The sequence below is a fragment of the Taudactylus pleione genome, unplaced genomic scaffold (assembly GCF_031769625.1).
Source record: "Taudactylus pleione unplaced genomic scaffold, aTauple2 ptg000139l, whole genome shotgun sequence".
Lineage (NCBI taxonomy): Eukaryota > Metazoa > Chordata > Amphibia > Anura > Myobatrachidae > Taudactylus > Taudactylus pleione.
This window is the reverse complement of record NW_028284541.1, coordinates 8,405,286-8,924,720: the sequence shown is the minus strand read 5'-3', so window position 1 is coordinate 8,924,720 and position 519,435 is coordinate 8,405,286. Positions and strand designations below refer to the sequence as shown.

Here is a 519,435-nt window from a genome sequence, read left to right as displayed (position 1 = left end):
GAAGCTAATAACACTGCTAATTGGCTTATAATTGATTCAGTTGTGTTAGCATTAGCGAATAATAAAAATAAATACATTTCATGGGGATGACTTATTCTATGCGTTATTTTTTAAATTTTTGGTGTAATTTGCACACAACACATGCGGCCGCAACCATAAGAAGAAAATTAACATACAGCGACTGACAGCATTTAGCGATCGAGTCAATCGTTGTCACTCGCTAGCTAGAGGAGGTGCTTTGTTCATGTATGGGCGTCACTTTGGTTGCGATCGCCCGGCCGTGCGATTGTTTTTTTTTCTCCCAGATTCTCAGTCATTAGGCGTACGACCGAGCAGCCGCTTACGACTCTGAGTGAGGTCCAGAGTTTCGGGACCTCTGCTGTAGGTTGACTACACACATACAATATAGACAAAATGGAAGAGGTGTCTTAATACACTGTGCTAAAATGTTATTTTCTTGCTTTATAGGAAGCTGGAGCTGTCATTTGTGTCTGAATGAATTAAGAGATAGCAGCTCTTCTCCCTGAAATAAATAGAACATGCAATGCTCCAACAATGAGGATGAAGACACCTACAGTCAAATGCAACAATCCCATTTATTTTATAAATGTTACAGCATATTTGTATTATTCTAGTGACTTAATGCGGATAGCTGCTAGGTTATAATAAAGGCATCACATTATTAGTGGGGGGGCGTGCGCATCGGTCTCCAAGAACAAGTCACTGATTCACTAGAATAATGACTCTTATTCACCAGGGTGGCTTTTCTAAGCAACTGTTATATAAGCTACTAACATGTATTTAGGAAGGAAAACAATAAGGAAGGGATTGTATACTTTAGATAAGGTTTATGAATGCAAATAATACAGTAATACAAAAAAACTAAAAGAGTTGGCTCATTGTAAATGGGCAATCCTGGTTCACAGAGAGTGCTAATGTGTAATCCGTATATACTAATAAAAGGGCCGATTCAGAGATGGACGCTAATGCGATCGCAGCTGCAATTTTGCACGGAACGCAGCTGCAAAAATATGCTAAATAGTTTCAAAGCTTACCTGAGCACGGGGACGCCCACCGCTGCTTTCTCATCTGCATCCGATGTAGTGTACTAGCGGAAATATCGGTAACATCAACCAGCCATGCAGCCCTTATGGCAGGGCTGACCTGTCTCAAGCACAGCGGCTCTCCTGACATGCAGAGGGCTCTCATGCTGCATAGGGGATCGCGATGGATAATTTATACACGCACATGTAATGGCATTTAAATGAGAACACACAGCTGTGTTTTTGTAATCAACCGCCCCCCCCCCCATTATCTCCCCCAAACGTTGAATACCTGTCACTCACTTAGCGAATGGGTTCTCTGTGCATGCAAAATCACAAGACAATCGCAGCACGTGCGCAGTGCGGCTTATACGCATACGCAATGCAAACAATCGCTCGAGCTGTGTAAAAATCGCCATTGCATCCAATTTCTGAATCAGGCCCAAAGTCTGTTACTGGCGCTTGGCATACGCCCTGCCCACTTTGTAAATTTTAAGCGGTTTCCAACATTTACATAAGTGCCGCATACACGCCCTAATATCTCAGCTACGTTTAGCTATGTCATATAATGTAATCTTCCAGATTCAGATTTACAGTACTACACATTCCTTTATGTTTATACAAAAGATTTCTCTGCAAACAGATGTGAAAACCCAAAAGCCACTGTTCTATATTATTGTTCCATACATGAAGCTGGTGTTCTCCTTTGACTCCGATGTTCTGTAAGTTGTGCATTGTGATCTCACAAGCCCAGTTAATGAGGATGATGTGTCAAGTCTTATGCAGTGTTCAAGTGTGGCAAAAGACCATGGCAGCAGAAATGGTCAATCTTCTACACAGCACTTGTTACTGAATCACGCCAGAAACGGTATGAAATACCGACAGAGGGGATGCCGGCTGTCAGTACACTGACAGCGGCATCCCGTTGGTTCGAATCCCGGAAGGATGGCAAGCACTGTTCCCCTGTCCTATTTACCCCTTAACCCTCCTTTTTTGTACCCTTATACTAACCCTCCCTACACGTCACCCTAACCTTCCCGGTAAGTGCCTAAGCCTCCCCTCCAATCTTAGTGCCTAATCCTAACCTCCCCCCGGTGGTGCCTAAACCTAACCCCCCTGTTTGGAGCCTGAGCCTAACCCTAACCTCCCCCCTCCCGCAGCCTAACCCTAAGTCCCCCTGGGGTGCCTAAACCTAACCCCTTCCCCCCGCAGCTGATACTTACCTTGCCCCGGATTTCAGCATTGACATATTTAGTCATGTCGGGATGCCGGCGCCAGTGTTCTCTCAGTGATCGGGATTCTGGCAGCACGGACTCCTGGGTCCAGGGGGTCACACACCGCACCCATAGTTGTTAATACTTACCTCTCCGCAGATTCCGATGTGCTGCTCCACAGCGCCAGACAAGCACAGCAGCAAATAATCACTGGAAAAATGGCGGTGGCCATTTTCCACAGTGATCTACACATGCGCAGAAGAGATGTCCCCGGGAAAATAGGTGCTGGCGCCATTTTCCCGGAGACCTGCGCAGTAGATTCTGGCATGAAGCCCCCCTCCTCTCTTAAAACGCCCCTGGTACATTTGCTGTATTACGGAGCATCATGGAAGATTTCAATGTTACAAGTTGCTGCTATCAGTATTGTTACTAATCCCACGTAACAGGTAGGGAAGTATAGCTGCACCTGGCCATTCAGAAATGTCCATTTCTAAATCACATGAACAGTCTGCAGCTGCCCAAGGAGAACATTTATCCCATACACTCCTCACTATCTGAGTAAAGCTGGCCACACATCTAAAGATTATCTATCCAACCAGGCAACTAGTTGATTGGTTGGGATGAAAATCTGGTAACGTATGGGAGTAACTGATGATCAGCAATTTGCTCCTAAATGCCAGAAAACAGATGAAAATGGTCGTTCAGACAAGTTTGTTAAATGTTTGATCTAAACAATTTGTTCAAACAACAGTTTTTGTCCATTTTCCGATGTTTGGGAGCAAATTGCTGATCGTCAGTTACTCCCATATGTTACCAGGTTTTCATTCCAACCAATCAACTAGTTGGCTGGTTGGACAGATAATCTTTAGATGTGTGGCCAGCTTAATGGAGTATATTTTCCCTAACAAACATAACAGGCAGTAGGATATCTATGATACATGATGTCCTCAGTGGAGCTGGCAACATCCCATAGAGGTAACTAAATTTGTCATCCCTATTAGAGAGCTATAGCTAAACTTCATAAAAGAGAACATCTTTCTATCTACATAAACTCATTACAGCCTCTGTGGGTCCAATCGGGTGTTGGTCAGGATGAACCATGAATGTACCAGACTAGTGCCACCATGGTATGCAAGTATGTGTATGGTCAAATCTGGCAGACATTTAGCTCTCCAGCCGACCAGCCAGATTACCCTGTGTAAAGGCAACATTTGGGGTCACTTTATGTAAAGCAATAACTTATTTGGGTACATTAAATTAATGTCATACACTTTATACTGGAGTCCATCTAACATCTCCTATTTACGCAATCCAAAAGGGACCCATTACATCCCCAAGCTGGGCCCTGTATATTGACCACAGCCACATTTGTTAGATGTTGCTGGGATTTCATGTACTGTTCCAAACATAGGAATTACATGGCTGCGATGTTGTCTGTAACACACGTTTCTATGCAATTCAAAATGGGTTCTGTTTGACATTTACCAGCGCGAAGCGTATATATACGTTGTAATGGCACACAGATGTGACCTCATATACAACTGGCCTCAATACGCCATGCGATGCAACTGCAGCAATATAGTGTATGAGGTCACATCTGTATCTTCCAACATCCCACACAATGGACACAATAACGATGTCCCCAAACTACTTTGGCCGCTGCCCCTTTCCCGAAAAGTCCAGCGCTTCTGGATGTATGGTATATAGAGTGTAAATCTAACCTATCACAATGAACGCTATAGGTTTTTTTTCTGTACATGAATAACCATTAGAGTCCGTGCTTAGATATGTAGATATTAATTAAGATAGAGTTAACCTGTCACTAGTTACGTTCTCATAACACAGGAGCAGATCATGTGAGAGATAGCCACCATGTTTTTGTCTGATGAGGCCAATATAAAACTCAACATGGCGGCACCCACTGATGTATGTATATTTCCAAGTACAATGCAACTTCATAAAGAAGGAACTTTTTATGCCTACAAATAAAATACATACTGTGCTGTAAATTTAAGACTAAACGAGATCATAATCAGTTGGATTCACTACTAACATCATGTCGTGCTTACATGCTACAGCAACATCTCCTGAATTGCTCACTTGGTTCAAGTGGGACTGTTATTTCAGTATTAAGTAAAATAAATTGCACCTATCCCTGACAATACATTTCATGTATGTCCTATGTACTGTATATTACTTTTTTTTTTTTTTGCTGCAATAAAGATCAGTTTCTCATAAAATGGCTTTTTTATTCCTGTGCTTGTAAGTCCTCATTAATATTATGGACACATATGTAATAAAAATAAGTGTTTCAGAGTTATTAAATGAATACAGACACTGCATGTTAGTTCCAAGTAGCCATGTTGTCCAAACATACACATAACCAAAAGCCACACCCACATCACAAGTAGCTGCACTGCCATCCGGTATGCTGGCATTGGGCCCAATTCAGACCCGCTCACGAGCGTAGGGCGCTCGCAAGCGGGTCGATTGTGCCCTAATGCGCATGATGGAGGGAGCTCCGTCGTGCGCATGCGTGAGACCCGCATAGCGACAGCCAAGCTGTCTGGGTCCGGCCCCACTGACATCACTAGTAATGTCTGTGGGAGTGATTTTGGCTCTGATAGAGCCAAAATCACTCCAGGGCTTGCGGTCACCGAGACCCTACCGCAGGGTCTCATCGCAAGCCCGATGGTCGCGATGGTCTTGACCATCGCGTCCATCATCATGGACGCTCGCATAAGCTGTGGGTGGTAACCCACAGCTATGCGAGCGTCCAAGAGGCCGCTCCATTTTTAGGTAGGAGGGTCCTGATTCAGAGCGAGCGCTTTGGTCAGAGCGTCCGGCTCTGAATCAGGCCCATATTTCATATTCTCATTTTCTCCATATTCTTTTGATATAACTACCTGGGGCCTTTCAAATTCCTGACTCGCCATTGACTCCATAATCAGACCAAGAGTGGAATGCCCAACATTTTCATGTAGAAATGGACGCTCAGCTACTCTCAAATCCACACGTGTGTCTGTACAAAGTTCCATCCACATCCACAAGATAGGAGTGTGGTGCAATCTTTTGCACACAGGAACCAAGTCTCCAACAGCCTGTGCGATCTCCTGGAAGGGACTTCATATGAATTGGCTCACCAATAGGAAGTTCAGGCAACTTCTTAGTGATGCTGTAGCATCTCCGGTACACATTGTACTACACTTGGATAAAGTAAAGTACTGGCTACTGGCAATGTGGTGTCAGAAGTGGGATTCGAACCCACGTCTTACACGAACAATAAGTGCAGTTACCATCTGACTTCAATGAACTGGGCCTTATACCACCCTTCATTAAACCAAATGGCCTTGTTTGACATAGACTAGAAACCCTCAACAATCTGACCAAATCAGGCAAGTCCTCCTTGCTCTTATATACTTGTTTACCTCATCTCGTCCACATGCTTCCGTATCCCTTAACAGATTTCTACACCTATTATTTTGTCTTATGCACGGTTTATGGCATTTATGCTCCAGCTTTTAAATTGTTTTATGCTACAAGCATGTCTGTATTTGCCTCTTCTCTCTAACTGTACGTAATCACTGTCACAATAATTTCTACATAAGCAGGTGAAAATGAAAATTTTCACCTACTTTTGGAGATATTAAGTTTTGGGGCCATTCATCAAAAAGGTACCGCAGGAGATATCACAGATACAGTATCTCCTGCTTACCTTTCTCTCCCGATGTGGCCCGCTGTCCCCATACACTAGTATGTAAGTTCTTCTCTCCATTGTACGGCACTGCTGAATAATAAATTATCATAAACCTGTGTGACCAGCTCTACCTTTCAACTTTTGTCCAGTAGAATTTCCCTGCATAAAGAACACAGTGGGGGCGACACAGAGTTGGATGCAAAACAGATGCAAATGCCACCACACATACAGTATACAGAGCCACGTGCAGCATATGCGCCTAGTTTGCATCAGGTCATCCAGAGTGTATTTGCACCTGCAAAATATACAGCTCTAAAAAGAGAAATATGCGCATAGCAGTTGGTCTAAAATGAGTGAACATGCTCTGACTCAACTGGAGAACACTCCCTCACACTTCCCTACCGCCTCTGCACTTCTGCCCATTGCTGCATTATAACCAGTGGCAACATTTTACCTAGTGGCTGCAGAGCTATAGCTAACCCAAAAAAATCCCACATCCGCAGGGACTTCCCACTGGGAGTGCTCCCCGATAATCACATGATGGACAAGAAGTCCCAGTGATGGTGTTTTTCCACCTTGGACTGCCTGTCCGGACTTTGATAGCAGAGAGAGCACTATCCTTAGAAAGCCTCTCCCCTGCTATCATGGCAGCTGTTACCGGCTTCTAGGGGCTGCAGCCGATGCAGTTGACTGATGGCCATCAACCTCGATGGTTAACCACAGATGGTAGATGGTTTTGCCAATGTCAGAGATGAGATGGCTCTCCACCATCGATGGTACAGAGCCATCCAATGTTTTTTCTTTTTCTTTTTACTTGGTGCCGGAAGATGGAGCTTAGCTCTGCCCCCCGATGTGACCCCCAAATCCCCACCTCTGATTGGTAAACTGCTCATAAGTTATAGAGCAGGGATAGCCATTGGTGTGTGAAACCATTGATAGTTCCTCTGTCAATGGTTTCATACCATCTAAGTCAGAGGTTCCCAAACGCCACCATTACTGTCCAGGTTTTAAGGCTATCTATGCTGGAGTCCAGATAGTTAAATGTAAGTGTGGTACTGTACTAATTAAGGGGGTCATTCAGACCCACTCGCAAGCGGCAGTATGCTCGCAAGTGGGTCGATGTTCCCCACTGCGCATGCGCACGACGGAGGGAGCTCCGTCGTGCGCATGCGCGAGACCTGGACTGCAACAGCCAAGCTGTCGCTCCGGGTCTCGCACCAAAGGGGGCGTGCTGTCGATGGTGACTGACAGCACGCCCCCTTTGGTGGGCGTGCCGGGGGCGTGGCGGCCAGACGGAGGAGTTCCCATGGGAACTCCTACCGTCTGAAGCCGGCCCCACTGACATCACTAGTGATGTCAGTGGGAGTGATTTTGGCTCTGATAGAGCCAAAATCACTCCAGGGCTTGTGGCAGGAAAACCCTACCACAGGGTTTCCGTCGCAAGTCCGATGGTCGCGATGGTCGAGACCGTCGCGACCATCTCTTTGAACGCTCGTATATGCTGTGGGTGGTGACCCACAGCTATACGAGAGTCCAGGAGGACGCTCCATTTTAATGGAGGAGGGCCCTGATTCAGAGTGAGCGCTCTGGTCAGAGCGTCCGGCTCTGAATCAGGGCCTAAGTCACCTGTGCTCAAGTATGGATATCCTTAAAACACGGACAGTAATGGCAGAGTTTTTTATTTAAAAAAAAAAACGTACTTCTATTATGACAGTATGCGTTAAGTAGCTAATTATAATGCTTAATATTCTGGGTTTTATATTGCTCACTGGTGTTCAGGCAACCAGAATGGGCGCCCCCCGTGCGCACGGCTCACCAGAGAGGGCGCCCCCGTGCCCACGGCTCACCAGAGAGGGCGCCCCCGTGCCCACGGCTCACCAGAGAGGGCGCCCCCGTGCCCACGGCTCACCAGAGAGGGCGCCCCCGTGCCCACCAGAGAGGGCGCCCCCGTGCCCACCAGAGAGGGCGCCCCCGTGCCCACCAGAGAGGGCGCCCCCGTGCCCACCAGAGAGGGCGCCCCCGTGCCCACCAGAGAGGGCGCCCCCGTGCCCACCAGAGAGGGCGCCCCCGTGCCCACCAGAGAGGGCGCCCCCGTGCCCACCAGAGAGGGCGCCCCCGTGCCCACCAGAGAGGGCGCCCCCGTGCTCACCAGAGAGGGCGCCCCCCGTGCTCACCAGAGAGGGCGCCCCCGTGCCCACGGCTCACCAGAGAGGGCGCCCCCGTGCCCACGGCTCACCAGAGAGGGCGCCCCCGTGCCCACGGCTCACCAGAGAGGGCGCCCCCGTGCCCACGGCTCACCAGAGAGGGCGCCCCCGTGCCCACGGCTCACCAGAGAGGGCGCCCCCCGTGCCCACGGCTCACCAGAGAGGGAGCCCCCGTGCCCACGGCTCACCAGAGAGGGCGCCCCCGTGCCCACGGCTCACCAGAGAGGGCGCCCCCGTGCCCACGGCTCACCAGAGAGGGCGCCCCCGTGCCCACGGCTCACCAGAGAGGGCGCCCCCGTGCCCACGGCTCACCAGAGAGGGCGCCCCCGTGCCCACGGCTCACCAGAGAGGGCGCCCCCGTGCCCACGGCTCACCAGAGAGGGCGCCCCCGTGCCCACGGCTCACCAGAGAGGGCGCCCCCGTGCCCACGGCTCACCAGAGAGGGCGCCCCCGTGCCCACGGCTCACCAGAGAGGGCGCCCCCGTGCCCACGGCTCACCAGAGAGGGCGCCCCCGTGCCCACGGCTCACCAGAGAGGGCGCCCCCGTGCCCACGGCTCACCAGAGAGGGCGCCCCCGTGCCCACGGCTCACCAGAGAGGGCGCCCCCGTGCACACGGCTCACCAGAGAGGACGCTGCTTTATATGCAGAAAATTACTTTAAAACCATTTGCGCTGAACGTATGTAGGAAGTTTTTTAAGGTTTTCGAAGCGTCATATTCAGCAAATATCATATCTAGGCTGATTTCTGAAGGAGTGGACCTAATTAATGACTTAATTAAGAACTGTACCCCAAACTAGAGGTTTTGCTCAGGGTTTCTCTTCGTTTCTTTAAGTATGTAGGAATAGACGGATGAAAAAAAAAAAACGTCTGTACATCCAACTGTAAAACATTGTCAACTGAACACAACATATATTTATGCCCCACAGTAGTGTAGAGATGAGCATGACAGAGTTAGTAGTGACTTTTACAGTTATATTACCCTATTTGTAGACAATATAACAACATAATAAGGGGTCATAGACACAAGCGAGAATATTGTCTTCACAGTTACGGGGCCCATAAATCAGCAATCATTTGGGGAAATTCTGCATTTTGCAGACTGATAGTGTAAAAAAAACCCACACAAATTGCCGATTGTGAATAAAAAGTGCTATAAATCGGTTTGTCCAACATGTTGGATTCCGCCGACCAATGGGGCTGTAGACTGCTAATGTATGGCAATATTTAGACGTTTTGCCGATAGAACATTTCTCTTTACATGTGACTGGTAAAATGACGACCCTTTGAGATGATGTATGGGCACTCATGATTTGCAGGTCCGATCATTCATTATATAAAATACAAATATAAAATACAAATTCAATGAATCTATATCAGTGGTTCTCAAACTCGGTCCTCAGGACCCCACACAGGTCACACAGCAGGTGCACATGTGTATTCATTAGTCACTGACACGTTTTAAAAGATCCACAGGTGCAGCTGTTTCACTAGTAATTATGTGAGGAGACCTGCACAACATGCACTGTTTGGGGTCCTGAGGAGCGAGTTTGAGAACCAGTGAGCTATATAAGTGAGAAAGCATGTCCCTCTGTCTTTCGGTCTGTCCTTTATGCATGGCCAAAGTTTTGGACCTAGCTCCACCAAATTTGGCATGGTGGTGTAGTTTGACCAGGATTAGGTTTTTGCCCAGGTTTTAACTTTGTCAGGGCCACACACTGTCACACAATCCCTAAAAATGGGGAGACTTAAATTACACAGGTTTTGGGTCTGGCTTAAATGGAAATTGGCAGTCATCCAAAAACCTATGTGAAAGCTACAAAAGTATCTTTTTAACCTCATAGTCTGAAAAAGTGTCAAACTTTATGACTCATACAAGTTCATATTAAGGCCCTCATTCAGACCCACTCGCGAGCGGCTGTCCGCTCGCAAGTGGGTCGATGGTCCCCACTGCGCATGCGCACGACAGAGGGAGCTCCGTTGTGTGCATGCGCGAGACCCGACGATGGTGACTGACAGCACGCCCCCTTTGGTGGGCGTGCCGGGGGCGTGCCTGCCAGATGGAGGCATTCCCATGGGAACGCCTACCGTCTGAAGCCGGCCCCACTGACATCACTAGTGATGTCAGTGGGAGTGATTTTGGCTCTGATAGAGCCAAAATCACTCCTGGCCTTGCGGTTGAAAATCTCAACCGCAGGCTTTTGCTCGCAGTTTCGATGGTCAAGACCATCGCGACCATCATCCTGCACGCTCGTATATGCTGTGGGTGGTGACCCACAGCTATACGAGCGTCCAGGAGGACGCTCCATATTAATGGAGGTGGGCCCTGATTCAGAGCGAGCGCTCTGGTCAGAGCGTCCGGCTCTGAATTAGGGCCTAAATCCAGAGTTAGGCCTGTATTCAATTAGAGGCGGAAAGTCGGAAAAGTTTTGCCTGTCCGACTTTCCACCTCCTTCCCGTTTCAGAGGTGAAAACTTTCCGTGTGCTTCCCCTCTTTTCGCCCTATTCAATTCCTAAACAGGCGAAAACGGAAAGCAGCAATGCAGTACAGGCGGAAAGTATGGTCAGAATTGGGAATATCAGTCTGTACCCCCAAAAAAGATGCACTTACATATGGAATTTATGTAGATGTGTACTAATACCCCTAATAAAAATGTTTGTGGTATTTAAGTTGTTTAAATTGCTTATTATTAGCGTATTTGCAAAAGTGGTGAAGAATGGCATAAAGTAGTATTTTTTTGGTAAAAATAAGCAGTCCAGTCAAATTTGGAGTACCTGCAAATGGGTGCTAGAATATTTTTAGGTCTGTAAAGTGAACTTTTAAAAAACATCAAAAACGCACCTGCGGCATGCACTTGCAATTCTAGAAACACGTGACCCATCCTTGCAGACCCCCAAGAAGTCTATTTCGCTAGTTTTAATGCTTGTCCCCCCACTTTTTACTTTTTCGCCCCCAAAACGAAAGTACTTTTTTGGTGTGTTCTGAGGTCATTTTTTTTTTTTCAAGCTGTTGCTGATTTGTCCTTTGGGGGCTATCCCAAGGGTTCTGAGTCATTTCCCCACGTTTGCACCTCAAAATAAAGATTTTGCACTTTTTTTCACCTGCTATTCATAGGAGATACTTTTTCCGCCAATTACAATGCATTGACTTTCCGCTTAGGCGAAATAGTCCTGGAATTGAATATGGAGATACTTCGAAAACAGGCGGAAAGTCAGAATCTGCGGAGACTTATCTCCAAACGGCACTTTTCAACTCTAATTGAATCCAGCACTTAGTCCTTTCAAAGTGTTCATATATATTAGTCAGCCCTCTGTGTTTGCATGCAAGGGCATAACTAGAACTTTGAGGCCCACATAGTAAGATCTTAAAAGCCCCCCCCAGGTAAAAATACAAAACAAAAAAGACACATACATTTGTCCCAACACAGAGCCCGTTCAGGTTATGCCACACAGTAGTACCCCTTATACGCATTATGCCATGCAGTAGTAGTGCCCCTTATACATTATGCCACACAGTAATGCTCTTTGCAGATTATGCCCCATATAACATTATTCTACCCTATAGTGGTGTCCCTTATAACATTATTACACACAGTAATGCCCCTTATAACATTATGCCACACAATAATGCCCCTTATAACATTATGCCCCAACTCAGCAACTCAAGGCTGCAGGTGTACTTCAGGGTACAGTCTTCAACCCAGACAAAGCTGAGTATCCCAGCTAGTTTTAAATAAACACAAACCTCTGTTTTCTGCTTTACAAAAAAATGATGGAGAATATTTTTGCATGCAGTAGTTCACATACAAATGATAATTATTTTAAAACCGGAGGGGTCAATGCACAATTAGCTAGTCATAGGCAGCTAGATAGTACTGCCGATAGTCATTAGCACTGCATATTGTTGTAGCAAGACAAGCGCGCCCTTATGTACTTGTGGATGCATCCATATCACAATTACCTGAATACACCGCCAGGCAAAGGGGTAGATTTACTAAAGATTCTGAAACAGACAAGTCGTGATGTTACCTATAGCAACCAGATTCTGTCTATCACTTCTCAATTGCAATTATAAAATTATAAACAGGCGAAAACGGAAAGCGGCGAATGTGGAATAGGCAGAAAGTACAGTCAGAATTGGGGAAATCAGTCTGTACCCCCCAAAAAGATGCACTTACATAGGGAATCAATGTAGATGTGTACTAATACTCCTAATAAAAGTGTAAATCAGTCTGTACCCCCAAAAAAGGTTAGGGTCCCCCCCGTGAGGGTTAGGTTTAGGCACCCCTAAGGGAGGGTTATTAATAGTGAAAAAAGCTTACCTGTCGGGATCTTCTGTTGCCGGTCTTCCGGCGGTGTTTCAGACCGATCCCCCCAAAGATGCACTGACATTGGGGATCACTATGGATACCCCCGAATAGCCCTGCTGAAGGTATTTGGCATGCTTAAATGCTCTCAATAGCTGCGATTTAGCGTCTTTGCACAAGTGGTGAAGAATAGCATTTAGCAGGTTTTTTTGGCAAAAATAAGTAGTCCCAGCAGATTTGGGGTACATGAAAATGGGTGCAAGCCTGGTTAAAAATTGCTAAAAAAAACGCACCTTCAGCAAGCACCTGCAATCAAAAAAACAGTTTGGGCATACTTGGGGGACCCCCTGGAGTCTATTTTGCTAATTTTTAAAGTTTGTCCTCCAACTTTGGACTTTTTCGCCACCAAAATGTAAGTACTTTTTTGGGGTGATCTAAAGTATTTTTAAAACTTTTTTTGAGGCAGTTTACCTTTGGGGGGCTGTCCCAAGGCCGCAGGGGTGTTCCCGCAACTTTGCACCCTAAACCCCCAATTCTGCACTTTTTTTCGCCTGCATTCAGAGGCAAACTTTTCTGCTGGTTACAAGGTGCAGACATTTTGCACAGGGGAAAAGTCTTTGGAATTGAATACGGGGATAAGTTTCCGCCTGGCGAAATGATGTCATCGGCGGAAACTTTGCAACGAAAACCGCTTATTATGGCTAATTGAATACGGCCCATAATCTGATAGGTTGCTATTATGGGCAACATCACCACTTGTCTGTTTTAGAAACTTTAGTAAATCAACGCCATAGATGCAAGATAAAGATCGGAAAATATCTATACACCTATGTAAAGTAAATGTATCATATGATCTGCTTCTGCATTTATAATGATTGTGACATATACTGTACAACCTGCAAGTAAATATGTTGTGCAGCATAATACAGTATGCTGGACACTGTTTAGTATGTTGTGTTGGGCATTATCCAAAGTATTTTGCTTATTGCAATATCTTACTACATTTACATGATTACTAGCAGTGCTTCCCACCCTAAGTACTCGTCACAACAGTCCAGGTTTTAAGAATAGCCATACTTGAGCACAGCAGTCGTGATTAGTTCCTCAGGTATTGTGATATAACCATCTGTGCTCAAGCATGGATAGCCTTAAAACCTGGACTATTAGTGTGCCTTGACCCTTGAGAACAGAGGTTAGGAAATACTGACATATAGTAATGTTACATTAAAATACAAGGAGTTTCCCTCTGATACCACTTCCACCAACTTACAGTACAGTCATTTCCACCAAACAACGATCCATAGCAACCACTGTACTGCGAGACACCACATTATTTATATATATATATATATATATATATATATATATATATATATATATATATACACACACACAGAGTATTTATAGCACATTGCTGAAGTGTGTTGGTCCTACCTTCAGAAGCAGCGTCATAGCTGGCTCCCCTCATCAGGCCTTTCCCCTTTAAAAACTATTTTCAGCCCACCAAAGAGGTCAGGGCTAGGATTATCAGGAGGCGGCAGCATTTACAGCAGCGTTTCTCAAGCCTTTAGGAACCCTGACACTTCTTGTTTTGCAGACCAGCTGAAGCACAGGTGTATTCATTACTGACACATTTGTCATGTTATCAGGACCACAGGTGTATTCATTACTGACACAATTGGCATGACCCACAGGTGGTCCTGATAACATGACCTGTCAGGGGCCCTGAGGACAGAGTTGGAGAAACACTGATTTAGAGAATTAGTTTCAATATGTAACTTTGTTACTGCAAAGTAAATAAATATGACAATGTAATGTATGTGTTGGTAACTATTCGTCATAGTGACCCTGCATATTAATGTGGTGTATAGACACAAATCACTCAGATCATACATAGTTAACATTATGTGGAGTTGAAAATAATAAAAAAAATCTCAGGTTTTAGCCACTAAAAAATCCTCAAAATTCATCAGGGTGAATGTCTGTCATTCAGCAGGTAATACAAATATTTAGGAACATTAATAGACATTACATGCGAGAGCAGGGGAGTCCAAATTGTCTATCTACTCTCAATTATCTCTAGATACATTAGCAAGAAAGACTTCTCCGACTTTTACTAATAATGAGCTTTTACTACTACTGGCACCCACCAGTTACCAGTGCTGCTAGTGCACATAGTAGGAGGAGGAGTTCCACTTACCTCGCACTGTAAATATTGAAGTTGTAATCAATTATTTGAATGTCCCTGTGTCTATTCAAGCAAGTATCCAAACCCTCTGACTTGTCAGTATGCTGCATTTTCAACTTTCCTTACCATCACTGCTGTACATAGCGCCCTCTGCTGGTAGGATGCGGCAAGCTCACCTTGTATTCTGTAGCTGGTTCCCCTATGAGTCCTGGGACAAATCTACAGTTCTGTACACGGCAATATATTATGTAAAAAGGGAAAAATGACCTGCTTATAGAGGTTCCTCACTAATGAGGTCTTATAACCTTGTAGAAGTGAAAGCATTAAACCAAAATAATAACAAATATCCTCAACATTATTATTAATACTGGCCCAGGGAAAACCAACTTAATTGATGTTCTTCTTTGTCGTTCAGCACCATTACAAAAAAACTGCATGTTAGTAAAAATGTGAATAAAACTCAGTGTTTATAAAGATGTTTTATATGTGTTTGGATGCATATACTGTAAAAGTGTGTATAATGTGTGATTTTTTTACATGAATCTATCTTGTGCCAGCTAAAGCTGCGTATCCACTAGACCAGTGGTTCACAAACTCGGTCCTCAGGCCCCCACACAGTTCATGTTTTCCAGATCACCCAGCTGGCGCACAGGTATATTCATTGCTCACTGACACATTTTAGCCACTTAACGGACAATTTTTTTTTCCAAAAACAGCTCCGAAATTGTTTTTCTTTTTATGACTGAATTAGATCAAGAGCATCTTTTTAAAACTTATCCAACACGATTTTATATAAATTTTTTTTTTATAGTATACTGTAATGATGGCCGTTGACAACTGTGCAATCGATAGCCGATGGGTTAACTATCAATAGAAAACATTGTTTGAGACCACAGCCACTGATGATTCATTAACATCGGTTGGGGAAAACCATCGATGGTCCATGGCCATCCCTAGTATACTGTATAAAGTATACTATATATATATATATATATATATTTATATATACTGTATCCAATGACTGCCAACGTGGGAGTAGCTACTTCTCCTCCACAGTGCCGGAGCACCATACAGACGCCAGTGGACCCTCCTGCACCCCTGCTGAACCCCTGCACCCTGCCGCCGAACCCAACCCGCACCTTGCCACAGACGCTGCTAGACACCTGAAACGCAAGTCGGACCCCCGCTATTATACACACATATATGTAGTATATATATATATATATATACACACACACATATATATGTATATATATACACACATACAGTGTGTATATATATATATATATATATATACACAAATGTATATATATATATATATATATATAATTCATGCACAACGCCCGATCACTGTGTCCAGCAGTGATCGGGACACGGGAGGGACAGGTAGAGGCAGAGCTGTAGCCCGGAGGAGGGGCCGGGGACAACACTGGCCTGTGTAACCTGGCCGGGGGAGGAGAGGGCCTCGGGGGGACAGAGCAGCCGGAGGAGGAGGGGGTGCGAGTGCCGCCGGCTCGGGACAAAACAGTATCCGGCGCGGCGGTAGAGGAAGGGGTGTGTGCTGCCAGCTCATGACGGAGAAATAGCTGGCGTGGCTGGGGGCTCGGGACGGAGCAGGAGCCAAGCAGCTGCGCTGCGGGAGGAGGGGGTTTTGAGCGCTTCCGGCTTGGGACAGAGCAGCAACCACGGCTCTGGCAGCCCCGGTTGCTACTTCTGTAGTTATCTCAGGAGGGCAGGTAGCCACGCCGGGAATGGAGGGGGTAGAAGAACCTCCGCCTCCCCGGAGAAGCAGCCGCCGCTTTTACAGCAGTCACAGCTGCGCTGGTGGTGTAGGGGTGGTGGTGCAGCCAGCTGCCCGGGCCAGGGACACTGAGCAGGCAGCCGGTGGCCACAGTGATCGGGACACAGCTGCAGCCGCAGCTGATATTTCTATTGAAGGCACGGCTGCAGGGGAGGGGGTCCCGCTGGGTGCCCGATCACTATGGCCAGCAGTGATCAGGACACACTGGAGGGGAATCAGAGGGTTTAGAGGGACCAGCAGGTCCCTCTGACATAGGCGGCAGCTAGAAGATAAGCTTCCGGCAGCCGCCTAGTGGGCTTTTCTGACTGGTCGCATCAGATGCGACTATGTCAGGGAAAGCCCAGTCTGGTGTGGTCGCATCTGATGCGACTATGCCAGGCAAGTGGTTAAAGGAGCCACAGGTGGAGCTAATATATCACTTGTGATTCTGTGAGGAGACATGGAAAACATGCACTGTTTAGGGTCCTGAGGATCGAGTTTGAGAACCTGGGTACTAGATGATATAATGAACGATTGAACTAGAATTATATAATTATTGTTCAATTGTTCACTATATCGTTCAAGTGGCTATGCCGTCAACGACCAGCGATGCGCGATCCCCGCTGGTCGCTGACGACATCACCCACCGCCCGTACTTGCAGGGCAACCTGACGATATTGTCAGGTTCTGCAAGTACGGGGATGAGGGAGGGTGACGTCACTGAATGATGTCGTGATTGATATCGTTCAGTGTGGGTGCTCAATGTCGTTAAGGCCACTGAGCACAGCACTGCCGGGGACACACTACATGATATCGCTCATGGAGCAAATCGTGTAGTGGATATGCGCCTTTAGTATTTTGTTCATCCCAATTTCAGGACAGTCCTGACAGTCCCTGCAGCTATTTAACTTTGATTTAGAGGAGGCCTAGCACTTTAAAGCATGAGACACGCCACCAGAAGCATGATCACGCCCTCTGTGATGTTACCATGCCTCCTGATGTCACTGACACGTCCCTTAAGAAGTTGTGTTCCGATTTAAATAAGTCAGGACTTATGTAAACACATCTCATTATGAGGACTATTTATCATTAAATATTTGCAGCATATTCCCTGAAAACACCCATTTTTGGGGGATACCCAGTGGCGGAACTCCCAGAGACAATGGAGTCATTTGCCGCCGGGCACCAGCCCTGAAGGGGGCACCTGGCTCCATTGTCACCCAGCCACTGCTGAGGAGGAGCTGCATGGAGAAGGAGCACCGCTGATCGCTGCTCCACCTCCAGTGGCGTAACTATGGAGGATGCAAGGGCTGCGGTTGCACCCCCTGCACCCTCCATTTGCCGGGCGCCCACTGAGTGTGTTACCATTGCACGCCCGCTCCTTCTCTCCCCCCCCCCCCGGCGCCAGCGGCAGCCGGAGCTCACAACTGAGCTCCGGGTCCCGCAGTGCACTATGGGAGTGAAGTCATGATGTCACTCCCATAGTTCCGAGGAGCGGGTGCCGGGGACGGATGGCGGCAGGCACTGGAGCGGCATTGAGTGTGTGTACGTGCACAATACTGGGGGCACTACAGGGGCTTAATACTGGGGGCATTACAGGGGGCACAATACTGGGGGCACTACAGGGGCTTAATACTGGGGGCATTACAGGGGGCTCAATACTGGGGGCATAATACTGGGGGCATTACAGGGGGCACAATACTGGGGGCACTACAGGGGCTTAATACTGGGGGCACAATACTGGGGGCACTACAGGGGCTTAATACTGGGGGCACTACAGGGGGCACAATACTGGGGGCACTACAGGTGGCATAATACTGGGGGCACTACAGGTGGCACAATACTGGGGGCACTACAGGGGGCTTAATACTAGGGCCATTACAGGGGGCTTAATACTGGGGGCACTACAGGGGGCTTAATACTGGGGGCATTACAGGGGGCACAATACTGGGGGCACTACAGGGGGTTTAATACTGGGGGCACTACAGGGGGCTTAATACTGGGGGCATTACAGGGGGCTTACTACTGAGGGCATACTACTGAGGGCACTACAGGGGGCACAATACTGGGGCATTACAGGAGGCTTACTACTGGGGGCATTACAGGGGGCTTACTACTGGGGGCATTACAGGGGGCACAATACTGGGGGCCCTACAGGGGGCTTAATACTGGGGGCATTACATGGGGCTTCCTACTGGGGGCACTACAGGGGGCTTAATACTGGGGGCACTACAGGGGGCTTAATATTGGGGGCATTACAAGGGGCTTACTACTGGGGGCATTAGAAGGTGCTTACTACTGGGTGCACTACAGGGGCTTAATACTAGGGGCATTACTGGGGCACTGCAGGGGGCTTAATACTGGGGGCACTACAGGGGCTTAATACTTTGGGCATTACAGGGGGCACAATACTGGGGGCACTACAGGGGCTTAATACTGGGGGCATTACAGGGGGCACAATACTGGGGGCACTACAGGGGCTTAATACTGGGGGCACTACAGGGGGCACAATACTGGGGGCACTACAGGGGGCTTAATACTGGGGGCGCTACAGGTGGCACAATACTGGGGGCACTACAGGGGGCTTAATACTAGGGGCATTACAGGGGGCTTAATACTGGGGGCACTACAGGGGGCTTAATACTGGGGGCATTACAGGGGGCACCATACTGGGGGCACTACAGGGGGTTTAATTCTGGGGGCACTACAGGGGGCTTAATACTGGGGGCATTACAGGGGGCTTACTACTGAGGGCAGTACAGGGGGCTTAATACTGGGGCATTACAGGAGGCTTACTACTGGGGGCATTACAGGGGGCTTAATACTGGGGCATTACAGTTGGGCACAATACTGGGGGCACTACAGGGGTTGAATACTAGGGGCATTACAGGGGGCTTAATACTGGGGGCATTACAGGGGGCACAATACTGGGGGCACTACAGGGGGCTTAATACTGGGGGCATTACATGGGGCTTCCTTCTGGGGGCACTACAGGGGGCTTAATACTGGGGGCATTACAGGGGGCTTACTACTGAGGGCACTACAGAGGGCTTAATACTGGGGGCATTACTGGGGCACTTCAGGGGGCTTAATACTGGGGGCATTACAGGGGGCACAATACTGGGGGCACTACAGGGGGCTTAATACTGGGGGCATTATAGGGTGCTTACTACTGGGGGCACTACAGGGGCTTAATACTAGGGGCATTACTGTGGCACTACAGGGGGCTTAATACTGGGGGTATTACAGGGGGCTTAATACTGGGGGCATTACAGGGGGCTTAATACTGGGGGCATTACAGGGGGCACAATACAGGGGGCTTAATACTGGGGGCACAATACCGGGGGCTTAATACTGGGGGCATTACAGGGGGCTTCCTACTGGGGGCACTACAGGGGACTTAATACTGGGGGCATTACAGGGGGCTTACTACTGAGGGCATTACAGGGGGCTTAATACTGGGGGCATTACAGGGGGCTTACTACTGAGGGCACTACAGGGGGCTTACTACTGGGGGCATTACAGGGGGCTTAATACTGGGGGCATTACAGGGGGCTTAATACTGGGGGCATTACAGGGGGCACAATACAGGGGGCTTTATACTGGGGGCACAATACCGGGGGCTTAATACTGGGGGCATTACAGGGGGCTTCCTACTGGGGGCACTACAGGGGACTTAATACTGGGGGCATTACAGGGGGCTTACTACTGAGGGCATTACAGGGGGCTTAATACTGGGGGCATTACAGGGGGCTTACTACTGAGGGCACTACAGGGGGCTTACTACTGGGGGGCAATACAGGGGGCCTAATACTGGGGGCACTACTGGGGGCATTACTGCGGGCTTACTACTGGGGGCACTACAGGGGGCTTAATACTGGGGGCTTACTACTAGGGGCACTACAGGGGGCTTATTACAGGGGGCTTACTACTGGAGGCACTACAGGGGCCTTACTACTGGTGGCATCATATGGGGCACTACAGGGGGAATTACAGGGGCCCTACTGGGGGCATTACTGCGGGCTTACTACTGGGGGCACTACAGGGGGCTTAATACAGGGGCTTACTACTGGGGGCTTAATTCTGGGGACTTACTACTAGGGGCACTACAGGGGACTTATTACAGGGGGCTTACTACTGGAGGCACTACAAGGGCCTTACTACTGGGGGCATCATATGGGGGCACTACAGCAGCATTACTACTGCGGGCATCATATGGGGGCACTACAGGGGCCTTACTATTGGGGGCACTACCGTGGCCTTACTATTGGGGACACTACAGGGGCCTTACTATTGGCAGCACTACAGGGGCCTTACTACTGGAGGTACTGCATAGGGGAAACACTACTGGAGGCACTGCATAGGGGGACCACTACTGGAGATACTGCATAGGGGAAACACTACTGGAGGCACTGCATAGGGGGACCACTACTGGAGGTACTGCATAGGGGAAACACTACTGGAGGCACTGCATAGGGGAAACACTACTGGAGGCACTGCATAGGGGGACCACTACTGGAGGCACTGCATATGGGGACCACTACTGGAGGCACTGCATATGGGAAACACTACTGGAGGCACTGCATAGGGGACACACTACTGGAGGCACTGAATCGGGGGACCACTACTGGAGGTACTGCATAGGGGAAACACTACTGGAGGCACTGCATAGGGGGACCACTACTGGAGATACTGCATAGGGGAAACACTACTGGAGGCACTGCATAGGGGGACCACTACTGGAGGTACTGCATAGGGGAAACACTACTGGAGGCACTGCATAGGGGAAACACTACTGGAGGCACTGCATAGGGGGACCACTACTGGAGGTACTGCATAGGGGAAACACTACTGGAGGCACTGCATAGGGGAAACACTGCTGGAGGCACTGCATAGGGGGACCATTACTGTGGGGTACTACATAGGCAGGCACTGCATAGGGGGACTTCTACTGAAGGTACTGCATAGGGGGACCACTACTGGGGGCATTGTATAAAAGGGACTGCATAGTGGGGTGGCGGAAGCTGGAGGGGGGTAAATTTATCTTGCCTCCGGGCACCTGGGATGAAGTTACGCCACTGGGGATACCTGCAAATATTAAGTATCCCCCAGATGTAATATGGAGGGATATTTGCTGCAGTCCCTCCATTTCCCACAGCAGCTGCAGCCCCCATAGGTTTCTATGGGGGATGCAATGCTGTCAGCTTACGCCATCTGAAGATGGCATTGTGGTGCTGCAGCCTATGATCTGTGATCTGTCCACACAGTGATTCCATTGCCACATAAGTGATGTGGTAAGTGTAAATAAAGGTATTCATAGGCATCACTGACCTCAGTGGAGGAGGTGTTACAATTCACAGTGTGCATTATAAAAGAGGTCACATAGAAATCAGAGCACAGGGGTGTGTCGAAAAAGGATGGGAGACGGCTGCTGATTGGTGGCAGGTCCCAGGGGAGTGGCCAGCCTTCGTGAACTTGAAGCAGCCACAACAATGCTGAGTCCTGCCCAGCTTCCCCAGGCCAGGGCCCCAGATCAGGGAATGCTACCTGGCTGCTCCAATGTATTGAAAACATAAGGGGTAGATGTATCAAGTATTGGGGAGAGGTAGAGTGGAGAAGTGACCGATAGCAGCCAATCAGCTTCTAGCTGTCATTTATCTAGCATAGTCTTTGAAATGGCAGTTAGAAGCAGATTGGTTGCTTTGCGAAACTTCTCCGCTGTGAAGCTTCTCTCTAGCATTTGTCAAGTGCATTCTATAAAATGGTAGGTAAAGCTAATTTGTTGCCATGGGCAACCTCTCCACGCTTTACACTGCCTGAAATATCTCCTCCATAGTTTTAGGACCTGCAACAAAACTTTTGCACAGAGCGTTCACCAGGTAAGTGCAAGGCAAGTGTCCACACTATGCTTATAGGCATGATCTTTTCACAAGCAAGCAGAGGGCCAGCACTTCTTGTATTTAGTACAGTTCACCCTCTTCCAGTCCAGTGCCCCATAGAAGCTTCTACCATGCCCAGATCAAACAGGATGCCACTGCTTATGAGGTACTGATAACGACTCTAGTAAATCTCAAAGGTCCTGATTCTGAGTCACACACAAACCTACTCCTGCCCATCGTATGCTTGTCAACATAATGATTGTCAATCTAGTTTATGTATTCCCACCTGACATGCCAGGTTATACTGCCAGCCATTCACAGGCAGGCACTTGGGTGGGGATTCCCTTTGACCGGCAATTCCAGACAGCCCCAGACAGGATCAAATCTCATTCTACTAGATTTGCCAATGCTGATTGAATGGAGAGTAGTTAGAAGAGTCTGCAAACCCTTCTCCATTCATACAATGTGTTCAGGGCAAAATTATCATGGAGACTTTACACCAGAACCCACCTGGCATCCAAAGCTCCCTTGAGTGCCATAACACAAAGAAGGTCAGGCTCCTATTATTTGTGCTACTTCTGTCTTCAGTGCACTGTATGAGATCAATATGGATATATCCAGGGATGACAAAATGAGGGGTGGGGGGGGGGTATAAAGTACATAAGGCTGGTTAGGACCCAGTCTGCCAGGGAAACACAGCCATACATCATGCCCCTCCAGCAGCATGCTGCCACACAGCAGGTAAGCCCTGGTATTCACAACGCGGCATAGCCATATGTTGGAGACACATCTAGAAGTATCTGGCAGCTCTGAGCAGATTGAACTGGTGAAGAGTCATTGGGGAGTAGCTGGCACCATGTTGGAAGAAGGGAAAAGTACTGGAGATAACGGCTACATCAATTGTAATGATGCATAATTTGGCTCATTCTGATATGGGGAACTCAGAGGATTGGACCTACAGTAGCAGTAGGTGGTAGAGATCACATGTTGGCCTATGGATTCCATGGGATTCTTCTTGGTCAATTTAGCACTACAGCGGCCCTACTGCTGGGGGCATCATATGGGGGCACTACAGGGGCCTTACTACTGGCAGCAATATTGGGAGCACTACAACTGGGGGCACTACAGGGGCCCTTACTACTGGGGGCACTTCAAGGGGCATTACTACTGGGGCACTGCAGGGAACATTACTACTGGGGGCACTACACGGGCATTACAACTGGGGGCACTACTGGGGCCCTTACTACTGGGGGCACTGCAGGGGGCATTACTTTTAGGGGCAGTGTTACCAGGGGCATTACTACATGGGGCATTATTACTACTGGGGGCACTGTAAGGGGCACCATTACAGTGGGCATTGCATAAGGGGTACCATTACAGGGGGCATTTAGGGCCTGATTCAGACATGGTCGCTAAGCTGCACTCGCTTGCATCCGAGCAATTGTTGCAAATGCGTATTAGTCGCAGTGCATGTGCGTGAACCGCTATTTGCGATCGAAAGTCGGTCGCTCGTAGCGGAAAGACTGGATGCTACTTTGAGTAACAGAATGTGTCATTTGTGGGTGGTAACGGGAAGGTGCTTAAAAATGGGGGAGTGGTTGTGTGAATGCAGGCGTGTCTGGGCCGCAAAACGGCATTTAATGGGCGTCCATAATTACCAAAGGTGCGTCATGGTAGCGTCATTTGACGCGGCAGTGGTTTTTTACTAGAAGCACTCGTATTGCTTGCGTTATGAAAACCCTACCACAAGCAGTGCGAGTGCTTCCGATGGCTCTCGATGTTACCGATGTTCTTACTTCCTGGAGATGACGTGTGCTGCGAGAGTAGAGGGGGCGTCATTATACTAGTTTGCGATCGCTTAGTCGCCGCTCTTTAAAACATGGAGGGCGTCCTTTAGCCCTGCCGTGCGATCGTGGAGTTTGCATGCCCGACCCCTTTTTGGATGCGATCGCTCGCATCTAGCGACCGGGTCTGAATCAGGTCCTTAGTATTTTAGGGGAATTACTACTGTGGGCACTGTTTAAGACCTATGTTAGGGGGGGCACTTTAAAAATGTTACTATGGGGCCCAAAAAGTTCTATTTACGCCCGATACTTTGTGTGTATGTATACATATATATATATATATATATAATATTTATATTTAATTTTTTAACACAAAACTTATCCGCCTCTCCTACTGTGCAAAGTCATTTTCACCTGAGGGGCTAAATGAGTACAGGGGGTGGTGGAGTGGGGGCACATGCAGAAGTTTTGCCTAGGGTGCCTAGAAGCCTAGCACCAGCCCTGCCGACAGGGTTAGGATACTGACACTTGCAGGTAGGTATCCTAACCCTTCCCGTCTCCCTACCCTACCCCTCCATCCCCAGTGCCTGAACCTAACCTAACCCACTAGTGCCTAAACCATGAGCTGTGTAAAACTGAGAGGCTCAGTAAATTAGTGCGGCTGGAATGCACCTACAGGCTCTTTGCTCACTGTGGGACCAGCGGGGCGCTTATACACTTAAGCGGTGGTGCTATAGTGTAATTCAGCAGCCTTTGTGCTGGGTAGAACAGTGTGTGTCTAACTCTAAAGGATGCCTGAGGAGAAAGAAGCGCAGTCTTGCTGCACATGTGTAGTAGAACATTGGAGGATGGAGCTCCAGAAGGAACCAAGATAGGTCCTAGTGCCTGCCAGCTCCAGGCAATCTGACTGAAACAGTGTAGAGTGCTGCTGCCGATCTCCCAACACGATGGAGGTTGAGTTACAGTTGATCAGCAGATACCACTATTTCTTGACATTCATTGATGACATCACAAGAATGACACACATTTACTTAATTAAAACCAAAAGTGAAGTAGTAAACTAAATTGCAGAATACAAGAGTTTGGTGGAGACTCAAACGAGTCAAAAACTGAATTTGAGATCTGTTAATGGCAGGGAATATGAGACCAAAAGCCTAGTCATCTTCTTGAAGAAATATGGCATTGAGCACTAGCTAACCATCGCATACATGCCAGAACTGAATGGTGTTAGCGAAGCGGGCCAACCACACAATTGTGGAGACAGCATGGACTATGGTGAGTGATTCAAGTCTAAAAAAACATTTTAGGGCAGAAACAGAGTCCACCTCAGTATATTTAAAAAATCGCGAGCCCACAGTAGCTGTGAAAGGTAAAACACTGCTAGAGGCATGGTCTGGAAGAAAGCTAAGCATCAATCATCTCAGAGTCTTTAGGTGCAGACTGCAAAGCATATACACACATTCCTAAGGATAAAACGTGTAAGCTGGATCCCAAGTCGATTGAGTGTATCATGCTTGGATACTGCAAAGAAAGTAAAGGGTACAAACTATGGGACATAAAAGGCTTGTAAAATCAAGGGATATGGTGTTTCATGAAACAGTGCCACCTAATGTGAAGCCGGAACAAGAACCTCAGCACAAGTTTATTACACTGGATATGCCGAAGCATGTCGTAGTACAAGACTGCTAATGTGGATATCCAATCACAGAACAGTGGGTATATTTACTAAAGTGCAGGTTTTTAGATGTGGAGCTGATGCCCATAGCAAGCTATTTTCTTCTAGAAGGTGCTAGATAAGTGTCAAGTAGAATCTGATTGGTTGCTATGGGCAACAACTCCACTTCTAAAAACCTGCACTTTAGTAAATTTGCCCCCAGGAGTTCTGTGAGAAATAACAAAGGAAAACCCCATAGGAGATATTATGAGGAGTTTGCAAATATCACTTTCTGTAAACTATAAAATATCCAAGAGGTAAAGTCAAGCAATGACTGGGAGGTATGGAAATCAGTAAAGAACTGATGTCATTGGATGATAATGATATATGGACTGTTGTTGACAGGTCTAACCACCATAAGACAGTCAGAACCATGTTTTTTTTTTTTTTTTTAAAGTTAAATACAAATGGAACTATTGCCTGTTATAAAGGATATACACAAAAATCCGGGATTGACTACAGGGAAATCTTCTCGCCTGTTGCAACATACAGTACATTATGTTTAGTCATTGCCATATTTACTATGCATGATTTACTCTTGTACCAACTAGACTTTGACTCAGCCTTCTTAAATGGAGAACTAGTTGAGGAAATCTATATGAAACCTTCTGAGCATTACAATGAGGACATGTTCCAAGAAAGAAAAGTCTGTCTTTTGAAAAAGTCATTGTATGGTCTAAAACAGAGTGGTCATTGGTACATTAAGCTAGATGCTGTACTTTTAGAGATGGACTTTGTTCATTCAGAGACTAAACACTGTCTATACCATAAAACAATAGAGCGAAAAAAGCCATGTCACCAACAAGCAAGGCAGAGATAGAGGAAATGAAAAAGTTCCTTAGCAAAGCGCTATTGGAGGTTTAATGTATGCAAGCATTGGAACTCGTCCAGAGCCAATTTGCAATTAATCCTCGGTAGCAACACTGGACTGCAATTAAAATAATCTTGACATCCTGAGATATTTAAAAGGTTCACATTCCTTAAAATTAAAGTTTTCAAAGTCTGAATATTCTATGAGCCATATTCAATTTGAGCGGACCCGCGATACTTTTTCACCTCCCAGAACTTTTTGCCTACTTCGTGTGTTTTGCAGGCGGAAAAGTATCGCGCGCGTGCCTGCGTATCATCGTATTCAATTTGAAGGTAGGCAAAAACGGGACCCGGCGAAACTTAAACAAGATAACTTATCCAAGCAAATTTGGGGTACTTGAATATGGGGGCCAGCATATTTTAAAGTTGCTAAAGTTAAGTTTAAAAAATCATGAAAAATCCACCTGCCGCAAGCCCCTGCAATGAAAAAAACACCTGGGGCATACTTGGGGACCCCCCCAGAGTCAAGTTCGCTAATTTTTTAACTTTGTCCAACATTTTTTTTTTTTGCCTCCAAATTCAAAGTGATTTTTTGGGGTGTTCTTAAGTCTTTTTAAAAAAATTTTTGACACAGTTTACCTTTGGGGGACTGTCTGAAGCCTGCATGGGGGTTCCCGCAACGCTGCATCCCAAAACCCCAATTCTGCACTTTTTTCCGCCTGCTATTCATTGTCGAAACTTTTCCACCTGGTACATTGCATTGACTTTCCGCCTAGGCGAAAAGTCTTCCAAATTGAATACGGAGTAAAATCAAAACAGGTGAAAATGACGTCATCCGCGAAAAGTTTCCGCCAAAAACAGGCGAAAACGGCTTTTCGCTTCAAATTGAATACGGGCCTATGTTGGAAACTTTCTGTGATGCCAACCTGGGATCATATGAGGATGTCGTTCTTATACGGGATACCTATTTGTATTAGCAGATGCAGCCATCAGCTGGGCAAGCAGAAAACAACCCACTGCTGCCATATCCACCAGGATATGGCACTTACAGAAGCAGCCAAGGAACCCTTATGATTAAAAGAGACTTTGGGGCTTATGTAATAGGTGGTGCTGCTGCGGGAACGCCTGCAAGTCTTCCCGTATTTTTAAATCAGCAATCATTTTAAAGGCAAAACCAGCTTTGTTTTGCCTTTAAAATGATTGATGCTTTAAAAATACAGCAGCACCAGATTGCATCCTTTAACATAAGCCCCTTTGTGTGATTAAGTCTTCTTTGCATGTGACACCAAGTGTGCAAATGACTTGTCCTCTAGCACCAAGCACCATGAACGGTCCAAGCACATTGCTATTAGACACCACTTCATCCATGAATTAGTGGAGAAAAGGTCTATCAGCATAACTTACGTTGCAAGCGAAGATAATGCAGCTGATATGTTAGAAGGGACTGATGTCACAATGACTAGATGTGTTCCTGAGAACGTGTGGAGTGGAATATTTTTAGATGTTGATATGTTTCACTGTTTATAGTTTCATTGTTTAATCCCATGTTTTTGGTTACAGGAGGACTTTACTGAGAAATATCTAGTTAAAGTGTAATATTTATGAGTAATCGGAGACAGCCCTGAGCAAGGGAGGGTGTTGGAGAGGGTAGCGCTCCTGCGCTGACTCCTTCCAGGTGACAATACACTGCTGGGGTGACATCAACATGTTTTAATGAGCATATGCAAACTCCATTCGCGTCAGTGTGTTAGAGCTTCCATCAGAGACTTTTTATTACTGCCCACCACTATCACTGTTTTAACCCTGTGTTTACTGCTGTTACCAATAAACAATCATACTGGTGAAGGGATGTCTGTGTGGATTATCATCCATTTCACCTTCTGTTGATACCTACAGCAGCCATATAGGTTCTACCAATACCACCAAGGGGTAAATTTACTAAAGTGAGAGTTTTTAGAAGTTGAGATGTTGCCCATAGCAACCAATCAGATTCTAGCTATTATCTTCTAGAACAGTGGTGTCAAACTCGGGCCCTACAGCTTTTGTGGGACTACATATCCCAGCATGCCCTGCCACAGTTTTAGCATGCCCTAATAGCAAAACTGTGGCACTGCATGCTGGGATGTGTAGTTCCACTGCAGCTGGCGGGCCCAAGTTTGTCACCACTGTTCTAGAAGGTGCTAGTTAAATGTTAAGTAGAATCTGATTGGTTGCTATGGGCAACATCTCCACTTCTAAAAACTCTCATTTCAGAAAATATACCCCGTAGAGTGACTGGTATTGGGTCACCACAATGAAGACAGGGGGGGGGACCAATGTTCTTTCTCACCCAGGGTGCTAACATGTCGCCGATGGGAAAGACGCCTCCCAGCTCTGCTGATATACGACACTGTGTAATCCCTCTTGACGTTGGCGGCGGTGATTACACAATGTCGGGTATAAGCAGAGCTGGGAGGCGTCTTTCCATCGGCCGGTGTGAGCCTGGACTGCAGCAGGTCTTACCCTGACATCTCACACACGCTTTTAAAGAACTATTCGTTGTCCGTTCTTTAACCCAGCCGGTAATTACCCTTTCATCAGATCATTTTGGGATTTCCAAGGGCGAATGCCGCTATGTTACTGCTGTTTTTTATATATTGACTGTATTATTGTGACACAGTGTTTTCTGTGCTTTTATGCTTTGTGCATAAATGGGTATTATACTATATATCCCCCGTTTTTTCCATTTTCTCTGTGCAACCAAAAGGATTTTATTCCTGAATGACAGTTGAAGAATTCTGACATTTTTATACAAGAGTAATGAAGAACTACCTAGACACACCAAAGGAGCATTGGTGATATCATTTGTATTTTTTTTCTATAAATTCTAATGATCGGTGGAGGGGTCAGTAAGTACCTTCATTTGTGATTGAAACACGTGGCAGCTCTGTTTTTGCGCACTGTGTGATTGACAATTCCCTTTTTTAATAAAAGCAAATAACTAATTTTCTTTTTAACTAGCCAAACAGAGTCACAACTGGTGTCGGAGTGTTAAAAAAACATCTAAAATTAATTTTACACTAGCAAAATCCCTAGAGCTTCTGTGGCCCTTGGTGGCCAACCATTCTCTTGAAATCTCCATTCCATGTGCTCGTAATTCACCACTGTATTATTGATGCTTTGCCTTGCTCTCGTGCGTGCCTAGTTTGTCTTTCCAGTTTGTGTTTGAGTAGCAAAGATTTGAAATAAAGTTTTCAAGGGTCGCCATTTTTATTATTTGTCCTGGGTGCCATCAATCCTATTCCCACCTCTGCTTACATGTGTGTAAAAATAAAATGAATTAAAATATAAAAGTTTGACACATAAAATAAAAGCATCTTAAGCTGGGTACACACTGCACAGATATATCTGCAGATGATGGTTGTTCATACACACTGAACAACCATCATCTGTGTTCTGTGTGTTGGAGGGGGGTGGGTCCCCCTGGTTGGGGGCATGTCGCGTCCCCCTCCCCGCGGCTGCCGCTGCAAGTGTACGGGTGGTCAGCTGACCGCCCGTAACACGTTGCCCCAATATATCTGCTGATAATTTGGGCATCGGCTGTACAGCACAGCCGACGCGATATGTTGAAGTTCACAGACATATCGCTGGTACACACTGGCCGAAGGGCACCCGATATATTGGCTGATCAATTGATCGGCCAATATATCTGCCAGTGTGTACCCAGCATTAGTCTCCTTACGATTAGTGCTGTAATTATTTTGTGGGGTGAGATAACGGTGATTGCATGTAATGCTCTGTTATCTATCCCATGGAGATGTACATACACGCTCTCAACACTCCCCAGGGGCGTAAGTTCATACCAGGAGCTTGGGTGCGAGAAAGTTGTTGGTGCCCCCCACTGCTCGCATACACTACCAACACTCCAATCCCAGCAGCACTTACACGCACCCCCCAAAGCCACATTCACAGTGCCCAGGCACACATTCTCCTCCCCCTGCATTCACTTCCAACATCCCAGGAGCGTTCAAACACACGCTCCCCTCCCCCTGCATTCACTGTCAACACCTCAGCCATGCCCAATCACACACTCCTCCCCCTGCATTCACTTCCAACACCCCAGCAGCACCCCTTGCATTCACTACTAACATGGTAAAAGCACCCAGACATATTCTCTCCTCTACTTTCACTGCCAACACCCCTGCACAACGCACACACTCTCCCTCCCTGCATTCACTGCCATGCCAAAACTGCAGCAGCAGCAACCAGACACCTCAACCAATTACCTACCAACACCCCAGCATACAAATACTACCTGTTGACGATGAGGGTTTTCCGTTCTTGCTATTTGCTGCTCCCACAGCAACAGCAGAGGGATCAGGTCCCAGTTGGGTGAGGGGGGAAGAACCAACAAAGGAGAGGCCATGCACACCAGCCTTTGCCATGCCCCTTTTATGTACATTGGTGTGGTTCCTTGCTGGAAATCCATCCCTAAAGACCCAACTCCTGGGTGGAGGACCTTGGAGAGGGAGACCCATGGCACATGCCTCTAAGGCTCGATACTTATTCCTGTGCATAAAGCATAATCTGGAGCAATGGAGGAGGTCAGTGTGCCCAGAGGCGACCACCTTCCATTGCCTCCTTTATTTACACCCCTGACACTCCCATCAGAAATAGGGTATTGAAGCTCACCACCCAGATGTCACCAAGAAATGTCTACTTCATGCTGGTCTCTGTTTACACAAGATGAGGGTGGCATGCATGCACCTACTGTACTTGTGCTTCAGACACATCATGTGACGCATGCAATTGAGACGCATGCGTGGTTAACGCGAAAACAGGAGATGCGTCCATTTTCACATGCATCTGAATCAGAATCAGGCCCTAAATCTCTAGCACTCATTAAGCGATTAGCTTTATCTGTCAGCAGTAAGTTAGGCAATAAAAAGCAACATTACTGAATAACCCTCAGTTTTAGGTATTGATAGTGTACTCTACCTAGGCTGCAACATCTGAGTCAGAGTATTTCCTGTGGCTTCCCATGATTACAAATACATCTCTATGTCCTGGCAGAGCTCCTAAATGTGATCAATGAGTACCTAGCTCTCAGATAGCATGAAACCAGGTTCTAGGTGCTCAGTGATAGCAACAATGTAAAACTCAGCAGCACTAATTCACAGTGGAAAGAAGGAGGCCTGTGATGTAGATAAGGGACGTTTCTGGCAATTGGAGCCAAAATGCGACCTTTCCCTTAGACAGCACTGTTGCACGAATTTGGGGGGCACTCTTCTGGGAGACACTGGAGGATGAGGCCCTAGGGGCAACTGCAGTGGGCATGGCACTGTGAAAAGTGTCATCATGGCCCTGCCCTAACCATTTCATTGCAGAAGTGGATGAGGTGCTGGAGGGTTTTCTACTCTCCCAGAGAGCTCATCAAAATTTTGGAGTCTACAGAACATTCCAGGAGAATAAACAAACATGTAATAGAGGTAGAGAAAATTTGCAAAAGCAAAACTACTAAAATGTGGAGCTGTTGCCTTTGCGTATACTTATTATTCTGATTTTGGAGCAGATTAAATAAAACGTCTATGTTGGATGCTTTTGAGAATATACTCTGCAGAAATGGGAGTACTTGTGACTTTTTCTGGTTTTGGAGCAATTTTATCTGTACTCTTTGTTCAATGTTTTGTTGAAAGTTAAACAAAATCAAGTGAAACAATTAGTTTAAGGTAAATTACAGTTTTAAAATAAAGATACTTATAAATGAGCAATGCCGTCAACCTTTTTCTTACCGCAATATATAGATTTTGTCCCCATATAAAGTGTGGTATCTGTCTCCTATACCCAATGGAGGCAATCATTTTTGAGATTCAATTCACAAGGAACCACTGAAGCACAGATAACAGAAAACATTACCCTGAAGGCATTTGATTGACCACAAGTGTGTTCATCTGTTGTTTTTTTTTACGTGCAAGAAGAAAGATCAAGCAGATGAATGACTTTAAAACTGAACAAGTAATCATAATAACAGCAATAGTGACAAGAACACAATTTGTGCATTAAATCCCAAATCATTTGCTTTTAAATAGTCTTTTACTACCTACGTTTTTTTCTTGTGTGTGTTTGAATGAACCCAGAATGCTACAGTAACCCACAAAACCTTCAGCATTAAATAATGACATTGCAACAGTTCCAAAATGGCCTACAGGTAACTTTTTCTTTTGTTGTATTTTATTTCCTCTACGCTTATACTACGTCATTTCTTGTACACCCAACTACATTTGGAAGTATCTTACGCCCATACTATATAATAAACTAAAGTGATTCCCAGTTTGTCTATAATAAATATATCTCAGCTGATTATTTGTTGATCTGTGCAATACAAGTTGGAATGAATCTTCAGAACATCTGATACTTTGGGGGGGAATATCACAAGCGTTGTCGCTCTTATCCTGATCACGGGGAAGAAAGAGTGACGTATATGGTGAACGAATGTGCAGATTTTACTTGAAATGCATTGCAGTGGCAAAAAAAAAAAAAAAAGATTAATAAAAAGGAATAAATCAACATGACTTGCTATATACGTATTTTCCAACAACCTTGTGTTTAACCTTGACTTGTAACTCTATCTTTGGAGCAGCATCATGCGCTTGGAAGGATAGACTATGCAGAGTAAATGTCTCTTCGACACACACACACACACATAAAATAAAGTCACATGTCTGCAGTCCAGGACGCCAGAAGAAGCAGACTCATTAATGTTGTAAGAATTAGCAGTTTCACATGTTTAGTTTGAACTGATGCAAAGGTAGTTTTCTTGGTGGTGAAAAGTATAAGTTGCAGCGAGATGCTGAGGAGAGTAGAGGTGGAAAGTTTCACATCAATCTCGGTCTTGTCTCCTCTTATTGCTCATTTAGTCTAAAAACAGCCTCATTTTCTGACCCTCCTGTTACCGCTCTGTGTGATTCCACATCTCAATCTAAAACACAAAATAAAATAAAAGTACTTGGCAACCCAGGGTCATCGGAAAGCTGCTCAAGCAGAAATTGTTGATGTAACTGAGGGACAAAGAACATCTGAGTTTGGCTGGACGATACCATTTTCTTCTTCATTTTTATTTTATTTTTTTATTTTTTATTTTGCTTTCACAGTGACCCATTTTCTTGCCTAAAACCGTTCCTGTTCTGGAGGGCGTTAGGTGCTCAGTGACAGTTACTCTGTCCGGGGTTGTCAGGAAGATTGCATGAGGCCAGTGAGCCGTTTAGATGTCAAAGACTTCCCCTGTGGAACAGAACAAAACAGAAAAACAGTTACTGTACATCTAAGTTTTCAGAACCTTTATTTGTTTGTTTTTTGTTTTTTAATTCTTAGTTTAACCTTCAACACAAGAATAACAGAAGTTCATATTTTAATCCAGAAAGTTGGACAGTAAAGTTAGCAATAAATACCTAATTTATTGTACTGTACAACAAGTGTCACATTACTGTAGTTGAAGAACCAAAAGGTTGGCACTGCTGAGCAACTTCAAAATTATTGCAGCTGCAACAGGACAGTGGAATACTCGGTCCTCTGGCATCCTGGAAGCCCAGGTTTTAAGGATATCCATGCTTGACCACAGGTGACTTAATTAGTACCTCAGCCAATTTTATTTAACCACCTGTGCTCAAAACCATGAATATCTCTAATACCTGAACTGTTGGGGTGCCTTGAGGACCGCGTTTGGGAACCTCTGACTTGGGGTATGATTCAGAATTAGGAGCAAATGCAAAGAAGAAGGACTTAGTTTGAGAAACCACTGGTTTAATGCATAACTTTCCTACCTATATATCTGTCTGTTATTACCCAGTTTTGTTCTATTAATGTTCCAATTGTAAAGCGCAACGGAATATTCTGCGCTATATAAGAAACTGTTAATAAATAAATAACTCATGTTTTCAGGATTTCTTTAATCCTGCACAGGTGAGTTAATCATCCATCCTGTTTACATAGACAGAAATCCACAAAACATGACCTTATGGGGATACTTGAGGATTTTGGTTGAGACATACATGCCTACTCACACGGGACCAGTGGGAGGCCCCCGATGTTTCGGGTAGCCCCCCCGCACCCCCGGAAGAGTAGGCACTTCTCCCGCATTCTCCCCATTTCTTAGTGAAGTGGGCAGAATGGAGAGAATCTTACTGGCAATCCAAGGTCCGCACACATGGGGCCCGGCCTAATGAGGCAATTCTATAATAATCGCATCATTTGGCCCCTGCCCCTATTTAAATATGCGTGATTCACAGGATTTTGCCACAAGGGGGAGGGGGACTATTGACGCGAATACTCTGGCCCTGTCTCCATCACTGCCGATTTGAAAGTCCTCTCCGGGAGAGGTAAAAAGAAATGTCGGTATGTATGGGTTAAGATCCCCTGCCCTACAGTTTCGATGGATTAGTTAGATGCTTACAAATACAAGAACACTGCACAAGTAAAGGACCCATGTCACATTAATAAAACCTGCTATGGATCTTTCACACTTATCCACATTTTTTTGACTTTTCACATACCGTATATACTCGAGTATAAGTCGACCCGAATATAAGCCGAGGTACCTACTTTTACCCCAAAAAACTGGGAAAACTCGAGTATAAGCCTAGTGTGGGAAATGGCAGCAGCTGGTAGTGCCCCCAGTAGTAATTCCCCCTGGTTGTGCCCCCAGTAGTAATCCCTCCTGGTAGTGCCCCCAGTGGTAATCCCCCCTTTCAGTGCCTCCAGTAGTAATCCCCCCCTGGTAGTACCCCCAGTAGTAATCCCCCCTTTTAGTGCCCCCTGTAGTAATCCCTCACTGGTAGTGCCCCCTGTAGTAATCCTCCCCTGGTAGTTCCCCCAGTGGTAATCCCCCCTTTTAGTGCCCCCTGTAGTAACCCCCCCCTGTAGTAATCCCCCCCTGGTAGTGCCTCCTGTAGTAATCGCCCCCTGGTAGTGCCCCCTGATAATGCCCCCTGGTAGTGCCCCCTGTAGTCATCGCCCCCTGGTAGTGCCCCCTGTAGTCCCCCCCCCTAGTAGAGAGAGACGTGAAAAGATTAAAAAAAAAAATCACTTACCTGAACTCCCGCTCCTGGTCCCGCCGCTGTCCGCTCCTCCGGCCGCTTTGCATGGGAGAGACGTCGTCATGACGACGTGTCTCCCATCACCCACTGCGGGAGCCGGAAGATGGCTCCCGCAGTGGGAGCAGCAGCAGCCGCTGAGAGTCCGACAGACTCTCACCGCTGAGAGTCTGACAGACTCTCAGCGGCTGCTGTTTACACGAAACACGCAGCTGCCAGCTCCGGCGGCAGTGTTTTTGGCAGTGTGTAGCGCTGACCGAACTCCGTCCGGTCAGCGCTACACTTGACTCGAGTATAAGCCGAGGGGGTACTTTTTCAGCACATTTTTTGTGCTGAAAAACTCGGCTTATACTCGAGTATATACGGTACTAATAAACACATAAATGTGCACTAAAATCAGACAAGATAAGAGTAAACATCACTGTTAACTTCTAAAAGATGAATGCAACCTTTACATGTCTGCAATGCAGCTCACACCCTATTTCTGCTGTGCTTTCCTGTGTTACCAGTATGATAGACAATGATGGTAAAAGCGCAGCACATGACAAATGCATTAATACATATTCATTTTACTTTTCATGCATTTTTACTTATTTTTTCAACTCAAACAAGTGAACAAACTGTAAAGGATAATTCCAGCTTTATAATGATGAACATTGTTCTTAAAAGAACATCCCCACAATTCCTGTTCTCCCTTACCTTCATTACCGGATCACACTTTTTGATTACATTATGATTGCGTTAGTCCTTTCTAGGGGTGAGTGGATTCGGTTCTACTCGGTTCCGTTCGGATCCCTAGTCCTTTCACAACACATGGCTTCATTGGCAAGGAGAGTCCTATGTCAGACTCAGCTCTTGCTCTCGTCATTGTACTGCGTCAGGCTGCTGATGCAAAGCACCATTATGCCAATACTTTGTCCAGGGGAGTAGCCAGAATTTCGTGGGCCCCTTAGCAGCATTTTGAAGAATCCCACACCATAACACTTCTAGATAGACACCTCTCTCCACAGCAGTTGTTCATTTTTATAGATCATAGTAGTTTTCTAGTTAACAATATGCCACATTGTAATGCTACCAGTAAACATTATGTCACACAGTGCCCTTAATTCACATTATGCCATACTGACCCCAGAACATACAGTATAGCCACGCTGAAGTGTCCCCAATTTATAATATAACATGCCACATTGTAATACCCCCAGTTCATATTATGCCCGCATTGAATTGGCACCAGTTTATATTATTCCACATTGTATTAGCCCCAGTTCATATTATTCCACAGTGTAGTGCCCCAATTTATATGATGCCACATTGTAGTGCCCCCAGTTCACATTATGCCACAGGGTATTGCCGCCAGTTCATATTATATTACTGTAATGCTTACAGTTCATACTGTGCAACATTACAGTGCCTCCAGTTTATATTATGTAACATTACAGTGTCCAATTCAGATTATGCTACATTACAATGTCCTCTTACTATTATAACATCCACTACACATCCCATTCAAGCCAGGAAACAGACCAGACCCAATTGCTTAGCAGGCACTTTTGGGTACTTGTTAGACAACTATATGCCATGGTCTTTGGCCCTCTAAATCTTTGGGCCCCATAGCAATGGTACCCCATGAACCCAGCTATGCCCATGACGTTACTGAAAGCTTTTATACTTTGAAGGTGGAGGGTTGACCAACATGACTGGCGAGAGGAGAAACAAACTGTACAATCTTCCCATTATTGCAGACAATTCCAGTCCTGTTGGTAGGCTAATTGCAGTCGGACCTGCAAATATTAAGTATCCCCAGGATATATGTGCAGGGGTCCGCAGACGATATTGCAGATATCTGCTGCGGTCCTCCATTTTCAACCACAAGAGCAGCCCTGATTGCTTTCTAAGAGGGCTTCTTTACTGCCTAATTTACCAAGCTGCTGGTAGCTAACTACATCAGGGGCGCCGAGAGGGGGGGGAAAGCATGTACTAATTACCTGGAGGGGCCTGGGTCCAACGCAGCCCCCCTCTCTCTCTTACCTGACAGCAGTCCAGCATATGCTGCTGTGTGCTGGGCTGCAGTGGGAGAGGAGTAGCGTGTAACCAGGGTGCCCGAAGAACGTGCATGCTACGGCGCCCCCCCTCAAGTATTCCAGGGAGGAGGCAGGTCCATATGGGATTAATGTAAAGTAAAAATAAAGATTAGGGGTAGCCCCCTGTCGTAGTGCCCATATGCAGTGCCCCCCTGTGCCCCAGAAGAGGACCCCCTTATGCAGGCCTCCAGTAGTGCCCCCAGTAGTGATCCCCCCTATGCAGTGCCCCTTATACAGTGCTCCCAGTAGTGGTCGCCCTGTGCAGTGCCCCTTGTGCCCCAGTAGTAAGCCCCTTATATAGTGCCCCTAGTAGTGGTCCCCCCTGTGCAGTGCCCCTTGTGCCCCCAGTATTAAGCCCCTTATATAGTGCCCCTAGTAGTGGTCCCCCCTGTGCAGTGCCCCTTGTGCTCCCAGTATTAAGCCCCTTATATAGTGCCCCCAATAGTGGTACCCCCTATGCAGTGCCCCTTATATAGTGCCCCCAGTAGCAGTCCACCCCGCATGCAGTGCCCCCAATAGTGGTAACCTTCATGCAGTGCCCCTTAAATAATGGCCCCAGTTGTAGTCTCCCCCCTATGCAGTACCCCCAGTATTGCCCTTTATATAGAGCCCCCAGCAGTGGTCCCTCGATGCAGTGCCCCCAGTGGTAGTCCCCTCCCCCCTATGTAATGCCCCTAGTAGTAGTCCCCTCCCCCCTATGCAGTGCCCCTAGTAGTAGTCCCCTCCCCTTGTAGTGCCCTCAGTAGTAGTAGCCCCCCTTGTAGTGCCCCCAGTAGTAGTAGTCCCCCCCTTGTAGTGGCCCCAGTAGTAGTCCCCCCCTTGTAGTGCCCACAGTAGTAGTAGTCCCCCCCTTGTAGTGCCCCCAGTAGTAGTAGTCTCCCCCTTGTAGTGCCCCCAGTAGTAGTAGTCCCCCCTTGTACTGCCCCCAGTAGTAGTAGTCCCCCCTTGTAGTGCCCCCAGTAGTAGTAGTCCCCCCCTCGTAGAGCCCCCAGTAGTAGTAGTCCCCCTCTTGTAGTGCCCACAGTAGTAGTGGTCCCCCCCTTGTAGTGCCCCCAGTAGTGGTCTCCCCCTTGTAGTGCCCCCAGTAGTAGTAGTCCCCCTCTTGTAGTGCCCACAGTAGTAGTGGTCCCCCCCTTGTAGTGCCCCCAGTAGTGGTCTCCCCCTTGTAGTGGACCCAGTAGTAGTAGTCCCCCCTTGTAGTGCCCCCAGTAGTAGTAGTCCCCAGTAGTAGTAGTCCCCCCCTCGTAGAGCCCCAGTAGTAGTAGTCCCCCTCTTGTAGTGCCCACAGTAGTAGTGGTCCCCCCCCTTGTAGTGCCCCCAGTAGTGGTCTCCCCCTTGTAGTGCCAGCCCCCCAGTAGACACACGTAATTAAAAAAATTAAAAAACCCACTTACCTGAATCCCCGCCCCTGCCACCGCATCCGCTCCTCCGTCTGTCCTTCCGGGCCAGGCCGCTCTGCATTATGGGAGAGACGTCATGATGTCATGACACCTCTCCCATTACCCACTGCGGGAGCCGGAAGATGGAGCCGCTCCTGCAGTGGAAGCAGCAGCTAATGAGTCTGTCTGACTCTCATTGCTGCTGGTCAAAACAAACACACAGCTGCCGGAGCCAGCGGCTGTGTGTTAGTCAGTGTAGCGCTGACTGAACTCCGTCCAGTCAGCGCTACACAAGCAGTGCAGCCTGCCCCCCAGCCCAGCCCGCCACTGGATCCGTAGGATCCCTCCCCAGCAATTGGTGCACGCACGTGTGGTCAGCAGAACATGCATGTGCAGTAGTGTGCTAATGCAATTATTTCACTTATAAAACATCACAGGGATGTCCCTGCATGTGTTCTTTGATACATTATGACAGGTGATATAAATAAAATGGATGCTGCACCATTTTGTTGTTAAACTGATCGGTGTACTTTCAATTTATATATTAGTCATTGTTTTAATATCATTAGAAAGTGTTTCTACTAATTTAACTACGTAGTTTGATACTAATATTCAACTATTTAACTACGTAGTTTGATACTAATATTCAACTATGTTAACCAAATATTTTACTGTTTTATTAGAAGATGCCCTTTGATCTGATTCTCATAGGAATGTGTTTAGTTACATATTTTGACTAGTTGTATCTAAGATTGAACATATAAATGTCAATGTAACTTATTATAATTCTGTGTCAATAACCATATTTGAGGCAATGCTGAACCCTATTGTTAATACTTATTTTAATGATTATGTCCTTATAAGGCATATAGCATCCAGTCTTTGTTAAGAGCCCTATAATTAGGTGTGAAATGCGGGTGTCTGGAGCCTTAATTCCCGGAACCCAGACTGACTGCAGAAAGTTCCGGGACGGTGTATCCATCTGGCCTGCCATGTATCGTGAGGCTCCTGGATGCGATTGTGCTGTATTGGAATATTATTAGAATTAATTGAAAATCTAATTACTAATAAATCATTGTAATTGATTAATGTAAACTGTGTGTGCAGTGTGTACATATCACTATGTTGCTGCACTCCTGAACCTTCCATTTCCACTGGAAACATACATCCAGGTAATCCTTAATTAGAGATGTGCGCGGTCCCACGTGTTTTGGTTTTAATTTTGGCAAAACCACTCTCAAGTGTTTTGGTTCGGATTCAATTTTGGATTTTGTTTTTTAAATTGATAAAAAACAGCTAAAAATATGTAATTTGGACCCGTTTACATGCAATCCAAAAGCCCAGATTAGTTTTTAAAATCCGTTTCGAACGTACAGCAGACCCCCGAGCCAGGACTCGGTTCTACTCGGAACCCCAAAGTTCTCTATCCTTAATTTCTTATTGCTGCTACAAGCTGTAAAATAAATTATAACTATCAAGTCTGGAACCCGATAATTAATAATATGCCTCTTAGACTCAAATGGCAAAGAGTGTCATAGGCTAATATATATGGGTGCATAATGTGCCATATGCTGTTAACAGTAAGGTCCTGAATATCACTAAGGGCCTCATTCAGAGATTTATGCAAACCCGATAGTTTGCGTACATCTCTGATTGTTCAACTTCTGCGCATGCGCCGAACAGGTCCTGTATGATCGCTCAAAGTTCCCCCTTGAAGGCAGCTTGATTGACATGCTGTGGCATTTGGGGGGGCCGAGCAGGGTGGACACAAGGACCATTACCCAAAATGGGGAGGTGTTGCAGCTGTTTTGGAGGGGTACTGAGCCCAGGATCTGAGTAGTCAGACACAGGCTTTCTGGGCTGGGCTGGTAATTTCTGATGGTCAGGCCGAGTGAGTTTCAGCTTACGCTGCCTGGCCACAGCAGCAACGTCGTGATGGTGATCCAAGGCTGCGTCGGTGGATGCTGCTCTTAGGTCGCAGCTGCATGCAGGAGATGTCTATTTCCTACAGACACCTCCTGCTGCATTTACATTTTAGTTGGACGGTATTACACAGCTGCTTCCCTGCTGCTTTGCTATACCGTCTGTCTCTGAATCAGACCCTAAGGGGTATATTTACTGAAGTGAGAGTGTTTAGAATGGAGATGTTGCCCATAGAAGCCAATCAGATTCTATTTAACATTTCACTAGCACCTTCTAGAAGATAATAGCTAGAATCTGCTTGGTTGCTATCGGCAACATCTCCACTTCTAAAAACTCTCACTTTAGTAAATATACCCCTAAGGCTCAGGGTCCCATAGCAGTCATATGGGCTGCCATGGCTATTCTTACACCCCTGATAAAAAGTAATATCCTGTAGATAGAAACAGTTGGACACATTTTTATTTGTCTATTGTCACCTGTAGGAACTGTGTACCTCATACTTACAAGACCTCATTTATAGTTGAACTCATGTTGCACTCTGAAAGCAGGCGTAAAAATTCTGATGCAAATTACTTACATACTGTGAGCCTGATTCAGCAATGATCGCTATTCTGCTTATACGCACGCAACGCAGTTGCTAATATCAGAGGGGCTATATAAATGTTTGCATTTGCATTGCGATCGCAGTCTAATATTAGGACACCCACTTCCCCTTACTCACATCCGTACACTTTGGCAACATAGCAAAATAATCATTAACATAGAGTAACATCGGACCCATATGCACAGTTAAGGCAGATCAGACCTCACTCAGGAATTGCTTACTTCAATGCACGCTTTGAGACCTCAGGCTACATATGGTATCGCAGTGGCTAATTTATGCACGCCCCTGCAACGCCGTCCCAACGCACTGGCACACCTGCGTTCGCCCAACCAACCCCCCGTCGCCACCCACAAATGTCACTTCCTGTCAGTCACTCTGCGATGGGTCTGCATGGTCGCAGTGGTCGGTTCGCGCACGTGCACTGCGATACATACGCATGCGCAGTACGCAACAATCGGACGATTGCGTGCATATAAGCAACTGCGATCCCTGCTGAATCAGGCCCTGTATCTTCATATACATTCACCTCCAGTGCTGTAGTATCAGGTCAAGTGCACAAATGTGTACACTGTACTTACACTTAGCGATAGCATACAGATGACAGTCTTAGTAACATCTCATTACCTTATTTGTACACAATATAATAACGTAATAAAGTATCATACACAAGGGAATGGAGTCTTGACAATGCTTATTAGTAAGTAGTAAATTTTCCATACAAAATATAATGAAATACAAAACTCCACAACTTTTGTTTATAATTTTATATTAAATGGGAATCTTCTTTTCTGCAGCAAATGGAAATTGCAAATAAGTAATCTGAATAGATAGCATCACAACTATATTATATTAAGTTGCGCTAATGAATAAAGTATGTATCAACAGAGTCGTAACTAGACTTTTTGGTGCCCTGTGCCAGAAAGAGCATTGGCACTCCCCCCCTCCCATTTCTCAAATAGGGACATAAGACATGCACCCGAAAAAGGGCCATGGCCTCATGGGGAAGGGCCAGGGAAGAGATAGGGGAGGCCAGGAGATGCTGGGGATAAAAGAAGATGAAGCTACAAGTGAGAATGATAATAAACAGAAAATTGACAGGCCCAAACAGCGCCGGTGCCCTGTGCCATGGTACTGGTCACACCACCCTAGTTATGGCCCTGTGTATCAAGATAAGGGTAAGGGTGCCGTCTCCTGATGTAAGCAGTTTCACTTGTCATGCAGCAGCCAAGTTGTAGTATACCAGTCCAGGGCTATGATACAAGTGTCCACAGCTAGTTTTATTAGCAGCACAAAAATAAACAAAATATAAGTCCTGGCCTATCCCTTTCAGAGTAGAAGGATCTAATGTCCTTCTCACTTTAGCACCGCACTTACATTCAGTAATCATAGTGTCTCTCAACAGGCATCTGATCTGTTTCACAGGCAGTGAGAGACCGACTACAGAGCATTTATCAGCCTCTCACAGGTGGTCTGGCAATCAAGGCTGTTATTCAGCTCCTGTCCACCAGGCAGAAGCTAAAAACCTGGGGCATATATATATCCCCTTGACAAACTTTCCAGCATTTTTGTCACAAGTACTACAAGCTATATAGGTCAACTGAACAGCCAATCAGAAGTGACTTCACTCCATCTTATGGGCCAGATCATCAGGCTCCAGTCCACTCTCCACGCCTGACCTGCATATTATCAAGAAATAGGCCAAAGGACGACAAGGAGGAGCAGCAGAGGCTGGAGAGGAGTAGCTGTCCCTGTCCATAGTCCTGATTACCAGGCTCCCTGGCTGCGTGATGAGCACGTACAACCAAGTTGCTCGTCTCAACACCAGCCACATTCATTGTGTTCTCTGCTAGTAATTGAGCAGCATCACTCCTGGACCACCATAACCTGCACACTGACCCATCTTATTCACAATTTGTCCTGCCCATAGCTCCTACCATGGTTATAAAATACAGGATTTCATTCCACCGGGGTTCGCAGCTGTGTCTCCGGCTCCCCTACAGGCACCCCCCCTTTCTCTGTTACCCAGGCACATGACCCCCCCTAGCTGTTGCTCTTAGTGTGGGCACATCATATTGGAACTGTTCAGGGAGTGAGAGAGCCTGCCTACATATGACCTTACTAATCTGAATTTGAGATAAGCTCATTATTTGATTACTTGCTTTTTAAACTCCATTTACTTGTCTACTTTTTATTATTATTTATTCTATGTATCTTGTATATTTTTAGTCTGTGTGAACCATCTTTGCACTGACACTTTATCTGCCTTAATAAATTGTGTTTTATATGTATCCTCCAGTATTATGGTGTTTTTTTTTTAGAAAATTGGAAATTTTTTATGCACCAGGAAATAATTAATGCACTGCAGACACTTTGAAGTTTTTATGTGGAACACTATATACAAATAGGGCACTTCCACACATTGCTTATAAATTGCTTTGAAAACTATTGCACATATGCACTTTTTTTCTATTGAAAGTAAATTTTTATAGCTTTTGATGTTGCACTTCACTAAGCACTTTTTGGTGCTCAATACCAACTATATTGTTTCAAAATAAGTATTATTTGGCAGAACCCAACTGCCGATATCTTGTTGTTTGAGCTGACACCCATTTGATTGAGGGGAGTGCTATGAGGTGATTATTTAATCATCTCCGTACAATTAAGGTATTTATTTCATCGACTTCCTAGAGTGGACCTATAATTGGTGCCACATTTTCATCTTTTGTTACACACACACACATATATATATATATATATATATATATATATATAAAAATATATACACATACACATATATGTATATATATATATATATATATATATATACTGTATACATATATATATAAATAAACTGACATATATACACACACTTGCATATATATACACACACACACATATATATGTCACACATACATTATACACAAACACACTTACCTTGCAGGTTGTAGATGGGTCAGGGCCAGGCACCCGGTCAAAAGCCCCGTCCCTACGCGGGAAAATGCAGTGATTCACGGGTCGTTTAGGAGGGGGTGGAGCTAAGTGATGCACTTCTAATCCTACCCATTAATCCGCAAATTGCGGCATTGATATGGTGCTCGCTCTCCCTTCTGAGTACCCAGAAAAAACCCCTACTGATGGAGGGGGGATTATAGGGTGGTAGCTGTAGCCGTCAGCGCAGGCACACTCTCAGGGTATGTTTTTTTTGCGAAATGTACCCTGAGAGGTGCTTAGTGGGGATAGGCAGGGACACAGCTTTCCTTGTGATGTCTTCAAATATTGCATTGCGAATTTGGGCATGATCACATCCCATCCACATCTGAGATGCAAATTGTGATAAATATGCCCCTAAGAGAGGACCCTCAGGGCAACAACCACCATCATTAGTGGTATCGATGGCATAGTAAGTAGAGAGTTCAAAAGTAGGTCAGGAGCTGTGATGCTGAGTATAAACTTGAAATTGCAGAGCAGAAAAGTAATCTGAAGTACAATGAAAGTAAAGTCCATTTGAACCCGCAATAAGCTGGAGAGTTGTACTCAGGGGACTTGCTTGTAGTCAGGATCACTGTAGGCTGAAGACTTGAAGACAATTGAAGCACTAGGAAAGTATATAGGACACCCAGGAGACTTCAGAGTACTATGCAGGCTGGAATCAAAATGCAGACTGGAAGCAGGACACAGCACAATGCTGCAGAGTGGATGGAACAAACTCAGATGCAGCAGCTTGCAGAAATGCAGTAGTCAGCAGTGCAGGTTCAGGCAGTGGATCAGAGGTCATACTTACTCTCTGGTGAGGGAAGTAAAAACAAATGTGCTAGTGGCAGGAGCAGGCTTAAATAGGGCGCTCTTGTCAGGCATAGGAGAAGGCGGTCATGTGAGCGCAGCAGACAGGTAGAAGTGAAATCGGTCAGAGACTGGAATTTACCTTCCATTTCTGTCCACCTGCATCACTGTGGTTATGCTGGCAACAAATAATCCAGTCCTTACAAATAGAGATGTGCGCCAGACCATTTTTGCTAGTTTGGGTTCTAATTTGTTGTCTGGTTTTGGTGTTGCCAAAATGCTGTGACTGGTTTTGGTTTTGTATTCTTTACAAAAATTGACAAAAAAAGCTAAAATCACATAATTTTGGCCCCTTTTTTGTTCCTAAAGTATAATTAACCTCAATAACATTAATTTCCACTTATTTCCAATTAATTTTTACCACTTCGCAGCTCACAATATTGTTTTCATCCACTTTAGACCAAAGGCTGCAGCGAGCTAGCTAGTTACTAAGCGACAGAACAGCAGCACAAACACACAGCAGTTTATAGCACATCTATGAAACATTGCCACACAGCAGAAAAGAAAAGTGGTGCAAGATGGAATTGTCTTTGGCCCTCCCACCTATTCTTATGTTGGATATTTAAAAACACATGCACAGTTTAACAAACCAAGCACTTCAATGACAGGAACTGCCAATTTTATGGCTGAAGTGCTTGGTTTGTTTGGGCCCCCATAATACGGCTTAAGGCAGCTAAGCTAACAGCTCTACAGTGGCAAGATGTCATCATCATTATCATCCTCATCAGTATGAACATCATCCTCACACAATATTAATTCCACCCCGCAAGAATCCACCATTACAGAAGTCTCTGTACTGTGATGTAATTGCTGGTAAAGGTCTTCCTCGTGGAATTTCCAGTTCAATTTGATGAACATCATCTTTTCCATACTTTGAGGAAGCAGCCTCCTACTATGATTGCTGATAAGGTTCCCGGCCATGCTGAAAACTCTTTTTGAGTACACACTGAAGGGTGGGTAGCTTAAGTAATGCAAAGCCAGTTTATACAAGGGCCTCCAGATTGCCATTTTTTTGCTCCAATACTCAAGGGGACACTGGGCCTGATTCAGACCCGCTCACGAGCGCTGAGCGCTCGCAAGCGGGTCGATGGTGGCCCAGTGCGCATGCGCACGACGGAGCCGGCTCCGTCGTGCGCATGCGCGAGACCCGGATAGCGACGGGCAAACCATCGCTCCGGGTCTCATACCAAGGGGGCGTGCTGTCAATGTTGAGTGACAGCACGCCCCCTTTGGTGGGCATGCCGGGGGTGTGGCTGCCCAGACGGAGGCGGTCCCATGGGAATGCCTACCGTCTGGGGCCGGCCCCACTGGCTTGCGGCATGAGACCCTACCACAAGGGTCTCGTCGCAAGCCCGATGGTCGCGATGGTCTTGACCATCGCGACCATCTTCCTGGCTGCACGCTATAGCTGTGGGTGGTCACCCACAGCTATACGAGCGGCCAGGAGGCCGCTCTAAAAATCAAGAAGGACGGCCCTGATTCAGAGCAAGCGTTCTGTCAGAGCGTCCGGCTCTGAATCAGGGCCTCTGTGACATGCCTATTTGTACGGTGTCATGAAAATAATCCTCCACCATTCTTTGGTTGGTGACCCTATCAGATGGAATTATGGTAGAGGGGTCACTAATTTTGGGAAATTCGAAGGGCTTTTATATGAATAATAAACGCACAGGGGTACAGTGTGCCAGAAAAGTACAAACAATATATTTATTTTTCACTTTGCAGCTCAAATTGCGTCAATTCAAAGGGCTTTTATATGCACGTGAATAATAAACGCACAGGGATACAGTGCGTCAGAACAGTACAAACAATAGAACAATATATTTATTTTCCATTTCGCAGCTCAACTCAAACTGCGGCAATTCAAAGGGCTTTTATATGTACGTGAATAATAAACGCACAGGGGTATTGTGTGCTAGAACAGTACAAATAATAAAACAATTTAATTTTGAACTTTTTTTTTTTTACTCGCAGTTCCGCTCACACAGCGTGGAGTCAGACCACTTTTATAATGCACTGGGATACAGAGCACACAGGCTGTGTTTGTACTGTAGTGAACCGAGTCACCTCTTTGACAGCTGTTCCAAACGTCCAGGAAACGAGAGGCCCTAACTGATCGATTAGGTGCATTTAATCACACCTGTTGTTAGAAAAGACCCCAGAGACTCTAAAGGCCTTCTTGGTTCCGATGCCAATGGTTACAATGAAGAAGGTTCAGGAGTTTGGAATTCCTAGCATGCTGCTGCAGAGGTCACTCTGTACCATTGGAGTAGACGGGAATAAACTTCCTATGGCTACCATCCACTCCCAGGCCACAGAAGGTACTATGCAAGTGGGTGCTCTCCATCAGGAGTTAATATCCTACATACTCCCATCGGCCATTTTAGGTCTCCCATGGCTATGTAGGCACGCTCCCACATTAGTTTGAAGTAAACCCCAAAATCTGCCATGGGGAGCTCAGTGCTGTCAGACGTGCTTGCCAACTATCAGACCTCCACATCATGTCATCCAGAGTTTGTCCATCTCTCCAGAGGATCTTCTCCAGCTCCATACCAGTCCTTCAGGGATGTATTCAGCAAGAAGGCTGCTGAGACACTCCCAGCTGATTGGGAGTGGGACTGTTTACTACCTGGGAAAATCCCTCGTTGTTGAAAAGTGTTTTCCCTCACACTTCCTGAGACCCAAGCAGTGTCTGAATACATCAAGGAGAACGTTGAGCGCGGGTTCATCAGGGAGTCTAAATCACCCACAGGAGCTGGTCTATTTTTTGTTAAGAAGATGGAAGCCTGAGACCATGTATTGATCACCATCACCGTCAAGGACGGTTACACACTACCACTAATCTCGGAACTCTTTGATCGTATAAAAGGGGCAATGGTTTTTTCAAGTTAGATCTTCGTGGGGCCTACAAACTAACCAGGATCCATGAAAGATATGAGCGGAAGATGGCTTTCAACATGCGGGATGGTCATTATGAGTATTTGGTCATGCCTTTTGGAATAAGCAATGCATCTGCTGTTTTCCAAAAGTACATGAAGAGCATCTTTCGAGACCTGTTTTACAAGTAAGTAGTGAAGTATCTGGACAACATCCTGATCTTCTCTGAGGACTTAGTGAGTCATCGTAAGCACGTATGTAAAATGCTGTCACAACTTCGGGATAACCAGCTCTTCTGCAAGTTAGAGAAGTGCTCCTTCAAGCAAAAGGAGCTAGCGTTCCTAGGTTACATAATTTCAGGCTCTAGTCTCCAAATGGACCCTGAGAAGCTTTCCGCCATTGTCAACTGTCCCCGCCCGATGGGGTTAAAGGCAATACAATGATTCTTGGGCTTCTGTAAATTTTACTGGCAGTTCATCAGGAACTATTCATATGTTGGAGCTCCCATCACCACTCTCACCAAGAAGGGCCAAGACACCCAGTTGTGACCTCTTGAGGCAGTGGAAGCACTTGACTGCTTAAAGCAGTGTTACATTGTTGCCCTCATCCTGAGGCAACCCAATTGTAACCAACCTTTCTTTCTGGAGCTGGATGTCTCTACAGTCAGTGTTGGGGCAGTGCTTTTGAAGAAGGATGAGGGAAAGTGGTACTCTTGTGGTTTCTTTTCCCCAAAGTTCTATGCCAACGGGATAAAGAATTGTTAGCCAAGCTGACCCTGCAGGAATGGTGATAACTGTTGGAGGGGGCAAAATTCCCTGTGATGGTTTACACTGACCACAACAACCTTACCTCAAAACTGCTCACTGTCTGAACTATTGTCAATCAAGATGGTCGCTGTTCTTCGACCACTTCAATCTAGTGATCACTTACTGGCCAGGCAGCAAAATCAACAAAGCTGATGCATTGTCCTGGACATTCAGTTCTGCTGAGGAGGATGAAGTTCAAGACGATAAACTCATTCTGAGCTCGGCCTGTTTTGTAGCAGTAATGACCAAGATCAAAATTCCTCCAGGGTAGACATTCATAACACCTGAGCTCCATGCAAAACTGCTACAATGGGCACATGGTTCGTGCTTCACTGGTAATGCGGGTGTCAAAAGAACCATGGAGCCAATCCTTAGGGATTATTGGTGGCTAAAGTTCCATCAAGATTTTAAGGACTTCGTTACAGCCTGTTCTACTTGTGCTCAACACAAGGTTCCACCTCACTCTCCCTCAGGTCCCCTGTATCCATTGCCAGTGCCTGATCTTCCTTGGACCTATATTTCCATGGAATTTGTCACCTATCTGCTGTTCTATCAAGGCTTCAATACCATCTGGGTGGTAGTGGACAAGTTCTCTATGATGGCACACTTTGTTTAATTTAAAGGTTTACCCTCAGCTCCAAAACTAGCGGAGGCTTTCATAAGGGAGATCTTCAAGTTGCACTGGTTCCCCAAGGACATAGTTTCGGACCGTGGGGTGCAATTTACCTCCAAATTCTGTGAAATCTGTGAAACAGATTTTAAACTTTAGTTTCTCGAGGTACAGTCCAATTCCTTGTGGACTGGAAAGGATATGGTCCTGAGGAATGTTGTTGGGTCAAGGCCTCAGAGATCCCTGCACCTCAAAATTGCAGAAGTTCCCTGACAAGCCATTTGTGGGGTGTTCTGTACCAACCACTAGAGGGAGGGATAATGTAAGCCTGGCATTCACTTATCAGGTCCGGCAGCGCTGGCGTCCTGGTCAGTGTAGGGCAGTGGGAGGGGAGTCTCTGGCTCCCACTGCTAGTATTCTGGCTCCGGCTTCATCTCTCGGCGGCTGCAAGTGCATTCCGTCTCCTCCCTGGTACTGCTCTTGGTATTCTGGTTTTGACTCTGGCTATTCTCCATGACCTGTTTACAACTGATCCTTGGTACTGTTTTGGTTCTGACCCCACTTGTCAACTAAATTGCACATCTTTATTGTACTCCGCTCCTATCCAGAGTACACAGAACCTGTACAAGATAACCAAGTCTGAGAGCCACGACCTGCATGTCGGACGCAGCTAAGTCCAAATCTCCTTGCGGGGGTCCCTGTTGAATACTACCAGCACGTTAGACTCCGTGCATCAGTACTGGATTTCGCCAATCCCAAAGTACTGGCCTGCATCCACTATCCATCCATGAGTTTTGACAACAATTAGCACCACATAGTCCAGTGCTCATTTATTTCTCCTTTATGTTTTTTATAATTTCTGAAAGGTTTGGGATTGGTTCTTGGAGCAGATGGAGAAACCCCTGCTGGCAGTAGAGCATTAGGAGCTTAAAAGTGTGAGCTGCTTGATGTTCATCAACTTAGCTTGCACAGTAGTTAACTGTCCCTGGATGGACTAAATAGCTTGAATAAGCAAGGCTTCAGACTGCAGCAGGGCTCTGGAGGAATTGATTTTAGTGGCTAGGTTATTCTGTTATGGTAACTGTGGAAATTACCTGTAGTTGAACAATAGGATTCCAATAGCTAGGGTCACACAGAAGGAGAAAATTATAACTGAGGTTTTTTTAGAGCAGTATTGAGGAGCAAGAACTAATGTGTACAGGATTAGATTGTGAACATGAGTCTGTGAGGTAATGCATCTTTAACGGTAGTAACAAGTATGAGGGTGGATCCAAAAATCAGTGTCCTGACCATGAATAACAGAGAAATTTAAGTTCAAATGGCTTTTATTTTTTGACATAGTCTCCATTAACTTCAATACACTTCTCCCATCGATGCTCCAACCTCTTCATTCCTTTCAGGAAAAAGTCCGATGATTGGTCCTCAATCCAGTCCTGCACAGCAATCATGACATCGTCATCAGACGCATAAGTCTTCCCACGAATGCTCAGTGGAGGAAGGTAAAGAGCCTGGTAAAGACTAATGACCTAGAACTGACTGCTAGGTAGTAAAACTCTTTTATAGTCAGAAGAGGAGAAGCCATACATTACCACAGCAGCTTGCCAAGTGTATAAAGTGGAGACAGTAATGTTGGTGTGCAAGTGCACAGAAGACCCACAGGAATCAGAGACAGATGAACGATGAGTATTTTCTCCCTGCAATCTATTAACTAAAGCAGCAAAGTGCTATTAGTGAGCCATTGGTAATGCCTCAGCAGAACAGCATCTCTATACCTGCCCTGGTATCTCCAACAATACACCACTGACACAGCTCCTGAAACAAACCATATGACTGTGCCATGAACCTGGAGTAAAGAGCAGTCATTTATTGACACTCTGTCTTCCGGAACTCAAGGTTGTGGAAGAGTTGTTACTGAGAATATTCAGAGAAGCTTCATTAGGTCTTCTAAATCTCCCCTGGGAACAGGGCTTTACTGTGTCTAAGGAAGATGGTGGACTATGCTTATGTATAGATTCTAGGTGTTTGTAACTAATGAATGGGGTTACTTATTTTTTATAGTACTCTTGTTCAGAGTCATTTGATTAGCTAAAAGTAGCATCCAGCTTTACTAAAATCAATTCTGAGAGGGGCCTGTAACTTGGTGTGTATAAGAGAAGGTGATGAATAGAAGGCTGTGTTTAACACCCATATACAGTAGGCCCCTATGAGTAGCTAGTCATGCCATTTGGGTTGAGTAATGCATCTCCATTTCTCTCTGTAATTACATATACAGAGACTTCTTAGGAATTGTTGCTATTGTCTATTTAGACAATACATTGATTTTTTTTCATAGCTTTTGTTATTGCTCTGAGAGCGTGTATCTACAGTACTTCAGGTATTGAGAGACATTTTTTAATTTCCAGATTTTTATTTACAATTTAGTAAAATATAAGATATACAAGATAGGTAAAAACTTACTAATATAAAGGCCCTTCAAAGGTTTCTTGGTTTTACCAATTATTATTGGATGTTCATTCACTCCTTCTACGCCATAGCCTCAACTCTTTAAGAATGACTAGAAAAGGATCAGAGCAATCAAATCTAACCCCAGAAGCTTCAGAAACCATTCAGTACTGTACATGAGCTCTGTCACCCTAATTCATTCCAACTTTTTGTGATAGAGGTTGATGCCTCCAATGTCGTGGCAGAAACCATCTTATCTCAAGTAAATATGGGAGATAAGAAACGTCATCCTTGTGCATTTCTTTCACAGAAGTCTTCCTCCTTGGAAACCACTATGTGGGCAACAGAGACTTACTGACCATCAAATGGGCAATTAAAGAGTGGAAAATGGCAAAGATCACTCCTGGCACTCCTCTCATGAGACATTAGCCAAATCCTTCTCTAGGTGATGCTCGCAGACTAATTAGACATACTTTCAATTAGGATTTCAAACTCACACAAATGTAGAAATGATAGTCTGGGCACTTTGTTCACCTTACAATTCAAGTCATTGCCACATTGACGCTTTTATTCCGACAGCATCAAGTGACAGATAACACAATGATAACGTTTTGAGGTTGCAACCCCATCATCGGGTGTACACCATTCTAGGCATTAGCTGGAGGGGGACAAAAACCAGCACAGAGCTCACGGATCATAAAAAAAAACTTCAAGGTATTAAAAAAAAAAAAGCTAAAAAATTAAATCCCAGGCAAGTTTATCGGGCACAGTTTTTCTTCAGGTAAGACTTATCTGTAACCTACAGGCTGTGCTCCATGAATCTTAAAGTAGATGTTCTCTACAGTAGTTTTCTTCTTTTTTTTTTCCCAACATCGGCAAATTACATCACAGATATTATGTTCTAATTTTAAGTAGAAATGTAAGCTTCTTTTCAGCCATAAATAATTGAGCATATAAAGACATAGAATCAAGTTTTAAAATAATATATTAGATATGGAAACAAAATATGTCTCTCCTTTATCAAGATAAGATATAAGGCCAGAACCAGTGTTTCAGAACTCAGGGGACAGAGCAGTGAGTAATACAGGTAATTGGTAGCCTGCATGGAATCTGCTAGCAGATGCTGCAAACCAACCAGAGCTTACCAGAGCTGGGTCACTGGAGCTTACATCCTCAAGGAGGAATCTAGATCCAGGACCCAGTCCTTAGCACCTGGAATGAATGCTGAAGCAGAGACTCAGCATGAACCCTAACACTCAAAGGGGTATATTTACTAAAGTGCAGATTTTTAAAAGTGGAGATGTTGCCCATAGCAACCAATCATATTCTAGCTATTATCTTCTAGAAGGTGCTAGATAAATGTTAAGAAGAATCTGATTGATTGCTATGGGCAACATTCCCACTTCTAAAAACCCACACTTTAGTAAATATACCTCAAAGAAAGGACCCTCAGGGCAACAACCACCATTGATAGTAGTACCGATAGTATGGTGAGTAGAGAGTCCCAAAACTACGTCAGGAGCTGCAATGCTGAGAATAGGCAATACAATTGCAGAATAGCAAAGTAATCTGAAGTGTAGTGTAGGTTTAGTCCACTTAAACCTGCAATACGCAGGAGAGATGTCCAGCGGACTTGCTTGAAGTCAGGATCACTGTAGGCTGAAGACTTGGTAATAGTAGCACTAGAAAAGTTGATGGTATGCCCAGGAGACTTCAGACTACTGCGCAGGCTGGAACCAAAAGGTAACACAAAGGCTTGGGCCGAACTGGAACTAGTTTGGGACTGGAGGATACAGTAGTAGAACTGGAATGGAACCAGAGGCTTGGACCAGAGGTAACAACAACAGAGCTAGAGTGGAACCAGGGACTTTGAACCAGACTGAGACCTTGGGTAACAGCAATAGAGATGGAGTGGAACTATAGGCTTTTAGATGAGCTAGGACTGGTGATAACAATAACAGAACTGGAATGGGACTGGAGGCTTGAAACAGGCTGGGACTGGGAGGCTTGAACAGGGCTGGTGATAGCAAAACCTGAACTGGAATGGGACTATAGGCTTGAATTGAGCTGGTAAGGTGCAGACTGGAGTCTGGTCACAGAACAGGACTGCAGAGAAGATGAAGCAGCAGCAGCTTTGCAGGAATCCAGCAAACCGAAGCATAAGTTCAGGCAATGGATCGGACGTAACACATACAGTATATCACACCCTTAGGATCACAGGGAAATTAGGCTTAGTCTGCTACCAGCTTTTTCCACATTAAAAGATTCATAGGACTTTTAATTGTTCCTTGTTTAAGCCATAGCCTCATTTTATATTGTTTTGGTATATGACTCCAGCAAGACCACTACAGTCTTTTGCTATAAAAGATTTTGGATCAGGTTAATTATCTAATCAATTGGAAGGGGTAAGAGAGAAGTAATGGGTTCTGGTAAAGTAGCTACATGTGGGCAGACTTAAGAAAATCAGCAATAAAATTTATCCTTGAAAACCTTAATATCGAGACCTCTTGACCCTCCTTGGGGGGATATTAGTGTGTTTTCTGAGGTTGGTCATTGAAAAAGTCCATGTACAAATGAATCGCATTGAATATACAAGCTTACTTTGACTCAAGTTGACCTCTGTATTTCTGGGGTTGTTATATTCCAAGCTACAGTATTTAACCACATGAGTGAGAGGACTGGCAGTACATCCACTAAAAGGGGACTAGCCATAGAAAGCAATAAGGTAACATTATCTAATCCATCAAGTAATTACCTGCTTATTAAATGTACACAATGCTTTAGCAATTGACCACATGAAAATAACCACTGGTCCATTATATTACTTTTTTTATGTCTGTAATTTTATTTTCTCTATACCTGATGTACTGCCATTTATGTGTTTTCACTTTACAAACACCCTCCATACAATCTATCAAAGGAGCACAGTTATTTTACATATAGATTTGTTTTTAGATTATCAAAAGTACTTGTTCAGATTGCCATCATCCTTATTCACAGGAGCATTGAAGAATGGGCATTCATTGACTGGTGTAGGAATGTAGCAAAACCTTTTCTGTTGCTCCACTTAATGTTGCTGTCTAGCAGCCATTTTTATAGCTGTATGCCTGTCAGTCCCTTTCAGGTTTTTCAGTAGCTGGGAGCTGGGAGGGAGCCCTTGGGAGACTCAACTCTGTTATTCAGAGTTCCTTCAAAAAGTAACAGAAAAGAGCATTATTTGTTCCTCAAAGTTTAAGATAGTACCGTAGGAGGCTGAGCAATCACTGGGTGCCTGCCTCGTAAAAGCTGTTACATTCCTTATTGTCACTCCTGTTTATTTTCTTGTCTTAAAGCTGTATTTTTGATTAAGAGAAGATGTATAAATGTTTGGTTCTATTTAGAATTTTTTTTTTTTTATTTCTTTTAAGTTTGCTGAAGTTGAGTAAATAAACCCAGGTTTTTCAACACATCTTTAAATTCCTCTTAAAGCCTTCATGCTACAGTAAAAAAAGAGTAGAGTAATACCCTGTTCAATATCTAAAAATATTTAACTTCTATTGATTAAAATTAATTTTCAGCAATTTAATTGTATATTCCTGTTGTTCTCTCTTGGATCACGTCATCAATTTCCAAAAATATATCTTACCATAATAGTCCCAAACTACATCTATACCTCTAGTGTAGTTATCACCTAAATGCATTTAAATAATTAACATAAACCACTTGGCATTTTTTTATATATATATTTAAGTATGTAAGTGTGCAATATTAAAACAAAAATGGCTGTAACAAATGCAATTAAAACTACAGATAACTATAAATACACACTATAGGTCTGCTATAGGGATAGATTGCTGATATACTCAAACCATTTAGAATATTAAATGTAATTATTACAATTTTAATTTCTAATATTTTATTATTTTAAGTACTGTGTAATATACTCATGTAAACAAACAAACATAACACAACATTGCAACATAAAAACACTATATATGAAAATACATAACACATAAAACAACAAAACTGCAAGTGGTAAAATAATTAATTACTTTGTTTTTAATTAATTCACAGTTTAAGTGTCCAAAAAAAAAGAAAAATGACCACTGCACCAAGACTTACCACGCTGCGAGTGAACTTTTCTAGGGAGGTTCTACGACCTTGCTCAGTCTCAGTCTTAAAAAAACAAAAAGGGGTTTGGGAAAGAAAAAGTACAGAAAAAATCCTTCAACCTTTAGTAATGTGTGCTTACTGTACTAGCAAATATTAGAAAAAATCAATTAAAAAAAAATCTAATTTTGAACATCAGTAGTGTTAAATGATGTTTGTCAAAGCAATTAATTTTTTTTCAAACAGTCAAAGGGATGTGATCTGATTTATAAAATTATTTATCATGTTAATTATTTCACATTTGTTATAAAATAAATAATAAGTTACAACTTATCTTAGTTTCATGTGTGTAACTTTTTTTATATTATTGTACTCTGTTTTAAAATATTTTATTATTGTAAGGTTTTGAACTGTCAAAAGAGGTATGCAAATTTGCTTTCTCAAAGTGTAATTTTTTTGCAGCTTGAGATTTCAATTAAATATTTTAAAACTATTTTTTGTCTTTATCTCTTACATGAACTTCCACAAAATATCAGTAAAACCACTAAATTCTAAATTGTAGGCATTTTAGATACTTGCTAATACTCTTTAAATCTAAAGCTGAAAATGTTGAGTATTGCCCTGTTACTTTAACAAAACCCAAAATATTTACATAACAAGAATATATAGAAACAAGAAAATACTACTTATTTAATTTCATTAGTTTGCCCTTTGTTAGTGGTTGTTATAAAATATTATTTTATTAAATTTATTTTAAGTATATATATATATATATATATATATATTTATTTTAAGAAAGCTTACATTTTGTTCTAAGTGCAGGACACATTTTTAGCTTCTTGATTAAAATGTGTGAAAGAAATTCACCATTTTTGGGGGGTTCAAAATACAATCCAATTGGTATGTTCATATAAGATAAGAAAAGGTAAACCACTGCAGAGACATAATGCTATGTAAAGAATAGAGAAATCAGATAGAAAATTGACAGGAGATTAAATAACACTGGTGTGTATGTGTTCAATATTATCATATATTCTAATTGGAATTGCTATATGTAATTTAACTATTTTTAAAAATTTTAAAAAAGGGAACTTATCTGAACTCATTTAAATCATCATAGCTTCATCATTTATATATTTAAATGTATGTGATTTTTTATTCTGCAGTAAATTTATATTGTTTTGCTTTTTGCAATCAAATAATACAGAATAATAATGCTAAAATAAATATTGTAGGTGCATTTGCTAATAATAATTCCATTTGATTAATGTAACCATTTGTCACTCTGTAAGACAATATAAATATTGGATATAATAAGCTAAAAAATGTTTTTAATCTTAGAGGTGTGTTATATTTCCTTCCCCAAATAAAGTGTCTTCAGAATTCCTCACAAAGTACAATTTAATTAAAGACCACTGAAATTCCGTAGCTCAGAGCAGCTGTTTTTATGCTTTTAATCCACAACAGGGAAAAATATTTGTTCAATAATGTTTCAAAAACAGAGTAGAAGTTGGACCCTTTAATATAAATGAGACCATGTAAATTAGTATGAGTAGATTGCACACACCATCACTATGCATGAGTCAAATAAGATCACAGCAAGGCAGCCATGAGTTATGTATAGATTGTGAATGGAAGCTAATACAATTAATACATGACATCCAAGCAGCTGACAAACATGCACACAGTCTAGCAGATAGTAATATATGCTGGAAGCAGGTAAGATTAATGTAGTAATGCCTGGGTATAAGACAAATCTACAGTATGGTCAAACTCATAATATAACATATGTTACCATAAAGACAAATCCGTTTAAATAAAGACATAAAAATAACTGATACATCCTGATACTTCTGTATCATCCACTAGAGCCGACATATGCAAGCTATACCTGCCTAGGTTTTGTTGAACTACAAGTCGCATCATCTTTAATGAGCATTTGTTAGGTTGAACATGCTGGGACTTTTAGTTCCACAATAGCTTGAGTGCTATGCACATGTCTGCAGTCTGCTCTTGAGTGTGTAATAACTCCATACTTATGCAACCTACAAATATGCTGCAATGACACTAGAATGATTTTGAACTTGCTATAATACAAACTATAACCCAATCCATAGTAACCATTTAGATGTTTGCTTTCTTTATATTAAGGCTTCATATCACCTATATTATTTAGATGTGTCTTACAGTACATGTGATTGTAACATGTGTAACATGTCATGTCTGACATTAGAAATCATGTTTTTCTAGTGTAAATGTACCCATTGATACTGTATACTGATGTGATGCGTTCTGATGTGGTTGCATTTCTGCATTTCAATGCTTCGGAATGCCTATGAACACTAGTAAAACTGAAACTAAAACATATATCGTTGCTATGGACTATTTTTATACTGACAGCTACAATTCTGTTTTCGGGCAATTTATAACACCCTTCATCCGAATATCATGTTTATTTTTGTTGTCTACAAATGAATGAACATACTTATAATACAATGACTAAATTGCTAAAATTGTGTAAAACTAACAAACTACATAAAATTAAAACTTTTCAATGTCTATACCATTTATATCTTAAACAAGTTTCCACATACAGTAGAAAGGGAAATGCAAGTGATACCCTGCCAAACATGCAACGGTAATCATAAATATGTATAAATATGGTAAATGCAAACTTGTAAGTACATTGTACACAAATCAGTGCTCAACACCTGGCTAGTTAAATATATAAAATTAATTGTAATTGTAATATAATAATTAAATGTAACATGTAATCTTTTTTACTAGACATTATGCTTAATATACTGTATATGCAAATCAACTTAGTACAACATACACAAGGTAATTATTTTTGTTGTATACTCATATTTACATACCCCATCAATTTGAATAACACTTTCAAGGGGCAAAAGGACATTTTTAGGACAGAAATGTGGAATATTAACCCACATCTTTACACTTTGTTATTTCGTTCTGACCCTAAAGCAGTGACTTTGCATTGAAGAAACAACAAAATAAAGAATATAAATAGGGTATAAAGAATGGCCAAAAATGAGTAGACCCATATTAATACCTCTCAAGGCCTTAGGGAAGATACTGGTTTGAGGCCCCCTTTACCCTGATCGGTTTCTGCCAAAAACTGGAGCTGAAGGTGTAGCATATAAAAATGCTCCCCTCCCATTACATATAAAAACTAAAATTGACAAACACAAATAAAGCAAACGTTACAAATTCAAAAGAAACACAACACATGAGAAAATAATTCATCAACAAAACTTAAATGGGCAGCTGAGCAATGCTTAGTTCCCCAGCGATAACTTGCTGGCAGCGGTTAAGGAGACTCTTAGGGGTATAATAACTAAAGGTCGATTTTAATTGATTTAAAATTGCTGAAAATCGATCAACATCAATGTTGTGTTTCTGGGGCTAAATCACACATTTACTTAAAAAACAAATAAAAAAATTGTCCTTTAGTAAATGTTTGATTTAGCCCCAGAAACGCAATATCAATGTTGATCAATTTTGATTGATTTTAAATTGATTAAAAATCAAACTTTAGTAAATATACCCCTTAATCATTATCAGCCAGTCTTACTGTCTCAGTAATAGCGATAAAAGTATTGTGGCACCGCAATCCTTTATATGTAGGCAAAGAATGGGGGGAAAATTGCTAGCCATACTGTAGTTAACACTGTCTGAGGGGGGATTTTTAAATAAGACCTAACTCTAGTAAACAAAATCTGTGGGATCAAGGTATATGATATTAGGCCACCTACTGATAAAATAAAAAATTCAATGTCAATCCATTATATAATATATAAAAAACTGTAAAGTGTACCTCAATCCAATAATCATTAGTCATACAGTAGTGATAATATATAATATAAAAAAATAGATTTTTGTCATAAACTAGGTACACACTATGCAATAATTGGGTGAATCAGATGACTTTTGGCTGCTTGGTTTGATAATCAGAGTGTGTGCACAGCACCCAGGGCTGATTATCGTTTCAAATATCCCATAGACCTGCTCATCTGATTTATCCAAAACAATGATATGAGATTGTGCACATTTTGTAGTGTGTACATGATCTCCCTGACATTTCTGCTCAATAGTTAATTTAAAAACATCACTGTTCATGATCTTTAGGACATCTAATCCGCCAGATTGGAACAATAATTCAGTAGTGTGTACACTGGAAATTGGATGTTATCAATATAATTTGAAAACATCAGATTGTGGGTAAAATCTTCCACGGTTGCACCTAGCATTAGACATATTGCCAGCATACAAGAAAAAAGATGAACCATACAACACTGATGCCGATCAAGCTGTGGAAGCCACAGAGTGAAATAATAGGCATGCTCCTCGAGCACAGTCATCAACAGAACTGTCCTGTATTACTTCACGCCACAACTTGGGGTGGGTGTTGCTTAATTTCTCAGGTTTATGTATGTGGAGAAAAGAGTTTAAATTTATCAACCTATTGGTTAAAAATGAACCCTCCGGACCTGATAAGGAGAATCATTTAGGATGGAATTGGATTTTTTTTCCTTTGGAACTTACTTTTGTTTTGATAATGTTTTTGCTGAGTGTTATCTTGTGACAATACACACTTCTTATTGATACAGTATTTATCAAATCTAGTTATAGCTAAGAATCTAACAAAGTATTTGTTTTCTTCATCAGTAACCCTTATTATATTGTATATTAGGAGAGGTATCTAGTTTGGCCATGTAGGAATCCTGCTGCATACATTTTAAAAAAGTGTTTCAGCTTTGATTTAACATCCCAAAACGGAAAAAAACTCAAAATGTAAAGAGATACACCGCCAATGTATACTCTATTTAAACAAGAAGTTTGCTTATTTTACATAAAAGTATGTTTAAGTATAACAATAGATTTACACATTTCATAATCAACAGAATACATATACTGTATAATAAAACTAACACCTGTAAGCCCTGATCATTTCCATGCATCACACTATTTTCCTTTATGTTGTGAGGCTTGCTCAATGAGACAGATCAGGGTGGACAGTCCCAGCACACAGTTTTTGTGGAGAGTATAATGTGTATTACAATATATTCTAAAATATATTCTAAATATATCTGTTATACTTTCTCCCACTTAAACTTCTTAATGCACCGATACAGCATTATCTTTTACAATCCACCCTCAATTTATGACACACGTTTTATCAGCTACACAGTGGATGTTTGAGTCCAGCATCCTGAACCTAGTCATGAGGTCCTCAAAGACCCCTAACAGTTTATGATTCCAGACCACCTGTGGGTCTTTTAAAATGTGTCAGTTAGTAATAAATTCACCTGTGCACCAACTAAGAGATCTGGAAAACATGATCTTTTAGGGGTCTTTGAAGACTGCGTTTGGCCACCCCTGCTCTACGTAATCAACTTATAAGTGAGCTAGACATGTCATATATGTGGTTGTTTATTGGATGTCAATTACCAATATAAACATATAGCAAATTTCAATACAAACTGATAAGATCTTCAGGAGAAGAACAAATAGCAACTTATACAGCCCCATTTGACACATTGGAAAGAAAACTGATTGTACTGAAGACAAAGCTGATGAAACATAATCAACAGAGTACTCTCTATTCCTGCCCATTACAGCCCATTACTGTAGCCATGTAGCTGGTGATGTGTCACTTACTTGTCTTACCTACTCATCAGTTATCAGCCCTCTGCTGAGACACAAAGAGGGTAGGCTATTTACTTTCTGATTCCCTTCCCTTAGTGTTACTGCAGATCTATAACTTTTCAAGTATGGTATTTTTATAACTTGTTTTCATTTAATTCTTCTTGACAGAGTTAAATAAAATACAGTCAATTAATACAATGTACTATACACGTGATGTTAAATTCCTACGGGTATCTGTGTACATACTTGCTGACTCTCCTGGAATGATCGGCAGACTCATGTATTTCGGAGCATTCTCCCAGACTCCCAGCAGAGTACCCCACTCTGCTGAGAATGTTGTCATTAAGGCCTAGCCGCTGGCTGTCATTGAGCAGCAGGTGTTGAGGCTTTGATGACACAGATTGCATTGTCACTATCCTTGCTCTTGCCCCTTGGAAGTCCAGAAAGTGGGCAAGTATGATCTTTGTACGACAATGGGAATTTATTTATAACACTATACGGGTTACCAGACATTAATATAAGTGTCTCCTTAACTTTGGTCATTGAGTCCTAATCTTGCCCAGGGTTCCATGCTGGAACAGGGCCGTTTCTTCATATGGCCTTAATGGGCAGTTGCCCAGGGGCCTCATAATTCTTGGGGCCCCCTTCTGTCATCATTTCTGTAGCTTGCAGCCACTGTTAAGACAGCCCTGAGCTGGAAGTTGTCTGCATGTCCCTGCTTTTGATATCTGTATATCAAGGTTATATTAGAATTGATGTCTAAAGGTGCGTATCCACTTGCAGATCTTGGAACGACAGTACGATTATAACATTGTAATCGTTCAGTCGTTCTTCTTCCCCTGTAGTGCCTAAACTGAATGATATGTCGTTCAGTGCAGGCACCCTCCCTCATCCCTGAACATGCCCAATCTGTCGTTATGGGCAGATTGACCAGCATGTTCAGGCGATGATTGATGTCGAAAATGACCAGCGGGAGCGCGCATCGCTGGTCGTTTCCGACATTTTCATGCCCGATTTGTGCACGATTAATGAGTGATTTAACGATAACGATCTCGTTACCGTTCAACCGCTCTGTTTAATCGGTAAGTGGATACGCGGCTTAAGACAACAGAACTTAGTTATTATTGGGTGGCATACACATGCTTTATGCCCCCACTGTCTTTCGTAGTCCCTCTTTTCCAAGTCGACATATGCCTATACTGCCAAATTGTCCTATGAGCAGGGAGTGCCCCACTTTGCTGCCACAGCTATACACATACTCAAAGGTGGCATAGAGTGGGTGTTGGCCTATATTACTAATGAGACACCCTCTGCATCCTCAGTAAACCAGTGTTCGCAAATACGCGCTATAGCGCATATTTTACCCAATATCGGGCACTGGGGACTCACTTTTTTAAAGTATCTGAGTCTCCGGGGACGCGCTGCGCTGTGGCCAATCCCTGACAGCTGGCTGCAGCACAGCGCGTCCCCCTGCAGAGACAGACATAATGATGGGACCCAGAAATGGTCAGGTAGGACCCCATTTTTTAAAGTGGTGGGTCCCTGGGACCCACAAATTTTGTCACTCACCGCGCTCACTGTAGACTCTGTATGGGAAAGAGCCTCTTTGTACACTAATATTCCAATGTAAAACATTTATCATATACATTGTAGCAACAAAATTAAAGACTGTCCTGGCAGCACTTCAATTTGCAAAAAGTGGATGTGCTCTTTCTTATGTACTGGACAAATATTTGGACAGTAATTAAATGCTCTGCGGACTTGTATTATATGCAATTAGCAAATTAAACTTATAGAATACGAGCCTACTGTAGCCTATAAATGTCACAATAATTTGCAGTCTGGATTACATTTTCGTATCAGACTATGGGCCAAATTCAAATAGAGGCGAAAAGTCGCATGCTGGCAAAATGCACTCACCGCTGCATCTTTTTGCCTCATTCGCCTGTTTAGACGCAAAGTTTTCACGTACTTTCACAATTCGCGCTCGCACTTTTCACCCTCTTCAATTGCAAAACAGTTGAATACGCATATGTGCAAATGCAGCAAATGGCAGAACTAGCACAAAGTACAGCTTATTTTGGGGAAATTAGTCTGTACCCCATAAAAAGCCTAACTGACCCTATATAGAAGTATATTAATAGCCCTAATAAAGGTATTTAGAGTTCTTAAATGGAGTTATATGCATATTTGTATAAGTATAGAAAAATGATCTAAAGCAATCTTTTAAAAAAAATTATAATAATTGCGGTAGTTAAATTGGGGGTACATTTAAATGGGTGCTAGAATATTTTTGGGTCTCTATAGTGCCTTTTAAGAAACTTTAAAAAAAAAAACACCTCCTACAGCCTCCTGCAATCCTACAAACACCTGTCCCATCCACACAGCCCCCCAAATTACCAAACCCAATACTTTATACCCATTTCAAACACTTTTTAAATTTTCACCCCAAAAATTACATGACTTTTTTGTTAGGGAGAATTAAGATTCCCCACCCCCCCAATTAGTTATTAGGAGGGGTGTCCAAAGGGTTCTGCCAAGTCCCCACAATTTTAGCCCAAAATAGGGATTTTGCACAACTTTTCACCTGCCCCTGGGTGGAGAAGCTTTTATGCCTGTTTTTGCCTAAGGACTTTTCGCATATGTTACAACGTCCTGAAATTGAATAGGGCGATACCCGGGAATCTGTCGAAAACTTTGCATTGGCGAATGCTTTTTGACGATCGCTGCTTTTCGCCTCTAACTGAATTCGGCCCTAAGATGTGCAAACTTTAGGTTTCATATTCTCCAGTGTTAAAATACCAGTATTTGCTAATACAAAGCAGGTAACTGGGTTTGACAAAGGAAACCACTGTATCCAAAGTCAGCACTTCCACTTGCGTTTTAACTTATGTATGGTGCATTATGGGGCTGACTGTGAGTCGGACGGATCTCTGTATACAGATGCAAATAGCGAGTTCTGGCATACAGCACATCCGCAGGCGTGAATAGAATATATTTGTATACCTCCGTCCTATTCTGAGTTGGACGGATCTTTACTGTATCTGTCTTTCTGTAAATGGACGTTTTGGGGTGGGAACTGGGTGGCGACAATCAGGGGCGCCGAGAGCGGGGGGGGGCAGGTACAAATTACCCAGGCCCGGGCTTGCTGCAGGGGCCCGGCGGGGTCCCAGGTCTGGCGACGCTCCCCCTCACTCTTAAGTCACAGCAGCCCAGCACACACTGCTGGGCTGCACTGGGAGACTGCTCGCGGCTGCTAAAGCTTTGCGGCACAGGGGCGTTGTCCCGCGAATAGACAACGCCCCTGTCACCTGGGCCCAGCACGGCTCTCGTCAGCCCTGGTGGCAATGTGATGGCAGAAGCAGTTCTGTCTTCTGGGGGTACTGTGGTAGTGTTGTGGGCCTACAGCTAGTCCCATGCTACGGAGCAGTGAAGTCTTATCTCTGGCAGCCAGTATGGGGTGATGCAAGTGTCCATACCAATGATGACGGTTGCAGCTAAGGACAGTAAAACAATGGGCAGAGGGGCTTCCTGCTTGAAGCCACATAGATACTCTCATTAGCCCTATGAAAACTTGCATTAGTATAAGGTAGCAAATCTGGCTTCCGCAGAATCACGCGCAGACAGGCACCTTGTGTCCAACTCAGCTTCAGCCCCTATGCGAGTACTGTGTTGTGGTTTCCAACTTTCCTGAATGCTTCAGACTCCATTCAATGTGTTTAAGCTACAATGACCTCCTGGATGCAGGTAAAAATGGCAGTTATTTAAAATGAGGTTACACTTGTGTTAGAACTTGTGTTTTTATATGAAAAACAAATTCCAGTAGGTACCAGACTGTAGGTATTGCATAACACAGAGCCGTAAGTAGACTTTTTTGTGCCCTGTGCCAGAGAGAGCATTAGTGCCCCCCTCTTTTTTGAATAGGGAGATAACACCCAAAAAAGGCCATTGCCATTGGGAAGGGCCAGGGAATGATAGGGGAGGCCAGGAGATGCTGGGGATGAAATAAGAGGAAGCTACAAGTGAGAGAATGATAATAAACAGAACATTGACAGGCCCAAACAGCGCCCCCTGCCCTGCGGTGCCCTGTGCCATGGCAAAGGTCGCACTACCCTAGCTACGGCCCTGGCATAACAGGCCACTGTGCAGCATATCAGGCTTGGGCACAGACCGCCCCATTCCTGTCAAAAGATGCATTTTTGTAAACTACATTAATATGGCAGACAAGGAAAATTGCTACATGAAATAATCCTAAAGGGAACACACAGAACCAATGCTCCCTTCTAAGGATTCTTGCACCTGCCGCATCATTTCGTCACACCCATGCTGGTCATGTTACACTCTGATATTGATTTCCATAGTAAGGGCATGCAATTCAGTATGATAAAGTAGTTGTACTTTAAAGTAATTAAACAAATCTTAATGAATCATTTCTGAATTCTTTTTTTTTAAATATTATTTTTTATTTTATTTTCGTAGGTTTAATCTCTATAAAGTTCTCCTACTGGTCAGCACTGCTAGATAACTGGTATCAGTAAGCTAATGCTAGCTGAGAAGTCAGACATCATTACATAACAAATACTGTTCCAGCGACTTATCATAACTAAAGGGTAAGGGAGACCTGGATCAGATCTCCCCATCCCTGCTATGGCCAGCCTGCTGGAAGGTTTATATTTACTAGAGATGTGCTGTTTGGTTTTCCTGATATCCGAACACATAACCAAACTAAGGGGTTCCAAGTCGAATCGAGTCCCGGTTCAGAATCACTTTGGGGTTCCGAGTCAAACGGAGTCCCGGCTCGGTTCTACAGTCTGTTTGGAACTCGGAATTAAAAACCAAACTTTTGTTTTGGAGTGCATGTAAACAGGTCCAAATGACATGATTTTAGGTGTTTTATCAATTTTTTATCGATTTTTATCCACTTTTATTCCAAAACCAAACCAAATCCGAACCAAAACACTTGAGGGTGGTTTTGCCAAAGCCAAATCACGTTGCTAAATTACGGTAGAACCAAAACCGAAACACAGGGGTTCGCACACATCTCAAATATTTACTTTGCCTAAGTCCGAGGCACCATATGACTCTCCAGCTGTTGTGCAATGACTGCAAACCACCACACTAAGTACAACTTCACTGCACAACTGAATATCTCAGCCAGGTAACCTCATAAATAACCCATATACTTTGACTACCTATTACCAAACACCTTCCACTCTGCTCACTTCATCTTGCCATCCAAAAACTGTAATCAGACCAGTGGGATTTGTGGCTCTGCAAGAGCTGGAGAGTCACATGTTCTCTAAGAGAAGTTGAAATCGGAGTAAAGCTGATTAAAGCTTAAAGAGGTGCAAGACAAGGGGAGCAGGGTGGAAGTTGTTTTGCTGGTAGGTACTACCACGGTTGGACTGGCCCACAGGTGTAGAGGGGAAATCCCTGGTGGGCCCCACTACCTTAGGGCGTCAGGAACTTGGTGGAGCTGGATCATGGATGAACTTGGGTGCTTATTGTGTTTCTATGGAAACTACACCAAGATTAGCCTTACTGCCAATCAAAGTGGATGGTCCTGATACACCCCTGTCCCTTTCTTTATAAAGGGCCCTTGTTCTTTGCATGTCTTCTCTAATGGTTGTCCAAGTCCCTCTGTGGTGGCTGGCCACACCCCTTTATCTTGGGCCCCTAACACTGTATTCCCTGGTGGGCACTTCATGCCCCAGTCTGACACTGGGTACTACAGTACTAGTGTGCTTGGGAGTCATGAGTGTTGTGTTGGGAACGCTTAACAAGAGCAGGTCTTGAGAGTAACACAGCCATGAGCTGCACTGCAGGTCAATGTATCTATCCCTCCCCTCAGCTGCTCTATGATTGGGCTAAATGGCTTTATAAGTGTTTCTGGATATGAAAAACATAATATACCTTTGTATTATATTGATATAGCTTAATGGCAGTAGAAATAATATTACAAATAATACATATGTTTTAACATTGTGAATAAATACTATTGCTTACTGAATAACAATGTCTGATAGTCCTATTCATATCTATTACACTATAAATCACAATAGATGATGATACTACCTACATGTTACTCATGTTTCATATAAGGGATAGTGTGACCCTTATGCTGTAAAATAAAGATATTATAAAGTAGTATCAGGGAGATGTACTAAGCTCTGGAAAGTGATGAAGTGGAGAGTGATAAACTACAAGCCACTCAGCTCCTAACTGTCATGTTACAGGCTGTGTTTGAAAAATGACAGTTAGGAGCTGATTGGTTGGTAGTTTATCACTCCAATATATCACTTTGCAGAGCTTAGTACATCTGCCTCCCTATGAGAAGTTTAGTGACCATATTAATGCTTTTCTAAAGGATCATAGAATGAACTTCTGATATCCGTAATAAATTATTAGAACATTAACCCTTACAATGCACAGGCTTAAACTCAATTGATGACATCAGCACTCACCTATTATACAGATATCATTTAGAGGAGTTTATACATATATACATTAGTATTGCTTGTGTGTTACAGAATAATGGGTCTGATTCTGCGTTGTACGCTAATGCCGTAGCTGTTGCGTCTATGTACGCAGTGGATGTGCGAAAATATGCAAATGTCGCAGATGCAGAGGAATGTATTGAGACACCTGCGTGCAAGCTTTTGCGCACAAAGACATAGCATCGCCCATTAATTATCAGTCTTCTGAGTAATCCTATGGTTGCACCGAATGACCACGGGAAATGAGACAACGGAGTCATTTTTTTTGTGTACGGGATCGCAGATGCAGTATGTGACACCCCCAAAACGATCGTGACACGCCTGCGTTCTTTGCAGCCACCCCCCCTCATTACCTCCTCCAAACGCTCCCTGCCTGTCAATCACACTGTGAGTAAATAGTCACTACGAGCAACTACGGTAATGTAAATTGACGCACGCACATTGCAGTTTACCGATAATTGCTCGACTGCGAAAATATGGGCATTGCGTACATCTCTGCCTCAGGCCCATAGTATTTGCTGCTAATGTTATAGTCTGTTTCTGACAATGATGTCCCATGGCAAAAAAATTACTAAAAGTAAAGCTACTAACCTAAGCTAAGCGCAGTAACCAGGATGTAGGATATATAATAAATAATAACAGAGCCCATTATTGGCCATATATTCCATCTAACCAGCTGCAGTAATTAGCTCAATATTAGTGCTGATTCACATGGCCAAGTCTGCTTAATGAAAAGGCTGCATGCTCATTACTAATGTAACATTGCACTCTGTACAAGTTTAGAAAGTCTGTCGGGGACTAAAACAACCTTTTTTTCCAATGCCATATTTGAATGAGCATGGACCTAAGCCTTGATGTAACTTTACAGTGTAAACCAAACTACAGCCACTCTGCATTACACTGTTGCACTAGTCTATACAATAGTGTACAGTATATAATTGTTATAATTGTATTATGTTAAAATAGCTGGGAGGGAGATGACATTTAGTCCTCGTGCAAAGATGAATACAGACAAGAAACACGCTTCTCATTATCACACTAGTAGCAAGCAGCAGGCCAGAATCAGTAATGTGCAGAGAGGATGCAAGCATGTTCACCCCAAAATCTACCTTCTTCTTCATCATCAACAAGTCCTGGTAAGCGTTGGAGCGCAGGAACCGTGCATAACTATCACTCTTCATGAGTTTGTAGATGTGCTCCTGCAACAGAAAACAAATGTTCATGGTAAGGGACTTCAGGTCAAAAGCAGACTTACAATAATAAAGTTAATTTGGTCTCAGTGTAATAACTTATACCCTTTTTATAGATTATTGCCAGGCCTACCTGGGTCAGGGCTCAGTGGAAAAGGGTCCCTGAAAAAGAACCCGGGTCGAGTGAACCGGGAATCCGACCCTGATTTGCAACCAGGGTTGAACTTGGGAGGGACCCGGGTAGTTGTCCGGTGTAAATGGCATGACTCTCGTCACGATGACTCGGGTCATGCCTCAAAACAGCTGATTGGCTGGCTTCAGCAGAGCTTGGAGATTACATCATCTCCAGGCGTCCACTGTTACCCGGGTCACGGAATAATTTCCAAGTAAGTCACTCCTTTTCAATCCTTCCCCCCCTTCCCTTTTAACCATTCCCATTAATCTAAGTTTAAAAATATAAAAAAAAGTCACAATTACAATGTTTTTTTTCTATTTCCGCATTTTATATTGTTTTATTACAGTTAAATTATTAAACGTTTTGTATTACTCATTTGTTTATACAGTAAGTTGTCATTTCAAAACCAAGGAACAAAACAGAATCGACTTCAAATGTGGTCAATAAGGGGTAGATTTACCTGGTAAGTGGCGCCTTGCAAAACCCCTTGTCTCGCTGTGTTTTTAAGCAGGAAATTTAAAACAGCAAATACTATTCAAAGCAAAACACACCGCTTAGTGAATTTTACCCCAAGGGTCATTTATGTGATTTATGTGTGCACAGACGGAGAGCTGGATCACACTGATGTGATTCTAATCAACAAAATGATAAAACAATCCTTGCTTCACCTCCCCTTCTTCATCTTTTAAAAGACAAACTGAAGTTTAACCTTGGCCAATCCAATTACCGGTATGTTGTCTCAAGTTGGACCTAGAAGCTCTTTTACTGCTTTTAACTGTAAGTTACATGCAATAAGACAAATGCATACAATTTGCATTCTTATTCAGATTCAACAATTCCTATCTTCCAGATTTCCCCAAACTGCCTTTGAGGAAAATTTCCTTGAGCTCAAATATCATCGTATATTGATTATATATGGTTATTTGTGGAGGGAGGGGGCCCCTGTATTATTACTTATGGTGGAAAGTCGGCCTAATCTAGGGTAATGTAGATATCTGTCTTTATCCATAAGAGCTCACTAACTGATACATTTCAAGCGAGCTACTGTAATATGGAAAAAAAAGTGGACACCTCCTAAGGCTAAATGACTCTATAACTGAAAATCCTAAAGAAGCCCCCAACAGAAGTATACTGTCACCTTGTAAACTCCTGACAAAGTGGCACCATACTCCTGTTGCTTTGAAAGCAATGTATCCTTGGCTGCTGGGTAGTTGCTGGAGGTGAGGCAGAGGTTCCCTAGTTACTTTGGCTGTTGTCCTACCCACTCATACAACATTGCTTAACATCTATATATGAATTAATACTTAAGGTTTTACTGTCCCTGAAGAACCTGCATTTAATTGATTAATCCCAGTACTGTTCTGAATAACATCAACAAGAGGTCTACATAATATCCTCCTACATGCTGCATGGAACTTTATATCCGACTAACGGAAATCATCCGTAGCTCCCAAATTTACCAAGTAATAATAAAGTCAAAGACACCATGTCAATGGATAAAGTAGTTTTAACACATTCTGCAAGACTCTGAACTGACAACATTGCCTGGTTTCCATAGCTATAAATTATATCCGAAAGGATCCCAATATTATAAAGCATTACTTGGTATAGGGTAGTGTAACTACTTGCTATAGGGTAGTGTATCTAAGGTCAACATATCAAAGAACAACTCAACATCACCCTCCTCCCATTTCATTTTCTCCTTTCACTTTTCTCTCACCACTGGTTCTATACATTTGTTAATTACTCAAAAAATATATTATCACCAGTATGGACCATCTGTATATGATGTTAAGCATACTGAGTCACAGTGCATCTACTAGTGCTAACACTCACGTGAGACCTAGCAGTCTCCTCCAATAGCATCAAGTACATGATCCAGTGAAACAGCAAAGTTGTTTTGGGGACACATGTTTAAGGGAACAGTGCTTGAAGAGAAATGTAAAATAAATGTAAGTTTTGTGTGAACACTACAGAGGGGTGGTAATCGGGTAGATTAAGCCTGTGGAGATTACATAATGTGATTAGTTTCCAGCAAATTCTTGAAGGATTGTAGTATATTCCTGTAACCAGGAATGGGAACAAATATTGAGTATATAATGAGGGGCACATATCTTGGCCAGGTGTAGATATTTTTATACAAGTAAAGAGCTGTATGTTGGTGTAGTTTTTTTTTATGGATTTTATCAGAAGAATAAAACCCATCGGAATCTGTCAAGTGCAGTCTACCAGTGTAGTCATGTTAGAGCTCTAGTAGAAAATTAGTTCTAGCTGATGCATTAAAAATGTCTGATTAGGAAAAAGACCAGTTAAAATGAAGTAGCAATTGTCAATAAGGAAATTATGAGTGCATGAATTGGAGGGTTCTTTTTTCAGTGCATGATTGTGTGAGATTTTTGAATCTCCTGGAGATGTTCCTAAAGGTGCCCATCCACTAGCAGACCTCAAAACGACTGCACGATTACAACATTGTAATCGTGCAGTCGTTTATCAGTCTGTGATGTGCCTACACTGAACGAGCAGTCGTTCAGTGTAGGAACATCAATCATCTGCAAACATGCTGAACCTGACGTTATCGTCAGGTTGTCCAACATGTTTGCCCGATGATAGATGTCTAAACGACCAGTTGGAGCGTGCATCGCTGGTCGTTTTAGACATTTTTAGACATTTTATCGTTCAATCACTCAATTTAATCGTCTAGTGGATGGGCACCTTTAGATGCATATAAAAGATTTTGGTGAAAGACTGGTGTGGAAAAACAAAGAACTTTTCTGAGTTAAGGATGGGACCTGAACAGTTAACTTTTGGGGGTAGGGCATATCATTGTGTTGTCAACAGAAATAGAGATGTCATGTAAGTAGTTAGTCTGTTGACTGGTGGAAAGATTATTTGCTAAGTTTTGCAAAGACCAGTGGCAATTGGACATTACCAGAAATAATTTTTTTGTGGGCTAACACAGAAGGTGAAAGGTTTGGAGAGGATAGATAAAATTTGGTGTCATCCATACAAAAGTTATGCTAGTTTTCAAGGGAAGTGTTAGAAATAAAGTAGAACAGACCACTGAGACTTGATCCAGAGCACACGAATGGTCTGATAAATAGAACGAAAACCAGGATAAGGCAGTGGGGGTCATTCAGACCCGGTCGCAATTGCTGAGTGCTCGCAACCGGGTAAATATTCCTCCACTGGGCATGTGCATGTCGGAGCCGGCTCCGACGTGCGCATGCGCGAGACCCGGCTAGCGACGGGAGCTCTGTTGCTATGGGTCTCGCACCAAAGGGGGCGAGCTGTTGATGGCGAGTGACAGCTTGCCCTGTTTGGGAGGCGGGCAGGGGGCGTGGCTGGCCAAAAGGAGGCGTTCCCGAAGGAACACTTGCCATTTGGGGGCAGCCCCACTGACATCAGCAGTGATGTCAGTGAGGAGCTTCCTGCTCGATCAGAGCAGGAAGCTCATAAAGGCTTGCGAGTGCCGAGACCCAACCTTAGGGTCTCGTCGCAAGTCCCGATGGTCGCGATGGTCTTGACCGTCGCGACCATCACCCTGGTCGGTCGCTAGAGCTGTGGGTGGTAACCCACAGCTTAGCGATCGACCAAGAGGCGGCACTACAAGATGCAAGCAGCCGCCCTCATCCAGAGCGACCGCTTGCATCTAACAACTGCCTCTGAATGAGGTCCAGTGTCCTTAAGACCCAGGGAATGCAGCCTTTGTATGAGAGGTTAAAAGTGAAAACATTCAATGTCAAATAAATTAGAAGTGAGCAGGAACTTTAGATTAAGCATGATTAAATCACGGACTACCTTAGTAAGTAGAGTCTCTGTGGAGTGTTAGAAATGAAAATCTGACTGAGGAGGGTCCAACTAATTTTGTGAGAAGAGGAAGTGAGTGTAGGTAAGACTTTCAAGCCTTTGGATGGCAATCTGGGTCAGAATGATTTTTTTCCAGATTAAGACAAATAACAACATGCATAAATAATGATGACATAGATTACAGATTATAGTTGAGGCTGGGATGAGCACAGGAGACATCAAACTGATTTGTAAAGAAACATGTGGTAGAGTGGGAGAAGACTACAGTAGATACTTCATCTACATGTTAAATCAAATGATGAGAATTTGCATGAGGGTGAACAAAGGGAATTATGCAGGCTATTGGAAAAGGTGATTCTATTTCATTTCAGGTCTTGTCGATCTTGTCCTTGAAGTAGGAAGTAAGACTACAGGGTTGGATCGATTTGGATGAGTGAAGAATACATTTAATTGTACTAAAGAGGCATTTGGAGTTAGAAGACTGAACGAACATAAAATATTGGAAGAATGTATGGGAGTGTACACAGATTTTAGGCAGAGGTCAGCAGTATATCTGAGGAAGTCATGATATGTGCTAGACTTTCCTCAATGATGCTCAACTCTATGGGAACATTTTGAAAGGTACCGGGGATCGGCGTTGTTCTATCTGGGTACAATGGATGGGGGGCAGTGTCCGGATTGAAGCTGGCCGCTCTATTAGATCTAAGTCCCGTATAGAATGAGTGAGGCTCTATCTCCTGAGCGCTGCTACTCCGGGCAATGGCATATATAAGAGTCGGTCAGCAGCCGTGTCAGGTCCCGCTATGTTGCGAGCTCACTGAAAGGGTAGCGCTTGGATGATGCAATGTTGGGGCATCTGAGGTGCATGTAGCGCTAAAAATCTCCTGATTAAATCCACCAGTAAGGTTTAAAACTAACACGTTTCTCGGCCTTTGTAGGTCTGGCCGTTTCCTCAGAGGTAATGTGTGCCACAGCTAAGGTGCTGAGATTATGGCTGATACTGGGAAGAAAGAAAAGCTGGAGCCACATGATTAAAGGCTGTTGCACTAGTGTGCCTAAGATTCAGGACTGCCAGGACTTGATAATAAAGAGATCATAGAAAGAAGTTGTTGCTGAATGGTAGAAAATTGTTGTAAATTAGATTTCTGCAGGAATGAGGAAACTTGGTTTAGCTGGGGTGAAAAAAGGATAAAGTTGCGGAGAAAAGCTTGCAGGTATTTTGGTAATGGTGTGGCAAAGGGAAAGGAGTATTAAGGAGATTAGACTCTGAACAAAGTCAGGTGAAAATAAAGATCAAAGTACAGTAGTGGTCATTGCAATAAATAAAAAAGTCCACTGGGAGAGTCCAAGAGACGAAGTTAAAATAAGTAATTTGAAAGGAAAATGTGTGATTATTAATTAGAATGTTGAAATTGCCGTAGATGATGGAGGGTATATCAGAGTATAAGAAATGTGGAAGCCAGTCAGTGAAGTTGTTGGTAAATCTAATGGGACGATTGATCATAGCAACTTGCACAGAGAAATGGTTGGAAATGCAGATATTAAGTAAGTACCTCAAAAGATGTGAGTGGAGTAACAGATATGAGAACTGTTAATGTGCACAGTGGGAAAGGAGGTGTCTATACTTATCTCCAAGTGTAAGGACTACAGATGGCACAGTGTCTGATTTTCGGAGACATTTTTTTGTTATTACCAAAAGGTTGAAGTGGTTTAGGAGAAATGCTGTAAGTCATGGATGAAGCTAGCTGGCCAACAGGGACACATAATGACTGATTTGCATGTCTTCACCCCAATTACTTGCTATTTTATAGCAGATGTCTTCTCTGTTAAGGCTATTGCTGTCACCTGGTTTCCAAAGATACTTAAATCTAATAATGTTTATGTATTAGAATATATTAACATTAGTGTGTTAATTGATCACGTGTCATCTGTATGGCAGATGTGCCAGAACATCTAAAATGAACTAGTGCCCTGGATTTTACACTGGAAACCAGGTGCTTGGTGTGAGGAAGGGAAGAGAAAAGAAGAAAGGGAAGGGAGGGAGAGAGAGAAGGAAGGAAAGGGAGGATAAGGTAGAAGCCATGCAGCAGCCATAGATGATGATGAGAAGAAGAAGAAGAAGAAGAAGAAGAAGAAGAAGAATTATTATTAATAATTATTATTACAATTGGCTTGTCAGTTCACTATTTGATCTAGTTTACACTAAATATAGTGTTTGCAGTAGTAGAGTCCTATTTTGGCTCGTCAAAGTAGTCTGCGGTTAAAAAATAAAATAATAATAACAAAAATAAATAAAGCCAAAGAAAAAACAACAACAACATGGCACTTGGTAGTCTAATTATTCCATTAGTCTTCTTGGACTCCATTGGTATATGACTGGTTAAAAAAATACGTTTTGCAACTTTAAAACTGTTTAAAATTGAATCTTGCCCAATGGCTAGTCTATATTTATGCATATGGGTGGACCACTCAGATTTAGCTGCGGCTTCCTGAAGCCTTGTTCACTGCCCTCCTATTATACCCCTTTTACACCAACTCAAAAATCCTGGGTTGATGCACGTGAACGTGCATCAACCCAGGATTTTTGTCGGTGTAAACGGATCAAAGCGGGTCCAGTGACCCGGGGATCAAACCCGGCTGGCTTGCAGGGTTAAGCACGGGTCGTTCCCGTGTCACCCTGCAGTGTAAACGGCGCGACCCGGGTCATGATGACCTGGGTCGCGTCGCATGTTGCCCGATTGGCCGGCTTCAGTGGTGCTTGGAGATGACATCATCTCCAAGCGTCCACTGCCGGGCCGACCAGAATGGAGCAGCGCACTCCACTCGCCTCCCTGCCTCCGGACCGCTGCAGAGTAAGGTAAGGGAGGGGAGGGTAAGAAGCGCTGCCCACCTGCACCAGAGAGCCGGGTCAGTGGTGACCCGGCTCCGGCGTGAATGATGCCGACCCGCGCCGTGGTGTAAAAGGGGGTCTGTCCCGGGTCTGATCCGGATTGAAAACATGTTCCAAATCTCAGGTCAGACCCTGGACTTTGGTGTAAAAGGGGTATTTTTTCATTATTACTTTGTATTCTCCCTCCCCCTCCCCCTCATACCATGCTCTTTTTTTTTGGCAGCGTCACAATTTCTCTAGGGCTTTTAATATCTCTAGATGGTTATCTTATAAGCAGTATGTCATTTTTAATGGCCTGCGGCCGTATGAGCCCTGTGTACATATTTCTGTGTGTTAACTGCATTGTCCCTGGTCTTTTTCTATGCTTAATGTTGCATTATGACTAATCTCATATTCTGTTCCTGGAACGTGGGAGGACTTAACTCCCCCATCAAACGGAAACGTCTCTTTACATATATTCGTAAATTGCATATTGATGTGATCATGCTACAAGAAAGCCATTTATTGTCCCCTGAAATTTTAAAAGTTAACAACTTGGGATTTTCTGTATTAGCCTCGGCCTCGTACAACTCTAAGAAACGTGGTGTGGTTACCCTGATAAGGAAACAATTGGCCCCTCAAATTCACTTCTCCTACTCACACCCATCGGGGAGATATACAATTACTGATCTTAGTATAGCAGGTGAGAGGTTTGCCATATGTTATTTGTACCCTCCCAATCAGTACTCCAGACATTTTTTTCAGGTTCTATTGGGTAAATTATCCCCTTTATAGTGATCCGATGGCCTTATTATGTGCTAACTTCACAAACTGGATGCTGATAAATCTCACATAGTCCCATTACTGACTGTCATTGTCACCGTAGCTAAAAAAGTAATTTTGTGTGCTTGGACCTTCCCTTCTCCTCCCTTTTTGGGAACGGTTAAATCTATTATACTCCAGACCTTAAACTATAATAGACAAGCACATTTTCCTGCACTGGAGACAGGGGTCACATATTTTTATAAAAAATGGGGCGCATATATTGAATCACTCGACTCACCTGCACGAGCTCAGATCTTGAAGGTGTTTGAGACCACCTCATTGTATCTACTTAGACAGATATCCTGAATGATAGCGGAAATCCCAATGTACTATATTTTCTTTTGATTAACTGCAGACCTGGATATGCCTATATATGGAATCGGTATTTAATGCCGGCGGGATCAAATACAGACAGCGGAACCCCAACGGACCTAATTCCTGACTGGGGCTGGTAAGTTTTCTTTTTTCGTGTTACCTGTGTATAACCATTGAACACTGTAATTTGCTGTTATTGGTATCTGCCTGTAACCTTTTTTTTTTTTTTGCTTGATTATTTTATAATCCAAAATAAACAGATCTTTAAAAAAAAAATGTTTTTAATCTTACCCAAACACATCTGCAACAGGCTATATGGTAGGCTTAATACACTTTTTCACATTTACTAGATTAACTATGTTTTGATATCTCCAAGAGCTAAAAACAGCTCCAGCACTGACATCAATGGACACAGGTTAGCAAAAAATATGTAATAGACAATAGATTATCATATTGTTAAATGCTTGTATCTGTTTAAACACTTAGGGGTTACCCAAAGTTGGACACAATTTATGCCAAAAATATCAATATTTGCATAATATACAGAGCCACAGGCAACTTAAGAGGTCTATGCATATTACTATACCATAGGCGTGTGCAGATGCCGGTACAGACAAAGGTGTCTCAGAGCCCCCCCTCGCCAAGTCATGGACTACCCCCCCAGGGACATACAAAACTCACTGCCCAGGTCACCCAAGTAAGTAGTCTATGTTCCGGAAAGGGAAGGTGGGGGTAGTCGATGACACGGCAGGAGGGGGACACCTCCTGTGCCGGCTTCTGTGCATGCATATGTTCGTAACATGCACCTTTTTCATACTATACTTTATGCAAATTGCATAAGATACACTAGAAAATGCCTTAAACAACCAATGTATCTCTTCATTGTACTATGGTGGGGAAACCCCATGGTCTGGCTGTGGGAAAACTCAATTGTATAAATATAAATTTCTGACATTTCTAAGTCATTTGCGATGGGGAAAGTTGGCATTGTAAGTTTTTTTTTTATTTTGCCAATACATGGATGTCTACATGAACTGATGAAAACCTCTCCTCCACAACCCTTGGGCTTACGTGACCAATACATTGGATAAAGAGAATTGCATGTAGATGTTTTTATTGGTAATTGTTTTTTTATTAATTCTGTGTATTTGGGGGGTTTTTTTATATAATTTTTTCTTGACGTACTACAAGTCCCAGTGTGCCCTGGATACCAGGGTACACTGGCACTTTGGGTTTTTTAAGAGCCTGCATGCTCTTGCAACCATGGGTAAACTGGAGCTTGATGTACTAAAAGTATTTAATGGTGGCCTGAGCATACTGGCACTCATAATGCGATAGGCATAAATTATAGTTTTAACACTAATTTCTATATTATCCCATTGCCACCACCAAAGGGCATGGGAATTACCCTAGTGTGTCAGCATAAGGATGTTCTCCCTAGGGGGATGGGGCGATGCAATATTTTCAATGACCAGCTTGGGCTGGTTGGTACTCTGGAAAGGGAACCCACACTGCTTGTTTATCTGCTATAGTGCCACCTGCCATAGCAATGCTAATATTGACACTTTTGCAGAGACCGCCCTCATTTTGTATTACAGTACTAGCCTAGGCTATGAGCAGCAGTGCTGGCTTTTTTTTGGGGAGGGGGGGAAGGGGGGTGGGGGGGATGTCCGATTGTGTTTTTTTTATTTATTTTTTACAGGTACAACAAGGTATATTCTGAAGATCATCATCATGGACCTTGTCTCACCTGTTACGCCACTCTAAGTGTATGTCTCAGTCAGTATGCACATGTAAAATATAAACTTAATTCTTAAAAATAATGAAGAAAATCTTAAACCTGTGCATCTTCAAACGTGTACCTCCCTGGATCCTTCACATTTTGGCTTGTCCTCTCAAAACTATGAGAGTCTAAATTGATGGCACTTTGTGCCCCTGGGGCCAGAAACTCTTGCCATATTTCCTCTACCCTTTTAGGGACTTCTTGCAAAGGTTGTTTCTTGAGATCTTGGACGACCATCCAGAACCTTAAAAGAAAAGAAGTTAAAACAAATACATTTTCATGAAAACGTTTTTTCATACTACATTAACCCAAACTGTCACATATACAGTGTATGAAATAAGGTTAGTCTCTGAAATGTTTTTCCTGTATGTGGGAGTCACATATTTAAGTACCTGTATACCCTGGTTCTGTGAAACAAGGATGCCACCTAGTGAAAAGATTTGTTCATTGCTGGAAGTGATTATATTTATCTATAAAACATACTGTATAAGCAAGTACAATATCGTGATACTTTGTAAATCAAAATCAGTGAATAATGCAGTGTGCAAATACATTTTATCTTAAGGAGCAATTACGGTAACAGTCATACTTTAAATCTCAAAAATACAATTAGTGGTGGAGTTTAAGAAGCTTCAGTCTAGACCCTGTAAGTGAGGAAAAAGACTTTATAACCCATCCACTAAACTGGGAAGCCTTACCAAAATATGAAATCATCGCATCTTGAATCTCATTTTAATATCTAATCCCTTTATACAAAATATTGTTTTTGCAATTGGCGGAGAGTTAGAAAGTTCATTCAGATAGGAGTTGCTCGATCCATCCAGGCTCTTCAAACAGAAAGAGCAAATTGTTACACTCTTGTAGCCGATGTATTAAACCATGTGTTTACTTCTATAAGCCGATATAGATTCACAAAAATGGGTACTTGGCGTAACAAACAGGGAACCAATGGTGTTAGTGCAGTTTGCTTGCACCGTTGCAGATTTCTTAATGACCCTCTCAAAGAATTATTTCCCAATAATTTATACACCTGTTCTTAAAGCAATGTCGGTGTCAATACAGGTTACTTAAGCAAAACAATATATGAGGACCTGCAATGTACGAAAGTGCCTCTGCTCTAATTGTCCATTTTAAAGTGTACGCTCATTTCACCGTTTTGGGATATTTGGAGGCATCTTCATAAAAGATATCTCATGGAGGCACATGCATGCTAGTACTTGTAGTGCTACAATTGTGCAATAAAACATGTGCCTTTAAAATTCAATCAACATAAAAATATTATCAGACTCGTTATATTAAGGGGGTCTATATTATTTATAAATTAAATTTCTAACACATTATGGTGCTGATTCTTTCGAATGGATCTCTGTGCATGGACACAAATTTGCGCATTTTTGTGTATGTCCATCCTATTCTAAGTCGGAAGCAAGTTGGCCGGATCTGTCTTTCGGCATGGGCAGGGCCACCAAGAGCCAAGGCGGGCCCTGGTAATAGGGGCGTGGCCTAATCTCGGGAGGCGCGGCCACGCCCCCTTGCCGAAAAAAACAATAAGTAAAAGAGATTTGCAGCGGCGCGTAGCGCCGGGGAGGGGGGCGCTCTGAGCCCCCTCAGCCTGGCGCAAAGCCAGGGGGGCGCAATCAGTGTGATCGCTCCCCCGCACAGGCATAGGAGACTGCTGTGGCTGCTGCTCAGCAGCCAGGAGCAGTCTCCAACTGCAGCTCAGCACACGCTGTGTGCTGGGCTGCTGTGACGGAGGGGGGGGGTGGCGTCGGACCCGGGCCTCCGCCGGGCCCCTCAGGAAGCCCGGGCCCGGGTAATCTGTACCCGCTCCCCCCTCCTCTCGGCGCCCCTGCGGATGGGAAATGGGCGGTGACAATGAGGATGCATGAACCCACCCTGACTTGGAGGAGTGTCATGGACATGTATCTAAAGTTCCATTGATTCATTCATACGAAGAAGGGAGGACATTTTGCACCTAGCATGGGGCTGGTGCATTTGCTGATACTAAGGATGGCGGTTGCGACAGTTAGCGTAAAATCAGATTCTGGCAGTAGCTGTATGGTGACTGGCATTATCATAAAGTAGTAAGTCATGCTTCCGCGACTATTGGCAAATACAGCCCCTTTGCGTCCTATTCAGATTCAGCCCCTATCTTGTCTGCATACAGTAATTGCATTTTTATTTTTTCTTATCATTTTTTTATAAATTTTTCCCAATAATAAGTGTTAATGAAATAATTGTGGCACATAAATGTATTTATTAATTGTTTGAGCCCCTTAATTAAGTGTTAATTAGTGACCATTAATATGTATGGTTTAATATGTCTTATCTATTATTAAGTTTTGTCAGGACAGATAGCTACAACTGCATGCAGAGCCATTCTCTGGAGCAGTGGTTTCCGCCGCAAGAGAGTGCAAGTCTCCTGGTCTGGCCGCCACTCCCCACATACCTTCCCCACTTCACCCTGTGGGTGGTCCACAAGGGTCAGATTATGCGATAAGCACTTCCCACAAGCCCCCACAAACCTTAATCCGGCCCTGCTTATATTTATCTATATATTGATGGTCAATACAAATATACATAAAATTTCCCAACTCCAGTAAGAAAAGAGTAGAGGTTGGTATAAATCAGATCAGCTGAAACTGCATTACACTAATTGCTGCAATCTTTCCATATTCCAGACCTACTGTACTTTATTTGTTTAATGTGTAAGGACATAAGAGAGAAGGATGAGAGACTCAAACTCCCAGAGATCAGAGGAACACATTAGCATGAACACAAAAAGGATCATAGCCTGATCAGAAACAATAAACGCAAGGTTTTTTTATTAATCAAACATTATTTTCTTGCGCATCTAACCACATTATCCAAGTTTTATACAAGATAGAAATGTACTAAAATATGTTTATATTACATGATGTGGTTGTGTTCAAATAGGACAATAGGGTAATGCCTCTTAAGTACTAATACATGCACCTAACACCTGCACGTCTTACATGCTTCTATCAGGTATGCATACACATCAGTGCACCAACATGGCAAGATGTGTCCGACATATTGATGCTAGTACGCTCCTTCTTGCACACATTGTTCCTATGTACACAAAAGGTACAGATGCATCCACCTCTGAATGAGCGCCAGACAGTGTATCCTATCACACAATGAAGAGTCGTGACAATTATATCCCTTTTACACCGGAGCTGAAACCCGGGTTATTGCAGGGTTAACCCGGGTAGCTCCTTGGTGTAAAAGGGGAGAGGGTTGGATCGCCGGGTCGAGTGACCCGGCAATCCAACCCAGGTAACTAGCAGGGTTTAACACGGAAGTAACCCGTGAAACCCTGCAGTGTGAACGGCGCGCTCCGGGTCATAATGACCTGGAGCACGCCACATGCCGGCCGATTGGTTCGGCTTCAGTGGCACTTGGAGATGACTTCATCTCCAAGCGTCTTCTTCAATGCAAGAAAAGCCGGGTCTATGCAGACTCGACTCCGGTGTGAACGGTGCCGACTCGGGAATGTCCTGGGTCGGCGCCGGCTAAATTCCGACTCTGAACCCTGGAATTGGAACCCTGTAAAAGTGGTATTACTTAGATTTTTTATTTTTATAATTGTAAACCCCTTATTTAAAACCCCAGATATCCCTTTTGTCATAGATAACGGGTAGGCAACCTGTGGCACTACAGCTACTGTGGAACTACACATCCCAGCATACCCTGCCCTAGTTTTGCTTTTAAGGCGTATGAAAACAGTGGCAGGGCATGCTGGGATGTGTAGTTCAACAGCAACTGGCATGCCAGATGTTGCCTACCCCTGTTCTAGATGCTCATTCTAAGACACTATAATAATGTATCAATAAAATATGTTAATCTTGTCCCTGACACGCATAGACCTGCAACAACGCTAGGGACCTTGGTAGTGTACATTACTGAGAGCTATTGGAGAACAGTTTAGGGATGGCCATGGGTGTGGTTACCATCGATTGCGATATAGCAAGTGGACATCAATGGTTACCAACTATGCAATGGATGACCATCGATGGTTCCACCAACCGATGGTCATCCCTGTTCTTTGACTGACTGGCCTGTGGGGGCCAATCAAAATCTGGGGGTGGGGCTATGCGGGTGTTGGGGGCAGTGCTTTGCTCAGTCTCACGGCACCTTGTAATAGAAAAAAAAACTAATTTGGTTATACTATGCCATCGATGGAGGGAAACCATCTGCTTCTCCCCATCGAGGGTAAAAGCATTCAATATTGGCTGTAAACCATCGATGATTATGAATCACTAATGGTCGATGGCCATCTCTAGAACAGTTACTTACACTTCACAACTTGTGTCTATAGAAGCATGAAATGTAGAATCAGTGTAAGGTAATTTTCCTCACCTGAGGTTTTCAGAACTGAACTCTGACTCCAGAAAGCGAAGGAATTGCTCTCGTCCTACTGGGTCTTTAAGGACTTCGTCCAGGGAGAAGCCCCACCTCTTAACACGCTGCTGGGATGGCTCTTTGCTTTTTAGGGTAGAAAGGGATAAAGAAACATTTAATGGCTCAATAAAAACAGTAACATTTTAAACTTTACTTTTGTCAACTCTGGTTTCAGAGGAGAAACTTAATAAAGAGATTACAATAGAGATCATATATCACCATGCACAAGTGCTACCCTGTAGTAGAAATGCTTCTCTGTAATGTCTCATACTGACATTAGTAAAATTGCACCGGATGCACTGAACAACGCATGGGGAGGGTGCACTTAGAGGCATACCCCTGCTTTGTTGGAGGGCACACGCCCATTACCCCCCTCATGAATCCACTTTATTTCTTCTGAGGTGTTGGAGATTGTCCTATACTTTAATGGGGTACTTTTTGCACTTTATGGGGTTGATGCATAGTTGAAAGCTAGTCCCATTGCGGAGCGTGTCTCTCGTGATTTTGCTCTGCTCATGCTCCGGAACCAAGCATGCACAATTGTAAAGCGCAACGGAATATGCTGCACTATATAAAAAACTGTTAATAAATAAATAAATAAATTATGAGTGATGCAGAGTTCTGTGCAATTCAGTGGCATCTGCAATTGTGACTGAAGGGTCATAACACCCTAATGGGGTGTTTTCACGTAGGCGATATTCACTGATGGAATTTTGACCTATGCAAAGTTGTGCAGAAGCGTAATTAGGCCAATTTTCTTGCACCTAGTATAGAGCCGGTATAACTAGGCACCAGTGTTGATGACGGGTAGCATCCAAGCATATGTATAGGGGTCAGCCCAGTCACAGAGAGATCAACGCTGCATGCGGGCAAACATACAAATGTAGTTCCGTGCAAGCAATGGTGATCAAATGCTACCAACTTGTGTCTTTTATATGTGCCTTGGCACATTTCGACCACCGCAATAAAAAAGTTACACAAAGTGTCTCACATAATAAAGGCAGTACCTGTACGAATATGCCTTTGCTCTGATTCATTTACCACATGAATAAACATCAATATTGTGCTATGGGATGCCCTAAAGTGTCCAGAGATAGACTTTAACTCTTTCCAACATACACATTTACAGCAGGTCGATCCACTAACTAGCAACACTAGTTGTACAGGGTGCAGTTCCAGAGACCGGCAAATGGGCACGACATGCATCTTATAAAGTGCGTTGAAATAGGGTCACATTTTTTGTGGTTCATAAATATTTATGGCTAAAAGAAAGCGCTGATATAACCCCTGAGATAAACAAATACATTCTGATTTCAGTTTTATTGTATACTGTAATTCAAATTATCTCATTTATGGCTAACACATTGTGAACACTTTTTCCACCTGTTTAGCTTGAAGTGACTTCTGTACCATACTGTATGTAATGTTTAATATATAAATGTACTGATAATTAATTATTATTAGGCTAATTTTATATTTACAGATATACCCCATTACTGAAAGGTGGGGAGGATTTCTGTACAGCTGCAGGTAGTACAATAATATAAGCACTCATTTGCAAGGACTCTCCTGGACTCCCAACAGACTAGACCAGCCTTTTCTATCCACCTATTTCCCCGGGGAAGTAGGCGGTCTGGGGCTTGAAGACACGGTTCGCAGTGAATCGCACCATTGTGGCTCCGCCACCTGCTGCCAGATGCTGCAAATCCCAGTTTGAGAGGCAAGGGATGGGGCCTTCATTAAACAAATCAATGTGCCACCCCATCACACCTCCCACCTACACCTGTCCTACAGGATCCCCCAGAGGGCCTTTGATAAACATTGCAAAGTATAATTTACGGTCAGTACATAAAACTACAATATGGTTCCCAAAGCAGCAGCCGTACATTAGCTATACAAAGACATGAGAGTAAATAGTCATAACAAAAATTATTTTGCAGAACATGACGGACAATGACATGACTATTAATGCTTAGGCAAAAAAATAAAAAATAAAGCCAAGAGTTTCCAGCCCTTCTCCATCATCCATACTTAGAGGTAACTCACATAGGACATTTGCAGATCTCAGAGCAATGATAGACGTGTGTGAACAAGTATATTATAACACAACACCTTTACAATGAGGGAAAGGGTAGGAAATACTGCCGGCCGCATGGCCGGCGGTTCGATTCCCGTCAGCGGCAGTCCGACATCAGCAGAGTTCCGAGCAGCGGAAGCCCGACAGCGCTGGAAATCCTGATCGTGGATAGGTGAGTATCTACTAACCTAACCTAACCCCCCTAACCCTAACCCTCCTTACGGGTGCCTAACCCTAACTTCCCCCCAAGTGCCTAACCCTAATCCCCCCTCTAAGTGCCTAACCCTAACCACCCCCTTCCCCGCTGCCTAAATCTAAGTCCCCCGGGGGGGTGCCTAACCCTAAGTCCCTTCCAGGGGTGCCTAACCCTAACCCTCCCTCCCCTTAGCCTAGCCCTAACCCTCCCGGGGGGGTGCCTAACCCTAAGTCCCCCCCGGGAGCCCTAAACCTAACCCTCCACCACCGCGGCTGTCCGCTCGCGGCGCCCGGCATCACTACGATCGGGATGCCGGGCGCCGGTCTCCCGGTGTCGGGGAAATGCGGGCGTCTACATCTAGACGCCCAGCATTTCACCCTTGCCGGGATATGACAGTCGGGAAGCCGGCTGCCGGTATTTAGGCAGTCGGCTTCCCGATTGCTTCCCACAATGAGTGTCCGCTTTATTGGTGCATTTATCTAATAATGAATTTGACCACAGCTCAGCCTGAGCTTGTTAAGGAACTGACTGAACAAGGTGTCTATTGTGTGATGCAGGGATGATGACTCGTGTTCTCAAATGTATTTGTTAGCTGGTGGTACATCCATACTCTACCTAGCTTGGCCTCCGAATGATGATCTGTTGGCCTGAAGGGATAGGGCAAAGCATACTTGATAAACTGGTCACTCATTGTAAGGAATGATCCCATTAAACTTATCAGAACTTGCACAGATGGTGAAGAAGGCACGTTTATCCTGAACAACAGAGGCTGCCTCCCATACTATACCTTATTTCTAAATCCCAGAAGGTTGAGTCATCGCTTATCCAAGGATTGGAAGGGTCGGCTGGGGTCAGGAAAGGATCGTATTCTGTATATTGTTCGGAATAAGCAATAAAGCTGTGCACGAAACAGAAAAAAAAAGTTATTAAATGTTACATGATATCATTAGTACTGACAGATGTAGAACACAATGATAAAAAAACATAAAATTTTAATGCAATAAATATCAGCATTTAAAAGATTTGTAGCATTGTTAAGGGAAAAGCATTTTGAATCTGAATAGTGTTGTTGGGAGGGGGGCACTGTGAGCCCCTCAACCAGGGGCAAATTCAAGGGGGAGCAATCAGTGTGATCGCTCCCCCTGCACCCCCGCACAGGCAGAAGAGACTACTGCTGCTGCTCAGTGACAGCAGCCTCCCTGGCCCCATTGCAGCACAGCTCACAGCAACGTGTGCTGGGCTGGTGATACTGAAAGATAGGAGAGAGGAAGGAAGGGAGGGGGATGCGGCGGACCTGGGCCCCTTTAACAAGCCTGGGCCTAGGTAGTTAGTATCCGCTCCCCCACTCCTCTCGGCACCCCTGTGTGTGAAAACCATAGTAATGAAAAATGTAACATAATATGCTCCTACTGCAGTGGCGTAACTTCATCCCAGGTGCCCGGAGGCAAGATAAATGTTGGTGCCCCCCCCAAAACTAAAATGTACCACCCCCCAGCACCTATGCCAGCCCCAGCTGCCGCCGCCTCCCTTATGCAGTTCCTTTTATATAATGCCCCCAGTAGTGGTCCGCCTATGTAGTGCTCCCCAGTAATGGTCCCCCTATGCAGTACATCCAGTAGTGAGCCCCCGGGAGTGGCCCCCAGTAGTGAGGCCCCTTGTAGTTGCCCCCAGTAGTGAGCCCCCGGTAGTTGCCCCCAGTAGTGAGGCCCCTTGTATTTGCCCCCAGTAGTGAGCCCCCTGTAGTTGCCCCCAGTAATGAGGCCCCTGTAGTTGCCCCCAGTAGTGAGGCCCCTGTAGTTGCCCCAGTAGTGAGCACCCTGTAGTTGCCCCTGTAGTTGCCCCCAGTAGTGAGTCCCCTGTAGTTACCCCCAGTAGTGAGGCCCCTGTAGTTACCCCCAGTAGTGAGCCCCTGTAGTTGCCCCCAGTAATGAGGCCCCTGTAGTTGCCCCCAGTAGTGAGGCCCCTGTAGTTGCCCCAGTAGTGAGCACCCTGTAGTTGCCCCTGTAGTTGCCCCCAGTAGTGAGTCCCCTGTAGTTACCCCCAGTAGTGAGGCCCCTGTAGTTACCCCCAGTAGTGAGCCCCTGTAGTTGCCCCCAGTAGTAGGCCCCTGTAGTTGCCCCCAGTAGTGAGCCCCTGTAGTTGCCCCCAGTAGTGATGGCCCCCACCGCGAGCACACACAAAACAAACAAACAAACACTTACCTTTATCCCCGCTCCAGTGCTGCTGCCGTCCATCCCTGGTGTCTGCTCCTCGGCACTATAGGAGTGATGTCATTACGTCACTCCCATAGTGCACTGCGGGACCCGGATGACGGAGCTCACTCCTGAGCTCCGTCCCCGGCGTCCGCTCCTCGGCACTATGGGAGTGACGTTATGACGTCACTCCCATAGTACACTGGAGGACCCGGAAGACGGAGGGAGCTCCGTCCTCCGGCTACCGCCAGGAGGATAGGAGCCGGGCGCCCGTTGGTAACACACTCAGCGGGCGCCCAGCAAATGGAGGGTGCAGGGGTGCGACGGCACCCCTTGCACCCTCCGTAGTTACGCCAATGGAGGTGGAGCGCCGATCAGCGGCGCTCCTTCTCCATGCAGCTCCCGGGGACAATGGAGCCAGGTGCCCCCTTCAGGGCTGACGCCCGGCGGCAAATGACTCCATTGTCTCCGGGAGTTCCACCACTGTCCTACTGTCGTGTTGGAAACATCTATTGTGTCATGTAAGGCGATGCCTTCCCCCCACTGACCCACAATGCAGAGGTAGGTGGCATCATTTAAAAACTGTATCTTGTGTTTATTCAGGTCATCTTTGTCTTATATTACATTTTGTTTGAAGATTAAGGGCCATATCCAATTAGGCGCGGAAAGCCGCGCATTGGCACAATCCAGGAATCCTATTGCCGAAGTTTTCGCATGTGCGAAAAACTCCATAGACAAAAACTTGCGAACTGTTTTCACCATCTCAGAGAAGGTGAAAAAATTTGCTAAATCCCTATTTTTGATTAAGAATGTGGGGATTTGTTTTTCAGAACCCCTTGGACCCCCCCTATGACAAATTAGGTAAAAATTATTTTTTTAATAGCTTAATTTGGCCAATAATTATGTGATTTATCTTGGGGTGAAACAATGAAAAGTGTTGGAAAATGGGTGTAAAGTAGTGGGTCAGGTATTTTGGGGTGTTGTATGGGTGGGACATGTGTAAACACTGCAGGTGGCTACACCAGGTGTATTTTTACCATTTTTTAAATTTAAAAGAAATTTAAGACACAAAATTATACTTGCACCCATTTTCATGTACCCCTAATTTACCTGCAGCATTTTTTTTTGCCAAAATAAAAAACATTTTATCATTTTTCCAATGTTATACCTATATGCATATAACAGCCATTTAACACAAATTAAGAACCCCACTTATAAATTGATTTCCTATATCAGTTATCCTTTTTAAGGGGTACAGACTGATTTCCCCAAAATGTGCTGTACTTTTTGCTGCTTTCGCCATGCGCAGTTTTCTAACGAATGTGTTTTCGCGTCTTTTGTAATAGGATAGTGGGAAAAACTGGAGCGCGCATAGACAAAAGATGCAAAAATATCACACTCAAACATGTGAATTGTGTGAAAACGTTTAGTTTTCGCTTTTTCGCGGCTCATTGGATATGGCCCATAGTGTAAGAAATATGCAAAAATAGAGGAAATCCGGAAGACGGCAAAAACTTTTTCACACCAATGTATCAGTTGTTGCCCACATCTCTAAAATTGTAAACTCATTCAGTTTCATACCATTGCATGTTATTTATTTGTATCACCTCTGAACTTACAGCATTGCCTAATATTTAGTCACTTCATAAAGTATAATAATATAAATCTAGGCACTTTATGGCTCATGTAATAAACCCTGTAGTTAGGTGCAAAATTGGTACTGAATGTTTAGTGCAATGTTATGGTTTAGTGCAATATTAAAGAATGATTTTATATGTTTAGTAAGTTTTGTAATGACCCGAATATGTTCTACTTACTGTTGTAACAGTATTACTATATGTATTATTTGAGGGTAAACACTGGTAGCTAGTTAGCTAGTGTATGTGTCCCAGATTCCCCACATACTTCTGTGTTAGCAGTATGCCCCCCCCACTCCCCCACCTCAGTAAAATCCACCACTCCCAAAAAAGTCCCCAGTCCATGCACTGGCTTCACATTGGAAGCCCTTTCTTCTGCTAATCACAACCCGGACTGTCAGTTACAAGGGGGAGGTCTTTTCGTCCCCTGGGACTGCCAGTCCGGATGGCCTTTAATAGAAGCACACTCACTGTGAAGCTGCATCGGTTGCTAGAACGCTAGTGTTACCTGGCCTCTAGGAGCTGCAGCCGATGCAGTCCTTAGAGGTTGGGCTTTGTTTGTATGTACTTTTTTTTTTCCGTTCCCCCGACTAGAATTTTGTGCATGCAAAACAGATGGGAGTCAGGGTCGGCGGACTGAAAACGGTAGGAACCGCTGCTGGTCTTGTGTATTTTAAATGTTAGTGTGGTTTTAGTGTGTGGAATGTTCGTGTGTCGCTAGTGTATAGAATGTTACGTGTGTTGCTGGAAAACGTTTTTTCTGATGTGTTTGGCACAAGAGCAGGCTACAAGGTTCCTGGAGTATATAGAAGAGATAGGTGATAAGTTCCACGTCAGCCAAAAATGTTGGAGTCAGATGCAAGTCAGAAAGATTCCGATTCGCACACAATGTGGAAACCAGATTTCCTAGCTTATGCTAAAGTAAAAATCCTTAGGGCTAATGCAGAGGTCCGTGCGTCTGCTAGCGGAGAGCCGTGCCATCCATTGTTTTTACGACAGCCACCGCACCATCATTAGTATCTGCAAATGCACCAGCCCCAGACTGGGTGCAAGAGTTCTCTCAGAGACCTGCACGCAGGACTCAATATCACATGAAGTCTTGATACACACCCACGCAGACTCAGAATCACATGGAGCTTTTGATACACGCCCACGCGGACTCAGAATCACATGGAGCTCTTGATACATGCCCACGAGGACTCAGAATCACATGGGGCTCTTGATACACACCCACGACACTCTCACAAGTCAAGGTGGTTACATGTGATCGCATTGACACAGCCCAGTTCCCTCCAAATAATGCTCTATTTCATTGAAAAACAGACCTGGCCAAATTCTGTCCAACTCAGAATAGGGTGGACATACGCAATAATTTGTACATTCGCATCTGCGCATGCGCTGTATGCAATAACTTGCCATTTGCTCCCTGTGAACAGAGAATCCGCCCGATTCAGAATCAGGCCCTGTGCTCGGGTAGAAATTCTGGTCTCGGCCTGTATTCAGAGTTGTGTGCATCTATGCGGCCACACTGCCATCATTACCAGCCAGCATTTGCACCAGACCTATCCTTGGTGGAAGAGATCCGTCTGAAATTAGTTGGATTGCGTACACGCATCCCTGAATAGCCAGAAATTCTGCACACTTGGCCTACACTTAAACTCCTAGTTGCTGCCCTGGATCACCCATTCACCCTCATTTAGAGATGTGGCTGATACGAGTGCGACACTGATTAGCCCGTAATTGCTCAAGGTTGCGTATGTTTGGCTACATAGCATATGCAGAACACAAAATTGCAAGGTGCGTAATAAACTTGTGCGCTACTCTGAATCAGCCCCTTTGTGTGGCCAGGGTTAAGATGTGATTTGTTGTTACTTTATATTTGTAGGTCATTCATTTACTGAACAATAAAATATGCTGTGCGGTTGCTGTTCTGAAACCGCTGGACGGGCTACATTACGGCTTGCCACCATCTACCACAGGAGATTGCATTACTATATTTATCACAATACAAATTTTGATGTATTTAATAACGTACCTGTCAGCTACTTTGGACATTTTTAAACAATGTCGATCTATCTGAACATTCAGGAAATGAATCTACAGACAAAATAAAATAATCCCACATTAGTTCAATATTTAAATTATTTTTGCAGCAAATAGCACATAAAACAGTATCTTCAATAAAAATTAAATATTACAAACTTATTTGCATTAGGTTATTGGATCTTTATTAAATATATAGGTAACACTTCAGAAAATACAGATCACAACAAAAAATTAAGAAAACAATGCAAAAAAATACAAATAACTGACAAAATAGTTAATAACATTATTATTATTAATAATAATTAAAAAATAATAATAGTAAATTATGATTATGTAGTAGCCTATGGCCCTGATTCAGACCCGCTCGCTGCCGCAGGCAGCTCGCAGGGTCTGTGGGTGTTTTTTTTTTATGTCTACAGGCCGCTCGCAAAAGCTGTGGGTGTTGACCCACAGCTTGTGCGAGCGTGCTGGAGAACGTTGTGATTGTTGCGACCATCGGGCTTGCGATGAGACCTTGGAGTAGGGTCTCAGCTCTTGCAAGCTCGAGTGTACTTCCTGCTCTAATAGAGCAGGAAGTCCACTACTGACATCACGAGTAATGTCAGTAGGGCCTCCCACAAACGCCAGGTATTCCTAAGGGAACACCTGCGTTTGTGCAGCCACCCCCCCCCTCCCCGCCTACAAAACAGGGCGAGCTGTCACTCACCATCGACAGGGCATCTTGTAGCGAGCCCCGTACCGACTGAGCTTCAGTCGCTGGACGGGGTTTGTGCATGCGCAGTGGGGAAACATCAAGCCGCTTGCGAGCGCTGTGCGCTTGCGAGCGGCTCTGAATCAGGACCTATATGTATGTTATTATGCTATCTGCATTTATAATACACTTTATTTCTAAAGTGTATTGATATATATTTTACAGTGATTATTTGCAATGATATTATCAGTGTAAAATGTCAGTTTCATTTATACAGATCATCAGGAGATATCACTGTGTGGTTTTTTTTTTCAGGAGTGCATGAGAGAACTAGAACTGGTATATCCATTAAAAATAGTCTACAAATATTCTTCTCGCCCCTGAAAAAAATAGTGTCAGTGAGGCTTAAAGTAAAAAAATTTATATGTTCCATTAGGAAAATCCAATAATAAAGATGTGTGCTGGTTATAATGAGTACTACCGATTCATCTGATGCAAATGAGAACAGGTTTTTTCATGATTAATTTGCCATGTAGGTTTCAGGAATATCTGTAGAGGTGATAAATCTTCATATTGACTTTGGGGTCCATTCATCATGTTAATTAAGTGTCAAACTTGCTGCGAGCAGCCGAAAATCATCGGTCTCCGTGGTCCCCTTCACTGCTCCGAAAGGAGCAGTGAGATAACACTGGCGTGTTTGACTCGACAGTGCTAGTGCGCCTGCGTGCACTGAGCTTCACAGAGGCGGACAAAGCCCCGGCGTCCGGAGGAAGAAGTCGGACAGGGGCACAGGGATCCCTCTTCACAACCCGGGACTCCTTCCCATAGGGAAGAAGCGAGGATGCGGGAGCAAACGCCATCTGAAGATGGCGAATGCTCCCGCAGTCAAGCTCCAAAAATATTATATTTTCAGAGCATGATGAATTTGGGTCCCCATACCAGTGTATGGGGACTGCGGGACAGATCAGGGCTGAAAGGTGAGCAGGAGATGTCAGTGTTACAATGAATAGCCCCAATCCTTAATTTCAACAAAAAGTAGGTGAAAATGTTAATTTTCACCTGCTTTTGTAGAAATTAAGTGATGATGAATAACCCCATAAATTTGCATAAACTCTAGTTGACTAATACAGTGTGAATCTTTTATAACTTGATAACTAAACAAATGACCTGATTCAAAGTAGTCTATACACTAAGATGCTCTGTCTAATGTTACCTACAGAAAAGAAACCTCCACGCTTGAGTAAGCAGTATAACACTTTAATTGACCCATTAAAAGTAATCCCTTTTACAGAAGTACCAACCTGTTTTCTCAAGTCGTCTTTTGTCGTTTTCCTAATGACATGGGAAGCCATGTGCACTGGGCTCTGTGACTGAGAGTCCTCTGACACACCATATACTGACTGGAAGAGAACAAGGAAGATGACGATCAGGAAAGAAAATGATTATGGCAATCTGGCACATCTCTTCATCTGAGCAGATATCACATTTATTTAATAAATAAATCATATAATGTTGATAATGTATGTGCACTTGCTAGGGGTTAAAAAAATTTGGGTGTAAACTGAAAATGTCCTATCACACACACACTGGCAAAGATTTTCTCACCAATATTAAGTTACCAATACATTTTTGGAGTGTAGGAGAAAACAAGAGCAGCAGGAGGAGACCAATCATAGGGGAAAACATATAAACTCCACAAAGATAAAATACAAAATATGAACTCCACAAAGATAGGGTCCCAGAATAGACCCACAACCTACTACCTGATGGACCCACTACATACTATATTCAGTGTTTTGGACCACATGTTAAAGCTGCAGAGGCTAACTATTCTAATTCCCCAGCCTGAAGGTGGCAAAGGAGCTACCACCTCATCTAATGATTTGTGGATTTCAAATTGATTGTTCTTTTCCATTCTCTCCATATCTACCCGAGCTAATCCACATTCATCTGTGTCTCTCCCAGCACCGCATCATGCACCTACTCTATATACTGTACCTCCTACTCGCTTTCACCACAGCACAATACTTATCCAGCCCAGTGTTCATTTTGACAAAGATTTTACATTTAGTTTTAGTCTTAGGGGCCTATTCATCATCAATAAATGGCCGGTTACTGGGCCATTCATTATCAGGGGTCCCAAATGGACCACCTGATATTCAACAAACTCCGAATACTGAAAGTTTTTGCACTTTGCTTGCGAGAACAAGTGCCATCTTCAGATGGCGCTTGTTCTTGGATCCCCGCTCCTTCCTTTGGGAAGGAGTTCCGGGGATGCGAAGAGGGATATGAACCGCCTTCTCTCTATCTCCCTGGCGGCTTTGCACATGCGTGACCTCGGGTCACACATGCGTAGCCATGCCGACGGGGAGGAGGTAAGTAACAGAGCAGCTGTCACTGCACCGGAGCAATGATGAATTGCTCTGGTGCAAGGGTTCCCCCGCTGTGAGTTGGATACTTAAGTATCCCTTGCAGCGCGATCAATACTTAATCATCGGGGCCATACGGCCTCCGATGGTGGATAGGCCCTAGAGTCACTTATTTAAAATTGTAGTTTTATTTAAAGCCACATTTTAGTCTCTCTTTTTTGCTTTGTTTTAGTCAAGATTTAGTCAGTGGACCTCATTTTTCATTTTAGTCTAATTTTAGTCAATGTTTTCGTCAAAATGTTTGCAAACAGTTTAATGATACTGTAATGGATTTTACTGAAGCACTTCTTTAAAATTCCCTTGAGAACTTGAAGTCAGCTGAACTACAGTATTGGTTAAGTAACTAGGCTCAGTAGGCTGAGTGAGAATGTGTTATACAAATTAATGCCAACCAGTGTTAATTTTGACAAGGATTTTAAATTTAGTTTTAGCCTTAGTCACTAATTTAAAATTGGACATAGATTTAGTCGTAATTTTCATTGTTAAAATGTTTATAATTCTTTATTTACAATTTAGTCCTTCAAAAATATGTAGTCGATGATTACTTCTAGTCAAAATTTTCATCGACAAAATGAACACTGATGCAGCCTACATACAGTAAGCAGTAACAAACCTCACACCCACAAATCATTCTTGTATGTCCTCTTTCTCACTCTGCTCCTTCTCATGGCTGCTGGAGACATCTCCCTCAACCCTGAAATCTCTGTACTCTTGATTCCATCCCAAACTATTCCATCCACCTCATACTCCAAATATCACCAACCTTATCCACATGTCTCTAATGCCATCTCTCTTATTTTCTTGTACACTTTGGAATGCAGATCTGTTTGTATCAAATTCACATCCATACATGATCTATTGATTTATTTATCGATTTTTCTCTTAACCTCTGGCTCTTGGACATTAGAGAAACTGCAATCATAGTCACTGGAATCAGTAATATTCTAGTTTTCACGTAGTGAATTACAAAAACAGTGTAGAATCTGCTGATCTTCCAACTGGGACACTAGATCCCCATACAAAATGAAAACATACATTGCATTAATGCAATTAGTATTATGAGGACCAAAATGTTGGCTCTGTCTCTGTGAGGTGAATTAAGCAATTATTTCTTCAGCTATACTGCAGAGAGTGTCCTTTTCTGTTTTGACATAAATATTTATACAGATTACAAAAACCTGGCATACATCCATTGACATTACTTCCCCTGCAACTTTCTCCCATGGGGGACTCTCCCTCGCCACACTCTCAGATCTGGCAACACACAAGGTGATGAAGTAGGCATCCTACTCTCTCCATACTGCACATTCCCAATCATGCCTCCAGATTCCTCCCTCTTCTTTTCTTCCTTTGACGTCCAAACTATCTATGTATTCTCTCCACCTCCACATTTATGTAATTTATTACCCCAAGGTCTAGTTTCTCAATTCCTAAATAACTTTGCTGCAAGGGTCACTTTTTCCTAAACTTTGGCTTGCCTAATCTTATACTTGGTAATTTCAGCATTTACATTAACATTCCCATTGTTTCTGCTGTACAAAGCTTCTTTCCTTTGGCCTCTCCCTGTAGATACTCTCTTGACCTTGCCTTTTCCCAATTCTGTTTAATTTCTAATTTTTCCAACTTGTCCTTCCCACTCTCTAACAACCACCTTTCCTTCAGCTTCACCTTACTTCATGCTACTTCCGTGCACCTTAATTCACATACACAAAGTGACACCTAAATACCCTTGAACCATCCCACTTCTCATTTTACATAAAACAACTGCTTTGCTCTATAATTACCTGTCTTGTCCTGATCAGCTGAATTTTTCTACACCAAAATAGAGATTGCACCTACAGTCGCCACTAAGTCTTGGACAATACAAACCTCAACCATGGCAACCAAATAGACCCACTAACTGCAAAAGTGCTCCTACACTGCTGAATGCCACTATAGAAAATCTCACTACAATCTCCACTACTTTCATCGGACAACATATACCTTTCACTTGCCAAGCAAGCATACTTAACTTCTGTAATATTCACCCAGGCATGAAACCATCAACACCTATTTGCCACTCACTTCTTTGCAAGCTCATCTCATCAGTCCCAAAGAAACCATCTCTAGTCTCTCAAAATACCCCTCTATTTCTCTACTTCCATTTGGCTACTTGAATGGCTTGTGTGCAACTGACTATCCCACTTACTCTACTTCCCTTAGACAGCCATCAGAGAAACATTACAATGGGCCAAGAAGATGGCTTTGAGAGGATCCTGTAAGGATGGATCATGAGGGACAAAGCTGAATGATGGATTACAGAATAATAATAATGTTATTTATTAGCACTTGTCTCCTAATAGGACTCAAAGTGCTTTACATTTGCCTTTACAGCACAAAATCCAAAACAAGCTTAACAATGGACATTAGTGAAATGCTTGGGTGAAGAGGTAAGCTTCGAATCTTATTTTGAAGGATTCTAGAGTGGAGGCTTCTTGAACTGTGAAGGTAAAATCATGAGGGGATGAAGCCAAAGATGATGGGCTCGACAATGATGAATGGTGAGAGATGAAGCTGAAGATGCTGGGCTCGACAATGATGAGTGGTTCGAGATGATACTGAAGATAATGGGTTGGACAATGATGAATGGTGAGGGATAAAGCTGAGCACAGTTGAATTGTGAAGGATAAAAATGAAGATGATGGGCTGGACAATGATGAATGGTGAAGGATGAATCTGAAGATGATGGGTTTGACAATGATGAATGGTGAAGGATGAAGCCAAAGATGATGGGCTGCACAATGATGAATGGTGAGGGATGAATCTAAAGATGATGGGCTGGACAATGATGAATGGTGAGGGACAAATCCAAAGATAATGGGCTGGACAATGATGAATGGTGAGGGATGAAGCCAAAGGTGATGGGCTGGACAATGATGAATGGTGAAGGATGAAGTCAAAGATGATGGGCTGGACAATGGTAATTGGGGAGGGATGAAGCCAAAGATGATGGGCTGGACAATGATGCATAGTGAGGGATGAAGCTAAAAATGATAGGCTGAACAATGATGAATGGTGAAGTTACACAGTCTGTCCCTACTTATAAATCACACACAAGTCTCAGATCTAGGGAGATAAAATTATCATGAACTTTCATTTGACCAAGTGCCATGAAATATACTTTAAAAAAATATATATTTTGACTTACAATTTCTCAGTGGTCTTACAGTCAATCTGGCAGTCACCATAAAACAGTACAATGAAAGTGCATGAGCTAGAAGTGATATTATTTAGTAAGAATTGCAGATAACCATTTGAATTAATATAAAAACAGTGATGTCTCCTACAATTTTTAGTTAGCTCACATTAAGAAACTTTACATATACATGATTCATTTTCATAAACATTTACCCGCTCTTACTAGAACAGCTCTGATCACTAGTATGTGGCAGAACCTGTACACCACATGTAGAGGGTGGATATACAATGTAGAGTAATTCCTGCTTGCTCATTTCAGTGGAGTGAACTAGTAGAGCCCTACAAAATGTGCCATCTTCCTACTGTCGTAATTTGCATTTGTTATAGGGGGAATACAATTATCCACAGGACTTATCGTGGGCTTTTACTGTAGCTCCTGTGTTAAGAGCCTGGAGCTATTCAATTACTGAACGTGGATTTCTGTTCGCACCTCAGAGTAACTCTATGGTAACGCAGAATGGCGATTTGACCTGATATGCCGGAGCCATGCTTACTGCGTATGGGATTGCAGTTGCAGGCTGAGACACTGCCCGAAAATGGTTGCGACACGCCTGCATTTTCACCGCCACTTCCCCCTGTTGCTGCCCACAAACTGTCCTGACTCTAAATCACTTTTGCAAATAAATCCTCACTGCAAGCGACAACGAAAATTAAACTTGAAGAATGCGCAGATTACTGATAATTGCTCAACTGTGCAAACATTGGATTTGCGTCCGTCTCTGAATCAGGCCCGAAGCACTGTTTTGACTTAGTAAGTGCATATATATGTGTAATTTCTAATTTAATGCAATACAGGATGAGTGGATCCCAGCACAGTTCAAGCAACCAACCAAACAATTCTAATCCATGGCATCCATACATGTAATATTTTTGATCCGGTAAAGCCACAGTACTGCCCAGCACACACCACACTACATACATGGGTGCTATTTGATAAGGAGATCTATTTACTTTTATCTAATGAAAGTTACTGGTATGAAAGAGGAGATGCACAAAGTCTATTGCCTGCATCTTATACATTCATGATGCGGCATAGGTAAATTAGATAGCCTTACTGAAACAGACATGTATGGCCTGATTCAGAGTTCTACGCAAACCCGATGGTTTGAGTACAACTCTGATTGTTGGAGATCTGTGCATGTGCGGGTCTCCTTCTCCTTCCATGGTCGAAATGCCCTAGGCCTCAGCATGAAGTGGCGGTTTGAGGGGCAGGGAATGGGCGACGGCGGTCAGTGATCCAGAAAATGGCAGTGTGTTGCCCCCGTTATTGGGAGTGCCAAGGCCAGTCTCTGCATCTTCCCACTTAGATTTACTGGCCTCAGAGCTGCGACGACTATTCTGACTATAAGATGGCTGATGCCGTGTCTTCCGATGCAGCACTTGATCTGCATTGCCATTAGGGGGAGTCCACCTCTGAAACAGACCCATAGTTCATAGCGTTGTAATGTAGTGAGACATGTTATTTATTAGTTATAGTTATACTTTACCTTTTTGACCTTCTGGGGGTTCTTCATTCGGCGGCACTTTCTTATATCCATTTCCGTTGTGTTCACACACCCAGGCTGAAGAGATGGAGATAATAATTATCTATAACTATAATACCACATTTAGTTACAATATGTTACAATCAAGAAATGTAATAGAGTTTCTATGGTTACAGTGTAACATTATATAATTTTAGAATACAATAAATGCAACAATAAGTGCATGAAATGACACTGTAGCCTGTTTCTCTGTACATACTGCAAATGGCAGCTGTTCTTGCTTCCTGTGGGAAAATCTGATACATACGCAAGAACATATCATGCTTAATGATGCCAGGCCTGACCTATTGCATCCCTATAAGAAGATGTCTTGAGCACCATTATCCCTGAGCTCAGAGCCATAACTAGACTTTTTGGTGCCCTGTGCCAGAAAGAGCATTGGCGCCCCCCTCATTTTTCAAAAGGACATAATGCACCCAAAAAAGGGCCATGGCTTCATGGGGAAGGGCCAGGGAAGAGATAGGAAAGGCCAGGAGATGCTGGGGATGAAATAAGAGGAAGCTACAAGCAAGAATGATAATAAACAAAAATTTGCCAGGCCCAAACAGCGCCCCCTGACCTGTGGTGCCCTGTGCCATGGCACCGGCCGCACTACCCTAGCTATGGCCCTGCCTGAGCTCCACAATCCCTATTTGCCTCTAGTAGTTTTCCAAGATGTGCCATCATACCTCAAACATTCCCTTCCCAGAAGTAACTTAACCCATCAATACATACATTTCTATTAAATTGACATCTAGACCTACTCATCTCTGGGACACTTTCCTTACATTGTGTGATATTGATTGCATAAAAGCAGCTGCCTTCTAAGTAACCATAAAAATCCCAGCGAAAAAGGGTGGAAATTAAGAAAAGCGCAAAAGTTAAAAAATAAAAGTACACATATATGACATTATCAACAGAACACTTTACTTGTGTCTAATCACAAATGTCTGCTTGCTAAATCCCTCAAGCAATTATGCAGAGCAGCACAATATCAGGTAACCCATTGCTAATATTCAGGTTTTGTCAAAGGCAGAATCTATTTACTTGACTTTCCTTTCTATATCTATGTACTGTACTGAAAGTTCTACTGCCTTATTGCTGCATAAGAAGGAGGTTTTCCATTAGTGAACGTGAAGCGGTGGAATCCTTACCATGTGAAGTGCCAAACGCAAATTCAGTAATCGATTTTAGAAACACACTAGATGCATTTCTTACAATAAATAATATCTGTAGTTCTAATTAGTGGAGGAAATTATCGGGGTAATTGTCCCAAGGAACATACCCGGTTGCCATTGTTGAGATCAGCAAGAAATTATCCCTCCTGTAAGGTTAAACTGACTGTATCTGCATGCAAAATGCTATGTCACAGTGTGAGTGACTGTAACACTATAACGTAGCATTTTGCATGCAGATACCCCCGCAGTTGCACACAGAATATAGGCATGCCGCATATCATTGTAATCAGCAAGAAAATGCTTGTGCTATTTGCATCACATTGCGAATAAGACGCATTTGAAGGTTAAAAGTCGCACGACAAGACGCTCTGTGCTACCGAGTCATGCCACAGCATGGCGCTACTAGAATGGCTGTTTAACACGCAAGGGAGTAATATGTATGTGGACACATCTGTACTTGCTTGAGATGTACATTTTTGCAAGTGTAATGGATTGTTGAACAACCAGTCTCCCACATATTGCAAGTAGATAGAAATCCCCACATTTATATGAATCAAAGCTGGCCTCACTACGCTTTGAACTTGCCACTTTAGAGAAATGAGCACACTGCAGGCCATCACATCCATTTAAAAAGGGTGGTATATAATTCAAGCTGACATAGGAACTGCAGTAATTATGTTAACGTAATGAGGAAAATATGTAAATAGGACATAATGAGGATCCTTAGCTGAAGATACAGCTATTTCTTCCCCGCCTATGGTATCATTATCCAGGGTTCATCAAGGGTAAATATAATGGAAGCCTATGCCAAAAAATCTGTTATTTACGTAAATGTCCTATGTTTAATGATCTGGGCAGGTGCAGATCTGGTAATGCAATGTCAGTCCCAGTGCCCCAAAAGCCGTAGCGTGGTTGACATGCTGGTGGCATTCAGCGGTATCGATGGGGAACGTTCCAGAAAACGTGTCCTGGCAGCGTGACTTCACCGGACATCCTGAGTAACCTGAGGGTTACCCAGATGTCCGATGATCACGCAGTTGATCCAATGGCTGGCGCTTCGGACGCAGCAGAGGATCAGAGAAGCCAGCAGTGGGCGTCTATTTATGTGACGCCTCCTGCAGGTTTTTACATATTTTTTCACAGTCGCTGCAAACAAAGACGCAGTGGCAGCTAAATCTGCGCACATCTAAGTATCAGGCCCTGGGTTACTAGAGTGCAATCTTTTACCGGTTATGGTTTGGTTAGTTGCTAAAGCTGGCAACATGCAGTTCCCACTCAAATCAGTGATTGCAAATAAACACAAAATTAAGTTCCCTCTGTAAAATAAAATGAAAATAAGTCTGCAAACAAATTTTATTTTACTTTAAAAACATTTTTTTTTTTTTATAGAGAATAGACTTACCACTGGTCGATGCACATCCCAGAAACCCCTCTCTTGGCTATCCAGGATTTTCCTTTCGGTTTTATCCTTTTTTCTGTCAATTCTGAAAATAAACACATGCAGAATAATGAAAAAATATCCTTATAGGTTTTTAATAAAATAATGACTTTGATACGCTGACTAATTTCCATGCGATTGTATCCTATGTGATTCCAGGATGCATGTTTGCAGCAGAAAATATTAGATTTTTAAACATCAGTTCTATGGAGGTAATTATACCAGAATGAAGGAAAGTGACTACAACTGCGTATTTTACTAACACCTTTGTTCGGGTTGGGTATGGGATCCCGGCGGTCGGGATGCCGCCAGTCAGAATACCGACAGCGGCATCCCGACAGTCTGAATCCTGACACCCTTAGGTAAGTAAGCTAACACTAACACCCTACCCTTAACCCTAACCCTCCCTCCCTGGTGCCTAACCCTAATCTCCCCCCTTAGTACCTAACCCTAACCTCGCCTTCGCCGGTGCGTAATCCTAACCTCCCCTCTTAGTGCCTAACGCTTACCTCCCCTCTTATTGCCTAACCTTTACCTCCCCCTTAGTGCCGACCCCTAACCTCTCCCTCCCCGGTGCCTAAACCTAACCCTCCCCCTAACCCCCGATACTTACCTTCGGGATGCTGGCAGTCGGGATTCCGGTGCCGGTATTTTGACCGTCGGCATCCCGCACACCGGGAAGCTTGAATGATAGGTAGATGCTGATTGGTTGCTACGTGCAACTTCTCCACTGGTCCACTTCTCCATTCTTTTCACTGCTTGGTACATCAACCCCTAAAAATGCAATAACTAGATTTCCCATACTTTGCATGGGGATGCTATCATAATAGAGCCCCAGTGATACTAACCTGCTATATTAGAGTAGCACTAAATCCTGCAAAAGCATTATGTTTCAGCTGCATTTTGTGATAACTGACATAGGGGTCTATTTACTAAGCAGTGTTGGGAGACAGAGTGAAAAGTTATAAGAAAGTGATAAGATGCCAGCCAATCAGCTCCCAACTGTCATTTTTCAAACACAGCCTGTGAGATGACAGTTGGAAGCTGATTGGCTGGCACCTTATCACTTTCTTATCACTTTTCACTCTGTCTCCTAACACTGCTTAGTAAATAGACCCCATAAACAGATAGGCTCCATAGTCTTAATTGTTACAGATGTACTTGATAAGTAGATTTTGTAAACAATTAAATAGTTTTATTTGAAATGGATTCCAAATCAAAAAGAATATTGGGACCCTAGCTTACTGTTCAATTCCAAATCCAAGCTGTGATCTTTTATACCCATAATGAGGCCCATAAAGAAGCCTTAGATATGCCCTGTTGCCACTTACTTGACTTGTGCCTCTGCTTGCATAAATATAAATTCCCATTTCCTTGCAAAGGCCCGCTGCAGTCTTGCTAAGTTTTCCTGATGAGCAGTAAGACGGGAGAGGAGAAGAAATGTTTAGCATGTAAATACTGCATTATGATATGCCGCTGTAATAGCAATGCTTTGCTAATGGGCAACCACTAGAAAAGATCTTCAGACAACTATGGAGTAAAAATACCTCAAACACCTTTGGGCCTGATTCAGAGGTGGTGGGAAATGCTGCCGTGACTGTGACCTGTTTTACGCAGCTCAACTGAGTCTTTATGGTCATGCTGCACCAGATGCAATGTGTACAAAGCCGCCCATCGGTTGCGACATTGATCCACCAATTTGCGTAGAAAGTTGCACCATCGATCATTGCACCAGCCCTAAGGAGGTGCAGAATGTTGGTCTGAACAAGGCGGCTGGAATCAGTGCAACTGTGTTTGAAACCTCAGTCTGCGACATGCAACTGACTAGCCACCTCCGTTACCATCCAGGAACGCCTTCTCTCTGCATCTGAATTTGTTCTGCGACTCCCGGCGGTAACCACTGAGACGCACATGCTGTGTAGCTTAGACGCATGCGCAGACTAAAAACATCGGCCGCTTGCGTCCGACATCACCATTGCGTTCACCACTGAACCAGGCCCTTTATCTGCTGTGCTTCTGCTGGGCATACACTATACAATTATCTGTCAGATATCTGGATGGTTGGAATGAAAATCTGGTAATGTATGGGAACAAATGACGATTGACAATATGGTCTTAAACACTGGAAAACAGACAAAAATGATTGTTCAAATTGGTTACATTTGTTTGATTTTACCAATTTGTCTGATCGACCATTTTTTACTGTTTTCCAGTGTTTGTGAGCAAATAATCGGTTGTCATTTGCTCCCATACATTACCAAATTTTCATTCCAACCAGCCAGATTGGACAGATATCTCACAGATAATTGTATAGTATATGACAAGCATTACTCATTGGACTTGACTGCAAAAAAAAAAGAATGATATTCAAGATTCTTAAGTTTGTGTATATTTAGCACAAATAAACATAGGGGTCTATCCTATTAGCCGTGATGATCTCGTCGGTGCAAGTAAGTCGTCGCGGCAGTGGCCGCACTTTACGGGAGCCCAGATTCACCTGATATTGCTCGCGGCACCATAGGGCTCCGAGCAAAATTATGTGAATCCAGGCTTAGGTCGGGTAGCGAAGGGTGCGAGATGTGGTGCCATTGCCGGCGTTTAAACGCAGTTGCAACGGCACACCGCACTCTTCGCAGCTCATAGGATTGACCCCATAATGTTGATCTGATACACAGTGCTTTGGTATGATTTATTTATACATTAGGTATGGTGAAGTATTTTCTTGTCTTGTGATAACCCAATTTTACATAACTAGATTTCAAACAGTGCACTCCATAAGACAACTAAACCTAAAACGCAAGTTTCCTTAACATACTGCAGGTAATAGCAGAGATGGAAATTTATAGTGTGTACAAGGAAACACATATTACTATATTAGGGGTCTTTCAGATCTTAATAACAATAGTTTAGTTTAGTTTCAGTTATATTGCGTAGTTGCACACTATGGGCCTGGTTCAGACCCGTTCGCTAGATACGCTCGCTCCCAGCATATGCAAATTCGGCTAAGCGACGGCAAGGAAGGTGATCGCACGGCAAGGCATAAGCACGCCCACTATGTCTTGGTGTACGATGGCGGTGTGTAAGCAGACGCCCACTAGCGCACACCATCTCCAGGAAGTGTATGCAACCATCGGTACATGGTGTACCATAGGAAGAGAACGCAGCGCTTGAGGTTGACTATACCCTACCGCAAGCACTTCAATGTATAATTCAACCAGGTGACGTGTACTATGAGGCTGCCTGTTAATTATGCACGCCTCTGTAATGGCGTTAAGATGCTCAGGCATGCCTGTGTTCGCACCTCCACTCCCCCATTTCCAGTGGACTGCCCATGTTACCACCCACAAACGGCTTGACCTGTCACTCATTCAGCTGGGCTGTCTCTGCTGGGCGAGCGAATGCTTCCCGATCGCTCGGCCTAGTTCGCGCACGTGCATTGTGATGCATATGCATGCGCACATTGCAAAACATCGCTCCGAGCGATCGCTCGCTAGCGAACGGGTCTGAATCGGGTCAGGCCCCATATACGGTAATATCCAACGTCTTCGGCTATTGGAAGTGTGATGAGAGCAGATTGTATTTGTGACAACTAAAAGAAGTTTGCAAACATGGTTTAGATTTAGTGGTCTAAAAAAATTGGGTTTTGCTAACAATCCCTTTCAGAAACTGAGGTTTTTAAGGACTGTGTCGTTCCCCAATCTTCAAATGAATGCTGATTATCACTTCTGGTGTTTGACAACAGAATGCTAATCTGATGCATAATGGAGTTTAAGTTGAAGTGCAAATTGAACAGCTAAACTGGCAATAACAGGGAACTTCACTCAGGTTTATTCATGACAGGATGATTGAAAAAAATTGTTATTATGTTAATGCTGTTTGAAGAAGGAAAATAAGCATATATATATAAAGTTGTTTCTAAAATACTGTATCTACTCTCTGAGGAAGACATAATAAAATTGTATATTGTGTGATGATGTTTAATGTATTGCTGGATTACAATTTATTTGTGAATGCAATTTCCATCACAATTTCTAAACACTCAATTCAGGATTAGTAAATATTTTGCGTCAGTTTTGTAATAAAAGAAAAAAGTCTTAGGGAGAGAAATTCAATTAGCGGTGGTGATGGACACAATGCTCTGGATTTCCGACCGTCTCTCCCGACTCCCACACCTTGCGACCATGATGGTTCCATGACCACAAATACATCAATATTTTTTTTTTTCAATTATGAATCACAAAATATTCTTTGCATTTCCCTATGACCATTTTTCAGTATTGACAACTGCTAAGAGAGGTTATATGTCGAAGCAGAAAGACATGTTGGGGTTTATTTCCTTTCTTTCCTGCAGGCTGCGATCTTGGTATACCTACGGCTTCATAATCTGCTAGCTCCAATCTTGCTTTGTTCTGCATGGTCCTCTTGCATAGATAGATAGCTAATGAAAGAAGAAACACGCTTTGTTAAATGGTGACACCAGCTTAAAGTTTATCGTGACCACCTTTATAATAATATTTTTTATAATAGTTGCTGATTAGGTATTTTTAATAAATACCCTGTTTTTATCACAGATTTGTAAACGTACATCTGGAGAGTTATATATATTTTATACATATATATATATATACTTAAGCACATAAGCCTTTGTTCTTTACTCAAACTAATTATACTTTTTCCCCCCGAAAAGTAGATATTCTTTATTAAATGTATTATTTTTATTTACATTTTATCATTTTTTTACTTTAGTTTTATTATATTATAATTTTTTAATTGTAGCAATTTTATTTACATATTTATTCTTATCAATATTCTATTATCATTTTCCTTCCAATTTATATTAATTACTTAGTAATATTAATCTTGCTTGATTACATTGATTAAGCTTACTCACACATAATCCACCACTTGTTTCAACTAGCTCCCTACCAAATACCAACCCTATACCCATTCCCTATATTCCTTTCTCATCACCACATACAGAACCTGTGTCACAAGGGTACCCTAACACACTTACATTGGTCACATTGAAGAGACGGCTGTGTTTTTTGCTGCAGCCATTACAGCGCCTTTATTCCGTGGCCAATGTGCATACAAAGACGCACTATAGCCGCACCTTTGTCCACACTATTGGACACTGCACCTACCCTATGGGAGGCGCAGAATGTCCGACTGTACATGGCTGCCGGTGTCAGTTGCTGACACACTTGCATCTGGTAGCCACACCCCAGTTACCACCCCGAAACACCCATAAAAATTACATAGAACTACATGCAATTTCAAATTGTGCGGTAACCATGGCCAGCTCAGGGGCCATTCCATATGGAGTGGTCCCAAGAGGTGCACTGCGGCTGAGGCAGCCACTGGGGCCAATCTGGCGGGCCGCTATACCCACGCATCCTAAGCAGTCCGCGACTACATTGCAGCCATCATGGATGAGCCTGCCACAATGCAAATTTCTGACCTGGGCAGCTCTGGGCTCTCTGTGTGGCTCAGACGTGGCTCAGGCATGGCAAGGCAGTGTGGTGACATCATAGGTCATGCAGCTGCACGCCGTCCCACCCGTGCACAGTGCAGATGCAGCACTATAGCCAGTTACTGAGCCACTGAGGCTGCTGATGTGTGCAGTGGCCATGGCTGAGGGAGGTACCGGATGACTGCTCCAACTGTGTCACTATGGAACTCTTCCTGCAGCTGTCTGTGACAGACAGGTGAGGTCACTCAGTTTTCAGGGAGGGTGGGGAGAATTAACCAATGTGTATTTTATTTTCCTGTGTGCTTTATTTTTTTCTATTTTTTCCTACGGGTGGCAATAAATCAATGTGTATTTTATTTTTATTTCCTATGTGTTTCTTTGTGTTACTCGTTTGGTCTGAATTGCTGCCTCTATTTTTTTTTTTTTTACAATATGCATTTGCCCTTTGGTCAGTTAAGCAGTTAAAAGTCATATACATACAGAAATCTGCAGAATATAAAAAACGAGGGCTGATTGAAAAGTAATAAGACTGCCTGTTTTTCTGTCCCGTAGGTAGACGTGGCAACACTATGCTGGTTATTGTGAAGCTCATACATCGATGTGTCTGAACCTGCGGTTGGACTGCCGTAGTCTTCTTTGTTTGGTCCCAACGAGTGGAAGATCTTTGTACATTTTGTCATGGCAGATGAGGAAGATGTGTTTGTGAGATTACGTCAGAGATGTGTGATTGAATTTTGTGTTAAACTTGGAAAAAGTGGAAATGTCTGGATTCCGGATCATAATGATAAATCCACGGTGTCACACGTCGCAATCGATGTCAGGAAATCGGGTATCCTCTCCGACATTCCAACTGTGTTCTTGCATGATTCAACCCGTCGTTGCTTCTGCTCTTCTGTGAGATTTCTGGGTACCCACCTGGCATACACGATGCATTTTCAGTTTCTTTGCACAATATGCTGAACCCGTTTGAGTGAGACGCCAAGTGAAGTTGAAAGTTTGTGTAAAGTTACCTTCTGTCATTTTGCAACATCTCTGCAGCTTTGGCAATGTTGAAACAACAATGGAAGGCCTCCCAGAACACGCTTCTTAAGTCACTCGGGTATTACCCTCTTTGAAATGCTTCCACCACCGCAATACTGCAGCACGGCTAATTGTTTCTCCACCGTATGCTTGCCGTAACATTTCATGAGTTTCATTTTCACTTTTTCCAAGTTTAACACAAAAATCAATCACACATCTCTGATGTCATCTCACAGACACATCTTCCTCATCCACCATGGCAAAACGTACAAAGATATTCCACTCGCTGTGACCAAACAAAGAAGACTATGGCAGTCCAACCACATCGATGTATGAGCTTCATAATAACCAGCATAGCGTTGCCACGTCTACCTATGGGACAGAAAACCAGAGGCAGTCTCATTACTTTTCAATCAGTCCTTGTACAAAATACAGATTTTGTATACAAATTCTTCCAGTCCAAATTGATTAGTGAATGCTAATTCAAAGCCAATGTATATTTCCCTGTCCAATGAGGGCTCCATTATTCAAAGGTTATCTCATTATCTACCATTGCTACTAGTGACCCTGTACAATAGTGGTGGTAATGAGAGCATTTTATGAAAAGAATGCCTAGAAAGCTGAGCAGTACTTGGGAGCCAAGCCCAGAACGGAAATGTTCTCATGCATGATAACACTTCTGAGAAATGCCAGCATTGCCAGATGACCTCCCCATGCCTGCAACGGCTATGTAACATGGATGCAAATTCATTAAACAATGTAAAAAAATGTTCACTAGGTTACTAATACTGATGACCTTTAGATCAGATAAAGTGCCATTTCATGATTTCTCCATCATGGAAGAACCAATGAAAACATCACTGAAGACATGACTATAGATCTGTCCCTGAACTCAGGGCTTCATTCAGAGGCGGCCGTACGGTCTACGACCGCACGGCCGCCTCCATGTTTGTCCAGTGCGCATGCACACGAGGGAGCCGGCTCCTTCGTGCGCATACGTGAGACCCGCTACGACCAACAGCGCCGGTTGTAGCAGGTCTCTTTCCAAAGGGGGCGAGCTGTCGATGTTGATTGACAGCTCGCCCCGTTTGGAAGGCGGGTATGGGGGGGGGGGCAGCCCAAACGGAGGCGTTCCCATGGGAACGCCTGCCGTTTGGGGGAGGCCCCACTGACATCACTAGTGATGTCAGTGGAGAGCTTCTGGCTCTGACAGAGCCAGAAGCTCTCCGGGGCTTACGACAAGTGAGACCCTACCCTAGGGTCTCGTCGTAAGCTCCGATGGTCGTGATGGTCTATGACCATCGCGGCCATCACCCTAGCGGTCGTTAGAGCTGTGGGTGTAAACCCACAGCCTAACGACCGAAACAGAGGCGGCCGGTCAGGATGCAAGCGGCCGCCCAGTTTCTGAGCGACCGCTTGCATCCCCCGATCGCCTCTGAATGAGGGCCTCAGTACCTTGGAGAAGAATAGATAGTGGAAACAGATGCTTAGGGGTATATTTACTAAAGTGCACGTTTTGAGAAGTGGAGATGTTGTCCATAGCAACCAATCGGATTCTAGCTATTATCTTCTAGAAGGTGCTAGATAAATGATAAGTAGAACCTGATTGGATGCTAAGGGCAACATCTCAACTCTATAAAACCTCACTTTAGAAAATATACCCCTTAGTGTATAAAGTCTGAGGGGTAAATTTACTAAGAATCTTGTTTTACTGGCAGTTTCAAACAAGCATTGCCAGCAGTTTCCACCTTCAAATGCCACATTTACTATTCATTGTATTGGAGGATGATTCTCCAACCGCAAGTGAAAGCTATCTGGCCATTCAGAACATAAGTGGCTGCAAAATATACTTATTCATTTTAAGGCAAATCCTACTTTACTGATTACGGGGGCAAAAACAAATATGGTCCCAAAATCATTTCATAGGTAGCACAGCAAAGATTTCACTAAATACTGCCTCTTAGTCACATTGTAGCTGATTACAAAGCCGCTCGCAGTGTGGCAGAGACTCTAGGTTGCGACTTTTGTTGCAAAGGAATTAGCAAAACACATGTACAGCCATGGTCAAAAGTTTTGAGAATGACAAGTATTGGTTTTCACAAAGTTTGCTGCTTCAGTGTTTTTAGACCTTTTTGTCAGATGTTACTATGGTATACTGAAGTAACATTACAAGTATTTCATAAGTGTCAAAGGCTTTTATTGACAATTACTGTACATTAAGTTTATGCAAACAGTCAATATTTGCAGTGTTGAATCTTCTTTTTCAAGACCTCTGCAATTCGCCCTGGCATGCTGTCAATCAACTTCTGGGCCACATACTGACTGATGGCCGCCCATTCTTGCCTGATCAATGCTTGGAGTTTGTCAGAATTTGTGGGTTTTTGTTTGTCCACCTGCCTCTTGAGGATTGAGCACAAGTTCTCAATGGGATTAAGGTCTGGGGAGTTTCCTGGCCATGGTCCCCAAATTTCAATGTTTTGTTCCCCGAGCCTCTTAGTTAGGAAAAGGCATTGTTCGTCACCAAACTGTTCTTGGATGGTTGGGAGAAGTTGCTCTTGGAGGATGTTTTGGTACCATTCTTTATTCATGGCTGTATTCTTAGGCAAAATTATGAGTATGCCCACACCCTTGGCCGAGAAGCAACCCACACATGAATGGTCTCAGGATTCTTTACTGTTGGCATGACACAGGATGAAGACTTTTGGAGGATGGCCTGGTGTCAAGATGGGCAGCAAAGAAGCCACTTCTATCCAGGAAAAATATCAGGGACAGACTGATATTCTGCAAAAGGTACAAGGATTGGACTCTGGGCCTGATTCAGAGCTGAACGCTCTGACCAGAGCGCTCGCTCTGAATCAGGGCCCTCCTTCATGAAAATGGAGCGGCCTCCTGGCCGCTCGTATAGCTGTGGGTGACCACCCACAGCATATGCGAGCAGCCAAAAAGATGGTCGCGATGGTCTTGACCATCACGACCATTGGGCTTGCGACGGAGACCCTGCGATAGGGTCTCCCTGCCACAAGCCCTGGAGTGATTTTGGCTCTATCAGAGCCAAAATCACTCCCACTGACATCACTAGTGATGTCAGTGGGGCGGCTTCAGACGGTAGGCATTCCCATGGGAACGCCTCCGTCTGGCAGGCACGCCCCCGGCATGCCCACCAAAGGGGGCGTGCTGTCAATCAACATCGACAGCACGCCCCCTTTGATGCGAGACACGGAGCGATGGAAAGCCCATCGCTCCCCGGGTCTCGCGCATGCGCACGACGGAGCTCCCTCCGTCATGCGCAGTGGGGAACATCGACCCGCTTGCGAGCGTCCTGACGCTCACGAGCGGGTCTGAATGACCCCCTCTGCGGACTGGGGTAAAGTTATTTTCTCTGATGAATCCCCTTTCAGATTGTTTGGGGCATCTGGAAAAACGCTTGTCTGGAGAAGGAAAGGTGAGCACTACCATCAGTCCTATGTCATGCCAACAGTAAAGCATCCTGAGACCATTCATGTGTGGGTTTGCTTCTTAGCCAAGGGAGTGGGCTCACTACCACAGTAGTGGTAGTGCATAAGGGGCACCTCCACTACTGTGGACTCTGCATAAGTGGCACTATCACTGTGGGCACTGCATAAGTGGCACTACCACTACTGGGGACACTGCATAAGGGGCACCACTACAGTGGGCATTGCATAAGGGGCACCACTATAGTGGACATTATGTGTAAGGGGCACTACTGCTGTGGGCATTGTATAAGAGGCACTACTACTGTGGGTATTGTGTATAAGGGGCACAAATGTGGGCATTGTGTAAAAAGGGGCACTTCTGTGTGTCATACATGAATAAGGGACACTACTATGTGGTGTAATGTGAATCAAGATTGTGCTACTGTGTGGCATAATTTGAATTGGAAATACTATTGTGTGACAACGCCCTTTTAACTTGAGCCCACGCCCTTTTTTTTGGCTTCCACCTGAAAAAGCACCAAGGGGGCGGTGAGTTCCACCACTTCTCTAGGACCACTTTAAGCACTGGTTCAAAGTCGCAGATTAAGCATAATGGAGCGTAGCGGGAGGAAAAGCTAGTCTCAGAAGCCTTTTTATGTAGATTTGCAACTTAGTCGCACACAGATGTACTGTACAAGTACTACAAGCCCCAGTGGTCAGTGTACACTTGTCAGGGACGTGCAGTCATCTTCTCTGTTTATTGTAATAATTTTTGTAGTTTACACTCACCAGCTTTGGGACTGCAGGGAGATGGGAGATGAGGCAGCAACAGCTCAGCCTCGCTACTGTATAATCAGACACTGCTTGCAGAGCTGGTGGCGGGGCCACACCACGGGCAGTGAGCTGCACAGAAATAGAGCTAATAGAGGTATGCCTCTGAGTATTGGGGACATGTCTTGAGCAGATGGACACCTGGGATGTGGCCTGTGACCAGGCACTGCACTGCATTTTTTAGAGATCGGAGTTCAGTCAGCAGCAGCAAGAGAAGACACAGTGATGCAGGTAGGAGAATCAATGGACCCTGAAGCTTAGCGTAGTGAGGGGAGAATTACAGTGACTAGGGGGTGAGACAGGCTCCTAGCACTCAGACCCATTTCCATGTGTACCTCCCCAGTCATTGACCTCATTCCACGTCACTGACACTAGTAATGTACTTTTGTTGCTACGTTCAGATTTTAGAGGTTTGAGTAAGAGGTAACATTTTTTTTTTAGTAAGCTTGTCACAAGGATGCACAGTGTATGAGGACAATCTGTAGAATATGTAAATATACGCAAACATACAGTAAGTAAGATAAGCCTACAACATGCCCAACATTTATGTTTCAGGGTAATACTTACCATAGTCTGTGTTTTCTGGTTCCCAGCAGTTTGAAGGCCAAAAATATGGAGCCTAAAATGGGAAAATGTGACAAAGCAAGTTTACAATTTTCTAGATAAATTAAAACTTGAATGCACACTGACTGTTAATGTTGCATACAGTAATAGAACTCCTCTTGTGTTACAGTAATTTCAAAACACTGAGGCACATGTAGGAAAACTAAGCCAAAAAAATGGATGTTGCCCATAATAGCCAATCTAAACTTTGCTTTTATGTTGTAAATTGCACTACAAAAATGACAGAATCTTATTGGTAGCTATGGACAAAGTTACCTGCAGAACAGTTTCCATAAATGTCACCCATCATATATTGCTTTTCTGTGGATTTGTTATACTAGCAATGACAATATTTTAATAAAAGTTTCAGGGACATGTTGCTGCCGAGCAGGTTTATCTAAGTATTAAGACGCTGTCTATGTGGACCTTCGAGATCTCTAATTTGCATTGACATGACAATTTTATTTGATTACCTATTAACTAAGCCCCGATAGCTAATACGTTAGACACTGTAGTCTATAGGCTACAGTTTAAATGGAAAGGAATCTTCAAATCTCTCCCCGGTTGCCTGGACAGCGCACATGGGCAGCCCAAAGGCCGAGCATGTGCATAAAAAAACACCACCCTCGCTGCTACTACAAGCATACTACAAGCATACTACAAGCATACTACAAGCAAGCAGCAACAGAGTTTCTAATGGGACAAAGTCATCGCTGGGACAGCCTCCTATCGGGTGTGATGTCCCTGCCTGACTTGAATGGTAAATTGCCCCATTAATTAGCATACCCCCAAACATTTACACATGCCTAATCAGCACAAAATAGATCCTGTCTCCCATCGCCTCAAACTCTGCCCCGATCCTCCAAACCCCAACCTCATTCCAGGCAAAATCATGACTGTCCTGTAAAACCATGACAATTGGAAGGTATGGAATAGCCAAAATAACAGATGTTAAGTAATGGGGTGTTTAGAAGCTAGTTAAACAGACTGAATAGTTACAATTTAGTACAAATGACAGTGATTTATAATATTACATTACACTCATCATGATATTTATTATATGTAAACTAGTAGCTTGTTTTACTCCCTAGGACTACAGTATACCACGAGGTTTAATCTTTGGAGAAAGAGAGAACCTTTATGCTCAGGTACATTCCCTGGAGGCGTACAGTATGTTATTTTACACATCATTTGAAATGGATTATTTTGACCTATAGAAATAGCTGCAACTGCGCTGGCTGTCAGTAGATATTGTCTCTATTGTGTCTTGCTAAGGTGAAAAGTTCAGCTCTCTGTTTCTGTGGTGGGGAATACAGTGCATTATGAAAATAAAGACTGAGGCAGAAGCTCAGATAAAGATATTATGGATATCAGGAAACATCAGTGCTGTTCATTTGACCCTGGCTGCAGAGGAATAAGCAGTGACTTTTTGCCTGCTGCATCCCCCACATGAAAAAGGGCCACATTTATATTTACATATGGACCGAGCTGGTGCTAAGGGACAGCAAACCGAGCTACTACCGGGAGCCCCAAACCTCTAAAAGGGGCTCTCACATTCCTGGTTTATTCTTCTCTTTGTTAGTTTGTGTAGTACAGTACTGAATCAGTTTAGAGCAATTCACTGCTTGGTTGGCAGTTACTGTACTAATATAATATGCTCCAGGTGGTCATGGGAAATGGCTCGAAATGGGGGCAATCGAGTTTATATTTAAATTAAGTTGTACAGTAAAGATAGGTACACACTGTCCGATTTTTTTTTTAACGGGCTGACAAGTGGGGCGATTTTTCGACAAATCGAAAGCCACAATATCTGTGATACACATTATGTGATTTTTTTAATAGAAGTTACTGAATTTCGGCCACACCACACTGATTTTGCATAAGTCCGCCCACAAGGAGGATGACGTAGTCAAGGAAAATGTAAGGAATATGGGCAGATTATTGAGAATGCACACATACTGGTTGATATCGGGAAATTGAGGCTGAGCTTTTCTGTCTTGGCCTACTGATGCATTTGTGGACATTTTTTAACCATATTATCATCAAAATGCCCAAACCATTGTTCATACACACTATACAATAAATCAGGCCGATCACCCAATTGTTAGCAAATCGGCCCAATAATTGTATAGAGTGTGCCTAGGTTAATGGGTCTATTAAGGTGGAAATTATATGGAAACTACAGTTTTTGCACGACTAAAGTACAGTATATTTCTGCAATTCAAGAAAATCCTAACGAAGGACATATCAGAGATGTCTCTGCAGACTGCAGTCCCTGTTATTCTCAATGGGGACTGTGGTCTGGGCCAATTTACAAAGCTTCGATCACAGAGATCTTCCCATAAGACATCCCTCCTGGATATCGCAAATTTGTTTTGTGCATGCACAGTACACGCAACGTCCGAGCCAGCAGTAAAGTGATCTGGATAGCTCTCTCACTTTACTGCAAACCTCTTAGCTGCAACAGGCTTCTAACAGAGTTACTGTCTCAGCAAGAGTTTTTGTTAAGTACACCTGAAAAATCAGTTCTTTTTGCCCGTGATATGCGGCAATGTGACGGATACCCTAATAAGGAAGAAACTCTGCTTTGTTTGCAGCGGTGTGTTAAGAGAAGAGGGGACTCATGTGCAGCCTCCGTTTGGGCCCCCTCCTCTCTGTCAGCGCACTGAGCGCAGTAGATTCTGGATTCATGCCAAAATCTACTTTTTCCCGGGAACATCTTTTCTGCGCATACGCAGGTCACCGGGAAAATGTCTGCCACCATTTCCCCAGTGATTCTTTGCTACTCTGCAGCGCTGGTTCGGCACTGTACAGGGGGCACTACAGGCGGCACTATATATTGGGCACTACTGGGGGCACTGCATAAGGGGCACTACAGGGGGAAAATCCTAGTTTCGGCCCTGAAGAGGAGTCTGAAGCATCAATCTCTCTCCAGGGGCCAAATGTAATAGGGTGAGTTTAGGAAATGTGAGAGAAAACTGTCACATTTTTAAACTCAGCCAATGTAATAAAGTCTCAAGATTTAAACTCTCATCCAGGTGTTTCCTGTTTTGAAAATACAACTCGATCATTGTATTAGTGTCAGGGGTTTACTGCTAAACTCTCACATTTTCTAAACTCTCACCCTAATACATTTGGCCCCAGTTGTCTATATAAGAAAAAGTCAGTGGATTCATAAAGCTTCATGATATGTGTCTGTGGGAGTGATTCAGATGTGGACGATATTACACTGTTCAAGGAAGCAGCTGTGTAATACCCTCCAGCTAAAATTAAAATGCAGCAGGAGGTGTCTGCAGGCAATAGACAACTCCTGCATGCAACTGTGACCCGAGAGCAGCGTCCATAGACACAGCGTCAGATCACCATTGCGAGCATCGTTCATGATGGTTGCTGCTTTGGCCAGGCTGCGTAAGCTGTAGCTTATATAGCCTGGCTGGCTCCTGGCCGCTTGCGAGGCCAGGAAATCTGCGTCCTCTGACTCCCCCAGGAAACGTCCGCAGCATGTCAATCTTGCTGAGGCTTGGTGGCATTGTGTGCTAACACAAAGGACTCATTGTACACATGTTCAAAACGGGTTCCTGTGCATGTGCAGACCTACAAACATCGGATATGTATGTAAGCATCAGGATTATGTACATATCTGAATCAGGCCCTGTCTCCACATCTACTGTAAGTCTCTCGATCAGCATGCAAAGTGTTATGGTGCAGCGGCCGCAGCTTTTTTCCATGCCAAGTTCCGTTTTCAGTCTCAGTCGCACACAGATATACAAGTGTCACTTCACATTGCGATTTAGGCCCATATTCAATTAGCCACGAAAAGCCAAGCCGCAATGTTTTTGCCGCATTCGTGTGTTTTTAGGCGATACTCTTTCCATGCGCGCTCCTGCTTATCTCCGAATTCAGGGCCTGATTCAGAGCCGCTCGTAAGCGTCCGCTAGCTCGCTCCGAGCGATGTTCGCACATCTGCACATGCATATGGGTCGTAATGCGAATGCGCCAACCAGTCATTGCAGTCGGAAATCGTGCGCTCGCAAAACAGCGAGGGCCTGCTAATTTGTGTGACAGAATGAGGCGTTTGTGGGTGGTAACAGGGGAAGGTGCTTGAAAACGGGGTGTGGAGATCCGAATGCAGGCGTGCCAAACGGTCAAAACGGGCGTTTAATGGGTGTGCATAATTAACAAAGCAGCGTCATCGACCACGTCACTTGGTTGTCTTTTAGCCTGAACTGCTCGCAGTGATTGCGGGAAGTAAAACCTACCACAAGCACTGCGAGCAGTTCAGACGCCTTTCGATGTACTCAATTAATCTAATAAATAGCGGAGATGACGTATGATGCGAACGGCCAGGGGGCGTTTTTACAAAATAGCGAGCGCATGTTTCGTTCGCTCGCTCAGACATAGAGGCGTCAATAGACCGCAATGAGCAAACGCTCAATTTAAATAGCCAGCCCCTTTTGAACGACCATTCGCAAATAGCATCCGGCTCTGAATCAGGCCCTCAATTCCAAAAGATGCAAAAAAGCAAACAGGCGAAATCGGCAGAAAGCGAAACTGGCAAAAAGTCCCTAAGATTTTGAGGAAATCAGTCTGTACCCCAGAAAAAGCTGCACTAACAGTAGAAATCAGTATAGAAGTGTTCTAATAGCCATAATAAAAGTGTTTTGTGGGCCTGATTCAGAGCCGGACGCTCTGACCAGAGCGCTCGCTCTGAATCAGTGCCCTCCTACCTAAAAATAGAGCGGCCTCCTGGCCGCTCGCATAGCTGTGGGTGACCACCCACAGCATATGCGAGCGGCCAAAAGATGGTCGCGATGGTGAAGACCATCACGACCATCGGGCTTGCGACGAGACCCTGCGGTACGGTCTCGGTGACCGCAAGCCCTGGAGTGATTTTGGCTCTATCAGAGCCAAAATCACTCCCACTGACATCACTAGTGATGTCAGTGGGGCCGGCCCCAGACGGTAGGCGTTCCCATGGGAACGCCTCTGTCTGGCAGCCACGCCCCCAGCACGCCCACCAAAGGGGGCGTGCTGTCAGTCACCATCGACAGCACGCCCCCTTTGGTGCGAGACCCAGAGCGACAGCTTGGCTGTCGCTGTCCGGGTCTCGCGCATGCGCATGCGGAGCTCCCTCCGTCGTGCGCATGCGCATTGGGGTAACATCGACCCGCTTGCGAGCGTCCTGCGTCCTGTGTTCTTATAGTGTCAGAATTGCCTGTTATATGCTTATATGCGTAAATGCTGAAATATGATAGAAAGCAATTTCTTTTGGGAAAAATAAGTACCGAGGTCCAATTTGGGGTACATGAAAACCGGTACTAGCATATTTTGATGTCTCCAAAGTGAAGATTTAAAGAACCTCAAAAATACACCTGCTGCAGCCTCGTTTTTTAGACTGATTAGTCATTAGAGGGGGTGTCCAAAGGGTTCTGGACCAAATCCCAACATTTGCACCTCAAAATAGAGATTTTGCACTTCCAATTCGCCTGCCTATAGATAGAGAAAACTTCGCCTGTTTTTTTTCCACTTAGGCAAAAACCCCTGGAATTGAATACGGAGATAAGTTGAAAACAGGCGAAAAGTCCAATTTGGCGAAAACTATTCTCCAAACGGCACTTTTCACGGCTAATTGAATACAGCCCATAGACGTATTTTCAGCAAAAAAAAGACATCCGGCGCCAGCAGAGCTGCACGGGACCTGGCGGCCCACTCACACCCGGCATGACGTATTGAGGCTGGGTAAGAGAGGACACACATGTAAGTAAGTTTTGGATAAACTACCATTGTGATAACAGCATTCCTATCCAATTAAGAGGCTTTTTTTTTATTAAAGGTGAATATTTACCCATCATTAACCTCTGATGGTCCATTATTAAATCTCCATTATTCAACATTAAAGCCCTCATTATTCATCAATCATAACCCCCTCCCTCATCCTCCATCACTTTTATCGTCATCATTCTCCATTAACCCGCTTCCATCATCATGCTTCATTAATAGCTTTCCGAAATCATCATTCTCCTTTAACCCCTTTTCATCATTATCATGATCATTCTACATTAACCGTCTCATCCGATGAACATTTTCCACAACTCCCTCCTCCATCGATCACCTGGCCACTGTTAATATACAGCAGTAAGCAGTTTGGAAATGGTTAAAGACCAGACATGGGCAATAAGATGACCATTGGTCCCACAAGGGGGCTGCATGTTACCTTAGAATAGGGGTGGGCAACTAGCACGCCCCCCCAGCTGTTGTAGAACTACATATCCCAGCATGCCCTGCCACAGTTTTGCTATTTGGCAATGCTAAAACTGTTGCAAGGCATGCTGGGATGTGTAGTTCAACAACTGCTGGAGGGCCGCTTATTGCCCACCCCTGCCTTAGAAGCATTAGAGCACACTAGCAGATTACAGCATATGTGTGAACCCATGGTTGACCAATTAATTTGGTGAAAAGGCATCACACTATTCTTTAAAGGATTAATTTGCTACATAGATAGTGAGTGTATGCTCACTCTGTAACATCTAAATCACTAAGAGCAGGATCAAAGAAGGAAAATCTTCCCATGCATAAGGGCTGAAAGTTATCCATTTCAGGTTTGGGTGATATCGAAGTGGCTGCTTTGAGTCTTGTTATCTCAACAATCTTAAATTGCTGCTGAAAAATAAGGAGTGATACCTTTATGTGCATTATTGTATGCGTTGTCTGGTACGCAGATTTATGTACGTCTACTGTTAATATTGCTTGCATGAAAAATACTACACTATATTACTTTTCTATGGGCCTGATTTGAGCCCGGTTTTAAGGTCTTTTCAGCAGTTCCATCCCTGGGAACGTTCTGAATAAGTTGCTGTACATGCTTACAACCGTAGGAGTGGTACCTGGACATCAGATAAGCTTTCAATTGTTTCTTTTTTGGTACGCACAATACTTACCTTTTGAGCACAAGTTCATTTATTTTAATTCCTACGCTATCAGGCACATGTCTTTATTATTTTTCAGCACCTTATTCCCCATTTCGCCATACGGATCATTTGAAGACTGCAGCCACCTGTTATTACCAGGAGTGTTTTTTACACTCCTTCTACAATATTATGATTAGGAACTTGAAATCTGTGCGCTAGTATTCACCTTTATATTTATATTAAATTGCTGCCTGCGCTTTTAGAATCAAAGGATGCCATTATACAGTGCGATTATACCATGATATGGGTCGGAATCCCGGCGCCAGAATCCTGACCGCTGACATTTAAGGTTAGGGGTTAGGGTTAGGCACTAGGGAGAGGGTTTGGGTTAGGCACTATGGGGAGAAGGTTAGGGTTAGGCTGTGGGGGGGAGGGTTTAGGGTTAGGCTGTGGGAAAGGTGGAGACAAAAAGATGTCCAGCGCTAGACAGACAGAAGGGTCAAGTATTAATGCAGCAGTAAGGATAAGATGTGATTGTCAACCTCACTTGAAAAGACAAAACATGAATTACTGCGCTCTAATACTTCTGTGGTGACACTAGTAAACACAAATAATAAAATTATATTTTTAATAGCAATTAATCATACATATATTGAATGACAAAACTCTAAAAATGTAAATATGAAAAATAAAAAATACAAATTAAATGCATCTATTGTCATAAAAACCTAGCCAACAATGCAATACGAATACATATTCCTTGGAGTAAGGATATGAATATCCAACATTAAAAAACAATAAAAATAGAAACTACAGCCAACACAGAGTTGATCAGGCTCTCTATAGAATGTGAATTGTGGAAAGTAAAAATATAAGTCCTGTATAAAACAGCTGTATCTGAGCTAATGTAGCTAATGGTAATGGATATTCCAGATGGTGGTTAGATTGTATCCATATACTGTAGCTACTATTGTTGCAATTAATTAAGTGGTATTTCCTTTGAGATTCACTCTGCACACAAAAGCACACACCAGCTCTCCTTTGGATTATTACCCCAATTGGAGAATAGCCCGTCACCATAGATTGCCAATTGAACAGGCTGGATGGCTGGACATGCATTCAGGCGTCCCTTCAGCCTATCTGGTGTAAAGTCTCGTACATAAATAGACTAGAGCACAAGAACGTGAGCAATGCACAGTCGCTGGCAGCCTGTATGAAACGGTGTACCTGTATGTGTGGGAAAGGTGGGCTAGGGTTAGGAAAAGGGTTAGGGGTTAGGGTTAGGACACTTACCTATTTGGGTCGGGATTCTGACTGTCAGGATGCTGCTGTCAGTATTATGACCGCTGACATCCTGACCGTCAGGATCTCATGCCCAACCCCCATGATATATGGCATATTTTCACACTCTAAATGAAATCATGAGTACATTATTTTTAGTGTAGGTCTTTGCACTGTTTTAAGTAAAGTATACTTAGGCTCTGATTCAGCAGCGGACACTAATGCAATTGCAGCTGCGATTTTGCACGAAAGGCAGCTGCGAAAATATGCTAATACTTCTAAAGCTTACCTATGCATAGGGACGCCAACTGCTACCCCTTCTCATATCAGTCCAATGTCAATCTCCTCCGTAAACATCGGTAACATCGGCGCACATCCACCGGTCATTTAAGTCAACTCTAACCAGCCGCAAACACTGCAGATCTCCTGACACGCAGACAGCTCTCATGCTCCAAATGTAATCGCAATGGCTAATTTATGCACGCCCATGAAACAGCGATAAAACAGTCAGACACGCCTGCGTTTGCCTAGCCACACCCAATTACCTCCCCCAAACACTGACTACCTGTCACTCACTTTGCGAATAGATCCTCTGTGCAGGCGTAATCGCACAGCAATTGTGTGGCATGCATACGATCAAGATCAAGCGATTATTTGCCATTGCACATGTGTGCAAGTCGCACTGACTTGCACGCATGCGCAATGGCAAATAATCGCTTGATCTGTGTAAATATCTGCATTGCGTCCGCTGCTGAGTCAGGCCCTTAAATCACTATGAACTGGTTTAGTATGTTCTAATATTAGAGAGCACTTCTAAACATGCTTTAACATTTAATAAAAACATAATTGAACTATCTGCTGTATACCTACCATAATAAACTGTATTTCTTTGTATTGTTCTGTTTCAGTGAGAGGCATCTGTTTTTCAGTAACCTTAAAATGTGCATAAATAAATAAAAATGCACACAAAAAGTAGTCCTAGGGGGTACAGCACGCCTGGAAGGGCATGGTGGGACAGACACTACAGCTATTGAGGAAGAAAATGTCCTTGAGTGACCTCTGCTTACCTGCAGGCTAATTAGACAGGTTTGATGCAACCGTGGTGTAACATTTGAATATTAATGTATGTATAGAGTTCCTTTATTAAATAAACAGGCGAGTAGGTTAGAGAACAGCAAGTTATAAGAGTTATCATTTATATATACATTAGCTTTAATAATGAAGAAACATATTATAGTTGTTATTCTTATCAATAAAATACAATTTCAACAACACAATTTAAAATATACACTGTTTCAATGAATATACAGCAAACATTTCTGTGAAGGGTATGTATTCAAGAGATTTCTGTAATGTAACATATATATACTTTTGATTCAAAAATGAGGTATATTCATAGTGCCAGTGTTCTCAGGCATGGTTGCCCCCCACTGCCAAAAGAATCAGGGTCAAATTGCCCGTAGTAGTGCTCAATATACTAATAATGGCTTTTGGCAGAGTGAACAGAATAACGTGGCTTAGCCACTGGTAGCACGGACCTCATTTAGATGGGCATGGCTTGAGTGGCACAACGCATCTGTACAGTATCTTCTCAAATACTCATTTTGTTTCACGTTAGTGCATACAAAGGTTAATGCTTGGTCACCAAGAGGGGAGGCAGGTGTGTAGAAAGTACTCCTGGCCTGCCAGGCAGGTTTAGCCTGGTCCCCAAGATGACGTGGCCACTGAAGCATGTAAAGAGAGCCCAGTATTTACAATGAGGTGTGCTCACGCTCTCCCAGTGCTTGCCCATGCCCAGTAGTACTAGGGCCTGACAGCTCTCCCAGCTTCCCTGTCCATGGGAAGTATCAAGCAATATAATATAGCGCTAAAAAGTGTCCTCCTATACAGGAACCAATGTTCTAGGTAAATGCTGCAGCTGCTGCACAAGAAAACCAGGTAGTGTTCTGATCTGATATAGAAATGTATACAATAGAATAATAGGTAGTGCTTGCAGTATTTAATCAATATTAATTTTTTTAATATAGATATGAATATGCAATAATATAAATGACTACAAGAGTAGTTATCTCAGTAAAAATTAGAAAGATTTTTCAATATAATAAAACAGTAAAATACCTATACAAAAAATCATGACATGTAAATGAAAAGAGATAACTGCAGGATAATGCGCTTGCATTAAATACTGTAAGCACTGCCTATTATTCTATTGTATACATCCCTGTCCATGGGTGCAGCTCATTTGATTATTACAGATTTGAAGATGGAGCGCTAAAGTGTATTTCATGCTCAAATGAAAACACCATAACTAAGGGGTCTTCAGTGATAGCCCCTTTCTCTGGCTGTTTTGCCTCCTTCTATTTAGCAACAGGGATACCATAGACAAATCACTGGTCTCTGTATTTTTGCACTTTACTGTGTCCCTATAGCCTGCCCTAGGTACAGCGGAAACTGCCTCGCTTTCTGCTGCTAGGTAACACCATCTTGATATAGCGTTACCTACCCTGGCAATAAGGGAGCTGTAAAGCCAGAGACGCTTCGCTGGATCCAATACAGGTCAAAGGCTTATGAGCATGTACGGCCACATAGGAGAGGTTATGCTGCCTTTCATTCAAGTTACCAGTATTTTAATGTACTTACTTCATTTAAAGATGTTGCTTTACAATTAAATCTATTTGTGTGCATTGTGTTCTGTACACCTCGGTCAGGCACAGTACCGATCTCTGCCACCTCCAATGTGATGCAAATTTCTAGGCTATTTAATCTGCTATAAAACCCAGGACATATGCACAATCTGATGACTATTTAAATATCTTGTTGTTTTTTTCGGATCAGTTGCAGTCTGGTGCATCAATGTCCCTATCCTGCAGTAATGAGAACGCAGCCCATCTGCCTATCATCCCATGTCATATTTGCTCACTCAGAAATAACTTTGTATGCAAATGTATGGTTGTAGCTATAAGCGCACATCCACCCTTACTCCTTGGGGACATCATAATGACATTTATGCCTTTTGTGCTGCGTCATCAGTCCATAACTGCAAGTATCAGCATAAGCACAGTATACTATGAGGGTAACAAATCCTCACATAAACAGATACATATGTTATCAGAGGTTTTTCCTTTTCAACCAGTGATAAAGTGAACACACTGCATTGGCTTTAAAAACAATGCTCTTATTATATGAGGCCTAGTCATCATTAATGGACCCGTTACACATGCGGAAACGCAAGTTTCTTGTAATGAGCGGACCCCTTATTTAAATATCACAAAAACTCATAAGCTGGTCTAGTGACTAATAAACATATAACTTATCAAATTAGATTATGAACTGTTTATATAGTTGTTGACAGGTGACCCCCCCTCCCCCCCCCCAAAAAAAAAAATAAACTTTTTTTTTATTACATAATTTTTTTTTGTTTGCACTGTTTTTATTTTTGATTTAAACCAGGCTGTTGTTTTTTGTGCATTAAAGTTTTAATGAAAAAAAAAAAAGAATAATTGGATCCTCATTAATACTGTGAAACATTGCTGAAACCTTGATCGACCATGTTTTAATGCTTTTTAACCAGGATTGGAAAAGAAAAGTTTGGTTTTTTTTGCAACCCTGGATGTTGATAATTGTTTTCCCATGATGTTTTTATCTTATATTATTTTGTATTTGAAATGAGTATTCAGAATTAGTATGCAGACTTACTGTAGTTGTATGAAATGCTTATAATCTGTAATTATTTGTAAAATGCAACATGTGTTATTAATTAAGCAAGCAAGCTCTATAAATGTGTGAGGTCAGAGGTGGGAGGCTAGACCCCTGATGAAGGTGATTGGGTGAAACGCATTGGGTGGCCTCCTCTGCGGTAGCTGTACTTTACAAGGGAACTTTCTCTGGATCGGCAACTGCAGCAATATCTGTCCAGCTCCTTGGAACTGGTTTACAGAATTTGGCATTTCAGAGCTTGAAATAAGCGCTTTAACCTGTTTTTATTGAGTGCAGTTTAATTGCCTTGTTAATAAATTGTTTAAGCAGTAAGTGTATTCTTAATCCATCAGAGTCTCCTTGAATAATCGGGAGGCACCTTCAGATATTGGTCAAAAGAGACCTATATATTGCAGCAAGATCAGGTTTAGGGGTGCTGTCTCCTGAGGATAAATGCCAGCACTTCTCATGCAGCAGCCAGTAAATAGCACACCAGTCCAGTACAAATATCCGCAGCACCATGCTCAAGTATTAGAAATAGCTATTACTATTTACCGTTTGTTTTACCTTCACTTTATTTTTCATTGAATTTTGGGAGGTAAAAGGTCTGTGGTAGATGCCTACTAATTAAAAAAAATAAAAAATGAAACTATCATTGCAGTTTGATACTAAGGGCTCTAGTTATTAACATTGTTTTTACTAAAATAAAGTGAAAAAGGGCGGTGCGCCAGTGTCGCAGCACAGAGCGCAGGTGCCTGTGAGCAGAACCGGCTGCCGCGATCAGCGATCTGTATGCGCCACTGCATAGTGCCCGCTGCAATGTATAATAGTAGTGGTGCCCGGTTCCCTCTCTGCCAGGCGCACCGCTACTAATATGCATTAGCGCGGGCAGTGCTGCTGCCTGCCCTGTGCTCCGCTCCCTCCTCTGTCTCTTGCAGTGTTTGCAGAGCCTGGGAAAGACGTCAGTAAGTGTTTGTTTGCTTTTCAGGGGGGGGGGGGGGGACTATTAATGGCCAGGCAAGGTTATAAATGGCCAGGAATTCATTTTGTTACAAAAATCATGATCTTTCAAATTTCCAAATTGATGGATTATACTGCTGTTTTATAAGGATACTCAATACATATACATTTATAGGATAAATCATCTGCATTTGAAACATTACTAGATGTAAGAATTAAACAATGCAGTAAATGATATCATGAAGGGATAAATTGATAGCAATCTAGATTATCCCATTTGATTTCTCGGATGGTAATGTATTATAATTCAATGTAACAACTAATAATATTATACAAATTCCACGGCAAGAAAATGGTCAGAGATAATAAACAAAAATAGCAACCTATACTAACTAAAATATCATGTACACACTAATGAGCTGTAAGATAATTGACAATATATGTTTTATTTTTTCTTTCTATAAAAAATACGATCTTTTAGGTTACCAAATTTATGGACTATATAGCCATGTTATAGGGATATGTAGTAAATACATATGTATGGGACAAAACATTTGTATAAGAGAAATATTTTGTTAATGACCCTAATTGACTGATATTATTAACAAAGTAATGATAGAATGAAAATAATGTATAAGATGATGTCATAACATCCAGACATATGAGAAGGAACGTAGCCACCAACCAGATAACGAGCTGGACAATGAGATATTTGAACAGATAAATAGGATTTACGGAGATGGTATAAGAGGGAGACACGGAAGACATTCTGGCCTTGATAAAGGAGCCACTCGGCGAAATGCGCGTCGGCATAGCCTATGCTGCTGCCGGCTCAGCAATGTTATGCTAACCTTGTACCTAATGCATTGAATCACCAAATACCTAATCCCGATTATGATACAAACGGAGGCTATAACGATATATAAGAGTATATTAATGTTGAATAGAATGAGGGGAAGATAAACTGATAGTATCCAGAAATAGGTTTGACCATACTGCATTTCCTATAAATCATAGGATTACACCCTATGACATGTGAGCTAAACTTCACTGCTATTTTGCTAAATGAAAGAAGGAATACTATCAAATATTGCAACCAAGTAACAATACATGACATAAAAGAAGCTACCAGCTGTGAATGCAGAGATGATTAACGCCTTCTTGAACCTAAAAGGAATAATTCCAACTTTGTAAATGAAACTAACACAATGCAGGAATTGATCTGTATGCACCACATTTCTTATATATCCAGCTATAGGATTACATCTCAGGACTGTGAACGTAACTGCATTGTTACTTTATTACAAAGAGATACTATTATACATTGTGACATAGCAATAACATATAAAACCAAGCAATTAGCTATGAAGGAAGGAATGAGAGAAGTGTGTCTCTGAATTGAAACGGATTTATTCCAACCATTAATGCACAATATTGAGATACCTGAGACTCCCTATATATAGACCTAACTGGAGAAACGGAAAAGATAAGAGAAGTGCTCCATTTCTGTGACCCAATATAAGAGCTATTGTCATATATAGTGATCTATCGGCAAGACCATTCTAATAACAATACATTTATTAAACGAAGCAATGTAATATTTATAATATTGCTCTCCTATTATCTAATAGTACTCACTCATAATCTGATATCATCATATAATATTGAATTCGGGAAGGTGGACAATAGATTGTAATAGGTCCGAATTCATTTTAAATCTATATCACTTTTTCTATATATCTAACACACATCTTTCATATTACTATTAGTACCTTTTTTATTTTCTACTATATTTCGCCTAATTTTGGACTATATCTTTTAATGAGAACTAATAAAAAATCATGTTTTATTACCATATCTTCTCCAGAGGATTGTTTAAAAAAAACTATTGGATCTAATTAGTGCACCTGGCATTAAATATTGTCTTTTCTTCTTCTGTATTCTAAATTATGTATTAATCAAGATTGTCAAGTAGCACCTCCTCAAAACACTTATATATTATATATAAAAATATAAACAAATAAAAAATAAAAATTAAAAGAAATCTAAAAAATATTAGAGGAGTATTAGAATCCTTAAAACAATAAAATATCTGGATTAATAATTTATTAATACGTATGGCGCGAGACCACAAGCGGTTTTAGTAAAGGGGTAAGGGGTACTTACTTTGTGATGTAAAGTGAATAACAGACACTAGTAGGCGGTGTAATATAAACAGACACTACTATCAATTGGTACTTTTGTGTGGCTATGCCCCATCCCCATAAGGTCACACCCCTTTATGTTTGGCACTATCCCTTTTACAGTATAGGGGTGGGCACCAATGGTCTTTCTGGGACAGGCCACCAAAATGCCTAGTTACGGCTCTGATTATTATATTATACAGTATAATACTGGCAAATGAGGGCTTATAACTTAATAATAAAAATAATAAAACTGAGCGTGGGGGGCAGTCATTAATTTTGTGCCTAGGATCAGCCTGACCCCTAAATCTACCCCTGTTGGTGACAGACCTATATAAGTAATTCAAGCTTGCATTATAATGTCACTGTGGGAGTTTGGAAAGTTTCCACCTTCAATATATGGATATGGGTTCAGACGTAGATCCATGACACTCTCCTGTGGCTCAGATTTTTCTTCATTCAAATTAAACCAATAGCGCAGAAAATTGTTCATGGGCTGCCAAAAATATGAAACTGTAAGCAACAGTGATGGGCATCAGGGCACCCCCCCCTAGGGCAGTATGAGTCTCTCAACTCTTCACTTCAGCCTTTTTGCGCAATGTGGCCCCTGTAGAATGTCAAGTTTCCTATCACTGGTATGTAAGGTAACACCATTACAAAAACTGAACAACAAACTACATTAAAGTTAACTTAATAAATCAATAGAATGAATGCAGTATTTAGTCACAATTTGTTTGTGATGAACAGCATATTATTATGATTAGCCAGGAGACGTAAATAAGGTTGATCGTAGTGGGCATTTCTTTTTCTAGACTATAGATCTCAGTTGATGTAATTTGTCAGCTGTAAAGCGATAATTCATTTATTTGTACATCACCATTGAAAGAACTTCATTTTCCTCAGCAAGTAAATTGATTAGGAAAATTAATTTATGTGTTAATGTCTTTAAAACGTCACAGGTTAAACTGAAATAATTACCCAAAGCTGGAGCATTAACAATGCAAAAAATGATTAAAAAATATTGAATTAAAACAAGCTCATCTCCTTGCTAATAATTAATGATGAAAAAAAGACAACGTGCAAATACAGTAATTATGGCATTTTGGTATGAGACCATTTCCGCAGCACATTGTTTAGGCCTATTTCTCCACAGAGGTGAGGAGCAATACACATTAAATCCGACAGCCATGTTACATAGCCAGTAACAATCCTGGTGCACGCTGTGTTATCTATGCTCTGTCAGCTGTAGTGCAGTCTCCACCAATCATTCTAGCCTTAAGGTTACATCCAATACATTCCCATTTTCACCTACCTGAAAACGGTAAAAGGTCCCATCATCCTTCAATGTGAGAACGTGATCTGATATCGGGAAGATGTAACCTTGGGCTGCTATAAGGCTTCCTAAATGTATTGCTTCAACTGTAAGAGAGAACGAGGCAAGGTTAGCTATGTATTTCTCTTAGGGTTACCTTATTAGCCCAATGGGTTACTTTATACTTCACTCACTGTACCATTTTGGTGATTATACATTTATCAGTAAGTAGTGTTATTTGGACCATAAGCTCTTTGGAACAGAACAGGTATTGTTATATAAACTTGTATACATGTAGTCCTCCCAGCGCTGGGACCATGGGCTCAATTTCAGCCAGGGAATTATGTGGAATTTGAGTGTTGTTGTAGGTTTCATCCTACAGTCCAAAAACATACCAGTAGGTTAATGGAGCCTACAGTAGTGTGCATTTGTGGAATTGTGAATTTAAACTGTAAACTCCAATGGGTCAGGGACAGGTTTCATCCTACAATCCAAAAACATACCAGTAGGTTAATGGAGCCTACAGTAGTGTGCATTTGTGGAATAGTGAATTTAAACTGTAAACTCCAATGGGTCAGGGACAGGTTTCATCCTGGAATCCAAAAACATACCAGTAGGTTAATGGAGCCTACAGTAGTGTGCATTTGTGGAGTAGTGAATTTAAACTATAAACTCCAATGGGTCAGGGACAGATACTGTATGAATGATTAACATGATCTCTAAATGTATAATTTGGTGGCACTATATAAATAAATAAAATATTAAAACTATCTAAGCACTTTATTATAATTTGATTCCCCACATTTTAACAGTTATATATTAGTGTATGTTCTAATACTTCATATGTATAAATTGTAATGTGGAATGGCATTCTGCACTGTAGTCTACATTTCACAAAATGTTGCACGTGAATGTATTAGTCAATAGACAGAGCTGGGGTGACGACGGTATGAATTGTTTCTACTCTGTGCTGTGGTTGAGATAAAATAAGGTAGAGGTCCAGGTAGAACTAAGGGCTTGATTAGAGATGGACGGTAATGCACACGCAACTGCATTCTCTCACGGATCGCAGTTGCTAGCGGAGCATAGGGACGCCCACTGCTGCCTTCTCATATCCGTATGATGATGTGCAACAGTGTAAACATCTGCCCCATCGATGCACAGCAGGCAGCCATGCTTCATCTGCTGCAGGCCTGACCCAGGGGCGCCGAGAGGGGGGGGAGGAGCGGGTACTAATAACCCGGGCCTGGGCTTGCTGGAGGGGCCCGGCGGGGGCCCGGGTCCAGCACCGCTCCCCCCCTCTTACATCACAGCAGCCCAGCACATGCTGCTGTGTGCTGGGCTGCACTGGGAGACTGCTCGTGGCTGCTAAAAAAATGCCACAGCAGTCTCCTATGCCTGTGGGGGGAGCGATCGAACTGATCGCGCCCCCCACTGGTTATGTGCCGGGCTGAGGGGGCTCACTGCGACCCCCTCGAAAGCTCGCAGCGCCACAAAACTATTTTAATTTAAAGTAAGGGGGCGTGGCCACGCCTACCATGATTAGGCCATGCCCCCTTTTTGCCAGGGCCCAATGCAGTTCTTGGAGGGCCTGGCCTGACCAGCCACAGGCTCAGCAGCTCTCCTGACACGCAGAAAACTCTTGTGTTGCTAAAGAGATAGCAGTGGCTAATTTCTGCATGTCCATTATCAGCATTTAAATGGTCAGACACGCCTGCAGTTTTCTAACCACCCTCAAACGCTAACTAACTGTCACTGATTTTGCGGGTGGGTCCTCTGTGCAGGCGTGATCGCAATGCAATCTCTGCACATGCGCAGTACAGTGTTGGCAAACAATCACTCCATCTGCGTAAAAATTGCCATTGTGTCTATCTCTGAATCAGGCCCTAAGATAACTGGGAAATTCTATGCAGAATAAATATTATAGGAGGAATTTTGTGGTATACTTATGTACAGTATAACTTCCACTGAGAGTCTTCTGCAGGAAAATACTGAATGAGGTGAACATTCCATGAAACAGTTTTGAAACTGTTACTCAACTATAGTGTTAAAAATTTCTGTTGTGCTCAATGATGTATCAACCGCATGTTTGTCTGATGTTTATGTAGCATGTAGGGCACTGAGAGTGGGCACCAAACGTTTTACTATTTTTCATTTATAATAAGTGTAAAGGACACTGAGTCCTGCATGGAAGACATTGTATTAGGGGCCAAATTATCATATGTTATTTGGCCCCAGAAACTAGAATTTCTTATTGCCACATATCACAGCACTAAGAAATTATTTTTCTTCTTAACTGGCCAAAGAAATTGATGCTGGGACAGCAGCTCCGCCAGGAGTTTTTAGTAAAGTGTCTCAATATATTATAAAAATAATATTTAATTTGGGCGCAACAATATATCAACTCGCAATAAAAGTGTATTCCTGCAAGCTGCTTCTAAAATGGGGTCAATCCTGTTACCCCCAAATACATACAATACATAGTCTGGAATAAGTTTTACCTATCAATATAACCTGATAACTGCCCAAAAAAAAGGAGCGCTATGCAAGGAATAAATATAATACAGTATGTTTAAAAAATAAATAAATAAATAATGCAAACATCATCGCAAAGAAATGTATTCATAAACAAATATAATCCAAACACAATTCATTAAATGATCTCAAGCTTCTATAGATCCTACCCACATTAGATAGTTAAAACATTTTAGGAACCACCTCTGCAGTAGGTGTCCCGATTCTTAATCAGTGATCAAGTGTGGTTAAAAAATCTGTATCAGTATCAATCCCTGGGTAAAGACAGGTGCCTCCACTGGATCTTTGAACCAATACCAATACTGACCAATATCTTATAATTTTGCCGGAACTTTAGGTACAGTAGAAAGTTAGTAGTTAAGACACTTCTCCAAACAGGTGTTAGAGATGCTGGATCACTGGTATAAATCAGGATGTCCCTATTGATGCAGTTTTAGGTCGGCCCGGAGTCGCTGTTCACAGCTGTTTTAGTATTGGGAACTGCAGATGGCTACACAAGTATATACTGGAAGTCACGTTTATATCTGCACATAGAGCGGCTTGCTGCCAGCGGACTTGTGTAATACCCAACTCTTGTGACGAAGGTATCAGAATGGCTCCCTGTATATCCACAGTCTGAAGAGCATCCAAAGCTTTTATCCAGGGATTCAACTTCAGAAGGAGATAACCCGTACGCGTTTCTCCACTCTATACAACAGCAGTGTCGTAAAGTGATAGCTTTCGCGGGTCTTTGTGCATCATTCACATGGGGAAAAGATGGCACTAGGATGCACTATGGGAAGAAGGCAAGCCTGTTGGGAAACCTTGGGTCCTGCCACTCATGTGGATGTTACTTTGACGCGTCTAACCTACCTAACCACTGTTGCAGACCAAGTACAACCCTTCATGGCAACAGTATTCTCTGATGGCAGTGGCCTCTTTCAACAGGATAATGCACCATGCCACACTGCAACAATTGTTCAGAAATGGTTTCAGGAACATGACAAGGAGTTCAAGGTTTTTACTTGGCCTCCAAATTTCCCAGATCTCAATATGATTCTTCATCTGAGGGATGTGCTAGAAAAAAAAGTCCAAGGTATGGAGGCCTCACCTTGCAACTTACAGATACCACAGGACACCTTCAGAGGTCTTGTGGAGTTCATGACACAAAGGGTCAGTGCTGTTTTGGTAGCATGAGGGAGGCCTACACAATGGCAGCCTAATTGCAGATGTTTAAATATTATAGCTAATGGGTGTATTTTACTATATAATATTAATGTAGAATTAGATCAATTCAAAAGGGGATGAAACGAAGTTCCTCTAATCGAGCCTGTAATAATGACTTGCTAGAAGAATGGCAACTGGATAGGAGTAAGTATTGTTTGTGTGTTAACTTAAAACTTTCTTTTTCTAATAAAAATGTAATAAATCTACTTCCCAATAGGGGGAGCCCTGTGCAATGGTTGCTAAAAAGAATCCGGGCAGTAGGGAGTTTAGAGGCTCTGCAGCTGCAGATTTCTGCAATAATAAAGACATCATGCATGCACCAATCTACAGCAGCAGATGAGATATGGCAATGGGAATGAGAGAACAGCTAAAACATTTTTGTAATACAAAAAGTGATGCAAATAAATGTTAACAGAAGAAGCATACCCTTTCATTTGTAGAGATAGCGTACATTGTACATTTATCTTATAGACAGAATGATGACAATTGGAGAGGAATGGATTAAGGTACATTTAATGGTACTTTTAACTGGAGAAATCTATAAAAATAACACAGACTCAGGGGAGCAATCTATTTCAAACAGACATGATTCATTAGTATGGAAGACAGGCATCCTATAGACACACATGTATATCTACAATCACAGCAGACTAATGGCAAACTCTTTCATGGCTGGGAAGGAGGAAATATGTTTACTGCCATCAGAGGTTGTGGTTGTTGCAAAAACATATTTGAAAAAAACTGATCTTCATAAAACTGAATGCTCAGCAATATTTTGCTACTGTGAGAATGATGGGATTTATTCTGTGGCTAGTGTTATGCGCCGGGCTTTGTCCCTGTTCATCAGATTCAGCCTCTCCCCATTATCACTGCACGGCTTAAAATTCAAAATACATTTATTAAAATATGAATATATAACCCAAGGCCAACATTCCTGTGTGACTGGATCATACAGCTCACCAATAACCTCTGCAATCTGGCAGGACCAATTTGCAATATGTAGCACCTATCCTTGTGTAGCAACACCTATTTCCCTATAGATAGTAAGCTTGCGAGCAAGGCCCTCTTACCTCTATGTCTGTCTGTTACTACCCAGTTTTGTTCTATTAATGTTTTTTACCAGTTGTATATAAGAAACTGTTAATAAATAAATCAAATAGAACAAATTCAATTAGTCACATATGAAACTATATACTAAAATATGTAATTAGGATACAAAGGTCGGTATTCAATTAGCCCTGGGGACGAAAAACAGAGATTTTTTGCCGATAATCCCCGTTTTCGCAGATTTTTTTTATCACCTTATCCTTTATGTGAACAAATAGGATAATTTGTCCGAAAACACATAGGATCCATGATAAGTTCATAGACTTATGCGTATTTGCCACTGCGCCGGCGAATACACGGCAAGTTTTGGGAATTAATTTTTGGGACACATCGGGTCCCGAAAAAAAATCCCAGATAATTGCCGGCGTCGGGCCGGACTTCAGGGCTTATTGGATAGCCCACAGGAGATCCATTAGCAGCGGTAATTTACAGCTGATAATTGGATACCGCCCAAAGTCCAGGCTCATATTTAAGTCCCAGTTCGAAATAGCAAATTCAATATACTGACTCCAGAATTTCAAACTCCCAGGGCAGTAAAGCTGGTCTTATACTGAAAATGGCTGAAAAAGACTCTGGATCGTTTCATTATCAGACCTGTAAGATCCTACTGACCACCATTCAGCCGCCAGCTTGCTGGTAAATGAAGATTGTCTCCAGGGCCGTAACAAGGGTGAGAGAGCAGTGCCGTCGCGTAGGGCACAGAGCTCTAGGGGTGGCCTCTGCCCCCAGTATCGCTTCTGCTGTGCCGCTCAGAGGGTACTTTGGATGCTCCGGGCACACACCCTGCAGCTTGTACAGTCATCTGTCGCGTCCTCAGGATGTTCTGGGCAGTGCCGAACTTCACCCTGTTACAGCACTGGTCGCCTCCATACATCTTGCATTGTGTGGAGGCCTGTCGATAATTGTGCCGTCGAGTAGTTCCACTTTTAAATGTTATGATTTTCTTGTCTCTACCAGTTTTTCTCCTGGTTCTCCAAGGAAAAATTCCCTGGCACATTTTGTTTCTTAAAATGCTGTGGTTATTACATAACAGGAGAGCAGACAAAACTAACTATAGTAAAATAAAAAAAAATAAAAAAACTGAAAAGTTAATTCTATCGAACTGGGAAAAAAATCCAGAGGTGGAAATAATATACCTTAACATTAAAAACCGGGGGGAAAATCCAGAAGCGGAAACTGCAGCAAACCAGGTAAAGCGTGTAAAAACCCAAAACAACAGTGGAAATACTGCGATACTGCAGTCGCTCCACCAATTGTACAGTCAATGACCGGCTTAAGACACCCTCCAGGATCAAGTCCTCCAGGATCTTGCTAGATCCTCTTATGAAGCTTTACAGATGCAATTAATCGCATTCAGTATTTGATGTCCAAGGAGATTGTATTTATGTGGTCTACACTAGCGATGGCTAATCATTGCCTCTGTATAAATTATGTGGCCCCTGAGCAGTAGAGCATTAACGCCTGGTAGTGTCTGTGTCCAGTACTCCATGCAGCGAGCCCCCTGCCCTTTGCTGGCTGTGTCATCTTTTGTGTGATATTTACAGAAGATGGTGCATGCAGTGAAGATAGAAAAGGCTCTGGCACAGTGACAGTCTTTACCTTTACCCGTGCCATCTTCCCAAAAATATAACACAAAAGATGGCACCGGCGACAAAAGGCGGTGGAGAACGACTGCAGGAACACCAAGGGGGTCTGTTATGGGATCCAGAAAGGCCTCCCAATTTGGTGCCCCTGCCAATAGTTGACGCCCTATGGGGGACCTCTGATCTCTCCTCTGTAGGCTGGACACGTCCCCCGCTCTCTTCTTGGTGATGTTTCACTGTGCATGTACGGGCACTGCAGCGGCAAGGATGGTTTCCAGAAGTATGAGGAAAGCTATTTAGTACACAGTGAACTCTTATCAGGTGCGCTGACTCGGAGGGGTTTTCATGAGAAATCACTCTGAGAAGCCGTGGTGAGAGGTGATATTAATGGGGTAAAATATGATTTATGACAGATACTGTAAGCCCCTAAGATGTCAAGGAAGCTTGTTTGTACTCTGATTACCACTCATGTACTAGAGTTTGTGATAGATCGATGGCTGTGCAATTACTAGTATATTACCCCTGTAATGACAGAAATGCCTGGGGGGAAAAACTACAGATATCATAAGAAAGCCGCAAGTACAAAGTTTACAAATTACAGCACCATGGAAATGAGTGGTATATGTTTGTGGGAATTATGACATTATACAATGTTATACTGTAAAACAAGCTGTATTGTAATAAATGTATTTACCTGGGTCTTCAATGTTGAGGTTCTTAATCAGCCACTGGACAATGTCAGCTCCTAGAAGAATAAAATAGAGAGTAATAGATTTAGTGCAAAGAACAAGATACTGTAAAGTAACCAATGTATCAACAAACACAATATGGCTGTAATTACTATTAAAAAGAACACGAAATCAGCCATTACTAAAACCAGAAGAAATAGGTAATACAGTTAGGCAGGGCCAGATTAACAATGGGGCGGATGGAGCTCCAGCTCCAGGCCTCAACATAAAAATAGGCCCATTGTCATGACAACATGATGTTGAATGGTCATCTGCTCTCCACACGGTCAGCCATAAATCATAAGTAGTAAAATTGTATTTCTATTTACCTCACAAACTTAAGCATTTTTTCTCTATTACATATTTAGGGAGACATTGGGACTGAAAGTATAGGGGGGTACACGCCCACATGGCACTGACCACACCCACACAGCACAGGTCACACCTCCTCTGCTTCTCATAATAGGCCCCCTTGGTCATTTTCAGCTCCAGGCCCATGTGGCCCTGCAGTTAGGGTATGGCTACAATACATGTGCAAAGTAATCTCATGCAGGGCTGTAGAGAGCCTGGCCGGGCCCAGGTAATGGCAAGGGGGCAAGGCCTAATGTAAGGAGGCGTGGCCACACCCCCTGCCAAAAACTAACAAACTATTATCCAGAAGGGGGTGCCAATTCAGTGCGATCGCTCTCCCCCCTCCAATAAGGTGCAGGCAGAAGAGACTACTGCTGAGCTCAGTTGCAGCAGCAGTCACCCTGTCACCCAATGTGTGCTGGCTGCTGCTGCTGCTAACAGGAGGGAAGGGGATGGCTGAGTGGGGGCCCCTCTAGCAAGCCCAGGCCCTGGTAATAAGTATCCGCTCCCCTCCCCATCTCGGCTCCCCTGATCTCATGGTATTTGTGAATAAGTGTTCTATGTGAGACCAGCACCTTCTGATATTTATGCAGAAACAATGAAACAGCTACGATGCAAAAGTGTATTCTGGATCACTCAGAGAAGGCGTATCCTAGCTACAGAACAAACAGCACAAATGTAATGCAACCATTGGTATGGGTATGGTATTTCATTCTAACTCACCAAAGCTACCTATATGCATTTGCCAATCAAATTAATAGATGTAAATATGCAAGAAATTAAATAAATAAAACACTTATCTTTATATGAACACAGACCCAGCCTATATAAAATACCGTAATTTCTCTGACACTCCAAAGGAACATTTAAATAATGCCAGCAATAGCTCCTCCGTGCATGGGGAAGCTAGCTTTTGCTTATTTAAGACGGATACCGGCATTGGAAGTATCGCTGTTGTCCTCTGATCGCTGTTGCCAGCTCGTGCCGATTGTGGGGATCAGAAAAGCAAAACATGCTTTATTACTAAAAATGTTTCTTTAAAAAAAATTGTTTTAAAGTTTCAAATTTAACATTTTTTTTTCTTTTTCTTTTTAATTGAAACTGCTACTGGAAGACCAAATCCAGGCTTTCAGAACTGTACATGTGCGACCCGACTCAGTTGCCTTAGAAAGGCAGAAGAAAACAGTATTTTTGGAACATATTGATAAATACAATGGGCCCTATACCCTGAAATCTAAAAAATATCAACACAAAAGAAAACAGTAATTTATAAATGTATTTTTAAATTCAACAGCCATCTAATTTATAGAACTAGGAAACATGTTTAATCAGAAAATAAAATACTGTATACTGTAACATTCAAAACACGGAGTGTCAACATAAGGCCTGCTTGGGCCCGGAGCTGAAATTTAAAAAGGACCTATTGTGTGCCACCGCAGGGTATGCGACCAGCGCCGTGGGGGTGTGACTAGTGAACCTCGATCTCCTTCACCTTTTCATTTATAATAATAGTGTAATGTGAGACTCTACAAACGAATAAAGGGACACACTCCTAGTTAACATACCCGTAACATAAAAAAAGAAAAAGAAAAATGGCACTTAATGTTATAACGTTAATGTAATTGAGAATCCCGATTACTAAAGAGACTACGGGTCATTTATACCCATTTCACACAGAAAAGCAAATTGACAGATCAAGCATTTGAACCTGGCAAATGCTTTGTGAGACCTCCCCATGAAGCTCTTAAATGAGACTTACCTACTCTTTGGCTGCCCCCTACGGGACGGGAAAGCCAGGTCGGCGTCCTTCTCACAGCAGGGGGCGTGGTATGGCAGTGGGAGTGCAGTGTGGGGGCATGGTGGCTCAGTCACGTCATTGTGGCCCCGCCCCTGCTGTACAGAGCTGATATTACAGGCACTGTAAAGTAGGGATGGGCAGATCGATTCACTGCACTGAGTTGAGCCTCATGGCTCAACTCAGCGAAGTGTCTCGAGACACGGCTCTTTAGATAGAGCAAGCGCTGGAGCCAGCAGGGGAGCCAGCGACTGAGAGTGAGTCGCTGACAGCTCCGCAGCCCAGCACTTCATCTCAGGGTTCTCACTGACTCTCCTGAGTCAGTGAACTCCCCAGGCCCTGCAGTAGCTGTGCGACTCAGTGAGTCGCTGACAGCTCCGCCCCCCAGCAGCCCAGCTCAAGCCTCTGCACTGACTCAGGAGAGTCAGTGCACTCCCCCGAGCTCTGGCAGTAGCTGTGTGACTCAGAGTGAGTCACTGACAGCACCGCCCCCTACACTGCTGATCTGACACAGTGGAGAAGTATAATCAGGTCGGATCAGCAGTGTAGGGGGCAGAGCTGCCATTCACTCTAGCTCCACTGACAGAGAGGCTAGGGGAGGTGACAGAGAGGCTAGGGAGGTGGGTGTCTCGACTCACCAAACACTAGGGATGGGCAGAACGATTCACTACACTGAGTTGAGCCACATGGCTCAACTCTGAAGTGTCTCGAGACACAACTCTTTAGGTTATGCAGTGCTGTAGCCAGCAGGGGAGCCGGCGACTCAGAGTGAGTCGCTGACAGCTCCGCCCCCTACACTGCTGATCTGACACAGTGCACAGAAGTATATTCAGGTCAGATCAGCAGTGTAGGGGGCGGAGCTGTCACTCACTGTAGCTGCCACTGACAGAGAGGCTAGGGGAGGTGGGTGTCTCGATTCACCAAACACTGAGTGACTCGAATCATTCACTCATCTGAATGATTCGAGTCAGTGTGTTGAGACACTCACTCACTAGCCATCTCTACTGTAAAGCGGGGAGCAGGTCTACAATGACGCGATTCAGCCCACTTTTGCTCAGGAAGTGGGTGGCCCCGGGAGGGGGGGGCGGTCTGCAACGGAGGTGGGGGCGGTCGATTCCAGGAGACTTACTTACTCTTCCGATGGACGGGAGCACCACCCGATATTCAGGAGCCCTCTGACCATTCTGGGAGAGCAGGCAAGTATATTCACTTCAGAATGTCCAGCCTCCATGGTATCAGACCTCCCAACATGGAATATGCACAGAAAAGTGCTGGTAAGGAAAAAGCTATATGGCTACTAAGCAATGACAGCAATGTCACATTTAAAATACAAATAAAGTACTGATACAGAGACTGATTCTGAGTCAGAAGTGATGCAGATATTCACGCAAATGTCCGATGTTTTTCAACTGTGCATGCGTCCAAGTAGTTACAAAGTTGCATGTGCCCCACGTTGTGTGCATCCATAGTCAAAGTACCAAATGAGAGGCACCCTATGTTGTTCTGGCCTGTCCAGAAGACAGCAGCAGGAGTCCTATCACCATCTCCTGTGCTGTATTTACCGTAGTGGATATATCCCCTTCTGCTGAGCTCTGCTGCTGTTGGCCGTGGTGGTGTAGCGGCGGTGTGTGACGTCGCGCAGGGGAGTCGCGAAGTGTGTGTGGCGCAGGGAGGGCTTGTAAAGCATAATACTGCGCCGCCATATGTAACAGAATTATGCCCTGTATTTAGACCGAGGGCTGTTCGGCTGGCCTGGCAAGGAGGAGGGGGGGGGGGGGAGAGTTGCCGTGCTGTTGAGTGCAAGGGGCAGCAGATGGCCGCTGCTGGCAGGCTGGAAAAACATTTCTTCTTGTCTCCAGCAGCACACAGCAGGATCTGTGAGTAGTGGGCCTATTTTGATATGGGGCCTGGAGCTGCAGCTCCACCCGCCCCATTGTTAATCCAGCCCTGAGTGGCAACACTGAGTAGATTTGCTATAACACTAGAAATATCACAGATATCTGTAATGTTTACAAAACTTCCCGTTTCCATAATGAGGGCCACATTTATTAACAAACCTAAAAACCAGCGGCATCATTATTTTAGTATCGTAAACAAACAAATATGCCACACTGGTATTCATCATTACTTACCCCTCTGGCGAGATCCAGCAACGTCCTCCTTGTCGGCGGGGTTCTCCGCTCAGCTACTGGCAGCCTATTGCTGCCAGCGACTGACTTCTATGTCACGCGCATGCGCGAGGGTCAGTTGGAGAGAGTGATGCAGTCACAGACAGCAGTAATCCTACATTACCGTTATTTGTTAAATATTGGAAGGATGACATAACCCCTTCAGTGAGTGCTAAAGGGGTTATGTATTGTATGAAAACGGCAATATGGGGTTAATTTCAGCTAAGCTTTTCACAGCTTGTCTCTGATAGCTAATGTCAATTGCTGCCTTAGGGACTTTTTTAGAGTTACAGCCTAGGAGCAAACTCAACTGAAGATATTTGCACCTGGAAAATTCGTGGCACTGTGGACCTCATTCAGACCTGCTCCCAAGCTCCTATGCGCTCGCAAGCGGGTCGATGGTGAGGCCCTGCGCAAGTGCAGCGGCCACAGTGCGCGTGCACTAGCTCCAGAGCGAGTGACAAATTCACTTGCTCCGGGGCTCGCTGCAAAAGGGGAGGCTGTCGATGTTGATCGACAGTTCGCCCCATTTTGTAGGCGGGGAGGGGGGGTAGCCGGACAAACGGAGGCGTCCATGAAGGAACGCCTGCCATTTGTAGGCGACCCTACTGACGTCAGCAGTGATGTCAGTAGGTAGCTTTCTGCTCTGTTAGAGCAGGAAGCTACCTGGGGCTTGCAGAAGACAAGACCCGACCCCAAGGGTCTCATCGCAAGCCCCGATGGTCGCGATGGTCTCGACCATCACCTGGTCATTCGCTAAAGCTGTGGGTGGTCAGGAGGCCAGATTTTAAAGAGGAAGCGCCCGCCCTCATTCAGAGCGAACGCTCGCATTTTGCGGCTCTGAATGAGGTCCTGTGTGAGAAAATAACATTGTGTAACAAATGTTTTGTATCCTGTTTCACAGGAGACTTTGGTATTTCCGAGGGTCATGGGGCAATATTTATCAATATGAGGTGATAAGTTTGATTTTTGGTATCGTAGGATGTTTATAAATCACTTATCGCATCAGTTTATTAACAGAGCCAGCAATCGGGTTTATGTGCAAATGTGGCCCAGCTAGCCGATTTGTGATGTGCACTGGAACTGAAAACCAGCACGTCTAATCGCCGGCAGGGATTGATGCTGGTAATAGCAGTGCTATAAACAACCACAACCACGTGCAGGACGTCTCACCAATGATAAGTAAGTCCCCATATTTCACTCTCTTAATCTTTTTTATTATATATACCTGTATACAGTTTTTTTTTATTGAAAGGCAGTGGTTTAATACATGTTAAGAATGCAATGTGATAACAAACGGTTTATCTGATAGATTCAATAAATACAAACTATTGAAGAATATATATTTAATCAATTTACAGTCATTAGTGTAACATGAATAAAATATCAATAGTTGAATCAGCGCTCAGATAACCAGCAAAACCTCAGGGTCTGACTGCAGACAAAGGAGTCCCACCTTCGAATCCAATACAGAAAATCAAATAGTGCTGCACTCCCTTCCAGTATTGTGTTATAGTTATACAGTATGTCATTCTAATAAGCAAATATGCCAAATAGTCACTTGTATATTGTCCACTCCTTTAAAAAAGAAAACTTGTTGGATGACATTAAGCGATGAAATAATCCTCTTCCTTATTGTCCAAAATATCAGTGTCTATGGGTGTTTGCAGCCTGAATTATTGATAGTCACAATATTCATAGGCTAGTTCTCAGAGCTCCCTAATAATATGAGATATGGTAAGAACTTACCCTTGTTATCTCTATTTCTACGAAGTCCATAGGGTTCCACAGGATACCTTGGGGTATAGGTGATGACGTCAGTCTTCAGGCACCACAGAGTTAAAGTTTTCAGCCTCCCAGGATGCATCTGGGTCCCTCTCCTATACCCCGCCCCCGGGCCAAGGCATCTCAGTTACGTCACAAGCCATAGGCCGGAGGAGGAGAAGAAAGAGAGAGAAGAAAAAAATCTGGACACTCACAAGAATCACATTCTCACCATAGGGAGACGGAAAAAACGGTGACCAGAATAAAGCCCATCTGCAGTACAGGTGCGACAGGGCGGGAGTCCTGTGGAACCCTATGGACTTCGTAGAAATAGAGATAACAAGGGTAAGTTCTTACCATATCTCATATTTTCTACTTCAGGGTCCATAGGGTATCCACAGGATACCTTGGGGATGTCCCAAAGCAGTATCCTTTAAGGGTGGGGACGCTCCTGTGCTGAGAGGAGAATCCGCCGCCCGAAGGAAGCATCCTGAGAGGCAAAGATGTCAAAAGCGTAATACCTCACAAAGGTATTGACAGAAGACTACGTAGCAGCCTTGCAGATCTGAACTGCAGAGGCACCACGTCTAGCTGCAAACGAAGGACCCACAGACCTAGTGGAATGAGCCCTCACCAAGGAGGGAACTGGAAGACCTTCATGAAGATAAGCTTCTGAAATTGCCATACGAATCCAGCCTGCCAAAGTCTACTTTGAAGCAGGCCAACCCTTTTTACGGAAGCCATAGAGGACAAACAAGGCGTCCGACTTCCTAAAAGAAGAAGTGCGATCAACATAAATTCTCAATGCCCGCACAACATCCCAAGTGGCGTCACCCACTGAAAGTCCAGGTGAATTGAAAGCCGGCACAACAATTTCTTCATTGATGTGAAAACTGGATACCACTTCGGGAAGGAATCCCGGACGAGTGTGAAGCACCGCCCTATTCCTATGAAAATTCAGAAAAGGGGGTCTACAAGAGAGAACCCCTAAATCCGACATCCGTCTGGCCGAGGCAATGGCCAGAAGGAATATGGTTTCAGCTGTAAGCCATTTAAAGTCCACTGAGTCCAGTGGTTCAAACGGCGGTCCCTAGAGAACTCTCAGGACCACAGCCCAATTCCAAGGCGCCACCGGTGGAACAAAAGGTGGCTGAATGCGAAGAACACCTCGCATAAAGGTGTGCACATCAGAGAGCGCAGCAATCCTACGATGAAACCAGACTGACAGGGCAGACACCTGCACTTTCAGAGAAGCCAGGCGAAGCCCATGATCCAGTCCAGCCTGTAGGAAAGCCAACACCCTAGACAGGCGGAACTCCCTAAGGGAATAACCTCTAGGTCTACATCACCGGAAGAAAGTATGCCACACACGATGGTAGATTCTTGCCGAGGAAGGTTTACAAGCTCTTAGTATGGTTTGCACCACGGAGCTAGAAAAACCCTCTGGACCTTAGCATGACCGTTTCAACAGCCACACCGAGTCAGGTCCGGGTGAAGACAAGGACCCTATGACAGCAGATTCAGTCGTAATGGTAACCTCAGAGGAACGTCTACTGACAGACTCTGGAGGTCGGAGAACCAGTGCCGTCTGGGCCACTCGGAAGCTATCAACAGTAGCGTACCTCCTTCTTGATTTGAATTTCCGTAATACCCGCGGAAGAAGGGAAAACGGAGGGAAAAGGTAGGCAAACTGGAACATCTACTAGACGGACAGGGCATACACCAGAGACGCCTTTTCGTCTCATGTTCGAGACCCGTACACCGGCAACTTGTTGTTGTGCCGGGACGCCATGAGGTCTATCTCTGGAAGACCCCACTTGTCCACCAGACTCCGAAAGACGTCCTGGTATAAAGACCACTCTCCCGGTTCCTCCTTGCTGGTTTAAATAGGCCACCGTGGTGGCGTTGTCCGACGGGACCTGCACAGGGTGACCCTGGAGAACCGGCTGTGCCCGCTGGAGAGCTCTTGACACCGCATGGAGCTCCAGAATGTTTATTGGAAGCTCCGCTACCGCCCGAGTCCACCTGCCCTGAAACAAGTGTGGACCCGTGACAGCTCCCCAGCACCGGAGACTGGCGTCCGTTGTTAACAGGACCCAGTTCGCCACCCAGAACGGGCGTCTGCAAACACCAGGTTAGAGACAGGCGAACATCCGGAGTGAGCCCCATCGTCTGGGACTTGAGACACTGAGGCAATCCATTCCATCTGGACCGGATCAATAGCAGCAGAGGTTTGGAGTGAAATTGGGCGTACTCCACCATGTCGAATACCGACACCATTGAGCCCAATAATCTCTTTGCCAAGTGTGTCGACACTCGACGACACTGCAGACAACTGCGCACCCTCAACTATAAAGCAAGGATCTTTTCCTCCATCACAAAGATCCACTGCTGCCTGGAGTCCAATAAGGCCCCGAGGTGCAGGATCCTCTGAGATGGGGTGAGAGTGGACCTCTGCCAGTTTGTCAACCAGCCGTGACGTTGCAGTACCGCAATCGTCAGATCCAGATGGTGTAAAAGAAACTCTGGAGACCCCGCTATCAACAGGAGGTCGTCCAGATAAGGCAACAGTCGGACTCCCTGCGTCCGCAGGAGAGCCGCCATGACCTTGGTGAATACCCGTGGAGCAGTCACCAGGCCAAAAGGCAGTGCCCGGAACTGGAAATGTTCGTTGCAGATTGCCAATCTGAGGAACTGCTGATGGCGCAAAAAAATAGGGACATGCAGGTAAGCGTCCTGGATGTCCAATGACACCATGTAGTCCCCAGAATAATGGACCGCAGGGTCTCCATCCGAAACAGAGGCACCCTCAAGGACTTGCTGAGGGCCTTTAGGTTTAGTATTGAACGGTAAGACCCATTGGGTTTCTGCACCAAAAATAGAATGGAATAGAAACCCAGGCCCCTCTGGGAAATTGGAACATGCACTGCGACCAGCACCGGGCGAACTGAAGCAGGCGCCCCCCACTTTGGGGTCCCCCAAAAGGAGGCCTGGACCGTCAGGCCGCAGGTTTGTTATCTGACCTAGGAGCCGGACATCTGGTACTCCAGACCTGATTCTTGGGCTTGGACAATTTCTTGGCCCCAGCCTGCCGTGGACAGGACTGTACTTTAGGCCTACCTTGGGCCCTGTGAGGCCAAAAGGACGACCCACCAGCACTAGAAAGAATCGTAGCAGACAGAAGACATGCAGATTTTGCTGCTGCCAACGTAACTACAATTTTGTCCAGATCTGGACCAAATAGTACCTGTCCAGACCTTCTAATCCCTTTTTGGAATCCGCGTCCGCTTTCCAAGAACGCAACCATAAGGTGCGACGAGCAGCCACGGCTGCAGAGGAGATCCTAGAGGTGAGCATACAAATATCTAAGGCCGCTTCATTAATGTAAGTGGCCGAGTCTCGGAGATTGCCCACCAACTCGGTCTGTTCAGCCGAACAGTCAGAGTCCAAAGACGCCTCCAAATTATCCGCCCAGCGCTCCATAGCTCTGGCTACCCAACACACGGCCAGAGCCGGTCTGGATGCTTCCCTGCAAGGGAATAAACGGCTTTGAGGCAGATCTCCACCTTGCGGTCAGTGACATCCTTCAAGGATGACATCGAAGGCATAGGCAATGTGGCACTTTTGACTAGGCGTGTGACATGTGAATCCACTTGCGTAGGGGATTCCCGCTTAGAAAAATAATTGACCGCAAACGGATAAGCCACGGCTAAGCGTCTCTGGGGCTGAAACAGTTTACCTGGATTTTTCCACGCCTCCTCTAAATGATCCACTAATTGATCAGAAAGAGGGAACACCGTAGCCTCACCCTTAATATCCTTAAAAAGGCATATATGAATGTGGCCACCAAAGGATCAATATCCTCAATAACTAAAGCCGAGCGGACCGCTCGAATAAGACCAGGGATATACACCTTGGACTTAGCGTCCGGCTCTTTGGTACGGAGAGGTTCTTGGTCAGATAGATCCAGAATCTCCCCATGATCTGACGTCTCATCGTCATCCCCATAAGGAGCAGATAAAGACGCCACCGGCCGTTATGAGGCCGCAACACAGACTCCCCCTGTAAAACATCGGACAAATGCTGAACCGATATAGTTAAGAGTATTAACCCACGCAGGCTCCGGAGAAACCTGGGAAGGGACAGGGAGACTGTGGGGTACCATCAATTGTCTCGGGAACTCCCGCATGGGTGACGACACCACTGACTGCTGGGACAAACCCGTCTGGGTAAACGCAGGTGGCGGAGCTAGCTGGCCCACAAGGGTTGTAAGCGCCTTAGCGAAACAAGCCCAGGGAGGTTCCTGTACCGGGACCGTGACCATAATCGGCCGTGACAGTGCCAGGCACTGGGGGCATAACCCCTCCGCGTTACCCTCTCCCTTCGCTATTGGTACCTTACATTTAGTACACATGAGCTGGAGAGGAAAATCAGTCTCAGACATGATGGTAAGTATGTGACACTCACACCTATACGTATTGGTATAGTGTGAATAACACCCTGCACACCGCGCACCGCAAGGGCTTTGAGCAGAGCAAGATCAGGGACAGTAATAAAGCTGACAGTAGAAAGTGAAAGTACAGACAGCAGGCTAGCAGTTCAGTCACATACAATGCAGAAGAAACAAATCCCTGCACTATTAGCGCTGATTCTCAACTACTCAGACCCTCAGGCTGGTAGGACTCAGCGCTGCATACACTGACCTGTGACAAACAGAGGAGAGGTATGCTGGGGGACCCAGACCGCAATGCCACCGCTCACAGGCTTCCAGCAGTGTTCACCATGCTTTAAAGATGGCCACCGAGGAGCAGAAGATGAAGGAGGCCGGCCTGGGGAGGACAGCTGACACACTGTGGCCAATCAGGCAGAGCAGAGAGGCTGTGTGCAGCAGGGGAGGCGCCGGCTGTGAGACAGGGAAAGCGCGCTCCCCTGGCATGCATTTAACCCCTGGGACGCCGCAGCGCATGCCGCTCAGCAGCGGCCCGCTGTCCCAGGGGGTAGTGGAAGCGCAGGTTGGTCGCCTGGCTCCACGCTGCAGCCAGTCCCCAGGGAGCCCCCTGCCTGGGGACTCAGGACCATGTGACCAGCAGGGACCCACCGCGGGACCCCGCTGCTTACCTGCATCCCCTTGGATCCGGCCATGGTCCAAAACATCTGGGGACACCGCTAGCCGTGACCCCAGATGTCTACCAGCATCCCCGGATCAGTACCGGCGTTCTGGTACCGGCGGGGTGTAGGGGAGACGGCATGGACGTCAGTACTGACTGTCCATGCTGTACTCCCAGATGTGCAGCCAGCGCTGCCTTTAAAAGAAACTTCAGGGGCTCTTCATAGCCCCCCTCTGCACAGTGCCTCCGACTCCGGCCAGGCACCGACGAAACTGAGATGCCTTGGCCCGGGGGCGGGGTATAGGAGAGGGACCCAGATGCATCCTGGGAGGCTGAAAACTTTAACTCTGTGGTGCCTGAAGACTGACGTCATCACCTATACCCCAAGGTATCCTGTGGATACCCTATGGACCCTGAAGTAGAAAATAAAATTCTGATTTCATCATAAATAGGTTCACCGCAAAAGATACGGGATGTAGTCAGCTGACCGGCCGCCAGTAAATGCCGACGCAGATATCCCGACAAGGGAGTTAAGATAGGCGTCGACGCCTATCTTAATCCCGACGCTGGAAAGCAGACGGACGGATGCAAGAACGAGGTAAGTCCGAGGTGCCCGTCCTCTTAGCCGCGGGGAGGGGGGGGGGGGGGGGAGTTAGGACAGTTAGCGTTAAGTTTTTTTTTGGGGGGGGGGAGTTTAGGGTTAGGCACCCCTAGGGGGGAGGGTTAGGGTCAGGCACAACTAAGGTTTAGGCACTATGGGGGGAGGCTTAGGTTTAGGCAGGAAGGAGGGGGACTTAGGTTCAGGAACTAACGGGAAGGGTTGGCGTTAGGGTGTGGGGTGGGGAGGGTTAGAGTTAGGCTGTCTGAAGGAAGGGTTAGGAGGGAAGGGTAAGTATAAATACCCGACCCCTGTCAGGATACCAACTATCGGGATGCCACTGTCAGTATCCTGAAAGGAGGCATCCTGACAGCTGGTATATCATACCGATTCCAAAAGATACTCCTCCTTTATGCAAATAGCTTCAATTAGTGTAACAATTATTTCATAACACACTCAAAAGAGGAACAATTGGGAAATAAGAGGCAAAAATTAGGGAAATAAGAGGGGGCGGAAGAGAAATTGGAACCAAAGGAAGCACAGTATGGGGGATCTTAGTGCAGAACATGCTGCCATTCCATAATATATAAACAATGTCATTTTCCTATAGTATTTGTATGATATGCACAAGAAATATTCTTTCATCCTGTAGAAATGTCCCAAATTAATATGTGTGAAATCTCTTAGCTCGTATTTCTTCTCCTCTCCCGTAATATTTGTTACTAAGAATATCTCTTTTATTTGGCTGCCAAGGACAGTACAATAAGGGTTCAATCAAATCAAGACCCAGCATGTTTCTTCCTCTTCGGCTATAAAGTATTGCGGGAGCCAGGAGGTTTGAGCAGCGAGAATGCTTTTCACAAAGGTAAAGTGCAGGCTTTTGCAGGTCAATAGATCCAATTTTTATATCTTACATCTCAAAGAAAGACAGCAGACTACTTGGATTTTAAAGAATAAAATTACACACTAATATAGCTTTTTAGGGCAAGTAAAGTCTATTTCACCCTGCATTGGTATTCAATGCAAAAACAACATCCTGTGACTCAAATGTTTTTTTTGATAATCTCCAGTAAGTATATTTCAACCTCATATTTAACATGACATAAACAAAAATATTTGCTCACTAAGCTTAAAGGACCAGCGCTATTTCTATACCAAAAGGTGATCCCATTTGATAATTAGGATGGCCACTGACTTCACATGAATCGTCAAGTGCCGGTTGTGTTGTGACTGGGTGTGTGTAAAATTGGAAGGGGGGAAGGGGGTTGCTTTGTTGACAAGTGCATGGTTGGTGTCTACATGAATAGGGCCTGCTGTCTTCCTAGTGTTTGGCTATTATAGAAATCTTGCAGTTAGTCTGGTCCAAGCACTGGTCAGTGAAAATATAGTGTCCATATGTGCATCATAAGTAACATAAGTATTGTTAATACTTTTCTTCGACTTCTCCTCAGAGACAATTGTAACAATATCTGACTTTGCTGGTCGATGGTTTGTCAATGACTATATCAGTTCCTAATGGTGTATTAGTGGAAATCCATAGAAAGAAATGGATTTGGGACAGAAGCGCTAAGAAAGTTAACACATTCCCCTCCTTCACCTGTGTAGTAACACATTATCCTCCCTCACCTGTGTAGTAACACATTATCCTCCCTCACCTGTGTAGTAACACATTATCCTCCCTCACCCGTGTAGTAACACATTATCCTCCCTCACCCGTGTAGTAACACATTCCCCTCCCATATCTGTGTAGTAACACATTTCCCTACCTCATCTCAATAGTAATACATTCCCCACTCACTGCTGTTGTAATGCTGGGTACACACTGGCCAACATATCGGCCATTCAATGCCAGCGAGGTCATCTGTCACTTGCAGCTATGCGGCATCCAAGCACTGTTGAGAGAGGTTGGGTCAGTCTAGCAGCTCGGAAAGCATTGGACACGCCCCCAGTGTGATGTGTAATGGGGGGTACTGAGGCGTGGCTTTGCCCCCAACATTACACGCAATGGGTATATGGCATGCAGACATGACCCCATTTTATACTATTCTGCACTATATCATACCTCCCAACTGTCCCGATTTCAAGAAAAGATATATCAAGGATATCAATTTTTTTTACTGTAAAGTAGGTGACAAAGTCAAGGGCAGAGAGTAAGGAGGGGAGGAGAGGAAGGGAAGGGCAGAGGAGGGAGTGGAAAGTGGCAAAGAGACGCCGAGGGTTTGAGGACTGGGAAGAGATGAGGTTCTTAAAATATGATTGTTTGGCGAGTGACAGGGCAGCACTGTAGGATGAGAGAATACATTTGAAATGAAGGAAGTCTGCCCTAGAGCGTGATTTCCTCCACTGACGCTCGGCAATTCGTGAACACTCTTGCAGGTATGTGGTGTATTTGGAATGCCAGGGTTGTTGTGCGGATCTGCAAGGGTGAGTAGTTATTGCCGGTGCAGAAGTACGGGAGGCATTGTACAGGGCAGGAGAGAGAAAGGATAGGGGAGAGAAGCAAGTCCAGCAGGGAGGAAAAAGCAACAGTGTAAATAGCCTCAATGTTACGCTTAATAATGGTAGCCTTAGGAGGTAGAGGGGGGAAGGAGAGAGGGATAGGTTACAATAGAGAAGGTGATGGTCAGAGAGGAGGAAATGTTGGGAGGTATGCTATATGGTGTGCATGTTACTGTCCTGCTGTAGCATTAACTTTCTGAATTTGAATCCCAATAACTGCTAGCTATATAATGAAACATAGCCAAATTCAAATCCAAGTCAGAGGTTTGGTACACAGGTACATAAAGAGGGTTGCAAGTAAGGATTTAGCATGTAGCCAGGGGCATACGAGCTGCAAGGGTCATACAAAGCTAATGTCCAGGAAATCCAATAGGCACAGAAGCATGTAGACAGTGGCGTCACAAGGGGGGTGCGGGCCGCACCCGGGTGTCACCCTTAAAGGGACAGGAGCCGGGTGCTGCACTGTAGAATTACATGCAGCACTCGGGTCCTGTCACAGGGAGGGAGCCGGCACTACAAGTACACTGGTCCCAGGGGGCAGCCCGCAACTCCAGGACTCCCCGGAAACAGGGCTGGCAACAGAAATCCCAGGGCCCGATACACTGATGTACAGTATCTGGGGGCCCCACCATCACACCACCACCCCCGATCCCGCACATCCCTCCCCTGCATGTGTGATATGTGAAGTATGATAATGTTAACTGAAAGATATACCAACCTTTAAATAAAATAAAAATACACTATGAGTTACCACACTGTCTCTCTGTTGCTAACGATGCAGGCTGCAGTTCTTGTCTTCCGTCTCTTGGAAGGTCTTCTTGATGACTGTGCTGTGGATGCCTCAGGGGTAGAAGGGATGGTGTCTGCAGCCAGCCATCCTCAGTCCTCAGCCTCTCATCACCTTCCTGAAATTCAGCCTCTCATCACCATCCTAAGTCCCCAGCCCCTATCAACTTCTGCCCCCAGCCCACCATCACCTTCCTCTGTCCACAGGCACCAATACCTCCCTCTGCTTCCAGCCCGTCACCTTCACCCCAGTCTCCATCACCTTCCTCTGCCCCCAGCCTCCCTCATCTTTCTCTGCCCCTTCACCTTCCTCTGCTTCCAGCCCGTCACCTTCTGCCCCAGTCTCCATCACCTTCCTCTGCCCCCAGCCTCCCTCATCTTTCTCTGCCCCCTTCACCTTCCTCTGCTTCCAGACCATCACCTTCTGCCCCAGCCCCCATTACCTTCCTCTGCCCCAGCTTCCCTCATCTTCCTCTGCCCCAGCCTTCTTAATCTTCCTCTGTCCCCTTCACCTTCCTCTGCTTCCAGCCTATCACCTTCTGCCCCAGCCCACATCACTTTCCTCTCCCCCAGCCTCCTTCACCTTCTTCTGCCCCCAGCCTCCTTCACCTTCCTCAGCGTCCAGCCCTTGTTACCTTCTGCCCCAGCCTATCACCTACCTCCGTCCCCATCCCCATCCCTAATGGCAGCTGCAACTCCTTACCATCGCGGTGGCACAGCCTGCCTGGTGGTCGCCCGGGGATCAGTCCACTTCCGCCCGGGCAGGGAAGATGTGCAGCGATGTCACCTATGATGTCATGCCGCCGTGTTGCAGAGTTAAAGATCATTTCTGACCCAGGCTGCAGCAGAACCACATGGAAGAGCCCAGCGCTGCCCGAGCCAGGCTACAAGGGCCCTGGTGCTGGGGCTGGATGGTGGCTATGGGTCCTGGCGGCCGTAGATGGAACAGTGAGTCTGCTGTCCACGGCCCTGTGTTATGTCTGTCTGGACCTCAGGGCCTGAAACGGGTGTCCTCTTAAGCTGGCCACACATCTACAGATTATCTGTCCAACCAGCCAACTAGTTGATTGGTTGGAATGAAAATCTGGTAAGGTATGAAAGCAAATGACAAGCAGCAATTTCCTCCCAAATGCCGGAAAATGGACAAAAACTTTTGTTTGAACAAATTGTTTAGATCAAACATTTAACAAACTTGTCTGAAGACCATTTTCATCAGTTTTCTGGCATTTAGGAGCAAATTGCTGATCATCATTTACTCCCATACGTTACCAGATTTTCATTTCAAATAATCAACCAGTTGGCTGGTTGGATAGATAATCTTTAGATGTGTGGCCAGCTTTAGTCCCCACCTGTCGCCGGGCCTGCCCGGAGAGACTAAAACCGGGGTTCGTGTGCATGGCCCCGCCCCCAGATACAAGGCCACACCTCCTTGGTATGAAGCCACTTCCCCATTCCCCACGCGCACTGCTAAAAACATGCACACTCCTAACCGCACCGGGTGCATCAAAAGGTAGGGACGCCACTGCATGCAGAACAATGATAAGACCACAATAATCATGCAAAGGTACAGTAGTACGAACTTCCTGCTTTATATACCCACAGTGTGCAGGGGATTGGCTGTGATCAGGAAATGGCCCGAGAGCACGTACATTGCAGGATGCTTAGGAATACCAAACAGAAGTCAGAAGAACCTACAGAAAGTGCAATGGCTCAACTAGCAGGAACTCATGTTCACAACTCACAAAGTCCCACATCGCGCCTTCAGGTAGGGTTAGATAGGGATAGTAGTGACCGCTCTATATGCAGTCTGCGGACTTCTACCAAGCGGGACTTCGGATCTCCCAAGGCCCCACCCTTGTCCCCAATTAATCCTAAAAGGCTATAAATATTTTATTGCTATATTTTATCTTTTTTACAGCATATTGCTCTTTATATCTATTGAAGTCTTTGCTTTCTTTTAGTAGCGCTCATGTTTTAACTTTTTATAGTTATATATTCTATCAACCTGTTTATTGTCGATCTTTTGTATCTAACCCATCAAAATAGTTTTCTTTCATCTGCAAAGATAAATGACCTGAGAGGATGAGTAAAAGGAAATGATGTAGATTTAACTTGGATGGTGATAATTTGTGTAGGGTAGAGGCACTCTGCTGTTATAGCACTTGTGAGCTACAGCTGGTAGAATATGAATCATGAAGAGCGGTTTATAAAAAAAAAAATCACAGCAATTTCTGTGATTGTTGCTACGGGAAGTAAAGCACCAATTGTTTTTGCCTTTAGAAAAATTGCAGCTTTAAATTCCAGAGGAAAAAAATCACAGAGGATCAGCAATTTTGTCAAATGACACTTTAATACGTGTGTAGGAATCTGAAATGCCTGTTCCTATAGGCTCAGATGCCCTAATGCTTAGGTTATTTAGTATTTTTTACTCCTCTGTCTTAATATACATACACGAGACACCTGCAAGCTACACCTGTTAGGTACAATAACTTGATGATATGGGGACGGTTTAATGCCCATATCCCCCATCTGTGTCAAATAAAAATAATTGATCCCTCATTTAATAAGGTAGTTGTTTAGTTGAAAAAATTAGACCTTATTGGGCTCCCACATTCTTCCTACACATTGTAAGCGTTTAAATCGAGACAGCGAAAATAAAAAGAAATATAAAGCAAATTTTCTTGCCAAAGCCTACACATACAATCCTGCTTTGTATTATTTTGGTAAGGTGGAATATTGGCGAAACAAGAACCACAAAGTATTTATTAGTGGTGTTTATAAGATGAAAAATAAATCATATTTACTTTTGGTTCCCTTTCTTAAAATTTCAATAAAAAACACATATTACTAAATACAAAGTCTTCTAAAAAAACAAAAAAAAAACCCAAATGCTTTATAATTGGTGTGGGTACCGTATAAAAAATATCAGTGCTACTGATGATGGCATGTGACGAGCGATAGCGTCAGAAAATAGCCTCAGCACAGGGGTGAGAAAGCCCACAGTAGCAAAGGGGTTAATCCAATTATCTAATCAACTGATTAAGTGGCATTGACACAATGCATAAAAGCATGCAGACATGGGGCCTGATTCAGCAAGGATCGCAACTGCAATTGCAATAGTGATTATGCACACAATCTCATTGCGAAGATATGCTAATCCATTGCCATCGCTATGCCGTCGCAGCACTACATAAGGACGCCCACCTTACCTTACACACATCTGTAATGTTTAGCAAGACTGCAAAACCATCGAGCACCAACGCAGCCTCACGCACACTTGCACCTTATTCAGAAATTGCTAACCTCGTCGCACGCTGTGAGAACACAAGCTGCGTATGGCATCGCAGTGGATAATTTATGCACACCCATGCAACGGCGTTCAAACGCACTGTCACGCCTACGTTTCGTCTACCACCCCCCCGTCACCTAAGTAAAGCATCCTGAGGACATTTATGTGTGGGGTTGATTTTCAGCCAAGGGAGTGGGCTCACTCACAATTTTGCCTAAGAACACAGCCATGAATAAAGAATGGTACCAAAACCAAGAGCAACTTCTCTCAACCATCCAATAACAATTTGGTGATGGACAATGCCTTTTCCAGCATGATGGAGCACCTTGCTATAAGGCAAAAGTGAAAAGTGGATCAGGGAACAAAACATCAACATTTTGGGTCCATGGCCAGGAAACTCCCCAGACCTTAATCCCATTGAGAAATTGTGGTCAATCCTCAAGAGGCGGGTGGACAAACAAAAACCCACAAATTCGGACAAACTCCAAGCATTGATTAGGCAAGAATGGGCAGCCATCAGTCAGTATGTGGCCCAGAAGCTGAGTGACAGCATGCCAGGGCGAATTGCAGAGGTCTTGAAAAAGAAGGGTCAACAGTGCAAATATTGACTCTTTGCATAAACTCAATGTAATTGTCAATAAAAGCCTTTGACACTTATGAAATGCTTGTAATTTTACTTCAGTATACCATAGCAACATCTGACAAAAAGGTCTAAAAACACTGAAGCAGCAAACTTTGTGAAAACCAATACTTGTGTCATTCTCAAAACTTTTGGCCATGGCTGTACATTCAATGAACAGAATTTGCTGTAAAGTTGAAATATGTCCTAGAGGTGGCGCTGTTGAACACCGTCAACTTGATAAAAATAGCACAAGAGATTACAGGTGCTTTCAGGGATTCAGTACAAAACTAAATATTATGTTACAGGAAGCAGTATCAGCATTCACCACTGACTTATTGATTTTTAGATGTTTATTTTTTAATCATTATCCCTGTAAGCACTGTGAAACTGCAGAGTGACAAGAGTTGTAAATGGATGATGATACATTTTCAAATCAATTAATAGACATATAGTGTTAGTATGTACAGTACATGCATACATTAATCACGTCTGTCCCTTCCATGATGCTATGTATTGGCAGCTAGAGTGAAATGTGAATTATGTAGATATTGTATATACTCTGGGGCTCGTGAGTCTGAGGCATTTGTTCCCTGAACGTTAGCAGAAAAGCAGAACACATTTGTGTGCATATGCTCAGTCAGACGTATGTGTCTCAAGATGTGTCGGGGCCTTCAACAATAGCATATGCACAAGATTTATGCCAAGAGCAACAAGTTGTGTCACTATATTTCTGACCAAAGCAATAATGTAATCAAGTGTCATATACACAAGAGAAAATAGTATCATTAATAATAATAATATAATAATAAGCCTTTGCTGACGCAGTCCAAATGGAAATAGAAGTCTGCGACTTCATATAAACATAGCAGCCCCACTAATGAATTAGGTATTATTAGTTGGGGAAGTGAATCTGCAAACATCTAATCAAAAGCAGCTAGTTAGTCCTCAGCACCAGGCCGTCTGGGGATCGGTGTGAAATACCACCGGACGCAGTTCAAATCCCGACGCTGGAAGACCGGCAGTGAAGATCCCGACAGGTAAGTATTTTAAGTATTCACTAACCTTACCTCCCCCTAACTCTAACTCCCCCTTAGGGGTGCCTAACCCTAACCTCCCCCCAAGTGCCTAACTGTAACCCCCCCTGTAAGTGCCTAAACCTAACCCCCCCTTCCCCGCAGCCTAAACCTAAGTCTCCCAGGGGGGTGCCTAACCCTAACCTCCCCCCAAGTGCCTAATCCTAACTCCCCCGTAAGTGCCTAAACCTAACCCCCCCTTCCCCGCTGCCTAAACCTAACCCTCCCTTACGGGTGCCTAACCCTAACCTCCCCCCCAAGTGCCTAATCCTAACCCCCCCCGTAAGTGCCTAAACCGAACCCCCCCTTCCCCGCAGCCTAAACCTAAGTCTCCCGGGGGGGGTGCCAAAACCTAACCCGCCCTTCACCTAGCTTAACCCTAACTCTCCCGGGGGGGTGCCTAACCCTAACCTCCCCCCGGGGGTGCCTAATCCTAACCCCCCCTTCCACTGGCTTAACCCTAACCCTCCCGGGGGGGTGCCTAACCCTAAGTCCCCCCCCCGGGAGCCCCTAACCTAACCCTCCCCTGTCCACACCCGCCACCCGGCTTACCTCGATCGGTATGCCGGGCGTCGGGCTCCCGGCGTAGGTAAAATGACAGGCGTCAGGATTTCGACACCTATCATTAGACCCCTGCCGGGATTAGAAAGTCGGGAAGCCGGCGGTCGGCATTTCGACCGTCGGCTTCCTGACTGCATCCCCCTCCTGCACTTGCAACAGGTATTGCTCCTAACAGATGGATGTAAGGACTGACTGAGAGATGGATGCAGTCCCGATAGTTATGTAGATGAGCGATGTTTTGCTACTGTGTATGCAGCACCAATGGGATCATTGCCGTTTGCAATTGTGTACAGAATCGATAACACTTGAGAAGGGGTTTGCGTTCCCTGGGCATTTCAGGGTGGAGATTGGGAGGTGACCTAAAGTGATCACAAAAAGGGGCAGCTTCATGGGCGTGTTATAGGAGTGTCATGGGTGTGTCAGGGGCGTGTTATGGGAGTGTCATGGGTGTGTCAGGGGCGTGTTATGGCAGTGTCATGGGCGTGTTATGGGAGTATCAGGGGCGTGTCTGAGAACGCTGCTGCATTCCCAATCACAAATCCACTGATTCAGAGGCCATGTTTAGTTGGATTAGAGGAGAGTAACTAGAGTACATCCTAGGCTACTGCAAATGTTCATGGTGCAACCGATGTTGATGTATTTACAATCTCTATGGCAAATGCAAAGACCACACAGTCTGAAAGTGCACGTCTCACCGCTTGTACACAGTACATCGCACCGCCCTCATAAAGGAAAAACTGAGACTAGCATTTGCGTATTGCGAGAGTGGCTGCGACAGCGGGCTGCATTACCCACCATTTCTGAATCAGGCCCATACATCTGTGTCCATGTCTCCTCTCTTGCAACACACCCTGCCCAAGTTTTCCTTTCAGTTCCCAGACCCTGGCTCCACCTCTCTAGTCGCTAATTTACGATACCACTATATCTGCATATGGACGTAATTGTACACATTGGGCCTGATTCAGAGATTTACACTAATGCAATCGCAACTGCGATCTCTCACGGTTCACAATTGCGAAAATATGCTCATGCCTTCCAAAGCTTACCCGAGCATAGAGACGCCCACTGCTGCTGTCTTATATCCGTCTGACGACGTGCAACAGCATAAACATCGGGAACAGTGACACAGATCAGGCAGCCATGCAGCTTCTGAGCCAAGTCTGACCTGTCTCACACACTGCAGCTCTCCTGACACGCTGAGAGTCCCCATGCTGCAAAGGAGATCGCAATGGCTAATTTATGCACGCCCATGAAATGGTGTATAAGCAGTCAGACACGCCTGTGTTTCTTTGACCACCATCTGCTTACCTCGCCCAAATGCTGACTACCCGTCACGCACTTTGCGAGTGAATTATCTGTGCGAGTGTAATCGCAAACCAATCTCTGTGCGTGCGCAGTACAGGTTGCACACATGCGCAATGGCTAAAAATCGCTCAATCTGCGTGTATATTGACTATGCGTAAATCTCTGAATCAAGCCCATTACTTGTGAACAGCAGATATGCTCATGTATGTCTATGAGCCCTTAGCACTTGAAGTGCTTATCTCAGGGGTGTTCTGCAATCTTGCACTACCATGTGTTGTGGTGCGGTCTGTAACTTGCTGTATCATGCTGACCACCTGCATCAAGCACTACTGGAACGGTAATGACAGCTCAACCCTGCTGCTTAGCTCAGTGACAGACGGCCATTCAGGCTCTAGGAGACTGTCAGTCAGTGCTAAATTAACAGCTTGCCTCCTGACAGTGACAAATTAAGTAGTGGAGGAAATAAAATGGGGGAGAGAGGATGTCTTTGTCACTAGTGCCATTTTACATGAAACATTCATGGAAAGCTCCCATTCATAATAATAGATAAAAGATATTCAGGGAAACACAGTTTTCTATGCAAAATAATGTATAACTGCTTATTCCATGTTGTCTATCTGAATTCCTGCAACCACTGCTGGAGAAATTACAATCTTGAGGGCACAGTGTACCATGTATGGTGGAGTTGCCCAAAGATATCCAGGTTTTGGCATGAAGTACATAGAATTATCCTGTTGATAACGTGAATATAGCTTCCTGCTGTTATGAAACACCTGCCTAATTTGCATAAACTCTCTAGAACCGTAAACTGAGGTTTTCTGCCTACAACAACTGCCCTTATTCCCTTAGTGACAGATTCTCTCACTGATACTGAGATGCCGCCAGGTCTTAAATTCGATGTGATCACAAGATATAAAGTCTGGTAGTAGAAAACACTTGTAATACAATGAACTGACAGGCTAAAATTGAGTGTGGACAATAATAGCAGGAATCAGAATAGCCACAGACCGCAGCAGGAAACAGCAATGTTCCAAAAGTAATCAAAGTTCCAAAAGTAATCAAGATGGTACATAGCATTAGATGTTTTCAGGTGTAATGAGACCAAGATCAGACCAGCTAGACACACAGCGATATAGAAATCCACAGGTACTGCTTTGCTTGGAAGGTACCCTGCTGATCCAGAGCTGACAGTGGTGTAACTAAGGGGGGGGTCGAGCAGGGCCTGTGCCTTGGGCGCCATTGGACCGAAGGCGCGGGGGGGTGGCGTGGCCAGCAGTGGTCCAGGACACCATGGTCAGTGTAGTGCTGACTGGATGGAGTACACAGTAAGTAACACACACACAGCCGCGTGGCGGCTGTGTGTTTGTTTTAATTAGCAGCCAATGACAGTCAGACAGACTTTCATTGACTGCTTCGCCCACTGATTGAGCCGGACAGAAGCTCACTCATGAGCCCCATCTTCCCACTCCCGCAGTGGAGAGTGCAGAGTGGGCCGGCCCGGGAGGACGGAGATGCAGACGGCGGCGGGAGCAGGAGCCGGAGCGAGGATTCAGGTAAGTGGGTTTTTTTTTACATGTGTGTTTGTCTGCATTGCTGGAGGAACTACTGCTGGGGGCACTGCATCGGGGGGACCACTACTGGGGGCACTACTTGGGGGGGACTTCTACTGAGGGCACTGCATCAGGGGGGACTACTGGGGAGGGGACTACTACTGGGGGCACTGCATGGGGGGACCACTACTGGGGGCAATACTGGGGGGGACTACTACTGGGGGCACTGCATTGGGGGAAAACTACTTGGGGCACTATATAAAGGGCACTACATAGGGGGGGCTACTACTAAGGGCACTATATAAGGGGCACTGCATAGGGGGGACCACTACCGGGGGCACAGCATAGGGGGGACTACTACTGGAGGCACTATATAAGGGGGCTTCCTACTGGGGGCACAAGAGGCACTGCACAGGGGGGACCACTACTGGAGGCACTGTATAAGGCACTGCATAGGGGGGATCACTACTGGGGGCCTGCATAAGGGTAACCACTACTGGGGGCACTGTATAAGGGGCACTACTGGAAGCCTGCATAAGGGGGACCACTCCTGGGGCACTGCATAGGGGGGACCACTACTGGTGGCACTGAATAGGGAGGACCACTACAGGGGGTAAAGTATAAGGGGCACTGCATAGGGGGGTCACTATTGGGTGCCTGCACAAGGGGGACCACTACTGGGGGCACTGTATAAAGGGCACTACTGGGGGCCTTCATAAGGGGGACCACTACTAGAGGCACTGCATAGGGGGGACTGCATTAAGGTGCATATGGAATGGAAAGGACTGTTCCTGAGTGACAAGAAAGGGGTGTATGTCATGTTGACACGCCTAATTTTTCAGTGACCATGCCCCAAACCAGTGCTGCCCATTGATTTTCCACTGCTTTCCTCAATAGTCATCATTAAATTAGTCAGAAACAGACTTCCCTTCCCTATATGCACGAGTATGGAGCTTTGGATCCCCGCCCATGACACTCCCACAAGTCAGGGAGGTTATGTGCAATCGCCTGGGGATTGCCCAGTTCCCATCTCAAATTGCCCACTTCACGGAAAGACAGATCTGGCCAAGTTCTGTGCAACTGAGAATAGGTTGGACATATGCAAAAATGTGTAAAATCACTTTGCAGATGCACTGTATGCCAAAACTCACCATGCTAAGAGGTGCGTCCGACTCAGAATCAGGCTTTATATGTGCTCCTGTGGTGGGCAAACTCCATGATTGCCGACATTCTGGCAGCCAGATTGGCATAGCAGGGGGGGGTGCTGGCGCGGAATAGAGGGGCGCAGCCGGGGATACTACCCGGCATTAGTGGCAGAGCGGGGGGGTATGACCACGCATTTGTGTCATTTTGGCCCCGCCCCTGCTACACAATGCCGAGATCATGATGACGCTATTCAGTGCGAATCGCGTCATAGGTCCCCCCACTACATGGGTTTGTGTTGGAGTTGCGAGAGGATGGCGGCCGACCGGGAGACTTGCATGCGTTTGCGGAAGGCCAGGAGTGCCACCCAATTTTCGGGAGGCTCCCAGATGTTTCGGGAGAGTAGGCAAGTATGGCAAACTCAGACATGCCTAATCATACATCAAAGCTCATTGGATATAAATTGAAAGCAGATAAGTGGAGGACAGCTGGAATAGAGCTGACCTACCCCCACTCACGGCAGTTATCAACTACTGACAAGCATGCCATCTGCTGCCCATAAACAGCACCTGGTCCACCTGCACTGCTTACTATGAGGTCCCCTGGCTCATCATCCATCATCTAGCTGTACAAAATAAGATCTAAAGATAATTCTACATGCTGCAGGAAGAGCATTACTGGTCAGTAGCAGCCACAGGGGAAGTTATTTTTACCTAAATTTACTTGCGATTGACAACAATGCACCATACTGGAAGTCATTTTGCAAAGGATTTCTATAAAGCTTCAAAGTCAACTTTATACATTGTGCAATCATACAGAAAAACAAGTGGTCACTTCTCCAGCAACTGAAATTCATGGGCACATGTTACAGCCACGGGACGATACATTGCACCATTCGTACACGCAATGCAGAGGACAATGGTGCGATGTGTAGTTCCATGATGCATTTAGCAGCATGGTGTCACTCATTGTATCGTCCTATCTGCTGTGCTGCACAGCAGCTGGAACGATGTGATGAATGACCTGGCGGGCATGCATGATCGGGCGTACACACTATGTGATCGTTCCGATCTGTGTATGAGCAATATATCGTGCAATGGATGACCTAATGTGTACCCGGCCTTAGCCTGTAGGAAACTGAGAATGTCCTGCAAAAGTGACACCACTGGAAGATGTGCACATCCTCTATAGTGCCCAAATGTCCCTGGAAATTCTTGTCTCTAATAATGTCCCTGATTTTTAAATTGACCATCTGCCTAGAAATACTTATTTGTCCTAACCATGTAAACTGCAATTGTACGGCAATTGTGTATGATGACATGTGGGCAGATCATGATCAGGCACATATTATGAGAGGGCCCTATGGACACACATACAGTATATAGGGTAGGAGACTACCTCCACTTCTTCATTTTAACACAAAATACATTAATCTTGTCTGGTATTGATTCATAGACCATCATTCTGTAGTCCTATGTCTGCACATGGCACATACAGGAACACCTAACCAACAGCAAATCGTTCCTGGAAATCGTTTTAAAATGCTGTCAATTAAACATCCTTGTATATTATTGTAATTGCTCAGAGGCCCTTTCATGTTACCATAATATCTACCTGTTCGGATGATATTACCGTCTGACAAATGAGTATGTATTAACCGGTGATTATCACCTTTAGCTTAATGAAGTCATTTAGCCTTTTAGCACTCAGTTGATGTTATTATCTGACAGTTATTTCTATCTTGACATTTTTTATGCTAACATTGGATATATCTTTATGGGTACACTTCAATTATTTCCTGGCAATAATAATGGCAGCCGTTCCCCGTACTTTACATAAAGGGCCTGATTCTGAATCAGAGGCTGCAGCGTCTGCGCCTTTTGCTTCTGCGACTTTATGCAAATACCGCTATAAGTACAGTACTTCCCTGGTGTACATCCGTGCGTCTGCATGTGCAGAGATCAAGACGCCATTTTTGAGCGCCTGGTGCGTCTTTAGACGTGCTATCATTCCCACCATCAGAACTCGCACCAGCCCTATGGCAGGTGCAGATTATCTATCCGGATGTGGCAAAAAACCATATTTGCCAACTCTCCCTCATTGTCAGGGAGTCTCCCTGAAACCTGAAATAGTAGCAATCTCCCTGAAGAGTCTAGCAATCTCCCTCATTTCATCATTACCCCCATTATGAAGCTGTTATATTAAAAAACAGACATATATACATTCAAATTGGATCATTAGTGTCATTTCCTTGCATTGGTTATTATAAGGCACAATGATCCCTTAGAATTTCTGAAAAATATTAGTGTGTTTTCATCAACAAACAGATCTTACTAACTGCTTTTGGGCTGGTTTACATTTGGATGTAAGTCAGGTTTATAACACGCCTCTCAGATGTAACAGTACACGCCCACTGTAACACGTGATCATAAGTGCTGCTTTCACAATCTCCCTGAAATGCTTTTTCAAAAGTAGGCAAGTATGCAAGAAACCAATGCCACCGAGTAGAGCAGGTAGCATTCAAAAAGGCTATTTAGGAGCCTTCGCCAATCCTGACTGCAGGGGAAAGTGAAGGACGGTGTGGGGTCAATGAAAACCAATTGACTCCCTCCTCATGACAGTTTACATGCTTCTAATACCGTTAGAAACTCCTTGTGGTGCGGAATATCGCCTGGATCTCTCAATTCATTTGATTCTCTTTGCTATCACAGAGGGGATAGGTATGATCTGTGGGCCCGATGTGCTGCCTTGCGACCGGGTCTGAATCAGGCCCTTAGTTCCCACTGGATTGCACAGAAGTACAGTATAGTTCTGCCTCCCCATATTGCTGAAGAGATTGTGCTGGTCTTGTCACATTTCTCCACATTTGGTGGATATGCCCAAAGACCGTGACTTTTTGGGAGAAGATAACATATCTTTTACTTACTGTGACAAACCCCCCCCTATTAACCAAAACATGTGGTCCTTTCTATTGGGATTTCCTTTAGACTCCCTGGCTAAGCCTTCAGTTAAATTGGTCTCCCATATCCTTATCCCCTCCAGATGCCTGATTGCTTATGACTGGGAAATACCTGACACCCCTCCTCTTCTAGTGGTCGTTAATAAAATCTCTCCATAATAGAGCCCACATTTTCATTCAGACTTAGGGGGGACAACTTCAAAAACTAGCGAAATAAGCTTCTGGGAGTGCTCTAAGAAGGGGCCAAGTGTTTTTCTGATTGCAGGTGCTTGTATGACGGAGGAATTTCACTTTTATTAAAACTTCACTTTAGAGACATAAAAATATGCTAGCACCCATTTTGAAGTACTCTAAATGTGACAGGACTACTTATTTTCACAAAAAAATACTGCTTCATGCCATTCTTCATCACTTGTGCAAAGTCGCTAATAAGAAGCTACTGAAACAACTTTAATTACCCCAAATAGCTTTATTAGGGCTATTCGGGCACATCTATATTGATCCCCAATGTTAGTGCATCTTTTTGGGGGGTTCAGGCTGATTTCCCCATTTCTGACAGCACTTTCCGCCTGTCCAGACATCGCAGCTTTCCGTTTTCGCGTGGTTTTGAATTGAATAGGGCGATAAGTTTCCGCGTCCAAAACACGCAAGAGTCGGGCAGGCAAAACTTTATTGCTGATGCAAAACTAATTGAATACCGCCCTTAGGGGTATATTTACTAAAGTGAGGGTTTATAGAAGTAGAGATGTTGCCCATAGCAACCAATCAGATTCTACTTAACATTTATCTAGCACCTTCTAGAAGACAATAGCTAGAATCTGATTGGTTGCTATGGGCAACATCTCCACTTCTAAAATTAAACACTATAGTAAATATACCCCTTGGTGCCCATGGTACTCTTTTGCCATGTACTCGCCCGTGCCCAGGTCTTCTCTGAGAATTCGTACAAAGAGGAGAGAAAGCAGACTCTTTCTTTTACGGGGTACTCTTATTGATTTGTATGATTCAGCTAAAATATAACTTTTATTAATGTATTATGGTGCATACACACGGTCAGATTTTTATTCAGATCTGAACGATAACGATTTAAAAAATTGTTCAATCGTTCATATCTGAAGGAAAATCTGACATATCTGACATATATGTCAGGTCTGTCAGATGAACGATTTGAACGATGCGCGTTCCTGATGGTCAGATAACGATATCTGACATCTGATGTGTTTGCAGTCAGACTTGGACGATTGACAAAATTGCAATACCAGCGCTCAGTACTATGAAATGCAAATATAACTAAGTCACCAGACAGCTGCTTGGATATAAAAAGGTATCCCAAAACCTTATGATTGATTCAAATTAATATATACACACATGCGGCGCTCATCCGGACTTTGGCCCTCATTCAGAGCCGTACGCTCTGAGCAGAGCGCACGCTCTGAATGAGGGCCGCCCTCCATAAAAATGGAGCGTCCTCCTGGACACTCGTATAGCTGTGGGTCACCACCCACAGCCTATACGAGCGTGCAGTTTGATGGCCGCGATGGTCTTGACCATCGCGACCATCGAAACTGCGAGCCGGAGCCTGCGGTTGAGGTTTTCAACCGCAAGGCCCGGAGTGATTTTGGCTCTATCAGAGCCAAAATCACTCCCACTGACATCACTAGTGATGTCAGTGGACCGGCTTCTGACGGTAGGCGTTCCCTTGGGAACGCCCCCATCAGGGAGGCACGCCCCCGGCACGCCCACCAAAGGGGGCGTGCTGTCAATCAACATCGACAGCACGCCCCCTTTGATCAGACACAACGAGCGAAGGAAAGTCTTTCGCTCGTTGCGTCTGGCGCATGCGCACGACGGAGCTCCCTCCGTCGTGCGCATGCTCAGTGCAGACCATCGACCCACTTGCGAGCGGACAGCCGCTCGCGAGTGGGTCTGAATCAGGCCCTTTGTATGTTAATCTGCAATCATTAATGGATATATGGATAAATAAATATCTAAATAATTATAAAGAATTACCCAATATATATATATACGAATGTATGAAGATATAAATGAATAAATAATGAATAGGAATATATAGGTTAAATAAATGAATATAAAAATATATACATAAATAGATATAAAAAAATAGATATAAAAAAAATGGAATTGATAGATGAATAAAAAAAATGGAATTGATATAAAATTTATTTTTTTTTATATCTATTTATTTATATATTTATATATTCATCTGACAAATCTGACCATGTGTATGCTCAATTAGTTAAAATGAATGAGTCAAAAAATTATGTAGACAAACTATGGGCCTGATTCAGACCCACTCGCGAGCGGCTGTCCGCTCGCAAGTGGGTCGATGTTATGCACTGAGCATGCGCACGACGGAGGGAGCTCCGTCGTGCGCATGCGCCAGACGCGACGAGCGAAGGAAAGTCCTTCGCTCGTTGTGTCCGATCAAAGGGGGCGTGCTGTCAATGTTGATTGACAGCACGCCCCCTTTGGTGGGCGTGCCGGGGGCGTGCCTCCCTGACGGGGGCGTTCCCACGGGAACGCCTCCCGTCAGAAGCCGGCCCACTGACATCACTAGTGATGTCAGTGGGAGTGATTTTGGCTCTGATAGAGCCAAAATCACTCCGGAGCTTGCGGTTGAAAACCTCAACCGCAGGCTCCGGCTCGCAAATTCGATGGTCGCGATGGTCTCGACCATCGCGGCCATCACAAAGCACGCTCGTATAGCCTGTGGGTGGTGACCCACAGCTATACGAGCGTCCAGGAGGACGCTCCATGAAAATGGAGCCCGGCCCTCATTCAGAGCGTGCGCTCTGCTCAGAGCGTACGGCTCTGAATGAGGGCCAATGTTAATAATTATGCTTGGGGTATACACAGCTAAATTTTTTTGTTCAAAAAACATCAGATCCGCAATTATCACTTGACATGAGTTTAGTTTCTCTCATAAATAATGTGGCTACCCAACTCTGCCACTCCTACTAATCAACTAATATATAGGTAGGACATGCAAGCAACAGCGAATTTCGAGTTCCACATAAATGCACCCACATGTAATAAATTGCGTATTAATTACAAAATAAAAAAACTCAAAAGAAAAAACCTTTAGTGCAAAACCCTTCAGTTCAGCACTAAATCATATAGGCTGACAGAGCAGGTCTGATTTATATCATATCACAAAACCATGTAATGGACACATAGTTCCAACCCGGTTTATCACATTCATTAAATATACCCTGTGACTTTTTATACTTGTGACATGTACCACTTTTGCTGGTAACTGAATAACTAGTGTTCTCAGTATATTATCATAGGATTAAATCCTGTTTATAGTAACGCAATTACCACATCCATATATCCATTATAAACATGAGCTGCGGTGTTAGATCTCTGAGTACCGGTGTCATATGTATCAATTTATACAGAGAAAGCATGTGTTTTGTGCATCAGTGTTAAATCCTCCAACTACTGTCCGTATATCAATTGCCACAATATTATTAATAAGTGAATAAAGGAAAAAGGAAATAACCTCCACTCTCATGGCATCTGACCTAATCTCAGCATGCCCGTAGATATAAACATAATGTCAGAATATAACACATCAAACCACACATGCTAGTGAGTGCTCTAATTGAGACAGGACTCTCCAAGCTCTCGGTTCCTGTATCACATTAGATTAATGCTCGTTTAGTGGGTGTAGGTATTGGAACAAATGCATATCATCGTCTAATAAGTCGCAGTGTCTGCAGGACTGGTTCCTGTGTCGGCTGGTCCCGGCTAAGGTAAATGGAAGACGATCGTTTCGCCTGAGCAGCTTGCTGACTTCCTCACCAATGAGAATGTCAGTTCTTCTATTCTGAGCATTTATACTCCTGTGACATCCCATGCTCAGTGCAATATTACTAGTATAATTTAGCTAATTTTATTATAGTGCTACTTTACCGGGCAATCACCCTTCCCCATGTAACTAGTTGTGCTTTCTTGACTTAATTACGTTACACATTTATGGTTTGGTTTACTTCCAGTACCCTTTTTAGTCTATAGCTGGGTACCTACTTAGCGATATTTTTAACGATTTGCTCAATTCCAATGGATCGAAATGACAAATTGTAAATATCGTGTATACGCTCTTTGTCTGGCAATTTGCCCAATTCCGATGGATCGGAATGACAAATCATCAAAATCGTGTGTACGCTTTTTGTCGGGCAGTGTGCGCTCCCGTGGGGTCTTCAGCCACAACATCAGGTCGGCCCTACATGTAGCTCAACCTGCCGATGTGGCTGATGACCGCATGCAGCAGGATGGGACAGGGGCCGTCATAACGGGCGGTCAGGCACCATATTGTCTAATGTGTATTGGCTGCCTGATATGTAGGCCCGTCAGTGGGGGGGGGTTGTCACTCGCATTGCTGAGTGTACACGCATCATTTAGTGTGTACCTAGCTTAGAAATGTGAACATATTTCAATGCTATCTATATGCACCTGTTGTGTGCTGCCTTACCAATTGAACCATGTTGAGGTAGGGTCTAGTATAGAGAAGTATATACCATTAATAAGAGTAGATAACTGGGCTATAAAAACGCAGGCTTCCTTCAGTACTCAGTGGCGTATCTATAAAGGGGTTTGCAGTGCACATGGGTTCCTGGGTCTAGGGGAGGGGGACACACGCCATACTGTACACCCTGCACCCATAATAGACCCTACAGTGTGTCTGCAGCGGGTCCCCCTAATCTGCAGAGGAGCCATCTAACTGGTGATATCTACAGAAAGATAACGCAGATGCCAGTATTTGCAATGACCTTCCCCCCCAGGCGTTACTATGCCTCTGAGTCAGTGCTGTAATATTTTCTTAATTCATGGAATTTATATAGTTAAATGTGATTATACAGATATCAAGAACTGGAAATCAGATGAACTGTTGAATTACTGTGCATCAAATAGTTTTATACATATAATAGTGGACTAACTTGTTAATATGCTGCAGCAACAAAAAAAAACCCCGTAAACTACTTTAAAATGTATATTATTATTTTCTTATCTAAAGTAAATTGGTATTTTACCTACAGGAACAATAGGACTCATGAACAGCTGTTTGTACAGAGGTGCACGTCTTGGTCTATACATTTAAGCAGAAACACAAAGGGGTCATCATGGGCATCGCAGATCAGACAATGTAATACACAAGATAGGTTTAACGCTTTGAAACACACCTACAAAGAATTAGAAATAAAGATGTAATGTATCATCTTACCTAAAGCCCAACTGATAGACAGATGCTGTAAGTAAATACAAAAGGAGAGGAAGAAGGAGCTATACAATCTGAAGAATAACATAAAGAAGCAAGTGAGCCATGTGTTCCGGGCATCAGCACAAAGTCTGACCATGGCAGTCTAGCTAATAGACAGCTGTAAGATCTTCCAACCACTTCATGGCTAAAAGTTAACTTCTCAGGGGATATGGTAAGCACAATCACGGACTGCAGAAATCTCACAACGTCCAAACCCAGCTTTGCAGGACATGAAGTAGAGGCCAGCTGCCCCCTTACGGAATCGGAGATGATCCCATCACTTTATTTCTACAAAAGCAGGTGAAAATTAACATTGTCACCTACATTTCTGTAAAAAAAGTGTCAGGTCCATTCATTATAAAGTTAATGCAGGAGATATCTGTTACCTTTCAGCCCTGATGTGACTCTGGAAAAAATATCATCGGAGTTGACTGCGAAAACTTCCGCGTTTGTTCCCAGACTGCAGCTCCTTCCCTCCGCCCCCGACCGTCTCCTATCACCGGAGGTTGCGTAAGCGTGAACGCATGCGCAGTTTACATTGCTGCGGGAAACAGCAGTGAAGGACTTCGCGGAGACAGCTGATTTTATACCAATATAATGACCAATATAAGCCAAAATCATTATATTTCATCTGTGACATTATTTGTTGAGACTTTCTCAGAATATTAGACGGCTCGGTAGCACAGAACGTCTTTTCGTGTGACATTTTCCCTTAGAAATGCGTCTTATTCGCAAAGTGGTGAATATAGGATGCTTTTGCTGATTAAAATTATATATGGCATGCCTATACTCTGTGTGCTATTTGTAGCTCGTACATATTTACATCCTTGTAAATGAAATATCACATACGGGATGTGGTTAAATTATCGCCGACTGGAATCCCGACGGCGGAAGGCCGACCCAGGACTAAAGATAAGTGTCGAAATGCCGATGCCTCTCTGTAGCCCCACGCCGAAATCCCGACACCCGGCATCCCGAACAAGGTAAGCCAGGGAGAGTTAGCTTGCAGCCATGGGGAAGGGGGGGGGGGGCCGTACACCTGTCAAACCGTAACGCAGGTGTCCTAAGGCAAGCTCAGGGAGGACAGAAACCTCCCGTGGAGCAGAAGGGCAAGCTAAGCTCTCCAGGCTGCTCCGGAAAGGATATCTCTAAAGTAGGTACAGTAAGTATGATCTTCATAGAGATCAATGATCTCTAGGAGATTCTGTCTATCCTCTCTCTGTCAATAACAGGAAATATGGAAATTCTTAACACTAATGTGCCCATACATCTCCAGCAGTTCCAAGAAATCTGATAGAGGTAAGTTCAGGGAAAGACAAGAGATAAACACCCTAGAGACATGGGCTGGCCTGTAAGCAGACTAGAGAGACCGACTAGCATTCAAGAGATGAAAATTTGTAAGTCTCCAGGACATTCTGAAAGAGTAGGCAAGTATGAGAGCTAAGGACAAATAGATGTAAATTGCATCACGGCTCTATTTATTAACATTATTTTTACTAAAATAAAGTGAAAAAGGGTGTTTTCACACTCTTTTCACATTATTTTAGTTTCACCTGTAGTTATTACAGGGCAATTGGATTAGAATTAGTAAAATTCTACTCCAACCCCCAGTATCACTTATTTTTAGTAAAGCAGATCGCATTTCCCATAATTGTAATGGGAAATGTGATCCGACCATAGTTACTAAAAATAAATTGTAAAAAAATACCGGAGGAAGCCCTGTGATAATAACGCCACCTGAAGGTGGCGTTATCCAGGGTCTCCCCTGGTTACCGGGCTCCCACTCTGCTCTAACGGAGAGAGCAGAGGCGGGAGCCGGTACCAGTAATCAGCTATGTGGTCTAAGCAGACCGCAAGCTGATTGCTGTAAAAAAAAGAAAAAAAAAATTAAACATTTTTTTTTTACTTACCTGAATCCAGGGACCGGTGATCGGGCCTCCGGTGATGGCTCCTCTCCGGTCAGCTGGTCTCCCATAGTACAGTGGGGCCCGGTCATCAGGTGATCGGGCCCCAGTGCAGTATGGGAGATCACCTGATCGGGAAGCCCGGAGAAGATCACCGGAGGCCAGGAGGATGCAGGTAAGTGTAATGAAGGGAGGGGGGGGTCGCGGGGTGGGAGTCCGCGATCGCGGGGCTTAGCGCCGGGGGGCGGGGCTTAGCGTCGGTGGGGGGGTAGTAGCGGTGGTCGGTCGGCGCATGCGCGGGCTCTTAGTCGCGGTATTTTTCCCGAAAATACCGCGACTAGAGTGCGGATGGGATCCGCAGGGACAGAGCTTTATCGCAAGCTCTGTCCCTGCAAGGGATTTATAGTAAATCCCTGTGATATTGCCTGAATTCGCAATGCGAATTCACTCGGTAATATCACACTACAATCCGCATTCATTATGCGGATTGTAGTAAATAGAGCCCAATGTCTTACATCTAAGAGCAAACATGAAATGCAGCAGGGTAACAAACAAAAATTAAAAAATTGCATATTGCTACCTATGTGAGAAGCAACCTAATCCGCAAAGGCAGCAAATACGCCTCCCCATGAAATAACAGGAGAAGTGCAAGGAATATGAAAGAAGGTGTGGCTTCACTATGAGCACAAAAGATGTTCATAAGAGCAGAACACAAGTCATAAAGATTACAGTAAATGGCTGGAAAGTGTAGGTACCCAAGTCGCTTGGAACCTGTTAAATGCAAGGACGCAAATACTGTATAACATTTAACTTTTTTAAAGTCCACACTAAAACATCAGCCCTTCATTGTCCTTCCTAAACAGAGTAGAAAACAAGATATCTTAAAAATGAGTGTTTAGTATACTGTTATGCTGCTATTATACTGCAGCCACAGCATTTATACTACATTTGTATAATTGAGTGTTTCTCAGACGCAGCCAGCATCCATCACCATCATCAGCTCACACAACTTGCATTCTGCATATTAACATACAATACTTGTAAAGATTATATTACTATGGGGCCCATTTATCAACAAGTTTTATCATACGCAGCGAGTTTTAAAACTCGTTGCATATGATAATGGTGCTCCAGCCAATCATCTCCTAACTGTCATCTGCTTGAAAAATGACAGTTGGAAGCTGATTGGCTGGAGCACCATTTATCATACACCATGAGTTTTAAAACTTCTTCTGTATGATAAAACTCGTTGATAAATGGGCCCCTAAATCTGCAGATAATAATAACCAGACATCTTAAAGGTCACATTTGATCAAAGTGGTTCCCTACGTGATATCGATGCACTGTCTAAGATATAGTTCATCATTGCTGATAACCTCTGGAAATTGCTCAGCATGGCCAGAAGGTCCTATGAAGAAAGCTTTCACATGTCATGAATTGTTAAAAGTATCCAGAGACTCCCAGCAACTTTATTGCGTCAGAGCAGCTTGTATTCTTTGTGAAGGTCTCTGCAGCCCCATAAATTATTAGTTGTATACTGTACTGGATTAGATTGCAGACAGGCCAAGGGCCGCATTAAATTAAGACAGTTGGGCAAAAGTCTGTTGAGCTGGACGATTGGATGTGTGATCATCCCTTCTGATTGAAGAAGCCTGGCATGTAAATGCTACAAACAGATCCTAACATTTCATTTGTATTACTATAAAGTAGATATTTCGGTGTTGCAAAAGGAAACACCAAAGCGATACAAAAGTGAAAACCTTTAAGCTGATTAGATAAAAAAAATAAGGGAAGATTGTGATTTTAGATTTAAGATCCATTCATAAGGTGAGTACATAATTCTTCTACATGCTGAACAAAGATACCATATGATGGCTCCAGCAGTAGCAGCAGGGAAACCACTGGCTGGCATGTTGCCACTGATCGTCTGATGCTGGTTTTTCTTGGAGGGGGGAGCTACATCCCAAAAAAGGTTTCCTGAAAGTATTTTGATTGGACGATTTAAAGATTAATATTCCAAGAAAAAGACTCAGTGGTACCAGGGTAGAGGGGACTGACCCCCTCTCACTCTTGCAGTACATAATCGCGCACACACAACCCCCAACACTGATAATGTGAAAACATCCTGACTGATTCACATGCAAGATGCAACACATGTGAATCAATCTGGATGGTTAGAGGCAGGGCCGTAGCTAGGGCAATGCGGCCGGTGCCATCGCACAGGACACCACAGGGCAGGGGGCGCTGTTTGAGCCTGTCAAACTTCTGTTTATTATCATTCTCAATTGTAGCTTCCTCTTATTTCATCCCCAGCATCTCCTGGCCTCCCCTATCTCCTCCCTGGCCCTTCCCCATGAGACCATTCCCCTTTTTTGGGTGCATTATGTCCCTTTGAAAAATGAGGGCGGTGCCAATGCTCTTTCTGGCACAGGGCAGCAAAAAGTCTAGTTACGGCTCTGGTTAAAGGGGCTGGGGTCTGAAGAGTCTCATGTAAAGTGTGTACCATATTGTACTCCTGGGTGATCATCGCTACCATAATGATGTGTAACAGTCCTACAAGCATAGTAAAAGTTAAGGCCCCTACACACGGAACGTTATTGCTAACGATTTGGCTGATTCCGCCACATCGGAACGACCAATCGCCAAAATCGTGCCATGTGTATGCACAACATTGTGTTGTGCACGCTCCCGTGGGGGTCATTGGCAGCATCGCCTGATCTTTTGTACATGCAGGAAGATCAGGCGATGCGGCTGACAATTCCATGCAGCGCTATGCGGCGGGGGCCGGCATATCGGGAGGTCGGGCACCAGATATGTTGGGGCAGGAATTGTGGGTCTCATCACTGGGTACACAATCGTACCGTGTGTACCCAGTGGCGTCCCTCCCCATGGTGTCACCTGTGTGGGGAGGGACGATGTGCGCATGGCCAAAAAGGGGGCGTGACCAAGCGAGAAGTGACGTGCAGCCCGGACCCCCATGCCTATTACTTGGAGGGGAAGGGGGTTGCAGGAGGTCCCTGTGTGGAGTGCTGGCTGGCTCCCTCAGTGACAGGAGCAGAGTGCTGCACTTAATGCTACAGTGCAGCACCCGGCTCACGTCAGTGAGGGGGAGTCTGCACCTTGGTGTCACCCCTCGGCGGGTGACACCCAGGTGTGGACCGCACCCCCTTTGTGATGCCACTGTGTGTACCCACCTTTTCATATGACCAATAAACACTACAAGATTCTGCCCAATGCTTATTATCTGCTATGATTCTGTGACCTACAGAATAGAGCCAACTTTCTAATTCATGTACTGGATGTCGTGTGTTGAACTCATTGCCTGCTACCCTGCAGTCCTGATACCAAGTAAGTGGTCAGGAGGAACCAAAGAGGTGCTGCAGTAGCTATATACAACATCCACCTGAGGGCTGGGCCACCATCAGTAGGGCACAGGTGGTACACATGTAAGGGCCTGGCTAACAAGGTGGCTTGGGATCCTTGCATTGGCACCAATGATTATGGCCCCTCTATCATGGGTTCCCCTTTTCCCACCGGGACAGGTGTGCACCCTGTGTAGCAGAGCAGCACTTATGTTACAGCATGAGTCCCCACCTTTACATCCTGTACTGGAATTCGTGGGAACTGTTACTGTGTATGGCACAGTCAGGGCAGAAAAAGTCAATGTGGGAAATGTAAAGGCGCCCTCGATCTGCAGCGCCCTGTCTCCTACACTTTGTGTCTTCCCTTTTATATTTCTCTCTCTGTCTACAATTGTGTATGTGTACATCTCTCTCTGCCTGTCTCCTCACCAATATGTGCCTCGGCTCTACCTTGCCTCCAGGCAATGGGTATGAAGTTACGCCTCTGGTTTCAGGTGCTGGTGAAGAAACAACTTCTCTGCCTGTAGTGTACAGTTGGCACATCGCAGTTGTTGAGTGTCTGGTGGCTGAGTAACAAAAATAGAAGTGTTCAGTAATGGCTGGTTACCTGTGACAAGGCAAACCCCAAGATGAATCGGTACAATTACATATAAACAAAGAGAGGACAGAAGAGAAAGCCTATCCTGTCACAATAGTTTCCTAATCTTGTCTCCTCAAAGAGGCTGACTCTCAAACTGGTGCGAGAAGATAAACTTTTTGGAAATTTGAAAATAGTGAACCTTCTAATGCTCAACTTTTGACCACAATTAGCTATAGTTTATTAGCTTGCAAAAGTAATGTACTATCCTCCAAATTGGCAGACATGCCTTTTATTTCCATTTTGGAATACTTATGTGAGAAAAGGTAAAAACGTGACAGTCCTGCTTTGTATGAAGCTAGGTACACACTTTAAGATTATCTGTCCAATGATCTGGCTGGTTGGAACAAAAATCTGGTAATGTATGGGGGCTAATGACAATCGACCATTTGTTCCCAAACACCGGTAAATAGACAAAACTAGTTGTTTAGAGAAATTGTTAAAATCTGATGATTTAACCAACTTGTCCGAATGACCGTTTTGTTTGTTTACCAGCATTTGTTAGCAAATGGTCAATTGTCATTAGCTCCCATTTAGATTTTCGTTCCAACCAGCCAGATTGGACAGATAGTCTTATAGCGTGTACCTATCTTTTCTAAAGGACCATCCTCATAAAATAAATGTTTCCCTTGTTCTCCTAATGTAGTGGTAATTGAAGACCTGATTCACAGGTGAACGCAATCCCGATGTTGTCGTAGTTGGCCGATGTTTTTTCTACTGTGCATCTGAGTCACAATGCTCACATGTCACAATGGATTTAACATGGCGGTAGTAGTGTGGATTTGAACCCAGAATGATTGACAGGTAGTGAGCAGTAATGGTAGGTGGCGAGTAAAATGCAGAAGTGACGCGACCGTTTTGGGGTGTGGAGCAGCCAGCATCTGAGTCCTTGTATGCAGTGGTACTGGCTCCGGTGTCTTGGTTACGATGGACATTCTGAGCAACCATAGGGTTGTTTAGAACGGTATGCAGTCGGGAAGCCGGCGGACGTAATCTCGACGGCCGGCTTTCCGACTTTGGGATTTGAACTCATACCGATTCCGTTTAGAACTTCAAAGGTGCGACTGATGCTGCGTCATTGTACACAAGCAGCGGATTTGAGATGCCAGCGGTGGGCGTCTCTGTACATAACGATGCAGCAGCGATGGGATTTTTGTCTACCTCTGAATCAGACCCTCATTCATGTCTTTCATCGGTAATAGGAGTAAGTTCACTTTGAGACTGTTTTCTATCATACTAGAACCTACAGTACCATCAGAGCCTCAGATCATCCTTAGGTGTCTATTTACTAAGCAGTTTTAGGAGACAGAGTGAAAGTGATAAGAAAGTGATAAGGTGCCAGCCAATCAGCTCCCAACTGTCATTTTTCAAACACAGCCTGTAAGATGACAGTTGGGAGCTGATTGGCTGGAACCTTATCACTTTCTTATCACTTTTCACTCTGTCTACTAACACTGCTTAGTAAATAGACGCCTTAGGGCTCTATTTATTAACATTATTTTTACTAAAATGAAGTGAAAAAGGGTGTTTTTTTAACACCCTTTTCACATTATTTTAGTATCACCTAAAATTACTACAGAGCAATTGGAGTAGAATTCGTAAAATTCTACTCCAACCCCTAAGTATCACTTATTTTTAGTAAGCAGATCGCATTTCCCATAATTGTAATGGGAAATGTGATCCGACCAAAGTTACTAAAAATAACTTGTAAAAAAATATCGGGGAAAGCCCCGTGATAATAACGCCACCTGGAGGTGGCATTATCCAGGGTCTCCCCCGGTTACCGGACTCCTGCTCTGCTCTGCTCTAAAAGCCGGTGCCAGTGATCAGCTGTGGTCTAAACAGACCGCAAGCTGATAACTGCAAAAAAAAAAAATAGTAAAAAAAAAATTCACTTACCTAACTCCAGTAACCGGTGGTCGGGGCTCCGGTGATGACTCCAGGTAAGTGTATTTAAGGGAGAGGGGGGGTCGTGGGGGGTCGGTGACCATGGGGGGCGGGGGTTAGCGCCGGGGGCGGGAGCAGCGGCGGCCGGTTGGCGCATGCGTGGGTACTTTGTCACAGTAATTTTTGTGAAAATACCATGACTAGTGTGCGGAGGGGATTCGCAGGGACAGAGCTTTCTCGCAACCTCTGTCCCTGCAAGGGATTTGTAGTAAATCCCTGTGGTATTGCCTGAATTCGCAATGCGAATTCAGTTGGTAATATCACACTACAATCTGCATTACTAATGCGAATTGTAGTAAATAGAGCCCTTAGACACCAACGCAGATGCTCATATGGGTCCACCAAGGCAGGTTAATGGGAGGTGACTGACCCATGCAGTCACTTCCTCTTTTTGCTTATAGGGGACTATGGATGGTGCAAGGGAAATTAATGCCTATTGCTTAATACTTACACTCCCTCCCACCGCAATCTTGGTGCCACTGGAGGTTAGCTAATTTGTAAACCAGAACCCCTGCTGCTAACAATGCTCCTTTATTGTGTTCTGCAAAACCACATATTAGTTTTGGATCTCTGTATACAATGAAGTATAATCTTGTGGCTAGCCAAGATTTAGGAGCAACATTTTGAACACCCTATAAGCATCCTCATCTCCATGTGGTAATGAATTTGCTTTTGTATGAATAGGCACAATTTTGCAGACATAGGGGTATATTTACTAAAGTGCGGATTTATAGAAGTGGAGATGTTGCCCATAGCAACCAATCAGATTCTAGGTATTATCTTCTAGAAGGTGCTAGATAAATGATCAGTAGAATCTGATTGGTTGCTATGGGCAACATCTCCACTTCTATAAACCTGTACTTTAGTAAATATACCCCATAGAGTCTGATTCAGAGTAACACTGCAAAATTATGATAATGGCGCAGGAGGCTTCTTGTGTAAATAGACAACTACTACCAGCATCTGTGCGTCTGAGGAAGCAGCATCGGATCACTCTCGGGCAGCCATCAGCCATCTCAGTAAGCCTAAGCTTATTCAGAATGGCCGTCGGAACTCCTCTGCACAATACAATACCTCTTAATGTATATAATTATCATAACATATTCTTATTCTTAAGACTTTATGAGTTGACTAGTATTTTTAACTCTTCTTTGGCCGGGTCGCTAGTTACTGTGGCCACCTTATAGCCTCTTCTCACATACCTAACAATTTTCTGATTACCTTAAGCTTAAATTTCAGCTAAGAAAACCACCTGTGATTTCATTCAGTTAAGCTGCCAAGTTTCTCATTGAAACCGTTCAGTCTTCCTGATTTCAATCAATGAAAATGCTCATTGTTTTAACCGCTCATGGTGATGCTGCTTGTACTGTAAATGCTAGGCTTCATAACAGTGTACAGTAGCTGCCAACTGTTCTCAACTCCAGGGACAGGCCCAAGTTTTTAAACTTTGTCCCTGGTATTTTGGACGGGATGTAGAAGGGAGACTGGCGGACAGGACCTGTTAGGTTTTGGCTGTATAGCGGGGTTAGGGTTAGGTTTTCTGGGGGAGGGGTTAGGGTTAGGCACCCCTAGGAGGGGGTTAGGGTTAGGCACCACTTTGGGGTGGGGTTAGGCATGAAGGGGGGAGACTTAGGTTTAGGCACTAGGGGTGGGTTAAGGTGGGGAGGGTTAGGCTACAAGAAGGGAGGGTTAGGGGGAGAAGGGGGGAGGGTTAGTATACTTGGGATACCAACCATCGGGATGCCACTGTCGGTATTTTGACAGGAGGCATCCCGAATGCCAGTATTTCTTACCCATTCCTTTTGGACATAAATGTTTATTATTGACCACTTGCACAGTACAATACCTTTTATTGTATATAGTAGAGGTAATTATCACAGTGTATGCTTATTCATTAGACTATGAGTAAACTAGTATTTTTAATCCTTCATTCACCAGGTCGCTAGTGTGGCTGCCAAATAGTCTCTTCTCCCCATAGGCTCTATTTACTACAATCCGCATATTGAATGCAGATTGTAGTGTGATATTAATGACTGAATTCGCATTGCGAATTCATGCAATATCACAGGGATTTACTATAAATCCCTTGCAGGGACAGAGCTTGCGATAAAGCTCTGTCCCTGTGAATCCCCTTCAGAGCCTTATCACGGTATTTTCGCAAAATACCCTCCCAGCGCTAAGCCCCGCCCTCTGGCGCTAAGCCCTGCCCCCTGCAATTGCGGACCCCCCCTCTCCCTTAATTACACTTACCTGCATGCTCCGGACCTCCAGTGATGTTCTCCATTCCTCCGGTCAGCTGATCTCCCATACTGCACTGGGACCCGATCACCTTTATGACCGGGCAGTAGTATGTAGTATGGGAGACCAGCTGACCGGAGGGAAGTCATCACCGGAGGCCCGATCACTAGTCCCTGGAGTCAGGTAAGTAAATTTCTTTTTTTACAATTTTTTTTAATTCTTTTTTTTACAGTAATCAGTTTGCGGTCTGGGACCGACTCCCGGCTCTGCTCTCCCCGTTAGAGCAGGGCAGGAGTCCGGTAACTCCTGCCCTCCAGGTGGCGTTATTATCACAGGGCTTTCCCCGACATTTTTTCACATTTTATTTTTAGTAACTCTGGTCGGATCACATTTCCCATTACAGTTATGGGAAATGCGATCTGCTTTACTAAAAATAAGTGATACTTAGGGGTTGGAGTAGAATTTTACAAATTCTACTCCAATTGCCCTGTAATAACTATAGGTGATACTTTATTTTTGTCAAAATAATGTTAATAAATAGAGCCCCATGTCTCACTAGCCCAATCCCTCAGTGTTTTCTCCAGCCTCATGCTCCCTGTCTCTCTCCAGCCTCATGCCTCCCTTGTGTCTCTCCAGCCTCATGCCTGCCGTGTCTCTCCAGTCTCATACCCTTGTGTCGCTTCAATCTCATGCCCCCCCTTTGTCTCTACAGCCTAACGCTCCAACATGTTTCTGAAGCCTTATGTCCTTATTTGTCTCTCCAGCCTCATGCCCTCTCACTGTTTCTTTTTCATCTCTGTCTCCCTTCCGTCTCTCTGTCACGCTCCACCATCTCTCTCATCTTGACCCCCTTCCCACATCGTCCTGTCTGTGATCTCTGTCCCACCTCCCCTTGATGGATGACGGGGGATTGTGGGTGTGTCCATGGGGGTGTTGAGTTTGAGGGGGCAGTGGGGGAGTACCAACTCAAAGCAGGATGTATCAATTATCGCATTTTGGATGCGATACATCCCACCACTTACTGCATGCATAGTGGCGTTAACAATGCCGGCTTGCATTTACACTTGCGATTAAAATCACAAAGGACAGCTCCTCTGATTAGAGCTGTCCTTTGCCAATAGAGCACTTCTGGATTATGACCCAGGAGTCCTTCTATGCATACGGGGCCTTCGGCTCAACTGCGTGAACATCGGCATAATGCAGAGCCGGACTGGGACTAAAAATAGGCCCTGGCATTTAAAGAACACACAGGCCCACCTTGCGTCAGCATCTGGCTCCTGGCATAGACTCCTCCCCTAACTATTCCTGACCCCTCCCACTTTTTAGTCTATGCTCTTACAAATATAATTAATATTAGAACAACAGACAAGTACACATCATTCTCTATTAAAATACATACAATAGAGCACATCCTGCTGGGAGTCAAACATTTGGTATTGTGTCGGTTCTATTAAGTTGTGTAGACACCTATAGATATATCTGTCCAATTCGTGTGGTGGGACAGAAAATCTGGGAATGTATGGGAGCAAACAATAGAAATTTGCTCCCAGATGCTGGAAAATGGAACAGATTTTCTTTCCCACCAGACAGATTGGAAAGATATCTATAGGTAAAGCTGGCACTTCACTGGTGTAGCTCATACACAAGGAAAGTGGAAGGCATTTTCCCAAGCCCTAGTTTAGCAGTTGTAGAAGATTAGACAGTGGTCACTATAGGACTTTTTTAGGACAGGGGTGCTGAACGCAGAGGACACATCTGTGCACACCAAAGCAGAGCCATAACTACACATTTTTAGAAGAGCGTTTGTGCAGCCATCTATAGGTGAAGCAGGGAGAGCGCGTGCCACAGGGAGAGCGTGTGCCGCAGGCATGCGCAAAAAAAATTCAGGTGTGGTTTTCGCTGGGAAGGGGCGTAGCCACCTAATTTTTCACATTACGTCACACAGTAGTGTCTCTTCACATTACGTCACACAGTAGTGTCCCTTTTTCACATTACGTCACACGGTAGTGTCCCTTTTTCACATTACGACACACGTTAGTGCCCCATACTCACGTTACGTCACACAGTAGTGTCCCTTTTTCACATTACGTCACACTTTAGTGCCCCATACTCACGTTACGTCACACAGTAGTGTCCCTTTTTCACATTACGTCACACAGTAGTGCCCCATAGTCACACTACAAAACAGAGTAGTGTCCCTTAGTCACACTACACTACTGCACAGTAGTGTCCCTTATTCATGTTACATCACACAGTAGTGCCCTTTTTCACCTTTCGTCAGACAGTAGTGTCCCTTTTTCCTGTTATGACACACAGTAGTGTCTCTTTTTCACATTACGTCACACAGTAGTGTTTCTTTTTCACATTACGTCACACGGTTGTGCCCCATACTCACGTTACGTCACACAGTAGTGTCCCTTTTTCACATTATGTCAAACATTAGTGTCCCTTAGTCACATACACAAACATGAACATGAACATTTGCACATAAAAATTATAAAATAGAAATATAATAAAAAATATATTGTATACAATTAATATTAATACTACATGGATCTGAAGGTTTGAAATAGCAACATACTAAAAGAAATAGAGGGAGACAGGAAAAAGAGAGGAGGAAAGGGGGGAGCCAGGAGAAAAAGAGAGGAGGAATTTGGGCAGCTGGGGAGAGAGAATGAAAGAGGGGACCCAACATAAGAGAATTAGGGAGAGCCAGGAGAGAGAGAGGAGGAATAGGAGGAACTGGGGTAGAGAGAGAGGGAATATGGGGAGCCAGGAGAGACATAGGAGAAATATGGGAAGAGAGAGAGAAGAAATAGGGAGAGCCAGGAGAGAAAGAGAAGGTAGAAGGTATAGGTTGAACCGGGAGAGAGCAGAAAAAGGGAGAGCCACGAGAGAGTGAAGGAACAGGTTGAGCCGAGAGAAAGGGAGGAGGAACTGGGGAAGCTAGAGAGACATAGGAGATATAGGGTAAGCTGGGAGATAAACAAGGAATAGGGGGAGCCATGAGAGAAGAAATTGGGGAGGTTGGGAAAGACATAGGAGAAGGGAGCTGGGAGAGAGCGAGGAGGAATAGGGGGAGATGGGAGAGACATAGGAGAAAGAGAGGAAGCTGGGAGAGAGAAGAGGAATAGGGGGAGACGGGAGAGACATAGGAGAAGAGGGGAAGCTGGGAGAGAGAAGAGGAATAGGGGGAGACGGGAGAGACATAGGAGATAAAGGGGAATCTGGGAGAGAGAAGAGGAATAGGGGGAGACGGGAGAGACATAGGACAGAGAGGGAAAGGAGAGAGAGAGAAGGAATGAGGGAAGCCGGGAGAGACATAGGAGAAAGAGGGGAAGCTGGGAGAGAGAAGAGGAATAGAGAGAGACAGGGGAAAGAGGGGAAGCCAGGAGAGACATAGGAGAAATAGGGGAACCTGGGAAAGAGAGAAGAGGAATAGGGGGAGATGGGAGAGACATAGGACAGAGAGGAAAAGGAGAGAGAGAGAGAGAGAGAGAGAGAGAGAGAGAGAGAGAGAGAGAGAGAGAGAGAGAGAGAGAGAGAGAGAGAATGGGGAAAGCCGGGAGAGACATAGGAGAAATAGGGGAACCTGGGAAAGAGAGAAGAGGAATAGGGGGAGATGGGAGAGACATAGGACAGAGAGGAAAAGGAGAGAGAGAGAGACATAGGACAGAGAGGAAAAGGAGAGAGAGAGAGAGAGAGAGAGAGAGAGAGAGAGAGAGAGAGAGAGAGAGAGAGAGAGAGAGAGAGAGAGAGAGAGAGAGAGAGAATGGGGAAAGCCGGGAGAGACATAGGAGAAATAGGGGAACCTGGGAAAGAGAGAAGAGGAATAGGGGGAGACGGGAGAGACATAGGAGAAAGAGGGGAATCTGGGAGAGAGAAGAGGAATAGGGGGAGACGGGAGACATAGGAGAAATAGGGGAATCTGGGAAAGAGAGAAGAGGAATAGGGGGAGACGGGAGAGACATAGGACAGAGAGGGAAAGGAGAGAGAGAGAGAGAATGGGGGAAGCCGGGAGAGACATAGGAGAAATAGGGGAACCTGGGAAAAAGAGAAGGAATAGGGGGAGACGGGAGAGAGACAAGGAATAAGGGAAGCTGGGAGAGAGAGAGAAGGAATAGGGGAAGCCAGGAGAGACATAGGAGAGAGAGGGGAAGCTGAAAAAGACATTGGGCTCGATTCAATTCAACGTGAATTCAATAGCACCGGATATGAGCTCCCGGAGCTATTCAAATCAGCGCGCTAAGGTGACTAAGGATTTTGTCACAATCCTGGCTAGTTTTTACCTTTTGAGACTTACCTCTGCCAGCTGCTCCATGGATCTGTGTTTGTAATTCTCCTGGGAGATCTGCTCTGGCTGAATCATGCTGGCTGTGACAACTCTGTGTGTGCAGACTCCTCTCCTTCCCACACTGATTACCACCTGGACTCTGCTCTGTCTGTGAGCATTGCTAGTCTTAATTGGAATCACAGGTGTGGTCCTGATTCTCAAGGGCTGCAGAGATGATTACTCCCTCTGCATGTTGTGCATTGCTCCACTCAAAATGCCACTGCCAGACCATCTGTCTGTTTCCACCAATTGCTGCCAGACTCTAGGTATATAGACCCTCCTCTGATAGCACTCTGTGCTTGAACATCTTGTTACGTTCCGTGGTGTACAACTTGTGCTATAGCTGTACCTCTGAGTACCAGTGTGTCCCAGGCTCCTGCTGGTTCCTAGACCAGTGCTATCTGTAAGCCTGCAACGTTCAGCTATCCACACTACCAGCCTCTCACCTACGGCTCCCAGGCCGCTTTAAGTAGCTTCCACGCTACCAGCTTCTCCACACGGCTCCCAGGCCGCACCAAGTAGCTTCCACGCTACCATCTCTCACCCACGGCTATCCGGCCGCTCCACGTAGACACCCAGCTACCAGCGTCTACCCACGGCTATCCAGCCGCTCCACGTAGCCACCCAGCTACCAGCATCTACCCACGGCTATCCAGCCGCTCCACGTAGCCACCCAGCTACCAGCGTCTACCCACGGCTATCCAGCCGCTCCACGTAGCCACCCCGTTACCAGCGTCTACCCACGGCTATCCAGCGGCTCCACTTAGCCACCCAGCTACCAGCATTTACCCATGGCTATCCAGCCGCTCCACGTAGCCACCCAGCTACCAGCATCTACCCACGGCTATCCAGCCGCTCCACGTAGCCACCCAGCTACCAGCGTCTACCCACGGCTATCCAGCCGCTCCACGTAGCCACCCAGCTACCAGTTTCTACCCACGGCTATCCAGCCGCTCCACGTAGCCACCCAGCTACCAGTGTCTACCCACAGCTATCCAGCCACTCCGCGTAGCCACCCAGCTACCAGCGTCTACCCACGGCTATCCAGGTGCTCCACGTAACTACCCAAGCTACCAGCGTCTACCCACGGCTATCCAGCCGCTCCACATGGCTACCCAGCTACCAGCGTCTACCCACGGCTATCCAGCCGCTCCACATAACCACCCAGCTACCAACGTCTACCCACTGCTTCCCAAGCCACAACAAGTAGCTTCCACGCTACCATCCGTCTGCAAGCCCATCTACTAGTAACCCGACCAGCTCAGTCAGCCTTCCTGCCAGTCCCAGTCCGGTTCCTCCAAGTCCACACACCTCACGGGTCATTAGCTGCACCAAGTAGCTTCCGTGCTACCATCCATCTGTCAAGCTCATCTACTGGTACCCCGACCAGCTCAGTCAGCCTACCTGCCGGTCCCAGTCCGGTCCCTCCAAGTTCCTTCTGGTCTCACTCCAACATTTCAAGTTTCCATTTCCAGTCACTCATCACCAAAGGCAGTTCTCACTGCTATTCGTGTTATCCATGGTTCCAGTCCAGCCGGCCTCCAGTGATTCCAGTTCATCACCTGAGTCAGGTAACTCACTAGCACCAACTGTGACAGATTTCTTCTCGCATCCCTCATCCTGGGATGCAAGCAAAAATCTGACAAAAGTCCAGGCACAATGCTGTTTTCTGCCCTTAGCGCGGTGGAAACAGCATCGTGCCGGGAAGTTTATTCGGAGAATGCCTGTTCTCGCGAATAAACACCTTGTTTAAGGCGTGAGGGGGCGGGAGAAGGGCATTCTCCGACCTAACAACGCGCAGAATTGAATAGCTCCAGGAGCTAATTCCCAGTGCTATTCAATTTGCGTTGCATTGAATCAAGCCCATAGGAGAAAGAGTGGGAGCTGGGAGAGAGAGGAGGATTAGGGGGAAATGGGACATAGAGGGTAGGAATAAGGGGAGAATGGAGACAGGAGGAACAAGGGCAGGCAGCAGAGTTTAGGAATAGGGGTAGATGAGAGGGGAATAGGGGTAAACAGAAAAAAGAGAGAAGAAATCAGGGGAGATGGAGGAGAGAGTAAGGAAGAGGAATAAGGTGAGATGGGAGAGAGACAGAAGGAAATTAATGTCGGAGATGGCAGAGAGAGATACCGCATGTACAGTAGTTTTGGAGTGTGCAGAGGTTTTACCTAGTGTCACCATATGCAGGTTCCTCTGAATGGCGTGTACTCCTTATGTGGCTCTGCCTCCTGGGCAGCAGACAGCCTGCATAGCGCTCCCCCGCCCCAGATTCCATCCCATTGCCATCGGGCTTGGTTGCAGTACAGCCTCCCGGGCGGCGCCTTGCTCAACAGTCAGATTTCAGAAATGAGCGGCCGCGTAATGACGCGACTGCGTCATGACGTCATTACCCAATGATGCGGCCGTGCATTCGTGAAATCTGCTTGCTGAGCAAGGTGCCAACTGGGAGGCTGTACTGCCAGGTAAGCCTGTGCTCAGCCAAAGTGGCCCATTTGGCCATCGGCCCTTCTGGCATTTGCCAGAAGTGCCTTATGGCCAGTCCGGCCCTGGCATAATGTACAACTCTGAATCAGGCCCAGTGAACATATCTCGCTAAAGATCATAGTACACCAAGATTTACCTAGGGAGTACTGGGCAAGACGTATTGGGGGGAATTCAATTCAAAGCAATGATGAATAGCCCGGGAGGGAGCTCCTGAAGCTATTCAATTCACCGCGCTGTTTGGTCGGGCTTAAGGATTTCTTCTCGCACCCCCCTGGGGATGCGAGGAAAAATCAGACAAAAGTGCCGGCCGCGATGCTGTTTGTCGGCTTAGCGCAGCGTTAACAGTTGTGCAGCCGGTACATTATTCGGAGAAGGCCAGTTCTCGCGACTAAACACCCAGGTAAAATCACGAGAACCAGCATTCCCCGACTTCACTGAATTGAATAGCTCCGTGAGCTCCCTCCCGGGGCTATTCAGCATCACGCTGAACTGAATCAGCCCATTGAGATGCACCTGCCCAGCAGCATTTTGGGCTTTATTCAGAGGCGGCCGTACGGTCTACGACCGCACGGCCGCCTCGATGTTTGTCTAGTGCGCATGCGCACGAGGGAGCCGGCTCCCTTGTGCACATGCGTGAGACCCGCTACGACCGACAGCGCCGGTCGTAGCGGGTCTCTTTCCAAAGGGGGCAAGCTGTCGATGTTGATTGGGGGATGGCAGCCCAAACAGAGGCGTTCCCATGGGAACGCCTGCCGTTTGGGGGAGGCCCCACTGACATCACTAGTGATGTCAGTGGAGGGCTTCCGGCTCTTACAGAGCCAGAAGCTCTCCGGGGCTTACGACAAGTGAGACCCTACCCTAGGGTCTCGTCATAATCCCGATGGTCGCGATGGTCAATGACCATCGCGACCATCACCCTAGCGGTCGTTAGAGCTGTGGGTGTTAACCCACAGCCTAACGACCGAAACAGAGGCGGCCGGTCAGGATGCAAGCGGCCGCCCAGTTTCTGAGCGACCGCTTGCATCCTTCGACCGCCTCTGAATGAGGGCCTTTGTCTATGGAAAATTTTAAAAAGACAGCAACTAAGTTTGAAGCTATCTATGGTCATGTCTCGTTAGTCATGGACAAAAGGCCTGATTCAGAGACCGTTAGCACACTTCTCCGATGGTGAGTTACTGCGCATGTGCAGAACGGGTCCTGTGATCTCGTCCGCAGATCCGCCCAAGCTGCAGCATGATTAACATGCTGCAGCATGTGGGGTGTGGGAGTAGTTGGCCATCGTTCCTGGAAATGGGGACATGTCACTTCAGTTTTCCGGGAGGGACGAGGCCAGGGTCTGCAGTGGACACAGATTTCCTGGCCTTACAGCTGCCATGACCCGGTTGTGATGGTGACCCCAGGCTGCAACCTCGGTCGCAGCGCTGGGATCGCAGATGCAGCAAGGAGGTGTTTGTTTCCTACAGACACCTCCTTTTACATTAGCATTTTAGATGGATGGAATTTGCAATTCTGTCCAACTCTGAATCAGGCCCTAACTTTGGCCCTGATTCAGAGCCGGACGCTTTGACCAGAGCGCTCGCTCTGAATCAGGGCCCACCTCCATAAATATGGAGCGTCCTCCTGGACGCTCGTATAGCTGTGGGTCACCACCCACAGCATATACGAGTGTGCAGGATGATGGTCGCGATGGTCTTGACCATCGCGACCATCGCCACTGCGTGTAGAAGCCTGCGGTTGAGTTTCTCAACCGCAAGGCCAGGAGTGATTTTGGCTCTATCAGAGCCAAAATCACTCCCACTGACATCACTAGTGATGTCAGTGGGGCCGGCTTCTGACGGTAGGCGTTCCCTTGGGAACACCTCCATCTGGCAGGCACGCCCCCGGCACGCCCACCAAAGGGGGCGTGCTGTCAATCAACATCGACAGCACGCCCCCATTGATCAGACACTACGAGCGAAGGAAAGTCCTTCGCTCGTCGCGTCTTGCGCATGCGCACGACGGAGCTCCCTCCGTCGTGCGCATGCGCAGTGCAGACCATCGACCCACTTGCGAGCGGACAGACGCTCGCGAGTGGGTCTGAATCAGGGCCTTTGTTCATGCACCACACCACAGGGTTTAAAATGAATATCAGGAATCTGCGTTCAACAGTGCACTAGCGTGCAATGCTGAATCAGGCCCTGAGGTTTGGATCTGTTGCCAGTTGGGAACTCGGGTTTAAAAACCGAATGTGGGTTTTTGGATTCAGACATTTTAGCTGTTTTTATCGATTTTTATACGAATCCAAAACCAAAACACAAAGATAAATCCAGATCCAAAACAAAAACACAAGGGTCCGCACATATCTATTTAAAATGTTTTCTTTTCTCCTCCTCCTGCATTAATAATATAGGGGCTGACTCAGCACTGCTGATCGCAGATTCACGATTATCGAAAATCTGCAAGTGCAGGACCCATTCTGCGAGTGTGCAGAATGGTTCCAGCGTAATCACACGCAGCCCCTTCTGTGCCTCTGCCTGATTGATAGGCAAAGGCATTTAAGGGGTGGTGAGGGGGTGGCCGGCGTTCCCGGAAACTAGGGCGTGTCCGCCCCATTTTACGAGGCAAGGTCAGGGATGCAGTCAACGCAGCATCCTGGCCTCGCAAGCATGAGTAAGCTGAGGCTTACTCAGCTGGCTGGTGGCCCTGCGGCGTCCACCATCGCGGCCATCGATGGTTGTGATGGTGATTCCAGCCTGCAACCTTCGTCACAGTGCTGGGATCGCAAATGCAGCAGAGGGGTGTCATAATAGCAAGGACGGAATTGCAAAGCTGCCTACGTGCACTACACACTACAGTATATGCCTGCGTGCACAAACACTACAGTATATGCCTGCGTTCACTACATACTACTTTATATGCCGGCGTGCACTACACACTACAGTATATGCCGGCGTGCACTACACACTACAGTATATGCCGGCGTGCCATACACACAACAGTATATGCCAGAGTGCTCTACACACTACAGTATATGCCGGCATGCCCTACACACTACAGTATATGCCGGCGTGCACTACACAGTACAGTATATGCCTGCGTGCCCTACACACTACAGTATATGCCTGCGTGCCCTACACACTACAGTATATGCCGGCGTGCTCTACACACTACAGTATATGCCTGCGTGCTCTACACACTACAGTATATGCCTGCGTTCCCTACACACTACAGTATATGCCTGCGTTCCCTACACACTACAGTATATGCCTGCGTGCCCTACACACTACAGTATATGCCTGCGTGCCCTACACACTACAGTATATGCCTGCGTGCCCTACACACTACAGTATATGCCTGCGTGCACTACAGTATATGCCTGCGTGCACTACACACTACAGTATATGCCTGCGTGCACTACACACTACAGTATATGCCGGCGTGCACTACACACTACAGTATATGCCGGCGTACACTACAGTATATGCCAGCGTGCTCTGCACACTACAGTATATGCCGGCGTGCCCTGCACACTACAGTATATGCCGGAGTGCTCTACACACTACAGTATATCATACTTGCCTACTTTTGAAAATGACTTTGAGGGAGATTGTAGATGGCTGCAGAATGCGACGCGCCTTTGTGGGGGCGTGGTCTGCTCCACCCAAAGGGCGTGTCTAACTCCACCTATGGGCGTATATATTCCTATAAGCTGACGCCCTAGCTCCCCCACTGACATTAATACATCTCTACCCTGCCATATTGACATTAATAGATTCCCCCCCAGACGCACACATTCATTTATATGAATAGATTCACACACATCACATGAATAGATTCATACACACACAGTCTCATACACATCCCATGAATAGATTCATACACACAGTCACACACAGACAGTCTCAGCACATCCCATGAATAGATTCACACACACACACAGTCTCTCACACACAGACACCCAGTCAGTCACACACATCATATGAAGATTTCACCTACACACACACACAATTACATCACATTACTACACACACACATACATCACATTACTACACACACATACATCACATTACTACACATACATCACATTACTACACCCACACATACATCACATTACTGCACACACATACATCACATTACTACACGCACATACATCACATTACTACACCCACACATACTGTACTACACATACATCACATTACTACACACACACATCGCTACACATACATCACATTACTACACCCACACATACATCACATTACTACACACACATACATCACATTACTACACATACATACATCACATTACTACAAATACATACATCACATTACTACACACACACATCACATTACTACACCCACACATACTGTACTACACATACATCACATTACTACACCCACACATACATCACATTGCTACACATACATCACATTACTACACCCACACATACATCACATTACTACACACACATACATCACATTACTACACCCACACACACACATTACTACACCCACACATACTGTACATCACATTACTACACACATCACATACTGTACTACACATACATCACATTACTACACCCACACATACTGTACATCACATTACTACACACATCACATACTGTACTACACATACATCACATTACTACACCCACACATACTGTACTACACATACATCACATTACTACACCCACACATACTGTACTACACACACACATCACATTGCTACACATACATCACATTACTACACCCACACATACTGTACTACACATACATCACATTACTACACCCACACATACATCACATTACTACACACACATACATCACATTACTACACCCACACATACTGTACTACACATACATCACATTACTACACACACACACACACACACACACACACACACACACATACAACAAACACACAGTAATAGATCTCCCTCCCTCCCCCACGGCACTGACATGAGTTATACATGTGGCAGGAGCTGCAGTGAGCTCTACACTCACAGTCTCAGGCTCAGGCAGCTCCTCTGTTTTCAGTGTCCTCCGGCGTCGGCTCCTCCCCCCTCTGTCATCACAGGCTGGCCAGGGAATGCTGTGAGCATCAGTCTCTCCCAGCAGCAGTCTGTGAGCAGGGGAAGGCGTGCCCAGGAGACCTCACAGCAGCCACACTCCTGCCTCCCTGCACCCGGTGAGTGCGCCCCTGCGTCTTAAGCTCGGGCCCCGCCCCCTTTACCTCTGGACTCGCGCATGCGCAGTCCGGATTTTTAGACAGGGCAGAGGGAATGCGGGGGATTCAACCTACTTTACGGGGTAGCGGGAGCTCCCACCTGTATTCGGGAGACTCCCGCGAAAATCGTGAGGGTAGGCAACTCTGCAGTATATGCCGGCGTGCCCTACACACTACAGTATATGCCTGCGTGCACTACACAGTACAGTATATGCCGGCGTGCACTACACACTACAGTATATGCCTGCGTGCACTACACACTACAGTATATGCAGGCGTGCACTACACACTACAGTATGTGCCTGCGTGCACTACCCACTACAGTATATGCCGGATTGCACTACACACTACAGTATATGCCTGCGTGCCCTACACACTACAGTATATGCCTGCGTGCACTACACACTACAGTATATTCCTGCGTGCATTACACACTACAGTATGTGCCGGCATGCAGCTTTACAATTGCGATCCTTGCTGAATCACCCCCATAGACAGTTAGAAGAGGTTATTTGTCGGTCATTCTCTGCTTTCTGAACATATTCACTTTCTGAACATAAACACTTAATAAAGAGTAACACATGGGCCTCATTTAGAACAATGATTTCATTATACTGACATTGTATGTTCTCAAAGTTAATCTATTCATCAAGAAAGCTGGGAACTCCTGAAATGTTCATGCTGATGTACAGTGGAAATCCAGGCGATCCTGATGATTAGGCTGATACAAGGCACACAGATCCACCCTGCAGGCTGCAGCCACACACCTGGCTCAGGAAAACATTCATTATAGGAACACAGAAAAGGCACAATGGTTCTCCAGTCGTGTTTTGCTGCAGATACTTTCTGGGAAATGCTTAATACATGCAGAGGCGTGCACAGAAGCCGGCACATGTGGTGCCGCAGTGAGACCTACTCCTCCGCCGGATCATGGACTACCCCATCATCCACCTCCCTCCAGGATATTGGCTACTAACCTGGAGCCCAGGTGAGCAGTCTACAGTATATTGAGGGAGGTGGGGATGGGTTAGTCCATGATTTTCATTAACCAGCACCGGGATGAACCAGCCTGGGGCTTACGCTATAGCAGGGAGACACATCACGAGGTACCTCTCCCATACCGTAAACCAAGCTGGTGAGTCACACCCCCCACCCAACGGTGTTGGCTACTGTTTGAGGGGTACCCTTCACAATATTTAACAAATTCTTCAAATTTTTTACAAAAGAAGCCTGCAGAGATCACAGAAATCTTGCATCCTAGGCAGAGCTAGATTAAGGCTTTGGTGGACCTGGGGCACTTAAGACTAAGGGAGCCCTAAAGAATAACATTTTGGACGCAGGAATTGGGTTCTTGTGCGCAACCTTTGGCGTGTACATGAAAAGGGGGCATGATCACACATCACGCACCCAATTCATGTCACTGTTACGGTCTACAGCTATACCTTTAGGGTAGCCGTTAGAGTCCAGATAGGCAGAGAGTAGATGTCAAAACTGGAGTTCCTAAGAAGGCCGATGGTGGAGCAAATTATGCGGGGAGAGATGAGAATCTAGTTGTTGCGGTCTTTAAGAACGAATAATGCGGGTAATGCCGATGGTGCGGCTAATAAGCCGGTGTTTAGTGGCCAATGGGCTGATGGTGTGGCTAGTGAACCGATGATGCGGCCAGTGGGCCTATGGTGCGGCCAAGGGGCCGATGATAATGGCCAATGGGCCGATGGTGTAGCCAATGGGCCGATGTTGCGGCCAATGGGCTGATGATGCAGCTAATAAGCCAATGATAATGGCCAATGGTGTGGCCAATGGGCCTAAGTTGCGGCTGGTGAGCCGATGGTGTTGACAGTGGGCCGATGCTGCGGCCAATGGGCCGATGATGCGGTTAATAAGCCAATGATAAAGGCCAATGGGCTAATGGTGTGGCCAGTGGGCCAATGTTGCAGCCAATGGGCCAATGATAATGGCCAATGGGCCACTGGTGTGGCCAATATTCCTAAGTTGTGGCTGGTGAGACGATGCTGCGGCCAATGGGCCGATGCTGCGGCCAATGGACCGATGGTGCAGTTAGTAAGCCAATGATAAATGCCAATGGACCGATGGTGCGGCCGATGGTGCAGGGAGGTGATGGGTGCTGTGGCTAGAGGAGCCGAAGGCAGCATGACGATGCAGGAGCTGTGATGGTAGCCAATGTCCCGAAGGGATGATACGGAGGCTGGAATGGCAGCACTGCAGGAGTCGCCAGGGGAGCCAATCTGGAAGCTAAGAACTCCCTCAGTGTCAGCTGACAGCAGACAACAGCTGGTGCTGCGGCTAGGAGAGCCAGTGGCAGCAAGAGGACGGCCGAGAGGAAGCGTGTCCTGGAGCAGCCGAGCGGTCGGAGGAGACGCAAAGAACTTATAGCAGGTAAGTAATGCTGACTATGCAGCAGCCAAGGGGATAGTAATTCCAAAATAGTCGGCAGGGCAACAAGGATCCAGTGAAAACAAATACAAAGGAGCACCAATCCCACAACAGGGAAATAGTGACATCATTTCCTGGGGCGTGCCAATCACCTTGTCCCAGGAGCAGCTGGAGTAACCCCATCCTTTCCAGGCACTTTGTTAGGAGACACAATGCGGATGGTAACAGTCACTCAGGGTGCATGTACATCACTTCCTCAGCTGCGGGGCTGCCCCCTCCCTTGCGCACACAGCAGGTGAGAGCCTTTTCTCCCAACTGGACAATGCAACCCAAGGGGGGAGGGCAGTATTTGAAAAGCAGGACTGGGACTGTCCCACCAAAATTGAGATAAAGGGGAGGTATGCATACATATACCTAGTCATACACTTATGCACCAGTGGCGTAACTAGGGAAGGGCGGGCGGGGTTCGTGCCCTGGGCGCCGTTGGACCGGCGGCACGGGGGGGCGCCGCCGGCCACGGTACCGGCCCGCTCTAGTTAGCCAGTGTAGCGCTGACCGCAGTGAGTGCGGTCAGCGCTACACATTTACACAGGACCGGCGCTAGGCTTCCAGCGCTGGTCCTGTGCTGCACGCCTGAGCCCGTTCGCTTGCCCAATAGCGCCAGGAGGCTGGCGCAGGCTGTGCATAACACACGCATCGCCGCCAGCGCTGGCGTCGATGCGTGTGTTAAACAGCAGCCAATGAGAGTCAGATAGTTTTGGATCTGTATTTTTTTTAAAAAAAGCATAAAAACAGTTAAAATCACAGAATTTGTGTGTTTTTCTGCTCCTATGCTATTATTAACCTCAATAACCTTAATTTCCACTCATTTCCAGTCTATTCTGAACACCTCACACCTCACAATAGTGTTTTTATGTCCAAAAGGTTGCACCGAGGTAGCTGGATGACTATGCTAAGCGGCACGAGTGGGCGGCACAAACACGTAGCCCATCTAGGAGTGACACTGCAGTGGCAGACAGGATGGCAGTTTGAAAAACTAGGCCCCAAACAGTACATAATGCAAAGAAAAAAAAAGAGGTGCAAGATGGAATTGTCCTCCCACCCACCCTTATGTTGTATAAACAGGACATGCACAGTTTAACAAACCAAACATTTCAGCGCCAGGGTCTGCCACACGACTGTGGCTGAAATGATTGGTTCGTTTGGGCCCCCACAAAACAAGCTGGCAATTAATCTGTCCCTGCACAAACTGGCTCTACGTAGGCAAGATGTCGTCCTCATCCTCCGATTCCTCACCCTCTTCAGTGTTGTGTACATCCTCATCCTCACAAAGTATTAATTCGTCCCCGCTGGAATCCACAACCACAGGTCCCTCTGTACGTTCTGGAGGCTGGTCTCCCTGGAAGAGTTGATAATTCATTTTATGAACATCATCTTCTCCACATTTTGTGGAAGCAACCTCCTACGCCTTTTGCTGACAAGGTTCCCGGCTGCACTAAACACTCTTTCAGAGTACACACTGGAGGGGGGGCAACTCAGGTAAAATAGAGCCAGTTTGTACAGGGACCTCCAAATTGCTTCTTTTTCCTGCCAGTACAGGTACGGACTGTCTGACATGCCTACTTGGATGCTGTCACCGATGTAATCCCTTAACAGACAGACGCACGCTTGTCCCTGCTTTAAGGATGCAGGTGCGGCTACAGCCCACACATTTCACAAAGACAGAAAAAAATAGAAGAATATTTTTATTGTTTGTGGAGCGCACTTTGAGGGTTACACCACCCTTTAACAGACAGACGTACGCTTGTCGCTGCTGCTTTGAGGATGCAGGTGGAATCTAGACGGGATTTGGAACCGGGGACACACTACCTCCATCAATTGTCTAAATCCCACTGCACTAATGGCGGATACCAGACCCACGTCTAACACCAACATAGCATTCAAGGCCTCAGTTATACGTTTTGCTTCAGGATGACTGCTGTCGTACTTCATCCTCGCTAGGGACTGTTGGAGGGTCAATTGTTTAGTAAAAGTGGTGGTGTTCCTACTTCCTCTCTGGGATGATGAACAACTCCCAGCAGCAGCAACAGCACTAGGAGGAAGTGGTTCTTGATCTTTCCCTATTTTATTTTTATCGGAGAAAGTTTGGTCCTCCATTTATGTTATATTGATATATACGTGCGGCTAAAGCGCACACAAACACAGAAAATATTTTTTTATTTTTGTTGGAGAGTAGTGCACTTTGTGGGTTACACCACCCTTTAAGAAATGAGCCAGCCGGCTCTTTACTTATGGGACACAGGCGCACGCTTGGCGCTGCTCCTTTGTTGATGCACGTGCAGCCACAGTGCACACAATTTACAAACACAGAAAATATATATTTTTTTGGTTTGGAGTGTACTTTGGGGGTTACAGCACCCTTTAACGGTCAAGCCAGCCGGCCCTTTACTTATGACACAGGCGCACGCTTGGCACTACTTTGTTGATGCACGTGCGGCTACTGCGCACACAATTCACAAACACAGAAAATATTTTTTTATTTGGTTTGGACTGGAGTGTACTTTGGGGGTTACAGCACCCTTTAACGGTCAAGCCAGCCGGCCCTTTACTTATGACACAGGCGCACGCTTGGCACTACTTTGTTGATGCACGTGCGGCTACTGCGCACACAATTCACAAACACAGAAAAAATATTTTGTTATTTGGTTTGGAGTGTACTTTGGGGGTTACAGCACCCTTTAACGGTCAAGCCAGCCGGCCCTTTACTTATGACACAGGCGCACGCTTGGCACTACTTTGTTGATGCACGTGCGGCTACTGCGCACACAATTCACAAACACAGAAAATATTTTTATTGGGGGTTTGAACTGGTGTACTTTGGGGGTTACAGCACCCTTTAACGGTCAAGCCAGCCGGCCCTTTACTTATGACACAGGCGCACGCTTGGCACTACTTTGTTGATGCACGTGCGGCTACTGCGCACACAATTCACAAACACAGAAAAAATATTATTTTTTTAGCACTTGGGGGGGAGCACCCCTGACGGACAGAGCACCCCCTGGACAACACTACAGCACCCCTTTAGGACTGGGACACTGCACAGGACTTTGGAGTGGACACAGCCCCTATGGAGAACTGACTGCACAACACAGTCCAGCCAGCCCCTATGGACTTTGAAGTAGTGGACAACAGCAGCACAGCACAACACTACTCTGCACTACACTACACAGCCCAGCCAGCCCTAACTCCCACCCTCCCTCTTCACTGTCCACAGCCGAGTGAGAAAATGGCGCCGATGCGGGTACCTTATATAGGATCCAAAACCCGCGAGACCCGGAAGGCGGGATGATGACGTTTTGCCTCGATTTCAGATCCGAGTCAGGCGGGAAAAGTCGAGCCTGACTCGGATCGGCCTCGGATCGGGGGGGCTCGGATTTCAGAAATCCGAACCTGCTCACCCCTAATATATATATATATATATATATATTTTAATTATTTTTTTTACCTATCTGCACAACGGGGGAGGGGGGTGGCTACTACTGGGGGGACCTCTACTGGGGGAGGGGTGGCTACTACTGGGGGGACCTCTACTGGGGGAGGGGTGGCTACTACTGGGGGGACCTCTACTGGGGGAGGGGTGGCTACTACTGGGGGCACCATTGGGAGGACCTACTCTACTGGGGACTACTACTTGGGGGGGAACTACCACTGGGGGCATTATAAAAGGGGCCTACTAGAGGCACTGCACTCGGGGGACCACTACTGGGGGAAATAATAGGAAGGGCCACTACAGGGGGCACTGGATAGGGGGGATCACTACAGGGTGCCTGCATAAGGGGACCAATACTGGGAAAACTGCATGGGGGGGGACTACTGCTGGGTCACTATATAAAGGGCACTGCATAGGGGGGGGGACTACTACTGGGGGCACCATATAAAGGGCACTGCATAAGGGGATACTGCTACTGGGCGCACTGCATTGTGGGGACTGCTACTTGGGGCACTGCATAAGGGGGAACACTACGTGGGGCAATGCATTTGGGGGGCCACTACTGGGGGTACTGAGTAAGGGGAACTAATTGGAGGCTGTATAAGCGGGACCACTACTGGGGATACTGTATAAGGGGCACTACTATGGGCCTGCATAAGAGAGACCACAACTGCATACTGGGGGTACTGTATAAGGGGTACTACTGGGGTTAAGGTGCATATGGATAGGAATGTTCAGCGTGAAAATAAAGGGGTGTGTCATGTTGACACGCCCCATTTTTAAGTGACCACGCCCATTTTTTCCGCGCGCACATGTCGGTATGTTAGTGGGGGGGCTGCTCCGTTTTCAAATTTGCCCTGGGCTCCAAATACCCTAGTTACGCCACTGTTATGCACATACAGTCACACATATATATACAAACATACATACATTCACAAAGCATGCAGACATACAGACACACATGTACACATACATACATAAAATCACACACTAATACACATACATACTGTCATATACATGCCATACATGTACATACATAGTCACACACATACATTCATACATACATGCAGTCACACAATTATACACAGTCACATACAGTACATACTGTGACAAGAATCACATAGACCGGGTAAAATCCAACAGATGTTGATTTTCTCACCATAGGCTTGTATACAGGACAGTGCAGTGTTCATAGGCAAGATGTTACAGGCTGGTACACAGAACCTTCCAAACAGCAATACAGTTCTTTTAGTAGACTTACAGGTCCAGGATCCCTAACACTAGTCACCCCAGGGCCTATAACCTTGGCGACTAATTCACCGTCAGGATCACTGTAGACCTGCACTGATGCAGCTTTAAAGAGAGATGACAGGTGCTGCTAATTAGCCTTGCTTGTGGCTTACAACAGAGTCCAGGAAAACGTGGTCTGGAGCTCATTACTATGCTGTTTTATTGCTCCATTTCTGCACAAACCTGCTGCTCCACATTAACCTCATGTGAAAGCAGTCTGTCCCTGTCACAATACATATAAACATACATAGTCACATACAAACATACATAATCCTGAGTCAGGCTTACCATATAGGCTGCTGGATAGTCAGGTCTCCTCCCCCCTCTCTCCCATGCTGCAGGCACTGACTGTCCTACAATGCACTGCAGCTGATTAAAGAATTGGGGGCCCCTGAGAGAGCAGGGCCCGTGGTAACTTGTCCTTTGTGCCCCCCCCTTAATCTGGCACTGGTCCTAGGCACACACGTGCACATGAGCTTTGCTCATTGGCGGCGTTAATGGCGTTTGTCGCGTCATTATCCTGCGACAGCGACTATGGTGGCACGTCAAAAGCTGTATGTAGAGCATGAATTCTTGGTGCGCTACAGGGACAGACTCTTGGCTGACAACCAGTCAAAGCAGAGGGTATACTTGCGCGACCAGGACGAGATGTGCAGGGCTTTGGACGGACAGGAGGCTTCGGTTACTTCAGCGCAGGTAGAGAGACCTAGGGCCTGATTCAGATCTGGTCGCTAGCAAGCGTCCACACCGCTGCTGCCGATGTTCACTAATCTGCGTATGCATCGCAGTGCATGTGCGCAAACTACTCATAGCTATCGGGACCCGCTCGCTCGCCCTGCAAAGACAGCCCAGTGTAATGAGTGACAGTAGAGGCCGATTGTGGGTGGTAACAGGGGCAGTCCAGGGAAAACGGGGGAGTGGAGGTGCGAATGCAGGCGTGCCTGACTGTCTCAACGCCATTTCAGAGGCGTGCATAATTAATAGGCAGCGTCAGAGTACACGTCACCAGCCTTTTTTTTACACTGAAATCCTTGCAGTGTTTGCGGTAAGGTAGAGGCAACCACAAGCGCTGCTATCACTTCCGATTGTCCTCGATGTACCAATGTTTTAATACACTTCCAGGAGATGACATGCGCTAGTGGGCGTCTCATCATATGGTAATGGGAGGCTGCATACACAAAGTGATCGCTCGCAAAGACATAGTGGGCGTGCTTTTGCCTTGCCATGCGATCGCCTGTCTTGACATCACTTAGCTGAATTTGCATACGCAGGGAGCGAGCGGCCAGATCTAGCGAACGGGTCTGAATCAGGCCCCTAGTATGGTGTGATAATAATGTTATTGCTTGAATAAAGTCTCTTAAATAATATAGCCCTCATCAACTCCATGGTTAAACACATTTAAACTAAAAATAATAATCCTAAAATAACACGTATTCAAAATGGGATTAACACTCAGTCTCAGTAGTCAGATTATTTTTAGTAGCTCAATTTATATCATCCTTATAAAGTTAAAAGCGCCGGACCATTTTTGCCGGAATTGGATTTGGTTCTAATTTGTCGTCCGGATTTGGATTTGGTTCTAATTTGTTGTCCGGCTTTGGATTTGAATTTGCCAAACTGCGGTGACTGGATTTGGATTTGGATTTTTTTTATAAAAATTGACAAAAAAAGCTAAAATCACATAAATTGGTCCTTTTTTTCTTCTTAGAGTATCATTAATCTCAATAACATTAATTTCCAGTCATTTATAGTCAAGTTAGACCACCTCACAGCTTATAATATTGTTTTCAACATTATTGGCCAAAGGTTGCAGTGAGTTGACTGGTTACTAAGCGACAAAGCAGCTGCGCAGCGGCACAGACACCACAATTTAAAGCACATCTATGAAACATTGCCACACAGCAGTGGCAGAAATGAAAAGTAGTGCACCCACCCAGTGGGGTACGGCCAGCAGAATCACAGTACTTGTTACATAGTGGGCTACGCCCCAAACAGTCACAGTGTACAATCTTATTCACATTCCGTCACATAGTGCCCCTGATTCACATTACACCATAAAGTAGCATCTCTTATTTATGTTACGACACACAGTAGTGACCCTTTTACACAATGCCCACAGTAGTGACCCTTTTACACAATGCCCACAGTAGTGACCCTTTTACACAATGCCCACAGTAGTGACCCTTATACACAAAGCCCACAGTAGTAATGCCCCTTATACAATGCCCCCAGCAGTGGTGCCACTTATACAATGCCCCCAGCAGTGGTGTCCCTTACACAATGCCCCCAGTAGTGGTGCCCCCTATGCAGTCCTCTTAGTAGTAGGGCCCCCTATGCAGTGCCCCCCATAGTAGTATGTCCCCCAGTAGTATGTCCCCCAGTAGTATGCCCTCCAGTAGCAGTGTCCCCATTAGCAGGCCCCCAGTAGTAGTGCCCCCATTAGCATGCCCCCAGTAGTAGTGCCCCTATTAGCATGCCCCAAGTAGTATGCCCCCCAGTAGCAGTGCCCTCAGTAGTAATGCCCCATTAACATGTCCCCATTAACATGCCCCCAGTAGTAGTGCCCCCATTAACATGCCCCCAGTAGTGGTATGCCCCTCTTAGCAGGCCCCCAGTAGTAGTATGCCCCCCCTTATCAGGCCCCCAGTAGTGGTATGCCCCCCCTTAGCAGGCCCCCAGTAGTGGTATGCCCCCCTTATCAGGACCCCAATAGTAGTATGCCCCCCCTTAGCAGGCCCCCAGTAGTAATAGTGCCCCCCTTAGCAGGCCCCCAGTAGTAGAATGCCCCCATTAGCAGGCCCCCAGTAGTAGTAGTGCCCCCACTATCAGGCCCCCAGTAGTAGAATGCCCCCATTAGCAGGCCCCCAGTAGTAGTATGCCCCCCCTTAGCAGGCCTCCAGTAGTAGTAGTATGCCCCCCCTTAGCAGGCCCCCAGTAGTAGTATGCCCCCAGTAGTAGTAGTGCCTCCATTAGCAGGCCCCCAGTAGTAGTAGTGCCCCCATTAGCAGGCCCCCAGTAGTAATATGCCCCCCCTTAGCAGGCCCCCAGTAGTAGTATGCCCATTAGCAGGCCCCCAGTAGTAGTAGTGCCCCCCCTTAGCAGGCCCCCACTTAGCAGGCACCCAGTAGTAGTACACCCCCCATTAGCAGGCCCCCAATTAATGCCCCCTTACACACACACATAAAAAAAAAAGAAAAAAACTTACCTGAATCCCCGCTTCGGCGCCGTCCACTCTGCCCTGCTGTCACGCGCTGAAGAGGGAGCCTGAAGACGGAGCTCATGAGTAAGCTCCAACCGGCTCCCTCTGTGCAGCAGCCAATGAGAGTCTGTGTGACTCTCATTGGCTGCTATTACAAACACACAGCTGCCGCTGGCGGCTGTGTGTTTGATCTGTGTAGGGCAGACCGCTACCACAGCGGTCTGCCCTATACTAGAGGAGCCCTGACGTCGGATTCTCTCGCGAGAATCCAACATCAGGAGGCTGCGGCTCGGCCTCAAACGGGGATCCGAGTCAGGCAGGGAACACCCGAACATCGTCGTGTGGACTCTGATCCCCAATTTTCGGAGCGGTTCGGATTCCATAGAATCCGAACCGCTCATCTCTAGTATAAACACATTCTTTTTTTTATTACTGTCACTCTGTGGGGTCTATTCAGGGCTGGATTAAGGCTTGTGACGGCCCCAGGGCGACTAAGTTGTGGGGGCCCCCTCCAAGCCACACAGAGCCTACCGCCCCTGAAAGTCCTACACTGAGCCATATACATATATAACATACACTCACACATAAACAGTAGACACATATATACACATCAACACATACATACACATTAACACATACATACACATTAACACATACATACACACTAACACAGTATACACACTAACACATATAAACCATAATACATAAACACACATAGGCTGGGATGTACTAACCTTGCGGTGTACATCCTGCCAGTCACGGCAAAAATTACTAATTGCTTATGTACTAACATATTTGCTTAGAGTTGCAAAGGACAGCTCTTCCGACGCCGGGTGGGGGGTTTCCGCAGGTCTCCTGTCCCTTCTAGCCCCGGGAGCTTCCTGCTGGTGACCTCTGAGGGAAATCCTGGGCTCCTCCTTCTCCCTGCACCCGGAAGATGAATAGGAGGAGAAGAAGGTGGGGGACCCAGGGGGAGCACGGGCCGGTACGCAGGAGTCTAAAGTGAGGATGGGGGGCCCGGCATGGAGAGGTGCAGGGCGGCGGCGAAGCGGCGGGGAGCAGGATACGGTAAGAAGCCCATAGGCTTCTATCGGGTAACGCCAGGAAAACCATGCGGCCGGCAGTATTTCATACCGTTTCCACTGAAACAGTACACACACACATGCTGTCGCTTGATGCAGCAGCTGCTGCAGGACCAGTCACCGGTATAGGTTGCACTTGCAACAGGGGCCAGGCACCTTGATTCATTAAGCCCCACCCCGCAATTTAATGCTGTGATTTGCGGGGATATGGGGACTGGGCTTGCCGTATTTGCTCCATCCCTAATGTGGCCAGTCACTGTAGGGGGGAATCGGTGTGTCGGGGGGGTTTCTGACACCCCTGCATCCGCTAGCGTGGAGTCGGCTCCTCTCCCCCCTAGAAAAAAGCTGATGCGGCAGCACTGACTGTGCTTCTGTATTCGGTAGAGTTACATTGACCCTGCGTGGGGGCCCCTCTGTGTGTGGGGGCCCCGGGACGACTGCCCCTGTCACCCCCCCCCCTTTAATCCGGTCTGGGTCTATTAATTAATCAGGACAAACCTTTCTCTGGCTTTTTGGAGGTCTATCGCTAGTTAACACCTCCTTCAGGATAGATGTATGTGGACACATCTGTACAGGGGCGTCCGTGAGCAGTCTCTGTCCGAGCACAGTGCCACACTGGTAGACTCTGGGCACTAGAGTGTGCCCGGAGTCTACAGCGCATGCGCAGGTCACAGGGAAAATGGCGCCGTGGCCATTTTCCCGTTGTTTTCCCTACTGCACATGCGCAAAACGCTGGGAAAATGGCCATGGCGCCCATTTTCCAGGCGATTTTGACAGCACTGATACTGGCGCTGATGTGGGACACCAGCGGCGGAGTGATGAGTATTAAAAATATAGGTGCAGGGTATGTGGTGTGGGCCCCCACACACCCTTCACCCACAAAAACGCCCCTGCGTCTCTATGTTATATGATTGCCTATTTTCTTTCATGAGTATACGTTTATTTCTTCTACATTTCCTTCCAAATCTAATTTTCTTCTATTAATGTCAAAAATGATTGGTTAAAGAAGATCACATTACACCAGGGTTGCCTACCTTTAATATTCTCTTCCCGGGAGAAGCCCGGGTAAGAGAAGTAAGAGAAGCAGCAGGGGGCTGACGGGGGCGGGGCTTGACGATTTGCGTCATTAAGCCCCGCCCCCTCGCGGTAAAATTGCCGCGATTGGCCACAATTTACATAGGGGGCGGGGCCAAATGCTGTGATTCATGCAGAATCACAGCTTAAGCCCCGCCCCCTTCACGGAGACCCGCGATTGCCGCGGGTATTCTCCTAATTCTGCCCACTTCACTAGGAGGTGGGCAGAATGCGGGAGAAATGCCTACCCTTCCGGGGGTGCGGGGGGTTACCCGAAAAATCGGGAGCCTCCCGCGAAAACCGGGAGGGTAGGCATGTATGCATTACACTGATGCAAATGACGCAATGATCTGCAAACCATTCTTTTTTATTTTTCTGATGCCTTATTGGTCAAAATTTTGAACAAAGAAACAATTTTAATATATGCTTACATGATTTTAAAACAAAATTGATAAAATAAATAAATTGGAAATCTCCATGCACTAATGAACAAGATCTAGTGTGTTGGTATCCTTATGTAAACCTGATGAGATTATATAAATTTGCCACAAACAGTATTCTCTGGAAATGTTATTTCTTTCATGCCTGTTGGCGTTGGAATGTTATCAATTCCATGTTAATTGAGTTGTGACTAAAATACAGTAATCTTGGGAAATCAAAGCTTTATACCTAGGCTACAACATGCATAAAGCAGCCTCTTAGGCTACAATACAATACTAAAAATGTCTGCATTTTTTTCAATCAATGTTAATAATGGTTTAATTAAATTTTTATACAATCCATTTTTACAAAACACATACAATTCATAGCATTCAAACAACTGACCCTTACAGGTACAGAGGGCACATTTATTATCGGGACTTGGTCCAGATAAATATAATTTCTTACTATCACTGCTTACTATTATTCAAATCCAGGGACAAGGGTTCTGAAAGGAGCTTGTCCCTATGATGTGTTAAAGCAATATGATCACTTTACTACCGAGTTCCAGACCTATACGCACTAGTACCCATGTTCGGTCATTTGACTGCCCATGTATGAGCGCCCATTGCCTGGAAATCTTTGTGAAATGTAGTCCAAAGGTTTGGCATTCAGGAGCTTGGTTATTCTGGCATTTTAGCAACTCCTATAGAAACCATTGTGGGTTGCTTTTGCGGTTGAAAAGTGGGGCAGGGTCATTTCATGTCAAATCACAAAAAAAAAGTAACTTTTCAACCCGACAGTATCCGATTTTCATTAAATTCGGTAGGATGATAGAGAATTTTAATCCTCAGTGATACACAGTGCTCATGCAACAGGAATGCAAACGACAAAGTGTTACATTTATGCTTGTAATATCAACTAAAACGAATCATAACTTTACTTCTAATTGATGTAGAACTTTCATGTTGGTCTTGTTTTGAAGCTAAGGGGGCCATAGTTTTCATTAACAAAAACATTTATATTTAAATATTGACTTTTACATTTCAAGGTCACATGATGTGACATTTGACCTTGAATATCTAAAAAAGTGTATGTTTAATATTTTTGTACATCAAGTATGTTATACACTTAAATACAATCTCTCTTTGGTATAACTTTCATTTTGGGATGCCTTTGGGAACAGGAGTAAATAAAATATTAAGTACAGCAGTTCAATCCTTCATGCACTAACCATGCAACTGGCAAGTTCAGACTTGTCTTGTAGTGTCTTTCTCTTTGTTCTAGGGATGGCCATCAGTGGGTTTCCATCGGTGATAACCATCAATGGTAAAATAACAATCTATGGTGAACTATCAATGGTTTGCACCTGCAGCTTTTGCATTGAGAACTAGTGATACAAGACAAGTTTGGAAATACTTCACTATCATATGACAATATAATACATGCTCAAATAAGAAGCATAGAATAGAAATGCAAGTGATAATCAAAACAAGGAGCGCTAAATGTAGATATATAAAAATCAATTATTTCATAAAAATAAAACATAATAATACACAATAACACACATTTACACATAATAAACATCAAACTGATGAAGAATAAATATAGCTTATTCCAAAAAAAAAATTATTTTATCCCCTAGAGGAGATCACCTCTGCAGTACTGTAGGTGTCTTCCAATGAACATCAAAAATAAAAGGGAATGATGTCCATAAATAGTGGAGTAGAATTATAATTGTAGTCTGAGTCAGGGTTTAGTTAAGTGCTGGAGCTGATTTAGAGAGGTGTTCACTTTAAGTCATTCCTTGTCTGCTGTTTAGTTCCACAAAGTACAATGTCTGTAGACCTCACAGTCCAAACATATGGTCTAATAGAGCATAAATCAGGTGCTTAATACTCCAGGTCTTTCTGAGCTGATTCCATGCAAGTGTGCACAGTAGCAGACATCGATTAGCAAGTTCAAGCTAAGCAGAAAGTACCTTATCGCCGGCCGGCTAGAAGGGAACAAGCAGACATCTGTAAATCCTAAAGAACACACGGCTTGCCAGAGTTATAAGGTAAAGGCTGGATACTAAAAGCCGCTGATGTTCTAAATAGCTCCCAACTTCAGCGGGTATACACCGGCACTATCCACTGCACTCCCGACTCCTTAGTAGGTCATCAGTTTGGCAAGTATAGAGACCCTTACGCGTTTCTCCGCTCAATGAACTGACATGTTTGCCTCCGGGAGGGGGCAGCCAGGAATGACCCCACAGCAAATATCTCCATCCTGATACCTGCTGCAGTCCCCCGTAAATACATTCAGGGGATCTTTAGTATTTAAAGGTAGTGGAAACTTACAGTCAGGCACCGGGAGACTATCTAACAGTCAGGAGGCCGGGACAGGCCCCAAAATTCGTCACTCTCCCGGATCTTTTGGGTGAGTTGACAAGTATTAGTAGAATTCTTAAACTTTTAAAAGGTATTTCTAACAAATGTGAAATACACTGAATTTGTAAGTATGTCAGCTTATTTTACAGCAATATTCTGATGGCATAGAATTATTCTATAGAGATTTTTTGTGCACATTTTGCTTTTTAAATCCAATTTTTTTTAAATAAATCAGTAAAATCTTTCATAATTATTTGACCACTTGGGGGCCACATTTTACCCTTTAAAAACAAAAGTTTCTGTGTGTGGGAAGGGGGCAAGTTGAGTTTTTGGCAAACTGAACTTAACTATATTTTAGCAGACACACTAATAGCAAAAGGCTGCCAATCCCTGGCCTCAAAGCCGAATTAAGGGGGTGCAGAGTGACAAGTTGTTCCCCCGGGCCCACCTCTCTCAAGGGGCCACCAGGCTGGAACACACTTCTGCACTGTTCAGTGTTAGAGGCGCGCTCTGCACTGCCTGTGTTACCGCATAGCAGCCACTGGGCACTAGGACCCAGATGCTCTCCATGGAGGCAATATTTACCAAATATGCAAAGACAGACGCAAAACCAGTCAGTACAATCATTGAAAAGGCACAAATATTATAAAATCCATTTCCCCTACAAACGCAGAGAGAGAGGAAATGAGGAAGGATCCCTATAAGAGAACTGTTGGACGTTTATTGTATGCAAGCATTTGAACTCGTCCAGACATCACACATACTGTGAGACGGGAGAGACAATTTGATATTGCAGTAAAAACTTCTAAATTAGAGTTTTCAAAGTCTGGAAATTCTGCATTGAAATTTTTCTTTGATGCCGACTGGGAATCAGATGTGCATGACTGTTGTTCTTACACGGGATACCTGTTTGTACTGGCAGGCGCAGCCATAAGCTGGACAAGGAGAAAGCAACCCACTGTTGCCCTATGCACCACTGAGGCGGAATACATAGCACTTACAGAAACTGCCAAGGAAGCCCTATGCTTAAAAGAGACTTTGTACAAATTAAGGGCCTGATTCAGACCCGCTCGCAAGCGTTGAGTGGTCACAAGCGGGTCGATGTTGGCTCAGTGCGCATGCGCACGACGGAGCGGGCTCCGCCGTGCGCATGCGTGAGACCCGGATAGCGACGGGCAAGCCGTCGCTCTGGGTCTCGTACCAAAGGGGGCGTGCTGATGATGGTGAGTGACAGCACGCCCCCTTTGTTGGCGTGCCGGGGGCGTGGCTGCCCAGACGGAGGCGTTCCCATAGGAACGCCTACCGTCTGGGGCCGGTCCCACTGACATCACAAGTGATGTCAGTGGGAGTGCTCTCGGCTCTGATAGAGTCGAAAGCACTCCAGGGCTTGCGGCAACGAGACCCTACCACAAGGGTCTCGTCGCAAGCCCGATGGTCGCGATGGTCTTGACCATCGTGACCATCTTCCTGGCCGCTCACTATAGCTGTGGGTGGTCACCCACAGCTATACGAGCGGCCAGGAGGCCGCTCTAAAAATTAAGAAGGACGGCCCTGATTCAGAGCGAGCGCTCTGTCAGAGCGTCCGGCTCTGAATCAGGGCCTAAGTCTTATGTGTCAGGATGAAACTATCAGCATAGAGTGTGACAAAAAGGGTGCAATTGACTTCTCCTATAGCACCAAGCACCATGGACGGTCTAAGCACATTGCTATTAGACACCACTTCATCTGGGAGTAATGGTACCCACACATGTAGCAATCTGCACACGATCCCACGATGTGTACGAATTCCCCTGAACTCTCCCCTGGTAGCTCCCCGGCAATCCTACTCACGACTTGGAGTAAAAAATGTCTAATTTGACTTAAGTTCTATCGTGCAGCCGGTGCATTGTGTCCCAGATTGGCAAAACTGCCCTACAGCATGGCAGATCTGAAGATGCGATGAATGACGAGCGGGGACGTTCACTGGCATCGTGATCGTGAGTGGACACTCACGATTTGGCCATATTTTACATAATTTGTCGTCACGATTCGTCGAAATCGGCCAAATCGGGTAAAATATCGCTATGTGTATGGGCAACTTTAGAGGAGAGACAGTCTGTTAGTGTAACCTTTGTAGCAAATGAAGATAATACTGACATGTCACAATTGTTAAATGTGTTCCTGAAATAAATGTGGACTGGAATATATTTTACATGTAGATATGTTTTACGGTTCATTATTTGTTGCATAACCCCATGTCTTTGGTTACAGGTGGACTTTGCCAAAATATTTGAATAAGGCACAGGCGTCACAAGGGGGGTGCGAGCCGCATCGGGTGACCCCATCCGAGGGGGTAACGCCAAAATAGCAGAGCTTCTCTGCTATTTTGGTGTCACCCCCTCGATGGTGTCACCGAGCAGCCGCACTCGTGAGAGGCAGGGGAGAGGCTGTTTGCTGTCCAGCAGCTGCTGCTGCGCTGAGTGTGCTTGCTCAACGGAGCAGCACAGTAGCCCATAGCCTCTCCCCTGCCCAATGACTGCAGAGCACGGGGGCGTGACGCATCCCAAGATTGTTAACCATAAGTGGGTGTGGCTTCACGGGATGCAGCCACGCCCCCTTCCATCCGCGCGCGAGATTATGGCCCAGGACCGACCATCGCACCGGGTGCAATAAAGGTAAGTGACGCCACTGGAATAAGGTGTAATGTTTGTACAACTGGAGACAGCCCTGAGCAAAGGGGTTGTTAGGGGAGTGCGCTCCTGTGCTTTCTCCTCTACTCAATGCAGTGACCCCAGTGGTATGACTTCACTGTGCATGCGTGACCCGCCACATGCCACTGGGTTATAGTGCCACAGTACTGCACAGACATGCAGTGCTTATCAGTGGCGTAAGTTCATCCCAGATGCCCGGAGGCAAGTTATAATTTGGTGCCCCTCCGTCACAGCCACTGACACTGTAATGTAGCAATTTGCATGCAGACAGGCTATAGATAGAGGAAGGCAGCAGCTGATGGTCTGACATGGAGCTCTCCACTAGTGTATGGTGGCTTCTCAGGTGCCGGGAAGGGGTGCCATGTATTGGGCGGCTGTGACAGTACACTCCGGGTACATAGGGCCTGATTCAGAGCCGTTCGCTATTTGCGGTCGTTCGTTCAAAAACAAGGGGTGGCTATTCAAATGATCCGTTCGCAAATTGCAGTCTGTTCACACCTCTAAGTCTGAACGAGCGAGCAAAACATACGCTCGTTTATTTGTTAAAAACGCCCCCTGGCCGCTCGCACCATACGTCATGTCCGCTATTTATTAGATTAATCGAGTACATCGACCAGCGTATGAACTGCTCGCTATTCTTGTGGTTGGTTTTTGCTACCACAATCTTGCGAGCAGTTCTGGCTATAAAATAACCCAGTGACGTGGTCAATGACGCTGCTGTATTAATTATGCACACCCATAAAACGCCCGTTTTGACCTTTAAGCACGCCTGCGTTCGGATTTCCACTCCCCGTTTTCAAGCACCTTCCCCTGTTACCACCCACATACGCCTCATTCTGTCACTCAAAATAGCAGGCATTCGCTATATTGCGAGCACATGAATTTCGACCGCACTGACTGGTTCGCGCATGCGTATAACGATCCGTACGCATGCGCAGATGTGCGAACATCGCTCGGAACGAGCGTACTGCCGCTAGCGAGAGGCTCTGAATGAGGGCCATAGTTACAGCCCTAAGTGGGAGAATATGTTGTGGACAATGGAGGAGGTGCCCCTTCAGGACTGGAGCCCGGCGGCAGGCGCCCTCCATTGTCTCCCATAGTTCTGCCCCTGGTGCTTATGTTACCACTGTTATAGCCACTGTGGCCACCACTGTTAATCCTGTGCATACTGCTTACTGTGTATACTGCTGTACTACAGCTATTAACCCTGTCTATACTGCTGTTCCTAATAAATCCAGCAATCCTGATTAAGGACATCTTTGTGGACTGACCATCTCACATTCCACTGACACCTATTGCAAGCCACACAGGTTCCATCAATAGGTTATTTCCATCAATAGGTTATACTAAAATATATCGTACAAAAGTTCTTCCTGTCTCATATATATCAGGAGCATCCTCAGGACGCTCCAGCTGTTGGCCGGGAGATTTGCCCAATCTTCTGGGGTTCCGGGAGCACCACCCCGATTTTTGGGAGGCTCCCGGCCATCCCGGGAGAGTAGGCCAGTATGGCTATGAGGCAACAAAGCTAACCATTATACCATTGTGCTGCACCAATACAAAAGTTCTTCCGGTCTCATATAAAACTCAGGGGTCGATTCAGACCTCTACTCTAAGCTGCGCTCTCACACAGCTAAAAGGGGCTGGGTATGCAATTGCCGTGAACGCACTGTCTGGTGAATGGATGCCCTCTATATCTTAGAGAACAATGGCAGAGTGAACGCACGCCGGAGTATAAAGCCGCCCACCTTCCTTTCTTAGCACACGTCATCTCCAGGAAGTGTGTGATTAATCGGTTACATCGAGAGCCATCGGAGCGGCACGCAGCGCTTGAGGTAGACCCTACCCCACCGCAAGCACTGCGATCAGTGCTGTCTAAAATACAACCAAGTGACGTGTACAATGACGCTTCTTTGCTAATTATGCACACTCATAAAACGCCGTTTATACGCCCAGACACGCCTGCATTCGCACATCTAATCCCCCATTCACAAGCACCGTCCCCTGTTACCACCCATAAACGGCGCTGTCACTCAAATTAGTGTCCAGTCTGTGTGTGACTCGCGCATGCGCATATTGATGCAAACGCATGCGCAAACAGGCGATTATCGTCCATAGCGTGCGTCTGCAGCTTAGCAGGCCCTTAGCTTTTAAATTCTTATCTCCGATCTGTACATATTTACAAGCAAACCTTAACTATATCCTGAGATTCATGTAGGACAGCTGTGCAGTTTTATGTGACATAAATGAAATATCCCCAAAAATGAAACCGTTTTACTGCCAATAGCTGACATTTGTGGCACAGCCCTTGTATGAAGTCCTGTTTGTGTATGGCCAGTATTTATGGAGCCACCCTACTGTAAATGGGTCACAGCTAAAATTCCTCTAGCGCAGGATTAACAGAGATCCAGGGTGGTAAAAACCATGATTGCTGTAGTGGGGTGAGCATTGCACCATAAAATTAGGAACAATCAGAGAGAGACGCCCCCCTTTGTTTGCTCCTGGGCAGAAAGAGGAGTAGAGTATTTCTCTTTATAAGAAGGAACTATAATAAATAATGATGAAATGTTTTATCGTCTAGTTTACCACTCTTGATATTTTGACATTTCTCAAGAAACGCCACTGCTATTATCTGTTGGAGTAAGTCCCTGTGACAGCGTGTAGCTCAAGCAGAATTAATTGGGTAACAAAGAGAGCTGCAGTTTTGTGCTTTGAAACCAGCATGCAAAATAGGCTGTGACTCTTATTAACATTTCCTCAGTGCTATTTCCAGAAGGTCTTTCCTTGGCTGCTTGTTAGAGAGATCTGTTTGGAGTATTTCTTTTTTCACACAACCAAGGAATGGGAACAGATTTCAGCTCGAGACGTGGAGAGATTCGGCCAAATCTACATGCCCACCCCTTAGCAGAATTTCAGAGATTTGTGAATTGCTCCTGATGAGCCAAAAATCAGCTGAATAAATACTATACACTAAAGAAAACGGCCAAAGTGCATGGAACATAAGGGGGTCAGTCAGCAAGTATCACTAAATGTCACATTTTTAGCCTTATAAAAGAGGTATTGTACATCCTACCAGTAATCATCTGGCTGCATAGGTGTATTTGTAATGGGTGTGCGATGCACATGAGCCCCTGGGAGGGGGATCCAGCACAGCGCACCCTCCTACCTGGTGCTGGCACATTTGTCCCCCTCTAACTCGTTGCCATCTTCCTAGTGAAATCTTCAGAATTCAGGCTGGCATATAATGTTGGGGCTTGTCATTTCAATCTACCTGGTTAGTCATGGGTTGTCCACTTCTGATCTGTGTAGTGTGCATATAATGACGTGCGCAGGTGACACAATGACATGTGCGCAATCACATCAAGTGTGTGTCTAACACCCAGCAAAGCTCCTCTTCCGGCATGTCAGTGTGACACAGGTAAGCTGGGTGGGGAGCAGAGCCGCCAATGCGGAGGACAGATACCTAGTGAATATTACATATAATAGTGATTCTAATAACATTGTGTCGCCTATTAGGAACCTGCTAAATGATCAAAGACACTGAAGAGGTATCAGCAGGATAATATTTTTTTTTTTTAGATTTTCTTCCTTTATCGGGACAATGGAAAATTGAATAACTACTTGATGTAAGCCTTTTTTTTACTACATATATATGTGTCAATATGTTTTAATAAAAAATCCTTTAATTGGAAATCTATTTTTTAATTGGCCTTTGGGCCGTTCATTTGGGGGTCCCCTTTCTAGAACCACAGATTATTCCAGCACTACAGTTGGAGGAGCATCTAAATTATTAAGAAGATCCCTATACCGAGTCTGGACATTGAAATTTGGTCTATGTTGAGGTTTTCTGCAAATTAAGGCTCATTGGTAGCCCTGAACCTATATGGACACTTATATGGATACTGACCATCTGCTTTACACTGCACAACAATGAAAATGTTTCCGATGTGAAAATAGTTACTTCTAATTGATTTCAGCATGCAAAGAATGAATATGACATTTAAAACTCTCAGTTAGCTCTGAGTTCCGAGATATAGCCCATTTATGACGATGTAGGGGTATTCCTAGTGAAGTGGGCAGAATGGAGAGAATCTTACCAGCAATCTGCGTTCTGCGCAGAGGGGGCGGGACCTAATGACCCAATTAAATGAATCAGTTATTTGTCCCCTCCCCTATTCAAATATATCCGATTCACGGGATTACCCACACAAGATAACTGTGGTGCACTGAGTGACAAGCATAGTGAGCCATTCCATCAAGACATTTCAGCAATGGAGCAAAGATATCAGGGTAGGTGAATCACTACTGTTGGACAGTGACAAGAGATGCCCCAGAAGAGGAGTACAAGGTACAAGCAAAGGAAAGCACCCCATGAATAGGCCACAATATTAGATAGTACTTTCCTATGCTGTATGTTTGTTTCGTATGCTGAATGTTTGTTTCATATGCTGTATGTTTGTTTCGTATGCTGTATGTTTGTTTCGTTTTATGTTCTTATTTGTGATTGATTGAATTAAAACAACTGTTATTTATTTTATTTCAAGAAAATATCAGATTATTTTAAAATAGCTTTTCACTATGACTATATTACTAATGTACATACAGTATAGTGCAAGGCTAGTAAAAACATTCTGAAATAATTTTAGTTTTTCTTGACCTCAAATTAGTAATGTATGACTATTTTTAGAAAGGAAACAAATTAAAAGTATTAATTTGTTTTACAGTTTTATTAGACTGGATTATATCTATTAATGTGTACATTATCTTGCGCCCTCTAAGTTTTTTTCTATGTTTATTATTTATGGTTCTTACTAACAGGGAACTTACTGTGAGGTGCAGCATCAATATTTTAGCGCAAAATAAGGGTATTTTCTTTTAGAAGTGAATATACATTTAGACGATCCACCATAACTTACGCATGAAACGGTTTAGGGCATGCCGATATTGGACACAATGGAGCTTTGTTTTTCTACTGCTCATGTGTCTAAGCTGCACCTCTCAGGCCTCCCGATTTTTAGCACACATAGGGGCCTAGTCATCATCGGGGGCCCCCATTGATGAAGTATTCACCTCACCACGGGGGATACTTAACACCGGAGCAATTCATCATTGCTTAGGTGCGGGGACAGCTGCTCCAAAAAGCAGCTGTCCCCGTGATTAGTAGCGCTGCTACAGAAGTAGCAGTGTTACGTACCTGTCCCCGCGGCCAGCTAATGCGCATGTGTGACATGCGCAAAGCCGCTGGGGAGTCAGAGAGGAGGCGGCGGAGGTATTCACTTGGATCCCTCTTCGCATCCTCGGAACTCCTTCCCATAGGAAGAAGCGGGGCTCCGAGAACATGGTTAACGGACCATTTAAGTCATGATGAATAGGCCCCAGAGTCTCAGGACTGATTCAGAGACACGGTCTCTGAAAAATATTACAAATGTATTGGGCAGAAACAAAGAGGTGACAGAGCGTTGGCTAATCAGACACACGGAACGGCTGCGTCTTATGGGAGCATTGTGGGAGTGTTGCAGGCGCGTTGCTGAAAGTATTTGTGTACAATGGCGCTTCATCGCTCACCTTGGAGGCCATACTCAGATGGAGAATGTGCACCCAGCATGGGGCTGCTGCAAGGTTTGATCGTGCGACCGATGGTGCCGTCTAAAGTCGAACCAAGCAGTATATGAGCATCTAAGGATAGTTTATATCACAATGTATTGTTTAGGTAAGAGGTTCTCAAAGTTTCTCTGTTCACGTCGCCCTTAGTGTCTCAGCAATTCTTTACAGCACCCATAGGCCAAAAGTAATACCTAATTGCTCCGTATATTAAGTAGTTTTGTTTCCAAAAAAGTTTATCATTAATCACAAAATGCAGTTGAAATACCAGCATCCTGACCGCCAGCATCCCGACTGTAAGCAGTGGTGTTAGGGGAGGGCTATGGTTAGGCACTAGGGAGGGAGGGTTAGGATTAGGCACTAGGGGGGAAGTTAGGTTTAGGCACTAGGGGGGAGGTTAGGTTTAGGGAACAGGGAGGGAGGGGGAAGGTTAGGATACTTACCCGGCAGGTGTTGGAATCCTAACCCTGTCGGGATGCCGGCATCGGGATTCTGACCGCCGGGATCCCGATCGCCGCCATCCCGTACCCAACCCTTAATAACTACTATATCTAACATATTTTAATGTCATAAAAATATCAAAGTGTCTCCCCAAGACATTGACGGTCATGTAAAGAAACCTGCTATAGCACGGGAGGAGTTAATGCATACTACTGATGACAATGCAATCAATGCAATTACTTTTTACCTCTTTGACATCCCCAGAGTCCTATACAGGCTACCTATCCTGGGGTCCTGGACATAGGCAAAACTAAGGGGTTGTTCCAGGGGTGCATCGGCCCACCCATTAGCCCTGCATATGTTACATTTTTTTATGTAATTAATGGGCGCCCGGTCAGGAACGTGTTACCTTCGCGATTGCCCAGGAGGACCCCAGCTCTGCCTCCTCTGCATCGGCACCAATAGGATCAGTCATCTGATCCTGCTGATGCACAAGTGCGCGGTGACATCATGTGCGATCATATTCTTGTGAGGAGCGGAATTGCAGTGGCTGCCCGAAGGAGGACGTCTCAGCCACTCAGGGCTGCCATCAGTGGGGGGGGACATTTTCGGGACTGGAGTACTGGGACGGAAACTTGGGCGCTCTGCCCACCTCCATCGGCCAGACACTCGGGGGTCCTGTGGAAGCCTACTACTACCCAGGGCCGGTTCTAGACATTGTGGAGCTCAGGGCAAAAGTTCCCAGTTGCGCCCCCCCTCCCCCCCCCAAAAAATAAAAAGAAATAACTTTTTTTAGATGGCGCTCCTCTCCGCGGAACACCCCCAATTCATCACACTGTGGGGCATGCCCAGCACTTACGAAGGTTCTCGGCTTCCCCCAAGCTCTCCCCTCGTGGCGAATAATTGCCATGTGCAGTAATGCGCCTTATACAGTATGTCTTACACAGTAATGCCCTTTATAACACATTATGCCACATGCAGTAATGCCCTGTATAACACATTATACCACACGTAGTAATGCCCTGTATAACACATTATGCCACACGCAGTAATGGCCTGTATAACACATTATGCCATACACAGTAATGCCCTTTATAACACATTATGCCACATGCAGTAAAGCCCTGTATAACACATTATGCCACAAGCAGTAATGCCCTGTATAATACATTGTGCCACAAGCAGTAATGCCCTGTATAATACATTGTGCCACACACAGTAATTCCCTTTATAATACATTATTCCCAATTCAAATTACACCACACAGTAGTCCCTTATTCATGTTATGACACACAGTGGTGCCCCTTTTACACAATGCCAAAATTAGTGCCCCTAATACACAAGGCCCACAGTAGTAGTGCCCCATATACAATGCCCACAGTAGTAGTGCCCCTTACACAATGCCCACAGCAGTGGTGCCCCTTACACAATGGCCGCCCAAGTGGTGCCCCCCGTGCAGTTCCCTCATTAGTAGTGCCCGCAGTGGTAATGCCCCCATTGGTAATGCCCAGTGTTAATGCCCCCAGTAGTAGTGCCCCCATTGGTAATGTCCCCTAAAATAGTGCCCCCATTGGTAATGCCCCCAATAGTAGTGCCCACAGCAGTAATGCCCCTATAATAGTGCCCACAGTTGTGATGCCTACATTAGTAGTGTCCCCAGTAGTAATGCCCCCTATTGTTGTGCCCAAAGTAGTAATGCCCCCTACAGTAGTGCCCACAGTTGTAATGCCCCATTAGTAGTGCCCCCTATAGTAATGCCCCATTAGTAGTGCCCCCAGTAGTAATGCATCCATTAGTAACGCCTTCAGTATTAATACCCTCTACAGTAGTGCCTCCAGTAGTAATGCCCCCATTAGTAGTGCCCCCTATAGTAGTGCCTCCAGTAGTAATGCCCACTATAGTAATGCCCTCAGTAGTAATGCCCCATTAGTAGTGCCCCCAGTAGTAATGCCTCTATTAGTAGTGCCTCCAGTAGTAATGCCTCTATTAGTAATGCCCCCTATAGTAGTGCCTCCAGTAGTAATGCCCCCTATGTTAATGCCCCCATTAGTAGTGTCCACTGTAGTAATGCCCCCTATATTAATGCCTCCATTAGTAATGGCCCCAATACAATTAAAAAACAAACACAATACTTACCTTAAGCCCCGCTCCTGCGTCTGGTCCGACCGTGGCTCCACCACGGATCTATGGGAGAGACGTCATGATGTCCCTCCCATAGTGCTCACTGCGGGAGCCGGGCTCCTCTGATCTATGGGAGAGACGTCATGACGTCCCTCCCATAGTGCTCTCTGCGGGAGAGTGCTCTCTTTCGGCTGCCGCTGCAGGGAGGGAGCCGGGTGCCCGTTGATAACAAATATCAGCGGGCGCCCAGCAAATGGAGCCTTCATGAGGCGGCTAGCGGGGTGGGACCGCCTCTGTTTTTTTTTTTCTCTCCTGGGAACTCAGTGGCGCCCTCTAGGGGCCGGCGCTCCGGGCGACGACCCTGTTAGCCCGCCCCTAGAACCGCCACTGCTACTACCCCCAGAGACTGCCTCAACCCGGGCCTGAGAGTATAGGCCTGCATCAGCTGCATCTTCTGTGTGGCCTGGAAGTGCTGAGCAGAGCAGCACTGGAGTGGGGGCGGGGCCCGGCTTCCTAATGACTCCTCGGATATTTAAGCCATTGATCTGAAGAGTCTGAAGTGAGCTGAGCTGTCTGCTTCAGTCTCCTCTGATCACTGGCTTAGAGGAATTGGTATGATTTACCGCCGGACCCATGCCCAGCGGTTGGAATCCCGACAGCGGAATCCCAGCAGAGGAGGAAATCTAGATCGTCAAAGGTAAGTATATACTAACCGATTTCTACCCCCTAACCCTAACCCTCCCTTAGGGGTGCCTAACCCTAACCTTCCCCCCAGTGCCTAACCATAATCCCCCCTCTAAGTGCCTAAACCTAACCCCCCCTTCCCCACCGCCTGAACCTAAGTCCCCCGGGGGGTGCCTAACCCTAAATCCCCCCCGAGGGTGCCTAATGCTAACCCCCCTTCCCCTAGCCTAAACCTAACCTCTCGGGGGGGTGCCTAACCCTAAGTCCCCTCCCGGGAACCCTAAACCTAACCCCCACTGCGGCTATCCGCGCTCGGCGCCCGCCGTCCCTTCGATCAGGATGCTGGGTGTTGGGCTCTCGGCATATGTCTAATGACAGGCGTTGACATATGGACGCCTGTCTTTATAACCTTGCCGGGATATGACAGTCGGGAAGCCGGCTGTCGGGATTAGGTCCGCCGGCTTCCCGGCTGCATACCGGCTGAGAGAACCAATGTTTCATCAGAAAGCTCCACCCCCATCCCAGTCAGTGCAATGTTCAGCTTCTCCAGGGACTCCAGCAGCCAGCGTCAGACATGAAGCTGCAGCAGGCTCAGAGGAGCAGGACTAAGAAGTAATACAAGAATGAAGATGGCCCTGAACGACTTTCCCTGTGCGGCCAGTGTTGTCACAGGTAAGTGTTGGAGGGGGCACAGTGTAGGTGAGATGAGGGAAGAGAGGGGGCACAGTGTAGGTGGGATGAGGGAGCACAGTGTAGGTGTGATGTGGGAAGGGAGGAGAACAGCGTGGGTGAGCTAAGGAAAGGAGGGAGCACAGTGTGGGTGAGATGAAAGAAGGGGGCACAGTGTGGGTGAGATGAGGGAAGGGGGGGCACAGTGTGGGTGAGATGAGGAAGGGGGCACAGTGTGGGTGAGATGAGGGAAGGGGGGCACAGTGTGGGTGAGATGAGGAAGGGGGAGCACAGTGTGGGTGATCTGAGGGAAGGGGGAGAAGGGTGTGGGTGAGATGAGGGAAAGGGGGGCAGTGTGGGACATGGAGCACAGTGAGGGTGAGCTGAGGGAAGGGGGAGAAGGGCGTGAGTAAGATGAGGGAAGGGGAAGCACGGTGTGGGTGAGATGAGGGAAAGGGGGAGCATGGTGTGGGTGAGATGAGGGAAGGGGGAGCACAGTGTGGGTGAGATGAGGGAAGGGGAGCACGTGTGGGTGAGATGAGGGTAGGGGGATCATGGTGTAGGTGAGATGAGGGAAGGGGGGAGCACAGTGTGGGTGAGATGAGGGAAGGGGGAGCACGGTGTAGGTGAGATGAGGGAAGGGGGAGCACGGTGTGGGTGAGATGAGGGAAGGGGGAGCACGGTGTAGGTGAGATGAGGGAAGGGGGAGCACAGTGTGGGTGAGATGAGGGAAGGGGGGGCACAGTGTGGGTGAGATGAGGGAAGGGGGAGCACAGTGTGGGTGAGATGAGGGAAGGGGGAGCACGGTGTGGGAAGGATGAGGGAAGGGGGAGCACGGTGTGGGTGAGATGAGAGAAGGGGAGCACAGTGTGGGTGAGATGAGGGAAGGGGGAGCACAGTGTGGGTGAGATGAGGGAAGGGGCAGCACAGTGTGGGTGAGATGAGGGAAGGGGGAGCACTTTGTGGGTGAGATGAGGGAAGGGCGAGCATGGTGTGGGTGAGATGAGGGAAGGGGGAGCACAGTGTGGGTGAGATGAGGGAAGGGGGAGCACGGTGTGGGTGAGATGAGGGAAGGGGGAGCATGGTGTGGGTGAGATGAGGGAAGGGGGAGCATAGTGTGGGTGAGATGAGGGAAGGGGAGGACAGTGTGGGACGGGGAGCACAGTGTGGGATAGGGAAAGGGAAGTACAATGCGGGATGTGGGATACAGAGAAGGGAAGGCACAATGCAGAACATATAGGGGGAGGCACATACATACAGATATATGAAAGAACAAGACAAGGAAGAACAAATAAGCATAATGTAAAAATAATATATTTTGTGATGCAATAGTAATGTTAGTATAAAAGCTTTATATAAACCTCAAAATATCTTATGGAGAAGAAAAATGGGGACTGATATACATTATACTAACGTACTAATGCAATCATAATATTTATTATCTTTAAATGTGTATGAGTGGGTGTGTGTGTGTATAGCTATAGAGAGAGATCATATAACGGCTTCTTTGCTGTTCAAGTTAAGTCAGTCGGGAGTCAAGTAGCCGGCAAAGTCAAGCTGCTGCCGAGAGGCAAGTGAGGATCCAGTGCTTGGCAAGCTGGGGAAAGGCGATGAACCCTGCAGAGAAGAGCTGGCGCAGAGGGTACTCTTCTGTGCCCGCCAAGGTCGGCAGAGCAGGTAAGGTCCCAGTAGGACAACCCTTCCTCATTATATATACATAGATATATTTGTATAGATATATGGGTTGGGTACCTTCACCCTCCCTGTAACTCCACCACAGTGTCCCTATCCTCACCCTCCTTATGACTCCCCCCTCAGTGTCCCTGCCCTCACCCTCCCTGTAACTCCCCCACAGTGTCCTCTATCCTCACCCTCCTTATGACTCCCCCTCAGTGTCCCTGCCCTCACTCTCCCTGTAACTCCCCCTCAGTGTCCCTGCCCTCTCCCTCCCTGTAACTCCCCCACAGTGTCCCTATCCTCACCCTCCTTGTAACTACCCCTCAGTGTCTCTGCACTCACCCTCTCTGTAACTCCACCTAAGTTTCTCTGCCCTCAACAATGACGAAAAGAGTGTCATGAGGACAAGCCATATCCCAGTCAGCCATGCCCCATTCCAGGAGCGCGTGTGCCTTCAGCGTGCACTTCAAGACTCTGCACGAACCATAGCTCCCTGTCCTACCCCCTGGCTGGCATGAACACTAATAGGAGTAACATTAAAAATCTTTGCTGCTTAAATAATGATCACAAAACACAGTGCCAAACTTCCAAGGTAACATAAGTCCTGGTACTGGGATCACCCATTACCAAATGTCTACTTTCGCCTATGGTCCTGGACACAGGCCCTTGTACACCCAGTTCCCAATGTGCATGCAGGTTCAGTTACCCTGAAACACAGTAAAATTATGAATTACAATGGCGGTCTCGCTGTCACTCAATGCATTACCCCTTACACTGCAGAAAGCTAAAAAAGATCAGGGAAGAATGGAAGATCCTAGCATACATTAACTCATGACCGTCCACTTTTGTAACCTGTGGCTGTGACTTCTTCCTATTCAATTGGAAATCCATGTTAAGCTAATGCAGGTTTTCAATTTGAGTTAACGCAGATTTTAGTTTGCATCTCCTGAAAAGGTGCAAAGTAGAAAAAAATCCCTATTTTAAGATTTAAAAAAAATCAGGAATTTGGGCATGATTCATTACACATCGCAACTGCGATTACGCATGCAGACGGCAGATTGTTGCATTCTGCGCATGCATCGCAGTGACCACGCAGATCCAACGCAGAGTAATTGACAGGAAGTGAGCATTTGGGGGTGTTGATGAGGGGGTGGTCGGCAAAACGCAGGTGTGTCAGTGCGTTTGAACAGGGGCGAGCATAAATTAGCCACAGCTTGAGATGTCACTGCGTGCAACGAGGTTGTCAATTTCTGAGTAAGGTCTGACCTTGAGATGTGTAAAGATCAAGTGATCACTCACTCCGTACTTTTTGCGGACTGTAGCTCTAGCTGCCGGGGCTATGCTCTGCAATGCTTTGCATTCCTGAGCTTGGTAACTTCAGCAATAAAGCAGCACCCATACAAACTATGGGGGCTGCTTTTGCGATCAAAAATGTATATCCTGTACATACTGTACATTCAGGGGATACTTAATATTTGCGGATACCCAATGGTTGTTTTCGGAGGGATATCCCACAAATTTCCTATTATAAATAGGCCCCTAAATGATGTGGGACAGGAATGCGGAGGTGTTGATAGATGAAACATGACATTTTGAATTTGCAGCTGTGAGTTTTACCAATAATTTTTTAAAGTGGCTTAAAAGTATATACAAATCAGATATACAAGTGTCACATGTCAAATTAATCAGCACAGTCTCCTGGTGCGTCCTAGTCACATCGCATTGCGACACATTTGCATTATCGGCAAAAAAAAGATGCCCGACGCTAACAGAGCTGCATGGGACCTGACGGCTCACTCACGCCAGGTGTATCGTGCTGCCAGGGGCACCGAGAGGGGGGGGAGCGGGTACAGATTACCGGGGCCCGGGCTTCCTTAGGGGCCCTGCGGGGGCCCGGGTCCGGCGCCGCTCCCCCTCCCTCACAGCAGCCCAGCACACAGCGTGTGCTGAGCTGCAGTGGAGACTGCTCCTGGCTGCTGAGCAGCAGCCACAGCAGTCTCCTATGCCTGTGGGGGGGAGCGATCACACTGATCGCGCCCCCCTGGCTTTGAGCAGGGCTGAGGGGGCCCAGAGTGCCCCCCTCCCCAGCGCGAAGCGCTGCTTCGCGGCGCTGCAAACCTATTTTTTTTTTTTGGGAAGGGGCATGGCCACGCCTCCCGCGATTAGGCCACGCCCCCTATTACCCAAGCCCGCCGCGGCTCTCAGCAGGTCTGCGTGCTGTATGGCGTATTGAGGCTAGATGAGCGATGGTGGCAGTTAATCTACCTCTATCCCATACTTATCTAATCTCCCGGAAGATGCGGGTGACTCCCGAGTTGTCAGGCAGATCCTCTGCACCCTGGAAGAGTAGGCGGATCGATTCCTAGTGAAGGGGGCAGGATGGGGAGATAATACCAGGAATCGTGGTCCTGTAGGGAGGCGGCATGGCTAAAATAAAGTGAAAACTGCAGTTTTAGCCCCAACCCTCACTATGGAGCCTGGGGCGAAGGCACCACCCCCCTGTCCCCTAAGTGGTCATACTGTATGTATCTCTTCTCCAGGTTTCTCCCAGGGAGGAGATTTAAAAAGTAGTTAAGTATGCTCTGTCCTTTGTCACTATCCATCATCAGATTTACTGTAACTGTAATTATATGTGTAATTCACAGCACCATTTTTGAATCTGTCTGACAGTCTCAGTTACACCTCACCAAGAGGCACAGGTTACAGCAGATATATACGTAGTCATCCTAAAATCAATTTTTTGAATATCAATCATTTCATCCATCTTTTGCATGCAATCATATTCCAAAGTCTCAGTTTACCAGAACTAAGACATTCTGCACTGACCTATATGAATGAGATAAATACCTTATTACAGTGTACAATGTTTTAATGACTTAAGTTACCCCTGAATATTGCTTATGCTTACACGTACTCTTCATACAAGTAAATCATTCATTTCCAGCTACTTTTAAATGGTGTCCTTGTCCTAATTTTGTCACAAATGATTCATCTGATTCAATCTCAGGCTGTTAAGAAGACCATTAATAAACACACTACTTTGTAACCCTACATTGCAAATGTACGCATCCGCTTTTCCACACGTCATATAACATAAGAGATCTCTCAGAAAATATATGATACACAGTGACACTTCCACCCTCATCATTTATGATAATTGTTTTTCTAAGCCTCATAATGTGGGCAACGGGACTGATGCAGAATTGGAATTAAATTGGTAGTATATTGTTAAGAAGAAGTGCGCACAGGTGGAATGCGCACACTTGCAGAGCTGTATGCATTCTGACACGCATCCATAGGGGTGCGCAGAAGACGTTACAGGAAGTGCCACTTCAGCACTTCCCCTATAGACCACACCGCCCCACTTCCCACTGGGACATATGCTACTCATCTGGGCTCGTGAGCAGTTTATGTCCCGGTGGGAGGGGGGCAGTTTACTCCATGACCTGATATAAAAAGGGTAGCAGCGCTACGATGTATGTATAATATCAATGAGTATACATAGATGGACATGAAAAAAGACACTTTAAAAATATTAAAAAAGCATATCATGTATCACACAATAACATATAAGCAATATGCCTCTTCTGATTGACTATTCAAATTAAACAATGCCTGTCCCTATATGTGCTTACGGATAATAGATACTCGTTGAACATTTGCTACTACCACCAAGATCTTCAATCTCAATTTGAGAAAACAATATTTGTCCAATGGATATATAGTTACCAAGTCCTTAAACCAGTTGAGGGATGGTCCTATTGGCATACAGTTCCATATGCTGCACTTGGAGCCCTAAGATGTCCATGGTGTGGATAGGGTGGTTAAATCCAAATATGTATGCACAGATGTTTCCAAAAGAAAGAGTTCTGGTTCCTTGATTACCGGAAAGCTGGTCCAGGCTTGTTATGGTGTCCAGTTAAAAGTCACAAGGTCACTTGTTGGATGGAGGCAAAGACCCTGACGCGTTTCATCCTTTAAAAAAGCTGCTACATATATACAGTGAAACTCGTCGTTTTTTTATACATTAAACAGGCATTGCTTAATTTGAATACTCAATTGGAAGAGGCATATTGCTTATATGTTATTGTGTGATACATGTTATCCTTTTTATATATTTTATTAAAGTGTAATTTTTCATGTCCATCTATGTATACTCATTAATATTATACACGCATCATAGCGCTGCTATATATATGTATTTATGCTTGTTAGGGTTTGACTGCCCCTGTTTTAGCAGCTGCTTAGTAAAAACAGACCATCCCAGCGCCTGTATTCCCACCTACTTGGTTTCTATATTTTGCATAGTCTATGACCTGGCAGAGGGGGAAGTGCCAAAGTGGCACCCCCTGTGTTGGCTTTTGCACATACCTATGCATGCGACCACTTCAGAGTGTGTGCCTAGACTGTTACTAGTCATCATATGCCTATACTAGGTGCAAAAGATACACCTCCAAACAATCTCGCTTGCATGTAAGTCTGCATAGCCCCCATTTGCATGAACACGGTGTCACAGAACTTACAAGAATGGTCCGTCACACCCTGTCTACATCGCCCGTACCTGCGTGTGCTTATTTTTGTAGAATGAGAAGTGCGAATTCATGCAAAGTACACTTCGCAATGGGCATACATTCACCTCTGAATCAGCCGCAATATGTACATTACCATAAACACTAACTCATTGTTTATATCCACCACTGGAAATATATGAATATCAATCTTGGAGAAGAGGCGAGCATGCCTGATCTACACGGATAATATTCATATGTTGTTTTGTTGTTGTTTATGTGAGGTTTTGTTATAATGCCTTTTTTAAATTCAATTATTTATTGTCACTACGTACAAACACATCGGGCTAATAGTAATAGGGTGAGAGTTTAGAAAATGTGAGAGTTTAGTAGTAACCTCTCACATTGGTTGAGCTTTTATCTTTAAAATGGGAAAACATCTGGATGAGAGTTTAAATCGTGAGACTTTTTTGAGTTTGAAAAACATGCGAGTTTGCTCTGTTGCTTTGTTCTCGGACTATTACATTGGCCGAGTTTAAAAAGTGTGAGAAAACTCTAACCTCTCACCCTATTACATTTGGCCCATCATATGCACATGAAGTGAAAATATTAAACAGTCAAAAAAGAATTCCAATAGTAACACATATTAAAAACAAATCACTTTAACTTTAATTTTTCATTAAGGGATCTATTCATACGGGTGCGCAGGTGCCAGCACAGGAGGTGCCGTTTCCGAACTTCCCCCTTTGCCGGGTCATGGATTACTTCGTCCCCTCTCCCTCCAGGACATACACTTCTCTCCTGGACTCAACTGGCCGTCCAAGTGAGTAGTCTATGTCCCATTGAGAGGTGTGGATGGGGTTGTCCATGAACCGGCGGAAGGGGAAGTGCCGAAGCGGCAGCTCCTGTGCCGGAGTCTGCGCATGCCTATGGGTCTATTCATGATGTTAATTATCGGGGTCCGATAATTAAAATTCTAATTCGATGCTCCGGCGCGGAGACAGCTGATCCGAAAATCAGCTGTCTCCCCGAAGTGCGTATGCGTGACCTCCAGGCATGTGCACAAGAGCCACTACGTCCGGCGGAAGGAGCTGGAGGGATCCGAAAGGATCCCTCTTCGCAACCCAGGACTCCTTCCCATAGGGGAGGAGCGGGTTGCAAGCCCGGAGCGGGAGCAAATGCCATCTGATGATGGTGAATGCTCCTGCACTCAAGCTCCAAAAATATTGTATTTTCGGAGCTTGATGAATTCTGTCCCCATACCAGTGTATGGGAACAGCGGACCATTCTGTCTGAGGAGGGTAAGCAGGAGATATCCGTGATGAATGGCCCAACACTTAATTTTTACAATTGCAGGTAAAAATTAAAATTTTCACCTGCTTTTGTAAAAATTAAGTGATGATGAATAGGCCCCTAAATCTGTTTATTACAAACTAGGAGAAAGTTGTCACCATTTATTGAAGCGTCCACACATAACATCTTACACTTTCATTGTGTCATTAGCATCTAAAAATATGGTTGCATGACTAGTGACACTCCAATCTTCCCGCATCAGTCTGACAATACTCTCACATTCTGTTTGAAGAGCATGATTCTATTTATCTGTCTGCCACTTCATACAAGTCTCCATTACCTTCACGTATTAGACCTGACTTGTTACATGCAGCCCTGTCCTCACTTAAAGAACCATGCAAATTGACAGGTCACTGCCTCCTCCTATATCAGCACCCTCATCTCATCTGAGGGCTGACACCAGGAGGTAAATTTCAGGAGAGATAAAGTGACAGGAGAACTCCAGACCATAAGTAATACATAATAAGCAGAACTGTAACTAGGGGTTGGCCAGGATGGCACTCGCCAGGGACACTGGTCAATGGGGAGAGCACCACCTGGCTCAGCCTGCCAACACCTAGGGGGCCTGGCTGCTACTCGGATGACCCATTCTTAACCATTATTATTATTATTCATTACATTGAGCTTCATTTACTCTGTTTTTAGTGGTGTCTGGATTCTTGACAATCAGAAGGAGGGAACAAAGCATCCCATGTCTAGTCTCAAGCTGCAGTCTCTGTACCTTTGTGGATAGGCCCGGCGGCTGTAGTCAGACAGCACATCACAGGGAGGTCAGGCTCTGTCAATAATAAGTGAAGTGACACTGGCACTGAAGATTTTGAAGTGAGGAGCCTGCAGCTTGCTATCTTGGACATTGTCACGGCTGAAACTAGATAGTAGACACCAGGAGCTGCGCCCAGTCACCACAGTGGGGGTGAGCTTCTTTACTGACTTTTTTGCACTGGTATTGTTAGTATAGCGATAGCTCATTTTGTTCTGTCTATACCCTGCAGAACATCATTCAGGAGGAGTATAAAATGGTATAATTGTTAATCTGTTTTTCTAGGTGGAGGGGACATGACCAGGTCATGGAGGGATATGACTAATGTCTTAGATGATCCCATCACCTGCCAAAGCAATACTGTGCAAACAACTGCTTGGTGCGGCAGTGCTTTCATGTTGCTTGGAGCTCATCTAATGCCCACAAGGTAATGCCCCCTCCTTATTGATTCTGCTTCAGGTCATGCCCAATCTCTACACTCTAACTCAGGTCATGCTCCCCTTACATTCTCTATATTTTGCCCCATGACTGCATATATCTTACAAGGTCTCACATATTACCCCTCAGTCCTCCCCTCTATCCTACTACACCTCTCCTGTCCCCCATATATCACATCTTTCCTGCACAATACCCCCACCCTCCAGCCACTGTTAGTACGCAGTAACATCCTCCACATTTTCTCTTAAGATCCACTAAGTGCATGGTCCCACCTCCCCCTAATGTATATTACCCCTCCTTCTTCATTTTAAGTTTTCACGGGCAGGGTCTTCAACAGTATGCGCTATACAGCACAGATACATCAAGTCCTTCACTCTGCCAGGGGCATCCAGACCCTAGTTATGGTCCTGATAACAAGCAAGAGCCTTTACTTGCTTGTAGAGCACATATACAGTAGGAATGGCCATCGGAAACTGATGGTTGGAAAACACTGATGTTCCCGACTCCATAGAAATTTTTTTCTTTCCATCTGATTCTGCAATTGCTATGGTTGCCATCATCGCATGTTTTTTTTTCCAAAGTATCATACAATGGTTAAGTATGTCCATTCAGTTATGGGAACCCGGAAGTGTTGTCTGCAGCATTATGAATGCATGAATTTCCAGGTGCCACTGTGCATGAATTTCCAGGTGCCACTGTGCATGAATTTCCAGGTGCCACTGTGCATGAATTTCCGAGTGCCACTGTGCATGAATTTCCGGGTGCCACTGTTAATGAATTTTCAGGTGCCACTGTGCATGAATTTCCGGGTGCCACTGTGCATGAATTTCCAGGTGCCACTGTGTATGAATTTCCGGGTGCCACTGTGCATGAATTTCCAGATGCCACTGTGCATGAATTTCCAGGTGCCACTGTGCATGAATTTCCAGGTGCCACTGTGCATGAATTTCCAGGTGCCACTGTGCATGAATTTCCGGGTGCCACTGTGCATGAATTTCCAGGTGCCACTGTGCATGAATTTCCAGGTGCCACTGTGCATGAATTTCCGGGTGCCACTGTGCATTTGTTCAAAATAACCATTGAACAGGTACCTTGCGATGGTAACATTGTGAACATGTCGACATTCTAAGGAAGTCGACAAGGTGCCTTTTGACATGTTGAACCATGTCAACACCGTGGTTGCAGTGTCAACATTACGAATGCAGACGCGACCAATGTCGACCATGTGACCGGATCCCTTGGGAACAGTGGTTTTATTAATGTTTTTAGAATTTTTGACAGGTCCTTGTAGGGTTCTCCAAAGCTTTTATTCCTTTTATTCAACACACTGAATATAACAATTTTCATTTGAAAAAACACCACACGAGGTCAGTGTACGTGAATGCTGGCAAAAACATGATGAAATTTCCAGGCCATTCAATATGCTAGTAAAATCATGAAACCTAAGGCCAGTGGGAAGTCCTAAATGACGGTTTACCATTATATTCTACTAATGAATCTCTGTACAGTATCATGTACCATTTTCAGAGAAAGGGACAAAAAGTAAATTACATGCATAAAGTTTACTTATGAATGGGTAGGTAAATTAAAGGTCTTTACCTGTAACCACACTGGGGATTTTAGACAGAAAGCTTTTGACAGTTCGAATAGGGACCCCTCCGGCTTTATCATCTTGCATCCTGGTGATGATATCTTCAATCTGCAACAAAGAAAGCATTTGGGTTATCACTACATGAGAAAGGAAAAATAAGCTAGACATTGGGAGAAATGTAATAACCTGCCAATTGTAGGCAGCCGCATGATTCTGGCTATTTAGCCGGAATATTTAAAGCAGAAATAAGTAACTATAAACTGTATTTGCCTTTTAAAGTATTGCTGCTTTAAATCTAGCAATTAAATTGACGAAATCTCGTAGCTGCCGGCAACTCGCAGGATTTGTACTGTTGTGTTTTTTACTCTCACTAATAAGATTATAAAATGTACTAAAGAAATATACAGTATGTACTGTAATGAGATCCTGCAATAAGTATTAGTGTATTGAGAAGAGCCATGTAAAAGGCATCAATTAATAACTGTAGAAAAATAATACATGATTTACATATATTAATATATACTGTAGCAGTTCTACAGTTCCAGTAGTTTTTGAGGATTTTGCTGAGAAGTCATGAAATTTTACCGGTAAAGCAGGTAATAAATAAAAGTCTGCTGTAGGATATATTACTACTTTAGAATACTAGCCCTCATTCGGCTCTCTCTGAATGAGGGCGGCCGCTTCTTTTTCTTAGTGTGGCCTCCTGGTCGCTAGCTAAGCTGTGGGTTACCACCCACAGCTTAGCGACCGACCAGGGTGATGGTCGCGATGGTCAAGACCATTGCGACCATCGGGGCTTGCGACGAGACCCTAAGATTGGGTATCGGCAACCGCAAGCCCCAGGGAGCTTCCTGCTCTGGTTGAGCAGGAAGCTCCCCACTGACATCACTGGTGATGTCAGTGCGGCCGCCCACAAAACGGCAGGCATTCCTTAAGGAACGCCTCCGTTTGTGAAACCACCCCCCCGCCCGCCTACAAAACGGGCCGAGCTGTCGATCAACATCAACAGCCGGCCCTTTCGTAGTGAGCTCCGGAGCGAGAAAATTTTTCTCTCTCGCTCCGGGGCTTGCGCACGCGCAGTGCGTCCGCTCCGCGTGCGCAGGGCCTAACCATCGACCTGGTTGCGAGTGCTCAGCACTAAAACTGTGACATATTGGTCCTACCGCAAAGCAAGTTTGCCTAGCTGTCAATCATTGCATAACTGTTATTTCAAAAACTTTTTTCTTTAAGAATGAAAAAAATACAAGTCAAATGCACAATACAAACTTGTCTGCATGCCTGCTTTATTAAAGAAGCATCTTCCTCCCAACATAACCTGTTGCAGAGAAATGTAAGGGAGGATGGTGCTTGTATCTATAAAGAACTACCCAAAGTTACTGGGATGTGCACAGCTGCCTATAGTAACACAATCCTAAAGTTGACTTAAGGGCCCCATACATCTGCGATGGATTGCCACGACCCCGCGATGCTGCAACCCGTCATCGCGGGATCGCAGAAATCCAACATGTTGGATTTTCCCGAATTGACGATCGCGATCAAAAAATTATCATGATCCTGCGACGGATCGCTGTACATCGATGGTGGGCGGTCGGTGTTTCCACCCGGAAACGTTGGCATTTCCCATCGCATTGCCGGATCGCGACAATCACTCACAGATGTATTGGCAGCTTTACATCCAAATGGAAAAAACCCCTAAAGCAGCAGTTGTTGCTCAATAAGATCTACTTGTTGATGAAAACACACTGATACATCATTGTGCCCAATAACCAATGCAAGGGAATGGCACCGATGATCCCATTTGAATGTATATATATATTATATATATATATATAAATATGTTGCTTCTTTTTTTCCAAGTATATAACAGCTACATAATGAGGGTAAGGTACTATCAGGGAGATTACTAGACTTTTCAGGGAGTCAGGGAGATTGCTACTATTTCAGGGAGTCTCCCTGACAATGAGGGAGGGTTGGCAAGTATGTATAATGTTTAGCACATTCATACACAGCCTTTACATAAATGTCAAACTGTGGTTTACATGTAATGTAGAAGGAAGGAATTTCTTTATTTTAAAGGAGATTCTTATTGGTCAGATACAAAAATCAGAGAACAATCGCGCTTTGTCCGCCAATAAACCTGCTTTTTCCTAAGTAAACTATTAAATATAAAATGTAAGAAACTCATCAATGCACCATTCACTGCAAAATACAAAGCAATAAGAACATAAATCTAAATAAGGTGGGAAAGGGAGGGTTGGAGGGGAAGACCCCATGTACATGAGAGTGAAAACCATAGACAGAATACAGATTCATTTCAAAGTTTTGCTTTCCTACAATTGTGTAATCTATAACTGAGGAGTCTAGAAGAAGTCTGAATCTATTACCATATCGTATGTGTTACCAAGCCTCCACAGAATCATTTTAATAGTCCATTGGAGGTGAGTATTTTCTAGGGGCACCCTTTAATGTTTGTTTACATTTATTAATTCACATAAAATCTACCATATCATATCAATCAAATCGTTCTTATAAAGCAGCACTTCCCAAACTGGCTGCCGTGACACTCTGGGGTGACACAGGGCACTTGCAGGGCGGCCCGGTTTGGCGGCCCAGGACCAAATCAATCATAAAATATGTAGACACAGAGAAACCCTGTCTACCACCACATAACTGAACCTAAGGATGACAGGTAAGCACATTTTACTTCATTTAACATTATTTTCTGAATTGCTCCATAAGAAATCTTTGGCCAAGGGGTGCCTTGAAATCTAGGGTGCCGTGATTTAAGAAACTTTGGGAACTACTGTTTTTTAAAAAATCGTACCGTGTGTAGGGCCCTTAAATAAAAAAATTATACAAGACAAAAAATAAGACAAACTTCAAAATGACAATACCTACTGTATACAGTAACTGACAGTACAGGATTTCTCCTGCTAAATACTCCTCCCTCCTCTCTCCACAAAACACCCTTTCAATTGGCTTGGGTGTGTGCCAGCCTTTTTATAATGAGCTTCTGTGGCTTACAGTGCATGCGGTATGTTTTGGCCAGTAGAGTATATAAGGGTTTGCTGATTTTGTAGATGCACATTCCAAATCGACCATTTTTACACTCTTGAAAATTGACCCACATCGCATTCGATTTTGAAATCGATTTCAAAATCAAATGTTAGCAAATGAGAGATTTGGCCAGTGATTTATACAGTCGATTCAACATTAAAATCAACTAAAAAAAAATCGACCTTTAGTAAATATACCCCAAGAAGTCCATTTTCTGTCTTTTTCCCGTGTGGTTTGACAAATGCCATGCAATTAAAAATTGTGAATTCTTGAGAAGAAAATACAATAATTCAACTTTAGCACTGTGTTTAATAATAGGGGTATATTTACTAAAGGTCGATTTCAATCGATTTAAAATCGATCAAAATCAATCAACATTGATATTATATGTCTGGGGCTAAATCACACATTTACTAATACTTTAAAAAAAATGAATCAAAAATTGTCTGTTAGTAAATGTGTGATTTAGCCTCAGAAACACAACATTGAAATTGATAAAAATTGACCTTTATTAAATATAGTGTACCCCATAGACTCCAGATTGCATTCACAAATGCTCCATGCAAGCCAAAACACACTCCCCTGCAGGGGGGGCAACAATGCGATTCGTGCTGAATTGCGTCATCATGGCCCGCCCCCTGCTTCACAATGCTGGTAATATCGGTACTGTTTAGTGGGAGTGGGGCCGCAATGATGCGATCACACGGTCACAGCCTCTGCTCCGACCCCTAATGCCGGGTAATATCCTCAGCTATGCCCCGCATGCCACGCCACACCGCCCCCGCCATGCCGGACTGGCTGCCCCCTCCCAGAAGGGGAAGCCTCAATGCCGGTAACCCTGCGTATGGCGTATAGACGCTAGGAGTATGAGGACACAACTGTATGAAATTTCAATCTGATTTCAGGAAGACAAACACACTACATCATGTAACATGTTAGGGGAGGATTCATCCAAGATGTTACTGAGGACCTCATTCAGAGTCGGTCGTTGCGGCCGCTCGGTCGTACGCAACCGATGTTCGCTAAACTGCGCATGCGTAAAATGCGCAATGCGCGTACGCAAACTAGCTGCTACAATCAGAAATTGCTCTCTCCATGAACACAGCCAGGTCGTTAGTGTGAGTGACAGAATGAACCGTTTGTGGGTGGTAACAGGGGAAGGTGCTTGTGAACGGGGGTGTGGAGATCCGAACGCAGGCGTGCCTGACTATGCGAGGGGAGTTTAATGGGAGTGCATAATTAACAAAGTAGTGTCATGGCACATGTGACATGGAAGGTTTTTACACTGACTTGATCATTGTGCTTAAGAGAGGGTATGGTCAACCTTAAGCTCTACGACCAGCTCCGATGGTTCCCGATGGTCTCGATTAAGCCTTATATGCCCGGAGATGATGTGTATTGCGAAAGAAAAGGGGGCGTGTTTTTAGTCTTACGGCCGCATCCTCCCCTCGCTCGTCCAGCTAACGATCCCATCTTGCGAGCGCTTCATTTGCATATCCAGCCCCTTTTACCTTACGACCGAGCGGTCGCAATGACCAACTCTGAATGAGGTCCTAAGTACTGTAAGTCAGCTAATAGAGGGGTCAGCGAAGAACTAATGACATCATGCGGCAAACTTAACATTCAGAAACTATGGAAACAGGATTATAAATAAGTGAACCATCCTTATGTCTTATCATGTACAACCTATCTAAGGTCAATCGCTGATTGGGTTATCTGGCGAGAACTAAGATTGATTTATGTCCCTTGTCATAAAAACATCTGGAATGCAAATTTGAGTGTTTTCACGGCTGTCCCAGTATGATTAAAGTAAGGTAATTCCTTCCAGCTGCTAAATCTGATAATAAGATATGGGCTCTGTCCAACTGCTTCATTTTAGTGATGAGGTCCACAACTCCAGCCAACCTCTCTATTTTTCCTCCTTGGATGAGGCCTGTATTATTTATTAGGCTTCTAATTGCAGCCTTATAGGCTTCCCACACTGACCATATCATTGGTAATTTGTCGATCTTTTAATAGTCTATGTTATTACTGTCAATGTTTTATTTGTCTGACTTGTTAATGCTGATCTTTATGTTTGTCTGTGTTTTCTTGTGTCTAACTCATGTCTGGCAAACTTTTATTGTGTCTGTCTTGTGCCTGTCGATGATCTATGTTTCTAACTGTTTACATGTTGACCTTTTATGTTGACGATCTTTTGTTTGTCGTCTATTTTAGTATCTAGTCTATGTTGTGTCGATCTTTTGACATTGTCAATGGTTTTTTTTGTCGATACGGTGTCCTAGTCGATCTTGTTTCTGTCGATCTTTTGTAAATGTCGACCTATCTCGATGTTTCCATTGTCGATCTTTTGTTTTACAAAACCATCTATTGCGCCCATTAACTGCTGTTCAGGCTCAGCCAGTGCTGGTTTTCTAGAGACTGCATTTGCATAGATGTGTTACTATTGCCTGCCATGTATGTATTGAGGGGCGTATCTATATCGGGCCCCCTTCTCTCTAGAAACGCCTCTGTATGTATTGTTTTTGTCTTGATATGTTTGTACTGTACTTTTGGATGCGATGCAGACCCCTTGTGTTGCTCTATCAATAAAATATAATAATTATACATTTTTTTCAAATTATGTCGATTCATATTAATCACATTTTTATCTTTAATGGTTTCCTTGGATAATCATACCCGGTACAAACTTACTACTTAGGCTTACATTGCGAAAAAAGTTACGTGGCTTATTACTGATTTTCTCCAGCTTTCATATATAAAGTGCAAATATGTTCCTACGTTATTCGCGAAGGAGGTTACAAGCAAAATGTGATACAGCTGAACGAAGTTCATCTCTATGACATAACAATTCTTTGTATATCAAATGGACTACAACTTTTTGAATTTCATATATGGGGAGTCTCATTTTGATTCCTGCCCAGGGCACCATTTCATCTAAACGTTTGTGTGTTTCTATTATTCCATTTCTTTTTGCGGGGTGTCTGGCGATTTAAGACTCAAATAAGAAGCCACATTCCTCACATACTCTCCATGGGTGTTCATTAAATAACATTTGCACTATTAATATGAATTGTTCGGGTTTCTTCTCTTTTCATTTCAACTTCCTAAGTAAACGTAATCTTGTACAAAGGCCATTTGAAGCATCTTATGACTGGCAGGGTAAGACTGGCGTGTCTGATGAGGCTGCTGTGTGTGTTTTTCTAACAGACAGGAGGAGACCTGTTATTTAGGTTCACATTTAACATGCAGTTTTTCTAGTTCCTAACAGCAAAAAACTGACAACTTGTCAGTCACTGACTGCTTAAGATGTAGGAATGTAAGAAAATAAAAATTAAAAAGGGATCTTAAAATACAGAATTATTGTTACTTTTTTCAACTCTCTCTATAGCATAGCTCCAAACCTCCCAAATTCCAGTGTTTTGTCCTGATTTAAGAAGCAGGGTTGCCTACCCTCCCGATTCGGGCGGGAGCCTCCCGATAAACGGGTGCAGCTCCCGCCCCCCCGGAAAGGCAGGCAAGCCTCCCGCCTGCTGCCGATCCCCCGTCTCCCCCCCGTCAGTACCTGATAAACCCCCACAGCGGAAGGAGCAGCCAGATAGTCGGCAAGTATGTTTAAGAGGTGTTTGGGAGGCAGCCCCTTGTTCATGGGCAGGGCTGTAACTAGGGTAGTGCAACCTGTGCCATGGCACAGGGCACCGCAGGGCAGGGAGCACTGTTTGGGCCTGTCAATTTTCTGTTTATATCATTCTCACTTGTAGCATCCTCTTCTTCCATCCCCAGCATCTCCTGGCCTCCCCTATCTCTTCAATGGCCCTTACCCATGAGACCATGGCCCTTTTTGGGCAGTACATAGGGGCCCTTACAAACTTTTGCTATGGGGCCTTTAATACCTAGTTACGCCACTGCCCATGCTGTAGGTACTGAAGGCAACATGTGGTAATTAATTGGTGGGGGGTATTTTGCCTACAAATCCTTACCGGGTGGGGCCACTGTCACTGGGGACTTCACTAGGATTATCAAATTTTTTATTTTCAGATTTATGGACAGGGGGTAGCATTTCCACAACCGCAATAGGGTTACAACCATGCCTCTTTATGTGGCATAAGATCCCCTAATGCAATGTGAAACAAAGTGTACTACAAAATACACCACAATACATTGTAACAAAGTGTACTACAAAACACACCACAATACACTGTAACAAAGTGTACTACAAAACATACCATAATACACTGTAATAAAGTATACTACAAAACACACCACAATACACTGTAACAAAGGGAGATGCGAAACACCCACAATACACTGTAATAAAGCATACTACAAAACACATCACAATACACTGTAACAAAGTGTACTTCAAAGCACCCACAAAACACTGTAATAAAGCATACTAGAAAACACACCACAATACACTGTAACAAAGCATACTACAAAACACACAACACTACACTGTAACAAAGCGTACTACAAAACACCACAATACACTGTAACAAAGGGTGATGCAAAACACCCACAATACACTGTAATAAAGCATACTACAAAACACACCACAATACACTGTAACAAAGCGTACTATAAAACACACCACAATACACTGTAACAAAGCGTACTATAAAACACACCACAATACACTGTAACAAAGCGTACTACAAAACACCCCACAATACACTATAACAAAGCGTACTATAAAACACACCACAATACACTGGAACAAAGCGTACTATAAAACACACCACAATACACTGTAACAAAGCGTACTATAAAACACACCACAATACACTGTAACAAAGCGTACTACAAAACACCCCACAATGCACTGTAAAAAAAAGGTAATTAAAATCACTACACATGGTTAAAGGCTTGAATCGGAACTGGAGCAGGGGCACAATACAAGCAGAAGTGCCCCAATACCCAGTGGACCCCCAGGGTGAATTAAAATCAAATAGAAATACACACTTGCAATTACAGTATATGGGACAAGTCAAAAGGAAAAGATTGCTCAATGTGAAGGGAAGAAAATATGTTTTCTTGCATTATCCATGTAAAGTACAGCAGGTGGTGAGCACAAAAGAAGTTGTCTTTTAAAATGAATTTCACTATATACAGATGACACAGTTGGGATATGAAGGGCTCCAAGATACCAGCTTTGTACAGGAATTTATCATTCATTAGAACACATGCAGCACATTTGAAATTAGGGTCAGAATACAAATGACATCATGAATTTAGCTTTTTATCATCTTTTCCTGTGTGTGGGAACATGTGTTTTTCACGATATGCCTGTTTTATTGCATCTACCAAATAAAAATTATATTTTATTTAGTGTGAATAATCTATCATCTCCACTAGTTTTCTTATTCACTTTATTTTGATGGAAAAGAAAAAAAAAATAGATCACAATGAATGTGATAAGAAGATCAGAAAAATCCGGGTATAAAGCACAGTTCCGCCTTAAGGGCTCTATTTATTATGGGCCTGATTCAGCAAGCAACACAAAGGAGAGAACGAACGCACTTGGCCGACGTTTTTGTACTGCGCGTATACGAACTACCCAGTGCGATCGGGTAAGCGTACGCAGACTACACGCAGCGTGTACGCAGACCCCTTCCGATACTGATTGACAAGAAGTGCCATTTGTTGGTGGTGGTGGGGGGGGGGTTGGCTGAACACAGTCGTGCCTGTGCTTTGGGACGCCATTTTAGGGGCATCCATATTTAAGCCAGTGTGGCGACGGATGCAATGATGAGACTCCGTGCACACATGAAGTTGCCAAGATCCTGCGCAAGGTCTGGTCAACCACTATATGCAAATTTGGTCAATGGTTCTCGATGTTACCGATGTTTACGCGGGTGTGTGTGTGAACGCAGCCTTGCGATCCGTGCTGAATCAGTCTGATGAATACTGATCAGGCTTTGAGTAAAGGGAGATGGGTGGCTTAATATAGGGTTGGGCGTCTGCATCTTGTGCTGCTGTCCCCGTACGTATGCATTGATTAGAATATTCTCGCAGTGGACGGGTGCATGCGTTCTCTCCTTTGCGTTCCTTGCTGAATCAGGACCTAGTATTGTTTGGACCCTGATAAGTAACATTTGAACTTGCCTCAAAAATCAGCTGTCTCCCCGAATCTTTTCACTTTTGGAGCAGTGAAACGAGTGCGCCTGTAGACCTAGAGTTCACGCAGGCGCAAAAAAGCCGTAAGTAGACGGACAGGGGCGGAGGGATCAGAAAGGTTGCAGGAGCAAACACCATCTTAAGATGGCGAATGCTCCGGCAGTCGAGCCCTGTAGATATTGGATTTTCGGAGCTTGATGAATTCTGTCCCCATACTAGTGTATGGGGACAGAAGGCCATTCTTGGAGAGAAAGGTAAGCAGGGGATACCTTTTTGATGAATGGCCAAAAATTTAATTTCTACAAAAGCAGGAGAAAGTGTTAATTTTCACCTGCTTTTGTAGAAATTAAGTGATAATGAATAGAGCCCTCAGGGCTTATTTGAATAGAGCACAATTATGCAGGCATAAAGTACAGTTCCACCTAAATGAAGCACAATTATACAGGTATAGAGAACAGTTCCACCTTAATAGAGCACAATTATGCAGGGGATGCGTTGGGCAGAATCCCAGCGCCAGCATCCCGACCGCCGGGATGCCGAAGGTAAGAAGCGGGGTGGGGGGGAGGGTTAGGTTTAGGGGTTAGGGTTAGGCACTAGGGGGAGGGTTAAGGTTAGGCACTAAGGGTGGAGGGTTAGGTTTAGGGTGGGGGTTGGGGAGGTTAGATTTAGGCACTGGGGGGGAGGTTAGGATTAGGCACTGTGTACTGTGTACTTGACGCACTGTTGCGCCAAGAGGTGGCACTTGTAACTGTACACAGGCAAGGTGATTTGATGCACTGTTGCACAAGGAGGATGGTGCTTGTATGGCACACAGGCAAGGTGCTCTGACGCACTGTTGCACAAGGAGATGGCACTTATATAGCACACAGGCAAGGTGTTCGGACGCACGGTTGCACAAGGAGATGGCACTAGAGACTCGAGGGTATCACGATAAGGGAACCTGGAACGAGGTGACGGCAAGTATACACAAGGTAGCGACAACATTGCACTAGCAACCTCCTACTGTCCAGAGACAGGCTTTATACCCTGAGGTAGCAGATCCTTGGTGGACAACGTCAGCTGACCACCACCATGCTACCATTGGGTAAAGGGTAGTCAGGTGATGCAGACTGTCATGGCTACGTCCATGACCGCAACCGCAGTGACCAAGGCACGGCACAGCTCATGAATGTCCACATGGCTCTAGCCATAATGCTCAGAGCGTCACTCACCACCGCACCTAAGGTCTGACCACCCGAGGGATCAGGGGAAGCCAGCGCTGGGGTGAGTAACATCTGATTCTAGGCCGCAAACTGACAGCACAGTTCCATCTTATGTGAGATTATGACCTTAATGGAGAACTCTAATTCCTAAAACTAGCTGCAATCCAGGGGCAAAACAATGGGAGACAATGGAGGTGCCAGCACTGAATTAAGCCCCTGCGATTGCATACATTGGCAGGTCTAGATGGCGACAGGAAGTTTAGCAGTTTGTGCGGTAGGGATAGGTCAACCACAACTGTGTGAATAGTTCAGATGTTACTCAATGTTACCGATGGTTTTGCTGACTTGCGGATGCATGTCATGGGAAGTGGGAGGCTTTATACAGTGATGGGCATCTTGGTATAGTGCTGCGGTTGCCACGTGATTGCGTTCATTAGCATTTTTTCAAAGCAAGCGGGTGCGTGCAAACGCAGCCTTGCGATCCGTGCTGAATCAGGCCCACAGTCTGATGAATACTGAGAATGGAGTGCCAGAAGCATGATGGATATAATCTCTACAACTGTGGTACAGTACTAGTGACAGACTCTAGATGTGACAACAGTGAAGTGTTCGTAGTAACGGTGATAGCCTGTAGGAGATGTAGATATTTGTGGCTGCACACTGTAGAGAGTAGAATGTAGAATGCACCAGCGTACAGTGAGGCGCCTATTGTGAATTGCAGAACAGGCCAGGAGTTAAATAGTTAAGTTAATGTGGACTGAATTAGCTACAAAATGGACAGGTAGTTGGTAACTGCAGACAGATACTGATGCATTTTGGAAATACAGAATGTTAGTAACTGTAGACAGATACTGATGGACTATGGAAGTGCAGATAGTTGGTATACAATCGGGAAGCCGGCTGCCTTAATACCAGAAGCCGACTTCCCGACTGTCGCCTGACGCCTGACATTTCCCCAACGCCGGGAGACAGGCGCCCGGCATCCCAATCGAACGGATGGCGGGCGTCGCGAGCGGACAGCCGCGGGGGGGAGGGTTAGGTTTAGGGTACACGGGGGGACTTAGGGTTAGACACCCCCCACCGGGAGGGTTAGGGTTAGGCTAGGGGGAGGGAGGGTTAGGGTTAGGCACCCCCGGGGGGGACTTAGGGTTAGGCACCCCCCCCGGGGGGACTTAGGTTTAGGCAGCGGGGAAGGGGGGGTTAGGGTTAGGCACTTAGAGGGGCGATTAGGGTCAAGCACTTGGGGGGAGGTTAGGGTTAGGCACCCCTAAGGTGGGTTAGGGTTAGGGGGTTAGGTTAGTAGATACTTACCTTAGGACGATCGGGTTCCAGCGCTGTCGGGATTCCGCTGGCGGGAACTCTGTATCTGTCGGCCAGGCACGGCCGGCGGTATTTCATACCGATTCCCTGCAGACAGATACTGATGCACTTCGGAAATGCAGATTGTTAGTTATACCCCTTTTCCACTGCCGCAAAAACCCGGGTTATTGCCGTGTCAAGCCGGGTCGCGGCTCAGTGGAAAAGGGTCCCAGGTATTTCTTCCTGGGTCCAGAGCAGGGTTCTACATGGATAAAAACCGGGTCTCACTCAGTGCAAACGGGTAACCCGAGTCAAGGGGGGGAGAGATTACAGCCTCCCCGTATGGTCCGGCCTGTTGAGGTTTTTACCCCATGCCTGCTTCATACGAGGAGGCAGCAATCTCTCCCTGCCAGTGGATATTCCCGGGTCGGTGCCTCAGTGGGAAAGGGGTAAATCCTGGGTCTGACCCGGGTTGGAACCGTGTTTGGTGGAAAAGGGGTATAACTGTAGACAGATACTGTTGCACTATGGAAATGCAGATAGAGGATAATTGCAGACAGTACTGATGCACTTTGGAAATGTAGATAGTAAACTGGACCGCAGCCAGGAACCAGAATACTGTTCTCAGGAAGAAGAGTGTTGTTCTGGAAATGAGCATGCCAGCAGAGGATGCTTAAATAGGATGTTCCCATCGCTTATTGGTCAGACAGGACATGTGAGTGTAGGAATCTGATAGGCGATATACTGTAGTCTCAAGAACAAATCCAAGACGGCGGCGCCCATGCTCTGCCGCCATGGGTACTACCAGAGGGTATTTGTCAGTCCCACATGGAGATGGGGAAGCCAAGGTCTCAGGAACACTTGGCGCGACCAGGAGGGGTACGGATGGCGATACAGGTGTAAGTACGGCTGACTTGCGTGCATCTCTACATCAGCCCCACTCTGTTTAACAAGGAATTAATTAATAATAATAGTAATATTCCTAACCCATTTAAAGAAATATATATATAATATTTTAACTAATTATATCATATATTTTCATTGCACAATAAAACACTGTTTGAACAAACAATTCTATGACAAATACAGTCTAATAACAAATGTGCTATCCAAATATACTGTATTGATGATGTTTCTTCTATTATAATTATGTAAATCAGCCAACAAAGTCAAATAAAACTCGGCTCCGTATAATAATTATTCAATGTTTCTGTAATTACACCAATACATTCCTGCACTCAATGTATTAATCTATTACTGTGTATGCCAATAACAATTACGCATGCACATAATGCAGTTACATTTGCACTTTCTGAGAATCATCTAATAAAATCATTCAAAGTCTCTGACTAAAATATCCAGGGGTTCAGCAAGAACTATAGCCAAGGCTGCAGTTGCAAATGTTATATTTGACAGTTTCAGTATAATTATACACTACTAATAAATGTTAATAATAAAGTAATAAGTGGAGTATTTTATACTGGCTCCATATTATAAGCGCTGATCATTGCAAATAACACAGCACTGTTTCAATCCATCCCTCCCCCACTTGTTAACATTGGGATGAAAAGAATAGCAGTGCTATGGTCAATTATTTATCCCGAACTGCAGGGGAGTCTGGCATGTACCCCTTGAGGTTCTACTTGTTAGGGCAGAGCGAGGGAACTGGGGAAAAATTACATTTTAGCTGTAGATAACCACGGTCGCAAGTTTCGGAAGAGAAACTGAGGGGTCTATTTATGATTCTGCAGTGATAGTGCTGATTTTCTATTGCAGCAATACTTAGTTATTGGACCATTGTACTGTATTTAGAAATGTTGGCTGGAGCAGCTTAGTGGTAACTTAGTTTCCTGAAGATACTTGCTGGCAGTGGTACAGTAAAGCTGAACTTGGCCTCTCTGGACCCCTATGTGCATGTGCGCAACCCAGACTTGGGCTTCCAGGTGCAGATTAATTTTAAAAATATATATATATTTTAATATATTTTACAAAAGAAATAAAAGCTTTATTTTAATTATAATTAATTACATTTTTCCTTCTACTAATCTGAGATGATGATAGCGATAGTATAATGGGTGCACCCAATGAATTTACTACAGTGCCATTGTGCCAGTGCTTTCCACAGAAATATGGTGCCAGTGGAGATATACTGTATAATAATTGTATAAGTTCTGTACCATTACCAACATACCCCAACATCTCCCACTGCTAGGGAGATGTCACAGACCTTAGCCTAGCAGGAGACAGGAGAGAAAGAATGCACCAGCAGGAGATGGGACAGACCTTAGCCTAGCAGGAGACAGGAGAGGAAGAATGCTACAACAGGAGATGGGACAGACCTTAGCCTAGCAGTAGGCAGGAGAGGAAGAATGCACCAACAGGAGATGGGACAGACCTTAGCCTAGCAGGAGACAGGAGAGGAAGAATGCACCAACAGGAGATGGGACAGACCTTAGCCTAGCAGGAGACAGGAGAGGAAGAATGCACCAACAGGAGATGGGACAGACCTTAGCCTAGCAGGAGACAGGAGAGGAAGAATGCTACAACAGGAGATGGGACAGACATTAGCCTAGCAGGAGACAGGAGAGGAAGAATGCACCAACAGGAGATGGGACAGACCTTAGCCTAGCAGGAGACAGGAGAGGAAGAATGCACCAACAGGAGATGGGACAGACCTTAGCCTAGCAGGAGACAGGAGAGGAAGAATGCACCAACAGGAGATGGGACAGACCATAGCCTAGCAGGAGACAGGAGAGGAAGAATGCACCAACAGGAGATGGGACAGACCTTAGCCTAGCAGGAGACAGGAGAGGAAGAATGCTACAACAGGAGATGGGACAGACCTTAGCCTAGCAGGAGACAGGAGAGGAAGAATGCACCAACAGGAGATGGGACAGACCTTTGCCTAGCAGGAGACAGGAGAGGAAGAATGCTACAACAGGAGATGGGACAGACCTTAGCCTAGCAGGAGACAGGAGAGGAAGAATGCTACAACAGGAGATGGGACAGACCTTAGCCTAGCAGGAGACAGGAGAGGAAGAATGCACCAGCAGGAGATGGGACAGACCTTAGCCTAGCAGGAGGCAGGAGAGGAAGAATGCACCAGCAGGAGATGGGACAGACCTTAGCCTAGCAGGAGACAGGAGAGGAAGAATGCACCAACAGGAGATGGGACAGACCTTAGCCTAGCAGGAGACAGGAGAGGAAGAATGCACCAACAGGAGATGGGACAGACCTTAGCCTAGCAGGAGACAGGAGAGGAAGAATGCACCAACAGGAGATGGGACAGACCTTAGCCTAGCAGGAGGCAGGAGAGGAAGAATGCACCAACAGGAGATGGGACAGACCTTAGCCTAGCAGGAGGCAGGAGAGGAAGAATGCACCAACAGGAGATGGGACAGACTTTAGCCTAGCAGGAGACAGGAGAGGAAGAATGCTACAACAGGAGATGGGACAGACCTTAGCCTGGCAGGAGACAGGAGAGGAAGAATGCTACAACAGGAGATGGGACAGACCTTAGCCTAGCAGGAGACAGGAGAGGAAGAATGCACCAGCAGGAGATGGGACAGACCTTAGCCTAGCAGGAGGCAGGAGAGGAAGAATGCACCAGCAGGAGATGGGACAGACCTTAGCCTAGCAGGACACAGGAGAGGAAGAATGCACCAACAGGAGATGGGACAGACCTTAGCCTAGCAGGAGACAGGAGAGGAAGAATGCACCAACAGGAGATGGGACAGACCTTAGCCTAGCAGGAGACAGGAGAGGAAGAATGCACCAACAGGAGATGGGACAGACCTTAGCCTAGCAGGAGGCAGGAGAGGAAGAATGCACCAACAGGAGATGGGACAGACCTTAGCCTAGCAGGAGGCAGGAGAGGAAGAATGCACCAACAGGAGATGGGACAGACCTTAGCCTAGCAGGAGGCAGGAGAGGAAGAATGCACCAACAGGAGATGGGACAGACCTTAGCCTAGCAGGAGGCAGGAGAGGAAGAATGCTACAACAGGAGATGGGACAGACCTTAGCCTAGCAGGAGACAGGAGAGGAAGAATGCTACAACAGGAGATGGGACAGACCTTAGCCTAGCAGGAGGCAGGAGAGGAAGAATGCACCAACAGGAGATGGGACAGAGAGAGAGAGAGAGAGAGAAAGAGAGAGAGAGAGAGAGTAGCCAGCATTTGTTGGGTCCCTTTACTAGTGTAGAATTCTAAAGCACAACAGCAGTACCCGTACAACTAGTTGTCCTTCTATGCTATCTCCATCTCAGGACTTGAATAAAACAATTCTTGCCACTTAAGGCTATTTAAGGCCACATTTTATTGAATCTACAAATGTAAATGCAACAATGGAAGGTTTCCTTTTGTTATATAGCCCCGAAAAAGATTTCCTTGGTGGTGAAAGGCAATGTATTGTCGGACTGATGTGATAAATAGACCCGATTAAATGAAGAATTTAATGTATTCGACATAAGTGTGGATCACCTCTCTGTGAAAGTTCTGAAGAGTTCATTAAACAACATAAAAATAAGAGAAGGCTACTTAAAAAGTGCGTGCAACTTACAGATTACCAGAAAAATGTTATCAGACCTAAAATACTGTATGTACACTGGATTGTTTCAGAAGGACATTATTATTATTTTTATTATTATTATTATTATTATTATTATTATTGTTTATTTATATGGCGCCACAAGTGTTCCGCAGCGCCTTACAAAGTACATAAATAGATTTACAGTGACTTACAGTACAATACAATACAATACATTACAGGCCATGGATATTATACATTGCTGCATTCGTGACCATAACACCCAGATAAGCAACAATGCAAAGCAACCAAGTGTTAGGTGCCCTGGTAGAGAGTAAGAAGTAGATGGAGGTAGAGTAAGGAGAAGCACAAGAGGGTAGAGGGCCCTGCTCATAGGAGCTTACATTCTAAGGCATCATCTTCATGTGCTTGGACAAAAGATTAGACATACTGTAAATTCAGGCCTTATTCATATTCATGTAAAACTGAACTGAACTTCTCTGAATTCTGACAAGACAAAAACTGTAAAATGATCATTTGACCAGTGGCTATTAATCATTTTTAAATCTCTTCATGGATCATTGGAGTTAATTTTGCTAACTCCCTTTGCTGAGCCTATCTATCCACTCTTTGCAAGATCTACAGAGACATGGATGATAAGTAATTAGTTTCACATTTCATACTGCCTACTACTGATCTGATTACTGAAAGCACCTCAATCTTACAAAATTAAGTTCCAAATTAAGACTTTTTTTTTTCATTTTCATGGGCTTGGAAAGGTTTTAAAAGATAAAAAAGGTTTTCTGTAATTGAAAATACCATTTATTGCAATGTGCTTTTCAGCTAGCCGTCATAATGTAAGGGACCTTTACTACTGATAACCAGTTTCATGGATGAAAAAGAGTAATACGTACAGTTCCAACTGATTGACAAATAAATCCTAATGATAACAATAAATGATGGATGATTTTGCCTAAAGTAATGCTTAGTAAAAGATTATATAAATGAATGGCCACTTTATACTTGTTAGATTCTGTAATTTAATAGCTCTGATTGCATAACACACAAGGTTCGTTCTCAAACTCGGTCCTCAGGACCCCAAACAGTGCATGTTTTCCAGGTCTCCTCACAGAATCACAAGTGAGATATTAACTCCACCTGTGGATCTTTTTAAAATGTGTCAGTGAGTAATGTCTACACCTATTCATCAATGGTTTATGGACGATTTTCGAATGCTGTTGCCATCGATGGGGGAGAATCAGATGGTTTCCCTCTATCGATGTCTAAGCATTTTTTTTTACAAGGTGCCGAGACACTGAGCATAGCTCCGCCCCCTGGCACCCACAAAGCCCTCCCCACGTGTTCTGATTGGCCCATGGGCCAGTCAGTGATAACAAAAACAGGTTTAATCATCGGTTGGTGAAACCATCGATGGTCATCCATTGCATAGTTGATATTCATCGATGGCTACTTGCTATTTTGCCATCAATTGTAACCGCACCAATGGCCATCCCTACACTGAGTGCATTACGGGGAGTGGAGCAAGTCCCATGATGCACCACAAAAGGTCAGAGAGCTATGCGCTGAGCTCTGATTGGTGGAGCTCATCACATGCTTCTTTGACTCGTGGTCGTGGAGGAGATCAGCAAAAGCCTCACGGGAGGATTAATCAGAGCCAGGCATCATCTGCTGGGTCTATGTAACCTTTGCTGAATGCTGAATAAGAATGGAGCCCCTGTAATGAACAGAAGCAGTGAGGTAATTACTATATCGGATGCACAGCTGTCTTATTAGAGGAGAAAGTTTAGGGAAACTGAGTTTGTACTGTATATTTGTTTATTTTCGACTATTGACACATCCTATTGTATTAGGACAAAAACCAACTTAAATGTGCAGCTATTTATATTCTACTGAAATCTGAGGTTTTTTTATAAGAACATTTTTGTTGTTGGTTTTTGCTCATTATAAGGTGAAGTCTGAGCATGTCTGTAGTGGTGTCTGATAATAATTCCCATGTGTGGCATTGATGCAATGTGTACTGCACCTATTGTGATAAACTTAATGCATTATTAGTTGTAGCATGAATTGCTGGATTGAAGGGATTGGGAGTCCCTATGTCTGTACTTAGGTTGAGTCTGACGTTGTAGTGTGTGTTCATGTCTGTACATAGGGCGGCCAGATGGAGCAAAGTTTGTGGCATTTGATTTGTATATTTGTTTTATCCTTGACATTTTTTTTTGTTTTATACCTACAGAAAAGTGATGTGTGCATAGCACAGGGAATAGTAGGGTGCAAACACTGGGCTCGATCCTGTTAGGTACGAGGAGGGTCCTGCGAGCCGTTCTCACTGCGAACTCATGTTGCATGATGGTCTTTGTAGTCCTAAAGCGAGGTTCAGTGCATCGTAGCGATAAACTCCTAAGCTTACGCCAAATTGCAACTCCCAGCAGCACGCGGGTAACCGTCCTCCTCCTCTCCCAGTGCTGGTTGGATAAATTGTCTGTATAGGGACGCACTTTTGGCTGCATGTGTTCACAGGGCTGTATGGTACTGCTGCTAGTGTTGTGTCTGTGAGTGAGGAGGCAGGGAGACAGCATTGATGTCCGCATACAGTGGCCAAATCAGCAAAATCAAAGACCTCTCAGGCTTACTGATCTCTGTCATCAGGTAGGTGATGTAGCGGGTTACTCCAGCTTCCCCTGAGGGGGCGACATCCAACGATTTAGTGGCGCCAAAATTAAATTATATCTTGGCCCCCTCAATCTAAAAATGTTATGACACCTCTGAGTAGTGATATACTTACCTGTTCCCCAGTGTCTGGGGATAGCACACGCATAGAGCAACGGGTGTGCAGGAGAAGAACAGATGCCGTACGCATGCACACGGCATCTGTTCTCTTGTGTATGGACTGCCTGGGGGCTGCCCAGCATCTCAGAGAGTGCTGGGCATGCCCCAAAGTGACAAAAACGAGGGAAGCCGCGAGGCTACGCCCCGTTTTCCATAGACTCCACCCCTTTTTGCAAGCCGCACCCCCTTTTTGTTTGCTCGAGCCTCCGGAGCACGACCTGTCCCTCCTTCATATGTTAAAATGTTTGGTGGTATGGAAACGGGGAGTGTCTTCCCTGCTGATGCTAAGTCATCTGCAGCTCCAGCCTAACAACCCCTCTCCCCCAGCTGGGCCCATGGGTTAGGGACAAGCAATGACATTTTAAGGACTAGCAACTGGCATTATTGGACTGTAAGGGCCAGGAATGGGTGTAATCAAGGGCACTGTAAGGGCCAGGAACAGGTGTAAGGAAGGGCACTGTAATGGCTAGGGACTGGCGAGTTTAGGTATAAGGAAGAACACTGTAAGGGCCAGGAATGGGTGTGGTTAGTTATAAGGAAGAGCACTGTAAGAGCCAGGAATGGGTGTGGTTAGTTATAAGGAATAGCACTGTAAGAGCCAGGAATGGGTGTGGTTAGTTATAAGGAAGAGCACTGTAAGAGCCAGGAATGGGTGTGGTTAGTTATAAGGAAGAGCACTGTAAGAGCCAGGAATGGGTGTGGTTAGTTATAAGCACTCTATGAGGACCTGGAACGGGTGTGGTTAGGCACAAGCAAGGGCCCTGTAAGGGCCAGGAATAGGTGTAAGAAAGGGCACTGTAAGGGCCAGGAATGGATGTAAGGAAGGGCACTGTAAGAGCCAGGAACTGGTGTGATTAGGTATAAGGAAGAGCACTGTAAGGGCCAGGAATGGATGTAAGGAAGGGCACTGTAAGAGCCAGGAACTGGTGTGATTAGGTATAAGGAAGAGCACTGTAAGGGCCAGGAATGGATGTAAGGAAGGGCACTGTAAGAGCCAGGAACTGGTGTGATTAGTTATAAGGAAGAGCACTGTAAGGGCTAGGAATGGGTGTAGTTAGAGAGAGAAGTGAGAAATGTAAGGAAATGGAGTACTTGAGTAGTTAGTTAGAAATGAGACAGAATGGCTAGGTAAAGGAGTGGAAGGGTTCAGACAAACAACAGGTTAATTTGCTCAGTGAGAGATTGGTATGTATCTGTCATTATAACATTCAAACATTAGCTAACATCCATTTAATTGAAGGGACAATAAATACAAACCCAGGCTTACGATCTTACATGACATATTCACCACAATACCACTCCTTGGGTCCTATGGACGTAATGTGTGAACTCTGGTGCCCTACACTTCTTGGTGAAGGAGATTAATAGTAATTTTTCAGACTGCTGTCACAATGGAAAGGTTTAGTTGCCCAATGTGGTTGTTACACCATATTTAGCAGAACTCTTTGTGACAAATAGCCTCAAATTACAGACTCATTATCTCCATAATATCCTCAGACAATAATATCCATAATATCCTCCATAACTAAAGTGGTTACCGCCGGGATTCTCATGTTTTATAAAATAGGGTAAGTTGACTTTTTACTCTTTCTCTTTTTTGCCGCCTTTCTTTGTCACCCTAGCAGCAGGCAATGTGGCAGGGATTCTTAGTGTAGCCACTACCACTCAAAAGATTCAGCACACTCCTGAAACTCTGTATTCAAGCATTGGTGTGCCACAGCTGTCCAATCAGATTCCACAATGATCCTGCAGAGGACTCAGTGGTATGGAAGGGTTTTCTTAAAACCATTCTAAGACATGATGTGCACTGATCTGGGGAGAGGATGTTGTTTCCTGGGAGGAGAAGTTTCCCAATCTTTTGGTATGGGAAAGAGTGACAGTGACAAATGGTGAAAAATGTAGACACCATACATGGAAACTATACACAGTAGCATTGCTTATACTCATGTGAATTGTCACATTACAATATTCATATATGCATAGCATGCATGTAGAAACAATACATAACATCTATGCAGGGCCGTAACTAGGGTGGTGCGACCAGTGCCATGGCACAGGGCACCGCAGGGCAGGGGGCGCTGTTTGGGCCGGTCAATTCTCCTGTTTATTATCATTCTCACTTGTAGCTTCCTCTTCCTTTATCACCAGCATCTCCTGGCCTCCACTATCTCTTCCCTGGCCCTTCCCCATGAGGCCATGGCCCTTTTTCAGGTACTCTATCTTATGTCCCTATTTAGAAAATAGTTGTGGGGGGGGCAATGCTCTCTCTGGCACAGGGCACCAAAAAGTCTAGTTACGGCTCTGCATGTATGTAGAAACATTTTATAAGTGGCAGTGACGGATGGCAACTGTACAGTATACAGTATATACAAATCATGACCTAGATTTTGCAATGGAGGAATTAGGGTGCTCTGCATCACTGTCTCCTGGTTGCAGATAGAATTGTTGGGGGGGTGGTTATCACTCCAGGTAATACTTTTTTACTATCTGTAATTTAAGCTTAATACAGTGGTGTAAAAAGTTTTTCTAGCAATATCAATCATATAAGCAATGTATTCCAGCATAGGATATGCTGCGGGGAATAGGATTGGAGTACCGACGGTTCAAATCCCGACTGCAAAAGCCCGACAGGAGGAGATCCCGACGAAGGAAGGAAAGTATCCTAACCCTCCCCTCTCTCCCCTCAAACCCTCCCTTGGTGGTGCCTAACCCTAAAACTCCTGGGGTGGTGCCTAACCCTAAGTCCCCTTCGGGGTGCCTATACCTAACCCCTCCTTCCCGCACCCTAAACCTAATCCTCCCAGGCGGGTGCCTAACCCTAACCTCCCCCCACGGTGGTGTCTAACGCTAACCTCTTTCCCCATAACCCTAACCCTCCCTTGGGGGTGCCTAACCCTAAGTCCCCCCAGGACGTGCCTAAACCTAAACTCCCCCCCCCCCCTGCCACGGCTCATACTTAACTGCCTCTGGTCTCTTATGATCGTGATGCTGGCTGTCGGGATTCCAACGCCGGTATCCTGATTTGTGCAGAGATAGCGGCGTCAGGATGCTGGCGTTGGTACATCGACCGCCGGCATCTCGTCCGCTGGGTTATTAATTACATCCCTACGGCGGACTTATGGAAACACATATTTATATAGTACAATTTTTTTTGGTTATTATGGTTGAATTTCCCGATAAGAGATGACGTCTGTGTTGGTTAGTATTACATTCATTATTTTTTTTTGTGTGTGTGTGTGTGTCATCACTCACAAAAATTTTTGAATGCATGACATAAACCTCAACAGGTTATTAAATACAGTGATTCTAGATAAATAAGCTAGACCAATGTTTATTATGAGAAAATAATATTCAAATGATTATATTGAGCTACTGCATATTTCTTTTGCTACTGCATTTTCTATTTCTATTTCACAAATGCTGCATGGGTACGGTCACAGAAGCCCCTGCAGTGTCTCAGAGGGAAGCTGGGATTACTGTCTATTCCAACTGCTCATCTATACTGCAAATGACTTGACAGTGGAATGAAAATTACTGCAGAGTCGCAATGCAGAAAGGCCAATTTTTAAACAATGCTGTACGCTAACATTTTATCAAGTGAATGTCCCTGGTTATGGTTTACGTGAGTATTGCTGGTTTGCGAGTCTGGAGACATGAAACAAATAGGAGGGTCTGATTCACATAACCTGACACTGAGTCACTGATTGCGCAGACCAGCAGAAAGCCCTTCCACATTATAGGCATTGCCAGACGCAGATGTTTCTATGGCAACGGCAGAGACTTTTTTCTTTATTATAAATGCACCCTTAACAAAAACAGACAGGGATTTCTAATTGTATGTCAGCGGAATGCAGTGGGAAAAAAAAAACATCCAGAAACAAGTGTCCTTTTTCTGACAAGAGGAAATACTGGAGGAGAAAGAGTGGGAGACTAATGTATTTTATGAATTAACCCTCATGTCAATGGAAATGTTTAGTACAAGACTCCTGTCTAAAGTACCCCTATTCAATATAGCCTAACAACACAGAATGCCACTGTGCTGGCCATTATACAGTATACTGTATTTATATATAAATTGAGCTACCAGTCCACATATGCATTTAAGGAAAATACCTATGCAAGTTCTTGGCCTATTCAAAACATTGGGAGAGCAGATGGGGAGGGGGTGGGGGGGTGGGGGCAGATAGAGGTCCCATAACTGGTAGAAGAGAGATAGATTGAAATAAAACATTCTTAGAAGATTAACCTGATTCCAGTAACAGGCATTCGATTAAAGCACTGAGTATTCTAGTGTCTATAGAACACTAGAATACCAACTTAGATAGGATAATGGCATATACAAAATTGCAAGATCCAAATACAGTATAGGGGTGAGACACTATCCAGAAATCCAACGGAAGAAATAACTAAATGGGGACATGGTAAGGTACAGGTCATATAATAAGGTCGTAGACCATAAACCAACGGTATCCTCCACTCAAAAAGCCACTACCAACCATGAGAGTGCCGTGTCAGGCACAACTTTACAGAACCAGGTATTCCAAGGAGATCTCCCACCAAAGTACTATCCAGGCCCACACTGCTTAGCTTCTAAGATGAAATGGGATCAGTCGTGTCCAGTGTAGTATGACTGTAGTCAGGAAAGTCTTGACACCAATAGCCCACATGGACCACACATGTGATAGTATACTGTGACTGGTGCTGAAAAAAAAGGTCACTCACATGCCAAATAAAAAGCCGGACTGCTATTGGTATGAGTAAGGCCTGAAAAAGGAAAAAAGATGAACAACTGGGTATCAATCCAAAAAAAGAAAAAAAAGGGAATATAGACAAAGACACAATATTGTGCCCAAATTGCAACAATTGGGAAATAAAATGTACAAGCCAGTCTTTAAGGTTTTTCCACTCTTGTAACCAAGCATGATTCTCAAAATTTTTAGCGGCTTGATTGTGTTGTCCGTGATAGGCCAAAGTTTTTTGGACGTGAAGTTGATGAAGTTGCTAGCAATACTGTGCTGGTTTACAAATAAGATGGTGTTGCGCTTGTCTCTGGGTTGATTTGGGCCGATGGTGCAGCTCTGGTTGGATAAAACTCTCTTTTTAGCAGATAGAAGATCTTTCCGTCTGTAGCCACGGCCCAGCAATTTCAATATCATATTGTCAGTTTCCTCTTCCGCCAACTTGGAATCACTTGTAATGGCCCGAAGGAGCTGAGAGTAAGGCAGGCTTTTCTTTAAAGAAATGGGATGATGACTGTGTGCGTGTAACTAAGTGTTACAGTCTGTAGGTTTGTGATAAATTGTTGTAGCAAAATTTGTTCCGGACCAGCTGATACTAACATCCAAGTAATGTGCAGTATCAAAGCTATGTTCGTATGTGAGCTTAATGTGGTCATGCATAGAATTGATGTTAGTCATGGCATTAATGAACTCTTGTTCCGTACCAGACCACAAGACCAAAATGTCATCAATGTAAAAATTAAAAAACGTAAGATGTCTGTTAAATTCAAGATTGGACAAAAAAAGTTCCTTTTCTACAAAAAACATATATGCGTTGGCAAGAGAGGGCGCCAAATAACAGCCCATCGCATAACCTTTCTTTTGGAGAAAGAAAAGGTTGTCGACTGTAAAGTAGTTGTTTGTGAGAGTTTTCTTCAGTAACTGTAAGTAAAGGCCAATGTCAGGACCCTGATAGTTTGGATGTGTTCTCAAAAAATGTTCAATACACTTCTAACCCTTGCTGGCATAGAACACTGGTGTACAAAGAGTTGACGTGGTAATGGCTTTATGACTGAGTGGAAGATACCATTGGTTTATGGTCTATGACCTTTTTACATGACCTGTATCTTACCATGTCCTCGTGTAATTATTCCTTCCATTTTAAATTTTTATTGGGTCTCACCCCAATACTGTATTTGGACCTCACAATTTTGTATATCCCATTGTCCTATCTAAGTTGGTATTCTAGTGTTCTATAGGCACCACCATACACTTTTTTTTGTGTGAACTATATACCAAAAGTGTTTTTTGACACATTGTATTACAATTATACACAGATGTTTATTTGTTTAGTACAGATATTTTTTGGATCAGTATATTTTTGAGTTATCATTAGTCATCCTATTGTATTATTTTTTTCAACACTGGTCTTCTTTCTGATTTTTTCTTTTATTTTTTATATTTTATTTTTCCATTTTGTTAAATTCCTATATATATATATCTTCTTTTTGCCCTATATTATTTTTCCTGTGGACCTTGTAGCTATATTTTATACTCTGGTTCCATTTGTCTGACCTTTTTTTGATGTATGTCTTCATATTTGTATTTTTCTTTTTACATGTTTGAACTGCACCATATGGTGCTTTGTGCACGGTTCCATACCTACTGCTGTGTCTAGCACACTGACAGTGACTGACACAGAGGGTTTTGAATCACAGGACGCATCTGACCTGGTGACGTCATAATTTCAGCATCAGGGTACTAACGTCATGACGCTGGCATCACAACTGGTGACATCATGACGCATGCGCCGGTCCCGCCCTGGTAACGTCACTCACTCGGTGGACAGTGGAGGGGCAGTACATACGTTCACTTTCTTGGATATCTTTTGGTATATAGGTATGTACTTGAACACTGTTCTGTTGTTCTTGATAAGAGTTGGTGAGACTGAAACATCGAATTTAAGACCACAGTAGTCTGGAGACGTCTTTAAAAGGTCCTGTGAATGTCGCAGTCTACTATGTTCTAAATAGACAGATAGATCGGAATGTCACAGTCCAACTGCTGCAGAGACTGCAGCTTGCACTTGGACTGTGACACTTCCCCTGGTGGAGTTTTAACTTAGAGTGGCTATCAGCTAAAGCCTACACAAAGGATCTAACCTAAACTGAATTGTGAGACCTTTTTTTGCATTCAAGACAAGATCTTTGTATTGCACGATATATTTGCAATTCTATTGATTACCCCTGAAGAAGTCCCCAAGGGGACGAAAATGCATAGGGTGGCTGCAGTATTGGGGGCAAGGAGGAGGTTAGGGACAGGCAGTGCTAGGTGTATGGAGGAGGCAAGGGTAGATAGCTGGGGCAGTATTGGGGCAAGGAGGAGCTTAGGGACAGGCAGTGCTGGGGGTAAGGTTGTGGGTGCAAACAGTTAACAGTCAGGGTAAATGGGAAATACACACAGCTACACAGTTGGGATAGTGAAGAAATACAGAGTTACCCAGTCAGGATTGGGGGTGCACAGCTGGCCAGTAATACCAGGGGAAGGGGCCACATAGCCAGCCAGTGACAGGGGCCACAGAGCCAGCCAGTAACACCAGGGACAGTGGTCCTCACCTTTCAGGGTGCTTTTCTCCACAAGCACCATGTGCACCTGAGCAGCAGCGTCACCAGCTTCCGGTCCGAATGTGTTTCGCTAGCACCAATGGGTCCATAGTGTTCTGCACTGTGGCAGACACCTACCCCACCCAGGTCTGACATCCCCACAGAGCGGAGGCTTGGGCACAGTGAGTGGGGAGTGGCTGTGGCTTAGGCGGAAGAAGAGTGTGAGGGAGAGGGACCGTAGCCGGGATCTCAGGGAGAATGACTGAGTTTGTCTGAGACTCTGAGTAAATGAGGAGCGGGTGGCAGCTGCAGAAGCGGACACAGAGAAAGTAGGAGCTGCAAGTACCAGAGGGATACTGGGAGCTGTAGTGAGGAAAATCTGCAGGCGGCGATAGGTTGAGAAGACGCCGCCAGCGGTGATTGGCTGCTGCGGCGCTGAACATAGGAAACACAGCGTGTCCTGAGGGACCCACTCTGTTTTAAAAACCGGGTCCCAAACATCTTGTAGAACATAAAAACGCGCTATAGCACGTATTTTGCGATCACTGTTGTTGCTGGAGAATCAGATGGGGGCAGGCTGGAGAGACATTGGGGGCTGAGAGACAGAAAGGGTCTGGCTAGAGCTAGATAGCCACTAGGGGGCTGGAGAGACAGAAGGGGCACTGGCTGGAGCTGGAGAGGGCCAGAGTCACAGAGGGGAGGGAGGCACATACAATATTATATATACTGCATATATTTTGGCAATATCATGTTCGGTGGCGATGGTGAGCCATGTATTCTGTGTGGGGCTGGAAGGAACCACCGATACAGGGTAGAAAAACTAAGGTTGACCACACCTAGAGGCTGCCCAGTGGATTCAGTCCAGGGAGGACTGAGGCAGACCAATCAGGCTGCTGGAGGAGACAGTCCAAGTTGGACTGCGGCAGATACAGAACCCAGTGTGCCTGGGAGCCATGGTTGCGGGGTGCAGACCTGCAGTCAAACAGGGAGGACCGCATATCTCTGGGACTGCTTGTGTGACTGTGGAAGTCAGGCTAGGAGGCCAGTGTCCAGACATGCAGGCCAGGCTGGGAGGACCACAAGAGAGACTTTGGGGGAAATTTACTAGATTCGAGATAGGTCGAGATGACCATCTCGTGTGATATATTATTTTTTTTCTTGCTTGCAAATTTACTAAAGGCAAAAATCGGTAAGTTAGAGAGAGATTTCTCTCATCTCACTCGTAAAACTTGGGTGAGATAGCAATTTCGAATCAAATCACCATCGGGCCAAGTACTATTCACCTAAAACATACATCTCTCAAATTTACCAAGAATCGGGATGACAAGCTCGGATGAGATATTAGCAAACTCTTTGACAAAATCAATTTTCAATCTCTCAACCCCCTGAGCTGCGAGATGGTCAGAAACATACACAAATCATTGTGATTTGTGTATGTTTCTTTCTGTAAATGGTTAAAATAGGGTTAATGTTAAAAAAAAATTACGTGAGGTCCCCCCCCAAAAGACTAACCAACCAGGAACAAAATGTGTAGGGTTCCACAGTAATTTAAGTACCAGCAGCAGGCAGCAGGGCCAGATCTGGTTTTAAATATAGGGAGAAAAAAAATGGCATGAGGTCACCCCTATATTTAAAACCAGCTCTGGACCCTTTCTAGTGGGGTACTGATGCCACAGCCAGGGATGCCATTTCACCGGGCCCCCCAGCCGCAGCATCAGTCCTGACCGCTAGTCAGCCCAGGCCAGGGATCCCTGGGGAGTTGGGGACCCCTACAATAAAGGGGTCCCCCTATGCAGGGCACCCCTGACCTAGGCTGATAGCCCGGGGGTTGATAGTGTTTTAGTGTAGTGCTAAATAGTGGGTTAAATATTGTCTTTAGTTGTGGTGCTACACGTCCCAGCAAGCCTCCCCCGCATGCTGGTATTTGGAAAACCACAAATACCAGCATGCGGGCCATTACGGGCCCACTGGTACCTGTAGTTCCACAACTAAAGAAATATATAAATAAACACAACACACACCGTGATAGTAAAAGTTTATTTTAACATACCTGCACACTCACACATACTCACCTAGTATCCGTAGTAATCCATAGGGGTACCTATAAAAAAAATTCCATACTCACCTCTCCTATACGCTGTCCAGGTCCTCTTCATTGTCTGTAGGTATCCAAAGGGTTAAAATAACAAACCGAGTATTACCAAACCAAGACGGACTGAGTAAACGTATGTGTGTGTGTGTACACATACCTTTACTCCGCGAGCATACCATTATTGGAGGGGTCCACCAACTCCCCAGGGATCCCTGGCCTGACTAGCGGTCAGGACCGAGGCTGCGGCTGGGGGGTCCGGTGAAAGGGCACCCCTGGCTGTGGCATCAGTCCCCACTAGAAAGGGTCCAGAGCTGGTTTTAAAAATAGGGGTACCCTCACACCATTTTTTTTTGCTCCCTATATTTAAACCCAGGTCTGACCCTGCTGCCTGGTGCTGGTTCTTAAATTACAGTGGAACCCTACACATTTTGTTCCCTGCAATTTTAAAAACCAGGCTGGCCGGCAAGTCCAGGGCTGGTTAGTCTTTTGGGGGGGACCTCACATCAATTTTTTTTTAACAATTTGAGGCGAAAAGTCTGAGGTCGGACTTTTCTCCATCATCGCTGGTTTTTCCTGGGCTAAAGTATCGGGCGTGTGCCCGCTTATCCCAGTATTCAATTTGGATCTGGCGAAAACGGGACCAGGCGGAAAGGTAAGCATCGGAAAAGTCCTGTAAATTTTTGGGAAATCATCCTAGCACCCCCCTAAAGAAGTCCTGACATGAGGGATCACTATGGGTACCCCTGAATAGCCCTACTAAAGGTATTTGGGGTTTTTAAATGGTCTCAATAGGCGCTATTTTGCGTCATTGAGCAAGTGATTAAGAATAAAATTTTGCTATTTTTTGGGGGGGTAAATAAGTATTCCCATCAAATTTGGGGTGCATGAAAATGGGTGCAAGCATAGTTCAAAGTCACTAAAATAAAGCTTTAAAGTGCACAAAAAAAATGCACCTTCAGCAAGCACCTGTAATAAAAGAAAAACATCCCCCATACTTCCAGACCCCCCACCCCCAGAGGCTTTCACTAGCTTTTGAATTTGTACCACAACTTTTTTTTGTGGGGTGTCCTTTGTGTAATCTTTTGCGTTTTTTGAAGCAGTTATGGTCAAGGGGGTGTAAAAAGGGTTTAGGGTGGTCCCCGCAAGTTTGCACCCCAAAACCCCAATTCTGCACTTTTTTCCGCCGGGCATCCATTGCCGATACTTTTCCGCTGGTTACAATGCACAAACTTTTGGCACCTGCGAAAAGTCAGGGAAATTGAATACAGGGATAGATGAAATTGGCGAAAATGACGTCATCGGTGAAAAAGTTTCTCCGAAAACGCCTTTTCGCTCCAAATTGAATACAAGCAGCTTACACTTATCACTGATATGTGCAGGCTGCTTGCTAGGGAGAGTTGTGCAGAGAGAAATCACTGCAATCTCGGGTGAGATAAGTCACTCGAGCTTGCTTACAAATCACCCGAGAATCTCGACCTACATCACCATTGGCAAACTCGTTTAGCCTCAAATCGCCTGTTGGTAACTTTGGAAATAAAAAATGGAAAAAAATCACCCGAGTTATACCACGGTGAATCACTTTGCAAATCAGGTCAATCTCGATTCTTAGTAAATTGAACCCTTTGTGTGAAGGCCAGAGGCGGTGTTTATATATAGGACTGGGACTACAAGAGACTGTGGGCCTGATTCAGAGCCGCTCATAAGCGGCCGCTCGTTCGCTATGAGCGATGTTCGCACAACTGCGCATGCGTATGGGTCGTAATGCGCATGCGCCAACCAGTCATTGCGGACGGAAATCGTGCGCTCGCAAAACAGCGAGGGGCTGCTAATTTGATTGACAGATTGTACCGTTTGTGGGTGGTAACAGGTGAAGGTGCTTGAAAACGGGGGAGTGGAGATCCAAACGCAGGCATGCCTAACGGTCAAAAGGGCGTTTAATGGGAGTGCATAATTAGTAAAGGAGCGTCATCGACCACGTCACTTGGTTGTCTTTTAGCCTGAACTGCTCGCAGTGATAGCGGTAATAAAATGCTACCACAAGCACTGTGAGCAGTTCAGATGCCTTTCGATGTACCCGATTGATCTAATAAATACCGGAGATGACATGTGATGCGAACGGCAAACGGGCGTCTTTACAAAATAGCGAGCGCATTTTTCGTTCGCTCGCTCGCTCAGACATAGAGGCATCAACAAACCGCAAAGAGCGAGCGCTCAATTTAAATAGACGGCCCCTTTTTTGGAACGACCATCCGCAAATAGCGTCCGGGTCTGAATCAGGCCCTGTGTTACATTTGCAGACTAGCTGCCCATTATAGTCAGGGTTCAAGCAGTGAGATAGTTTATTATTTATTCCTGAAATGCTGACAGTAAAGCACCATTAATTTTCATTTAAACCTAAAAAACTGTGTGTGGAATGCCATCAGGGAGGAGTCTGACTGGCTCCAAATTTATTCTGCAGCAGGACAATGACCCCAAACATACTGCCAATGTTAGTAAGAATTATCTTCAGCGTAAAGAACTACAAGGAGTCCTGGAAGTGCTGATATGGCCCCCACAGAGCCCTGATCTTAACTTCATAGAGTCTGTCAGGGATTACTTGAAGAGACAGGAGGATATGAGCAAGCCTACATCCACAGAAGATCTGTGGTTGGCTCTTATAGATGTTTGGGACAACCTCCCTCTAAAACTGTGAGAAAGTGTACCTAGAATAATTGATGCTGTTTTGAAGGCAAAGGGTGGTCACACCAAATATTGATTGATTTAGATTTCTCTTCTGTTCATTCACATTGCAGTTTGTAAATTGTTGAAAATAAACTATTGACACTTCTATTTTTTAAAGCATTCTTACTTTGCAGCATTTTTGCCACACCTGCCTAAAACTATTGTACAGTTCAGTGTGTGTGTGTATATATATATATATATATATATATATATATATATACACATAAACATATTTAAACAAAACAAGCCAAGCATACTAAAGAGGTGCAGCTGTCAGCAAATATGTGAGCATACAGGCTTTGAAATCGGAGACTACTGAAGATGCATCAGTAAGATCTCAGCTTTTCAGAAAAAAATTGAAAAAACAAATTCCATTATAAAACCCACTGAGAGAAATGCACCTCCTGCGTCTACAACCTGCTGTTCTGTATTTGATGGCACACAAAAGTTTATACCTAAGAAGCACTTGAAGCTGGTCTGTCTTTTTGTCATCATCAAAGGGCATGTTGGGTATCACTGCAACATTGTGCCTTAAATTGCTACTTCAGTTTAATTTCAAAGCCTCTCTACAAGTTGTGGTCCAGCTGGGAGTAGTTCAGGATAATGGATATCAAATTAGAAAAGGCATTTACAGATGTGTCCACATACATTTATCCTCCGTGTGCTACAAGTCGCGTTACACGTAACGCGTGATAACCGCCTGAGTTGGTAATGCAGACAGGGGCAGAACTATGGGAGACAATGTAGGTGCCTGCCGCCAAGCGCCAGCACTGAAGGGGCACCTCCTCCAACGCCCACAATATATTCACCTCACTTAGGGCTGTAAATATGTACCCGGAGTGTACCGTCATAGACGCTCAATACATGGCACCTCTTCCCGGCACCTGAGAAGCCACCATATCCATATACAAGTGGAGGGCTCTGTGTCAGACCATCAGCTGTCGCTTCCATCTATCTTTATAGCCTGTCCCTGCTCATTCGTGTCGCTGCTCCTCAGCAGCTTCTTATGCCAGTGAGATACATCTGGCGCCCCCCTCCGTCCCACTCCTCCCTGGTGGAAGCTCTACCCGCAGACCTGTGCAGTAGGCCTGAGCATAAGCGTGGCTGCATATCTTCCAGGTGCTAGATGTCAACAAGGATGCACCAGACAGAGCTGCGGGTAAGAGTGCATGGGAGGCGGGGGCCCGGGGCACCAGTGACTGACTCTGGGGGCAGCTCTTTAGTGGAGCAACTTCCGGGCATGTGAAGCAATCGGCAGTAGACTGGGCATTTTGTGATTTGTAGTCCCACCACAGTGGCACTCTTACAGTATCTTAACTCAAACTCAGTCCTCAAAGTCCCCCCATCAGGTGGCTTTCACCTCCATCAGGGGTATCAGGTGGACTCTCAGGGGTATATTTACTAAAGTGTGGGGTTTTTAGAAGTGGAGATGGTGCCTATAGCAAATAATCAGATTCTAGCTAATATCTTCTATAAGGTGCTAGAATCTGATTGGTGGCTATGGGCAACATCTCCACTTCTAAACACTCACTTTAGTAAATATACCCCCTAGCATCATGCTAATTGCACTATACAGGTCACTATCTTATCTGTGACTAATGTATAGCTGTATATACTCCTAATTAACCCCAGGGCTGTAGCTGAGGTCAGTCTTCATACATACAAACATATATTACATTCCTCAGTGCAGTCCCAATCTTTATAATAGACAATGTTGCAATGTCATCCCTTATCTTGTGTCTCTGGTATACGATGGGAAAGCTGTATACCTCTGCAAGGGGACATCGATGCTAGGGGGAGGGTTAGGGTTAGGCACTAAGCTGAGAGGGTTAGGTTTAGGGTGCGGGGAGGGGGAGGTTAGGTTCAGGCACCAAAGAGGGAGGGTTAGGGTAGGGAGAGAGAGGGGGATTAACATACTGTCCAACAAGTGTTGGGATGCCGGAGACAGGATTCTAAATGATTCCTTTCTCTCTCTGTATATATATTTTTTCCCATGACTTGGAACATCTGAATGGTATTATTTATATTTTTCATTTGAGCATGTGTAGTATGAAATGTAATGTATTTGTCTTTGCTGCCCTGGTTTAAATACTGTACATAGCATGTGCAATGTAATAAAAAAAAAATCTTCAAAAATTAATATAATTACAGAACCTTCTTATTCAAGCAAAGCTGAAATTGATGTATTCTGCAAAGCTTTGAAAAATCTATTTTTAATACTTAGAACTGTATTAATAAACCAAAGTGGCAATTGACTTAAACGAGTGAAGAGGAAGCAAGGATTATACCATTTTATTATTATGCCAGTGTCACCTGAGGGTCACAAATTGTTGGTCAGACAATCCTCATAGATCATCTTCACTCTACAGCAGTGGTTCACAAACTCTGTCCTCAGGACCCCACACAGGACACATTTTCCTGGTCACCCAGCAGGAGCACAGGTGTATTCTTTACTCACTGACACATTTTAAAAGATCCACAGATGGAGCTAATTATTTCACTTGTGATTCTCCGAGGAGATCTGGAAAACATGCACTGTTTGGAGTCCTGAGGACTGAGGGCTTGATTCAGACTCGGACAATAAGTCGCGGACACACGGTGTGGCCAATAATCGTCCGTTTGCGTATTCGTTTGCGTCAATATGCGTGAGTCACTCACTGTGCTCGGGAATTGTGCGCTCGTAGTACACAGAAGGAACGCTAATTTGAGTGACAGTGCCGTTTGTGGGTGGTAACAGGGGAAGGTGCTTGTGAACGGGGGAGTAGATGTGCGAACGCAGGCGTGTCTGGGCGTCTAAATGGCGTTTTATGGGTGTGCATAATTAGCAAAGAAGCGTCACTGTACACGTCACTTGGTTGTAATTTAGACAGCACTGATTGCAGTACTTGCGGTGGGGTAGGGTCTACCTCAAGCGCTGCATGCAGCTCCAATGGCTCTCGATGTAACCGATTAATCACACACTTCCTGGAGATGACGTGTGCTAAGAAAGAAAGGTGGGCGTATTTATACTGGCTCTCTAAGAAACAGAGGGCGTCCTTCTACCAGACAGTGCGATCGCGGCATTTGCATACCCGGCCTTTTTTGGTGCGTGAGAGCGCAGGTTAGCATCGAGCCCAGAGTTTGAGAACATGTGGTCTACAGCTATTGAATGAACTGGTAGATCCGCAATCACCTCCTATGTATCAGGGGCAAATCTATAATGGGTGCAGGGAGTGCAAATGGAACAAGGGCCCCTGGGTCCAGGAGAACCCCGCACCGCACACCCTGCACCCATAATATTACTTACCTCTCTGGAGTCCCACGTCGGCGCGGGTATCCGGCGCTGTAAAACGACTGGAAAATGGCCACGGCTGCCATTTTCCCATCGTTTGCGCATGCGCAGTACAGGGAAAATGGCCGCCACGGCCAATTTCCCGGTGACCTGTACATTCATTATAGACTCTGGCCACACTCTAGTGCCCAGAGTCTATAACTCCGGCGCTGGCCATGCACAGCTCAGTGCGCTGGCGGCCGCCGGGCGGAGAGGAGGGGGCCCATGTCGGAGACTGCACACGGGCCCCCTCCTCTCTAGAAACGCCCCTGCTATGTATTATTACTGTGTTACAAGATATTCAGAGACTGCTGATTCAACTGGAGTCACTGAAGACTTTTTAAGCATATTTATTTGTTTATTACACTAGATATCTTAAGAAATTGACAATGTATAGATAAGTAAAAGATGGTTATGTCAATATACAGTATTTGAAATAACAGGATCTACAGCAGAATAAAAAAAATGTATTCAGCAGCTTTTGACTTTGTACATATATAAATAAAGTGTCTTAATTGTAACAAGTTGCTTTCAAATTTGAAATGCCAGCCAAAAATGCTCAATTTCTTTAATGAGTTCTGAGAAAGAGGTTAATGGTTAGAAGACAATTAGTATAACGTCATCACCATATCAGGCCAAGGTACCATTTATTTTGTGCTCCAATGTATTCATGGAAACTTGTGGTTCTCTTAACAAGATTAAGTGAAAAAAGATCCATGCCAAGTTTTTAATGGCCTATTAGAGTGTATAAGCTTTAGAAGAGGCTTTATCAAACTGTGGTGAATATATCTGGTACTGCACAAAGACAAAAGGGATGTTTCAGCTTGCGGACCAAGAAAATGCTTTGATGTATAGTGCGATATAATATAGCAGGAAGGGGAGGCGGTCAGAATCTCGACCACTGGGAGTCAAGGCATCCCGTACCCAACCCGGCAGGAAGAATTATAGTGAACAATGGCCCTCATTCAGAGCCGTACGCTCTGAATGAGGGCCGGGCTCCATTTTCATGGAGCGTCCTCCTGGACGCTCGTATAGCTGTGGGTCACCACCCACAGGCTATACGAGCGTGCTTTGTGATGGCCGCGATGGTCGAGACCATCGCAACCATCGAAATTGCGAGCCGGAGCCTGCGGTTGAGGTTTTCAACCGCAAGCTCCGGAGTGATTTTGGCTCTATCAGCCGGCCCACTGACATCACTAGTGATGTCAGTGGGCCGGCTTCTGACGGGAGGCGTTCCCGTGGGAACGCCCCCGTCAGGGAGGCATGCCCCCGGCACGCCCACCAAAGGGGGCGTGCTGTCAATCAACATTGACAGCACGCCCCCTTTGATCGGACACAACGAGCGAAGGACTTTCCTTCGCTCGTCGCGTCTGGCGCATGCGCACGACGGAGCTCCCTCCGTCGTGCGCATGCTCAGTCCATAACATCGACCCACTTGCGAGCGGACAGCCGCTCGCGAGTGGGTCTGAATCAGGCCCAATATACAATGAAGAACCCAGCTCTCAGATGGCTAGCACAAAAAATGGAAACAGATGTTTACAACAGAGCCCCCAAACTGTTGCACCCTCTCCCACAAATCTTTCCTGCCACCCATATGGTTTTGGTCACTCTATGGTCCCAGGTCGTGGAGTCCTGTTTCCTGCAGAAAGTTCTGGGGGTTGTCTTAACCACTCTGCTATGTCAATAGGGCAATTCACCAGGTGTCTGTAAGATGTTTGATGAGCAACCTAGGAGAGAGGTAAAGAGGAAATACAATGGAGTTGTAGTATACGCTGCCTGTACTTGTCGTCTACTAAGTGAAAGCTAAAAGGTGGTCTCATTACTAAGGAAAATGGTTGAAGGAGTCTGAGCTAAAGGGGTGTCAAAATTGTTACTTCGGGGGAGCCATTCCTGTTAATTAACCTGCCAAGAGGTGTCAGGAAGATCCCCAGCATCTTTCAGAATATTCCTGGTAGCCTTTGGGGAGGGTGTGTATGTGTGTGTGTGTGTGTGTGTGTGTATAGGGAGGGGATGGGCGTATTGCTTTTGTGGCTATCTTGTTGTAAAGGAAACCATTCTAGGGCTGGCTGATGAAGAGGGAGTAGGGACACATTGTTAATTTAAGGAGGAGTAATTTCTAGGTGTATTGTGAGCAATAGCCCTCATTCAGAGCCGGATGCTCTGAGCAGAGCGCTCGCTCTGAATGAGGGCCGTCCTCCATAAAAATGGAGCGTCCTCCTGGACGCTCATATAGCTGTGGGTCACCACCCACAGCCTATACGAGCGTGCAGGTTGATGGTCGCGATGGTCTTGACCATCGCGACCATCGCCACTGCGAACCGGAGCCTGCGGTTGAGTTTCTCAACCGCAAGGCCCGGAGTGATTTTGGCTCTATCAGAGCCAAAATCACTCCCACTGACATCACTAGTGATGTCAGTGGGCCGGCTTCTGACGGTAGGCGTTCCCTTGGGAACGCCCCCGTCTGGGAGGCACGCCCCCAGCACGCCCACCAAAGGGGGCGTGCTGTCAATCAACATCGACAGCACGCCCTCTTTGATCAGACACAACGAGCGAAGGAAAGTCCTTCGCTCGTCGCGTCTCGCGCATGCGCACGACGGAGCTCCCTCCGTCGTGCGCATGCTCAGTGCACACCATCGACCCACTTGCGAGCGGACAGCCGCTTGCGAGTGGGTCTGAATCAGGCCCAATGTCTTGTAAAGCTTTGCACACAAAGCAATGCATGTAATATAGTCCTAGTGTCCCCTCACTCTTCTGTATTTTTGGAGTTTTACCTCTTTTAATTGAAAGGGTTAGTTCTAAAAAAGTAGAGCTTTGATCTCTGATATGACCTTCAAATTTCGCGGTGCAGCTCCTAAAGCTTTGTCGGCCTAACCCACACTTTTAGGGGTATATTTGCTAAAGGTTGATTTGAATCTGTACTCATCTACTTAAAATCAATGAAAATCGATCAATATCGATGTTGTGTTTCCAGGGCTAAATCACACATTTACTAACAGACAATTTTTTTATTTTTTTTAAGTATTAGAATACGTGTACTTTAGCCCTAGAGACACAACATTGCTATTGATCGATTTTTATTATTTTTAAATTAATCAATATAAATTAAACTCGACCTTTAGTAAATATACCCCCCAAGTCTGCGGTGGCTGCTCCCGAGTGTGGATAGGAGGTATGTAACTGACGTGTGTATCTTGATGTGCGCAGGCAACAGACCACTGTGCAAAACTGTACAAAACCAAGATATTTTATAGTGTGTCTCAGGTGTGTTTCTATAAATTAGATCCACTGTACTGTATGTAGGTAAAATCCTGATCTAGGCACTACAATGCCTTAATCTGGCCAATTTCAAGCCAATCCTGCAATTTAGCAACAGTGCCAAGAGACAGGATCAGTGTCCAGTTTGACTCTGCATATAGATTGTATGACATCCTGCTTCACTGACATCTGTTAATAGGATCATTAAATGATTGGCAACACAGGCCGATAAAGGTAATGTTTAGACTACATTTACCAACATGCCTGACTGTTAAATTTCAGTCGGGGATCATGGTTCTCTTAAGGTGCCCCACACACTAAACGACTCGCAAACGATGCAATGTTCTTACCGATTTCCCTTGAACTCCCCGGCAGCTCTCTGGCAGTCCTGGACAAACCATATCGTGCATAAAGTGTTAATTTTGACAAATGATCAACTAACGACTTACCGTGCGTCCTTAACGTTAACCAATGCATCGTTAAAAAGATTTCCAGATCTTACCTGCAGTAGGTAAGATCTGAAGATCTGATTTTTTTTTCCTGGCTCATGGCACCAGAATCTGGTCTCCAAGGCACCGGTGATGCTCCATGTTGGGTGATTTATATTATTACTCAAAACCATCTGGATTTTGTTGTGACAGTTCCGATTGGACGGGACTGTCCTGCCGTGATGAGCATGTTTGTCTACATTTGCAGGAGGCTAGGAGGTGTTTGCCTGCCTCCACTCCATGTGCTAATAAATTGGTGTTTCTGTAGAAAGGTAGGAGGAGGGTAAAGTGCTAAGCATACCCCCAGGTGCATAGTCATGCCTGCTGGTGGTGTGGTTATACCCAGTCTGATACAGTCTCACCACAGCATGCCTCAGTCCTGCTCCCACAGATACCATATCCATGGTCATGCATGATGGGGTTGTGGTCACACCAACTCCCAGATTGCTGCAGCCATGGCCCCATGTCCAAATTCTGTGTATAGGAACATTGGTAGGTACAGTGTGCTAGACTAGATACATAATTAGCTTCCCACACTGGGGCTGATGCAGAGTGAGTACTAGGCCAGTTTGATTTGCACTTACGAACACACACATATACCCGACTGCAGACACCCAAGCATCAAATATAACCAGAGAGGCAGAACAGAAGTAGGAAAGGGCATTCACATGTTGGCAAAATTCAGCAATGGCATATGTGGAACATCAATTACTGTATGTGTATATAAACATGTTAAGAAAAAAATGACAGAAACTGATTGGTTGTCTCTCTTCACTTTATCTCTCTCCAAGGTTTGATACATCTCCCCGACTGTCTTAAACATGTACTGTAGTAACAACTACAATAGAATGTAAGAAAAATAATTGCTGGTGAAAAATAATTGCATCTTGCCTAATTTTGCTTATAATACTGTATCTTTAAAGTCTGGTTACAAAAAATAAAGCGTTGACCTTGTAATAAGACACTGCAGAAAATATGTACAGGAAACTCAGCACATCAATACTTTTATTGTATGATTATACAAACCACTTACTCTAGATAAACTAATACATTTAAAAGGGAAAAACTGTTTGTATTACTCAGCCTAATCTACTTTTCTACCTATTTATCTTGTGTCCACAAAATGAAAAGCATGTTTCAAGAATATTAAGAAAATCTGTCATCATATTACTGCTCTTTCTAGTAAAAAAAACAGCATGCTGTGAGTGATCAAAATAGTCAGAGGATTACTGAGCGTCTACATTTTCTGAATACCCAGAATATACTTTTTGAAATACTGGTTTGAATAAAGTGTTGGTATCACTTATTTATATTTGTACATAAACATTTACATTAGTGCCTAACCCTAAACAAACAAAAAAAGAATGTGTAAGCCATTTGTGTGTCAATCTTTTGACCATGTCGAGCATTTGTACCTTTTGACCTTTAGTGTGTCAACGTTTTGACTGTCTAGCACAGTGATTCCCAACCTCGGTCCTCAAGGCACACTAACAGTCCTGGTTTTAGTGATATCCATGCTTAAGCACGGATGGTTAAATCAAAATACCTAAGGTACTAATTAAGTCACCTGTGATCAGCTATGGCTATCCTTAAAACCTGGACTGTTAGTGTGCCTTGAGGACCGTGGTTGGGAACCCCTGGTCTAACATCTGGTGTCTATCTAGACATTGTCGCCAATTTTACTGTCTATCTTTCAATCCACGCCCACATTCAAGGCCTTCTTAAGTCAGTGTTGGGCACTACTTTATGAAGATGGCCTCTGGGATACCTGGGGAGGCGGAGGTGCGAGGGGCGTGGTGCCTCAAATTGCATCATCACAGTCCCACACCACCCCATTAAGGAAGATGGCAAAATCCATGAGGGTTGATTACTCTCTCAGGAGCCCATGGAAACTACCCCAAATTCTGGAGAGTAGGCAAGTATGTAATTAGTGGGTGCATGCAGGACGTCTTTTAAAATGTAACCCTCATGCTTTGCAGTGTCTCCCAAAAGTTTAATGTATCAAGAGAGCAGTACATATCATACAAAATTATTCTTCTCTACACTTCCCCTGCTATAAATGAAACTGTAATACCCGTTTTCCACCAAAATCCCAGGTCTGACCTGGGATTTGGAACGCTTTCCAAGTCAGGTTAGACCCAGTATTTACCCCATTTCCACTGCGGCGCCGCCCTGGGAATATCCCGGTTCGGCGCTGTTCACACTGCGCATTGGTGCAGTGCCGGCGCTTGGAGATAATGTCATCACCAAATGCCGGAAACTACAGCTCTCCCCTGAACGCCAGACCAGAACGGACCGGCGACCAGGAGAGGGCGTCCTTCCCGTGGGAGGGGTCCTTTCGGGAGGCTGTCACCGGGAAGACGGGTAGGAAGAGATTACAGCCTCCCCGTATGAAGCGAGGATGGGGTAAAAACCGGAATGGTCCAGACCATACGGGGAGGCTGTAATCTCTCCCTGTCCGGTGACAGCTGTGACACAGACAGCTTCCGAATGCCACCCAATCACCATGCTGGAATCAGGTCTAAGGTCGGAAGACCGGGTAACCCATTTCCACTGAGCTTGACAAGGATTTTACCTGCTAAAAACCCTGATCGATACCCTGGAAGAAATCCTGGGTCAATCGACCCAGGATTTTTTTCCTAGGAATCTTTTCCACTGACCCACTACCCGGGTTGACACGGCAATAACCCAGGTATTTTGGCCACTGGAAAAGGGGTATAATAAGAGGGGTTATTATAACATTTTACACCTGGTCGGCTATACACCTAGCAGCAGAGTATTCATCTCATTATGGGGCAACACAGTTTGACCAGCAGCACAAATGAGTCAATAGTAATCTCGATGGAAACTGATCAAACCCTCTAAAGAGGATAAGTAGAGGTGCTGACCACGGCAACCAATGAGATTGTAGCTATCATTTGTCTAGTACATTCTATAAAATTATAGCTAGCATCTTATTGGTTTTTATGGGAACCCCTCCACTTGTCATCATAAGAATGTCTGATAAATTGTATCCTTAGTTGCTCATACAAATATATAAACTATGTTTCCTCTAAAGAAATTGCTTTAATTCCTCTTTATCAACAGCATTAAAAAAAACAAATAAAACAGCAAAGTGTCTCAGTGTACTCTATTTATTACAGTACTTTTTTAGATCTAGAACACAAAATGCCATGAGAACTACTGCAACACAATAATGTGGATATATTAAGTGTTAATAACTATTGTGAATATTTAATATGTCATTTACAATAATACATTGTAGTGACTTTGAAATACAACATAATTATGTTAATAACAAAACATCAACAAGTGCCTAAATCTATGTAGTGCAGATTTGGGAAATTAAGCTTTGGTTTAACTTGCTTGCAGTACGTCTCCAGGGGTGTATGAATGGGTTAATAAAATGCATGACTAAAACAGTGACGACAGTTGGCTTTCTGCGTTAGCCGGCACACCACCAAAAATGGCAGCTAAGAGTCCTAAAACATTTTTTTTTGGGCTGTCAAAAAGCTGCTTAAGGAGCATTGGGAAACATTCCAGCTTTAGCCTGTAACAAAATTGAATGTCAGACGCACTTGGAAACGATGAATATTTCCCAATGGATGATCATAAACTGGGACATCTCACTGAGCAGAAGTATGACAAAGTGACAAAGATTCCAGTAAAGTTTATCAGGTAATTTAATATCATGATTATACAAATGTCATCATGCAGCATTATGGAAAATCATCACAACATGTTCTTTGTACGGACGGGACCATCAATAATCTCATAATTGTCCCCAAAACAAAGTATTTTATAATTGAGGACATCAATCATCAATGATTCTGGTAAAATATAGGCATAAGCATTAACATATAATTAAATACAGTCATATCTGTAATGAAGCGAATATGTGTCTGTGTTTTATTTTAATATTATAGCAACTCCAGAATAACATTTGTACGCAGATTATTTTATCATAACCAAGCAGCCTGATTGCATCATTTGTTAGAAAAAAAGTTCTGCGGAGAAGGTAACACAAAGTTGAATTTGAAGTGTGAGTTGGTGAGCCAGACAGTACCAATGCTGCACAGCCATATCAAGCTAATAAAAACAATTTTTACGGTACTCTATAGGTGTCCAGGCATTGCTGTGTCTTCTAAGCCAGTTGCAGCCTGCAAGATTTTGAGGGCTACATATAGCCCAAGATTTCTCCAACGAGCTCCACACTTTAAGTAAAATATTCCCAGTTGTCTTCTGCTACCGAAACTGTCATGTCTGTGTTTGTATTGTGATGGTATGCAGTTAGGAGCTCACTATGTCACTGGTGATTATGTAGACCTTACAATGCTAGCGCTGGGATCCTGAAACTGGTGTAAAGCTCCTTTTCCTATGCGGGTGCAGGACACTTACAGCTGTGTCGGGATCCCAGCACCAGCATTGTGAGGTTGACATACTGACTGGTGACACAGTGAGTGTCGACTTCCCGTTCCCAACTCCATCATGACATAATAGTGCCCCCTGCATACAGTGGAGCAAGAAACCAAAGGGATCTATAGACGTGACTAAATTTGTTAGTGTACTTCCACGAATAAAGAAAAATCCATATTTTTCTCTGAAATAACTTGAGTGACAAAAGTAATTGCCATTCACCATTGTTTATTCAATATTTAAAAGAAATCAGACTTTGCATTTGATTTTTGATTTAACAGAACAAATGAAATAATAAAAACAAATGAAAATGACATGGACAAAAATGATGGGACCCGTAACCTAGTATTTTGGTGCACGACATGTAGAGGCAATCACTGCAATCAAGCGATATCTGTAGCTCTCAATGAGACTTCTGCACCTGTCAACAGGTAGTTTGCCCCACTCTTCCTGAGCAAACATCTCCAGCTGTCTCATGTATGCTGGGTGACTTCTCCAGGCTGCATGTTTCAGCTCTTTCCATAGATATTTTATAGGATTAAGGGCCTGATTCAGACCCGCTCGCAAGCGGGTCGATGTTTGGTTCCTGCACATGCGCGAGCCCCAGTGAGCGACAGCAGCTCCGTCGCTCCGGGGCTCACTACAAGAAGGGGCGGCTGTTGATGTTGATCGACAGCTCGCCCCGTTTTGTAGGCGGGACGGCTGCACAAACGGAGGCGTCCCCGAAGGAACACCTGCCATTTGTGGGCGGCCCTACTGACATCACTTGTGATGTCAGTAGTGGACTTCCTGCTTTGTTAGAGCAGGAAGTCCACTCGGCATTGCGAGTGCTGAGACCTTACCACATGTTTCTCCTCCATGTTTCATAGTGTCAGATGGTGCAATCAGACACTGACATACCTTGACCTTGGAGTTCTGCTTGAATCTCTTTGAAAATGTATCTTGGCTCTTTTTCTACCATTCTCACCATCCTTCTCTGTAATCTAGGGTCAATCTTCCTCTTGCTGCTGCATCCAGGGAGGTTGGCTACAGTCCCATGGACTTTTAACTTCTTAATATTATTTGCAACTGAAGTCACAGTAAAATCAAGCTGCTTGGAGATGGCCTTATAGCCTTTACCTGTAGCAAAGTGACCATGGGCCTGATTCAGCATGGATGCTATTCTGCTTATACGCATGCAACTGCATTGCTATATCAGCAGTGATATTTAAATGTTTGCATTCGCATTGCGAACGCAGCCTGACATAAGAACGCCCACTTCCCCTTACATCCGATATAGCGACATATCCGACATAGGCCAACATGGTAAAACAATCGGTAACATCGAGTAACATCAAACCCAGACACTGTTAAGGAAGCCTAGACCTCACTCAGGAATTGCTAACTTCTGCACACGCTATGAGTACTCAGGAGGCATCTGGTGTCGCAGTGGATAATTTATGCACACCCATGCAACGGCGTTGAAATGCACTGGCACGCCTGCGTTCGCTCGGCCACCCCCCTGTCACCACCCACAAAGGGCACTTCCTGTCAATCACTCTGTTGTTCGTCTGCGTAGCCTCTGCGAACGCATTTCTGAACGCAGCATCTGGCTCGTGCATGCGCAGTGCGAATTAATTGACCCATTGCGTGCGTATATGTAACTGCGTTCCTTGCTGAATTAGGCTCTTAGGGCCTGATTCAGACCCACTCGCGAGCGGCTGTCCGCTCGCAAGTGGGTCGATGGTATGCACTGAGCATGCGCACGACGGAGGGAGCTCCGTCGTGCGCATGTGCCAGACGCGACGAGCGAAGGACTTTCCTTCGCTCGTTGTGTCTGATCAAAGGGGGCGTGCTGTCGATGTTGATTGACAGCACGCCCCCTTTGGTGGGCGTGCCTCCCAGACGGGGGCGTTCCCAAGGGAACGCCTACCGTCAGAAGCCGGCCCACTGACATCACTAGTGATGTCAGTGGGAGTGATTTTGGCTCTGATAGAGCCAAAATCACTCCGGGCCTTGCGGTTGAGAAACTCAACCGCAGGCTCCGGCTCGCAGTGGCGATGGTCGCGATGGTCAAGACCATCGCGGCCATCATCCTGCACGCTCGTATAGGCTGTGGGTGGTGACCCACAGCTATATGAGCGTCCAGGAGGACGCTCCATTTTTATGGAGGACGGCCCTCATTCAGAGCGTGCGCTCTGCTCACAGCGTCCGGCTCTGAATGAGGGCCTTAGTTTCTCCATTTAAATATAGTGAAAGACTGATTACAAGATTGAAGGTGCGTGATGCTAATTCAAGAAAACAATTAGTTTGAACTATAGTCCAATTATTTGTTATCTTTTCTGTCCAGGCCATTTTAGAATATCTTTGGAGAGTAAAGGGGGTATCCACTTAGCGATTTAACCAAGTGATTGCACGATAACGACGTCGTTATCGTGCAAACGCTTGCAAATCGCGCATGCATCGAGCATGTTTTGGTGGGAAGCGACCAGTGATGCGCGTGCCCACTGGTCGCTTCCGACATCGCCCCTACATGCTGGTCAGCCTGATGATCTCGTCAGGTTCAGCATGTGCGGGGATGAGGGATGTGCCGGGACTGAACGAGTGAACGTTCAGTCTAGGCATATCACTAGATATACAAACGAGAGCACGATTGCAATGTCGTAATCGTGCTCTCGTTTGTATATCTATAAGTGGATACCCGCCTTTAGCAATAATTTATCTTTTTTTCACAGTTTATTTGCATTATTCTATGACATAGCAAAGGCGTGCAGGTATAGGCCTACTTGAGACAATAGCCTTTAATTTAATAATTTTTCAGGAGGATTGAAGCATTGTTTCAATGAGCCATAAGGGAACCAACAAATGTGTCCATGTCTGTAAATATAAGGGTATCCTAAATCTGTGTATAATGCAAGTGATTGGGGGCTACAGCTGCAGTCTTACTCACTGATTCTAAACCATGATACTTGATACAAGCAATGCCCCCTGGGAGGGATGCAATCAAAAGGTCGACAATAATAATGTAGACAGTTATGATGTTGATATTGTTAAAATGTCGACAGCCAAAATGTCGACATGGTCAGAATGTCAACATTAATGTTAGGCTGCAGTCAGGAGGGCTAGGGCTATGCACTAGCAGAGCCGTAACTAGACTTTTTGGTGCCCTGTGCCAGTTATAGCATTGGCACCCCCCCCCATTTTTTTAAATAGGGACATAAGACAGTGCACAGCCTCATGGGGAAGGGTCATCAGGGAAGAGACAGGGGAGACCAGGAGATGCTGGGGCTAAAAGACGAGGAAGCTACAAGTGAGAATGCTAATAAACAGGAAAATTGACAGGCCCAAACAGCGCCCCCTGCCCTGCAGTGCCCTGTGCCATGGCACTGGTCGCACCACCCTAGTTACGGCCCTGTGCACTAGGGAAAGGTCAGAGGTAGTGATTAGGGATAGGGGAGAAATACAGATGTGTCCTGCTGCAGTCACGCCAAACAGCCCCTCTCAGCGCGCCGGGTCCCGTAAGACGCTGCTTGTGCCGAGCGTCCTTTTCAACTGAATATGCATGTTATTCGCAATGCCATGTGACGAAGAAGCACAAGGACACTGCACTGATTCATTTGATATGCGACACTTGTATATCTGTATATGAAGTGCTACAATATAGCAGTCGCAGCTCTTTCCACCCCAAGTTACACTGTGCTTCATTTACAGACATAGTTGCACACAGAGAGAAAAATGCACGCGCTAGCAGAGACTCATGGGACCTGGTGGCTCACTTACGGCAGGCATCTCAAGCGGCATGGCGCATTGAGGCTAGGTGTATGAGGACATATCTGTACTCACACTCACCAGAACGCCGGAGGATCGGAGGTCTGACCCAGGTGTCAGAGTCACATGACCGCCGGGACCCAGAAACTCTGCTGGACTCGCTGCAGCTGTCTGGAGCAAGGTAAGTCACCGCTGGGCTACCTGGGTTGTGTTGACATTCTAACAGGTCAACATTTCATCACTGTCTACATGATAAATGACAATGTCAGCATATTGTATCATACCACACCTCCTCTATGAGATTCACGGCTGGAACAACCCAGAGTTTATTAAAAAAAAAAAAAAAAATGGTGGAAAAAGGGAGAAAAGGTGATTGTGTGAGATCATATTATATTCTATCATACTCTTGTGTGCATCTGAAACGTTTTACTGTTAATTCTGTGTACCCAATTGTCCTAATTTACAACTCAACAAGAATACAATTTTCAATTAAGTAATACTAGTAATATGGACCCGATATATGTCGGGTCAGCTTAGCCCGCTATAACCCACCCCCCTCCCCTATCGGCCCCTCCACACTATACTTACCCCCTTTGCCAGTGCTACGGTCCCCCTCTACTCTCCTGGAGCATGAATATTATATTGATAGCATGTTCTGGTCAGGAAACATATCTTTAATGTTGTTGTTGTGTTTCTAGATAAAGTATTGTACAACATAACAAACAAAATAATGATAATAAAGATATAATGTAATGCAAGCGTATTTACCATTTAGGCTACATTAAAAGCAGCACATCATGTAGCAAACTAGTAGGAAATAGTAGTTAAATCTACAATTGATGTTTACTTTAAACCACAAATAAACTAAATAAACCTATCTAGCTTCAAGTCATACCCCTTTTCCACTGATCTCAAAATCCCAGGTTATTGTTCGTGAGCGCGCATCAACACAGGATTTTCTGTCAATGGAAATTGGTCAACCCACTTCAAGTGTCCCAAGTATCCAACCCTTGTAGTTAGCAAGGTTTTATGTGGAAAGAACCCGGGTTCAGTGGAAATGGTTAACCCGGGTCATCCGACCATGGCTTAAGAGTTCCACTGCTGTGTGAACGGCGCAGACCCAGGAATAACCTGGGTCGGTGCCACAGTGTGAAGGAGCTGTTCCAGGTCTGACCCAGTTTGGAACCATGTTCCAAATCCTGGATTAGACCCGGGACTTTAACGTAAAAGGGGTATAAGACAGTGCTTTAGAATTTCATGTGTAATGAGTAAGTGGGACTAGTTTGATTAAAGGTGTTTTCATGGTACCTAAGTAGAATATCAATTCCCTTCCTAATAGGATAACTGGGTTTTATCCCCTGAGTTTCAGATGGCCTCCTTGTAAAATCGGAAATATCTGCACATTTGCATAATAAAAAGGTTTTTTTTGTAAAGAATATGCAAAATGTACAAGTGTTTGAAGTGTTGGATCTTCTGTGTCATTACTTTTTAACATAATTTCTTAATTTACTTTTAGAACAAATGAACAGAGACACTTTGGTGACCTTGAATTAGATATCTTATGCATCTTGACATATTTTCTCTCATTTGTTTCATTTATACAAAGCTAAATTGAATGCTTAGCTTCAGAGTCATTTTTATGTCACAATTTCTATATCGGCTGTCATTAGACGTCAGACATTGTAAAATATGTAATGTTTCTCCAGCTTCTACAATACCCCAAATACCTCAATTATTTAAAGTAGAATGTACAGCATTATAACTTATTTCAGAGAGACAATGGGAAATTAACATCCAGATTATAATAGAGTTAAAATAAATGTTATTAAACAAGAACAATGTGTAAAATATTTGTTTGGTTTAATTGTAGTACCATACAAGGGGGGAGATGTATGAAGCCCAGAAGCTGTATAAACGCATGTTAGGTGCGCTGATACCGCTTCTCCCCGATGTATGTTCGGGGGTCTGGGCGTTAAATGACAGGGGCGCTATGCGCGCCTGTCATTATCGGTGCTGCTAACTTGTAGATAGCAGTGCCGATAATGACAGACGTGCATAGCCTGGGCCATGTACGAATGGTCAGATCGTCTGACCGTTTGGCCCACTGTAGCTGTCGTTATTGACAGCTACAGCCTGGTGCTGTCCTATCTCCACAGCAGAGACAGCACTGTCCCTACTGGGGCTGCTGCCGGCTCCAGGCTGCAGCGGGGATCTCCCGATACTTGCGAGATCCTGAGCATGCTCAGTGGAGCCGGCCGGGACAGAGACACAGTGCATCAGCACTAGGCTGATGCGATGTGGTCTCTAGCGGGTAGCGCCGGAGGGGGAGTTAACGCTCCCCCTCTCTGGCTGATGAGATGTTCTTACATCTCATCGGTAGTGCTTCCTGCTTCACCTCGGTAAAGAGGCAAAGCAGGAAGTGTTATAGCAGCACGTTAAGTGCCTCTATCATACATCTACCCCATGGAGAGGTATCTGTTTTTGCACAAATACAGTGTACTGGACAGCATAGCCACCATGCTTGCTAAACTACTGTAGCTCTGATATTCCAAGGGAATCGGTATTTAATGCCGGCGGCTGCAATACCGACAGCAGAACCCCGACGGACCTAATTCCCGACTGGGGCTGGTAAATAACCGAACCCTCCTCCCCCCCCCCTCTAACCCTAACCCTCCCTTAGTGGTGCCTAACCCTAACCTAACCCCCTAGTGCCTGTCCCTAGCCTCCCCCCCATTAGTGCCTAAACATAACCCCCCCTCCCCGTACAATAAACCTAACCCTCTCAGGGGGGGGTGCCTAACCCTAACCCCCCCTAGTGGTGTCTAACCCTAACCCCCCCTTTTCCTATCCTAACCTTCCTACGGGATGCCTAACCCAGGGGTCCCTAAACATAACCCCCCCCCGTGGCTAGACGCTAAGACACCCAGATTACCTTTGTTCAGTATACCGGGTGTCTGTATTTTGTAGTGTGGCTAATGATGGGCGTCGGGATTTCGACACCTATCTTTAGTCCCCTGTTGGGCAGTCAGTGTTGTGATATATTGGCGGGCGGGATAGCGCCCGCCGGTATCCTGACTGCATCCCATTCCAAGCTCTATAATTACTAACAAAGGAAATTTGTCTTTAAATCCAGTCAAGATTCCCAGTCACTGACGCTGGATGCATTTGTGAGATCTCACCAAACTTTGTCTAAAGAGCAGAAAAGACATACAATATTCACGTACATTTCAGTGTTTTAATTAAGTCATGCCACCAGCAGTCTCTTTCCAGTTTTTTTATTTTTTTTAAATCTGAATGCATAGATTTCCTTTTAACGTAGATTAAATTATCTCAACACAGATGGACATTAATTAGGATACTCTGTATATAGGGCCTGATTCATTAAGGACCACTATTGCGATCGCAGCTGCGATTATGCACGCAGACCCACTGCAAAAATATGCTGTTTGCAATTGCAATGCCGTCCCAGCCCAACATAAATACGCCCACTTCCCCTTACTAATACGTACTTTGCAAGTCTGTGAAACCATCGGTAACATCGAGTACCATCGGAGTCTCATGACCTTACTCAGAGTTTGCTAACCTTATCGCATACAGTGAGAGCTCAAGCTGCGTATGCCATCGCAGTGGCTAACATATGCACGCCCCTGTAACGGCGTTCAAACGGTCAGGCACGCCTGCGTTCCTCCGTCACCACCCCTAAACTCTCACTTCCTGTCAATTACTCTGCGATGGGTCTGCTTGGTCTCTGTGATCGCAGTGGAGCCTTAGCGCACGCGCACTGCGATGCCTACATATGCAATTGCGACCCTTGCTGAATCAGGCCCATAGTATATATTTTTAATGATGGATTTTCATGAGGACAGTTTGTTTTAGCAATTTTAGCAATTGTTTCATTACAATGAATTACAAGTGCTAATTACAAGTGATTTATATGCAGAGTACAGATTAGTGTTATTGGCTTTAATGGAAAAAGTAGAGTAATGCTGGGTACACACTGGCACCCATGAGGGGGGGAGTGGGAGCTCGGCCCGGACACTGGAGGATGGGGGGGGGGATGAAAGACAGCGGGTTATAGAGAGGGGAGAGACATGCAGCAGTGAGGAAATCCTTGTGGATACCTGCAGGGGAAATGTATCACTTTTCCGAATAGCTGAGTCTGCAAAAAGATGATGAATGCCTCCAAAACATTTTTTAAACCAGCAGCGAGTTTAAAACATAATTATCACTAGTGATAATGTCATAATGAATAGGCCCATAATATGCTATATTAGATGAGGGATGCAATTTATCTGCAAACTGACAGAGGGCTCATGGGTTATTCTAATTTAAAATTGTAATATTTATAAAGCGCTTTACTCCAAAAGGATTCAAGGCATTTTACATGTGCAGGAAAGAAAATGTATTACAAAGGGGGCAGCCATCTTGGGCGCCAATTGTGCATGTGTACACTGGTTCAAGCATGTGCATAGGGATCCATACTGGTCAGCATAGCGGTAAGTCAGTCTTACCGCTGCCAGCCAGTATTGCAGGGGAGGTTACTATTGCTAGTAAACAAAGCAATAGGCAGGGCCGCTGCTACCATTACGCAGAGTACACAGGTGAGGAGGGCACCATTCTCCCTGCACAGAGCCGACTGGCCAGCAACACACGCCATGCACTGTGCACGGAGCAGCACAGAATGCACCACCCACCCTGCCTCTGGGCCACCCTGGAGTGAGAGGGAGGGGGGAGGAAAGGGGGACTCGAGAGATGTAATCAGGTCGGTAAGCCCCTGGCCCTGGTTAAGCTAGGAGCGCTGCTGTTTCTCAGTGATCTACATGGGGATGGACGGGATGGAACATGCAGCAATCATACAGTTATATATGTATGTGGGAATTACGTCCCGAACTCAGCTTACAGCCGCCTGCATTACATACCGCCTCCATTTGAGCGGATGTAGTTAGGATACCGGCGGGCGCGATCCCGCCCGCCGATATCCCGGCAGCCACATCCCGACATGGGACTAAAGATAGGTGTTGAAATCCCGACGCCTATCATTAGCCCCACTACTACCACTACTACTCCCAACACCCAGCATACCGAATGAAGGAAAGCCGGGTGTCTTAGCATGTAGCCGCGCGGGGGGGGGGGTCAGCGTTAGGGACCCTCGGGGGGACTTAGGGTTAGGCACCCGCCCGGGAGATCTGGGGTAGGGAAAGGGGGGGTTATGGTTAGACACCACTAGGAGGGTTAGGGTTAGGCACTAAGGAGGGAGGTTAGGCACCCCTAAGGGAGGGTCAGGGTTAGGGGGGGAGAGGGGAGGGTTAGACTACTTACCTGATGCTGTTGGGATCGACCCGTTGACCTTCCGCTGTCGGAATTTAATCCAGCGGCATTACATACCAGTTCCAGATTTGAGGATGGCAGGAGTGCAATGGAGGAAACAAATATTTATGTACATAATAAAGTATAAATATGAGCATAGCAGCTTGTGTTTAACACCGCAAAGGGACTCCCTCTCTGGAATCTCATGTGTTCTCAGATGGAGATGACACCTAAAGTGATATTATTTACACTTTAGATTATGTGATAATTGCATGTGTTAGCTGGCTGTACTTGAACATTCAGATCAGTGTTTCTCAAATCCAGTCTTCAGGAAACCGTAACAGTGCATGTTTTCCCATACTTGCCTATTCACCTAGAACGGCCAGGAGGCTCCAGAAAATTGGGTAGTTCTCACGGCAGCCTGGAAGTGAGGGCAAGTCTGCCGGAGCTGACCGCCAGCCCCCCACTCACCCGTAGCCATGGAAGTGGGGGGAGGATTTGGATTGATTCGTGCTGAATCGCGTCATCATAGCACCATCCCCATCTGACAATGCCTTTAGTCTCCACACTGTATAGCAGGAGGTGGGGCCATGATGATGCGATCGCACCACCACTCCCCACCGCACTGCCCACCTATGCCACTGCCACGTCTCCTACTGTGCTGACCTGGCTGCCCTCTCTAAATTGGCAAGAATGTGTTTTCCGTATCTGCTAGTATTCATTACTGACTGATACATTTTAAAGACTGGATTTGAGAAGCATTGGTTTATATGCAACAGGAAAAGCTATACATATGATCCCTTTGGACCCTATTCATAAAGTAATCATTAAACAGCAATGTGCATGCTCTGTCTTGTAGCCACACATGTGCAGCATAGATGTAGGAGGAAACAAAAACTTGTGCATTCCTCTTGTGGGCTGTCTGGTGTTTTTGGGAGCCGCAGACGGTGGGGCATATCAGCTCCACTACTGTGGACACATCATCAACTATAACAGTACACTATTGTGTCTTCCAATATGATAACTACAGAATGGCAGGTTTGGCTTTCTCTCCAGCTGAGCCTTTTCCCACTCACACCTATTGCAGCAGTTGTCTGGGGCTACAAGACATTGGTGCAGCCCACTGTTACATTCAGTAGGGCTATTTGCATTTTCAAGCGGGACACTGTTTGCTCTTCTGACTGCCTACTGTACACTGAAGGGGGTGAAGTTATGGGGAGTAAGGCAGGAAAAGTTTAGTCATCTTCCCAATAATAGAGACCCATTATGCCATCCTTAACCAGATGAGTTTTCTGTTGTTCCCTGTATAGCTTTCCCCATACTAGTGTATGGGGAGGCAAAGTGTGCACTTATGAGGGGCTCCATTGGAGAAATATGAGATTTCTCTATGGCAGCTCCTTAATTAAATGAAGCTGTGAAAACCCCAGTTATCACAGTGGGTGAGTGATAAAGGACTTTTCAGTGCTGTATGAATAGACCCCTAAAACTAAAGCTCAAACTGCCACACTTTAAAAGGGCCAAAACGAGACATTTTAATGCCATGGGTGACCGTGGCAACCCCCCCTCCCTGCATCTTGGTGGGAGTAGTTGCGCATTCCAGGAGGCGGCATGGCCCACCTACTGTGTGTGTGTGTGGGGGGTGCTCTGCCCTTTACAAGCACTACACGCCCTCCAACACAGTGCTGCTCTCTCCTACCTGTTTTAGCAGCTGTGACAAGATGGTGTTGTAGCCTCTTTACACACAACCCACGTCAAAATTAAATGAATGGTTTTCTCGTTTAATAATTAGGCCTCCATCCCCCCAACCAGCCTGACATTAAATTAACAGCATTCCCTTTAAAAAGCAATATTATTATCTCTGCTTAGGACAGTTGTTACTGATTAATTGTATACTACCACCGCTGGATAATTGTTTCAGGTACCAGTATCAGACACAGTATATAGTATATTACAATAATAATATTTATGTGTTCCATGTGATTTTATTTGTGTTTACAATTTGTTCTTTTTAAAAGAAACTATTAAAATGCTGCTATTTATCTGCAAATTTTGCAGCCGCCAGCGTACACAGATGCGCCATCTGCAGCAGCAATGATGTTTTCAGCAAACCTATGGTCGCTCAGAATGTCTGTCAGACATAAGCCGCCAGCGCCTTAACCACTGTGTAGGAATTTGCAGCAGCAGGCACAGACACGCCCCTGAAATGATCGCGCTGCGCCTCTGTTTGAATTGCCACCCTCCGGTACCTCCCACAAACGCTCCCTGACCGTCAATTATGCTGCAAGTCCTCACTGCGACCACCGTCAGTAGTGTAACTTAGCGGATGCACAGTGCGACTCCATATTCCAAAATACAGTACTACACAAACATCAGCATTCAGCATTGCATCCACCTCTGAATCAGGCCATAAGTGTGGGTATATTCTGTTTATCATGTGTGTGTGTATATTTGCCATGCTATTATAGCACAAATCTAATACTGTTTTCTTATTTTAAATTTGTCAGGCCAGAAAACTACACCAGCCTGTGCCCTATTACACACCACTATCTGGGTGGTAGCCAATTAGCCCCGAACATTGTACGGGCACTAGTGGATCCCCCTAGGGCAGAGGCGCTTTAAGCGAGGAGGGTGCCCGGTTGCAGGCTCCGATCGGGCCGCAGTAGACTCCAGGAACATGGCATCTGCACCGTGTTCCTGGGACATCTCTACCGCGCAGGTGCAAATCATTGTGGCAATTTTCACGGTAATTTCTGCAGCGCTGCAGCCAGCGCCGGGCCGATGGAGAGGTAAGTATATGATATTGGGTGCAGGGTGTGCGGTGTGTGAGCCCCCCTGGACCCAGGCACCCATTATAAATACGCCCCTGCCCTAGGGACTATGCAATTAGCCCCGAAGTGCCGCCTCTGGCACTTATCGTGTTCTTTTTATCAAGATCTGATGCGTACAGAGAAAAAAGTCCACGAAAAGTGCTGTTTTTTTTGCCGCTGCAAAGCCGAAAACACTAAATTCTGTGAACTTATCACGGATCCTATGTGTGTTTGCGGCTGAAATATCCTATTGTTTAACATGAAATAATAGGATAGGGAGAAAAAAAACATTGTCGAAAAACGGGGATAATCGTAGAAAAATCCCCATTTTTCACCTTTCACGGCTAATTGGATACCCCCCCGTGACTCCATTACACACCAACCTGTTTATTTACGTAAAAAAAAAAATAGTTACAATAAACTCACAAAATAAAAATTACAAATGTGATTTTATGAACTCCAATGGGAGGCAGATCTGGGCCCACCTCTGGCGGAGAACTGATGTTCCACCATCACAGAAAGGGTGTCCAAGCTGTCCTTCTCTCCACAGATAAAAGAAAATGCATACAACGTGTACTACAGGTGGTGCCTAGTCCCCACGAGAGTACACAAAATATGTGGCTCTGCATTATCTTAGCATGCCTGAATGTTACAATAATTGCTGCTGGGATCTGACAGCAAATATACTCACTATCGGACACATAGACCAATTATCTCACAGTGTACGGCAACTCCAGATAATTGGTCTGTCTGATGGTGAGCTGTAAGGTGTACGGCCAGCTTTAGAGACACTGACACCAATACTGCTTAGCCAAATTAATACCACTTTTTAAATTATGCTTAAATATATAAATAGTAACAAAATGTAATGATTATGTCACTTTTTAATCTCTAAAACCACTGTAGTGCCACTGGCATTTAATTAATCAGTGATACTTCACTGAAGCTTATTAATTTATTCAGCCTTATATTACACAGTGGACAACCAGAAATGGTGCTTATGAAGGATATCTATGCAATCTGTCATTTGTTTAGTCCATAAACTCCACCATACTGCTACATGTGCCTGCCATGTTCTATAAAACAATAGTACAAAACTTGTCCCACTCATTCTAATAAACTGGGTACAGAAAATGGAATTCTATGAACATAAAATAAACGTTCAGTTACAGATTTGCAATAGGATAAAACATAACTGATCTGGGAAAGGCCAGATGCTTGCGGTTTTCTCCCTGTGGGCAAATCTGAATCTGGAACATCCATTCAGAGGAGTAGCAGTTACTTTCATGAGAGATCAAAAATATAATAATGTTTTCATCTATTTGGTATACACAGTACTAAAGCACACAGGTATTTATGGGGTTCTCCACTGAAAAAGGAAAAAAGAAAACTATACAGATGTGCCCACAAACACTTATCTTTGGCGTGCAATGGAAAAAATGACTAACCCAGCGTGATATTAACAGGAACAAAGCCGACATTGTTGCATACCTCGAACATTTGGGAAGGAGAGACTGGGTTGCTTTGTGCATGCCCAGAAAAGGGGTTGCGACTTAGTGGCATGGCCTCATGGTAAATGCAGTGCCTGCAGGCCACACCCCAAGTTTTTGTCATGCTGGGGGCATGCCCAGTGCTAAAGGAGCTGCTGGCTGCCCCCAGTCCCTTACTGAACTGCATAGATGCCGCACATCATGTTTAAAAGTTATAATGTCAATGTTACAATGCTTTAAATAACATTACAACAGTGTCAGTTTGTCCTGTCGATATCATGCTGTCAACATAATTGACTATTAACAGCATAAAGATCAACAAAGTAACTACTTTATTGCCCAAAGAACAAGCAATGCCACTGCGCACAAATCATGCAGCTTTCTAATCATATTAATGTAGCAATGAATGTTGTTTATCCCACTGTTCCATCTCTTTTCTCTAAGAGATTTACACAGTACGCAAAAGCACCTATGTGATTGAGCGCGTTAGAATATGGTTGTTGCACCAGCCAGCCGTCGGCTGTACTTATTCACCATTACTTCATGGAGATCCTAACGTGGACCTTAATGCATCATTGAGTATTATTCAGTTAACATATTTGTAGAAAACACATTTAAGGAAGGAGAGGCTAAAAGGCCTGTATGACTCTGAAAATAGCCACTTCCATATACAGTGATTTATCCTTTTACTTATATTTTTTCTATATAAGAAATACAATTATCAAGCAACAGTGTACAAAGAATTGTTATATCGAATAGTGCTTACAATCTAGTTTTCTTGGGTCAGAGACGCAAGGAGACAAATGATTTTCTTATATGTGCTGTTGGGAAGTGAACTCCAACATGAGCAGGGAAGTATAAAATAAAAGATGGCTGAAATTAAATGTAGCGCTCTGTGTTTATGTATTCTTTTTTATTTTTATATAAAGTGTCTGTGTCTTTTTTGCATTTTCCTTTTGGCAGACAAGGGTTAAATGTAAAAAAAAAAAAATTATGTAGCCCCCCCCCCAAAAGACATAACTAGCCCCAGACTGCTCAGCCAGCCCTGGTTTTCCATGTAGAATCCAATGGGAGTACCTGGAATAAAGATCGGTTTGTTTTTTTGCCAAGACCTGGGGATGCTACGGAGACTGGCGCCAGGATGTAGGTGAGTATTGTTTTTTTTTTTCAGTTACTCCCAGTGGATTCTACGGGACAAGGGGACAGACCAGCTGGCAGCAGGTATGTGTGAGTGGGATAGGTGTATGTATTAAAGTTATACTGTATATGGTGTGTGTGTACTGTGGTTATTTAAATATTTATTTTACTGTGGGGGAACAAAAGCTGGCCGCTTGTTGGCACTTGTAGTTCCACAAGTGCAAAAGGGCAGGCATGATGGCACCTGTAGTTCCACTGTAAAATACAATAGTTTAGAACTATTTCCTACATTATTACCCCTGTACCCACAGCCCAGGGGTGCGGGGAAGAGCCCCGGGCTTCTACCTAAGCCTGGGGTTTTGGGAGAGGGGGGACCCTTTCTTGGGGGGTCCCTACATCCCCTTTGATCCCCGGCTTGGGCTGACTGGCTTGGGGTGTTAATGCTTTGGCCGTGGAGACCTGGTGATAGGGTCTCCTGGCTGTGGCATTACACCCAGGTCGGTTTGGGTAGGGTGCTGGTTATAAATATAGGGGGACCCCTATGCATTTTTTCCCCTATATTGAAACTAGGACTGGACCTGCAGCCAGGTGCTGTCTCCTAAATTACGGGGGAACCCTTCATGTTTTTTCCCCCCTTCATTTTAAGAACCAGGACTGGCTGAGCAGTCCGGGGCTGGTTGTGCTTTTGGGGGGTGGGGGCCTACGTCATTTTTTTTTTTTTTTACAAATAAATACTTTAGGTTAGGTATACAGGCAGAAATATACACAAATCACACTGATCTGTTCATGTTTCTGCCATCTCAGGAGGTGGAGTGTTTGAAACTTCAATTTATCAGCGAGTTTGCTACAATCTCACCCGAGATTGTAATCTTGATTCTTGGTAAATTCCCGAGTTGTATCTTTTTCAGAGTTTGGCTGATGGTGAGTTGATTCGAGTTTGCGATGTCACCTGAGTTTTACCAGTGAAAAGAGAGAAATCTTTCCCAAGCTCACCTGAGTTCATCTTTATTAAATTTGAAAGTTGAAAAAAATGGCTAAACTCACCCGAGATTGCCATCTCGACCAAACTCGAAACTTAGTAAATTTACCCCTTAGAACCAGGAAGGACACCACACCAATAGCCAGACAATTTGGAACAGTGCCACCAGATGCAAAGTACTTTACTGGTGGGCCCAATTACACTGCCAGCAGATAATTGAGAGGCCAGGTATCATGTGATTGAGAAGAGATAACAGCCTCATTACATTTGGTAAGTATTTTATTTTTAGGTCTCTAGGACCATCATAGAGCTAGACCTGTCATGGACAAAAATTTAAATATTTGGCTTCACTTCTCTGAGACATAAACCCAAGTTACTGTACCATGCTATAGCGCAACTCTATGCACAATTTCTAGGCAGTACAGGGATTTACACAAAATAATTAAATGCAGCACTGAAACACTTCTCCAGATATCAATATTCTCAGACTTTGTACTGTTTACTGAAAGATACACTTAAATAAATCAATAAGCAGTTTAAGGAGTGATATATTAATTCATACATTGGCAAGAACAATTTTATATATGTACAAAACAATAGAAGACAAGAATAATAAGGTAAATAATCTGAAAAGTCTTTAGGGGAAGGAAGAAAAGGGAATTGAGGATCTTCGTCAATTAAGTCCAGCAGTGAAAACTTTATATTGTCTATCTATCTATCTATCTATCTATCTATCTATCTATCTATCTATCTATCTAATCCTAAAGTCTTGCACTCACACCCTTGAAAATGTCTTCGGGGGGGGTGCCTCTAAGACCAAAAAGACCCTAAATGTTAATGTACAGTTCAGATAAATAGGACGAGGGCACTCTCCAGAGTTTTATCAAGCAAAAATCTTTTTATTACGGCTTCAATGAACCATTGATCGTTTTTTGAGTGTATATGGCACACACGCTTCACAGATGCTGGCGTTCTGGTAATTCTCCGGTGGCCACGCTTGCGTTGCCATATCAACGGATTGAATAGTCCTGTTATCCATCAGATGGCATATATGGAAATAGCAACACTCTGCGGGTTTTGTGTCCGATATCTGACAGATCATGTTGCACATATTATTGGTACATCAATATTTTATGGTTGTTGATTAATGTCCTGAAGAAGGTCCTCTGTGGACCGAAACATCGACAAATCATTGGACGATACATTGTGAATTGAAGTTATAAAATATTATAGGGTATATGAGGCTATAATAAAAACATTTTGCTTGATAAAACTCTGGAGAGTGCCCTCGTTATGTTTAACTGGACCGTACATATATATAAATATATATATACATACACACAGTTCCTTGGATCAAGCACACTCCTTCCCAATACAAAAAAGCAGCGGAGCCCGCTGCAAGAAGATAACAGCAGTCAAAGTATGGCACTCAGCGGTCTAATAAAGACACTAAACGTAGATTCCTATTTCAGCAATGTTTCGGGCTTTAATCGCTGTGTCAGTGTGGGCAGGTCCCCCGGTGTCTTCCTCCGTCACTTTAGTCCATCCTCTGGCTCCGGTGGCTTTTTTTTTCTAAACTGTACAGTGTGCTGCTGGGAGACAACGTGTCAGCACAGCCACCGGAGCCAGAGGCGCTGCAGCGGGCAGGTAAGTGCGGGGATGGGAGGAGGTGAGCAGAGGGGGAAGGGGTGGTGAGAGGGACATAAAATTACAGCAGCTGTAGGTAGTGCTGTGCATGTGCTGGTTTTACAGATGTAACAGCGCATGCGCAGCACTGATTACAGCTGCGGTGAAGTTAAGGTGCGTATACACTGGGCGATTAAAGTAGACGACTGAACGATAACGATATTGTTATCGTTCAGTCGTCCACTTTATCGTCCATTTTTAACATCAAAACGATGAACGATAATGACGACGCGCGTTCCCGCGGGTCGTTCGGCATTATCGTTCATCGAGTAAACATGCAGGCCAACCTGCCGATGTCGTCAGGTTGCTGCATGTTGGGGAATGGGGGAGAAAGCCCGGCGCTGAACGATATTCTTAATGATATCGTTCAGCGGGTGTTCTCAATGTCTAGAACAACATTGAGCACACCCTGCCGGGATACACTAGACGATATCGCTCAGGGAGCATATCGTCTAGTGTGTACACTCCTTTAGTGTAGAGAGGGAAAACTATCTATTTACCGAAAAGCTGTCATTGCAAAAATGACAGCTTTTCAGAATAGATAGTTATGGAGAGGAGGAATGATGAATTCCTCCGTTAATTAGGTAGAACTCCATGTAAGTTCTAAACCTAATTACCTCCATTGTATTTTTAGGTATGATGAATAGGCCCCTGGGGCTGATAGTACACCACATGAAGTAAACCCCAGCATATGCATTGAAGGGTTACTACCAGGATAGACAAGGGGGAGCCCCAATTAGCAAGGCGATCCTTTGCATAGTTGTATAGGTCTCCTGGAATCCGTGTGAATTTCGGTGTTCCGTACTGAAGCTGGGGAGCGGTGGGAAGCATATTAAGCAGTTGATGAAACAATTAGGTGCAATCCTCATAGCATGCAGAAGGAAGTGAAGGCACCTAACATCAGAGACCTATACACATATTCAGTGTTTTTTTCCATCAAAATTGCATTTTCTATATTGTTGTGCATTTATGTCATAATTTCTTAACAAACTAAATTGCTTATATGCACATTTTATATACTAGCCCGCAAGTCCGTTATTAGCAATTCTTCATAATTTATTTATATGTAACAATTACACTTTAACCATTAGCGCTGTGTTCCCCTTATCTAGTCATAGTAGCTAAAAAATATCCCATGCATTAACAAGCAATAGATTTATAAGTGCTATACCTTAACTAGTTTCTGGTTATATCACTGGCCATGCTAGCAAATTGGGATGTGGACATTAAGTCGACTTTCATAGGGAGACTTGGCATTAGGGCTCTCTAGACCTGGCATCACGTGTCAGACAGAACAGGATAGTGGGGTCGGATCCATCTACTGCCATTGCACCTTTTTCCACAGCACCACACATACCAGAAGCCCATGTAGCTATAACATCACCGGCGTCCCTCTGCACGGCACCCCGTGGGATCGTGGAGGAACTACATCTAACGGCAGACATACGGGACAAGTTAGAGACCTGCTTCCCACCATGGACCACCTTAGACCTACCGGTAGGTAAGCATCACCAGTGCGGGACGCCACCAACTGGATGGACTCCTGACATTTAAACAATCCTGGTTCCTAAGCCTGTAGACCATAGGTCCAGTAGGGGAGCGCGCAGTTGTAAGGACCGCATGTTAAAGAGCCCCCTGAAAGGGTCTACCCACTTCCCAACCAAGGATTGTACTTATCCACTCTGTATAAGAGTACTGCAATATTATATGCATATCTAATCGGTATGCCGCCGGGAAGCCGGCGGACCTAATCCCAACAGTCGGCTTCCCGACTGCTTAATCCCGGTGAGGGTTAAATGACAGGCGTCTAAATGCAGACGCCTGTCATTTTACCGAGGCCGGGAGACCGGCGCTCGGCATCCCGATCGAAGGGATGCTGGGCGCGGACAGCCGCGGGGGGAGGGGGCTTAGGTTTTGGGCTCCCGGGAAGGACTTAGGGTTAGGCACCCCCTTGGGAGTTTAGGGTTAGGCTAGGGGGAGGGAAGGTTAGGGTTAGGCACCCCCGGGGGGGTACGTAGGGTTAGGCACCCCCCCGGGGGACTTAGGTTTGGGTGGCGGGAAGGGGGGGTTGGGTTTAGGCACTTGGAGGGGGATTAGGGTTAGGCACTGGGGGGAAGGTTAGGGTTAGGCACCCCTAAGGGAGGGTTAGGGGAAGAAATTAGGTTAGTCTATACTTACCTTAGGGACGATCTGGATTTTCATCCATGTCGGGCAGCCGCTGTTGGGATTCCAATGGCGGTAAATCATACCGATTCCATCTAGTCTACCCAGATTGACTTTTTCCACATCGCCACCATACTGAGAGGAGCATTGTGTCTCGCCCAATAAATAGGTTTGGTATATATAGTAATTCGTCAGCCTCTTCATTTGGTCACCCTGTCCCCGATCAGAAGTCATCCACCCAGCTCATAGATTCATATACATTCCACACTTACACCCACACTTGACATAACTTCATATGCATATAGTTAATCACGAACGGCGACACCACACCATAGACAACCTTACACCACCAAACTTACCACCATATAGAGACCTCCCATCCCCCCCTCCATCCCCTCCACCCTTCCCCCCTATCCATTCTACACACATGACCCAGGAGCGCACGTAACCTCTAATCTCTATACATTCATCTACTAGTAGGATCAGGTACCCCTACTATACGTTGCAGCACCTCCCGAGTCCCCATACCTATTCCCCTTCCCCCTTCGCCACTTATTTAAATCAACCCCAACAAATCTCACCACACCTTGACGCGCGGTCCACTCACCATTTAATCCTCATATCTCTATTATAAATGTCAGTCTGGTAAGCAGATAAAGATTAGTGAGCGATTAAAATACGTATGTTAATCTTAATTGTTGTTAATTTAAAATTCCTTTAAGTGGGTGGAAGGTGACCACCATCGGCTGTCCCTATCACGTATATTGCCTGTACCCGCACTTCTGCTGAAACATGCTGTAAAATAAGTGTGAATTACTGTATAATTTGAAATAAGAAAACAAATTCATGTGGCTTCTGCAAAACAATTTGACACTGTGATGATTACCATAAAATCTGTCACACTGGAGAATTTCTGTTGTGCACATTTAAGGATCTGATTTTAGCCATGTTCCATAGATAAATAGAAAAGCTTCCAGCTGCCAAATCGCATTTGGTTGATGGCCAGACCTTCCCAAAGCAAGTCATGCTTCTTCAAATGCACACATTCACCTCACATACAGTAGGTATCCAGGCAACAAAAACAGGGCGTTCAGAGGAATATGTTTACACACTGCTGCCAGCTAACCTTATCTATCTTCATTATGGACAATCACATCTTAGAGAGTTTGCAAAGATAATTTTGAACCTTGAAAAATGCTCATCAACAACAGGCAGAGAATTACAGCGTACCCACAAGAATAATTACTGCAAGCCTGAATAATATGTCATGACTAACAATAATCTATACATTTAAACACAATAATAAATCCTTAATTACTAAACTGCAGAATTTCCCATGTTAAAGTTTAAGACAGCAAGGAATGTAGTTTTTCCAAGTTAAATTACATGAATAGTATACATTTGTCATCATTGTGTCACCATTATGAAACGAGTGTAGTAGGTATTACCGCCGGCCGCATGGCCGGTGGTTCAAATCCCAACAGCGGCAGCCCGGTCAAGGGTGAAAAACCTGATCGTCAAAAGGTAAGTATCGCTAACCTAATTAGACCCCCTAACCCTCCCTTAGGGGTGCCTAACCCTAACCTCCTCCCAAGTGCCTAACCCCAACCCCCACCATAGTGCCTAAACCTAACCCCCCCTTCCCCGCAGCCTAAACCTAAGTCTCCCGGGGGGGGATGCCTAACCCTAACCTCCCCCCTGGGGGTGCTTAACCCTAACCCCCCCTTCCCCTAGCCTAAACCTAACCCTCCCGGGGGGGGTGCCTAACCCTAAGTCCCCCCCGGGAGCCCTAAAACCTATCCCTTCCCCCCGCAACTGTCCGCGCCCGGCGCCTGGCTTACCTTCGTTTGGTATGCTGGCCGTCGGTCTTCCTGCATATGAATAATAACTCGTCGCCTGTCATTAGTACCACACCGGGATTAGAGAGTCGGGAAGCCGGCGGTCGGCATTTAGACCGTCGGCTTCCTGCCTACATCACTTATGAAACAGATTACTAGCAAGGGTACTAGTAGCTGCGGTGGGGCTCACTTGCTTATAGTGACTGATAGAGAGATGGAGCAGTGAGTGGAGGAATAAACTTCCTCTTGGGAGATGAGACTGTTATCAGTCAATGTTATTATTGACTTACAGAGCTCAGGGGGATATTTATCAAACCTTCTAAAGAGGACAAGTGGAGGTGGTACCCATATCAACCAATCAGATCCTAGCTATCATTTATCTAGTACATTATACAAAATGATAGAAACATAGAATTTGACAGCAGATAAGAACCACTTGGTCCATCTAGTCTGCCCTTTTTTACCTTTTGGTAACCTTAACCCATGGTTGCCGATATTCTGGTTGCCCCAATCCAGGAGGGACCAGCCAGATCGACATGGCAGGGGGTCACAGGCGGACAGCTCACTGTCATTTGTAGTGGGGTCGGGGCCACTAGAGCGCATAATGTTGGCCCCGCCCCACTACACAATGCCGATATTACAGGCATTGTGAAGCAGGGGGCGGGGCCAAAATGACGTGATTAAGCATGAATCAGGTCACCTCCCCCCCGCTGTGGGGGATTCGGACCGGTCGGTGGCTGCCGGGAGGCTTGGCTGCCTTTCTGGGGGGATCGGGAGCGGCACTCGGGAGGCTCCCGGCCAAATCGGGAGGGTAGGCAAGTATGCTTCAACCCTATGTGATCCTCAGTTCTTTGTAAGGATATTATTATGCATATCCCAAGCATGTTTAAATTGTTATACTGTCTTAGCCTCTACCACCTCTGATGGGAGGCTATTCCACTTATCTACTACCCTTTCTGTGAAGTATTTTTTCCTCAAATTTCCTTTGAATCTACGTCCCTCCAGTTTCAGTGCATGTCCTCATGTTTTAGTACTTCTCTTCTTTTGAAGACTGTCTCACTCCTGCACCTTGTTAAAACCAATGATATATTTGAAAGTTTCTATCATGTCCCCACTTTCCCTTCTCTGCTCCAGACTATACATATTGAGATTGCTTAGTCTCTCCTGGTAAGTTTTGTAATGTAGGCCATGCACCATTTTAGTTGCCCTTCTTTGTACACTCTCTAATGTGTTTATATCCTTATGGAGATGTGGCCTCCAGAACTGAACACAGTATTCTACATGAGGCCTTACCAATGACCTATACAAGGGCATTATTAATTCTTTCTTCCTGCTACTGATTCCTCTCCCTATGCAACCAAGCACCTGACTTGCCTTTCTCATTGCTTTGTTAAAATGCTTACCTGGCTTTAAGTCACCTGAAATAGTGACTCCTAGATCCTTTCCTCCTCTGTAGTCTCCATTAGAGTATCCTCAATACTCCTCTATTCTACCTAGATCCTCCATCATTTGTCTTACCCCACCAGGTGTGTCTACCGTGTTGCATATTTTTGTGTCATCTGCAAAAAGGCATACTTTCCCTTTAATACCATTTGCAATGTCACCATCAAAGATATTAAAAATCACCGGTCCAAGTACAGAACCTTGGGGTACACCACTTGTCACAATTCCCTCCTGAGACTGTACTCCATTTACTACAGCTCTATGTTTCCTATTTTGCAACCAAGTTCTTATCCATTTAACCATCTTAAAATCCAGTCCCAAGTTTTCAAGTTTATTTATCAGTCTGCGATGTGGGTCTGTGTCAAAAGCCTTACTAAAGTCTAGATAAGCTATATCTACAGCCCCCCCTTGATCTATTACTTTAGTCACCCAGTCAAAAAAATCAATTAGATTGGTTTGGCATGATCTCCCCCTAGTAAACCCATGCTGTTTGGGATCTTGTAAATTGTTGGATTTGAGATGTTCCACAAGTCTTTCTTTTAATAGTGGTTCCATTACTTTCGATATTACTGATGTAAGGCTCACTGGTCGGTAGTTACTTGCCTTTTCCTTGATTCCACTTTTGTGCAGTGGGATTACATTTGCTCTTTTCCAGTCCTCTGGAATTACTCCTGTAGCTAGAGACTGGTTGAATAATTCTGTTAATGGTGTTACCAGCACCCCTTTAAGCTGTTTTAGTATCATTGGATGTATCCCATCTGGCCCCATTGATTTGTCCACTTTTAGTTTTCTCAGTTCTGTTAGGACCTTTCCTCTGTAAGTATACTTGTATCTACCTCACGTATATACTTGCAACTTAACTGTGGCTGCTTTACCTCTCATTCTGTAGAGAATACTGTGCAAAAATAACCATTTAGATGATCTGCTATGGCCTTGTCTCCCTCCACAAGACTCTCACTGTCTATCTTCATTCTTATTATTCCACCATTTGATTTTCTTCTTTCATTTATATACTTACTGACTGGGCCACTTTCTCTTCAGCCTGTGCCTTTGCACATCTGATCACCTTCTTGGCCTCCTTCCTTCTGACAAGATACACCTGTTTGACTTCATTATCCTGAGTCTGCTTATATTTCCTAAATGCCCTCTTTTTCCTTTCACACTAGTTGATACTACTTTTGTGAACCATACTGGCTTCCTTTTCCATCTGCCTTTCGTAAGCCTTTTTATACAAAGATCTGTTGCTTTCAGTATTGCACTTTTTAATTTTTCCCACCTCTGTTGCACTCCTTCCAAATTCCTCCATTTTGCCAAGGAATTGCTTACACATCTCCCCATCTCTGCAAAATCAGCCTTCCTAAAATCTAACACCTTTGTTTTTGTGTGGCATGAGTCGAACCCTGTCTTTATACTAAACCAGCTGTCTTCAACCTTGGCCCTCCAGCTGTTGTTGAACTACACATCCCAGCATGCACTGCCATAGTTTTAGCATGCTGTTTTATCAAAAAGGAGGCAGTGCATCCTGGGATGTGTAGTTCCACAGCAGTTGGAGGGCCAAAGTAGAACACCCCTGTACTAAACCATACTGCTTGATGGTCACTGGATCCTGGGTTCTCTCCAACACTTACATCTGATATCCTTTTATCATTTGTGAATATGATGTCTAGTATAGCATCTTTGCAAGTGGGCTCCCTCACCAGTTGCTCGAGGGATACTCCCGGCAAGGCAATTAGGAAGTCCCCACTTCTAGTGGAACTTACAAAAGAGCCCTCCCAATTTACATCTGGTAGATTAAAGTTTCCCATGATTATTACCTCTTCTTTTAAAGTCATTTTAGTGATGTCTTGCAAACGGTTCCTGTACAGTTCCTCATCCTGGCCTGGTGGTCTGTAAATCACCCCACTATGAATAATGTCCTTCTCTCCTGTTTCTATGGTCACCAAAAGGGCCTCAGTTTTTTCTGCAATATTTTGCATTGAAGTAGGTTTTATGTTGTTTTTCACATACATTGCTACCCCTTCTCCATTTTTTCCCATTCTGTCTTTTCTACATAAAGTATATCCCGGTATAGCTATGTCCCAGTCATGTTTTTCATTGTACCATGACTCCGTATTAGCTACAATATCCAGATCATCCCTAGTCATGATAGCTAGAATATCACTGGTTGCTAGTGGTAGCACCACCCCACACCTCAGTTTCTTATCCAACAGCCAAACGAAGTTCTGTGCAGAACAAAAACGCTGAGCTCTATTAGCCAATAATATAGTTGGTTGCTCAATTTCCCAAAAGGCAAGGCCCTTCCAGTCCTTACCACTCCATCTCTCCAATACAGTAAAATGTGTATTAGTGGAGGCCATCTCAAAATTTGCACTGAAGCCCCTAGGCCTTGGGCTCACCTGTATGTAGTAAACCAAATCATTTGTCCTTGCGGACTTGCTTATATAAGGAAAACTGAGACTGCATTTAAAACTCGCATGACAGCACATAGGTCGGTTATTAGAGCTGCCTTGGAATCTGGAAATAGTGAACAGCTGGTAGCAATACATTTCGCAATGATGGCGCATCCTTTAGCCATGCTTAAATACTGTATGATAGATCAAATACCTGAATCTCTAAGGTGGTATAAGTGATGGATACATCTAATGGGTACTATGTGGCCTTAATGAACAACTGAATAGTGTGTTTTAGATATGGCCTTGTTCTACATATACCGTATATACTCGAGTATAAGTCGACCCGAATATAAGCCGAGGTACCTAATTTTACCACAAAAAACTGGGAAAACTTACTGACTCGAGTATAAGCCTAGGGTGGGAAATGCAGTAGCTACTGGTAGTAATCCCCCCCCCCTGGTACTGCCCCCAGTAGTAATCCCCCCTGGTAGTGCCCCCAGTAGTGACATCCCCCCTGGTAGTGCCCCCAGTAGTAATCCCCCCTGGTAGTACCCCCAGTAGTAATCCCCCCCCTGGTACTGCCCCCAGTAGTAGCCCCCCCAGTAGAGAGAGACATAATTATAAAAAAAACACTTACCTGAAACCCCGCTCCTGGTCCCGACGCTGCTACCGGCTCCTCCGGCCGCTTTGCACTATGGGAGAGACATCATGACATCATTACGTCTCTCCCATTACCCACTGTGGGAGCCGGAAGATGGCTCCCACAGTGGGAGCAGCAGCAGCCGATGAGAGTCTGACAGACTCTCATCGGCTGCTAATTACAACAAACACACAGCAGCCGGCGCCGGCGGCTGTGTGTTTGGCACTGGTTAGTGCTGATCGAACTCCGTCCGGTCAGCGCTACACACGCGGTGCAGCTGTGTCACAGAGATACAGTCTGCACCGCGGGCCGCATGGTACGCAGCTGAGTGAGGCGCCCTCCAATATGTGGCGCCCTACTTAGCTGCGTAACGGGAGAACCGGCCCTGGTCCTGGAGCATCACTCGAGGGGTTTTTTTTTATCAGCACAAAAAATGTGCTGAAAAACTCGGCTTATACTCGAATATATACGGTACACACATATATATTTATATACAGTATGCGTTTTTTTTTATACATGTATGTGGTTTACTCCAATCATTATGGTTATATTAGCTTTAATATGTGCTTTTTATCTTTAATATATGCTTACAAATGTACAGTATATATATTGCTGTTTTACCGAATATGGGTCAGTTTATAGGCGTTATATATGGTTTATATATGTTTATTTATGTACTTTGTGCACACTATTGTTGCCAGTTCATTTCTATGGTGATGGTACAGACAAGACAGTCATTGCTGACATGTGAGCAGCGTGATGACATCATCTACACGGGCCACCGGCTGGGAGTGGCCGTAGGTGCACACTGGGTGTAATCTCCTTAAACGGTGAGCGTTTTTAATGTTACATGTAATTATGTATGCCCTGATGAAAATGCAGTGGGATTAAAGGCATTGAAACGTTGTTTCTCAATACTACTGCTGACTGAGACTTTTTTTTAAATGCTTGGAGTGCCGCTGCTGTTGAGGGAAAAAATAAATATATATATATATATATATATATGTGTATATATATATATATATATATATATATATATATATATGTGTATATATATATACATATATATATATATATTTATATATATCTCCAGCATAACAGGCGGCACTCAGAGGACTTATAAGAAATAAGATAACAACCAGTCATGTTAATGCTGATGTTGCAATATCCTTTATTGGAGATTTTCTCTAGGGAAAATTTCAATGGGGGCCTATAGAGATGCGGAGTGGGGGGTGGTTGCTAGGACACCCCTAGGTATTTGTTTTTTTCAATTAAATTTTTATATCTATTATTTTAAAAGCACATCCTGAATTAATTCTATACTAAAAAAAAAAAAAAAATTTTCAGGCTGGAATGAATTAGCCAGTTAAGTGCGAAGTATGACGGCTGCTGTAAATAAATACTTTCCTTAAAAGAGAGGTGGCATGGTAAACTCTGGTGAGCTTTATTGCAATAATGCCTAGTATCTATTTTCAATGCAGATCCAATTTAAGGCTATTTCACTGCCTAGTATATTTATTTTTCTTAAAACAGAATTTCTCATTCAGTGCACTGAAATGTATCTGGTAAAACGGAGCAGGATGGACTGGTGCCCGAGGCTGACTGACAGCCAGCTCAGAATAACACAGCGGCACAGGAGCCATGGAGGGGAGGAGGGTATGCCTGGGTGCACCACTGCTGGCCTCTCGCACATCTAGAAACTGGTTAATATTTTTAGTGGTATTTCCCATTACTGTCTCATAACATGGAATAAAAGGATTCAGTGGGAAGAAAACATATACGTATAAGTCAGCAATAGGAATAGTGACATTTGTAGTTTCCTTTCTCCTGCTGTCCCCTGGCCTGGTGCCTGGGTTAGGTCTCTAAAACCGCCTTAACACAAACTAGAAAACTGGTACAGGACACTTTTGCTATCTTAACCTTTTTTCTCACTGGCAAAATCATACCGGACTACTCTCCCGGAACGGCCGGGAGGCTCCAGTAAATCGTGTGGCACTCCTGGACGCTCAGAAAAGAGGGTAAGTCTCTTGGCTGGACACCACCCACCCGCACAATGATGCAATTGCGCAGTCACACAACCGCTCCGCCCCAATGCCACTTCATGTCCCCGCCACGCCCCCTTATGCCGTGCCATACACCCCCCTGTGCTGACCTGGCTGCTCCCTCCAGCATGTCAATGTCTTATCTGTACAATAGAAGTAAAAGATGAAACAGTTGTACAAACTTTGTTTCAGGGGTGTATCTATAATGGGTGCAGGGTGTGCGGGGAACACGGGCCCCTGGGTCCAGGGGGGCCCCACACCATACACCCTGCACCAATAATGTTACTTACCTCTCCGGAGTCCCACGTCAGCGCGGGGGTCCGGCGCTGTAAAACATCTGGAAAATGGCCGCAGTGATCTGTGAATACACTATAGACTCTGGGCACACTCTAGTGCCCAGAGTCTATAACTCCGGCGCTGGCCGCGCACAGCTCACTGCGCTGCCGGGCGGAGAGGAGGGGACCCGTGTCGGAGACTGCACACGGGCCTCCTCCTCTCTAGAAACGCCCCTGCTTTGTTGCATACCTTGCAACTGTCCAAATTCTGGTGGAGAATTCAAGATTCAACTGGATTGTACCAAACAGATGTGTCCTCAGACACCTAGCCTCAGTAGACCATACGGCACAAGATGCTCAGCGCAACTGAGCCACTTAGAGAGGTGTAGCATACCGTCTTGTTCTTTAAATGTTGCATCTTATTTGCATTGCAGATAAAGTGAAACACCACTCTCAGGGCCCATCGTATGCAACTGCAATTAAGTACACACATCGCTCGATTGTTCACAACTGCGCATGCGTATAGTCCGGCACTGCATGTGCGCTGCGATCGCACTGCGATTTAGCACGCACAGAGGAATGCATTGTAGAGTGATTGACAGGCTGTGAGCATTTGGGGGAGGTGACGAGGAAGTGATCGTAGAAACGCTGTGATCTGTCCGTTGGAACGCCATTGCAGGGGCGTGCATAAATTAGCCACTGCGATTACATACGCAGCTTGAGTACTCACTGTGAGCGACGAGACTTGCAGTTTCTATGGCTGGTCAGACTGGTGTAAATTGTGTGTGACGGGCCGATGTCGGTCAATGGTACTGATGTATACGCAGGAGTAGAGAGCCCACTGCACACAGGCCCCCTCGGGTGCTAATATGCCCCTGGTTGGAAGGTATATAAATGTGTGCTCCACCCAAAAATCTTCCTGTATCAGTGCTAAAAACTCCTGCCAGAGGCATGGCAACCCCTATCAGGCCCATAGGACAATGCAGTGGCCCTGTCCTTAGCGTGCTGCAGCAATGCCTCCATCCCCATTCCAAACTCCCATATGTTGGAAGGTATGGAGCTATATAATCTTAATATATTGCTTCCTTATTAGATGGATTTATAAATTCTATTTGCAAATTGTTAAGGTTCTTTTACATACTGCTAATATTGCAGATCATCTGTTCTTTATTAGGGCAGGTCATCCATGCCAACTTTCACAATTTTCCTCGGAGAGTTCCCAGAATGGGTTATGCAGGGCCGTAACTAGGAAGTGCACCTGAAAAAAGGAAATGGCCTCATGGGGAAGGTCCAGGAAGAGATAGGGGCGGCCAGGAGATGCTGGGGATAAAAGAAGAGGAAGCTACAAGTGAGAATGATAATAAACAGGAAAACTGACAGGCAAACAGCGCCCCCTGCCCTGCGGTGCCCTGTGCCATGGCACTGGTCGCTCTACCCTAGTTACGGCCCTGGGGCAATGCATGTGCTCACTATAAAGGGTTGGGCCCGGGTGACTCACGACCCTCCGGTGTCATAATGCCTCAAATCACAGGATCAATCAGACAGAGCTTGGCTAAGATGACAACATTCTCGTACCACAGGACCCCCACTTCCCCATCCTATATATTTCAAGGAATAGGGCATACTTGGTAGAGTAGGTAAGTATGATCTATGATGGCTACTTTTCCATCTAGGCATTACAAAATGTATAACCACTTCCCAGTCTTGAAAATCAACCCTGTAAAATAAATACGAACTTATATTAGCAGTAACAGTGTCACATGAATATTCAGCATGCTTCTTCCTTAGAACCACCAATTCATTAAGTAAACTTTTACAGTGTTCTTTTAGGATGATGCTCAGTTTAGCCTGATTCATGGCTCAAGTTAAATAATAAAGAGAGGAAACAAACTACTGTCTTGCAGGGGTGTACTGTATCTAGGGGTCCGAGCACCCATGGCAAAGTCTTGGAATGGCGCCCCTCCCCCCATATTTCCTGTATAAATACACTCTGTACTTATAACCTCTCCCTAGCTAGCCCCCCTTCTGTCTCCCCAGCCAGCCCCCATGTTTCATCATCCATCACCACCTTCTGTTTCATCAGGCAGCACCCATTCTGTCTCCTCAGCCATCCCCTTCTGTCTCCTCAGCCATTCCTCTTCTGTCTCCCCAGCCATCCCCCTTCTGTCTGCCCATCCATCTTCCTTCTGTGTCCCCAGGCATCCACCTTCTGTCTCCCCAGCCATCCCCTTCTGTCTCCTCAGCCATTCCTCTTCTGTCTCCCCAGCCATCCCCCTTCTGTCTCCTCAGCCATCCCCCTTCTGTCTCCCCAGCCACCCCCTTTTGTCTCCCCAGCCATCCCCCTTCTGTCTCCCTAGCCATCTTCCTTCTGTGTCCCCAGGCATCCACCTTCTGTCTCCCCAGCCTTCCATCTTCTGTATCCCCAGTCAGCCCCCATGTCTCATTTGCCAGCACATCCTTCATCAGTCAGCACCCCATCTGCCTCCCCAGCCATCCCCCTTCTGTCTCCCGAGCCATCCTCCTCCTGTCTCCCCAGCCAGTCCCCTCCTGTCTTCCCAGCCAGCCCCTGGCCACCCACATTCAGCCCCCGCAGCCCACATATACATACTTGCCATCCCAGAGGGGTGAGCTCCTGTAGCTCCTCTCCAAAGAGCTTTCCTTTTAATACATTGCAGCACTAAAGCTGGGTACACACTACACGATGTTGTTAACAATTTGGTCAATTCAAACGCAACGGATCAACAAATTGTTAATATAGTGCAGTGTGTATGCACTACATCGTGTAGTGCACGCTCCCGCGGGGTCGTCAGCCGCATCGTATGATCTTTTGTACATGCAGTAAAATCAGGCGATGCAGCTGACGATCCCATGCAGCGCAGGTCGGCATATCAGGCGGACGGGCATCGGATCGCCCAGTGTGTGTATGGACCGCCCGATATGTCAGCCTGTTGGCAGCTGGTTCTTGTATCGCATCACTGGGTACATACATCGTTTAGTGTAACCTCACACCATAATACGTTTTATAATCAACACTTGTATCTGGTGTAGGTCTCATGAGTTGAAAATCTCAATAAGAAAGGCAAGCAGTCACTATGTCGACATTCAGACTGTAGACATGGACAAAATGTTGACAGTGAAAATGACAATATTCACAATGTCGACATAGACCGACGGGCACAATGTTGACAGTCCATGTTAGTGTTAGGTTTAGAGTCAGGTTGCGGTTAAGGCGACATTCACAATGTCGACATTCAGCCAATGTTGACAGTATCCCCTTGTCGTCCTTGTGAATTTCGAACATGCTGACATAACTCCCATGTCGAAACTTTCTGAATGTCGATATTTTGCACCACACCCGACAACAAGCTTAAAGTCGGAACTCCAGCACCTTGTGGTCATCGCGCAGAATTGATTTGCCTTCTTACAGTTTAAGTTACAGTAATTTTCAGTACCCTCTATGGCTGTAGACTAATTTTATCGTAATTATGACAACAGTATTCATATAGAACATATTCCCATTGTTCAACACCTACTTCATAGTGATCCTTAAAATAAAACAGGAAGACATCCTTGTAGATGTATTTAGAATCTACCCATCCTGCCATATGTAACTTAGTGCTATATTTATTAACATTATTTTTACTAAAATACTAAAAAGGGGTGTTTTCACACCCTTTTCACATTATTTTAGTATCACCTACAGTTACCAAAGGGCAATTGGAGTAGAATTCGTAAAATTCTACTCCAACCCCTAAGTATCACTTATTTTTAGTAATCAGATCGCATATCCCATAATTGTAATGGGAAATGTGATCTGGCCAAAGTTACTAAAAATAAATTGTGAAAAAATACCGGGGAAAGCCCTGTGATAATAACGCCACCTGGAGGTGGCGTTATCCAGGGTCTCCCCTGGTTACCGGACTCCTGCTCCGCTCTGACGGGGAGAGCAGAGCCGGGAGCCAGCCCCAGTGATCAGCTGTGTGGTCTAAACAGACCACATGCTGATCACTGCTAAAAAAAAAAGTGAAAAACCCCCCAAACTTACCTGACTCCAGGGACCAGAGATCGGGGCTCTGGTGATGTCCTCTCTCTGGTCAGCTGGTCTCCCATGCTGCACTGCGGCCCGGTCGTCACCTGACATGGTCCCAGTGCAGTATGGGATGTCAGCTGACCGGAGGACATGGAGGACATCACCGGAGCCCAGATTATGTAGGTAAGTGTAATTAAGGGAGAGGGGGGGCTTGGTGCCAGGGGCGGGGCTTAGCGCATGCGCGGGGCGCTTGTCACTGTATTTTTTAGCGAAAATACCTTGACTACTGTGCGGGGGGGATTCGCAGGGACAGAGCTTTTTCGCAAGCTCTGTCCCTGCAAGGGATTTGTAGTAAATCCCTGTGATATTGCCTGATGCTCAGTAACAACTTTTAGACTAAAATCCCCCTCCCTCCACTGATGACTTGCCAGTGTGCAATTGTTATCTTCAGAAACATCCTAACATTTCCAAAGTCTGTAAGGGGCAGACTTACTAAAGCTCATAAAGTGAACTAAACTTTCTACTGAACCTAACTTCCTTCTACTCCCTTTTCCTGAAATTAAATTATTTATAATAAAACTCCATTCAGGATATTTCATACAAATTGATGGATAAATATTTACTTTACAATGAAAAAAATTAACAAAATCATGGTAGTGTGTAGGGAGCAACCTAAAAACTGGGTGCCCTAGTTTAGGACCAAATTAAATTTATGGCTAATGTGATAGGCAAAACCAGTGCTGGTGGCTGCCAATCATAAAATATGTTCGCAACACGGTCCACCGCCACAGAGCTGGATGACAGGTAAGCACAATTTACTTAATTTAATAATTATCTTTACTGAATTTCTTAATAGGGGTGCCCTGAGAAAAATGCTGATACTCTAGGGTGCTGTGATTCAAGAAAGCTTGGGAACCAATTTAGTTTAAACAAAACTGTCCTGACATTAATGCAGTGCACTGTAGAAATGTTTTATTGTAAGAAACAATGTCGTCACTATGCCAGAGGTTCCCAACCACGGTCCTCAAGGCACACTAACAGTCAAGGTTTTAAGGATAGCCAATCTTGACCACAGGTGTGTTAATTAGTACCTGTAATCAGTGGGTTAAATAGTTAATTTCTACATAGGCATATAAGTTGTAAGTTGTAACACACACCTATACCCCTTGCTAGGCCTCTTTGAGGTTTGCAAAAAGAGATTGTACTATAGTTGCAGTCTATGGAATGGTTAGATATAACCTTTTGAGGTCAAAGAAGCCATAAATATTGAGGCCTAGCTCGTACCTGCCACTGCTTTTAGTAGAAGTATAATGAGCCATTCATAGCTTCTATGTTCTTATCAGTTAGCTACATTCCATTGTAAGATGTATAGAGATGCTAAGCATTATGGGTAATTAGCAGTGATGTCCAGACTCTACACACAAAGGAGCTTTGAAAGAGTTCATCTCCGGAGATACTAGGATATGTCATTACTGTATGTCTTTGTCTGGTAGTATATCTTAGTCCTTACGGAGCATGTGCAAGAGAGATAAGTTTGGTCACTGCTATGCTGGACCAATGAATGCTTGATACCTAGCACTGTATGTAATTAATATGGGCTTAATATCCGGAAAGCCAACACCCTAGACTAAGGTATATAAACCAGAGGTACACAAAGGACCCTTTAGATCTCTAAGTCTGCAGAAGAGGTGCCTGCAATGTATATTGATTATCTGGGCGTTGGAAACAATGGGCTCCCCAGAGAGAAGATAAGAAGAAGTACATCTTATGTTGGAGATGATGAATTACCGGTGTCATCTGAATACATAGACAAAAGTTGAGTATACTGTATACTTTGTATGTTGTTTGTTTATTGTTTGTTTGTTACTTGTTTAAAGTGTGTTCATTTGTACTTCACTCATATTGGTCACATGTGTACTATTCATTTCGATCAGAACGAAACCCACCGTTATGCAGTACCATAGTTATTTTTGATTTTACCATCTGTACGCAAGCATGGATTGCTAGTGTGCCTTGAGGTCCGAGGTTGGGAAACATTGCACTATGCGATCCATTGAATGATCTATTGTTCTGACGCGTATCAGAACAAGACAGAGCATTCGGATCGCATAGTGTGTACGGACTATCTGCATGCTCCCACGGCGCCGTTGCAGGTAATCAAGGATGGAACGAGGGATCATTCAGTCATTCATCATTACATCGATCAATGTGTACCCATCTGGCCGACATATCGTCCAGGTACACATCGGCAAAATTAGCAGCTGGAACAAACAGTGTAGCACTCATAAAATATTTACTAACTAGATGAAGAGTCAGAGGAGTAGTGAAGTCAGAAAGGACGGTGCTTTAACTGGTAAGAAACTGGAGCTGCAAAAGACCCAGGATTTAGACACCACATTTGGAAAATATAATATGCTGTGGATGGATGTTGAGGTACACAGACTGCAGATGTTAGAAAAAGAAAATAAGGAAAAAATCATAGACAATCAGTAGTCAGGGTGATGTTACCAGTGACCATAGACAATCAGTAGTGATGGTGATGGTACCAGTGAGCATAGACAATCAGTAGTGATGGTACCAGTGATCATAGACAATCAGTAGTGATGGTACAAGTGACCATAGAGAATCAGTAGTGAGGGTGATGGTACCAGTGAGCATAGACAATCAGTAGTGATGGTACCAGTGACCATAGAGAATCAGTAGTGAGGGTGGTGGTATAAGTGAGCATAGACAAGCAGTAGTGATGGTACCAGTGACCATAGACAATCAGTAGTAATGGTACAAGTGATCATAGACAATCAGTAGTGATGGTACAAGTGACCATAGACAATCAGTAGTGATGGTACAAGTGACCATAGAGAATCAGTAGTGAGGGTGATGGTACCAGTGAGCATAGACAATCAGTAGTGATGGTACCAGTGACCATAGAGAATAAGTAGTGAGGGTGATGGTATCAGAGAGCATAGACAACCAGTAGTGATGGTAGCAGTGACCATAGACAATCAGTAGTAATGGTACAAGTGACCATAGAGAATCAGTAGTGAGGGTGATGTTACCAGTGACCACAAACAATCAGTAGTGATGGTACAATTGACCATAGACAATCAGTAGTGATGGTAAAAGTGATCATAGACAATCAGTAGTGATGGTACAAGTGACCATAGACAATCAGTAGTGATGGTACAAGTGATCATAGACAATCAGTAGTGATGGCACAAGTGATCATAGACAATCAGTAGTGATGGCACAAGTGATCATATACACTCAGTAGTGAGGGTGATGGTACCAGTGAGCATAGACAATCAGTAGTGAGGGTGATGGTACCAGTGAGCATAGACAATCAGTAGTGAGGGTGATGGTAGAAGTGATCATAGACAATCAGTAGTGATGGTGATGGTACAAGTGATCATAGACAATCAGTAGTGAGGGTGATGGTACCAGTGAGCATAGACAATCAGTAGTGAGGGTTAGGTACCAGTGATCATAGACAATCAGTTGTGAGGGTGATGGTACCAGTGATCATAGACAATGAACAGTGAGAGTGATGGTACCAGTGATCATAGACAATCAGTAGTGAGGGTGATGGTACCAGTGAGCATAAACAATCAGTAGAGATGGTACAAGTGACCATAGACAATCAGTAGGGATGGTGGTGATACTAGTGACCATTGACAATCAATAGTGACTATGATGGTACCAGTAACCATAGATCAATCAGTAGTCCTGCATTACATTTGTCTATGGCCTCGTAAAAAAAAAATATCTAAGCAAAGTTGGCCACAGATAATATTTGTTTTATATGCAAAAATATTAGCGGTAGCTTTATTGAGAAATGGTTTATCCCCCCCCTTACAGCCAATAGTTTGTACTTTGAGGTACAATGGGGTAGATGTATGATAGCGGCACTTACCATGCCGCTATAACGCTTCCCGCTTCGCCTCTTTACCGAGGCGCAGCAGGAAGCACTACCGATGAGATGTAAGAACATCTCATCGGCCGGAGAGGGGGAGCGTTAACTCCCCCCTCCGGCGCTACCCGCTAGAGACAGCAGCGCATCAGCCTAGTGCTGATGCGCTGTGTCTCTGTCCCGGCCAGCTCCACTGAGCATGCGCGGGATCTCGCAAGTATCGCGAGATCCCCACGTGCAGCCTGGAGCCGGCAGCAGCCCCAGCAGGGACAACGCTGTCCCTGCTGTGGAGACAGGCTAGCGCCAGGCTGTAGCTGTCGATAATCGATAACGACAGCTACAGCAGGCCGAACGGTCAGGCGATCTGACCGTTCGTACATGGCCCAGGATATCGGCGCTGCTATCTTGTAGATAGCAGCGCCGATAATGACAGGGGGGCATAGTGCCCCTGTCATTTACCGCCCACACCCCCGATCATACATCGGGGAGAAGCGGTATCAGCATACCTAACGTGTTCTGATACCGCTTCTGGGCTTCATACATCTACCCCAATATTCCCTCTAGTGCAGTTGGTCCCCAGTATTATAACCTGCAGTTACTATAGATACACCCTTGATTACAGCTTTATTTAAGAAAGTAGTTGTGGTACAGTTAAGAGGTAAAAACCAGTATACTAAGATGGTGGAGAGATGAGTGGTGTAAATCCCCCATTCCACCAAATGTTGAAAATACAGGCTAAAAGAAAAACAGGTACCACAGATGGTAGAAGCTGTGAAATACAGAACAATTGCGATCAGTGACATGTATCTAAATTTATTTCATGTTACAAATCAATTCTCTTTCAGATGTTTCCAATCTGAGAAGACCGGTGGTGCTAAAAATAAAATGAACAGCGGTGGAAATGATTTATAGAATTTAATTTCTGATTTGACATGATGGACAGGTCTGAACAGATGTGCATAGTATATTACTATGTGCGCAAGCTTGATATATCGTAATTACGAGACAACGTGCTCCCCAAATCAGACACAAGCTGAAGTCAGCAAGCTTCACATCCCTGCGGTAAGCCAGTATGTTTTCTCAGCAGTTATGGAACACATTTTCTGGTTTTCATCTGTAGCCGAAAGACTGTTGCAAACCAAGTACAACCCAGCGTGCTTTTTAGGTTCAGAGATCAAGCGCTTCATAAAGTGCCTAACCTCTCCATTTGGCTGTGAATATTTATATAAGTAGGTCACCCAGGGTAAGAGAACATTAACTACCTGATACAGTTGGGTTTATGCAGCCAACACCTGAAGCATTACAGGTATCAGACTCTCACTTAGCAACAGATCACATGATGCACTCAACACAAGGTCAACTCCGCATACAGGGCCTGATTCAGCAAGGATCGTAATTGCAAAGCTGCGATCATTGCAGATATGGTAATGCACAGGAGGCATCACGCCTCCTGCTGCATTACGTATCCGAGCTGCGTTGTCCAACGCAGCATCGGATACTCTGAAGGACATGGGCTGTCTAAGATGACCAATGAGGTCACGCAGCCGGTCGCTGCAGTTGAGATGAAGAAGCCAGAAAATCTCTGTCAGCCGACGGAGATCCTTGCTTCTTCCCTCCTCCCCCAACAGCGGTGACACGCCTCCGTTTTTGGGGAACGGAGGGCACCGCTGCCCCCTCCCCGCTCACTTGGTGCTGCAACATGCCAGCGAGGTTTGATGGTGGTCCCTCAAACTGTGGGAGATAATCAGTGGCGATGAATCCTGGATCTACAGTTTTGACCCCGAGACCAAACAACAGTCAGCCCAGTGGACCCCAGTTGGAGGTGCGCCAGCACAGGAATTCCGAGGTGAGCGCAGCATGGCCAAGCTGATGGTGGCTGTTTTTGTGGCCAAGACTGGCCATTGTAGAATGAGAACTAGAGCCTCTATACAATGGGTCTATCTTGAATGAAGATCATCATCAGCCAGGACACAGAGAAACAAAGGGCCTGATTCAGAGATGGACAGTATTGCACAGCCGCTGTGTCCTTGTACGCAGAGGCTGTGCTAAAATATGCAAAAGCAGCAGGAGGCATCTGTAGTAGAAAGATTCCCACTGCAGGCTTTTGTGATCCACTGCTGTGTCCGAAGACGCGGCATCAGATCATCTCAGGTTACTCAGGATGGTCGGAGTTTTCACACGGCTGGAGCCAGTGAAGACACAAAGCCTGGCCTTGGCACGTCTACCAAAAGTGGCTGACACGCCCCCATTTCTAAAATGCTCCCTGTCACCACAACCTCCCCGCTCCCAATGGCTACAGACTGTCAGTCACCAGACGTCTGCAGCCGCACTGCGTCCGTCGACACAGGACCCGATTTTCACATGCGCTTACGCAGTTCAACAAACATCGGAGATGTACGTAAATCATCTGGTTTGCATATATCTCTGAATTAAGCCCAGAGTTCACTGTGATAATGTATAAGGTAAAGCCATATATATATTATTCTTTTTTAATATGGAAAATATTTTTTGTTGCTGTTGAATAATTGCTCTTCTCATTTTTGTTGGTGAGCATTTGCTGGTTCATGTAGAGATGTTGCCATTAATTTTTTTTCCCTGAACATGTAAAATCACCATCTTTACTGGCTGGTGGCAAATATTCACATTTCGACTCAATATCATCTCCTGACGAGTGTTTTCATTTCAGGTTCTGCCTCCATTTCCCAGATATTTTTTTATTATCTCGGAAGAACAAAAAGCTATGACGCTGCTGGATGATGGCTGTCTATTCATGCCTGACTATTGGTATGCTGCTCATTGCAAGGATCTGCAATGGCTGATTAAACACTGGATTAACAAGGAGATACTGTAGAGTGCAAGGCAAAACAAAAGAATTACTGTATTTTACCATACAATGGCAATTAGTTAAATATACTAATAAACAGAAGCCACATAATAAAATAAACAAAAGTACATTTGTCCATACAAAGAAAAATGCTTGGATTTGTGAAAATTTCAAGTTCAAGGGGCCTATTCATCATCGGAGGCTGTATGATTAAGTATTGATCTCGCTGTGAGGGATACTTAAGTATCCAACTTGCCGCAGGGGATAGTTTACACTGAAGCAATTCATCATTGCTCCGGTGCTGGGACAGCTGCTCTAAAAAGCAGCTGTCCTCTTGGTTAGTATCGCAGCTACAGAAGTAGCTACGTTACTTACCTCCTCCCCGTCGCCGAGGTCACGTATGCGCACAGCTGCCAGGGAATCACTGAAAAGGCGGCGGAGGGATCTGCTCGGAACGATCTTCGCATCCCCGGAACTCCTTCCCATAGGAAGGAGCGGGGATCCGAGAACAAGTGTCATCTGAGGATCGCGCTTATTTTCGTGAGCAAACTCCAAAAACTTTCAGTTTTCGGAGTTTGCTGAATATCAGGGGGTCCCTATAGGACCCCTGATGACAAATAGCCCGGTAACTAAAATATGTGGAAACTAGTGTTTCCGCTTGGTTACCGGGCCATTTAACAATGATGAATAGGCCCCCAAAGTATTGTGCACTTAACAGCGATCCATATAGGACAGGCCCATAGTTTATTACGGTCCCGCTTAATGCTAAATAAATCGATATACTGCATTGCTAATCTTACAATTTGTACTCTTTCATATTAGTGAAACTAGACCATAGTTGCTGATATTTAAAACTAACGGTGCAGGAGATCTTGGAGGGCAGTTGGGTGGTGAAGTGAATTGTGTCATTGCAGTCCCAACCCTAACTGTTCAATTCCTTAAGACACACACACAATCACACACCACACACACACACGCAATGAAAAAGTATTTAATTTAAATAAAAACTCACCACAACAACCTTCATTTACCCATTTATTACTTATATATATTCCAAAGGTTCACATGGGCATCCTTGATCGATCCATGTTTGGAAAAATAAAACCACATTAACACATCTGTAGGCAGTGCTGCGTATGCGTTGGTTTTACAGATGCGCAGCACTGTTTCCAGATGCGATAAGGTAGTGTAGGCAGGGAAAAATGACAGCTTTTCGGGATAGATACTTATGGAGAGGTGGAATGATGAATTCCACCTATAATTAGGTAGAACTCCATGCGAATTCTAAACCTAATTATCTCCAGAGAATTTTTAGGTTTAATGAATAGGCCCCTATAGGTGATACTAAAATAATGTGAAAAGGGTGTGAAAACACCCTTTTTCACTTTAATTTAGTAAAAATAATGATAATAAATAGAGCCCTTAGCCTGCTACATGAGTATTGTGAGAAATTTTCACATCAACCTTTTAGCGCTTATGGTGTAATGTAATTCTGCAAAAGCCGGGATAAGAAGGCCGTCAGTCCTGCTGCTCAAAACACTATAGAAATTGACTGTCACGGTCTGGGTATTCTGTAGATCTGGCTCTGGACCCTTTAGGTATGATCTATGTGCACAGGAAACGTGGCACTTAATAATACTTTGGCTCATGGGTATAAATAGGAGCGTAGGTACACTAGTGACTGTGTAGGAACCACAGACTTGCGATATGCATGGATACTGAACTGTAACTGGAGTGAACAGACCAGATCCACTGGGCGACCCCTCGCCTAGTGTCCTGTGAAGGCCAGCAAGATCAGGGATACACTCAAGGGACAAAGGTGACCTCCTGGACTCAGAACAATATAGTACTGGTAGATTGGAACTCAGAACTCAGGTGAGGAATCAGGGTCTTATGAAGTCAGAGTACAACTTGAGGAAGCTGCAACTCTGGTACTGGTCTGACGCAAGACCTGGAACTGGAACCCAGTGAGGAACTCAGAAACTGAGAGTCAGGATAAGTAATACAGCTTACTGGACACCACAGTGTACAGACCCTATACTGCACACTGAACCCTAGCCCTGCGACCAGTTCCCTTCTCTGTACCAGCCTAACACATTAGCACACAGCACAGAGAAACCAATACAAGGTCAGCACAATAGTAGGACCCAGTAACCTGAATAACCACCAATCACAGAGTAATACAGTATAGGTATGATGGAATGAAGACCGTTGCTGCAATCGCCGGCTCTGCACGGAGGAGAAGCAAGTTAGTATGCAGCGTAGAAGCTGTCACGCTGACAGGTAACGATACACAGCAGATGGAAAGCAGGTAACGGTATTCTCGCTGGCTGAATGAGGTGGTTGGAGCAGATCTGTATGCAACGTGGAAGCTGCAGTGCTAACTGGTGCCAATACACAGCGGCAGATAGAATGCAACTGCTACAGAGAATGGCACTGGAAGCTGAGATGGTAATTTGCAAGGAATCCATGGAGTAGTAATGAGAGTCACAGAGACACGATATCAGGATACAAGGAGTAAACCTGGAGCATAGAACTATGCTTGGAAAGGAACACGTTGTTCAGGGAATGGGATACTCCCAGGAACTGCTATAAATAGAGAGTGGTGACTAGCCATTGGCCTGGCTGACCAGGTGAGTACACAGGTGCATTAGTTAATCACAGGGAGGCATCCCTGAGATGTTTTGCAAACCAAAATAAATGAATGTCTGAGTTTGTAAGGAATGCTAAGACCCCGATTTGTTACACTGTCATTCTCCTTTTACTCATATTTACCTACTTTTTGGATCTCTCCTTCAGGTGATTCTGGTGGGGACAGTTCTGTAACTAGGGGTGTGCTAGCAGTTATGCTACACAGAACCCTGCGGGCAGCACTGTAGTTGCCCAACAGCCCTTGCATGTGGCTTGTAGGGTGTCTTTTTTTGCTTTTGCTTTGTTACTAAATCAGCTATTTGGAATCCCCCTGAATGACACTGTGTTTGCTAACGTTGCTTCAATTTGCAAACGTACACTAAATTGTAGCAGCCATACAAATTGTTATCTGTCTAGTCCAGGATAGATAATTAGAACTAATGTCTCATGGATGCATTGAAATGTATCATGCCTGAATTTTTCCATACCATTGTTGCTAAATAATGAAAAAAAAACATATATATATATATTTATTTTTTTGGTCAATAGACTTTTCTTTTTTTCCATTACTTGGGAATATGAAAAATCAATGCTCATGTTTACATAGTAAAATAAGGAAATGTTTAGCTTCTGGGCTGGAAGTGGATTTATTACTATTTGAATCATCTCTTCTTTATTATATTTATTCTACATGTTTGGTAATAAAATCATCCGCAGTGCTATTACCAACTGTGAGCCCTCTGGATAAGCCTCCATGTGACAGCCCTCCCGTAGTAAGACTCCTGTGCTGGTCAGTGACACAGGGGAAGTGACAGCTGCTGTGAGAACCTGATAAGATCACTCATTCATATAAAAGTGCAAGCGCTGAGCAGATGGTCAGTAAAAATAATAGATCACCAGAATAAACCAAAACAGACGCACGAAAAGTCTTCATGTTATTAAAAGAAAAAAACAAACACTTCTTGACTGACAATCTGACAGTATTTATGCATTTGTTCTACGTATTAGGTAGTGATCATGTTCAAACTTCATCATTCCCATTTTCCCCTATGTAAAGTGTCCCTTTGAATAACCTGCAGATTTCTAAATAGAGTTCTCCACCTTCAGAGGGCCACGGCCATGCACAAAGCAGCAATATTAAACCAAAGGTGACACCAATGCAATCGCTGCGCAGTGTGGCTTTTGCGCATGCACACTGACTAACAGTCGCTCAGTCTCCGTAAATATCGGCATTGTGTAAATCTCGGAATCGGGCCCTTATTTCAGGCAATGTTGTGCATTGTATGTGGAGATGAGTAAAATGACACTGACAACATGAATCATGTTCTGGAAACGGGCAGTTCTGAAGAGGTGCGACGTTCTGGCGATATGATCTGTGAGTTTTGCTTTGCCGCTCTGCAGGACGCCACTACGCACTGTGTAAATAGTCTATGGATTGAGCTGGGAGGCAAGTCCATAGGCAAACGCATGGGGGGTTTCCGTCTGCCTGGAAACCCCCCTCCCCAGCCCACACCATTACCACAATAGCAATAGTAATATAATATAATTTTAATAGTGCTGCATGTTCTTGGAATGGTGGACACATCTAAAATAAAAACATCCAGCTCAGGCAGGACGGACCTACTGCCGCATATAATGGATTACTGTGATCACTGGTCCTGTATATGCTGTAATTATGACACGCAATACACTTTGCATGACACATTTTAAAGCTGTTTTAGTGCTAATTCTACCCTCTTCATGGACTGGCCACACTCACTCTAAAATCGAGCATTTGGAAACCTCCTTCTAGAAATCCTGCGTTTGCCACTGAAGTCTCTATTTTACCACTTGACATGTTGGGGGTTATGCAAATACCTGAAATGTGTAACAGTCTGAACAATATTCAGATTATTTTACATAATATACAGAGAGGTATCCTGCAAATGCACAAATAATTAGGTGGCCTCCCTGCCGTGCTAGTGAGAATGAGCTACAGCAGATTCTGTCATATCAGGAACTGACATGGAGCATGACTACATTCCAGAGCGGAACACTACATACTGCTGCTGATATACAGTAGGGCCTGATTAAGCAGAAAAGAACAAGTGACTGCACCTTGGTAAAACAATGCTGCACTGCAAGTGGGGCAGATGTAAGATGTGCAGAGAGAGTGAGGCTAGTTTCACACTTGCCGGTTTTGACCGGGTGGCAAAAAGCCACCCGTTTTTTGCCGGGCGTGAAAAATAGTGGTGGCTGAAAGCCTGAAAATACCCGGCCGGCTACCGTCAGATTCTTGCCCGGCCGGCCAAACCGGCAGGTGTGAAACTAGCCTTAGATTTGGGAGGGGTGCGTCCAAACTTAAATCTAAATTGCAGTGTAAAAACAAAGCTGTCAGTATTTACCCTGCATGCAAAAATAAATAAATGTACAGTATTTGCACATGCAGCGCTAAATGATTTGCGCAGGCGCACCGTTACTTGCTCTTTCTTAAACTTTACTCCCAACTGTGAATCAGGCCCATAATTTGCTCATTTCTTTGGAGGTCCTTTAGGAATATGCTTAAATTAGTCCTGCGGCGCAAAATGACGCTTCTGACACCTGTTACCTGATACCTAAAGACAATGCACCCAATTTTTTTTTTTGTGGAAGCACAAGAATTGTGTGACAAGATGGTAGAATCTGCTATAGTGCAGAAGTCTGCATCCCGTGCTGTCCGGATTGGGTTGTTTCTTGCTGAATGTGCACACACGTGGATTTTGCGTAACAAATGAAGACATTTTTTCTTCAGTATAAACTTGACCGGTCTATGTATCATTATCTTTTTGCAGCAAAATAAATTATTTTATTGTCACAAAATAAATTAAGGAAACTGAGCATCCAGTACTACTGTAACTGGCAGCAGCAGCAAGAGGACTCTTATTATTTTGCCAGCCAGTCAGCAGTTTTTGGAAAAAAAAAATCTAAAGTAAAAAGTGTTAAAATGAAAAATAAATTATTTTAATGTACTTTTAAAACAAAAAAGTTTTATTTTTTCAAAGTAAGCCTTTTTAGCTCTCCCGTTCACCCCACCCACTAAAGATTAACCTTAACGTGTATGTGTGTGTACATAAGTTATGGAATGGCCAAATATTATCTGTAAAGCGCTGCTAAATATGTATGTACTATTTAAATAACTATTAAATAAATAAGAGGACTACTGCGAGCATTCTTAAATATGCTTAGCTATCACTGGTGGCAGCTGGCAAAAGCTTGAAAAAGATCCGAACGGACGGATCGAAACGCGTTGGTTATCGGACTCTGGCTATAAGACTTTTTTATTATTGGACTATTGGACGTATTAACCTGTTTGGAGAAGATAGTGGATTCCGGACTTCACTATCATAACTTATCAGGTCGTGATTCTTTATTTTATGTTTTATGTCTTGTCTTTTGCAATAAAACTACTGTTTAGCTACATATATCATCCTTTTCCTTTACATGATGAGGATGTATGGCTGAATGATGAAAAATGGAAGGGACAATGAATGACATCTAAAAAGAAACCACTACGTGCACTGTTAGCGTACACTGAATGTGAGTAAGGTACGCGTTATTATACAAAGTGGGAAGATAAAGATACTCAGATATATACAGACTCACACCTTGTCATGTGAGTCTGGTACGCAAAATATCTACGATATTCTGATCTAAAATCAGATCTAAAAGTTGATATATTTATTCTTTTATTTTTATTAAGAATTGTTTTTTATATGTTCTCTCCACATATGCATCATATGGAGCCCTCTGTGATTGTTTGAAATTGCACAAAAGGACTGTGGGCGATAAAGACAATTAAGACACCTTTAAAAGAATTAAGTATTGTTTTAATATTCCATACCACCTTTAATTTTATATCCAGAGCCATCTAAGGGCACAATAAGATTTTTATTGTACTGCATTTTTGAGTTTAGTGAAACTCTTGTTTTGTGCCTATAGGGGCTGCAGGTGTTGCGCACCATATACGTGGCCTTTCTTTTCTTGCAGCCGGCAAAAACTGTTGCCGGCGATACCTGTATATAGCTTTTTCCAACTGCGGGGCTTGTTAAATAGGGAGAGGTCCAAGCTCCAGCAAAGAAAAAAGGGTATAGCCAGATATTGGGCTCTTGTCCTTATGATACATAGACCCAGGGGTGGATACAGGTCAAAGGACCCTGTTCGTTTTATGCCTTTAAAATAAAAAAAATTCTATTGGCAGCAAATATGTAACAGCAAGCATGGTGTACGAGCAGCTCTGCCTCCTGAGCTCTGCTAGGCAGGCGTCCTGGCATACTTGCCAACTATCCCTGATTGTCAGGGAGACTCCCTGAAATAGAAGCAATCTCCCTGACTCTCTTAAGGTCTAGCAATCTCCCTGATTGCACATTACCCCCATTATGAAGTTGTTATAGATATATATAAAAAAAACATAGATATATATACATTCAAATAGGATCATTAGTACAATTTCCCTGTATTGGTTATAAGGCACAAATATCCCTATGGCTACATGCATTTTCTGAAAGGTATCAGTGTGTTTTCATCAACAAATGGATGCTTCTAACTGCTTTGAGGCTCACTTAAAACTGGATGTAAATTAATTTAATGTCACGCTTCTCAGATGTAGCAGTACACGCCCACTTTAACGTGCACTCATAGGTGCTGCTTTCACAGTCTCCCTGAAAACCTTTTTCAAAAGTAGGTAAGTATGCTTCCTGGCTGATCGTAAGTTGCGAATGTGGCCTCATGTCACATTGCCCAGCAATGCATACTAAGGGGTATATTTACTAAAGTGCGGGTTTTTACAAGTGGATATGTTGCCCATAGCAACCAATCAGATTCTAGCTATTATCTTCTAGAATTTATTTTATTTATTTATTAACAGTTTCTTATATAGCGCAGCATATTCCGTTGCGCTTTACAATTGGAAACATTGATAGAACAAAACAGGGTAATAACAGACAGACATAGAGGTAAGAGGGCCCTGCTTGCAAGCTTACAATCTATAGGATGTACTAGATAAATGATAAGTTGAATCTGAGTGGTTGCTGTGGGCAACATCTCCACTTCTAAAAACTCTCACTTTAGTAAATATACTCCTTACTATGAAGAGGAGCCGCCGGACATGGAGCAGTCAGCGTAGCGAGCTCTGCAAACACCCGCCAAGAGACAAAGAGGAGAGAGTCATGGAAATGACATAACCCTCTAAGGGGTCTATTTACTAAGCAGCGTTATGAGACAGAGTGAAAAGTGATAAGTCTGTGATAAGGTGCCAGCCAATCAGCACCCAACTGTCATCTCACAGGCTGTGTTTGAAAAATGACAGTTGGGAGCTGATTGGTTGGCACGTTATCACAGACTTATCACTTTTCACTCTGTCTCATAACACTGCTTAGTACATAGACCCCTAAATCTTCTTTATCGGGATCTGACCGGAGACAGTCATAGAAATGCAATTGCATGTTACTGGTAAGGGAGATATAGAATGGATAAGGGAGATAGAGAGATGCCAGCTGCTGCCCATGTACTGGGCCCTTACTATAAAGTAAGAATAGGGGCACCATTAATTCTATAATAAAAAGCTGTAAAAAAAAAAAAAAAGAGAGCATTTTTTTCTTTAATTTGAGCTAACTTTTTAAATCATCCATAACGGTTGGACTGTGAGTGGAATGTATGAATCTGAGATATGTGTTCAGAAACAACTTTTACTTCTCATGTGTGACACTATAACGCATACACCTGTGCGTATAGGAAAGCCACATTTTAAATTACTGGCATTGTGCAATATGCGAGTCAGAGCATGCCAGGCGCCCAGGGATGCAGACACTCATTATTGCATTATTAGTTTCGCAGCGAGTAGTATGGATGTGCAGTGAGGCATATTGTCACAGATAGTAGCATACAGGAACCATTGTTTCTGCCGCTAGTAAAATCGCGGCAGCAGCTGTACAGTGACTTCGGTAATGGCCACCTGAAAACCGTTTCATACTTATCATATTTTATCTTGGCGTCAACAAGGTGTATAGTGGGTCCTGGGAAGTTTTGTGCCTGTTGTAGTTTTATTGTATAATGCTGCGGCATAATTGGCTCCTATGTACAGTAGCTGGGTGCTTATTTTTTTACCACTGCAAAGGCAAGGCTTACCATGCTGAGCCTTTAAACTCATGAATTACACAGGTTCAAATATATTTATATATACTATATATATATATATATATATATATATATACACACATATATATAATTCTAAGACGGTGGCACAATGATTAGCTTCCTGTCTCAGCACATAAATTCTGGGTTAGATTCCCCCTTAGGCCCTATCGGTTATCCCTATGTACTCTGGCTTCCTACCACAATCCAGAAAACTTACTTGTAGGTTAATTGGTTTCTGACAAAATAAATAAATAAATAACCCTAGTGCAGTGGTTCTCAACCCATACTTACCTACTTTGCCTCAATCCTCCCAGGGAGAGGCCCGGAGAGGAGAAGCAGTTGGGCATTGATGGTGGCGGAGGTAGATGGTTTGCATTATTAAGCCCCGTCCCTCGCAGTAAAAATGCTGCGATTACATCCTATTGAAATAGGGGCGGGGCCAAATAACACAATTTGTTTAGAATCGCGTCATTAGCTCCACCCCCTACACTCGGACGGCCATTCCCTGAGAAAGTTTTCCCCATCCTGCCAACTTACCTTTGAAGTGGACATGATGCGGGAGGAGAACCTACTCTTCTCGGGGTGCGGGAGGGTTACACACGAAATCGAAAGCCTCCCGCAGATCTCGGGAGAGTAGGCAAGTATGTCTCAACCTCAACTCACAACTTATCCCAGGACAGGTCATGTTTTGAGGATTTGTGGAAGCAGATAGTTACTGTCCTAGCAAAACAGAGAAACAGAGACCATGCAGCAGCAGAATAGAAGGGAGAGGGAGAGAGAGTAACTAGGGGGAGACGGGGCAGAAAGGGACGATGAGGGGGGAGAGAGAGACAGAGAGATAGGGGTAAGGGGAGAGAGAGGATAGAGGGGACTAGAGGACATGTGGAGAAAGAGGTGGGAGAGATAGAGAAAGAGACAAAGGGGAAGGAGGAGACCAGAGAAAGAGTGATGGAAGGTGGGGGAAGACAAGAAGAAAACCTCCTGGCAACACAAAAGCTATCGACCTAGCAAATGACGGGCAGAAAATATTAGGAAAATATATTGATGTAACAAAATACTCGTAAAATAACATGATATGATACAGTTATTAAATACAGTCTGCGTCTAGGTGAAAAAAAATGAAATACTCTAAAAGGTACTGCAAGTAATAGGAGAAGGAATCTAATGCGAGCTGTACATCTACGTGCCAATTCCCCATTTTGCTGATGCCCATCTGTTCTGTTGATGGCGGACTAGGATGATCATACATTTGTTGGGGGATCGGCAAAATACTACATGTTGGCAATCCACGACTTGCCAATTCTGATAATTTTTGGGTTAGAATGGCGAACTGAGATTGGCCAACGAGTTGGATTTTCCCGATCGCCTGAACCAGACATTGGCAGAATGGGGAATTGCCCGATAGCTGCCAGAAGTATGGGACCCATAACTGAATACCTAAAAAAAACTACATCCAAAAGTTGCAACTAGTACATTGGAATGTAATGTAAAGTTTGAACCACTGTGAAATGAAAAGCAAAGATGAAAATTTCCAAACAAACTTTCAGTAGAGCTCACATGTCTGTCTATGTAAGTTTGAAATGCATACTGCTGGTATCTGCGGTACACATTACAGAGTGGAAGATAATAGTGTTAGTGTCACTTCCTTCTTATAAGATAAGCAGGTGTCTCAGACACGGCAATCCCGGAATCTCTTCCAGACACCTTCTTATCATGTAAGAGGATAGTGATTCTAACCCAATTAACTTATCGTAGGTCAGTGCCACAGTCAAATGTCTCCAAATAACCCTTAGAGGGTTATTCTAGAAAACACACAAAAATTATCTATGTACTCCCAGTTAGCAGTACATAGTAATGCATTCCCCTTTGGTCGCCCCACTAAATGATCGGTGCCTCACAGGTAGAATAGCTGTAACCGTAATAGTCACATATATGTATAGTAAATGTGAATTCCATGCTCATTTAAGAGCAGGAGGAACTTAAAATAGTACATACTGCATTTCAGGCACACATACTGTACTCTTTCAAGATGACCTCCGAGAGATCCAGAGAAGCAGAGGTCCAGGTGGGAAGAGCAAGGGCGTGTGGTGCCATAAAACACATTACCGCATCCCTACCCTTATGAAATAATGTTGCGAATTGCAATATTACACAGGGGAAGGGGTGAAGGTGGGTCAAAAATGACGCAGTTCACAGGAAGAACCTTGGGAAAACTCCCTCAAATTCGACAGTCTCATGGAAATCCTGGCAGAGTAGACAAGTATGATTTAAGTGTGTTCTGCTCTAGTTTTAACCACTTTGTAAACAGCTTAGCAATGTTAGTTTTTGGACAGTTTTGTGCATTTGTGAAAATGAACATATATAGGGGGAGCGTTATCAAATCTTGGAGAGAGAAAAAAGTGGAGAAATTGCTCATAGCAAACCAATCAGCTTCTGTCATTTTTCCAGCATAGCCAGTAAAATGATAGTTAGAAGCTGATTGGTTGCTATGGGCAACTTCTCCACTTTATTTCTCTCAAAGGGCGGAATTCAATTTTCTCCAGCCCCTATCGCACCCGACGGAGCTATTCTATTCTTGCTCCTGTCGGGCGCGATCAGCTGCCAAGCGCTACACTGCAGCTCGCAGCCCCAGGGGGATGAGAGCTGAAATGTGCGAAAAGTGACATGTTTGGGCGCCCAAACATCACTTTTCGCGATCGCTCCCAGCACTTTGGTCGGGTTTAGTTGCTTTACGCGGCTAAACCTTACCTCTATGGGCGCGATCAGCGTGAAATTCTGGCACAATTGAATAGCGGCCCGCGATCTCCTGTCACTTTAGACGGGAGATGCGGGCCGCAAAATCAATTGAATTCCGCCCAAAATATGAGAAGTCTCCCCCATAATGTCCTGATGTGACACAATTCTCCCAGGGCAGCATTAGTTTTGATCACTTGGCCCCTTAGAATCTTGAAAATTTAAAGTATAAGGGGGAGATTTATCAAATCTTGGAGAGAGATAAAATACCAACCAATCAACTTCTGTCATTTTACAGGTTGTGCTATAAAAAGGACAGAAGCTATTTGGTTGCTATGAGCAACTTCCTCATTTTATCTCTTTCAAGATTTTATAATAATTTTACCACTGATTTCTGGAATAACACCATTATGCAAGTATTAGCTGCTTTCAACACTACATGAAGTGTGGGATGGATTTAGATCACATGGATGTTTTCGTTTTCAGGTTTATTTATTAAATGGAGAAAAGCTTTTTGCCAGAGACAGGTATTTGAATTTCGCTCTATGGGATAAGGGATAAGGGTGCAGATGTATGAAGCTCTGGGAAGTGATGAAGTGGAGAGTGATAAACGACCAACCAATCAGCTCCTAACTGTCATTTTTAAAACACAGCCTGTAACATGACAGGAGCTGTGTGGTTGGTTGTTTAGCACTCTGCACTTTATCACTTTCTAGAGCTTCATACATCTGCCCCAAGATGTGATAGTTTCCCAGTACAAAGCACAGGAAATACTATATAACAAAGATCACAGCAGTACTAGTACCACCACAATACTTGTTCTAGTTTTCCTTTCCAAGGAAATGTATATATTTAATTTATTTTCATTTGAATGAAGTATTTTTTTGAGTCGCACATTGTATTAAAATATTTATAATATAATTGTTTTAATTATTAGTGGAACTAAAATTCCATCTATTACATAGCGCTAGTCAGTGCCGCAACAGAGATTAAGTGCGTTCTGTGCCGGCCCTGCCCCTTAGCACCCGTTGAGCTGGAGGGTCCTGAGGACGCACCAGATCAGCTGCACTCTCTGCAGGGTGCCTGTCTGCAGCGTCTATTGTACTCGTCGGCGGGGCCGCAGCAGTGATCCTGGCTGCAGGTTGCAGTTCTAGGCACCCTGCTAGCCAGAAGCAAGGGCTGTGGGGCGGCGATGGTGCCTCCCACAGAGCTCTGTACAGCGGTAATGGTCGCGCACCCCTAGTTACGGGCCATGTCGTTAGTGCTGAACATGTGACAGGGTACAAGTAAGTGTGTTTAAACTAGAGTGGAGGTCCTGGTGGAAAGTGCGGTGATTTGCACCATTGTAGCCCGTTTTATTGTTTTTCTTCTAGAATACTGTTCAGTTTAGCCTAGTTTATGCCTAAAATTAATAATGAGGGCTAGGGGACATCAGAATACGAGCTGTATCTATTACTGTTATTATTGCTGTTATTTCTGTGTTTGAGAATTTGTAGTACATTAGTGGTCATCATGATCATTTCAATCATCTCATTCTGCAGAACAACATTTTGTTTTGCATGATGATGCATCCACTTATGGCTTCAACAAGGAACATGATTCCCCTCCCCTCCTCTCATTGGACAGTGGACACTCTAAGGGATATATGTTTATTTTTAGAAGTGGAGTTGATGCCCATAGCAACCAATCAGATACAACTTATCATTTATCTAGCACCTTCTAGAAGATAATAGCTAGAATCTCATTGGTTGCTATGGGCAACATATCCACTTTTAAAAAGCTGCACCTTAGTAAATATGTCTAGCTTTGTACTAATGATTTTATTTAGAAGTACTGGGAGGTTTATTTGTCTGGCTATTGAGAAACAAGTGAAATGTACAAATCAGGGGACAATTACTATATCTTGTTTCTATGTGTAACATTTATATAGCATTTTTATATCACCATTTCCTTGTAAAAGTTATTTTATATCACCCTAAAAACTCTCACTTTAGTAAATATACCCCCTACTCTCCAGTACCCATTTGGCCAGCAAATTCATTTGCTTACCAGTAAAACATGGTACATTTCCAGAAAAGTAGACACATTGGGCCAAATATAATAGGGTGAGAGTTTAGAAAATGTGAGATTTTAGCAGTAAATTCTCACATTGGTCGAGTTTTATCTTCAAAATGGGAAAATATCTGGATGAGAGTTTAAATTGTGAGAGTTTTGAGTCTGAAAAACATGCGAGCTTGCTCTGTTTCTTTGTTCTCGGACTCTATTGAGTTTAAAAAGTGTGAGACTCTCATTTACTAAACTCTCACCCTATTACATTTGGCCCATTATCTTACAATGTAGCGTTTGCTCTGTAGATTTGAACTATTACGTTTATAAATGACCGTCAAGAGTGTCTATTGTAACATTAATTTATCACAAACAACCAACTCAATTAGAAATTTGACTTCCATTTATTTCATTCTAGAAGCATACTAGTACTGTTTATGTGGAGAATATTGTGAATATCCTTTCCTACATGATTAATAGTTGTCTCAGACACATAAATCCGGGAATCTTATGATTGCATTAGTTACATTTTTAATGAGTTTTTGAAATAAAACCAGTCCAGCAATTTAAACAGGGTAATTGAAAGGGACTGACCAAAAAACGAGAAAACAAAAGGAGGGGTCGGTAAAGGATCAACACGGTGGAAAACAGAGCAATGAACTATTCACATAAGAAAATCTCAAGAGTCATTTACCAATCACAGAAGAATATGCAGATGAGCATAATTTTAATCACGCACAAGTGTGTATCTTTATCCACCTGGCACCTACATAAGTGCACACTAGTGGAATATTTTGAATGCAGTAGTTCTAATGCTTGGGCCCAATTATCCCTCAAAATAAGTAACTAAGAAATTGTCAGGAAAGTCATGACTCTGCTGATATCTCACTTTTACCTGCTCTCATCAATGATTTACAGTAGGGGGAGATTTACCAAAGCTTCTAACTATCACTTTACAGGTTGTGTTTGAAAGTTTAAGAGCTGATTGGTTGGTACCAGTGGTGGCTCCAGAGGTGGGGTTGCAGCGCAGTCCAAATTTCAAATAGGGGAACCACACCAACTACCATTTCAAACGCTGCCAAATGTAGATGGCTGTGACTCACTGGCAGTTGATGTGGCTCCCCTATTTGAATTTTGGACTGTACTGCAGCCCCACCCCTGGAGCCGCCATTGGTTGGTACTTTATTGCTCTGTAAGCTTTGATAAATGTCCCCCTTAGTGAGTGGGAGAGGAGGGGAGTAGTGCTCTGGCTGCACACACCCCTCCTATCTAGTGGGCACAGCAACCGTCGTAAGGCCAGAAATGCTGCTCCATCACAGCTAAAGTTATTTTAGGACCCATGACCTGGATTCGGAAGCCTTGTGCACTGCACGCCATACATCCATGGTAAATACAATTTGCACACTATGCGCAACTATTTTCAATATTACAGGACCTCCATACATTTGAATGTTTTTATCAGATTAGTGCTTTTTTCGTGCACAAAAAAAGTACATTTCTCTGCCACCTCCTAGAAGGTGTAAGAATCAAGCAATAGCATGGGACTAAAGGTTCTGCGGTTAAACTAACGTGCGCGAATGTGCACTCTGCACCCATTAAAGCTGATTTAAATATCTCAACAAACAACATAAAATCTAATTTTAGCAGATTATAGTCTTGTGCGTCAAGACGCAGATGCGACAAAAGACACCTCTGTGTATGACTCTGAACCAGGCCCCATGTGTGGTTAGGGCGGCATTTTCCATGGAAGAAATATAAGTTTATATTTTAAAACACGTGTGGAGTTGTTTTCTGCATTGTAAAGATATTTTTATTCATTGGGATCAGAGAAATCCAGCAAGCCACAGAATTGGTTGGATTTTGACTCAGAGGTTTCAAATCAATGTGTGAGTCACAATGCAGGCAGCACATTTACAGGGAACTCTTCGTGAAGTGTAACTGCTAAAAATAATAACGCTTGCCATATACTAACCAACTAGCTGGATGGTTGGAAGTAGAATCTGCTGATTTGTGGTAGCAAATGATAGTCGGCCGTTTGCTCCCACATGCTGGAAAACGTCTGAAAATGGTTGGCCCAGCTGGTAGGAGAAATCGATATATCTCCCATCTAGTTGGACTATAATTATTTTAGTTTAGGGAGAAAAGTTGGATATTTTCCCCACAACTAAATGATTTTAACAGAAACAAGTGGACACTTTGTCTGCCTACTCCTGATCCTGGCGCTGGCATACTCTGCTGGACTAGTGTCCGCCTACTTCAGTGAAGTCAGAAACATTCAGGTGGAGAGAAGTGGGCTGGTCTGATGAAAAAGTTGGTTCAGTGTATGGAGGGATCACGTACGGCATCCTGATGGTCAGCATATCGATGGTCGGAATGCCGGCAGCGGAATCCCCACGGTGAAAATGCTGGCGAATTTTGGTAAGTATTCTATGGCTAACCCTAACCCACCTCTACTGTAGCCTAACCCTAATTGTCCTCCCTCGCAGCCTAACCAAAACCCTCCCCTTCGGCAATCTAATCCTCCCCTCCCGCAGCCTAACCCTCCCCTCCCGCAACTTAACCTTAACTCTAATACTTACCGTTTAAAGTTGTTGGTATTTTGACCAGTCAGGATCCCGCAGCCGCTATAATGCGCGTTGGAATTCTGACTGTTGGGATGCCGACTACTTCCCGTATGGAGAACTGTTTTAGACTGACAGTTGGTTAGTTGGATGATAGGTTGGTCAGTGTATGGCCAGCTTTACTGAACTCAATGGAAACACGTAGGGGTGCTTCACAGAAGTTGACAGCTGGGGAATAAAATTAAAACCTAATTAATTCCATGTTGGCGGTGGCCATACAAATTAATTAAAGAAGCTTTCTGCAGTATATAGCCATCCTGAGGTTGTGTTGAGGGAAGTTCTTAATGTGACTACCAGATTTATCATCTAACTGCTAAAACCTTTACAGTATGTATACTGTGCTACAGCGCCATATGGGTAGCTTGAAGATCATCTTTAGAGACTTCCTCATGTTCACCAGAATCCAAAATTTACATTACACTCCACAAACATCATTATATCAGTACATGCCAGGATCAGTAGATACCAGATGTGCTGTATGGGATGTAGTCGGCATCCCGGTGTGCAGGATGCCGACGGTCTAAATACCGGCACCGAAATCCCGACAGGTCGGGATCCCGGCACCAGTATCGCGACTGTCGGTTTCCCGAAGGTAAGTATCAGGGTGTTAAGGGGAGGTTAGTGTTGGGTTCGGGGTTAGGGTTAGGCACTAGGGGGAGGGTTAGGGTTAGGCACCGGGTAGGGAGGGTTAGGATTAGGGTGCAGGGAGGGGGAGGTTAGGTTTAGGCACCGAGAAGGGGGTATTAGGTTTAGGGTGCGGGGTTAGGGTAGGGGTTAGGGTAGGGGTTAGGAAATCACTTACCGTTAGTTGCTATGGGTGTCGGGATTCTGGCTGTCAGGATGCCGCTGTTGGTATTCTGACCAGCGACATCCCGACAGCCAGGATTTCATACCCAACCCGTGCAGTATAAATGGCGATACACGCTGTGCTCTGTGTTTAACAGCATTACAGGGGGCACTACAAATGTATTAGCTTAGGGTGTCCGGAATCCTTAAACAAGCCCTGCCAGAGATTAAGAAAAAAGTTCAGTGGTAGGTGTTTATGAAAATTGTGCATGGAAACTGCTGAAGTCAGAAAGATTAATTTTGAATTATTCTGAAGATATCTTCATCACAAAGCAATTTTACTTTTTGTTTGTGCATAGGGGAAATATTATAATTAGATCACTAAAGAAAAAAGCTTAGATAAAATAATTCAAATCATCCAAAAAAATGGAATGAATTTAGGGTAATCAACAAATCATGTTCCTATCCTCACACGGCTACTACAGTACTTCAACTTTTACTGGTGATTTCAGCAGTTTGATAATGGTGTCTGAATGACCTTTAAACCAGTCTGATGAGCATTCAAATACTCTCCAATTATCTTTAAAGTAACCTAATCTCTCATGGGTATGAAATGAATAAGGTGCTTTATCTCAGATCAGATGATGCCAGTTTTCTAGTACAATTTAAATGAGCATCTGATTGGTAGTACCCGGTCTCCTCCCCTCTCGCCGCCTCTGCCAACAGGGTGTGGCACCTGGCTCGCCCTCCAGTATGAGAAACCTTTTGGTGATCCAACCGCCCACCATCCCATACTCCAGGCTCTGTTTCCTCTTTTCCAAATCCTGCTCCCTCCAGTAACCATATTATATGGAACTATCAGAAATTTCCAGGAACTTTCTATAGATGTATGACCAAGTACAGGCAAACAATTGTTAATATTCTAAACTGCTGTCATATCACTACAAGGAAATATTATACCAAGACAATACAGCAGTCCCACTTGCTACCTTTTTTTTAGTCTGGCAACTTGATATCCTCAGCCGAAGCCAAAAATGAATTTCAATTCACTCTATACAAGAAAAGAGTCTTAATTATCTTTTTCCCCATTCAGCCTTATTCTTAGTCCCAGGGGATTAATTTAATTTATATTTCTAATTAGCCTACCTGAATCTGAATTTGACTTTTCAGCAGCATTATGTTTCGACGACAAATGAAAAACTCCGTCCAATAAACAAAATGTTTTTATTAGGTTATAGCACTCTGCAGGAAATTACTTTGAATTAATTTTATGTTTTTAGTTTAATGAAGGCTGTTTACAGATGTAGCAACTTTAAATTGATATTCAAGGCATCACATTCCTTTCACTTCAGTGGCACGTGATATGTTAAATGGTAATTTAAAGTTTTCTACATCTATACTTGAGTCATATGTTTAAGTAGCAAATGTCAGACTGTTTTGTAGTTAAGCATAAACTAATCCCTGAACCGAAAACACAAGAGTACAATGCTCATTATTTGTAATATATTAAATATAAAATGTGCCTTTCATAAGATTTAAGAGATTCTTCCAATATATACAAACTGCCCTTATCTCACACTGGTATATTGGTGGGAATCCTTCTCTTAGGACCACTTAAAGATATACAAACGAGAGCACGATTACGACATTGCTGTCGTCCTCTCATTTGTATATCTAGTGATGTGCCTAGACTGAACGTTCACTCGTTCAGTCCGGGCACATCCCTCATCCCCGCACATGCTAAACCTGACGAGATCATCAGGTTGACCAGCATGTGCGGGCGATGTCGGATGTCGGAAGCGACCAGCGGGTACGCGCATCGCTGGTCGCTTCAGACCAAAACATGCCCGATGCATGCACGATGCATGTGCGATTTGCTAGCGACTGCACGATAACGACATCGTTATCGTGCAATCACTTGATTAAATTGCTAAGTGGATACCCCCTTAACAGTACTGATTCTACTAAGGAACCTCTGCTAACTCACTGATGTAACAATTTCTGAGAGTAATAGGAGGGAGGATTCCAACACATGGACTAAAATGAGAGCTGTTTCCTAACTGAGTGAGTGTGGGTCACCCAATATGAAACCATCTAGTGTCCTATAAAGAGGATCCCTCCAAGACAATCTTTATCTTTGACATCCATTCCAGCATATGGAGAGGGTGACCAGAAGATCAATAACGATTAAGTCTTAAGTTATTGTTGTATTGTAGGCTTTTTGTATGAGCAATGTAACTGTGGGCCTGATTCAGATTTGTACGCGGTGGTTTACGTACAAATCCGATGGTTCTTGGTCCTGTGTGATCCCCGCAGTCCTCACTTAGCTGCAGCATAATTGACATGTTGTGGCGTTTAGAGGGTGGCGACAGATATTACCTGTTTCCATTTCCATCTCACTACTCCAATAACACATTAATCCTTCACCTCTATAGTAATGCATTCCCTTCCTCACTGCTATAGTAAGCCATTACCCTCCATCACCTGTGTACTAAATCATTCCACTCCCTCACCTCTGTAGTAACACATTTGTCTCCCTTGCTTTGTCGTGACACATTCAACATTCCCCTCCCTCTTCTATGTAGAAATACAATCTCTTCGTCACACCTGTAGTAACACATTACCCTCATTCACACCTGTAGTAACTAATTTACCTCCCTCACCTCTAGAGTAACACATTACTCCCACTCATCCCTGTAGTAAGACATTACCACCCTCCTCCCTGTTGTAACACATTCCCTTCCCTCACCCTGTAGTAACACATTTGACCGTCCCCTCCCTCACCTGTGTAGTAACACATTCCCCTCCCTCACTTGTAAAGTAACATATTCCCCTCCCTCACCTGTGTAGTAACATTCTCTTACCATACCTGTGTAGTAACACATTCCCTTCCCACACCTCTACAGTAACACATTCCCCTCCCTCATCTGTGTACTGTAGTAACAAAGGGCCTGATTCATTATGGATCACTATTGCGATTGCAGCTCCTTAATCGAACGCAGGTTGACTGCGCAAATATGCTAATGAATGCTATCGCAATGCCGTCACACTGCTAGCATAGAGACGCCCACTGCCTCCCACTACTGCTACAGTATCTCACATCCGGAATACATTGCAGTCCTGCGTATAAATCGGGATCATTGAGTAACATTGGCCCCTCAGACACAATTACAGCAGCCCTGACCTTACTTAGAAATTGCTAACCTCATTGCACGCAGTAAACACTCCAACTGCCGGTTATCGCCCACAGTGCCATAACCTGAAGGACGCAGCCCTGCCTGAACATTATTTTAGAGGCACTTACCACCGCTGGCATTATTGGTATACACTCAGGGGGAGGGAAGGGGCGACAGAGAATCAGAGGACTGCGTTGGGCGCTGAGAAACATAGCGCCGGCCTTGATTGAGGTGACAGTTGGTGTTTGAATATTGAACTCTGCTGCAGCCATGATCAGTCAGTCAGGACATTGCACAGGGGGAGGAAACATTTTAGTCCTTTTTAGGAGTCAAATTTTGAAAAAATCCCTTCTTAGTGGACACCTAAGTCGTGGATGGAATATACTCCCCAATTTTCATTAATCTAGGTCCAGGGGTTTGGATGGGCTGGGTCAGTGAGTCAGTCAGTCAGTCAGACATTTGATTTGTACATACGCACTCAAAGGCAGAACTACTGTATTTGCATGGGTTGCATCTGCTACAGTGACCACAGCTGGAATTGTGGCTGTAGCATCTGCACGGCTTTCATCTATTGTAGTTTTACCTTTGAGGAATGTCATAGAAAGTGTGAGAGGGAGCTGGGATGCTGTTGTGCTGGGCCTGTAGGTCTCATATTCGGCATTTCCGGGGCTAGCACAATCACATCCCCCAAACAGAGACTGAACTACAGATGTGTTGGCTGCGATGGCCTACTGGACCAGACTTTCTGCACTCAGCCCCTAAATGGGGTCCGACAGATGTTACGCCCATGCACACACTTGTTCATACACAAATATCACAGAAGTATCTGCTCTAACCATTCCGAAATACATGTACGTTTCATTTCTGTTTTACGTTCAGAATGAGGAGGGTCATCAGGGAATAAAACTTTCTTTTAAAAGCCATATGATAATTAACGTGACTAGTCATACAATGGTGGATATGACAGAAATTCTACATGGCCTTGAGCAAATTACATATAAATGCTCATATATTTGTTCCTCCATCACTGAGAGTCAAAAGGCGATAGACCATCCCGTATCATTTTATTCTCACTGTTCAATTCACAGCCCAAACTGTAATCCACTCCTAAGCCACAAATCCATGTTTTTAAAGCGGTCACACACAGGGGCAAAATCATGGAACAATGATATTCTTCCTAATCATTGCACCGAGTGTAGCAGAGGAAGCTGAATGAGGAGACATCTACAAACAGAACCACAACCAGCAATTTGATTTCATTGCTCCAGTTAGCTAAATTCCCATTAAATGATAAACATCTTTCTATATAGTGCAAAATGTGTTCTTTTCATACAAGCGAATCTTTATTAGACTAACACAAGAGTATCTCCCCAGCTGACCTACTTTTAGCTTATCTTCCTACTCACACTTTATCCAAGTGAAGTCTACTGCTGATCTTAAAGTAGCAGTAATAAATCCGCAATGAATCTGCAACAAAGGAAACATATACTGAAAACGGGAAAGAAACTAAAACCTTGTATAAATGACTATGTTTGTTTGCTAGGAATATGAAGCTTGGGTATAAGGAAGGCTTGTACAGAGGGCCAAGAGACAAATAATTAGCATGAAAAAAAAAATCTGATTTTTTTTTTGATCCTTACAATTTTTAACCCTAATCTGCGGCACTCCAGCTGTTGTGGAATTACAAGTCCCAGCATAATCCATCAGCCGCTGGCACACTGAGTTCTGCAACATTTTGCTCTTATTGTGACCATAATGCATGCTAACATTTCAAGTTAAGGGGCCCGCACATAAGCAATTAGAAAAAAAAACCTGATTCAACGATTCTTTGTTTTTGTTCGGTGATTTCACGATTTCCCCAATCCACCTACTGTATATGCACCCTTACATTGCAGATAGTTTTCAGTGAAATCAGATCATATTCAGCAAGTAACAGATCTGCTAATGGTGAAAGGCTCATAATGGTCGGCAAATCGGCTAATTGTTACCATACACTAGTAATGTATAGCCACGATTGCTTGGTGAAATCCAACATGTTGGACAACCTGAGTTACCGATTTTGATTACTTTTTGGTCAGAATCGGCAATGGGTGAACCCCATACATTGTAGATATATTTACACAATCATCTGCAAAACAGGGCATGCCCCCAACTGATTGCTGACGCATGGGCCCCTTTATTTGGTGGGTTTTATATACAAATTGCAAACCCACTCCACAGCCTTGTTTTGATCACAAAGCAAGCAATAGGAAATAGTTGGCAAAACATTTGCATACACTGAGGACCAGAAGATGAGCTTTTACTTTACATCATAGCTAAACCTTCCACGTACAGTATCCTGGCACAGGGGATGCTGGCACCAGAATCCCGACACATGTCAGAATCCCGGCGCCAGCATCCCGAAGGAAAGTAGCAGGGTTGCAGGGAGGGTTAGGGGTGAGGCACTAAGGGGGGAGGTTTAGGTTTAGGGTGCAGGGAGGGGTAGGTTAGGTTTAGGCACTAGGGGGGGAGGTTAGTTGCAGGCACCGGGGAAGATATTTCTGCACATCGCATCGTCAGCAACATAGCGGCTACACACTGGCCGATGTGGACGATATGTTGGCCCGATCCTATCGTCTAGTGTGTACCCAGCTTTAGGGTAGGAAGTGAGGGAGGGTTAGGATACCTACCGACAGCTATCGGTATCCTAACCTAACCCTGTCGGAATGCCGGTGTAGGGATTTTGACTGCTGGCATCAAGTACCCATCCCCTTTAAAACCACTCTTTTCATTTAATAGAACACTTAAAATATTTGTCCTAAAATACTACTAATATTTAGTCTACTTTATGACAGAAACAATGTAATTTAAGAACACTACATAAAAGAGCAGAAAACCCACATTGTCGATGTACTAAAGAATGAACTGGAAGGGGAGGATGGTAGTGCAACACAATGTGTCAAATGACATTTTTTTTTACTGTAAATAGGTTGCCTATTAGCTTGCAATGGACGTGCATAGCAAATCGTTTTGTACTTGTGGCGATGTGGCGGCTATCTGGAAAGCTCAGTACATTTAAGGGTGCATGCTTCTCTGCAGTCTTAGGAGACACCCGACAAGCTAAAAGCATGCCTAAGAAAAATCACAAGACGTGCCCTGCTTAAATGTGCAAACGGCACTTCTACTCCTTTAAATCTTTCTTTTATTAAAAAATACTTTTTTAATATTTATCCTAAAATACTACAATTTATGTCATGAATTAATGATTTATTAATAGAATGTTTCATGTTTTTTTTTTTCACATGGGCCACTCTGCACTCAGAAATGTATAAAGTATAAAATGAAAACCATTCTCCCCCTGCCCTGACCTGTTGGAGCGTTCAAGTCTTTTTGCAGCTGTGCGCCTCCTATAAATGTGCATTCTCACTTTATTTAAATAATGTCACTCTGCAAACACAAGGTCTCCCTAGTTTATTGTACTGTATGAGTAATGCTGGGTACACACTGGCCATTATATTGGCCGATCGATTGATCAGCCAATATATCTGCTGGCCGTCAGCCAGTGTGTACAGGCGATATGTCTGTGAACGACATATAGCATTGGCTGCGCTGCACAACCAATGGGCAGATATGTCTGCAGACATATCTGTCCATCGGCAAGTGTGTAGAGGTGGTCTGCAGACCACCCGTACATATATAGCGCAGGCGCGGAGAGGGGGGCGGCCGGGCGGGACATGCCCCGACATGCCCCCTGGCCGCCGGGACCCGCGGGCAGAAGCAGATGATGGCCGTTCAGTGTGTATAAACGACCATCATCTGCAGATAATTATATCTGCGGATCATTTGATCTGCAGATATATTGCTATAGTGTGTACCCAGCATAAGCCACATGAAATATTTTTGAAGAGACCTATCTACAGTATGAAATGGTTACCTCCAGCTTTAGAACTATCGCCAGTGGTTATTGCATGAAACGCAATTGCAACTGCATAGGCAGATCGGCCAATTGTTGCGTACTGCGTATGCACCGCACTGCGCATGCGCGGCGATCGCACTGCGATTGCGGACGCACTGTGGAATCCATCTCAGAATGAATGACAAGCCGTGAGCGTTTGGGGGTGGTGAGGGGGAGTGGTTGCAGAAACGCAGGAGTGCCTGTCCGTTTGAACACCATTGCATGGGCGTGCACAAATTAGCCACTGCGATTGCCTACGCAGCTTGAGTACTTACTGTGTGTGACAAGACTTGCAATTACTGAGACAAGTTAGACCTGCTGTAATTGTGCATGAAGGGCTGATGTTCTCCGATGTTACTGATATGTACGCAGGACTGCAATGTATTACGGATGTGAGAAGGCAGTAGTTGGCGTCTCTATGCTGGCTGAGCGGTGACAGACATTAGCATATTTTCGGAGATTCATTGCGTGCGATGCCGATTACGCAGCTTCGATCCATGCTGAACCAGGCCCAGAGATAACAATAAGTGTCTATGTATCCCTATGTGATATAAGTCCACAGGCACAAACAGACTTATCCTCTGTAGATCTGTCTCAGGCAATTTCGCCATACTGAAGGTTAAAGAAAAATGAGAACGTGCTTGGTTGACACAGTTAAATCTTGCTCTACATATTTCAAGAGTGTTCTTCTTTTAAGGGGGCATGATGACAATACTAGAACCAGCTGATTTATACTTGGCTACCATCACAAAATTGGGTTCATTTTCCTCAGTAAACCAGATGCATTTTGCTGTCCTACTTTCTCTTGAAACATAGACTTCAGCAATAAGACACATGCTTTTTATGCTATAAATATAATATCAGAAATTGCTAGCCCTAGGAGATAAAAGCTATATCATTCTTATAAATATTTTAATTCAATGTAAGCCTTCCAGCTATATAGAGATTTAAATCTAACTGACTGAACAAAGTAATCAGTGGGAGAGAAGAACATTAACTTATAATAAGTGAAGCTACTCTGCAGATTATTAGGGGAGTCCGGCATTTTAATGCATACTTGCCTGCTCTCCCGAAATGTCCTGGAGGCTCCTGAATTGTGTGAAGTTCTCCCACACTCCCGGGAGCGCAGACCGGCCTCCTGGATCCCACTCACTTACCAAGTGAAATGGGCAATCTAGAGGCTTGATGACACGATTCGTGGCACATCACGTCAGTGTGTGCCCAGCCCCTCACCCTTAAAAAATGCAAGTGGAAATGTTTGTATATCTAAGAGTTAATGAATAATGTTTTTGAACAAATGTGGGAGTATGAAGGGAGGGGGAGGGCTTTGTGGGATATAACTGTATATGTAGGAGTCAATAAACAACGGTTTGGAGCAAGTGTGTAATATAAATAAATTAGAATGTACTGTATGTAAATTGAGGTAAAAAATATATAAAATAAGAGATAACACTTGTAAAACAGAAAGGGCTATAAGGGAAAAGGCACTTTGGTTACGAGACTGAGGGGTCCATTCAATATGCTAATTAATGGGGGCTGGATGATAATTAGCTATCCAACGCGCTGCAAGCACTATTTATGGAGATGCATTATCTGGATCGCACTAAGGGAGCCTATCTTAGGGTCACTTTTCACTTTCTTTCACTTAGGGAAAGTTTGCAAAGATAACACACTATTGTATATTTTTCTTTCAAATTATATATGTGTGACTACTGGACTGAGGACAAGATTACATAGATTACGTAGAGGATTTAACATCACACAGACACTATCAACTTTCTACCACTATTTAAAAACATTTGCAAGTTGGACTCACATTGGCGCAGATATCACTTATCTGCTTTGTATCTATTCATGTCATTTGCGGAATTAGGCGCTTCCTTTTTGGTATGTGATGGCCAGCCTCTGTTGTGAAGTGCCTTACATATTTTACTCATTATTTTGTAATATAGTCATTGTGGCTGCACCAATTTATGTTTAAAGTGCAAATCTGCGCTCAGATTAATATAAAGAAAAATATTCCTAATGTTGTTATTGACTGTCTGCATGTCCTCTGAAGGGATGCAGTCGGGAAGCCGGCTTCCCGACTGCTTAATCCAGGCGAGGGTTAAATGACAGGCGCCTGGGACCCCGAATAGCCGCTTGGGGTTAGGTGTAGGGGTGGGGTTTCCGGGGGGGAACATAGGGTTAGGCACCCCCCGGGAGGTTAGGTTAGGCACCCCCAGGGGGGGGAATTAGGGTTAGGCGGCAGGGAACGGGGGGTTAGGTTTAGGCACTTAGAGGGGGGATTAGAGTTAGGCACTGGGGGGGAAGGTTAGGGTTTAGGCACCCCTAAGGGAGGGTTAGGGGGTAGAATTAGGTTAGACAATACTTACCTTGGACGATTGGGATTTCCTCCTCTGCCGGGATGCCGCTGTCGGGATTCCAACCGCCGGGCATGGATTCGGCGGCAAATCATACCGATTCCCCTCTGAATGTCCCCTGATCACTGATGTTACGCTCTGCAATGAATCATCTTCCCCAGGCTGCTGACCACTCCTCTGACTGGCAATGTATTGGCATTCTGCTTTTACCACTTCTGCCAGAATGATCAACAGAACCATATGCTGTTTAGAAGAATCATACTTTCTATCAATGTTCACTTGAGACTACAGATACACAGGCAGACAACAACAACACATAATTATTATTATTCTACTGCAAACTAGATTAAAGAGCATCTATCATGATCATAAAATTGTGTACTGACTATATAGTGTTGCCACATACTGGGGGAATGCGGTCATAATCCCGACCGCGGGGATTCCGGCGCTCAGAATGCTGGAGCCGGAATCCCAACATCTGTCAGAATCCAGGCGCCGGCATCCCGACCGCCGGAATCCCGAAAGTAAGTAGCGGGGTTGGGGGGGGGGGTAGCGTTAGGGTTTAGGCAATAGCGGGAGGGTTAGGCCCAGGGGGGGAGGGTTAGGTTTAGGGTGCGAGGAAGGGGAGGTTAGGTTTAGGCACTAGGAGGGAAGATTAGGTTCAGGCACCGGGTGTCCTGTCGAAACTGGTTTAGTGGCTGAGACAGAATCAGTGTAAAATTAGCTTGGAACGACGCCATCTTGCGAATGGTGACAAGACTCCATCTTAAAAATTAGGTTTGCACGACGCCATTTTGCGAATGGCCGCCCAGCGCCATTTTAAGTTACAACTCACGAGCTCAGTACATATGGCAATGTTTTAATAATCCTTTCAGAAACCATACCCTGATGTATCTTAGGACAACCTTGCATAAACAAAATACCATAACAAACACAGTGTTCACGCAGAGTTTAGTAAAACAGCTTCCTGAGAAAAGTAATTAGAAAAACAATACACCAGGATACTGTTTGTGTTTTTGCATGTAAATGGAGAGACCCCACATGTGGACAGGTGTAGCTATGGCAATCGAAATCTGAATGAACAATGGTAAGAAATCTGCTTGAAAAGAACTGACACAGGTATCCTAAAATAGGCAGAAGAGAACTTTTGAATTCACTGTCAGACGGGATGGCACCAGCATTCAGTTGGGGGTCTCCACCCTGTTTGAGTGTGAAGCTCACTGCTCATAACCCTTGCATAGTAGTTTTAAGATAAACATGTGTTGTTGAAAGGGTATGGTATGTGTATATATATGTGTGTATATATATATATATATATATGTTATCCATCATAGATAGACTTACACACTGCACACTCACATAAAAGGTTCCATAGCTTCAAAGTGTAATATTCAAAGCTTATTCATTTATTACTAATGTTGTGAAATAAAGACTATTTAATATCTAAGGTTTAGTACATAATAAGTGTTTGGTGTTGTACTGATCTACTCTGTCTCAACAGCTTTCTGGTATCATCGGTGAGAAGATCGCAACATGCATTCTCAACTTATGGACTGTAGAGAGTTAAAACACTAAAACACTGTACTTTGTAATATTAGCAGCTTAGATTTGCATACAGGGGGAAAAATTAGACAAAAGCCTGTCGAAGGCTGAGCTGTGTCCATTTGAATCGACCTGTTAAATGTCCTGTAACAGATACACCGTGGTGAAGAACCAATGGGATCACAACAAACCTCCCTATTGTATTGCCTATTTCTGTAAGGGTATAAATGTGTGTTCTGACCCCAATCTGGAGTCTTCTTGCTGATGCTGTTGATGGAGGTTTCTTGTTGACGGCGGTAACTGGTCCTACTGCGCGTGCGTATGTATAACTGTACCTTGGGTCTGTATGATTTCTTTGCGCTAAATTGTCTTTAGATCACAGCGTGTAACCTACTGTTTTTATGTTGAATAATATCCTTTGTGCGTTAGAAACACATTTCAAGGTCTGAAGGCTTTTATTTACTGTATGACTAAGTATGCAAATAGCGTCAATTCTAGAAGGTATAGGCAGGATTTAGAAGGTATAGGCAGGAGCGTATAAAGGTTTAGAAGGTACAGGAAAGATTGTACCAAGGTTTAAATACGTTATAACAGTCCGTATCCTAACCCTGTTTGGATGCTGTCATCTGGTTTCTGCACGCCGGGATCACAAGCGCCAGCATACCGTACCCAACCCATACATATTTTATCTTTATTGTCAAAGAAACACAGAGCACATCATTGTCATGAAGCTTACTAGGTGAAAAAAAAAACCCTAAACAGAGGTGTCCTCACTTACACCATATGGCGCGAGACACACGGCACAACTGAGACGTTTCGAGAGGAATAACGTATAATATTTTTCTTTAAATTCTGCCGCTTAGTCACATAGCAGACGCAGTGAAAAGCCACTTACGGTGCACCAGAGACGCTGGACTGTGACTTTAATGGCCCAGCAATTGGTTTTACACATATACAAACTCGTAGATGAAGCACAGCGAAACTCAGTGGGAGGAAAAGTCATGGCCACTTGCATCGGAGCCCTTTTTACATAGATTCTGTCTCAGTCACACAGATGTACAAATGTCGCACATCAAACTGATCAGTCTAAGGGTGCCCACGATTTGGGCATTTTTTACCCGATCTGTCGTTCCAATGTGTCGGAATTGGCCACATCGGGAAAAATATCGCTATGTGTGTGGGCACCCTAAGCTTGCAATGCAGTTCTGTCACTCCCAGTTGTTTCTAAAGATGGGTCGGACTGGCCCACAGGGGTACAGGGGAAACCCCCGGTGGGCCCCACTGTCTGAGGGCCCACCCCTCCTCTAGGAAACAGGTTACAGCCTGTGCTTTTGAATCATACATTATGCATATATTACATTATACTGCACAGGACTATGGTGTATTTCCTACAATGCATTGCTGTTATTAATCTGGTACATTATCATGCATGATCTAGCAGTATGTTATATATTTATTTTTTTAAAGGGGCCCAGACCATGCTCTCTATAATGGTTAGCAATGCCTCTGTGGAGTCTGGCCACACCCCCTCTGAAGGCTGGCCACACCCCTAAGTATGGGCCCCTATCACTGCATTCCCCCGGTGGGCCCTTCATGCCCCAGTCCGACACTGTGTCCGCCTTACACATCTTTGCTGCAGTTGCGCCAAAAAGCCCTCTCGGCGCACCAGGTCCCATGAGACTGCTAGCCCTGGGCAATTTTTTAGCCGAATACGATGCAATGCGACTAGGATGCACCAGGAGACTGTGCTGATTCATTTGATATGTGACACTTCGCCACAGCTTTTTTCATTCCAAGTTCCGTTGTGCTTTACATTTTACAAAAATATCCTGAAAAACATTCAAGATAGATAAAGAATTTTCTCAACCTCTCTTTTTACCCAGGTTCATAAATTATATGAAATCTGTCAAAACAACAATTTAAGGGATAACAAAAAAAAACAGAACGTTGTTGTGGTGAAATTTAGTGAAAATTTTAATTTTGCAGAGGAAATGGCTTTATTTTTATTGTTTGCAGATTTGTAAAGTTCCGTCAATTTAGTCATGCAGTTCTATTTTTGATTTGCCTTTCTGCACTGCATTTGTAAATTCCATTTTCACAGAAATTATACTGTATAGAGCTGGGACAACAACAGTGTCAGTTAATTCTGTTCTGTAGTACAGGTTGAATACCGGGCGGGAACACTTAAGGCCACATTCCGCTGGAGCGATGTGCAAACTTCCACAGCAGTGTTCTCCCCAGAAAATTTTTCCAGCCGGGTGGCATCAAGAAGTAGCCGTGTGGAGGCCTTCACAATAATAAAATGTTTTAAACCCTGACCTTATAATGATTTAAACTTCAAATAACATTTTATATATTAATTCTCCTCTTCTTTTATTAGAGGCTGAGTCGTCGGATTATGAAAAAGCTGCAAAGTCTGTAGGATCTGGTCCTTTTTATACAGCTCCCAGATACTGTGCCCACTTGCAGGCTCACAAAGTGCCGGGTGGTGTACCCACAAAAAACAGCCTGGGGAGAACACTGCACAGCCAGGTGTGGAATGAGAAGACTGTTAAGTGGTACAATTAGAAATCTTTCTCTCACAGAATGATGTTATGCCCATCATAGAGGTAACTTTATTTTGACCTGTTATGTTTAAAAACAAATTTCATCCTTTTTCTGGCAAACCACCAGTTCTACAACACATAGATGTATTTTCTGTGCATGGTGAAAACATCAATCAGCCATTAGGAACGGAATGAGACAAGCTGAGGACAACACATTGTTTCTATATGTACAGTATATTACTTAGGAGTCTTTTCATCATCACTTCAATTCTACAAAAGCAGGTGACAATAGAATATATAGGCAAATTGTGCATATTCTCTTATGCAATATTGTTTACTATTCATATTTGCATTGAATTATATCCAGTTTAATACTGTTATTACATTTGTATCCAACTATTTGTCTTTTTGTAGATCAGGAGCCTGATCAACTCCTAAATCTACTTATAATCTATTTATTTTAATTGTATTTTCGCTATACCATATGAGTAATTTTATATGTATGTTTATGGTGGAATCATATATTATTGCCTGTGTCCCAGCATAAATATTAGAGCGCAGTGAAATTTGTATTTTCTTGTTACAGAAGTAGCAGTGAAGGGGATCGTGGAGACTAATTATTTTCTGATCAGCTGTCTCCGCACCTGAACAATGTTGCATTGTTCCTGTGATTTTGTATCCACTGCTCCTACTCACAGCGAGTTGGAAACTTTATTATCAGGGGCTTCCCTGGCCCCCGATAATTAACGTAATGAATAGGTCCCATAATGTAGCTGAATTATTAAAAGGGAATTCCACATTTTCTTCATTAATATCCCCCAATTTACAACTTATTGTTTATACAATAGCGCTCTTTTAGTAAAATAAGTACTCAATAAAGTTATTTCTAGGTGGAGATTTCTGCTGATATATAGCATGTTTCCAATAATTAGCAAATTGGTGGAAGTACAATGTCTCTTACACCAGCAGTTTGTGACAGACTCAGTAACTGAGTTGACATTTTCGTTTGATTTAATAAAACTAAACAGGCACTTTTGGAAGCTAATAAAAGATTTATTCTGAATTAATATCTAACTACAGTATTAGAACTAAAACAGGAGTGGGTTGGAAAGAGGTGAGACACTAGATGTAGCACTGGTCCCATTAGATTTAAATTGAGAAACCTCAATGAAATAAATAATTGAGTCACTGTTTCTAACCAATTCTTTTCTGAAGTATGGCCTTTTGAAATACATCTCTCTATATATAAAATAGTCACCGGTTTAGGGGTATGCCTGTTCGTTCAGGCTAATCTCTTGAACCACTGGATGGATTTCGATGGGGTTTTCACTATTCTATACAGCATTGGTCGAGGAAGGATTAGATGTATGAACCATTCATTTGTGACAAAAGGGAGCTGAGCAGTGACGATGTTAGTGAAGCAAGTCACGAAAATATTTTTGCACCCAGCTGCTGTATAGGAGCTGGCCAGGGTGCTGAAACAGCAAGAGAGTATCTGAAACTGAGGTTTGGAGTGAAGCAAGTCACAGAAAAAATTTTTGATTTGATGGTGGAAATCATCGAACCTCCACCATCAAATGGTAAAAACACTACCATCTCAACAAATACATCGATGGTTAGTAACCATCAAATTCCAATGTACATCCCTACGATGAACCTAGAGGCGGAATCTGGCCACCAGTCCTCCACCGTGAAGTGCTCTCTCTCCAGCGTGATGGCTCAGCCACATGCCCTCAGTGAAAAGGACGCACGTCCCATGGAAGTCAGCACTGTTCTCAGTCAGGGGCACCACGACAAGGAAGCTCAACAGGAAGCCTAGGAAATACTGGGTACATTGTGCAAAGAGGACATTGCTTATCACCATGTTCGGCAGCTGGGGAGGGGTGCCCCGGGGACATGCTGCTGATAATGCTTACGGTAGCTGCAATATAAATCTCTCAAACATGATCCTCCTGCCCTTCCCAGTACATCCCAGTGGCTGGTCCCCAGCCAGCTGCAGGGCAGCAGCAGTGGGGGCTGTAGTGACACTGGTGAGATGCAGGGTGCTGTGGTGAGATGCTGAGGCCTTTGGTGACATGGTGTAAGTTGTTATGAGATGCAGCGGGCTGTGGAGAGATGAATTTGCTGAGTACCATCAGAAATATATCACCGCTCATGTGTGATGATATGCCACTCATGTTATTTGCACATTTGCGCTGAAGGCAGCCCCCGATGTTATACCTCTGCACATGCCTCTGAGATGCACTGCGCATGTGTCTTGATGTTTACTGCTGGGAGGGCACAGAGTGACGGAGATCCATGCAATTTCTATAAGTGTTTTTGGGTGGTAATGCATAGTGTGCAAGATCCTTTGCTACTCCACGGCACCTGCATGTGGCTTGCAGGTTGCCTGGAATGGTACCCCACAGCCAGTAGTGCTACTGCAGAGCTGCCAGGAGCATCCAAGGGACCACAGGTAGAATGATGCTATTTCCGACTACCAGTGCACCACTCTCACCATGACCCTGTGATAAACATAGGACTGGAAGAGACAGACAATGAAATCACCAGTGAGTGGCACCTTACCTCTCTAATCAATTTTTAAAGAAAGAGGCGTTAACATGATAAAAAGAGACTCTGGGTAGAAGGACTGACGGAAGTACAGTATCCTATGCATGGTGTTCATTATTGGAATAGTTGTTCACCCCAAGCCAAAAGAATTTATAAGCTTCCCATATTGAAGGATTTAAATTGGATATTCTAGGGCTGAATATGTAACTGATAAACTGTGATATGGTTTGTGATTAAATCATCCTTCCATTCAAACCCTATAATATCTTTTAGGGGAGTCAGAGGATAATATTTCAGGACAACAGAATCATATTACATTACTTTGAGATTACTCAGAGATCAAAATGTGTCAAATTTTTTGATGACACTGCGCAGTGAAGCGTGTGGCTTGGAAATGCATAATGGCAGGTAATCAGCATATATAAATATATTCCTTGTTCTCTACAGTCAGGCCCTGTATAATGGATTGCATGCCATCACTTTCTGGGGTGCGTCTGAGAAGGAGCCAGTGCACACGGTTTACTGACTCCTCGATGTCTGAAAAGAAGGCTGTTTGCTATATTCTGAAAGAAATCAGGAGAAATGTTATTGTATTATTGGACTTCAGGAATTATCCGCATAAAGAGAGTCATTAAACGTGTTCACAAAAATCTTAACCATGTAATTTAAGGTTGACATTTACAGTACAAATGTAAAGAGCTGGAAGTTAGCACCGAGGGCAGCACCCTTTCCTTGAGTGTGTATAAAATGTGATTAAAGCCTCAAAAGACGACCTTGGGCAAGAAGAGATCAAAACACTATCACAGACTTTGATAGAAAAGTCTATAATTTAAGATGGCGGTGAGCAAACCTAGGGCCTGATTCATCACAGATCGCAATTGCAACAGCGTACGCAGATCGGCCGATGGTGCGTACTGTGCATGCATATACACCGCAGTGCACGTGCGCAGGTTAGCATTGCGATGGCATTTCGATCATGCACGCAGATACACAGTCATCGCAGAGTGAGAGACAGGACATCAGCGTTTGTGGATGGTGAGGGGGGGAGTGGTTGGAGTGGTTGCAGACGTGCCTGTTCGTTTGAACGCTGTTTCCTGGGCGTGCATAAATTAGCCACTGCGACAGCATTCACAGCTTGTGTACTCACTGCATGCGACGAGAGTTGCAATTCCTGAGACAGGTCAGACCTGCTGTCATTCTGCGCGAGGGTGCCGATATTAACGATGTATACGCAGGATTGCAAGGTCTTACGGATGTGAGAAAGCGGTAGTGGGCGCCTCTATGCTAGCAGAGGAGTTAGAGACATTAGTATAGAACTGTGTGCATAATCGCAGCTGTGATCGTAATAGCGATCCGTAATGAATCAGGCCCTTAGATCAATAGGGGCTCCAGAGGGACTGTAGTTGGCATCCCGACAGTCAGGGTGCCAACGGTCACAATACCAACAGCGGAAACCCGACGGTCAAAATCCCAACAGATTGCGGAGGTCAGTATAAGGGTCAGGGGAAGGCCTAGGATTAGGGGGAGGGTTAGGCACTAGGGCAATGGTTAGGCAGCGGGAGGGTTGATCAGGGAAAGGCTGCGGGACGGTAGGGTTAGAGATAGGCTGCAGGAAGTGTGGGTTAGGATTAGGGGGAGGGTTAGGGTAAAGGTTATAATACTTACAAAAATCTGTCAGGATTCTGACCATCGGGATCACATAACTAAGCCCTCCAAAGGGGTATTCCCAATTTAGAAGAGGTATAACTGGTCACTAAAAGGCTAGATGCTACATAATTGGGTCTTCCTGTAAGTTTAGCCCTAGTCTTATCAGGTTCACAGAACAATTCATCTTTAATAGTAATAACAAAGTACAGGTAAAGCATATCCCAGAGTCCAAGAGTTTTGTCAGTGTATCAACTCCTATAGAAGGGGCGTTTCTAGAGAGGAGGGGGCCCATGTGCAGTCTCCGACACGGGCCCCCTCCTCCCTGTACGGCGGCCAGCAGCGCACTGAGCTGTGCACGGTCAGCGCCGGATTTATAAACTCTGGGCTCTAGAGTGCGCCAGAGTCTATAGAGAATGCGCTCATCACCGGGAAAATGGCCACGGCGGCCATTTTCCCTGTACTGCACATGCTGAAACGACAATAAAATGGCCGCGGTGGCCATTTTCCAGTAATTTTTACAGTGCCGGAACCCCGCGCCGACGTGGGACTCCGGAGAGGTAAGTACTTTTATGGGTGCAGGGTGTGCGGTGCGGGGCCCCCCTAGACCCAGGGGCCCGTGTTCCCCGCACACCCTTCACCCATTATAGTTACGCCCCTGTCCTATAGCAAACAGTCCCTTTACAATTCATTAACTGAAAGCATAAATGTGATGAGTTTCTAGCAGCATAAGGTCATATAGAGGGGTTGCAACAGCCACAAGCATGTATATATTTTCACTGAGGTAGAAGAATGGGCAAAGAAGAAAAAAGGTTAGGTGCATTATATATAAAGCAATGACAATCTTCCTTAGTGTACAAAAGTTGTTCACAGAAGATGGTAAAGTTGGATAAATTCAGAAATGAGGAAAACAAATAAATAATAATAAAAACAGGGTTCAATATTGTTATCTAACACAGTGGCTCTTAAACTTGGTCCTCAGGACCCCACACAGTTCACATTTTACATGTCACCTAGCAGGAGCACAGGTGTAGTCATTACTCACTGACACATTTTAAAAGATCCACAGGTGGAGCTAATTATTTAACTTGTGATTATGTGAGGAGACCTGGAAAACACAGAGGCCCTGATTCAGAGCCGGACGCTCTGACAGAGCGCTCGCTCTGAATCAGAGCCTGGCTTTTTTTTTTTTAGAACAGCCTCCTGGCCGCTCGCATAGCTGTGGGTGACCACCCACAGCTATAGCGAGCAGCCAGGAAGATGGTCGCGATGGTCAAGACCATCGCGACCATCGTGCTTGCGATGAGACCCTTGTGGTAGGGTCTCGTTGCCGCAAGCCCTAGAGAGATTTCGGCTCTAACAGAGCCGAAATCTCTGTCACTGACATCACTCGTGATGTCAGTGGGCCCGCCCCCAAACGTAGGCATTCACATGGGAACGCCTCCGTTTGGGCAGCCACTCCCCCGGCCCACCCACCAAAGGGGGCGAGCTGTCACTCAACATCGACAGCTCGCCCCCTTTGTTGCGAGACCCGGAGCGACGGAGTGCCCGAGCACTGGCCCACCATCGACCCGGTTGCGAGCGCACAGCGCTTGCAACCGGGTCTGAATCAGGCCCAGAGTTTGAGAACATGTGGTCTAACAGATCTGGCACACCATTGTGTCTGTGAACCTATAAGCACAAAGTTAGCTGTATATTGTACTGTAGAATGCTTGATGTACAGGGGAACTTGACAACTAAACTTTTTACACTTAAATGAAGGTGCAGGGGTGTATAATCCCCATGATGCTAGAGAACTCGCTGACCATCTCTTCCTACTTGGTGCTGAGAAGGTGCTGAATGTTATACTGAATGTGCAGGCATTCAGCACATCTGGTGCTTTCCTCTAACCCTCTGGCATAAGGCGAAGAAGATACTCTTATCCAAGGGGATAGTGAGTTTGTCATGGACACTGTAGGTAGGATAAAGGTGGAATAAAACCAATGTGATCCTCAGAAAAAATAAGTTTTGCAGTTTTAGCCCCATTTATTTACTTTGGCTCTTTCAGGCATAGAGGCCACTACAGTGGAAAGTTGTTTTTAAGTCATTGGGCTCTATTTACTACAATCCGCATTTGTAATGCAGATTGTAGTGTGATATTACCGACTGAATCCCCATGCGAATTCCGGCAATATCATAGGGATTTACTACAAATCCCTCACAGGCACAGAGCTTGCGAGAAAGCTTTGTCCCTGCGAATCCCATCCGCACACTAGTCAAGGTATTTTTGCCAAAAAATACCATGTCTAGTGCCCACCGCATGTGCTGACCGGCCGCCTCTGCTAGACTCCCCGGCGCTAAGCCCCGCCCCTGTCATTAAAGACCCACCCCACGCGATCGCAGACCCCCCAGCGACCCCCTCTCCCCCCCTCTCCCTTAATTACACTTACCTGCATGATCCGGGCTCTGGTGATGTCTTCCATGTCCTCCGGTCAGGTGACATCCCATACTGCACTGGGACCCGATCACCTGATGACCGGGCCACAGTGCAGCGTGGGAGACCAGCTGACCAAAGAGGAGACATCACCGAAGCCCCGACCACCGGTCCCTGGAGTAAGTTAATTTTTTTTTTTTTTACTTTTTTTTACACTGTATCAGCGTGTGTATAGACCACACAGCTGCTTACTGGGGCCGGCTCCAGGCTCTGCTCTCCCCGTTACAGCAGGGCAGAAGTCCGGTAACAGGGGGAGACCCTGGATAACGCCACCTCCAGGTGGCATTATTATCACAGGGCTTCTCCCGGTATTTTTTCACAATTTATTTTTAGTAACTTTGGCCAGATCACATTTCCCATTACAATTATGGGAAATGCGATCTGCTTACTAAAAATAAGTGATAATTAGGGCTTGGAGTAGAATTTTATGAATTGTATTCCAATTGCCCTGTAGTAACTATAGGTGATACTAAAATAATGTGAAAAGGGTGTGAAAACACCCCTTTTCACTTCATTTTAGTAAAAATTATGTTAATGAATTGAGCCCATAGAAACTCATTTGACATCACTAGTGCATGGTGTCCTCTTTTGTGGACCTCTCCCAAAAGTAGAAAGTATGCCACCTAGCGCCAGCTTTTAATTCCTACAAAACCAATAAGGTCAAATTAGAATGGCAGAGAAAAGTTCACCAGCACTAAGCACTTCAGGGAGTTTTGTAATATCTTTTTACTCAAAGATAGCAGAGCAGGTTAGAAATAAATTCAACAAAATTGACATTTAGGGTATAATATGGTAGATGTTTTGATCAAATACTCAATTTATTTTTCTACAGTTGATGTAAAATCAACACGTCTACCTTCCTTAGTTTTACATTTTGTGCTTTTTATTTTTAAGCCCTGAAGACTATTATTTTATTTTTAAAAAACCTTCCATTAAGTTATCATATTTCATGCATGAAAGGGCTGAGATGACAAGTAACCCTATAAAAAAGGCTTGAAGATTCATTCAAATATTAGCACAGTGGTTCTCAAACTTGGTGCCGTGGCACACTGGGGTTGCAGCGGGGCACTAGCAGTGGTGCCACGGGTTGGTGGTCCAGGACCAAATCAAATGTATGGTCAGTGTGATTGGCAGTCGCCACTGGTTTTTGGTTATCATAAAATATGGGGAGAAACAGAAGAACCTTTTGCTTTATTGGTGCACTGAAAAAAATGCTGATACTCTAGGGTGCAGAGATTCAAGAAAGTTTGGGAACCAATGCATTAGTGTATTTCTAGCAATCTCTATCAGGGAATATCTGCAGACTGGCTCTGTCAAAGTCACTGTGTCCCAGGCCAACACTTGTAGCAGAGGTCTGGAAATCTTCTTACAGCGAGGTTTACGGAGTGCTACACGAAGATTCGATTGCCTCCCACAACTTCCAGGAGAGTAGGTAAGTATGGGTTGACCCATAAGGTAATTCTCTAGTCTCTTCTGCTGCTCCACTGGTAAGGATAGACTCACAATATGCACACGGCTATTCGCAAGCCCCCTAATATATTTTCCTTTCTTAAATACAAGCTTTAAACTAGATATTTGTGTTGCCCAAGCGCGAAATGAAATCTTTTTTGTACCTGTTACCAATTAAAACAAAATTAACTTAACTGTTTTCTTGTTGCATGTGGTAACCTTCTCTGTATAAAATGTAAATTTGTTTATTTTCTAGCCACAAATAATGTTATACCTTTTCATTTTCATCATACAAATATATTAAGAAATAAATTAGGCAAACTAAACATGACATTTAAATGAATACAATTAGGGGTCGATCTCATTATCTGCAAGTCCCCTTGGAGCACGAGCAATACCGCACCTTACGGTAACTCCGGACTCACTGATTTCACAAAGATCAGGTCACGAAGGGGGTGAGATGTGGTGCTATTGCAACAACAACTCGCTACCCTCGCACCTATTACGATCTTCAGGGCGAGTTTGTTTCATGAAACTCACATACAACGTACGAATGCGCGCACCCAAGATATGAGAGATACAATTAGAAATGGCAATTTGTGGTAGTCACAGCGATGGTGTGCGACTTCAACAAAATACAATCTAATACCACTTTTACACTAAGTTTCCCCGTGTGACCCGGTATTTGGACAGATCCCCTTCAGACCATGGCGCCGACCCGGGATATTCCCAGGTCGGCACCATTCATACTGCGCACGGGTGCAGTGGAACTGGTCTGTTAGTGGTTGGAGACAACATCATCTCCAAGCGAGGGACATTCCTGAACGGGAACGACCCGTGTAACACAGCAGTGTAAACGGGTAACCCAGGTCGTCCGATCCTGTAAACAGGATCCAGGTCGGATGACCTGGGTTACCCGTTTACACTGCTGGGTTACACGGGTCGTTCCCGTGTTAAACCCTGCAAACTACCTAGGTTGGATCGCATGGGTCACTCGACTTCGGAATCCAACCCTGGCACCTAGCAGCAACCCGGGTTAACCCGGCAATAACCCGAGTTTTAGCTGTGGTGTAAAAGGGGTATGGGAGATGTGCATGAAAATAAGAGAAACACCTTGGACCCCCAAAAAGTGACAATTGAGATAGTAGTTTCATATAGATGGCTATTAATGGTCATAAATACAGTACAGGAGGTTTTTAAAACGTGTCAAATGGCTGATTTTTGCACTTTTTATAAATAGTGGAAAAATGATAGCAAGCGATTTTCATCAAATTAAAGTCTTTCCAGCATTTTGGGGTACAGAAAAATTAAAGTAAAGTAGTTTTTCAGTGTTTTTATATATGTTTGAAAAAAAATTGGAATAACACTTTTACCTCTCACCTTCACATACTTGTCCCACATCACTTAACCCATTATTGACTTTTTAGAGAAATTATCCTGACAACTAATAAGTCTTTATTGCCCAAATAATGCTATTTAAACCCTTCCAAATGCATTATTATACATTGGGAGGGATGTACCAGAGGTTCGGCTCTGTATTCTGACATTTTTATCTTAAAATAAAGCGTTTCCTTACGTTTTCACCTGCTCAGGTGGATGCACACAAAAAACTTGAATTTCCTATGGAAAATCAAAGCTAGTTTGGAACTGGATTGCAAATGTAATTCGCAATGCCAGTTCACCACGAGAACGGTTGTCGGGACTCTACTCGCACAGAATAGGATCTTTATTTTAAGGTTAAAATGTCGGGACACCGTGCAGAACATATTGGACACCCCTAATGAAGTTTTCATATAGCTTAATTAGTCCAAGAATTACGTCATTTTTGAAGTGTAAAAAAAAATTGCCTCAAATTTCCACAACATTTTTTTTTTTTGCTTTTTCCGTTGTTTTCGTATGATTATAAATGAAAAAAGTTACCTATTTATTATTTTTTCACTTCTTTAAAAAAATGCACAAATCAGCCATTTTACACCATTTAAGTACTTCCAGTACTTTCCTTAGGCCCACGAAACAGCCTGCTGTATGATTCTGCAAAGTTGTCAGTTTTTTGGGGTCCAGGAAGGTCATCCCACTTTTCATGCACTTCTCTTAAATCGCATGTGGCTGACAATTTGCAAACCCTCGCTGCGAGTACCGCGAATAAGCATTTTTAATTGAATTGGAGAATTCTCAGGTGCGTGCATCTGTGCGAAGTCTGCGAGTTTCATGAAACAAACTCACAAATCGCACCTAATTGGTTTGACCCCTATGTGCTAAATTTAGCGTGCTATTACCTCTGCAGCATTTTAGTTTTTGTATTTAAAAAGTAATTTGAAAAAAAAACAAAAAACCAACAACAGTGTTATAAGATGCTTGTCTCTGTAAATTCTGCTCCTGCAGTATTTTCAAAATGTAATTTCTCTAGCATATCCAAGGTACAATGCAGTTCAGGCAGAGAGCTGAACAAACACAAACCCCAGTCAGTGGAAGCTTAGCAACCATCAATAGTCTTTGTCACTGGATGATCTATACCCTCCCCCCAAATACACAAACCCATAGCAAAAAACACCTTCAGCCAAAAAGACCATTTCTAACTGAACTTCACCAAATGTAATTGAAAACAGACACAAGCCAAATGTCATACAGATATATATGTTATACTCTGGGTACAGTAAAGAACAAACAAACAGAAAACCAATATATTTACAAAAAAAACTAACAAAACATATCTGTTAAAACTTTCTAATTCACTGAACCAATGGCTAAGGAACCATACATATCAGGGGGTAAATTTACTAAGATTCGAGATGGTCCTGATTTTCAAGGAGATTAATCTCGCTGGAACTCGCCAAAATTCGGGTGATTTAATCCCTTGTTATTTACCAACAGGCAATTTGAGGCTAAACAAGTTGGCCGATGGTGAAGCAGAACGAGATATCTCTCCCGAGTATCTCGTTTTGCAGGAGATTACTCACCCGAAATTGCAGTGTTTTCTCTCTGCAAATCTCTCCCGAGCTAGCAGCCTGCACTTATCAGTGGCGTGAGGTTCCCCGTATATTTAAAACCAGCCGTGGACCCTTTCTAGCGGGGGACTGATGCCACAGCCAGGGGAGCCCTTTCACTGGGCCCCCCAGCCGCAGCATCAGCCCTGACCGATAGTCAGCCCAGGCCAGGGATCCCTGGGGAGTTGAGTGCCCCTCCAATAAAGGGGTACCCCTCTCCAGGGCACCCCTGGACTAGGCTGATAGCCCAGGGCTATCCCCGCCACCCCTGGGCGGTGGGTGGCGGGTTGATTGTGTTAGTGTATTGTGTAAAAATAAGAATAATTCATACTGTCTTTACAGTGGAACTACAGGACCCAGCAAGCCTCTTCCGCATGCTGGTACTTGGAGAACCACAAGTACCAGCATGCTCGGCATTAAGGGCCCACTGGTATGTGTAGTTCACATGTAAAGAAATGTTTAAAAAACACAACACACTGTAAGTGTCAAGTTTTATTACATACATCCATACACACTAGGGGTGTGCACCGGCCACTTTTCGTGTTTTGTGTTTTGGTTTTGGATCTGGATCTTTCTTCGTGTTTTGGATCTGGATTGGTTTTGCCAACACCACCCTTCCGTGTTTTGGGTTCTGGGTTTTGTGTTTTGGATCTGTATTTTTTTTTTAAAAAGCATAAAAACAGCTAAAATCACAGAATTTGTTGGTTTCTCTGCTCCTATGCTATTATTAACCTCAATAACCTTAATTTCCACTCATTTCCAGTCTATTCTGAACACCTCACACCTCACAATAGTGTTTTCATGTCCAAAAGGTTGCACCGAGGTAGCTGGATGACTATGCTAAGCGACACGAGTGGGCGGCACAAACACGTGACCCATCTAGGAGTGACACTGCAGTGGCAGACAGGATGGCAGTTAGAAAAACTAGGCCCCAAACTGTACATAATGCAAAGAAAAAAAAGAAGTGCAAGATGGAATTGTCCTTGGGCCCTCCCACCCACCCTTATGTTGTATAAACAGGACATGCACACTTTAACAAATCAATCATTTCAGCGCCAGGGTCTGCCACACAACTGTGGCTGAAATGATTGGTTCGTTTGGGCCCCCACAAAACAAGCTGGCAATTAATGTGTCCCTGCACAAACTGGCTCTACGGAGGCAAGATGTCATCCTCATCCTCCTCATCCACCGATTCCTCACCCTCTTCAGTGTGTACATCCTCATCCTCACAAAGTATTAACTCGTCCCCACTTGAATCCACCACCACAGGTCCCTCTGTACCTTCTGGAGGCTGGTCTCCCTGGAAGAGCTGATAATTCATTTTGATGAACATCATCTTCTCCACATTCTGTGGAAGCAACCTCCTACGCCTTTCGCTGACAAGGTTCCCGGCTGCACTAAACACTCTTTCGGAGTACACACTGGAGGGGGGGCAACTCAGGTAAAATAGAGCCAGCTTGTATAGGGGCCTCCAAATTGCCTCTTTTTCCTGCCAGTACAGGTATGGACTGTCTGACATGCCTACTTGGATGCTGTCACCGATGTAATCCTCCACCATTCTGTCAATGGTGACAGTATCATATGCAGTGACAGTAGACATGTCAGAAATTGTTGCCAGGTCCTTCAGTCCGGACCAGATGTCCAAACTTGGTCCTGCCTGCCCTGCATCACCGCCAGCGGGTTGCTTAGGATACCTAAGTTTTTTCCTGGCAGCCCCAGTTGCGGGAGAAAATGAAGAAGGAGCCGTTGACGTGTCACGTTCCGCTTCAGCTGACAGTGTGTTCACCAGCAGGTCTTTGCACCTCTGCAGGCTTGTGTCGGCCGGAAAGAGAGACACCACATAGGCTTTAAACCTAGGATCAAGCACGGTGGCCAAAATGTAGTGGTCTGATTTCAACAGATTGACCACCCTGGAATCCTGGCAAAGCGAATGAAGGGCTTCATCCACAAGTCCCACATGCCGAGCGGAATCGCTCCATCTTAGCTCCTCCTTCACTTTCTCCAGCTGCTTCTGCAAAAGCCTGATGAGGGGAATGACCTGACTCAAGCTGGCTGTGTCTGAACTGACTTCACGTGTGGCAAGTTCGAAGGGCTGGAGAACCTTGCACAACACGGAAATCATTCTCCACTGCGCTTGAGTCAGGTGCATACCCCCTCCTTTGCCTATGTCATAGGTGGATGTATAGGCTTGTATGGCCTTTTGCTGCTCCTCCATCCTCTGAAGCATATAGAGGGTTGAGTTCCACCGCGTCACAACCTCTTGCTTCAGGTGATGGCGGGGCAGGTTCAAGAGTGTTTGCTGGCGCTCCAGTCTTCGGCACGCAGTCGCTGAATGGCGAAAGTGGCCAGAAATTTTTCGGGCCACCCAAAGCGTCTCCTGCACGCCCCTGTCGCTTTTCAGAAAATTCTGCACCACCAAGTTTATTGTGTGAGCAAAACATGGGACGTGCTGGAATTTGCCCAGATGTAATGCCCGCACAATATTGGTGGCGTTGTCAGATATCACAAATCCCCAGGAGAGTCTAAGTGGGGTAAGCTACTGGGCGATGATTTCCCTCAGTTTCTCTAAGAGGTTGTCGGCGGTGTGCCTCTTACTGAAACCGGTGATACACAGCGTAGCCTGCCTTGTAACGAGCTGGTGTTTCTGAGATGCTGCTACTGGTGACGCTGCTGCTGTTGCTGCGTAAGGTGATACATCTACCCAGTGGGCTGTCACAGTCATATAGTCCTTAGTCTGCCCTGTTCCACTTGTCCACATGTCCGTGGTTAAGTGGACATTGTGTACAACGGCATTTTTCAGGACACTGAGGACACTTTTTCTGACGTTTCTGTACAGTCTCGGTATCGCCTGCCTAGTGAAGTGGAATCTAGACGGGATTTGGAACCGGGGACACACTACCTCCATCAATTGTCTAAATCCCACTGCACTAATGGCGGATACCGGACGCACGTCTAACACCAACATAGCAGTCAAGGCCTCAGTTATACGTTTTGCTTCAGGATGACTGCTGTCGTACTTCATCCTCCTCGCTAAGGACTGTTGGAGGGTCAATTGTTTAGTAAAAGTAGTGGTGTTCCTACTTCCTCTCTGGGATGATGAACGACTCCCAGCAGCAGCAACAGCAGCAGCGGCAGCAGTAGGCGTAGCAATGCAGGATCCTCCAGAGGAATCCCGGATAGGAGAGTCAGTCATGCCAGTGACATGGCCTGCAGGACTACTTCCGATCCTGACTAAGGAGGAAATTGACGAGGAGGGAGTTGACGGTGTGGTTTGCAGGCGCTTGGATACAACAGGACAACGGGATTTAGGTGTCCCTGGACTGCTTACGGTCTTAGCCAAAGTTTCTGAACTTGACAGTAACTTTTTATGAACGCGCTGCAGGTGCCGTATAAGGGAGGATGTTCCTAGGTGGTTGACGTCCCTACCCCTACTTATTTCACCTTTACATATGGTACATATGGCAAGACAGTTGTTGTCCGGATTTGGATAGAAATATTGCCAGACCAAAGAGGTGGAATGTTTGGTCTTCTGCCCAGGCATGACCGTGATGGGCTTTTTCATCCCACGGACAACAACTGTCTCCCCCGGAGCCTGATTTAAACAAACCACATCACCATCAGAATCCTCCTCGCCAACTTCCTCCTCAGCGCCAGCTACACCAGTATCCTCATCCTGTTGTACTTCAACAGTGACATCTTCAATTTGCATATCAGCAAGTGGACTGTGGGTGCTCCTTTCAGCACTTGCAGGGGGCGTGCAAATGGTGGAAAGAGCCACCTCTTCCCGTCCAGTGCTGGGAAGGTCAGGCATCGCAACCACCACCACACTTGGACTCTCCTTGGGGATTTGTGATATCTTCTTAGAAAGCACAGTTCTTCGCTGTGCTTTTGCCAGCTTAACTCTTTTGATTTTTTTAGTGGGAGGAGGGCTTCCATCGTCATGTAAAGCTGAACCACTAGTCATGAACATACTAGGGATCGACCTTAGCCGTTCCTTGCCACTCCGTGTCGTAAATGGCATATTGGCAAGTTTACGTTTCTCTTCAGCTGATTTAAATGTCTTTTTCAAGGTCATTTTCCTGAACTTTGCCATTTGGGATTGTATGTGCCCTCTACTATGACATTGGGCATCGGCCTTGGCAGACGACGTTGATGGCATGTTATCGTCTATGTCATGACTAGTGGCAGCAGCTTCAGCACTAGGAGGAAGTGGTTCTTGATCTTTCTCTATTTTATTTTTATCGGAGAAAGTTTGGTCCTCCATTTATGTTATATCGATTTGATATATACGTGCGGCTAAACACAGAAAATAATTTTTTTTTTGGTTTGGACTGGAGTGTACTTTGTGGGTTACAGCACCCTTTAACGGTCAAGCCAGCCGGCCCTTTACTTATGACACAGGCGCACTCTTGGCACTACTTTGTTGATGCATGTGCGGCTACTGCGCACACAATTCACAAACACAGAAAATAATTTTTTTTTGGTTTGGACTGGAGTGTACTTTCGGGGGTTACAGCACCCTTAACGGTCAAGCCAGCCGGCCCTTTACTTATGACACAGGCGCACGCTTGGCACTACTTTGTTGATGCACGTGCGGCTACTGCGCACACAATTCACAAACACAGAAAATAATTTTTTTTTGGTTTGGACTGGAGTGTACTTTCGGGGGTTACAGCACCCTTTAACGGTCAAGCCAGCCGGCCCTTTACTTATGACACAGGCGCACGCTTGGCACTACTTTGTTGATGCACGTGCGGCTACTGCGCACACAATTCACAAACACAGAAAATAATTTTTTTTTTGGTTTGGACTGGAGTGTACTTTGGGGGTTACAGCACCCTTTAACGGTCAAGCCAGCCGGCCCTTTACTTATGACACAGGCGCACGCTTGGCACTACTTTGTTGATGCACGTGCGGCTACTGCGCACACAATTCACAAACACAGAAAATATTTTTTTTTTGGTTTGGACTGGAGTGTACTTTCGGGGGTTACAGCACCCTTTAACGGTCAAGCCAGCCGGCCCTTTACTTATGACACAGGCGCACGCTTGGCACTACTTTGTTGATGCACGTGCGGCTACTGCGCACACAATTCACAAACACAGAAAATAAATTTTTTTTTGGTTTGGACTGGAGTGTACTTTGGGGGTTACAGCACCCTTTAACGGTCAAGCCAGCCGGCCCTTTACTTATGACACAGGCGCACGCTTGGCACTACTTTGTTGATGCACGTGCGGCTACTGCGCACACAATTCACAAACACAGAAAATAAATTTTTTTTTGGTTTGGACTGGAGTGTACTTTGGGGGTTACAGCACCCTTTAACGGTCAAGCCAGCCGGCCCTTTACTTATGACACAGGCGCACGCTTGGCACTACTTTGTTGATGCACGTGCGGCTACTGCGCACACAATTCACAAACACAGAAAATAATTATTTTTTTGGTTTGGACTGGAGTGTACTTTCGGGGGTTACAGCACCCTTTAACGGTCAAGCCAGCCGGCCCTTTACTTATGACACAGGCGCACGCTTGGCACTACTTTGTTGATGCACGTGCGGCTACTGCGCACACAATTCACAAACACAGAAAATAAATTTTTTTTTGGTTTGGACTGGAGTGTACTTTGGGGGTTACAGCACCCTTTAACGGTCAAGCCAGCCGGCCCTTTACTTATGACACAGGCGCACGCTTGGCACTACTTTGTTGATGCACGTGCGGCTACTGCGCACACAATTCACAAACACAGAAAATAAATTTTTTTTTGGTTTGGACTGGAGTGTACTTTGGGGGTTACAGCACCCTTTAACGGTCAAGCCAGCCGGCCCTTTACTTATGACACAGGCGCACGCTTGGCACTACTTTGTTGATGCACGTGCGGCTACTGCGCACACAATTCACAAACTCAGAAAATAATTTTTTTTTTGGTTTGGACTGGAGTGTACTTTCGGGGGTTACAGCACCCTTAACGGTCAAGCCAGCCGGCCCTTTACTTATGACACAGGCGCACGCTTGGCACTACTTTGTTGATGCACGTGCGGCTACTGCGCACACAATTCACAAACACAGAAAATAATTTTTTTTTTGGTTTGGACTGGAGTGTACTTTCGGGGGTTACAGCACCCTTAACGGTCAAGCCAGCCGGCCCTTTACTTATGACACAGGCGCACGCTTGGCACTACTTTGTTGATGCACGTGCGGCTACTGCGCACACAATTCACAAACACAGAAAATAATTTTTTTTTTGGTTTGGACTGGAGTGTACTTTCGGGGGTTACAGCACCCTTTAACGGTCAAGCCAGCCGGCCCTTTACTTATGACACAGGCGCACGCTTGGCACTACTTTGTTGATGCACGTGCGGCTACTGCACACACAATTCACAAACACAGAAAATATATTATTTTTTTAGCACTTGGGGGGAGCACCCCTGATGGACAGAGCACCCCCTGGACAACACTACAGCACCTCTTTAGGACTGGGACACTGCACAGGACTTTGGAGTGGACACAGCCCCTATGGAGAACTGACTGCACAACACAGTCCAGCCAGCCCCTATGGACTTTGAAGTAGTGGACACAGCCCCTATTAACAACAGCAGCACAGCACAACACAGCCAGCCCCTATGGACTTTGAAGTAGTGGACAACAGCAGCACTACACTACACTACACTACACAGCCCTAACTCCCACCCTCCCTCTTCACTGTCCACAGCCGAGTGAGAAAATGGCGCCGACGTGGGTACCTTATATAGGATCCAAAACCCGCGAGACTCGGAAGGCGGGATGATGACGTTTTGCCTCGATTTCAGATCCGAGTCAGGCGGGAAAAGTCGAGCCTGATTCGGATCGGACTCGGATCGGGGGGCTCGGGGGGGTTCGGATTTCAGAAATCCGAACCCGCTCACCCCTAATACACACACATACTTACCTGCTGCCAGATGTTCACGTCCCCTTCTCAACGTAAAGTATCCGTTCGAAATACCTGAAAATAAAAGTCAATACTCACCCTTTTTGATTTGTGTATGTTTCTGACCATCTCACAGCTCAGGGGGTTGAGAGTTTGAAAAGTGATTTTGACACAGAGTTTGCTCCTATCTCACCCGAGCTTGTCATCCCGATTCTTGGTAAATTTGAGAGATGTAGGTTTTAGGTGAAAAGTACTTCCGATTTGGCCCGATGTTGATTTGATTTTAGATTGCTATCCCACCCGAGTTTTACAAGTGAGATGAGAGAAATCTCTCTCTAACTCACCTGACTTTGCCTTTAGTAAATTTGCAAGCAGGAAAAAAATGAATAAATCACCCGAGATGGTCATCTCGACCTATCTCGAATCTTAGTATATTTACCCCCTAGAATCACTCTGACAGCCCACATATAGGGCCTGATTCAGAGATGTATGCAAACCAGAATGGGTATGTAATACTGGCAGTCAGCATGCCTGTGAAAATACCGACAGCGGCATCCCGATGGTCGTGTAAGTATACTTACCCTCCCCCCTTCTCCCCCTAACCCACCCTTCTTGCAGCCTAATCCTTACCCTACCCACCTGCATCCTAACCCTCCCCGTTAGTGCCTAAACCTAACCCTCCCCCCTTGGGGCCTAACCCTAACCCCCCCTAGAGGTGCCTAACATCCCCCACAAAACCCTAACGCTAACTCCGCTATGCTGCCTAAACACTCACCCCCACGCCTAACAGCTAAGGCGCCCCCGACTTACCATGTTTGGGCTGGCGCCTGTCTGTATTCCGGCATCAGGCAGCACAGACGGTGTAATGGTTAGCATTACTGCCTCACAGCACTGAGGTCATTGGTTCAATACCCACTACGGCCCTAACAGTGTGGAGTTTGTATATTCTCTCTGTGGTTGCGTGGGTTTCCTCCGGATACTCCGGTTTCCTCCCACACTCCAAAAATATACTGGTAGGTTAATTGGCTCCTAACAAAATTACCCCGAATGTTTATGTGTGTGTGCATGTGGTAGGGAATATAGATTGTAAGCTCCACTGGGGCAGGGAGGGATGTGAATGGCCGAATATTCTCTATAAAGCACTGTGGAATATGTGTGCACTATATAAATAACTGGTAATAAATAATAATAACAAATTAAGATAGGCGTCGGTATTTAGACGCCTATCTTAAATCGCGTGTCGGGCTTCCACCGTCGTGAATCAGATCGGCGGCATGCGTCCGCTGGTCTGCTAACTACATCCCGTACACAAGCTGATGGTTTATGTACATCTCTGATGTTTTCTGTTCTACACATGTCCAGGACCCGCATCCATCTCTGAATCAGGCCCATATGCCATTAGCATGGTTACCTAGTTTCATACATCAATGGGCAGGGAAAGGCGTATGTCAATGTTAATATCATCATTACAAGCTTGCTCTAACAGCATTTGCTGAGGTATGGGCTTGGTAGGATGTGATTTGTATTCACAACACATCTGAGACCATTCTATTAGAATTACCTGGTCTCCTGGGAATCTGGAATGCATTCCATAGGTGACGGCAAATAATCCCTAAAGATGCGGAGTAGGGATGGCCAGTTAAGGGTCCACCATCGATGGTACCATCTGTGTTTTACATAAATGGTATGAAACCATCGACGGTGAACAATCAATGGTTTGCACCATTGATGACCATCTCCCACACGGTGCTGGCATCGCAGATCCGAGTGCTGCGTCTGAAGACGCGGTATCGGATCACTATCACAATCATCTGAGTAAATCTAAGGCTACTCAGGATGGCCGTCTCATCTCCATAGTCGAGGCCTGTAAATCTGCACCAGGAACATGTAGACCCTGGGCTCGGCTATCCCACAAAACAGGCGACATAGCTCAGTTTTGGGAAACGGCCCGTTGCCACCCCATCCCCGCCCCCATACAGCCAGAGCATGTAAATCAAGCTGCGGCTTGGGGGGCACTGTGAGGGATCTCGCAGTACAAGATCTGCACAGGTGCTGTAAAAGATCCTGTCCATGCACAGAATAAAAACCATTGGGGATGTATGTAAACCATCGTGTTTGCATACATTTCTAAATCAGACCCAATATTTCAAGATGAGGTTTAATATGTATATAGAAGTGATCTTGTAGAGGATTGCATACATTAATTTGAGTAATTTAAATTGGATTCTGGAGGATATGTTGAGCCACTATACCTTGGCAGAAGATCAGTCTTGTCACAGCACTTAGGATGGATTAAAATGGAGACAGATGGGTAAGAGAAAAGCCTGACAGGGAGATAACAGAAAAGATAAGAATTTTGGTTACATCTAGGGTAAGAAAAGCATATATTCTACAAATATCTTCAAGGTGGGGAGAGCAGATGGACGAAGAAATTATTTGAAGACGACAAAAAAGGTGTCTGATATCAGAAGACTGGGTGGGTGTGACAGGATGGCTTACTATGCCACCCTGTCTTTAATCTCGACAGTTTATTTATGGTATTACCATATGTTTTGGGTTCTTTTTACAGTTCATTAACTGGCATTATTGACCACTCGTTCTTTTGCCAGCAAGCAGACACTCACTGACTGAGAGCCTACTACACACTAGTTGCAAGAGAGTAGTCATTGCCACCACCACCAGGCTCATTTAACAGCACCCAGAACCACTTACATTTGAGTGATTGGTATAGCTACTGCAGCACCACTTTGCTGGTGACTTGTAGTCTCCTCCTCCAAACCAATCACTTAGGATCAGAACTGCAGGGTGTGGTTGACTCAGGACCTTGGGTCCAACATAGGACAGCTGGGGAACGGATTTGAGGTTTAGCTGTTATCTGTAGGTCAAATGATTACATGCAGGATCTTCTAAGCAGAATGGTGTTTATTGCTCAGAAGTAGCCATGACAAGGGCCACTGCACATCAATTTGTGATGCTGATGATTCATCCAGTATACAATAGTACATCATGGAATCGCTCACGAGAACCCCAGATTGGGGTGCATATACAGCCGACTGGGGTTATCGTAAACAACCAGCGAGAGTGCGCATCGCTGGTCGTTTTTCACATACACACTAGCCGATATTTTGAACGATTGAACGATAACGATATCGTTATCATTCAATCCTTCATAATCTTGTCTAGTGTGAACGCGGCTTTAGAATCTGGTTGGTTGGTAGTTTAGCATGCTCCAATTTATCACTTTCTAGAGCTTAGTACATCTGCCCCTAAGTGAGATACAGATGTGCCCTCATACACCTGTACTGTTTTATTCAAATTTTGCATAAATTTCTAAATCAGCCCCAATCTTTCAAGATTAGGTTTAAGATGGGCTTGACTCAGAGTTGTATGCTATTGCTAGCGCAGCTACGATCCTGTACGCAGTTGCAGTGCGAAAAAATCCGAGCGATGCTGCATCTTTGTATGCAGTCACTTGGATTTGCGAAGCTGCTAGTGGGCATCTCAATACAGATGTCAGCGGCTGTGACATTTGCATAGGAATCGCTCACGAGAACCCCAGATTGGGGTGCATATACAGCCGACTGGGGTTATCGTAAACAACCAGCGAGAGTGCGCATCGCTGGTCGTTTTTCACATACACACTAGCCGATATTTTGAACGATTGAACGATAACGATATCGTTATCATTCAATCCTTCATAATCTTGTCTAGTGTGAACGCGGCTTTAGAATCTGGTTGGTTGGTAGTTTAGCATGCTCCAATTTATCACTTTCTAGAGCTTAGTACATCTGCCCCTAAGTGAGATACAGATGTGCCCTCATACACCTGTACTGTTTTATTCAAATTTTGCATAAATTTCTAAATCAGCCCAAATCTTTCAAGATTAGGTTTAAGATGGGCCTGACTCAGAGTTGTATGCTATTGCTAGCGCAGCTACGATCCTGTACGCAGTTGCAGTGCGAAAAAATCCGAGCGATGCTGCATCTTTGTATGCAGTCACTTGGATTTGCGAAGCTGCTAGTGGGCATCTCAATACAGATGTCAGCGGCTGTGACATTTGCATATTTTCGTACACAGCCGCTATGTACAAATTTGCAGCTGCGACGGGGTGGACGCAGTTGCATTCACAACTGCGGTTTGGGACGCAGCAGACTTGCATCATAAATCTTCTGAGTAACCTTATGGTGTCTCAGAATGCGCATCTCAACTAAGATACCGGGGCTAATCCAACCGGGGCTAATCCAACCGCGAATTAATATGCAGAGTCTGACTAGGGCACGCCCAGAAAATGGCGGCGACATGCCTACGTTTTTGTAGCCACCCCCCAATACCTCCCCCAAACAAAAATAGTCTACCTGTCGCTCACTTTGAGAATAAATCCACATTGCGTCCGGCGTCTCTAATCAATTACTGCTCGTGCGCAGTGCGGATATGACAAAAGCGCAGTGGCAAAAAAAATCGCTCTATAGCGTCTGACATTGCATCCACTCTTGAATCAGGCCCTTAGAGCTGCGCTCTCTTTTTGTTGCATAGTATATGTTTGGGGGGAGTAGTGGGATTTTTTGCTGTGCTGCTTCTGATAGTAGGTGGAACTTTCTAAATGAAAGCACCACCATCTTGCACCATAAACATATGCAGCTTGGAGCAGCAAAAAATCTATGGACTCTGGGGTCTATGTACTAGTATGTAGACCCCTAAGTAACTGAGGGCCTGATTCAGAGCCGGACGCTCTGAATCAGGGCCGGCCCTCTGATTTTTTAGAACGGCCTCCTGGCCGCTCGCATAGCTGTGGGTGACCACCCACAGCTATAGCGAGCGGCCATGATGATGGTCACGATGGTCAAGACCATCGCGACCATCGGGCTTGCGACGAGACCCTTGTGGTAGGGTCTCGTTGCCGCATGCCCAAGAGTGCTTTCGGCTCTAACACGCCCCCGGCCCACCCACCAAAGGGGGTGTGCTGTCACTCAACATCGACAGCACGCCCCCTTTGGTACGAGACCCGGAGCAACGGTTTGTCCGTCGCTATCCGGGTCTCGCGCACTGGGCCACCATCGACCCGCTTGCGAGAGCATAGCGCTCACGAGCGGGTCTGAATCAGACCCTGAGGTCCAGAGTCTTCATTATTTAGAAAGTTTATAAATGCAGGCTGTAAAGTTTGCAGCAGTGGATGTTTCATTTCATGGAACTGTTTCAAAATGCAGGCCCATTATCATTGAGATATCGATCTTCCCTCAGTCAGGAAGACATTTCAGGCTGATGGATTGACAAAATATGACAATTTGAGATCTAAACTTAAACAGTGCTCAGTTCCTGGCAGTATTCACAGGATGTAATCTTCTGTTCTTGAGTGCAGTTAAACTTTGTTATATAAATGTTATTTTAAACATTTATTATGCCAGTAATAATTTTTAAGAAACCTACATTTGTATGAGGGTAAGATAAAGTTATTTTACCCCTTTACGGTACTTTAATTGACTGGCTTGTAGAAATATTTACTAAATATATAATTCTGGCTTTATTCCTGTTTTTCGTTAATGCATTATACCACCATGGCACAGTTATTTATGATTACTGCCCTTTGCTATAACACAGGTCAACTATGTGCTGTGCGTTAGATATGATTGTATCCAGAGACACATTCTGTTTAATATACAAGGTCAACAAAAATAGATAACTTTGCTTAGTTGTTATACAGGCCTTGGCAACAAACACAGGAAGACACAAAGAAAGCAATGAATTGAGAAAAAGAACAAGGTGGCCATGCATTGATCATAAAACACTGCCTAATTATCCAAAATTGCAATCTACTATATGGTATTACATTTGGAGCCAAACAGACACATCTAAAGTCAAGTTAAGGACTTTGGGGCTGATTCAGACCCGCTCGCAAGCGCACAGTGGGCCTGATTCAGAGCCGGACGCTATTTGCGCTCGCTCGTCCAGAAAAAGGGGCTGGCTATTTAAATTAACCGTTCGCTCTTTGCGGTCTGTTCATGCCTCTATGTCTGAACGAGCGAACGTAATTGTGAAAAAAACGCCCCCTGGCCGCTCGCATTATACGTCATGTCCGCTATTTATTAGATTAATCGAGTACATCGGACGGCGTATGAACTCCTCGCTATTCTTGTGGTTGTTTTTTCCTACCACAATCATGCGAGCAGTTCTAACTATAAAACAACCAAGTGACATGGTCGATGACGCTTCTGTAGTAATTATGCACACCCTTAAAATGACCGTTTGGCACGCCTGCGTTCTGATCTCCACTCCCCGTTTTCAAGCACCTTCCCCTGTTACCACCCACATACGCCTCCTCCTGTCACTCAAAATAGCAGGCATTCGCTATTTAGCGAGCACACGATTTTCGGCCGCACTGACTGGTTCGAAAATGCGTATTAAAATCCATACACATGCGTAGTTGTGCGAACATCGGTCGGAACGAACGAGCGGCCGCTTACGAGCGGCTCTGAATCAGGCCCAGTGCTCACAAGTGCATCGATGTTTTCCCCCTGCGAATGCGCTGCCTCCGGCGTGCGCATGCGCGAGCCCCAGCGAGCGACTGAAGCTCAGTCGCTCCAGGGCTCGCTACAAGACGGGGCGGTTGTTGATGTTGATTGACAGCTCGCCCCGTTTTGTAGGCGGGGAGGGGGGGTGGCTGCACCAACGCAGGCGTTCCCTTAGGAACGCCTGGCATTTGTGGGCGGCCCTACTGACATCATTCGTGATGTCAGTAGTGGACTTCCTGCTCTATTAGAGCAGGGAGTCCACTCGGGCTTGCAAGAGCTGAGACACTACCACAGGGTCTCCTCGCAAGCCCGATGGTCGCGATAATCGTGACCCTATCAAGCCTGCACGCACAACCTGTGGGTGGGCACCCACAGCTTAGTGAACAGGCAGGAGAAAAAAAAAATCCCCACCCTGAATCAGGCCATTTAACTCTACAAAACTACAGGGCAGATTTATCAAACCTTCTAATTTTGACATTTGGGTATGTTGACCATGTGACATCACACAGGGATGGGGCCACAATCGCAGGTGATTACAGCAATGCCCGAAGCATCCTGAAGATGCTTCAGGGAGCTGTAAGGGCAGTGGTGTGACTGTCTGAAGCCTCCCAAAGACGCTCCAGGCAGCACTGCTGCATAGATTCTGGCTGCAGGGTGTCATTCTAGGCACCCTGCTAGCAAGATGAGGCTAGCAGAGAAAAGCTCAGAGGGCCAGACCAAATGATTCTGGGGGCCTTATATGGCCCCCAGGCCTGAGGTTCCCCATCCCTGTACTAGACAAATTACAAATGGTAGTTAGAATCTTATTGGTTGCTATGGTCAACATCTCCAATTGCCCACATTAGAAGGTTTGATAAATCTCCCTCTAAATACAGTATGATGAATAAAAGAGAAGAAGGGACTATGGGCCTGATTCAGATCCACTCGCGAGCGGCTGTCCGCTCGCAAGTGGGTCGATGTTATGCACTGAGCATGCGCACGACGGAGGGAGCTCCGTCGTGCGCATGCGCCAGACGCGACGAGCGAAGGAAAGTCCTTCGCTCGTTGTGTCCGATCAAAGGGGGCGTGCTGTCAATGTTGATTGACAGCACGCCCCCTTTGGTGGGCGTGCCGGGGGCGTGCTTCCCTGACGGGGGCGTTCCCACGGGAACGCCTCCCGTCAGAAGCAGGCCCACTGACATCACTAGTGATGTCAGTGGGAGTGATTTTGGCTCTGATAGAGCCAAAATCACTCCGGAGCTTGCGGTTGAAAACCTCAACCGCAGGCTCCGGCTCGCAAATTCGATGGTTGCGATGGTCTCGACCATCGCGGCCATCACAAAGCACGCTCGTATAGCCTGTGGGTGGTGACCCACAGCTATACGAGCGTCCAGGAGGACGCTCCATGAAAATGGAGCCCGGCCCTCATTCAGAGCGTGCGCTCTGCTCAGAGCGTACGGCTCTGAATGAGGGCCTATGAGCATGATTCCAAAAAATGTGAGAGGTGTGATTAAAGGGGAACTAAACCTCAGAGCTTGGAACCTAATAAGGTGATTCTGCACTGAATCCACAAACCCTTCTGTACAGTAGTTATGTATAGAGACAGGTCCGATGTCTCTGTGGTTAATAGATATGGTAGCGAGAAGTCGGAAACAGCACTGCGCCCTCTTGTCACTGCAGGCCTGATTCAGAGTTGTACGTTATTACACAGCAGCTGCGACTTTGATATGCTAATGCTGCAAGAGTTGTCTTGTGTAAATAAATGCCTCTTGCTGGCTTCTGTGATCCGCTGCTGCATCCGAGTATGCAGCCATAGGATCAATTGCGTGACCATTAGACATCTGAGTAACCCGCAGGGTATTCAGGATGAGCGTGGAATTCACACAGCCGGGGCCAGATAAGCTTCGTTGGATGGGCAAACATGCTCGCATTTCCTGGTACGCTGGCCCTCGCCACCCTTTCCCTGCCCCCAAATAGCTGCAGCATGTCAATCATGCTGCGGCTTATGGGGCACTACGACCGTCATGGCAGACAGAGATCGGCACATGCGCAGTACAGATCCTGCACATGCGCTGCTCGGCCACCATCGGAATTGTAAGTAAGACATTGGATTTGCGAACAGCTCTGAATCAGGCCCCGTGTGATGATTAATGTACATGTTAGGCTTGCGTCTGGTATAACTGTGCATGTGAGAGTGAACATGTGTTAGTAGGGTGTATAGGCAAGCGTGTTATGTAAAACTGTGGTGATCACTAAGGGGTGGGGACAGGGGGAAGAAAAGAAAAGCTACACAAAAGTATGTACAATAGGTGGTAAATCTTATATTTATTCACTGTAGCATTATCAGGGCTAGGCTTTGCCGTTATATATAAACTGTAATTATGTCCAGAGAGCGTGAGCCAGAAATGCAAAATTAGCACCCTTTGTGTATCTCTTCTTTTAGGCCCTATTTATTCATTTTAAGTGGATTTTTTGGAGTGAAGCTCAGTGTAACTAATGCATAATGAGAGGATGATATTTAACTAATGCTTGTGGGTTCTCAAGAGACGGCATATCCCTGTTCCAACTAAGAAACACCTGAGTCCAAAGATACTCAGTATCTGTACTAATAAGGTCTCTATACAAATATCTCAATTTATATCTCTGAGTTTTAAGGAAAGACAACATTGTCTCCAGAGTGCTGGGAGGGAGGCCATTTGCAGTTTGTTATTATTTAGGGACATTACAAAGTGTCTTAACTGCAAGTACATAAGGAAATGTAAATTTGGTGGATTCTGCTTTGGTTGTTGAAAGGACAAAAATACTTCTCCTGGGTAAAACGGGAAGGGTCTGGGATGCCGGCCCGGCATCGGGATCCCGGTGGTCAGAATCCCGATGCCGGCATCCCAACAGGGTTAGGGATACCGACACCTGTCGGTAGGTGTCCTTAACATTATCCAGACCTGGCACAAAGGCAGGATTAATCCAAATTGTAACATATTTAGTTCTTCGATTAGAATGATTATCCTGTTTAGTGATGGAAAGCCAAGCATTATGGGGCCTATTTATCATCACTGAATTTCTACAAAAGCAGGTGAAAATGAAGATTTTCACCTGCAATTGTAGAAGTTAAGCTATTGGGCCATTCATCAAGAAGGTAAAACAGGAGATATCACACATATCTCCTACTTACCTTTCTCTTGTGGAATGGCCTGCTGTCTCCATAGTCCATACACTAGTATGGGGACAGAATTAATCAAGCTCCGAATATATAATATTTTCGGAGCTTGACTGCGGGAGCATTCGCCATCTTCAGATGGCGTTTGCTCCCGCTCGCTGCGAGCAACCCCTTTCGGATCCTTATGCCCCTGACCGGCTCCTTCCGCCGGACATCGGGGCTCTTGTGCATGACCTGTAGGTCACAGAAGTGGCATGGATCAGGAGAATGGCATATCAACGTAACAGGGATAAGAAAGACGCTTATTTGATGTTGAACAAAGGGATGCAATATGCAAGTATTGTCCTTTTCTCAGCATCAAGAGACGTACTGCCTTTCCGCTTAGCACAGCAATGCAGGATGTCTTAGGGGTAAATTTACTAAAGTGAGAGTTTTTAGAAGTGGATATGTTGCCCATAGCAACAAATCAGATTCTACTTAACATTTAACTAGCACCTTCTAGAAGATAATAGCTAGAATGTGATTGGTTGCTATGGGCAGCATCTCCACTTCTAAAAACTCACTTTAGTATATTTACCCCTTGGTGGTATTGGTAGAACCCCTTGGTGGTATTGGTATATGGCTGCTGTAGGTGTCAACGGAATGTGAAATGGAAGATAGTCCACAGACATCCTTCACCAGTATGATGGTTTATTAGTAACAGCAGTAAACACACACATCTCCACTTCTAAAATGCCTCACTTTAGTAAATTTACTCCTTAGTGTTGAACTAATAAGTTCTTGTTCACTTATTATCAGAGCCGTAACTAGACTTTCTGGTGCCCTGTGCCAGAAAGAGCATTGGCGCCCCCCTCATTTTTCAAAGGGACATAACGCACCCAAAAAAGGGGAATGGCCATATGGGGAAGGGCCAGGGAAGAGATAGGGGAGGCCAGGAGATGCTGGGGATGAAATCAGAGGAAGCTACAAGTGAGAATGATAATAAACAGAAATTTGACAGGCCCAAACAGCGCCCCCTGACTTGTGGTGCCCTGTGCGATGGCACCGGCCACACTACCCTAGCTACGGCCCTGCTTATTAAATCTAAGTACTATGTAAGGCACTGCGGAACACTTGTGGCGCCATATAAATAAAGGATAATAATAATAATAATAATAAATGTATAACAAAGAGAGTTGCCCGAGAGGTGTTACAGTAACTCCCCCCACCCGATCTCTGCATTGCCTGTATCACATCAGCCCAGTGCTTATGTGAAAGAGAATGGGTCAGCATATGCGTGAGATCTTGGGAAACTTCAAGATCTCAATCAGGACCAATCGCGCATGTGCAAACACATCAGTAGGTGGTGGCGGGGCTGGTAAGGAACGCGTAGCGCTATCAGATGTATTAGTGAGCAAGCAATATAAAGTAGGGGTTTTTGTTGCTTAGTAAATGTCTATAACGCTTCACTGCAATACTAATAATTTCTCCCTGCCTGACGTGACACTGTGCTGCTATATAGCAGCTAACGGTACTGGGCACAAGAAAAGTGTTACTGTGTGGTGATCACCCTGATCGTTACTGCCTCATGATTGACACTTAAGTAGTGTGTGGGAAGCCGAGTTGTAGGGACCTACCCTTTTGCTCTCTGAGTATGTGTGCTGTAGCTGCCGTGCCTGAAATAACCAAAGCTGCAACTCCTGGCAACACTCCCCATCCCCTGCCCATGGCGACCAGTGGAGTTATGATTGTAAATAAAAAACTGGATTTCCCAGGGCCTCTCCCAAGCCCAGGGAACGTGCCTCATTGCCCCACCCATTATGTCACTGACTGTTAGTATAGTGTCACACTACACATTGTTTCTTCAGAAGATTAATCTTGTTAACTGTTAACAGTGTGATAAAAGCGGAATAGAAGATGCTACTGCCTTGCTCATTAGGAGGAAGATATATATGTAGGTCTCCCATCAATGTAAAAGATATATACTTTCCATTCTGTAAGGGGAATACTGTTTAACCTCCTAGTGCAAGTGGTATAATATTCAATTGAGACAGAGTGGGTAGCATGTCTCCTTTTTACATACAAATAAACATAATAATAAGAGTAATCACAAATCACTTAGATAAGCGATTCATGATTTATTCTTGTGGATATTCACATCTTTATATTGCTGCAAAAGAGTTTACATTCACTGATACTTGACTACTCTCCTGGATACTCTCAAATTTCAAGGAGTTCTCCAGGACTCCGTGGAGAGCAGTGCACCCACCTTCCCTATCAAAGTGAGTGGGACAGGGACTTTTATCACCCGATAACAGTACTGTTATCTGGGATTTCTCTTCGGGACTCATGAGACCCTAAAAGAAATCCCTGTTAAGTGGGGCTAACAGAATAGCCCATGGCGATCAATTAGCCTGCGGTAAATTACAGCAGCTAATTGAATCTCCCCTTAGTGTAAACAACAATGGTAAAGCAACATGTCAACAAATGTATAACAACAACTCTCTATATTAATATTATAGTTTCTGTTAAAAAAAACAGTTTACTCCAATGTTATCACTAATTTCTACATTTGAATAAATAACGATCACAAAAACACAGGTTATGCGCAAAGAATAGCAAATGTCTCAGAATTAGGACATGAAAACTTAACATCCATATTTATTATTATTATTATTATATGGAGCCACAAGGGGTCTGCAGCGCCTTACAAAGTATATAAACAAAAACAGTATGAATAAAACATGAAAAAATTGACTTACAGTACAGAACATTGCAGGAGATGGACATGGTTTATAAACATTGCTGCATCAGCAGTCATAATACCCAAATAAGCAGCAGGGCGGCAGAACCCAAGGGATAGTAAGGTTGGCCATTGGTGGGTTAACCATCGATGGCTGCAATTGATGGTACCATTGCTGGCTGACTTGATGGCATGAAACCATTGGCTGGGAACCATCAATGGTTTCATCCACTGATGGTCATCTCTGCTTTCATTTTTGCCAGACAGCAGGCCAATCGGAAAGTGGGGGCAGTGCTTTGCTTGTTGTGCCGGGGGGTGAAGCTAGGCTCTGCGTCTCGGCACATGGGGGAAAATAAAAACATTGCTTGGCTCTGTGCCATCAATGGCTGAGAACTATTGGATCCGACATGACTGGGGATGCCGAAGTCAGAATCCCGGCAGCCGGCATCCCGACCGTAAGGTGACCGGGGCTAGATAAGTATTAGCCGTGGGGGGGGGGTTAGTTTTTGGCGCCCGGGGGAACTTAGGGTTAGGCTGCGGGAATGGGTAAGTTAGGGTAAGGCTCCAGACAAAGGGGGTTAGGTTTAGTCACCACCGGGGGGGAGGTTAGGGTTAGGCATTAAGGGGGGAGGGTTAGGTTTGGGTACTTACCTGGAGGGTGCAGGGTAGGGGTGGTTAGTATGAGGGTACAAAAAAGGAGGGTTAGGGGGTAAATAGGACAGGGGAATAATACTCACCATTCCCCTGACGGGGATTCCAACCTTCGGGATGCCGCTGTTAGTGTATTGGCAGCCGGCATCTCATCCATCGGTATTTCATACCGATTCCATTTATATGTTAATATTAAATAATAATAATAATAATAATGTTAAGATTGTAAAATACATTTATATTAAACATATTTATAATACCATGTTAAAGCATCTGCACTTTGTACCTTCAAATTTTCAACAGGGGTTTTAGGAAACACCTACAGTAGATTATCTTTTAGGTTTAAATGCATGTCATATGTAGTAATAATATTTATATTTTCATAGTTTAGCAAAAAAAAAAAAAAATAATAATATATATATATATATATATATATAGGCTGCTAGGTAAACGTCATGACCGGCGCAACGGAGGCGCCGCTGCCGGAGGAGGTGATTCAGACGTAGCCAGCTGATGGGACTTGGACCCACGGGGTGGGGGTAAGTGTGATGATATTGGTTTACACATCTATTTAAGTTGGTTTTGTAACACAGTGTGATATGTATGTTTGCTGAGGAAGGGGACTAGATCCCCAAAACGTTGAATAAAGACACCCCAGCAAGGGGGTTTGTATACCATTGATTCATCAGTGATGCCTGTTTGCCCGAATATACAGTATATATATATATATATATATATATATATATATATATATATTGTATATAACATTTTCATCAATTGCAAAGAATGAAAATGTATTGGTCCATAGGTTCTCTTAAATAGCCCAATCAAGTAGCCATCTTGAAATTTTCCACTTGAATTTTAACCAACTGATGGAAACCCCTGGGTTACCCTTTAGGTTAAAATTCATGTCATATGTAATCATAAAAACAACATTTAGACGAGGCAAGGGAAGACTGATAGTGTGATGGCAATTTAATGACTGGTGGCAGTTTCTGAAATAGTATTTTCCAGTATATATTGCATGTCAAAAGCCTTAAATCTGATTTCTGATTTACACAGACAGCAGGAATATTTTGACAGGTATGAAAAGTGTTGAGCAAATATATAGTATATAATATACAAACATGGATAAAGGTCATATTTCTTAGGATACCATTTATCACTTGCAAATACATTTGAAAAATAAATATGCTGTTGATTATTAAAGTGTTTGCTAATACTCTCTGGTGTTGTCTGGCTTTCATTTAAAAATAGCCATAAAAAAGAAAAAAAAAAAGAAAAAGAAAAAAAGACAATAAGACACATGGCAAAAAGGAGAGAGAAGCATAGTATGAGTATTGTGGTAGATCCATTGTTGGAAGCTTCAGTCACTGTGTGGTCATCACAGCTGGAATTCCTGCTACCATAGGAATCATTTGGCTCTTTGGTAAATACATGCTCGGTAGACACTAAAGCACTGGCTGCACATTAAAGTTTTTGTCCATGACAGTTCCTCAGTTTGGTAAAAATGAACCAACTTCATTGTACTTTATCTCCTTTGGGTGCCAACTTACACAAGACCAATCCCAACCCAGGGACGTCATCCTTAGAATGCATTATTCCACCACCAAAGAAGCCATCATGAAAGAAGTCCATAAACTCCATACAATAACCTACGATAATTCCTCCCTACAAGTCTTCCAGGACCTTACCCTGATTACCCTGGCTAAACGCAGGGACTTCAAGCCTATCACTATTATGCTTCATCAGAAGGATATTAAGGATTGTTGGGGCTTTTGGTTAATGGTCTGGCATCAAGGAAAAATGCTCATAGCCAAATCACTTCCTGAAGCTCAATCCCTACTTTCTACATTGGGTCTCACCACAGATGGAGCCGTGACTGCTGCTTTACCTCCACTATCACAGATGTCCTCAAGAGCAAATCCCCGTCAATCCCCACAGTTTGAATGGTCGACCATCCCTGTTTCATCCTCATCACCAACTCCACCCTCCAGGACTTGACATTCTGCACCAGGTTTAATTTATGTTCCTCCACCGTTTTGCAAATGACCCACTGAGGTCTTCCTCCCTCTATTGAGGGATCACTTTTAAGACCTGATTCAGACTCGCTCGCTAAGATGCGTTTGCATGCAGCCAGTCGATTGTTTGCATTCTGTGCATGCGTATGCATCGCAATGCGCGTGTGCGAACCAGTGTGAGCGATCGGGAAGCGTATGCTCGCTGTGCATAGACAGCCCAGCAGAGTGACAGGAGAAGCCATTTGTGGGTGGTGACAGGGGCTGGCCGCTAGAAACAGGGGAGTGGAGGTGCGAACGCGGGCATGCCTGAGCATCTCAACGCTGTTTCAGAGGCGTGGATAATTAAGAGGCAGCGTCATAGTACACATCACTTGGCTGAAATTTACACTGAATCACTCACAGTGCTTGCGGCAGGGTATGGTCAACCACAAGTGCTGCGATTGCATCCAATGGTACTTGATTTTCCCGATGGTTGCATACACTTCCTGGATATGACGTGCGCAAGTGGGCGTCTTAATACAGGCTGGTGGGTTGTCTTTATGGCTCCCCTCCGGCCTCCCTACATTCACATACCTCTCTTAGTATTACTTTGGGTGTGCCATATGTGAACAACCCACTATATTATCTGGTTGCCTGTACTACTACTGTGTTCATTATGTTTCTGTATAAGTTTATTGTCATTCCACCTATTTCAGTCTCTTAGCCTCCCCCCTACATTTCTCCGTAAATTTTTATGCACCCTCTCTTCCTACCTCTTCTCTCCCTCCGCCTGTTGCGCTTTCTGTTTTTAACTTTGTTTTCCAGGGTCCCTCAAGAGGGGCCCCTCTTCCCCTCCCTTCCACACATACAATCCAAATGTTGTACCCTCCTGCTGCACGGCCACGCCTCCTTAGGGCTTTTAGCCCTTTAGCTGACCTATGTGCTTTGTTGCCACATTGTACCCCTTCCCACTGTCAGCACTGTTGGTCCTGGCCTATCTTGCCGAGTAACCATTTTCCCTGTCCCCCCCTCCCGGTCCTCCCCCTGCCCCCATTCCTCTCTTTAACTGACCACACCACATTCTCTCCTACATCCTTCTCCCGCATTCTCTCTTGTTCTTCTGATGACCTTTCATTACGCCCTTTAACCTTTTCTACATTCTTGATTTTAACTGTATATTTATTTTTCTTGATCTTCTGATTTTACATAGACAATTAGATCAGACATTTTCAGGTATTATACAGTATATGTATATTTCTTATCATTATTGTCCTTTTAATTCTCTATGTTATTAGCTTTTACTTGTAATACCACCCAACATGATTTTTATACATCCATGTTTGATACTAAATATGCAATTAGTGTTTACATATGGGAATATTTATTAGAAATGCGATTTTTGATGCTCGTAAGTTTATTCAATATAGACACATCATGCATATCGATGAAAGCTTGTTTATCATCAATGTTTCTGGAGCTTAAATAAGCAGCCCTATGGAACGGAGTCATACCTTTTGAAAAAGTCACGTGAACCATGACTAAACACGTTAAGAACTCCACCCTTTAATTCCACACACACACCGAAGCTGGATGTTTGGCCACCTGGGACATTAAGCGGCACTACCGGATTGCTGTAGCCGGTGAACGTGGAGGCTTACACACCACTGCCAGCGTATACGCCTGGGGCTCAGCAGAGGTAGCAGCAGAGGTAATATATTCCGATTACGCCCAGACGCGTAGTGCGCTGATATCCAACCACAGCACCGTCTAATACACAGAGACTGTGAGTAATTACTATTTTCATTTTTGCCTGCCGACCGCGCTTCTTTTACAACTCACCAAAAGAGTATTCATCAAAACAAACAGGACTCTCCAGTACACAACTGCTGATTTCCTGCTGCAGCATTAATGTACGGTGATTGTGTGTGAGAAAAATATCACTAGGCATTGATTATCTGCCCTCTCTACTACAGCTTTAACCCTTTAAAGGGTGCCAATCATTATTGGGACAGACAGAACAATTAAACCTGCATAATAATTTGCAAGGTGGTGAACAGTTCTTTGGTTAAATTACCCTGGAAGTTGGTGAAAATGTATCTAGCACTCAAGTTTACACACAACGTACCATATTATACCACCACCTGGAGTTTGGGGCTGATTACTGTATTTTAGTGAGCTCAGGGCCTGATTCAGAGATGGACGCTCTGAAAGAGCGCTCGCTCTGAATCAGGGTGTTTTTTTTTTTTTGTGTGGCCTCCTGGCCGCTCGCTTAGCTGTGGGTGACCACCCACAGCTATTGTGAGCGGCCAGGATGATGGTCGCGATGGTCAAGACCATTACACCATCAGGCTTGCGTCGAGACCCTTGTGGTAGGGTTTCGTTGCTGCAAGCCCAAGAGTGCTTTCGGCTCTAACAGAGCCGAAAGCACTCCCACTGACATCACTTGTGATGTCAGTGGGGCCGGCCCCAGACGGTAGGCGTTCCCATGGGAACACCTCCGTCTGGGCAGCCACGCCCCCGCCCCGCCCACCAAAGGGGGCGTGCTGTCACTCAACATCGACAGCACGCCCCCTTTGGTACGAGACTCTAAGAGCCGGAAGCTCTCCCACTGACATCACTGGTGATGTCAGAGGGGCCGCCCACAAATGGCAGGCGTTCGCTTGGAAACGCCTGTTTGTGAAGCCACCCCCCCGCCACACCTACAAAACGGGCGAGCTGTCGATCAACATCGACAGCCGCCCCTTTTGTAGTGAGCCACGGAGAGGGAGAATTTCTCTCTCGCTCCAGGGCTTGCACACGCGCAGTGCGGCCACTGCGCATGCGCAGAACCCACTATCGACCCGCTTGCGAGTGGGTCTGAATCAGGCCCTCATTCTGTTAGGAATAGCACCAAGGGACTATTGAGGCTCTATATGTGGGTTTTCCACATGCAAATGTGACTTGTTTGGCTACATAATGATATATTATGTTGCAATGTTGGGTTGATACAATTTTATTTAATAAATATGTGTTTTTTTATTGTGAATTTTTAGCTATTGCTTCTTTTGCGCAGTTTTATGTATTATGTTTTGTCCATATTCATCTATTTAACCCCCACAGCTGGTTAATTACACTGCTGCATTAGATCTACAATAGTTTACATTTCAGTAGCGCCTTGTTTCTCTTGGTTTCTTTACTTTTTCTACATTCGCCCCTGCACTCTTACTAGCCCACACCCTCCAGTCCGCTGCCCATGGGTGTCCACATCTTATCTTTTAATGTGAAGGGGTTTAATTGCCCCCAGAAATATGAAAGCTTTTGCCTATCTTAAGCTCTGCCAGGGTGTCTTGATCTTCCTACAGGAAACTAATTTTTTGCATTGCTCCCACCCAGAACTAGGTTCCAGAGCCTACCCTGACACCTATCATGCTTGTGATCGTACTGCAAAAAAAGTGGGGTCGCGATCTTATTTGCTCGCCATCTAATCTTTGAACTCACTGATTAATTTGCCGATAAGGAAGGATGCTTTATCTTAGAGGGTAACCTTAACAACAGACTGTGTACTCTAATAAATGTGAAAACATGTTTTTTCCAAGCTAGACCCCATTATCTCATGTTTCTGTTAGGGAGAACTCATTGTTGCTGGGGATTTCAACACGGTTCTAAATAATACCCTAGATAGTTCTGCTCCTGTGCCCACATCTCCTCCTTCTCCGGACTCTTGGCATTTGCGATCCCTTCTCAGCCTCATGAAATCCCAGCACCTTTATGACTCTTGGAGAATCAAGGAACCATCCACTCGTGAGTATACATTCTACTCTCCCCCGCACAATTCATATTCTCGCATCAATATGATCCTGCTCAGCCACGACCTTACTCTCCATCTCCATTCAGCCCAGGTTCACTCTGTCATTTGGTCTGATCATGCTCCCATCTCTATTGACATTTTTGGTCTAATACCCTGCCCTCGCCACATGACTTGGCACCTTAATGATTCTCTACTCCACAACCCAGAGATACTCTCATACATCAGCAAGTTAAACCTAATGGGACCACACAATTAATATTACCCAGTGCCCTATTTTTTAATTTACAAAAGCAGGCTCTGCTAATAATAGTCAAGCTTCCTATTTGATCAGTAAATGTTAACTCCATCTGCATTGTTATGCTGGCTCTGTAAAACACATAGATCTACATAAGCTGAGTCTAAATAACAGCTTTGAAACTTGGTTGGCATTTTACCAGGGTTTTATACTATTTTAAAATGAGGAGTAGAAAGGCTTGGTCGCATCCTGGTAATTTACAGTACTTGTTGACTTATGCAAAACCAAGCTGGATTGTGTAATGTCTATTTTAATAGCAATGGTCTGAAAAGTGTATTTGATTTGATGAGTGTATAAATTAACAGAAGTTCCACACAAGCAAGTGGCAAAGCAAGGTGTATCTTAGCTTTTTTGTTTGTGGTAAGTATGTAAGTACCTTATGCTATGTATTCAGTCCTGGAACATGCGCTCAGGGGTGAATAACACTGTGCAAAGTGGGAATGAGTTGTTCATTTAGAAGCAACACTGAGGTCCATTGACAACATGGAGGGGAAATTGGTGACGCTGAGCAGGCCAGTGTAGAAGGGTTAATACAAGGGCATAGCTACAGTAGGTGCAGGGGTTGTGACTGCTATGGGGCCGGGGCCGCCTCCAGGGTTCAGCCCTCTCCCTGTACCCAGTTACGCGGCACCAGACATCATTGTACTACTAAGTGCATCAGTGAGAACTGGAGAGATGGAGCCGGCCAAGACAGCAGATGTGTCTGCAGCAGCACACTGCAAAGAAAGAGAAAGAAGCCGCTACCCAAGGGGCCCAGGAGGCAAGCGCCTGCCCTGCACTTAGTACAGTGAAAATTTTGCTATGGGCCCCCCTAGGTCTAGTTATGACCCTAGGTTAAAGGGAAGAGTGTCAGGCAGGTTAGTACTAATCGGATTAATCCTAAAATGGTGGTTTCCAAACTTGGTCATCACGCACCCTAGTAGTCCAGATTTTAAGGATATCCATGCTCCTCCACTTTTTTCTCTCATCAGTCTGCTTTCCAACCCTCTGCTTCCTTCCCCCCGCCTTTCCTGTTCCTCCACTCTCAACCACCTCCCTCCCTCCATGGCCTTGCTACCCCACCACTAAGCCACATTCCCTCCTGGTTCTGCCTGTCACCTCCAGGGCTGCCAAGAGAAATTCTGGGCTTGGATACAGCAACATCCTGTGGGACCACAGCATGTTGGGCATGGCTGCACCCATTTGTGGGTGGGTCTAGCATGGCAGATGCACCCACTCACAGGAGCATGGCATAGCACCCAGCAGCTGGAACTAAAGTATTCACTACTGTATTAGGATGGCAGGACAGTCCCATAACAGCTGCATTTTTAGCAGGATGTATGTAGATGCTAAAATGTAACACACAATAATTAAAGTGCTACAACTATATTATGTACATCTCTCATGTAAATAATACATAATCAAAATATATTTTCTGTCATAGATATACAGTAGATGAATGTAGGACTTAATTTTGACATAACATCAGGTCATCTTAAACACACACATTCCACAGCACATATCCTAACCCACTGCTCCATGCTCCTTCCTCACTATTTACCCCATCTGTGTCACCCCTGTCTGTTTGCCCCTCCCCTTTAGAATCTAAGCTTTCACGAGCAGGGCACTCGTCCCTCACGTGCTTCTCCTCCCCCTACTTATAGTATCATTTACTCCTAACTCCCCAATTGGCACCTATCATTTGGTTGCTGAGGCCCTGCTGCTTGTGTTATGCAGTAATGTTTATAAACCACGTCATTGTCCTGTATTGTTTTATATTACTATTAACTGTTTTTCTTGTGTGCTCATGTATGTACTGTGTAAGGTGCTGCGGAACCTTTGTGGTGCCATATAAATAAAGGATAATAATAATTACACCTTTTGTGCACAAGCATGAATGTCCTTAAAGCCTAGACAGTTGGGGTGCCTTGGGGACCAAATTTTGGGAAATCTTTAAGAAATAAATATGTCATATTGGCCATGTCAGCTCAGGAGCAGCATTGGTGTAGTAGGATGCTTCCACTAGTAACCAGGGTAATTAGTGAAAAATAAAGATGGAGAGTAAAGGAGACCAGGCAGATGTTGGTGGTAAGGGATTACAGGGGTGATTTATCAAGGAGTGTAAAAAAGTGAAGAAGTGGATCAGTGGAGAAGTTGCCCAATTATCACGTACTTGCTATAAAATGATAGGTAGAAGCTGATTGGTTGCTGTGGGGAACTTCTCACTTCTCCATTTCTCCACTCTTTTCACTGCTCTGATACATCGCCCCATGCATTCTTAAAAGAATAGACAGTATAATCTGTTACCAGGACCTTATACTGTCTCCTGGGTGCTTGGGTTCAGCCTACTGAAGATCGAGGTAGATTGTTGTGAGGCACCAGAGGTCACTGTACCTGTTAATACCAATAATTAAGTTGGAGGTAGATGGATAGTCCTCAAAAAAACTATTACAGGAAATGAGATCTTATTTCCAACTCAAAGCAAGGACCTAGAAGGGGTATTTTCCCGAAATGCGCCTAAACGAACCCCAAACTCCCCTTTTTACATCAACTTCCCAGACACTTATTTATTGCACTAAGGGCCTGCTTCAGAGATGCACGCCATGCCGATGTCGGATGCAGTGGAGCATTTTTTTTTGCTACTATATATGCACCAAAGCACGGTGTTTGGTGGGGTTACGGGAGGTGGGTGTGGCTAGAACCTTACCCTGCAATATTATTACTTAGTATTGCTTATATTCATGCTACCTGATTATTAGTGTGCATTCTATCTTCCTTGTGTCCACGGGTGCAGGCTGCTCTGTGGTTAATATTACCTTTGTTCTACTACTCCAGTTTTACCTTGAGAACTCCCGCTTTTTGTATGAGCCTAAGTACTGGTGAGTACGTCATACTCTATGTATGGGAACAACGGGTAGTTGATATAGGCAGAAGCTCTCTCCAGAAGTCTAGGGGACTTATAAAAATACAGGGGAGATTCATTACAGCAAGACGGCAGCTGAGTCATTAGTATATTTTCGCACGTCTGTTGTGTACGGGATCGCAGCAGCAATGGGCATTGTGTGCATCTCTAAATCAGGCCCATAAGTTCCTACTGAGTATCTGATATAGGATGGAAGGTGCTGGGTTTTTGGAGTCTGGGAAGACTTTCTCAACTACAGTCTCAATAATAAACAAAAGCTACACCTAAATTGGGAGTGCAGCTGTGCTGGTAAGATATTCAGAAGGCTGGAGGAGATTGTAAACTAGAACTTAGAGGGAGGAATTGAAGCAATCTGCAAGATACTGTAGAAAGGAAACCAGGATTAGTCAAGATAAATGGGCAATGCATCAAATTAAAAGTGGCAGCAAATATATCAAATGTATGGTGACAAGTGTTAATAATCTTCCAAAGTACAATAGTAAATAGAAACACAGAAAACTGACAATAGTATACCACTAAATTAGAATTGTAAGTTGATCCACTGAATACGATTTTTAGGGCATTTTTACTTCAATCCGCATTTAAATGCTATTGTATTGGGATTTTTCGCCTAAATTTGCATTGCAAATTTAGGAAATATTATTTGAATTTCAAAAAAATTACTTGCAGAGACAGAGTTTGTGAGAAAGCTCTTTCCCTGCAAATCCCCTCTGCACGACTCTCACTGTATTTTTTGGAAAATGTGTCCCCCTCCCACTCCTACCTGTCTTCCCAGCCCCCTGCTGCAACCCGGATCCCTGCCTCTTCTCTTGTCCCCACTGACCCCCCGCTCCCTCTGTCCTAGCCCCCTGTCATTGGTGTAGAAAATAAATAAAATAAAACATTCCTGCACCGGATGGCTGATTGGTGATCTCCTCTCTGTGACCCAATGTGTGCCGTCAGCTGAGATGCAGTGAAAGTGCCAGCAGTGAAAGTGACTGCACTCATCAGCTGATCGAGTTACAGTTACAGATCACTGATTAGCCGTCTGGTGCAGGTAAGTTTTATTTTATTTATTTTCTATCGTACACCTCTGTGATCAGCCTGTTGTCTATTTAGACACACTAGGCTGATGACTGGCACCAGCTCCAGGCATTGCTCTGCTTGTCAGATGTCAGGCAGAGCAGATAATGAGTTGGGGAACTGTAGGGAAGCCTGCATAATGCCATCTGAAGTTAGCATTATTATCACAGAGCTTTCTCTTGTATTTTTTTTTACAAACATTAGTAAATTTGATGCAGTTAACATTTCGCATTATAAGTTTGGGAAATGCTAAAAAATATCCAAATTTAAGGGCTTGGAGTAGTTTTATTATGAAAAAGGCTCCAAAAATCCTTTTATACATCAAAGTGATACTAAAAAAAAGTTTAACCAATGAGATGTGTAGCCTCAGCTCATGTACACCATTACATGCTATGTTTCTAACACCGGAGGAGGTACGGTTACGGAATTGGTATGCTCAATAGCCGCCAATTCAAATACCAACAGCAGCATCCCTATAACTGAAGATCCCAACAGGTGTCGTAAGTATACCATCCCTACTTCTCTCCCCCCCTAACCCTCCCTTAGTGGTGCCTAACCCTAACCGCCCCCCTAGTGCCTAACCCTAACCTCCCCTTCCCACACCCTACACTTAACCCTCCCAGGGTTGTGCCTAATCCTAACCCTTCCGGTGGTGCCTAAACCTAACCCCCCTCCGTGTAGCCTAAACGTAACCCTCCCCAGGGGGTGCCTGACCCTAACGCCCCCTAGTGGTGCCTAAACCTAACCTCCCCGCGCGGCTATCACCTAACCTGTCCCAACTTAACTTCATTCGGAATGCCGGCTGTCGGGATTTTGGCGTGGGGCTAAAGATAGGTGTCAGGATTTTGACACCTATCTTTAGTCCTGGGTCGGGCTTCCACTGTCGGGATTCTGACGGCCGGCACTCCGACCGCAGGTAATCTAAGTACATCCCTCGGTTACACCTAATCAAGGTTATTAGCACAGAATAGAAAGATTTACACAAAATAACAAACTGGAGTAGGAAATGGCAAATTAAATCCAATGCAAATAAATACGTCATAGGACATTCTGCAGCAGTGTACGGTGTAACAGTGTTTTGAATGCTCGATTGCAGATGTTCAGAGATATATATCCACTGCCCGGATATTGCTGGCATAAAACAAGGACAGTAAAACACTGAGAGATTTTGGAATAATAAAATGCAAAATTAGGCTACAGTAGCAACACCAAAATGAATTTATAAAATATACTTCTCCCTTCACCATTTTCTTTAAATCCTTATACTAGAGAACTCTATATAACATACTGCAAGACCAGAAATTGCTGCTAGTTATACTAATCTCTTAGGTAGTGTGTGGCGAGAATCATCACCGGATGCTAAAAATATCCCCATGTGAGTAATTAGTTTATGAAAACCATACTCCAGGGCTATCAGACTGCTGGTATGAAAAATATTATCTCTGCTTCCTATTCTCAAAATAACTCATTACATACTGGTCACCTGACTGAACTTTGACGTGATTGCGACTTGCCACAATTAAAGGGTTTAATGTGCAAACCTGATGTCAGCCCCATTCTTGCAGTGTTATACCTACCTACATTATAAATAATATAATAAAAACAACTTCAAATTTAGTATATTAAACTTAAAATGTTAAATCTCCATATAAGTATGGAGTCAAAACAGCACATTCAACATTAACCCTGACTCTACACTACAGTCCACTCAAATGTAAAATATTACACATTATTCCCCACACATCACAAAACAGAGGGCCTGATTCATTATGGATCGCAACTGCGATTGCAATAGCGATTACGCATGCAGTCTCAATGCGAAGTACGCTAATCCTCTGCAATCGCTATGCCGTCGCAGCACTACATAAGGATGCCCACTTTACCTTACACACATCCGTAATCCTTAGCAAGATTGCAAAACCATCGGTACTATCAAGTACCATTGCAACCTTACACACACTTGCACATGCTCTGACCTTACTCAGGAATTGCTAACTTCGTCGCACGCTATGAGCCCTCAAGCTGTGTACGGCATCGCAGTGGATAACATATGCATGCCCATGCAACGGCGTTCAAACGCCCTGGCTTGCCTGCATTTCCCTGTAAACGGCACTTTCTGTCAATAACTCTGCGATGGGTCTGTGTGGTCACTGCAGTCCCAATTGCAGTGGCTGGTTTGCGCACACGCACTGCATGTGCAGTACGCAACAATCGGCCGATTGTGTGCGTAATCGCAGTTGCGATCGGTAATGAAGACCCAGAGTCTAGAGTGCTAAAAGCTCATTCTGCAGCGTGTACAGTAGTAATAAGGTTAATGCATAGCAGGTATTATGCCCAGCAATGCCCCCTATGCAGCACCACGCCCCCCTGCTTGACTGACCTGGCTGCCCCCTCCTGGAGGGGGCTGCCAGAATGTTGGCAAGTCTGGGTTAATGTTATGGGTGAAGCCCTCCAGTGCAAGTGACCTTAAAGAGGGTCTCTCACCTATATTTGGGCAAATGTTTTTTTTTATATTGGGAAAACTACCCTTTAATTACCAAATGTGAGTTTAATAAAATAGCTCTTTTAACAGCAGACAATTAGGCTAATTAGAAGACAGGACATAAAGGGCATATGCCAGACAATATCATCTTCACTGGTGCTCATTACACTTGGCCTTGCCTTAATCCCAGTTTAACGTCAAAATAATTCTAACAGAATTTGAACATTTTGAGAATCAATTTAGTCAATTCTAAATTATTTTAATTAGTGTTGAAATTAAAAGAAATTTGGGCCCCCAGCTTTCTCGTGTCTCATCAATGGCTTGTAACATTGACCTTCACATGGAGTCCACAGGATACACTCAGGAAGCAAAATGCAATTTCTCCAATTCTATCTGCTTTTATATTATCACACTATGATTTGCATGGCAATATGGCATCTTGTGCGCAGGGCCAAATTTATTGTGTTTGGTGATGTGATTAGATAAGAGCAAATCTCTCCTCTATAATTCTGCATGTTACTGCCGGCTTACATTTCTAAGGCAAGATTTATTCATACACACAAAATTCTGAAATGAGATACAATGGGGCCTATGCAGAGTTGAAGGGGCCCCATCCGACCCAACCATGCCTTTTGGTTTTATAGCCATGATCATTGTTGGGGCGTACAGTACTTGTACAAGCTCCATACCTGGTGCAAAATTCATCTGAAAACAGGCGTAATTATGCCTAAGCACAATTCTGCATGGCCTGCAATTCCATCGACATGCCCTCCCTGATAAGCCTACATGCAAACACCCCATTGCCACACAGTTACGCCCCTGAGAAGCAAATGAAGATGCAACTTAAGTGTATACGACATCGGCCGTACTTGTGTACCCTCGGCTCCAGACTGCATGTTCTCCCCGTGCTTGCTTTGGTTTGCTCCCATATTTCAAAAACATACTTGTAGGTTAATTGGATTCTGACAAAAAAAAAGAACCCTAGTGTGTATGTGTGTACATATGGTAGGGATTATAGATTGTAAGCTCCACTGGGGCAGTGCTCCGAAATACGGACCCGATTCAGAAGATTTACGCTAATGCAATTGCAACTGCGATCTCTCACAGATCGCAATTGCGAAAATATGTTAATGTTTTCCAAAGCTTACCCGAGCATAAGGACGCCCACTGCTGCCTTCTCATATCTGTCCGACGACGTGCAACAGCGTAAACATCGGGAACAGTGACACAGATCAGGCAGCCACGCAGCTGCTGAGTCAAAGTCTGACCTTTCTTACACACTGTGTCTTTCCTGACACGCTGAGAGCCCTCATGCTGCAAAGCAGATCACAATGGCTAATTTATGCACAACCGTAACACTGTGTTTAAATGTTCAGACACGCCTGAGTTAAATTAGCCACATCCAAACGCTAGCTACCTGTCGCTCACTTTGCGAGTGAATCCTCTGTGCGAGCATAATCGCAAACCAAATGCTGCGTGTGCATTGCGCAGCTTTTATGCATATGCGATGCCTTAAAATCATTCAATCTGAATAAATATTGGCATTGCGTAAGTCTCTGAATCAGGCCCTATGTGTGCACTATATAAATAACTGAGAATAAATAAATTATAATAAACAAGGCTCTGTTCTTAGCTCTCTGTTTTTCTCACTGCAGGAGAAAGACTTTTCTCATTCAGCCTTCAGTACCATTTGTATGTCAACGACACCCATATTCTACTTCTCCTCCCCTAACATCATTCCTCCTTTGTGCTACTGCATTTAACTTTGCTATCTCTATATGGACGTCCCAATACTACCTAAAGACTAACATTTACAAAACAGAGCTTTTTATCTTTCAAGCTCCCGAAGTCACCAGCTCCCCACAAATCTCTCTCACTGTCTATAAAAACCACAGTTTCCTCTGTCTCCCAAGCCCACTGTGTTAGTGTCACATTTGACTATGCCCTCTGCTTTATTCCCTTGACATCAAGTCTCTCTCCCAGTCCGGTCACAATCACTTTAGTAATATTGCCAGAATTTGCATTTTTCTTTTCACACATTTATTTTTCATTTTTTCTAACACTTTCAACACTAAACAGCCACTCTCACTTACCTAACACTTCACTACTATTTTTTATTTTATTTTGTGTGGTGCACTGGGGTGGTTTGGCTGGGGTGGTGTGGGGGTGCCCCATGCCCCAGACATGAACCCCCATAGTATTAGGGACTTACCCGATGAGGTTACCTTGATGATGGTGGGTAAGCTCATAACTTTAGCCAAATTTATGCCAAAAACCTTGCATATTATGCATAATTATTAATGGTTGTATGGTGCATCTGGTTTCTCTTTTTTCTATGTACAAATTGACTGAGGCACTAATTAAGTCACCTGTGGTCAAGCATGGATATCCTTAAAACCTGGACTGTTAGGGTGCCTTGAGGACCGAGCTTGGGAACCTCTGTAGAAAGTATCACACTCCGGCCCATAAAACCACTTTCTCACCTCTCTGGTGCCTGTCCAATCTAGCACATCGCATATGAGGTCTGTTTATGCTGCTCCTGCCTCGTCTGCTCAGTGTCCTGTCACTGAAAATGGAGATTGCTCTCTGCAGCCCCTTGCTCACAGCGTGTCTTTCCAGCACACAAGCTGCGCGCCAGAGTTCCCTCCTAAACCACAGTATGGGCGCAGCCATGTTGGACTCTGTCACCTGACACTCTTCCTCCACTCAGAGCGCTTCTCCCAGACCAGCTGATCACAGCATCCAATCCCTGGGGATAATAACCTATAAATTCCATTTCCTCCAACCATCGGTCCATCCGATACTTCCATTATTGGTTCCAAACCGACCCAGTACTTTCATTCGTCATCATCGGTTTCAGACCGATCCAGTACTGCAATTCATCACCATCGGTCCCAAACCAATCCAGTACTGCAATCCATCATCATCATCATCATCGGATCCAAACCTACCCAGTACTGCAATTCATCATCATCGGTCCCAAACCAATCCAGTACTGCAATCCATCATCGGTCCCAACCCGATCAAGTTCTTCAATTCATCAACATTGGCCTCAAACCGATCAAGTTCTTCAATTCATCAATATCGGTCTCAAACTGATCCATCTATCAAGCTAGCATCATCAGTACCAATCCGATTCTGCCCATCACTTCAGTATTATATATCCAGTTCCCATTCCGACCTGCTGCTCAATAAAGACGTTTACTTTACTGTCCTTGTCTTCTGGCCCATCGTCCTCTACAGTTCATGTTACTCCACTTCAGCCTCCCACGCCTGTTCCAACCAACTCCTAACCTCAGGCGTGACAGGAAGTTTCCAATTAGCTTAATTAGTCTAATAATTGCATGTCATTATTGCCCCAAAATATTTTTTTTGTTATCTGATGCACCCAAATTTCATGAAACTATTTAAATGCAAAATAATTGTTTATATATTTGTACTTTATTTAATTGGGCTCAAATTACCCTATAGTCACCTTTTTATCTACTTTTTTTGCAATTTTTATTTAATTTACGTTAAATAAAAATTGTACACATCAACCACTTCATGCATTTTAAAGACCATTATATTTTTTGGGGGGTTAGTAATAAACATCATTACTGTTACCTAATACTTGAAAAAAATTTTTTAGGGTGCAGGCGGTTTCCCAATTTTTTTTTTTTTAATTTCCTGCAGGATTTTGCCTGAAAAAAATTCTCAACTGTTTTATTTATCTCGGATAGAGCGGCAATTGTTAGAACGGTAATAGAAAATTGTTTGCAATACCTGCATCAAGGTTTGTGGGAAAAATCTTGCAGCCAATTGAATATGCCCCCTTGTGGTATCCTATAAAAAAATAATAAAATAATAATCTTACTTTCCTGTTAGAGGAAACAATATTTTGGAATTTATGATAAGTGCGTCTTTGTAAAATGTTCAGTAAGTCTACACTGTAAAATATTCAGCAAGACTAATTCTGCATAGTAAACTTCATTTATCTGGACCTGGGTGGTAGCAAGGTCAGCTAGGTGGTGCAGGAAGGGGGGGTGATCTCTTCATAAGGCTACTGCACCATGCTATACAGTGCCGTGATTACAGGAATTGGAAAGTGGGGTCACGATGACGCAATTCGGGAAGTGAAAGAATTGCCCACTCTTCCGGACATCAGGGAAAGGTACCCAAGTTTCATAGAGTAGGCACGTTAACTGTCATTTTGACTTGTAATATGATTCAATAACTCTTCCAAAACAGTAGCCACTTCTGGACAAATTATTATAAGCAATGGTGTTTCCAAAAAAATAACAAAGTATCACTTAGACATGACAGTACCTCTATTTGGGATATAGTTGACAGCAGTCGCCAGAATCCCAACTGCCACATCCCGATGGTAAGTATTAGGGTTACGTGGAGGGTTAGGCTTAGGGTAATGCACTAGGGGGAGGGTTAGGCTGTGGGGGGTTTGGCGTAGGTGGCTGGAGGGGTTTAGGGTTAGGCTGCGGAGGAAAGGTGGGTTAGGGTTAGGCAACTTACATTTGGGCATCGGGATTCTGACTGTCGGGTTGCTGCTGTCAGTATTCTGATCCCTGGCATCCCGACCGCCGGGATCCCGCTCCCAACCGCTCTGTTTGACTAAGCAAGTAGAACCAAAAAACAAATACTACAGCATTAAACACATTTATTGTATTAACGTTATTTATTATACACAAATTAAAACAAAAGCAATAATTCCATCAGTACTTCTTACAAGTGTCCCATCTGGTCATTCTATGTTTATCAGAGTCTATGTAATGCATTTAGATTTAACATTAATAGTTTAATGTCATACTTCCCAGAATTAAGTAATCATCAAGAAAGTAACCAAGCTGAGTCCTAAGAGATTATGTATTATTTAGATTTGGAATAAACAGATTTTCTCTTACCATAGAAAACACAATTGTGTAAGACTAAAGAGATGGGATTGTCTTTCTTCCATAATAATCTTCAGAAGGACAGCATCATAAATCCTCATTTCCTTGTTGCCGGGGAAACACAGCCCCAATTTGTCACAGGGACAAACAGTAACGTATTTCAATGAAACATCAGGTTTAAGGCTAATACCTGACTTCAAAGGGAGCCATGCATACAAAATAAAAATAAGGTTATTGGTAAATCCCAATATAAAGCAGAAACTGAGACATACCACTTTATATTTCTTTTTCTAATCAATTATATGGTTTAGTATTTAGTATACCATGTTAGTATATAGTATACCACGTTAAAGTCTCTTTACACATATAAAATCTCATGTACCATGTAAAACGTTTTAAACCCAAACATGCTATCAGAATACTATTAAGAGTATCAGATGCAGTGTTGCTTTCAGTGTGTTAGTATATATACTGCCCCATGCTTTGTCCCACATAACCTTTTTCCCCCACAAAAGGGCATACTGTAAAAACATTGCATTTAAGTACAGTATGCTGAACCGGGATCCGGTCAATATCCTGACAGTTAGAATCCGACGTTAAGTACTGCGGTTAGGGGGAGGGTTAGGGTTAAGCACTAGGGGGAGGGTTAGGCACTAAGGGGGGAGGGTTAGGTTTAGGGTGCAGGGAGGGGGAGGTTAGGTTTAGCCAATAGGGAGAGAGGATAGATTCAGGCACCGGGGATGGAGGGTTAGTGTAGGGAGAGGGTGAGCGCCAGGATCCCTAGCGCTGGCATCCCGTACCCAACCTTGCTGAACCACTAGAAGAAATCAGCAGTTAGCTATTCAGTGCAATGTGCAGCGGTGAACGCAGTCTGCCCATGAACAGAGGGCACACACATAGTACCTCACTTGGCCTTGATTGCTTGAGCCAAAGTACTGTAAGTACATACAGTAAAGATACACAATGGATATAGTTGGTCACTTGATATCATCACATCTGGCAAACTAACAGTGCCTCCATCTGTGCAGTGATATCATCGCACAGACGTGGGAATTAAGGATGCTGGGAGGGCAGGTCGGCTGTATGAACCCTTAATCTGGCCTCTACAGGTCTCCACTCTCTTATACCCTTTTCAGACAGAGCAAAGGACCTGGTAATTTGCCGGGTCAACCCATGACCTTTTCTGTGTGAACAGGTCAACCTGGGTGAAACTTCCTGGGACTTTGACCCTGGTCACGACCAGGGTCACAGTTCCAGGAGTTGCAACCCGATTTTACTCTTTCACACAGAAGGACCCAGGGTGACATGGCAAATTACCGGATCTAAATGCTTGACCTGGCAACTTTGTCTTATGTCTGAAAGGGGGTACTGGCTTTGGACCGAGAACCGACCCATGCTCCAAAAGCCGGTTCGAAAACCCTGCTTCTGTGTGAAATCGGTATTACACCAAGATGTCTCAAGTATGTTTTCCTTCTTCACTAACTTCATTACCATATTATCAGGGCACTGTATATGTGACACGTAGATTGCATATTACTAATTTATGATTTATATGGGGACACTACAACTGATATGGAGAGATATGGGCTGTTTGTGATATAGATGTAGCAGCATATGGACTGTTTATGAAACACATGCCTGGAAACCACCCCTTACCTGACCTGGCCAGAAGCTCAGATCATGACATAGTAGCATTATTGTATAATATGATTTTACTAGAGCTGTGCTACAACATGCTGCTTAATGGGCGGAACAGAGCTGCTGCGCTTAGGTCGCAAAAAGTCAGTAACTTATTGCCTGTTGTACTTTCCGCCGCATTCGCCTGTTTGGAATGCAAAATTGCGGCATGACCGTCCCCGTGATTCGCCCTATTCAATTACAGAACAGGCAAAAACGCAAATAGGCAAATACATAACAGGCGGAAAGTACTGAATAGAATGGGGGATCAGTGTGTACCCCAAAATAAGACGCACTGACACTGGAAAGCCCTAATAAACTTACTGTGTGTCCTTAAGTTTTGTTAAAAGCTTTCTAGATGCTTTTATGTAAAAGTGGTGAAGAATGATAGAAAATGGTTAAAATAAATAGTCCAGTCAAATTTGGGGTACTTGAAAATGGGTGCTAACATATTTTTGTGTCTCTAAAGTGCACTTTTAAAAAAAGTGAAAAAGCCACCTGCTGCATGCACCTGCAATCCTAAAAACACCTGTCACCATCCAAACAGCTCCCCATGAAACCTATTTTGTTAGTTTTTATCATTGTCCCCCCACTTTTTTTCATTTTCGCACCAAAAATGACACATCTTTTTTGGGGTTTTCTGACGTAATTTATTTGTTTTTGGCTGATTTGTCCTTTGGAGGGGGTGGGAGGGGGGGGGGGGGGGTCCAAAGGGCTCTGAATCATTTCCCCACATATGCACTCCAAAATAAAGATTTTGCACTTTTTTCCGCCTGCCATACAATAGAGAAACTTTTTCACCTGTTTCAGTGCATTGAGTTTCCACTTAGGCGAAAACATCCTGGAATTGAATTTATAGATAAGACACATACAGGCGAAAAATAGCAATAGGCTAAACTTTTTAGCCGATTGTGGCCTTACGCGTCTAATTGAATCCGGCCCCAAGTCTGCTGTGTGTGTAAAGCTGAGCACTCAATCAGCACACTGGACTAGAGAGCAGCTATCAGCATGAATAGACAGACATCTTACCATAAAGTGTGAGAATGTGTGCTTAGAAAGCTCAGTTCTGTCTCCTACTGGTTATATTAACTATGAAGTATTACTTGCACTAGCCACACTTAATCTAAATTCAAGCATTTTCAAACTCCCCTCTAGAAATTCTGTCTGTCTCCAGCTCTACTCGCAGATGCTGGGTGAGGCTGTGCTGAGCCTGCTGGGACATCCCCGAACCATGGCCATGCCTCCTCTCAGCATCAGTGAGGAGAGACGGAGCTGGCTGGGACTAGGGATGGCCATTGGCAAGTTACCAATGATGGTTGCCATCGATGGTACGAAACAATCGACTGTGGGAGAATGCAGAGCCGGCCCTAACCAGTTTGATGCCCTAGGCAAGATTTTGGGTGGGGTGCCTAGCACCATCGCTAGTTCTACCTCTGACCCAGTACCCCTCTCCCAGCACAGAACCCATCAACCAGCAGTACAGATGATAGCAGAAGCCGGCAACATCCATCACCCCTCACCCATTGCAATCCTCATCCACAGAGAGGGACTGGGGAGCAGAGACAGTGGCCTGTAACAAAAATTGCCACTGGAGGAGGGCTGCTGGGCATACCCAGCCACAGCAGCTACTCTTCCCATGGACCTTTGTCTCCCTGCAGACAGGCCCAGGCTACTGGACTGCACAACCAGGGGGGTGGGGGCACCAATGCTCTTGCTGGCACAGGGCACTAAAATGTCTAGTTACAGCTCTGAGCTGCTACCCGATCAGAGCTGAGCTAAGAGCTCCAATCGCGTTAGGACAGCAAGAGCAAAGGTGCGTCCTCTTGTCCCAGTCCCATCATTGCCAGCTGTCAAGCTGAGTTGGCCCTAGGCTTGGGATGCAAGCCCCTAGGCATTTCAAATGCCCTAGGCATTTGCCTAATTTGTCTATGCCTAGGGACAGCTCTCGGAGAATGAGTGCTTAGAAAGCTCAGTTCTATCTCCTACTGGTTAAATTAAGTATGATTACTTGCACTGGCCACACTTAAACTAAATTCAAGCGTTTGGAAATCCCCCTCTAGAAATCCTGGCCGTCTCCGACTCTCCTTGCAAATGCTGGGAGGAGGTGTGGCTGTGTAGAGCTTGCTGGGAACATCCCTGGACCATGACCATCGATGGTACCATTGGAGGATGACATCAATGGTGTGAAACAATCAATTGTGAACCAATGACTGTTTCATCCACTGATGGTCATCCATGTTTTAATACTGACCGGGCAGCGAGCCAATCAGGGAGTGGGGGCAGGGCTTTGTGGGTCATGTCAGGGGAGGCAGGGGGGGCAGAACTAGGCTCTGTGGCCTGACACATAAGGAATAAAAACATTGTGTGGCTCTGTGCCATCTATGGCAGAAAACCATTGGATTTTCACCTTGGCAAAACCATCAGCCATCAGTGGCTAACCATCAATGGTTGTTAACCATCGAAAGTCAATGACCATGCCTAAGGGATAGGTGTCATTGTAGGCAGTGGGGAGGAGATGAAGGCAATGTTAATGTTACTATAAGTCATTTAAAAAGCAAAGTCCAGCTAGAGATCTTTGTTATTCATACACAGAATAGGCACAGTTGGAGCATGAAAAAAAGGGTGAAATCAAAGTTTGCATATATTACAGATTCAAAAGCAATTTGTCTTTATATTTTTTATAATAATGTCACCAACATACACATGGGTATTGCACTTTGTATGAGGCAGACTATATAGCTTGTTAAGTGCTAATCATGCCCTCTTCAAAGGCTGGCCACACTTTTGGAAAACCCCTCTAGTTACCCTAGCTACCTCCTTGCTGATGCTGGGAGGAGTTGTGGCTGTGCTGAGCCTGGTGGGACATCCACGGACCATAGCCATGCCTCTTCTCAGCATCAGTGAGGAGAGATAGAGCTGGCTGGAGCTAGGGATGGCCATCAATAAGTTAACCATCAATGGTACAATTGGGGGATGACATCAATGGTATAAAACTAGGGGTGTACACCGGCCACTTTTCGTGTTTTGTGTTTTGGTTTTGGATCTGAATCTTTCTTCGTGTTTTGGATTTGGATTGGTTTTGCCAAAACCACCCTTCCGTGTTTTGGGTTCTGGGTTTTGTGTTTTGGATCTGTATTTTTTTTAAAAAAAGCATAAAAACAGCTCAAATCACCGAATTTGTGGGGTTTTCTGCTCCTATGCTATTATTAACCTCAATAACCTTAATTTCCACTCATTTCCAGTCTATTCTGAAAACCTCACACCTCACAATAGTGTTTTTATGTCCAAAAGGTTGCACAGAGGTAGCTGGATGACTATGCTAAGCGATACGAGTGGGCGGCACAAACACGTGGCCCATCTAGGAGTGACACTGCAGTGGCAGACAGGATGGCAGTTTGAAAAACTAGGCCCCAAACAGTACATAATGCAAAGAAAAAAAAGAGGTGCAAGATGGAATTGTCCTTGGGTCCTCCCACCTACCCTTATGTTGTATAAACAGGACATGCACACTTTAACAAACCAATCATTTCAGCGCCAGGGTCTGCCACACGACTGTGACTGAAATGATTGGTTTGTTTGGGCCCCCACAAAACAAGCTGGCAATTAATCTGTCCCTGCACAAACTGGCTCTACGGAGGCAAGATGTCGTCCTCATCCTCCTCATCCACCGATTCCTCACCCTCTTCAGTGTTGTGTACATCCTTATCCTCACAGAGTATTAATTTGTCCCCGCTGGAATCCACCACCACAGGTCCCTCTGTATGTACTGGAGGCTGGTCTCCCTGGAAGAGTTGATAATTCATTTTTATGAACATCATCTTCTCCACATTTTGTGGAAGCAACCTCCAACGCCTTTCGCTGACAAGGTTCCCGGCTGCACTAAACACTCTTTCGGAGTACACACTGGAGGGGGGGCAACTCAGGTAAAATAGAGCCAGTTTGTACAGGGGCCTCCAAATTGCCTCTATTTCCTTCCAGTACAGGTACGGACTGTCTGACATGCCTACTTGGATGCTGTCACCGAAGTAATCCTCCACCATTCTGTCAATGGTGACAGTATCATATGCAGTGACAGTAGACATGTCAGAAATTGGTGCCAGGTCCTTCAGTCCGGACCAGATGTCCAAACTTGGTCCTGCCTGCCCTGCATCACCACCAGTGGGTTGCTTAGGATACCTAAGTTTTTTCCTGGCAGCCCCAGTTGCGGGAGAAAATGAAGAAGGAGCTGTTGACGTGTCACGTTCTGCTTCAGCTGACAGTGTTTTCACCAGCAGGTCTTTGCACCTCTGCAGGCTTGTGTCGGCCGGAAAGAGAGACACCACATAGGCTTTAAACCTAGGATCGAGCACGGTGGCCAAAATGTAGTGGTCTGATTTCAACAGATTGACCACCCAGGAATCCTGGCAAAGTGAATGAAGGGCTTCATCCACAAGTCCCACATGCCGAGCGGAATCTCTCCGTCTTAGCTCCTCCATCACTTTCTCTAGCTGCTTCTGCAAAAGCCTGATGAGGGGAATGACCTGACTCAAGCTGGCAGCGTCTGAACTGACTTCACGTGTGGCAAGTTTGAAGGGCTGGAGAACCTTGCACAACACGGAAATCATTCTCCACTGCGCTTGAGTCAGGTGCATACCCCCTCCTTTGTCTATGTCATAGGTGGATGTATAGACTTGAATGGCCTTTTTCTGCTCCTCCATCCTCTGAAGCATATAGAGGGTTGAGTTCCACCCTGTCACAACCTCTTGCTTCAGGTGATGGCGGGGCAGGTTCAAGAGTGTTTGCTGGCGCTCCAGTCTTCGGCACACAGTCGCTGAATGGCGAAAGTGAGCAGAAATTTTTCGGGCCACACAAAGCGTCTCCTGCACGCCCCTGTCGCTTTTCAGAAAATTCTGCACCACCAAATTTATTGTGTGAGCAAAACATGGGACGTGCTGGAATTTGCCCAGATGTAATGCCCACACAATATTGGTGGCGTTGTCAGATATCACAAATCCCCAGGAGAGTGGGGTAAGTCACTGGGCGATGATTTCCCTCAGTTTCTCTAAGAGGTTGTCGGCGGTGTGCCTCTTACTGAAACCGGTGATACACAGCGTAGCCTGCCTTGGAACGAGCTGGTGTTTCTGAGATGCTGCTAATGGTGACGCTGCTGTTGTTGCTGCGTAAGGTGATACATCTACCCAGTGGGCTGTCACAGTCATATAGTCCTTAGTCTGCCCTGTTCCACTTGTCCACATGTCCGTGGTTAAGTGGACATTGGGTACAACCGCATTTTTCAGGACACTGAGGACACTTTTTCTGAAGTTTCTGTACAGTCTCGGTATCGCCTGCCTAGTGAAGTGGAATCTAGAAAGGATTTGGAACCGAAGACATACTACCTCCATCAATTGTCTAAATCCCACTGCACTAATGGCGGATACCGGACGCACGTCTAACACCAACATAGCAGTCAAGGCCTCAGTTATACGTTTTGCTTCAGGATGACTGCTGTCGTACTTCATCCTCCTCACTAAGGACTGTTGAAAGGTCAATTGTTTAGTAAAAGTAGTGGTGTTCCTACTTCCTCTCTGGGATGATGAACGACTTCCAGCAGCAACAGCAGCAGCAGTAGGCGTAGCAATGCAGGATCCACCGGAGGAATCCCGGATAGGGGAGTCAGTCATGCCAGTGACATGGCCTGCAGGACTACTTCCGATCCTGACTAAGGAGAAAATTGACGAGGAGGGAGTTGACGGTGTGGTTTGCAGGAGCTTTGATACAACAGGACAAAGGGATTTAGGTGTCCCTGGACTGCTTACGATCTTAGCCAAAGTTTCTGAACTTGACAGTAACTTTTTATGAATGCGCTGCAGGTGACGTATAAGGGAGGATGTTCCTAGGTGGTTAAAGTCCCTACCCCTACTTATTTCACCTTTACATATGGTACATATGGCAAGACAGTTGTTGTCCGGATTTGGATAGAAATATTGCCAGACCAAAGAGGTGGAATGTTTGGTCTTCTGTCCAGGCATGAACGTGATGGGCTTTTTCATCCCACGGACAACTGTCTCCCCCGGAGCCTGATTTAAACAAACCACATCACCATCAGAATCCTCCTCACCAACTTCCTCCTCAGCGCCAGCTACACCAGTATCCTCATCCTGTTGTACTTCAACAGTGACATCTTCAATTTGCATATCAGCAAGTGGACTGTGGGTGCTCCTTTCAGCACTTGCAGGGGGTGTGCAAATGGTGGAAAGAGCCACCTCTTCCCGTCAAGTGCTGGGAAGGTCAGGCATCGCAACCGCCACCACACTTGGACTATCCTTGGGGATTTGTGATATCTTCTTAGAACGCACAGTTCTTCGCTGTGCTTTTGCCAGCTTAACTGGTTTGATTTTTTTAGCGGGAGGAGGGCTTCCATCGTCATGTGAAGCTGAACCACTAGTCATGAACATAAGGAAAGACCTTAGCCGTTCCTTACCACTCCGTGTCGTAAATGGCATATTGGCAAGTTTACGTTTCTCCTCAGATGATTGAAATGTATTTTTTAAGGTAATTTTCCTGAATTTTGTCATTTGGGATTGTATGTGCCCTCTACTATGACATTGGGCATCGGCCTTGGCAGACGACGTTGATGGCATGTTATCGTCTATGTCATGACTAGTGGCAGCAGCTTCAGCACTAGGAGGAAGTGGTTCTTGACCTTTCCCTATTTTATTTTTATCGGAGAAAGTTTGGTCCTCCATTTATGTTAAATTGATATATACGTGCGGCTAAGGCGCACACAAACACAGAAAATTATTTTTTATTTTTGTTGGAGACTAGTGCACTTTGTGGGTTACACCACCCTTTAAGAAATGTGCCAGTCGGCTCTTTACTTATGGGACACAGTCACACGCTTGGCGCTGCTCCTTTGTTGATGCACGTGCAGCTACAGTGCACACAATTCACAAAGACAGAAAAAAAAGAAGATTTTTTTATTTTTTGTGGAGCGCACTTTGAGGGTTACACCACCCTTTAACAGACAGACGCACGCTTGGCGCTGCTGCTTTGAAGATGCAGTGCAGACAATTCACGTACAGTGCAGACAATTCACAAACACGAAAAAATATATTTTTTAATTTTTTTTGGAGTGCACTTTGGGGGTTACAGCATCCTTTAATGGTCAAGCCAGCCGGCCCTTCACTTATGACACAGGCGCACGCTTGACACTAGTTTGTTGATGCACGTGCGGCTACTGCGCACACAATTCACAAACAGAAAATAATTTATTTTGTTTGGAGTGCACTTTGGGGGTTACAGCACCCTTTAACAGACGAGCCAGCCGGCCCTTCACTTATGACACAGGCGCACGTTTGACACTACTTTGCTGATGCATGTGCGGCTACTGCGCACACAATTCACAAACACAAAAAAATATATATTTTTATTTTTTTTGGAGTGCACTTTGGGGGTTACAGCACCCTTTAACGGACAAGCCAGCCGGCCCTTTACTTATGGGACACAGGCGGACGCTTGGCGCTGCTCCTTTGTTGATGCACGTGCAGCCACAGTGCACACAATTCACAAAGACAGAAAATAATTTTTTATTTTGTTTGGAGTGCACTTTGGGGGTTACAGCACCCTGTAACGGATGAGCCAGTCGGTCCTTTACTTATGACACAGGCGCACGCTTGGCGCTACTTTGTTGATGCACGTGCGGCTACTGCGCACACAATTCACAAACACAGAAAAAATATATTTTTTTGGCACTTGGGGGGAGCACCCCTGATGGACAGGGCACTCCCTGGACAACACTACAGCAACCCTTTAGGAATGGGACACTGCACAGGACTTTGGAGTGGACACAGCCCCTATGGACAACTGACTGCACAACACAGCCCAGCCAGCCCCTATGGACTTTGGAGGAGTGGACACAGCCCCTATGGACAACAGCAGCACAGCACAACACAGACAGCCCCTATGGACTTTGGAGGAGGGAACACAGCCCCTATGGACAACAGCAGCACAGCACAACACAGCCAGCCCCTATGGAGTTTGGAGAAGTGGACACAGCCCCTATGGACAACAGCAGCACAGCACAACACAGCCAGCCCCTATGGACTTTGGAGGAGTGGACACAGCCCCTATGGACAACAGCAGCACAGCACAGCACAACACTACACTGCACTACACTACACAGCCCAGCCAGCCCTAACTCCCACCCTCCCTCTTCACTGTACACAGCCGAGTGAGAAAATGGCGATGACGCGGGTACCTTATATAGAATCCAAAACCCGCGAAACCAGGAAGGCGGGATGATGACGTTTTGCCTCAATTTCAGATCCAAGTCAGGCGGGAAAAGTCGAGCCTGACTCGGATCGGCCTCGGATCAGGGGGGCTCGGGGGGGTTCGGATTTTGGAGAAATCTCTGTTTTAATACTGGCTGGGCAGCAGACCAATCAGGGAGTGAGGTTGGGGTTTTGCCGGAGGTGGAGCTAAGCTCCATGTCCTGGCATTTGGAGGAAAAAAAACATTGCTTGGCTCTATGCCATTAATGGTGGTGAACCACTGGATCTCTGACATTGATGGCAAAACTATCAGCCATCGGTTGTTTCCCATCGATGTTTGTTAGCCATCGATGGTAGATGACCATCCCTAGCTGGCACAGCAGAAGCACACTGCTAAGAAATGAAAAGTTACCCATGGAGCCCAAGGGGTGAGTGCCGGCCTTGCTCTGGTGCACGGCGAGTGAGGGGCCAGTGGAAATGTTGCTTTGGGGCCCCCATGTGTCTTGCTACGCCCCTGGGAATTGTATCGTGAATTATAAACTTGGATACACATACAGTACACACATGAGGAAGTTATTTTTACTATCTATAAAATAGGCAAGGATGTATATTGTACCATCTTATTAAGTTATTTTATATTATGTGTGAGATTGCTATTTACGGTTATGACAGTGAGAAGATATATGATCATAAATGAAGTTCTATATTTGTGTGAAATCCTCCTAATATAAGTATCATGGTCCCTGAAAAGTGTTATGTGTATCGAAGTGTGTATGGTTGTCGATCTCCATCTAGGATATGTACTATGACACATGTATGAATAATACATGGTGATAGATACAAATGCCTAACACAGAGAAGTTGAATCAAGCAGATAAGCAACTATGGATCCATACTTGCCTACCCTCCCGATTTGGTCGGGAGCCTCCCGAAAATCGGGTGCCGCTCCCGGCCTCCCGGGATGGCAGGCAAGTCTCCTGGCTGCCGCTGACCTCTCCTGTCCCACCGCCGACCCCTCCTGTCCCACCGCAAGTCTCCCGGCAGTGAAGGGGGGCGGTGACGCGATTCGCTTCATTTTGGCACCGCCCCCCGCTTCACACTGCCTGTAATATCGGCAGTGTGTAGCGGGGGCGGGGCCAAAATGATGTGCTCGCGTGGCTCCGCCCCCGCCCCGCCCGCAAAAACTTCTCATCTTGCCAGCCCCGCCCCCGTCTGCTGGCCACGCCCCCCAGTAATGCCGATCTGGTTGCTCCCTCCCGGAAGGGGCAGCCAGATAATCGGCATGTATGTATGGATCTAAGGGGATGTAGTTACATTACCGCCGCCCGGAATGCCGAATCGACAGTGTAAGGCCGACGCCTATCTTTAGCCTGATCAAGAAATCCTGAAGGCCGGCATCCTGAACGAAGCTAAGCAAGGTTAGTTAGCACTTAGCCACAGGGGTAAGGGTTAGGTTTAGGCATCCCTGTGGGGACTTGGGTTAGGCACCCCCCCACGAGGTAGGGTTAGGCAAGGGGGAGAGGGGCTAGGGTTAGGCACCCCCAGGGGGAGGTTAGGGTTAGGCACCACTAAGGGAGGGTTAGGGTGAGGGGGGAGAGGGGAGGGTTACTTATGTGCCCCTGTCGGGATATGTCTTCATCGGTGTTGGTATGAGAACTGACGGCTATTCAGCCATCGGTATTTCATACTGATTCCAATATAAGCAAACTGTAAACTACCTTTGTTAGTAGTTAATTAATTAAATTAGGTATTAAATGCAGTTTTTCAAGTATCTTTCTGGTACGCATTATATAATGAATACATGTTCTGCTTCTAAACAAAATACTACACTATATTTGTGTTCTATCTGGCTCTGTTTGAGTCCCTCCTATTAAGGTTTTCCTGATACTTTTGGAGTGCCATATCCATCCTACCATATGGAATCCCAGTAAAAGAACCACAGATAAGCCTTAAAGATTTATTATTCGGTACGCACATATTGTGTGGGGCACGTGCATTTCTCACTTGTAATACTACACTATCAGGCGCATGTCTTTTCCCAATTACACTTCTAGATCTTCTTTGCCCTGATTGCCGTCATGAACCCGGGAAGACTGCTGCCACCTCCACCAGAGGGATTAAAGTGTCACACCTCTTAGCACAATATGGACTTTATTTAAAAAAAACATTCATTGCACAATAGTGCAATACTCTTTTAAGACTCTAACCACTGCGCCTTTGTATACATTTTCTACATATATATATATATATACATACACACACAAATATATATATACATATATACATACTTTTTTTTTAGGTGCATCGAGTACCAAAATATATTTTTGAACAAATATTGATGTCCTCAACAAAAACAAAATAAAGACAGATGATCTGTTGATTACAGCACTTGGGCCGAAATGGAAATCCTTTGAATTCATCCAAGACATGCAAGAGAAGTGATAAAAAATTGTCACTATAGTGTTGCTATGACTACTTTTACCCTTGATAAATGACCCTCTATTTAATTTCCCTGCAGCCAAATCCTTTTCAGGAATGCACGTTCTTAAAGCTGTGACTTGCTGGTGGGGTGAACATGCAAGGAATGTGAAAATGGTTTTTACACTATGGTATCCCAGGTGAATAGATCAGAAACTTTCTTCAGAATGGAAATTATCACCAAGTTTTCAAAGAGATAATGAGACAAAGCAAAAAAAAAACATCAGCTGCAGGAAGGCTATTCTCACAGGAGTACTACTGATGTGCCATTTCAATGTGTATTATTGGCATGAACTGCAAGTTAGAAATATCTCGTTCATTAAGCAGGCCTTAAAGAAGACAGATACCTTGTTACAGCAGGCACACAACAAAAGCCTAGCCTAACACTGTGTGCCGCTGATTTGCCTGGCTTCAAGAGAGAACAAGGAGGCGAAATATGGGTCATTGATTCAAACGGGATGAACGCAACTATCAAGGGAGGTTAAGCAGAAAATGGCGGTAAGTGGTGAAAGAACTCTGTAGCTGACACTTATGTTGGATACACAATTATATATATATAGTTTGTTCAATCGAATAATGATATATTACAAGTGTATCGGCGGGAGGGTGGACCCGTCGTACACAGACCCATGAGGTGAGCACCGCAGCACAGCCAACATATATATCTGTGCGTCTTCATGTGTGTATGGGTGACCTGCCGACTGCCTGAACACTGCCTGCAAGAACCGGCTACACTGACATTACAACTGGGCAGTGTGTACCCACCATTAAACTTAGAGGAGGCAGATATTTTGAATTCAGAAACAATGCTCATGAATCTGCATCTTATATATTGAGCTGTAAACTAGTGAAATGATATTACCATTCCTAAAAACAAATGTCCTGATTAAGAGTTGTATGCAAAACCGACGACACCGGAACTATGGGACTTATATATAAAAATGCATCAATACATTTTTTTCTTATATACATCACTTAAAGGTAACGCTTTGTTATATTGTTCAAGTCAAGATGAAAAAAATAAAAGTCCTATTGCTGTTTTAAACATGCATTTTATTTTTCACCAGTAAGATGGTGTTTTGTGCCTGTATATCTACAGTACATAACTTTTATAGTAACAATTAGGTTAGTGTCCTTTAAGGACAGTTCGCAGATGCAAAGAAGTCAGCAAGCCCAGGAGGCTTTGATTGCTTTCAGTATGGGTCTGGCTAATGCACTGGGGAACCTTTACAGAGAAAGGGTTTACTGTGTATTTATCAATTCCTCAAAGAGGGAAAAAATTGGATTGGATGGATGTGATTCCTGAAGTGAAAGCTAAGCTCAGCATCTGCTCTCAGCCCAGGAGGTACCAAAAGCTTCTTCCTGTAAAATAAGCATATTACGCTGACAGATAAAAGCACAATAGAGTAAATGGAGCTGACATTAACAGCTTAGCAGTTTTAACTCTGTCATAAACTCCTTATGGATCTGGACATACAAACACATACAGTATTAAGCAATATTTCTGCATATAGCAAAATAAAATATTTAAAAGACACAATTATTCTCACAAAGTTTGACCACACGAACCTTATGTACTGTATATAATAATAAAAAGATTCTTATAAAAGGGACACTTTGCGTATCCATACAGTAAGCTACATTGAAAAGCACTTTAAAAGTGAAACTGTTATATAAAAAGATGTTTGCATGTTAGTTGTCAGATAATTGTTCAGTGCTCAGTTACTCGAGAAGAAACTGAAAATAAAAGACTCTATAATTCACCTACTGACGATGTTCTAATGACATTTGCATACCCTCCAACATTTTTCAGTAAGAACTCGGTACAGGGGCGTGGTCACAGATAAAGGGGGGCATGGTCACAGATAAAGCGGGTGTCCACGGGGGTCTTGAGGCAGCTGGCGCTGGCGGGTTTCAAACTTGCAGTATAAGTGTTATACTGCAAGTTCTGTTTACCGGTGCAAGCGTCAAGCCAGACTGTGGAGAACCACAGAGGACAGAGAAGAGCCGGCTGTCACTCAGCAGCGATGCGGGAGTCCTGTGTTCAGTAGCGCTGCTTAAGAAATCAGAAGATTGTACCCACCTGGTACAATCGGTACAGCCCCCTGTTTTCCGGTACAGACCATTAAAAAACGGTACTGTACCGGCTAAAATGGTAGAGTTGGAGGGTATGCATTTGGGCTCCCATGTGTCTTAAGGGCCCTATCCATTTGCCGACTTTCTGCACGATGCGACCATAACCAGGAGGTTTTGGTCAGAACGTGCAGAAAGTTTGCTAGTGGTTAGCCGGCAAGGACCAGTGATGCGCGTGCACGCTGGCTCCTTGCCGACCATGACTATCTCTCCAACATGCCGGTCAACCTGCCGAACAAGAAGCAGAAGCAACACTGAAAAGACGTTCAGTGAACGTCTTTCAGTGCCGCTCAGCACCCGTCGAATTGAAGGTCTGAACGCTAGTCGTTCAGACCTTCAAGTCTATAAATGGATAGGCCCCTTTGGTTACCCCAGGACCTCATCCAATAAGTTTACTTTACATTACTTATTTTCCTATGACTGTTGTCCCTAATTAAAAGTAACAATGTTTATAGGGTCTGATTCAGACCCGCTCGCGATCGCTGAGCGCTCGCAAGCGGGTCGATGGTGCCCTAGTGCGCATGCGCATGAATGAGGGAGCTCCGTCGTGTGCATGCGCGAGACCCGGGGAGCGACGGGTGGGCGTGCCGGGGGCGTGGCTGCCAGATGGAGGCGTTCTCATTCACTGGGAGTGATTTTGGCTCTGATAGAGCCAAAATCACTCCAGGGCTTGCGGTCACTGAGACCCTACCGCAGGGTCTCGTCGCAAGCCCGATGGTCGCGATGGTCTTGACCATCGCGACCATCATCATGGACACTCGCATAAGCTGTGGGTGGTAACCCACAGCTATGCGAGCGTCCAAGAGGCCGCTCCAAGTTTAGGTAGGAGGGCCCTGATTCAGAGCGAGCGCTCTGGTCAGAGCATCCGGCTCTGAATCAGGCCCATAGGCTGCTGCAACAATGTCACATTATTTGAGATGGATGAGGCACTAGGAGAAGAAGCAATATAGTAAGGTCCATCAATTCTTACAGTTATCAGGAGGTAGCTTTTATTTATCTTCTGTAATCATATAATTGCTGCTGTATTATAAATATAATTCCTAACTCCTTTTAATAATGTGAGCATGTCCTTGAATGCAAAAAACATATACAAGTGCGCAGGGCCGTAGAGAGTGGGCCCAGGTACTGTAGGGTACATGGCCTAATCAAGATTGCGTGACCATGCCCCCTGCAAAAAAACAAAACAAAACAGTATGTGCGGAGCAGGGTAGTAAAAATAAAGAAATTAAAACAAGTGGCAGGAAGGGTAACAGGAGATACAAGCCGGATTGGTACACAGGATTCAATAAGACTAGCATGGAAATAAAGCTGGAGCACAAGCAGGAGACCTGATACTCTGGCAACAGCATGGTGCACGAGAGGGTTTAATTAGGTAGGGCTCTTTGAGTTGGGCGCCAAACAGACGTTACAGGTCAGCTGGTACAAAGGTATAAGGAGGCTGCGGTTTCACACACTGGGTCTGATTCAGACCCGCTCGCGAGCGCTGAGCCCTCGCAAGCGGGTCGATGTTGCCCAAGTGCGCATGTGCACGAGGGAGCCGGCTCCATCGAGCGCATGCGCGAGACCCGAATAAAGACGGCCAAGCCGTCATTATGGGTCTCGCACCAAAGGGGGCGTGCTGTCGATGGTGATTGACAGCACGCCCCCTTTGGTGAGCGTGCCGGGGGCGTGGCTGCCCAGACGGAGGCGTTCCCATGGGAACGCCTACAGTCTGGGGCCGGCCCCACTGACATCACTAGTGATGTCAATGGGAGTGCTTTTGGCTCTGATAGAGCCAAAAGCACTCTTTAGCTTGCGGCAGCGAGACCCTACCGCAGGGTCTCGTCGCAAGCCCGATGGTCGCAATGGTCTTGACCACCGCGACCATCATTTTGGCCGCTCGCTATAGCTGTGGGTGGTCACCCACAGCTATGTGAGCGGCCAGGAGGCCGCTCCAAAAAGGAGAAGGGACGGTCCTGATTCAGAGCGAGCGCTCTGTCAGAGCGTCCGGCTCTGAATCAGGGCCACTGACCATCAGAGGGCTCACCAAACACCAACAAACATCAAAGCACGCAAGACACCCCGAGGATAACAGCCAGGACCCACGGTGGCTGCTAGGAAAAGGAGACAGTACACAGACACCCACAGACCCACTGCAACAGAGCAGGGCCGAGGGACCCAACAGATGGCCACCACATCACTGCCACTGGATACAGACAAAATAGACAAAATAGGCAGCCCCCCTCCCAGGGGTAAGCAGCAGCCGCTCCTGATTGGCTGCCGCCCCACGAGTTGTGATTGGCTCACGTCCAGCTCCATATTTCAAATGCCACCTACAGTATGCTCTTTTTTCCTGGCTGAGTGAATGGAACTTACAAATCTCCTTACACATCTTTGCTGCATTCATGCCAAGAAGGCCCTCTCGGCGCGCCAGGTCCAGTGAGACTCTGCTAGTGCCGGGCATCATTTTTGCATCTTTTTTTGCTGAAAATACATCTAAGTCGCACCAGCAGACTGTGCTGAATAATTTGATATGTAACACTTGTTTTATCTGTATGCGACAGAATGTCTGAATCTGTATACGACGCGCCGCAGCTTTTTTCATTCCTAGTTCCATTGTGCTTCATAAACAGACTCAGGTGCACACAGATATATATAAGTGTCACATATCAAATCAATCAGCACAGTCTCTCTGGTGCATCCTAGTCACATCGCACTGCAACTTAGATGCATTTTTGGCGAAAAAAGACCCCAAACGCTAGCAGAGTTGCATGGGACCAGGCATATCGTGCTGCGTTGCATATTGAGGCTAGATGTATGAGGACACATTTGTACCTTCACAACTCCCTAGCCGATTGGGACAATACAGTTATGATTGGGTAGGTAGAACAGAGCCCTCAAATTGGGACTGTCCTAACTGAAAATGGTGGGAGGTAAGGTATGGAGATAGAAGAGAAATAGCTGGTCACAGGAGAATAGCACAGAAGAGGAGAAGGGTTGGAGAAGAGGGGTAGATTTGTGAATCGACAATGTAGAGGTGGTTTTTATGGTCATTATGGGCCTGATTCTGAGGCTGTAGTAAAGCAAAAAAAGAGCATGCAACTGTGCACCTGGACAAACCATGGTACACTGCAAGGGGGGCACATACATTTATATTTTTACAGTGTACATACTGGCTGCTTTTGCATGGACAACTTTGTTTCTACACAGCAATTTAGATTTAGACTTTAGCCATGCCCCCTCTCATATCTAAAGCTGTGTACACGATTACCCATCCCAGCTGCAGACCGGCCATCACGGTGACAGAGCGCCCATTTTGGTAAGTTATACACACTTATCAATCAGCCGCTACATATGTCTGGGCCAACATCACAACTGGGCGGATATTTAAATATGCTTGCCCAATTGAGATGTCAGTGTCAGCAGATCCCTGTACCAGTGTATGGGCGGTCGGTGGGTCGCCAGTACACATAGCCAGATGGCATAAGCACTGGCTGTCCTGCAGTGCTGGATTAAGGGGTGCACAGGGTTAAGGAGGGGCACAGGGTTTGAGTACCCCCGGGCCCCACTCTCTCAGGGGGCTCCCCACCTGTCGCCGACTGCCTTTTATTAATAAAACAACAATAAAGGGAGAGAAGGGCAGTGTAGAGGAATCGGTATGAATTACCGGCGGACGGTTCAAATCCCGACAGCGGCTGCCCGACATGGGGGAAAATCCCGATCGTCCCCAGGTAACCTAACCTCCCCCCCTAACCCTCCTTAGGAGTGCCTAACCCTAACCTTCCCCCCAGTGCCTAACCCTAATCCCCCCTCTAAGTGCCTAAACCTAACCCCCCATTCCCCGCCGTCTAAACCTAAGTCCCCCGGGGGGTGCCTAACCCTATGTCCCCCCGGGGGTGCCTAACCCTAACCCTCCCTTTCCCTAGCCTAACCCTAACCTTAGGGTTAGGCACCACCCCTAAACCTAACCCTCCCCCCCTGTCCGCGCTCGGCGCCCGGCATCACTTCGCTCGGGATGCCGGGCGACGGTCTCCTGGCTTCGGTAAAATGACAGGGGTCTAGATTTAGACGCCTGTCAATTAACCCTCGCCGGGATAAAGCAGTCTGGAAGCCGGCTGTCGGGATTACGTCCGCAGGGTTCCCGACTGCATACCGGTGTAGATGCTGTGCTGCCATTATCAATTTTGGGGGGTCCAAGATGGTCTCCCCACTTTTTCATGCACTGCTCTCACATCGCATTTGGCAGTCAAATCGCAAACCTCAGCTGCGAGGACCTTGAATAGACATTTTTAATTGGATTGGGAATTCTCGGGTGTGCGCATTCGTGCGAAGTCTGCGAGTTTCATGAAACAAACTCGCTACTCGCAATTTGCACCTAACTGGATTTACCCCTTAGACTGAGCTGGCTCCATTAATATTTTTAATAAATGTTGATCATATGTAAGTTTTTATCACTGCGATAATCACAGTTTTGTTAATAGGCTTGAAAGTGAAATATTCTGAAATTAAATTCATATGTCTACACTGAGACACTCATGTGTTTTCTATGTATACAGTTGTGTTTTATATTTTTATTGCATGTAGTATATATTTATTAATATTTGCCATTTTAATTCTCAATATTTTACTTTACTTTACCCTGAACACTTCTTCATTGATTCAGTTATATCTCTTTCACCAATTATTCAATGGTAACAGCTTCTTTGTAGAAAGTATTCAATAGCAACTTAAAATCTGAGCAGGTGTAATCTTTTAAGGGAAAAAAGATGTAATTAAAGAAACATCAATGCTTTATATGTATGTCAAACCAGGCAAAGTAATCTAAAGTATTGATTTTCTTGTGCAGCATAAAGTATGAGAAAACAACATTTTTACCTTCATAAATAGGGCCAGAATCAATTTGAGGCGAAAAGTCAGTTGCTTTTCTGGGGGAAATAGGCGCGTGCCCGCGTATCCCCATATTCAATTTCAAAGAGGCGAAAACGGGACCCGGCAAAAAGGTAAGTAGCGAAAAGTCCTGTCACTTTTGGGGAAATCAGCCTGTCACCCCCCAAAAGGTGCACTAACTTGGGGGATCACTATGGGTACCCCCGAAAAGCCCTGCTAAAGGTATTTGGGATCTTTAAACGGTCTCTACGTGCTTTTATGCGTCTTTGACAAAGTGGTGAAGAATAGCATTTAGCTAAATTTTGGGGGGAAAATAACTAGTCCCATCAAATTTGGGCTACATGAAAATGGGTGCAAGCATATTTTTAAGTCCCTAAAATGAACTTTTAAAATTCATTAAAAATCTGCCTGCCGCAACCAACCGCATTAAACACCTGGGGCATACTTGGGAACCCCTTCACAGTCTATTTCGCTAGTTTAAAAGTTTGTCCCCCAACTTTTTTTTTGTTGCCCCCAAAATGAAAGCACTTTTTTGGGGTGTCCCGTGGAACATTTTAAACATTTTTTTTGACACAGAATACCTTTGTGGGACAGTCCAAGGGGTGCAGGGTATTTTTTTTTAGTTTGTACCCCAAAACCCCAATTCTGCACTTTTTTTGCCACCTATTATATGGTGAAAACTTATCCCTGGATTTTGGCAAAGACTTTTTGCACCTACGAAAAGTCTTTGAAACTGAATACGGGGAAAAGTGAAAACGGTGAAAATGACGGGTTTTTGCAGCCTAATTGAATATGGCCCATAGCCTCCTTAAATTATTTATTCTCATACAAAGAATATATGCAGTGTTTCCAGTCAGGTACATACAGATGTGTCTACATACATATAGCCTCCTTGCATGTTAAACAGCCCTTCTAGTAGAGCCATGACTCGGTAGCGCTGAGCGTCTTTTTGTGCGACTTCTTCCCTTCAAATTCATCGTATTTGCACAGTGATGCGAATAGAACGGACAAGCAGCTTCTGCTGATTAAAATGATATGCGGCTGTGGGTGTATCTGCCTCTGGCAGTGTAATGTAGCGCTTCGTATGCAGATATACCTGCAGTTGCACACAGAATATAAGCATGCTGCATATCATTTTAATCAGCAGAAGCTGCTTGTGCATTCTATGGCTTACCATACTGTCCCTTTAAACCGGGACACTCATGAATTACACAGGTTCTGTGGCTGATTAAAACCAGGTGAAATGCAGGCTTGAAGTCAGCCAGCCACAGAATCTGTGTAATTCATGAGTATCCCAGTTTAAAGGAATAGTATAGTAAGCCTATATATATATATATATATATATATATATATATATAATGATCCTGGACCAAACATGCTCAAATTGGGAGTGTTTGAAAGCATTTGGAACACCTGGGTGCTCCTTGATTCTCATTAGGAATGATTTAAAAAAAGTGTTTCACAGGTGGCTGTTCACAAACGGTGGCAAAGTCGATAGCAACCAATCTGATTCTGTCATACCCCTTTTACACCAAACAAATAACCCGGGTTATTGCCAGGTCGATCCGGGTTGAGGCTCTGTATGAACGGCTCCCAACAAAAAAACCCGGGTCGATTTACCGGACAATCTTACTCGGGTTGAGAGCAGGGTTGAAAACGGGTTGTTCCCGGGTCATGAGGCAGTGTAAATGGGTGCTATCCTGCGTATTTGACCCGGCTAGCTCTGAAAGATGCTGATTGGAGCTTCTGGGGCACTGGCAGATGATGTAACTTGTCAGTGCCCTGCAGAGAGAGACTCACATGAAACCATCGCTTGCCTGCCTAACCTCCTGCACCACAGCAGCCTGACCAGCAGCCACAAAAGCAGGCAGGCACACAGCCTGCCACAGCCAGAACTGCAGCCTGCACCACAGCCTGACCAGCAGCCACAAACGCAGGCTGATACACAGCCTGCCACAGCCAGAACAGCAACCAGTAGCAATGCTGGAAACAGTCCCCACCCCTCTCTTTTGCTGCCTTTTGTGACCATCTTTGTCAGACCTTAAAACAGACCATTTTTAATGACTTCTACAGAGAAAAGCAGGGATTACCCGGGTTCAGTGTAAACGGGGCAAACCCGGGAATAACCCGGGTCGAGTTGCAGTGTTAATGGGGTCTGAAGCAGAGTTCGACCCGGGATTGACCAGTATTAAAATTCCAGGGTCGGACCCGGGATTTTGGTGTAAAAGGGGTATAATTGTTCAAGTATAGTTTAGAATATGAAAGTAATACATGTTTTCCACCAAAAACCCGGGTCCGACCTAGGTTTTTGGACATGGTTCCAACCCAGGTTAGACCCCATTTACACTGCACCTTTGATCTGGGCTACTCCCAGGTCAGCTCTGTTCACACTGAACTCAGGTCTGCCCTGCTAAACCTGTGAGCTCATAAAAAGTGGGAGGTGACTGCTCCACAACCACCAATCAGCTAATTTTAGGCATGACCCAGGTTGAATAACCCGGGTCGCACCATTTACACTGCACCATTACCCGGGTCCATTCTGGGTCCAACCCTGGTAGTTACCTGGGTTGGATTGCTGGGTCACTTGTCCCGGGTTATTTTTCAGGGACCCTTTTACACTGAGCTGCGACCCAGGTAGACCTAGCAATAACCCAGTTTTTTGATCTGGTGTAAAAGGGGTATTAATGTCTCATTGGTTTCTATGGGCAACACCATCTTTTCTACACAGTTAACCCTGAAATTGTTTTAATAAATGTCCACCACATACCATAGTTCTATAGAAGGGTAATCTGTGGCAGCTCTTACCCTTCATGAGGAGGGGGGCTGCTCGCTGTGCTGCTTTCCGGTCCTAGACTGAAGTGGCTGTGAATGCACAATGGATCTGGCAGGCGCTGGAGCATGGCACAAACACCAGCATGACCAGCACTTGCGCACAAGCCCGGCTTCTAGGAACTGCATCAGCTGCAGCCCCTAAGAGCCGAGGAAGCCAGATGTCTAAGCAAGGGAGTGGCTTCCCACTGGAAGCACGCTCTCTGTAAATCACGTTCCGGACTGGCAGCGCCTAGGTAAAAAACAGGAACTGGTAAAGATCCATTTCTGCTTTTTTTATCATCAGTCAAAGTCGAGAAAAGTAAAAAAAAAAAAAATTGTAAATAAAATCTACATGTTCAGTGTCTTAGGTCTTCTGTAAGTAAAAATAACATCAATCCTGAGATTGCATTGACATACAGGTTAAACACATGGGAACTGAATACAGAAGAAATGAAAGTGGTACTCTGTACTTAGTTAATATTATAAACAGTAACATAACCACATATTAAAATATCACTGGACAAATGATTAGAGCATAGAACATAGACATTGAACATTACTGCTTGATAAAACAAAGAAATGTCCAGCACGCTATCCAGGAGGCACCAAGTGTTAGATTCACACATCAGTGTCATTTGGTATAAAAACCTATCCTCTCATCATTTACATTCTCCTCTGCTGTCATCTCTGACTTCCTGTTAAAACACTGCCATCTGTGCAAGGACAGATCTAGAGCCCATTACAAGCAACCAGTGGGAAAGAGACCTAAATCCCTGCTTTGCAAACTATTCCTGGCTCTGTCTGCTCTGATTTTTTGCAGCCGAGACTAGAATATGCCCTCGGTAAGACACAGATAACTATTTCTGAGTTTAGATTGATGCCCTTTTTCTTTACCTTCAGACCTTCATTTCAATTTCTTAGGTCTGCAACAATGGAATTAGAACTACAATATATTGCAGAAAATGAATTATTTGTCCTTTTAATACAGTACCACAATCCGCAATCCACCTCCCATTATGTACTTCACCTTGTATACACCTGCAATAGGACTGTGATTTTAAACCACAGTCCCAGGTCAAATAATCCCCATTGTTACAGCTACATCTATCCTTGTTGCGTCATATGGTGCAAGGCGAGTTGTGCGATTCCTGTGCGGTGCACTTTTTCCTAAATTTTACATTTTAGTTCGCATATAGGGCCTTATTCAGAGATGGACGCAATCGGACTGGGGCATGGAGGGCCCACCAGGAAAATGCAGTGGCAGGGGCTCATGCTTAAGAGGAGTGGTCATCCACCCAAGAGGGTGTGGCCAGCCACCACAGACACTTGACTAACCATTAATCAAATCTTGGTGTACAGTAGTTTCTATAGAAGGGAACCAAGTCCTCATGTTCATCAGTGGTTCTGCTCCTCCAGGCAACTGACCCTCTAATAGAGTAACAATCTATAATTTGAGTTCTGGAACCAGACACCTAGAAGAGGGGGATGGGCCCACAGGCAGTGGGGCCCACCGGCGATTTTCCCCTGTATCCCTGTGGGCCAGTCCAACACTAGACGCAATACCGATATTTACGCAGATTGAGCGATTGTTAGCCACTGTACATGTGCAGAGATTGAATTGCGACTACACCATACTTGCCAACTCTCCCTGATTGTTAGGGAGACTCCCTGAAATAGTAGCAATCTCCCTAACTCCCTGAGTCTAGCAATCTCTCTGATTTCACCCCCATTATGAAGAAGTTATATAAAAGAAAAAAACAAAGATATGTACATTCAAATGGGAACATTAGTATAATGTCTCTGCATTGGTTATAAGGCACAATGATCCCTATGGCTACATGCATTTCTGAAAGTATCAGTGTGTTTTCATTAACACGTAGATTTTGCTAACTGCTTTGGGGTCCATTTACATTTGGATGTAAATCAATGTTATGACACGCCCCTCAGATGTAGTATTACACACCCACCTTACCGCCGCGCTCATAGGTGCTGCTTTCACAATCTCCCTGAATTGCTTTTTAAAAAGTAGGCAAGTATGGACTACACTCGTACACAGGCTTCAATCATAAAGTGAGTCAGCATTTGGGAGAGGTAACAGAAGGTGGTTAGAAAAATGCAGGTGTGTCGGAACCTTTTATATACTGCATTCTGGGCGTCCATAAATTAGCCACTGCACCCAGGGCCTTCTAGACAATCTGGCTCCCAGTGTGAATAGTCAAAAATGTACCCCCCTCCCCCGCCCCGGTTATTTACCAAAAAAATAGTAGCCATCGGCGTGTGCACTTCTGAAAAGGGGGCATGGCTGCACATAAGGGGTGTGGCCTCAAAGGAAAAGACTACCTTACACGTTTACACTCCAGTTTTGCCACAGATTGGCCCACACACAGCTTGCCCGCCTCTAGAAACGGCCATGTCAATAGGACACATGGTCTGCATCAGGCTCCATATACTAATCCCAGATTATAATGGGGGGGATGTACTAAGCATCGCATCCGCGATGCAGTACATACCCTCACTTATCGCATACATATGAGAAATGCAGTAAAACCGCTGAAAACTGCATTTTTGAGCTTAGTACATCCTGCCCATTAAATGGAATGGGGGAGGACAATGGTAAAATGGTGCAGCAACCACTACAGGTGCGCTGTCCTGTGCTGGAAGCCCCTATACAAAATATTATATATTATATATTGCAGCTGCTGTTACTGACATCAGACCAGACCATGCTATGTGCTCTCCTTGCACAGGGCAGCTGTAGCTATAGTGACTGCATATGGATAACACAGGAAGAACAGAGACTGACAGAACACTGTATATTCTGTATAACCGGTACTTACATTCGCCCACCCTCGGAGACAGGTAGCAGCAGTCCTCATCTGTACAATATAAACCGGCAGCAGCATGTGAGCAACTCCGGAGCCATGCTGCAGGGTCCACCTGCTGATGTGGGCATTTAATCATGCACAGTGGTGGGGCCTGGCAGGTGTGCAGGTGTCTGAGGCTGTTACGATGCAGCCGCCCACATATAACTCACACAACCTGCCGAGCAGAGCGCCGACAGGAAGATTTGCTTAGCCGGGCTTCCTTCTGTAGGGCCAGAGCAGCCCATCTGGTGGCCAGTGATTGCACGGCTCGTCTGCCCCTAGAAACGGTCCTGACTGCACTCTTGCTGGCCGCAGGAAAGCCCTCTGCATGTCTGGAGAGCCGCTATGTCAGATTAGACTTACTCAGAAGGCTGATTGCCGCCTGATCTGCATTTGATGTTTGCGGTTTTGTGCATAAGCAGCGGATGCAAGATAATTAGATAATTAGCATATTGCAATCCGTGGGAGATCACAGCTGCGATGGCATTTGCGTCCATCTCTGAATCGGTTCCATAGTGTACATAATACATAATGACCATCAGACATCTGAGTAACCCTCATGATTATGTAACTGTTATATTGATAAGATGACACTGTATTGCACGGAGAACATACAGTATTTCATTGATCCATAAGCGTCGCTACATCAGTTGAGTAAGAATGTGACTTATTTCATAGAGTGATGGGCACAGATGTGGTAACATTGTTAATTCAGCCAAGGGATGCAGGAAGGGTTTAATGATAAAAGAGAATGGATAACAAGGTTAGTCCACGTGTAGGCTGTGTGATTCAGATGTAGTGGGGTGACTGAACTTGTCATATAGAAGGATAACTAGCAATAGATAGATAGATATACAGACAGACAGACAGATAGAATTTTCCAAGATTTTTCACTATTTTAACCTAAACCTAACCCTAAATTTAGCACTAAAATGCTATATCGACATTTTGACTGTCAACATGCATAATGAACATGTCAACATACAGTAACACCCAAGTCTACATTCTGACTGCCGACATTCAGAACATATCGACGTTATGGTGTCAACATTTTGATACCAGTTTGAGGTTCTATTGTCAATATTATTTTTGCGAAGTTCTATTTTTTATACATTTTGCAGAGGAAAAGATGATTTTTCTTACCCTTAGCTGCCCATAATCTACTCTGTCCAGAGCTGGTGCTGCCACTAGGCAAGCCAAGTAATCAGCCTAGAACTAGCACCGGTTCTGGACACAGGACCTGACTTTGTCTATTACTCAATCCAGACATGGAGACACTGCTTATTGTAAGTAATTTGTAGATAAGTTAGGAAAGTCCCCAATACATAGCCATACAGAAGAACACTAATAACTAGTCCAGTTTAAGTACTAAAATATGTAGAACTACTATATGGGGTCTATTTATCACTGAAAAGTATTAATCTTTATTGTCGAATGTCAAGGTGAAAAGAGTTTGGTAAAGATCACAGTCCCCATTGAGAAATATGGCGGTGTCCCCTTTGTAACTGTTTAGTCAGCCAGTCTTACTGTACGTACTCAAATATGTGAAAGCCATTTATCACAACCAAATAAACAAAAATAGTTTCATATTTGAAGAATAAAATTGCAATGTAATTAATAAAAATGACTTATGTGGTTCTTTCGTTTATTATACTGTATATATCTTATGCAAGGTAAAGTTGTTTACCCCATTAAAATGGCTTCATAATGGACTGTGAGTACCAATCAGAAGTCACAATCTAAGTGTCAGATAACATACCCAGGTTTCAGCCAGGGCTGAGACTTGCCACAGATCCCAAGAAAAATGGCTGCACGGTGTAGACCTTGGAGAGGGGACAGAGCTATAATGATACAGATACCATTGCATTTTATTTTTATTACAATACAGAAGAAAGTTAGGTACATGTAAATATACTATAAATACATGTTACATTATACATTTATCATATACTAGCACACAACATTTTGCATATAGTGTAATAAACATAAACACGTAAAAAACAGCTTGGAGGCTGATTTCCGTGTCTCATCCGGGTTGGGAACGTGATGCCAGCGATCAGAATGCCGACGCCGGTATCCTGACTAGGTGAGAATGCCGACACTTGCAGGTAAGTATCCTAACACTAGCCCTAACTCTACCCCTAAAACTAACTCTATGACCCGCAGCCTAAACCTAACCCTCCACCCCCACAGAATAACCCTCCCCCCTGCAGCCTAACCCTGACCCTCCTCCTACTGCCTAAGCCTAAATCTAACTCTTCCCCTAACCTTAATACTTACCGTCAGGATGACGGCGGTCGGGATGCTGACGCCGGGATCCTGACTGGTGACGAGATTCCGGCGCAGGCATTCTAAGCGTCGGCACCCTAACTGCCAGGATTACAATTGCATCTCGTCTCATCACCTGCCGACATAGGACAAAGAGTTCAAACTAAAATGCATGGTCTTCTGCTCAAGTGTGATGGAAGAACCACAACCAAATGTTTTTTAAACTGCAAGCCACAGCAAAGTATCGAGACAGGAGGAAATATATTATTAGACATATAAAGTTCAGTAACGTTTTGGGGTGTACTATTTAAACCATTGGATTTATTCCTTCCTATATGGAAAAAAACAGCTAGTACCTCTGCCTTTTAATATGTTAGTTTTCTTAATAAAATATTAGAAATCGAAAATGAAAACAATATAACAATATTAATTATAGTTATGAGTCAAAAATACGTAAATGAACACACACAGTGGGCACTTCATTGGAGAGATATACAGGCCATGCATTACATGTGGACATTTAAATTGCCTGGCGTTTTCTGATGAGTTTGTATAAACTGTAAAAACTACAGGAAATAGAGAGAATTATTATGCACGCCAACTCTTCGTTTTGACAGCAAAAAGCTTTTGAATACTCAAGTACATCCTAGTACCAAGAGAAACATTTTATAGCTTCTTGTCACTTGATTAAAGTATTAATAATAGCGTAACTACATCCAATTATATGCAATAATGTACACAGTATTGTTCAGGCAAAATTCCATGACCAGTAAAGCTTACATTGCAGTATCTAGGATACGGGAAACAAAATTTGCTTGATTCACAAGTCACAAGGAACTCATAATGAACTGAAAACATGTTCTCAATCAGGACTCTCAGAGGTATTTCATTAAAGTGCATGCACATTTTAACACTGATCTACGGCTTCCGCAGCTTAACCTTCATATCAATAAACACAGGCACCATTGCAAAGAAGTTTGGAGGGCTGTACTATAGCACAAAAAAACACACAAGAAAATAAAACAAAAAAACAAAAAGCAAACAAAATTGTAAAAAAGAAAATGAAAACCAAACAAGAAAAAAAACCAAATATAATAGTTTACATAAACAAAATGTTTACAAAAAATAAATTATCACTAATAACACAGCATGCACTATTTGCCAATTTTAGAAACATTGGGTGAAATTGCTACATGTACAGTATGGGCCAAAAAACAACCACCAATCCCGATAATGACCTATCCGTTATCAATCAAAACTAATGGAAAATGTCGACCGATGACAATGATTTAAGTGTGTATGTGGTCATCAATAATTAAGCCATATGGGACCAAGTTGGGTAAACTTCTAATAATTATTTATTACATTAGTTAATAGGGGAATCTTATAAATTCTACCTTACTATGTTACGGTGATAGAGTGAATAAACACAATTAAAAACATGCAGAATACAACCTTACAGCTAAGGCATGCTTTAACTATTCATACAGCGGTCACTGTAATTTTGTGGCTTGAACCAAAATTCATGAGAAAGCAGCCTATAACTGTTATTAGGTCTATTTATTATGATGCTTAGCAGCAATAGAAAATCTTCTTTACTGTAATTTATCAAAAAACAGTCTCCGGGGCAGCTGAGTGCATAGGCAAACGCAGGGGGGGTTTCCATCTGCCGGGAAACCCCCCTCCCCAGCCCACACCATTGCCACAATAGAAATATAAATATAATAGAATTTTACTAGTGCTGCATGTTCTTGGAATGGTGCCCACATCTAAAATAAAAACATTCAGCTCAGACAGGATGGCCATACTGCTGCATCTAATGGATTACTGTGATCGCTGGTCCTGTATCTGCTGGAATTATGACACACAATATACTTTGTATGGTGCATATTAAAGCTGGTTAAGTGCTAATTATGCCCTCTTCATGGACTGGCCATACTCGCTATAAAATCAAGCATTTGGAAACCCCCCTCTAGTAATCCTGCGTTTGCCACTGGAGTGAGGCTTGTCTCTGTGGCATCACTGGCCAGCAATGGTAGAGTAGTCTCACCGCTTACCAGGCCAGTTAGATTATCGGCTCCTGCACCTGTAGGAAAGGAAGCCCAGAATCAGGCTTCCATTTGCAGAATTATAAAAAAAATAACTTTAAAAAAAAAAGTTACAAATTCTTTATTTTAATAATAGAGCTTTTTTTTTCCAGTGGACACCCCTGACTAAAGGGGCCCATACACTAGTGATGGATGATTGCGTTCCTTCGTTCCTAAGATGCCGGGTTGTGGGATCGGTGAAATCCAACATGTTGGATTTCACTGATTTGCCGATCACAATCAAAATATGATTGTGATTTGCAAATCAGTGAAATTTAACATGGAGAATTTCACCAATCCTCCAACAGATCTCGGAATATAGATGGCCTGCCGCTCGACATTTCTGACCGGTGGATTGCCATTTCCGATCCCATCTCAGGATCCGGTAATCTGTCTGTGTATGGGGGCCTTTGTTCCTTCCTAATGTTAGCAATTGCAGCTGTACATGATATCACAGGTGTCATTGATAAATTGGCTTTCCCATGCTTTGTATGGGAAAACATCATAGAATGGTACATACACACGGGATGACCGTCAGCGATAACAATATCGCTGAACGATCTCCCAGATGTGCTGGATGATCGATATCAATCATCATGCACACCACCAACCTACCAATGATGGCCAGCGAACTGAGATCAACGTTCGCGGGTCCCTATAGTAATCTGGTCGATATCGACCAGTTTGGCCTGCATGCACGGTTCGATGGACGATATCTTTATCGTCCATACATGCCCGCGCATCGCAGGTCGTTGGTGGGTTGGAGGCACCGAAAAGTGCACGGTATGAACGATAACGTTATGATCGATAGCACTATCGTTCATATCGTGCATTTTAATCGCATCATGTGTACGCACCTTTGGTGAAGGTTAAGCCATGTGATAACTGGCAATAGCCTTCACCTGCAGGGAGCCCTTGATTAAGCACAATTGCTGTGCCACAAACACTAATGTCACTTAGTGAAAAGATATGTTGCATGCTAATAATTACAAGTTCATCTCACATGTTGACAAGTTTACTTTAGTAGTAACTTGGGTGATTTACTGGGCTGAATTCAATTCAATGTGAAGATGAATAGCCGAGGGAGGGAGCTCCAGCAGCTATTCAATACAACGCGCTGTGTAATGAGAAATTATAGCCACCAGCACTGCAAAAGAATACCCAATTTTACCAATTATAAAACTAGAAAAGATGTTCCACGCCGCTGTTAATGGTTGCTACCAAAAGAAAAACAAAGAAGACAAAAATAACAGAGCTTGGGAACACCCTGAACATGAATTTGTTTAATAAAAAAAGATTTCAGCTATGTGAAAATATAATTAGATCTGTTTATTCATACTGTATATTGTATATAACAAATAATAAGTTGAATATATAACACACATTCTTTACTAATAAAAACACACATGAATGTGCATATAAAAAACAATCATATAATAGTCAAAATGTTATGATATGTCTCAAAAATGTAACATCAGATATTCAGATATAACCAATCAGATATTCAGATATAACCAATCAGTATCGGTTGATGTTACATACTGACGCAAGGTAGCTGGTTTATCCAAATCACCACAATATTCTGAATCAGCTGAATCGTGGTTTAAAGCTGACATATTAGTTAAAAGGAGATTTTTGTCATCCTCATTATTCAGGATCCTTTATATATACTGTATGTGTGCCGTTTTTCGGGAATTGTTTAAGTCAGAGAATGCCAGTTCTCGCAACATAACCTGGGAGTTTAGGCGCGAGAACCGGCATTCTCTGACTAAAGTGCCGCGCTCGCGGCTGGAAGCGACGCGCTAAGCCGGCAAACAGCTCGGTGTATGGAATAGCTGCGGAAGCTCCCTCCCGTGGCTATTCATCATTCTTCGCATTAAACTGAATTCGGCCCAATGTGTCTTTTTTTGACCAGCTTATGTTTTAAGTTAACCATCTTAAGCAGAAGAAATTTGAGTAGGATAGTCTTACTTTTCTGTAGACAATCATGTTTGGAGTGTTGTCCTCTGGATCTGGAACTCCAACAACACTTGCATCAGAGGACTGAGCCATGATTGGTTTCTCACTGATACTGTAATAATAAACAGAGAACATCAACTGAGACAATTCAAAACAGCAGGTGTACACACCGCAATAAGAAGATGTTCAGAAGGCAAAGGAAAAAACATATGTGTGTCAGGAAACAGTAGTATAATAGCAATAAGAGCCTCCTGTGCACAATTCATCACCATATTCACGAAAAAGATATTATTCAAAGGGTTTCAAGAATATTTAACTAAAAATATGCAGATTCTGGGATAAAAACCCATACTGTCCATACATGTAATAGCTATTGTTAATAATTGTGCTTCATTCCCTGCTGTGAAGGGGAGATACAGCAACAGGTTGCTGATGGGGGAGGGGCCGGGCAGTTTGGGGCCAAAGTGAAGCGGTTGTCATAGAATCATGCCATATCGATCCCTTCCTGTAGACACAGGAATCATGATGCAACATTACGCCGTATGGGGAAGGGTTTCCAAACAAGGGTCGCACTTCCATGACCAGTGAGGAGATGAAGACACAATTTGTCTCAGAAAAAGACATCAGCCTGTCATGTTTTTTTTTACGGTTACACAAATACTCTCTTTTAATGTAGTATAGAGGTGGAATCAGCCCTAGAAAGACTAGGTCCCTCTCCTAGTTATAAGATATGAGTATGTCATGGTTTATTTGGGGGTACTGAGAAACCCCTTGTGTGTGCGCCACTGTCAGGTTCCTGCAATTCATCACACATCCCCCTTTAATGCAGCACACATACTGGAGTACAGACCCCTTGTAATGAAGCACACACTCCTTGCAATGCAACACATATGAGCACACATCTCACTGACTTGGGCACAAATTGTCTGTAATTTATTATACAATTTTGGGTACGTAGTCATTCATGTAGTGATCGTCATGCTGGAGAGCGACGACCATTTTCTTGTCGCACACATCCTCCTTATTCTTCTCCCCAGTAGAGTCAGGGAAATCACCAATAGTTCAGGGCGCCTCCCTGACATTCAGTGTTGGCAAGTGTGATGTAAATAAGCACATAAATGTATACTACCACGAAGTTAAATGATGAGTGATTTGTCATGTTGGCAGGTATTTATAATAAAAAACAAACAAACAGAAAAACAAGGAGGACACTGCCACTTTCCCCAAATTTGGGCCTGACAGTTGCAAACCTCCCAACTGTCCTTATTTCAGTGGGACAGTCACGATTATTGGGCACCGTCGCATCCGCGGGCCGCAGTGTCCAAAGGGCGGGGGCGGGAGTTTTGTGGGTGGGGCACCAGGGGGCATGGCCTATCAGACACAAGACCAGATCCCCTTTTGTGCATGCTCCTTCGACACTCAGAATTAAGCTGAGGTATGAGTGGTAATATTTTCACATGGTGAGCCCTACGAGTACTGAATTAATCCTTTTAATTGCCTCTGTGCTGAAGCGGTAAGGCTAACCTTCCGCTTCACTGAACCAGTCTTGTGGGCTGTGTGCATGCTTGACCAGGCCGGCTAGTTCCACATGCACAGTAGACCTGAAAACTGAAAAATAAAAAATACTTAAAAAATAGAATGCAAATATTCCCCCAAAAAATTAATTCACATGTGAAAATTTTTTTTTTTTTTCATTAATACACTATTTTTCCATTGATTCTTTCTATTATTGTGGCAGTTCTTATACCTCCACAATCTCTGTTAAGTAAGCTTCTCCATGCATCCTACACTGGCGGTGGTCCTTTTATATATAGGTTGAAGCCCTATCTACATCCAAAACACCCATAATTGCAAGATAAAGGTATTTTTGCCCATTAATAGAGCCTTTCATCAAATTTATTTACTTCTTCATGTCTGCGACATATGCTACAATACTGTAAAGAATGCAGACACTGTGAATGTGTATTTTGGAAATGAAGGTGTGGTATGAAAACAAGGTATCTGAATGACATTGCAGCACTCATTATTATTACACAATTTCTATAATTAATTATTTATTCTACACCTATTGAACAGGGAAAAAAGGCAACAATGAATTTGTCAACTAACTAGTTAAGAATTATACACAACACAAAGAAAGCTATGAATAATCACGCCTGCCTGTGCATGCCTGCTAAACTGACAAGTGGTCAGGACCGTGCTGATGTGACTGACTGCAGCATGTTAAGGGATATCCATCTGATTTTTACTTATCCCCTTCATAATTCAAAATGGGATGCAGTTATTACCTACAGCCGGTTGACAAAATCCTGGCGCCCGAATGCCACTACCCGGCCAGAAGACCGGTGCCATAATACCGACAGTAGTGGATATTACGACGCCGGAATCCCAATAGCCGAGATGCCGATCGTAAATATAGCGGGGCTGGTTAGGCCTTAGCCGCGGGAGGGGGGAGGGTTAGGTTTAGGCATCAAGGGAGAGGGGGCTGGGGTAGGGTTAGGCTAGGGGAGGGGGAGATTAGGTACCCCTGGGGGTGGGTTAGGGTTAGGCACCACTGGGGAGAGGGGGGGTTAGGCAATAAGGGGGGAGGATTAGGTTTAGCCAGCAAGGGTGGAGGGTTAGGGTGGGGGGGGGGTTAGTGTTAGGATGCAGGAACAGAGAGCTAGGGGTAGAAGGGAGGAGGGATACCATACTTACCGGGTCCATGGCGGAATCCTGAGCATCGGGATGCCGCTGTCGATATATTGACAGCAGGCATCCCGACTGCCGGGATTTCATACCGATTCCACTTAAAATAGATCACCCTTTCATTAACAAAGTTTAAAATTTGTTTTTTTTATTCATTTTAAGTTTCAAGTTATAACTTTATGACATGGGAGCATATTTAATGTTTATGAATCTGAGGTGATAGCAAAGATTTTATCGCATGGAATTAAATTTAAGAAGAAAAATTAGCAGAGGCAGCTGAGCTGGGGTCCTTCTGTGCAGGCTGCATGGGCAGTGCAGATGGAAGCCAGGACTTGGGATTCCAGTTCTACTTATGTGAAAATTATATTAATAAGAATAAGAATGTAAATATTAAAAAAATTTAAAAAGCCTTCCGCATCCAATTTATGTTGGCGTAATTGTGGGCACGTGGGCTCCCTACTCCATATCTTTTGGTCTTGTCCAGCGTTGTCCGGCCTTTGGACCTCAGTTTTCTCGTTAATTTCTACAGTATTTAATACTCATATACCTCCACATACTTTAACAGCTATATTTCATGTATATCGAGGACATCTTTCCAATCATGACCGTTATGTTATGGGACATGTTCTCATAACAACTAAACTCCTTATAGCCCAACACTGGCGAACATCCTATGTTGCTAATATAGGGGTAGTAGAAACCAAAGTTCAGAGCCATTACGAATTTCAAGTAGCGGGATCCTCGTATTCATCTTCGACCTCTAACCCCTCTACACGTTGGTTTGGGTGGAGTGAGTACTGGGAGACAAAATGGTCAAGTACAAGGAGCGGGGCCCCCTTAACCAACACTTGATGCTGGTGTTGGATTTTTATGTTTAACGAATCCACCATTCTCATTGTAATCTCCTCTTGTACTTGTATTTGTATGTATGTATTTATATGTATTTGTACTCTACTATGTTTAAAATAGTCTACCATGTATACAATTTATGTACCCCCGGTACCCTCTTTTTCTTTTCACTGTTCACTTTTTATTTTGACCCCCAAATTGTTTTTATTTTTTTTCTTTATTTTATATTATACTTTGTATCTAACAATTTGTTATTTTATTATTTGAAAAACTTTTTTTTAAAAAAGTTTTGCATTAAGTTTTACATCTGGACACAAAATGCTTTACTTTAATACTTAAGCATTTTTTTCTTTATTGTCTACATGGTATCTCCATTCTGAGATAGCGATAGTTATTGTAAGCAGGCTTCCCCATGCATTGCAAGAGGAAGCTACAGTATTGCCAGAGACTCCAGTAATGGCTACCAATGGCTTTACAAAATAGGAGAAAATCCCTTTAACATTTAATCTGAACATTTTCCAGTGCATGGTAATACCAAATGTGTGTAATTATATAAGACTTGACTTTATAATCCAGAATCCAAAAGAATACCGTATGCACTTAGTAGGCTCTCAGGTAGCATTGTAATATGCATGCTACGTGCCTGGTTCTGAGTCAGGCGCAATGCCGATGTTCACGTATATTGATGATTTTTCGCAACTGTATGGGCGTTTAAATACCTAAAAATTTGCACAGCGCATTTGTGTTCCACAGTATATGCGCATAGAGTCGCAGGACCAATTGAGCCGCACTGACTAAGGAATGTATTGCGTGCTCCAGGGCGGTGGCTGAATAGACGCATGAATTTATTCCATCTGATGTGTGTTTCGCAGGAGTGGTTGCGCGCTCTAACTCTTAATCGCTTACCATACTCTGACAGAGATTCTGCACTTTGCATGGGGCTGGTGCAAGTCTTGATGGTGTTTTTAATGGTAGTGACTGCGGCTGCACAAAGTAGGCGTCCCAGCACTTGCACAGTCAGGCGCACGCTTTTACACCAGGGGAAGGGCTGATACTAGCATTAGCATAAAGTTGTACACGTGACTATGGTAAAGCATTTGCAGCACCCTGCGACTCAGACCCTTAGAGGGCTCTATGGTAATCTGGGTGTCCCAGCATTCACCTGGCACTATAGGCAGAAGTGCTTATTATTATTATTATTATTATTGCTGCTTTGTAAAACACCACAGTACTCCGCATCACTGGCAACTGAGAAAACAGGACATAAATTAACCAGAGATATGCCTTCTCTTCCGGGGGTTACCCGAAAAATCGGGAGCCTCCGGCGATTCCCAGGAGAGTAGGCATGTATGACTTATGTACATGTTATTTCTTATTTTTTATTTTTTTATTAAATTTGCAAAAATCTCTAAAAAACTTTTTACACATTGTCATTATGGGGTATTGTGTGTAGAATTTTGAGGACAAAAATAAATTTATTCCATTTTGGAATAAGGCTGTAACATAACAAAATGTGGAAAAAGTGAAGCGTTGTGAATACTTTCCGGATGCACAGTACAGTATATGCAGAATATGTGAAGAAATCCTGGTTTTCAAACTTTTAACATGGTAAAATATGAATGTGCCAGTATACATTATTTTTTTATACATGTATTGAAATTGTGTAAAATTTGTTGGTTACTAAATGTTCATAATTAATTTCATTTCATTTAAACATATCTTGATTAATTCTTCTGCCATATCAATACCATTTGTTTTTGTTTTTTAGCGAAGTGCCCCATACTGATTTTTATTGTTCACTTTCTTAATTGAAAGCTTTTTCCAGGGAGTGTCCATGGACTCACATTGGGCTGTTTCAGCTGATTGAGATACAAAAAATTAATTAGCATCTTATTTTTTTAAAAGGTATCAATTACTAGCGCCTGGAAATTTTGGTGTTTCATACAGTAGTTTGTCCTACAGTAGCTTTGCACGTCACAATCTATTATTTTGACATCAGTTGGAATCTTAGAGGAGCCCAGGGCCAGAAGGGACGATGGCCATATGGACCGGTCCAGTGTCAAGCCCAGGCCGAGCAGCTCCGCCACCCAACGCTCTGCTCAACCGGGGATACTGAAAGATGAGGGTGTGCTGTGAGGCCACACCCCCGTGACTCGTGGCATGCCCTTTTGATATATAATATTTTTATATAATACTGAATGAATGAGCAGAATTGGATTGGGACCGATGATGCTGGATTGAGAGCTGGATCGGTTTGAGACTGATATTGATGATTTGAAGAACTTGATGGATTTGATCCGATGTTGAAGAATTGATGAACTTGTTCGGTTTGAGGGCGTGGATTCAGCAAGGATTGCAATTGCAAAGCTGCAAGCAGGCAGCTTTGCGATTGCGATCCTTGCAATAATGCAAATGCAGCAGGAGGTGTTTGACACCTCCTGCTGCATTTGCGATTCCAGCAGGCTGGGATCACCATCGCGACCATTGGTGGTTGATGGTCGCGATGGTGGACGGCGCTGTACAGACGGCCAGCTGAGTAAGCCTCAGCTTATTCAGGCTGGCCGGCTTGCGAGCCCAGCAGACTGTGTGCATCCACGCAGTCCCTGGGCTGGTCACTCCCGGAAAATGTGGCGGACACACCCCGTTTCCGGGAACGCCAGACGACCCTGCCCTTGCCCCTTAAATGCCTCTGCCTGTCAATCAGGCAGAGGCATTCAAGGGCTTGCGTGCGTCTTAGCAGGACCCATTCTGCACACTTGCAGAACGGGTCCTGCGCACGCGCAGATTCCTGATAATTGTGCACTACTGAATCAGGCCCTGAGACCGATGTTGAAGAATTGAACAACTTAATTGATATGAGTCCGATATTAATGAATTGTTGAACTTGATCAGTTGGGGCTGATGCTGATGAATTGAGGAACTTAACTGATAAAAGTCCGATGTTGTTGAATTGATGAACTTGATTGGTTGGGACCAATGTTGATGAATTGATTAACTTGATCGGTTGGGACCGATGTTAATGAATTAAAGAACTTAACTGATGTGAGTCCGATGCTGATGAATTTATGAACTTGGGGCCTGATTCAGACCCACTCGCGAGCGGCTGTCCACTCGCAAGTGGGTCGATGTTATGGACTGAGCATGCGCACGACGGAGGGAGCTCCGTCGTGCGCATGCGCCAGACGCGACGAGCGAAGGAAAGTCCTTCGCTCGTTGTGTCCGATCAAAGGGGGCGTGCTGTCAATGTTGATTGACAGCACGCCCCCTTTGGTGGGCGTGCCGGGGGCGTGCCTCCCTGACGGGGGCGTTCCCACGGGAACGCCTCCCGTCAGAAGCCGGCCCACTGACATCACTAATGATGTCAGTGGGAGTGATTTTGGCTCTGATAGAGCCAAAATCACTCCGGAGCTTGCGGTTGAAAACCTCAACCGCAGGCTCCGGCTCGCAAATTCGATGGTCGAGATGGTCTCGACCATCGCGACCATCACAATGCACGCTCGTATAGCCTGTGGGTGGTGACCCACAGCTATACGAGCGTCCAGGAGGACGCTCCATGAAAATGGAGCCCGGCCCTCATTCAGAGCGTGCGCTCTGCTCAGAGCGTACGGCTCTGAATGAGGGCCTTGATCGGTTGTGACAAATGTTGATGAATTGAGGAACTTAATTAATAAGAGTCCGATGTTGGAAGCATCAGATGAGACCAATGGTTGGAGGTATCACCTGGAACCGATTGTGGTTGTAAGAACAAGTCTCAAGCCACATACACACTAGATGATCTTATGAACGATATGGATGATAACGATATCGTTCAACGATATATCATTCATATCGTTCAGTGAACGACCAATGATGGGGGGCTGATATAGAGAGAGAAAGCCTAAATCTCTTTAGGATTTTCTGCCTTTGATGTAGTACATAGACCACTAAAACTGAAAAAATATCTTTATCACTGTGGGGCCTATTCATCATCACTTAATATTTACAAAAGCAGGTGAAAATGCACATTTTCACCTGCAATGTAAATATGAAGTGTTCGGGCCATTCATCACATAGGTAAAGCAGGAAATATCATAGATATCTCCTACTTACCTTCCTCTTGCGCAATAGCCCGCTGTCCCCATACACTAGTATGGGGACAGAATTCATCAAGCTCCGAAAAGATTATTTTTTCAGAGCTTGATTGCGGTAGCATTCACCATCTTCACATGTCGTTGCTACCGCTACACGCTCCTTCCTTATGTGAAGGACGCCTGGGTCGCGAAGAGGGATCCTTTCGGATCCCTCCGCCCTTTTCGGCTCCTTCCGTTGGACGCCGGGGCTCTTATGCGTATGGTGCGCTGCTCTCGCGAGCAGTGAAAAGAATCACTGCTCCGAAAGGAGCAACGAAGCCACTCGCTGGGACAGCTGATTTTCCAATCAGCTGTCTCAGCGCCGGAGCAATGATGAATTGCTCCGGCGTCCGCCGCGAGTCAGTGTGTTAATTATCGGGGTCCGTTCGGACCTCAATAATTAACATCTTGAATAGGCCCCTGTATCACTTATAAAGTATTGTTGCTCAAACTGTGTTTCTCATTTTGTAGGTCAATGTTCCAGCTACAGGACTGCATCAAGCCTGGAGGAGTGATATCACTAACTTGTCGAACATAGGGCCTGATTCAGACCCGTTCGCAAGCAGCCGCTCGCTCGTACGCGGCCGATGTTATGCATTTGCGCATGCGTATACATCGCAAAGCACGTGCGCAACTAGTTTGAGCGATCGGGAGGAGCTCGTGAGTGACAGGAGAGGCTGTTTGTGGGTGGTAACAGGGGCAGGCCAGTAGTAACGGGGGAGTGGAGGTGCGGACGCAGGCGTGCCTGAGTGTTTCAATGCCGTTTCAGAGGCATGCATAATTAAAAGGCAGCGTCACAGTACACGTCACCTGATTGATTCTTACACAGAACTGCTCGCAGTGCTTGTAGTAGGGTACAGTCAACCACAATCGCTGCGGTCTGTTCCGATGGTTCCCAATATACCGATGGTTGTATATACTTCCTGGAGATGACGTACGCTAGTGGGCGGCTAACAGGCTGGTGGGCGTCTATAAAAACAATGTGATCGCTCGCTAAGACATAGTGGGTGTGCTTATGCTTTGCCGTGCGATCACCTGCCTTGACGTCACTTAGCTGAATTTGCATACGCTGGGAGTGAGCGGCCGCATCTAGCGAACGGGTCTGAATCAGGCCCATAGTTAGAATTAGGATTATGTATGTAGAAATATAAAATCAAAATATTGATTTTCAACTTAGACAATTTTAGCTTTATTATCTTGGGCTATGCACTAAGTGATACTTTTAGCAACATTACTCATTTATCCGTAGTGCATTTTGTGTATAGTTTTCAGAACCATTTAGGCAAAGTTAATACACTTAATATTGCTGCATTTAAACAGAAATAGAAATTCAATGGTTCCTATGTCAGCAAAAATTAGTTAATGGATATTTTGTACATGAAGCCAAATTACTTGTAAAATTGCAATGAATTCCCTTATTGATCAATACAGTAAATGTATGTTCTTATATCAGCAAATATATATATTCTGTCAGAGGACATTCGCTACACTTAGATCTAAAGCAAGAAGATGCATAAAAGCCCAAAATGTCAAATTTGTATATGCTTGTTACTAGCGGCGGATTGGGAACGACACTGGCCTATGAACACGGACAGATATATCAAATGGAGATAAAGCTTTTGATAGAGAAATTGTTTTCCCAGCGACAAGGCTTCTTTCTCGCTGGCGGTAGGCAATTTCTGAAGCTCTCCATAAATAGCTTACCCATGCAGCGGCTATGTTCTGCATGGGATATCTACAAAATGCAAAGTAGTCCCATTGGCCAAACATAGCTAGGTTAAGTGAAAAAATGTAACTGTTCATTCCACCTTGTACACCTTTAAGTGCAAAAAGCTGCAACACCATAATGTCTTTTTAGTTTTAGCTTCATCAACAAATTTCTATGGTCTGCTGAGGAGACCATAGACCAGGAGTGGGGAACCTTTATTCTGCCGAGGGCCATTTTGATATATATAACAGTATTCACGGGCCGATGCAGACCATGCCCCCTCCGTGTGATGTCACACGAGGGTGGGGCCACAATCGCCGGTGATTATAGCAATGCCCGAAGATGTAAGGGCAGCGGTGTCACAGTCTGAAGCATCCTAAGGACGCCCCAGGCGGCACTGCTGCATAGATTCTGGCTGCCATGTGCCATTCTAGGTACCTTGCTAGCCAGATAAGGCTAGCAGAAAAAAGCTAGACCAGATGATTCATGGGGACTTGTGCGACCCCCGGGCCTGAGGTTTCCCCATCCCTGCCATAGGCTAATAAAATGAGTCTAGTAAATATGAAGCAAGGCTCAAACTAAATATATATACTAAAAAAAGCAAATTAAATACAAATACATAAATATGCTGAATGCCTGAAAAACAACCTTTACGGCATATATTGTTACGCATTCAGTCCATCCAAAGACGGTGTTGCACATAGGCCCTCATTCAGAGCCACTCGCTAGCGGCAGTACGCTCGTTCCGAGCGATGTTCGCACATCTGCGCATGCGTACGGATCGTTATACGCATGCGCGAACCAGTCAGTGCGGCCGAAATTCATGTGCTCGCAAAATAGCGAATGCCTGCTATTTTGAGTGACAGAATGAGGCGTTTGTGGGTGGTAACAGGGGAAGGTGCTTGAAAATGGGGAGTGGAGATCCGAACGCAGGCGTGCTTAAAGGTCAAAACGGGCGTTTTAAGGGTGTGCATAATTAATACAGCAGCGTCATTGACCACGTCACTGGGTTATTTTATAGCCAGAACTGCTCGCAAAATTGTGGTAGCAAAAACCAACCACAAGAATAGCGAGCAGTTCATACGCTGGTCGATGTACTCGATTAATCTAATAAATAGCGGACATGACGTATGGTGCGAGCGGCCAGGGGGCGTTTTTAACAAATAAACGAGCGTATGTTTTGCTCGCTCGTTCAGACTTAGAGGTGTGAACAGACTGCAATTTGCGAACGGATCATTTGAATAGCCACCCCTTGTTTTTGAACGAGCGAGCGCAAATAGCGACCGGCTCTGAATCAGGGCCATAGCCAGGGGTCAGGGTAGGAAAAAATATGCCAACAAATAAAACAGTTTTCCTTAATGAATATATTTAAATAGTAGTATTTTTTACCTACATTGAATTTGCTATTGGAAGCCCAAGTCTGGGCATTCAGTACAGTGCGCATATAAGAACCGGCAAAGCCAGGTCATTTATGTGCAGAGAGTACCAGGAATGGCTGGGGAAGCAGTAACACTCTTTTCATTACTGCCAGCCAGTATCGCCAGGCAGCCCAGTAGCACTCAGCTGCCCTAACAACTTGCTAATACAGGTTGAGTCTCCGATATCCAAAACACTTGGGAATACGGGTATTTTGGATATCAGAATATTCCGTATTTTGGAATATTTGTATATCATAATGAAATATCTTGGGAATGGGACCCAAATCTAAACAAACACAGAATGCATTTATGTGTTATATACACCTTATATACATAGCCTGAAGGTAATTTTATACAGTATTTTCAATAATTTTGTGGCTCAAACAAAGTTTGTGTACATATATGAAATTTACTTATGTTTCATATACACCTTATACTCAAAGCCTGAAGGTAAATTTATACAATATTTTTAATAATTTTGTGCTTTAAACAGTTTGTGTACATTGAATTATCAAAAACAAAGGTTTTACTATCTCAGTCATGCTAAAAAAATTCTGTATTTCGGAATATTTGGATATGGCAGACTCAACCTGCAGTAAATTGGTCTGAAAAATATTTTCTATATCTGTTAGACTGTAAGTGGTAATAGAAAATCTTTTTATTGCATACTATTGAGAAATATGGGCCTATTGATCAAAAAATATTTGCAGCTACAAGCATACTAAGGAACCACTGAATGTATGTATGGGGGACCACAGAAGATATTGGAGATATCTGCTGCAGTTCCCCATTACTGCAAATGCAGTCACTATAGGTTTCTATGGGGCTGCTAAAATGCCAAATTTACCACAGTAGCTAACACCATCTTCAGACATCCCAGTGACCATAATATAGTACACACCGAATTCCTGTGACCACCTACAGCACAGACAGAATCAGTTGCCTCCATTCAGCACAGACCGAATTGCAGTTGCTACCCACCATAGCGGTTACCGAGTACACAGATTGTATAACATGGGGCCACGACCTAACCACCATTATTATATTACATTTAATATAGCATGGTCCCCAGGCTGAGTGTGATACCTGAGGCACCACCACAACCACTCAGTGCCATGCAGACCTTGCTGACCATATACAGTACACCAGGGTGCATAAAAGAGAGGGTGCTTGCACTGTGCACAGGAGCCAGCGCTTACCCAAGTGCAGGGTCAGGTTGCTGGAATGTGGGTATTGGATCTTGGCCAGCATGGTCTGCCCCTGCCACCAGATAGAGTATGCCTGTTTGTTGTAGTTGTGAGGTACTCAGCACACATTAGGGAGGACTCCTCGGACAGTGGGGAGGAAGCTGCAGGTGTTGGTGCCACCACGGTCACATTAATAGCAGCGTTGACAAACTCGGTTGCTGATCAGAGGAGGCTTGAGCCGGACCCTGGTACCTGCATCTGAACATTCCCTCCTCCTCTGTAGAATTTCCAGGCACTGCAGTCCCCTTTCAGTCTACCGTGCCCGGCTCGGCGTGAAGGTGTTGTTATTATTAGGAGACCTCAGATTGACTGCCGGTAAGAGACCCTATCCAGGGATACTGCGTTTGTGCCCTATTGTCGCTACCTGCTGACTCCTGACATTTGGGCTTATTCAGGTAGATTCCACCTATCCATTTTATTGGGCCCTCTACATTTACATATACAGCTTGTTCATAGGAACAGGGGGACGCGGCTGATGCTGGCACGGACTTATCCTCAGAGTCCTCTCGCCATCTCTTCCAAGGCACCTGTTTCTACACACTCACTGCATTCAGATAGCTCTCTGACAAGCCCAAAGCATTCTCCTAGGGGCCTCCTAATTGGGAACTGTTAATTGCTCACTCATGAGCCACTGAGCTGCATAATATCACTCTCTACACAGCAGAGATGTGACCTCCTTTATGATGGGATAATATCCTTTATGTCTCCTATCACCCAAACATATTAATGGCCTAACTTCTACTCAACATAGTGGAGTTGTCATTTTTGTGATACTATACATTATTTACTGATTTTATTTTCTTTAAATACCTTAACTTTAATATGGGCCCTAAGAAGTTTAAAGTGTCTGAATCTGTCTCCAAGGTTACCTTCTTCAAACCCTCTCCTCGGCCCACTAAAACTAAAGTCCCTGGGGTGCCTATTTCCCCAAAGGTTACACCTGCCTCTCCATCTATTGTGAACTACTCTCCTACTCAGGTTGAAGCTGCTCAGAGTTCTCCTAATGATTGTGACACCCTCACGGTAGGCACTATGAAAAAGCTACTATCACAATTTAAGGAGGAAGTAGCAGCAGCTTTCCGCGCCACTCTTCAAGCATGTCAGCAATCCATAGATGAACTAGGTGGGAGGATAGACCATCTTGAAACTAAAATGGAGGAGGTGGTTGGGTCGACCTTATAGTATACGAGTTCCTGCAAGCTAAAGTTGCAGCTCCGGGAGGCAAGGTTGAAGATTTGGAAGACAGATCATGACGTAATAATATTACATTGCGAGGAGTCCCAGAAACCATTTCGAACAGTAGCCTTCATGACTTTGTGATTGATATTTCTAAGAATCTTCTACCTAATATCCAGTTAGCTAACCTTCTCATTGACCATATATATATCAGCTTCCAAAGGCCGGGAATGCCCCGGCTGGGGTTTCTAGAGATGTGTTGATGAGGATGCACTACTTTCATATTAAAAAAGCATTGCTGAAAACTGCTAGACCTTCAGAGGAGCCAGTCGATACCCTCAATGAACTTCAGGTTTTCGGTGACTTATCTCAAGCGACACTGGCCAAACATGGATCTTTTTATTCGATTACAAGTGCCCTTAAGAAAGCTAATATTCTTTATCGTTGGGGTTTTCCTACCAAGTTATTACTGTCTCATAATGGCTCCACTATTTCAATTACTAACCTGGAAGAGGGGTGGAATGCTCTCTCTGGGTGGAACATTGCAGGAACTTCCTCAAGTTCATCGCCTGACCATGGTCTTCAGCGAGATTGGTCCACAGCAGTCTCTCAGCCATAAGTACCATTATTGCTCAAAATGTTTTTGATTGCTGCACTACATTTATTATAAATGTTTTCTTTTCTCCTTTAAGTGTTTAAGGTGTTCAAGTTTATTTTGAACAGCCTTCATATTTCTGCTTGAATAGTTTCACCTATGGCATTTGCAGGCTAAGTTGTTTTTCATTTCTTCATTTGTTCTGAATGACATTTCTTATTTCAATTTTCTGTGATGTATTATGTTCTATGCTGCCCAGTTGCTAGGCTTATTAATATCACATTGTGCATCACACCTATGTAACTTAATGTACAGGCAGCCTAGCACTCCAGTTTATTGCGCTATATTATATTATGCTATAGTTTGCAAATATACGGGTGATGCAGGACTGGCCACTACCCACTGCTACTTTTTCTTAAGGGTCGTCACCTTATGGCGATGCTTTCTGATCCCAAGAGGAGACATTTTAGTTTCTCCTTTTTATAGTTTGCTCATATGTTACCCTTGTACCCCTTTGATTGCCCTTACCTTACCAGGTTTGCATCACAACTATATATCCTTAATGTATTGGTCCATGTAAACTGCCCTTTTATTTTCTGCAATGGTGAATATTATATCAATCAATGTGAAAGGAGTGAATTCCCCACAGAAGAGATGGCTAGTTTTAGCTTAAGGGCCTTATTGTTGTGGTTTAAGAAACCCATTTTTAACAGTTGGCCCCACCACTCTTTGGTAACACTAGATTTCCTTATTGTTACACAGCCAATGGTCCTAATAAGAAAGCTGGGGTGGCCATTCTTATATCTAAGCAATGTTCATTTTCAGTGATATTACAACATGCTGATTCTGATGAGAGGCACTTAATTTTATTGGGTCATCTGGGGCATGTTAAAGTCACTCTAGTCTCATGTTTTGCACCCAATACTAAGCAGCTGTCCTTTTGTAGGAAGTTGACACTTCAGAAACACTCCAGAGGAGCAGTGTTGATCCTTGGAGACTTTAATATGGTTTTAGACCCTGTGATGGATAGATCCCGTTTGACTGTTTCTCGCTCAAGTCAGCCCCAAGAATTTGCTAAATGTTTTCATCAGTTATTAGCAGAATATGATTTATTTGATGTGTGGAGAACTAAGCACCCCACAGTGATGGACTTTTCCTTTTACTCGCATGTACATAGATCCTACTCTAGGATTGATTTACCACTGTGAGATACAGTAAGTAAACTCTATCCTCCATTAGTAAAATTGATATACTCCCTATGACATGGCCAAATCACTCTCCTCTTTTTTTTATATGGAATTTAGATGCTAGGAGAGTTGTCCCGGGCCCGTAGAGGTTGGGTAACTATATCCTGTCTCAGCCAGAGGCTCACCAAGCCATACAGGCTAATACTAATACTAATAACCCTGAGGAGACCTCCACATTTCATTTTTGGTCTCCTTAAAAGCAGTTGTGAGAGGTTCGGTGATTCAGGCTGCAGCTAAATTTAAGATGGATTATAAACAGTGTTATGAACAAGGGGAAATTGAAGCTGCTAGGCTGGAGGCGGCTCATAAAGCTGATCCTTCTAACAAAACACTGTTTTAACAGCTTCTCAAGACTCAGGAGAAGGTGAATTTACTCTCGCTTCAAGCGATTCAGTTGAAATTAGCGCGTCTTAACCAGAAAGTTTGTTTTTGGCAACCGGATTAGCTGCTTGCTGGCTCGTAAATTGAGAGGACGGCAAGCAAGAGAGCGAGCACAGACAGTCTAAACCTCTAGTGGAGCAAAGGTATCTGACCCAGTTGAGATTGCAAATACGTTTGCTAATTATTACTCACAATTGTACAACCTTAAAGATGACCCCAACACTCCTTAGCCAACTGAAGTTAATATTGAGACATTTTAAACGACCTCTCTCTTCCTTCTTTAGACTCAGAGACTTGTTTTTCCCTTAATTCTCCTTGGTCATTGGAAAAGGTGGAAATAGCTATACATTATTTGCCACTGGACAAGGTGCCTAAACCAGATGGTTATCCTTCTAACTTTTATAAGACTTTTAAAACTGATCTGGCTCCAGTGTTTCTGTTTGTGTTTAATGAAGACTAAACAGTTCCTGAAGTAGATGTTAGAGGTGCAAATTGTAGCTATCCCTAAATTGGGTAAAGATCCTACATCTGTGCACATTTTTTGCCCTATTGCTTTGTTGAATACTGATGTCAAATTATTTGCTAAATTAGTAGCTAATTGTCTGTGCAGTCTTCTACCTGCTATTATTAAACCTGACCAGGTGGGGTTTGTGTTGGAAGTCTAGATTACTTAGATATTTAGGTGTTAACTTGGCTAGAGACTGTGACATCATTGACTGTAATTATGGCCTTCTCATGAAGGCTTTTGAGGGGCTTACTAAGAAGTGGATGATGGATGAGGTGTCTTGGCTGGGCCGGATTCCTGCAGCCAAAATGGTACTTCTTCCCAAACTCATTTATCTCTTCCGTACCATACCTACACCCCTACCTAAGCCTATTTGTAACAAATTTTGTCAGGTCCTTATACAATATATTTGGAAGGGAAATAAACCTAAAATAACAAGGGGCACTCTTTCCCTTCCTAAGATTCCTGGAGTAGCCTTTCCTGATCTTGAAATATACCACTCTACCTGTCACCTTAGTCAAGTTAGGGATTGGTTTTGAACTTGAATTGCGAAAACCTTGGGTAGTCGTAGAAAGAGAATTTATGTGCCCTTTTCCTCTCCCTGATATTTTTTGACTGCCTCCATCTGCCGTCCCCTCTCGTTCTGGTCTTTGCAAGGCAGATAAAATTACATTATTAGCTTGGCATAAATTTGTATCTTCCAGTAAGGAGATATATTTACTCTCTCTAGCTCTGTCCCTAAGAACTGTAGCTAATTCGATTCCAGATTTGCAATTAGAATCATGGACCAGTGAGCGATATCCTCTTAGAGAACAGCTTGGCATCCTTCTCTTACATCTAAACACATTACGGTCTTATGAAGCAATATTTTTATAAATATCTACAAAATGCAACATTGGATGCAGAGTTGCCTCCTCTCGCCACTTAGGAAACCGTCCTTTCCTGTGTTACTACTAGCTCATTTGCGATCCTTTAATCATAAAGCTGGTATTTCTTGATGGTACCAATATCAAATATTGGAAAGTAAAAAGGGGAAATTGCCATCCCAGTTTAAGTGTGAGAGGGACCTATCTAGGGTCCTTTCTGAGGAGTAGTGGGATATTATATTTCACTCTTGTTTTACAATTTGCAGTGCAGGCCAATCTGAAGATTCTGGGAACGACACCATGCTTGTGGATGAGGCGAGGTTTTGACATATCGGGTGGTCGTACACCAGACTGTATAGTGTGTACGGACCGCGCAATATATCATTCGGTCACATCGTGCGTCGCTGGGTACACACATCGTTTAATGTGTACACAGCTTAACTCTCTCCTTGGGCATCTTTTCTTACCAGCTCCAATATTCTATGAAGAGGGCTAGTGAAGAGAGATAACTTGGCACCATGTAAGCGAATTGAGGAGGTTCAAATAGCGGTTCTCAGTTTCATGTGCTCCCTATACACAAAAACATAAACATATAGGCTACATTTTGTAATGGATGGTTTAAACCTGTATACACTTTGGCATATTGCAGGTTTTATTTTGGGAAATAAAGGGCTTCAAAAAAACTAGTTAAAATCGAGCTGTTCGTGCATTTTTGGTAATTTTGTAGTTATTACCGCAATGAATTGGAGAACATTCTTTTCTCAAAGTAGACCAGCAGCAAAATGATTAGCTATCAATTCAGTGTGGACATCTATTGCATGAGAAGGTGATGACTTTGGTTGTATTAAGCTGTTATACTCTCTAGTTTTAAGGCCCAAATACCTCAGCTTATCCTACAATTTAGCAGGTCCGCTAAGCACCCAATTCACTGGCAGAGTTGGCACTACAAACATGTGGTTAAATTTGCCATGTCCAGCTGTTCAGCATTCGGACAGGATTTTTACTGAGTCCATTTACATAATTGAATGATGGCTGAATTACCATTAAGTCATATCGACATCACATTGATAAACACTTCATTGGGATCAGTATTCTTTTTGGGCTAGAGCATGATGTGCTTTTGCAGTTAATTAGACTTAATAAGTCTTATGTGGCCTAATTAGTGGTCAAAGTTGAAGCAAGTATGAATGTCAAGTACTGTATCAATGGATTTTCTTACTTGAATAACAGCAAAAATTCTTATACTATCTGTTTACCATAAAGGTTAAAATACACGGTATCAATCATATTACACAGTGCTGTATGCAATATATATATATATATATATATATATATATATATTGTGGCAAGATCAGGGTAACGGTGCAGTTTCCTGGGGTAAACGATTGCACTTGTTATGCAGCAGCCAAGTAGTAGTACACTGGTCCAGGGACTTGGTACAAGTGTCCACAGCTAGTTTTATCAACAGCACATAAACAAACTGTAAAAGTAAATCCTGATCTGTCCGGCACTAACTAAACAAAATGATTCCCTCTCTTAAAGTGGAAGGACCTAACCCTCTCACAAAACAGATGTCTATAGCACAGCACTTACATTCAGTAATCACAGTGTCTCTCAACAGCTCTCTGACCTGTTCTCCAGGTGGGATGTAGTCAGAATACAGGCTCCAGAACACCCAACAACTGACATCCCAATGGTATTAGGTATAGGGTGGTACAGTTAGGTTTAGGGGTTAAGCACTAGGGGGCGTGTTAGGGTTAGGCTGTGGAAGCGGGGGGTTAGTAGGATGCGGGAGCGGAGGGTTAGGCTGCTAGAAAGATGGGTTAGATTTAGGGGGAGGGATAGGATACTTACCTAATCCTGGGCCTTATTCAGATTTGGAAATAGAGGAAGAAAGAGCAAGTAACTGTGCATCTTGGTGAAACCATGCTGCACTGCAGGTGGGGCAAATTTTAAATGTGCAGAGACATTATGATTTGGGAGGGATGTGTCCAAACTAAAATCTAAATTGCAGTGTAAAAAGAAAGCTGTCCAACATTTGTCGGCTACATGCACAAGCAGCCAGTCGGTATTTTGATGTCGGCATCCCGTACACAAGCCCCCCAGGCAGTGAGAGCCTGACTACAGAGACTGACACAACCATTATCAGCAAGACAGAAGCTAAAAACCTTGGGCATATATCTCCCCTTGATAAGGGGCTCTATTTTAGGGTGGAAATGGTAAAAAAGGTGCACGAACAGACACTCGGCACTACCGAGTCACACGGCTGTCACACACGTTATGTGTAACGCGACTTGAAGCGCATGGATAGATGAATGCTGACACATCTGTATATATATATATATATATATATATATATATATATAAATCCAGAGAGCTCCACACTCACGTCGTTATTAAAACATTGCTGGGGTCACTACCTAAAAAAAGGACCAAATTAGCCCTTGTAAAGATAAAAATAAGTCTCAAGGGTGCACTCACCAGTCTTCTTGAAAATTCTAATTTATTTCATGCCAGCAGCAGAAGAAATTTACAGTATTACAGCTTTATTGATGTTGTAATGCTGCAAATTTCTTCTGCTGGTATAAAATAAATTAGAAAATTAGAATTTTTAAGGAGACTGGTGAGTGCACCCTTGAGACACATATATATATATATATATATATATATATAGAGGGAGAGAGAGAGAGAGAGAGAGAGAGAGAGAGAGAGAGAGAGAGAGAGAGAGAGAGAGAGAGAGAGAGAGAGAGAGAGTCAGGAATTAACCTACCATTAAATTTTTGGTCTCGGGCAGGAAACTTGAGCACCCAGAAGACCACACATAAACAACACTGCAGACAGACTGAGCCCTAGTTGCTTTGAGTCAGCAAGGGACCATTGTGCTGCCCCAAAAGGCAAAGAACGTTTATTACTCTACTTTTAAGTTAGACGGAAGTAGTGAAGTGCAAGGAAATATGCAGTTTCCTCTACATTCAAAACAATGACTGTAAGTAGATTTCATGGATGAAATTACAGTAAAGTTCTATAAAGTTCTTCTATATCACTGGGATGTGAGCAAAGGCTAAAATGTTATGCCCGCTTTCACTACAACCATGATAAAGGGGTTTTGATACAAAAAGTCACATACCCACAAATCCAGTTATTATACTACGAGAGCTAAGAAAAACACTCACTGCAGACCAACTATAGTCCATGCACTGAACACAAATGTCTAGTATGCCAAATACAATATTATACACAGAGAAAGAAAGAGACAATATTGAATGTCTCTAGCCAACAAGAAATAATAAAATATAACTTCCAAAAATACCCCAAAACACAGAAAAATAATTAAAAATGAATTAAAAATTTAGGTGCAAGAAACAATTTTTTTTATGATATTGCACACTGGTTTCTGGGATTTTTAGAAATACATTTCATAATCACAGAACAAGTGCATTACTTCTAGAAACTTTTCTGACTTCCATTTGAGAGATTCTCACTAATTTTCCACTGTTGGGCTTTCTTCCTACAGATTCTTTGAAGCAGACTTTCAATTTCAGGTCAGACATGATCAAAGCCATTGTAAAATCAAAGATGCGTGGAAACCCTGTTAAAACAGTTAGCTGCCTCCGAGAGAACAGGATTAGCTGGTTGGCAGTTCCTCAAGCAGTCCCTAATCTGTTCTGGAGTAAACTTTTGGCACAAGACTGACTGTGAGCACTTATAAATGCATAAGTATGTGGCCGTACAGATTGTCAGTGCTATAGGACACTCTCTGTGACAATCTTAGTATTATTTTCCTGATCTGTTGAAGAAATGACAGGAAAAGTACAAGTGGCAAACCATCATTTTTGTATCTTTTTGTGTATTCCCTTAAGTAAGGTTTGCAGAACTGGGAGTGATATTTTAAAATAGGAGTGTGTTAAATGGATTTCCTTATGTATTTAGCATTGCCCCAGCATTTACATAGATGTTGGCCATCTGTCATTTACCTTGAGCGCTGCTTGGTTAGACAATAGACAATGTTGCTACTGTATGGGCAACTTCTCTACTGGTCCACTTCTCGCTTTAAACTGCTTGATGCATATCCCCAATTGTATTGTGGATTGAAAACCCACTGCTGCGCATGTCACAGGTGGTGGGCTATGCTGTTCTTGGTGACATGCAGGACTCGACTCAAGGAACTAGGGATGTGCGCCGGACCATTTTTGATGGATTTGGATTTGGTTCTAATTCGTCGTCCGACTTTGGATTTGGATTTGGATTTGCCAAACTGCAGTGACTGGCTTTGGATTTGGATTTTTTTTACAAAAATTGACAAAAAAAGCTAAAATCACATAAATTGGTCCTTTTTTTCTTCTTAGAGTATCATTAACCTCAATAACATTAATTTCCAGTAATTTATAGTCAATTTAGACCACCTCACAGCTTATAATATTGTTTTCAATATTATTGGCCAAAAGTTGCAGTGAGCTGGTTGGTTACTAAGCGACAAAGCAGAGGCGCAGCCGCACAGACACCACAATTTTAAACACATCTATGACACATTGCCACACAGCAGTGGCAGAAATGAAAAGTAGTGCACCCACCCAGTGGGGTACGGCCAGCAGAGTTACAGTACTTGTTACATAGTGGGCTACGGCCCAATGAGTCACAGTGCACAATCTTATTCACATTCCATCACATAGAGCCCCTGATTCACATTACACCATAAAGTAGCATCTGTTATTTATGTTACGACACACAGTAGTGCCCCTTTTACCCAATGCCCACAGTAGTGACCCTTTTACACAATGCCCATAGTAGTGACCCTTTTACACAATGCCCACAGTAGTGACCCTTTTACACAATGCCCACAGTAGTGACCCTTATACACAAAGCCCACAGTAGTAATGCCCCTTATACAATGCCCACAGTAGTAGTGCCACTTATACAATGCCCCCAGCAGTGGTGTCCCTTACACAATTGCCCCAGTAGTGGTGCCCCCTATGCAGTCCCCTTAGTAGTAGCATGCCCCCAGTAGTATGCCCCCCAGTAGCAGTGTCCCCATTAGTAGGCCCCCAGTAGTAGTGCCCCCATTAGCAGGTCCCCAGTAGTAGTTCCCCCATTAGCATGCCTCAAGTAGTATGCCCCCCAGTAGTAGTGCCCCAGTAGTAGTGCCCCCATTAACATGCCTCCATTAGTAGTGCCCCCATTAACATGCCCCCAGTAGTGGTATGCCCCCCATTAGCAGGCCCCCAGTAGTAGTATGCCCCCCCTCAGCAGGCCCCCAGTAGTAGCATGCCCCCCATTAGCAGGCCCCCAGTAGTAGTATGTCCCCCCTTAGCAGGCCTCCAGTAGTAGTATGCCCCCCCTTAGCAGGCCCCCAGTAGTAGTATGCCCCCCCAGCAGGCCCCCAGTAGTAGTATGCACCCATTAGCAGGCCCCCAGTAGTAGTATGCCCCCCCTTAGCAGGCCCCCAGTAGTAGAATGCCCCCTTAGCAGGCCTCCAGTAGTAGCAGTGCCCCCCCCTTAACAGGCCTCCAGTAGTAGTATGTCCCCCCTTAGCAGGCCCCCAGTAGTAGTATACCCCCCATTAATGCCCCCTTACACACACACATAAAAAAAAAAAAAAACTTACCTGAATCCCCGCTCCCGCCGCCGTCCGCTCTGCTCTGCTGTCACGCGCTGAGGAGGGAGCCATAAGACGGAGCTCATGAGTGAGCTCCAACCGGCTCCCTCCGTGCAGCAGCCAATGAGAGTCTGTGTGACTCTCATTGGCTGCTATTACAAACACACAGCTGCCGCTGGCGGCTGTGTGTGTTTGATCTGTGTAGGGCAGACCACTATCACAGCGGTCTGCCCTACACTAGAGGAGCCCTGACGTCGGATTCTCTCACAAGAATCCGACATCAGGAGGCTGCGGCTCGGCCTCGAACAGGGATCCGAATCAGGCAGGGAACGCTGTTCGGGTGGACTCGGATCCCCAATGTTCGGAGCGGTTCGGATTCCACAGAATCCGAACCGCTCATCTCTACAAGGAACAATACCTTCCGCTGGCTCCGGTGGGATCCGTGCACTGACTGTGAATACAGAGACTCTAGCACCTATCTCTCTTGTCTGGGCACATGCTGTGACGGAGGGAGAGCAGGCTGGCAAATAATATGGGTGAATGGTTCTCTTGCTCACATGCTCCAAAATGTCACATTGTCTAGTTTGCAGTTGAGGCAGAGAGTCTGATAAACCACAGAGCAGTACTGACAGAGTAGCCCTCAGAGCCCAGGTCAATGGCACTGTGGGTAAAGGGACTTTTTATCCTGGAAGTGCAACTTTAATAAAACTAGAACAAGAAAGTAAGAGACTGACACATTACAACTACAACTTGCATATCAATAAGTTATTTCTCAGGTGCTAACTAGGTATTTTAATACCACAAAATAATTGACTAATGTTTTTTGTTGGGCAATCCTCCTTACTCAATAATGAGCTATTTGCAAATAAGGGAATGTCCATTCCATAGAAAAGAGAAATAGTGGAGCACTGTATTCAAGCAGAGATCATCAGTGAATTACTGGCAGCTGACACAAGGGGATTCCTGCCTAGATACCCCCCAAAAAAACAAGAAAAAGAGTAAAAAATGTGTCTGTGCCTGAGATCACTGAGACATTTAGACAAACCAAGGATAATAATTAAAAGGAAGTTATTAATACAGTAACAACAATTAATCTTACTAATAGCTATTATATTAAAAAATAATACTTGTCTGCTCAGATTTGAAAAAGCAAATATTTCTCTCCCTCTGAATGAATGACCGTGTCTCCGCAATGAATGTGCGGCCACTCACCACTTGAATTAAATCAATCCTGGATGTGAGCCAGAGTCACGGAAGGTGAGTGCAGCTCAGCCGTTATGGTCCTGAGCAAGATAGGCAGACAACCGGGAATCGGCTGCCAGGTAGATATCAGCCAGAATAAAAACCGTGGTTGCTGGTCTTGTATGTGACTGCAACAGTGTGATGCGGATGGCCGCGGGGGGCATACAGCCCAGGCAACTTGACTCGGCTGATTGAAATAGACTGTGGTGGATGGACAAGAGCGGCAGCGAAGTCCATAATGCTGTGTTCTGTATTCACACACTCCAGTGTGTTCTCTGTCCAGATAATGGCCCTCAGCAGAACAGCACAAAGACATGTATGCCCTATGGATGGTTTTAATATGTACTTCCTGCCAAAGGGAGGAGTGGAGAATTTTCAAAGTCTTTCCGTATGTTTCAATAATATGTTAGGAGAAACTACTTGTGGTATTTCTAAAGACCATCTCTGAGCACAGCTTTTCCATAGGACCTCTGCGGAATCAGAAAGCAAGTAAGGATACAAATATCTTGTTTTGTAATGCATGACATTTGAAACATTAAAAAAGGGTCTTAAAATATCAGCATCACCCTCCTTCAGACAGTATAAAATTATGAGATTTGCAAATACATATAGAACTCATTAATAGAAAGCAAATATTTGGATTTCAGATCCTGGAAAGAGTACAATAAACCCCCAGGATCAAACACGTCTCAATAGCAGCTACACCCCTCACCCCCATGCAAGATATTTAGCTTTTTATAAACCAGGAATGAAGATAGGATTACCCCAAACTGTGTTGTCCGGAGATATAGGGGCATATTTAATTAGGTGCGAGACGTCCCATACTTTTCGCATGCCAGACTTTTTGCCGACATCGCTGGTTTTCAGTGCGAAAAAGTAACGCACTCGTCCCCGCTTATCCCTGTATTCAATTAGCAATCGACGAAAACGGGACCCGGCAAAACTGTAACATTGCTTTCTATATGTGAAAAGTACTGTCAGATTTGGGGAAATCAGCCTGACACCCCCCAAAAGATGCACTGACATTGGGGATCTCTATAGATACCCCAGAATAGCCCTCCTGAAGGTATTTGGGGTACTTACATGATCTCAATAGCTGCTATTTAACATCTTTGCATAAGTGGTGAAAAATAGCATTTAGAAGTTTTTTTGCAGAAAATAAGTAGCCCCAGCAAATTTGGGGTACATGAAAATGGGTGCAAGCATATTTTAAAGTTGCTAAATCGAACTTTTAAAAAAACTTTAAAAATCCACCTGCCGCAACCACCTGCAAACTTAAAAACACCTGGGGCATACTTGGGGGCCCCTCTCTAGTCTATTTCTCTAGTTTTTAAGTTTGTCCCCCAACTTTGGACTCTTTCGTCCCCAAAATGACAAAAGTACTTTTTTTGGGTGATCTAAAGTATTTTTTAAACTTTTTTTGATGCAGTTTACCTTTAGGGGACTTTTTTCGACACCTATTCATAGGCAAAACTTTTTACTGGCTCCATTGCATTGTGTTTGTGCAACGGCGAAAAGTCAATGTCCCAATATTTATGCACCTGACTGTATGTACTATATATATATATATATATATATATATATATATATATATATTACCACAGTGTCCTGGTGATATGTTAATTCCTAGAATGGACACACAGTGAATCCAATTTGACTTTACAAATTACAGAATAAAAGAATAAAGTAGCATAACATACAATCCTAAAAAGTAGTATTAGATGTATATATAAAAACATTAGCCATAAAAATAAAGCAAGAAATAAAATAAAAATGTGTACTAATTTTGAAGTTGCAACGCGTTTTGCAGACAGGTTTGCTTCCTCAGGCAGTCAATCAGGTAGGTACTTGTCTGCGAAATATATTGCAACTACAAAATTACTAAGATTTTTTTTTATGAAGTCCTGACTATGGTATAGCGATGAAACGTGTTGAGGCAATTCTCCTTTCTTGGTTCTTGGGACCTTCTATTCCATTGGCTGTGTTGTTCCTGATACTCAGATAAGCTCAATTTGCACTAATCTATTGGGCATCACTTTAATGTATATTTAAAATATATGTTTTGCTATATTGTGTAATAAATATTTTAAAACATATTACACTATATCATAATTTTTTTCATATACAGTCAGGTCCATAAATATTGGGACATTGACAGAATTTTCATATTTTGGCCTCTATTCACCACCACAATGGCTTTGAGATTAAACAAACAAGATGTGATTTAACTGCAGACTTTCAGATTTAATTTGAGGGTAATTACATCCAAATCAGGTGAACGGTGTAGGAATTACAAGGGTTTCTATATGTGCCTCCCACTTTTTAAGGGGCCAAAAGTAATGGGACAAACTAAACAATCCTAAATCTAACTTTCACTTTTTAATACTTTGTTGCAAATCCTTTGCAGGCAATTACAGCCTGAAGTCTGGAACGCATAGACATAACCAGACGCTGGGTTTCATCCCTGGTGATGCTTTGCCAGGCCTCTACTGCAAATGTCTTCAGTTCCTGCTTGTTCTTGGGGCATTTTCCCTTCAGTTTTGTCTTCATCAAGTGAAATGCATGCTCAATCGGATTCAGGTCAGGGGATTGACTTGGCCATTGCATAACATTCCACTTTTTAGCCTTAAAAAACGCTTTGGTTGCTTTTGCAATATGCTTCGGGTCTTTGTCCATCTGCACTGTGAAGCACCGTCCAATGAGTTCTGAAGCATTTGACTGAATATGAGCATATAATATTGCCCGAAACACTTCAGAATTTATTCTGCTGCTTTTGTCAGCAGTCACATCATCAATAAATACAAGGGAACCAGTTCCATTGGCAGCCATACATGCCCACGCCATGACACTACCACCACCATGCTTCACTGATGAGGTGGTATGTTTTGGATCATGAGCAGTTCATTTCCTTCTCTTCTCTTCCCATCACTCTGGTACAAGTTGATCTTTGCCTCATCTGTCCATAGGATGTTGTTCCAGAACTGTAATGGATGTTTTAGATGTTGTTTGGCAAACTCTATTATGGTCTTCCTGTTTTTGTGGCTCACCAATGGTTTGCATCTTGTGGTGAAACCTCTATATTCACTCTTGTGAAGTCTTCTCTTGATTGTTGACTTTGCACATATACATCTACCTCCTGGAGAGTGTTCTTGATTTGGCCAACTGTTGTGAAGGGGTTTTTCTTCACCAGGGAAATAATTCTTCTATCATCCACCACAGTTGTTTTCCGTGGTCTTCCAGGTCTTTTGGTGTTGCTGAGCTCTCCGGTGCGTTCTTTCTTTTTAAGAGTGTTCCAAACAGTTGATTTGGCCACATCTATCTCTCTGATGGGTTTGTTTTGATTTTTCAGCCTAATGATGGCTTGCTTCACTGATAGTGACAGCTCTTTGGATCTCATATTGAGAGTTGACAGCAACTGATTCCAAATGCAAATGTCACACCTAGAATCAACTCCAGACCTTTTACCTGCTTAATTGATAATGAAATAACGAGGGAATAGCCCACACCTGTCCATGAAATAGCTTTTGAGTTGATAGTCCCATTACTTTTGGCCCCTTAAAAAGAGGGAGGCACATATTGAAACTGTTGTAATTCCTGCACCGTTCACCCGATTTGGATGTGATTACCCTCAAATTAAATCTGAAAGTCTGCAGTTAAAGCACATCTTGTTTGTGTCATTTCAAAACCATTGTGGTGGTAAATAGAGGCCAAAATCTGAAAATGCTGTCAATGTCCCAATATATATGGACCTGACTGTATATGAATTGGAGCTCCTAAAAAGAAAAGGTTTTGCAGTGGGAATTCGCAATCACAAGTGAGATAGAACCTATATGACACTTGTGTGTTTGATATCGCTTATTTATTTGCTGCGTACGTGTATGTGTGTATATCATACCTGCTGACTTTCTGGCTGCTTCTTCCGGGAGGGAGCAGCCAGATCGGCAGGACGGGGTGGGGGTGGCCGGGACAAGGGGGGAGTGGCCGGGCGCGTGACAGCACTTGTGGGCGTGGCGGGGGCGGGGTCACTCGTTCGTGTCAGTTTGGACCCGCCCCTGCTACACAATGCCGATAAATCGCAGCGAATCGCGTTACCGGCCCCCCCGCTGCGGGGGTTGCAGGGGTTATTGTGTGGAGGATAGGAGGAGTGGGCGGCAGCCGGGAGAATTGCCTGCCTTCCCGGGAGGTCGGGAGCGGCACCCGATATGGTGTATATATATATATTTATTTTTTTTTCTCTCTGAGGAAGTTTGTCTTCAAATGAAATGTGTTGGTTGATCCTGTAGAACCTCACCAAGGAAGAATCTGTACCGATGTTACAGTCAACAGCAGACTCAAAAGAACTTGGATTCTGTTAATATTAAATATGGTGGACCAGAACTCCTGAAAGAGGTTTGCATCACGAGCATCAATGGTTCAAGTAAGCTTATCATTTATATCGAAGTATGCATAATACTTACCTTGAATTTACCAAGATTTGGGATTTTAATTACTTTTACTACACTATAAGCGACTTCCTGTTTTATTGCTATATATATGATAGATAGATAGATAGATAGATAGATAGATAGATAGATAGATAGATAGATAGATAGATAGATAGATAGATAGATAGATAGATAGATAGATAGATAGAGGGGTCTACTCTATTCATTAATACTTAAATATCCTTGGAGGTAATTAGGTTTAGAATTTGCATGGAGTTCTACCTAATTACCAGAGGAATTCATCATTCCTCTTCTCCATAAGAATCTATTCCGAAAAGCTGTAATTTTTGCGATGAAATAGAGCAGGCAGGAAAAGTATCTAACTTACCGCAGCTGTAATCAGTGCTGCGCATGCGCCGTTATGTTCACAAAAGCGGCACATGCGCAACACTAATTACAGCTGTGGTATTTGAATATAAAAAATAATTTCAAAGTTCCCGCACCCCCCACCTACCTGGCCGGCTGGGCTGCAGCCGTGGACTCTGACCTCCTGGTCTGCAGCGGCTACCAGCGGACAGGACAGCAGGAAGTGGGGGCTGTAGACTTTTTTTTTTTTTAAAACTTCACTATGTTCTCCCTGCTGCAATGTTGCTGCTGCTCTCCCCTCTGTTCCCCGGGGGCACTTATAAGTGCAATTAATTGAAGAAGCACTTACAGGTTTCACCGGGGAACAGAAGGGGAGGCGCTGCCCGGCATCAGCAGCATTGTGGCGGGGAGAATACACATCCGGAGCCTGAGTAGGGACCAGGGAGCGATGGAGGGAGCCGAAGGTGGACCTGCCCAGCTGAAAGCAGGTAAGTATAAGCCTTACGGGGGCTGTACGCCACTTGAGAATGGCATACAGTAACACCATCAAATTCCGACATTTTCGGAATTTGATGAATAGCCTAATTTCTACATCCCTATACTAATGTATGGGGAGTGTGCAAATGAACGCAGACGGACTTAACCAGGATATATCTCCATTGTTAAGTGTGTTAATGAATACTAAAAAACGGTAATTAAGGAGAAATGTCCTTAAAACCGTTATTTTAGTGTTGATGAATAGGCCCCATAGTCCCTTCAGATTAAAGGTTCCGTGTATACGGGAAGTACAGTAGTATGTTAAGCACACATGTCTGCGGCTTCTCAGAATGTTCATTCATTTTGTTTTTTTATTCAAAAAGCTCTTATGCTGGATAGTCAGCTTTAGTGATAGACAACTGGTTTCCAGGCGTTTCGCCAGTGAGTAGTGAAGAGCAGCCCATTCCGGCTTTGAAAGGCTCCTTTATAAAAGCTCCCATTTTTGGCAGCGGATTCCACATCTCTCAGATATTTTTTTTGCATCACTATCTGACACTGGTTGGCTGCCAGGCAAACAGATCATTTGCTGTAACTGTATGAGTTTTGTTTTCTATGTGTGTATGAGTCGAACGTGTTTATTCTTTTTATATCCTTAGTGCAGGCAGAAATATTATATTCATAAGTGTTACACACCTGACTAGCAGCAAGAGTGACTGCAACCTCTCATTTTATGAGAAAGCAGCAGAGCTCTCTCACAATAACGAGCGAAGCACAAGTGGGAATAAGCTACACTACAATCATCTGAGCTCTATAATTTAGTGTACTATATCAGAGACCAACAAAACAAGGTACCAAACTTTATACACTTTTACCATTTTTCGGGTGAAAAAAAGCTACACGTTGCATTTAAACTAAAGAGAATATTACATAAACAAATAGAGTTGTATGCAAATTGTTTGGGCACTCCTGGTAAAATAGCATGGTTTCACTGAAACGGCCGTTAACTTAACCTCTGCAGAGTACAACCTTAATCAATGCATATGTTTCACTTTGTAGTCAATTAATATTAGATGACTTTAACACATTGAGAAATAAATGTACCGTATATACTCGAGTATAAGTCGACCCGAATATAAGCCGAGGTACCTAATTTTACCACGAAAAACTGGGAAAACTTATTGACTCGAGTATAAGCCTAGGGTGGGAAATGCAGCAGCTACTGGTAGTAATCCCCCCCTGGTACTGTCCCCAGTAGTAATCCCCCCCTGGTAGTGCCCCCAGTAGTAATATCCCCCCCTGGTAGTGCCCCCAGTAGTAATATCCCCCCCTGGTAGTGCCCCCAGTAGTAATACCCCCCCTGGTAGTGCCCCAGTAGCAATATCCCCCCCTGGTAGTTCCCCCAGTATTAATCCCCCCCCTGGTAGTGCCCCCAGTAGCAATATCCCCCCCCTGGTAGTGCCCCCAGTATTAACCCCCCCTGGTAGTGCCCCCAGTAGCAACATCCCCCCCTGGTAGTGCTCCCAGTATTAATCCCCCCCCCCTGGTAGTGCCCCCAGTAGCAATATCCCCCCCTGGTAGTGCCCCCAGTATTAACCCCCCTGGTAGTGCCCCTAGTAGCAACATCCCCCCTGGTAGTGCCCCCAGTATTCCCCCCCTCCCTGGTAGTGCCCCCAGTAGCAACATCCCCCCCTGGTAGTTCCCCCATTATTAATCCCCCCCATCTGGTAGTGCCCCCAGTAGCGATATCCCCCCCCCTGGTAGTACCCCCCCCAGTAGAAAGAAATGTAAAAAAAAAAAAAACACTTACCTGTAACCCCGCTCCTGGTCCCGACGCTGCTACAGGCTCCTCCGCCGCTTCGCATAATGGGAGAGACATCGTCATGACGACGTCTCTCCCATTACCCACTGCGGGAGCCGGAAGATGGCTCCCGCAGTGGGAGCAGCAGTAGCCGCTGAGAGTCTGACAGACTCTCAGCGGCTGCTGATTATACCAAACACATAGCTGCCGGCTCCGGCGGCTGTGTGTTTGGCAATGTGTAGTGCTGACCGAACTCCGTCCGGTCAGCGCTACACACGCGGTGCAGGCTGTGTCACAGTGACACAGCCTGCACCGCGGCCCGCATGGTACGCTACTCAGCAGCGTACCATGCGGGCATGACTCGAGTATAAGCCGAGGGGGTGCTTTTTCAGCACAAAAAATGTGCTGAAAAACTCGGCTTATACTCGAGTATATACGGTATATAAAACAGTAAATGTGGCACATGTTTCAACTGTTGCGTGAGGTTTTTTTTTCCCACTCTTCCTTTCAGATCTCTTATAGATCAGAAATATTGTTAGGCCTTCTTAGGCACGGCATGTTGGACATCTCTCTGCAAACTGTCAATAATATTTAAGTTTGAGGACTGTGAAGGCCGTTATAAAAAGTGTAGTGTAAAATTTAATCTTTCATTCTAAAGTATCATTTGGATCACTTCCTTGCTGAAATATCCAACCTCTGTTCAGATGGGATGTAATTATGACCGCCGCTCTCAATACCGACATCCGAATCCCGACAAGAGGCTTAAGATAAGCGTCGAAATACCAGCGCCTATCTTAATCCCGACGCCGGAATGCTGAAGCACACCAGTCCGAGTGAGGTAAGTCAGGGTCGACCTTAGAGTTAGCCCCGTGGGGGAGGGTTTAGGGAGAATCCCTGAAATAGCAGCAATCTTCTTGATCTAGCAAAATCCCTGATTGCACTTTACCCTTATTATATAGCTGCATCTCACACCTGAGCACCGGCTTCCGCCTCCCACAGTGTGCAGTGCACTATGGGAGAGACATCATGACAGGGGGCATTACTACTGGTGGCATGACTAATGGGGGCATTGCATAGGGGGCACTGCATAAGGGGCACCACTCCTGGGGGACTACTACTTGGGGCACTGCATAAAGGGCACGACTACTGTGGGCTCGGCATAAGGGGCACTACCACTGTGGGCACTGCATAAGGGGCACCACTACTGGGGGTATTGCATAAGGGGCACTACTGCTGTGGGCATTGCATAAGAGGCACTACTACTGTGAGCACTAAAGCCCTCATTCAGAGGCGGTCGCAAGAAGCAAGCGCTCGCTCTGAATGAGGGTGCCCGCTTGAATTTTCAAGTGCGGCCTCCTGGTCGCTAGCTAAGCTGTGGGTTACCACCCAGAGCTTTAGCGACTGACCAGGTTGATGGTCGTGATGGTCAAGACTATCGCGACCATCGGGGTTTGCGACGAGACCCTAAGGTTGGGTCTCGGCAACCGCAAGCCCCAGGGAGCTTCCTGCTCTGATTGAGCAGGAAGCTCCCCACTGACATCACTGCTGATGTCAGTGCGGCCGCCCACAAAACGCCTCAGTTTGTGAAACCACCCCCCCGCCATGCCTAGAAAACGGGGCGAGCTGTCGATCAACATCGACAGCCATCCCTTTTGTAGTGAGCTCCGGAGCGAGAGAGTTTCTCTCTTGCTCCGGGGCTTGACCACGTGCAGTGCGGCCGCTGCGCGTGCGCAGGGCCTAAACATCGACCCGGTTGCGAATGCTCAACACTTGCGACCAGGTCTGAATGAGGTCCTATGTGTATTAGGGGCACTACTACTGTGGGCATAATGTATAAGGGGCTCTACTGTGAGCATTGTGTAAAAGGAGCATTGCTGTGTGTCATAACATGAATAAGGGATAGTACTATGTAGTGTAATGTGAATCAGGGGCATTATGGCCCTGATTCAGAGCCAGATGCTCTGACAGACCACCCACAGCTATAGCGAGCGGCCAAAATGATGGTCGCAATGGTCAAGACCATCGCAACCATCGGGCTTGCGACGAGACCCTTGTGGTAGGGTCTCGTCTGCCGCAAGCCCTGGAGTGCTTTTGGCTCTGTCAGAGCCAAAAGCACTCCCACTGACATCACTAGTGATGTCAGTGGGGCCGACCCCAGACGGTAGGCGTTCCCATGGGAACGCTTCCGTCTGGGCAGCCACGCCCCCAGCACGCCCACCAAAGGGGGCGTGCTGTCAATCACCATCGACAGCACGCCCCCTTTGGTGCGAGACCCATAGCGACGGCTTGGCCGTCGTTATTCGGGTCTCGCGCATGCGCATGACGGAGCCGGCTCTGTCATGCGCATGCGCACTTGGCCAACATCGACCCGCTTGCGAGCGCTCAGCGCTCGCGAGCGGGTCTGAATCAGGCTCTATGTGCAGTAAAATGTGGATAAGATTGCGCAATTGATGAGTAATATTTCATGTGGGTGCCTATATGTGTTTTTATTTTCCTGTGGGTGTATATTGTGTGTTTTTTTTTCGTGTTTGTGTCTGTGTTTTTCTTTTCATGTGGAGCCCTTGGGCCCCATTTCATAATGAGACATAACCCCTTTTGCACTCAGTAAGGGGGTTTATGCCCTCCTTTCAGTATTTAACAAACAGCGCTAAGCTTAACTTATCGCTGTTTGTCAATCATGACAAGATCCATACGGTCCCCATTGCGCATACCCCCATTTCATCCATATTTAATAGGGGTCCCCACATGCTTGTTGCCCAAGGGTCTCCACAGACCTTAATCCGGCCCTGATACTTGCCAACTCTCCCTGATTGTCAGGGAGACTCCCTGAAATAGCAGCAATCTCCTTGATCTAGCAATTTCCCTGATTGCACTTTACCCTTATTATATAGCTTTTATATACTTGGGAAAAAAAATAAATAAGAGATAAATACATTCAAAAGGTAATCAGTGCCATTTCCCTGCATTGGCTATAAGGCACAATGATCCCTGTGGCTACATGTATTTTCATATAAGCTTTCATGTGGCCACTTATATGGAACCACTTGTAAAACACAATACATGAAAATACCTGAAAACGGGATGTAGCGAATATGACGTCGATATACCACCGCCAGAAACCCTCCACCCAGCAAAATGCAGACGCCTCTATCCCGAATGGGATCAGGATACGGGGTCGGCATCCCTGCTGCCTGGATCCCAAACGTAGGATTCGGGTATATATTTGCTTTAGCCCGGGGAAGGGGGCGTTAGGTTTAGGGACCCCTGGGGGGAAATTAGGGTTAGGCACCCCCCCAGGGAGGGTTAGGCTGTGGGGAGGGGGGAGTTATTGTTAGGCACCACTGGGGGGAGGTTAGGGTTAGGCACCCCCAAGGGATGATAGGGTTAGGCACCACTAAGGGAGGGTTAGGGGAGGGAGAGAGGAGGGTACGGTTACTTTCCTTCAGCTGTCTGGATTCTGCACAGTTGGACTGGCAGTGTCCGGATTTGAACCGGCAACTAGTCAGCCGCCAGTATTTCATACCCAACCCCTGAAATGTATCAGTGTGCTTTCATCAAAAAGTAGATCTTACTGACTGCTTTGGGGCTCATTTACATTTGAATGCAAGTCAATTTTATGGCACACCTCTCAGATGTAGCAGCACACACCCACTTTACTGCCACGCTCAAAGGTGTTGCTTCCACAATCTCCCTGAAATACTTTTTCAAAAGTAGGCAAGTATGCTTCAATCTTCTGCAGTGATATGTTGGTTCTGCTTTGCATATTTGACTAGTTAATGAGCATCTCCACCACAGATTTCCTGGATATTCCCTACAATTCCTCTTAAATTTCATCTCTCAGTTTCTTACAGTAGGAATTCCAATATATATATTTTCCCCTGATTTGTAGCTGTCAGTTATCCTTATTTTCTAGCTCTCCATCAACTGCTTAGAGGTGACCATGGAGACTAAAGGTACCTTCACACTAGACGATGTGCTCACGATGCGATAACGTGAGCTATTTCCCTTGAACTCTCCCGGCAGCTCCCTGGCACTCCAGGACACGATATGGTGCTAAAAAGTGTCCAATCTGACTTAAGATCTATCTCGCACAAAATCTATCTATTGCACAAAATCGTGTATGAGATTGGCAAAACTTACCTGCAGTAGGCAAAATCTGAAGATGCAATGTACAGTACGACCAGCGGGTACGCTTATTATCATCGCGATCATGAGTGGTCACTCACGATTTGGACATATTTTACACGATTTGACGTTCCGATGCATCGAAATCGGGCGAATCATGTAAAATATTGTATAGTGTGTAGGCACCTTAAGGGGTAAATTTACTAAGCTGAGAGTTTGGGAGAGTTTGCAAACTCTGGAGAGTTTGGGCATTTTTTCCCACTCTCAAATTTACTAATGTCAAACTCGGGAGAGAGAGATCTGCTTTGCTATGGGAAAATACTGGAGAGTTAGCAAACGCTCTTCAATTCACCATTGGCAAAACTCGAGAACCTTTTTTCACTGGTGAAGATAGGATTCTGGAATTTACCAAGCAGAGAATTTCTAAACTCTCATGAGAGGAAAAAACTCTCCTGTAAAAACTCGTGAAAAAATATGCCTGCCTGTGATCTGAGAGTTTGGTAGAAACATACACAGATCGCTGTGATCCATGTATGTTTCTGCCTGTAAATATAGAAAAAATAAATAAATATCAGAAAAAAAATGACATAGGGTCCCCCCCCCAAAGCCTAACCAGCCCCAGGCTTGCCAGCCAGTCCTGGTTTCTAAAATTATGAGGAACAAAATGTGTAGGGTTCCACCGTAATTTAGAAACCAACACCAGGCTGCAAGGCCAGTCCTGGTTTTAAATATATGGGTGAAAAAATTGCTTAGGGTCCCCCCTATATTTAAAACCAGCACCAGACCCAAAACGGCCGGGCTGTATAGCGATATCGATGATAGCGATATCGTCCATCGGCCGTGCATGCAGGCCAACTTGCTCGATATCGAGCAGGTTACCTTAGGGAGCCGTGATCGTTGATCGCGGGTCGCTATAATCGTTGGTAAGTTGGTGGTGTGCTGGATGATCGATATCGATCATCCAGCACACCAGGAGGGTGTAGGATGATCAGACAATGATATTATCGCTGTCTGAATGCTATGTGTGTATGCACCATTTGATTAGCCATTAAAGTTACCACAGGATCCATTAGTGAGCCCAAGAAGTACAGTACAGTATGGTATGGTTGATATAAAGCAAGCACAGATGTAACTTTGTGATTCTGTCTGATGTTCTGGAACTTTAATCAAGTATGTCTATTGTACTGTAGATTATTGTGTAATCTACAATAATAACAGTACAATGCCTTATTCAGAGTTGGACGCAAATCCTGCCGTGACTGCGATTCCTTATGCAGACTTGCGAACAAACAGGCTTATGACTTAGCTGAGGTCTTGTGCACAGAGACGGGCCTCCGGCGTCTCACATCCGTCACTTACGTACAAAAGCGAAAATATCAGATACATTGGTTGCACATCGATCTCACATGGAACCTCTGAGTAAGTCTATGCTGTCTCAGAATTAGCATCTCACCTAAGAATGGGAATTTGAAGTGCCTGTGTTTTTCTAGCCACCCACTGTTGCCTTCCCCAAAAGCTGACCATCTGTCACTCGCTTTGCAAATAGTGCCTCTCTGCGACCACCATCACAAACCAAACACCGCGTATGCGCAGTACGGCTTTAACGCATGCATCACCCGGCCGGTAACCTTGGCATTGTGTAGTGGAGGCGGGGCCACAATGATACGATCACGCAGTCACGCCCCCACTCCGCTGTGTTTACTTTACTAATATTCACCAAGTACCATAGGGAATATGGGAGGCAGGTGTAGGTGGTTATATGGTGGCGCTATCAATGCCCTCTATGGCACTGGTCACACCCCCACAGCACTAAACACGCCCACACACCACTGGCACTACATTCACTGCTTCTAACAGCAGACCTTTCATAATTGTCAGCCCCAGTCCAATGTGGTCCTTAATCTGACCCTGAGTCTATTCTTCCAGTCAAGTGTATATCCTTCCACAGCAAGGACTGTTTAATTTGGGTCTGAGGAGGCTGAAATTGCAACACAAATTAATAACAGAGGGCCTGATTCAGCAAGGATCGCTATTCTGCTAATACGCACGCAACGCAGTTGCTAATATCAGCGGTAATATGCAGATTATTGCATTCGCATTGTGTTTGCAGCCTTACATAAGAACTTTAGCAATATAGCAAAATAATCGGTAACATTGAGTAACATCGAACCCATACACACACTTGCACAAGCCCAGACCTTACTCAGATTTTGCTAACTTCCATGCACGCTATGAGACCTCAGACTGTGTATGGCATCGCAGTGGCTAACTTGACCCCCCCCCCTCACACACACGTTACCATCCACAAACGGCACTTCCTGTCAATCAGTCTACGATGGGTCTGCGTAGCCGCTGCAATCAGTCCCTATTGCAGCGTCCAGTTCCCGCATGCGCAGTGCGAAACAATCGTCGGATTGCGTGCATATTCGCAGTTGCGTACTGTAGTAAATCCTGCTCAGAGTCTACAATTTCTTCCCAACTGTCTCCTGTAATGTCCTAACACAGTGTTTCATATTGGTCTTGAACGTACATCCCCAGGCTTGTTCCCATCAGCGGTCAGCTGCATCTCACTCTGGTCACTCTCTCGGAGCGAGTGAGAATATGAATGTCGGCAAGTATGTGTTAAGGTCGCCTTCAGAATCACAAATTAGTAGCACATGTAGATCTTTTAAAATGTTAGACAATAATTACCACACCTATGGTGCAGTTAGATCATATGGAAAACATGTGCTGTTAGGGTGCCATGAGAACTGAATTGGAGAAACACTCCCCTAACGTGTCACAGTGGAATATTTAATGGTCCAGACCACAGGACGAATTCAAATGTGTTTCATCAGGGGGTCAGAATATTCCTGACAAAAACATCTAATAAAAAAATATGTGTCTTGCAATCTACGAGCAATTAATCTTGTATGTTATGATACAAATCAAATTAACATTCTGTTTTTCACAATAATCAAAGAGATCTCGGTCTCAAACAAATAACTACACTATGTTTAGAGATTGAGTCGATAAACTTCACAACAAACTGAACAGTACTATCTGACAGGAAATAAAGGTACTTACACTGAATGGGAAAAAGAGACTGAGGACCTTATTCAGAGGCGGCCGTTCGGTCTACGACCGCACGGCCGCCTCGATGTTTGGCCAGTGCGCATGCGCACGAGGGAGCCGGCTCCTTCGTGCGCATGCGTGAGACCCGCTACGACAGACAGCGCCGGTCGTAGCGGGTCTCTTTCCAAAGGGGGCGAGCTGTCGATGTTGATTGACAGCTCGCCCCGTTTGGAAGGCGGGCCGGGGGGGTGGCAGCCCAAACGGAGGCGTTCCCATGGGAACGCCTACCGTTTGGGGGGGCCCCACTGACATCACTAGTGATGTCAGTGGAGAGCTTCCGGCTCTGACAGAGCCAGAAGCTCTCCGGGGCTTACGACAAGTGAGACCCTACCCTAGGGTCTCGTCGTAAGCCCCGATGGTCGCGATGGTCTCTGACCATCGTGACCATCACCCGAGCGGTCGTTAGAGCTGTGGGTGTAGACCCACAGCCTAACGACCGAAACAGAGGCGGACGATCAGGATGCAAGCGGCCGCCCAGTTTCTGAGCGACCGCTTGCATCCTCCGACCGCCTCTGAATGAGGGCCTGATTTACTAAAAATGTCTTAAAAACAGTCAAAATGCAAATTTATACAAAACAGAGTAAGCTTAATACAGTATTAGGCACAGTGTAGTATTTGGTAATTTAGTATATATTTCAGTAGCAGCAGATAGGGTCGGATTTAGGGTGGAGGCGACAGGGGAGATCGCCCATGGGCCCCCACACAGGGTCAGTCTGACTTTATAATTGCAGGGAACAGTTCCCGGACGGGGCTGCCGCAGCGCTGTGTTGTGCATGCAGAGTACATACAGCGCAGAGTGGCTCCCAAATCCCTTCATCAGCGTCACCTGACATATTACATCCATGGCGCTGATGAGGGGACTCGGGAGCCGCTCTCAGTCTGCGCTGTATACACTGTGCATGCAGAACACAGAGCCAGAAGCATTCAAGTGTAGCCGACCAAGGGAGGTGAGTATTTGGAGGCACGTGGTGGGGGTGGGGATGGCACTGTTTAGCAAACAGAGGGTCAATGTGCGGCATACAGAGAAAGCACTGTGGGGCATACAGAGAGAGCTCCAAATTGGTGGCGTAGTGGTCAGCATTGTTGCTTTACAATTCTTGGGTCTTCTAAGGTCTCTACCAAGGTAGAGTTTGTATGTCCCTCTATGTTTCTCTGGATTTCCTCCAAAACAAATACAGATGTGCCCACATACATCTATCCTCTGTGCGCTACAAGTAATGTTATACTGTAGCGCCAGGCTGTTTAACGCGCATAGATGTATGTGGACATATTTGTATTGGTAGGTTGTCTGACTTCAAACAAAATGGACCCTAGTAGGCGTGTTTGTCTGGGTGTGCATGAATAGTAGAGGATTTAGATCGTAAAGTCCAATGGTACAGATGTGAATGATTAAATAAAGAAAAATAAATAGAAACCTGGGCAAATGGCTATGCTGACCATTACTTACACATAGAGGGCATGATTCTGAGTAGAACACAAGTTGCAATGTGCAGCTGATTTCAATGATTTCAGTACGTTCACTTTTGCTGGTGCATACGCAAAGTAGCTGTCCAGTTACCGTACAGAAGACACCATTACATGGGCGGAGCGAATCAAACACGGAGCGTCAGTGAGTTCATATTATAAGAGGAATAAAGAGAAGGTTGAGAGCATGCTTCCAACATAACCTGCATCAACATCTCACTGACTTACAGCTATAGCTTAAGGAGATTGTCCGGTTCCTTTACGTACAGTATGGGACTCCTAAGTGAAACTTAAGAAAATTTATGATGCCTCATATATTTTCTTCAAAGGAAGCCCCCTGTAGTTGGACCTGCATGGAATAAGAATTTTTACACTATATACCAATATCTAATACTTGGTCACAAGGCCAAACCTTAAGATATGTGTCAATGAGATCCCCTAATCACTTAGTGTTCCCCCTAGACTGCAGGCAGGGCAGGGTGCGTGCCCCAGAAAATGGGACGTGGCCGGTTGGGGAGGGGGCATGTTCTTGGGACATGCCTCCTATTTGTCACACTTGGGGGCTTCCCCCAAGCTCTCCTCTCACAGTGAATAGATGTCATGAGCATGCGCACGGTGTCTAATCATCCGGCGGTGATTGGTCACCACAACTTTTACGACCCGCGGCACACTGAAGCCCATGGGTGGGAAAGGCTCAGGGCATGCTGTTTTAGCTGGGCGCCGCTAAAACATTTAAAATCGGGCCGGGTTCGGTGCCCTGCTAAGATACTAGACACATCGGCAGTTCAAATAAGTCAGTGAGGGAAGTGTCAATTAAATCAAATTGAATTTTAGGTTTAATAATATTACATTACACACTGCCACACTGCAAAAAAACTTTAATAAAACTAATTATTATTTAATCAATTGTATATTGTGCACTGAATCTGTACTGCCAAAAGCATTCATGAAGGTAATTATCATGTACATATCATTACATCACTACTGCCAAGAGCATTAATAAAGGCAATTATCTTTACCTAATATTATATTAGGCACTGCATTATCATTGCCAACATTAAAGTTTGTAAAAATACACAATTGTATACAATTTAAATAAGGCCCCTGCTTATTTATTCGTTCCAAATGGTCTTCCCATACAATTGACTGCTCAATCAGTGAGAGCATCAGATCTGCAGAAAAGGTGTACAATGCAGAATGTGCAAGACAAATCGGAATGTGGTATATTAGTGTGTGCCACACCTACAATATTTGAAGCTTTCAAGCATGACACTGTCACACTTGTATCTGAAATGAGCCACAGGCAATATATCCTGCCAGTGTTAATCTTGTGTTTGAAAACACACCACTGGTTAAAGGCATACTTGCCTACTTTTGGAAAAGCATTCCAGGGAGATTGTGAAAGCAGCACCTATGAGGTGGCAGTAATGTGGGCGTTTACTGCTACATCTGAGAGGCGTGTCAGAAAATTTACTTACATCCGAATCCAAAAGCTGTCAGTAATATTTACTTGTTGATGAAAAAAAACACAATGATACTTTTCAGATAATGTATGTAGCCATAGGGATCATTGGCCCTCATTCAGAGCCGTACGCTCTGAGCAGAGCGCACGCTCTGCATGAGGGCCGGGCTCCATTTTCATGGAGCGTCCTCCTGGACGCTCGTATAGCTGTGGGTCACCACCCACAGGCTATACGAGCGTGCATTTTGATGGCCGCGATGGTCGTGACCATCGCGACCATCGAAATTGCGAACCGGAGCCTGCGGTTGAGGTTTTCAACCGCAAGCTCCGGAGTGATTTTGGCTCTCTCAGAGCCAAAATCACTCCCACTGACATCACTAGTGATGTCAGTGGGCCGGCTTCTGACGGGAGGCGTTCCCGTGGGAACGCCCCCGTCAGGGAGGCACGCCCCCGGCACGCCCACCAAAGGGGGCGTGCTGTCAATCAACATTGACAGCACGCCCCCTTTGATCGGACACAACGAGCGAAGGAAAGTCCTTCGCTCGTCGTGTCTGGCGCATGCGCACGACGGAGCTCCCTCCGTCGTGCGCATGCTCAGTGCAGACCATCGACCCACTTGCGAGCGGACAGCCGCTCGCGAGTGGGTCTGAATCAGGCCCATTGTCTCTTATAACCAATGCAGGGTAATGATACTAAAGATCCAATTTGTATGTGTATATATATATATATCTGTATATATATATATATATATATATATATATATATATAAACAGCTTCACAATGGGAGTAAGATGCAATCAGGGAGATTGCTATTATTTCAGGGAGTCTCCCTAACCATCAGGGAGAGTTGGCAAGTATAGTTAATAGGGACAAATGTCTTGTTGGAATAGTAGACTTTCAGGTTGCCTAATGGATAGGCACCTTAACACTGCACTACTGTGCACAACGCTGGTGCTGAAATACTCGTCAGAAAGCATAACCTATCATACCATGGGGCCTATTCATCATCACTTATTTTTCACAAAAGCAGGTGAAAATTAACATTTAAGTGTAAGGGTCATTCATTAAGTTCCGAAAAATATTTTTTTTTCGGAACTTGATGGTGTTACTGAATGCCCCCTGATAATCTTCACAGGCTGCTGTTTACACGGCAGCCCATGAAGATATACAAGGCAGCAGCTGCAGCAGAGGGATCTTTTTGGATCCCTCTTGCTGTAACTCTCTCCTTACCTCTGGCGGATCTGTCTGGTTCCCCAAGCAATTCCGTCCTCTGCTGCTCCTGCAGGGGCACCGGAGGACTGTGGCAGTGGGGGCGAGGTGTACATACAGTGGCACAGCAGTAGGATGGAGTGACCACCGGCGAAGAAGGTGGAGAGTGGGGAGCGTCAGAAATGTCCGGCGGTGGAAAGGCGGCCACGGAGTCACAGACACTGGGGGAGGACTTACACAGAGAAGCAGTGGGACGGACACCAGCGAGGAAGGGGGAGAGCAGTAGTAACGTCTGGCGAGGGAAGGGCAGCTGCGGGTGGAGAGACACCAGGCCCGGGGAGGATTTACATACAGCGGCAGTGACGGCTGCGGGGGGAAGGGGTTTTGAGCTGGGAGGAACACTGGCTGTGGAAGGGGGAAAGTGGTAAGAGCACGCAGGGGTGGAGGTCTATGAGAAAGGAGACACAGGGCAGTGACTGCTGGCTGGGAGAGGTGAGACACGGGCAGGGAATGCGGGCTGGAAGCGGAGGCAGCATAGCTAAAAGAGGAAAGTATCACAATTCCGAAAAACTGAGGGCCTGATTCAGCAAGGATCGCTATTCTGCAAATACTAACGCTACGCAGTTGCTAATATAAGCGGTGAAATACAAATGTTTGCAATCGCATTGCGATCACAGCCTAACATAAGGATGCCTACTTCCCCTTACACACATCCGTATACTTTGGCAACATAGCGAATTAATCGGTAACATCGAGTAACATTGGACCCATATGCACAGTTAAGGCAGGTCAGACCTCACTCAGGAATTGCTTACTTCAGTGCACGCTGTGAGAACTCAGGCTGTGTTTGGTAGCGCAGTGGATAATTTATGCACGCCCCTGCAACGGCATTGAAACGCAATGGCATGCCTGCGTTTGCCCGACCCCCCTCCGTCACCACTTACAAACGGCCCTTCCTATCAAACACTATGCTCTGGTCTGTGTAGCCTCTGCAGATGCAGTTCCCATCGCAATTGCTAGTTTGCAAAAGCGCACTGTGATACATATGCATGCGCAGTGCAAATTAATCGACCAATTGCGTGCATATTAACAAATGCGTTCCTTGCTGAATCAGGCCCTGACTCTGCACAAAAAGCAGTTTTTTGGAAGTGATACTTTAGACAAGGAGGCATGATGAATGCCTCCGAACGGTTGTTTGAACTCGCAGCGAGTTCAAAACATAATTATTACTAATGATAATTATGTAAAGATGAATAGGCCCCCATGTGACGAAGGGGTATGGCAGACAAAGATTCAAACAATCGCCTTTTACAAGGTGCAGTTGTAGTCGGCTAACATAAAACCATGCAATGTTTTTCTAATCATCCAATGTTTGTGTGCGTTTTACTAGTGACTTCGCAAGGGAGCAATTTTGAATTTAGGGTGATAGCCTTTTTTTCTTTGAGGTCTTATAAGATTGCCTTGTAGACCTCAACACGAAAAGATGTCATTTTGACGTGACACGCAAAAGGGCCACGTAAAGTTGTCCATGAGAGAAACCAGTCTCCACTTAGGTCAACTTCAACCATGTTAAGTGACTGTCCCTGTGCTGTATTTACTGTCATGCCAAAGCAGACTCTTACCAGGAATTGAACTTGTTTGGAATGAAAGTATAGTTTTTCACATAAATGAAATAGGAACGGTAAAAAAGTAGAAAACTGAAATTTTGTATCAGTAAACAGGGCTTACATCAATTTTTCTGGAGTAACCGGATAATATGTATTAATCTCTACATGGTACGAAATGAAGTCCATTGCTGTGATATATCTTAACGGTTTAGACAGTGTAAGCCAAGAAAGCACTTGGACGTCCGTTTTTTTATTGACTTGCTTCACTAAAATTGTCACTGCTCGGCTTCCTTATGTCATACATTAATGTTTCATACACCTAAACCATCCTCCACAAATGCTCCATAGAATAGTGAGAACTGCATCCAAATCTGTCCAGTGGTTCCCGAGATTAGCCCGAACAAACAGACAGATGCCTACCAGGAACTTTATTTTATACTATGTATAGATGAGCCTGATTCTGTTGGACGCAGTGGAATGATGTTTTGTGCATACGTCCAGAGATGTAGCGTGGAGCCATGGTGCCCAGCGCAATTGCATACCACGCTGTGCCAGTGTGGTACAGGGAGGGACTCTTAACAGCTTTAGCATAAAGACGCAGAGACGCAGCCGCAACTGCATCTGTGTCCGTCTCAGATTGAGCCCCAATATGACATAAACCACAATGTATCCACCTTGACAGTTGTCACCAAAACAGGCTCGTGGTAGCAGTGTAATAGTGTAAAATGTATTTTAGTGGCATTCACTGGATTCCCAGTAGACCAATATGCTAATGTTGAAAGATATTTGAAAATTGTTGACAATTTGTCTGATTCAGATTTGGGAAAAGAATAAGATAAAGCAAGTAACCGTAACTGTGTAGCTGGCCAAACCGCGTTGCAATGCAAGGAGTGCAAATACATACTGTACATTTCTTTGCATGCGTAGTAATTACTAACTGCTTTTGCACGTACAGTAGTTCAAAAATGTTGACAGCTTTATTGTTACACTGCAATTTAGATCTCAGTCCCTGATTCAACAGCGATCGCAAATACAACTAGGTACGCAGATCAAGCGATTGTTTGCCATTGCGCATGCGTATAAGCTGCACTGAGGATTCAATCGCAGAGTGAGTGACAGGCTGTCAGTGTTTGGGGGTAGTGATGGGGGAGTGCAAAAATTAGCCATGCAATTGCAAACGCAGCTTGAGAGCCCACTGTGGGCCTGATTCAGAGTTGGGAATAGAGAGAGATATCTCTCTCAACTGATCATCTAGGTGACACCATGCTGTACTGCAGGTGGGGCAGATTTAAAATGTGCAGAGAGATTTAGATTTGGGAGGGAGATGTCCAAACTGACATCTAAATTGTAGAGTAATAATAAAGCTGTGCAGTATTTGTGGGCTACATGTAAAAGCAGCCAGTATTTACCCTACATGCAATTTTTTTTTATGTATTTACATCCCTTGCATTGCAACATGGTTTGTCCAAGTACACAGTTAAGTGCTATCTCTCTCTCTATTCCAAACTCTGAATCAGGCCCTGTGTGCAAACAGACTTGCAGTGTCTGTGGCTAGTCAGACCTGGTGTAAATGCTGCGTTAGGGGTCGATCCTGGGGCAGGAGGAAGGTGCCGGTGGGTGCCGAAACAGCTGTCGGGCTTCCTCTCACGATGCTGCTATATCGGTTCACGCTGTATGGTCACTGATAAGTACCCTTTGGATATGCACTACCTAGCACTATTTGGCACTTTTAGTGAACTGATATGATGTTGTTTCTGACGATTTTTTGATATGGAATTAAACTTTTTTTTTTTTCTTGCATTGAACATTGGTGTGCTGGTGTACCAATTCTGGTTCCTTCTCTATATGCTCTATATGACCAAGCACCCAGCACTTTAAATATATGTTTGAGTGTGCAGGACTTGCAAAATATTCTATATATATATATATATATATAAAAAAAAAAATATATATATATATATATATATATATAAAACACAAAACTTATCCGCCACTCCACCTGTGCAAAGTCATTTTCACCTGAGGGGCTAAATGAGTACGAAGAGGGGGGCGCAGGCATAAGTATGTATATTGTGACACAGTTAGGTTAGGGGGTCCCTCTCCTGGGCTGTATACACTGTGCATGCAGAACACAGAGCCAGAAGCATTCAAGTGTAGCCGACCAAGGGAGGTGAGTATTTGGAGGCACGTGGTGGGGGTGGGGATGGCACTGTTTAGCAAACAGAGGGTCAATGTGCGGCATACAGAGAAAGCACTGTGGGGCATACAGAGAGAGCTCCAAATTGGTGGCGTAGTGGTCAGCATTGTTGCTTTACAATTCTTGGGTCTTCTAAGGTCTCTACCAAGGTAGAGTTTGTATGTCCCTCTATGTTTCTCTGGATTTCCTCCAAAACAAATACAGATGTGCCCACATACATCTATCCTCTGTGCGCTACAAGTAATGTTATACTGTAGCGCCAGGCTGTTTAACGCGCATAGATGTATGTGGACATATTTGTATTGGTAGGTTGTCTGACTTCAAACAAAATGGACCCTAGTAGGCGTGTTTGTCTGGGTGTGCATGAATAGTAGAGGATTTAGATCGTAAAGTCCAATGGTACAGATGTGAATGATTAAATAAAGAAAAATAAATAGAAACCTGGGCAAATGGCTATGCTGACCATTACTTACACATAGAGGGCATGATTCTGAGTAGAACACAAGTTGCAATGTGCAGCTGATTTCAATGATTTCAGTACGTTCACTTTTGCTGGTGCATACGCAAAGTAGCTGTCCAGTTACCGTACAGAAGACACCATTACATGGGCGGAGCGAATCAAACACGGAGCGTCAGTGAGTTCATATTATAAGAGGAATAAAGAGAAGGTTGAGAGCATGCTTCCAACATAACCTGCATCAACATCTCACTGACTTACAGCTATAGCTTAAGGAGATTGTCCGGTTCCTTTACGTACAGTATGGGACTCCTAAGTGAAACTTAAGAAAATTTATGATGCCTCATATATTTTCTTCAAAGGAAGCCCCCTGTAGTTGGACCTGCATGGAATAAGAATTTTTACACTATATACCAATATCTAATACTTGGTCACAAGGCCAAACCTTAAGATATGTGTCAATGAGATCCCCTAATCACTTAGTGTTCCCCCTAGACTGCAGGCAGGGCAGGGTGCGTGCCCCAGAAAATGGGACGTGGCCGGTTGGGGAGGGGGCATGTTCTTGGGACATGCCTCCTATTTGTCACACTTGGGGGCTTCCCCCAAGCTCTCCTCTCACAGTGAATAGATGTCATGAGCATGCGCACGGTGTCTAATCATCCGGCGGTGATTGGTCACCACAACTTTTACGACCCGCGGCACACTGAAGCCCATGGGTGGGAAAGGCTCAGGGCATGCTGTTTTAGCTGGGCGCCGCTAAAACATTTAAAATCGGGCCGGGTTCGGTGCCCTGCTAAGATACTAGACACATCGGCAGTTCAAATAAGTCAGTGAGGGAAGTGTCAATTAAATCAAATTGAATTTTAGGTTTAATAATATTACATTACACACTGCCACACTGCAAAAAAACTTTAATAAAACTAATTATTATTTAATCAATTGTATATTGTGCACTGAATCTGTACTGCCAAAAGCATTCATGAAGGTAATTATCATGTACATATCATTACATCACTACTGCCAAGAGCATTAATAAAGGCAATTATCTTTACCTAATATTATATTAGGCACTGCATTATCATTGCCAACATTAAAGTTTGTAAAAATACACAATTGTATACAATTTAAATAAGGCCCCTGCTTATTTATTCGTTCCAAATGGTCTTCCCATACAATTGACTGCTCAATCAGTGAGAGCATCAGATCTGCAGAAAAGGTGTACAATGCAGAATGTGCAAGACAAATCGGAATGTGGTATATTAGTGTGTGCCACACCTACAATATTTGAAGCTTTCAAGCATGACACTGTCACACTTGTATCTGAAATGAGCCACAGGCAATATATCCTGCCAGTGTTAATCTTGTGTTTGAAAACACACCACTGGTTAAAGGCATACTTGCCTACTTTTGGAAAAGCATTCCAGGGAGATTGTGAAAGCAGCACCTATGAGGTGGCAGTAATGTGGGCGTTTACTGCTACATCTGAGAGGCGTGTCAGAAAATTTACTTACATCCGAATCCAAAAGCTGTCAGTAATATTTACTTGTTGATGAAAAAAAACACAATGATACTTTTCAGATAATGCATGTAGCCATAGGGATCATTGGCCCTCATTCAGAGCCGTACGCTCTGAGCAGAGCGCACGCTCTGCATGAGGGCCGGGCTCCATTTTCATGGAGCGTCCTCCTGGACGCTCGTATAGCTGTGGGTCACCACCCACAGGCTATACGAGCGTGCATTTTGATGGCCGCGATGGTCGTGACCATCGCGACCATCGAAATTGCGAACCGGAGCCTGCGGTTGAGGTTTTCAACCGCAAGCTCCGGAGTGATTTTGGCTCTCTCAGAGCCAAAATCACTCCCACTGACATCACTAGTGATGTCAGTGGGCCGGCTTCTGACGGGAGGCGTTCCCGTGGGAACGCCCCCGTCAGGGAGGCACGCCCCCGGCACGCCCACCAAAGGGGGCGTGCTGTCAATCAACATTGACAGCACGCCCCCTTTGATCGGACACAACGAGCGAAGGAAAGTCCTTCGCTCGTCGTGTCTGGCGCATGCGCACGACGGAGCTCCCTCCGTCGTGCGCATGCTCAGTGCAGACCATCGACCCACTTGCGAGCGGACAGCCGCTCGCGAGTGGGTCTGAATCAGGCCCATTGTCTCTTATAACCAATGCAGGGTAATGATACTAAAGATCCAATTTGTATGTGTATATATATATATATCTGTATATATATATATATATATATATATATATATATAAACAGCTTCACAATGGGAGTAAGATGCAATCAGGGAGATTGCTATTATTTCAGGGAGTCTCCCTAACCATCAGGGAGAGTTGGCAAGTATAGTTAATAGGGACAAATGTCTTGTTGGAATAATAGACTTTCAGGTTGCCTAATGGATAGGCACCTTAACACTGCACTACTGTGCACAACGCTGGTGCTGAAATACTCGTCAGAAAGCATAACCTATCATACCATGGGGGCCTATTCATCATCACTTATTTTTCACAAAAGCAGGTGAAAATTAACATTTAAGTGTAAGGGTCATTCATTAAGTTCCGAAAAATATTTTTTTTCGGAACTTGATGGTGTTACTGAATGCCCCCTGATAATCTTCACAGGCTGCTGTTTACACGGCAGCCCATGAAGATATACAAGGCAGCAGCTGCAGCAGAGGGATCTTTTTGGATCCCTCTTGCTGTAACTCTCTCCTTACCTCTGGCGATCTGTCTGGTTCCCCAAGCAATTCCGTCCTCTGCTGCTCCTGCAGGGGCACCGGAGGACTGTGGCAGTGGGGGCGAGGTGTACATACAGTGGCACAGCATTAGGATGGAGTGACCACCGGCGAAGAAGGTGGAGAGTGGGGAGCGTCAGAAATGTCCGGCGGTGGAAAGGCGGCCACGGAGTCACAGACACTGGGGAGGACTTACACAGAGAAGCAGTGGGACGGACACCAGCGAGGAAGGGGGAGAGCAGTAGTAACGTCTGGCGAGGGAAGGGCAGCTGCGGGTGGAGAGACACCAGGCCCGGGGAGGATTTACATACAGCGGCAGTGACGGCTGCGGGGGGAAGGGGTTTTGAGCTGGGAGGAACACTGGCTGTGGAAGGGGGAAAGTGGTAAGAGCACGCAGGGGTGGAGGTCTATGAGAAAGGAGACACAGGGCAGTGACTGCTGGCTGGGAGAGGTGAGACACGGGCAGGGAATGCGGGCTGGAAGCGGAGGCAGCATAGCTAAAAGAGGAAAGTATCACAATTCCGAAAAACTGAGGGCCTGATTCAGCAAGGATCGCTATTCTGCAAATACTAACGCTACGCAGTTGCTAATATCAGCGGTGAAATACAAATGTTTGCAATCGCATTGCGATCACAGCCTAACATAAGGATGCCTACTTCCCCCTTACACACATCCGTATACTTTGGCAACATAGCGAATTAATCGGTAACATCGAGTAACATTGGACCCATATGCACAGTTAAGGCAGGTCAGACCTCACTCAGGAATTGCTTACTTCAGTGCACGCTGTGAGAACTCAGGCTGTGTTTGGTAGCGCAGTGGATAATTTATGCACGCCCCTGCAACGGCATTGAAACGCAATGGCATGCCTGCGTTTGCCCGACCCCCCTCCGTCACCACTTACAAACGGCCCTTCCTATCAAACACTATGCTCTGGTCTGTGTAGCCTCTGCAGATGCAGTTCCCATCGCAATTGCTAGTTTGCAAAAGCGCACTGTGATACATATGCATGCGCAGTGCAAATTAATCGACCAATTGCGTGCATATTAACAAATGCGTTCCTTGCTGAATCAGGCCCTGACTCTGCACAAAAAGCAGTTTTTTGGAAGTGATACTTTAGACAAGGAGGCATGATGAATGCCTCCGAACGGTTGTTTGAACTCGCAGCGAGTTCAAAACATAATTATTACTAATGATAATTATGTAAAGATGAATAGGCCCCCATGTGACAGAAGGGGTATGGCAGACAAAGATTCAAACAATCGCCTTTTACAAGGTGCAGTTGTAGTCGGCTAACATAAAACCATGCAATGTTTTTCTAATCATCCAATGTTTGTGTGCGTTTTACTAGTGACTTCGCAAGGGAGCAATTTTGAATTTAGGGTGATAGCCTTTTTTTCTTTGAGGTCTTATAAGATTGCCTTGTAGACCTCAACACGAAAAGATGTCATTTTGACGTGACACGCAAAAGGGCCACGTAAAGTTGTCCATGAGAGAAACCAGTCTCCACTTAGGTCAACTTCAACCATGTTAAGTGACTGTCCCTGTGCTGTATTTACTGTCATGCCAAAGCAGACTCTTACCAGGAATTGAACTTGTTTGGAATGAAAGTATAGTTTTTCACATAAATGAAATAGGAACGGTAAAAAAGTAGAAAACTGAAATTTTGTATCAGTAAACAGGGCTTACATCAATTTTTCTGGAGTAACCGGATAATATGTATTAATCTCTACATGGTACGAAATGAAGTCCATTGCTGTGATATATCTTAACGGTTTAGACAGTGTAAGCCAAGAAAGCACTTGGACGTCCGTTTTTTTATTGACTTGCTTCACTAAAATTGTCACTGCTCGGCTTCCTTATGTCATACATTAATGTTTCATACACCTAAACCATCCTCCACAAATGCTCCATAGAATAGTGAGAACTGCATCCAAATCTGTCCAGTGGTTCCCGAGATTAGCCCGAACAAACAGACAGATGCCTACCAGGAACTTTATTTTATACTATGTATAGATGAGCCTGATTCTGTTGGACGCAGTGGAATGATGTTTTGTGCATACGTCCAGAGATGTAGCGTGGAGCCATGGTGCCCAGCGCAATTGCATACCACGCTGTGCCAGTGTGGTACAGGGAGGGACTCTTAACAGCTTTAGCATAAAGACGCAGAGACGCAGCCGCAACTGCATCTGTGTCCGTCTCAGATTGAGCCCCAATATGACATAAACCACAATGTATCCACCTTGACAGTTGTCACCAAAACAGGCTCGTGGTAGCAGTGTAATAGTGTAAAATGTATTTTAGTGGCATTCACTGGATTCCCAGTAGACCAATATGCTAATGTTGAAAGATATTTGAAAATTGTTGACAATTTGTCTGATTCAGATTTGGGAAAAGAATAAGATAAAGCAAGTAACCGTAACTGTGTAGCTGGCCAAACCGCGTTGCAATGCAAGGAGTGCAAATACATACTGTACATTTCTTAGCATGCGTAGTAATTACTAACTGCTTTTGCACGTACAGTAGTTCAAAAATGTTGACAGCTTTATTGTTACACTGCAATTTAGATCTCAGTCCCTGATTCAACAGCGATCGCAAATACAACTAGGTACGCAGATCAAGCGATTGTTTGCCATTGCGCATGCGTATAAGCTGCACTGAGGATTCAATCGCAGAGTGAGTGACAGGCTGTCAGTGTTTGGGGGAAGTGATGGGGGAGTGCAAAAATTAGCCATGCAATTGCAAACGCAGCTTGAGAGCCCACTGTGGGCCTGATTCAGAGTTGGGAATAGAGAGAGATATCTCTCTCAACTGATCATCTAGGTGACACCATGCTGTACTGCAGGTGGGGCAGATTTAAAATGTGCAGAGAGATTTAGATTTGGGAGGGAGATGTCCAAACTGACATCTAAATTGTAGAGTAATAATAAAGCTGTGCAGTATTTGTGGGCTACATGTAAAAGCAGCCAGTATTTACCCTACATGCAATTTTTTTTTATGTATTTACATCCCTTGCATTGCAACATGGTTTGTCCAAGTACACAGTTAAGTGCTATCTCTCTCTCTATTCCAAACTCTGAATCAGGCCCTGTGTGCAAACAGACTTGCAGTGTCTGTGGCTAGTCAGACCTGGTGTAAATGCTGCGTTAGGGGTCGATCCTGGGGCAGGAGGAAGGTGCCGGTGGGTGCCGAAACAGCTGTCGGGCTTCCTCTCACGATGCTGCTATATCGGTTCACGCTGTATGGTCACTGATAAGTACCCTTTGGATATGCACTACCTAGCACTATTTGGCACTTTTAGTGAACTGATATGATGTTGTTTCTGACGATTTTTTGATATGGAATTAAACTTTTTTTTTTTCTTGCATTGAACATTGGTGTGCTGGTGTACCAATTCTGGTTCCTTCTCTATATGCTCTATATGACCAAGCACCCAGCACTTTAAATATATGTTTGAGTGTGCAGGACTTGCAAAATATTCTATATATATATATATATATATATTAGGGGTGTGCACCGGACACTTTTCGTGTTTTGTGTTTTGGTTTTGGATCTGGATCTTTCTTCGTGTTTTGGATCTGGATTGGTTTTGCCAAAACCACCCTTCCGTGTTTTGGGTTCTGGGTTTTGTGTTTTGGATCTGGATTTTTTCTTAAAAAATAAAAAAAACCCGCTAAAATCACATAAATGGGCCTTTTTTTGTTCCTACGCTATTAATAACCCCAATAACATTAATTTCCACTCATTTCCACTCTATTCTGAACACCTCACACCTCACAATATTGTTTTTAGGCCAAAAGGTTGTACCGAGGAAGCTGGATGACTATGCTAAGCGACACAAGGGGGCGGCACAAACACGTGGCCCATCTAGGAGTGGCACTGCAGTGGCAGACAGGAAGCCAATCAGCGTTATGGTGCCCATTTGCATGTAGCACGAACCCGGGAGATCCGTGCTACATGCATCTGTGTGATTGGCACAGAGCAATGACAGGTCCGTGAGACCCGTCTGTGCTGCTGTGGTAAAAAAAAAAAAAAAAAACCTGTGTAAAAAAAGAAAAAAATGGCGTGCACCCCCCCAAAAAAGAGCAACCAGCCCCGGGCATTAGTAACCCAGTGCTGGGTGTGCTTAAATACAGGGGACAAACGACGTAGGGGTCCCCTGTACTTAAGCACAACCAGCACCGGGCTAGTCAGAACCAGCGCTGGTTGCCAAAATACGGGGGACAAACGACGTAGGGGTCCCCTGTATTCTGCGCAACCAGCTCTGGGCTCTGATCCGGTCCTGGTTCTGGAAATATAGGGGACAAAAAATGAGTAGGGTTCCCCTGTATGTTCCAGAACCAGCACTGGACTTTTTCTAGCGGGGGGCTGATGCCACAGCCAGGGGAGCCCTTTCACCGGGCCCCCCAGCCGCAGCATCAACCCTGACCGCTAGTCAGCCCAGGCCGGGGATCCCTGGAGAGCTGGGGACCCCCCCAATAAAGGGGTCACCCTCTCCAGGGCACCCCAGGCCCAGGCTGATAGCCCGGGGCTATCCCCGCCACCCCTGGTGGCGGTGGGTGGCGGGTTGATTGTGTGGTGTGGTGTAAATAAAGAATATCAAACATTGTCTTTACAAGTAGAACTGCAAGTCCCAGCTAGCCTGCCCCGCATGCTGGTACTTGGAGAACCACAAGTACCAGCATGCAGGGCATTAAGGGCCCACTAGTACCTGTAGTTCACCTGTAAAAAAAATGTTTAAAAAAACACAGGACACACACACCGTGACAGTATAAGTTTATTAAACATACATACACACACACACATGTACACATACTCACCTATGTAACCTGTAGCATCGGTCCACTTGTCCGGTAAAGTATCCCTAGGGGACCTGTGAAAAAAAACATACTCACCATCTCCTATGCGAGGTTCTGTCCTCTTCGTTCCAAAGTAGGCATCCCCGGACTTGGCAAAAAAAAAAAAACGAAAACGCGATCCACGAACTTAGTACCGTTCTATAGAACGGTACTTCCCGAATGAGAGCTTAGCGGCGGGGTATCACCATGGAAACCCCGCTGCTAAGCGTTCATTGGCTGAGAGAGGTCATCTCCCGTCTCTCAGCCAATGAACGGCTCCCTCCATTGTAGTCAATGGTGGGAACCGCAGGGTAAACTTTAATAACCTTGCGGCTCCCACCATTGACTACAATGGAGGGAGCCGTTCATTGGCTGAGAGACGGGAGATGACCTCTCTCAGCCAATGAACGCTTAGCAGCGGGGTTTCCATGGTGATACCCCGCCGCTAAGCTCTCATTCGGGAAGTACCGTTCTATAGAACGGTACTAAGTTCGTGGATCGCGTTTTCGTTTTTTTTTTTTGCCAAGTCCGGGGATGCCTACTTTGGAACGAAGAGGACAGAACCTCGCATAGGAGATGGTGAGTATGTTTTTTTTCACAGGTCCCCTATGGATACTTTACCGGACAAGTGGACCGATGCTACAGGGTTACATAGGTGAGTATGTGTACATGTGTGTGTGTGTGTGTGTGTGTGTATGTATGTTTAATAAACTTATACTGTCACGGTGTGTGTGTCCTGTGTTTTTTTTAAACATTTTTTTACAGGTGAACTACAGGTACTAGTGGGCCCTTAATGCCCTGCATGCTGGTACTTGTGGTTCTCCAAGTACCAGCATGCAGGGCAGGCTTGCTGGGACTTGCAGTTCTACTTGTAAAGACAATGTTTGATATTCTTTATTTACACCACACCACACAATCAACCCGCCACCCACCGCCACCAGGGGTGGCGGGGATAGCCCCGGGCTATCAGCCTGGGCCTGGGGTGCCCTGGAGAGGGTGACCCCTTTATTGGGGGGGTCCCCAGCTCTCCAGGGATCCCCGGCCTGGGCTGACTAGCGGTCAGGGCTGATGCTGTGGCTGGGGCGCCCGGTGAAAGGGCTCCCCTGGCTGTGGCATCAGCCCCCCGCTAGAAAAAGTCCAGTGCTGGTTCTGGAACATACAGGGGAACCCTACTCATTTTTTTCCCCTGTATTTCCAGAACCAGGACCGGATCAGAGCCCAGAGCTGGTTGCGCAGAATACGGGGGACCCCTACGTCGTTTGTCCCCCGTATTTTGGCAACCAGCTCTGGTTCTGACTAGCCCGGTGCTGGTTGTGTTTAAGTACAGGGGACCCCTATGTCGTTTGTCCCCTGTATTTAAGCACACCCAGCACTGGGTCACTAATGCCCGGGGCTGGTTGCTCTTTTTTTGGGGGGGGGGCACGCCATTTTTTTCTCTTTTTACACAGGTTTTTTTTTTTTTATTTACCACAGCAGCACAGACGGGTCTCACGGACCCGTTAGTGCTCTGTGTCAATGACACAGATGCAAGTAGCACGGATCTCCTGGTCCGTGCGTGCATCTGTGTCATTGAAATACACAGCAGCACAGACGGGTCTCACTGACCCATCTGTGCTCTGTGTCACTGTCAATCACACAGATGCATGTAGCACGGATCTCACGAGTCCGTGCTACATGCAAATGAGCACCATAATGCTGATTGGCTGAGAGCCGTGACAGACGGCTCTGTCAGCCAATCAGCACTTTGCCCATTAAAGGCAAAGGCATTTTTTTTTAAATGGCCGCTCGAGGCAAAACCTCGAGATCCGACAGCAGATCTCGAGGTTTTGCCTCGGGAGAGGGATCCGGGGCAGACAGGGAGATCCGAGCTTGGGCTCGGATCGCCCCGGATCCCCGAAGTTCGGGTGGGTTCGGTTCTCAGGGAACCGAACCCGCTCATCCCTAATATATATATATATATATATATATATATAAAACACAAAACTTATCCGCCACTCCACCTGTGCAAAGTCATTTTCACCTGAGGGGCTAAATGAGTACGAAGAGGGGGGCGCAGGCATAAGTATGTATATTGTGACACAGTTAGGTTAGGGGGTCCCTCTCCTGGGTAGAGGACTCCTTCCTTACACACACACACAGCAGCAGGGAAGCAGCACACCAGTCTGGATGCAAGTACAAGCTGGTCGGCGCCAGTCTTTATTGTACAATGTCAGCAATAACACAAAGAAAACATAAACGTAAATCCTAGCCCTGTCGGGGCACTAACTTCACAGGTAGTTCCCTCACTACCAGAACCTGGCAGGGCCTAATGCCCTCGCCAGCAACAAAGCACAGCACAGTACTCACAGATAGGTTTTCCAAGTGTCTCTGAGCAAACTCCCTGTCTGCTCTCCCAGGTGAGACAAGCAGCCCTAAACAAACTAGGCTTATATTGGCCACTCTCAGGTGGAAAACTAACAATCCTGTTACCAGGCTGCGAGAACCAAAACCTGGAGTGGTCGTGGGTGGAGCCCTCCCTCTCCTCTCACCCACAACCCCCAGGTCCCAAACCGGCTTTTCAAAAAGCCGAAACTCAAGCCTGCTACACTGCACACTTTCTCCTGGGGGTTTAAAACACAAAAGACAGGAATCTGGGACAAATGTACCTGCCACAGACCACTTTACCAGTGATCCTATCACATATCCCCCCCCTTTGTTTCGACCTGTGGGGCGGAACAACTGAAGCCCCCAAACAATGAACGCGTGACAACACGTCAGCATTGGCCAGCTGGCTTCCTGGCCTGTGTTCCACTGAAAATTTAAAAGTTTGTAACGCCAAGAACCATCTTGTAATTCTCGCATTACTGTCCTTATTTTCAGACATCCACTTCAGAGGGGCATGGTCAGTGATCAATTTGAACTTTCTTCCGACCAAGTAGTACCTGAGAGCCTCTAACGCCCACTTTATGGCCAACGCCTCCTTCTCCACTGTGGCATAGTTTCTCTCATGTACATTCAACTTTCTGCTAAGATAGAAAATAGGGTGTTCCTCATCCTCCTTGTTCTGGGACAGGACCGCTCCTATACCTACTTCTGATGCATCGGTTTGTACTATGAATTACCTTTCAAAATTAGGAGTCATCAGGACTGGTTGGGAACACAACGCTACTTTCAACTCCTGCCTCAGGACTCCATTCTACCATGACTTTTCGTTTGCCTTTGGTCAGGTCAGTCAGTGGGACTGCCATGGTGGCAAAGTTGGGTATAAACCTCCTGTAGTACCCCGTAATTCCCAAGAAGGCTCTCACCTGCTTCTTATTCAGAGGCCGTGGCCAGTTTTGTATGGCATCAACTTTATTGGGCTGAGGCTTTATCAGGCCTCTGCCAATGGTGTATCCCAGATATTTTACTTCCTCCATGCCTAGACAACACTTTTTTGGGTTGGCTGTCAAACCTGCCTTATAGATGGAGTCCAACACTGCTTGCACCCTGGGTAAGTGAGACTGCCAATCAGGACTATGAACGACCACGTCATCCAGATAAGCAGCCGCATACCGTCTATGGGGCCTTAGAATCCTGTCCATCATTCTTTGGAAGGTAGCAGGTGCCCCATGTAGCCCGAAGGGCAACATCTTGTACTGAAACAAGCCCTCTGGCGCTGAAAAAGCTGTCTTTTGTTTGGCGCTCTCGGTTAACGGTACTTGCCAATACCCTTTGGTTAGGTCAAGAGTGGTTAAATACCTTGCTGTCCCTAGTCTCTCAATCAGTTCATCCACACTTGGCATCGGGTAGGCATCGAATTTTGAAACACTGTTCAACTTTCGGAAGTCATTGCAGAAACGCACACTCCCGTCGGGCTTTGGAATCAACACAATGGGACTTGACCATTCACTATGTGATTCTTCAATAACCCCTAACTCTAGCATATTTTTAATTTCTTTCGACACCGATTCTCTTTGTGCTTCTGGTAACCTATAGGGCTTTAGATTAACTTTAACCCCTGGGTCAGTGATGATGTCATGTTTAATGACCAAGGTTTTCCCAGGTACGTCAGAGAACAGCACCCTATTTCTTTTCAGAAACTCCTTGACCTCTTGTTGTTGAATTGCCGACAGGGTTTTTGCCACTGTCACTTCGGGAACTAAGGGCCCTGGACTTACTGGAGGGTCTCGGACGGCCGACAGTACCGTTCTATCTTTCCAGGGCTTTAACAGATTTATATGGTATATCTGTTCCGGCTTTCTTTTCCCCGGCTGGTAAACTTTGTAATTGACCTGCCCCACTCTTTCTAAGATTTCAAAGGGCCCTTGCCATTTAGCCAAAAGTTTATTTTCCACAGTGGGAACCAATACTAACACTCTGTCCCCAGGAGCAAAGCTGCGTAACCGAGCATTGCGGTTGTATACCCTCTGCTGTGCCTGTTGAGCCTGTTCCAGGTGCTCTCTCACTATCGGCACTACCGCAGCAATTCTCTCCTGCATTTGAGAAACATACTCAATCACCGTTTTGTAAGGACTAGACTGCCCCTCCCATGTCTCTTTGGCAATGTCTAGTAACCCCCTTGGGTGTCTCCCATACAACAAGTCGAAGGGTGAAAACCCGGTGGAGGACTGGGGAACTTCTCTTATGGCCAACAATAAATACGGCAATAAGTAGTCCCAATCCCTACCATCCTTGTCGACCACTTTCCTAAGCATGTGTTTTAACGTCTTGTTAAGCCTCTCGACCAGCCCATCGGTTTGGGGGTGATAAACCGAAGTTCTTAACTGTTCGATTTTGAACAAACTGCATAACTCTTTCATGACTTTGGACATAAACGGTGTACCCTGGTCAGTTAGTATCTCCTTAGGTATACCCAGCCTGCTAAAGACATGAACTAGCTCTCTGGCAATGGTCTTGGTTGACATATTGCGCAACGGGATCGCTTCCGGTTACCTGGTAGCATAATCCATTATGACCAGAATATACTGGTGTCCCCTGGCAGACTTCATTAAGGGTCCAACCAAATCCATCGCTATTCTTTCAAACGGCACCTCTATGATAGGCAATGGAACTAGTGGACCCTTAAAATGTGGCCTGGGAGCACCTCTAAATCAGGCAGATGATCACCTGGCCCAACAACACTTCCCACCTCAATGGGAGGCACATCAGTTGGCGGGCCACCGTCACGTTCCGCATTCTCTAGTTCGCCAACCATGGTAGAGAAAAGGAATAACTCTGACTCAGAAGAAACTCCCTCCTCCACTACATCGACAACCTTCTCAAATGGATCGGGGTTGTTCATCTCTGGAACAAAACGGCTTTCCCACAACTTCCAGAAGTAAGCAAAGTCTCTCCCCAATATTGCATCGTACACCAGACCATGCACCAAACCCACAGAAACTATAGCAGAGCCACATGGTGTCTCGATGTTCACCTCGGCCGTAACATAATATCGAGTATCCCCATCTATGCAGGTCACACCAACAGTTTTCCCTGTATGCCTCAAGGGGTTCACCAGCTCAGCTTTTATAAGTGTCACCAAGCTACCCGAGTCTAACAGTGCCTCTACGCGGTTGCCATCTACAGTGAGTACACACATGTGCTTATCAGTCTCAGCCTGCCGGTCAGCCGTACAGGCTATCTGTGCAAAGAAAGACCCCCTGCGGTAGACATGAGCAGTATCACATTGCATAGGTTCAGTTGTAAGTGCACAATTAGCGGCAATATGGCCGAAGCCACCACATCGGAAACACTGAGTCATATTAATGTCTAGTCGTTTACGGGGCAAGAACCTTCCCGGCCTGGCAGGCCTGTCTCCAGGTTCTACACCCTCAGTCTTAGGTACATTCCACCGCCCAGCACCCTTCTCCCCTGGAACAGTCTTACCAGTGTCTCTGGGAGTTCGCCGGTGCGCCATCGGGGCTCGGTGGGGCATACTCATCAGCTCCTCAGCCGCCACGTACCTCTCCACCAGCTCGACCAACTGGTACACGGACTTAGGGTCTGCATGGCTCACCCACTTGCGCAGAGTCACAGGTAATGATCGCAGGTACCGGTCCATCACGACCCTTTCCACGATCTGTGGTCCCGTCAGCGTCTCGGGCTGTAGCCATTTTGAGGACAGATGGACGAGGTCATGCATCTGTGAACATGGAGGCTTGTCCTTATGGAACTCCCAGCGGTGGACCCGTTGGGCACGAACAAAGGTGGTGACTCCCAAGCGAGTTAGGATCTCCTCTTTTTAGTTTTTTATAGTCCTTGGCATCAGCCAGGCATAAGTCGAAATAGGCCTTTTGTGGCTCCCCAGACAAAAAATGTGCCACCAGACTTGCCCACTGCTCCTTGGGCCAACTCTCCCTTTCGGCCGTTCTTTCAAACGCGGTGAGATAGGCCTCCACATCATCGCCCGAAGTCATCTTTTGGAGGAAGTGACTGGCTCGTACGGAGTGAGTGGGGGTGGGAGGACCAGTAGCAACATCTCTGGGCCGGGCGAGCAGGTGCTGTACCACCTCTTTTATGGCCTGGCAAGTTTCCTTGATGGCGACCTGTTGTTGCCTCTGGGCTGTCTCCAAGGCCAACAGTTGCACCCTGGTGGATTCCTGCTGAGCTCTGGTAGATTCCTGCTGAAGTTTGTTTGTCTCCTGCTGAGCTGCTGTAGCTTGGAGCAAGGCCTTAATAATGTCCTCCATTTTGTCCTGGGGTGTAGGTTGGAAGCTGAACCTTGCCTCTCTGAGCATTGGCTGATGCCTCCTCTATGGGACTCCAAGGACACAGCGTTATTTCCACACTTACAAATTGGGTGTCTGTCCCTTTAATTTTTAAATGGAAAGTTTTCCTCTTGCTGCAACTTCAGTGTGTGTGGATGCCCGCATTCTCCACCATATTGTGACACAGTTAGGTTAGGGGGTCCCTCTCCTGGGTAGAGGACTCCTTCCTTACACACACACACAGCAGCAGGGAAGCAGCACACCAGTCTTTATTGTACAATGTCAGCAATAACACAAAGAAAACATAAACGTAAATCCTAGCCCTGTCGGGGCACTAACTTCACAGGTAGTTCCCTCACTACCAGAACCTGGCTGGGCCTAATGCCCTCGCCAGCAACAAAGCACAGCACAGTACTCACAGATAGGTTTTCCAAGTGTCTCTGAGCAAACTCCCTGTCTGCTCTCCCAGGTGAGACAATCAGCCCTAAACAAACTAGGCTTATATTGGCCACTCTCAGGTGGAAAACTAACAATCCTGTTACCAGGCTGCGAGAACCAAAACCTGGAGTGGTCGTGGGTGGAGCCCTCCCTCTCCTCTCACCCACAACCCCCAGGTCCCAAACCGGCTTTTCAAAAAGCCGAAACTCAAGCCTGCTACACTGCAGACTTTCTCCTGGGGGTTTAAAACACAAAAGACAGGAATCTGGGACAAATGTACCTGCCACAGACCACTTTACCAGTGATCCTATCACAATATATACACTCACATATATATACACAGTATATATATTGTGATAGGGACACTGGTAAAGTGGTCAGTGGTAGATACATTTGTCCTAGGTTTTTGACCTATGTGTTCTAAAAAACCCCAGGAGAAAGTATGCAGTGAATCAGATTTGAGTGTTGGCTTTTTGAAAAGCCGGTTTGGGACCTGGGGGTGTGGATGTGAGGAGAGGGAGGGCTCCATCCACACGCCACTCCAGGTTTTGGCCGTTTTGGCCTGTTAGCAGACTCATTAGGGTCTGCACCTGGAACTGGCTGATATAGGCTGTGTGTGATTGTAAGCTAGGTCTCTCATACCTCGGAGAGCAAGCAGACTGGCTGGCTCAGAGACACTTGGTGAAAAACTACCTGTAAGTCTTGTGCATACGCTTGTGTTGATGGTGGAGGAAGTAGGCCCCCACTATTTTTTTAGAGAGGGAACCACTTGTCTAGTTAGCGCCCAGATGGGCTAGCGTTTACTTTTATGTTTTGTTTTCCTTTTATGTTGCACACTAAAGACTGGTAGCGACCAGCTAGTACGAGACCCCAGACTGGTGTTCTATTTTCCCGGCTGCTGTGTGTGTGAAGAGGGAGTCCATCTACCCCAGGAGAGGGACCCCTAATCCGGTTGTGTTACAATATATATATATATATATATATATATATATATATACACACACACACACACTATATATATAAATACAGTATCAGGGACGTAACTAGAACTTGGCCTTAGCCAATGAGCGGCTCCTCCATGTGGGTCCCAGCCAATGAGCGGCCGCTAATGGAAGCCGCCGCTGATTGGCTGTCGGCCCGGACACTAAAGTCATAAGCGATACTGTAACACCATGCTGATGCATGTTGTTACATAGTGTCCGCCCACCTAATAGGATTTTCTGCGGAGAACATCGAGGGACAAAAGGTGAGTATTGGCTTTTTTTCCAGATAATTCCAATGGATACTTTGCGTTGAGAAGGGGACGTGAACATCTGGCAGCAGGTAAGTATGTGTGTGTATGTATATATGTAAGTAATAAAACTTTATTCTTACGGCGTGTTGTGTTTTTTTAAACATTTCTTTACATGTGAACTACACATACCAGTGGGCCCTTAATGCCCCGCATGCTGGTACTTGTAGGTCTTCAAGTACCAGCATGCGGGGGAGGCTTGCTGGGACCTTTAGTTCCACTGTAAAGACAATGTTGTTAATTCTAATTTTACACTACACCTACACTATCAAACCACCACCCACCGCCCAGGAGTGGCGGGGATAGCCCCGGGCTATCAGCCTAGGGCCGGGGTACCCTGGAGAGGGGTACACCTTTATTGGAGGGGTCCTCAACTCCCCAGGGATCCCTGGCCTGGGTTGACTAGCGGTCAGGACTGATACTGCGGCTGGGGGGCCCGGTGAAAGGGCATCCCTGGCTGTGGCATCAGCCCCCTGCTAGAAAGTGTCCAGGGCTGGTTTTAAATATATACGTGGAAACTCAGGTCATTTTTTTTCTACGTATATTTAAAGCCAGCTCTGTCCCTGCTGCCTGGTGCTGGTTCTTACAGTGTAACCCTACACATTTTTTCCCCTGTAAATTTAAGAACCAGGACAGGCTGGCAAGTCCGGGGTTGGTTAGTCTTTTGGGGGGGGACCTCACGTAATTTTTTTCACAAAATTAAATGAAAATTAACAAGAAATTAAAAAAAAAGATTTGTGTATATTTCAGGAAAAAACTTGCAGATCTGGAGGTGAGTGTTTAAAACGTCAATTTGGCAGTGAGTTTGCAGGCATCTCACCCGAGATTCTAATCTCGATTCTTGGTAAATTTGCGAGATGCATTTTTTAGGTGAAAAGTATTTCAGATTTTGGCCAATGGTGATAAGATTCGAGTTTGCTAACTCGCCCGAGTTTTACGAGTGAAATTAGAGAAATTGCTCTGTAACTTACCCGACTTTGCCTATAGTAAATTTGCGAGATGAAAAACATGCCTAAACTCACCCGAGATTGTCATCTCGACCAAACTTGATTCTTAGTAAATTTAACCCTAGTACTTACCTTTGGGATCCTGGCGGTCGGGATACTGATGCTGGTATTCTTGTGTCGGGATTCCAGCGTCATCATTCTGACCGCCGGAATCCCAGTGGTCGGGATTCTGACCACATCCCGACAAGATAGTAGTCAGTAAATCTAGCAGCAACTAGTCTATATTTTTGTGGGACCCTTAGAAACCCAGGTAAACTAATTGTCCTTTATCCACAATTAATTTACCTTTGGGGGCTCTGATTAATAATGAAAGCATAGCCTGGCAGCTGGTATTTCATGGGTGTAGGTCAATGCTGCTGCAGTGAGGTGGTGTTGACTTACTAGCCAAAATAAGTTCTTCTGTGGGAGTTATTATGAGTAGTGGCAGTATTCAATAATCTTTACTCCCATTCCTGAGTGAGAAACAGAGAAGAATAAAGAAGTTTGGCCTAGTATGTAGTCTAGAGGTTACTCAGGTCCTCATACAACACCGAACCAACACCATTTAAGTAATGCATTTAAGATTGTCAAGTAAATGGAAGGTGTCCCTTTATTTGCACCATAATCATGACAGTTCACTAAAGCAGCTTGCAATTGCAAGCTAGCAGGCCTAATTTCCACTGAGGTACTCCAGTGGCAGGGTAGGTATTGGTGACCAATGTGGGGCTATACAGACACCATTTGAGAGGCTGTAAGATCATGCTGATTCAGACATGCAGTGGGAGAGACCAACCTAGGGGTGCACAACATGACTTTCTAAGATGTTGCCGACATTCTCTTGTCTGCAGGGGCACAACAAGGAGGACAGTGTGGACAACTAATAGAAAACATACTCTGAGCAATGCAAACCTTTTCGTAAAGGGAATGAGTTAGCAATTACTTTGTGGCAGAGTAGAGATTAGAGGAAGAAAGCTGAGATGTTCAAGATTGAAAGAACAAAAGTGATTAACCCTTGGAAGGAGGAGTCACTTCACTGGTATCTACACAGTAATTATGGAAATGGTTATTTTGGAATGAATACCTGACGCAGGGATGCAAGTACAAGTGTTTTGGAGGTCTGACATTGTGGTGGCTGGCCAAAAGAGAGTAGTTAAATGCTACTCATTCTTGTGAATGGGGTCTGGACGTCTGATATGGAGCCGATGCAGCAGCAGCCTAGGCCTTATTCATGCCTAGGAGAGATTGATGTCCCAGCAGAGGATATGGGACAAGCAATGGACCCAGTGTGGATGCTGCTTCATTCATTCATTCATTACTTCTATGTTATATTATTCTCTATAATGGATGTGCAAGTTTCACAATGCATTTTTATGTTGAACCAACCTGTAATTAAACATTAAATACCCAATGAATAAGAATGCTTTGCGGATTACATTAAATCCTGTTTTCAGTCTGAGCACAGCTCACATTTAAATAATTGTTTTGCCTATGTGTGTCTATGGGGCCTATTCGTTATCCTGTATGGGGTGGTTACACATGTGGAAACGTTAGTTCCCGCATGTTTTAACAGAACCATTTATTACTAGGAAAACCAGCAAACTCCTGGTGGGAGGGTCTGGGGTTGGGAAGAGGGATCCAATCGGATCACTTCGCCACCTTGCCAATTGTGCCCTGCGGCTGTGCGGATGCATTAACTCAGGTCACGCATATGCAGAAGGCCGGATCGGTAGGGGTAAGTATCACTGCTACTCCTGTAGCAGTGTTAAAGATCACGGAGATACCTGCTTTTAAAAGAAGCCGCCCACCCAGGAGCAATACTGAATTGCTCCAGTAATTGAATATCCATAGCTGGAACTCGCGGCGAGTTGGATACTAAATCATGGGAGGCCATTTGGCCCTATTGATGAATAGGACCCTATATGTAATTATTCATGTAGCTTTATTATACACATTTAAATATAGCTGACATTATTTCATCTCCATCTAATTCTAGTTCTGAAAGGATATCCGAGTTGCGATTAGACTTCTTCACGTTTCAGAACACAGATCTTCGGACAGTAAACATCAATGTGCACTCTACTACTTAACTATTAAGATTCATTAATCATGTGTCAATCTAATAGTATATGAATAGCAATTTAACATCTGCTACAACAGAAATGCGGTTCATATTAATGCCATGCAGACAGCTCTCCTAATATATAAACTCCATATTTCTTGTTGCTTCAAAGATGCTTTACCACTTCACAGTGCAAGCAGCCAGCCCTGCAATATGCTCCACTACATTAAGATCTATTTCATAGAAAATGAAAATCTACTTCAACTTATGCATGAAAAGCATAACTTGGCAGGGAGGTTGTTCCAAACATCTTGGAGAACTAACCACAGATCTTCTGTGGATGTAGGCTTGCTCAAATCTCTCTTCATGTAATGCCAGACAGACTCGATGTTAAGATGAGGGCTCTGTGGGGGGCCATATCATCACTTCCAGGGCTCCTTATTCTTCTTTACGCTGAAGATGGTACTTAATGACATTGGCTGTATGTGTGGGGTCCTTGTCCTGATGTTATTGCATGATGATAAGTACCTGCCTGTATTTCTCAGCATTGAGGACACAATTAATACTGACCAAATCCCCAACTCCATTTGCTGAGATGCAGCCCAAACTTGCAAGGAACCTCCACCATGCTTCACTGTTGTCTGTACTGCTCTCCAGCCCTTCGGCGAACAAACTGCCTTCTGTTACAGACAAATATTTCAAATATTGACTCATCAGTCCAGAGCCCCTGCTGCCATTTTTCTGCACCACAGTTCCTATGTTTTCCTGAATTGTTGAATCGCTTGGCCTTGTTTCCATATTGAAGGTATGGCTTTTTGGGCGCAATTCTTCCATGACGACCACTTCTGGCCACACATCTTCGAGCATTAGATGGGTGTATCTGGGTCCCACTGGTTTCTGCCAGTTCTGAGCTGATGGCACTGTTGGACATCTTCTGATTTCGAAGGGAAGCATGATGTGTCTTTCATCTGATGCACTAAATTTCCTTGGCCGACCACTGCGTCTACGGTACTCAACGTTGCCCGTTTCTGTGTGCTTCTACAAAAGAGCTTGAACAGCACATCTTGAAACCCCAGTCTGCTTTGAAATCTTTGCCTGGGAGACACCTTGTTGATGCAGTATAACTACCTTGTGTCTTGTTGCTGTGCTCAGTCTTGCCATGATGTATGACCCGTGACATGAAACGGTGTCCACAACCTCACCTTTGTAGCAGAGTTTGGCTGTTGCTCACCCAGTTTTAAGCTTCCTACACAGCTGTTTTTGTTTCAGTTAATGACTGAGGACCTCATTCAGAGTCGGTCGAAGCGGCCGCACGGTCGTACGGGAAAAGGGGCCGGATATGCAAATGATTCCCTCGCAAGTTGCGTCCCTAAGTTCGGATCGGTAGCTGGCCGACCAAGGGGAGGAAGCGGCCTGAATTCAAAAATATACGCCCCCTTCTCATACGCATTGCACGTCATCTTCGGCCATATAAGGATTAATCGAGACCATCGGGAACCATCAGAACTGGTCGTAGAGCTTAAGGTTGACCATACCCTCTCTTAAACTCTACGATCATGTCAGTGTAAAATCCTCCCATGTCACATGTGCCATGACGCTACTTTGTTAATTATGCACTCCCATAAAACGCTGTTCGCATAATTAGGCACGCCTGCGTCCGGATCTCCACTCCCCCGTTTTCAAGCACCTTCCCGTTACCACCCACAAACGCCTCCATCTGTCACTCAAACTGCCGACCTGGCTGTGTTCAAGGAGAGAGAAATTTCTGATCGTAGCGGCTAGTTTTCGCACGCGCATTGCGAACATTACGCATGCGCAGTATAGCAAACATCGGTGGCGTACGACCGTGCGGCCGATTCGACCGACTCTGAATGAGGTCCTGTGTTTCAACCTACATATGAAAATGATGATCACCTGTTTGGTATGATTGGTTAATCATACACCTGACTATAATCCTACTAAATCCCTGATTTTGTGCAAGTGCACCTAGAAGAATTTATGCTGTTTTGAAGGCAAAGGGTGATCACACCAAATATTGATTTGATTTAGATTACTCTTCTGTTCATTCACTTTGCATTTTGTTAATTGATAAAAATAAACTATTAACACTTCTATTTTTGAAAGCATTCTTACTTTGCAGCATTTTTACCACCCCTGCCTAAAACATTTGGGGCGATCCGAGGCGCCCCTCGGATCTCTCCTCCTGCCCCGGATCCCTAATCGAGGCAAAACCTCACGATCCTCTTGTCAGATCACGAGGTTTTGCCTCGAGCGGCCATTTTTAAAAATGCCTTTACCTTCAATGGGCAAAGCGCTGATTGGCTGACAGAGCCATCTGTCACGGCTCTCAGCCAATCAGCGTTATGGTGTCCATTTGCGTGTAGCACGGACCCGGGAGATCCGTGCTACTTGCATCTGTGTCATTGACACTGAGCACGGATGGGTCAGTGAGACCCGTCTGTGCTGCCACGGTAAAAAAAATAAAAAATATCGTAGGCTTGCGCAAGTATAGGCTGGTGCAAATTCACACTGAGCAGCGGAACATCATCAACGCTCACTACCCACCTTCCAGCAATGTGGTGTAATAGCAAACTTTACCTGGTGTGTTCTCCAACAGTGACAACACTCTATGCTCCTCTGGCCCCTCCATCCCCCTGATCAAGCAGCAGCAGGAGGTGGCTGTGCAGCCTGTATAAATGGCCACTGAATGAATACCAGGGCTTGTAGCATAGGGAGGCTTTGTAGTCCCAGCCAAGTTTTGCCTATAGTGTTAGAGAGGCAGCACATGACCGGGACTACAGAGACCATATGCTGCGGGCCCCGGTATTCTTTTGCGACCATTTCAGCGACCCTGCTGGTGCCTCCCACACTCTTGGCGCCCAGAGGGGCAAACACTTCCAATGACTCTGGGAGTTACGCAACAAGCGGCATTGATGATGATTATGTGTAGCAAACCAAGCAACGGATGGGGGCAGGTGGACTGCAAGATGCCTAAACAGTGCATACTGATGAATATATGCATTTATTATCATGAACGCAATGTGAGAGCAAATATAGACAAATCATGTTCGCAACTAAACCAGGCCCACTGTGCTGGTGAATACAGTACTTTCACAGAGATAAAACATCACAGTAAATGTATTAGTTGTAATGCTGGGTTAATTACTACCAGAGTCTAAATTACTGTGTCTGTAGAAATAACAGTGGATAGAATGAGAGATTTTCAGTTATAGAGAGCAAATAAAGATGGTAAGGGAGTAAAAACATACATACATACAAACATGACTAAGCAAGCAGAAAGACAATATGATCAGTTTCACCTCCTAACACGTTTCTAAGAGGCCTACTTATTCATCAGTGCTATTTTAGTACCCAACTCGCTGCAAGTAGCAGCAGTGGATACTAAAACACTGGAGTAATTTAACATTGCTCCGGTGCAGAGACAGCTGAACCGAAGATCAGCTGACCCCGCAATCCCTATCACTGCTACCTTGGTAGTCTAAAGGTACCTACACACTTGATGATATTTTACACGATTCGCCCGATTTTGACGCATCAGAACAACAAATCGTGTAAAATATCTCCAAATCGTGAGTGTCCACTCACAATCATGATGCCGATGCGCGTACCCTTAACTCAGCAGTGCTAGTGCGCATATGTGAGCTGGGGTTCACGCATGCGTATGAAGAAGCCAGCTTCCAGCGGAGGGATCCAAAAAGGGACAGAGGAACCTGAAAGGATCCATTTTCACAATCCGGACCTCCTTCCTATAGAAAAGAGCGGTATCTGGGAACCAGTGCCAAGATGGCAAAGGTTCCCGCTGTCAAGCTCTGAAAAACATCTCAAGCATGATCAGTGGAAAAAGGATGCACCTGAGCTCAATTTTGAGCTTCATGGCAAAGGCTGTGAATGTTTATGTACATGTGATTTCTTAGGTTTTTTTTAATTAAATTTGCAAAAATTTCAAAAAACCTTTTTACACGTTGCCATTATGGGGTATTGTGAGTAGAATTTTGAGGACAAAAATGAATTTATTCCATTTTGGAACAAGGCTGTAACATAACAAAATGTGGAAAAAGTGAAGCACTGTAAATACTTTCCGGATGCACTGTATACTGCACCTGCAACTTGTGTTTAAAGTGCCTGGTTCTCACCATGCTATAAGATGTCATGGGATGAGTTGGAGCAGAAGCCACGTCAGTCATTAATCTGCATGATGATGATGGCGGCATCTGGATGGGAGCCAACACCACACTAGGGCGTTAAACCCTTTGTAAAAGCTCCTGGACTGATTCCAGAATTCTGATCTGTCACCATAGCCCCAACACTGCATGATCAGTCCCCTGCAGCTCCTGGAAATGATTTAAATGCCTAAAACTTATAATAATGTGACAATGCTGAAACAGTGAGAAGACTTTTTCAGCTAAATCTATTTGGCTCATTGCAATATCTGTCCAGATTTGCCGCTTTCAGACATTTGTGACTTGTTGGCCCCATTCACCAAATATTTGGAGCATAATTTATGTCCCCTGAAGATATGGACAACCTTGTCCTGTCCCAATGGGGGACATTAAATTCCCAGCATGGTGATGTAGCTCCTGGGATAAGTGCAGGGAATTATTCAATTGCCCGCATCGCACCCTACACTTAAGTCAGGAGATGCCCGGGGCTTAGTCACGCTAAACTGCATTTTCCAACTTAAGTGCCGGGCACGATGCTGTTACTGCATGTTATGCTGCACCGAGGCAGTAGTCAAGTCGGATTTTTGCCTGCACCTCAGGAGGGTGCCAGCTGAAATCCTCTAGTAGTGGATTTACAGACCGGCCAATTGAATAGCTCCGGGTACTCATCCCGAGAGCTACATCACTGTGCTGGGAATTGAATTGCCCCCAATAATGTGTCCAATAAACGGCCCTGTTCTACTTTTGTATATGGCTTGTTTTCTCCTTAGGCCGTTAGTCAAAAAATACAGAAAAATAAGATTATCTATGAAAAATATAAGATATAACACACTCACACCCCCAGGCATTAATTACTAACACCTTAGCAGTGACCAGACATACACTCTCCCCTCCTGCATTCACTACTAACACCTTAGTAGCACCCAGACACACAATCTCTCTCCCCCTGCTAACACCCCAGAAGAAGCACCCAGGCACACACTCTCTCCACCTGCATGCCTGAATTCACTGCCAACACCCCAGCAGCAGCACCCAGGCACACACTCTCTCCACCTGCATGCCTGAATTCACTGCCAACACCTCAGCAGCAGCACCCAGGCACACACTCTCTCCACCTGCATGCCTGAATTCACTGCCAACACCCCAGCAGCAGCACCCAGGCACACACTCCTCCTCCAATTAACTACCAACACCCCAGCACACAAATACTACTTGTTGTTGATTAGGGTCTTCCATTCTTGCTATTTGCTGCTCTCGCCCAGCAAAAGCAGAGGCTGCCGGGGTGAAGAGCCAACAAAGGAGGCAGAAGCCATGCATTTAACAGCAATTTTATTGTGTGTAATTAATTTTTTGCTAGTGTAGGAACTTGCAGTGATTGGGAATCCTTGATGACGGGCTGCATGCTTAAATGTTTTAATGAAATTATAAACAAAATCCCCCCGCTTTTATTTGCTAGATACAACCCGATTTGCGGACACATCCACAGTGTAACTGGGTTCCGGATGAAAGGTCAACAGTAAAAACTTCGACAAGCAATAGGTCGACACCAGATGGTCGACAGTCAATAGGTTGACCTATTGTACCTGTCGACTTACAGACACGTCGACATTTTCTGCATCGACTTTTGCACATAATTGAAGAAAAAAACAAAACACAGGTGTGGGAGCGCTAACAATATATCATAGAATGAATCTAATGGAATTTTGTAAATAGATAAATACACATTTAATAATACAAATACACAAATATGAATCAAAAAGAATTCTGTACATGAATAACGGATAAAAATAAAAAATAAATGCGCATGTTGTCCTAATGGAAAAAAAATATCATAACAGATAAAAAGACAAATACTGAATGATGAATAAAACAATAAGTCCTCGAGATGGATACAAAAGTGCTGTATGCAGCGGAGATATTGAAGCAAAAATAATCTAAGTGATAGTCCAGAATCCAAATAGCCAGATACTGTTATAAAAATAAAGCCAAGTGAACGTGCTGGATATTTCCAGTGGCTTACCCGTTCGATGCAGTTTATAATGTGGGTATTTGGTAGCAAAGGATCTGGGTGAAGTCTCTGCTCGTGAGTCTCGGCAAGGAGAGCAGCTGATTGCGGAGTCTCGTAGTGTAGATAAGCGGTGCGGCTCTGTGACACCGAGCGGCTGGTAAGTTTGCCGCTCTTGCAGCTAGCGACGTCTCGCTAAGCTGTTATTAGCAGTCTGGAGTCATCTCTTAGTTAGCCGTGGCATGTGGAGCCGAAATCAGTAAGATTTGAACAGGGCATATGTAGAGAAAAGCCACTGGTTGGTATAATAACCGCTTCTTGGGGCAAGCTTCTTAGCCGTGGTCAGTGGGACCTCTCTGTTGAAAGTCCAACGGGTACCTATGCCGGAGAACCTTGAAATCTCGTAATAATTCTTCTCCAATTTCTCTTGATCTGAGGCTCACATTTTCATACTGAAGACATTCACACAGAAAAGACTCTGCATCTCTAAGAAGACTGATAGCGTCCAGCGGTATAGCCAAACTATTGACGGTAGACCATTTGGTGTCGACCTATATAGTGTCTACCTTTTTATTGTCAATCTAATGAACCATACCCAGTGACTGAGAGCGAAATGTACTAAGCATCGCATCCGCCCTCCTGACTTCGGGTACATACCGCGGTATGTACCAAGAATATCGCAAAGGACAGCTCTCCCGATAAGAGCTGTCCTTTGCGTTGGCCCGGACAGAGTGACTTCCAGGTTTAATACCCAGAAGTCACTCTGGTCTCCTTCTGCACATGCGGGCCGCGGGGGTGATGGGAGGGATCCGATCGGATCCCTCCCAGCCTGGAGCATCTCGATAAGAAGCCCAACTCAACTGTGTCTTACAAACTAAGCAAAAACAACAAAACAAACAAAAAACCTATCTGCAAAAAACCTTCATCCTACAATTGAAAAAAAGTACAGTGCAGAGCTCATCTAGCAAACTCGCAGCGTACTGGTTAAGTTTAATATATACAGTATTAGGTCTCTAGGGGGCCTATTTATTAAAAATAAATTGTGGAATATCCCTGCAAACAGCCATTTTCAGGGGGTACTCGCAAATATTAAGGATTCCTTGAATGTACCATGGAGGGTCCCTCCATTTTCGACAGCAGAAGCAGGTCTATAGGGTTTCAATAGGGCCTGCTAGGCTGTCAGATTTACCAAGCTTTTCCCCGGCAGTTAATGCCATCTTCACATAGCATTAGCCGCTGTAGCCTATGGGCTGCACTTGGAACAAATTACCAGGAGAGGGTTCCATAACAACCCTCCCCGGCAATGGCCGCTGCACAATGAGTGGTCAGCAGACAACTCATGCGCAGTAGCGCTGCAGGGTCCCGGAAAAAGAGTGTAATAATCATATTAGTGATCATTTCACTTCTGACACTTCCAGTAACTGAGCCTCTGACTTAATTGTCATTTCTTATCACCGCTATTTGTGGCAATAAGCAGGAGCGCCGAGAGGGGGGGGAGAGAGCGGGTACTAATTACCCGGGCCCAGGCTTGCTTGAAGGGCCCGGCGGGCTCCCAGAGACCAGCGTTGCTCCCCCCCTCCCCTTTACATCACAGCAGCCCAGCACATGCTGCTGTGTGCTGGGCTGCACTGGGAGACTGCTTAGCAGCCGCAGCAGTCTCCTATGCGTGTGGGGGGAGCAATCACACTGAATGCGCCTCACACTGGCTATGCGCCGGGCAGAGGGGGCTCACAGCCCCCCTCTCCCCAGAAGCAGCTCTGCAAAAGTATTATCTTTATTTATTTATTTTGCCTAAAGGGATGTGGCCACGCCTCCAGCGATTAGGCCATGCCCCCTTTTACCTGGGCTCTTCTGGGCGCCTGGCAATAAGACATTATCACGTCTAAAACCCAATAATTGATAAATATGCCCTAAATTTGATAAGGGGAATCAACAAATGTATTATGCTGTTATTTCCAATAGAATTGAGCCTTAGCTCACCTTTCATGCTACAGATGAGAAAGCAAAATGCCTGGGGCCTTGAAAAACATAGGGAAATTGTTTAGCGCACATCACTGATAATCCATCATGCATTTCCAATATCAGATTGACGGCAACACAGAAACATAATTATAGTTTGTGCTTGATAAGTAATATGACAGAAAGCAGAGTACAGGAAGAAAAGCTTTAGGTCCCTAGGAAGCTATATTACTCATCACACAAGTACTGTATACCTGAGCATGCAGAACAATCCATAGCTCTCTCCACTTGCATCAATAAATCAATTATTTACTAGAATGTTAATTGAACATTTCTTTATTTACATACACTAAGCGCAAAGGGTGATTATAGAGTTTTGTGTTTAGATGATGACTAAGGCGTTGTCTATTTTGAACGCATATTTTGTTCTTGTTATATGTAATCTGTAATATAAATATTATAAAACAAATAAAGTGGAATAGAGCCTTGTAATTCAGGTTGTATCTCTTTAGCCGGCAGTACTTATTTCATTTGATACTAATATCTGGATGTGCAGTGTCGTATGTACTAATGTACATACGAGTGCAGGGTACGTGCTACGTGGTGGGACACTGCACATGGGCCCCCCTGTGCTTTTATACACCTCGGTGAATGTGCTTCACCTTCAAATAATCTGGTGCATTCCACACTAGGGGATTATCTACAGAGTATATATATAAAAAAAACAAAGATCATTTACAAATGTGCAGTCTGGTCAGGGCCAGATTAGGAAAAGGGCAGATAGGACTACAGCAACCAGGCCTCCACATAAAAATAGGTCCATCACCATGATAGCCACACAGCTGGCCATAAATCATCATATTAAAATTTCATTTCTATTTTCCTCACAAAATTATGCAAATTTTCTGCTTTTACATATTTAGGGAGTCATTGGGGCTGATAATGTAGAGGGTGAACACGCCCACATGGCACTGGCCACACCCACACAGCACTTATCATAGCTCCTCCACTTCTCACTATAGGACCAACAATTATTTTTGAATTCCAGGCCCACGTGGCCATTACTCGGGCCCTGACCCTGCTATATTCTTTGTGTGTGTGAATCAGGCGACTTCAAAGTGCATTTCTAACCCACATCTCGCTCTTTGGAACCTCCCTTCTAAATTCTATCTGTGGCTAGTTTTGCAGGGTAGTGGATGCTCCAAAAAAATGTGCAAGAGATAAAGCAGCATTGCTAACTAGTGTGTCACCGCATTGAACCTGACATGATCATATTTAGACCTTGGAAAAGTTGGTCTGAAATGTAATCGGGTGTCTATAAAACTAGGCTTTTAAAGGACATTTGGTCATTTTTGTACCCTGGTGTCCTCCCTGGTGAGGACCATCCCTGTTGGCTCATATGGATCTGACGTTGCAATATATACGGCAGCACATGGCCTACCAGATGAAAAGCTTTGACATATAATACAGTGGCGGATGGAGAATATGACCCTTTCCTAAAAGAAAGTGACAATTTCCAGAGTCCATTTGGTAAAACATGCATTTATTAACACCTTTTTGTCTCATCTTACACTCTAGATCAGGGGTTCCCAACCACGGTCCTCAAGGCACACTAACAGACCAGGTTTTAAGTATAGCCATAGTTGAGCACAGGTGACTTCATTAGTACCTTAGTTATTTTGATTTAACCATCTGTGCTGAAGCATGGATATCACTAAAACCAGGACTGTTAGTGTGCCTTGAGGACCGAGGTTGGGAATCACTGCTCTAGATGGTGGTAATACTATATAAGCATGTTTATGAACTTAAAACAGAAAAATATATGCTGTATTCAGTCTGATAAATGCTTATTCAAGCACTGGAATTTTCTTTCATTTGAAAAATAAAACATGGTATTTTCATTACTAGAGAGATAGTAACAGCATTATAAATAACATCAAGACATCTAAATATTCCATTCTATACACTAGGGAAATATATATTTGCAGAGATGAACCAGTGCACTGGAAAAAAACCCACAATTACATGCATTATACATGTTTATTAAAATGCTAAAATGTGAGCATGAGTGCCGTAAGATTCATGCAATTCAGTCATAATAAACCCACAGGAGCTGATAATACAAAAATAGAACCAAGCGTATGATGAATATAATGTCCAAATTGATAATGAAATATGAACATGACAGGTAGAAATATATAAATACTTGTTAATAGGCAGATTCTTGCTTTCCGCTCCATACAAACTATATAAAGCAAAGGACATTATTTGCAAATGCTTAAACGATAGATCACATTGTATCTGTTATACACAATGTGGACAGAGAAACACAGAACAGACCTAGGTTCTGGTTGACAGACTCTAGGGTCTGGTTGGTCATCTGGCCTTAGTCTTTAACTTCAGATTAAAACTGTTGTGTTTTTTAGTCCAAACTATCCAGGAACATTCGACTAAAATGGATTTTTAAATTGACGGAAATTCAACAAGGTCGACACAAACTCAAAAAAACACACACAAAAAACTGGTTATTTCAGTCTCTGTAATATGACCCTAAACAAAAAAAATGTAATCCTTGAATTTTGCATGACAACCACAACCCAACAGAGAACTTATTTTTGGTAAAATAACAAAAATAACAACACAAATTGTTGGACACAAAGTATCAGATATATAAACAAGTCTCCACCTATTAATCACACACACCACAGTGACCAAAGCAATACACCTGACACACATACAACTGGTCGCAAATTCAAAGAAACCTCAGTATGAGTAATATAGTAGTGCACTTGTTTTTGTACTGATATGACTATCTACCAAAGATAATGCTAATTCATACATTCAAATAAAAATATATTAACTATACAACATAGCAGCTGTAATATCAACACATTAAAAGCCAAAACCAAATATTAAAATCCAAATCTAGACCGGTCTATAACGCAATGCAGAGGTTTGAACAAATCAACACAAATATAAACACAGGTATATTATACTGTCCATGCATCAAGATAACAGTAACCTAAAGAAAATCATGCAAGAGACCCTACACAAACCAGCTCAGAAATATAATCTATAATAGACAGAAATAGTACACATCAGCAGACCAACAACATCACAAAAACCTCTCAGTAACCTAAACATATAAATTTCAGTCCAACACAAACCTTGCATGATCATTTACACAAGCCTTCGTGGATATAGAGGGCGAGCCTGTTACAATATGGCACTACTTTAGCACACCAAACAGTAGCCAGTTAACATAAATCAGTGAAGTACCCCCCGACCCCCACCCCCTGTAATTTTACCTGAAATGTACCTGTTCGTCAGTTATCTACCAATAACATTAAACAGGGTATACAATGTGCTCAATACAAAACAAATTGTGTATACTGACACATAGAAGAACCACACTCCAGGAATGTAAATCACAAAGTGTTTTAAAAACATGAACAAGCTGTAAATACAAACTGACTTTATTGTAATATATCTAAAATGATATAATAATAGGAAGATTACACTTAAAATGTGTCATTATGTCCCAAACAATCCAGATTTGTGGTAAAAACAAAAACCCCAAAACATGGAATCACATCACAAACAGCAGGTTGCTATAAGTGGTCCAATACTGTACACCCTCAGAACAGGCTCCCTTCCCACAGAAGATATTTATTCATCAATCCACTATTCTGATGCACACAATAATGTCACCTAAACACATAAACACACTAAACATCCACCCCCAAACCTCAGCCATCATCCCGACACCCATCCACACACAGTATAGTAAAGCTAAACCATTGACATAATGAAACATTCCTATATGATACTGTGGTAGATAATCCAGCAAATGCAACACATGATTGGAATGTGACCTAAAATAGCATGCATTAAAGCAAAATGACTGGGGTACAGTATAACCCCCCCCCCCAAAAAAAAAAAAATAGGACAAAGCAGCACTGTCATACCCCTGGGATGCACAAATTCCAGCACAGGCAGCACCCCCTCCTGGCATTTGTGTGGCTGCCATGGTGTTTAGGATTTGGTTGTGCTCTATATATTGGGGATGGAGGAGAAAGGGGGAGTGTGGATTAACAATGGCAGAGAAATAAAATGATAAGCACAGCGCTGCAGCCAGGAGAGAAATGCAATATGAGGAAGCTGTGATCCTGGGGTGTGATACATTGTAACCTAGTATAGGACCAGCTGGGATTACCTTAGCAACCAGAGAATCCGCTTCTCCTCCTCCTCCTCCTCCAGCTGCTTCCTCGGCTTTCTCTGATTTCCCTGTCACAGGCTGCAGGGAACCCGGTGCATGGTTCCAATGACACCTGAGGGGCAAGCCCAATACCTGCTCAGTCCGAGGAGGGTGGTGGGAAGGAAGCCTGAGGGTCCCCCGGAGACAGGTCCATCCCTGTGTGAGCTGATGAGGATGGATGGGAATAAACAGGACAAGCTGCTACTTCCCACCTCCTCCTCCTCCCGCTCCTGCTCAGAGGATGCTGCAGTAGACGGAGCGCCCCCTGACGGGGAGATGAGGTGGTGAGCCGCGGCGGGAGCGCGCATCTGGTGGGGAACGGGAACGCCCCTCATTCACCAACCACCCGAGCTCCTCTCAGTACCGGCAGCGGCAGGTGCGCCCCGCAGTGACGTCGTGTGGGTAATGCTGCTTACAGGATGGGCTGCCATCATGCTGGTACTGTACTATGAGTTTAGAGTAGATCTGCTTCATGTCACTAAATATTTTATTGATACACTGTTTAAAATAGTGCAATATTTGTGTTTTAAGTCCATTTTTGTTACAATTTTGGAGTGAGACACATGGTCAGATGGCAGCAAGGGAATGACTGCTGGTTACATTTATTTAGGCTTCCCATCAGTGGCAAACGCAGGATTTCTAGAGGGGGGTTTCCAAATGCCTGATTTTAGAGTGAATGTGGCCAGTCCATGAAGAGGGCAGAATTAGTATTCAACCAGTTTTAAATATGCGTCATACAAAGTGTATTGTGTATCATAATTCCAGCATATACAGGACCAGCGATCACAATAAGCCATTATATGTAGCAGTAGGCCATCCTTCCTGAGCTGGATGTATTTATTTTAGATGTGGGCACCATTCCAGAGCATGGGAGCAAGTCCGGGAGTCTGGAGGAGCAGCAGAAGGACCTAGCACTGCCCTGGACATATATGTACATATTGGGGTCTATAGCAGTGCATCCCTAATAGTGCATGTTTTCCAGATCTCCTAGTTGGCGCACAAGTTATTTATTACTGTCTGATACATGTTAAAAGATCCATAGGTGTTGCTAATTATTTCATTTGTGATACTGAGAAGAACATGCAACACTAGCAAAATTCTATTATATTACTCTTTCTACTGTGGTCATGTGTGTGCTGGGGAGGGGGGTTTCCAGGCAGACGGAAACCCCCCCTGCGTTTGCCTATGCCCATGTCATCCCTTTAATTCGGGACAAGCATGAATTACACCGATTCTGTGGCCGGGCTGGCTTCAAGTCTCCAGTTAATCTGCCACTGAACTTGTGTAATTCACGTGTCCCAAATTAAAGGGATGTTATGGCAAAACTACATTTAGTGCCGTATTCAATTTGATGGTGAAAAGTCTGAGGTCGGACTTATCACCATCATCGCTGGTTTATCAGGGATAAAGTATCGGGTGCGTGCCCGCTTTAGCCCCGTATTCAATTAGGATCCGGCGAAAACGGGACCCGGCGGAAAGGTAATATAGAAAAATCCAGGGAATTTTCGGGAAATGTTCTTGGCACCCCCCTAAAGTTGTCCAGACATGGATCACTATGGGCGTTCCCATTTTTTGCCTGCTGAAGGAAGTCGGGGGTTTTACTAGCCACGGCAGGTGCATAAATGCGGCTTTAGAAGAAGGGGTGAAGAATAGCATTTAGATTATTTTTTTAAAAATAATAACTATTTCCATCAAATTTGGGGTACATGAAAATGGGTGCAAGCATATTTTTAATTCTTCAAAAATACACCTGCCGCTACCACCCGCAATGAAGAAAACACCTGCCGCATACTTGGGAACCCCTCTAGAATCAATTTTGCTATTTTAGGTTTTTGTCCCCCATATCTTTTTTTTTAACCCCAAAATGAAACTTAATTTTTTTGGGGTGTCCCGATTTTTTTTAAAAACTTTTTTCTGACATACATTACTTTTAGGGGACATTCCCAGGGTTGCAGGCTATATTTTTAAAGCCTGCACCCCTAAACCCCAATTCTGCACTTTTTTCGTCACCTATTCAGTGGAGAAAAGTTATCTCCGTTTTTTTACAAAGACTTTTCGCACCGGCGAAAAGTCTTTGAAATTGAATAAGGGGATAATTAAAACAGGCGAAAATTATCGCCGATAATGGGTTTTCGCTCCAAATTGAATACGGACCATAGTCTAAAAAAAACGTGTACTTTTCTGGAAAAAAATAAGATATGTTTTCAGTGGTCTGAAATTGAGACATCTAGTTACATAGGGCGTGATTCTGAGGCACACGCAGAAGCGCAGGCAGCAGCGTATATTGGTGGTCGCCCGTCTGCGGCTTTATGCCAATGCCGCTACAAACGCCATCCCTCGTGTACATCCCTGCGGCGAATGTGCAAAGACTGAGACGCCCACTATCAGAATTGGAGATCTAGTCATTCGGATTGTTGCACCCTTAAGGTGCGTACACACTAGACAATGTGCTCACAATGCAATATCGTGAGCTATTTCCCTTAAACTCTCTTTGGCAGCTCCCCGGTTCTCCAGCACACGATATGCTGCTAAAAAGTGTCCAATCTGACTAAAGATCTATCTTGCACAAAATCTATCTATTGCACTAAATTGTGTATGAGATTGGCAAATCTTACCTGCAGTAGGCAAGATCTGAAGATGCAATGTACGACCAGCAGGTACGCACATCGACATCGTGATCATGAGTGGATACTCATGATTTGGACATATTTTGCACGATTTGACATTTCGATGCGTCGAAATCGGGCGAATCGTGTAAAATATCATCTAATATCACCTTTAAACGCCACCATCGGTCGCATCATCGAAATTTGCACCAACCCTATGGCAGGTGCAGTTTCTCCTTGTGACTATGGCCTCCTGTATCTGTGTGGTGTACGCATTTCACTGACATGCCCGCGACACTCCTATAACACGCCCACTGAACAGGCCATTTTTGTGCGCATTTCTATCCGACACCCAGGAACGCCTGTCACTTTTCTGATACTGTGCATCTCAATTGCAACAGCACCATTGTGCGTACACTCTGTGTAACCCATGCACTTTAGGGGTTTTTAGAAATCTTCACGCATGTTGCAAAACAATTGCTCAACTATGTGAACTCAGAATCAGGTCCAAGCAGTGAAAAGAATGGAGAAATGGACCAATAGATGAGTTGCCCATATCAACCAATCAGCTTCTACCTACCATTTTATAGAATGTACTTGATAAATGCTACCTCACAGCTGATTGGTTGCTATGTGAAACTTCTCTACTCACTTCAGTGTGACCAACACACCAGCTGATTAAGACAGGTCTGTAGAGGAGGAGGTACTGAGTCTGACAGAGTGCCTGACGTATCTAATGCCGATATTTATGCAGACCGAGCGATTGTTTGCCATCGCAAATGCGTGTCAGCCGCACTGTGCACGTGCAGCGTTTTTGTTGCAATTGTGTCCGCAAAGAGGATCCATTCGCAAAGTGAGTGACAGGTAATCAGCAGTTGGGGAAGTTAACAGTGGGGTGGCTAGGCAAACACCGTTTAATTGGCGTGCATAAATTAGTCATTGTGGTCGCCTATGCAGCATGAGAGCTCTCTGCGTGTCATGAAAGCTGCAGTGTTTGCGGCTGGTCAGAATTGCCGCATATGCTGCATGGCTGCCCAATTTGCATCAATGTTACCGATGTTTACACCGTTGTAAGTTGTCGGACGGATATAAGAAGGCAGCAGTGGGCGTCCCTATGCTCGGGTAAACTTTGGGAAAATTTGCATATTTTCACAGCTGTCTTGCGTTTCAAAATTGCAGATGCAATGGTATTAGCGTACATCTCTGAATCGAGACCAAAGAGTAAATATAAGAGACAGAAAGAGAAGAAGACAGGCAGGACAGAGAGCAACAGGAGAGTGACAGGGGGAAACAGCATTACGAGAGGCAGGGCGTGGCCTAATTATCATAGGCCACACCCCTTAAATGGCGTTATTTGGGGGCCTCCCACTTAGGCTGTGGGCGAGCCCAGCACTACGTCAGTAGCTGGGCTGCCACCAGCTCTTTCCCTGCACTGAAAGGATGCCTCGCGCATGTGCGCAGCATCCATTCTTCTACGGGGCCAGTCATCCGACTGCCCATGGGACACTTCGTCCCACGAATGGAACAGCGGGGCAGAGCCCGAAAAACGGGACTGTCCCGCTGAAATCGGGAATGGCTGGGAGGGGTGCGCCCTCTATGGTCGAACATGCCTCGAGCCGGCCCTACGGAGAAGGGGGTATATATAGAGTGTAGCAGGAGAAAAGTGGGGAGTAGAAATAGACAAAATAGGATAGAAAAAAGTCAAGGGGGTATATTTACTGAGAGTTTTTAGAAGTGGAGATGTTGCCCATAGCAACCAATCAGATTCTACTTAACATTTATCTAGCACCTTCTAGAAGATAATAGCTAGAATCTGATTGGTTGCTATGGGCAACATCTCCACTTCTAAAAACTCTCACTTTAGTAAATATACCCCAAGGAGTGTCAGGTAGAGAAAGAGAAACTGACAGAGTGGAAAAAGAGAGAGAGAGAGGAGGAAGAGATAGCATGGAAAGACAGATATGAAGTAAGAGAAGGAGGAGGGGGGGGCTCAGACAAAGTTGGGGACGGCTACTAGTATTTTAAAAAGCTATAATCTATCCCACATTTATTTTATTTTTTTTTGTCAAACATTCTATTTAAAATATGGCAAGATATAAAATAGCAGTCATGTATGCACATTATGTTATATAGCTGCCATAAAGGGGCCTATCCATTAGACGACTTTTTGAACGATCCGACCAAAATCATGTTCGCAGATAGGAGGTCAGTCTCCTGCACTGAATGACGTTCAGTGAACGCCGTTCAGTGCGGGCACCACATCTAGGCGACCTGAAGGACTGAACACCTAGTCGTTCAGTTTTTCAGGTCGCCTAATGGATAGGCCCCTTAACACATCAATCTGCACTTCAGAGGCACAAAAAATACAATGAGCCAAGGGCCTGATTCAGAGCCGGACGCTATTTGCGCTCGCTCGTCCAGAAAAAGGGGGTGGCTATTTAAATTAACCGTTCGCTCTTTGCGGTCTGTTCACGCCTCTATGTCTGAACGAGCGAACAAAACATGCGAACGTAATTTTGAAAAAAACGCCCCCTGGCCGCTCGCATCATACGTCATGTCCGCTATTTATTAGATTAATCGAGTACATCGGACGGCGTATGAACTGCTCGCTATTCTTGTGGTTGGTTTTTCCTACCACAATCATGCGAGCAGTTCTGATTATAAAACAACCAAGTGACGTGGTCGATGACGCTGCTTTATTAATTATGCACACCCTTAAAACGCCCGTTTTGACCTTTAAGCACGCCTGCGTTCAGATCTCCACTCCCCGTTTTCAAGCACCTTCCCCTGTTACCACCCACATACGCCTCACTCTGTCACTCAAAATAGCAGGCATTCGCTATTTAGCGAGCACACGATTTTCGGCCGCACTGACTGGTTCGCGCATACGTATTACAATCCGTACGCATGCGCAGTTGGGCGAACATCGCTCGGAACGAACGAGCGGCCGCTTACGAGCGGCTCTGAATCAGGCCCCAAGTGCATTAAACTTGCCAGGGTTAAGTGAAACAATGAGACAAAAAATTTAGTCAAATATTATTGTGGTCAGAATCTAGGCAGGAGAATCACAGCGGAATAACCCTGTAAGATGGCAGTCTTGGACATAACTAGAATACAAGGTGAACTGACGAGATATTGCATTTGGTGCAACACAGAGCAGGGTCACTCATACATAATCAGTAGAAGCACTTACTGCCCAATTGTAGCTGACAATAAGAGGGAAGCCATGATGAGCATTCATTCACTGGATAGATTGCAAGGTACAATAGGAAAATTAATATTTAAAAAAAATAAAAAAAAATTGAAATGAACCACTATAAAAATCGGTCACTGGTGTCTATGACCGTTCTCATTGCACCCTGCGAGCAAATTGGATGTGCTTGGGCATTATACAGTAGCACTGTAACCCTTTTGACATGGATATGGTTTGAAGAGGTGTCTTCAAACCAACAATATATGGTCCACTGCTCCCTCTGCAGTGCACCAATAGCAGGCACTATTACAATATTTTGCTCTGCGTGGTCTCCATGATCGCAGTGGTGCATTTGCGCACTGTGATGCATATGCCAGCAATAGCGATTCGCAAAGAATCAGGCCCATAATCTGTAGATCATCAGCAATCATATAGACAACTAGCTGGAATACCCGACATTCCTTGGTTGAAGACTGGACCCTGAAGTACACCTGCAGCCTTTATTTGCTTACATTGTCCTCGCCTATAACCCCATTCCATTGATCCTGAAAAAGACCCCACTGTTTGCTAACATACATGCAAACTGGCGTAACTTCCGTTGGTGCAAGGGGTGCGGCTGCTATGGTGCCCGAGCTTCCTCTAAGGCCTGCCGCTCCCCCTGCACCCAGTCATGCACACAAGCTGGGCCGGTCCAGTCAGGGCTGCTGTGGGGAGCCCAGGTGGACCGGTGTTGATTTGGTGCCAGGCAGACGAGAGACAGCGCCACTTGTCGTGAAGCAATCAGCACTTGTGGATCAATAGCCAATAAGTAGTGGCAGCTCCTCATTGGCTGCTAGTCCGCAAGTTCCGATTGGCTTGCGTCCGTCGCCACATTTAAATTGCATTAGCGCTGTCTGTCCATGTCTGCCGCTGCCTACCGGTGCAACAGCTGTAATTAGCTGGCGTCCTGGCCCCAAATCCACACAAGAGGCTGCTGGAGGGACACGGGGAGGTGAGTTGCTGGGGGATCATAATGTGGCATAATGTGTAAGGGGCACTACTATTGTGTGGAATAATGTGTTATTTGGGGCACTACTACTATGTGGCATAATCTGTAATGGGCATTACTGTGTGGTATAATGTATAAGGGTATTACTGTGTAGTGTAAGGGGCATTACTGCGTGACATAATGTATAAGGGGCATTACTGTGTAGTGTAAGGGGCATTACTGTGTGACATAATGTATAAGGGGCATTACTGCTGCGTGGCATAATGTGTATAAGGGGTACTACTGTGTGGCATAAACTGAATGGACTCTGAGCCTGATTCAGACCCACTCGTGAGTGCACAGCACTCACAAGCGGGTCGATGGTCCCCCACTGCGCATGCGCACGCCAAAGCCGGCTCCGGCGTGCACATGCACGAGCCCCGGCCAGCGATGGGCACTCCGTCGCTACAGGTCTCGCACCAAAGTGGGGCAGCTGTCGATGGTAATTGACAGCTTGCCCCGTTTTGGAGGCGGGCAGGGGGGGTGGCTGGGCAAACGGAGGCGTTCCTGCAGGAATGCCTGCCGTTTGTGGGCAGCCCTACTGACATCACTCGTGATATCAGTAGGTGGACTTCCTGCACTATTAGAGCAGGAAGTCCACTGGAGCTTGCGGCCACGAGACCCTACCACAAGGGTCTCGTTGCAAGACCGATGGTTGCGATGGTCTTGACCATCGGGACCATCACTTGGCCGCTTGCATAAGCTGTGGGTGGTCACCCACAGCTATGTGAGCGGCCAGGAGGCCATCTTTTAAAAAAAAAAGGGACGCCCTGATTCAGAGCGAGCGCTCTCAAAGAGCGTCCAGCTCTGAATCAGGCCCTCTGTGCGGGGGCAAATTATTGTGTTTTTTCCTCTGGGAGGGGGCCTTTTACAATCTTGCTATGTGGCCTCCAAAGTTCTAGTTACACACTTGCATGCAAACACAGAGGGCTGACTAATATATATGGTCACTTTAAGAAGGACTAACTCTGGATTTAATATGAACTTGCTCAGACTGTGAGGTTAAAAGGATACTTTTGTAGCTTTCACACAGGCTTTTGGCAGACTGTTAATTTCCACTTGAGCCAGCCTATGTAATTTAAGAGTGTCACCATTTTTACGGATTGTGTAACAGTGTGTGGCCCTGACGAAGTTCAAACCTAGGCAAAAATCTAATCCTGGCCAAACTACACACCCATGCCAAATTTGGTGGAGCTGGGTCCAAAACTCTGGCTGTGCATAAAGGACAAACAGACAGACAGAGGGGCACGCTTTCTTGTGCTTATTATATAGATAATATAAAAATATAGTTTAAAAAGACAAAAAACAATAATAGAAAGAGCTTTATCCAACAAACATATTCTGCAACTTAGTGAATTAGAATACATTTTTAGGTAGAAGTACACCTCTGCAGTAGATATAGAATTTATTATTCCACAGGTTCTCAAACTCGGGGTCTCATTCAGACCCGCTCGCGAGCGCTGTACGCTCGCAAGCGGGTCGATGTTACCCAAATGCGCATGCACACGACGGAGGTGCCTCCGTCGTGCGCATGTGCGAGACCCGGCGAGCGACGGGGAAGCCGTCGCTCGGGGTCTCGCACCAAAGGGGGCGTGCTGTCGATGGTGAGTGACAGCACGCCCCCTTTGGTGGCTGTGCCGGGGGCGTGGCTACCCAGACGGAGGCGTTCCCATGGGAACGCCTGATGTCTGGGTCCGGCCCCACTGACATCACTAGTGATGTCAGTGGGAGTGTTTTTGGCTCTGATAGAGCCAAAAGCACTCCGGGCTTGTGGCAGATGAGACCCTACCACCAGGGTCTCGTTGCAAGCCCGATGGTCGTGATGGTCTTGACCATCGCGATCATCTGTTTGGCAACTCGCATAAGCTGTGGGTGGTTACCCACAGCTATGCCAGCGGCCAGAAGGCCGCTCCATTTTAAGCTAGGCCAGCCCTGATTCAGAGCGAGCGCTCTGGTCAGAGCGTCCGGCTCTGAATCAGGCTCTCGGTCCTCAGGACCCCAAACAGTGCATGCTTTCCAGGTCTCCTCACTGAATCACAAGTGACATTATTAGCTCCACCTGTGGATCTTTTAAAATGTGTCAGTGAGTAATGAATAGAGCTGTGCACCTCTTGGGTGACCTGGAAACTGTGAACTGTGGGCCTGATTCAGAGCTGTTCGCAAAGAGCGAGCGCTCGCTCTGAATCAGGGCGGCTGCATGTTTTTTTAAAACCTGTCTACTGGCCGCTCGCTAAGCTGTGGGTGACCACCCACAGCTTTTGTGAGTGGTCAGGTGATGGTCGCGATGGTCACAACCATCGCGACCATCGGGTTTGCGACGAGACTCTTGTGGTAGGGTCTTGTCTGCCGCAAGCCCCAGTGAGCTTCCAGCTCTAATAGAGCCAAAAGCTCACTACTGACATCACTCGTGATGTTAGTAGGGCCGCTCACAAACGCCTCCATTTGTTCAGCCATCCCCCCTCCCCGCCTACAAAACGGGATGAGCTGTCGATCAACATCGACAGCCGCCCCGTTTGTAGCGAGCCCCGGAGCGAGAGAATTTCTCTCTCACTCCGGGGCTTGCGCATGGCGTGCGCAATGCCCCACCATCGACCCATTTGCGAGCGCATAACGCTTGCGAGCGGGTCTGAATCAGGCCCTGTGTGGGGTCCTGAGGACCGAGTTTGAGAACCACTGTATTATTCCATAAAGGAGATAATCATAGTCACTCCAAAAAACAGTTCCTGGATGATTAAAGATGGAATTCAATCATATGAAGCAACCACTAATTCATCACAGGTAAATCCCCAGAGGAATCCATGTAGAAACCATGGATTCAGTGTGGATAATTGTTTATATAGAATTCATCCAGAGGTCATATTCATACCAAGGATATCATCTGAATAATTTTACTGACAAAATGAATTGTACATTTGTAGCCACTGATGGTGGTCAGGCAAAATTTGAGCCCATATAAGAAGAAAAGTCAAAATTAACATATAAAGAGCTTTGAAATGCTGTTTAACAACTTTTAAATGTGTAGAGAAAGATTTGATTGTAGGCCAACTACCCTTACTACGCTCTTGTATATCATTGGGCTGCTTTTTTATTGTCTATGTGTGTGCTGATGATATACAATGTATTACAAATTGTGGGCCTGATTCAGCAAGGATTTGCAGTAGCAAAGACGCACGCAATTGGTCAATTAATTTGCATTGCGCATGCATCGCAGTGCGCAAACTAGCAATTGCAATGGGAACTGCGTTTGCAGAGGCTACGCAGACCCAGAGCACATTGATTGACAGGAAGTACCTTTTGTGGGTGGTGGTCAGGTGAACGCAGGCGCGCCAGTGCTTTGCAACACCGTTGCAGGGGCATGCATAAATTATCCACTGCAATACCATACGCAGCCAGAGGCCTCATAGCGTTTGCCTAAGTTGGCAATTCCTGAGTGAGGTCTGACCTGCCTTAACTGTGCGTTTGGGTCTGATGTTACACGATGTTACAGATTGTTTTGCTATATTGCCCAAGTATACGGAGGTGTGTAAGGGTAAGTGGGCGTCTTTATGTTAGGCTGTGATCGCAATGTGATTGCATACATTTGCATTTCACCGCTGATATTAGCAACTGTGGTGCGTTCTAGCCGAATAGGGATCCTTGCTGAATCAGGCCCTGTGTCAATAAATGGTTAAAATGTTTTCATATCTTACATTTGAGAGCTGAATATTCTTAAAGCACTTTACTGCACTCCTTGTGGTGGTGAATAAAGTTATGTTCTTCATCCTTTATTCTAATATGTTAAGTTGTAGTTAATTAGTGGATGTGGCTCATACTTACCTAGTCTTCCATAACATCCAGGAGTCTCCTGACTTTTTTACAGGGCAATTCAATTAGGAGCGAAAAGTCAGTTTTTGTGATAATTTCGCACTGATGACGTCATTTTCGCTGGTTTTGGTTTTACACCGTATTCAATTTCAAAGAATTTTCACAGGTTCGAAAAGTCTTTGAAAAAAAACGGGGATAACTTTTCACCACTGAATAGGTGGCGAAAAAAAGTGCAGAATTGGGGTTTAAGGGTGCAGGCTTAAAAACATTAACCTGCATCCCTGGGAATGTCATTTTAAAATAAACTGTGTCAAAAAAAGTTAAAAAAAATAGGGACACCCCAGAAAAAATCTTGAAAATTTGGTGTGGAAAAAAAAAAAGCGATAAAGTGTTTAAAAATAGGGAAATAGGTTCAGGGGTATTCTGTAAGTATGCGGCAGGTGTATTCTAGAATAGGCTATTAGCGGCAGGTGCATATTTGCAGAATATTTAAATAAATACTTTAGTGACTTAAAAATATGATAGTACCCATTTTCATGTACCCCACATTTGATGGGACCACTTAAAAAAACGAAAAAAAAAACCTAAGTGCTCTTCTGAATCACTTCTTCAATGTCGGGAAAAAAACACCTGCAGCCGCTATTTAAATCCCCGACTTTCATTTGCAGGCTAAAACGGGGGTACCCATAGTGATCCCCCATGTTTTTACAGCTTTGGGGGGCTCCTACAATTTATTCCAGGAAAATTTTGTTTATTTTGCCGATCCTACATCTTTCGCATTCAATACATTTTTTGCATAAAGTTAAACTTCTGCCATTGTGCAACATCTCTGCAGCTTTGGCAATGTTGACATCTGTAACCGCGGTGGATGGTCTCCCAGAACGCACTTCGGCAGTCACTTGGTATTACCCTCTTTGATGTGCTTCCACAACCGAAATACTGCAGCACGGCTAATTGTTTCTCCACCGTATGCTTTCCGTAACATTTCATGAGTTTCATTTACACTTTTTCCAAGTTTAACACAAAATTCAATCACACATCTCTGATGTAATCTTGCAGTCCTCCTCATCTGCCATGACAAAACGTAAGAAGATCTTCCACTCACTGTGGCCAACTAAAGACCACTACGGCAGTCCAACCGCAGGTTCAGACACATCCATGTATGAGCTTCACATTAACCAGCATAGCGTTGCCATGTCTACCTATGGGACAGAAAAACAGGCAGGCTCATTACTTTTCAACCAGCCCTCGTATATGTATACTAGCTGATGTACCCAGGTAGACCTTAGACCCGAGTAGACCTTAAATTAGGGGTGGGAAATAAGTATCTCCCCAGCTGTTGTAGAACTACACATCCCAGCATGCCCTGCCACAATTATGCTATTTGACTATGCTAAAGTTTGCATGGCATGCTGTGATGAGTAGTTTAGCAACAGCTGGATGGCCGCTTATTCCAAAACTCTGTCTTAGATATTTACTGTTTTTATTTCCATCTCACCACTCCAGTAACACATTAATCCCTCACATCTATAGTAATGCATCCCCTCCCTCACTGCTATAGTAAGACATTACCCTCCCTCACCTGTGTATTAACACATTCTATTCCCTCACCTCTGTAGTAACACATCCTCGCTCACCTCTTTAATAACACATTTCCCTTCCTTGCCTATGTTGTAACACATTTGACATTCCCCTCCTTCACCTGTGTAGGAATACAATCCCTCCCTCACACCTGTAGTAATACATTACCCTCACTCACACCTGTAGTACCTTATTTCCCTCCCTTACCTCTGGATGAACATATTACCCCTACTCACCCCTGTAGTAACACATATCCCTCCTTCCCTCATATGTAACACATTCGACATTTTCCCTCCCTGACTGGTGTAGAAATACAATCAATCCCTCACAACTGTAGTAACACATTACCCTCACTCACACCTGTAGTAACTTAATCCCTTCCCTTACCTCTGGAGTAACACATTACCCCTGCTCACCCCTGTAGTAACCCATGTTGTAATGCATTCCCTTCCCTCACCCCATAGTAACACATTTGACATTCCCCTCCCTCACCTGTGTAGTATCACATTCCCCTCCCATACCTGTGTAGCAACACACTTCCTTGACTTTGTGCTGGTGTACCTAGAAGAATTAATGCTGTTTTGCAGGCAAAGGGTGGTCACACCAAGTATTGACTTGATTTGGATTTCTCCTCTGTTCATGCACTTTGCATTTCGTTAATTGATAAAATAAAAACTATTAACACTTCTATTTTTGAAAGCATTCCTACTTTGCAGCATTTTTTTGCACAGTACTGTGTTATATTTATATAATTATATATTTATATATATATATATATACACATACAAATACATACATATACATAGGCAAACTCAGGGGGGTTTCCGGTTGCCTGGAAACCCCCCACCCCAGCCCACAACATGACCACAATAGAAATAGTAATATAATAGAATATTACTAATGCTGCATGTTATTCTAAGTATCACAAATGAAATAAATAGCACCACCTGTGGATCTTTTAACATGTGTCAGCCAGTAATAAATACACCTGTGCATCAACTAGGAGATCTAGAAAACATGCACTGTTAGGGGTGCACTGCTATAGACCATCAATAGGGTTAATTATTAATACCATATGCTGTAATAATACACTATCCAGTGCAAAACAAGACCAATATGAACACATATGTCCAGGGCAGTGCTAGGTTCTTCTGCTGCTCCCCCAGACTCCCGAACTTGCTTCCATACTCTGGAATGGTGCCCACATCTGAAACAAAAACATTCAGCTCAGACAGGATGGCCCTACTGCTGTATTTAATGGCTTATTGTGATCACTGATGCTGTATATCAGGGCTCCACAAATTTTTGTAAAATCTAGGAGCCATCTTAAAAGTTTAGGAGCCAGACTATCGTTCATTACCAAAATTATGAAAGCTTGTATAGACCACCACACATGCCCTTTCAGTGCCCCTCAACCTAGTAGTAAGTCCTGTGTAATAGTGCCCCCAGTAGTAAGCCTCTTGTAATAGTGCCCACAGTAGGAAGCCCCCCATAATAGTGCCCCTTTTAAAAGTGCCCCCAGTAGTAAGTTCCCTGTAATAGCGGGCCTGATTCAGACCCGCTCGCGAGCGCTATGCGCTCGCAAGTGGGTCGATGGTGGCACAGTGCTCATGTGCACGATGGAGCCGGCTCCGTCGTGTGCATGTGCGAGACCCAGATAGCAAGGTACTGTGCCTGAGCTGGCCCGATCAGGGAACCAGAGGGTGAAAGGGGTGAGAGCCCCTTCACAGGCGTGGTTCCCGGTTGGGCTGAACAGGGTGAACCTTCTCCCTCCCTTTACAAGGAGCGCAAGGAAGATACTGTGACTAAGCTATCCCGATCAGGAAACAAGAGGGTGAACGGGGTGAGAGCCCCTTCGCAGGCATGGTTCCCGGGTGGGCTGAACAGGGTGAACCTTCTCCCTCTCTTTACCAGGAGCGCGAGGGACATACTGTGACTGAGCTGTCCCGATCAGGGAACCAGAGGGTGACAGGGGAGAGAGACCCTTCGCAAGCGTGGTTCCTGGGTGGGCTAAACAGGGTGAACCTTCTCCCTCCCTTTACCAGGAACGCGAGGGAGATACTGTGACTGAGCTGGCCCAATCAGGGAACCAAACGGTGACCAGGGTGAAAGCCCCATCGCAGGCATGGTTCACGGGTGGGCTGAACAGGGTGAACCTTCTCCCTCCCTTTACCAGGAACGCGAGGGAGATACTGTGACTGAGCTGGCCCGATCAGGGAACCAAACGGTGACCAGGGTGAAAGACCCATCGCAGGCATGGTTCACGGGTGGGCTGAACAGGGTGAACCTTCTCCCTCCCTTTACCAGGAGCGCGAGGGAGATACTGTGACAAAGCTGGCCCGATCCGGGAACCAGAGGGTGACCGGGGTGAAAGCCCCATCGTAGGTGTGATTCCCGGGTGGGCTGAACAGGGCGAACCTTCTCCCTCCCTTTACCAGGAGCGCGAGGGAGATACTGTGATTGAGATGGCCTGATCAGGGAACCAGAGGGTGACCAGGGTGAGAGCCCCTTCGCAGGCATGGTTCCCGGGTGGGCTGAACAGGGCGAACCTTCACCCTCCCTTTACCAGGAGCACGAGGGAGATACTGTGACTGAGCTGGCCCGATCAGGGAACCAGAGGGTGACCGGGGTGTGAGCCCCTTCACAGGCGTGGTTCCCGGGTGGGCTGAACAGGGCGAACCTTCTCTCTCTCTTTACCAGGAGCACGAGGGAGATACTGTGACTGAGCTGGCCCAATCAGGGAACCAGAGGGTGACCGGGGTGAGAGCCCCTTCCCAGGCGTGGTTCCCGGTTGGTCTGAACAGGGTGAACCTTCTCCCTCCCTTTACAAGGAGTGCAAGGGAGATACTGTGACTAAGCTATCCCGATCAGGGAACCAGAGAGTGACCAGGGTGAGAGCCCCTTTGCAAGCGTGGTTCCTGGGTGGGCTGAACAGGGCGAACCTTCAGACCGGAGTGAAAACTCCTTCGCTGCATGGTTCCCGGGTGGGCTGAACAGGGCGAACCTTCTCCCTCCCTTTACCTGGAGCGCAAGGGAGATACTGTGCCTGAGCTGGCCCGATCAGGGAACCAGAGGGTGAAAGGGGTGAGAGCCCCTTCACGGGCGTGGTTCCCGGTTGGGCTGAACAGGGTGAACCTTCTCCCTCCCTTTACAAGGAGCGCAAGGAAGATACTGTGACTAAGCTATCCCGATCAGGAAACAAGAGGGTGAACGGGGTGAGAGCCCCTTCGCAGGCATGGTTCCCGGGTGGGCTGAACAGGGCAAACCTTCTCCCTCTCTTTACCAGGAGCGCGAGGGACATGCTGTGACTGAGCTGTCCCGATCAGGGAACCAGAGGGTGAGAGCGGTGAGAGACCCTTCGCAGGTGTGGTTCCCGGGTGGGCTGAACAGGGTGAACCTTCTCCCTCCCTTTACCTGGAGCGCAAGGGAGATACTGTGACTGAGCTGGCCCGATCAGTGAACCAGAGGGTGACCAAGATGAGAGCCTCTTCGCAGGCATGGATAACGGGTGGGCTGAACAGGGCGAACCTTCTGCCCCCCTTTACCAGGAGCGCGAGTGTGATACTGTAACTGAGCTGGCCCGATCAGGGAACCAGAGGGTGACCGGGGTGAAATCCCCATCGTAGGTGTGGTTCCCTTGTGGGCTGAACAGGGCGAACCTTCTCCCTCCCTTTACCTGGAGCGCAAGGGAGATACTGTGACTGAGGTGGCCCGATAAGTGAACCAGAGGGTCACCAGGATGAGAGCCCCTTTGCAGGCATGGTTCCCGGGTGGGCTGAACAGGGTGAACATTCTCCCTCCCTTTACCAGGAGCGTGAGGAAGATACTCTGACTGAGCTGGCCCGATCAGGGAACCAGAGGGTGACCGGAGTGAGAGCCCCTTTGCAGGCGTGGATCCCGGGTGGGCTGAACAGGGTGAACCTTCTCGCTTACCTTTACCAGGAGCGCGAGGGAGATACTGTGACTGAGCTGGCCCGATCAGGGAACCAGAGGGTGAGCAGGGTGAGAGTCCCTTCGCAGGTGTGGTTCCCGGGTGGGCTGAACAGGGTGAACCTTCTCCCTTTACCAGGAGGGTGAGGGAGATACTGTGAATGCGGTGGCCCGATCAGGGAACCAGAAGATCACTGGTATGAAAGCTCCATCGCAGGCTTGGTTCCTGGGTGGGCTGAACAGAGCGAACCTTCTCCCTCACTTTACCAGGAACGCGAGCGAGATACTATGACTGAGCTGGCCCGATCAGGGAACCAGAGGGTGACTGGGGTGAAAGCCCCATCGTAGGTGTGGTTCCCCTGTGGGCTGAACAGGGCGAACCTTCTCCCTCCCTTTACCTGGAGCGCAAGGGAGATACTGTGACTGAGGTGGCCCGATCAGGGAACCAGAGGGTGACTGGGGTGAGAGCCCCATTGCATGCGTGGTTCCTGGGTGGGCTGAACAGGACAAACCTTCTCTCTATCTTTACCAGTTGCGCGAGGGAGATACTGTGACTGAGCTGGCCTGATCAGGGACGCAGAGTGTGACCCGGTTGAGAGCCCCTTCGCAGGCGTGGTTCCCTGGTGGGCTGAACAAGGTGAACCTTCTCCCTTCCTTTACCAGGAGCACAAGGGTGATATTGTGACTGAGCTGGCCCGATCAGGGAACCAGAGGGTGAGCAGGGTGAGAGTCCCTTCGCAGGTGTGGTTCCCGGGTGGGCTGAACAGGGCGAACCTTCCTCCCTTTACCAGGAGGGGGAGGGAGATACTGTGAATGCGCTGGCCCGATCAGGGAACCAGAGGGTGACCATGGTGGGAGCCCCTTTGCAGGCGTGGTTCCCGGGTGGGCTGAACAGGGCAAACCTTCTCCCTCCCTTTACCTGGAGCGCGAGGGAGATACTGTGACTGAGCTGGCCCGATCAGGGAACCAGAGGGTGACTAGGGTGAAATCCCCATTGCAGGCGTGGTTACCGGGTGGGCTGCACAGGGTGAACCTTCTCCCTCCCTTTACCAGGAGCATGAGTGAGATACTGTGATTGAGCTGGCCCGATCAGGGAACCAGTGGGTGACAGGGGTGAGAGCCCCTTCGCAGGCATGGTTCCTGGGTGGGCTGAACAGGACAAACCTTCTCTCTATCTTTACCAGTTGCGCGAGGGAGATACTGTGACTGAGCTGGCCTGATCAGGGACGCAGAGTGTGACCCGGTTGAGAGCCCCTTCGCAGGCGTGGTTCCCTGGTGGGCTGAACAAGGTGAACCTTCTCCCTTCCTTTACCAGGAGCACGAGGGTGATATTGTGACAGAGCTGGCCCGATCAGGGAACCAGAGGGTGACTGAGGTGAGAGCCCCATCGCATGCGTGGTTCCCAAGTGGGCTGAACAGGGTGACACTTCTCCCTCCGTTTACCAGGAACACAAGGGAGATACTGTGACTGAGCTGGCCCGATCAGGGAACCAGAGGGTGACCGGGGTGAGAGCCCCTTTGCAGGTGTGGTTCCTGGGTTGGCTGAACAGGATGAACCTTCTCCTTCCCATTACCAGGAGTACGAGGGAGATACTGTGACAAAGCTGGCCCGATCAGGGAACCAGAAGGTGACCGGGGTGAGAGCCCCTTCGCTGGCATGGTTCCTGGGTGGGCTGAACAGAGCGAACCTTCTCCCTCACTTTACCAGGAGCGCGAGGGAGATACTGTGAGTGAGCTTGCCTGATCAGGGAACCAGAGGGTGAAAGGGGTGAGAGCCCCTTTGCAGGCGTGGTTCCTCGGTGGGCTGAACAGGGCGAACATTCTCCCTCCTTTTACCAGGAGTGCAAGGGAGATACTGTGATGAGCTGGCCCGATCAGGGAACCAGAGGGTGACCGGGATGAGAGCCCCTTCGCAGGCATGGTTACTGGGTGGGCTGAACAGGGCGAACCTTCTCCCTCCCTTTACAAGGAGCGCAAGGGAGATACTGTGACTGAGCTGGCCCGATCAAGGAACCAGAGGGTGACGAGGTGAGAGCCCCATTGCATGGGTGGTTCCTGGGTGGGCTGAACAGGTCGAACCTTCTCCCTCCCTTTACCAGAAGCACGAGGGAGATACTGTGACTGAGCTTGCCCGATCAGGGAACCAGAGGGTGGCCAGGGTGAGAGCCCCTTCGCAGGCATGGTTCCCAGGTGGGCTCAACAGGGCGAACCTTCTCCCTCCCTTTACCAGGAGCGCGAGGGAGATACTGTGACTGAGTTGGCCTGATCAGGGAACCAGAGGGTGACCAGGGTGAGAGCCCTTTTGCAGGCGTGGTTCCCGGGTGGGCTGAACAGGGCGAACCTTCTCCCTCCCTTTACCAGGAGCGCGAGGGAGATACTGTGACTGTACTGGCCCAATCAGGGAACCAGAGGGTGACTGGGATGAAATCCCCATCGCAGGCGTGGTTACCGGGTGGGCTGCACAGGGCAAACCTTCTCTATATCTTTACCAGGAGCGCGAGGGAGATACTGTGACTGAGCTGGCCTGATCAGGGAACCAGAGGGTGACCCGGTTGAGAGCCCCTTCGCAGACGTGGTTCCCTGGTGGGCTGAACAAGGTGAACCTTCTCCCTTCCTTTACCAGGAGCACGAGGGAGATATTGTGACAGAGCTGGCCTGATCAGGGAACCAGAGGGTCACCGGGGTGAGAGCCACTTTGCAGGCGTGGTTCCTAGGTGGGCTGAACAAGGTGAACCTTCTCCCTCCCTTTACCAGGAGTATGAGGGAGATACTGTGACAGAGCTGGCCCGATCAGGGAACCAGAAGGTGACTGGGGTGAGAGCCCCATCGCATGCATGGTTCCCAAGTGGCCTGAAAAGGGTGACCCTTCTCCCTCCCTTTACCAGGAACACGAGGGAGATACTGTGACTGAGCTGGCCCGATCAGGGAACCAGAGGGTGACCGGGGTGAGAGCCCCTTTGCATGTGTGGTTCCCGGGTGGGCTGAACAGGATGAACCTTCTCCCTCCCTTTACCAGGAGTACGAGGGAGATACTGTGACAAAGCTGGCCCGATCAGGGAACCAGAAGGTGACCGGGGTGAGAGCCCCTTCGCAGGCATGGTTCCTGGGTGGGCTGAACAGGGCGAACCTTCTCCCTCCCTTTACCAGGAGCGCAAGGGAGATACTGTGACTGAGCTGGCCCGATCAAGGAACCAGAGGGTGACCGAGGTGAGAGCCCCATTGCATGGGTGGTTCCCAAGTGGGCTGAACAGGTCGAACCTTCTCCCTCCCTTTACCAGAAGCACGAGGGAGATACTGTGACTGAGCTGGACCGGTCAGGGAACCAGAGGGTGAACGGGGTGAGAGCCCCTTTGCTGGTGTGGTTCCCGGGTGGGCGGAACAGGGTGAACCTTCTCCCTCCCTTTACCAGGAGCGCGAGGGAGATACTGTGACAAAGCTGGCCCGATCAGGAAACCAGATGGTGACCGGGGTGAAAGTCCCATCGCAGGTGTGGTTCCCGGGTGGGCTGAACAGGGGGCGAACCTTCTCCCTCCCTTTATGAGGAGCACGAGGGAGATACTGTGACAAAGCTGGCCCGATCAGGGAACCAGAGGGTGGCCAGGGTGAGAGCCCCTTCGCAGGCA

The 519,435-nt window shown here is 44.8% G+C and overlaps 1 protein-coding gene and 1 pseudogene across 2 annotated transcripts; both read right to left on the bottom strand.

The window, feature by feature from the left end:
- Positions 1-32,370: 32,370 nt before the first annotated feature.
- Positions 32,371-499,895, bottom strand: LOC148522809 (regulator of G protein signaling 6). 2 transcript variants are annotated; one of them, XM_088473778.1, is made up of 18 exons: positions 499,630-499,895; positions 421,936-422,035; positions 230,220-230,319; positions 137,361-137,411; positions 130,236-130,342; positions 113,860-113,911; positions 106,908-106,972; positions 103,866-103,942; positions 102,499-102,580; positions 99,883-99,957; positions 94,031-94,129; positions 92,028-92,089; positions 86,951-87,061; positions 83,849-83,974; positions 79,523-79,709; positions 69,611-69,700; positions 56,347-56,400; positions 32,371-33,878 (listed from the first exon to the last, which is right to left on the bottom strand). In XM_088473778.1, the coding sequence occupies exons 2-18, from the start codon at positions 422,014-422,016 to the stop codon at positions 33,828-33,830; spliced, it is 1,470 nt and encodes a 489-aa protein (XP_088329904.1). In that variant the 5' UTR covers positions 422,017-422,035; positions 499,630-499,895; the 3' UTR covers positions 32,371-33,827. The 2 variants fall into 2 exon arrangements, with proteins under 2 accessions (XP_088329904.1, XP_088329905.1); XM_088473779.1 differs by lacking the exon at positions 56,347-56,400.
- On the bottom strand, positions 246,871-297,291 carry LOC148522810 (uncharacterized; annotated as a pseudogene).
- Positions 499,896-519,435: the final 19,540 nt, after the last annotated feature.

Excerpts from the sequence above, each read along its gene's own strand:
- LOC148522809 (XM_088473778.1), bottom strand. The coding sequence starts at position 422,016 with ATGGCTCAGTCCTCTGATGCAAGTGTTGTTGGAGTTCCAGATCCAGAG. Across the intron at positions 99,958-102,498 it reads GGGATGTGCATCGACCAGTG|CCTGGGTGTGTGAACACAAC; the intron begins GTAAGTCTATTC and ends CCATCTCTTCAG. Across the intron at positions 87,062-92,027 it reads ATGTCCAAAGTAGCTGACAG|CTTTATTGCTTATTCCGAAC; the intron begins GTACGTTATTAA and ends TTTCGTGCACAG.